We start from the raw sequence: 564,170 nt of genomic DNA, 5'->3' as shown, positions 1-564,170 counted from the left end.
GAATCCACAGGAACCGCCCCCCCCCCCACACACACACACAGGCAAACTGTGAGCCTCCATTCACGGCCAGGGGGACCCCCGTCAGGTCCCTGCAGACACTTGGGTCTGCCCTGCACTGTGTCTGCCCAGGTAACGGCGCTACTGCCCCAGACCTGCTGTGTCCAGAGTGGGCACTCACGTGGGAAAGGGCCCTGGGAGCAGCCGACCTCGGGAGGAGGCAAGGAGTCGGGGCCACAGCTGCACAGAGCTGCTCCTGCGAGTTCGGATGTGGCTCTGGGCACATGCCTGGTCTTGTGGGGACAGGCGGCCCCTCCTCCTGCTGACAGCCCGCCTCTCAGGGCTGCAGGTGGCCCATCAGGGAGATCAGCCCCCGGGCTGGGGAGATTGATGACATTCCTGGAGTCCCACCCCCGCCCTGCGTGCCAGCCCCCAGTGAACGCAAAGCGGCCTCGACTCAGGCCCCTCAGCCGGTGTCCGCCATGCCCCAGACTGGCCCCACAGATGAGCTGCAGCCGGCCTCGCGTTGGGCCAGGCCGGAGATAAAACTCCTACACAAACAAGGACACAAGACACACACCAGCTGCACGCCGAGCCCTGGCAGGCGGGCACTTTGTGGCACATTATCTCCTCTGCGCGCACAGCAGCCCTGGCAGGCGGGGTTTTTGCTCCCATTAAAGACACAAGGCAAGAGTGTTCTTCTGAGAGGCTGAGGGCGGGCAAGTTGGCGTGGTTACCAAGGCCCTGCCTGGACCACCGTCCACATGGACACAAGCCCTCCGCTATAACAGAACACAACATATAAACTCCTTGTCTTAAACAAAACGTTTCGAAAAGCAATGCTGGTGCAAGGACAGAGCAGGGCTGGACGCATGCAGGACCTCAATCCACTGCTCCTCACACCGGCCTTGCCAGGGAGGCGACACATTCAGACAGAAGCCCAGGGCCAGTGGGACGAGAGGACCGCAGCCGAGGGAGCTGATGGCTGAGGGAAGACCATGACGTGCGCAGAGCCCACGACAGGCCAGGGACTGGTGGCAACAGGTGCCTCAAGGTACAAGAGACATGGACTGTGCCTGTGTGAGCCTCCCTGACCCCCCAGGATTCAGGAGACTTGTTCAGAGACCCCGGGTCTCAGATGCCAGGCCCTCGTGTAACCCAGCTCTGCAGTTCAGAAGAGCCCCAGGGGCTGACTCAGGAAGCCACCTCCTTGCCCTCTCGGGTCTGTCTCGGGCTGTGGCCTGTGGCCGCCCCAACCCCTACGGCTCAGGGCAGAAGGCCGGGGGGGGGACCCCCTCCAGGTCTTGCTTCCTTCTCACCCAGCTTCCAAGCGTGGGCTTGGACAAGGACCCCCAACAGCCGCCGGCGACTTCTCCCCAAAAGCCTGAACCCCACAGTGGCCTCTGTCAGCCTCGATAGTTGACCGGAAGAAAAACAGGCGATCACACGGTTTTCGAGCCCTTCCCACGTCTCAGGAGCCAGTGAAGGCTGTGAATATCCCACTCTGGGCCCAGCTACCTTTCATGTGCAGCCAAGCAGCTCAAAAAGGAGAAAGCCTTCCCAAGCCACAAGCCCTTTGCCAGTGCAAATTTTGCAGTAAAAATAGGAAATTCCTAATCTGCTGTTTCATGTGTGACCGACGGTTCTGCGCCAGGCCCGCGGCCGAGAGTGCTCTGTGCCTTATTCTGTGGCCTCATCACCTTCCTGACGCAAGGGGACGCACACTGAGGCCTCCGTGCGGTGTAGCCACGGCCGCAGGCACCACTGCAGGGCCCAGAAGCTCCGACCTGCATCGGCACCGTGACCAGCTGCCAGCTATCCTGGCATCAGACGCCTGGGGCCTCCGCCCATAGTACGGCATCCCCAGAATGCTCTCCATACAAACAAACCTGGACTCAGGGCCCGACGTGGGGAGCTCAGCAGCTGGGCCCCCAAAAGTCCAGGAACTGTGAGTATACTTCACCGAAGAAATTTCATAAAAAGAGTTCCAACTGGTATTTTCTGAAGTTCTAAGGGTCTGCCTCTTATCTGATGGTGCCAGACGCAAGAATGAATGAGTGAACAGTGAACGGCACACAGGAACCAGTGGACAGCCCAGGGGCTGGGGCGGGGCCGGCAGGGGCTTGGGGGCCTCAGAGCTCTTTCTTTTTGTTTTAAAGGCCTGGTTTCCGGGCTCCTCCTGCCAGGGCTGCGTCTGCTCAGGGGGGCCGCCTGTGGAATGGAGCCCTGGGCGCAGCCTAACAAATGCTTCTTGTCTTAGAAATACGACAACCCTGTTCCAAGTCCTGCTTTGGATGGCTGCTCCCTCCCACTCACATTTCTGCTGAATTTTTACCATTTTTACATTTTTCCACCTGCCCTCATGTGGGGCTGTTTGATGGTGTTTTGTGGGGAGCTGAGGCCAGGCGGTGTGCAGAGCCCCTGCTCCCACTTCCTCACCTGTTGTCCCTCCCTCAGGGGAGCCTGTGCCAGGTGCTGGGGGTCCACAGGTGAAAATGGGGACATAGTCCTGTCCCTCGGGGAACTCACAGTCCAGTCAGAGAGAAAGGCACGGAGACAAATGATCCCGATTCAGGGTTCAGCCTCCTCTTTTAGCCTCAGTGCTCAACAGTAAGGTGGCTGGACGGGCAATGGCCACCAAGCACCTCCACACGGCAGGCGGGTACTCAGCGGGTGAGGGGTGGGAATGAGGGTCTTCCCGCAGGTGCACTGTGGGGACTCGGGTGTGTGGTGACGGGGCCTGGACTGCTCCACCTGTAGTGACACTCGTCTGGCTATATCATGTCCACTGGTGTTGCTCATTTTAGGGAGATAGGACTCTGTTTGCGTTGTTCCAGCTCAAATCTACACGTGGTAAGTGAATAAATGGATGTGTGGATGCTGCCGCCTGAGTCGCTGGGCCCGCCCTCCGTCCAGCTGGCCACGTGGCCCACAGCTGCCTGGCCCTCTGGCTGGAGGAGCCTGGAGCACACCCACTGAGCAAGCCCAGATGCACAGAATCTGCTGGGAGGCCCATGGGGACAGATGTTCTGCAAAGGGACCCCACCCGTGTCTGCACTAACACTAGCCAGGCTGCTGGCCTCCCCAAGGCCCCGAATGGCCCAGTTCTCACTGCATGACCTCTAGGAATAAGCACAGTGGACAGGCCCTTCTGTCCAGAGCCCAGTGCCTGCCGTCCAGCTGCTCCCCACAAGCTGTGCAATCCTAGGGGGCTCTCAACTGCTCTGACCCCCGCATGCAAATCCCAAGTTCCATTTCCACTTCAGGGGGAGCCCTGAGGCACAGAAGGCCGGGGCCTGGGAGGGAGTCGGCAACATGACATGGCCTTCTGAAGCACCGCATGGAACCTGGACTGCCCAGCATGCGACGGGGTGGGGCAAGCAGGCCTGACCCATTCTACAGATGGAGAAACTGAGGGCTTCATGGTGGGACATGAGAAAGGCGCCGGCAGTCTCAGAGGCGTGCAACTCCTGCAAAGTATTTAAAGCTGAGAAGAGGCATTCCCTGTGAAGACAACGGGATGTGTAGCTAACATGTGAAAGTTTGCTTGGAGTTCACTGAAGGTTGTCTGCTCGGGCCATGGGAAAACCACATGGAGGGCGCGGTGAGCCCCGATTCCAGGCCTTGGAGCTCTGGGTGGGCTCAGCCCAGAAAGGAAGTGGGTGCGCTGAGAAGATGGGGCCCAGGGTCAGCGTGGGGACCCTGCAGGGAGTCGACACACAGCCTCCCCACCAAGTGCTTGTCATTGTGTGGGGCCAGGAGAGTGAGGGGTGGGTTTCCGACTCCTGTCCCGACCCCCACACCATTCACCCCGACGTCTCCCCCTTCTCGAGAGCTGCAGTGGCTCCTGCTGCCTGCTGACGCAAGTCCCAATGTCTCCCCAGGGGAAGTGGCATTTAAACAGGGCCTTGGAAGAGAGGAGACGGCAAGGCACAGAGGACAGCGGGGCCGTGGGAACTGTGGGGCACAGTCTGGTGGAGCGAACAACAGCAGAAGGGCGATCTGAAGAGGGTGATGGAGACACCAGACGCCCAGGGACGATAGGCTCGGAAAGGGAACTTTGTATCTCTGGACGGGGAGCTCTGTGGAGCTGCTGGCAGGAGCCCCAGGGCAGCAGGCTGACCTGGCTGGTGGCTTCACTAGAAGAGGTTTTCCTCTTCCAGCTATAAATGAAAAGAGAGGGAGGAGAGTGGGTGGGAGCTGTGGGGTGGGGAGACACAGGGTGAAGGCCCCTCTGGGCGAGCTCGGGCAGGATTCAGGAGGAAGGAAGGAAGGCTACAGGCAGGCAGTAGCTTGTTGGACTTGGAGGGTAGCTGCCCAGCCAGGCGTGCGTCACACGAGTTGGGACATGTCAGTCACAACCAGCTTCCTCCACCGCCACCCCCACTTGCAACCAGGCCCCCTCTTGACACATCCTGGGAATTCTTGGCTTCACATCCGCTCCCCACTGTCTAGTCTCGCTGCTCTACTTCAGGCTGCAGGTGGCGGCTGGGGCCCCATGAGAGCAGTGCTCTGTGAGCTGGTACCGCTGAGACCAGCCCAGTGCTTGGGTTGTGGGGACACAGGGACACTTCTGTAGCTCAGAGGGCCTGGAACAAGGCTTGACTCCTAGGGCACAAGCCAGAGGAGGCTCACAGAGCTTAGGGTCAGAAAACCTGTGTGGCCTTGGCAAGTCCCCTCTCTCACCTGAGCGTCAGCTTCCTTGTCTAGCAATGGGCCAGAAGCTCGTTATGAGACTTCTCTTATTAGAGACAAGGTACACAGGTGCTTCCTTGGGGCTGAGTAGCTGGGCAGATGGGGATGTGTGGTGATGGATGGGCGGGTAAATGGACGGATGATGGATGGATGATGGATGATGGATGATGGATGATGGATGATGGATGATGGATGGATGGATGGATGGCAGATGGTGATGGATGCGTGTGTGGGTCACTTGTTGGTGCAGCAGAACTTCAGAGAACGTACAGACAGAGTTGGAGACTTCCGTTTAGTTCAGCAGTGTTTCTTGTGTGGCTACGATGTGTTCCCTCCTGTGCAAGGTGCCAGGGGAGGTCCTACGTGAGAAATGGAAGACCAGACTTTGCAGATGGGAACTTGGGATGAGCACATCCACTGCTAATAAAGATGACACTGGTCCTCAGCTGGTGCTGGAGGTAGCCCTGGCAAGGCTGGTCCTTATGTCCTCTGCTGTGGCAGAGGGGCACAGCCAGCAGTGCCCTTGGCCCTGGAGAGACAAGGCTGTGCTCAGGGAGGCCAGGTTGCAGAAAGGGGCCCACAGGGGGAGGGCGGGCAGCCACCAGAGCAGTATTCTCCAGCCTGGCCAAGAATGCCCTGTGCGTGGTCTGTGGGATCTGGCCCTATCACCAGCATGTGACCCTAGCTGACCCTTGCTCCTCTTTGTGTCCCCTCAATGCTGTGCTCTGTGTTGGCTCACAGGGGACTCTCCACAGCATTCACTGCTGTCAGAGACCCTCTCTTATTACCATGGGAGTGGTGGCTTAAGATCAGATCAGACCCTGGGCTGGAGCAGGGCTTCAGAAGCAGCTTGGCCCAGCATTGAGGGTGTGGGAGGGTCACAGAGGTCCCATGCTGTTCTGAGAAAGGACAGAGGACACCCATTCTGTGGGTCGCAATACCAACGCCAAGTGAAGGAATGGCCTGGGAACCAAATGGAAATGATGTATGTCTCTTGTAAACTAGATGCATTTGTGGAAACTCACAGAACTGTGCAACATGGAGAGAAAAACTTAATGTCAGCTACGCACTTTAGTGAGTAACAATGTAGCAGCATCGGTTCACCAATTGTAACCATTAACAAACCACATGTCAATAATAAGGGAAACCGGAAGTGTGTGGTGGGGCTGCGTGGGATCTCTGTACTTTCTGCTCAATTTTCTATAAACCTAAAACTGCTCTAAAAAATCAAGTCTATTAATTTTTTAAAAAGTCTCTTGGAAACCACAATGAGACAATTTTACACCCACTACAACGGCTCAAATGAAAACAGACAATAACAAACGTTGGCGAGGGTGTGAAGTGACTGGAACTCTCACACACTGTTGGTGGCAGTCTGCTCGCAATGACACTACCGTAGGGCGAGGCTTTCCCCACAGAAAGGCGTGCTGTGCTCACGGAAAGAATGAGCAAAACCCACCGAACGCCCAGGACTGAGGAAGAGGACGGGTGGCTAAACTGCTTCATCCCGCAGAGCCTGCATGACAGTGAGAAGGAGTGAGACGTGGATGAGACTCAGGGACATGGCACTGAGTGACGGAGACGACAGGAGGGGAGCACACAGCATGGGTGTGTTTGTATAAAGTAGGAACACAGTCAAAACCAAGTTACCATGATAAAAGTTAGGCCTGGCTGGAGTGGAGGCGAGAGGGAAAGAGGCCCAGCCAGAGAGGTGGGGCCGGCCCAGGTGGAGGGTCTCCAGCTCCCCAGGTGTCAGCCAGGCAGCCAGCCCTGAGAAGGCGCCTCTGCATGGGCCCCTCCCCCCATCCCTCCCCTTCGGGGCCACTGGCAATGGCCAGTGGTTTCTCTGGGGAATTTGCCTAACTGGGCGAGGACTTTTTGAACCAGACTTCAGAGTAGAATTTTTTCTTCAAAATAGAGAGGAATTGGCTGTCCAGGAGTTAAAGATAGAATCTTGTGGCAAGGCCAAGGTCTGAGCCCCTGTTCAGGCTGGCCAAGGAGAGGGGTGTGGAGGCCTGGCCACTGCTGCTCTGGGAGGCTGTGGCTGGTGCCGAGTCACGTGGCCAGCAACCCAGTGGGCTGGGCCAGCGTTGAATCAGGACTCAGCACTGAGAGCAGGGAGAGAGGGTAAGGAAGTCAGGGGGCTGGGGGTTCGGGAAATCTCAGTGAGAGCCAGGTTCCCTTCTACAGAGGGGCTCCAGAGGGCTTCCTGGAGGAGGGGACCACATGGAGGTTGCAGAATACACTGATGAGCAGGAAAGCTCGCAGCTTGGGGCCTGTAGCTCAGGAGTCTGGCAGACGGTCAGCTTGGGGCCAGCTCGGACAGGGCCCACCTGTCAGCTGGCAAGGTGCACTTTGCCTGCGGCAGTGGGAGTCACTGAAAGTCGTGGAGCAATGGTGCTAAGGGAGGGCTGTCAGGCCACAGGGAGGAAATTCCCAAGGCAAAGGTCCCTGCTGAAGTGGCGTCCGGCGTGGGCATGGAGAGTGGGGGACACTGGGGAACAGCTGACCAGAGTGGGGTTTCCCACGCCCCCCACTCCTAAGGGAGCATGTGGCGCTCCTGAAGGCAGCTCTGATCAGTCACGGGTGGCCCGTCCCTGGGTGGGGCTCCTGCGTGGCCCAGCGTGGGGAGCCCCCAGCAACCAGGCTCCAGATGCCAGAGAGGCGGCTCCAGGCTGTGCCTGCAGACCTGGGACAGGCTTCCAGCTGCCATCGCAAGCGAGGACAGGTCCTTCTCTGGGCAGCCCAGGTGTGTGCTCATCACTGTGGAATGTATGTTTGACGGCACTTCCTGCCAGAGGCCCGGATGGAGGGGAGACACCTGGGAAGCAACAAGGCCCACCCGCTCGGCACCCCACGGCTGTGCCCCCAGGCTGCAAGATGCCACCTCCAGGGCTGCACCTGGCAGACCCGGGCCTCCCTGCCTGAGCTGGCAGCCCCGCCAGGGCTGTGAGTCACCCCACCAGCCCACTTCTCCCTGCAAAGTACAGCGATGCTCTCCCAGTGCCAGGCAGGGACGTGGCCGTGCACCTGGAGGGGCCTGGAGCTCCCAGGAGGGGTTAGCTGGGTGACAACAGGAGGAGGCCGGCCCTCACTGTGACACCTGTTTGCCCCGGGCGCTGTCTTCTCTTCCCGCAACACCTTCCGCACCCTGAGATCCCCCCTACCCCCCCGCTAGGTGTCTGGGAGTCGCCAGATCTCCGCCTTCATTCTGGGCAGGAGGAGGCGGTTGGGGAAGCCCGTGGGGGCACTCAGCCTGCACCACAGAGCCAACAATTGCGAGTACATGCCCCCAGGAGCCCCACAGGCCGGAGACCAGTTACAACCACCTGGACCCCACGGAGCTAACATGGCAGAAGGTAGACAGGCCGACAAAACCCCTCCGTCCCATGTTATTTCAGTTCACCACCCGTGTGGTGGTGAGGAAACAGACTCAGAGATGGTCAGCCTGCTCAGGCCGCACACTGGAAGTGGAGGAGGGGCTCCATCCCAGACCCTGTCCCCAAATCCATGGCCTTTGGGTGACTTGCATGGACTGTGGGCAGGGCAGGTATCACGGTGCCACGTAGTGGTTCAGAGCACATGCACTCGAGGGAGGCTGAGAAAGAGCAATTAAAGCTCCAGCAACAGCCACTGGGGCTGGGGCATCCCCCATGCGGCCGGATCAGGCCCTGGCCTGCACTTAGCTGCGTGTCCCCATCAGTAGTTGACTCATGGCCACTCCGGTCAGCCAGGCCCTGCTGCCCATCACAGAACTTCTTCCAGGACGTCCCAGGCAGGAGTATGCAGGTCGACACCTAACAGCCAGCACTCTGGGGGGAAGCCTTGACTTCTCGCTTGGGTCCTACTGCAGAGCAGTAGCTGCGGCAGGAGGACAGGTGCTCTGCTCAGCCACCACCACCTGCTCCACCTAGTGCTTCCGTGGCACCTTGCTGGGGTAGATGGGACCTACCAACACTCAGCAGCTACTGAATCCACACAGAATGGCTCTTCCATCTCTGGGAGCTGGAGGAGGCGGCAGCTTCCACTCCACTGCCAAGTCTGCTGGGATAGCTCTCCTGCAGCTTAGAACCATGGAGGCTGCAAACATGCCCCACAGGCCACGGCCTCTCACTCTTCTCACCAGGTCCATAGGTTTTGCTGAATAAATGCCCCTGAACTTTCTGTCAGCCTTTTGATCAATATCTAGAAACTTTAAATGATTATCTGCTAATTTGACCAGTTGAATAGGTGTTTGTCTTGAGAAAGGTTTTTGCCAAACTCACACTGCCATCACCAAAGCCCAATTACCTTGTAAGAGATTTAAATAACAGGAAACCTATAGATTTTCTCCTGTGTCTACCATCTTTGATTCTGTTCACTTCTTTTATGTAGTTCCATATTTTTATCTGATATCACTTTCCTTCTGCCTGAAAGGCTTTCTTTAACATTTCTTATAGTACAGGTCTGTTGACAATACACTCTTTCGGCTTTTGTATGTCTGAATAGCCTTTATTTTGCCTTTTTCCTTTTTTTTTTTTTTTTTTTTTTTAAAGGAGGGAGCAACTCACAGTGGCCCATGCGGAGATGGAACCAGCAACCTTGTTGTTATTAGCACCACGCTCTAACCAACTGAGCTAACCATCCACCCCTTGCCTTTTCTTAAAGTTATTTCACTGGGTATAGAATTCTAGATTTACATGGTTTTTATGCACTGTGACGAATGAGAATCTGCTGTCATCCTTATATTTGTTTCTCTATACACAATGTATCTTTTCCATCTGGCTGCCTCTAAATATTTTTTCTTTATCACTAGTTTTGAGAAATTTATCACATGCTTTGGTATGGTTTTCTTTATGTTTCTTATGCTTATGACTCATTGAGCTTCTTGGATGTGTGGATTTACTTTTTCATCAAGTTTGGGTATTTTTCAGCCATTATTTCTTCAAATAAAATTTTCGGTCCTCTCCCACTCATCTCCTTCAATATATACAATGACACATATATTGGGTCACATGCATATTGTCCCAAAGCTCACTTGATGCTTTTATTCATTTTTTTTTCTCTGTGTATTTCATTTGGATAGTCTCAGTTGCTATGTCTTCAAGTTCACTAATCCTTTTTTCTATAATGTCTAATCTGCCATTTTTCTCTCCAGTAAATTTTGCCATCTCAAACACTGTAATTTTCATTTCTAAAAGTTTCCACTTAGGACTTTGTATATCTTCTATGTCTCTAACTTTTTGCGTATGTGGAATAAAGTGTTAATAGCTATTTTAATGTCCTTGTCAGCTAATTCTAACACCCATGTTAGTTCTGTGTCACTTTCAATGAATTTTTCTCCTTGTTATGAGTCATATTTTCCTTCTTCTTTGCATGACTGCTAATTTTTTGTGGATGCCAGACATTGTAAAATTTATCTTGTTAGTAATATTTTCCACTCTTAAGGCTAGACCTTCTGAATAAGCTCCCCAATGCCATAAAGCCTGAAGTGTTCCAGTTGGCAGGTAAAAAGAGGCTCCTTTCTTGACTCAGGTTATTGTTTTCCTGGCCTTGGGTAGCTTTCTCACATGAACCAATCTTCTGAATATTCAGGGAGGATCTTTGCAAACTTCTGGAATTTCAACCCATGCAATTCTATGTCCCAGGAACTCTAGCCACCTTAGTCTCCCCAAACTCTCTGCTCTATTCCTCAACTCAGTTCCCTCTCCCTGTGCTGTGGTCTGGAAAAAATCTCTCCAGGCAGTCAGCTGAATTTGGAAGGCTCACCCCATTGGCTTTCCTTCTCTCAGGGATCCTTATCCTTTAACCACCTAGTGCCCAGATTCTTGAAACCCATTGTTTTATATATTTTGTCTGTTTTTATGCTGGAGGACGAATCTGGTCCCTTTTTAATCACCTTGGCTAGAAGTCCTCACACATGAATTTAATTATGCCAGAGACATGTGCTCACTCGTTTCTCTAGAATTAAATAATCCCAGAGCAGAGGTCACTGTCCATTTTGCTTTTTCCCATCTTCCCAGCACCCAGTACCATACCTGGAACATAGTAGGGTACTCAATAAACAACTGTCCTACTGTGTGGAGATTGTGATAGGAAGTTGTTTACCTAACTTAATCCCTTCCTTCCCTCTTGGCCTCGATGTGTAACAGGCATCCCTTAGGGAAAGTGCAGACTCACAGAGGGGTCAGTGCCCTGTCCTCAGGAAAGCAAACCTGAAGACAACTCAGTGCCAGGGGACTTCTGGTAGAGATGGTGGGCTCACTCTCAGGCCAGTGAATACACAGAGAAGTCACCAAGGTCCCAGGTGTCACAGACCATTGGTCGGGGAATTTGAAGGAAGAGACTAGACCCCATCCAGGTTTAGCTGAGGGTGGCTTCCCAGAAGACTAAACCTGGAGGAGGAGGGCTTAGTCAAAGGGGCACAGGAGCAGAGAAATGCACACACCCAGGCCATAGGTGTCAGAGGGCTGGCTGTGCAAGAGCTCTTAGGCTGAGGCATGAAATTGCTACTTTTGTACATCAAAGTGGATGGAATGCTGGCAATTTCACATGCTTCAACCTCATATAATTCACGGCATATGAATAAATTTTGGGGGTTTTTTGGTTCAAAGAATAATGAAGTGCACAAATTTTAAACTGTATAGCTTGGTGACTTGTACATATCTGCAGTCATGTTAAGCACCACCCAGATCAAGATACGGGATTTTTCCAGCAGCAGGAGCCCTCCTTGTGCCCTCCCAGGCAGCAACTTACCCCACAGGAAACTGCTTCTGAAGCCTAGAACCATGGTTAGCTCTAGCCTGTCTTTGAAATTCATGTAAACGGAATCACTGGGTGTTCTCTTTGGTGTCTGGTTTCTTCCCTCAACACTGTGTTTGTTTAGGTCAATCCCTAGCCCTGGGAGTAGTACACAGTGGTTGAGCGGGTGGTTGCTTCATGTCTGCCTCTCACCAATGGTGACCTCCAAGGATAGGGATGGTTTTTGTCTTTTCTCTGCTGTACCCTCTGTGCCCACAGCCTGGAATGTAGTAGGTACTCACTCAATGTTTTCTGAATGGATGGATGAATGTGGAAGGAAGGAAGGGTGGATCGATAATGGGTGGACGGATGGATGAGTGGATAAGTGGTCGAACGACTGAAATGGGCAAAAGGAGACTCCAGAGCCAGACCACAGACACTGTCAGACGCCCTCTGAATAAAAAGGACGTTACTCTGATGGCACGAAGCTGCTGTGCTGTTAAGTCTAGGACCCGTGGTCAATAAGCTTTTTTGCAGCTTTTTTTTCTCCTAAAAAGATTTTTAGTAGCCATTCACCCCTTGTACATGTTGAAGTTGACATCTAAACCATTTCATCATAACTGTAAATAACTTACCTTTTAGCAATAGTATTTATAAACTATCAAACTTTTCATGTGGTGCAAAAAGATGAGAGCTGGTCAGAACTTGAATCGATACTTTGTGACAATATTGGTTTGTTGGTTTTACGTGCCTTATGAATTATTATTATTAATTAATTATTAATAATAATTACACAATTATTATTAAGTGCCTTATGAATTAGTGCACGCCATTTCTGGCAGAAATCATGAAGAGGAGCTTCTGGATGTTTCCTGACCTGGTACTGGCTCTTCAGCTGGGCTTATTTTACTTTATTTTTTAAAAGGAAAAAAATGATGGAGCTGTACACTTAGGATGCGTGCACTTTTTTTACATGTGTGCATATACCTTGACAAAATTTTACAAAAATTACAAAGCAGGAGTCCTCGCCTCAGATGGGCTGGGAACCACTTATGTCTAGGACCCTCCTGGAGCTGTGATCACCCCACCCCCACTGTGGTCACACCTCCGGTCACCACCCCAGGACCTATGATGGAGCCGGCATCTCCCTGGGGCTCCTGGAGGGTGTGCAGGATGAGCAACGGCGTGAAGGGCCTGAGGTGGGCCTGTGGATGGTGGAGGCAAAGGTCAGACCTGCTTCCCCCTCCTCTTTGCACCCTGGCTTCCAGCCTGAACCCCACCCCCCACTGAGGGGGCCGCACTTCTTTGGGGGTTTGCCTGCCCCACCCAGAGCATCTGTCTCCCTGTGCTAGCCCGTCCCTCCATGAAGCCAGAGCCCAGAATTCTTTGAAGCCCCAGTGCCCGACTTGCTCAGGGTCTGGACCCAAGATGGGGCAAGAGCCAGCTGTACGAATTTCTAGAACCCAGCAGGAGAGGGGGGAAAGGGGTGGACAGCCAGCTGGTGTTTTGAAAGGATGCAGGCCTGCAGCTCCTGTGGGAGGTGGGGGGCAGGCCCGGAGCCAAGCCGCCCCCTCACCCTGGAACCCCTTGGGCTTCAAGCCTCGCTCCCCCTCTCTCCCTCCCACTTCCAGACCACCCTGGTATTCACCCAACCTGTCTGCCCAACAGCTGCGGGGGGGGGGGGGGGACGGGGCTTTGTTGCGGCTGGCCCTAAGCCTGACCCCTCTCCTCCAAGAAGAACCAGCCCCCAGTGCCTCCGTCCTCCCTTATCTGTTGTAGCCAAAACGTTCTCCCAACAGGTCTTCAGAGAGAGCAGGCAGCAAAGGCCTGCTTTGAATATCAAGGTTTTCCAAAGATCAAAAAAGAAAAAAAAAGAAAGAAAGGTATTTTGGAAACACCTAACGTGCCAACTAATTAAGTGTCTGATTACTAACAAGCTTCCTCACAGAGGAAGGGCAGAACAGACAGGATTCTCAGCCACCTTCAGGGAGAGAGTTTCACACACCAAAAGCACAGGCAACAAATACAAACATAGACAAACAGGATGACATCAAACTTGAAAAATTCTGTACGGCAAAGGAAACAATCAGCAGAGTGAAAAGGCAGCCCACATAAAGAGAGAAAAAATTGGACTCAAATATCTAATAAATGGTTAATATCTAGATTATATAGCAAACTCTGACAGCCCAACAACAAAAACCAACAACCCGATTAAAAAGCACGCAAAGCACAGAACACAGTGCTCCAAAGATGACGTACAAATGGCCGATGAGCACGTGAAATGACGCTCGACATTGCAAGTCATTGGAGAAACTCAAATCACAACTGACATGAGATTAGAAAGGCTGTGATCAGAAACATGGAAATGCCACATGTTGCACGAATGTGGGGAAAACTGAACCCTCATGCCTGAGGTGGGAATGGAAACTGGTGCAGCCTCTGTGCAGAGTATGAATTGCCTCAAAAAATAAAACCAGCACTACCATGTGATCCAGTAATCTTACTTGTGGGTATTTATCTGAAAGACGGGAAATAAGGGTCTCAAAGAGATGTCTGCCCCCCATGTTCACAGCAGCAGTTTCACAGTGACCAGCAGGTGCAAGCAGCCCAGTGTCCATCCAAAGATGATGGACAGGCAAAACATGGTCCCTCCACACAGTGGACGTTACTCAGCCTTAAAAGGAAGGACACTGACAACCTGCTACAGTGTGGACGGACCCTGAGGACACTGTGCTGATGAAACCAGCCAGTCACAAAGGACACACTGTGTGATCCCACTGACATGAGGACCTAGGGTCACATTCACAGAGACAGAGAGTAGGAGGGTGGGGGAGGGGAGGGGAGTGAGTGTTTCATTGGTACAGAGTCTCTGCTTTGCAAGATGGAAAGTTCTGCAGCGATGTGCATACAGTTAACACCACTGTATTGCACCCTTAAAATGAAGACGCTGTATTTTATGTCATGTCTTTTTTGCCACAATTAAATCTAAAAAGAAAGAAAGAGAAGAGAGAGAGAGAAAGAAAGAAAGAGAGAAGGAAAGAAGAAAGAAAGAAGGAAGAAAGAAAGAAAGAAAAAAGAAAGAAAGAAGAAAAAGAAAGAAGAGAAGAAAAGAAAATTCTTGTTCTCCCTTATCCTGAAAACTGAATTGCCTGCAAAGGGCCCCACCTGTCACAAAAATAAGGTTATGCGCTCATGGTACTCATACCACAGCTAGAGTTGAAGGCTCCTTCCTCACATCTCGTCTCAGCCCTGCTGCCTGAACTCTCAAGGAAGCTGGCAAGTGCCATCCATCCATCCATTCACCATCCACCCGCCATCCATCCATCATCCATCCATCCTACTGGGATCACAGAAGATGGTGGCAACTAATTTTCGAAGCCAGGCAGGGTGAGGCAGTGGTGAGGGTGGGCCACAGTGCCTTGGGGACAACCATGGAGATGGGCCGCTCGTGGGGGGGGCGGGACAGGCTTCAAGCTGGGGAGTGGGGGACAGACGAGTCTAAGGAGGCGAGGAGCTGTGCAGTGGGGTCAGAGAAGGGCTGGGGGAAGCTGCTGAGTAAATAGCTGGGGGTCTGGAGCTGGACCCCGCTGTTTTAAATTGGAGGCCTGGCTAGGGTGAGGGAGGGGTTTTGATACACAGGTGAGCTGACCGGAAGCACGCCAGGGCAACATGTTGGGCACCAGGCAGGCAGCAGGCCCCTATCTGAGGCGCCTCACACACTGTGTGACCCCAGGAGCCGCCATGGCCTGCCTCTCCTGACCCCATCTAGCCTCTGTCCGCCTGGCTTGTTGAGGGGCCATGGCTGGTTTGCCCTCACCTCTGAGGCACCCAGACACTGAATCATTTGCCTGCATTAATCCAGGCTCAAAGGACACCCGGCACTCGGCAGGGTGCTCCTGGCCGGGTGCAGGAACGCTCAGCTGGAGGAGTGGCCACTGCGGACCCTGCTGGCCCCCCATCAGGCAATCGGGGGCCGACTGGGTTTCTGACCACGCAGGCCCGGCTTCCCCAGGGCCCAGAATGCACTCGGGACCTCTGAGGGCCGCCTCATGGTGCTTTCAGGGTTGTCCCAACCACTAAGTGCAAGAGAGGGACACCCCATCCCCAAGCTTCCCAGGCGGCCACTATCTAGGAGTAGCCACAGTGGTCCAGCTGACCCGTAACGTGCCAGACCCTACCGGCCACCCCCACCCTGGCCAGGCCCCCTCCACCAGGCTCTCTGGGGACCTGTCCCTGGGCTCCTCCAGCCCCGCCCCCGCCGGCCACGGGGCCTGTCCCTTCCCCGCAGCTGGTGTGTGAGCAACACACATGTTTTCATCATCAGCTGATTCCCACCTGGCATCAGATAAAACAGGAGAGGAGAGTGTCCTCCTTTCATCTCGTGGGCCTCGTTTAATACTTGACAGCTTCTGGTTTGGGAGTGTCATGGTGCTTGTCTGCAGAGGGGAGGCCTAACCCCAGGAGGTCAGGGGCTGTCGGGGAGCCACGGCCCCTGCCCCTCCCCTCTCCCGGAGCCCCCCACCCTCTGCCCCTAGGGCTCAGGCCCCTTCCTTGCATTTCTTAGGGCTTCTTTAGTTTCCCAGATTCAGAATTTGGCATGATGAAATCAATTTTCTTTTATGGACTGTTTTTGGAGTTTCTAAGAAGATTACCTTGCGTAGAAATGGAATTTGTGCTCTTTACTACTGCCTTTAGCTGCATAACCCTAGCCCCCGGCTGCCAAGGTGGGTGCTGTGAGCCCCCGCGGGAGCATGTGGCCCTGGCCACGGAGCTGGGAGGTGCGTGGCAGGAGGCGGTGGGGCTTCAGGGAGCCTGGGGGCATTGGGAAACCAGAGGCCTTGGCGTGGGGAGTGGGACAGGAGGCTGAGGTGTTCTGGGAGGGGCCGTACCCGCTCAGAGAGCAGCCCCCAGAAAGCAATGCTGACCACTGACCGCTGACCAGGATTGAAGAGGGAGGCACTGAGGCTGTTTCTACAGCCGTAGGACGCCACTTCCACCATCACTTAAATGGGTGAAATTCTGCTGCCAGGTGGGCGAGAACTCCTTAGAGATGCTTCGGACAAACCCCCTCGGCTGGTAAGATGTTGGCTCAGCCAGGTGAGAGCCCCCAGCACCTTTGCCCGCCCGCTGCCCACACAGGCCCAGTATGTCTCCTGTGGCCACATGCCACGCCGCGCCCAGGCACGGCTCACCACTCACGCCTGGGCTGCAGTAGGACGCAGACTCCAACTCATAGAGCTCAGTAAGAACACAGCCCAGTCCATCCCAGGCTAGGTCTTTGCAGACCACCATTTTCCCTTACTGCCCAAAAGTGCCACCAGCTCAGTTCTTGCACCCCCCAGAAGTTAGTGGGGATTTGGAGAAATGTTTCAAAGACCCAGGGGTTTAAAGCACTTTCCTGAAATCAGAGCTGCCCTTTTTCTGTCTGCCCATCCCCTAGACCGGTTGTCGGCCCCTTTTTTCTGGGTCAGCTGGGCACCAGCATGGAAGTATTTAAACAGTAGTCAGACACTCACCAGGTCTGAACATCTGTGTCTCCCAAAACTCACATGCAGAAGCCTCACCCCACCCCACCAGCTGAGGGTGTCAGGAGGTGGAGCCTCACAAGGGGTCCTGCCCTGATAAGAGGGAGCTAGCTGTCTCTGCTCTCAGCCACAGGAGGACACACATGAAGCCGCCATCCTTGAGTCTGGAAGGGGCCTCACCAGACCCGACATCCGTGGGACCTGACCTGGGACCTCAGCCTCCAGGGTGAGAACTAATGTCTGTTGCTTAAGCCGCTGGCTGTGCTGTTCTGTCATAGCAGCCCCAGCGACTGGGACAGAAACCGCTGAAGGCACCCCCTTCTTGTCACCCACTGCCTCCCTGGGTCCCAGTGGCCTCCAGCCACTTCCCTCTCACCTGCAGGTGAGCTCCAGGTGACAAGGAGCAGAATCTCAGCTCTGAAATTTCTGACACACCTGGAGCACATGTTTAGGATAACTGACCTCCCCGCTGGCCTAAGGGCGCTTGAGGGTTCCTTTACATATATGTGCTGACTGTGGGACAGAACTGGCTCTTCACTGAGGGCTCTGCCCAAGTCCCTCTAGGGCCAGGAAGGGCCAGGCCTGAGGGGCCAAAGGAAACGGCCGCCCGAACCCCCAGTGCTCCTCGGTATCCAAGAACTGGAGGCCCACACTTGGGGAGCAGCTGGGAGCCCCCACCGGCCTGCATCAGCTGTGCCTGTGAGCACTGCCAAAGCCAGCCACGGTGGGCGCCCACTTCCTCTACCCTCACTGTGCCTCTCTCCCTGTCCCCCACCTAGAGGCTCCCACCCTCCACCTGAAGCCCCAGAAGGAGGCAGGATAGAGGTTACCTGAAGCACTGAGGTTGGGGTCCTCTGAGAAGTGCAGAGGTCACTGGGGGGAAGGCCAGCCAAGGTCAAGGGGGAGGGCGCAGGCAGGCCTCAGAGTAGGATGCTGGTTGGAGCTCAAGGGGGGCCCTCTGCTGCGGCCACAGGGGTCCTGCATCAGCTCCCCTGGGGAAGCCCCCCACACTCAGGGGTGTACGGCGGCCCCGGACTGCCAGGCCCACACTCTCCTGCATCTCTTGGGTTTGCAAGCAACACCCCAAGGGCTCTCTGCTCCCTGCAGTTCGTTGGGCAGCGACTGTATGCCAGGAGCTATGCCAGGTGTGCCTGCATCCAGGGGCATCTGAAGGGAGTGGAGCCACATTCATCACCTCAAGTGGGGTCGCCCACACTGTGCCCCAGCACCCTGCAGGGGGTCAGCTGGGAGTCTGGGTGGAGCCAGTCCCTACTGGTTGTCCTGGGTGACTGGGAACAGGACCTCAGTTTCCCCATCTGTAAAAGGGGATGCTAGTCACGGCTGCATCACAGGCTCAAGGAGAGGATGGGGAAGCCGTGGTGAAGCTATGGGGCTGGTCCTGTATCTCAGGAGGCCCCATCCCCACGAAAACGCTGAGACCCCCACCCTCCGCCTGCCACCCTCACTGTGGCCCTGGGGAGAAAAGAGAAATGAGAAATGTTCCTGCTGACAAGAAAGAAGTTGATCAAACACTTTCCATGACGAAGGTGACCCAGAGCCATTTCAACACTTCATCACCATGTGGGCAAAGCCAGTGGACTCGTGTGGTCTGGACCAAACAGGCATAGCTGGGGGCGGGGGGGCTAGTTAGTCCAGACTGGGGGGATTGGCAGAAATTCTGGGCTCACAGACTTTCCAGTCCCCCAGAATGTGGGACCCTGCACGAAGGGGTCACATTTCCTGGGTGCTGGCTCTGTGTGCTGCACCCTTTCCATGGCATCTAACACAGTGGCAGGTCTAGCCCACTTCCCAGATGAGAAAACCAAGGCACAGAGTGGTCACCCTGCTTGCCTGTGAGCACACGGCCAGCCTGTGGTGGCAGCAGCCAGCTGTATCCAGGGGCCTGAGCCGGAGAAGGGGACACTGTGAGTACGATGGGGACACTGGATCATGGGGAAGGAAACCACTGGGGCAGGGGAGTAAAGACCCAGGAAGAGGAACGGAGACCCAAGATGGCGAGGTGGATAAACATTAGACCTGGGTGTTTCCCTGAACACATTCAAATTACAACTAAATTTTAGAACAACCAGCCTCGAGTTGACCATCTGAAGCCAAACAGAAGTCCTATATCTAAAAATATAAAGAAGAAGCCAGTCGAGACTGGTAGGAGGGGTGGAGACATGAAACGGGCCCACACCTGTGTGTGGCGGTTGAGAATCAGGAGGGATACTTTGGCCGTCAAGTTTCCCCCCAGAAGGAGCAAGAAACCCCAGCCCCACACGAGCCTCCCCAGCCCAGAATACTGGTGTCGGGAAGAGGACGTCCCCCCACAACACCTGGCTGTGAAAAACTGGAGACTCCAACCATCCAGGTGGGACAGAAGACTTCAGGAAACCCAGACGTCCTCTTAAATGGCCACGCACAGACTCGCTCACAGGTACTCACCTTGGGCTCCAGCGGAGGGACAGTCACTCGGCGGGTGTTGGAAACATATGGGGGGCTTCGAAGGAGAGCTGGAGGACAGCCACCATTTACCCGCCGTGGGGCGCCATCTTTAATGTGTTGAACCCGCCCCCTCATGGCCAAATCTGAATCTGATTGGTCTGTTGAGCTCTGCAGCTCCGCCCTACTGACTCACTAAGGCCCCGCCCCACCCGACTTGGACACTGGTGGAGGCACTTTCTCCAGGAGCAGCTAGCCCGCCCACATTACACTCTTTCTTGGAAAAGTATCAGAGTCTGACAAACCCCAGGTGGGCAACAACTGACCTCGGTGTGCTCTGAGAATTTTGCTGAGTAGCTCCAGGCTCAGCACTGGCACCAAATCAGAATTTACATTAACCTGGTGACCACAACGTTTCCCACACTAGTAACTAACTGCTTGAGACCTTGACTCACCCAACTTGCGTACCGCGAGCTTTATCAGTGACTGAACCTTATGGGAGCCAGCAGGTGGCAGCAGGTCTCGGGGTGTCCTGGCTTTCTGCGGAGCTGCCCCAGGCCCAGTACTGGGGGCGCATGTCCTTGGTTTGCAGTGTGGCCTCTCCCAGTGCCTCCAGGGTTAGCAGAGGCAGTGAAAACCCACAGACTGCTTTGTAGCTCCTACCAGGTAGTCCCTCCCTGGCTGGTCACAGGCAGTGGGTGACCTGGGCCTGCACCGGAGCCCCTCCCCAGAGGCCCCAGAACCGGCATACCTGGAGGTTGGCTTCAGACCATAGCAGAGCACTGCTCAATTAGCCCCACAAGCAGCACACACAAAGCATGGTCTCAACAGGCACCACAGCCCACTGGGGCAAACCCCACTCAGTGGGGTAAGCTCCCCCCTGCCCACAGCAGCCTGTAAGCTGTGTACCTGGCCAAACCCCACAGCCAATCAGCCTGAGGGTCAATCCCATCCACGGATGTGCCAATAGCAACCAAGGCTCAACTATAACAGGAGGGACCACACAACCCACACAAGGGACACTCCTGGGGCACCTGGAGCAGGTGACCAGGGAGACTGTGTGTGGGGACAGAGCCCCAAAAAGCAGTTTCCAGCCTCTCGGCCTCACATAGAAAGGTGCTGGCTCAGGTAGTAAATGGCCATCGACTGCGATCAAATGGCCATCAGCTGTGGCTAGTTGGCCATCAGCTGTAACCAGTGAGCCATTGGGCACTAATATAACTGCCGTGGCTAGGCTAGCAGAAAAAGTGGGGGCTAGCAAGAAGATGGTGGCTGAGCCTGCAAGCGGCACAGTGAGGGGTGAGAATTGTGTGGCTCCTGTTTCCTGTGTCTCCAACCCAGCTGCCAGGGAGAGTATAGAGATATGACTCCCCTACTTATGGCTCTGTGGGTGTTCCTGTTTGGCCTCACCGTGTCCTGTGTTCTTATGTGGGGAGTGGGACCAGAGACCCCGCCGGACGCCCTGCATGACACTGTGCCAGGGCCCCACAGGGCACCTACTATATAAGGCCACCTGGCCAAGACTGAGAGACCTAGCAGATCTACCTCATACATAGAAACAAACACAGAGAGGCAGTCAAAATGAGGAAACAAAGAAATATGTCCCACATGAAAGAACAGGAGAAAACTCCAGAAAAAGGGTGACTCGTATCCTTATAAAGAGGAGGGAATTTGGACATAGAACGGCACACAGGGAGAACCCACAAGCCAAGGCGCTCCCAGGGCTGGAGGGGCCGTGCTTCCCCCATGTCATGGTGGGGGCTTGGCCACATCCAGTTGGAGCTGCTCCATTCCTGGTCCCCCTACAACTCCTACACCTGGGGGTTCATCTGGGACAAACAGGAACTGGAGAGGAGGCTGGAGGGGCCATGTCAGTGGGGAGGGACAGTGGGTGACAGTGGGAGCACACTGGTTCCTCTCAGTTCCTCCTGCACCAACAACCTCCGAGCGGGGGGCTCGGCTCCCTTCCACCTCCTCAGTCTCACACCAGCTCCCTTTGGGCTGACCTAAGCCAGGGCCTCAAGGACAGGTGGCTACTGTCCCAGCCCCTGGCCCCCTGACACATGTCAAAGCCCCTGGGACTTATTTGTGGCCTGGGGTCCACCTAGAATCAGCAGGGAGCCCCTGGGCTGGGTATGTACCGCTGGTGTCAGGAGAAGTCGTGACAGCTGGAAGGCAATGCCTTCAGATGGGCCTCGGGCTTTGCCACAAAACATCTCCTGTGAAAAACAATAAAAATCTTCTGCCCAGAATGCCCCTGACATGTCTGCCTGGGTACAGGCGCCCGGAGCCCACCCTCGTTACCTTGCTGGCCCTGCTCCTGCTCCCGGGAGCCCCAGCAGTCAGGTGACAGATGGTACAGCCATTCACAGATGAGGAGACAGAGTCTCGCTCACAGGTTGAAATCAGCCACACTCTGAGGTGGGCAAGACTGGGCTGTCGGCCAGGTCTTTGGGTACCGAGGCTAGAGCATCACAACTGCCCCTATGACATAGTTTTCTAACAACCCAGAGCCCTGACTAGAGAGACACCCCCGAAACCAGCCTCCCCTAGGGCTCACACGTGAGACAGTCCGGTGTCCTTGGCCAGTGAAGCTCTGGTACCCTGTTCAGCCTTCTCACCCCCAGCCCTGGGCCTCAGTTTTTCCATCAGTAAAATGGAGCATGTGGGATGTTCTGATGGACCCATGACCCACCCCACTGACACGGACTCCTCAAATGCTCCTCGAGTCCTCAAACTGGGCCGGGCATAGACACAGCTGTGCACTTGACATGGGGTGGCAGGCAGCCAGCACAGGTCCCGCCATGAGAAGGCACCTGAGAAATGCCACCTGGATATAGAAGGAGGAGGGTGGTGTCTGAGCCCAGGGTAACTGATCACAGACTGTGGGCTGTCGGGTGTGGAGCCACGTTGGACTGTCTCGGGCCCAGGCTGGAGGCAAGACTATTAGGGGAGCCATCTTCCTGCAGACATCGCCCCCAGCAGGAGTGGCAGTGCCCACATCCGCCGGTCCCCAGAGGCCAGCAGGCAGGAGGTTTGGCCACTTACGTTGATTGTAAATTTGACACAGTTGGACTCTGTGCCGTTCTGCTCCTTGTTTTCTGTGTATCACAGGTGTTTGCTCTTCTGGGTTTCTTCCTTCTTTTCTGCTTCTTTGGTGTAAATCAAGTATTTATAGCAGTGGTTGTCAAGGTGAGACACGGGGTACATGGGGTCTGAGCCATCTCACGAGTGGCTGGCACTCGGCGTCACTAGCCTTTTGTCTCCATGTGCTCGTCAGTGGGCTCTGGAACACTCCTGAGACCACATGATCCAGAGATTTCCATATAAAGCAAAGATGGGGACCCAGCTGAGAGTACCTTAAAGCCCAGATGTCAAGAAAATTTGCAAAAATATAAAACGATGCTATTCTTCTCACTATATTTTTGATAATATAATTATTTTTTCTTTAAATGTTATTCATGTTAACATGTGATGGGTTTTTTGTTGTTAATAATAGTTTTATGGAGAGTTGGGCATTTAAGGTTTTATCCCTATCTCAGAGCTGAGCAAAGAGTGGTTCCTCTCCCTGACCTTGGCGTGACCTTTGGCGGGACCCGGGGCGCTCAGTCGACTGCCTCAATCCTTGACCTCTCTGCCCCCTTGGCCACTCTTGCTCTGGGCAGGAAAGGCCTTTGCTGGTGCCTCCCTCCCCACCCCTTCGTCTATGGAGGTCGAGGGGCAGTTCAGCCAAGGCAGCTGGAAGAGCAGGGTATTTTGCTGGAATCCTGTCCCAATTGGCCACAGGCAGCTCTGGTTTGTTTAGGGAATCCTTGGCTCCATCTGCCTGGAATCCTGCCCCTCTCCATAGCTCAAGTCCAGGCCTGAGGGGGCAGCCAGGAGTGAGAGGGCAGGCTCTCCGCCAGGCACGTGTCCTGGGAAGGGCGGTGGAGCTGACCTCCACGGCAGGGGCACTCTCCGTCAGCTCATTTCCCTCCTGCTAGTGCCTCCAGCACAGCGCCTACCATCACTGTCCCCCATAGAAGTCTGGGGTGTCTGAGTCCTGGGACCAAAAGCACATCCCCACCCAGGGTGGGCACAGCTCCCAAGGCTGCCCTCCTGTCCTGTTTCTTTCCAGTAGTGCATGCATGGTGGTCCTGCCCTGCTCGTCTGACCGCTCACTGTCAAAGGCCAAAGGCCAGAGCTGGAAGGACCCCTGCCCCCACAACCCTGCAAACCATCCCTGGGGCCTCCCACCCCAGCACCAGGGCATCCTCTCTGACGAGTCTGGCAATGCCAACCTTCCTAAGGTCCCGAGGAGCCAGGCCCCGAATGACCCAGCGGCTCAGCACGAACAGCTGCCCACTGCCGTCCAGGCCTGTGCCTAAGTCCTTCCCCACCTCGGGTCTGCTGTCCATCCTTCATGACAGCTCCAAAAGGAAAGGTGTGCCCTGTGTCTGGCCAGTGGAAATGGGTGGGGCCCCATTATCTCAGCAGCTATTTCTGAGCACAGGCTGCGTCCCCACACATCTCAAAAACTAGTATTTCCCAAGCTTCCGGAGGACACCGTCCAAACCTTCAGCATTTGTCCCCAAGTCTCTGCTTTAAAAGGGCTGCTGGCCACTGCTGTAACCCTGAGACGGAGAAACACAGAAAGTGCAGTTTCCAGGCTGGGCCTAAGAGGGGGTTCCAGCCAGGGGAGCGAACCTGAGGGGCCTTCAGGGATCCCCGCTTGGGGCCATGGGCCAGCCAGGGTCCTGCCACCAGCACCTCCCTGCCCAATCCTCCCAGGGCACTCACGTGACCCCTGTGGCCCCAGGGGTTACACACAAGGAGACTGCTGGTGTGCTCCTCCCCCAGGCTGGAGCCTCACCCTCCTGCCCAGCTGTGAAGGGGAACACGCACCCCGGTTTCTCTGTGGCACCTGAGCTCTGTGGTCCCCCTCCCAAGACGGTTGGTTCCCTAAGAGGGGTGCTCTCTGAGGAGGGGTGCTTCCTAGGAAGGGTGGTCCCTGGAGAGGGGTGCTCCTCACGTGTAGTCCCTGGGGCCACAAGGGTCAGAGATGGGCACAGCACCTGAGAGCCCTGGGAGGGTCGGGCAGGGAGGTGCAGTGGTGGCAGGACTCTGGCTGGCCTGGGCGGGGGTCCCCTGGAGGCCACCCTGAGGGAACCGGCCAGGGGAGGCTGTGCTGGGTCCCTTATGCCCCCAGTGCTTGGACACAGGCGTCAGGCATCCTCATGCCTCCCCGGGGTGGCGGGGGCTTCCGGTGAGTGCACATGCCACTGGCTGGAGCTTCGAGTGGCAGATCACCCTGACAAAGCACTTGGGGCCCTGGCTATGTGAGGGGTGGGCGTCTGTGTCCGGGGTGGGGGCAGAGCCAGCTGCTGGGGGACACGAGGCTCCGAGGCGCAGTGTCATTTGGACCACCTGCCCATGCAGGCTGTGTGGCCACATGCTGGCCACAAAGACGCAGAGGACAGAGTCCTGCAGCTCCACTGCCAGCCTGCCAGGCGGGACAAGGACAGCACTTGACGGTGCCCTGGGGAGGACGGTGCCCCAGGAAACTCAAGGAGCCCGGCGGTGAGGCCCCACGCGGCCTGGGAATGACGGCAAAGCGCTCTGCAAAGTGTCTGCAAAGTGTCTGCAAAGCGCTCCTGCCCCAGCCTGATACCGCCAGAGCCTGCAGTGGCCACCTGGTGCCCCAGCCACCGGCAGGCCCTGCCTCCCCCACGTTGGCCCACACGTCCCCCAGGCTGGAGCAGCCCGGTGCCCGAGGAGTAACTGGAGACCCTACCACAGCAGGGGTTCCTCGGCATTTTCTTACACACCCTCTGTCTGCGCGCAGATCCCCGCCCGCCTGGCCTGTTCTCTGTGCCTCTCACGTCTGCAGCTGTTAACCGCCCATCACCTCACTGGGTGTCACTGGCCACGTTTCAAAGCTGTAGCCGTCACGAGACTTCAGTCCGAATCCTCTGGCAGGCCCATCACTCACTGAAGTTCGAGATCTGTTTGTGTTAGGTACAATTTGCTCACAGTGAAGTTCACAAATCTCAAGGTACCAGTGTGTGAGTTCTGACGAACGCTCCGTGTCACCCGAACCCAGTGGGAACGGCGCCACCACTCTGGACTTCACCATGCAGTGTGGCAGCTACTGGCCACATGCGGCCACCCAAGTTTAAATTTAAGTCAATTAAAATTAAATAAAATGTACAAGTCCCTCAGTCACACTGGCCGCATTTCAAGAGCTCAGTGACCACATGTGGCCAGTGGCTGCCATGACGGACGGAGCAGACCCAGGGTCATCATCACAGAAGCTGCCTGACAAACGCTCCTCAGACGCGTCTGCTCTTTAAAACTCGGTGTCCCTCACCCATTTCATCCAAAGCCTTACGAAAAGGCTCTCGGTGGGTTCCCTGGGCACCTGCCCCAACGGGCAGGACGGCTGCACCCTGTCTGGGACACTTGACGAAACCTGGGGCCTGTTTGTCCGCAGGCAACGTGGGTGTCAGGCTCAGGCCTTAAAGACAGTCAACAGCGTGTGGCCCCTGATCGGCCATGTGCAGGACCCTCAGGTGTTCCCACACCACTATTTTTCACACAAGGCAAATGGCGGTTTGAGCATCAGTCTTCCCATAGGTCCTGACACAGTGGCCCCGGGACCTTTGCAGTATTCCAGCCCAATGTCAAGGGGCACAGATGGCAAAGAGACCGCTGAGCGCTAGAAGCCCGGGCTCCAGGACGGGAAGGAAGGGGCCGGCTTCCGTCCTGGGACAAGTGAGTCCCACTCTCACCCCTCACACACAGGCTGTGACCCCGCCGAGGCTCCTGGCTTCTCTGACCAGCAGCGTTCTCTCCCTTCGCCCTCAGGGTGGGCTCTGAACCCCTCAGCTTGGCCCCCAAAGTCCGGCACAATGGGGCCACGTGGAGGCAGCTCCCCTCCGCCTGGGCTCCATGCAGACACCTAGACGGGGCTCTTTCCATTCCCTCCTCACTGTAACCCAGCATGACTTCAGCTGGAACCCACGTCCATGGGCCTGCACCCAGGTTTGCAGGGCACACAGAGGCCATGTGCCACTGTACAAATGTTCCCAGTTATGGCTCAGGCTGCTGGCCGGGCGGCCTGCCCTCCCCTCTAACAAACCCCCACAGTGGCCTGGACGCCAGGCTGGGGTTCGGCATGTGGGCCTCCCAGGGGCTCCTGCACGCTTTCCCTCCTGGCCATGCCTGCTCGTTTCACTTCTGCGACTCGTGTGCTTATGGCCCACCTAGAAGCCCCACTCACAAAACCCCACGGTCTGCACACCCTTAGGCCTGGGGGTGTTTATGCCCCTCAGGAGGGGAAGCAGGGAGGAAAGTTGCAAGGTAGGCGTGGAGCCATTTGCATCGGGAGGGCCAAGGTCTGGCACCAGGATGTGCTTCAGCGGGGATGGGGGTGGTCAGGAAGGCAGGTCCCTGAGGCGTGGGAAGGGCTGGACCGAGGGAGGGCAAAGGCAGTGTCCTGAGGAGCTTGGACCTGACCTGCGGGAGCCCCTCTGGCCGGGTCTGAGGCTGTTGCAGCCCCACCTGGGTCCATACACTCAGCCCGTGAGCCCAGATCCCACTCAGGCTCTGAAACAAGGCTTCACCAGTTAATGCTGGGGTTTGGGTGAGCTGGCGGATAAACACAGTCACTACTAAACACGAAATTGTATGAACTTAAACGAGTCACAGCGTACGCAGAAGTAGTAAGCTCGCCAAGCTCATTGTTTCCTGGCCGCACAGCCTGGCTGTGCTGCCACCGAGCTGAAGGTCATTTCCGTGCTGTCCATCTGCAGAGTGCAACGGAACGTACGGTGTGCCCTGTCTACCCCTGCACCCTGTGGCCTCACACCGGCAGTGGGAAATCAGCCACGGGGGGTGCGTTGGCACCACAAGAGCTGGAAGACGCTGGCCATCAGGCCTCTCCCCCCAGAGCCGGCTGTCGGTCCCCCGGGTGTCGCCGAGACAGGCCTGCCTCGAGCACGCTCTGCAGACAGAGTCTCGTCCGCCCATTCGCAGTACGCTTTTCCCATGGAAATGCTGTTGTCAAAAGGTAAGCTGAGGCACATCAACACTCTCAAACATGGGCTGGTGTGGGCACAGAGGCGGCGGGAAGCAGGGCAGGGCTCGTTTGGTCGGCTGTGTCGGCGCTTGTCCTTCCGCCCCGTTTCCTCGGGTCCCGGGGTGACTGCCAGGCAATGGGCATCAGGGCCACCTCAGCTGTGGCCTCGCTGACTTAGACATGCTGTCCTGGAGGCTGGAGTACAGGAAGCCGCTCAGGGGCAGGGAAGTGGCGTTCCCTTCACATAGGCTTTGGCTGTTTCAGAACTTCCGACACTGCTCTGCTCTCAAAGGACACCCAGCTTGCCTGGGGCGGGAGCCCCCCGTGCCCTCGTCCTCTGCTCCCTGACCCACTCACTCTGATGGAGAAGGCCGTGCCCCGCCAATGCCCTTGCAAGGGACAGGAGCCGGCCAGCCCACAGGGCGGGAGCAGCGGCAGCCGCATGGAAGTTCCTCCAGGCTCCACTGGCCGTCCTTTTGCCCAGAGGGCCAGTCCCACACGGTGGGGGGCGGGGTGCTCAAAGGGACCAGCTGGGCCCGACAGCCTTGGCCCGTTCCCCACGCTCCCAGACACGGCTCTGGCCCTGCGTTTGAGTCCTGTGTGGCCTCTGAGGGAGGCCGGCGCCCGTGCCCTCAGACTGGGCAGCCTTGCTGGTCCCGTGGTCCCTCAGGAAGAAAGGATTGGGGCAAGGACAGCAGAGCTGAAAAGGGGTGCTGGCTCCAGTGAGCAGCTGCAGGGCCGGGCCAGCGGAGCCAGCTGGTGGTGGGGGCCCGCCGTCAGCGAGCTAGGACACAGAGGGTTATGGCCCAGGGTGCTGGGGGCTGGCCCACAGGGGTAAGTGCTGGGAAGCGGGGCTTGGGGCAGGCAGTGGGGGTACCATTGGCTTGAGAACCAAGGGCCAGGGGTCATGGGCATGGCCAGCAGGCTGCTGGTGCAGCATCAGGCTGTGCGGCTGGGAAACTAGGGGTTGGGGGCGGGGGGGGGGCCTGCCTGGGGCCAGGAGGGTGTTGTGTGCAGGGAGGAAGCTGCCAGCCAAGGCCATCAGGCCCTGCACAGCCACAAACAAGCTGCCTGATTAAGCGGGGCCTGAGCTCAAAGCCCCACTATCATCTCTAGCTGTGTGACTTCAGGCAAATGACTCCACCTCTCTGAGCCTTATCGAGACAAATAACATTTCCTCTGTGTCACTGAGTGTAAGGGGCAGCTCAGGCCAGCTGCCCGAGTCCCCTCCTCGCCTGCTCTCCGGGCCAGTGGTTCAGCTCAGCCTCCCGGATGCAGCCTGATGTTCTCGTCGTGGGAGCAATGGCCTGGCAGCCACTGTCATTCAAAATGACTATAAAAGCACTAAGAGAAATCACGCAGGGTCCCCCAGTCCCGCCCTGACTGTTCAATATTCAGACACATTTAACCGAGGAGGCGAGTGTGAGGGAGAAGGAAGGCCTGGCTGGGTGGGAGGGCGGTATCTGAGTGTTCCAGACACGCACCAGGTGGCAGAAGGTGGTGCCAGGAAGAACTGGCACTTCCACGCGGTGAAACACTGCCAGGTTGGACACCGGTGGCAGGCATAGGTTCACGAGGCAGCAAGGAGACTGGGAGGCCAGGCTGTTGGGGGCACGCCACCCACACGTCCCCTCGCCTTGGTTCTGCCACATCGGAGGCCCATTTCCCAGGGACCTGGGGTGCAGAGTGGGGCCACCCCAAGTGGCCCCGGCCCTTCCCCCAAACAGGCTGGTGAACCCACTGTGGGGAGTGCCAGCCCCTCACCAAGGCCACAGGCACCTGACCCTGTCTCTAGGGCTTTAGTCCACCAGACAGAGGCCCAGGGAGCCCAGAGCTCCGACCCCACGGATCTCAAGTTGTCAGGCCACATATTTTCCAAATCACAGCTGCTGCTGTGCAGGCCAGCACAGGTTGGACGGAGCAGCCAGACTGTGCTGGCCGAGGAGCCCCAGACGCCCGGGACCGTCCAGGCTGCGTTGTCCCCCAGGCGCAGTGCAGGGGACAGACACCTGGTACTTTCATGGCACAAATCACGGAGTGTCTGTGCCAGGCTGGGTGTGCGATGTGGGAGGAAAGACAGACAGGTGGACAGTACACCTGGGTGTGTGTCCCCAACCATCTGTAAACAGGACCATGTAACCAGCCTACGGCCCTCATGGTGCCCACAGCCCTGCCCTTGGCACACGGTCGACGGCAGCCAGGAAGCCCCTCTCCAGTGCCATGTGGGGAGCGCGAGTCCCTGGGAGAGCCCCCCCCACTTGAGAAACTGCTTGCTGGATGGGGAGAGTCTGGGGCTGTCCCTACAGAGACCCCCAGACAAGGCACCACACCTCAGAAGCCCCAATTCCCAATATGCCCCCCAGTATTTTTGATTGAAACAGATTTACAAATCTCTGTTCCCCCCTTCCCTCACTGTGTGGATGAGAGGCCAGCCTCCCAAGTGGACAATCCAATGTCCCCATCAGCAGGACCCTAGTGTGGAGGGGGAATTCAGGGCCTGAGAAAACTCGGTTCAGATCTTGCTGGCCACTGGCCAGAGGTGTCGCCTCAGACAAGCTCTCTGTGGGGACAGTCACACCTACTTGGGACTGTGGGAATTAAATATGATAAATCTCGTGCAATGCTCAGCCCAGGCCCTCAGGCAGTAAAAGTCCAGCTGCTGCTATTGTTGCTCTGACTGCGGCTACTGGCCTCGGGCCTGCCAGCCACCCTGTGACTTCAGGTCTCCCGGCCGCTCCACACAGGCTGGACAGAGGGGAGCAGCGCAGGGTCAGCGTCCCCAGCAACTCGACTGCTTGCTGCTCCGGGTGCTGCAGCTGCCGCAGCCTGTCTGGGCCGTGTGGGTCCTGGGTCTCCGCTGGCGGAACCAGCCGCCACCTTCCCGGAGGAAGTCTGGGGACAGGGAGGTGCTGAGGGACACAGGACTGAGTACAAGCCAAACAAGCTTCAGGCAGAAACCAGCTGGGCAGCCCCCACCAGGGCAGGCGGTGGGCAAAAGGGGATTTGCGCTCTGTGCCCTGTGCCCTGTGCCCGAGGCCCAGCCCCCGGAGGCCTACAGGCTCTTGCTGCCGAGTGACTTGATTTAAGGCTTGGCTCCTGGTCTGATGGCATGTCATTTATGTAACCTGCAGTTTTCTAGGCACATAGCAATTTCCACCTCCCTCCCTGTCAAACAGGAGACAAGCTTTCCCCTTAAGTCGCAGCCAAATGTCTGAATGGAAGTAACTTCACAAAGGGGCTTGACTGACAGACGAGGACAATAAAGTGGGTACGTCCGGGTTATCAAAGCAGACCAGGTGGGCTGGCGAGAGCGGGCACGTCCCCAGGAAGGCCTCTCATTCCTCGCTTATCTCAGGGGCCCCAAAGCAGGAATTAACAGGCACGGTGCTGGGTGGCCCAGGGCAGTTTTTAGATCCCCGTGAAAGCTCGATCCATTTGGAGAGATGGGGAAGGGGCTGGAGCTGTTTGCAGCAGCTGGAATTGCTTTCCTCTCTCTCATTCCCTTGCTCCCGCCCGCTCCCCAGGGACCCTGGCCACACCCCTGAGCTCACAGTTAGCAATGACTAAACTAGATGCCCCTTCGTGGGGATGGTGTGTGTGACCTCAGGGGTCAGACAGGCCTCCAGCTAAGTGGGTGTGAGACCTCAGCACAAAGAGCTGACCTTTCCTGAAGCTCAGCTCCTCACCTGCAGGGGGGTGGGGGATGAACCTCCTGGCAGGACTCCCGTATGAATCCAGGGAGGGAGGTCGGTCGCTGTAACACACACGGCAATCATGAGTGCATGCCTGGCACAGACACAGCACCAGGTGGAACAGCATGGTGTGCAACCTGGAGCACAGAGGCGTGGTCTCAGCTCAGAGGCCTCCTGGCCCCAGACCTGCCCTCCACCCTGTTCTGCCCCTCTCCAGGGGCTTCTGACTGGCTCCTCTGAGCACACTCCTGCATCAGGGGGAAATCGGCAGAGGTGGCTCTGTGGGTGACCGGGCTATAAATCTTGAACACTAAGGTGTGTCTCAGTTTCCCCTCTACAAAATGAGCAACTACATCTCTCAGCCATGGGAGGCTATGAGTCAGTGTTTATAACACACTTTTTGGACCAGATGAGAGCAGCTCAGGAGGGACTGCCCACTGGAGGTGACCGTGGTGGTGCATACACACACACCCCTGCACCTCACACTCTCAGACCTCAGCACGGCACACTGCCGGCCCAGAACAAGGCCAAAGGACTGGGTGGCGGAGAGCCTCCTCCCTCCCACCTCCCCCTCCCCCTGACACGGCTGTGGGCACTGGCCCTGCCTGAGTGTGGGCCCCGGATGGCCTGCACGTAGCTCTGCAGTGACCACTGCCCTCAGCAGCCAGCAGGTGGGCCGGACAGAAATAGGCTGGAAGTGGCAGTACCCAGAGGTGGGGCTGGGGTTAGGTTTCAGCACCCTAACTTAACCTCCTTGTGTTTGGGCTACTAAATCAACCTGATTTAGAACCGGGGAGCCTACCATCAGAGGGCCTCTCTCTGCACAAATCCACAGCATGGACACCCTCCTGTGCCACCAAGGCCGGCTCCATGCTGGAACCGTGCTGAAGAGCAGACAAGGGAAGCCGCCCCCACAGCAGCCCGAGGGCCGCTGGCCGCCCAGCCGGCCTGCACCCTGTGGACGTGACGGGACAGAGGCCAGACACCTGGAGCTCCTTGCGCCCCAGGATGGAGGGCATCGGGCAAGCCACCCCGCCTGCCCCAGCAGGCCGTCCCATCTCCGCTCCCGCACGGTGGCCCTGCTGTACTGGCGGGCCCTCCGCGGCACCAGCCCAGACACAGAGCAGACCTCAGAGGCGCCACGACTCTCGGGGCAAAGGCTGTGCTGGCCGGGTGGGTGGCCCCTGGAGGGGGCGTGTGCCAGGGCAGGTGTGCAAGAGGAACTTTGGGACCTGCTGCCACTACAGTGAAATCTCTCGTTAACAAGTTTTGTGTGGGTTACGTATTGAAATGACAAAGCTTAGGATTATTGGGTCAAAACACATAATAAAATCAAACGTCCCGTTTCTTTTTATGCCTGTTAATGCAGACACCGGCAAATTTAGAATTACACACGTGGCTCTCAGTCTATTGCCATCAGCGGCTCTGACCTAGAAACACCGCCGTGTTCCTGTTGGGACTTGGGACTGCAGAAGAAAGCCACTGGTGTGTGTAGATGTTGAGTGAATGAGAGAGTGGATGAGTCCCCTTGGGCAGAACCAAATTCTGGAAGCAGGTGACCTACGGGGCAGGTCACAAGTACCCAAGGGTGGCCCTTTTCTTATTTGGGATTTTTAATATAAACTGCAAACTGGGCAGATACTATGCTCAACCAGCCAGGCCCATTTCCAGGGAAGCCAGCCCCTCTCTTGGGCTGTAGACCAGGGGAAGCAGACTCGGTAGTGCCCGTGCTGAGGTCAGGGCCACGGGGTCACTTGCAGAAATAACCACGGAAACGCCAGGTCCAGCAAGAAGCCACCTGCCCGGATGCTGCCTGGAGCTCCCTCCTCCGGGCCCGGGGGCTGTGTCCAGCTTGTCTCGTGGCCGGAGGGAAGCGGGCTGCTCGCCTCCCACTGGGCAGTAACCCAGAGCCCCGGGCCATCCATCACTGTCGAGCTCCGAGACCGGCTCTGTTCTAAAGGCCAGCCTGGCTACGGCTGCTTCCGCTACCCACAAGGACAGGACAGAGAGGGTCTGCCCTGGGGCTGGCGCTGGCAGAGGTGCCCTGGGCCAGACTGAAGGTGCCTTGCCAAATGCACATTGACCCCCTTCTGGGGGTCATGCAGCCAGTCCGGGGGTTCTTCTCTCTGCAGCCCCAGCTAGACAGAAGCCCTGCAGTGACGGGAGCCCCGTGCCAGGCCCTGCCTCTGGGCAGAGCTTGCGAAGTGGCTTTGCGAGTGTTTCCAGCTGGCAGCCTATGTCCTGAGCACCCACTAAGGGCCAGAACTTATCAGGGGCCACAGTGTGGGCCGAGAGTCTCTCTGTGACCCTGCCCACTCTGGGCTGGCTGCGGGAGCAGGAAGCCTCTGCCCGGCGGCGGCGTGACTGCTGTCTCCTCACTGAGGTATGCCCTGCGCTCTCTCCTGGGGCCAGCAGTGTGGGCCAGGCCGCGCCTGCCTGGGGTCGGGGGACATTCAGTGTGATGCTGACGGCTCCAGTGTATGAAAGCGCCCCAGAGCGGCCAGCCCGCAGCCCACAGCCTCCCTTGCCAACAGTTCACCAGAGGCTGCCGGCAGCTGTGGCATGCCCACCCCCAGGATGGGCACAGCACTGTGCTCCACTGGGAGGAGGAGCAGGAAGGAGACGCTGGCACCACCTGTGCGCCATCTGTGAGCTCACCCCATCCATCACCTTGTGTGTCACAGGGAGGCCTCCTTAGCCCAGTGCCCAAGTGGGAGCTGAGCCCCAGAAAAGGCCGCTGCTTTGCCCCAAGTTCTCTGACTCACTCAGGGTGGGGTCTGATTTGCACCCAGGACTTTCTAACTCCAGGTCCAGTGCTCTTTCTACTCAGCCCCACCCCCACCCCAGCTGCCAGCGCACAGGCCCCTGGCCGCCATCACTGGCTGTTCCTGGGTTGACACTTGAGCCCTGACTTAGTGGTTCTTTATCCACTAAGTAATTCTGGTGGAGGCTGGGAAAAAGCTGAGACTCACCTTGGCCTGGGGCCAAGAGGTCATGAGATGAAAGGTCATGCAGGGTGGCTGCCCCAGCCTCATTTGTTCCAAGTCAGCTTCTGAATGAAATCAGACTTGGAAAGACTCTTGGGTGTCCTGGCTGGGCACTCAGCCACCACTCAGCCCTGAGGGGCAGGTCCTTATTGAGAAACAAACAGACGGACAGACCACCTGCATGCAGACACACAGCTGCATGACTTCCCAACCTCCAGCCTCTGCTGCTTCTGCAAAATGGAATCTCCCTTTCAGGGTTTCAGATGGGGGCAGCACACAGCAGGTGCCCAGTGTTGTGGTTCCCAGCCTGGGGCCCGCCTACAGCTCAGGATGAGGCCTGGTGCTCACAGCCCCTGGCAGTGCCTCCGCGACCCACCTGCCCCAGCCCCAGCTCAGCTGCACAGAACCCCCACAGCTGAGGCATGTGGGTGGGGGGCCCTTCATTTCCTTTGTGCTCCGATAAAACTCCTAGTCAGCACAAGACCCAGAGCGGGGGATGCCATTGGTCTGTCCCCACACTCCCTGGGAGGTCTCTCCTGGGGGGACCGCCACAGCCACTCAGCCACTCCCCAGAGGGGAGCCCCAGTGGCAAGAGACAGCAGAGCCCTTGGTATTGCTGCTCCCTATTTCCTCCCATGCTTTAAAACACTGGAGTGTCAGCTTCATGAGGGCAGGGCTGAGTCTTCTCACTGCTGCATCCTCTCACCTAGGGCCATGCCTGACACTGAGAAGGTAATGATAGCTATTGAACGGGAGGCTGGATGGATGGATGGATGGATGGGGGATGGATGGACAGGTGGATGGATGGATGACAGAAGGAGGATGGATGGATACTTGGATGTGTGGAGGGACACGTGAATGCAGGAGTGGATGGGAAGAAACCAGCACAGCCAGGATGGCTCCAGGTGCCCTGGCAGCCAGCCCGTCACCTAAGCAGCCAGAAGGCGTCTCAATCAGGGATTTCCTGCCTCAGTTTCCAGGGTGGGACAAGAGCCCAGAATCAGCTCAGTTTCCCGCAAAGCCCAGTTCCCAGACGCCCATAAGCCCCCTGAGTCCCCTGGGCTCTCACAGGGCCCAGGTCTCCTCACATCCTGACTCAGGAGGGCGTCCCCCGGCCTCCACAGCCTCAACCCCAGCTCTGCAAAGCCAGGGCACAGGGCCACCGTGCAGCCAGCATGAGCCACAGCAGCTGTTCTGGTTTTAGCCTTCCTGCTAAGTGCCAAAAAACATGCCCAAGGATTAAGAGATGTAAACTTCCCAAGTTTCTTCCTCTTCTCTTTTCAAAATGTGATGTGCTGGCTTTGACATCCAGCATTCTTTTCTGACTTACAGGTGTTTCCCCTACGAGCTCAGACTGTGTGTCTTGTCCCCCCGAAATAGGATGTGCCTCAGTGCCTCTTCTTGAGTCCCCCCTGAAGTCCGAGGGGAGAGGCCCCCGGCCGGGGCCCCTAGGGTCCCCAGGGTCCCTGCGCCATACCACCGTGCACAGACCCTTAAAGCAGGGAAGGAGGCCACATGTCACCCGGCAGCAGCCACTTGCTGGGGAGAGCTTGGGGGAGCGGGGTCGGGCAGTGCAGCCTCCCCGTCCCACTGGAGTCCCAGGAGTGAAGAAGCTGGGACCAGAGCTTCAGCGAGCAGAATTACACGTTCCCTGCACAACTGCATGCCGCCAGGCAGTGGGGCAGGCTGAGCTCGTAGGGGGCGCTGAAGAGAGACAGAACCCCGCCATGAGAGCCAGCAGGGCCACCGGGACCGGTGCCCAGAGTCACTCAGGGTCCCCTAACCAACAGTCTCAGGGTCCCCAGACAAGCCTCGCCCCGTCTGCACGCAGGTAAGCTTTCAAATTCACAAATGGCTCCCTTTATACTTGGAGTAAACCCTGCAGCCTCCTGACCTTGGACCGGCTGAGCTCCTCTCTCCTGCCACGGCCACACTCCGCGACACACCGGTCCTGGTTCCCAACACTCCTCATGCTTCAGGCCTCAGCTCAGACGCCCCCAGAAGGCTCCTGAGCATGTGGATGCGGCTAAGCAAAGGAGGAACTGAATTTTTAATTTTATATATTCATTTACCTTATTTATTTAATCTCATTTTGGTTAATTTTATATCTAAATATAAAATGTAAGCAGCCACAACATTCATGAACAGGTCTTGTGTGGTCACATAAAGATCTGCACACATCTTCATCACAGCTTCATTTGCAACAGCCACAAATGGGAACCAATGCAAATCCCCCCCACGGTCACGGCCCCCCCACTGTCACGCCCCCTCCACGGTCACTGCCCCCCCATGGTCACGGCCCCCCCACGGTCACGGCCTCCCCACGGAATACTGAGCAGCAATAAAAAGGGACGACCTGCTGATGGGCTGAGTTAAAGATTTCAGACAGAAAGATGACACAGTGCACGACCTCATTGACACGACCTGGTAAGAGATACCAGCTAATCGGACGGGATGAGTGCAGTGGGGGTGCCTACGGCTGGGGAGGCGGGCAGGGACGTTCATTGCCTTGAGTTTAGTGATGGTGTCACGGGCGTGCACCTATGTCAGAATTCATCAGAGTGGACACTCTAAGTACCTGTGGTTTGCCAAATGTCACGTATACAATAAAGCTGTTTTAATAGAAAGGTGCAATTGGGGTAATAGGACAGTGATATGAAAAAAGATTACGTTGGACTCACACCTTACACTTCACACCAGAAGTAAAGCTCCAGAGACATACTGTGAAGTAAAACAAAATGAGACGTAGGAAGGGCGGTCTGTGTCTGGAAGTGGTGATTCCACCAACGTGCCATGAGACACAAGCCGTCGAGCCGCACGCGCCTGTCCTTGAGCCCAGCGCTGCCGTCTGCATCCGGCAGCCGTACAAACCCAACCATCGGGGCACCGGGCTGAGGGCACAGGGAGTCCTGCGTGCTCTCTGCCACAATTACTTCAAAGTAAAAAGTGTTTTAAATAAATAAGTAAGCCAACAACCTATTTACCCTGCATGGAAACACAGATGGGTTCTTCAATCATTTCTATGGGGAAAAAATGCTTTGCAAAAAACTTAGAAAGGAAACAGATAAGTGACACGCTGGGGAAACATCTGCAAACTGTGTCATATGCAAAGGTAAGTAGGCCTGATACAGAAACAACTTCTACACAGAAAGAAAAAGGTAGACCCTACAAAAAAGTGGGCAGGAGGCCCTCCCTCCGGCCGTCAGACCCACGTTCCACGTGGTTCCTCTGCCCGGGGTCCCTGCTCCGCCTGCCCTGTGGGCCCAGAACACACCAATTCCCATCAAATGTCAATAGTTATGAGGATTGCCTCCTGTGCTCACCCCCAAGGAGCCTCAGACACTGCCAGCACCAGGCCAGGCGCGGACTGCATGTTAACAGGACTTCTGTGTGCCAGGACCCCGATGTTGGAGGCAAATGCTGTGCCCAGTCCCGTAACAGAAGCTGCTCTGGAAGTTTGTGGGGAAAATATGAGTGAACGAATGAATGAATGAGCAAATGAATGAGTAAGCGAATGAATGAATGAGTGAGCAAATGAATGAATAAGTGACCTGTGGGTCCTGGCCCATGAGGTCACGGAAACCCCTTCTCAAAGCTGGGGCGCCTCTTCCTGGTTCAGCAGGGCCCTGTCTCCAGAGACGGGGGTCTCAGTTTCTCTCTGAGTGGGTCTCTGCTTCTTTTCTTCCCTTGTCTGCCTGTCTCTGTCTCTCTCTCCCTGCCCACCTCTGTTTGTCTGTCTGTCTGTCTGTCTGTCTGTCTCTCTCTGTATTTCTCTCTCTCTCTCCCTCTTCCTCCTCTTGTCCCTGGGGAGAGAACTAGGGGACACTCCTGTGTCCTCAGTTCCCAGCTGAGGCCCCAGGGAGCTGGTGCTTTGTCCTCCCCTGGGGGAGGAACTCAGGGCTCAGGGCAGCAGGAGGCGCCCTCACAGGCTCTGTCAGCGGCGAATTAAAAGCTTGGGGTACTCAGGCTCAGGGAGAGGATGGGACCTGCCCCCCTGAGCCTCCTCACTGTGGGCGGGGCCACGCATAGCCCCTCCTTGTTAGGCTGCAGCAGCAGGCGGCTGCTTGGCCTGGCCAGGCCTCCCTGGAAATGACAAAGGCGATTTAGTCATTTCCCTGGGACCGGCACATCCCGCTGCCCCGTCCTAAATAAAGAAACAGCCCTTGCCCAGCGTTTTCGATTTTCCCAGATGCACACCCTGCCCTGCGTCGCCATGTGTTCTCTCTGGACAGAGCTCTGAGCCTTCCCACAGGTGACAGGCCGGGGTCTCGGGCAGGCCAGGCCAGCCGGGAGCCCTGGCAGGGTGCTGAGGTCACACTGCTGTGTCCTCGCCCAGCCCCACCCCTGTAATTCGGGAGTGACATCACCCCCTCCAGGCTGTTTGATGAAAATTCCCCGTTCACGGGAGGAGGGTGAAATTTGTGGTGATCCCAAAATAGCCCCAAAGAACTACCCGCCACCCCAGGAAACCACACCCGGCTGAGGACAGAGGTCGCCCAGCTCCCAGGCCTTTGATGCACAGGGACTTGAAGAAGATTCCAGAAGAGCAGTGGGGTCACAGCTCCTCCAGGGCCTGGTCCCCAGGACCACGGGGGAGACGTCCGCGCAGGGCTGAAGGAGCAAACGAAGGAAGCTGGGAGGGACAGGTCTGCCTGGGCCTCCAGAGCTGAGAGGATGGGCCTGGCCTCCTCAGCTGGCCTGTGGTCCTCTGTCAGGACAGCCCGAGGCCACAGTGTGGGGCGTGTGACACCATCGCCCCGCCCCCAGCCCCCACCCCTCAGTGAGGGAAAGACGGCTGTTGCCCATGTTAGAGCCGGGAGCCCAGAAGCAGACCTGAAGGACTTGCCAAGGTGACAGCTGCCAGCGGCAGGCAGGGACGGAGAAGGCAAGCCCAGCTCTGCGGCTCGTCGTGTGGGCCTGGCAAGGGGTTCACGTCTTCATGCCTCAGTGCTTGCATCTGTAAAGTGGGACTGGCCCTCAGGGTGCTTCAGGGCTGTGTGGGCATTTGGAGAAGTCGGCGGGGGAAGTCTGCCACACACATGCAGCACAAGGGCCACACTCCATTCCTACCCTGCAGGCCTGCAGCTGCGACCGTCCCCTTCCAAGACGGCTTCTGCTGTGGCCTGGAATGTCCTGGAGAGGGGCGAGGACCCTGGAGGGTAGGCCCAGAGCACTGTTCCTGGTCAGGCTGCGCTTGGGGACTCAGGTCTCAGGGGGAGTCAGGGTTGATGGGTCCCTGGTGGTTGGTCTTCAGGGGCTGTAGGTAACACCCTGGGCCCAGGCTATGGCCTGACCCCAGAGGGTGCCCAGGTCAGAACCAGCCTCACAGCCATTGTGGTCGCACCAGGCCGAGGCCCTCCTGGCGGCCAGGGAGGGGGTGGGGACGTCCCCTATCCTCTAGGCTGCACTGAGGCTGCGGCCAGCACCCTGGGCTGTGTCCCCTGTCCATTCATCTGGTGTCCAGCCAGAGCCGTGGAGAAAGGCCAGAGAGGTGGCTGGACCGGTGGAGCAAACACGCAGATGTGCAGAAAACACCGAAAACCCAGGAAGAGCCTATGTTAATTCCAGCAACTCTGTGCTGTGTGTCACATCTGATGACAACGCCTATTGAGCACTTACTGAATGCCAGACTGTTCTAAGGTCTGCAGGTAAGCAATGGAGCTCAGAGAGATGCAGCCATGTCCCCAAGCTCACAATAGGAGGAACAACAGGGACCCCTCAGGCCCGACTCAGGCCCCCAGCGTTTGAATCACACTGTATGTTGTGGTCCCGGCCGTCTTCACTTACAAAGGGCGAGGGCCTGGGCTCTGGGCCGGGAGCCAGCGGGAGGGGCAGGCCCACGTGGGGCCCCCCGCTCCCCAGCACCCCAGCAGGTGCTTCTGCACGGCCTGACCAGAGTTACTGCTTATCCTGCATCTCCAGCCCAGAGAAGACAGTGTGCCTGCCCCACCCTCCCCACCCGCAGTGTCCACCCCGGCTTTTCCTTCCCCCATTTCTTGTGCCCCCTCTCCCCCCATGGTAGATCTCTGATGTCCACGGGACCTTCCGCAGACGGGGGTGAGGGGTTCTGCTGAAGCTTGGGAAGGTGGAGCAGGGGGAGGGGCCGGGCTTGGATGCTTCATAGACCCCCCAGGTCTGAATTCCTAGCCACGGCACCACACGCACACCCAGTGTGGCCGGCGGGGCTCCTGGACCCTGGCAGGTGGGCGGGGCCACTGCAGCGTCCCCAGCCTGTACTGGCAGCTGGCAGGCAGCACACGGGCGGGAGAAGCTGCACCCTGGGCCTGGCCGTGGAGCGTGTCGGACAGAAGCCCTGGGGCCTGGACATGCATGGCATCAGTGCCAGCTGGGGCGCAGGGAGGAGACGAGGCTCCCCTCTGTCGGTCACAGCAAAACGAAACCTCCTAAAGATTCGGCCTTTTGTCCTCAGTACCTGCTACAGTGGCATTCAGAACGCAGGCTCCCCAGCGTCAGGCCTGGGAGGCCACACGTGTGGATGGACGTGCCCCCCCTGCCCAGAGGGGGCCTACATCAGTCTCTGCACCAATAAAGCTGGGTAACATCCACGTTAACTCAGATGCTGTGGATACCAAGTTTCATAAAAGTGCTTTTCACGTAGTGGGCCCTCAGCCACTCTGCCCTCGGAGGAGCTGTGCTGGGCTTCGGGGGGTGAGGACAGAGGCCACGTCAGCCCCTCTCCAAGCCTCAGTCTGCCTTCCTCTAAATGGGCTTCACATGAGGGAGTGCCAAGATTCCTGCCCTCAGACCCACCCCCAGACCGGCACAGTGGACAGACAGGCCAACGGACGGACAGGACTGGCTTTCCAGTGGGGCGGCGAGGGGTGGGGGGGTGGGGGGGAAGGGGGCAGTTCTGGATTCACAGTGAACCTTCCTTGTGGCTCCCGGAAGGGGCCTGTTCCCTGGGCTTCCTGCCCCCACACCCGCCCGCCAGCTCCCCGGCGTGCCTGTGGGTGACTCCTGGAGTACAGCCAGATGCTGTCACTAGTCCCAGGGGCCCCTCAGCATTCTTGTTCTCGGCTTTTGTTTCCGATGACGCGGGTCTATTGGGAAGGGGAGAGTGGGGGGGGAGGGGGAGCTGCCAGCGGGAGGGTGGGGGGCTGGCCTGTGGATGCTCCACTTGAGGCTGGGGGTCCCATGGAGGGTCACAGCAAGCAGGTCGGTCGATAACACTCGGCTTATGCCTGGGGCAGACTCGGGCCAAGCATGGGGGTACCAGGGGGACAGCATAGCACCAGTGCTTGGAGGCACGGGGCTGCCAGGGGTACCACGGCTGGGAGGGGTGTCCATGGGCCTCCAGCCTTCTGGAGGGGCCTGCAGGAGGCTTCCTCTCACCGGACAAGAGGAGGTGGGAGAGGGTGCTGCTGAAGGACGGGGTGGCCGGGGGGTCCTGCAGCACCCGCCCAGGGGTGGCCGGGGGGTCCTGCAGCACCCGCCCAGGGGTGGCCGGGGGGTCCTGCAGCACCCGCCCACTGTGGGCCCAGCCCGCCTGGCCTCCACTGGGCAGCCATCGTCAGGCCCTCTGGGTTGAGAACAGCAACAACTGTGCCCTGTTCATGTCAGCAGCTTGCCCGTCTACAGGCCCAGGCCAGCAGAGCCCACCCAGCTACTCCACCGTGATCAGTTTACATTTAAAATAAACGTTTCCTTAACTCGTATCTGATCTCCAGTGGTGACTCTTGGGTCCAGACTCCGAGTTAGGCCTCGCCGCTGTGCTCCCTGGGCAGTGGCCCAGCCCCAGCGGTCCCCGGCCAGCAGCACTGGAACCCTGGACCCCACTGAACCCCTCCTGGATCTCACTAGACACCACCTGCGTCCTATCCCTGCCTCCCACACCCCTGACCCAGGTGGCCTGACTTGCTTCCAAGGCTGAATTATACCCTGGGGGCCCCATCAGGTGACGAGTACAGACCAAACCCCACAATCACTGGAGGACAGCCCCTCCTCCAGGACAGGCCAGCACCCCCTTGGGACAAGTGGGACAGGCCCTAGCTGGAGCGAGGAGGCGGAGGCTTTGGTGGCCAGAGGCAGCTGCTGGGCTGGTCACCTCCTCATTTACTGGGGACCCTGAGGAGCTGGGCTCTCACTCTCGGGGGCTGGAATGTTAATTGTGCTGATGACCTCGCCCACAGGGCAGAAGAGTCCGGGAGGCGGCCATCCAGGCCTAGAAATCCCAGGTCAGTCATGGCGCCTCCCTCAGGCCTGGCTTTCTTCTCTCCCAGCCACGAGCGCCCGCCCGTGAGGGGCGGGTGGTCATGGCTCGCATTACCGAGCGCCTACGGTGCCAGGCTCTGTGCTGAGAGTGCTCACCACCCCCAGGGGGCTGCGCAGTCAGTCCATTTCACAGAGGAGAAAGCTGAGGTTTGGGGACCTGAAATGCAGAGCAAGGGGCGGTGGAGCCAGGCTTCACACAGGCTCGCAGTGTCCACGGCTGAGTGTGCAGTCACGTCATGCTACAAGAGGGGACATTGAGAACAGCGGCGATGTCGGGTGAAGACCCGTCCACGCAGCTCCCCTGTGTCGCCAGACGGGGAACATGTGCTCTGAGCCCAGGCCACCTCTTCCAAGCCCAGCAAACGGGTGCTGACTGTGTTCCACAGACGCTGTATTGTGCCGGAGCTCAGGCTCGTGAGGGAGGCAGAGGGGTGGGAGTGCGGCCCCCAGTGCAGGGGTAAATCTGCTGCAGAGCAGAGGAGGGGCAGCGTCTGCGGGGGGTGGGCACCTCAGGGACTGCTTGATCCAGGGGCTGCTGCCAAGCTGGGTTTTAAAGGCTGAACAGGAGTTTTCCATCAGGGAGAAGCATTCCAGGTGCAGAAGCTAGTGTGTGCAAAAGTGTGACATCCGTGGGAGTGTGCTGACAGCCAGGCGCATCGGGCGCTGCAGAGGTTGGTGGGGTCCCTTCTCAAGGGCCTTGTGCACCAGGAGGGGAAGCTGAGAGGGAGCCTCACGTGTGTGGCGGGGACAGGTCCTGCCCCTGCTCCCTCCACCATCCTGAGCCCCTCCAGCTATTTCCAAACTGCCCCTGGAAAACCTCTAGCTGGGAACCGGAGGCAGCACCGGGAGTCACCCACGCAGCAGCGGCAAGAGTCCCTCGGCCAGGACACCAGGCACTTCCTGACTGTGGGCTCCGACCTCCGGCGGGCACAGAGGGGGCGGCATTCCAACTCCTCCTCGACAGTTTGTCCATTTCCTGCCCTGGCTGCAAATTTCAACCATTTCCTTCGTGGGCCACCTCCGGCCTCTGCCGCTGCCTGGCCCCACACTGACCCTGGCAGGCACAGGACGGGTCTTGTCCTGCCAGCTCGAAGTTTGGAACCGGCTGTGCCCTCAAGCAAGCACCCTGCCAAGAGGCCGCTGGATGCTGGGAGGGGCATTGAGCCAGAGTGCTGAGGCGCCTGGGGTCCAAGTCTCACACTGCATCCCCCATGTGTGCTGGCCTCAGCGGCAAATGCATGGCGCCTACTCTGCGCCTGGATAGAACAGGCGCTGCAGACCAGCCGGAAGCGGGACGTGGCACCACCATGTGCTAGGGGTGGGCTTCTACCTCGTAACATTTTACACAGTGTCTCCACTCAGAGAGGGCGAGCTCGAGGGACAGGGTCCCCCAGGACAGAGGGCCCAGACCTGAGGCACCATTGCAGCGTCCAGCGGGCCCCCAGCAGGCCAGCCTGAGCAGATCCCAGGAGATCCTGGCAGGGGTCCTTCCAGAAACTTGGCAGAGCGCACAATTGTCTCTTTGTGGGGCACCGCCCCTGAGTTCAGAGGCTGCCCCACCCACGAGAGCGGGGTCCTGTGGGTGAGTCGAGGGCTTCCCAGCCTCCCTTGCAGCTAGGGGGGTGCAGCCCTGCGAACTGGGTGTGGGAGGGCTGGTTCTGGTGAAGCCCCTGACGTCTTCTGCGCTCTCTGGCCCTCGGCCTGCAGCAACCTGAGGGCATTTAGGATTTGTTCAGGCCCCATCCACACAGTCTGGGGGCTGCCTTTACTACGCAATTCTTAACAAATGTCTCTTCAGCATAAAGTAGCTAAAGGGGGCCTGCTGCTTGTAGCTAAGATCCAGGCTGATGCTGGACAGGAAGCCAGGCCCCTGGAGAAGCAGCCCCACAGCACTGGGACATCACTCAGTGGACGGTGGCAGCTGCATGTGGTGCCCACCTAACCCGGAGACTCCTCCTGCTCAGCTCCCAGCCCGGGCCCGGGCCTGCTGGCTAGGACCCTCCCCTGATGCCCAGATGTGCTTAATCTCTATTTGTCCCTAGAAGCCAGCCCCCAGCTGAGCCCCTGTGGGGAAGGGGTGGGAAACCCCTCAGAAAGCCAGACAGGGTCTGGGAGCTTCCTGGGAGGTTGGGGAGGGCAAGCCTTCCTCTCCCGATTCGGGCCCCCAACCTGGGCCAGAACTTCAACTCTGGATTGCAGTTTCCGAAGTGTGCTGTCCTGGAACCTGATGGATAGCTACAGTGGCACCCCCGTCTAGGCTGGCACAGGGGTCCCCAGTGTGTCCTGAGGTCACCCCACTGGAGTTGGTATGGCCAGCCCCAGGAGAGCCAAAGCCACATCTGTAAATGGGGCATGGGGGACAGTAACCCTTCATGGGGTATCTGTGGGACCTGACCTTGTCCAGTGCTGTGACCCTGTCCGAACATGCAGCACCCGGAACAACATAGGGAAGAAACACTGAGATCTGAAGAGGAGAAGTGAGCCCAGGCCGCCCATCGCAGAGTTCTCCTGGCCACAGCAGGGGTCTGCAGCATGGGGAAGGGCAGAGTTCCCCGTGGACCTGGCCTCAGGTGGCCCCACTCCGGGGAGCCAGAACACGGGGTGGGTGCCTCCGGCACAAGCTGTGACCCCAGACAAGCAAGAGGATTTTCCATGGGGGCCAGGGTCCCGGCAGCCTGCCATTAATACAGGGTTGTGTGCTCATCCGGGCAGCTCCAAGGGACAGGGTGGCCTCCAGCCATTCGACTTTCAGGATTTACCAGTGGGGTGTTCGTGCAATATTTATGCAATAAATCCTTCCATTTGGGGGCTTTAGTCACAGGAGGCTCCTCCCCAGCCCCCACCCCGAAAACAGAATCCTGGGAAAACCCCTTTTCACAGTTTCCCACAAGGCCAGGTGCAAGCAGCCGTGGCGTGCGTGCAGACAGCAGCTCCCAGATCAGCCTGTGGTGCCCGGCGAAAAGGAGCGAGCGCGAGGGGACGCTGATTAGGTAGCTGCATGGGGCTGGCAGTGGCTCTGCTTCCCCGGGACCTGAGCCGAGAAGACTCAGGACTGCCCCTCGGCCTCCCCATGGCCAGGACCCTGCTCCGGGGGGTGGGGGGGAACCAGCGTGCTGAGCGGCGTCCACACATGCAAAGAGATGCTTCAGGCAAACTTGTAAAAACCCACTTCTGAACTAAATATTCAAGCAGGTTCTTGGGCCAAATTTCAGCGCCAGCGTCAGAGCCAATTTTGTAGACCCCTCCCGACCCCAGCAGCCCACCTTCACCCCAAGCTGGCTGGAAGTGAGCCAAAGCCTGCAGTACTGGGCTGGGGGTGGGGAGAACCAGGGACAGCCAGGCACACGCGCAGCCAGACAGAGCTCCGTCCACGGCCCAGCTGAAAATGGGCCTGGGGCTCCTGGCCTCTCCCACGGGGGCGGCTGGGAGGGGTGGTCCTGAGTGACCACCTCAGCTCTGGCTGTCCATCTCCACCTTCCTGGTGGCCCTCCTGCCCCCCACTGGCTGCTGTGACCTGCAGCTGCTTTAACTTGACATAGGAAATGACACACATACGTATGGAGCACATGTGAGGTGGTAGGCTGGTCACACAGGGCCCGGCAGCCCTCACAGCCCTCCGAGAGTAGGAGACACTGTTCCCTGTGACAAATGAAGGCACAGGAGCCCGGAGAAGTTAAGGGATTTGCCAAGGTCCCCCAGCTAGAGAGGGAGACACAGGGCCCAGAACTGAGGCGCAGCCCCGTCCCCGGCCCACAGTCTCCGCACGAGCCCTCTGGGCCCTGCCTGCTCGGGCAGCTCCTGCAGAGCTGATGCGGCCATTGGCCCCAGGCCGGGAAGGAGCAGGTGTCCGCGGATCCATCCTACGGCCCAGCTGTGCAGGGACAGGCAGATGGCCAGCTGGGCCCCGCCCGCCCGCGTGTCCCAGGAGACAAGGCTGGTGGGCCAGTTCTTTCGAGAGCCCTGAGCCCACCGAGCAGCCCCTGCACCCAGGGCCCCCAACCATCACGTGCAAGGCAGGAATTAGCTGCCGAGGCCACGATGGTCTCGGGCAGCTGCCTCCCCAGGGCCGCCAGGGCTCTTGGCGGGTAGCAGACACGACTCGCCTCTAATGAAACAAGTCATCCGAGGCTGGGAATCCACAAGAGAGAACAACTGTTCTGTGCTGCTGGCTGCCAGTGCGTATTTCGAGCCCGTCTCTCAGCTGGCCTGCTCGGCTCTTGCAGAATTCTGAATTCTTGGCCATTTCTGATAGTAGAATGCCCTGGGCCCTTGACAGGAGAGTGATGGCAGCCGTGGGAGGCACGCACGTGGTCACACACACAGAAATCAGACCAGCAGACCACTGCTGCATGTGCACTTGGGCCGGAGGCTGGGATGGTGCATACAAATGAGTCAGAAATCCTCGCACAATCGTAACCACACATACAAACAAGGCAAAAGGTAAAATGCCTTATGTCCACAAGATGTTCTACTTAAATGGCCCCAAACGGGACACAGGCAAATGTCCATCAAGAGGTGAAAAAACACTGGATTCTACACGAGAAAGACCAACAATAGCATAGACTCCAAAGCCCATGTGGGTGAAGCGGCGTGCGGCTGGTTCTGTGGTAGGGAACGCTGATCCCTACCACAGCGAGTGGGGGCCTGTCACGGACCAGGAGGGACTCTGGGTGCTGGGAAAGCTCTCCAGCGTGACTGGGAGGTGGGGACCAGGTGTGCACACATGTGCAAGTCCCGGAGCTACACAGACCTATGGACTGTCCTTGACACGGGGACGCCTGAGTACTCCCTCCACCCTCCCACAGCCCGACCCCTTCGTCGGGCTTTAAATCGTGAAGGAGGGACACAGAGACAGGCCTTGGGGAGAGTGAGTTCTCTCCTGCCTGTGGCAGCACACAGGCAGCTAAACAGCTGTCTCCTCAGGCCAAGGGGGAATGGCTCCTGCTTGGGCCCCAGGGTCAGCGTGTCATGGTGGGTCTTAATGATGGACACACAGCAAGATGTGACCACAGGCCTTCCCAGCCTTGTGATGCTAGAGAAAAGAGATGCGACAGTGCCCCATCCTCGGGGGTACATTCCAAGACCCCAGCGGATGCCTGGAACCGCGGCCAGCACGTGTTTTCCTACACGTACACACCTGTGATAGGGTTTAATTTATAAACCAGGCACAGTGAGAGATTAACAATAACTACTAATAAAATAAGATAGTTATAACAATGCTCTGCATGGAGCGTTACGTGAATGTGGTCTCTCTCTCTGATAACCAATCAGATTATCGAGACAGCTACTAAGTGACTAACAGGCGGGGGGCATGTGCAGTGTGGATGCTGGATATAGGGGTGACTCACGTGCGGGCAGACAGAGTGGGACGGTGAGACTTCATCATGCTACACAGAACAGCATGTAATTTAAAACTTATGAATTGTTTATTTCTGGAATTTTCCATATTAAAAGTTTGGGTCACAGTTGACCATGGGTAACTGAAACTGAGGAAAGCGAAACCACAGATAAGGGGACACTACTGTATTAGGCCATCGAGCCAGGCGGTCTCTCCCAAGAACTCACTGGCTCTGAAAGAAATTAAGGAAGTCCGGGCATCACGACGACCGTGTCCTGTCTCCTATGACTACCCGCTGCTATCACCACCACTTCTCTTCCACCGGTACCACCACCCTGCTGCCAACATCATCTCCATCACCTCCACCCATGAGTCTCTTTCCTTTATTAATAAGATGTGGGTGAGTGTCCTAGTATCTGGGGCCCCCGGCAAGTGGCAGACTCTAAAGGCAGACATAGATCTCTAGACCCCACTCTCTGCTCTTGGTCCCGCCGCCCCACGGGGCCGCAGCCAAGGCCGCGTCCCCAGATGCTGAGATGTGTCCACTGAGAACCCCGCTGAAAATAATGACAAGATTCTGTTTTCAAAGCTCTCCCTAAACCACACGTGTCTGGACGCTCCTCACGCTTGCTAATGAACCCAAACGTGTTAACTTTATGGTAATTACGTGTGTTGTGCAAAGCTCCCTGGCTCCCCTGGGAGCCGGCACAGTGGCAGCCCCAGTTCCAGAACCCTGAACTAACACTTACGTAACCCTTGTTGAAGTCTGCCATGAGAACAGCCCTGCTGAGGAATGACTACCACCAATAAAACATTTTATGGGCTGGCGGCAGAGTCCATATTTGAAACAGTTCTGTTAATCTCTGGGAAGTGAACGCTTGCTGGGACCTGGGCAGCTCGCAAAGTAGACAGAGGCTTCGGCAAAGCCCTGGGGTACCATAAACTAAAGAAAGAAAGCTGTAGGTGAAACGCCCGAGAACGCGGGCAGTGCTCTACAAGGACTTCTGCTGTTCTAGACGCTGCCCGGCCCTGAACACAGATATGGCCACGAGCCTGGCTCATGGGGGCCAGGTGGAGAAGAGACGAAAGAACGTGCCGCACACGCTCACGGGCTGTCCAGCAAGTGGGCCGTCCAAGCACCCCACACACCTCGGCCCACAGGCGTGCCCTCCCCCCGCGGCACCCAGAGCTGCTGTGCAAAATGGCAGCAGTGGTCACATGTGGCTACCGACACTTAAGCAAATCAAAAGTAAATGAAGTTTTAAACATTCAGCCTCTCGGTCACACAGGCCACATTTCAAGTGGCCAATAGACACAGGTGGCCATGGTTGCCACATGGGACTCGCTCTGTCCAAGTGACTGAACACGTTCATCATCTAGAAAGGTCTACCAGAAAGCGTGGTGAAGAGGCGAGAAGCTATGGCATCCAGAACGGAGGGCCTGGGAGCTGTGTCGGCTGCCACACAGTGCCACAAACTGGGCGGCTTAAAGCAACGGGCAGGCAAGTGCTGTCCCAGGTCTGGAGCTGAGGCCCGAGGTCAGGTGTGGGCAGGGCTGGCCCCTTCTGGACACTGTGAGGGACAGTGTGCTCCAGGCCTCTGCCCGTTCTCCTGGGTCCGGCAATCCAGGCGTTCCCGGCTCACACCGCCCTCCTGTGTGTCTGTGTCCACACTTCCCTCTCTTGTGAGGACACCAGTCAGTGGGTCAGGACCCCTCCTCCAGGGTGACCTCACCTTAGCTCATGGCGTCTGCAAAGCCCCTGTTCCAGTCAGGCCACAGGCACAGGCTCCGAGCGACATGAATCTTGAGGGGACGCTCCGTAACCCAGCACGGCCCCCGCTGTGGCTGCCGCGTGCCTCTCCTCGCCACCTGTGCTGCTTTATGATCACTGTTGACTGTCTGTTTCCACTTCCAGGTCCTACGCTGCCAGGGCAGACACACGGCCTTGTCACCACTGCTCACCCAGAGCCCGGTCCATGGTATGTGCTCAGCAAACAACTGTTCGACGAATGAATGGACGGATGACACAGGGGCCACAGTGGGTCCCATTCCAGAGCTCTAGAGCCGTCACGTTGCCCACCCCAGACGGGAACGCTCCAGGGAACTGACATGGGACAGGATCGGCCTGGGTCCGAGGCCTGGCTCTGCTGGGTGACCGGCTCAGCCGGTGAGCCCCGAGCTCCATCTTCTCGTCTGTGCAATAGGTCGACCTGCAGGGCGGGTAAGTTGCTAGCCAGTGTCTAAAGGGGGATCCCTTGGGCCTCCGAGCAGGGTCTCAAAGGATGGGCTGTCTTTGCCCAACAGTCCAGAGTGGCCCGTGGAGCTGCAGTGCCGAGCCATCCCCAGAACCTGTTTCACGAAGCCACCTGTCTGACATGTGACGAGGGCAGCAGAGCACTGGAGCCTGGGGCCCTCCTGCTCCCGCCGGCCCCGCAGGAGTCGGTGGGAGCCCACAGAGGAGGCTTGCTCACACGGCCGCCTAAGCCAGACCATGTGCTCCTCCCTCAGGACAAGGAGGGCCCAGCGGGATCGTGGCACACTGTCCTGGCAGCTACCCAGGTGCTCCCGGGCCAGCTGTTCCCAAGGAGCATAAACTGTGTCTTACAAATTAAGATAGCAACTCCGATGAGTGAAAACATTAAAAATAGCTCTGCTGATTCAGTCCTTCTCAGAGTTCTGTGGGAAAGAGTCCGTCGGCCGGGGACTGGCCCCCCGGCCTCACCCCAGCTTGGGCTCCAGCGGCTCACGGAGAAAGTGTGAGTGGGATTCCAGGCGGTGGGCGCCCTGCAGCTGGTGAGTGGCCTCGAGGCCCAGCCTGCACAGCCCCTCAGTGACAAGGACGGCATCCGTTCTGTGGGGTTTGGACCCAGTCACAGCTTCTCTGGCCCCTCGTGCCTCACTTCCTGTCCTGAAACGTTCCCAGCCTCTGCTCTGCACAAGGACCAACCCTTTGGTCCCATTTTAAGGCTAAGAAGGGAAATTTTTATCACAAGTTCACGTGTATGCAGACACAAAGACACAAACCCGTTGAAATGCTTTGATCTGCAGTAGGGAAGAGCCAACTGGAAACGGCTTACAAACGTATTGTGTCACGTGACAGGAGGTCGACTGGTGCACTAGTGAGTGTGACATCACAGCACTTGCGAAGCCTCCTCTGGGCCTCGGGCCTCAGAACTGGCCCTCACGGCTGCAAGATGACGGCCGTGGCACCAGGCAGGGCATCCCTGTCCTCCAGCCTCTACTGGCTCACGGCCTCGTGCCTTTTTAAGAGCCAGGAAGATGGTCCCAGGAACCGTCCACGTGGCAGTGGAGCGCAGGACCTGGACTTCAGAATGAAGGCTCAGTCCTTCCAGGCCGCCCCAGGGTTTGCTGGGAAGACCCAGGGCAAGGTGGGTTCTGGCGACTGGGCTGTGCCCACAACCGCGTCGGGCTCCTGGGTGCCTCCCAGCCCAGCAAGCGCCAGCACCCGAGGCTGAGGCTTGGGGACGGTTGCTTCCACTCATCAGCCTCGTGATCTTTTGAAAACACAAGAATCGGCATCTGGTCAGAAGGTCCTGCCCTTTGCTGGCTCACAGGCTCCTCGTCGGCACAAGTGACCCCAGCCATGTGGAAGACCTGAACCTCAGGGGCTCCCAGAGGAGTTTGTCTGTCCCCCACACGAAGCCCAGCCCAGCGTCCCTGCTCGGGGGGGCGGCAGCCCACATGGTGACAGGGACCAGGCTCTATGTGGCCCCCGCCCAGCCGTCCTCGGCCTCTCAGAACCCTCTCCCATCCAGCTGCTGATGGGGAAGAGGGGTGGGGGGGCCACGTGGGCGGGACGGTGAGGGGCCAGGCCCGGACGCCAGGACGTGGCTCTTAAGCTGCCTGGGGACCCCGCCCTGTCTTGGGCAGGAGCTCGGGTCCTGGTGACACCCTACGACTCCATACACTCAGAACAGCCACTGAGTGGAGCTCTGTTCTCCAGTGGCCACGGCTTTCAGGGCCTGGACCCCGATGCCTCAGGTGGCGGCAGCAGCAGCAGCACATGGCTCTTTCAGGAGGGTGAGAGCAGCACTGCTGGGCCTCTGTGGGGTGCTGCTGCGTCCGCGGGCCTGTCTGCTCCGGCCTGCTGCTTCTGCTTCCCCCCCAGAGCGTGGTCTTGTCAGGGGCCCGCGCTGACCCTCCAAGTTCCTCTACAGTCACGAGTTGGCGGGATTGGGGGAAAGACCAAGACTCCCTGGTTGGTGGTGGTGTTGTCACACAAAACACAAAATTAATTCAGCCATTTCTCCTGACCTCGAAATGTCGACAGATAAATTATTCATGTCTTTGGAATCCATTCTCCCAAACATGTACAAAAATAAACGGCTTCCTTCGAAGATGGGGCTGTCTCACCTGAGGAACGAGACTGCTGGCAGATGACACCGGTCCCCCCGCAGGTCAAGACATCTGGCGGGGGCAGCCGTGTGGACAGCTTGCCGTCAGTGTGCAGACACAGAAAATGTCCTGTCCCGGGCAGAAAGGACACAGTTGGGAGGGGGGACAAGGCTCTGGGACCCGCATGTCTAACGTGCTCTGAGGCCTCAGCAATCCCCACCCCCAACTGCCCACCCCTCTGGTAAAAAGTTTGCTGAACCAGAGGGTGACCCACGGGCTCCTGGGGGCTCAGCACAAACATTCTGTGACTAAGCCCGATATACTGGTGGTTTCCTTCCATTCACCTGGGACTGGGGCCTGGGCATCTCTCCCAAGGCCAGTTGTCTGCTGCCCTCAGGAGTCCCGGGGCCATGCGGGGCCACACCCCAGGGTGGTGGAAGGACGAGGGTGTCCTAGAACTTTTCAGGGACAGAGGGAGGGAGGGGCGGGCATGGAACTCACTCCGCCTGTATCTTTTCTGGGCCACTCTCAGAGCGTGGGGGCATCTTGCGGTTTCAGGTCGTGTCCCCCAGTGGCTGACGTGCCATCTGCCAGCCACAGGTGTTCTTTGCTGAGGTGCAAAATGGCATGTGGACAGCTCCTGTGTATGCACATGGCTCTGAAAACCCAGCACAAAGACAGGACACACCCTCCTTTCTCGAGGGCCCGGCTGTCCACAGAGAGACAAACACACCTCAAGAATGACGCTGGCTGGTAAACTGAGCAAGAGATGGAGGTTTGGCAGAGGGTGGGGGTGGGCGGCTCTCTTTCTGCCTGGGCATCATCTCCTGACACCTGGCCACCTCCCTGAGGTGCCCCAGGCCTGACTTCCTCCATTTCTGGCTCAGGATGACAGTGGCACTGCCGCGCCCCTCACCCGGACGCTGGACATGCCGACGCTTAGCGAGTGTTCACACAGCCTCAGCAAGAGCCCCTCCACTGTCAGCTGGGGGTCAGTGAGGCGCCCCAGGTGGGCCCCCGAGAAGAGGTCCCTGCCAGCAGCCCCGGCACAGACACACAAACACCATGCAGGGGACGGGGCCAGTTGTGGGGGCCAGCCACGCTCAGGGAGCACTGCCAGCCACGCACAGGGAGCACCCCGTCCCAGCCACGCTCAGGGAGCACCTCCTCCCGCCAGCCACGCACAGGGAGCACTCCCTCCCAGCCACACTCAGGGAGCACCCCCTCCCGGCCAGCCACGCACAGGGAGCACCCCGTCCCAGCCACGCTCAGGGAGCACCCCCTCCCGGCCAGCTACGCACAGGGAGCACCCCGTCCCAGCCACGCTCAGGGAGCACTCCCAGCGACGCTCAGGGAGCACCCCGTCCCAGCCATGCTCAGGGAGCACCCCCTCCCGGCCAGCCACGCACAGGGAGCACCCCGTCCCAGCCACGCTCAGGGAGCACTCCCAGCGACGCTCAGGGAGCACCCCGTCCCAGCCATGCTCAGGGAGCACCCCCTCCCGGCCAGCCACGCACAGGGAGCACTCCCTCCCAGCCACACACAGGGAGCACCCCCTCCCGGCCAGCCACGCTCAGGGAGCACCCCCTCCCGGCCACGACAGCCGAGGCCGCTGGACCTCCTCCTGCAAAGCCAGGCTCATGCCAGTTTGGCCAGAAGGGGGTGAGTCAGGAATCAGGGACGCTGTGTGGGCCTTGCTGAGAGGGGTCCCCCAGAAGCTCCCGCTCCCCTGAAGCCCTTAACTGCTGTTTGTGGAACACTTTCGGATGCTCAGATGGGGGGGCTGAGGGTCAGGGGACAGTGGGAGGCCCGCTCCCAGCCGCTGGCCAGGTACAAAGTGGGGTCTGAGACCCAGAGGGGCCACCGGGATATGCACTCCATGCATCTAACATGCCCGCCCTAGACACGATGGGCGCAGGGCAGACACTGCAGCCAGGGTACCAGATGGGGAGAAAGCAACACCCCTGCAAACAGGAAGCAGCTTTGGGGTGTCAGCAACCAGATCACCAGAGAGGAGTGCTGAGAGTCATGGAGAGGGCTTCCGGCCCCGGGCAGAGTGCAGACAGGCCTGGGTGCCCTGGGGGCTGACACCACAGCAACACAGGCCCAGGGTGGGAAGAGGCAGGAGTGGGGGTGAGGGCCATCCAGGTCAGCCCTTCCTCGCACACCTGCCCGAGGTGACAAGGCTCCTGAGCCTCCCTGGCAAGTCCAGGGCATGCAGTCCCCTGAAGCAGCCTGTCCTCGGCCCAGGCTAAGCCAGTCTCTGCTCAGCCCCCAGCTGCCGGCCACGTCCAGGCTGCTGAGCGAAGCCGAGATCACCGTCTCCCGCTGGAAGGAGGTCAGGCAGGTCCAGCTGGAGGACAAGAGGAGCGGGCCCGGCAGGGACCCTGGGGGCGTGGCAAGCTGGATGTGCTGGGAGGTCTTGTCCACAGCTGGCCACTTTCCATGCTCAGGCCACACGAGGCAGCCATGGCTCCCACAGAAATGAAGCCCAGGCCAGTTTCCCTCAAAGGCCATTAGAACAGGTGAGGCCACCACAGCCAGCCAAGTCCCCGAGAGCCAGGCTAAGAGCCAGGCCACGTCTGAGAGCAGGGGAGCACCTGACACAGGCCAGTCCTGGCACCGGGGGCAGGAGGCCAGCTCCCGACCTGCTAATTGACTGCTTCCAGGGCGTGAACAGCAGCCCCCCCAGGGCCCAGGAGCTCTGGGGGCCTCCAGACAGGGCGTCTCCTCTGAAGAATGGCTTTGTCCAACTTGTTTTCAGTGTTTGGAAACCGAAGGCTGACCTCACCTAATCTCTCCATCTTCTCACCTCACTGGCGGCTCATTAGCACAGCTTGACAGCAGGAGGTCTGGTTGGGGGGCAGAGGGAAGGGCAGCCGTCCTCACCCCTCCCCACCACTCCCCACCGCCTGCTCGAGACTGCTTTGGTCAGCAGCCAGAGGCCCCCCCAGCTGAAAGAAGGCTGCCCACAGCTGGTCCATCTTCCTGGACAAGCTCCCCCTGCTTCGCCCACCTGCTCGTCTGGCGTCCAGGCACGCTGGGAGTCTTCCCTGATGCCACCAGACCAGGTTGGGTGCCCTCACCTGCCCCCACCCCAAGCCCCAGAGCAGCAGAAGACCCTCAGGATTTAAGCCCAGTCTGGCCCATATTCACATTCTGACTCCTTCACTTACAAGACTTGGGTCAAGTTCCTTACTGAACCTGCCCTCTCGTCCCCTCCTGGACAACAGGTTATTGGTGGCACTGATCCCATGGATGACTGTGAGAACTGAAACACGGAGCACCTGACATGACACAGCATCAGGGTCCGAGCAGTGCTGGCCATGGGGGCCGTCTCCTTCCTCAGCCTACAGTTACGTGTTCATCTGTGTGACTAATGCTGGACTTCCTCTGAGTATTCAGTGCCAGGAAGGCAAAGATGACGCCTAGCACAGTGACAGGTCCTGCTAGGTGCTCAAAATGTTTGTTGGGTGCACAGGTGGATGATGGGTGGATGATGGATGGTGGATGATGGATGGATGGATGGTGGGTGGATGGATGGATGGATGGTGGATGGATGGTGGATGGTGGGTGGATGGATGGATGGTAGATGGTGGATGGTGGATGGATGGTGGATGGATGGATGGATGGATGGATGGTGGATGGTGGATGGATGGATGGTAGATGGTGGATGGTGGATGGATGGATGGATGGATGGATGGATGGTGGATGGTGGATAGTGGATGGATGGATGGATGGTGGATGGATGGTGGATGGATGGTAGATGGTGGATGGTGGATGGATGGATGGATGGATGGATGGATGGTGGATGGTGGATAGTGGATGGATGGATGGATGGTGGATGGTGGATGGATGGTGGATGGTAGATGGATGGATGGTAGATGGTGGATGGTGGATGGATGGATGGATGGATGGATGGTGGATGGTGGATAGTGGATGGATGGATGGATGGATGGATGGTGGATGGATGGTGGATGGATGGTAGATGGTGGATGGTGGATGGATGGATGGATGGATGGATGGATGGTGGATGGTGGATAGTGGATGGATGGATGGATGATGGATGGATGGTGGATGGATGGTAGATGGTGGATGGTGGATGGATGGATGGATGGTGGATGGTGGATAGTGGATGGATGGATGGACGGGTGAATGGATGGATGGATGGTGGATGGATGGTGGATGGATGGTAGATGGTGGATGGTGGATGGATGGATGGATGGATGGATGGATGGTGGATGGTGGATAGTGGATGGATGGATGGATGGTGGATGGATGGTGGATGGATGGTAGATGGTGGATGGTGGATGGATGGATGGATGGATGGTGGATGGTGGATAGTGGATGGATGGATGGATGATGGATGGATGGTGGATGGTGGATAGTGGATGGATGGATGGATGGTGGATGGATGGTGGATGGATGGTAGATGGTGGATGGTGGATGGATGGATGGATGGATGGATGGTGGATGGTGGATAGTGGATGGATGGATGGATGATGGATGGATGGTGGATGGTGGATAGTGGATGGATGGATGGATGGTGGATGGTGGATGGATGGATGGTAGATGGTGGATGGTGGATGGATGGATGGATGGATGGATGGATGGTGGATGGTGGATAGTGGATGGATGGATGGATGGTGGATGGATGGTGGATGGATGGTAGATGGTGGATGGTGGATGGATGGATGGATGGATGGATGGATGGATGGTGGATGGTGGATAGTGGATGGATGGATGGATGATGGATGGATGGTGGATGGATGGTAGATGGTGGATGGTGGATGGATGGATGGATGGTGGATGGTGGATAGTGGATGGATGGATGGACGGGTGAATGGATGGATGGATGGTGGATGGATGGTGGATGGATGGTAGATGGTGGATGGTGGATGGATGGATGGATGGATGGATGGATGGTGGATGGTGGATAGTGGATGGATGGATGGATGGTGGATGGATGGTGGATGGATGGTAGATGGTGGATGGTGGATGGATGGATGGATGGATGGATGGATGGTGGATGGTGGATAGTGGATGGATGGATGGATGGTGGATGGATGGTGGATGGATGGTAGATGGTGGATGGTGGATGGATGGATGCATGGATGGTGGATGGTGGATAGTGGATGGATGGATGGATGGTGGATGGTGGATGGATGGTGGATGGTAGATGGATGGATGGTAGACGGTGGATGGTGGATGGATGGATGGATGGATGGATGGATGGATGGATGGATGGATGGTGGATGGTGGATAGTGGATGGATGGATGGATGGTGGATGGATGGTGGATGGATGGTAGATGGTGGATGGTGGATGGATGGATGGATGGATGGATGGTGGATGGTGGATAGTGGATGGATGGATGGATGATGGATGGATGGTGGATGGTGGATAGTGGATGGATGGATGGATGGTGGATGGATGGTGGATGGATGGTAGATGGTGGATGGTGGATGGATGGATGGATGGATGGATGGTGGATGGTGGATAGTGGATGGATGGATGGATGATGGATGGATGGTGGATGGTGGATAGTGGATGGATGGATGGATGGTGGATGGTGGATGGATGGTGGATGGTGGATGGATGGATGGTAGATGGTGGATGGTGGATGGATGGATGGATGGATGGATGGATGGTGGATGGTGGATAGTGGATGGATGGATGGATGGTGGATGGATGGTGGATGGATGGTAGATGGTGGATGGTGGATGGATGGATGGATGGATGGATGGATGGTGGATGGTGGATAGTGGATGGATGGATGGATGGTGGATGGTGGATGGATGGTGGATGGTAGATGGATGGATGGTAGATGGTGGATGGTGGATGGATGGATGGATGGATGGATGGTGGATGGTGGATAGTGGATGGATGGATGGATGGTGGATGGATGGTGGATGGATGGTAGATGGTGGATGGTGGATGGATGGATGGATGGATGAATGGATGGTGGATGGTGGATAGTGGATGGATGGATGGATGATGGATGGATGGTGGATGGATGGTAGATGGTGGATGGTGGATGGATGGATGGATGGTGGATGGTGGATAGTGGATGGATGGATGGACGGGTGAATGGATGGATGGATGGTGGATGGATGGTGGATGGATGGTAGATGGTGGATGGTGGATGGATGGATGGATGGATGGATGGATGGTGGATGGTGGATAGTGGATGGATGGATGGATGGTGGATGGATGGTGGATGGATGGTAGATGGTGGATGGTGGATGGATGGATGGATGGATGGTGGATGGTGGATAGTGGATGGATGGATGGATGATGGATGGATGGTGGATGGTGGATAGTGGATGGATGGATGGATGGTGGATGGATGGTGGATGGATGGTAGATGGTGGATGGTGGAGGATGGATGGATGGATGGATGGATGGTGGATGGTGGATAGTGGATGGATGGATGGATGATGGATGGATGGTGGATGGTGGATAGTGGATGGATGGATGGATGGTGGATGGTGGATGGATGGATGGTAGATGGTGGATGGTGGATGGATGGATGGATGGATGGATGGATGGTGGATGGTGGATAGTGGATGGATGGATGGATGGTGGATGGATGGTGGATGGATGGTAGATGGTGGATGGTGGATGGATGGATGGATGGATGGATGGATGGATGGATGGTGGATGGTGGATAGTGGATGGATGGATGGATGATGGATGGATGGATGATGGATGGTGGATGGTGGATAGTGGATGGATGGATGGACGGGTGAATGGATGGATGGATGGTGGATGGATGGTGGATGGATGGTAGATGGTGGATGGTGGATGGATGGATGGATGGATGGATGGATGGTGGATGGTGGATAGTGGATGGATGGATGGATGGTGGATGGATGGTGGATGGATGGTAGATGGTGGATGGTGGATGGATGGATGGATGGATGGATGGATGGTGGATGGTGGATAGTGGATGGATGGATGGATGGTGGATGGATGGTGGATGGTGGATGGTGGATGGATGGATGCATGGATGGTGGATGGTGGATAGTGGATGGATGGATGGATGGTGGATGGTGGATGGATGGTGGATGGTAGATGGATGGATGGTAGACGGTGGATGGTGGATGGATGGATGGATGGATGGATGGATGGATGGATGGATGGTGGATGGTGGATAGTGGATGGATGGATGGATGGTGGATGGATGGTGGATGGATGGTAGATGGTGGATGGTGGATGGATGGATGGATGGATGGATGGTGGATGGTGGATAGTGGATGGATGGATGGATGATGGATGGATGGTGGATGGTGGATAGTGGATGGATGGATGGATGGTGGATGGATGGTGGATGGATGGTAGATGGTGGATGGTGGATGGATGGATGGATGGATGGATGGTGGATGGTGGATAGTGGATGGATGGATGGATGATGGATGGATGGTGGATGGTGGATAGTGGATGGATGGATGGATGGTGGATGGTGGATGGATGGTGGATGGTAGATGGATGGATGGTAGATGGTGGATGGTGGATGGATGGATGGATGGATGGATGGATGGATGGTGGATGGTGGATAGTGGATGGATGGATGGATGGTGGATGGATGGTGGATGGATGGTAGATGGTGGATGGTGGATGGATGGATGGATGGATGGATGGATGGATGGATGGTGGATGGTGGATAGTGGATGGATGGATGGATGATGGATGGATGGTGGATGGATGGTAGATGGTGGATGGTGGATGGATGGATGGATGGTGGATGGTGGATAGTGGATGGATGGATGGACGGGTGAATGGATGGATGGATGGTGGATGGATGGTGGATGGATGGTAGATGGTGGATGGTGGATGGATGGATGGATGGATGGATGGATGGTGGATGGTGGATAGTGGATGGATGGATGGATGGTGGATGGATGGTGGATGGATGGTAGATGGTGGATGGTGGATGGATGGATGGATGGATGGATGGATGGTGGATGGTGGATAGTGGATGGATGGATGGATGGTGGATGGATGGTGGATGGATGGTAGATGGTGGATGGTGGATGGATGGATGCATGGATGGTGGATGGTGGATAGTGGATGGATGGATGGATGGTGGATGGTGGATGGATGGTGGATGGTAGATGGATGGATGGTAGACGGTGGATGGTGGATGGATGGATGGATGGATGGATGGATGGATGGATGGTGGATGGTGGATAGTGGATGGATGGATGGATGGTGGATGGATGGTGGATGGATGGTAGATGGTGGATGGTGGATGGATGGATGGATGGATGGATGGATGGTGGATGGTGGATAGTGGATGGATGGATGGATGATGGATGGATGATGGATGGATGGTAGATGGTGGATGGTGGATGGATGGATGGATGGATGGATGGATGGTGGATGGTGGATAGTGGATGGATGGATGGATGGTGGATGGATGGTGGATGGATGGTAGATGGTGGATGGTGGATGGATGGATGGATGGATGGATGGATGGTGGATGGTGGATAGTGGATGGATGGATGGATGATGGATGGATGGTGGATGGATGGTAGATGGTGGATAGTGGATGGATGGATGGATGGTGGATGGTGGATAGTGGATGGATGGATGGATGGTGGATGGATGGTGGATGGATGGTAGATGGTGGATGGTGGATGGATGGATGGATGGATGGATGGATGGTGGATGGTGGATGGATGGATGGTAGATGGTGGATGGTGGATGGTGGATGGATGGATGGATGGATGGATGGTGGATGGTGGATAGTGGATGGATGGATGGATGGTGGATGGATGGTAGATGGTGGATGGTGGATGGATGGATGGATGGATGGATGGTGGATGGTGGATAGTGGATGGATGGATGGATGATGGATGGATGGTGGATGGATGGTAGATGGTGGATGGTGGATGGATGGGTGGATGGTGGATGGTGGATAGTGGATGGATGGATGGACGGGTGAATGGATGGATGGATGGTGGATGGATGGTGGATGGTGGATAGTGGATGGTAGATGGATGGATGGATGGTGGATGGATAGATGGTGGATGGATGGATGGATGGAAGGTGGACGGATGGATGGATGGATGGATGGATGGATGGATGGTGGATGGTGGATAGTGGATGGATGGATGGATGATGGATGGATGGATGGATGGATGGTGGATGGTGGATAGTGGATGGATGGATGGACGGGTGAATGGATGGATGGATGGTGGATGGATGGTGGATGGATGGTAGATGGTGGATGGTGGATGGATGGATGGATGGATGGATGGATGGTGGATGGTGGATAGTGGATGGATGGATGGATGGTGGATGGATGGTGGATGGATGGTAGATGGTGGATGGTGGATGGATGGATGGATGGATGGATGGATGGTGGATGGTGGATAGTGGATGGATGGATGGATGGTGGATGGATGGTGGATGGATGGTAGATGGTGGATGGTGGATGGATGGATGCATGGATGGTGGATGGTGGATAGTGGATGGATGGATGGATGGTGGATGGTGGATGGATGGTGGATGGTAGATGGATGGATGGTAGACGGTGGATGGTGGATGGATGGATGGATGGATGGATGGATGGATGGATGGATGGTGGATGGTGGATAGTGGATGGATGGATGGATGGTGGATGGATGGTGGATGGATGGTAGATGGTGGATGGTGGATGGATGGAGGATGGATGGATGGTGGATGGTGGATAGTGGATGGATGGATGGATGATGGATGGATGGTGGATGGTGGATAGTGGATGGATGGATGGATGGTGGATGGATGGTGGATGGATGGTAGATGGTGGATGGTGGATGGATGGATGGATGGATGGATGGTGGATGGTGGATAGTGGATGGATGGATGGATGGTGGATGGTGGATAGTGGATGGATGGATGGATGGTGGATGGTGGATGGATGGTGGATGGTAGATGGATGGATGGTAGATGGTGGATGGTGGATGGATGGATGGATGGATGGATGGAGGATGGTGGATGGTGGATAGTGGATGGATGGATGGATGGTGGATGGATGGTGGATGGATGGTAGATGGTGGATGGTGGATGGATGGATGGATGGATGGATGGATGGATGGATGGTGGATGGTGGATAGTGGATGGATGGATGGATGATGGATGGATGGTGGATGGATGGTAGATGGTGGATGGTGGATGGATGGATGGATGGTGGATGGTGGATAGTGGATGGATGGATGGACGGGTGAATGGATGGATGGATGGTGGATGGATGGTGGATGGATGGTAGATGGGTGGATGGTGGATGGATGGATGGATGGATGGATGGATGGTGGATGGTGGATAGTGGATGGATGGATGGATGGTGGATGGATGGTGGATGGATGGTAGATGGTGGATGGTGGATGGATGGATGGATGGATGGATGGATGGTGGATGGTGGATAGTGGATGGATGGATGGATGGTGGATGGATGGTGGATGGATGGTAGATGGTGGATGGTGGATGGATGGATGCATGGATGGTGGATGGTGGATAGTGGATGGATGGATGGATGGTGGATGGTGGATGGATGGTGGATGGTAGATGGATGGATGGTAGACGGTGGATGGTGGATGGATGGATGGATGGATGGATGGATGGATGGATGGTGGATGGTGGATAGTGGATGGATGGATGGATGGTGGATGGATGGTGGATGGATGGTAGATGGTGGATGGTGGATGGATGGATGGATGGATGGATGGATGGTGGATGGTGGATAGTGGATGGATGGATGGATGATGGATGGATGATGGATGGATGGTAGATGGTGGATGGTGGATGGATGGATGGATGGATGGATGGATGGTGGATGGTGGATAGTGGATGGATGGATGGATGGTGGATGGATGGTGGATGGATGGTAGATGGTGGATGGTGGATGGATGGATGGATGGATGGATGGATGGATGGTGGATGGTGGATAGTGGATGGATGGATGGATGATGGATGGATGGTGGATGGATGGTAGATGGTGGATAGTGGATGGATGGATGGATGGTGGATGGTGGATAGTGGATGGATGGATGGATGGTGGATGGATGGTGGATGGATGGTAGATGGTGGATGGTGGATGGATGGATGGATGGATGGATGGATGGTGGATGGTGGATGGATGGATGGTAGATGGTGGATGGTGGATGGTGGATGGATGGATGGATGGATGGATGGTGGATGGTGGATAGTGGATGGATGGATGGATGGTGGATGGATGGTGGATGGATGGTAGATGGTGGATGGTGGATGGATGGATGGATGGATGGATGGTGGATGGTGGATAGTGGATGGATGGATGGATGATGGATGGATGGTGGATGGATGGTAGATGGTGGATGGTGGATGGGTGGATGGTGGATGGTGGATAGTGGATGGATGGATGGACGGGTGAATGGATGGATGGATGGTGGATGGATGGTGGATGGTGGATAGTGGATGGTAGATGGATGGATGGATGGTGGATGGATAGATGGTGGATGGATGGATGGATGGAAGGTGGACGGATGGATGGTGGATGGATGGATGGATGGTAGATGGATGGATGATGGATGGATGATGGATAGATGGTAGACAGTAAATGAATTAATGGATGAGAGACTCACGGGACCAGAGGAGAGCTCCACTCTGATATCCAACTGAGGTTCCGGCAAGGGGCTCCCAGCCTGTGCCGGACAGGAGGAAGCACCTTCCCACTGACCAGTGGATTCAGGCTGACCTGGGGGCATAGCCTTGCGTAGTAGGGTTCTAGCTTTGGATTCCTCAGGGCTGCCAGAGACAGCAGCTGTGTTTCCTGGGACAACTAGAGTGCTTCCACTTCCCACTCCCAGTGCTCAGGAGAGGAAGAGGCACAAATGTTACTTGACCTGCTGCTGGGAGACTCAGACTCCAGGGGCGGGGAGAGGCCCTAGGAGGTGTTTGCTCAGGGTGGAGGGCTGAAAAGTGGGCACTGACATCAGAGCAAGACTTCCTCCCACAAGCCACAGCCCTGGTGGGCTTGGCCCCTCCCTGCAGGTCCTCCCTGTGTCCCCTTGGCCTAATCCCCCTCCCCAGACTGCCACAGGGGCGGGTTCCCACTGCAGTGGCGCTACACTATTTTGTGAAAAATCCATTTATTGTCTTCACTGCTTGGGAAGTTATAATCTCGAGGCTGCAGCTTCCTAAGGCGTTGCCATGGAGATGAATTTTCTGTCATAAATAAAAGTATTCTGGGGTCAGGAGATCTCAAGCATAACTAGGACAGATTTTGAGGGGGAAAATGCCAGAATTTTTGAAACACATGAGACGATGATCTGGGCTGCTTTCCTCTGGAGGCTGTTTTCAGGCTGCCATGAATTTGGCACAGAAGCCCAGCCAACGCGGGAAGTGGGTGTGTCCCTCCTGTCCCCCGTCCCCCCGTCAGAGACTAGAATCCAGAGATCTGGTGTTTGAATCCAGGTTACGTTGTTGAGGTGGGGTCTGGGGGAACCAAAGATGGGGTGGTTCCCAGGGGTCCCCACGGCCACAGGAGCAGCCTGTATCTCCTGGCATGTCACTTTCCCCCTTAGGCCCCAGCTGGTTCACCCCAGACATCCTGACACATTCCTCAGGCTGCCCCTCAGGGGCTGAGGGCTCATGGACTCAGGTGTTTCCTGTGGAGCCTGGGAGACGTGTGACTTCCCAGGTGCCAGCCCGTCAGCGCACTTCCACCAGCCCCATGGAAGTGGCGTTAAGGATTTCCTTTGTTCAGGGTCAGCAGGTCAGTGTTTGAAGAGGTGGGGAGGCAGGAGGAAGGTATGCAGAGCTCAGGGGCCTCAGAAGCCACCCAGGCAGATAGCTCAGGCCCAGCCAAGGGCTGTTTGCCAACACCCCCCCCCCCCCACACACACACACACCACACCAGTATTAGGTAAACAGTCCTCTAGTCCTCTGCCTTCCCCACCCCCCATGCCACATGCCCCGGCGCCATCCCTTGTACAGAGGCCCATGGTCCTAGGGCTGCTGTCCCCTGAGGCTTCTGGGAGGGAGCAGCTCTGGGTGCTCAGGAAGGTGGTTCTAAAACATGGAAGGAGGAGGAAGGCCTGCTCTGGTGGGTGATGCCTTTGGAGTCTGGGTCCTGGGCTGAGGTCCCTGTACCCACTGCCCCATGAGGGAGGGTCCACCTCTCATTCGAATGTTCAGCTAAAAAGGCCTTAAAATGCCCAATGGGAGGTCCTCAAGAAAGCCCTCCTTAACCTGCAAATACTCTGTAAAGCCAGGACATGAGCTCAGGCCCACAGGCTGAGGCTGTGCCCTGTTCCCTCCATTCACCCAGACATGCTTGCAGCCCGGGGCTTTTTGCCTCTTGATGAATTGTGACACTATTTATTCAAAGCTCCAAGAGGACCAAACCAACACAGAAAGTGGGCTGTGACACCGAGAGGCCAGTGTGCCAGGACCACACCATCACTGCTGGGACCACATCATCACTGTCCATCGACTAGGGCTATTCCCCATCCCTGAGACCAAGCAGGGACCATCCCAGTGGCAATGACCCCTCAGGGCTATGCTCACATGGCATTTCACCAACGCTGGCCACCAACCTGGGCATTTCCTTTTACTGCAGGAGGGTTCTGTCTCCACATGCTTGTGCAGCCTACACCGCCACCCTGAGAAGGGCACTGGGGTGCACACACACTGCCAGGGATGCCCACTGCCGGGCGGGACGGCAGGACATGACAAGGGCCTTTAAATGTGTGCTTCCACTTCTAGAAAAACTGCATGCCCAGGATCAAAGCCAGATCCTGCAGGGCGCCGGGGATGAGGGGTCACCTGCATGGCCAGCAGATGGGGGACTCGTGGGGAGCCGGCAGGAATCGTAATTTTGAAGAATATTTAACAGTCTGGGAAGGTACCTGTCTCATGAGCAGGAAAGAATCACAGATAGAAGGACATGCGAGGACCACTCGTGGGAAACTAGGAAACACTCCAGACCAATGAAAACAGGGTGCAGCCAAAGCAACGCTCAGAGGGCAATTTATGACTGCAGACTCCTGGATTATAAAAAAGAAAGATTTCAAATCAATAACTTAACCTTCCATCTTAAGAAAGTGGAACAAGAAAAGCAAACTCAGCCCAAAACACACAGAGGAAGGAACTCATACAGATTAGAGGGAGATAAATAAAATAGAGTAGGAAAATAACAGAGAATATTAACTAAGCCAAAAGCTGTTTGAAAAGATCAACAACACAGATGGACCTTTAGCTACACTGATCAAGAAAAAAAAAACAAAGAAAAGAAAATTACTAAAAGCAGGAGTGAACAAAAGGAACATTAGTACTAACCTTACAGAAATAAAGAGAATTAGAAGGGAATACTCCTAACAATGGCATGCCAAGAAATTAGATAACCTAGATGAAATGGACAAATTTCCAGAAACACACAAACTACTGAAACTGACTCAAAAAAGAAATGACTCCCAGTAAAATGAAGATCTATAACAAGCAAAGAGATTGAATTCATAATCAATAAATTTCCTACAAGGAAAAGGCCAGGACCTGATGGCTTCATTGTTGAATTCTACCAAACATTTAAAATAAATAAATAACATCAATGATTCCCGAACTCTTCCAAAAAGTAGGGGAAGGAACTCGCTCTCATAGAATCATCATTTTTATGTGCTGATACCAAAACCAAAGGCATCACAAGAAAAGAAAACCACAGACCACTATCCTTCATGTATAGACGTAAAAATCTTTGGGCCGGCCCGGTGGCACAGGCAGTTGGAGCTCCGTGCTCCTAACTCCGGAGGCTGCCGGTTCGATTCCCACATGGGCCAGTGGGCTCTCAACCACAAGGCTGCCAGTTTGATTCCTCAAGTCCTGCAAGGGATGGTGGGCTCCGCCCCCGGCAGCTGAGATTGAACACAGCACCTTGAGCTGAGCTGCCGCTGAGCTCCCGGATGGCTCAGTTGGTTGGAGCACGTCCTCAACCACAAGGTTGCCGGTTCGACTCCCGCAAGAGATGGTGGGCTGTGCCCCCTGCAACTAGCAATGGCAACTGGACCTGGAGCTGAGCTGCACCCTCCACAACTAAGACTGAAAGGACAACAACTTGGGGCTGAACAGCACCCTCCACAGCTAGTATTGAAAGGACAACAACTTGACTTAGAAAAAAAAGTCCTGGAGGTGTACACTGTTCCCCAGGAAAGTCCTGTTCCCCTTCCCCAATAAAATCTTTAAAAAAAAAAATCTTCAACGGAATATTAGCAAACTAAATCATGGAACACCTAAAGATAATGATTATATCCAAAACTAATGATTATATCCAAAACCAGGTGGAATGTATCTCAAGAATGCAAGGTTGGTTCAACAGACAAAAATCCATCTATGTAATATATACTACGCTAATAAGGAAAAATCATCATCATCTCAGTTGATGCAGGAAAGCATCTGACAAAAATCCAACCCCCTTCATGATAAAAAAACACTGGACAAACTAGAAGGAGAAGAGAACTCCCTCACCCCAGTAAAAGGCACTGATGTAGAATCCACAGATCGCACCACATTTAAAGGTAAAAGACGTAAAGCTTCCCCCTGCAGGTCAGGAGCAAGATGACGGCTGCCCTCCCCACTCCTAGCTCCCTGTGTAGGTGGCTCTGACTAGGGCAAAGTAACAAGAAAAAGAAAACGCGTCTGGACTGCAAAGGAAGACGGAATGCCTCCTATCTGAGCATGACGTGGTCTCGCATATACAAAACCCCCAGGAATCTACGCACATATATTAGGGCGAAGAGACCAGTCGACGAGGTTGCAAGATACCAGATCATGACATGAGAACCGACTGTACGTCATATGCACCAGCAATGAACAACCCAAAAACTGAGTCAAGAAAACAACTCCACTTACAACAGTATCAGAAAGAATACACTACTTAGGAACAAATTTAACAGAAAAGTTGTATGATGTGTACTCTGAAAATTACAAAAACATCACTGAACGAAACTGAAGACCTGAAATAAATGGAACAACATCCTGTGTTCAGTGTTGGAAGGTGTAAGATGAAGGTGGCAACCCCCCAAACTGGCCCACAGATTCAACACAACCCCCATCAAAATCCCAGCTGCCTTTTGTGCAGAAATTGACAAGCTGATGCTAAAATTGAAATGGAAAGACAATGAACCCCAAACAACCAAAGCCACGCTGACAGCGACAAACGAAGTTGGAGGGCTCTGTTCCCTGAAGTCAAACTTACTACAAGTTGCAGTACTGGGGACAGGGTGGCCGGGCACAAGGACGACAGGCCAATGGACGGCCCTGACAGCCCAGAAATAGACGCAGTCTGGTCAGCTGGTGACGGGCATGGGTGCCCAGACCTTCAATGGGAGAAAAATATTCTCTCAACAAATGAACAACTGCACGTTCACATGCAAAACGACGGCACAGCCCTGTGTCACACCACACACAGAAATTAACTCAAAGTGGATCAAAGACCCAAATATAAGAGCCAAAACTATAAAACTTAGAGAAAAACATGGTCATACGTGTTCATCACTGTACCACCTAAAATCACCTTGTGCACAAAATTTGGGGCAACTCCGACCACTATGCGCTAACCCCACAGTTTAGTCACCTCACAGGTCAGGGGACTGAGGTCCAGAGAGGGGTGACTTCATGTAAGGTCCCCAACTTCCCTCTTCAGCACCAGGGTGACGGAGGACATGCCCTGCTACGCACTCTCTGAGACAAGAATGAATAAACGAACGAACAAATGAACGGACACATGAGCTTCCAGAGCCAGAGCCGCAGCCCTCCAGATCGCCTGGGATGTGGGTCCAGCTTTCAGTCGTCTGATGGGTGCTGCTTGGAGGACCCTGGCTCCTGGTTCCAGGGCAGGGGACAGCAGGGAGTTGGCACTGCCAGGCGGTGACAGGACAGGACAAAGGGCCCTGGACCAACAGAAAACAGAGAGTAACTCTGGGGTTAGGCAGAGTTCACGGGCGTCTGTGCTGCTGAGCCAGGAGACATGAGGTCCTGACAAGGTACAAGAATCTCAGAGCACAGGTCCTGGCAAGTCTGCCGAAGCCTGTTTGTCTCTGGAAAGGCAGCTGCAGGGAAAATCCTGGGAGTCCAGGGATCTTGGCCCCGCTAGTGGAAATGGGAGGTTTGTTCTCCAGGGGACACCTGCCTCTTCTCCCTGAGGGCCTGCAGAACTGAGCTGGGACCAGGAAGGACCCTGGGGCGGCTAGCTAGAGGCCAAGGTCCCAGGCTGTCCTCAGGCAGCCCCAACAGAGGCCTGCCCTCAAGCACCTACAGCAGCTATCCCACTTTCCCACAGAATGGCCCCGAGCTGCCACAGGACGATGCCCAGCAGGCCCCCGCACAGCCCGAGAAACCAGCCGTGCATGTGGGGGGGTGTAGCACAAAGCTGGAAGGGGTCTGAGCCCAGCCTTCGCCCAAGCCCTGCGATGGGCCCAACACTGCACAGAGCACAGCCAGCCCAGATCCTGGAAGTGGTGATGAGGGCAGGACCAGGCAGCCTTGTCCCTGACAGGATGACGTGAGGTCTGAGAAGGTGGCCTTCAGGGCCCAGAGGGCCCCAGGGAAGGGTGACTGGGACTCACAGCCCCTGCTCCGTGGCCAAGGGCTGGGCATGGACGGGTGTTGCCCCAGCAGAGCTCTCCTGTCCAAGCCTGAAGCCTGCCGTGTCCCCCCACCCCTCCCCGGGAATGCCCACCTGCCTGCACACTGGCCCGACGTGGCGCGGCTGGGTGAAGCCGGGTGGCAGCGAGGCGCGTGGGGCGGTAGGGGCAGGGACAGCCCCAGGCTGCAGGATGAGTGTCTGCTGTGGGGGCCAGTGCGCCCAGGAGTGTCGCCCACCAGCCGGCAGGTGGAGCAGATGGCAAACACCCCACATTTCTTACACATTTTGGGGGGTTCGAGGGCCTGCTTGTAAAGTCACCGTGTTATTCTGCAGAAACCGCACACTTCACACTCCAGGGAGTGGGGCCACCGTGACAGGCCAGCCCCTGCGTGCTGTGGCACCTGCGAGGCCAAGCAGGACCCTGGCCCCCGACCCAGGGTGGACCTGGGGGCTCCCGTCAGTGCCCTCACAACCTGAGAGCGAGGCCCCAGCGCCACGAGGACCCGAGAACCTGGGCTCTGAGCTTGCTGCCAGGCCTTCCCTCAGGACCCTCGGCGATCCAGAGACACAGAGCCCACAGTCCTGCCTCCAAGGGTCTAAGCTGGTGAAGGGAAAACAGGGACCCAGGGAGACACTCAGCTGGAGGCGGCATGCAGGGCAAGGTGACCCAGATGTCCCGGGAGCTCAGTCCTCGTGGAGGGAGGCCACGTGGCCAACCCCTCCCCCTTCATCTCAGCTCCTTTCTTAGGGCCACGCAGCACAGCACGGACTCACTTGGGGTGGGTGGACGGCTGGGTTTGAGGGGGACAGTCGGGTCTGGCTTCAGCCCACGGCTCACAGTCCCTTTGTCTAAGCAGCAGCTCCATCCTCACTCCTCCGTGAAGGGATGTGTGGTGGGGGAACCCCAAGACCTTCCAGAGGGTCTGCGGCGGGCTAAGCCCCCTCATTACATACACCATGGTGACCAGCACAGCCACCAAGTGATGGTTTCCGAGCGGAGAAGCGGTCTGTCCGCCAAGGTCACGTGGTTACACTGCTGGGGGGGCCCAGGGCGGGCGAGGGCCCACAGGGCCACATGCTGATGGCCCCAGCTGTGGCTGCCCAGACTCACCTGTCTTCCTCCCAGCACAGCTGTCTGCTGCCCCTCCCCCAGGGAACTGTGTCCCCCCCAACACTGCTCTTCTATGCAGGGTCCCTCCAAGAGGAATAAGGACGTGCAAGGACACAGCTGTGTCTAGAACGGGGTGGGGGGACCCAAGGCCAAGCGTGGAGGGTCACACTGACATGTCCTTGGGTCCATACACTGCTTCCTGTGCCAGACTGGAAAGCAAAAGCTAAGGGGCCTGTCACCCAGAGGTCGTCTGAGCCCACCCTGGGCCAGCCAGCTGGAGGAGGAGACCAGGGGAGCCTGGCTAGCCACTGGGAGACAGCTGCCGTCCAGCTAGGTCCACCCACTTCACAGACCAGAGCCTAAGGCCTGGACCAAGGGGGATGCCCCATGCTACAGGAGTCCCCACCCGCCTGGAACCTACACCTCACAACTCCTGATGGAAGCCCCAGTTGCAAGGCGAGGACGGCTGTGACCAAGGGACCAGGCTGTGACAGATGCACAGATGGGGGACCGCCACCCCAGAGCTTATTCTTCTGCAGTGTTGGGACCAGAAGCACAAAAACGGGGACATGACAGCTGGGGCTCCAGGTCCCGACGCCTCCGTGCCCAAGGGGCAGCCCCACCCTGCAGAGGCACACACTGAGGCCGGACAGAGGCCTCTGGCTCGGGGCCCAGGGCTCGCAGACACACGAGGGCAGCCCAGGGTGGCGGGCGGGCAGAGCCTGCAGCTTCCCCAAACGGGTGTCCTCACTGCGGGCAGGAAGTCAGACTGGCACCGTGTGGCCCAGCTCTGTCCAGTAGCACAGGCCCTCACCTGGCGTAGGTAAGAGTGAGGGAGGAAGGCCACCAGCAGTCCTGAGTCCCTCTGCCACCGCCTGCCTCTCCTCGGGTCCCCACACACCTGCGCATGGGCTTCCTTCAGCTCCGCTCTGACACGTACATCGCTCACCGGATGGTTTTATGGCATCTCACAGGAACACAAACACATATATTACACGTTTGTGTCGGGCAGAGTGGCCCAAACAACATAGCCCAAGGCGCCCAGCACGAGTCCACCTGCCAAACAGGGCACTCCATTCCAGGGGGCAGGCGAGAACCAGGGGACACGGCCACCTGTGCCCACCCTCACAACTCCAAGGCGGCGTGCTGAGGGACGAGAACTCGGGGCTGAGGGTGCGGTGCTAAAGGCACCCCTGTAAAAGACCCATAAACATCAACACCAGATGCCCGCCCGCCGGCGCCCCACAGCAGCACGCGTCCTTACGGCCACACGAGCCTCATGGCTTGGTTGGGACAGCAGGCCATGGGCAACACGGGTGTCCGAGTTTACTGGCTTACGTTCAGGCAGTGAGGCCAGGGGCCAGACCACTTCTGGACTGAAATCCTTCGTCCACTTGGCTGCTCAGACGGGAACCCGGCCTCCACCTGTGTGAGGCCACATGCACTGGCAAGATGGCTTTCGCGGTCTGTCTCCGGCAGGTTTGAGTCCCAAGGGCGGGCTGCACTCTGCAAGTCCTGGTTGTCATGGGGCGGCCCAGGGGCCCCACCGGCCCAGAGAGCAGTCATTCCCCAGTTGTCTCGCAGGAGCCCCAGCCACGGGGCCGTGAGCCGTGACACGAGACGGGATCAACATTCAGCGAGGCAACTAGAAAAATGTGACCATAAAATGTGTTGTCGTGTTATGGGTTTTGTGGGTTTTTTTTTTCCCTTTTGGTTCCAAAAAAAAACAAAAACAAAAACATAACAGGCTCTCAGGTATATAAACTGGTAATATTAGATAAAAATACAAACTTCACCTTTACAAGACAAAACTCACACACACAACACATTTCTGGTAACTACACGTGAAGCCTAACACCGTACCAAAAATAAAGATTTTAGGTTCCGTCCAAACCCTGCAGCAGGAATAGCCTCGCTGTCCTGGCGGGAAGGTGGCCTCCAACAGCTGCATGTAGCAAACGCACGTAGCAAATGGAGGAGCCCTGGGGGCCGGGACAGGGGACCAGGGATGGCACCTGATTGGATCACGCACAGTTCTCTTGAAATGGCTTAAACTAAAAAGTAAAATAAAATGGGGCAAGGAGAAACATGGAAAGCCAGAAACATTTAGGAAATGATGCATAGGTAGGTATACCATGTTTATTTTAATACATCTCATTTGTTTGCATCCCGCTAGGAGAAACACCGTCCCACTGTCCTGACGGTTACAGCAGCCTGGTGTTATCGGTGTAAATGTCATCCAAGAGATAATTAAAAAAAAAAAAAAAGCTAGGCAAAGAGTAAAAAGGAAAGCTTAATAATCACTTTATGGTGTAAAAAAAAACCCACTTAAGGCTCTCAGAAGGTTTCTGTATAGACTTAAACACTACAGCAAGGAGACGTGCTTTCTATAGTCCCGTGGTGGCATCCGTGGCACTCCTGGCCCTAGGCCCGCAGAGCACGCCGCACTGCACCGGCTTCCAGGGAAACCAGGCTCCGTGTCCTCGGCAGCAGCACCTGTGGCCACCTGGACAGAATCCCGTTGTGCTGGCGCGTGGGCCACGGCCCCCTGGGTGCCCCTCCGAACGTCCCCGCAGCTGTTCAGGTACGTTGTGAGTCAGTGTCACCGCCGAGTTTGCATGGTCTTGTTTGCTCTCTTTTTGACAAGGAAGCTCCTTATTGTTTTCACCAAGTGCTACAATACTTGCTTTGATGTCACATTAAACAAACGTACACTGTCTCTTTGTTCTCCAGAGTGCGCAGGGAGACAGTTTTTCACGGAGGAGAACAAAGACCGTACGCGGGTGATAAGCACCGTACAAGTAGGTTCAGGAATGTCACACGCCATGTACATCCGTGTCCCGGGAAAGGGCAGCTAGCTTAGCCTCACCTCACATCTGCGGGGAGGAGGGAGAGACAGAACACTGAGGCGCGGCCGCGAGCGCACACACGTGGATGGAAGCGGAGCGGGCATCCAGCCGACCAAGGGTGCACACGCGCACACACATACACGCACACGCCACGGAAAGTCTTAGGATTTGACATGTTCGTGAAATTCTTCAAACCAAATATGGCTTGTTACCCTTTCTGGAACATCCGGATGGGAGCAGGGACAAGGCTCTCAGCGTCTCACAAAAGAACACGGCTCAAGAGCAGGTCCCAGTCTCCCATTGCACAGATAAGGGACACCAAGACCAGAAAGGTCTTTGTCTTTCTCCTCACCTTCCTCTTCCTTCCACCTAGGGTCTGATGTGCTTTCTGGAGCTCTGGCAGCACCTTGGACCATGAGGCAACTGTGGACACTCCAGCCAGACAGAAGGGGTCCTCTGACCGGGCAGGTCCACACTGAACTGTGAGCCAAGAGCAGTTCGTGCCCATCACAACGCGTCACCTGTCCACTGCTCCTCCTAACCCTTGTACCACCCACACGCCCGGAGTCTGAATGCCAGCAGGGCCTGGGGGAGCAGGGATGCCCGCCTGTCCCTTTGGGATCTCTGTCGTCGGCTGGACCATGGAGCCCAGAGCCCAGTGGTCTGTAGGCGGGACGCACAGACAGCACCCAGACCCCCCGGCTGTACTCCTGGGCCAGCAGAGGCCAAGGCCGCGCAGCCGTTTGGGGCTGCTCCAGGCTCCCATCCCGTGGCCTCCCCTCCTCAGGAGCATCACGAATGCACCTGACCCGCAGGCGTGCAGAGCGCCTCTCCTGGCAGCTTCCTGCTGTGACACTGCCACCCGCAGCCCAGAATCTCAGACACCTCTTAAGGCTCCTCTCGCCACTTTGCTTTGGATGCCAGGGGCTCTCACGTGCCCAGAGGCAGACAGGCCAACACCAGAATCAGGAAGGCTGGAGACTACCTCTTCATGCGACTGTGGTTGCCCAAATCTCATTGTGCGGGAAGCGGCGTGCCACACTGACAGGCTATACTTCCCAGGCTCCCTTGCAGCTGAGGGATGGCCATTGAGATCAAGGCCAAAGTCACTGGGTGGGATTTCTATAACGGCTCGTTTTACCCTTCTCCCCACTTTACTTGCTTTAAGCCTGGAGTGTGGATGTGATTTCTGGTACTTTAGCAGCCATTATGGGCCATGAGGCACCTCTGAGGATGGGTCGCACCAGTCCCGGGTAGACGAGGGTCCCCGATGATACCTCGAGACTGCCATACCTGCTCTGGTCTCACTGTCTTTCCATGAGTTGCGAATTGTTCTACCTTATCTCAACCCTTGTTGCTGCTGCGTTACCAGCAGCCAAACACAATTCCAGCATCGTGGCCAACCACCCCCTACATGTTTATAAAGCATTTCCAGACAGGACCCGCTCACCTCCAACAACCCTTACCTGCAATCTCTGTAAGCCTGTTTTTCCGTCTGTCAAGTGGGGTGGGTAACCTGCCCGAGCTGACCCCAGCTAGTACACGTCAGAGCTGCCCCACTGCTGCTCAGGAAACCCCAACCCCTCCACTCACATGATGCTTTGCCCCCCAATCAACGAAGACCAAAGCCAGAGCAGAGGCTCAGGGCTTCCGTGCGGGAGGAGGGGAGGGGTCGAGGACGGGAGCAGGAGGCCCACAGCCCAGCCAGACCCCAGAAGCTGCAATCAGGCCAATCACAGGGTGTCCTCGGGTGATTTGTCCTGATCAGCAGTGCACCTCCCACCGCGGTCATGGCACGTCAGCTTACAGACAGCTCCTACCTGGTTGGCTCGTTAGGTGGGTTTTTAACCTCTTTCTTTTCCGCTTTTTTACTGACTCCTACGCCTTCCTGTTAACAGAAGGGCAGGGCGGGTGAGCAGGCCTAAAGGAGACTCAGGTGGAAACTGAAACAATAAACACCTGAGCTGTTGTCTTTCTGGAAAAAAAACTCCATTAGCGCTCGCACAGACACACTTCCTGGTCCCTTGAGCCAGGCCTGACACGGGCTGCTTCTGGGCAAAGTCTGCTGGCGGGGGAGGCTAAGACCCCCCACCGGTAACATGGTGGCTCGGGTCCAGTCCCTGCCTTCCCACCGGGTGGAACCCTCCTCAAACACGTCTGGCCTAATTACCACGAAGAGCCGCCGGCCAGGGTGGGAGACTTGCACGCACAGCCACCCCTCACTCAGGCTTGGACCTGTCCTGCCAGAGCCACACAGCTGGTCCCTCCTCCCCACCGGTGCCGGGGCGGCAGAATCGGCCGCCGGCCCTTCCCCAGGGCACACTGGCCCGGTCAGCAGGCCACCGACTGGCCTCCCTGCAGCCCCAGATGCCAGGGCCCCCGAGCCCCACTTCTGGCAGCAGCCACGGGAGCTGGCCACTCACCGGTCTCCTCCTCTCGGAACTCCGGGTTCGGGCTGGCGGTCGTGCACGTGCACTCCAGGTGCTCCTCCAGCCTAACCTGCACTTCTTTTAACTTTGGCTTCTTCCTGACGTACTCCACCTTGGCCACCTGCCGAGACAGCAGGCCCAGCTGTGAGCACTCAGGAGGGCGGGTGGCCTGGCCTGGCCTCGGGCCTCCTCCCTCCGCCCGGTGGGAAGGCAGGAGCCAGGTGAGACTCAGGTGAGACTCGGTGCAGCACAGCATTTGTGTTTGGTCTCATTTTAACTTAATGTAAACCCGCATGCGTGCCTGGAGGCGTACAGGGTATACCTGGAACTGGGGAGGGAGGCATTTGTTTCCCTGTTTTAGGGACTTCTGGGGCAACAGGAAGTTTTTGCACGGCATTAAGTTACTAAAGGGGAAACGCCATGGCTGAGGTATAGGGCACTGCTGCCTCTGGCTGGTGGCCGGGCATCGCCCTGCCTCCTGCCCCAAGCCCACAGAGGAAGCAGTGTGGTCCCCAGGGTCCACAAGGAGACTGTGCGCGTCCAGATGTGAGAGGCTCCAGCCCAGGACCCTACAGGATCCAGGTCACCACAGCGCCGGCCCCACAAGGACCCCTCCCCGCCCCCAGGGCCAGTGGGCCAGGCCCATGGCACCAACAGCCTCAGTCCAAGGCAGGCACGAGGACTTCTCGTGCCCCAAGGCCACGGGTCTGTGTGTACTTGGAGAAAGCTGGCCTTCTCAGAAATGTGGGCAGAGGCCCCGGGGCCCTCCCCGGAGGAGGGGGGGACCCAAACGGAGCGGCTGCCTCCTCTTCAGTTTGGGAGAAGCCAACAACTGCCCTGAATTCAAGGGCCTCACCAGCTGGAAATTCTCGGCACAGGACCACATGTGGGTCCTCCGCCCCGACCCCCGGGCACTTCAGGAGGACTGGCCCAGAGTCCAGCTGGAAAGGCCCCAGGCACAGCTGGGTGGGGAGGGGGCCAGAAGTCAAATCCCCAGGGGCCCCAGGGAACTGGCTTGTCTGCTGGGAACGCAGCTCCACCCCCCACACAGGCACACACACGCCCGTCATGGGACCTCAAGCACATGCACGCGCACGCACGCACACACACACACACAGTGCACGCACACACCTGGCTCCACACACTTAATACACAGCAACAGTGAGCACTGCCGAGGCAGCCATGCCCCCTCCATCCCTCCCAGTTTGTGGAGGAGGAAAACACTCAAGAAGCAACACTCCCTGCCTCCCTGCAGCCCCAGTGGGGTCCCCATTCCCACAGGCCCACAGCCTGTGCTCTGGTCCCCAGTCTTCCTGCTGACCCCACACCCCCATGCAGTCCGGCAGACACTGCATCTGGGCCAACACTTGGGGCCGGGGCCCAGCCCTCAGGCATACCTAGCCCAGCCCTCTCCGTTCGCCTGGGAAACAGGTGGGAACGGAGCAGAGCCCACAGGTTACATCCTGAGCACGTCACCTGGAGGGCCCATCAGAGCTGGCAGGGGGCGAAGGCGACCCAGGCCCAGAGCAGAAGCCCCCAGGCTGTGAGAGTCCGGATGGGGAGGAGCAGGGAGGGACCCTCCTCCAGGCTCCTCTGCAGAGGCCTGCAGGCCACGAGCTGGAGGACCCTGGGCAGTGGGGTCGGCCCTGTACCCTGGCAATGGGGCACCCATCCCACAGGTAAGCAGGCCAAGGCTTGTCCAGACCTGGCCGTGACTGACCCACAGAGTGACGTGTGAAGTGGTATACAGTGCATGGCCTCAGGTGTGAATGCCAGGTATGGGGGGCGTGGAGGGGGGTCAGGAGCTAGGCCAGGTTTGGGACCAGGCCAGGGAGGTTCCCTAAGTCAAGGTTGGAGAAAAGGTGGCCTCCAGCAGGAGCAGCCAGAGGATGGCCTGCTCCCGAGAGGCCTGGGGTGTGGCCACCCCTCCACCTGCCCCTCCCCAGGGCCCTGGAGCCAGAGAGGAGCCCATGGACTGCAGGGCAGAGCCTCTGGCTTCCCGTCTGCTAAATGGGACCAAGGGTCACGGGTCATGGTAAGAAACAAGGTGATGTGTACAAAAGCACCTGGAACCTGGTGGGGCTGGGCCGCTTCCGGAGCAAGTGCCCCTGGTGTTGGCACGTTCACACAGCACCCTAGCTTATCACAATCAGCTCCCAGCACCCCCAAGTCTGAAGCGGCCAGCCTGCTGGCCCGAGGGTGGAGTGGGGTCAAGTGATCCCCATGAGGGTACTGGGTGGGCTGGGCCTCAGCAGGCCTCCCGAGGGCCGAGCCCCACCTGGGGCCCTGCCACCCTCCTCAGTTAGGAGGTACAGGTCTGCCTGGGTGGCAACCGGGGGCCCCATGCAGGTGGGTCAGAGGTCTGAGTGCCATGGACCTCCCACAGCCACCTTCCTAGCACCCCGGCCTGCTGGGGACACAGGAGGCCCTGCCCTGTTTGGTCAGCAAGCATCACACCAAGTTTCCTCTGTGCGGCCGAGACCCCCCCGACTCCTGGGCGGAGGTGGGTAGAGGGGGGCAGGCTTGTTCATCCAGAACAGCATGGCCACCATGGACAAGGTGGACACCCCAGAAACACCACCCCACCCCGACCCCTTGGCGAAGCACGCAGTACCGGCTGCCTCAGTCTGGGAACCCACTTTCTCATCAGACGGGCCGTTTTTATCTAAGAAAACAAAGAGCGGTTTACGATGGCACCTGTTTCGGGCATTCAAGGGCTCTGCAAGGATTGCGACGTCCCGCCACCTGTCTGGCCAGGAAATGGCTACATTTTCCCCAAGACCATGCTGTGAATATTAAATTCTCAGAAGCGTCCTCCACACTAGCCAGGTCCACAGAACGACACGTTGACGCCCTTGGGCCCCCCGTTCCCACACTGGAGCCAAGCGGGATCCCCATGACCCTCCCTCCTCGCCCCATATGCGCCTCGGTGTCTGGGCTGCACCTTAGAAAGCAGAGTCCAGCTCCTCAGGACAGAGGGTGCCTGCCCTCAACCCACCTGTGCACCGCAGGCCAGGCCACCCAAACATACCCCCCCGAGAAGGGACGCCCAGCACAGAAGGCAAGTTTCTGCCACTCACCAGCATCCCAGGCTGGGCCGCCATAACCACAACACAGGACGCCACCCAGGAGGGCTGGGGACAGCCACACCTGCCGAGGACGCCCCAGGTGCTGGGGCCAGGGTCAGGCAGAGCGTCATCACCAAGAGAAACAGCAGCATTAACAGCCCCTGTGCCAGTCGCTGTAACGCTCCCAGCTGCCCTGCGAGGGCACAGTACATCAGCTTGACAGATAAGGAAACTGAGGCAGCAGACAAGCCTTCTTTGTTCGCTGGAGGCCTGGACCTGGGAACAGCAGAGGCCCTGAGCTCGTCCGAGGAACTGTCTCGTCAGCGTGAAGGCCCCAGCCTGCTGGCACTCCAGACACAGCATCCCCGTGTTCCCCTCCCCGGGCCCATGTCCACCTAGACCTGAGCCAACCCCAGGGCCATTTGGACAGACCTCACCTGGTTTAATGGCCCGAGTGGAGGGAGCCCTTCTCCTCCCACCTGGCCAGAGGCCAACGCAGCCTGGGGAACAAGGACCCCAGGCCCCAGGACCTGAAGTCCGATGGTCAATGCCCCTCGGGCCATGTCCAGCTCCCCAAGGCCAAGGTATTGGGCTCACTGACCACTACGGCTCTCCCCAGGCAGCCCTGCACCGCGGGGCAGGGCTCAGAGGCCCTACCTGAGACCTAAGCCCCAGGCCACCGCGTTCTCCCCCAGGCCCATAAATTGGACCCCACACAGCAACAGCTGGACCCTGCCCCAGTGTGCCCCTCCCAGCTCCATTTCCAGGGAGTAGAGCCCGTCCTGGGCACCCAGGTGGACACGCCCAGCCTGCCTTCCAGAAGTCTAGCCAAACAGGGCCACGTCCATTGCCCGCACACAGCCGCAGAGCTGGGTCCTGGCTCCTGGCTGACCAAGGTCATTTACTGATGAACTTGGGTTGGTGCACACAGGCTGCCCTGAAACAAAACGGGAGCCCACCTGCAGTGTCCTGAGGTCCCCACACAGGAGACAGCCGCTCAGAGCTGCTCCTACACCCTGACCCCACTGGGGCCACGCACCCCAGCGCATCCACACCCAGCCTTCAGCTAGCACAACTGGACAGTCACCCGGCTGGGCCTCAGGGTGACCATGCCCAGCCTGACTGTTACCTGCTTGGCTAAGAGCCCTGGGACTGTGGATCAAAAGGCCATAAACCCCGGAAAACCTGGGAAGTGCCATTGCAGGACGGGCGGGGGAGCCGCAGCACCTCCCACGGCCCGCTCTGGGGTTCCGAGGGCCGCACTGCCTCCACCCCAAACAGAGCGGGAACGGCCCACAATGGGCCTCCTGTTCCCACTGACCTTTTGTCCCCTCTCTGCCAGAACCCCCGCTGTCTGGGGCCGGATATTTTCCTGCCAACCCTCTGACGGGTGGGCAGGGAGGAGAAGGAAGGGGCCCGGGTCTGGGCAGGGTGGGGTGCGGGCGTGGAACCAGGCGCCTGGGCTCTCAGAACGCATGACTGAACGCCTCCCTGTCTCGGCTGACCCACCACCCCTTATCTGGGCAGATGGAGGCTGGGGGAGGCCCTGGTACAGAGCACCCTCCTAGACAGCTCGGCGCCTCAGACACCACCGTGCTGCTAGGACCCTACTGGAGCCTCTGGACCCCCACCTACATACTCAGGTGGGCCAGCAGACAGAGGCAGACAGTCCCTGGTCCTCACACCCATGGGGAGCAAGACTGGGGGTCAAGGGGATGCCCTGGAAGCCGGAGAGCCCTTCATTGCAGCACCCCTGTACCTCCAAGCCCCGTCTCAGACACCCTAGTGCCTGAATCTGGGTCTATCTCATCTAAAGCACCCCCTGCCTATGCCCAAGAAAAAGACCCCAGGTACCCGGATTCTTGGGGCTCATAACATCCCCCAACATACCACAAGTGAGGACACTGAGACCCCAGGGGCAGAGGCTGGCCGGGGTCACAGAGTGGAGACCCGGTGGGCAGGGCCGGTGCGGGGTGCACAGGGCTCGTTCCTCGAGCCTCAGTTTCCTCCTTTAACAAAGGGGTGGCAATGGGGGCCCTCGGGTGCAAAGCTGGCTTCAGCACCAGGAGGGGGCCCTACTGCTGCAAGTCTGGAGGCCTGACTCAGGCTCCCACCTGGGACACCTTGGCGTCCAGGGGAGTGTCAGCCGGCAGACCACGGGCAGCGAGCCACGCAAGACCTGCAGACACCACGTCCATGTGAAGTCCCAGTTATGGGTCTAAAGGGCCTTTGCGCACGACACGCGGCCGGGCCTGCTACATGGTCTGTCACTAAGAAAGTTTTCTGCCCTGAGCTTTCATGGGGACCAGGGAGCAACATCGAGGGGCCTGGACTGGCAGCAGCATGGAGGGTTTGAAATCATTTCTAGTCACGAATAAGTTCTAATGCACCCCCAGATCCGACATCCCCACTCGAGGACAACGGGCCTGCCCTGTGCAGAAGATGCCCTGCTGCCCAGGTCCACTCGCAGGGTCCTAACCCACCCAGAGCCGGTCTCCAGGCATCCGCCTGACGTCAGAGGAGCCAGGAGACACCCTCCAACCACCCTCCAACCCTGTCCTTTTGAAAAGGGCCACACAGGGACTGACGCCCAGACGTACAGCACGCCCTCTGCTCTCTTGGGGGGCTCACAGCCCAGACACACAGGGCCGTGCCTCAGACCACATCACAGGTGGCGCAGGTAAGCCCAGGCCAGGAGGCGCAGGCCAGCAGGTCACAAGCCAGACCCCAATTTGGCTGCCCAGAGCGACCTGAGGAAGAACGTCCCCCAGGACTCAGGAGAGGAGGACCCAGAGTGGGAGGGTGACCTTCCTGCATCCCCCCCAGGACTGCCCTTGGAGGTCACCATGGCCCGCCCCTGCCTGAGGGATGGCTGTGTGCAGGCTCCCAAGTGACTGCAGGTGGATGGCGAAGACAGTCAGCCGAAACCACCGGGTCATTTCTAAAATGAGGGGAGGGGCGGCCTCAGATCCCGGCACCTCAGAAAAACCCATCCAGACAAGCACTCCCAGTGGAACAGGGTACGCGCCCCGACTGACAGATAAGGTACGGCAACGCGGCCAGGGCTCCACACCAGCACTCCCTTCCTTGTCGCCCATGTCCTGGGGAGAGGCGTGGGGTAAGGCAGGCTCCGAGGGGCCCCCGGGCCCTGCCATGCACCACAGCCCCCGCCATCGTGCCTGCGAGTGCTCTGCAGGGCTCCCACCTAAGTGGCTGCACCTCGTGGGACCCTTTAGCAAGGAAAGTCAGCTCTAGACCACTGTGTCCTGTTTCTTTCTTCACGGTCCCTTCCAAATTGTCATTTCCTGGGCAGCTCTGTGTGGTGGGGGGGACACCAGGCTGCGTCCCAGCTTTCCCTACACCGGCCCACACCCGCATGTCCCTTCTCCCGGCCCTCGGGCTGCCAGCCATCACGCGGGCCAGCGTGGCTCCCTTGGGGGTGGCAGGGCTCACCTTCACACTCCGGTGGTGCACGCGAGAGGGCTGGCACTTGACGCTGCTCGTGTTACAGCAGCCAGTGCAGCGTTTGACCTCCACACACGGAGGCCAGATCAGAAAGTTGGCAGACGTGGGGTCCACCTGGCTCCGAGGTATCTCGTAAATGACCGTCCTGGTCTTGCAGACGGCGGGGACAGCTTCCTCTGCAGAGGAAGATCCGCAGTGAGTCCAGAGGTCACGTGTCCCCATGCACGGCGCCCACCCACCCCCTCTGTACCCTCCCAGGCCTGCAGCAGCTGAGGGGCCACCCAGCTGCTGCCTCCTCCAATGTGACGTGTGTCACGCAGTCCCAGGGCCCTCCTCCCCCAGAGTGCAGCTGAGCTGACCCAAGGATGGGCAGGAGCATGAGGGCCTGGTGGGGTGACCCCAGGGGAAGGGCACAGCTCGCAAAGGGGACGGTGTGACACTAGGACCGAGACAGCAGGGAGGCCCACTGTGCCCATGGGGGGTGAGGAATGTGTAGCTGGGGACAGGATGGAAACTGAGGCTGACAGGCGGTGGGGCTGCTGGAGCCCAGTGTCGTCCCCCCCGCCCCACGATCAACACTCGGGGAGCTGCTGGGCTGAGGTGACAGGGAGGGGCAGGGAAGCCAAGGCTGCAAGGTCCCGAGAGAGCTGACTGGAGAGAACAGGACACAGCCTGGCATATTGGCTCACGGCCCAGGCTGCTCTGGTCCATCCCGGGGGCCTCGAGGGCAGCTTGACTGTGTCTGTGACGTGAGATGGAGCAGCCACAGGAGGTCTGGGGGGAGGGTGTCAAAGGCCTGCACAGTAGGCAGGGGACAAGGTACACGGGACACAACACGCCCAGACTCCACAGCCCCCGGCCAGACACCTGCTCACGGAGGGTCACCCGAGGCCATCCACCAGCCACGAGGCCCCTCCAGGGGGGACTGGCTCCCTTTTCTGCTCTGTACTCCTCACCACAGGTTGACCAGTCCAGCCAGGGCCCTGATCTCCTTATGGACACCAGGCTGTGACTGACAGACGAGAAACCCACCCCAGGACCGGGCACACACACGACACGCTGCCTTCCTGGGCCACGACGAGGCCCAGCTGGGTACTGTGCGGTGGTCGCCTGGCATCATCCAGACATGGGGACTGGCCACCAGTGGCGCCGCTGCCTAGTCACGTGCCCAGAGAGGCTCAAGGACCACCCACCGAAGCCGCTGCCCCCAGCAATACGGTGAGGGCCCCCAAACCCCAGAGCAGGAGCTGGAGGATGCGACAGCCAGCCACTCACACACCGGGGCTCCCACGAGCGCAGGAGCCAGCTCAGAGCAGGGCCGTGCCCCTTGCAGACAGGAGGATGGCCCGAAATGTAGTCGGGGGCCCACGTGTCCAGGAGGGGCGTCAGCTCTCACTGTCCCGTCCTCGCTGGGCCCCCGAGAACAAGCCACCAGACAAGGAAGTCTGGGTGCCAGCAGTCTGGCCACCCCAGTGGGGGAGGGAGCTGCCTCCCAGCACACAGCCTGGCGCCCGCCAGGTGAGAGGAGCCCGAGGAACCTGGCCAGGTGGGCTACGGTCACAGCAGTAAGTGTCATTTGGGGAGGGCCCGCCTGCCTTAACTGGGAACCATTCACCCACCCCCGTGCTCAAAGGTGGAAACTATAAACCCGTCTTCTTGGAGGAAACTGACGTTTGCATGGGAGTCATCTGCCCAAGGTCACACAGTGAATGGAACAGCTGGGGTTCACACGTAGCAGCCTCAGTAAGCAGGCGGGACCCCCAAGTGGCACAGGGTTGAACAGGCCACACTCCCAGCTGCATCCCTGGGGCCAGAAAGAGCAGCAGGCCATGACTTCCGCTCAGAGCCCCACCCACTAGCAGACATGGGGTGCTTTGCGTCAGGGGACAAGAACCAAGCATCCCCCAAACCCATGCCCAGGTGGGGCCCTAGGAGCCAAGCATGAGTGGGGTGGGGCCCCGGAAGGGGGTGTCCATGAGCACCCCGCCAGGCTCCATGGCAGCTTGCAGCCAGGAACACCCAGCACTCCACATGGCAGGACCAATGAAACGAGGCCTCCTCGAGAGCAGGCCCCAACAAGACCGGCACTTAAGGAATTTATGACGGCCTCCTCTCCAGGGGCTGTCAGCCGGGCCAGGCCACAGCACGAGAGACACACTGCAAGACCGAGGGGCCCCGAGCAGGCTGGGCCTCTGTTTTACAGGAGGGAGGGCGGGCTCCCGAGTGCCCCCCAGCCCCTCAATGGTCCTAGGACTCACCGATGCTTCTTTTCCTCCGAATGGGCACAGGTGGCTTCTGAGGTGTGCGCTTGGTGGCACGGCCGCTATGGGCTCTCAGGCTGCTTTCCAGAGCATCCTCAGCCCCTACAGGGAGAAAGAGGAAAATGACCAGCTGGCCCCTGGGGGCCCGTCCACAGCTCTTCCTGCAGCTCAGCCCACCCCCATCCTCAAGACGGAGGGGGTCCTCTGGGAGCTCCTCCACCCCGACATGGGGAGTTTCCAGGTGTGCAGCTGCCAAAAATATCCTACCACCCTCTCCAGAGGATCCACAGAAATGCGTCGCCCACACCACACCTCCAGGGGACCTGTGGGGGAGGGGCTGCAGGTGTTCTCCCAGGTGAGGAAGCCCAAGGCCAGCCCTGGCCCCCGCCCCATGTTCATAAGACCCAGGCGGACAGACCCACTGCTCCCAGCTGGGCACTGCGGACAGCGGGTGACCTGAAGTACCACCAGAAGCTGTGGCGACGCACGTTGCCAGTGTGTGTGCACCTTCCCCCCACACCCCCGAACCTGCCCTTGATGGTACAGCCAGCTTTTGAGAGTTCGGAAGGAAGGCCGGCCCGGCTGGCTGACAGCCAAACCCCACTTGTTCCCAGTCAGCTCACTCTGAGGGTGAGGCCACGAGAAACGCTGGAGGGGGGAGCAGGAGTGGCTGCAGAGCCTGGTCATGAGTCCTGATGACGGACAGGGCAGACAGCCCGCACAGGAGTGCCTGACGCCTGGGAGCCACGGCCATGACCGCAGAGACAAGCTGCCAGGAGGGGCTCTCAGCCACAGAGCAGTGGGCCCAGAGCTAAGGTCAGACTGGACCCTAGTCCCCCAGGACCCTGACAGGCTAGAGGAGGCCCAGTCTCTCAGACCAATGGAAAAGGGGGGTGGGGAGGGACAGAGTTCTGCTCCTGACATTGGGCCAAACCTGGCCCACTGACACTGCCTCCACCTGGGTCAAGTGGGTCCCCAGACTCGCCGCCTTTGTCCCCAGGTCCAGCTGGGAAGGTCTGTTCCCATTTCTCCCCTCCACCCCTGCCTCCCCAATAGAGCACTGGGAAAGCAGGTCCTGAGAAGGCCGTTCCAGTGGCCAGCAGCTCCAGCAGCTGTGCCAAGGTCACTTCTGCCGGCTTCCCCAGACCCTGGTGGTGACCTGGCCACCCGCCCAGCCCCGACGCTTCCTCCCCCGGTACCCAGCCCAGCGAGGCCTCTGTGATAGCCCACGAACCAGCAACTGGATGAAGATTGAGGGAACGCCATGCACAAGGTGCAGATGGCAAAAGACGCACTCTCCGAGAACCCAGAGCAGAACCCAACTTTTCACTGAAAATGACTCAATGTTCACTGCCACTGTTTTTTCTGAGACCCAAAATAAGATCAGAACAGAACTACTCATACAGTAAGAATTTCCCATCAACCAACTGTTACAAGAAGCATTTTTTTCCTGAAAAAGTGACATTTATGAGTCACGTCCTGGTGGCGGCCATCTTGTATTGGCTTCTAAGAAAACTCAACAACACCGCGAGCGCTCTGCAGCACCTCCAACACACCAGGCACTGCCACCTGTGCACGTCTGAGGACACTGAGGCCCAAGCGATGGGCCGACGTGCAGGGACGAAGGGCTCTGTCCAGGGCCAGGTGGGCCCTCCCAGCCCAGGCCTAATAAACAACGAAGGAAACGCCCCAGTTCATCAACCGGTTTTGAAGACAAGAGACAGAGACAAAACAGCTGCTAGTCACACAAGCCCACCCCCGGAGGCCCCCTATCATGATGAGGGTCAGCAAATGCAGCCCGGACCCGCCAGGGGCACGCCTTCTGATTCACGCTGGCGGAGAAGTAGCCCAGCAGCGACCCACGAGAAGGTCCCTGCGAATCACACCCTCCAACCGCTCTGAGGACAGTTAGTCAAGCGGTTTCCCTCTGGTCTTTGATGCACAGATGTCCACATGACAACTTGGCGGGAGTGCTGCTCCAGCCATCCGTCCTGGTGAAGCGTTAATGGCCCAAGATGGGATATTTATGTATCGGTTACTCAATGACCCGGGCGTTCAGCCAGACTGCTCGGAGAACAAAGCTCCCGCTGCCACTCCGCTGAGGGGTTTGTTCTCATCACACTGGACAAACAGGCCCCAAACTCCATGCTACTGGTCATTAAAGGACCACATGCTGGTCTCTCCACCCAAAAGCAGCAGGTGGAAAACCATCTAGGGCTTTACTCCTTACACTCAGAACTCAGGACACTCCAGAGCAGGAATCCTAGCCCCTGGTCCTCCAGCCACACCCACCTGGAGCCCAAGCTGAGTTTCCCACCTGTGAAATGGGAATGCAGTCCGCCCACTGGGAGGAATCAGGACCCTAGCGCCCCATCACAAAGCCCCGCCCACAGAAGGCAGGAGTCGCTGTTTGAAAAAGCCTCTTCTCAAGCGGCCTGGGCGCTAGCCTTACACTCGGGTCAATCTGGCAGGGACACCCCTAGAGTTATAGAGGGAGATTTTCCAGCTGGGGACCCAGCCCCTTCCTCCCTGGTCCCAGAAGGACCTCTGCTGGACCTAGTGTGGAGTCCAGGGCTGGCGGGGGGTGGGGGTGGCGAGGCAGCTCAGTCCTCCATAGCTGCTTTCAACCCAGCAGCCCAGTTTCAACTCCACTTCTGGTGGGACAGGAGTTGGGCGGATAGACCCCCCTCCCCACCCCAGACAAGCTCTAGAAGCAACAGGTGCAACTCCTGTGCTCAGGCCAGAGACCATGGTCTCCTCTGGTTCTGGCTTCCACATCTCTGGAAGGGGGGCAGAACCAGGACAAAGGAGACTCACTTCGGCTTTTGTGTCACAAATGGCCCCTAGGGGCAAAGAGAGTGAGCAAGGACTATCCTTCAGGCCCTCTTGGTTCTCGCCCAAAGTTTCCCAGGCACCAGAGCCCAAAAAGTCTGACAGGCTGGGGTGGGCGTCCCCACAGGTGAGCCACTCTACCCACTCCCTGGGGCAGGAAGAAGATGGGGTCCTGGGGCTTTTTATAAAGGGGCAACTTGAAACCAGCTAAGAACTGGATGGTGCATCATGGTTTTTCGGTTTGGAAACACACCCCCTCCCCCAGAGGCTCTGGGCCTGAAGCCCCCAAGTCAGGTAGGCATCAACATAACCCCAGGGCTGCAATGCAAAAGGTGTTAACGGTGGGGTGGGAGAGGCGGGACTGCAGAGGCCAGAATAAGAATGGTCGCAGCAGAAGTCAATGGCCCATTTCCCAGTGGCACCCAAAAAGGTGTCCGGCATGGAAGCCCAGCCCTTCAGAGGCCTCACTTCCAAGAGCCAGAAAGAGAAAACCTGGACCCTGCTCTAGGCAGTTCCCTCCACTTTCCAAACCCAAAGGGACCAGCAGAATGAAGGAGAGTGCTTCCCTCAGCTCACCAAAACAAGCCCTTCCTTGGCTTACACATCAAGGGGCAGCATATCCAAGCCCCCACCCCCGCCAACTCTGATCTCCAGTGAAATGCTACCCTTTTCTCGATAAAGGATCAGCCAAAGGATTTTCCTGGGTCAAGAAAACTACAGAACCGCCGCCTGCCCCGCTGGAAGGTGGTTTTGGCATGAAATGCAAACGGTCCAGGCCTCGCCAGCATCATAATTAGGACAAATTTCCAAACGCCCGGCCTTGTGATTTTCCCCTAGTTCCCCTACCCCCACCCCTTTTCAGAGCAGTTTACAGGAGAGGGATCTCATCCCACCTGGCCTTCCATCCACTACCTTCCCTGCTGCCTTTGACAAGTTCATTTGAGGCCTTTTAGTCAGTAGAGCGTTTCTCGGCCTCAGTGTTTCCCTACTTCACACACTGGCATTCCAACGCTAGGAATACGTGGCCAGGAAGGGGCTCCCTCTGGTCCACGCCCAGCAGAGCCGCCCCACCACCACCTGCTTCCACCCCAAGACGGCCTCTGCCAACCCAGTTCCAGTCCAACTCTGCAACCGGCCCTCAGCGCTTCAACACAACGCTTCACACATAAACTGTTTTTCTAAAGTGGATGGGCTCCAAGGCCTGAGAGGGGAGCCCCAAAGAGTCCCCAAACAGCAGATGTATCCGAGTCGCAAAGAGAAGACACAGGTGTCCTGCAAACAGAAAGGCCCAGCTCTGCCTCGGGGGGTGCAAAGGGGCCTGACCCAGGGCGCCGCCCCCTCTGCGACCCAGCCCAACCCCGCAAGGGACAGGGTTGTTCTGCGCTCAGGGCCTGGGCCCGCTGCCGCTCCTCCTGGCCTGAGGGCAGGCCTGGGGCAGGCACACCTGGCCCGGCGCTGGCGCCCTCTATGCCGCTGAACTTTCTGTGACACACGCGGCGTGTTCCTTAAATGCAAAAACAACCTCTGGGCGAGCGAGCAGCTCTCGGCCCGCCGCCGGGAGAGAAAGTGGTGATGTGGAAGAGAAACTCCTGACTCATCCGCCTGGCTTTATGGCCCAGGATTGGATTCTGACCTTTCGGTGCGCTCCTGCGCGGCCCGGCCCAAACGCGGGAGGCGCCGCGGGGCGCACACACTGCCCGCCCCGCCCGCGCCCTCCCCGCGCGAGAGGGAAGGGGCGCGATTACCTACGGAGTCTATCTCCAGGAGTCGCTGGAGGTCCCGGATGCTGTGGATCTGACTGTGCGCCAGCCTCTCAATTACCTCGCGGGGGATCTCGGCTTCCTGCAAGCAGAGCCACACGGTCAGCGAGCCTCGGCCCCGGCCCCGCCGGCTCGCGTCCCCACGCCCAGGGCTCTTGGTCCCTGGCCCACCCGGGCACCTCGCACGCAAGGCCGCCCGACCCCCGGCCGGGCCCTGGAGCCAATGGCCGGCGGTGGGGCTCGGTGAGACCCCAAATTCTTCGTCCCCATCCACCTCTGCCTTTTGGAAAAAAAAGCCCGCGCGCCACCTTTAAATTTTCAAACAAAAGCCCCCCATTCCAGCCACTCCGCCTGGGGTGTCAGTTACAGGCGGTCTGGGGTAGTGAGGGGCCCGGGGACTTTCTGATTTAATAGTGAAATCAACATCTAGGAAGATCAAGTTGAAATGCGTCACGGATCAGCGACGAAAGTCACAGCAGCCCTAAACACTTTAATCCAGCGAGGGGCTTAAATTTCACACCGGAATCCCGGGCAAACCTGTAGGGGAGAGGGTCTCTCCGTCTCACAAACGCGGCGCGCAGGCACCCTCACACCCACTCACACTCGCCCCACCCCGCTCCGGCCCAGCAGCGGCCCTAGCGCCGACTGGGGGCGCCCCAAATCCAGCCGGCAGTTGGGAGAGGCTGCAGGGAATGGGAGAGTTAAATATCTACCTCTCGCACCTCCCGAATCCCTGCCCAGACCACCCTCACCACTCGGCCTCCTCCCCCACCCCGCTCCTCCTGATTTTAAAGGGAGTCAGGGGTCCCTGCGGGGGGTCTCAGGCACTAAGTTCCCACGACGGGGGCTGTAGAAAGTCATTCATCACAGCAGAGCTCCCGGGAATTCGGGATTCGAGATGAGGGGTGGGGGGCGCCGGTGGTGGGAGGGCGCGGGCGCCTGGCCCGGTCCCCGCTCGCCTCGCTCAGCCACCTGTAAGCAGGCCCCGGGCGGGTTTGGGACCCGGGGACCCGGGGCTGCGGCTCCACGCTGCCCCCCCGGCCTGCCGGGGGGGCCTCTACCTGTTTATGCGCCGCTTTTCCCCCTCCCCGAACTCCGCCGGCTCACACACACCCCCTTCCGCGCTTCCTGCACCCCTATACTGCACTGCCCGCCGCGCCCCGGGTGCCCACCCGGGAGAAAAGCCCGAGCCCCCGAAGTTTCTCCCCACTCGTCCACCCCGCCGTCACTCAGTCCTTCCTCGGCAGAGACACGCAACACGCTGGAAACTCACCAGACACACTTGGGCACAGCAGAAAATACAACCCCAGTTGGGAAAATTTTTAAATCGACCACCCTAACAGAAATGAAAACGCGCTCTGCAGACCCCGAGCCCGGGGCGCCCCAGCCCGCGGGCGGCCGCAGGGGGCGTGCGCCGGGGCGCGGGGGTGGCACCCACCTCGGCCAGGGCATGGGCGAGGCATCCGCAGCCGAGGAGCAGCAGGCAAGCCCAGGTCCTCATCGCGTCCCGAGGCGCTGGCGGCTCGGCGAGGAGGCGAGGCCGCGGGGCGGGCGCTGCAGCCGGGCTCCTGCGGCGGCGAAATTCAGTACCATCCCTCAGGGAGCGCGGCCCGGAGGAGGGTGGTGCGGAGCGGGAAGCCGACGGAACGCGCCCGGCGCGAGCAGCGAGGAGGAGGAGCGGGGAGTGCGCGCCTGCCGCGCCGGGAGCCTCCGGGGCCGCAGGGTGGGGGGTGGGGACGGAAGGGACGGAGGGCGGGGCTGGGCCTCTTCCTTGGTGCGTTCCCGGTGCTGGCGGCCGCCGCTCTCGCTCCCCGGCGCCGGCTTTAGGAGCGACCTGGCCGCTAATTCCGCGTGTTTGCGGCGTCAGCCCCGAGGAGCCCGGAGCGAGGCTGGAGCCGCCGCACCCAGCACCTGTCTGGACGCCCGGCCAGGCCCCGGCCTCCAGCTCACGCTCTCCCTGCGCGCCCACCGCCGGCCTTCTTTCGCCACCGCCGCCGCCAGGCCGGGCACGGCGCGGCCCAGCACGGCGCGGCCCGGCGGCCTGCGTGCGCCCCTCCGCGGCGCGCCCTCGGCTCCGGCGCCGCGCTCCGCCCTCCTCCGGCCCGAGCCGGGCAGCACCCGGGGCCGCGCTGCGCGGGCCTGAAGGCGGGCGCAGGACCGAGCTGGCGCCGCTGCCCCTGCCGCCGCCGGGAGAGGAGCAGGCGCTGGCAGGCCCAGCTCGCCAGAGTTGTACGGGTTTCTCCGGGCGCGCGTGTGGAGCCGGCCGGCGACGGGGAGGGGGTTATAGGGCCGTCGCCGAGCCCCTCCCCTGCCCCTCCCTCTCACCGCCCCCGGATTCCCGGCCCGGGACCCGCACCTCGGAAGCGCGCGGGGGCCGCACCGGCCGGGTAGGGCCGGGCCGCCGCCGCAGTGAGCACACACACGCGCTCACGCAGGCAGTGAGATCCATGCAAGCCCCGCGCCCGGCTCCAAGCACAGCCACCAGGGCTCTGCGCGCCCCTCCCTCGAGCTGCCCACCCTCCAATTCCAGCTGCAATCCTGCGGCACCGGACGGGGAGTGGAGGAGGCCGCCGCGGAAGCGCCGCCGTCGCCGGCTCGCCTCGCCTCTCTCGGGCCCCAGCGGCAGCAGAGGGCAGCGCCCAGAGCTGGACGCCAAAAAGGGCAAAAGCAGGCCGGCCCCCGCCCCCCGCCCTCGGGCCTCTTTCCACGGTTGGGATCCAGGGCCCCTGCCTCCCCCTCGCCATAAAAGGAGGGGGAGCGAGTCTCTGGTGAGAGGTGGGCCGGCTTTAGGGGCGCGTCTGGGGCACTCACCTGGTGGCTGCCACGCGCTCCCGCCCACAATCCGATGCCTGGGGCGTCTGAATGAGGAACCTCCACCCACATTCCGATGGGAGAGCGCCCAGGTCGGAGGAGGGGGGCTGCAGCGTGCCTCGTCCCCACCCTGCGACCCCGCGTCCCCCAAGTCCCCACTCGCTTGTGGAAGGCAGGGTTGCGGCCTGAGCCGGGAACTCAAGGGGTTGGGAGGGAAGGAAAAAAAAGGAGCCTCTGGTGAGGAACCCCGGAGTGTAAGCCTCCCGCGCCGCCGGGATCCGCTGGGCGCACAGAGCGCCACCTCCGGCCAAGGCGCCGCACAGAGCGCTATGCGGGGGCACGACGCGCGGGGAGCCCCAGGCCTGAGCGCGGCTGGAGGGCTCCCCGCCACGAAAGGGCGGGTACACCCGCGCTGGGTGGATTCCGCCCTCCTAGACCAGGTGGGGTCGGGCCCTCGAGGGGGTGGACCTGTCCCCGTACCACAGCTAGAGGAATGACGGGCCGAGACCCCAAAGCTAGACGGCCGAGGCCCTGGGAGGCTATGAGACGCCCCGGTGGGTGGGTGGCCGGCAGAGGAGAATGCCGTCTGCCCTGCCCCTCCGCCCCCATTGCCCCGGCTGGACAAAGGCAGTAAAGGCGCTGCCTGGCGGGCGGGCTTTCATCCTTAGCTGGCCTGTCCCTGGCATTTCAAAAGTGAGTTCGGAGAGGCCTCGGAGCGCTCGCCTTCCCTCAAATACCTGGGGGTGGGGGGTTTCTCCTGCAGTTCCCAGACCACCTGGGTTTATGCTCACCCTTCCACAGGCCTCCACACACCTGCCGCCTCCCAATGCCGTTGCGAACTCCCCGTGGGCGAGTGTGCGGGAGTGGTGGTCAGGATGGAGGACGGAGGCAGAACCGGGCAAACCTGGAAACGTTTAGAAGCACGTGAAAGTCCGTCCTTGTCCGTCCAGGTGGAACCTTCTATCGGAGAGGGAGCACTGGAAGTTTCTGGAAGGCAGCCGGACGCTCACTGCCAGGACTCTGGCTGGACCCGGTTCGAGCTGTCCCCTGCTCATCCGAGACCTGACGGCATCATCCCGTTGAGCCTCGGATTCCCCTCGGGCAGAGGCGACCCAAGGACGCTCTTTTGGGGTTAAGGACTGGGATTGATAGCGGGTGTGGGAATGAAGGAGGAAAGGTCGTTTGTCTTTTGGAGGAAGCGGGGCCCTCTCGGGTCCAATATCTGCATAGAGAGGATCGCCAGCTCCGGGGGGTCTCTGGCACCTCTGAGCGGCCTGGATGGGTGCTTCCCTCTGCACCCATTCCCAGACTGGCTCTTCGGGGATGCCTAGTTCGAACTTGAACCGGGGGAGATCTGGGGATGCGGAAGGGGGCGCCTTCCGCTGGAGTCTCAGGCCAGAGAGAGGGCGGGAAGCAGGGGCGAGCCTGGGCACACCCCCCACCCCGGACTCAAGAACCGTGCCGGTAGCGCGCAGGCCGCCCTCTAATCGCCAGCCGCTATTAAAAATAAAACGCGGCGCGTCGTCATAGCGACCACGACAACAGCGGCCCGCGAGGGTGGCAAAAACTTGTGCAGCCGCGCGACAGCCGCCGTAGGGAAACTCGGCGCACCTCTCGCGTTAGAGCACCAAGGCCCTCCCTGGGCTGAGACAGGGACCCCCTCCTCCAGCCCACCCCACCCTCCCCCATCCTCGGAAGAAACTGGCCGAGAAATGAAAATGGAGCCGGTAGGACCGACTTGACCGAGAGGTCACCAGCTTGGATGGGAACCACTCCTGTGTGGACCCCTCCATACCCTGGTTCCTCCTCAACACCAGGTCCGTTCGGACTCCAGCCGCCCTCATTTCGGTCTCTGGAGAAGGGGCTGCGTGACAAGGTCCAAGAGGGGACTTCCGTGTGGGGCCAGGCGCCTGGGGGCAGCACACTGCCCAGCCCGCTGGGCTTGGGGGGCGGTGACCCCTGCTGATCAGGCGTGGTCACGTGCTGCTCTCTGCCTGGGAATCGGGTTTCACTTCCAGCCGCTATTAGGTTCACACGGTTCACTGCAAACATTTGATAATGAGGCTAAATATACTTGAGTCAGAGGCGGCGGGAGCTCTGCGTTCAGGGCCCTGCAGACGGACCCAGGCGGGCCAGACTGCTCCAGGCTTCGTGCAAAAGGAGACCTCAGGGGCTCTCACGCCTCCGGGGGCCCCTGGCGGAAGAAGGGGGCCCAGGGAACCTCCTTGCCAGGGAGGGGTTGGTGGGTGGGGGAGGTGCACCTGGCGGCTGGGGGTCCGGTAGACCCCAGCGCCGGTGCTTCCGGGCTATCTCCAGCATCCCAGGCCTGCCCTACGTGCCCGCAGGCCTATACTTAAGGTGACTCTGGTGCTCCAAATAGGCGCAGCTGAGGTGAAGTTCCCTTTGTGCTCCTGGGGGGTGGGGGGGGACTGAAAGGGCCTTGTCCTTCCCTCAGAGCGAGGTAGGGGGCTGGAGGGGACAGCATGCCTGTTGTAAGGGCCCTTGTGTAGTGTGCAGCCAGCACCCACCCTGAAACCCAGCTCACCCCATTCCCTCTGCAGGGGCCCTGGCTACCAGCTGGACCTCCATCATTGCTCTTAACTGTTACTTCGCACTGGGAGTCACACGAACATCCACCGATCACCTCGGTCCCTGTGATTTTCTGTCACACAGACACCCAGCAGTGGAGACCTGTCCCACCCCCCACTTTACAGACAGACCAGTCCCAGACCTGATGGAGGCACCGCCCAGGGCCTGGCCCCAAAGGCTGGGGGCTATGATGCTCAGAAGCAAGTGGACTCACCTGGGTGGCATTGGTCTTACAGCTCAGATGCCACAAGGGTGTGAAGGACGGTGTGGTCACCAGCAATAAAGGCAGCGGGACTGGAGCCCACGCCCACCTGCCCCCAGCCCCAAGGTGCAGGGGTACAGGAAGGGCACACCCGGGCCTCCCTCTGCCCCTTGGCCTTGACCTTGTTGCCATGGTTTGTCCCTAGGCTGCCCCAAGTCTCAGTCCTCTCATCTGGAAAGTGGGCCAATAACCCTGCCATGCAAGGAGGCTCTGCCCCACCCAGGAGAAGCAGCAGTGCACGTGTGCATGCACACACACACCTGTAGTGCTGGGGTCCTCAGGCAGGGACCGCTGGGTATCCACACCAGGCCTCTGCTGGTGCCAGAGCAGATTTCAGAACAATTTGTAGTGATGAAACGCCATGCCCCTTTATCTCTGGGCAAGGCTTTCTGGGTTTGGGGCAGTTAATACAGGAGCAGCCTCAGCCGAGTGGGCACCGCTCCTTGAAGATCAAAAGTGCCCAGGCAGGCGTTAATTAAGTGATTATCTCAGGGCGCCCCAGGCCGAGGCTGGGATCAGGCCTTTCTAGTTCAGACTCCCCAGAAAGGAAGAAGCCTGCCAGCAGGCAGAGAAGTCATGCTCAGTGCTGTTTTTAACTCCCTATTCAATTTTTTAATTTTCTTTTTTAAATACACAAACAGAAATGAAGTCTAAAATAGGATGTGAGCCTACATCAGTTTGTGAATATTTTGTGAATGAAGATCTTGGGACACTTGGTGGCTTCAAGAAATGAAGGCTGAGCCTAGGCTGCCTGGCACAGGAGCCACTGGTTACAGGTGGCCATTGGGCATGGGACATATGGCTGGTCCGCAGTGGGCCATGCTGTAGAGTAGACGACACAGCCTTAGAGGACTTAGTGTGAAAGGAAAGAGTGTAAAAGTTCTCATTAGTAATTTTTATATTAATCACACTGAAAGGATAACATTTTTGATATGTTGAGTTAAATAAACTGTGATTACAATTAATTTCACCTGTTTGTTTTTCCTTTGTTTAACATGACTTCTAGAAAATAGAAAATGCTGTATGTGGCTCAAATGATGTTTCTACTGGACGCTAGTGTAGACACCCAGAATTCATGTCTACATGGGGAGCTCGCCAGGTGAGTGCATGGGTGGCTGCGGAGCTGAGCTGCCCAGAGGGGTCCGGGAGGTGGGAAGGCTGAAGTCCTGCCTGTGGTGGTGGGGGGGGGCAGGTCCCAGCCCCTCCCACCCAGCGTCTGCTGGCCGGTGCCTTGTGGCCTTGTAGGCTATTTAGCACCTGGAGCCTCAGCTCCCTCCCAGCTGACAGCCAGCTCAGAGGGTTCTTTAAGAAATATTTACTCGTTCATTGAACAAATATTTATGTGCCAGGCACTGTGTGAAGCACTGGGGACCGACACTCAAACGGTGCCCCAGTCTCACTGGGGAAAAGATAAACAAGGGACAAATGAGTGTATAAGATTTTAGGTACGGAATTTGGGGGTGGTCAGGAAGGCCTATTTGAGGAGGAGCCAATGTTCAGAAGATTCGATGATGTAGAATTCTAGGCAGAGAATGCAGCCTGGGGAAAGGCCCTGAGGCTGGAACCGGCTTGGCTTGTTCAGGGAAGAGGGGAGGGGGAGGGCAGGGGGAAGCAGCAGGGACAGGGAAGGGGAGCCCGTCACTTAGGCCTTGAGACCAAAGTAAGGAATTCAGGTTTTACCCTCGGGGGATGGAAGCCGTCTGGGGAAAGACCAGCCCTGGGGGCCACGGCCCCACCCTGGAGCCCCACAGCTGGGACCTGACTGAAGAAATGACCCAAAGACAGAACAGCCATGTCCTCCAAGGGTTCTGAGCACCCCTGGAGATAGCAAACGTGGAAACAGACTAAACCCACGTGTGAACAGACACATGCCTTTAACCCTTCTCCTACTGCTGGGAACTGGGTGCATTCAGGTGATGGCTGCGGAGACCATGTCCCATGTATGGAACCGGCGCTGCTCCTGTACATCTACACGCCACACCCAGCATCCCCAGGCCCTGTCGGGGCTCCCTTGCCCCACAAGCATTAGCACTGCCCGCAGGGGGTCAGGGCGAAGGGCTGTGGTCCAACTTCTCTCACCCACCCTCGGTGGTCTGTGATGTGCTGATATTATTTGTCTAAGAAACTCAAGGGCTTCTATTTAAAAGAGACATCCGGGTATCAGAAGCTGTGGCTCTGGGCTGGGGGGGCTGGCACGTCCCCTCCTCTCTCTGGACCTCGAGATCCCTCCCAGCCAACAATGCTGCCCAGATGACCCCCCTCTTGCGACAAGGCCACGGTGAAGGCCCATCCTCCCTGGGGAGGGCACGCTGGCTCCAGACTCAGCCTCCTGCTGGCTGTGTCCTTGGGCAGCTCACATAACAGCACCAAGCCTCAGTTTCCCCATCTGGGAAAACAGGGATGATGACAGTTCTGTCCCAGGGCTGTTGTGGAAACAAATGCAGGACTGATGTAAGAGCACCGACCACATGGGGCCTCAGCTGCTGCTCCCCCCGCCCAGCAGCCCTGCCAGCAGCCTGGCCCGTCCCGCCGCCCTGGGAGCCAGGAGGGTGCAGGCGTGACACCCAGGCTTCTGAGGGAAGGGCTGTCTTGTGGCTGGTGGGCTGGCATCTGGGGGAGACCAGGCTGGTCTGGGCTGGTGGGTGTGACTCAGTGAGCCTTCTGGGGCACGTGCCCTCCCTCCCGGCTGAGGGCAGGCTAATCTCCACACCTCTGGCTCCCAAGGCCAGGGGAGGTCTGCAGAAATGACTTTCTTGTGAGAGAGACTTCCCCACACCAGTCTGGGCTGCGTGGCACCACCCTCAGGATGGAGTGCAGCTTCAGGAGGCCAGGAGGCATGGGGAAGGGGCTGGGGTGCCTGCAAGAATCTTTCCACTGAGGCCAAGACATGGGTAGAAAGAAGGAAGGGAGGGGAGACGATGAGGAGAAAGGAAAGCGTGAGACAAGAAGGAAGGAGGAACAGACAGGCAGGGGACGGACAGAAGGAGGGAGACGTGGGGGAGTAAAGGGCTGATGGAGATGAGTCAGAGAGAGACAGAAACACCCCACCCACCCCCAGTCTTGTCCAGGTTTTGTGGCTGCGACTTCTCTCCTCCTGCAGCCAGAGCAGGATGGAGATGAGGCTCCTCTGGCCTCAGTTACTTTCACGACTGTGTCCCTTCCATTTCAACGGCCATGTATACTGTGCAAATGGCCCTGTGCTAAGTGTGTGAGGACGTGACGACACCACCTTGTTGACTGTCCCTGACCTCAGACAAGACCTGTCACTGCCACATCCACGGAGCTCAGAAGGAGGGTTGAGGCAGGGAGAGGTGCTGCGACCTTGTCTGGGCAGCACTGGGTCAGGAGCCCCACAGCAGGAACCCCAGCCCCTGTCATGAAGACAAGAAGCCACAGCCCACCTCCACCTGCCAGTTCTGTCGACATCGGCACTCTTGGTTGTTGTGACAAGAACCCGACTCCAAGTGGCTCAAGGAAGCGGGAAAGGCGTCCGTCCACGTACTCGCCAGGCTCTGGAGTGACCAGCTGCAGGTGTGGCTGGGCCAAGGTGTTCAGCCCTCAGCCTTCAGCTCGACTTTCTCCACAGGGTAGGCAGCAGCCAGCGCCCCCGCCTGACAGCCTCCCGGCCCCAGACTCTTCAAAGCCTGCATGTCACAGGCTCTGCTGGGCCACTGGCTGTGGCCAAGGTGGGACACGGCGTTCTGGTCAGTCAGGCTGGATCCTGGGCCCAGGACTTACTGGGTTGGGAGAAGCTATTGTTCTCGACAGGAGAAAGTACGCTCAGATACTCTTACCCCTATCCTGCAGTGACCCAGGGACCTGTCTGGGAGTGCGGTGACTTGCCCGCAGCCTCTCGGTGGCCAGGTGCTTCCCTCTGGTGGGACAGCATAAGGGGACTGCCATATGGGCCCTCCACTTCCTGAGCACCTACTGTGCGCCCACCCGCCCATAGAGGCAGGGTGGCAGATACATGGTAGGCAGGGACCGATCCAGGCCCGGGCCCAGAGGGGCATTCCTGGGTTTGATGACAGCTCCACCAGCTGCTGGCTGTGCAGCCTTTGGCAAGTCAACGCACCTCCCTGAGCCTCAAAGACTACAGGGGACTAGTGACAGCAGAAGTGCTGTCGGCTGCTCAAGGGGAAGCCAGAGAGATGCGGAGCACTGACCCAGGGCAGCCCACGTTTTACTCTCAGTCACGGAGGCCACGGGCGGGCCGTGGCATTGTGCACACACGGGGCCTGGCACATAGCAGACGCTTCATGAACACCGCGGTAACCCCTGCAGCCGCAGCTGCAGGACATACCTGTCAGGTTGACAGTCCCGAGGGGCCATCCTGAACCCCGTGCCACCAGCTCCCATGTATCCTCAGGGCCTTCAAGGTCAGCCAAGGTTATCGTGCGCCCCCCCATCCCAGAAATGCAAAATAAACCCACCCAGCACCTAAAACCGCAGCTTTGGTCTGCACTGTGGATATTTCCAGATCTGCTGGCTGTGGAACTCTGGGTGTGTTTGTCACGCACAGTCTCTCTCTCCTGCTTTGACAGTGCCCTAAGACGCATTCATTTGACAACATTTATGGTGCACCTACTATGTAATGAGTGTGGGCCCCTTCTAGTCTCTGGAGATGCAGCCGTGAACCCTCCACGCAGAGCTGGCCTCGGCGGACATGGAATGGAACAGACACACACAGGCGCTTGCCCCCTGTGGAGCCGGCATCTCAGCTGGATGAGCCAGAACCACTGACACGTGCAGCTTCAGGACAAGTCTGATCAAGGGCCTGCTGGGCCTCCGTGGTCCCCTCCACTGCAGCATCTCCCTCATGGTGACAAGGCGGCTGCCAGGGGAGCTTAGGTGTCCTCGTTCACACTGGCAAGAAAGAGCGACAACGGTCTCACCAGCTTTCCCTTCAGACTGAGGAAGCTCTTTCTCAGAAGGCTCCTTGGCCAGAAGCATCCAGTGTACCACGCCCCGCGGTCCAGTTCACCAGAGGTCTGGATGCTGCAGCACTGGTCATGTCCCCTCATGGACCCCCGACTTCCTGATTTTCTGTGACCTCTGGCTGCCCAGTCTTGTCTCCTCTGCTGGCTCCTCCCCTCCCTCTGTGAGCCCAGGGCCCACTCCTGTGCTCTTTTCCCTCCCTGGGGGAGCTGTTCCAGACTCACAGGGACAATTCTGCAGTGGGATCTCTAGACCCAAGTTTTGTCCTGAACCCCAGATCCACAAGTCCAACCATCCACTCAGCACCTCAACTTTGTGTCCAGTGGACACGTCAACCTTAATACGACCAAGACGCATGCAGGCTGCTGCATGCTGGCCCTGGGACCTCAGCCCCGGGACATACAGGCCAGCGGTCCCAGCACCAACCCTGACGTCCCCAACACTACCTCCCATCCGTCGGAAATCTTGTTGACTCAACCCTCAAGTGTCCCCACAAAACTGACCCGATCCCATCCCAGTGCCACCAGCCAGGTCCCAGCCCCGCCCCACACGCAGGATGACTGTCCTCACCAGGAGAGTGACCATCAGCTCAGGTCCTTCTCTGCTCCAAAATCTCCCTAGTGACTCCATGAAAAATTCAGCAGAAGATACTGGAAGGGCGTTACCCTCACAAGACTAAGTGGGCGAGTCAGGCTCTGGGTGACCCTTGGGCCTCGGAGATGGGGAGAGGGTCATGCCAGCGCCCTCCCTCACCGGTCTTGGGCGCTCCATGAATTAGAAAGCATTTCCCTGGCAGATAACAGGTTATAAATAATTCTGTGCTCCCACCAGGCTCCTCTGGCAAAACGAACATGGGCAGAAAGCAGACGCAGATGCTGGAGCCCAGGGACGCATCCATTAGCAAGCCTCGGTTCTGGCCCTGGCCCAGGCCTGCCCGGCCCCGCCTCCCACAGGGCCCTGGGAGTCAGGACCGCCTGCTTTCAAAGCCGTGTACAGATGCAGCTGTGCCTGACGAGCAGCCACCACCTCTGCCGCCTCCCACCTGCCTTCAGGGAGCAGCACGCCTGTTGCAGCCAGCCTGAGGCCCCACGTGTCATGTCCAACAAAGATGCCAGAACTGCCACACGCAGCAGAACCCTGGATGAGGGCAACCAGGTCCAATTCCAGGCTTCTCTTTCTAGCGTGTTCCGTGGATAAGTCAAGTAAGCACCCTGTTTCCAGCAGTGCTAACATTCGCTGTGGGTCTCGGCTGCTGAGCAGTTACAGCCCAGCCAACAATGGGACATTGATCACCTGTCTCTGAGGCTCAGGCTTAGCTAGTGGTCCTGTGGGGGCCTCTGAGGCCTGAGGGAAATGGCTGCCCCGTGGCTGTGTGCTGGGGGCCTCTGTGCCACACTCACAGCTGCTTGCGTGTCCTTACAAGGTGGTGCGTGGCTTCCCCCAGAGCCAGTGTCCTCCACGGCCTGTCCTCAGAAGTCCCCTCCATCACCTCCACAGTAGCCTACTCGTGACCCAGACCGGCTCTGCTCCCTGTGGAGGGGACAAACGGAAGCGGGGGGGGGGGGGGGGGAGGCTACGTCCTTGACTTAAGTGTCTTTGCCCTTGAGGGTTAAGGGAGCTCAGGCACTGAGGCACTCGGGTGGGCACACAGAGAGGCTTGGCACACATGTCCCCTCCGCCTCTCAGGGTAAGGCCCAGCCTATAAACCACCCAGCCTCCAAGGACTGGCCTGAGTCCTCTAGACAGCAGGAAGCGGTGACCAGGGGCCTGGGCAGGGACTTGCTTAGGGAAGGGGACACGTCCCTTCTGGTGGTGGATGTGGGAAGGGGCCTGTTTATCGCTTTCCTGAAGGTTCCCCCCAACACCCAGCCACCCAGCTGCCAGGATCCCCACCCACCCGTGGCCAGCTCTGGGTCTGAGGGGGCTCCTTACACCCAGGCCTGCCGCCTGCCAGCCGAGGGCGGAGCACAAATCCACCTTCCGAAGGCTGTGCACACTGGTTCCGGCCTCAAACCGAGTGGCCCACAGGTGTCCTGTTCCCACTGAGCCTCGGCTGAGTAGTGGGTGACAGTTGAACCCCCAGGGTGCTGGAGGCATAAACGGTAAGTCCTGGAAGTGCCCAGAACGGAGCCTGGAGCCTGGTGAGCACACAGAGATCAGCGCCTGTCCAATTCCACTCAGCAAAGCCTGGTAGAACCCCACTCAGAGGTCCCGGCCCAGAGGACACCACCACCATGCCTCCTGAGGGCCTTGAGGCAGCCAGCAAGAGCGGACAATCCAGAGAGGGCCTTCCGTAGCACTCCTGCACGCAGCCGTGTGTGCTGTGCAGCGATGGGTCAGGACCCAGAGGGCCTGCTTGACCCTGCCTCGAGTTCCCAGGCTGGCCATGTCCGACGGGAATGAGCACTCCTTGGTCCAGGTGCCAAGGAGGAATCTGAGAAGGCTTCAAGGAGGAGGCGGCATTTGAGCAGAGCCTTGAAGGATGCAGCTAGCAGTGGGGCTCCCCAGGCCAGGAATTTTCCTTCCAGCCTGGCCCCACCCTCCCCTCCCTCTCAGGGGAGCTGATCCCAGGGACCTTCCAGAGAAGGGCAGCTCAGCCTGCTCCCCCGCCCTGCGGGCCAGAGCTGTGTCATCCGTCTGGAATGCACTTTCAATTCCTGTGTGTCCCCTCCCCCTCCTCCCTTCTCCCCCAAGTCCTTCTCTTCCCTCTTCTCCCCCTCTCCTCCCCCACCTCTGTCCTCATCCTGCCGCTCCCCCACTCCCCTGCCCCACCCCCTCCTTCATGCCCCTCCCCCCAATGCCTACCCATCACTTCCTGACCCAGCTGTGCCACCTCAGCCACCGGCTCCCAGAGAACGGCCTGGGGTCTGCAGGACTCCCTGTCACTCAGTGGGCTGGGGTGGCGAGGGATGAGGCACCTTCTATCCAAAGGAGGTCTTCCTCAAGGACGCCCCTGTAGGCTCAGCCCGAGGGGAAAGGCAAGCTCTCAGCTCCCACTCTTAGCAGGGGCCCCGGGTGGACAGAGAATCCCATCTCCTCTGCATCCAAGTGCTTTCTCTTCATAGGGTTCCAGCTTAGGAAGTGACTGCGCGAGGGCCTCGTGCTTTCCTGGTGGTCTCCTGGGGGGAGGGGGCTGGGAGCAGCACCGTGTGGGCTCCAGGGTGCTTCCGCCTGCTCACCTTGTGCCCTCGCCAAGCCTCTAGCTGGTCCCCCTTCCCTTGACTGTGGCCCCAACGGGGGCTGGACAGGGCGTGGCCCACACGTGTTGAGAGGGGACAGAGTCCACGGGAGGCGGCGCCCTCACCCTGTGCAGCCCTGCCCTCCCCAAGCCTGCGTCTCCGGGCCACCCTTGTCCCCACATCCCTCACCAGCCTCAGCTCACCCGCTGCCCCCGAAGTCCACCTGGAGGGGGTCAGAGCCCCACAGGAGCAGCGTCTGTGCCCGTGGGACAGCTGGGGGCTGCATTTCCCTGGAAGTCAGCCCGGGGGCCCCTCAGAGCACGGCCCTGCACCCCTCCCACAGGCCTCACACATGTGAGGGCCCATCTGAGGGCCGGCCCTCGGCCTCCATCTGTGTTGCTCCAGGAAGGCCCCTCCCAGCAGGAGAGGGCACCCGTTCGGCTGCAGCCTTGGCGAGGGGCCCACAGGATTCCCTCTCCTGCAGTTCTTCTAGTCCTTCCTGCCTCAGGCCCATGCCCGACTGCCTGGCCAAGACACCCAGGCATCCACCTGCCTGTCAGAGCCGGGATTCTGGAACTCGCTGCCACACCAGACGGGCTCGGGAGCACAGGCCCCTCAGCCCCTTTGCCACTGAGACCCCAACCCCAAGGGTACTATGTGTGGGGACTGCATGAACACCCAGTGAGTATGTTCAGCGCAACATGCGGAAACCCAGGGCCACGGTGGGCCAGCTGGCTCTCCTGGATTCTGAGCCCAGAGGTGGTAGTAGACAGGTGAGTGGCCTCAGGGACAGGTCTCTCCTGGGCAGCAGTGTGCGTGGGGGCTGTGGGGGCCCAGCTGAGGGCTGGCCAGCTGTGCCCAGGCCTCCTAACCCAGCCTGGGGACGGCAGGGGTGGTTGCGGCCACCTGAGAGGTCGAACCACCATCCAAACTCACGCAGCCAGGACGTGGCCCAGCCAGCGCCAATGCGGGCCCACTGTCCACTGCACTACGCTGCCTCCCACGCCCTCCGCCTGCCGTCAGCTCTGCATGGTGACGTCCTCTGAGGAGGAACACGGCCAGCCCTCCTCCACTACCTCCTGGGGTAGTGGCCCAGCCCATAAACAGGAGGTTTTATGACCAGTGAAAGGCCAGGGTGGCAGGGGCAGGCCCCGGTCCCAACCCAGCTTCTGGGCAGAGAAGACCAACCTGAGCGGGAATAGGAGGGGGCCCCGCAGAGGACCCCACACCCTGGCCCAGGCCTGACTCCTGTGAGGCCTCCTTGGCCTGAGAGCCTGACCTGAGCAGTCATTTCCCTTCTCTGGGCTCCAGTGAGTTGTCTGGAACATGGGCCCAGGGCTACGCGTCTGAGGTCACCCACCTGGGTCAGGCACACTCTACCTCTACACTCAGGGGCTGTCCAACACTGTGTCCCACGGGGTGAGCCCCTCTGAGTTGTCACTGAGTCCCAGCGCCAGCCGGGCCGGGAGCAGGACAGTAGGGGTGGGGAGGGGCCCACCCGGAGCCCCCTCAGCCAGGCCAGGCACTGAGGGTTTGCTGGGCGAGTGAGCAGCAAACAAAGCCACCAAGCCTCCAGCCTCCCCCTTGGTGGCCCGAGCCTCCCTCCTGTCGCCCCAGTCTCCCCCCTGGTGGCTCCCTGTGAGGCAGGGTCTGACAGGCCAGCACAGAAGCAGACATCGAGCCCCCCGAGTGCCTGGGGCCCCAACGTAAGTGACCAGAACCCCTCTTGCTCCTCTGCTGAAACGAGGGGTCCTGGACACAGGGTCCCCGCCCTTGGACTCTGCGTGCCTCTCCGGTCACAGGGATAGTGTGAGGTCTGGAGCAGAAGCCATCCTGTCCAGCTCCAAGCCATCCTCGGCCAGGACCAGAGTGGAGATTCCTTCCCTGCCCCAACACCCCAAGGACCCTTTGGAGCTCCAGCAGTTATCACCCTATTTCTTGAGCACCAAACGCCTGACGGACAGCAAGACTTCCATACCCACAGATGGGGCCGCATTCCATTCTGGAAGCTTCCTGGCTTCCCACAATTCCATCCTCTGAGTCCTGGAGCAGAAGCTTGAGGCCGGGCTGCTCCACAGGGGCGCATGGACCCCCGCCCATGCGGCCATCCTGGACTCGGGCCTGAGGTACCTCCACTGGTCCTTCGCATGCCACCGCATCTCTCAGTGGCCACTGTGTGCCTGTCTCAGGCAGGGTGGGGTGCAGGGGAGGAGCAGGGGACCAGCAGAGGAAAACAAGCATGGGCTCAGGGAGGGTGAGGGTCAGGGAGGCTCAGGAGGGAGGCACGTGTGAGGTGGGCGGGCAGGTGAGTGGGGCTCGGAAGGGCTGGGCCAGTCTGGGGCTGGACCCTAAGGAGCGAAGAGGGAAGGGGAGCTTGTGGGAGGTTGGTGACTGAGGACAGGGGCCTGCACGGCGGGGCTGGCTGAGGAGGTGACCAGAAGGAAGCCTGAGGCCGCCAGTCCTGGAGTGGAAGGTGTGGGGGTGGCAGGCACAGTGAGTTGGGACAGCTGGTCTGGCCGAGATGCCCACAGATGGGAGAGGGAGTGACCTTGGGCAAAGCCGTTCTCCGGCCCAGAGGGGGTGGCTGGGTCTGGCCACGGCCCACTGACCCCATTTCCTAGTTGGCCCTCAGGCCTGCTGTCCCCAGGCCAGAGCATCCAAAGGCCAGTGCCCATGGGGTGGCCACAGCTTCAGACAGGGGACACCCTGGGTCCGCCTTCCTCATATCCTCCAGGCTGGTAACTGTTGACATTGTCCCGGCCGCCCTCACCGCTCCCGATGGCCACTTGTGGAGCAGCTCTGGCGTGACGGGACGCCAGGTGACGTGGAGAATTTATACCACGATATCGACATAGTTCGGTCCTGGTTCATTCAATCTATGGAGAAAGTGACCTGCATGTTTCCAGGAGTCTGGATGTTCAATGCTTGTCAAATGTGCCGCCGGGGTGTGTTTGGGAGGGAGCAGTGATGGCCTCACCAAAACCAACAGAACCAAAGCTTTCTTCTGGCTCAGGTGGCTTGGAGGAGTTATGTGAGCCTGGGGGGCCCTGGCGGGGTTCTAGCCTCCACACTGGTGTCCCCGCTGTGCCCTGGCAACGGCCCGCCTCCCACTGTGTTTCCCTGGCCCAGCTAAGTTGCCTGGGGCTCCTGGACTCAACAGTTCAACTCATTCTGATCCAAGCTGTCCTTACGAGGCTTTTTCTGGCTTTAGAGTCAATCATACATTCATTCTACAAATGTTTGGGTCTCTACTGTGTGCGTGGGGCTGGGGGAACAGCTGTGCGCAGGCCGCCCGGGTCCCTGTGTTGGGGGAGACATGTCCTGGCATGCCCTGGAGGGCTGGCCTGCAGCCACAGCAGGACCCATGAGCTTCGGTGGGTTCTCCGTCCCAAGGACCTTGAGAGACAGACGCTCGGTGTGCTGTGCACTGCTGATCCCTGAGCAAAGCCCAATGGGCCAGGACCATGTTCCTGGAAAATGAGGGCACTCGCGCTTTTAAACCATGTCTGCGAATTCTTTGCTATTTTTCCCACCCAGAGGAGGGGGGTGTGTCCCCCTCCTGAGTACAGGCAGGACTACATAGAGGCCAGTGGCAGTGAAGCCACATGACTCCTGAGACTGGGTCCTGAAAGCTGGCGGCTTGGCCCTGGTTGGCGGGAAGACACTCCGGGAGCCCTGGCACCGCCTGGGAAGTCTGCTGTGTGGGAGCCGCCCTGCGGGCACAGGGCCAGGACAAGGGACAAAGAAGCTTCAGCTGTTGAGCCCCTGAGTCACTCAAGTCCTCCCAGCCGAGGCCCAGACACCGCGGAGGGGAGACCAGCCAGCTTGCTGGGCCCACCCCGTCCTCACCTGCAGGGTCTGTAACTGGTGGTTTATGCTCTAGGTTTTGTGGTAACATTACAAGCGATTGCAAACCACACCAAGGGCAAGTGGCCTGGACCAAGGACATGTGTGTCACCTCCACAAAATGGGGGCCCCTAAGCAGCACGGGGGTGCCCTTGTGTGGGTCCCCTCAGAGGCCAGCCCCAGAGAGATGGTTGACCCAATGTGACGTTAGAGGGAGGGGGACACACCACCAGCTGGCATTTCAAGAGGAGGCACTGCAGGGGCCTGGAAGGGCAGGGACAGGGACAGGAATGTTTGGGCAGGGGTAGTTAGGGGGCCGTCCTGCAGCACCTCCAGCCAAAGGCAGTGAACACACAGGTCCCGTGCTTCGCGGGTCCGGGAGGTGGAGGGCGGCTGACACGGCCAGTGCACCTGGACGCTAGCTGCAGGCCTGCGCCAGACCCCACGAGACCCCAGCTGCACCGGCACTTCCCGTCCCCCAAGGTATTATTATTGCCATTCCTTAGACGAGACAGTCGGGGCCCAGGGCAGAGGAGGAGTTTGCGGTGCCACTGAGCTCGTGAGAAACGGACCCCGACGTGGGCTTGTTACCCTTCGCATCTGCACCCTGGCCAGCACCCCAGGGCCGGCCCCGACACGGCCACGGCGCAGGGGGTCAGGGGTTGTCCACTGCATTCCTGAAATACACCAGCCTGATTTCTGCACCTGCAGAAGGAAAGGAATGTCTGACCAAGGAGGTGGGAGACGAGGTCTCCAGTGGAGTGACACGGGGCTCTGTCCTGGAGGCAGAACCAACATGCTAGAGCAGACCCTGCTGGGAGCAGTGGAGACAAACCCAGGCACCTGCACGTAGCTGCACGAAAGGCCTACACATGGACTTAAAAGTCCACTGTCCACGTTTTGTTCAACAATTCCCATGAAAAGGTTCTGAGGGCCCTGGTGGCCCCCCAGCACACCCTGGGTCTAGGGTCTCCAGGTCCAGATTGAGAGAGTAGGATAAAGCCTTCTGCCCTCAGAGCTGCTCTGCCCACTGCAGGTGGGGCTGGGCAGAGAACTGAATCACCAACTTCCTGCTCACATCCCAGGAGACAGGAGAGGTCCAAGAAAGGAGCGAGGTCTGCATGGTCGGGGGCATCAGGAAAGGCTCCCTGGAGGGGGTGGGGCGAGGCCAGGGCAGACCTGGGGGCCCGCTGGGAGCTGGAGCTCAGGGACCAGAGCCCCTGTGTCCTGCAGCATCATGGGAAGGCTTTGGATGGCAGGGCCCAGGCCCCCAGCCAGCCCACACCGACAGGCTACCACAGAGGGTGTCCCAGACACGGTGTCACCCCTCCCCAGGCCCATGCGGGGGCCTGTCTGCCCAGCCTGGCAGCTGGGGGCTGGGAGGGAAATGCCCGACCTCAGAGTGAGTCACCGCTGATTCAGCCACCTTGGCAGGGCGCGCTGAGGCCAGCCCTGTCCACTGTAGGCCCAGCTGGCCCAGCAGGGCATGTGGGCACCGTCTGTGGCCAGGACCACCGAGCTCCCATCGTCAGGTCACTGCACAACTTGGAGAGCTGTCACCCCCACTTTACAATGGGGGGCTGGGGCTCAGAGAGATGCACAGCTGGAACTTGGTGTGGCCTCAGGAAATCACTGAGCCTGCAAGGGCCACAGAGCGAGGGTCCAGTGGCCACCTGCTGGCTCCTGGACTCAGAGCAGCACTCACCTCCTAACCCTCTGGCCACAGCTCCAGCCCTCAGGCCGCGGTGTCCCTGAGCGCACCAGGCTACCTCCCACAGCCAGGCAGGGCGTGAAAGGGCATAGTAACGGTCAAAGGATGAATGGATGAACGACCTGGCATGCAGGCTGCTGTCCCCAGCAGGGTGGCCTCTAACTCTTTGGGGCTGGGCCACCAGTGCCCCCAGGCCACCCGCCTGGCCTGCCCCCTTAGACACCAGCCTGTCTGCTTTCCTTCCCTTTTAAGGAAAACAGACCGGTGCCCTTTGCCCAGTTCCCTCCACGGAACACCTTACAAAGCTCTAGTGAACGTGTGATCGGACCCTGACCCTGATCAAGTCAGGAGCGTGTCACCCCCCAAGGCCAGGGCCCGGGGTGGCCTCCCGGCAGCCAGTGCCTCCACACAAGCCGCGCCTCTCTGGGACTTGTCCTTTAAAGGCTGTTCTGTGCACAGAATCACACAGCGTGCAACCTTGTGGGGTGGCTTCTCGCCCAGCACACGCCCCTGCAGGTCACCAGGCCGCCGTGCATGGTCCCTTTTCCCTGCCGAGAAGCGTCCTGGGTGTGGGGGGCCACGCTTGTTGCTTCTCCCACTGAAGGATGTCTGGGTCGTCTCCAGCTTGGGGCTCCCTGGGTGAAGCGGCCAGAACCCTCGCGTACAGGTTTCGTGTGAGCGTGTCTTGGGACAAGTGTGTGGTTGTGGTGGCTGCGTGTTTAATTCAGTTTTCTTTTTTAAAGAAACCCTCTTTTCCCGCCTCTGCTGTTCTGCACTCCCGCCAGCCCGTGGGAGTGTCCCATTACGTCACGGCTTCGCCAGCACTGGGTGTCGTCACCGTTTTCCATTTGTCTCAGCCACTCTGACAGGTGTGCTGGCATCTCCCGGGGGTGACTCGCGTCTGCCCCACGGCTCCGGCTGAGGGTTTGCCCGTGTTGGCGCACACTGCTTTGCCACCTCTGCGACCTCTCAGCACCGGGCCTGCCAGGTCCTCATGTGGTCGTTTGCTGTGCTGAGTTTTGAGAATTCTTTGTCTATTGTAGATGTGAGTCTTTGTGGGACACATGGTTTGACAATATTTCCCCCAGTTTTCATCTTCTTCTTTGTCCTTTGCTAGGCAAACATTTTAATTATCAGGAATTCCAAATTACCCAGTTGTCCTTTTATGGATTCTACTTTGAGAGTCAAGTCTAAGAACAACTTAACCACGGGCTGTTCTGAGTTCAGTTTTGTAAGAGGTCTGAACCTTTGGTCAGGTTCCCTTTGTTTTGATCTGTGGAAGATGGAGCCTGAATTTCCCCAAACTTCCCTCCAACCCCCAGTTCATTCACATCATTATTCAAATATTTATTGGGGCCCACAGGTGAGTGAGCAGCCCACCAGCCCTCCTGGGGCTCAGCGAAGGAGGCTGCCCCGGCCACACCCCCACACTTCCCAGAAGCTCTCGGGATGGGGGTGTCCACGTCAGGCCCCCCAGAGCCACCGAGAGGAATGGGGCTTCCAGGCGTGCGTCCCACACAGTGCCCCTGGCACCACCCTGGGGGCCATAATGGGGCGGCAACAATCACCCAGCTTGTAGTCTCGGGCACACACAAGAAAGACGCTTTCACCAGCCCCACAAGACCGGGTCTGTGCCTGCCTGGTGCCCAGCTGGGGAGGGTGCCACTCCGGCCCACGGCCTCCCCCAGCGGGCAGCAGGCAGCCACAGTCCCGCCAGCCCCAGCCGGGCAGGCAGTAGGGGACCAGAGCCCTTCCTCCAAGGACGGTGCCCTGCCTGCACCCAGGAGCACCCAGGGCCCCCAGGAGAGGAAGCCCCGAGTTCTAAGCAGCACAGGGAGGTGGTCGAAACTGGCATCGAGATGGGCAGAGCTGGCTTCAGATGCCAGTGGGGCTTCTGTACAAGTTTCCTGTGGCCACTGTAACAAAATGCCACAAACTCTGGCTCAAAGTCTGGAGGGAAGCGTCTGAAATGTGCCTGCAGGGCTGCTTCTTCTGTGGCCAGTTTGGTCCCATACCCACTCTAGGATCTAGCCACTGGGGACAGCGGGAAGGGGTGGGCACAGGCCTGCCAGGGCTCCGGCCAGCCGCTGAGGGTGAGGGGACCTGGATAGTGGACAGCAGCCAGCAGCAGCCATTGCCTTCAGCCTCTAGCTTCTCATCTGTGAAAGGGGACCTCATAGCTGAACTCACGCCCCGTCAGCTGGGACGGTTACTGTCCACCGTGTCATGGCATCGGACGCACTGGGACGGCAGAGGCAGCTCAGGCACCCTGGCAGGAGGCAGTTTGATCCAGCAGCAAGACCACCAGCCTCGGGGGCTGTCCCAATTCTCTGACGTCCTCCCTTCAGAGGACACGGCTCAGATCCCTTCCCAAATGTGGGCTGGACTTGGTGACTTGCTTCTAATGAAAAGAACGCGGCAAGAGACTGTGCAGATTCTGGACGAGGTCATCAGGTCACTCAGCCTCTCCCACTGGGGGGAAGCCAGACACCTGGGGTGATGAAGCCCCAGGAGACGCCCGGGGGCCAGGAACTGAGGCCTCCTGCCAACAGCCACGGGCACCAGCAGGAAGTGGAGCCTCCGGCCCCAGTCGAGCCTTCAGATGACGCAGCCTCACCAGGGACCCGAGCCAGCACCCGCCAGCTGAGCTGCCTGGATCCTGACTCCTAGAAACTGTGAGATCACAAGTGTGTTGATTTAAGCCACCGAGACTGGGTGGTCAGTTTGCAGCAAGACAAAGGAGAGACTCTTGGCTCCAGTCCCAGTGCTGCATCCCTGAAGCCCGTCACTTGACACTTGCCCCATGCTCCCTCCCGGGGAACTGTTGGCCCTCAGCCTTTGTCTCCATCACTCCCTCAGCTCAACATACACCAGGTGCCCGCTGGGCGGCTCCCAGGTCCCCTTGGGGTCCCTCCCGTGTCTGCTGTGCTCACCATCTCAGACACAGACATGGCCACGCAGCCTGACCTGCAGCCTGAGCGGCCCTTCCAGGCCCAGGAGGTGCTGTGCTGAGGTCCACACAAAGCAGAGCCACATTGTCACCTGGGTGGCCACCAGCCACGTGTCACTGAGCACCTGACATGTGCACATTGAGACGAGCCCGTGATTTGCATATGACAAAGTCACATGACATGAAAGGTATGATTTCTACGACTCAGTACCAGAAAAGCGTAACATCTCTCATTAACTATGTCTGTATTGATAACTTGTTGAAACGGGAATATTTTGGACTGGGTTAAACAAACCTATTAGTAAATGAGTTTCTGCACAGACCGCCAGTGCAGGGGCTGGGGAGGGGGGAAGTTAGAGTTTAATGGGGACAGAGTTTCAGTCTGGGACGATGGTGGCGATGGCAGTGTGACTGCCTAATGCCCCTGAAATGGACACTTAAAAATGGTGGAAATGGTAAGTTTTATGTCATTAATATTTTACCACAATAAAAACAAAAGAGAAAAAGCTTCCATGAACGCTTTCAGATCACAATGCCCAGTCGGGAGGCACTTCATTGCCCATTTAATGGCACATGCAGCACTGAGATCATCACGATAAATGGGGGAGTACACATCACAGAAGCATCCACAGGCCGCAGGGGTCCCCTGCCCAGGCAGCAGCCCAGGCAGGTGCCAGCTCGCGTCAAGGGCACGATTTCAGGTCACCGGAAGCCACCATGTGGCCCACGCCTGCCGGTCATTGAAGGTACTTGGACAGGATTCAACTGACAGACGACTTGGGTGTATGGGGCGCAGGCCGCCTGCTTAAGGGAGACATGTGTGCCGGAGGGTGACACACAGGGGACTCTGGTGCCAGCGCATGTCTGACAGAATCCCTCCTCTATGCCCTCCCTCACCAGGCCTCCCAGAAGCCAGTCACCTGACCCCGAGAGAACAGCACTCACGGGGTCTCAGGGAGCTCCAGCCTCACATGGCACCCGCTTCCTGTCCTGGGTGTCTCGGCCCAGTGAGGGTGAGGGGGGAATCTGTCTGGCAAACTGGCCAGTGTCCCCGACCACCCGACAGGGACTGTAAGCCATGCAGGGTCACCTGAAGCTGGAGTCAGGGCCTGACGAGGGACTTGCCCCTCTCTGAGACCACGATCGGCTTGTCATCCAGAGGCTCTCCCAAGCCTAGCACCTTCCACAGGGCCGTGTGAGGGAGGGCCTGTGGGACACCCCCTTGGACAGCCCCGCCCCACGTTAGACTCCAGACCTGGGAACCTGCCATCCCAGAGCCCTGGGTCTGGGCCGCTGCCTGGCCAGCCTCCAGAGAGGAGGTTACAGAGTGTGTGGCCCTCATCCTTCCCTCGGCTCCAGCAGGACCCAGCCAGCCCACGGACAGGGCCACCTGGACTCCCCTAGTCTGGCCCCTCAGCTGCGGGTGGGCAAACGCTGTTATCCCCCAGAAGACTTGGGCAGAGGGAGCAGTGCCCTGAAAGGAGCCCAAAGGGACGGAGGGAAGCAGGGAAGAGGGGGGTGGGGAGAGGTGAGCAGGGCCTCCTGGGCCTCCCTTTGCCCCTTTGTGTTGAAATGCACATGTGACTATTTAATTCCAAATGTGAGAACGGAGGGAGGGGCAGTCCCCACGCTGCTGGGATACCAGCCCCCACTCCACGGCCTCAGGGACACAGAGGAGCAGCCGGCACACAGGGGGCGGGCGGGCGGCGGGGCCGGCGGCTCAGACGGTCAGGGAGATGAAGCTGTTGTAACGTTGGATGTTCCTCTTCAGGATCTCGGAGCAGGGGCCCAGCACGCGTTCGAAGCGGGGCCGGTCCAGCTTGACACACTTGAGGGGCCCCCGGGCCACCACAGTGGCCGCCCGGGGCCGGTTCAGCAGCAGCGCGATCTCCCCTGGGGGTGAGACAGAGTGGCCGGTCAGGGGCCTGGCCTGGGGGCAGGGCGGCCAGATTTAGGGAAAGCAGCCAAACCCCAGGACACTCACTCAGCCCTGATTCCAATGAAGGAGCAGACGTTTGGTATAAGTGTGACGCGTGGGGGACATTCACACGAATGCCACTCCTTGTCAAAATGACATTCGAATTTAGCATCCTGTCTGTGACCCGGGTGCAGCAGGGAGGTCCTGCCCGCCTTGGGGCAGCCGCAGGCCAGGACCCAGGGCTCAGTGGAGGCCTCGTGCCAGGCTCGGCCGCCCCTTCCTCAGGCCCCTGCAGGGAGCCCAGAAAACTGGCCGGGCCGCGTGCGGGAGGGGCCCCCACTCACCGAAGTAGTCGGAGGGCCCAAGGCGCCCGACCTCCACGTACTCCTCGTTGGGGGACCGGCGCTGGAGGACGGAGGCTGTGCCCTGCAGATGCCAAGGGGACACGTGAGGTCAACCACGAGGGGCTCCCCGTGAGGGGCGCTGCCCGAATGCCCCTCCTGCCGGCTCCCTTCCACGTGCCCCCCTAAAACTAAATCCCCATTTTTCTCCTTGTGGATGGAGGGCGTGGGGTCACAGAGCCCACCATCGTCCCCGCTCCGTTGTCCTCGGTGGAAGCTCGCGTGCCGGTGGGTGGCAGCAGGGAGAATCTAGCTGCTCCCAGCCGACCTTGGCGAGCTCTCAAGGACTGGGCGTGAGTCCAGCACTGGAGAGGGGAGAGCGGGTCTCAGGGTCACACCCCCCAAGCGATGTGGCCCCTCCCAACCCCAACAGGGGGCACCTGCAGACCTTGCCCGGATCAATGATTAACTGCAGGCTGTGGGGACGAGGCAGAGCCCGGAATGCGTGACACACAGAAGTCCCCACTCTCGGTGGCGGGATGGCAGGCGGACAGCCTGGGGCATGCGTGTCCGGAGGCGAGGACATTGGTTTCCAGGGGGCTCCAACCGCAGGCCCCCTTGCTTGCCGTGTAACTGGGGCAAGTCCCCTGCTTGGGGGCCTGAGACTGTGCATCGCCGTAGCAGGGCCCTTTCTGTCACCTCAGCTGGCGTGAAGATTAAGAGCGAGGCCTTATAAACGGCCACACCTCCCTGGTGTCCACCATGGGCACTCAGCAGCTGAGGCCCCACGCGTCTGGTCGCAAGTGCCTCTCAGATGGGTCACAGCTCTGCATCCCGCCTTTTCCGGCTGCCGAGTCCACTTCACAGCTGAGGACATGGAGGCCTGGGGGTGGGGGGCGCTGCTGTGAAACCGGCTCCACCTGCCCCCCAGGCACCCAGGGCCTCAGCCACTCGGCCTCCGGCTGCCCTTTTGGCACCAGCGAGCATGATCTGCTTCAGGGTGGGCTCAGCTCACCGAGTCGGGTTAATGTGTAATGCCCACCGCGCCACGGTCTGGGAGACGCAGGTCAGGAGACCCCATTGGTGCCCTCTTTGGGTTCCTCCAGCTGGCCCGCTCTGGCCATCCAGGGTGTTTGTGGAGTCGCTGATGGCTGGAGCAGGACTTATAAACAGTAAGGGCTCCTCCAAGCTGAGTGTCACCATTGGGCAGACAGGGAGTGCTCCCTCAGGCTGGAGGGCACATGTCCCTCCCTGAGTCCCAGAGAGGAGCAGGGTCCTGGTCACAGTGGAGGACTCACAGTCACCCAGCCACACTTTCCCCAGGAGAGACCAGGCCCTCCGGAAACGAGAGCCGCAGGGACAGGCGTGATGCCCCTACCACCGACCTCCTGTCTTCCCCCTTTTTATTGATGACGGATATAATTTACATGCCTTTCTTCCCATTTCAGACAAGTTTCCACTTGACAGTGGGATGCTGTCCTCTGGCAGAAGCCCCGAGCTCCCTGCTTCACACATTCACTCGACAGAGAGCGTCTGGCTGAAATGTGTGGCCAGACACTTGAGCCCCAAACAACGGGAAACCCGACTAGAGGTGGCTAAAGGCTACGGAGGCAGGCAGCCCCGTCGTATGACGTGTGGGACAGAGCCAGGCCCACCACTCATCAAGTCTCATTCTCTCAGCCGCACTGCTGTGGGGCTCCTTGTCCCAGGGCCTTAGGCTGTCCCCCTGACGCTCCATCCCTGACAAGACCACTCTGCCTGCTGGTCATCAGCACAACGCCGAGCCTGATGGCAGAACCAAGTCCCCATGACACAGGCAGCAGGCATGACCACCACGTTCCCTGAATTTCCAGGATGGCGAAACCACCCCCAGTCGTGGAAATGAGCCTCCTGTCCACGCTGTGTGTCCCAGACGGCCGTGGAGACAGCACAGACATCCTCAGGGGACTGACTGTGAGCTGGAATTCTGGCGGCTGGAAAAACACATTGCTGAAACTCCACACCATATCCCTCCAATTTCTCACTTACTGATTCTAACCCAACTCTAAAAATAAAGCAGGTCATTACCCACAGAAGTGGCCTGCGAGGTCATAAGAAGAAGGTTGCTACTGGCAGGATTAGAAACAACCCATTTTCCTGTCGACTTCAGGTTTTTAAATTTTTTTCTACAAAATCAAAAACCAAAATCGACTGTCTCGTTTTCTCAAATGGGGAAGTGTGACTTTGATGAGAAGCAAGCAATCCAGGGCACAAGGGGAGGGCTCACAGGGGTGGGGTCTCTGGGACCTTTGTTCCCTGGCACGGCTCTAGCCTGGCACTGAGCCAAGGGAGGCCTTGGGCAGAGGGGTCCCTGACTGGGTCACTCAGGGGACAGAGCTGGGCGAGACGGTGTCCACAGATGAGTGCCGCCGGCCTCACCAGGGCTTTTCACACATCTGCGTAGGTCAGGTTTCCCTTACTCGCCAGTGCTAGGCGTTGCCCAGGGCTGGCATGACAGTGGAGAGCCAGGCGGGCACCAGCTGCCGGCCTGGAGTCAACAGCCTGGTGGGCAACGGACACAGTCAGTTCCAACAGGAGCTGAGGGCAGTGGCTGGTCCCCCACGCCTGGCACAGCCCTGGCAGGTGCAGTGGCCTCGGACGACCCCCGCAGGGCACGAGAGTCGGCATCCCTGAGCGGCCTGCCACTCATCACAGCCCAGGCTGGAAACGGCCCCCACACACCCACAGGGCGGGCCAGGACATCACAGGGCAGAAAGGCTGGACCCTGAGCCAAGAGCGGCCCTGGGCTGACAGGCCACACAAACGAGCATGCACTCTGATCCCATTAAATGAAGGTCTAGAAGAGGAAGAACTTACTAAGTAAGTACATTTTAAAAGCAACTTAATATCACAGCCGTAAGTGAAAACTGGTATAACTTTCCATAAATTAAAAGGCAACTGAAAAGATGAACGCAAGGAAGCAGGTGCTGGAAAGGTGCTGAGGACGCACCCGCTCCGACCAGAGGCGTCCTCGTGACAGGACGGAACACCTGACAGCGACACAGAAGAGGGGGCGCCTGTCCACAGTCTGGACGGCACCTCCCCACGGTCTCCTGAGCTGAGCCAGAGTCCTGCACTCCCGCCCGAGCTTCCGTGTCCTGAGCTGCAAAATGGGTGCGATACCCATCCATCTGACAGTGCTGGGTGAGGTCACGGACCCTGGCTTCAGAAACAGTCACGCGCACATCAGATGTGACAGACTGTCATGAGGACACAGATACGTGAGTCAACTTGCAGAGTGATGGGACACGAAGTGGTGCTTCCCAGGGCTGCAGTGCTCACGGGAAAGTCCCACCCTAGACACCCCTCAGACCTGCAAAGCTACGTCTGTACCCACTTTGCCTTTACGTCTTACGTGAACGCATCGTTTGCCAGTGTCTTTCCGTACTGAAGCAGAAGCAGACTCTACACGCATGCACACACATGCACACTACACGCATATGCATATAGGATTAAGCAGCCTTTGCTCACAAACACCTCCCAGGTAACTGTGACTTCTTCTGAATAAACGAGCTGCGTGTGTACATTTTGAGACTCAATCGCTGTGACGAAAGCACCTCCTCCACGTGGCAGCCCCTCCCCCAGCTCACTCTGTCCCAGACGTGGCACTTCTCCAACCGGCTCCGTGGTGGCTCCACGTTTGGGGCCCAGTGGAGCTGCCTCTCGTTTGTTTGCTTTGGGGGCTGCACCGTCCCCACCACCGCTGCTGTGCACATTGGTCACGTGCTCTGGGCCACAAACTGTCCTCAGAACAACTGCAAAAACACACTTGGTTGGTGAGCAGCCTGAGGCCGTTTTCGTGCCAGCGTTTAATGGACCATCCATGAGGTCGGGCCTTGGCGAGGATTCAAACTGCGGCTTCCGTGGGAAAACAACACAAGTGGCATGGCTCTGGCGCCAGGGCCCGGAGGATGGGAACAGGTGGCACCGGGATGCCAGGCGGCAGAGGCCCTGCTGCATGGGGGTGCCCTTGCGAACCCAGCGACTGTGCAGGCTCTCTCTGGGACCAGACAGGGCTCACCGTGGGGACGTACCAGGGACTGCTGTGGGCGGGGACAGGCTCCCCTCTGGGTGAGATGGGGGAGCAGGGCCTGGGGGCTCCATGGGGGTCAGGCGTGTGTCTCCCCCAGAAGACTGTTCTGGAAGCTGGGAAGCCAACACCAATCCTGGTCGTGCTTCTGATTTGTCCCTCAGACCCAAAGGAGGATGATGGCTGCAGGTGTAGCTACGCCAGCTGCCCCCGCCCTGAGGCCCCCAGGACAAGGCTGCCCCTGCAGAGCTGGGCATGTCAGTCCCACTGACCAGGCCCGAGGCCATGCAGGGCATCCGCCTTCTCGGGCATCCCCTCCTTCTGCTCGGGGCAAGTCCCCTGCTTAGACAGGTCAAAGACACTGCTCTGACTGCAGTAACTGAGCGGGAGGTGAAAGACACCCACAGCGGGCAAACTGATTGATTTTTAATCTCGCCTGGATTGCTGTTTAAAATTGATCTGGCCGTCAAGGGCAGTTCTGAAGTGTCTGCAGCACACGGCAGGTGGACAGGGTTCCTGGGTCTGGCATCACCATGCTGCCTGGGCATCGTGGGCACTGCCAGGTGGGACCTCAGCTCTGGTTCTGTTGAGCGGCTGTGGACACGGACCCTGGCTTCTCCCAGCCTCAGTTTCCCCACTGTCAAATAAAACACCATTGTCCTGACCTCCCAGGTTCTGGCCAGATTCAGGTGACATGACGGGCGTGGCACTGCTGGGACACTGTGCGTGGCGTGACGACCAAGGGGCTGGTGTTCTCTGGATTCTGGGGCACTTCTCGGTGCATTTTCTCATTAGTAAACTGGGAGGATAACGGTCACCGCCTCAGGGGCTCAGGGTCAAATGGGCTCAATATGGAAACAGTGACACAGGGTGATGCTCAGACCTGTTCATGGTTGTCGTCACCCACGTTATTAGCAGATCAAAAAGGGGGCTTGCGTGGATAAACACAACACAGATGGTATTCCAGTGGGATATTACTCAGCCCTGAAAAGGAAGATCTGACACCTGCTTCAGTGTGGATGGCCCTGAGGACGCTGTGCTGATGAAACCAGGACACACACTGTGATCCCCCCTTACACAAAGTCAGATTCATAGAAACAGGAAGTAGACGGTGGTGCCAGGAGATGGGGGAGGGGAGGAGAGTGAGTGTTTCATGGGGACAGACTCTCAGTTTGGGAAATGGAAAGAGTTATGGGGTCGGATAGCGGTGACGGATGCACAACTCCTGTGGACGTGCTTCAAGCCACTGAACCGTCCACTTAAAACAGTTAAAAACATTGTTATGTACGTTTGACCACAATTAAAAACATAGAAATTGTTTTTAAAAGGGCCTGGCTATTGAAACCCCAGCTGGCCCTCTGCCCATCCTTGCAGTCTCACAGGGCAGACTGCCCTTAGGGTCATGTTTGGGGCTCCCCTCTGTGCAGGGCAAGGCCCCGCGACACCCCCACGCCCCTCCTGCCTCTGTCCTGAAGTGCTCATGGCGCAGTGACCTCATTGCAAGCCCCCTACCAGGAGCCTTTCCCCGAGCTCCCCCAGAAGTCAACCCCAGGGAGGGGTACCACAGCTGTGCGCCGATACCACCCGGGGGCACATCTGTCAGTCCCACCGAGGCCAATGACGCCTGGGGTGGGCCTTGGTCCTGGCTGGTGGTGGGGTGGGGGTGCTGACACCCCTGTAAATTGGTTCGTCCAGAACGGTGCATCTGTTAGGATTTCCTGGCCAAACATCCGTCCTTGTGACAATGGCCTTGGCACGCCCTGTGGTGCCAGGAATTGTGGGGCGACAGCAGGGCCTCGGGTCCAGCAGGGTCCCGTATCTGTGTGTCTGCGCCACCTGCACCACCAGAAGCAGGACTCGGACACGGTGAAAATGGGAACACAGGCCTCCTTCGGCTCTGTGGGCTGGGGGCTGTGTCTTTCATACTTTGGGGGAATGTGTTACACTTTTATGCTTCTTTCATTAATAAAAAAAAGTCAGAAAGAAGCCATCAGAGGGATCCAGAGTGTCGGGGACGGAGCGAGTGGCTCTACCCTTTTCTGGAGAGACTCCCATGTCACTGGTCTTATCCCAGCAAATGACATTTTACTTGCATAATTAAAAAAAAATTTTAAGGCTCTCATCTCAAAACATAGAAGCCCTGAACTCCGGGCTGGCTGTGAGCACCAGCCCCGGGTCCTGCCACCTCGGGGACTCATCCATGGAAGGTTCTGGGGGAACAGAAGCCAAGGAATCCGAGTCCCACGAATGTGCTTCATCGGAAAGGCAACATGAGACACCATGTGTGGGGGTCAGTGACCCTGCAATGAGGTCACTGCAGAGCCCAGCAGTGCCCAACTCAGCTGCACTCAGAGCTGTCCTTATCCTCATCTGCCCACATCACGCCCACAGAAAGGGTGGCCAGGTGTGCACAAGCCTGGGGGCCTATAGCAGAAGTCTCAGAGGGGCAGGCTGCCTCCCAGTCCCCAGATGACAAGGCCGTCCTTTGACGAGAAGAAAGCTAAGAGCCCGGAGCCCCTCAATCTCCTGTGACCCTCAGTGGACATGAGAACCGCCTTGGACACAGCCTGGGAAGTTAGGAGCAAGCGGCCTCTCCAGAGGAGCGGGGGACACCCAGGCAGTAAGCAGACAGCAGGCGCGACTGAGCTCAGACCCTCTGAGACTCAGCGGTCTCGTTCCCTGGAATTTACCCGAAGGACCTGAAAACACATGTTCACACAAAACCCGCTCACGGATGTTTACAGCAGCTTTCTTCGTAATTGCCCAAACTTGGAAACTACGGCGGTGTCTTCAGTGGGTGATGGATAAGCAAACTGGTCCATTCAGACGAAGAAATATTATTCAGTGATTAAAAGAAATGAGCTGTCAGCCAGGAAAAGACCCGGGGGAGCCTTACATGCATGTCGCTAAGTGAAAGGCGCCCCTCTGAGAAGGCTGCATGCTGTGTGATCCCAGCTCTGTGGCATCCTGGGAAGGGCAGAACTGTGGGGACAGTACAAGATCAGGAGCTGCCAGAACCTGCAGGAGGGCGGGGTGAGCACGGGGAGCACTGCAGGAGAGCGCTTAGGGCAGTGTCCCCACCGTGTGACATAATGTGGACACGTCACACACATCTGTTCACCCCCACAGAACGTGCAACCTCATGAGTGACCCTAATGTCACCTGGCAGCTCTGGGCAATAATTGTCACTGCAGCTTCGTCAGTTGTGACCATGTTCCATCTGGTGGGGATGGTGACGGGGGCTGTGCATGTGGAGTGGGGGGACACAGGGCACCTCTGCACCTTCCCCTCAATTTTACTGTGAACCCGGAACGGCCCTAAAAAATAAAGTCTTAAAAAAAAGAACTCCTGGGGGACCCTGCTATGTCCCCTGGCCAGGGCCCCCGAGCCATGGCCATCCTAACAGCTCAGGGGGCCCTGGCCAGGAGACGGCTGACGCAGGGTGGCTCCTGGCCCGGCCAGGCAGTCTGGAAAAGTGCTTCTCCCAGCTTGGCCCAGACGGAACGTTGGTGCTGTTTTGCTGGATCGAGACTGTCACCCTTCGGCGCTGACCCACGGCCAGCGAACTGTGCTCCACGCGCTCCTGCATTGGAAGGCCTGGCACCAACCACGCAAACCCCACAGTAACTACCGGGCACAGTCCAGCACCAGGCTTGAGCCTTGCACAAGTTGAGCGGCTCAGGCACCTCCTGGCAGGGCCATGTGGCCCGAGGACAGGAGCAAACCCTCAGGCCTCCAGGAGGCTCCGTAGGGGGCAGTGCGTGCAGCCCATTTAGCTCACTGGAGAAGCTGGTGCCAGCTGGGCGAGATGCACCTGCCGTATGGGTCACAACGCAAACTAACGTCATTGTTGTCCCAAGGCCCAGGGTGCTGGGGTGCAGCCGGCTCCCCTCCCGCCCAGGTCTGCACGGCTCCCACCACACCTGGGTGCCCTGCCCTCCCACCTCCACCTGGAAAACTTCCATCCGTCTGTCAATGCTCAGCCCCACCTGCCCACCCACATTTTCCCCATCGGTCAGGACAGTCCCTGCTCCCTCCCGGGTCCACATCAGGGGCCCTGCCTTTCTGCTTTGGCCTGGCCCCTTCCCCACGTGGGACCCAGGTGGGTCTCTGGAAAGTGGATCAGACGATTTCCGTCCTCTGCAAATAAACAGCAAACCGTCCATGGCGGCCATCGCTCCCCACCCGACAGTAGTGCACAGTGGGGCCGCGGCAGGTGCTGAGTCCCAAATGACTCTGAGCAAAGGGGGGACACGGGCCTGGGGGCCGGGTGTTCTCCTGCCTAAAAGTTGCTGAGACGATGGTGACAATGGTGCATTGTGAACCCCCCACTTCTGACGGCTGAAGGGGAAGCAGCAGACCTGTGATGAGAGGGACAGTTCCCGGGCCAAAGGCGGGTCTGAAATGTGTTGTTGTGGACACTCACATCCTTGTTGAGAGGAGATAAACCCAATCTAGCGTTTCCATGGTGATGGCTCCCAGCTGGAACTTTACTCTCCAGATTCTGTGGGAACCAGCTCGCAGGGCCCAGCTGTCACCAGGCCGCGTGGAGGTTCTGGTGGGCACAGAAATGGGGCCACACAGGCCACATGGAGGAGCGCAGCAGAGGGGCTGAGACACAGACCTGCGTCCCCCTACCCCGCTGCCCATCCCTCTTCCCAAGGTTTCCTGGACAGTGTGGTCCTGACGTCCATTCTGATGGGCTCTGAACAGACGGGCACACTGCACTCCTCACAGGACCTGCTGCGTCCTCGACACATTCTGTCCCCAAACGCCCTCTCCCTTTGTGCAGGGGTCCCCGCGGGCAGGGGCTGCCCCCGCCAGGCTGTTCCACACTGGGGCTTTGGGTGGGGAGGAGAACCAGCTCCCAGAACCACATCTCCCAGCAGAGTTGCACAGGGCACGAGCGGGCTCCCCGCTGACGTCCACCCAAGGGAAAGCAGAGGGGACAGAGGGAGATCCCCTGCAGAAGGTGGGGTGCAGTGAGAAAGGGGCGAAGGGGGAGCTCCACAATCTCACTCCCCGAAATGAGGCCTCAAGCAGAAGTATGTCTGCCCGGCCACGGCAAAGATCACAACACTGTGTGCTTGAGAGATCGCCTCGGGGGAGAAGCGACGTGATGAGCACGGCCAAAACACGCAGGGACACTCGGCCCGTCCCCACAGGAGGAGAGGACGGCCTGGTCCCTAAGGCCCAACATGTCTTTTCCACTCGTGGCCTCGAGGAAAAGAGAAAAGGCAGGCCCGAGCCTGTGTCGTCACGGAGGCGCCAGCACATGCAGCCCTGAGCCCAGTGCCCAGACCCAGAGAGCTGACTGTGCCCTGGGCGGTACACCGCTATCCCGCAGGCAGGGTCCCGCACACCCACCTGCATGGCAACCTGACTATTCCGGAAGCATCAGGAGGCAGGTGTATCAGTCAGGATTCTCCAGAGAAGCAAAAGCAGTGGATGGGTGTGTGGAGGGGGGTTAGGGAACGGCACCCACAACAGGGGCTGCAAGTCCAAAACCTGCGGGGGAGCCGGTGGGGCAGAGTGGACAGGACTCAGTCCCAAGGCCGTCTGCAGGCAGAACCCCTCTTCCCAGGGGGGAGCCTCAGTCGTCCTTCTGTTGAGGAAAGACTTTCACTGCTTGTGCAAGGCCCACCCACACCGTGGGGAGGGAAATTCACTCAAAGTCCAAAACATCTGGGAAACCCCTGCACAGACACACCCGGGCTGGCGTTTGATAACACACCTGGTGCCGTGGGCTGGTCATGTTGACCCATAAACTTAACTCTCACAGCAGGTAACCTGGGGCCAGCTGAATTCACAAGCATCCTAAGTGCTCGGGGTGAATCGGGTATTAAAACATACAGGTGCACAGTTAGCTTTTTAAAAGAAACCTTGAACCAGAGTGGCCCTCGTGCCACAACACTTTCTGCAGCCTCTGCAGGGCGTAAGGCGTCACCACTCCTCCGCGTGTACTGACATATGGGGCATCAGGTTGGCACTGAGGTTAGAAGTTTGGAACCCACGTTGGCCCCTGGACGGGGCGTGCCAGCCTTAAAACATACATGGTGACACTAACTCCTCCTGCTTGTCATTCAGACACACCGGGCGGCAGTGGCCCCATGTGATGGGTATCCTTACGGGTCATGTCTCCAGCCCCGACCACAGCCTCATAGCCGCCGGCATCAGGCAGCACCAAAGGAACAGGGCTGGCCTTGCAAGTCTGTTTCACAGGTGGCCAGTGGGCCGTGCCTGGCCACACGGGAAGCTGTGGCTCGAGGCTGCATCGCGGTTCTGAGAGTACCCCCTTGACTCACCAAATTTGGTTGGTCACAGAGGAAAAGGGAAACAATCCAAGTTGCCGAGGAGACCGCGTCAGGCACACTGGACACGCTGTGGAGTTAACGACACCCACCCAGAGCCTGGACGTGAACCCACCACCCCACACACTATGCCTCGGTCACGGGCTGGGGGTGGACACGCCTGCCACAGAGCCGAGCCTGTCCAGAAGCCAGTGCTGCTCACGTCACCGAGTCGCTCACCAGGCTGCTCTCAGCAATCAGCTTGCGAGGATGGCGGCAGCAGGGGCTCCCGGAGAACAAGCGGCCACGGCCCGGCCCAGGCCCCCTCTTCATGGAGCCAGTGCACCCTCAAGGGTCAGTGGCTCGAAACCCAAAAAAGCGGCCTTCAGGACCATGTGGTCCGGGCGCCTCAACGTGCAGGGAACTACTCCCTACACATACAAACCTGTAGTCACTATGCTGTCACCTACACTGATACAATACTGTATGTCAACTGTCACTGAACAGGAAGAACAAAGAATAAAAAGAAACCACACATGGCCGTGGTGCCAGGTACCCGCTGTCGACGACCACGAAGCTCGCTTTAACGGCCTGACCGGAGGAGCAGTAGCGACGCCAGGTCCCCAAGCCAGCAGGACACGCAATATGGTGTCAGCCAGAGGGAAGGCGTGTGAAACTCAGGAAGCATCACTCACCCTGTTCGTGCTGCTCTAGAATGGCAGGTGTGAAGTACACACACGCACACGTGTGCACACATGCATGTGCAAACACGACACATGCATGTGCAAGTACACACACGTGAGTGCCCAGCACACGCAAAGCCGCTGCGATGCAGGAGCGAGACGCGGGGCTGAATCCCGGCCCCGGCACTTGGTGGCCGTGTCCTTGGGCAAAGGAACAGCCCTCTTGGCCGCTCTCCCTGGAGGTGGAGGAACGCTCACAGGGCCTCCCTCACAGGCGAGTGGTCAGATTACATGGACGTCGGGCTTCAGACAACACCTGCCACATCCTAAGCTCAGAAACTCCGGGTCCCGCCATCGCGGCTGCTTACGTAAGTGACCTTGGCGATGTCCTTCTCCTTTGCGGTGCTTTCTGTGAGGACCCTGCTGACCTGTGCCCCTCACACACATTCTTACGATTCTTCTGCCGTGGCCTTGGACCCAGCGGGAGGAGACCGTGGGCTGCACAACCATCCGCACTGGCCAGCCGCCTGTTCCCTCGGCTTCAAGACCATCAGTGCCGAGGCTGCAGCTCAAAGCCGGCCCCACGAGGCACAGGGGCGGGTGGGGATCCCGGCGAGCGGGTAGCACTGTCACCCTGGGGGCCGTGTCATTCCAAGTGGCCAGACACCACATGGCTCAAGAGAGGTGAGAGATCCAGATTTGCATGTGGAGTACCCTGATTTTCAAATATTGGCAATTTATTCAAATACTTAACAAAACCGCTGTGCAGGCCAATACAAGCTTGCCTCTGGGCCAGGCTGTGGGAGTAGGTGCCAGGAGGACGGAGAGCCTGGGCAGCAGAGGGTCTGCCCCCTCCCAGCGGCGCACCGGGGCTGCCATCCACCTGTGCCAGGGGTGGGGGGGCCACCGCGCGCTGTGTCAGTGGTGAGAGCCGGTGAGCAATCCCAGGACAGCTGTGGCTCGGTCCCAGGCCTTGGGGTTGGCTGCTTCAGCTGGAGGCTCTCACTTGGGGTCTGTCTGTGGCCGCAGGTGGCTGGTGGCTGGGGCTGGATGTTCAACACGGAGCTGGAAGCTCGGTGCCGCTGGAGATGGGCCACGTCCTGGGAGCATCTCAGAGCACGGTCGCTGGGCTCCAAGGAGGACGGGGTCCGAGAGGCGGTGACCCAGCCTGGACGCCCCTCGTCGTGGCTGCCGCGTCCTCTTGCCCAGGGGAGAACCGAAGCCCAGATTCTGGGAGGGGACTGCAGCCACCTTCCATCCAGCTCATTTGGGGGCAGGATGGCTGAGGGAACCTCCCACCGTCTCAGCACAAATTATTTTCAACTGGAAAATGCCAGGCTTACAGACACCCAGAGAGGGTGTCTTGTCCAAAGTGACTTTCCTGGTGGCAGACAAGGGACAAGTCAGAGATGGTTATGCGGCACCTGGAGGGCAGGACACCGAGGTCAGCAGAGTAACGTGGAGCCTGTGGCCAAGGGTCCCCCGGTCAGCCCACAGGGTCAGTGCCGCCACCACCATCTGCACAGGAGACGTCACCCACCTCTCGTCCCACAGCGCCTTAGCAGCATGGAAGCACACAGGTCACTGTCTCCCAAAAGTCCTCTCGAAAGCACAAAGACTGCAGCCTCTTTCCTGACCTGCAGCAGGAGGCAGACGTCTCCCTCAGGCCACCGTCCCCTCAAAGCTCAGTGGGCCAAAGCCCGGATATGCCCTTAGGCAACTGTCACCTTTAAGTCACCAGCAGGTAGGAGAACGGGTCTGGGCGGGTCTCGGGAGGCTGGTTCTGAGGTTGCAGCCACATTTGGGTCTGAAAATGCTGGGTGGGCACCTGGTCTACACTGACCAGAATCGCAACTGGCTGCGGCTTTATCCCATCTTCTTTTTCCTTCGTAAGAAACGCTGCTGCTGAACGAGTCTCCCACTCTGACGACAGTGCCTGAGGGGCCCTTCCTTGGGAAAGGGGGAAAGCCCTTCACAAAGGGGAACGCAGCCTCTGGGAAGCCTGGTGGGAACGCGTCCGTCACTGCTCACACGTGTGCCCACCCTCTCATTCGTTTACGTGCACTCGCCCTGTGCTTGTCTGTCCCAGGCTCAGCGCTGGGAGGCACAGGAGGTGACCAAATGCAGGCCCTGCAGCTCCGGTTGCGGTCAGGACACTGCCCAGGGCCCCAGATGCCCCCGCAGCCATCCATCCCCTCCTGCTGTCCTGCTCCCCGTGTAAAGGTGAGGTCTGACCACACCCCCCAGGCAGGGCGTCTGCAGGAGCCCAGACTGAAGTCACAAATGACATCTACATTTCGCATCTGCGGATTTTATCTGTGTCGCTCGTGTTTTATGGAGAGAGCACAGCGATGCATTCTCTCTAGCCAGGCAGCGGCAAGGACAGGCACCTGGCTGCAAGAACAGTACAAGTGGCCACCGGTCTGCCGCGCTGGAGGTCCCCCGGCTCCAATAGCAAAGCCCATCGTGCCGGACACGCGATTCTTCCGCCCTTGAGCACCAGAGAAGCAGGAAATATGCCAAACGAGCCATGTGCTCTGGGCATGGCATAGTCAGGAGGCCACACAGCCAGAGGCCACTCGCTCACTCCTGGACCCCTGCTCGGGGCTTTCTCTCTGGGGACCTGGGCGGGGCACAGCCCTGGGTTGAGGGACACACTGGCCACAACAGCTGTTCACCCGGATCACTGACAGGCTGGGAGTGGCCGCCACCAATTGCGGCCTCAGAGCCAGCTGTCACCATCCCTCAAGGATGGGAAAAGGGACTCACATGTGGCCACTTGAGAAACCTGGCGCCATATTTTAAAATTAAACTTTTATTCTGAGATCATTGCAGGTTCACGTGCAATTGTAAGTGATAACACGACAAGTTCCCACACGCCCTAAATTTGTGCACCTCCCCTGACACTGACTCTGTGAAACTCCAGCTGCAGGTCACGCCCAGGCTGTGCGTGGGCGCCACCACCGACCAGAGCCATACTGGCCTGTTCTCAGGAGGACACACTAGGCGATGTGCACGGCCCGGCTGAGGCTGGTGTGGGGGACACGGGCCACCAGATTCCTCAGGAGCCCGTAAGGCGGCCGGGGGAGCAGGAGGACGCTTCATCCCCAGGCAGCACCCTTCAGGGTGAGTGAGCAGGACTGACCTCTGTGATGATGAAGAAGTCGTCCCCAGGCTGCCCCTGAACGACTATCTTCTCTCCATCTTCAAACTGGACAGTCTCCAGGGCGTCGGCCACCGTCAGGCGCTCCCACTTCTCCAAGGACTCTGGAAGGGGACAGGAGGACCGTACAGAGTGAGCACACGGCCAGCGCACGTCCCCCCAGATGGTCATCTCAGGAAACGCCAACCCTGCCTGCCTGTGGCAGCGACGATGACAGAAGAGAGGAGAGCGGAAAGCAGGGCTCCGTGCTGGGAGGGCCGGACGCTCAGGGCCCGACTCACTACTTTCTGGCAAAAGAAACTCTCCTGGCTTACGGTTATCAGACACTACTGATGTAGGTCAGTTGCTAAAAATATAAAGCAAAGCCTTGGTTCTAGATCCTGGTTAGGAGCTGGGGGTTCTCTGCTTTAAAACTCCTGCCAATGCTACACGTGGCAAAGGCCAAGCTTGCAAGTCGTCTCAGGGCGGGGCGGGTGCGCAGAGGGGTGGGTGCTGCCATGGAGGGCAGGAGAAGCTGCTCCAAGCACACTTGCTTCACCAGCTTTCTAGAAAAGTCTGCTGTGGACAGACATGGCTCCGTGATTCAGAACGCGGGGCGACCCCTCCCGCAGAGGCTCGCGCTTCCACAAGCAGCTGTGACCTGACACACGCAGGTAACTTGTGTGAAGTTACAGTTTGTGTCTGAGGCAGTTGGTGCAGACTGGCAGCCTTTGTTCACGGTGTCCTTACTGGCGATAAGAGGCACATAGTTTTACAAGTCATTGCAGCTCGGAAGTTTGTCTCCACATACCTGATCAGCAGGTTTCTTGTTATATTAGAACCCTGTGATGTTCAGAGGTCTGAAAGCCACGATACGTAGCAGCTCAGCCAACAGCACACGTGCGTGGGGAGAAGTGTCAGGAGAAACTGAAGGTCGCGGTTGTGTGTTGGCCCTGAGACAACTCCTGAGGCACAGACACGCTCGGGGCATTTTCAGTGCACTCAGAATCCCTGTGCTGGAAAATTCTGGATGCCCGCGGGCTGCCCTTTATGGGAAAAAGCTTTGAAGGGTCTCACGCATGCTGTGGCAGGCACGCACAACAGATGTGGGCAGGTGTCCCCAAGACAGCTCACAGATGGCAGCTCCAGGTGGGACACAGCCAGGCAGGTGACCCTCAGAGCTAGGTGTGGGAGCACAGGTGGGCAAGGGTTACCAGCTCCATGGGAACTGGAGCAAGCACAGTCCCGTGGCTCACAGCTGCCCTGGCACGCACCCACAGCAGCAGCCCAGCCCAGCACGTTGGTGAGAAGATGGAATCTCAGAGGCATGGTGTGGTCCTGTGTCCACGTTCCCCGGGGGCCGGGGGCTGAGGGCAGGTGGCCACGAGAAAGCCTGCTGCCTATCCATGCCAGTGCCGGCCACTTTTGGAGGATTTTGTGAAGCTAATGGTGACTGAACAGCAAAGGGACTGGAGTCTCGTCCTTCCTCCCGACGACTATGGAAAACACAGAAGCACTGGTGGCAATCGTGTTACTCAAAGTCTGCAGATGGGAGCCGACCAGAGGTTGTAAGTGCCCAGCGGGAGGGGGTGGGTGAGTGAGTAGACATGTGGGAAGGTGTCTGGCGGCACTGGAGCTGGGGCACCCCGCCCACTACAGCTCAAAGGGAATGGAGTGCTGGCTGCAACGGCCCCGGGTTTGGGATTTTTCATGCAGCTAAAATATCCCTCCCCTCGGCCCCTAAAAAATCTTGGGGACAAATCCGAGAGGTGCCAACTATTTGTTTTGCCAAATATGTGAAGAGAGAACCACCAGAAAGAAGCCAGACGCAAAATGCCACAGTGTGTGATTCCATTTTTGTGCCACGTCCAGAACAGGCAACTCCACGGAGGCAGGCAGTAGACTGGGTGCTGGGGGCGGGGGGTGGCTGCTAACAGGGATGTGGTCTCCATGCGGGCTGATGAGAAACTTATGGAACCAGACAGTGGTGATGGGGGCACAGCAATGACTCGACTACATGCCCCTGAATTTTAAAGGTAAATGTTCTGTGTGCTTTCACTACAGTAAGAAAATCGTGGTCTCCTCTCATCATTTCAGAGAAGGGTTTCAGCGAGGACGTGGGCTCCCAGGAAGGGTCTGAGGCTCCGACACACGGCTACACACACACCTAAGGTGAGGCGCCCGCTTCTGGAAGGGGCCACACGAGGGTGAGCGCCCCAGGGACCGAGCGCCCGGTGTGGCCACGCAGGGTCCGGGTGGTCCCAGGCAGTCCTCAGGCTCCGGCCCCTTGCGAGGTTGCTTTGGACAGACGGGGTGATTCCGTTCTTTCATTTACTTTGTCTTAATACCCACTCTATTGTCTTTGGTAAACTTGCTCATACTCATTACAAAGAACTCAAGAAATACAGCAAAGTGTAAAGAGTTTGGAAAGCACTAAATAGCCCAGAAGTAGCGTGGCCGACGTCCTGTGCAGGCCCTCCGGTCACAGGTCCTCACAGACAGCGACGGGAAGATAAGCAGAAATACCTTATGCGGGGGGGGGGCCCAGGCAAGTTGTTTTCAATAGAAAACCTCGCGTTTCATTTTGTTTGACTTTAATAGAAGAAAAAATAAATGAAGTGAAATTGAATTTTTGGTGAATGTTTTTTCACCACAAGATAGTCTTAAGAAAGACTCCTCTAAAAAAGATTGCGAAAAAGACGTTGACTTGGTCACTGGGCTTTATGGACATTGAACTGTATGGAATGCCGCTTTGGGGTCAAAGGGAGTAAAGAATGGGCCATGTCATCTGGCTTAAGTGACACTCCGAATTTTGGGTAAAGCTGACCCTGTGGACACATTGCACAGTTGGCTCCGCCTCCCTCCTGCCGTGTCCGCGTCACCACAGCTCTGCTAGTCCGTGTGGCACGGATGGAGCAGCTCCCTGTCACCAGGTCCCCGACGTGTGTCCAGCCTCTGACTCCCTGTTGAGCGCTGCTCCTCTGAACTGGAAACCAGGAAGGCCGGCTGTGGCCGGTGCTGCGTGGGGCCCGGGCCGTCCTCCCTGAGCGCCCACGGCCACTGCTCTCCAGGCTCAGGCTGCCCAACGACCCTTCTCCCTGGAGACCTGAAGTCTAGTTTCTCTGTGAAGCTCGACCAGGGCACTCGCTCTGCCTCAGCAGCCCTGTGGGAGCAGGAGGTGCCCATTCTCAGGCCCGGCCCTCGTCGGGGAGGATGTCCACCGCAACTGCGTCCTCCCTGGGTCTGTGACTGTCCTCCACGGGAGGCCTAGCCACCCGCTGCCATCTCTCCTCTGGCTGCTTCCATGTCCCTTCCCCCTGCCTCCCGCGGGCACTTCGCACTGTTCCTCCATGTCACTAATTCCATTTTCTGTCTAGTCCTATTATTTGTTTTTTTTTTAACTTGGAAAAAATTGATGTGAAAGGTCTTACACCTTGGCGACGTGACAGCTTCACAAACACTTCACAAACACTACATCGGGTCGCCAAAATTCTGCACACACAGACCAGCAACACGTGCGGTCTTCCATCCCTGAGACCGGATGCGTGGAGCTGTGATGCACTCACTTTGGTGGCCTTACAAAACTTGTCACAAGCATGCAAGGAATGTGTCCCTTCCGGAAGCGGCAGGCTGCGTCGCTCCCCCTTTGTCACGACTGTGAACACTGCTGAAACGAACATCCCTGTGTGTGTCCCTTCACAGCCTTATAAGAAACTCTCTCTAAAGATCAGAGCGTGGAACGCTAGCTGTGCCTGCTCTGTCGCTGCGATTCCTAACTGGTCGCCAAGGTTCAAGTCTGACCTGTCGCTTTGGCTCTTCCGTGTCCCTTCTAATTTCACATCATCAGTTTATCTTCTGCCCTCTGTTCTCCTGTTGTATTCACTTTGTGTTCTTTTTTTTTAATGTCTCTTGCTTTTTAAAAATATGATAAATTTTGAAGATTATGCCTTATTTAACATATGGTTACCTCGTTTTTTTTAATTACTTTTTTCAGTTACAGTTGACGCTCAGTGTTATTTCATGTTAGTTTCAGGGGCGCAGCGCAGTGGTTCAACATTGATGTAATTTATGTGCTGATGCCCTGATCAGCCCAGCACCACCAGGCACCACGCACAGTTGTTACAAGACCACGACCACGATAGTTGTTACAACATTTCTGACTGCATTCCCTGTGCTGTACTTTTCTGTTCTTAATAAATTCTACACTGGGATTTGTTTTCTGTTTCCGTGGACATGCCTCCTTCCTGGCAGGGTTCTTTTCTGCAGGTATTTCTTGCACCCGTGGCCGTAACATTTCTTTCCAGCTTGTCCAAGCCTAACACGGGCTTTGGGGGCAGACCTCCTCCCTTCTGGTTTTCAGTTTGAAGGGTAGCAGAGAGCCCTGCCCACGTCTCCGTGGGGAATGGGGACAGGCAGAGCCCAGCCGCTACAGTGCTGACAAACTGCACTGTCCGTGCAGGCTCACTGCTCGCAGGCAAGGGCATGCCACCCCGGGAGCAGCCTGGCCCCGCCCCCTGGCCCCCACCCCTGGGATTTCTGTCTGTTCCTTTTTCTGCCTCACTCCCTTAGCTTCCACTTGCTCACCATCTTACCCAGAAGTCTAGCCTAGGGCGCTCAAGGCTGCGAATGTTCCTGCAGGAATGTCTGCTGGATGGTCACTTCCAGTGGCTCCGGGAGCTGGACACTCAGCTGTCACTCACTTTCCCACGTGAGTCCCTTCCAGGGTCTAGAGCTGCCCTGTCCAAAATAGGAGCTCCTGCCACATGTACCTATTTATTTAAATCAATTAAAATGAGTTAAAGCTCAGTCCCTGGGCCCAACCTGCCTTGTGCTGAATGCTGGATGCAGACATGGAGCTATCGCTGCCTGGCATGACAGGCGGGCCCAGCACACGCTCATCACCACGTTACCGCAACTATAAGCTGTTTAAACACTTGGACAGAACTTTGCTGACACTCCTGAAAATCCATGGAAACATAGCCCATGTGTTTATCAGACCCCAGAATGAGAAAGGGTGGAGACGAAACCATTCTTGGGAAGAAACTGAAACCAGCCAGGGAAAGAAGCTCAACACAGCTGGCCACTTTCACTGTAACAAAAACTGACTTTCAGCTCAAAACTGACAGACGTAGATGAAGAGCTGGAGATAATGACATTGACGGTGGCAGGAGGGATGTATGGAGGGCAGACACTGAGCCGTGAAGTGACTGAGGCCGAGGGAAGGGGCACAGATGGCTCGGTCCTGACATAGCAGTTGCGTGTGCGCACGCATGCATGTACACGTGTGCACACACATGTACTGTGTCTATGAGCACACATGTGTGGGTGAATCATGCATGTGGCCCACACTTGCATCCCACCAAGAACACAGAACGTGTCGGCCACGTGTGTGGAGGTGGCTGAGCCAACGGCAGGTGCTCAGACAGAATGAACACGCCATGCGGGGCAGGGAGCCACCTACCCAGGATGGAGACCTTGCTGAGGAACTCCTCGTACATCTTGCGTTTCCTCAGTGTGCTGCCCTGTTCGGGAGAAAGGGGGACAGAGGACAGACTAGGTGGGTCTTCACCTGAAGCCTCCCGACAGTTCCAACTGCCCCAAGGGACTCTGAACTCTCCAAAGGAGACCTTTTGAGCACTCCACATCCTTGGAGCCCCTTGGATGACCAAGGGTTGAGGAGCTGCCACCATTTTGGAAGCCCAGCACCCGTCCCCCAGGCACAGGGGGGCAGAACACAGGTACCCTGCGAGGACACAGGTACCCCTAGGTGCCCCTCTGGCTCCTGCAGGATTGACCACGTTCCCTCCAGTGGCCTTAAGGGGACTAGGCCCCCTCATTCCTTCTTGGGACATGGAGGTCACGGCTAGAACTCCAGCAGCCATCCTGGGCCCTTGTGAATGGAAGGTGCAACAAGATGACAGAAGCTGGTTCTTTGGTCCCGTGGAGCAGAGAACGTACCCCCTACACGGACCTTCCAGAGTTTTGCAATGTGAGAAATTAAGCATGTGGTTTAAGCCACTGTTGTTTTGAGTATTTGCTACACTCAGTGTGGTAGCCAGCCTCTGTGACGGCCCCACGATCCCACCGCCTCGCAGTCACGTTCTGTGTGGAACAGGGCTGACCAGCTAGCCAAGAGGAGTGACAGTTGTGACTTTCAAAGCTGTACTGCAAAGGACATTGTGGCTGTGGCCTCGCTCCCTCTGGGACGGCTCCTCCCAGCATCGTCCAGGCCCTTCTCACAAAGACTGAGCATTGCATCCATTTGCACAGGTCTCAGTCCCCACAGCCAGGCTCTTGTGCAACTGAGCAATTGTGGAGGACGAGTTGGGAAGACAGAAGGGAGCGTGGGCAGCAGGGCTCCTGATGCACAGACGGGCCCAACGCCTGAGGGTGTTCCTGCACCTTCCTCTCAGGGACGCTACTTGAAGCATCGCCAGACGGACCGCAGAGTCACAAGCAGACTGTTTCTGGCACTTACCTGGCACCCCACACGGCCCTGCACTCACCCTCAGGTCCGTTTCCTTGGTCAGTTCTCACAGCACCGGCCGGCCAAGGAGGAGAAAATAGAGAAGGGAGTGCCTTCGAGGAACACGTCCAAGTTACGCCCCTCCAAGTACGGAAGCAGGCACCCACCTGTCCCTGTCTGTCTCCCGGACCCCTCCTCCAGGCACCTGCCTCTCAGCGCCACTCACTATCAAGCACACACTTGGTGCTGTGACTCTAAATCCCGAAAGCAGATTCAACAGATTAGAAAGTCTGCTGGCGTCTCCCTAAAAAGGGCCTGTTTAAGGCAACTTTCTCACATGGGAAAATAGGGGACAGTGGTAGCCGCCTCTGGGGCGGGGAGGGACAGACAAGCAGCTGGGTGCGTCCCAGCCCTCTTTGCTGGGATGGGTGACACACAGCTTGTGGGGCCAGGAGGCCCCTTGGTCTGGCCCCCCCTGCTGGAGGGGTGGGAGAAGGCAGAGGAAGGAAGAGAAAACTGCGAAAGGGCTCAAGGAGAAAGAGCCAGACAAGAAGCACGTGGCACTAACTGCCTGTCCCCAGAAAACTATGACAAAAATGCAATAGCAATGAAGTGGGGGAAGGAATGTTAGTCCCCAGGACAAAGGGTTTTTCCACGGTTGTCTGTTCTGGGCTCCGGGATGGCGCAGCTGACGCACGTGTCTGGTACCACAGCCTCCCCACTTGCCCTCCGAGTCTCCTTCAATATCGAGAGACACAGGCTGAGCCAATCCTTGCAGGAGGGAAGACCGGGCCCAGAGGGGATGGCTCAAGTCCTACACCCACAGTGGGCATGAGCCTTAGGGTACCCCCCATCACATATTCCAGGGCCTCAGCACAGAGTACATGCAGGCTGCCTGCCTGAGAGAGAAGGGCTCTCACCAACCTGCACAAGTGTGGGTTCCGGTGTGCCACCTACATCTTTGAGCCTCAGTGAAATGGAGACTATGAACATCACAGCCTTATTGGGCCACTGTAAGGACAGAGAATCTCAACAAGCATTCTGTATGTTACTGATTGAGGTGAAGAGGTGGTGGTGGTGGTGATGATGGTGATGGTGGTGGTGGTGATGGTGGTGATTGTGGTGGTGGTGATGGTGGTGATGGTGGTGGTGATGGTGGTGGTGGTGGTGGTGATGGTGGTGGTGGTGGTGATGGTGGTGGTGGTGGTGATGGTGGTGGTGATGGTGGTGGTGGTGGTGATGGTGGTGGTGGTGGTGGTGATGGTGATGGTGGTGATGGTGGTGGTGGTGGTGGTGGTGGTGGTGGTGGTGTGGTGTGGTGGGTGGTGGTGGTGGTGGTGGTGGTGGTGGTGGTGGTGGTGGTGGTGGTGGTGATGGTGGTGGTGGTGATGGTGGTGATGGTGATGGTGGTGATGGTGGTGATGGTGGTGTGTGTGTGTGGTGTGTGTGGTGTGTGGTGGTGGTGGTGGTGGTGATGGTGTGGTGTGGTGGTGGTGGTGCTGTGGTGGTGGTGGTGTGGTGTGGTGTGTGGTGGTGTGGTGGGTGGTGTGGTGGTGTGTGGTGGTGGTGTGGTGTGGTGGTGGTGGTGGTGTGGTGGTGATGGTGGTGGTGGTGGTGATGGTGGTGATGGTGATGGTGGTGGTGATGGGGTGATGTGGTGGGGTGGTGGTGGTGGTGGGGGTGTGGTGTGGTGGTGTGGTGGTGGTATGGTGTGTGTGGTGGTGGTGTGGTGGTGATGGTGTGTGTGGTGGTGGTGGTGCTGTGGTGGTGGTGGTGATGGTGGGGTGGTGGTGGTGTGGGTGGTGATGGTGGTGGTGGTGGTGGTGGTGATGGTGTGGTGGTGGTGATGGTGGTGGTGGTGGTGGTGGTGGTGATGGTGGTGGTGGTGGTGGTGGTGATGGTGGTGGTGGTGGTGGTGATGGTGGTGATGGTGATAGTAGTGGTGTACTCCTTACCAAGTACAATGGAGGACTGAGGGTGGGTCAGCACACACTAATTCCAACCACAGACTGGTCGTAACACCCACACTCCTAACCAGACTCACCCTCTCTAGGCCTTGTTTTCTCCATCAGGAGGTGATCAGTCTGGCACCATGTTCTCTGAGTCTTTGATCTGGGCTCCTCCCTCCTCCTGACTTCCTACCACTGTGCTGCCCATGCCATGTCCACCTCAGTCTGGAAGGTTCCTTGTCTGTTTCCTATTGAGAGGCAGAGGGTATCAGCCTCAGAACAACTTGCCCGTTGTCATGTGGGGTTAGAGACATCTGCAAACAGGCACTCACTATGGGCCCTGCCCCCTGTGAAGAGGTGAACAGGGCCTCCCGGTGCTGCTAGAAATGGCACTTCCTGGGTCAGCTCCTTTGCCTGCTCCTCTAGGTCTCCACTTACAAGGAGTGTGGAGGCTCAGAGAAGCTGCTCCTGTCCACTAGGCTGCTGAGTGGTGGGGTCAGGGTTAAAGCAGGACGTTCCCAATCCAGAATCGATGCCCACACCGTCTGGGAACGTGCTCAGCATCTTCTCTCCTCCAGAGGGGCAGCCAGGTACACCCATGACCACCCTCCATCTTCACTCAGATCAGAAGAGGGGAGGCACAGGGCGCCCCTGACATGTGCCCCAAAGCAGAATTAACAGCAGCCGCTGGGGTAAAAGGGATGGGGCGGTTCCCAGATGGGGAGCCCACAGGCGGGTGGGGTCTGGGCACCGTGGCTTAGGACCCAGCTCCCAAAGGCCTCAGGCCATTCCAGGTAGGTGGGGATCTGGACACCCCGCCTGGCCTCTACCACGAGTCCACTCATTCATTCCAAACACCTGGGTCCCACATAAGATTCAGGTGAACAGAGGGTCCTGAAGCTTCAAAGAAAGGAGGGGATATTGGCGGGTGCCCTGAGCGAAGCTCTGCTGGGGCCTGGAGGGGGTGGGGCCAGTCCTGTGACTGGCAGGTGGGTGGGCCGTGCCGACTCCATCCTTCCCGTTATGCCACAGGGAGAAGTGCTGGGAAGGGAAGGGACATTCTGGGGGACCTTCCAGATCAGGCAGGTGGGGACTCCCACAGTCCCACGCAGAGTCCGAGCTACCATCTCAGGGGTGGCGCTGTCCCTGGAGACGCCAGTGGCCTCCCCTCCCCAGTCCCCATGTCCCCACGGCACGTTCCAGTTTCATGCTAAGTGGACGTGTGGCAATTCACTCATCCGTGACATCCAGCTGCCCAAGTCACAGCTTCATGCACAAGTGGGAATGTCCTGCGAGACGTGCCCTGCCAACCGGGGGCCACCAGGCCCTGTAGCCTCCAAGCACAGTTGGCTATTCTTAGGGCACAGGGACCCAGATTTAGCACCAAGGAAGTGCCAGCTGCCGCGGTGGTTTGGGAACTTCCATAAATATAAGGTTCCAGCCACAAAAATCCCACAGCCAAGAAGGGCTCAGTGTGGATGGGGAGAAACAACGGCTTATGCAACATGGGCCAGGTGTGTCCAGAGGAGATAGGAAGTGTGGGTGCGCCCAGGAAGGGGCCTCAGGGGGCCCCGCCCACATGCAAAGACGGACAGTACAGGGGTTGCAGGTTCAAGACAAAGAAAGGAGAGAACATCATTACCACAGGCACCCCCTGGGGGGCAGGGACATTCCTGGTGTCCATGGTGGGCACTCAGTGACACTTGCCAAGTGCGTGGACTAGGAACTCCTCTCACGTGGAACCAGATGACACAACTGTTCCAAAACTGTGCTGACCTCCCCCTGCATCATGACAGACCGGTCACTCCCGTGGGCCCAGGGCGGCCCCGCAGACCCCCGCCCCTCATTCCCACTGGGAAGCTCCCGGGATGGGCCACGAGGGGCAGGACTCCGCCCCCAGGCTCACAGACCGGATGGAGCTCACAGGGCTGGTCCCACATGGTTCCCCGAGTTTCGGGCGGCCTCCCCACCCCCTGAAGCACAGCTGGCCTCCGGGGAGACAACCAAGCCCCATAGGGTACACGGCAGCAAGCTGACACATCCAAGCCCTAGGAGGACCAGTGGGGAGAGGCCACAGGTCCCTGGCAACATGTTCATCTTCGTCATCTCCCTCCTGGTGGGTGGGGACTCCTGGGATCCCAGACCCCTCAGGAGCCCTCCTGGGATCCCAGACCCCTCAGGAGCCCGCACTGAGCAAACACTGTCAGCAGAGCTCGCCCTGGGGGCTGCCCTCAGCAACACGCCCAGCTGCCCAGTCTGGACCACCTGGCCAGCTCAGCAGAGAGGCTGGCCCACGGTGACCAGGGTGAACGCAGGTGGCCAAAGGGCGTGACTTCCCAGAGGACGGGACGCTTGGCACCCAGCAGCCCATGCCCAGTGGTGGAGAGAAGGGACTGGAGGCCTGTGGCCCCGTCAGCGTGGCTGCCAGATCCTTGAGTCTGCGGTCTGTCCTCCCCCAGAGGCCCAGAGGAAGTGGGTCCAAGTCAGCTCAGGCACCCTCTGCTCAGACTCCCGAGGTCTCCTGGCCCACAGGGTGCAGCCCTCCTGGCACAGGACCCTGCCCCTACCCATGCCGGCCTCCCGGCGGATCCACAAGTACTCCAAGCTTGTACCCAGGACCTCTGCTGCTCCCGCTGCCCAAACACGCTTCTGGACAGCTTCTGGCTGCTGGTTCCCTGCTGCAAAGCCTGTGCTCAAATGCTACCTTGTCATGGGGGAGGGGATCCTGTGCCTGCTCGGTAACACACAGCCCTTCCCCAGCTCTCTCCACCTTTACTCCTCCTCTGCTTCATTTCTCCCCCAGGAATTGTCACAACCAGATTCATGTGAATGGCATTCATGCTCAAAGTAACCTCATGGTCCAGGATGGCAGCTGGAGCTCCAGACATCATGACACACTCCCCACAGCTAGGCGAGGGGAGGAAGGAAAAGCAGCTTCCCCAGCTGCCGACTGCCCTTCAGGAAGCCTCCCAGAATTCCTCCAGCACTTCCCACCATGGCAAAGGCCCTGCCCACTAGGCAGGTGGTATCAGTCCCGGTCTGGTGAAGCCCCATGTCAGGGCACACTCACCATGAGAATACGGCGGTAGCTGTCACGGTCGATGCCCCAGAGCTTGAGGTCAGTCTTGGCTTTCACGGTGGCCGCCCGGGGGGTGCCATAGATGAGTGCGAGCTCCCCGAAGCTGCCACCCTCGCTGATGCTGGTCACCCACTCTCCGTTCACATACACCTTCAGGGAATAGAATGAGAAATGTCATGGGGGACGCGTGGGGTGACACCACAAGGGGTCTGCGGGATGGGGACAACACTGCCACCGCCTAGGGCCCCGGCTCCCCTGCTCAGGCCCAGCTGGGCGGAAGTCCATCTTTCAGTCCAGAGGCGGAAGGACCTGTTATCAGGCCAATGGGGGTGGACATGCCGCCCGGCCTGGTCTGCAGAAAAGCGGGGTCCACCACCGGCCAGGCAGGTCTTCCACCCTGCTCTTTACGGACTTCAGGTTGGCCTCCTGGGACCTCAGTTTCCCTGACTGCACCCACGAGTCAGACTGGAGGACGCCATGGGGCACGTCTGCACCTCGGCCTCTGTCCCCATCAGCTGTTTGTCCCTTCCCTGCCACTGGGCGCTCCCCCAGCAACCCCCCACCCCCAGCACGCCTGCTCCACGCCCAAGGCGCCGGGCCGCATGTGTCCCCTCAGGGCCTGTCCCCCCACGGACAGCACTCAAGTTCCCTGGGCCCGCAGTCAATGGACGGACGGCCTGGACAAGGTCCCTTTCAGCCGCGTGGACGACGGCCTGCAGTGCAGCCGCTGTGCATGGACCACGCAGGTCCCTGTCCTGCAAGAATGGTGGAGCCTGTTAGTTACGAAGATTCAGTTACAACAGATCCACACAGCTGGCTTTGTTCCCACCGGGTGTCAATGAGCTTGAAGAATAGCTCCCATTGGCAAAACTGTGCATGTGGGAGAGAATGGATTGCGATGACTCATGGGAGTCATTCTTGTTGGAATCAATGACTCATTATCTTGGTGATAACTGAGGCACAGAGCTGCCTGTCTGAGGAAAACATCACACAGGTGACGACTCCATAATCTGCACCAGAAGGTGGGAAAACTGGTCGACCAGGAAGCTCCGAGGGAAATGGAGGCGACTGTGTGCAGAGGCAGAGCTGCCTGGGGCGACCACCCTTAAGACCTCGGCCAGCTGGGGAGCCTGCCACACTCCAGCACCCCGCTGAGTGCAGAGCCCCCAAGCCCTGCTCCCGGCCTCACCGGTCATCCCCACCTGGCCCGATCGTGGAGGGGAGCCCGACAGCTGGGTACACGGGAGAAGAAACGCCAGCATCCACACAACAAGGCCCTGAAGAAGTGAGAAGACACTGTCCTGTCTGCCCCTGAGACAAGGGCTGCATCCTCGCTTTGCCGTGGACAGAAGGACACTGCAGAGCCAGCCATCGGGATTTTAGGGGTGAAGGGACGACAGACAACATCCAGAACGTCTGCCTTATTTTCTCAAAGGGGGCTCAGAGCCCTTGGGGACGGGGCAGTGATGACTCGTCATCAGCCACAGTAAGCAGGCCCCACTGGCTGGCACAGCGGCTCCCGTCTCAGCGGGCCCTCCCACTCTAATGTTTGTGTCAAATCCTGACTGTGGAGCTGTAACTCGCAAACGTTAACGTGACTCCTGAGTGTGCAGCTCGGTGAGTTTTTCTGCCCCTCAGGTGAAGGCTTCCAGGTCCTGGGACTCCTGGTGTCCCTGCCAGGGGAAGGTCCCGAGGTACCGCATGCATCGAACGGAAGCACACAGCACCCCCCCACACTGCTCAGAGCGTCTGTGGGCTGCTGTGTCCAGGCATTCCATCCCCAGGTCGGGCCCATGCCCGATGGGCGGCTCTGGTCTTGGCTGTGGCACAGAACGCTGCCGTGAACACTCTGTGTGGGGCTCGTCCGCCCGCGTCTCTCACAGGGAAATGCCTAAGGGCGGCATTTGCTGCTTCACTGGGGACACACAGGGTTTCCAAACAGTTTTCTAAGGGTTGCACCAAACAGCCCTCCCGCCAGCACCCCCGGAGGCCTCGCGATGACGGGCTCAAGGGACCATGAATCTGAGGTTGGGGGAGCTTTGCTTGACACAGGGTGTCTGGGGAGGACTGGCTGGCCTCTCCCCCTTGCATTGTAGGGGACCAAGGAAGCCACTGCCTCGAATGGCTGCCAGGAGGGGCCAGGACCACCCGTCAGCCGCTAACGGCCACAGGGACCCAGGGGACAGAGGTGTCTCAGAGCCAACCTGTGGTGGCTGCACCCCCAACTTTCCTAGGGTACATCTCCAAAAAGGGGGCAGGGCAGCTGGTGCTGCAGAGTGGGATGGAGGGGCCCTGGGCACAGAGAGCATAGACCTGAGGGCTGCTGGGACCCCTTCTTCCCCAGAAGTCCAAGGCTTCCAAAGCTCCCTCCAAGGCGTCAGAGGAAACCATTGTGCGAGCCAAGGACGGGCCCCACAGAGCACAAAGGGCTATCCTTCTGGGGACACTGGCCTCTGTCACCAGGGCTGGCGCAGTGCTGGGCCCCACCCCAGCTGGCACGCAAAGGGGCTACTTCTTGCTTTGTTTCATTTTTTTTGTTTTTTCTTCTTCTTTTGAAAGAAAAATGGTGGAAGGCCCTGCTCGGCTACATTTATGATCCCAGCAGTGACTGGTTTCTCTCACCCAGACATTCTGCGTTCATTCATTCGTTCATCCATTCACGCAGCACCCCCAGTGTGTGCTGAGTGCCCCAGCGTCCTGACTGCTCGGGCTCAGCAGTGGGGCAGGCGGGTTACAATTCACGGGGATGTACTGCCAGCGGGAGACAGGCCGCAGGCAAACCATCACACCATACGTGCTCATCACAGACATGCTACGAGCCTCAAGGAGAACGGGCAGAGGGCTCAGAGGGCCACAAAACAGACAGGCACGCAAAGGTCTGGGAAAAGAATTTGAGGCAGAAGGGCAGGACGTGCAAAGGCCCTGAGACAGGACCGAATTTGGAGGATCCTGGATGCAGCGAGACCAAGACAGAGAGAGATGCCGGTGGGGCAGAGGTTGCGGAGAGTGGACGGGCTCGCATATTCCCCCAGAAGCCATAGGAAGCCATGGTAGGTCCACTGGGGCGACATCACTGGTTTACATCTGTGATGCCCGCTCGGGGGCAGTGTGTGGAGAGCAGCCTGGGGTAGCTGGCCTCCAGCTGCCGTCTGGGCGAGCGGCACCTGCAAACCCCAGGGATAGGGCCCAGTGACCAGAGTTTTAACAGGTGATTCTGTCCTAGGCTCAACTGGACAAGGCCCGACTGGACTTAGGATGGAGGTGGAGACAGTGAGGGACTGAAGGCACAGGAACCTGCTAATAAAATCCCACAAATTGGATCACAGGCAGCACTGGGTTTCTGTCAACATGGGACTTCACATGCAGAACTGAGTTGAGCATGTGGCCCACCTGTCCGTGCCACCTGGCCGTGCCCACCTGGCCGTGCCCACCTGGCCATGCCACCTGGCCACGCCCACCTGGCTGTGCCCACCTGGCCATGCCCACCAGACAAGCAGCTGGGGCCACCAGGAGCTGGGGAAGCCGCCAGGAGAGGCTGGGGTGCCCAGGGTGAGTGCCTGACCTGCTGCCTCACTCTGCCGCCTGCCCCAACCCTGGGGCATTTCAGTTCAACACTGGGCTCCACAGAAAAGGAAAAGGGGTGGAAATAACTAGATGAGCGGATGCAAACACCAGACCCCTGTTATCCACTGGAGGCAGACGTGGTCGTGTGGCCTCAGTCCTTCCCCAGCTCCTGCCTTCAGTTCCAATGCAACCCAGGCTGACCAGTCACAGCCTTGGTGAGGAAGCCACTCAAGGGTGCCACCCGGCTGCTGCTTTTGCTTTCACAGATGCTGAGAAAAAGCTAACGGCCCACCTCCTCCCGCCTTCCAAGGCTCCCGCCACAGAGAGTGAGAGGGTCTGTGCAGGTGATTGGGCACCTGGGCCTGGGAAGGTGGGCTTCCTCCTGTGCCCTGGGGGGCGCCCTCGGACAGCTCTGACCACACCCACCTGCTCCCTCTCTCCTGCTCCTCCTTCTATGTGAACCCCTCAAGGGCCTTTAGCCCAAAACCCAGGGGGTTGATTTGTTTGGTTTCTGCCTGAGGTGCCATCCCTAGCAGACATTCCTCCCAAAGCTCCTGTCGGGTACCCAGGCCACGTGGGTGCTGTCTCCCTTCTTGAGTAGCAGACGGCCAGCCAGACTCCCAAGCAGAACCCCAAATCCATCAAGCTCAGGGTCCTCCTCCTGGCCCACCCCCGGGGAATCCCATTGCAAACTGAGGCCATACAAGGCAGGATTTCATCGGGACCCTGATCTCAGTCTATGGGAAAGGCAGGGCCAGAAAGCGCCAAGATGCTGTACAAATCTTGACAGCCAATTCTGGGTCACGGCCACACGGTGCTCAATTAACTGAGCGACTGATGAACAGAGAATGTCCTGGAAGCAGGGAGATGTCTGCACCCCATGTTCATGGCCACCGGAGATGCCCGATGACCATCAAGAGGTGATGGCCAACCACAGTGGGGACCGTCACCCAGGGGACACTGCTTAGCCTTACAAGGAAGGACACTGACACCTGCCACAGCGTGGACGGACCCTGAGGACACTGCGCTGATGAAACCAGCCAGTCACAAAGGACACACTGTGTGATCCCACTGACATGAGGACCTAGGGGTCACATTCACAGAGACAGAGAGTAGGAGGGTCGGGGAGGGGTTGGGGGTGGGGAGAGTGTCCGTTTGGGAAGATGGAAAAGTTCTGGAGATGATGGTGGTGACAGCTGCACAACTATGTGAACCTACCTAATGCCACTGAACTGGACACTTAAAAATGGTTAACATAGTAAGTTTTGTCATGTGTATTTTGCCAATGGGGAAAAAACAGAACACCCGGCAAACGCTGAATAACAGCTGACTGACCCCTGGAGCCACATGGCCTGTCCCAGCTCACTCCCACCTCTGGAGGCTTTAAGGCTCTCCTCCCAGACATCTCCGTGGGGGCGGGAGCCTGGGGTGGGGTGGACCCCCCCCACACACAAAGGAAGGTCCTAAAATAACAAAGGCCTGAAAGGAGGAGGCAGGGACCGGGCCTCAAAGGAACTACTTCCTGAGCCAGTGGAGCAGGCAGCCGAGTGTCCTTGTAAGTAGAAATGCTATGTTCCATGAATAAAACAAATTGGAAGATATTTTTATACTTAGAAAAATGGATTATAGCTCTTGGCAACACATATACCGTGGCAGGCACTTTCGCTGTCTCGCTGGAGAACCATAATTTAAACTGAACCTGGTGCTTTTGGCATTTGGTCACCTGGCTGTCCCTCTAGGGAGCCACTGGTCAGAGGGCAGCATCCATCCTGCAGAAGGGAGGGGGTTCTCGGGACGCCCACCTCAAACCCCACCCTGCAAAAGGCCAGGGTGAGGTCCTCGGAGGGGAACCTGCCTGGGGGGCTTCAGGCACTGGGGGCAGGAGTGCAGAGGGCAGGGTCTCCCCTCTGCTCCCAGGCCTCAGGAGACTGGGTGACTCCAGCTGCATTGCCACCCTCAGACCTCACAGTGCTGGAGTGCTGGCTGCCGGTGGTGCGGCCAGGACATTCCCCTGCCCCCTGGAAGGCAGTTTACAGAAATGAGCAAACAAAATGCAGCGCGGGTCAGAGAAGCTGCTGCAATTTCACAGCCGGGAGGAGTAATAACAGTAATTATTGTAAAATACATCCCCATAACTCACCCCAGGAGCCAACGTGCCACTTTCTCATTCCAGATTCCTGACTGAGCATCTTTTGATTCCTTTAAATGTGGCCTCACCCGCACTGCCCGCCCGCCCTGCACGTCTGCCTGTACTCGGCTGCCCCCCACGTCACAGGACTGTTCCCCCACTCGGCTCCCTCACAACCACCAGCCCTGCCTGGAAAAGCTGACGAGGTCGATAAAGGTGTGCGGCCTCAACGGACATCGCGGAATGGCCCCACAAGTCACTGTCTCGTCCCATCGGGGGCCTGACTGTCCCAAATTCGAGACTGCAGCCAGGAAGTGGGGGTCTGCCCCCGGTGCGCAGACAGCCTGGCTCTGATGGGCTGGGATCCAGCGAGCGCCTTACAGGCGTTTTTGCAGCTGAACTGCGGAGGCTGGCGCTGGGGGCCCTGGACCTGCCAAGACAACGTATTTGGGGAACTCCCGGTTATGAGAAGGTGGCCTTTTTCCCTTCACAAAACTGCCTCCATGTGCCCCTCCCACCCGGTCTGGAGAGAAGCCGGTTACAACACTTGGGGCATCACAAGACAGTGTGTATTGAGGGATGGGGGGCGTTTGCTGCCTGACAGGCTTGAACCTGCCCCTCACTTCAGGCAACGCCGAGCAGCGGGGGCCCAGAACCACAACACCCGCACCTCAGCTCCAGGCCGACTCGTGGGACTCTTCCCTCGTTCCCTCGGGCACCAGTGGTCCGCTGGGGGCCAACAGCGATGGGGCGGATGCCCCACCTCTCACGCCCCTCAGGGGCCGCACGCTGAGGGGGCAGCCACCATCATCTGCAGCCGTGAGAATTGGGGCTTCCCGCCACGCATTGGAAAGGGTGTCCCCTCGGTGCATGTGCAGATGACAAGATAGGTGCGGGGTCTGCTGAGGAGGCGTGGAGAGCAGACGGGAAGTGGGGACAGTGAATGAGGGGGGCAAGGGGCCGACTGACTGTACCCACAGAGCCCTGCACCCCGGCCCCACGCTTGGCACTGTGAGCTCACGTCTCCCCATCTGAGCTCCGCACTGACTTCCTATGAGGGAACAGAAACATTGAGGCTCAGCTAAGAGCCGCGTGCTGGTACCAGCCGTAGGTGAGCAGGCCTGAGCTCTCAGGCCCTAAGGCTCTTAGGTGTTGGGCCCTTCTGCTGTCTTCTCACACGGGCTGGGGGGACATCTCATGAGACCCCAGTGTGGGGCCCTCAGGCTCCTTGCAAGAAAAGGCAAAGAATTTTGGGCAAAGCATTTGCCTCCCCCATCTGCTCACTTAGGGTTTAGAGTGTGGGCTTCTGAACTCCCCGGGGTTGTTTCCACTCTCACGTCTGCCCCAAACTCTGAGATACAAGATGGCACTTTGAACATGCCTGTGGAATTTAACTGGAAGATTCCTGTGATTTCAATAAACACTGGGAAGGGAAGCACGTTCCAGGGGGAGGAGAAGCAGCAGCTAAGATCCTATGTGGGGCTCCTGTAGTGTGGAGAAGGGTCTGGCCCCGCGTGGTCAGCAAGGCAGCAGGAGAGGGGTGTGGGGGAGCCTGGCCTTGGCAGGGTGTTGAAGGAGACGTAGGGGTTTGAGGGCACAGCAGGAATAAGTGTGGGGGAGGGTAAATGCCTAGAGGCAAGATACTCATTTGTGAACTCCCCGCTTATTGGCCATGTCCCCCTTCCTCACCCCAGGGCAGGGGCTCGGCCCCCCTTCCGGGTATTCTGAGGGCTGTGCAAGGGCCCAGCCCATAGCAAATACTCAACAAACATGTGAGCAAGAACTAAAGGAAGGGGACGGGATCAGAGCGAGAGTTTGGAGACTTGTGATGGGCAGAGAGCAAGGTGGAGAGAAGCTGAACAGTGAGAGCTGGGCCAGGTGCCAGGACTGGGTCTGAACCAGGAACGAGCCCCCTAGACACCTCCATGGGCTGACTCTGCCCCTCGGCATCTCTGAAACCAGTGGCCAGAGCCAAGGACGAGGCCCAGCTGGGACGAGGCGGCATCCGTGTCTGTCTTCTCTGTTTCCTGGGCTGGTGTTTTTTTAACCCAAAGTGAAGCCAGCAGGAGCTGACTGTGTGGGCTGGCAGCTTGAGCCCAGGTCAGAACGGCACCCGCCCTCTAGGGTTCCCTCCTCCACACACTTCCTCTGGGGCCTTTGGCTCCAGCCTCATTTTCCTTCTTTGGTGGGAGACAGAAGGTTAGCCCGGCCCCAGACACAAAGGTCTGCCTTGGACGCCTGGTTCAGGGACGAGCTCAGGACGGACAGAATTCCTGACTGTCCATCTGAGCGACGGTGGGCCCTCGAACGCTGCGTGTGACCTCGCTTTGAGATCCAGCAGTGAGTCATTTCCTGTGCCACCTGCTCCGGAAGCTGGGAGCCGCCTGCCCAGTTCCCAGAACCCAGCGATGGGAGATGCAGACAGGCTGCTGGCGAGATGAATGAGGCTGTGCCCCCCAGAATAGCTCAACTGAACCGGAGGCCAAACCCTGAAATAACTTGGCTGGGGCAGCCCAGCTGGGGCGGCCTCGTCAGACAGCAGTGGGAGCCAGGGAGGCCCCACCTCGAGGGGCCCGGTCTGTGCTGGAGGAGGGCGTGGAGGCCACCATGTGCCCCGTTCCTCATGGTGGTTTCTCAGGCCCAGGGGTGAACGGGGGGCAGCATGGGATGCGGCGCAGTGTGGGGACTTGCAGATATGATCTGACTGCGTGCCAGCAGCGTGGACACCAAAATGCTGGGGCAGGCTCAGTCCCTGCCCTCGGGGGCTTCCAGTTAGCATGGGGACTGGCCTTAAACAAACAGTCACATGAAAGTGCAGGCCAGAAACAGAGCTGAGTCCTGGAAGGAGGCATTCACAGAGAAACCACGAGCTCAAATGCACATGCCGACACCCCAAGCCGGGGAAACAAGTATAAGGGGACTGGGAGGAGAAGCAGCAGCTGCCCTGAGCCAAGGGCTGGGGTTCCCAGCAGCGGCCGCAGCGCCAGGAGCCCAGAGCCCAGAGACGGCCGTGGCACCCAGGCCCTTCCTTGCAATCACACTGCAGGGCTGTGCCTGATTCCAAGAGAAGCCCACTGCAGGGCTCACGCCAGAACCTGGCACACTGTGGGTGTGGACAGTGGCCTGCGAGCCGAGGGGATGCTCACAGCCAGGCCGGTGGGGGGGGGCGGCGACCCAGGCGGCAGGAGATGGAAGGAGGTGCAGTTCCACAGAACTGTGGGTCCCTAACCCTTGAGACAGGTTTGAATGAGTAAACAGAGCAAGGCAGAGTGGAAACAGAAGAAAGCGACAGCCTATGAGGCCGTCGGTGCTGGCGGGGCACCCAAGAATGCTGGACACAAGGCCACCATCGCTCCAGTCAAGCCAGTACCTTGGGGTCTGTAAGCACTGAACCCCACCTGCTTTAAAAAGTGTTACCAGCCAATGTGGCTGAGGAAGCGGGGCGGCCTGCTCAAAGGGACGGTCCCAGCCGCCTGCGACCCCCGCCAGCAAGCACCTACTTCAGACTGTGCTTCCATGTTTTCATGTTATCTTTTAAATGAAAAGTAGCACCTTTCAGGGGTTAAAAGATTAGAAATGCACCACTCAAAAAGCTCAAGCTTTTCGAGGCTTGAGCTTCAAAACTGGACGCAGACCGACCCACCGAGATGCTATTTTCCAAAACCAGTTGAGAGATACTTACATCGACTTCTCCTTGGTCCACTACATAGAAGTTGTCTCCTTCATCCCCTGTAACAAAAGAAAGGGCACAACACGTGTGATGTGAGGATACAGTTGCAGCACTTTTGTTTTTCTTGGAAACAATCTTTGCAACTTTGCTGTATAAACCACTGTCAAGCAATACTGGGTCTCGTCTCCTTTTTAACATTCTTTAAATAGAAACTGTTTATGTTTCAGGTGCACACGAGGGTGGACGCACACACGGTGAGAGGATGAGGCAGGCCCGCTAAGCGACAACCTTCCTCACGTGGTTGCCCACGTTTTGTGGGACGACTGCCCCTCACCGCCCTCTCACAGCACATTTCCAGTGTTCAACCCAGGTCATCAACTGGTATTTACTTGTTAAGCGGACTGTTCTTAAGTTTCATTGGTGACTTTTCCCAAAGACAGACAACGAGAGTCTCCTATTAATAATCTTTTAAGTAAATAGCCCAGCTGTTCCCCACACTTTTGGCTCAGAGAAGGACATGAGGAACGTACCTTGCTGTATAACCGTCTCCCCAGCGATGTGAGTGACGGGGAACATGGCATCGAATATGTCACTGGAAAAGAAGACACAGCGAGTGGGGGCGCTGCAGTGGCCCCGAGCGACGGGCCCCCTCCCTCACCCCCCGTGGGACTCAGCCCTGTTTAAAGCAAGTCATGCTCACCAGGGACGAGCACATCCCCAGACGTTAGGAGGAGGAAATAAAAGCCCCTCCTAAGCCTGCTGCCCAGACGAGGGCGCCCAGCCCTGGGCACACGGCATTGCCGGCCGCTGTTCTGTCGGGACAGGAATCGCACACACGCTGCTTTGGACTTCACTTAGATGATAACGTGATGAGAGCCTGTGGGCACGTCTCGTACCAGCACCTGTAATTCTGTTGGATTTGTTGTCACTCTTCATGGCATCTCCTGCCCCCCCTTACCCTCCCCCCCAGGGAAACACTTTCTGTCAAAGGTGCCTTGAGAGCCTAGAAGCAGAAATGATATTCGAGGTTGCAGCCTCTGCGTCAGAAACCAGAGTGTGACCTGCTGACTCCACGAACCACACAGCTTGGTGAGACTGGCATACTGGGCGGCCCAGTTATGTCATTTCCTAAATTTAGTTGTGAAATGGACCCTCCATACAGGATGTGAAGGGGAGTGAGGAGGAGATGCGCCCCTGAGCTGGCACACGGGAAAGGTGTGTGCACGTCTAGGACCCTTCTTCACAGCGGGACTGCAGCCAGGACACAGTGTCAGGGGTCAGAGTCTCGATCCCAAAATGCAATGACACCTTGGAGACTGCGCCCACTCAAGGGGACACAGTTCCCCAAAAGAGAAGCATGCAACTGGCAGCAGGTAGGAACTGTGCCCCAAATTCAGGGTGGCCTGCTCCTATCCCGCCTGGCTAGTTAAAAGGGGGGTTCTCTATCGCTTCTCGACCTTTTGGCTAAGATCAAGTGTAAAAGAGGGGTTCTTTGAAGCCTCTGGTCACACTGAGCCTCTAGGAAGCAAACCAAACTCAGAATCAAACAGCCCTGTGCCCCTGTTTCCAGGGCCCAAAAAACATAAATAAGTCATTCTTAAAATAGTAGCTGTCTTCTCTCTATTTAAGAAACATTTCTCTCTCAAGGAGCACAGCACCCCAGGGGGGCGGTGGTGGTAGGGCCTTCGGGGAGGTTTCTGGGAGTCCCTCCCAGGCCCCCTTCTGACCCAGGTGGTGAGGGGCCTGAACCAGCTGCCCTGCCGCCCAGCCCTGGCAGCTGTCCCCTGGCCGGGGCTGTGTTTCTCGGCCACAGCACCCCAGGGGAAGCATCTGCAGACACGCCTGGCCACTGTTTCCTAAACTGCATTTCTTCGAAACCACAACATCAGGGCTCTTAAAATGCGCAGGTCTTTAAGAAATGATTTGGCAATTCCTCCCTCATATTTTAAAAAACATTAACTCTAAATATATAGGAATACATAGCCACGGGACGCGGAGTACAACGCAAGGAAGATAGTCGATGGCATTGTAACGGCTGTATAAGATGTCAGAGGGGTGGGCTTGGGGGGTGAGTTATCACTTTATAAAGGGTATAAATGTCTAACTAGCACATTGCTTTGAACACCTGAAACTAAAAAAATAAAAAATAAAAAATAAAAAAACCAAATTCTTAGGCTTAGGGGAGTTACTTGGAAAAATATTCTTTTTATTTACAAGAATGTTTTTGTCTGTTCTGGTGAGAATTGAGAACAATTTACCACCTCTAGACCCAAGCGGTTTCTGCCTCATTTGCCTTTTGTGAATAAAGGAACCAATTCAGGAAAAAAATAAAAACCAAATAAGAAATAAAAAACGTTAACTCATAATGGTAAAATAATTCCCAAAATGCCATAAGCAATGAAGCAGACCCCTCGCTTCTGCAGTCACAAACTGGCCACGACGAACGCCAGCGCTCCCTAAGAAGCGGGTGGCGTGTGACTGTCCCACATCACGTGGGGCTCACGTTGCACCTGGGCCTGGGAGATTTCAGTCCCCAAACCGGGGGTTTAGCGTTGGCATTGGTCCAGGCAGCCTTGTTGGTGCGCCCAGGCGTGTGTGTCCGGCCTGAGCCCTGGCCCAGCGCCTCTCAGATGACCCTCACCGGGTCTCCCCACTGACCACACAGGTACCCCCCAGGTGTGCTTGCACAGCCCCTGGGAACAGGCAAAGGGAAAGAACCCCCATTCCGACAGCGAGGCTGAAGCCCCATTCACCAGGAAGTCCGGCGAGCCCCTTAGCCCTCGGGTCACGGCCACCCAAGGCCTGAGCCAGACCATGTCCAGGAGGGCCACACGTGTCCCAGTCAGCTGGCCCGTCCCTCAGTGAGCAGCCCCTCCTTCTCCATCCTCTCAAACAAAAAAAACCCCTCCTCCCTCTTAGCACTTAAGGGCATGCCTCTGCCCGTGAAAAGAAAAACGGTTTTCTAGTCTCCTCTGGAAATGACCTCTGAGAGGCTCTGCTGCAGTGGCTGCACAGCTCAGTCCCACGTGTGGGCCTCACCCCCACAGACACTGCTCAGCACTTATGCATGAGGTGCTGTGCTGGATTCTGGGGACACAGCAAGCACCCCCAGTGCTCAGGGCCTGTAAGGAACAGAAACGTGGAGACGCCGCAGCCACGAGTCCCGGGGTGCTGAGGGCGGGCACTGCTCCTCCAAGCCTCACCCCTGAGGGCAGAGCTGCAGTCAGCTCCATTTCCAGATAGGACACCAGAGACGCTGGGGACGGTGCCCAAGGCCAGCAGCCAGGCAGAGGTGAGCATCACGCCTGCGGTCAGAGCTCTGGGGGGCGCACAGCAGGGCATGCGGCCCTGTCATGGGGCCTGAGCGAGGACCAGGTAAGTGTAGGTGTGTCTGGACGAGGTCCTGCTCTCGGGACGCACTCTCAGTGAGCGGTCAGGGACGGCCTGGAGGCCAAACCTGGCAACGCCCCTCACCCAAGACGTCAGCTCGGATTCTCTTCATCACCAGGATGCAGACATTTCTGGGACTCAAGGGGCAGCTCAGCTAGTCTGCAGGCCCTGTGCCCTCTTCAGTAAAGTGCTGTCCCACCCTCCGCCCTTCGCCCATCTCCTCAGGGGGCTTCCATCTTTTCCTCGCTGAGTTTAGGAGGTCCTCATGGGTTTTAGACGTGGGCTGCATGTTGGTTTAGTTACTGTGAATGCCGTCCCGCAGTCAGCCAGCTGTCGGTAACTTTTCCACGATGCCCTGAATGACACGTGGCTCACTGAACGGGATCTTTTTCCCTTATGGTTTGTGCTGTGTGGGAACTTCCACGCAGAAGTCAGGAGACACTGCCCCACAACACTGCCTTCGGCTGCTGTGACAAACACCACAAAAGGTGTGACTGAGCCACAGGCACTTCCTTCCCAGTCTGGAGGAGCCTGGGGCGGGGCTCTCTGCTTGGCCGGCAGAGGCCACCTTCTCGCAGTGTCCGCACGTGGTGGAGAGAGAGGAGAGTGAGCTCTGTCTCATCATCTGCTTATCAGGACACTGATCCCGTCGTGGGGGCCCCACCCTCACGACCTCACTCAACTCCAACCTCACCCCAAAAGCCCCACGTCCCAGGACCATCACACTGGGAGTTAGAGCCTCCACACATGAATTTTGTGGGGACACACGTCAGTTAACGGCAGTTACCTTCTGCTAAATACATCATGTTCACGCTCCTGTTTGGTCTTCAGCCCGTGAGGGAGGGGCCTGCACGCAGCAGGCAGTCGTGTGCAACGGGCTGAGCTGTGTGGCCCCCAAGTGCACGTGAGGCGCACAGTGACATGCGCACTCTGTCCTGCTTTCAGGCTCCTGGAGTGGCTGTGAAAGGCCAGGCGGTTTGCTGAAGTGTGACAAAAGTCACCCGCAAAGCCATGGGGACCTGGGGAGGTCTTCGGTCACATCTCATTCTCTCAGTGCTTATTGATCTCTTCAGGTTTTCTGTTTCTTCATGTGCCACTGTTAGTACCATTTTTAAAGTCAGCAACAGTTAAAAATTGAGTTATAAAAATCCAAATTTGGGGCTTTTCTTTGGAAAAAATGGAAGCTCTAGCAACATGGGGCTGCATTCCCCCCAACGAGGCTTCGACGCCCTGCCCGCCTGGCGGGAGCACTTCTCTGCACGCTGCTCATGTCACCCGCTGGATCCCAGCCTGTGCTGCAGCCCCTGCCCAAGGGGCTCACTGTCCAGGGTCAACAGAAGCAAATGTGGGACTTCATCATACAGGTGGGGTCACCCCTGTGACAAACACCCAGGGGCCCAGGCTACTTCTGAACCTTCCTGGAGGGACCCAGGTGGCTAAGTCTCCACGGAGTTAAGTGGGCACAGTAAGCCAAGGGCCTGGTGACATGAATCTAGAGAGTGACGCCTGTGAGCACGTAGCAACACTGAGCCCTCACCATCAGGGGCCATCAGGGGCCACCAGGGGCCACCACAGTTGTTTGCAAGCCCCACGCACATGGCAGCTCAGAGCCCCTTCTCCCAGGCTCGTTAAGATGCTCAAACATCTCTTGGGGTTCCCTGAGAGTGACACCAAAAGGACCATTCCAAGCCCCTGGTCTGTCTCAGTACAGTTACGGCTTTTTCTTGTTTCTTAGTGGTTTATGTTTCTAATGTATTTCAGAACTTCAGCCAGAGGTGGCCTGACAGAGAAACAGACCCCAACGCCCACCCTGCAAAGAAACCTGCAGAAGAAACAGGTTCGGCCAGTTCCCAGAGCGAGGCCACCGTGAGTGGGGCAGAGGACAGGGAGAGCTGCACCCGACCCCTGCCCAGGGGGTTGCACGGCTGGGGACGCACCACTCGCCCACACAGAGCCTCCCACTCTCACCAACCCCAACAATCGCAGGCCTGCATTTTGGAAACTGCTCCCCCACCAGTGGGCATGGGGTTCTTGTCATTTTAAGCAGAAGGGCCCATGACACTGACCACAGGACAGCCTCCAGTGATGAAGACAGCAACTGCTCAGCACTTGTAGCATTTCCCTATCTTTATTTCTTTAAACGTCTATTTTGAAAAATGTCAAACTTTCAGAAGCATGGGAGGGTGTCCGAGCCAGGCTGCCGGCTTCAACTCCCGGCTGGGTGACACGGCAGCGTGTGAGAAGCACACACGCACCAGCGCAGGTCTGCAGAGTGGACGTGTGTGTTGACAAGGGACAGAGGAATTATGAGTGTTTTCAAAAAGACCCCACTGAATGCAGAAACTGGTGAACTTTTCTGAGTTAAAGTGACGAAGAACGCCGGTCACCCACTGTTCCTCAGAGACGACCCTGACAGGTCGCGCCCGGGAGGGAGCGCTTCCCTGGTGGCTGCTTTGCTCCTGCAGGTCAGTGCTGCTCAGAGGAGGCGGCAGCCCGACAGACCTGGACCCGGGGACGATGCCTCGTTCGGGTGGGCACCGCGATATCCTGTTTTGTGCTGCCTGTCGCAGCCCAAATGACAGAGGGGCTCTGACCGCCACCAGCCCGGCGCCCAGACACAGTGTCCCCAGTTTGTGTTTGGGCTTTTCCACTGTTTGGGTGGAAACTTGCTGTGTTTCTCTACTGGCTGTGAGTTTCCAAATAATTCTCTCTAAACAGAGATAACTCAGGAGGAGCCGTTTTCTGTGCTGGAAGCGAGGCTGCCTACTCCTTTCTGGAGCATCAAGCACAATGTTTATAGACCCTGGGCAGCCTGTGCCTGGGGACCTGGTGCCATCTCGTCTGCAGCGGCTTCTCAACCCGGAATGCCGGCACCGGGGACAGAGGCACCCAGACGCCCGGGTTCCGGGGGGGGGGGTACATGTGCAGCACCGGGAGGTCCCGCTGCACCTGTGCATCTGGGGAATGGGTGGGGGCGGGGCTGCCACCTGGGGCCACTGTCACACTCTGGCTGGCGGCCCCGAGTCCTGGACGCCCAGGCCAGGCCGAGCTACAGAGTGAGAATCCTCCCTGAGGGGAGGCTGGCACTGGCAGGTGGAAGTGAAAGCGAACTTTTCCCTCAAAACTGAGCCTGCCCTTTGAACTGGGAGGGTTGCTTTTATTCCCCTGGCACGTTCATCATAGAACAAGCTCAACCACATATGAGATGCGGCCACAGCCGTGAGATGCCTGCTGGTTGGGGCCCGGTTAATTCAAGTACAAGCTGGGGCACAAGGTGGCACAGACGGTGCTGACAGACACCTGAGGCACCGGATGATGCTTGTCACAGGTCTGTGAATAAAGAGCCGTCACAGGGCAACATCTCAGACTTGCAAGGAGACGTAAACCAATGCCAGTTACGGCTGGAGAGCCCACCCCCTCAGGCAGCGCTGACAGATCTGGCAGGCAGGGCATAAGCACACAGTTGGCATCTAAGGACCACTTCATCCTGTAGCAGGACACACATTCTTCTCAAGCTCACATGAAACATTTACCAGGACAGACCATATCCTGGGCCATAAAACACACCTGAACAAATTTAAAAGACTAGAAATCATGCAATGTCTGCTCTCAGAGCACGATTAACTAGAAATCAATAACAGAAAGTTAGCTTGAAAATCCCCAAAGATTTGCAGATTAAGCAACACACTTCTAAATGACACAAGTCAAAGAAGGCTCAAGAGACACTGAAAACATTTTGATCTACATGAAAATGAAAATACAACCTACCAAATTTGTGGGCTGCACCAAAAACAATGCTTAGATGGAAATTTATAGCACTGAATGCATATATTAGTAAAGGAAAAAGATCTAAAATCAGTAACCTAAGCTTCCACCTTTGGAAACTAGAAAAACAAGCGCACATCAAATCCAAAGTAAGCAGAAGGAAAGATATAATAAAAATTACAAACAGAAGACAATGGAATTTAAAATAGGAAATTAATACAGAAAATCAATGAAACCAAAGCTGACTATTTAAAAACACGCTAACCAGGGAAAACAAAGAGGACACAAATAACTAATGTCAGAAATGAAAGGGGGACATCACTACAAATCCTGTGACACTGAAAGGATAATAAAGAAACACCATGAACAGCTGTATGCCCACAGATTTAATAACTGAGATAAAAGGGACAAGTTTTTTGAAAGACACGATCTACTAAAACTTACACAAGGTGAAAGAGATAATTTAATCTATTAAATAAATGGAATCAATAATTAATAACTTTCCCAAATAGAAAGCAGCAGGCCCAGATGGGTTCACATGAATTCTACCAAATGTTTAAAGAAGAAATTATACCAATGCTCCACAATCTTTTCCAGAAAACAGAAGTGGAGGGAACACATTCTAACTCATTCTAACTGAACCAAGACATTACAAGAAAGGAAAATTACAGACCACTATCTCACAAACATAGATGTAAAAATCCTGAACAAAATATTAGCAAATCAAACCCAACAATGTATTAAAAAAATTAAACACCACAACCACGATTTATTGCAGGTATGCAAAGGTAATTCAGCATTCAAAAATCAACGTAATCCATCCCATAACACTCTAAAGAAGAAAAACCACATGATCATATCAGATGTAGAAAACACATTTGAAAACACCTAACACCCATCCATGATACAAAGAAAATTCTTCTCAGGAAAACAGGAATAGAGGACACCTTCCTCAACTTGATAAAGAAAATCTCCAAAAAACTACAGTTAACATACTACTTAGTGGTGAAAAAATACATGATTTCCCCCTAAGGCTGGGAACAAATAAAACATATTCCCCTCACCACTCTTCTTTCAATCTGTTCTGGAAGTCCTTGCTAATGCAGTAAGAAAAAAAAAGAAAAAGAAAAAAATGTATACAGATTGGAAAAGAAAAAATAAAATAGTCTTTGTTTGCAGATGACATTGTGCAAAAAGTCCCAAGGAGTTGGACAAAACAAGACCTACTATGTGTAACAGTCACATCTCCAGGTGAAGATACACAGGGACACATGACAGCCAGCGGCTTTCCAGTGCCCACACCAAACGAGTGGAGTTTGAAGTTAAAAACACAACAGCTCTTATGTTAAACACGTAGGTATAAATCTAACAAAATGTGCACAAGATCTATGTGAAGCAAACAACAAAACTCTGATGAACAAGATCAAAGAACTAAATAAATGGAGAGGTGCCCCATGTTCATGGACAGGAAGACTTGTATTGTCAACATGTTCGTGCTTTCCCACTTAAGCACAGATTGAGTGTGATCTGTGAAAACCCCAGCAAGTATCGTGTGGCTCTTGACACACTGATTCTAAAACCTCTATGGGGGCAAGAGAGCCGAACGACCAACACAATTCTGAAGGAGGAGGACGACGTGGGAGGACGACGTGGGAGGACGGGCGCCATGACTTCAGGACTCGCTAGAGCTACAGGAGTCAGGACAGCAAGTCAGGCGCTGGCGGCAGAGGAGACAGCAGATCAAAGGGACGGAGGAGCCCAGAGCCCAGAGACAGACCCACAAACTACAGGCGCCTGCTCTTTGACAAAGGAGCACGGGCGACACCATGGAGCGGAGATGGTCTCTTCAGGTGCTGGACGACTGGACATCCACGTGCTAAAGGATGAGTCCAGACAGACCTTACTCCCTTCACAGACATTAACTCAGAATGGATCCTAGACCCAAGTGTAAAATGCAATAAAAGTTCTAGAAGATAAGGCGGGAGAAAATCCAGATGACCCAAGGTTTGATCATGACTTCTCAGATACAACACCAACAGAAAAGTACGTGAAAGAAAACACTGATATGCTGGACTTCATTAAAATCAAAGAGTTCTCTGTGAAACACACTGTCAAGATAATAAGACAAGGCACACACTGGGAGAAAACATTTGTGAACACATATATGATATAGAACTTATATCCAAAATATACACGAACTCTTAAAACTCAGCCATAAGAAAATAAGATAAACCATCGAACTTATAACTGGGCAAAAAATCTGAACAGACCCCTCAGGAAGGAAGACACACAGATGGCAGTAAGCACGTGAGAAGGTGCCCCACGGCACTTCACCAGGGAGATGCAAACTGAAACAACGACACCTCCTCACGCCTGCCAGCCTGGCCACACCCCAGCACAGTGACGTCACCAAGTGCTGGCAGGACATTCAAATGGCGCAGCCACTTTGGGTGATAGTCCGGTGGTTTCTTACAAATCTAAACACACTCTTATCATACGACCCAGCAGTCATGCTCAATTATAATTTACCCAAAGGAGCTGAAAACATTATGTCCACACAAAACCCACACACGGACGTTTGCAGCAGCCTCATTCACAATCGCTCAAACTCGGAAGCAGCTCAGATACTTCCCCTCAGTGGGCGGCAGAACCAGGATGGAACCCTGGCTATCAGGCTGCAAAGCCCACATCGACCCAACATTCCACATGGTTCCGACTTCGGGCAAGCAGGATGGTCATCTCGCTACCTGCGGCAGCCCCAGGGTGGAGCACCAACACCCTCCAAGTGGGCACAGAGGCTCCAGGAGCCAAGAGCCAACAGCACAACAGGGTGGACACCAAACAGCCAGGCTCCTCTGGCTGTCACTCATTCACTCAACAAACACACAAGGACCTAAGCTGAGCCAGCTGTGCCGCCCCACCGTGGTCAGAGTGAGGGTGAGAAAACCATCTCCTTCCTAGCCACCTGGCAAAGACTGTGTGAAAGGGACCACTGCCACCCTGTGGACAGCCATCTGCAGTGACGTGGCTTCCTGGGTCCAGCCAGGCAACCAGCAGACCCCAGCAGACCCCAGCAGCAGCGAACGGCTTTTACAGACAGTGAACCAGACACAGAGGAGAGGAACCAGGGGCACCCGGTTAGGCCTCCGCGTCCCACGCTGAGAGTGAGTGCCGGGCTGGGAACCTCATCACGACCCCCGCACTGACGGGCTGGGGCGGCTCCTAGCAGCCCAGGGGAAAGGCCTGCAAGTGGGACGGGCCCCCACTGCCTGGGCTCAGCAGAAGCAGGCTGCGGGGTCACCTCCAAGGGCCTCTCCCGACACCCGAATTCTGGATCTTTCTTCAAGGACTTCATTCTTGGAGGAAGAAAAGACACAGCTGCCTGGAAGGCGCTTTGGCAGCCAGGACTGGGTGGCCAGTCCTGAGGCTGGGCTGAGGCCCAGAGGAGGCCCGCCTGCCGCAGACCTGCCTGAGGCTCAGCGGAGACGGCGGCAAGCACGTCCATTCCCTAGTCCTCGATTCCTTGGGCACAGAATGGGGTGTCCTCGCCTGAGCAGCACAGAGGTCGCAGAGTGCCACGTCCTTCTCCATCTCCCCACTGAACATGCCTGTCCTCACCATCTCCGAGAAGTCCTCCAAAATTCCTCTCCTTGTTACCACCAGTCAGGGCTCCGTGGTCCCCACACTTGTTTGTAGTGTTGGGGCCCCTCCACGGGCCTCCCACCCAAGCCTGGACCCCTTAGGGAAGGGCTGGAGCAGAGCTAACCCCAGAGGGATGTGCTACCTGGGAAGCCCTGGCCACCCGTCACAGCATCTGTTTCATCACAAGTGTTCAATCTGACAGCACGAGACCCCCCTCCCAGAGGCCCCTCTGTGCTGGCCACGGCCGTGTCAGGAGCAGGGACAGGCGGTCCTGGAGGTGCTCCAGCCATGGCTGCCTTCCTCTCTCTCATCTTCTAGGTGGAATGTTTTCTCAGTAAAAGGCTCATTTTAAACCCATGGGCCCCAGAGCGATCACAAGACGGGTGCGTCCTCACCAGCCAGTAGACTGCTCCAGTGCGTGGGCGGGCAGCGCTGGAGACACTCCACCCAGGGCTCTGGGGACCCCTGTGCCCTCTTTCGACAGCTGCTAAAGGGATCAATGGCTCCCAGCTGCTTCAAAGGGCCAGACACAGGCCCTGGCAGTGTGGGTAGAGGTGCGGGGGGCAGGGCGTGACAGCCCGGCCAGGTGAGGGCACTCCCCACTCCCAACAAGTAAGCCATGCAGTGCCAGCCCCAGGTGGTCTTCCTGTGCAAAGGTGGGGACAAACTGTGGGGGCGGAGGCTCCAGCAGCTGAGGGAGGGGGCCCCACGAGCCACGGGGTCCTGGCAGGGTATGCCCAGTTAGCTAGCATTTGTGGGCGGGAGCCTGGTGGGTGGTCTCCACTGTTGCCACTGCGGGGCCATGGCTCCTGCACAGGAGGAAACATGGGAACTCAGATGCATCTGGTTTTGTCATTACTGGTTTGCTCTGGACCTTAATCCTGAATGAAAGCCACAGCTTTCACAAGGCTGTCCTGGGGCACTGGGCTCCTCCCTCCTTCACTGTCATGGCCTTAAGTTAAAGCACCAAGGGACACGCCACTGGACACTGGGCGTGAGCACGCCACCAAACGGCCCACGGCTCTCAGGGCTGGAGGTGCCCTTGGGACAGTGCACACAGACGGGTGTCCGGCAGGGGAACAGACACCCGGTCCAGGCCGCTCTGGGACTGCGGCTTCCTCCTCTTCACAGAGTGGCGGCCGCTGCCCGGAGGATTTAAGGAGCTCGCCCTCTCCTCCCCCAGCTCGCCGGCTCTGGACGCCCCCAAACCCAGCAGGCTGCCCAAATCCTCCTGTGCTTCCGAGAACCGCTCAGTCATCGTTGCTGGGACACAAACGGAAAAAGCGGGTAGAGCAGTGTGTGCAGCGTGGAAGAGGCTCTCAGAAGGGAGGGGACGTGGAAACCTACTGCGTGTCTGCTTAGCTGAACAGACGGATCCGATGGCGACATGGTCACCCCCAGGCGGAGGCCTGGACTGTGTGCGGCCGCAGCTTGAGGAAAACAAGTCCTGCACACACGCCTGGAGCAGTCTGCACCACGTCAGTTGCCACAGAACACAGAAACAAAATTGAGATTTAAAAAGTAACATTCACAATCAAAAGTAAAAAGAACAAGTGAACTAAGCGTGTCTGCAACTGACAGCATAACCTCCCAAAACACAGTAATACCTCAGGACAAAGTGAGCTGGAGGAATCTCAAATGCTTTTCAGTGATCACATTGTTGGTGGCGGGTGGCAGTAATGGTGTGGCTGTTGTAAGGTAGGGTGTTGGGTGGGGAGGCACAGAACTCTCTGCTGTCTTTCACAGATGGCATTTTCAGCATGTAAGAAGGGTACAAAATTAATCAGGTTATGAGAGAGAGAGAGAGACCCAGCCCAGCAGCCCTGAAAAAAATTTGAACTGGAAGAATCAATGAAGTAGTTTATCTGAAAAAACAATTCCTAGTTCTGTCCGCAGGAAAAGCCTAGAAACAGAGACAAACCCAGCAGCACTGAGCACCCAGGTGCTCAGACTGTGGCCTCCAAATAGTTTCCCACCAAAAGGAACCAGGAGAAAAGGCTGATTTCAGGTCTGGGGCAGAAAATAAACAGGACGAGCCTGCAACATCCTGAAAATACCAGAAAGCAAAGAAAATGACAGAGACTACTAGGCTTACCTCAGGATGCAGGTGCCATCCTGAGGAGACAACCCTGGTCCAAGGCATCAATCAGGTGGTAACTGCGGAGAACTGGAGCGACGGGGTCTGAGGTCAGGGCGCCTGGAGGCGGAAGGGCAACCAGGGAAAACCACGACCAGAGGAGCCCACTGCCGAGGGAGGCGGGCGTGGGGCGTCTGCCTGGGCCTGGGGTCCTGTCACAGCCCACGCTCCCTGCTTCATACTCCATGGCACTTTCTGGTTGGAGGGAGACTGCATGGCGGGCTGGGCCCTGGCACTGTGGCCACTTCTCTTAAATGGGCTCTATGCAGAGGTCCAGCCCCACTGGCCGCAGGGCGAGGGGAGCCTAGGCAGGTGGCCCTCGGGCTGAGACAGGGTGCTCCCACCAGCACAGAAGCCGAGCCCTTGCAGGCAGCAGACACATCCTGAGCCTGGGACTCGATCCTGAGTACAGCCTCATAGGAACACACTTCTTCCTCAGTGACAGCAGCAGGGGGAGAGAAGGGACGAGGACAGAGATGGGCCCTCTGTTTTCTGGAGCTCAGCACACTGAGGCATGAGGCTCATGGGCTCTGCTGCCAGGAAGACGGTCCAAGTCACGGCTCTATCACTTATCAGCGGGCCAATCACTGAGCCTCAGCTTCCCCATCTGTGAAATGGAGGCACTGACAGAGCAAGGTCACAGGGGGCTGTAGGAGCATCAGGACAGTGCCTGTCAGGTAGCACATGTGCCTCCACAGGGGTGGGGCCTGCTGCCAGCCCCGGCGAGGAGGGCTGACCCTGGGTGCCCTGCCTCATCTCACAGCAGTCCCTCATCTCTGCCAACTCCCTCCTTCTCCAACAGCTGGAGCACAGTGACACCAGGTGGCGGGCACCTCCCAGCTAGTGGCTACACCGATGGACAGCACCGATTTGGAACATTCCGTCAGCACCGAGTTACTGGACAGGGCAGCTCTGGGGGCCGAGGGGGCAGGGGCTGCGGTGTCTCCCTTTGTCTCTGTCTCTTTGTGTCTCGGTCTCTCTCCGTCTGGCCAGAGTGAGCACCACCCTGCCTGATTCCCTCGTCTGCAGCAGCTCCAACAGCCGGGACCAGCACGGAAGAAAGTGGGCAGGCATCGGGGCAGGCACGCACAAGGCCCCATGTCCCCTTCCTGAGCCCCGAGCCAGTCATGGGCTCCACACAAAAGGGGGCAGATGGTAGGTCCTCCCTCCAAGAGGACGTGGTGGGGGGCAGCGGGTCAGAATGCAGGAGGAGTCCGAACAGCTGTGGTGAAGCGTGTGGACCCTGGAACCAGGACAGCCTGCGGTCAGCCCAGCTCTGCGGCCCACAAGCTGCACTGCCTCAGCCGAGCTGCCCACCCCCCTGGTCTGCTCCCTCTCCAAGCAGAGGCCGACATGCCACCTCCTGAAGAGGCTTGGGGGCGCTGACGCACCAGACGTCCACATGCTTCACGTGATGCTGGAACCAGGCCCGGGAACAGCACCTGCAGTGCTAGGGGCTCCGTGAATAGCAAAGGGCCACAGAGGTGCCTCCCACAGCGACGACTAAATGAGGCTGCGGCCATCATCACTGGAATGTGACTCGAGCCGAATGACATGGGTGGCCCTGCTGGAGGCCGCCGGCTCACGGCCGTCCCACCAGCCCCACTTTGGGGCCCCACTGCTGCCCCAGGACCGTCCAGCAGCCCCAGGTGCACAGGCCAAGGCAGTGCTTCCCCCAAGAGGGCAGCCCGGTCCCCTCACCCCGCTGCTGTCGGCCTTGGCCAGTGGGTCTGACCAGTGCGGGAGGGGCTACGTGTCCTGCTCAGCCGCAGGCCCAAAAGGGACAGGACAAGGCCCTGGGACAAGCTGGACTTGGCCTGGGGCTCAGACGCCGAATCTGAGCTAGTGAGTTGCCGGTATCACTGTGTCATTTCCAGGATGACCTTAAACAGGAGGCTTACACTTCTGAGCCAACAGACCCCTCAGTATCCAGCGGGGCCTCCCTCCCCAGCAAAGTGCAAATCCAAGCATTTACTTCAAATTCACCAGGTTCAAGAACCCCCGTCAACTCCCATCCACCGGCCAGGTCAGCAGGGCCACTGGTTTTGTGGGAGGCCTGGACACTCTTGCTTAACAACACACACCATGTGACCCAAGGACATTTGGGTCCCCCCAGAGAACACCCGTGTGGTCTAGTGCCTGAGGGAGAAGGGACATGCCCAAACCCTCCCAGCCAGTCTGTGGCAGACGGGCGCAGCCCTGGTGTCTTGACTCAGCCCCCACCTCGGAGCCCGCTCACCCCTGATCCCCAGTGTCCCAAACCCCCCAGCATTGGGCTCAGCTGGGCACGGCCATCACCTAGGATGCCCCTGTCTGCTACTGCAGCCTCTGGAGTCCTCAGAACAGGACTGAAATCTCAGCTTTCTCTTCGTAGCCATGTGCCTTGAGCAAGTCACCTCACCACTCCGGGACTCAGTTTCCTTATTTGTAGCACGGGATGGTTAACACTGGCCTCCTGTTGTCACTGTGAGATTAAATGGTAAATATATGAAGTTCCTTGCAAAGTGCCTGGCACATGTCAATGTTATAACGCACACACACACACTGCCTTTTTATGACAGTACGAGGTTAAGCGTGAGAAAGAACATGTCCTGACTCCATGTGGGAAAAACACGTAAGTACATAAAAATCCAATCCAATGAGGAAATGGAATGGTAGCATATTTTGCTCCAGCTGGAAGGTAAGTTTATAACCAGCTACAATAAGAATCGGTTTAAATACGTAATAATAATAAGCATTTGTAGCAGAAGTATAGTAAAAGTTATCGAAAAGAGCAAAAGAATGGGGGTTGGGAAAAATAAGCACCAAAAGGAGTAAAAGTTTACTGTCCAATATGTATAAATACTTTATATAATGAATGCAGTCAAATAAGTGAGGTTTAGCCCAAAGTTGATTTAACACTGGGAAATTAATGAGGACAAATCCATCACATCAACAGATTATAGGAGAAAATCGTATGGTTGTATCAATTGAAGCCGAAAAAGCATCTGATGAAATTCAACATCATTCTCAATTAAAAACTAATAACAAACTAAAACTAAAAGGAACCCCAATTACTTGTTAAAGGGTATCTAAAAAAAATTAATGCAAACATACTTAATGGGGGAAAATCAAATGCTTTCTCTGGAATTGGGGATGAGACAAGGCAATCTTCCATGACCACCTGTTTTCAACACTGCACTAGAGGTCACAGCCAAAGCAATTAAACAAGAAAAAGAAATAACAGCATAAAGACCAAAGTAAGAACACTGATGTCATCTTCAGATGACATGATTACGTACAGATAGAACAAAAAGAATCTACATACAAATTATGAGTACTAAATAAAGTTTTTGCTGACTACAAAATCATTTTATTAAAACCCACTGCATTTTTATATCCTATGACAGGCTTTTAGAAATAGAAAATTTTAAAAAATACCATTTACAGTAACACCAAAAATTTGAATTACTTAAGAATAAATCAAAAGACTTTTTTTGACCTTTATGGAAAATACTACAAAACTTTATCAAAAAAACCTTTTTAAGGGTCCTGAATAAAAGGAGAGACATACCATGCTCATGGGTTATGAGACTCAGTATTGGAAAGATGTCAATTCTCCACCAAATAAATGTAGAAATTCAACACAATTCAAGTTAATCTCCTAAAAAATTACTTTGGGGAACTGAACAAGCTGAATATAAACTTTATGAGGAAGATGAAAAGGGCCTCTTTCGCAATGAAAACGAAGGGAGCAGTTACAAGTACTTCAGCATTGGTAAATCTCACCCATGTGTCAGAGAAAGATGCAAGATGCAGAAAGGTATGCATATCATTCCGTTTATATAAATAAAGTTCAAAACCACGCAGCAGCAAAGAAAACCAAACTGTCCTGTTTAGAGATGCACACACGCCAAGCTGTAAAGGAAAGCAAGGCAACGGCGATGGCACAGGTCAGAACAGAGGGTGCTGTGATCACCAGAGGCACACGGGGGGCGCCTGGGGGTGGGCAAAGCTCGGTTATCGATGGGATTATGGCTACATGTATTTATTCTTTCAGCTTTGCGTGTGTGCACATACATGAATGTTTTGTGTGCTCTTCTATCCAGACGACGTAGCTTTTGGGATTGAGCATGAGAATGCGGGTCCGAGAGCACGGAGAGCACACGGGGTGAGTGGGCGTGGCTGGTTCTTGGCCAGCCTGGCATCCATGTGTGAGACCCTTTCTGCAGACCCCTTAGAAGAAAGCTCTACCTAGTCAGCCCCAGCGCCGGAATCGCCTAGTTCATCTCAGGACACGCGAGGCCTCGGATGACGCCCAACACGCATCGCGACCCCGCACCTGGGAGGCACTGCTGACGGATGCAGATGGCTAATGGCAAGCACGATCCAACTCCCTTTAATGCACAAAACGCCAGAAAGTACCTTCCAAGTGTCTACATGGTAACGACACTGCCACTGTGGATACAGTACGCTATTACTTTTAACCCCTCACCTTTAACCCCACAACAGACCGCACTGAGGTCGTCACGTGGTCCCCATGTGGCGACAGGACACTGGGATCAGAACGATATCTGCCCATCATCGCACGGCTGCGAAGAGCAGAACAGGCCAGCCAACTCCCAACTCTGTGGGCGCAGTGGGGGGACCTGGGAGCCTGGCTGGAGTGGAACGGAGACCCTGAAACCTCCACCTTGTCCTGTTTTCATAACAGGACAATTTCAGTGCTTCTGGGTGTCATGCGGGGTCTCAGCTCCCGCTCCCCACACAAGAACGCAGGACATGATGAGGCCGAAAAGGAACAACGGAGCCATAGATAGGGGAGTCATACCACTATATTCTCACTGGTGGCTGGTCGAGACACAGGGAGCAAACATCCGCCAGTGCCCCATCAAGGGGTCTTCCTGTATTCCAGTCTCGCTGGCGGCCGGGTGAGACACAGGAAGTGGAGTCCACATGATCCACAATCCGCCGTCCACTTCTCTGCCAACCAACAAACAACCCCTGAGCGTAGCACCGGCAGGTATATTAGTGGCCAGTGGCTAACTGGTTACAGCTGACGGCCATCTACTACCTGAGCCAGCACCTTTCCACATGAGGCCAAGAGCCTGGAAACTGCTCTCTGGGGCTCTGTCCCCACAGTGGGTGATGGAGCATAAACTCCAAAACTGGAGAAGCCGAAATTCATGAACTTTTCCGGTTCTGCAGCTCCACGTGCCGAGTGCTGCGACGACGAGGCAGAAACGACACAAGGCAACCGTTTCCTCCTCCTCCTGGGTTCTAGCTAATGACGGCTATAAAATGGTAGAAAGGCGTGCAGAAGTGCTTTTCCGTACAGCTGCCTGCGGAACCGCCGTTACTTCCACACAATTAAGCCTTGTTTCCATGAAAGCATCACTTGGAAATGGCCCTGTTCATCCCAGGCCAGACCCCTGCCCTCACAAGGAGCCACGTGACCTGCATGCTGAGGAAACTTCTCTGAGAGGCTCAGCTGCCGACCGTGGGGCCGTGACAGCGCAGGTAATTGAGAACAAGCCGCGTTAAACAAACTGAATTAAAACCGAGATGTAAACGCCTGAATTGGCCACCAGCCCCATCATAACAGGAAGAAGGTTCACAGCCAAAAGGCCCATTAGCTGAGCTCACCACCACGCAGGAGTGGTGACGCAGAACGGGGGTGGCCTGGCACAGGCGACGCTGAGCCCCCAGGCGGCCAGGCTCCCCTGAGACGAGGAGGCCAAAGGGCACAGAGGTGAGGGGCCATCAGGACCAGGGCAAACCGCAGCAGGGAGCTGAAGGGCCACCCACCACACACCTGTCACCTGTCTGCGGTGTCCAGCAGCCACTCAGACATATTTGGCCAGAAGCCACTCCCCTACCTCCCCCTCCAGGCCACCATCACCTTGAGCCTGGAGTTGGCTTTACGGCTGTGTCACCCAAGCTGGCAGTGTCACGCCAGGGTGCCCACTGCCCCGCCCAGTCCGGCCTCTCTGGGGCCCCTGCTGCCTCGGGCCCCCCCCCCGTCCCCCACCTGCAGCCTCCAGACCACAGGCCCCCACTGTGCGTCCATCAGGTCCATAGTCCATGACGGCGGGTCCGTGACCTGCGTCCTCGGTCTAACATCGCCACGTGCTGTGTCCTTAACCGTGCACCCCCGTCCTCCGTCTACGTTAGCATCGGACATGTTCCATTAGCGTTTGCACAGCGGTGGCGAGCGACTTCTGGCCCACTGCAAACACTGATGCTTGAACTGCCACGTTGCTCCTGTAAGTCTGGCCAATGAGATGTGAGTCCACAGTGTGATGGTCAATTTTGTGTGTCCACTGACTTGGCCTGGGGGTGTCCAGATGGCTGCTCACACATGATTTCTGGGGTGTCTGTGAAGCTGTTCCTGGAAGAGGTGAGCGTCTGAACTGCTGGACTGCAGAGCACAGTGCGCCCTCCCACCCGCCGCTTGGCTGGCACCACCCCGTCCCCTGAGGGCCGATCAGAACACACGGCAGAGGAAGGGACTTGCGCCCTGGTGCTGGACAACCATCTCCTGCCTCGGATTTTCAGGCCCGACCAACCCACACCTGGGGCTCTGGGCCTCCCGCCCACACAGCTTATCATGGGCTTCTCGGCCTCCGTGACCCGGGAGCCAGACCTCACATACACCTGCCTCCTGCCGGCCCCGCAGGGCGAGGACAGCATATGACTGGCTGTCACCAGCTGCGGACTAGATGTCGTGGAGTGCACAAACCTCAGCTGGAATGCTTGTCTGTTCCTTTGCTTCTTACACGGGCACTCCTACTCCATTTTCCTAGAAGCCGCCCTAATGTAAACGCGTTTATGCTGAAAAGTGTTTTGTTGATCACCATACCCCGCTTCTCGGTAAAAGATAGATTGAACTTTTAGAAGTGTTTCCTATGAACATATATTAAAATTTTTCTTCAAGATTAAGTTTTTTAAAGTTATTGGCACACAGCTGTCTAAAAGTAAATACATTAAGTTTTGATAAATTATTAAACTGAAAAGGTAAAACCGCTCAGAAATCCATCATTGAGAGTTCTATGTGTGTACTGACCTCAGTGCCTTACTGAAAAGCAGTGTCGGGTTGTTCCCACGTTTGGGGACAGAGGCTTCTGCACATGAAGCCACACCTCCAGGCCAGGGGAGGTGGGTTTTGAGAAGGAGGACAGGAAAGGCCCACCAGACTGTGGACCCCTTGGCCTCCAGCCGGTCAGTACTGACCGTGCAAAGTCGGAAGCTGAGACCTGGCACCTGACCCTGTCCAAGTGGCTCCTGGGGGCTCGCTGCCCTGACCGGATGTGCTGCCACCCTCTCCCCCCGAGAGGAGCCCTCTCCCTCGAGCCTGGTCCTCCCCACCTGGTCACTTCCCACCACTCAGGCTCTTGCTGGCCCTAAGACTGACACTTGCTGGTCCCTCTGCCAGAAATGTGCTTCCCTGCTCTTCACCATTTCCAGGTCTCAGGTGGAAACACCCTCTCCCCCAGGAGGCCCTGGACACTGCTTTGTCCAGCAGAGACCCTCTCCCAGCTGCATTCCTGGTGCATTTCCTGCACAAGCTCCCCCCATACTGCACAGCCTCTTGCCGTGGAATGGCAGGACTCCTGTTGGATTATTCAGCAGGTAGTGAGTGAGCTCCTGCCTTCAAGGGCAGAAGGAACATCCTGAAGCTGACAGAGGTCACTTCATTTGCCAACATCACGTTGCCAGCAGACAGCAAGGCCAGCCCAAGCCCAAGGTCACGCAGCCCCAGCTGGTGCCACTCCCACCCGCTCACCCAGCATCCCAGCTCCCGGTCACAGGCCTCATCAGCCTCCTCCTAACAGCAAACAGTCTCCAGCTTCACCACCTGTCTGGGCCAGGAAGCTCAGAGGTCAGGGGCTAACTGACCAGTCAGGCCTGCCTTCCGCTCCTTCCACTTCGGTGCTGAAACTCTCCCAGGCTTGGAATTAGGGAGATTCTCAAGCAGGAGCCAAGTCCTCTCCAGTCTGCACACAGCACCCAGCCCAGGATGACACGTACGGCCAAGCCTGGGGCCCTGCAGGCTGGAAGCCTGTTCCCCTCCTCTGTGCACTGGGGGTAATGATGACCCAGCTCGTAGAGACGTTGGGGGCTGTACAAGAGAGCGCATGAGACCGCCCGCTGGGAGAAAGGTCTGCTCCGGGGAGAGCGCTTGGTTCTTACTGCAGCAGGGACCGGCTCACACGCCTTTGAGCTGCCAGGACCTGATTCTGACAGCATGGAAGCTCGCTGAAGCCCCCTGCACTGCCCCAACGGGAGGCACTTCCCCTCGGAAAACGAGCAGCGGCCTCATGCTGCTGCCCACCCTCTGGGGCCTGGCACAAACGCACACCAGTGTTGAGTGACCGTGTGGAGCGAGGGATGGACAAAGGAAGGATGGACGGACTCGTGCTCATGTCTGCCCAACAGCCCAGATTTAGCCTCCATCAAATCAGAGGACTCAGTATCTACAGTCAAGAAGCAAGAAAAGCGTTTTCTGACCATAAAACGTGAATAACAAGTTATAGGATGCGGGGAGGGGAAGCAGAGCCCAGTGGTGCCAAAGGGTTAAAGAGGCTTGAAAGCTCAGGTTTAGCAGCTGACAAATGTGGTGTTGCCCCCCCCCCGCCCCCCCGCCCCCCCCCCCCGCTGCTCCAGCTGTCCCCCGAGCCCAAGTGCATTTTTGTTTCTCAACTCAGCAACTGTTGCTTTTTCTGAAGGACAAGCGTGAACCAGCTGTCACCTCAGGAGATGTGGCCCAGGGACAGAGGGGTGGGTCTTCAGCAGTGACGGGCGGGAACCATGAGAAAACCACAGACTGTGGAGGTTGGGAGCATCCCTGCTTTTCACGTCTGGACCGCCTCACCCTGAGCGAGCACCACGCAGGGGCCCAGAGGGCTGCCCTCCCGGCCGGCAGGACCCATTCTCAAACCAGCCCACAGACAGCAGCTGGCCCATCTCAACCCTGCGCGTCAACTGTGGTGAGGACGAGGACGAGGCTGAGCCCGGGATTGATTAGATGAGCGTTTTACACCGAAATGTTTACGGATAAAATTACCTGGTGTCTGCCTTTGCCCAAACAGCCGGGGCTGGGGGCTGGGGGCAGAGAGAGGAAGCAGCGTGAACAGGGATGGGCGCTGCTGATGCCGGGCGGCGGGAAACGCTTAGAGTTCTCCACAATAGAAGAGTTTTCAAAATAGTACCTGGCTGGCTTTCCACCTTGGGCCACCGGCAGGATGGCTCCCACAAAGAAGGGAGGTGGGAAGCAGCAGGGCCGTTCTGCCCTCAATGAGGTAGTGACCAAAGAACACACCAACACTCAAAGCGCATCCACGGAGTGGGCTTCCAGAAACGTACCCCGCGGGCACTCAGAGACGTGGGACTTTGAAGGCGATGGGAACCTCAGATGTGCGTGTGGACGCCAGACTCAACACAGCCTTCGGGGCCAGAGGAGTAAGGACTGTACCATAGCTCAGCCGGTGCTGCTGTCCAGGAAGCGTGACGGGGACGAAGACTCACCAAATAAGCTCTACGCGTCGGTTACCTACGTACCTGCCACCACTTTCAAAAACCTACAAACAGTTAATGTGGATGAGAACTAACTGCTGATTGATGAATTATAAAACTGACACACACAAAATAGTAACTGGCTGTCATTTTTATTTAACAAATAATCACCAAAATGCTTTTCATGACACCAGGAGAAAAAAGTCCTCTGGTAGTAAGAAAGACACCCCATACAGACACACATCCAAGACATCTGTCGAAGGCCTCCCCCATCAGCAGCTCCGACCTGAACCCCCCACGTCTGTGCTCCCTCCTACCATCCCAGGGGCTGCCCCATGACAGAAACCTGAGTGCACCTTCCTGATGCCCCCACATCCTCAGGGTCCCCCACGTCCTCCAAAGCTCCAGCATCCCCACCTGAACCCCAGACCAGCGGCAGCTCTCACACAGAGAAGGGCCACCGCCCCCCCACCCCGAGTCTCCAGGCCTGGTTCTCCTTCAGAAACAATCCTGCCACATCAGCCCTCACTTTCCTGAAAGTGTTCAATGCACAGAAACAGACCCCCAAACGCTCAGGAGCTTCATTTTTTAAAGGACGCAGCACACCAGCGGGCAAAGAGATTGTTCCATTTAGTGAGGAGTGCTGGCACAACTGGCTGTTTGGAAAAAAAGTTAAGCTAGATTTACATGTCCTTAAACCAAAATAAAATTCCTGATGAATCAAAGATTTAATCATTAAAAGAAAGGAAAAAGGAAACAAACTGGGAAGCTTCTAGAAAAGATAATGGGTGTATTTACTTACTGTCTTAGAAGACCTTCCTGAGAAGAGCCACAAAGCACTGAAACATCTGCCAACACAAAAATTAAAACCTGTCCACTGACAGCTGACTGGATAAACAAAATGTGGTCCATCCTTTGAATGGGACGTTACTCAGCCGTAAAAGGGACACTGACACCTGCCACAGCGTGGACGGACCCTGAGGACACTGTGCTGATGAAACCAGCCAGTCACAAAGGACACACTGTGTGATCCCACTGACATGAGGACCTAGGGGTCACATTCACAGAGACAGGGAGTAGGAGGGTGGGGGAGGGGCTGACGGAGGGGGTTGGGGAGTTAGGGTTTAATGGGGACAGAGTCTCAGTTTGGGAAGATGGAAAGTTCTGGAGACGACGGTGGGGCCGCTGCACAACAACGTGGATGTACTTACTGCCAATGAACTGGATACTCGAAATGATTAAAATGGTAAATTTTATGTTATATGTGTGTTCTACTACATTGAAAAAAATTATAGGGAAAACCCCCCAAGTTTAAACTTCCCTATGACAAAAGAATTTCATTAACAAAGTCAAAAGACCAATAACGAACTAGGAATATGTATGTGCTGTTCATTTAATCATCAACGCCTAATTTTAAATTTACAAATGACTCCTGCAAATCAATAAACGATGGCACATCAACTAAAGAAAACCATGCATGAGGATAAACGGGGCATTTGCAGAGACACAGGGAAGACCGCGTAATCAGCGGACAGCAGCTCGAGCTCCTTCCCTGGGAGAAGCCACTACACACGGTCAGCAGGACAGGCCATGCGGTTTGCAGGGCCCGGCACAAACGTCACGTGGGCCCCTGGTTCAAATACTAGCGGTTTGGGGAAGCAAAACGGAAATTGAGAGCAGGGTCCTTCTAAGCCTGGAGCCCGTGGCTGCCCTGACCTGGGAACCCGACCTGGGAGGGAGGAGCTGGGCCAGTGAGTGCTGGGCCACCTTCCAACACACCTTTCAAAGGTGATTCCAGTCCCTCTGATCCAAGTGCACAGACGGCTGTGAAAGGAGTAAGTCCGGGCTCTGGGCACAGACAGGAGACCATGCCCAGGAAGAACGCACCAGAAACCGTCCACCCCGGGGAGACACCATGGGTTCTTCTGGCTTCTTTGGCTTCCCAATGAGCTTGGGGCCCCAGCCCAAAGCCCAGGCACCAGTGGGCGTCCATGCACACTCCCACCTGCGTCCTTTGTCCGTACTGGACCCTCAGCTCCAATGCTGCCCCCTCTGCTGCCTGTCCTGGAAGTTCTGGCTCAGAGGGCTGGTTCCGGACCTGACGGAGAGGGGTTCCCTTCCTCCTCTGGGATCCCACAGCACCTCACAGACACCCAGGGAACCACCCAGGTCCCAGGACAGGCAGTTCACTTGTTAAGTATTGGTCCCCACTGGGAAGGGCTCTCGAACAGGAGAGGCGGGGAGGGCTGTGTCGCAGGGTCCTGAACGCTACACAGACACGCACAGCACAGTGCTCCCAGGAGTACATTCTGTGGGACCAGGGGCACTGACTCTAGCCCTCTCCTGAAACGTGGGGTGACCTCATCACATAAGGTTACTGGGAGAGTCAGGGGAGACCCAAGCTCTCCGCTGAGTGGCCCTGCTGCAGAACGGGGGCTCCTAGGACTACCTCAAGAGACATCACCGGCTTCCTCATGCTGGGAGCCGTGAGGCGACTATGTGACCTTGGGCCAGTCACCTGCCTTCTCTGAGCCTCAGTTTCCCGTGTCCCTGAAGAGATGCTGTACGGGCCATGGAGACAGGGAGATGTCTGGGTGACCGTAACCCTCCTCCCAGGCCACCTCGCTTTCCCCCGGCCTCCAGCTGTCACCGGGAAGGCCTCATACCCCATCTGGCAGGCAACTCAGCTAGTTTTAGTGACCAGGGCTCAAGAATGGAGCCAAGTCAGGACTCAAGGTGCCAATCGGGTTTGAAAGACAAGGCAACCCTCCTTCCTGAGGCCACGTCTTCACTGTGGGGGGGAGGTACAACAGATCAGCTCCTTCTAAAAAAATGGGCCCACTTCCTACCTGGAAGCAACAGGGCAGCTGGGCCGTCCACACCTTCTCTGGGCCTCAGTGTCCAGTCCACATAACAGGTGCTGGAGGCAGGGAGCCTTCAGGCATCTCAAGTCACCTGTCGGCAGGGGCTTGTCAGGTGACATGAAGCGATTAGGTGGAAGCAAAAGGGAATGGTGGGGTGTGCGGCATCCTGACACTGCACAGCACTGAATCTTTCAAATTTTCAAACACTGTGACCACAGGTAAGAGCCACAGCGGGGTGCGCACTCCTCATACACGGTCGGGGGCCCGGTGGGTCTCGTGTGCCTCGGTCACACAAGTCCTGGCTGCCCCAAACAAAGGCCCTTTGGAGAACCAAACTTGCAACAAGTCTTCCTTCTAGAACCACAGGACTTTCTATTCACTGGAAAATTCTGGGCACGTGGGAAATTATTATTCTCTTTAAAAGGTGCAGCCTTTTGCCGGGCTATGCAAGCACAGTGGGTAGGCAGGTTAGCCCAGTGTGGCCTCATCCTAGCTGGGTGGCCTCAGGCAGCCTCTCTGTGCCCCCACGTCCCATCTGTCCAATGGCACCATCCTAATGGATGACGTGTGAGGCTGGCGGCTGGCTCAGAAAACAGCACATGAGACACACGTGACACAACCGCAGCCTCCCACCTAATACAGTGTCTAAGTCCTGCTGGGTTCACAGGGCCCATGATTTGCTGACCGCGAGCTCTCTGCCCAGGGAGCCTGACTTTGTGCAAAATGAAAATGAAATTCGCTGCATGTTGAAGCCATTAAGTATCTCCTCGGATGAGGCTCTGTGCTTTCCAAAATGCTAATTTTGTTTTTTAGTGCTGCCTGAAAGGGAAGCAGCAGGGCCCAGGGCAGAGGCCAGGCTGGAGGAAGCACAGAGCAGCCCACAGGCTGCCTGTGAGACGTGTTTTTCCCATCACCTGGGGACCCGAGCCAATTTGTGGAGAAACAGACTGCAAAGACACGCGGGTGGGAGGAAGAGGGAGTGACAGATAACAGGAGACAGCTGCGGGCCAGCGGCTGCTCCAGCCACAGGCCTGTTTTAATTAGAGCTGCAGAGAGCAGGAACCCTGCAGGGAAGGCAGCCCCAGGGTGAAATGCCCGCCCGCCCGCCCGTCTGGTGTCTCCAGTAATGAGGCCCCAGCCGAGGGCCCAGTGCACAGTGCCGCTGCCTGGACGGCCTACACCACATGGTGCCTGCTAACGACCGACCGCGCTTCTCAGTTCCCGGCGGGGGGTGGGGGGGGAGGCTACAATGCCCCCTCCCAGGCACCCTGGTCGGGGCGGCCGGGAAGGGCTCCCAGCTCCCTGACCCAGGCCTGGGACGCACCATCGGGGCCAGACCAGGATTCATGGCTTTTCCCAGGGCGCCAGAGTACCCTGTGGGCCACTTCGGAGGCCGTTCTGGCCCTGACTGGAGAGGAACTACCCTCAATGCCCCCTTGAAGGACACAGGATGTGCCTTTGCTCACAGTAGCTGACCAAGCAAGGAGACTGCACCTGACACCTCTCGGTCACTCACCTGGAGCAACTCCACTCTACAGAGGGGCTGGGAAGGGGCCAGCCCAGGTATAAGGACACCCCACTCCAGCCCCAGCTGGGACATGTGCTGCCTGGTCTACAACAAGGGACAAGGGGCCTCCCCTCACTGAGCCTAGAAACCCTCTTCTGTACATTGAGGCAGGGGGACAAGCTGGCCTCTCAGTGTCCTTTCTGCCATGTCTTGAGCCCAGAGCAGCCTGTTTACCTCCCTCAGGCCCAGGAGGAAGCAATTAATGACATTGTAGAGTGGTCTCAGGCCCACACCAGTCCCTTTCTCAGACTAAGTACTGAGGCTGGGCAGTTGGGTCCATGTGGAGGGCTGGACCCGCATCAGAGGGGCAAAGCAGCAGCAAAGGAGAAGCCCACTGACTTAATCCCACTCCACACAGTCAAAGGGCCACCAGAGAGATGATAATCGTGACTATAATGGTGAGATGAGAAGGAGGAAAAGACGGTGATGGTGATGGTGGTAGGGGTGGGGGTGGGGGTGATGGTGGTGATGATGATGGTGACGGTGGTGATGGTGATAGTGATGGTGGTGATGACATACCCATGGACATTTCTGCATTCTATTCTTACAGCAACCCTCAAAATAGACTTTATTATTCTCATTCGATACTTGAGGAAACTGAGACCCAGAGAATGTCATAACACAACTTGTAAATTACATCATACAACTGGCTCCTTCCAAAAGACATTTTAACACACCTTAAGTTCTGTGGCACGAGTGTGATGTATGTGTATGAGTGTGCATGTGTATTGAGTGTATGCATGTGTGTGTTTCAGGCTGCTTTAGCCTGATGCTCTGTGTTCAGAGTTGTCCTGGTCCTATTTCTCACTGCCAAGACCCAGCTAGCCAGAGCCAGCTCCCTGCAGTCCCAGCTTGCCCCAGGACACCAGGGACCCTAGACAACCCATGACAATGCCGGGATTACCTACTCTCCCATCTTCCTTCCTCTCATAGGTGCAAATGGCCTGTCATCACGGGGTGAGCGGGTGAGCCTGGAGCCCAGAGACTTGTGTTGGAACCCTGGTTCTGTTATGACAAGTGGTATGATCTGGAGCAAGGGACAACCCTTTTTATTTACAGAGGGGGAAACTGAGGCTCCACACCATCTACACAGGCCTGGAGAAAGGCTTCGACAAATGCCACCTAGAAATGCAGCTGTCCTAGAAGGGAAAGCATAGCTGTTCGGAGGGTCAGTGGCTCTCACAGCTATGTTGCATTATCTTCTGTTAACAAAAAGGTTTTAAGCATGATCTTCACCTTCTTTCCACGCTTCAGTATCTCCACACAAACTAAAAATACCCTGAAGCAAAGACACTGTCATAAATTGACAAGGGCAAAACCACCCCAACCTGTGACAACAGGGCTATTTGTCTGAGACCTGAATTTAGCAAGAGGGGTCATGAAGCAGAAATCCACTAGCCCCATAAGTGGATTTATTTTCAAAGGAATACCCTGGTGGGGAAGCGGAGGCAGCAGCAGGCAGCCTCTATGTCAAGGTGTGCCAGACGCCCTGCAAACTTGGAAAGAATTGTGCTACACTCGCCAAACCGCAGCCGAGCCGAGACAAAGCTGCTAAGCCCAGCTTCCAGCAAATTGGAAAAAGCGAAGTATTTGGAGGCCACACGGGAAACATCATGTGAAAGGTTGAGAGACAATTCTCCCCTGTCCACTCCCTCTGGAACCTGTTTCCTGAAGCATCAGCTTGTTTCTTTATGAGCCGTGGCCAGAAAAAGGAGCTGGTCAGGGATTCGAGGTAGAAAGTGAGTTTTCCCTATGTGCAAAACAAAAGACCTGAAGCACAGACACACACACCCTGTGCAGAAGCTTGCTTTCCAAGCCAGCCTTGCAAAGAGGAATTTTTAACCCAACCATCTGCTTCCTCCACTTCTTGTTCACCTGGCTCTCGGGTCCAGAAAAGGCAGAGGGAGCCTTGTGCCTCTGGAAAGTTGGGGCCGAGGGCACAGGACCCGAGCACAGACTTCCTGGACGCACTCAGCGGGGTGCCTGCAGATTGATTTCGTTCAGCTCGCACTTGGCCAGGCTGGCTCTGAACCAAGCGCTTTACTGAGCCCGCTAGTGCTTGGGGCTGGGAAGGAGTTTGCCTTAAACACGACTGCCACCGAGGGGCCCCTGGGAGAGGACACCTGGGCTCCACAGAGAAGGGAGGCTCAAAGTTCAATGGGGCCAAAATAGAAGCCGAGACTGGCGGTTCCTCCAAAAGTTATACATGAAATGACGGCCCTACGTGTATGCCCAAGAGACTCAAATTACAATGACCAAGAGATGAAAATAACAGACTCCCTCCTCTGCTTCTATGTACCTGTACGTCACTTGGACCGCGCATAGGACTGTTATCAAAATGTGCTCAGTTAATCAAATAAAGAATTATAATTTGGCAAAACTGAAAGGAGAATTTTTAAAATGTTACGTGCCCCTTGATCCATGCAGAGAATTTATCTTAAAGAAAGAAATGGACACTCAAAGAGGGGCAGACAGGGTTGCTCATATTATCAAAATGCTGTTTATCATTAAAAAAAAAACCAAACCCCACAAAAACCAGTGCCTCTATAGAAGTGGGAATGATAAACCATAAAATATCATTGCTGACAGAGAAATGACCACGTCCTCGTAAGCGAGACAAAACTGTACAATGTGATTCCATTTTGTGACAATACAGAGTTAGGACATGTGCATGAAATAAGCTCTTAAAGATTTTGCCCAAAAACCTTCCCAATGGTTATCTCTAGGAGTCACACAATAGGGCACATTTCTGTTTTTTGTCTTACCCAAAATTTCCAATTTCCCAATTATTTTTGTGATCATAAGCCCCAAGCATGGTCTCTGCACCCCTTCACAGCTCACAGGCCCCTCTTCCAGGAAGAACCTTCACCCCATATCTACCCTGAGGCCCTTCTAACCCATGCGACTGTCACGGCTGGGCTCAGTCACCCTTCCCCAGGACACTCAGAGCTCCTGGGGGCAGCAGGTTAGCTGGGAGTGTTGGAACAAGCATTCCAGCCCCATCTCCCCACACAGCAGACCCCTGCATACAGAAGGTGCTGGAACATAGGCCCCCTGTGCTCTGGATGGAGGAGGCCGTGGCATGGGGCCTCCGTCCCACCCCACCCCCTCCTGGCTCCTACCTTCTCTCGTTGTCGTCCAGATGAGCAAACAGCACGTTCCTGGAGATGGCTTTGGCCAGCGCGGTCATGGTCTTGTAGTCCTTGGGAATGACCTGCGGGGAAGCCAATGAAAGCCAGACTTGTGGGCGGGTGGCTGAGGAGGGGCTGGGACAGGAGCTGGCCTGTGCAGGCGCCACTAGTGACCCCACCCCACTGCACACACATTTCCTTAGTGGCCCTAACGGCCTTGCTCTGTCCCCAGGTCCCATCCAGTCACTTCTGTTGCCATGTCCCTCCCCCTCCGTGCCCTCTGGTCTGTGACCTCCCTTCCTCTGATGACCTGGACACGTTTGAGGAATGCTGGTTGGTTATTTTGCAGACTGTCCCTCCATTCGTGTTTGTGTGCGGATCGTGTCATGATTGGGCTGGGGTCCTGGGTTTGGGGAGGGCGTGGCAGGGCAGAGCGCCCCTCCACTGAGGGAGGAAGGATGTGCTGTCAAACTGGGGGAGAAGGCCCGGCGGGCGGCCTGAGTGGCTCCGGTCTCGGTGTTGGGAAGGCCAGAACCGACCCCACACGGCTGGACCCCGGCTCCTCCCCCCGCAGCCCCCGCCCGGGTCCCGACCCTGCGCTGGGCCTCTGGCACGGGGACAGCGACCAGTGACGCACCAGGGCTGCCCCAGCCGGCCCCGCCCACCTTCCTGACGTAGGACACGGCATCCTCCTCCGTGTACACCTCCGCGCTCACGCCCCCACGGCGCCGGCGGGCTTTCACCACCGGGTTGGGCAGCGTCGGGGACGCGTCCTCATCGTGCGAGTCAGACTGGGCAGCTGACTTCTGTGCCAAGAGCTGCCTGTGCTCCTCCTGTGGGTGACAGGTGACAGGAGTGACGTGAGTGGCCGCCTCGGCGAAGCCCCACACGCCGACCACGCAGGCGAGGCCCCAGGGATCCCGCCCGACCGGACCGGCAGGGGGACCCCAAGCTCATCCTGGGCCAAGCTCTTCCCCGTGGCCCTGGCAACCCTCGTCCCTCTAGCGCCCTCCAGGGTCCGCGGTGGCCAACCGCACCCACCCCTCCAGCCTCCACGCTCTCCTGCTCCCCTGGACTCCAAGGGCAAGTCCAAGCCCACTGCCCCCATGGACACTGCCTGGCTCCCACGGTTTTCGTTTCACTCTCGCTCTGAGCAGCACTTCCGGGTGCAGACTGCAGAGGTCCCCACAGGTCCCCAGCCTGCCGGCCCCAGGGGCAGGAGGAGTGGACTCTGCTCAGCCCTGTCCCCACGCGCTCACGCGGACGCACCGGACACACCAGGCGGATGCATAAGGGAAACACACACTTCTGTCTTATTCCCTCTCTCTTCATTACTGCTTTTTAAAAGCTGTGCCCACATGCAGAGAGCACAAGATCCAGAGTACAGAGACACACAGTGAGAAGTAGGCCCCCACTGACCTCCAGGCCCCACGTCCCCGGTCCCCAGAGCAAACCTGCTGGGCTACTCCAAGGTGGAGTGGGGTCACTTGGCCAAAAGACCCTCATCTGTCTCCCCACATGCATAGGACGTGGCCTCCGTCCCCTCATCCACCAAGGGCCACTCCCCCAAACACCGCTGGGCACCCCTCAGCCAGTGCAACAAACTGAACTCGATCCATGCTCACCCAGGAGTCACCCAGCAGAAGGATGAAGTGAGGGAACAGAGACAGACACACATGGGGCTGAAGCAAACCTCAGTCTGGGTAATTCATTTTGTGTCTCTCTAAAACATCACTTCTAAAAGAACGTAAACCACCAATACGCATTATCACCCTAAAACAAATATTTATTCCTTAACATCCTCAAACATCCAGTTGAAACTCCCCTCATTGTCTCCATTTTTAAGTGTTTTTTTTTTTTTTTAATTCTAATCAGGATCTAAATAAGACCACTGACTAATTCTTAGATGTAAACGGACAAAGATTACTTTACACTGAGGAAAATGTTTGGTATGAAAGTGCAGACCAGGATAAACACAAATGGAAAAAATCACCCTGGAGGAAACAAAATGAATTCAGCAAGGAAAAGACAACTTCAAAGAAATTATGTATATACTGTTCTCAGAGAGATGTGAAAGACAGTTCATCCATTAAACAGTAATAGGCTATTAAGAAAATGTAGTTTTTTTTTACAAAAAAGCCTGCTAAATACACACATATAGTTTGCATTGAATTAACGTAAACATAATTTATATTATACGTGTATATAAAGTATAATTTATATGTGTATATAAAATATAAATTATGTTTTAAATGTAACATGACATGTTACATATAAGTAACATATAACACAGGAACATAAATCGTGCAAATATCCCAGAAAGGAAAAAGAGAAAGACAAAGACAGAAAACTTGTAAGAAAAATAAAGAAATACTGAAATAATCTGGAAGGTTCAATATCTAATTAACAGGAGTTCCAGAAGATAAAACAAAAGAGAAAAAAATCATCAAGAATAAAAAGAAATTTCCCCCGATTGAAGAGCAATATTCTCCTGGTTGATGGGACCCACAGAATGTTCGGTCTTATGAATGAGGGAATTTTACACTGAATTCCAGGGATACAAATATCCCCAAAACTTCTGCAGGGATGCCAGGGACTGACCATTAGAGTCCTCAGCAGGAGCCCTGGACGCGGGAGGACTGCGCACAAAGCCCTCCCCAGCCTGACGGACGCTTACTGTCCAGCTCCAGCCAAACTGTCATTCATGTTTGTGGCCGTGATAAAGGCATTTTCAAATACACCTATTGATTTTCAGTTCTTAGAATGAACCTATAGACAAACCGTAAGAGACAAAATTGTGGTTTTTGAAAAAACTATGTTATGAATACAGACAGGCCGTGGGACTCTGGAGAGGAAAGCTAACAGGGCAGACATGCAAAGACCTTCACCTTGAAAAGCGTTGTGTCAAAGCGGACACGCGCCGTTTCTATCTTCTGGCTGATGTGACTGGTGCTGCTGCGAAGCTGGGGGTACAGGTACATGACCCACACCTGTTTTCAACTCTCCGGCTCCGTACGCAGGACTGGAGCTGCGGCTTGACCACTGGAGGGGCTGCTGGACGGGGGCCCCAGCAGCAACACTGAGGGTTCCACCCCTCGGCATGCCCACCATTTTGTTTTCTGGCTTCTTTGTCTTTGATATGGTCGACGTGAGTTGGGTTGTGGACACACAGACTTTGACAGGACAGTGAGACTGAACTTGGGAGTGGCTCACAGGGAACTGGAGTCAGAGGTCTGGGACAGAGACACGAAATCCCTCCTGGACGCTCAGCTGCAAACAGTCTCACAAAGCTGCCCCCCGAGGCGAGGGCGGCCAGAGCCAAGGGAGAGCGTGGAGAGAAGAATGCAGGGTGTCCAGCACCCACGGCCCATCGCCCACGCCCGTCCCTGGTGAACTCCCACACACACTTCAGGGCCCATTTCAAGGTCACCTCCAGGAAGAAGTCCCCCATCCCCTCCCACTTCCTACTTCCTCCCTCCATCTGCAGAGCGATTTGTTCACATCACATTACTTTACAATGACATGTGAACAACCCACTCGGCTGTGCCCCTTCCCCATCGCAAGATGCGGTGCTACAAACACTGGCTGAAAAGAATGAATGAATGAATGAATGAATGAATGAACAGAGTCAAAACAGGGGTTTGATCCCTGTGTCCCCACATTGTATAAACTGTCATGACCACAAACCACACTCAGCCACTCACAGCTACTGGGGGCAGAACTCAGTGCTGCAGGGCCCACAGGGTCAGCAAGAAGCGGGGCTGACCCCTTGCACCTCAGCCGACTACAGAGAAAGCCCAGGGCTCAGCTCGGGTCCGTCGTGCCCTCCTCAGAGCCAGGCTCTGGGCACCAGCCCCAGCCAGGAACCACAGCCCCGCCCGTAGCATCTCTGAGAGGAGGGCAGGCCTGGGGGAGGCATCCCCGTCTGCAAGGCCATGGAAGGCACAGGACATGTACAGGGTACACAGCCATTCAGCAGCAGGGCGAGGACAGAAACAGAGCTTTAGCCATTTATGCAGCACTTTCTGTATAGCAGGCCTCACACAGAAAATGCAACAGAGAAAGAAGCATAGTCCATCATGAAGGGGATTTAGATCTAACAGGAAAGAGACATGTGAAAGGTCATGGCCAGATAATGGGGGGAGCACCACCGAAGGACCAGGACGAGGGGCTGTGCAAGCCCAGGGGGCTCTCAGACAATCCCTGGGAAGAAATCAAGGAGGGCCTTCTGGAGGAGGTGTCCTCTGAGCTGACCCAGATGAGAAGAGCTGAACCCAGGGAACACTCACGTGAGCAGCTGTGAGTTCACCCCTCGCCCCCTCCCCAGTACCCTGCTCAGAAACGCACCCTTTTCCCTGACCCCCACCCCAACCGTGGCAGAGCATGATTTGTACCATCTCCTTCACACAGCCGTGCTTGTCTATTTCACTCATCTCTTCAGAGACTCAGCCTTGGAGTCTGCTGTCTGCGACTATTTTCGTTTCATGAACTTCTGCTTTTATCTTTATTTCCCCTTGTTTTTGTTCTTCCTGTTTTATTCCTCTATTTGTGAGTTTTCAGGTGTCACACTGCAGTGGACTGACAGGGTCCCTGGAAGATTTGTGTCCATTGGGAACCTCAGGGTGTGGTCTTACTGGAAGTAGGACCTTTGTAGAGAGAGTCAAGTTAAGGGGACGTTGCCTGGATTTGGGGGTGGGGGGCTAATGCAATGACTGGTGTCCTTACAACTGGGAAATGTGGCCACACCCACATGACGAGGCCCCATCATAGCCCCAGAGGGGACCCCTGACAAGGTCCTGACATTGGTTTCCGGCCTTCAGAATTGCACGGCAATACATTTCTGTTGTTTTGGGCCACCCAATGTGTGATAACTTGCTGTGACACCCTAGGAAACTAAGACACACAGCTCATTAATTTCTAATCTTGTTTTCTCGCGAAGCTATAAATTTCCCTCTAACTACCAATTTGCTGCATCCCAGAGGTTTTGACATGTAATGCTTTTATTGTCACTCAATTCTAAATATTTTGTAATTTTTCACTATGACAGTCTTTAACTGACAAATAGTGCGAACGCTCACTATTGGCTTCCAAATGTACAGGGGAGAAGGGGCTGGCTCACACGTTCTTTTTTCTGTTTTGTTTATTTTTTTAATTAATGATTTGTAACTACTGGACTGTAGTCAAAGAATATGGTTATTGAGTGAGAAAAAGATTTCAACTCTTCCTGGGGTCCCTTAAACAACATGTCCCACTGTGTACACACTTGATTCTAAAATTCTAAAACTCTGATTTCCACTCACTTTTCCGGGATCTCACATGTTGCCTAATCATGCTCTGAAGGGACCAGAAAAGAACACTGAGTGCAGTAATGACAGGAGAGGGACATGGCATCCCCTCCCCACAGGGTCACAGACTGGGGCCCCTAACAGTTACAGCCCCACTGTCTCATGCAGTTGGGTACGTGGGTGCCACATGTGCCCCAGGTAGTGTGGCTGGCACACCCACCTCCCGGCGTGCTCATCACTATGCCCCAGCACCTGGGACAGCGCCTGGCATGTAGTAGGTGTTCAATAAATATTTGTTGAAGGAATGAATGAATGAATGAATGAAACCTTTCGGAGAACTAGCATTACAGTGGACACTTCTGAGCCCTGTACTCTATTTCCTAAAATATACCTTAAGGGATCAATGAGAGGTGTCAAAAGACACCTGCATCAGAATATTCTCTGCAGTGTTTAAAAAAGAATTTTTCCAACTATCAAGAATAAGAAATTGCTTAAGTCAAATTAGAAACACCTACGTAATTGAACACTTGGCACTGTTAAATCACGTTTTTAATAACATTTACTGATCACATACATGATCGTGTAAAATTTGGTTAAAAACCAAAAAGCAAGATTCAAAACTATATATAGTTAAGACAATGAAATGACAAGCCACAGACTGGAGAGGATGTTTGCAAGATACATATCCAATAAAGGACTTGTGTGCAAAATGTACTAAAACTCTTAAAACCCAGCAATAAGAAGACAAACCACCAAACTTTCAACTGGACAAAAGATCTGAAAAGACCCCTCCGGAAGGAAGACACACAGATGACAGTAAGCACGTGAGAAGGTGCCCCACCGCACGTCACCAGGGAGATGCAAACTGAAAGGACACCTCCTCACACTTGCCAGCCCGGCCACACCCCAGCACAGTGACGTCACCAAGTGCTGGCAGGACGTGGGAGGGGGGCAGCAGGGACTCTCAGTCACTGCTGGTGGGGACGCAAATGGCGCAGCCACTTTGGGTAACAGTCTGGTGGTCTCTTCCAAAACTAAACACATTCTTATCATACGACCCAGCAGTCATGCTCAATCATAATTTACCCAAAGGAGCTGAAAACACTGAAACAATTTCCACACAAAACCCGCACACGGATGTTTACAGCAGCTTTCTTCGTAACTGCCAAAACTTGGAAACTACTGAGGTGTCTTCAGTGGGTGATGGGTAAGCAAACTGGTCCATTCAGACAATGGAATATTATTCAGTGATAAAGAGAAATGAGCTGTCAGCCATGAAAAGACACGAAAGAACTTTAAACACATATCAGTAAGTGAAAGAAGCCAGTATGAAAGGCTTCATACTGTATGATTCCAACTCTGTGGCGTTCTGGAAAAGGCAAAATTACACAGCCAGTAAGATCAGTGGCTGCCAGGGGTTCCGGGGGAGAGAGGCGAGGGACGAACAGATGGAGCACAGGGGATTTCTAGGGCAGGAGAACTATTTATATGACACTGCAATGACAAGTATGTGACACTGTGTGTTTGTCCAAACCCACAGAACTACATGACACAAAGACTGACCCCTGATGTAAACCACAGCCTTTAGTTAATAGAAATGTGCCATCAGTTGTTACAACTACAGCAAACTGATGCAAAATGTTAATAACAGGAAAACTGTGTGGGAGGAGAGGAACTGTCTGTACTTTATGCTCAATTTTTCTGTGAACCTAAAACTGCTCTAAAAACAAAAGACTATTAATTTTAAAAACACTTAAAATAGAATAAAAAATGAAATAAGAGTAAATTAATAAAACATGTGAAGGATCTGTAAATTGAAAACAATAGTTTTTCTCTCATTGACAAAAGAAATGAAAGACCTAAATAAATGGAGAGATATTGTGAGTTTGTGGACTGGAAGACCCAACATTGTTAAGATATCTTTTTTCCCCAGATTGATTTATCTATTCAGTGTAACCCCGAGAGGATCAAAATGCCGAGAGGATTTTTTGTCGTGTCACCAGGATCATTCTACAGTATACCTGGAAAAGCAAAGGAATAGAAATAGACAGAACAATTTTTAAAAAGAGGCAAGTTGGAAGACACAGCCTGATTGACACTTACTGAAGGACACAGTTACCCAGCCTGCATGGTATCACCAGGAGACGCCCACGGGCATACCAGCAAGCCCAGAAACAGACCCACATACGTACGGCCAGTTAGGTGACGACAAAGGTCACCCACACTCACTGGTGAATTTTTAAGCACAATCCAATACAATATGCTGATAGGTTGGACTTTGAAAGTAAAAACTTTTGCTTTGTGAAAAACACTGTTAAGAGAATGAAAAGACAACTACAGACTGGAAGATGTTTACAAATCACATACCTGACAAAGAACTTTTATCCATGTACATGAGGGTACAGGTTGAATATATACAGAATTTCCTCATTCAGCAGTAAGAAAACAACATATTGAAAATGGACAGGAGACATGAACAGACCCTTCAGCAAAGAAGATACACCCGTGGCAAATAAGTGTAGGACAAGATGTCCCAGCCCGCCAGTTGTCAGGAAATGCAACCCAGAACCACCTGCACCGCTTATGACAGGTACGTTCTGAGAAATGCGTTGCTGTGCGGACATCCCCGAGGCACGCACGCACTCTTCGGCCAGGTGGTGCAGCCAGCCCACTGCTCCTAGGCCACCAGCCTGCACAGCACGTCACGGCACTGAGGACGGTAGGCAATTGTAAGAGCACGCCCAGTATTTGGGTATCTGCACACGTGTAAACACAGAAAAGCTAGAGTCTAACAGATGTTTTAAAGATCCGCCTGTACAGGGCACTGTCCATGCGTGGAGTCTGCAGAACCAGAAGGTGCTGTGAGTGAGTGAGAGGACGTGAGGCCAAGGAGGTGGCTGGACGCTCCTGTGGGCCTGACACGCTGAGCAGCGTCACCACACACTCGGCAGTCTGCACTGTCCTGGGAGGTCGCGATGGCTGCCACACCACCAGGCCATAGGAATTTTTCAACTCCATGATAATCTTATAATGGGACCATTGTCACGTACGTGGTCTGTCATTGGCCAAAAATGTCACCATGTAGTGCATGACTGTATATACCTATTAGAATGGCTAAAATTTTTGAAAGCTGAGAATATCAAGTGCTGACAACATAGAGGGCAAGACCTGTTGCTAGTTGGATGCAAGATGGTACAGACACTCTGGAAAATAGCCTGGCAAGTTCTTGGAAAGTGAAACATGCTTGCCATATGACCCGGTAACCCCGCTAATGGGTATTCACTCAAGTGAAATAAAAATCTACATTCACACAAAATCTATCAGATGAATGTTTATAGCAGCTTTGTTTGTAATTCCCCCAAACTGGAAACGATCCAAATGTCTCTGAGTGGGGTGAAGAATGAACAAACTGGTCCGCTACGTGATGAGTGCTGCTCAGCAAAAACCCAAAGCTGACACACACCACAGCACCATGCCTCCAGGGCGTCACACAGAGCCACATACTGGAGGACTCCACATATAGCACATTTTGGAAAATGTAGAACTACAGTGGGGAAGACACATCAGGGTTGCCGGGGGTTAAAGGTGGGGAAAGTTCTCACCAGCAGGGAGGGGCAGAGGGCACTGGGGCAAGGGACGAGGGGGATGATGAAACTCTTCTGTACTGTGGTGACAGCTGCACAGCTGGATACCTCTGTCACCAGACACGAGTTATACACCAAAGAGAGTCAATTCTACTCTATTTAAATTCAAAGATAAATTTTTAAAGGTGTGCCAACACGGAGCACCCCAATGGGTTGTTTCCAGTGTCAGCAAAAGGAACAAAGCGAAATTCGGGGCAGCTTTCACAGTGTGCAGTAGGTCAGAGAGAAGCCTGTCCACATCACAGGTACATACAATTCTGAAGAATCTCAAAGAACAAGCACAGAGATAGCTCTGGGGTGGAGGGCGGCAGGGTCACCAACAGGTGTCATTTTCACTCTGTGTCTTTTAATAGTCTGAGCTGCTTGCCATTTGCACATGTCACTTTTTCAGTTACAGACAAACCAACCCTGATGTTTTATTTGTCCCTCTATGTATATGGGGCACGACACCGCCTACCATCACTTCCCCCTTGGTGTTCCCAGAGGCCACCTTGGACCGGAGGCCCAGCCATTCTGTAAGAGGTGGTGGCATGGATGGCACGCTTCCATTGAGTTTGCCCTCCAACACCCTCGGGAGTTCAGTGAACCAATCCACCCGAATTATGCCTCTGTCTGCCTCCAAATGGTATGTGCCGTGCTGGTCACCAGGAAACACATGCTGAACACCGAGGTGGAATCGCCAGGCTCATGAGCCTAGATTAGACCCAGGGCCTTCAGGAATGGTTATCGGAGTGCAACAGAATTTATTTCCAGAAAAGGCTCTCGGAAGGGCCAGCCTGGTTCTCCTTCCTGGCTAAGACCCCTTAATCCCAAAGTGAAACAATGGAATTTGTTAGTTTTCTTAAAGGTGGCAGAGCTTGGCTGGATCATCAGACTGTTTGACCAGTGGACAGGGGACCCCAGCACTGAACCAACATTCGGGGGAAGGCACCATGCCAGCAAAGGGCAGAAAATCCCGCTGGTCAAATATATGGTGATGGAAGGGAGAACTGACTCCGGGTGGTGAACACACAATGGGATTTATAGATGATGTGATACAGAATTGTACACCTGAAATCTATGTAATTTTACTAACAATTGTCACCCCAATAAAAAAAAAAAAACCCCGCTAGACGATGAGGTACCAAGCAACGTGCATCCACAGAGCAGCACAGAAACCACCGTCCTAGAAGCCACGGACAGTGAGGATTGGGGAAATGGTGGGAGCCACCCAGCTGAGACAGCCGGGGACGCACTTGCTGCTTTGGGAGGGAGCTGGGGGTATGGTTCAAGGGCCTTAACGCACACACACTCTGATCCCTCTGTCCAGCCCGACACACCTGCATGGATCCTCCTTTATCTTTCAAATAATTTCCTTGCCATAAAGGTGTTTTGTGAGGGAGGGGGAGGGGACTGAAAGCCATCAAAGCAATGGAGACAAAGTGAAAATTATGACACGTGCTGTTATAGAATATTTTATGGCCACAGATGCCATAAAAATGCCACTAAAAGGATGCACAGCAATATGAATGCACTTAATGCCATGAAATGGACACTTAAAAATGGTCAAAATGATAAATTTTATGTTATGCATCTTTTCCCAGAATGAAAAATGTTAAGAAAAATCAAACAAAAAATGCATATACACTAAAATTATCTGCATGCATATATATGTGTGTGTATATCGCAAAGCAACAAAAGTCCTCAGAGAAACACAGGGTTGGAACACGGGGAAGGGCAATGGTGTATTTTCAGGAGTGATCTTCTCCTGTGGGGATTTAAATTCACGGCGAGAGGGTGTCGGCTCTCACGCCACGACCTCCTGCAGCAGCCCCCACGCTGTGCAGTGCTGGCCTGAGGACCAGGGGTCCTGCCCCACCCCCGTCTCCACCTCAGAACAGCTTCTGCAATGGCCCCAGATGGAGAACTCATTGAGGGCTGAGCACCCAAGAGCTGGGCCGCCCCTCAGGTCTGCACCGCCAGCTGCAGCCTCCGAGGCCTCCAAAGGCGCTTCCCGCCTGTGGCATAGGCTTCTGCCCACTGCCCGCCCACTGGGCCGAGACCCTGCTCCACCCTCCCAAAAGTAAAGCGCACATCCGTCCCGTATTACAAAGGCGCCCCAGCAGCTCCCTGGTCAGGCAAGCATAGCGGGTACAAGCCACCCACGGGACTTTATACTCGGCTACCCCAGATCATGTGAGAACCTACTGCAAACTGAGGACTTTCTTCCCATAAAATGTACCCACCCATAGAAGCATGCAGGCCATCTCAGAGAATTCACAAAATCACCCGAGAGCTATCACAGAAAAAAGAAACAGAAGTAAGCTGTCATCTCACCCTGCAACACCACCACCGTCAGACTCTGTGTGCACAGATGCGTGATGGCTGCATTACCTTTGACAAAAGTGGAACTGCACCGCTGGGGGTATTTCCACTAGCGATGGGACGGCCACTGTCAGTGTAGGCGTAAGCACTACCCCCACCCTCGCCTGCGGAGGCAGCTGTTTGGGTAGAACTACGTCCTGACCCCCAGCATCGCACCATGAGACTGTCTTTGGAGACGGGGTCTCTACAGAAGTACTCGATTCAAAATGTCATCAGGTTGGCTGTGTGCTTATGGAAAGGAAGAAGGCTGTGTGATGAAGGCAGAGATGGGTGGTGCGTCCACAAGCCCAGGAACGCCCAGGATTGCCGGCACCCACCAGCAGCGAGGGGAGCCGCTCGCCTGGGGCAGACCCTCCGTCTGAGCCCCCAGGAGGAGCCAGCCCTGCGACACCGTGATCTCGGACGTCAGCCTCCAGACCTGAGACGATGAAGTCCTGCTGCCCAAGCCGCCCGGTTGGTGGTCCTTTATTACAGCAGTCCCAGCAAACAACTAGTGCCGTAGCGACCACAATTTAGAAAATAAGGACTCGTATAATTCCCTTTTTGTTAAATAAAAGGAACATGCTCAGTTTAGAACCAAGATTGGAACCTAGGCCTTCCTCCTCACCCGACTGTGCACAGATCACCCACCTCTCCTGGACCTCAGTTCTGACCTGTCAAAGGCAGGTGATAAACCACCTCCCAGCAACTTCCCAAACCTCTGTCCTCACTCCAGCCTGTCCCCCAAGCTCCAAACTCACAGCCTCCTTGGTGACTCAAAGCTACGTGTCCAAAGCAGAACTCTTACATTTTTTCCATCCAACCCTACCTCTTCCCACTGTCCCCTTCTTGGTAAGTGGCTCCCTCGTTGATCTGAGGGCTCAGCCCAAACCCCAGAAGTCATGCTCCAGCCTCTCTGCTCACTCCCACGTCCAGTCCACTGGTGAGACCCAGAACCTCACCAAAGCAAATGGCCCCCGCTGCCCGTGTGGCTCTGGCTCCATCACCCCTAGATGACAGCAGCAACCCCCTCCCCACCAATGTAACAACGAAAATGTCTCCAGCCACTACAAATGTCCCAGCAGGGGCAGAGGTGAGGCCCTCACTCTGGGCTCACTCGGCCACCCCCACCTCCGGCCAGCTGGCCAACAAGTCACTGAGACCAGGCCCCCGACTGGGGATCACTGGTGAACAAGCCAAACTAAGTGGCTCCGGTTCTAATCGAGTTATGGCTTGAGAAGGACAAGAATGTCACCTGTCTCACTCCTCATCCAGAGGCTGAAACTAGTGACTGCCTAGCCCGCCCCCCCCGCAGGTGCTCGGGGGTTGGGACCCCCACACAAGAGCTGCTCCCCTAAAGTGACCTCAAAAGGAACCAGAGGAAAGTGGATTAAGGCCACATGACCATTTTTATCTATCAGCTGAAACAGCTTTTTAAATTAAAACAGCCACAACTGGCATGGGAGGGTGACGTGAAGCCGCTGTTTGGGAAAGCTGGTGGCTCACCAGCCAGGTCACTTTGACCCGTGACTGCATTTGGAATTTCAGTAACTCGGATTCTGAAAAGCCACACTAAACCAACAGAACTACATACAGAGAAACTGAAAAATCTCAACTGTCCCATCATGAGGGACAGGGTGAGAGAACTTGGACACATGGTCTCAACAGCACATACGTGATCACGTAAAGGCGGAGGTGTCTGTGCAGCACACACAAGAAACACAAGACGTAAACTGCATCTGTCACACGCTCATGATTGTTTCGGGAAAACACCATGCGTGAGGGGAAACTGAGACCACAGAAGAGTTGTACTTCTTTCTACGTCTGAACTTTCCAAATGTTCTTTAAAATGCACACGTGACTTTACAATGTCTTTGAACGGCTTGCTTTCGAGGGAAGAAATACGTTCCTGCCATTGGTTAGGGCTCCGTGACTGCAGGGGGCCCATCAAAAGTAGAACACGGTGGACAGGCTGGGCAGGTGGGCCAGCTCAGAGGGGCTTAAAACCAGCCTGAGCCTGAACTGGCTTCCACTCAGTCCCCATGAGAGACTGGGACAGGGACAGCTAAGTTGGGACAAAAGGGCTGAGAGAGGGAACCTTAGTGGCCCCGAGACAGTTCAGGGCAGCGAGTAAAGTGAGGAAGTGAGGAGCTCCTTGGACAGGTGGGTGACGAGGGGCTGTGTCCCAGACCTGCTTCCCAAGGTGAACTCACCAGGGGGCTGAGAGGTGTCACCCACGGGGGAGGGGAAGGCCTGTGCTTCCCCCATATGACACACCTCAGGGGCATTTTCTTCCCACGTCGTCCCAGGGACACAGGTGAGCATGGAGTCCAAACTCGAATGCCCCACAGCACGTCTGCTTCAGAGCTATTTTCTTTCACCCAAAATGCCAATGGCGTCTACAACTGGCTCCGCTGCCCACCTCTGTCCCTTGAGGTGAACACCATCAGTGAGTCCCACAAGCTAAATCTGAGGAGCCTTCCCAGAGACCTCTGAAGACCGACAAGCTCCGGGAAGAAGGGGATTTCATGGCGGTGGGGGGGGAGGGGGGCGACGGCACCTGGCTAGGTCAGCCGGGTCCTGCGCAGGCTCTGGGATGAGCCACAGGACACACGACAACCTCCTGAGAGCCGCAGGCCAGGAAGAGGTTTAACTGGGAGCCGAGGCCGGGCCCCTGCGGGGAGAATCAGGGCGGGGCCACTGACCTTCTCCAGCTTTTCAAAGTGTTCCCGCAGGAACCTCATGGGGCGCTCGGGCTTGGCGATGCAGAGGCGCACGATACAATCCTTGAGCACCTGCTGGACGCCGTGCTTCTGCACGTACAGCTCACATCCCTTCAGGCTCTCGTCGTCCTCCAGCTGGTGGGAGGCCGGCGCGGCCATGGTGGCCGGCGTCCCGCTTCCTGCGGAAGGACACGGGGTGCAGGCCTCAGCCGGGGCTGCCGCCTGCGGGGCCGCTGTCCGAACGTGCATCCGCCGAGAGCGTGAGGCTCCCGGCTGTGCTCAGAACCAGGGACCGCTGTGACATGACCACGGGGCCCAGCTTTCTGTTGCACTCGTCCTGCTGAGTGTCGGCAGGGACGGCAGCAGCCTCACCTCCACGGAGCTGTGCGCCGCTGGGAAAATCCCTGGGCTCCGAGAAACCCGACGGCAGGCGCCGGGGCGCCTCCGCGTCCAGCACCCACTATGTGCGCGCCCCTGCGTCCATCCCAACCCTCTAAGGACAACTGTGTGAAAGATAAATAGGTCCCAGACTCGCTGGTCCTGAGATCTCCAGAGACCAGGGAGATGGAGGGGTCCTGTCACAGGGGGCGGAGAGGGTTGCAGCTTCTTAAGAAAAGAAGGGAAAAAGGAAACCAAGTGAAACCCAGCTGAGGGCCTTCTGGAAGGAAGGAACCCGGAGAACAATGGCAGGGCTGCGCCTTCTCAGCCCCGCGCTTTGGACTAAGCCACAATGATGGGCCGGAACCGGCCGCCCCGCGCCCCGCACCCAGCCACCCGGACCCAGGCCTGCACCCCCTCCGCGGGTCTCCCACCCCTGCTGGGACCTCCCCACCCCCTCCCAGGCCCGCCCACACCCCCGCTGCAGGCCGGCGCCCCGGGCCTCAGCGTACGAACCACGACGCGCCGCGGGCCCAGGTCCATCCACCCGGGCAGGGGCTCCCCAAGGCCCACATTTCCTAGGGCCTCCGGGCAGGACGGGGGTTGCGGCGAAGACCCCCACCTCAGCCCGCGTACCTAGATGCTCAGCGTCTGAGGCCAGAGGCGGCTGCGCAGGGACGCGGGGACGTGCGGACGCGGGGACGTTGAGCGGTGCCCGCACTGCAGCTGCGCCGCCCTCCGCCCGCCCCTGCTCGCGCGCTGGTTTCCTCCAGCACCAGCCTCCCCTCCGCCCACACTCCCACCTCCCATCCCCACCGAGTCTGCCTCCCACACCCCGGCTGCCCCCAACTCCCCAAGGACCGACCTCGCCCCTCTCCCCTCTCCCGCAGGTTTCCCCTCACCCCTAGCCTCTCCGGTTTCCTCCTCCCACTCTCCCCGCCCCCCTTTCGGGCCTCCTCCCTGACCCCCCATCCCCTCGCTCCCCTCTTGGCCCTGAGGGGCTGCACTACAAGCCTAGACAGGCCTAGTGTAGGGCAGACAGACCCACAGACCGTGCGCAGCCAGGCCAGGACCACCACCCCTGCGCCTGCCCCCCACTCCCTTTGCCTCCTCATCGCCCTCCACTGGAGACCCTGTGATGGCCACCCTGGCTGATTGCAGCCCATGGGGACTGGAAGTGATAGCCAGGGCCTCCCGCGGCTCACACCTGGGGTGTCACATCTACAGGTGTACACAGCACCCATCCTCCGGAGTCTGTCTCCAACTCAGGGCCGGAAGTCGTGGCCAGGTGGGCCCAGGCCACTCCAGGGAGAGGCGAACTGATTTCCTTTTCCTGGTGAAGGGAACCAGCTTCACCCAGATGCCCCAGCGGGAAAGCACGGGGTCATTCTAAATCCTTTCCACTACCCACAGGTGTCCAGGGAATCAGGCCTACAGAGCCGCTTGGTGACTTCCTAATCCACGAGCCCAGAAAAGGACATTGTTCTTCTTATATTACTGTTGCCCAACGGCATGTTTTCTCCCCATCCTGCCAGGGTGGTGGCAGAACTTCTTGTCAGTCAGTTGGGGGTCCCCACGTTTTCCCGAGTGGTCTAAATACCAAGAGGAGGGCAGACAGCCTAGGCTTTGAGCAGGAAGACATCTGTTCCTGTCCTTGCTCATCTATCCCCTTCTCATCTGTCCATACTCACTGGTTCCCTGCTTACCTGTCCACTCACCTGTCCCCTTTTCACCTGTCCCTGGTCACCTGTCTACAGAGGTACACCACAGGTTGGCTGGCCTTGCCCAACATGCTTTTTCCTGTCAGCAGGAACAGGAAGGAACAGGCCACACTCAGGTGTGCAAACCAGGTGGAGCTCCTTTCTTGTTTCCCCAGCCCTGTACTCAACATGCCTCCGGAACCCCTCCCCCCTCAGGCATACTCACACCTGTGCTGGTCACACCTACTGGAAGAGAGACATTTTGGGAATTACAGTCCAGTCTCGTCTGAATCAAAACTTCACCCCACCACCACTTTAAATCTCTGGCTGTCTCTCAGCTCAGGCCTGCCCAGAAATGCGGCAGACCAGCTCTATATTCTCCCACCCCTCCTCTCCTCTCCTCCCCTCCCCCCATTACTTCTGGCCCCTCCAGGTTGGCTTGGGGAACCAACAGAAAACAGAAAAGGGCCCAGTTTCACCTGACAGACTTTGGGGGATCGACACTCCACGGCTGGCTTTTGCTCTCAGCACTTTCTGGGGGGCTCTGGAGGTCTCCTGCCGGGACCTCCCCCACACACTGTTCCTGGGATGGGGTGACCCTCTGAGGACAGTCTTCAGATCCCAAGACACCCCCCCATACACACACCCTCATTGTGGCAGATGCTTCACCCTGGCAGAGCCCCCTGGCAAAGTGTCCTTGCAAGTCAAGGAGCTCCCAGGTTCAGGGGGCTGGCGGTCGCCTGCGTGCTCTAGCCCACCAGAAACCTGGTCCCTTGGCCTCTCTCAGGTGTGCCTCCTGGCAGCAGCCAGCAGAAATCAGGGAGCTCACGTGCGCGTGGAAGCAGGTACTCTGAGCCCAGCTCAGGTGAGGCCCGGCCTGATCCCGACGCACAGACGGGGAGACAGCCAGTGTGTGTGATGCTAAACAACCATGTCTGTGGTAACTCGTCAGGCAGCAATTGAAAATAAATCACGTGAATCAAGAAGAGGCCCAGCTTTATGTCTGGGTTGGTGCTATAGAATGAATGTGTGTGTGTCCCCAGAGTCCCATGTGAAATCCTGGCCCCCAGTGTAACGGTGTTGGGGGGTATGGCTTTGAAGTGACTAGGTCATGGGGTGGGGCCCTCATGAGTGCAATTAGTGTCCTTATAAAAGAGCCCCCAGGGAGCTCTTTGTCCCTTCTGCCACGTGGTGACACAGTGAGGAGGTGCCAGCTATGAACTGGGTAGGGGTGGGGGGCTCACCAGACACCAGATGTGCTGGTGCCTTGATCTTGGACTTCCAGCCTCCAGACTGTGAGACATAAATGTCTGTCGTTTGTAAGTCGCCTGTCTGTGCAATTCTGTCACAGCTGCCTGAGCTGACTGACACAGGAGGCGGCATGCAGTATCAAGCAACGCCACACGTGAACGTACATTGTAAGGATAAAAGAAACAAATACTACGAACCTGGCATACGAATGAATAAACATTAAGGGATCAGAACAGAGTCCAAAAATAAACCCAAATATTTGTAGGAATTTTGTTTGTGACAAAGGTGGCAGTGTGTAGCAGAGGGGAAAATACTGATTCAATAGTTTGGAGAGAACTAAAAAGCCAACCAGGAAAACAATTAAGTTGGACCCCTATTCACTCTTTTTATACAGATTAAGTTTCAGGTGAATCAAAGATTTAAACATAAAAATCGAAATTATAAAACTAACAGAAGAAAAGTTGGGAAAATATTTTATAATCTTAGGGCAGAGGCCACCTTTCTAAGCATAATACAAAATACAGGAGCCATAAATGTAAAAATTGATATACTCAACTACATAAAAACGAAACTTGTGTGTTAAAAAATACATTCAAAAGACAGACAAAAGAAATATACACTACAAACGGCTAACTTCCTTCAAATAAGAACAATGCAAACTAAAACTAAGAACAACGCAAATTAAAACTACAGAGATACTATATTTTGCCTATCAGGTTAGCAAAAATCTCAGTCTGCTAATATTGTTTTGGCAGGGGTGTGGGAAATCAGGGTGCTCATGCCTTGTTGGTGGGGGTGTGAAATGACACGGCCTTATGGAGAGCAGACATTGAAACACACACACCGTTTATTCTAGCAGTTCCACTTTGCTGAATTTACTGGTAATTTGATAAAACTTATCAGCACTGCAGTGACTATCCTTACTCATGCATTTTTCTGCACGGGGCAAATATATCTGTATACTTTTCCAAGTGCACAAAAATGCATGAAATGAAACTAAATATCCACCAACAAGGTCTGATGGAATATATTAGGACACATCCAGATAGAGGAATAAAATACAGCTGTCAAAAAGGACAGAGCAGCTGTGTGAACTAACATTAAATGATCTCCAAGGTATCTTTAAGTGAAAGAAAAACACGCTATGAAACTGCACAGTGTGTGACCATTTAAGGGGTGAAAGGACCTATCAGTATATGCTCATTCAGGCACACCTCCTGGAAGGGTCCTGAAGACACTAGTGACAGAGGCTGCCTCTGGGAGGGGACTGAAGTCTGAGGCAGAGGGAGAGAGGGGGCTTGCTAGTTACTGTGTCCTTGGGCACCTGTGAATCTTGTACTATACTCACGTATTACCTATTCTAAAATTAGTTCCTTTTCTTTACGTTTTTAAAATCTTCCAAGAAAACATGGAGAATCCACAATACTCATTATTTTAACTCTCCCCAAACTACACTCAAGCCACAATAAACGGGCTTTGTTTTGAAAGGCCCAAATCCCTACACACTGGGAGACCTGGAGAAGACAACCCTGACAGAGTGTGGAAACCTGAAAGGACAGTCGTGGACTTACTGGAACCAAGAGGCTGAAATATAAGACAGCCAAGGGGAGGGGAACGTCCAATTCCTACCACAACCCTCCAGATAACTCCGAAGTGACAGCAAATGGGGGGGTGGATTCATGCCTCAGGGTGATGCATTCTCAACAGAGAGTAAGGTGGTCTCTAGCCTGGGGGACACAGTCTAGTGGAGGGAGGGGGAGCCACTCTGGAAATGGATGGTCACCAGATGTCACAGCGAGCCACGGACCCCCACTTGAGGCCATCTCCATCCCTCCCGAGCCACATGCAATCTTCTCTGGAGAGCCCAACCAGTTCACCCACAGCCAAGCTCAGAGTAACGTTCTTCCCGAGCTCAGCGCTTCTCACCGGCTCCTTGGTTTCCACTGGCAGGCCTGTGACAACAGTGGAGTGATGCCGCATGCCTCCTCAGGCGAGGTAAAAAGGTGACACTGCCTTGCCCGTCTTTGTCTGATCTCGGGGCCCTTGCCTTTAGAACCCGTCCATCTTGCTGTGAGGAGGCCCAAACTGGCCACGTGGAGAGGAGCTGCGGCCCCCAGCGACAGCCAGCACTGATGGCTGGACACGTGAGGGCCGGCAGCAGACATGTCCAACCCCAGCCTTCAGCGAGGCCCACCCACCACCTCAGTCCACGTCGGGACCCTTGGAATCGATTTAGTAAGTGCCATTGTCACAGTCACTGAGTACTCCTGGGGTGAAGGTTATTGTTTGATCGCTGGGACCTACCCCAAGACCAGGGTGCCTCACCAGACCGTCCCCTGCCGAGCTGGCGCCTCCCAGTGTGGTTTCTGTGGAAGCACCACTGTCTGTCTGTGAGCCAGGCCCCAACCCAAGTCCTCACCTCCCTCCCACTCAGCCCGAATCCTTGCCAAGTTCTACCAGCTTTTCTACAACGTAACTCAGCACCCACAACCCATAGGCACTTTAGCCCCAGCCAGCGCCACCTCTCGTCCCTGTGGAGGATGGCAGCCTCCCGGCCCGCCTCCCTCCTGCTGAGACCTCTTCAGGGGCCCCTTTCCACAGAGCCTCACAGAAGGTGAGTCCAGGCACAGCCCCAAGCCGCCGAGGGCCCAGCGATGGCCACAGCGCCGCTCGCTCCCTCCGCCCGCCCTGCTCCCCACAACCTCGATCCTCAGAGCCCACTTCAGGTGTCTTCTCCAGAAGCCTGCCCTGCGCTCAGGGCTCACTCACGTCACAACTGCATCTCTTTGCGTTGTCACTTGACTAGCTGTCTCCCCACCAGACCATCAATTCCAGGAGAAGGAACTCTTATCTGCTTTGACTCACCGCTGTGTTCCTGTGCCGCGAAGAATGTCCAGACATGTCACATGTCCCATAAATATTTGTTGGACGAAACAATAAATGAGTCAGCGGAGTGTTATTTGCTAAGATCAGTTTATTGCACTTGTTTAAACAACACACTTTATACTACATGTGACCGGGCCACAGAACCACGGACCTGGACTAGAACTGGGGGTCCCTCCCTCCTTATCTCACCGGCTCTTTGAAATTTAGTCAGCAGAGGAAGTCCCTGTCTGCCGCTGCTGTACCCCTGGACAGCTCCATCACCTTCTGGCTCAAACGCAGACTTCAGAGCTCTACAGTTAAGATACAGAGCGACTGTCACCTCAGTCACGGTAAGCACCCAGTACCATGAACAATCAAACCTCCAAACTCGATTTAGACAGTTAAAACATTTCCCTCCTCCCCCAGAGGTCCGTTTGCTCCCCCCCCCCCCCCCCCCCCCCCCCCCGCCTCCATCCACCGTCCCCAAACTTGACCTTTCCCGCATCAGAACAACCTCTGGCTACTAGAATTCCCAGAAATGTATGTCCTCTCAGTTCTGGAAGCCTGACGTCCGAGACGAAGGTGTAGGCAGGGATGGCGCCACTGAGGGGTGAGGAGGCGTTCCAGGCCTCCCGCCCGTTCCCGTGGTGTTCTCCTGGCTGCTGTGTCTATCTCCAAATTCCCCTTTTGTAGGGACAGCAGTCCTAGTGGATTAGGGCCCATCCTAACGACCTCACTTTACCTCCATTTTCTCTGTAAAGGTCCTGTCTCTAAGAAGGTCACCTGCGAGGTCCTGGGGGTTAAGGTCCCAACACAGGAACTTTGAAGGCCTCAATGCAGCGCAGGCCCCGCCCGCGCAGGCCCCGCCCCGCCCGCGCAGGCCCCGCCCCGCCCGCGCAGGCCCCGCCCGCGCTGTCAGTTCCCACCCGAGGGACCTCGCCTCCCCCCTCGCCCTTCACCTGGTTAACTCTTACTTAGCCTTCGTACTTCATCTCTCCAATCACTTCCTCTGGGAAGCTCTCCCACTCTAGATCAAATTTCCTGGCCATCCATTCCCTCAGGCCCATCATAATTCTGCATTAATGCGAGCATTCACTTAATACCTACCTCCTGTCACTAGACGGTAAGAACCGAGACTGCAGGGGCCGCGAGAGGTTTCCACGTCATCGTATCTCAGGTGCCTCCGTGCGGCCCAACACAGGCCCGTCGGAGGCACGAATGAAACCGGCTCACCGCAGGCCACCTGAGGGTACTTAAAACACCACTTTTCCAAACAAACGTCAGCAACTACCAAAACGGGGGGTCGAGTCCAAAACAAAGTTCAGTTCTTAAATTTAAGGGCATTTTGCTTACTTCAAGCTCATTAACGGCGCTGTCACGGCCAGGAGCTGCTTGGGCGGCAGGTGCGGGCTTCCCGGCTGCAGCGGGCGGTCAGATCCGCGCGCCGACAAACTTACCGGTGCGGCTTCTCGCAGGCTGTTCACCGCCGCGCCAGCGCCTGGACTGTTCCCTCGGGGGCACGAACGCTGCGTGTCCTGAGACCACGGGGTGCCCAGGCCCCGGGGGCATAAGCCGCTGCCCGCCGGAATGCTTTCTGGAACGGACCTCCCGAAACTCGGGAATGTGCAGCCGCGCGGAGCAGGGGGCGCGCCGACTCCGTCTTCCGTGTTCTTTCCGCAGGCCAGGCCGGCATGGAGCCCGGCAGGTGGCTCACGTTCTCCGGCCGCGGTTCTGCCATCTGAGCGATGGGAGCGACCGCTTGCGGTGAGCGGCCGGCGCCCCGCACGGCGCCAGCGCCCCAGGTCCCGCGGCTGCCGCGGTCCCTCGCCCCCACCCTCCGTCCCGGCCGTGTCGCGTCCGCTCCTCGAGCCGCCAATCAACTTGCGTTCGGAGCCAACCGGAAGACTGGCCGTAATCCGCGTCGCTGCCGTCGTAAAAGTGCAGATCTCCCCGGCGACGGGCAACGCGGGGAAGATGGCGGCACTGGTGGCGACGGAGGCCGCGGCGCCCCCGGGCCCCGCCGAGGCGGTCGAGACGGCGGAGGCGGCGGAGCTGAGCCGCGCCCTGAGCCGCCTGCTGCCCGGGCTGGAGACCGACAGCAAGCTGGGTCGGCGGCGCGCGCTGGAGGCGCTGCAGCGTGCGCTGGAGGCGGTGCTGCCCGAGGCGCCGGCCGCCGACCCCGCCGGCGCGGCCGCCGCCTTCCAGGGCCCCTGGGCGCGCCTGCTGCTGCCGCGCCTGTTGCGCTGCCTGGCCGACCCGGCCGAGGGCTGCCGCGCGCTGGCCGCGCACCTGCTGGGCCTGGGCCTGCGGCGCGCCGCGCGGCCCCGCGACGCCCTGCCGCGCCTGCTGCCCGCGCTCTCGGCGCGCCTGGCCAGCCCCGAGCCCGCGCGCCGCCCGCCGCCCGAGGCCTGCGAGGAGCTGCGCCTGGCGCTCGTGCAGCTGCTCCGCCTGGCCGTGGACCTCTGCGGCGCCGCGCTCGCGCCCCACCTGGACGACGCGGTGCGCGTGCTACGCTGCACGCTGCTCGACCCCTTCGCCGCTGTGCGCCGGGAGAGCTGCGAGTGCGCCGCGAGCCTGGCGCGCGCCACGCCAGGTGCGCTTCCCGCGGTGGGGGCGGGGGCCCAGCTCGCGGGAGGGGGAGGCGCGCTCCGCCCCCACGCCTGCCGGGGGTCGCCCCAGCGCGGCGCCGAGCCGGGGTCCCCTCCGGGACCCGTTTCCATCCCGTGGTTCTCAAAAAGCAAATTTCTGGAGACCACCGCTGAAATTTTAGTGGGTCTGGGATGGGCTGCGTTCTGATAGCTGCCCCTCGCCGGGGTGACTAACCCAGGTGGTTAAAGGAACACACTTTGAGAAACACCGCTGGTCCGTCATTTCCCTACGGAGTCCACCCATCTTCTCTGTGGCTTGGACCGCTGTCCTAAATGGAGGGAGGCCGCTTCTACTCTCGCTTCCCTTTAATCCAAATTCCATTATTTTAAAAACACTGATCTGATGAGGACAGTCTCTTTATCTAAGTAGCCATTTCTGCAGGATCTTGCCCCAGTCACCTATCTTCCTGTCTCAGGCTGGGGTGTAAAATGGTAGAGAAAGCACCTACTTAGACCTGTTGAGAAGGCTTCCAGGAGGAGGGAACATTTAAGTGGAAGACCTGCGGAGGGGGGGTCAGGAGGAAGCAAACATTGAGGAATAAGCTTGTCAGGTCCCAGGAGCAAAAAGGAGGCCCAGGTGACTGGGGGGGGGGGGGTGAGGCGTGTGGTGGGGGGGTTGAATATCGTATTAAGTGCAGTGGGAGCCAGTGGAGAAGGAGCCTGTAAGGCTCAGGTTCTGGTATTTAGGAGATCACTCTGGTGCTTGTGGAGAAGGGATTATAGTCGTGGCAGTGGAGGAAATGAGGAAGCCAGTGGGGGCCAAAATCCATATTTAGACGAAGTTGGCTTGGACTTGGGTGAGGCAGTCTGCTAATGGAGATGTGGAAAACCGACCGGGTGTTTGGAAGGTAGAGCTGATAGGATTTCCTGTTGAATTCCGAAGGGGGTGAGGGAGGAAGAGGTTTGGATGGACAGGAGACAGAGAAAGCGGGGCCTAAGGTAATATCGAGGTTTCCATTTTGCGTCATGTTAACTTTGGATTCAGACAATGCAGAATTCTAGTGGAGCTGGGGGAGAGGCGTGGGCTGGAGATAGGCTTGGAATCGCAAGCTGTTAGTGCACTTCTCATTGGCTCTCAACTGCCTCCCCCTGGTCCGGGCACCAGCTACAGGAGCTGCTTCTCATTGCTTTCCAGCCTTTGTGTGTTCCCTCCCTGGAAGTTCCGGGAAGGCAAGAGAGTCTCTCTGTGCCCCCAGCACCGAACACAGTGCCTGCCAGGAGGAGGTGCTCCCTGATTATTGAGAGAAGGAGTATTCCTTCTGCTTGAAGCACCTCCCATGTCAGCACGCTCCCTCTGCCCCGCCACCCTGGTGCGGCCCTCTCTGGATCCCCGCCACACTGGGCAGCATTGGATCAAGAGCTTACCCAGAGCATTACTGAAATAGTGACCTCACAGATGGGCCTCAAGCAGATGGAACCAAGGCCACAAGTCCAAAACCAGAAGGTCAGCCTGGCTGTCCTGAAGACCCTCTGGTTCTGACTTCCTGGGAGGACCTTACAAATAGGAAGTGCTGTGGCTTTGCCTAAAGCAAGCGACGCTTGTCCAGTTTCCTGCAGTAGTGCTGGGCGTCTGGCTTCGGGCACAGCTGGATGTAGGTACTTGGACAGTGTCCTCCTGGCTCAGTTTCTTTCTTTTGGTCAGTGTCCCTCTCAGGCACCCACTGTAGCTGTCAGCAGCTTCAGGCTCTACTGTCTTCAGCTGAGGTGCACTCAAGCCTCCAGCCTTTTCTCTGATTCCCCAAGCCTGAGTCGCAGAGGTGCTGTTTGGGTTGCACTCCTGTTCCTGCACCTGGCCTGGTGCTGGGTGTGCCAAGCTGCGCTTCGCGGGCCTGAAGCTCGTGCCATAGGGGCATGGGTGGGGGACGAGGGAAGGCCCACAGCGCAGTGGCCTACCCTCCTGGGCGTCCACGAGGCTGGGCTGGGCAGAGGCGCGGAGGGAGCAGCCCTGGTAACTGCTGGCTTTCCCCGTCCCCCAGATCACTTCCACATGCAGTCGGAGTCTCTGATTGGCCCCCTGATGCAGACCATCTCCCACCAGCACTGGAAGGTCCGGGTGGCCGTCATCGAGGCCACAGGCACGGTGATCCAGTTCGGCAGCGGGAAGTCAGTGGATGACGTGCTTCCTCACTTTGCTCAGCGGCTCTTTGACGATGTCCCCCAGGTAAGGGGAGGTCCTCTGGGCAGTCCCTTTTCCTGACTGGAAGCAAGCATGCTGGTGTGGTACACATGACTCACTTCCTTCTCCTTCTTTAAGGTGTTAACGTTACACCACATGCCCTGTCATCCATTCCTGCTTCACTTCTTTGAGAAACTGGGAAGAGCTCAGTTGTCTGAATACATTTGCCATTCTTAATTCCAAGGCCTTAATTCCAAAGAGGAGGAAAAACGTCAGTGCTGTGTGCTCCCGGTTTGTAGAAGCATCCTTAACGAGTGCCTCCATCAAGGTGGACTCAGTGGAGGGGCCACAGTGGTTGGCAAACCAGACCTGGGAGGAGAAGGACAGTGGCAGGGTAACTCGTTCCATTGGGCTTTGGGTCCTGCTGAGAGATAGACAGGCAGGCAGGCAGGCAGACGGAGATCAGAATACTGGCTTTTTTGTTGGCAGAAGCCAGGTCCAAGGGCGTCTTGAATCTGAGGCCACAGCTGCTAAAGTGTCCCAAGGAGCAGAAGGCCGGCTGCAGCTGGCAGGCTCTCTCCCAGAGGGAGGGAACCTGGAGGGGAGCACATCCTGGTGGTCACGTGCGGTAGGAGGGGGAGCAAAAGCCTTCCAGAGTTAAAGTGCCCCTGCCGTGGCCACCCCAGGCCATTCCACATCGTGCCATGTAATGCACGCCCTGCGTGGTAGCGTGGCCCCTGATGGCAGAAATGCCAGCCCTGGGCACAGAGCCCTGTGCCAGGGTGTCTTTTCCAAACACCGTCTCACTTAGTCCTCACAGATGTTTTCACGGCTGCTACTTCCATTTCCTGAGGTCTGAGATCTGTGATGCGTTCAGGGTCACCCAGCTAGAGCCAGCCTCCAGGCTCGGACTTGGTGACACCGGACTGCTCTGTGGCACTGCCCTGCCTCCCAACCACAGGCACACTGGGTTTCTCCCCAGTGACTTTTTTTCGTTTTTTAAAAAGTTTTGTTAATCTGTAATTGCCATACTACACAATTTATCTATTTAAAGTATTGGAAATTTTTGATATATGACACTTAATTTTTAAAAATTTTGGTAAAATATACATAACATAAAATTTGCTGTTTTTAATTAAAAATATCAAAAAAATTAGAAAGGAAAAAAATGCCGTTTTTACCATTTTTCAGTACATCATTCTGTGGCATTAAGTACATTTACAGGGGTGCGCAGTCATCCCCACTGACCAAAACTTTTCATCATCCCAAAGAGAAACCATCAAGCAGTAACTCCCTCTCCCCCGCCCCAGCCTCTGATAACCTGTAATCTGCCTCTGAGTTTGTGTATTCTGCATATTTCATATAAGTCGAATCAGTATATGATCTGCTGTGAGTGGCCTTTCTCACTGAGCACGGCGTCCTCAGGGCTCATCCGGGTCGTGGCGTGTGTCAGTGCCTCATGCCTCACTCCCTTTTCAGCCTGGGTCACACCTGTTATGTGGGTATTCCCGGAGTTCCCGTCGTGGGCACTTGGGTTGTTGGCACCTCTTGGCTGTGTGGATATGCTTTCAGGCTGTGGATGGACAGAGGCCAGTCTGAACTCTGCTTCACTTCTTTGGCTCTACACCGAGCAGTGAGACGGCTGGGTCCTGCGGCCGTGGCATTCAGCGTGCTGAGACCACCACATACTTCTGCACAGCCGCTGCATTTCTCATGCCCTCGGCAATGCACTGCGGTCTCACAACACTGCTGTTCTCAGATTTTTGTTGTTTGTTTACAGCCGTCCTAGTGGGTGTGAAGGGCAGCTCGTGGCTTTGATTTGCATTTCCCTGGCGTTATGATATGGAACATCTGGTCCTGTGCTTACCGCCAGGTTGTGTGTTTTACCCGCCGTGACATTCAGCTTCATGACTCAAAATACAGTTCTGCTCTGTTGGCATGAGTGCGCAGGCAGACTGAGAGAGTCCCATGTGTGTCCCAATTACACAGAAAGGTTAAAGGTCCTGACCACCTATGTGGAAGGGATCCTAACCTTTTCGGCCCTGCTTCCTGTCCTACTTCCAGCCTGAGGGAAGCAGGGGGACTGGTGGGGAGGGGTGGGCTTGGCTTCAGTTCAGGATGAGCTGTGCCTCTCGGCAGGAGGCAGACTTCCCAGAGGGAAATAGTGTGAAGGTGGCCGGATGAGGGTGTCACTCCAGGCTTTACGGGGCCAGGACAGAAGCCCTGACTCAGTGGCATGTCCGTGACATCATGTACCAGGTCCAGGCATGGCACAGCACATGCCCCTTGTTGGCTTCCTCCTCCCGCTTCTCCCTGAGTTGCAGTGAGGCTGCCGGTGGGGGCTGATTTGGAGACGGGGACCCTCAGTCTGTCTCGTAGGGCCAGCTGGTGGGGATTGACACTGTGCACCACTGGCTCCCTCCTGGTAGCCTGTCCTGGAGCTGGCGCAGGGTCAGCACGTGACAACATGGTGGGGGGCAGGACAGAATCTGGCCCTGCCAAGAGTGACAGAGGGGCAGGGTGCTGGGTCAGCACCAGCCCTGCCCAGCATAGACGCTCTGTCCATTAACTAGAGACCTGGCAGCAGAGCGCAAGTCCAGTGAGTGCGGGTCACAAGGGACACCAGAGAAAAGCCAGACCATGGCCCTGCTGGGTGGTTTCTCAGCTTCCTTATGTCACAGATGAAGTGGTTTTCCTCAAAATAGTGTAATGATTGTGTATCAACAACTGTCTATAAACAGTTGAGCTATATAGAGCTAACTCAAGAGCTCTGTATCGATAGTTGTCTAAATAGTACAAGTGTATGGATAGCTCTGTAAATAGCATAACTGTATCCATAGCTCTCTAAGTAGTATAATTGTATCGATAGCTCTCTAAATAGTATAACTGTATCCATAGCTCTCTAAGTAGTATAAATGTAGCCATAGCTCTCTAAGGAACTGGATGAAAATCTTGCAGCAGCGTTGTCTGACCCCAGAGCATTGTCTGACCCCAGCAGACAAGGACTTGCACTCCCACAAAAGAGTGACGATGTCACCAGATGACTGCTTTCTCTTTGGTGCCATCAAGGGCAACATTCTGTATGGTGTTGTTTTGTTGTTTTTGTTTGTTTTTTGGTTTTTTTGGTGACAGACTTCTCCAAAACTTCAGTCCAAAACTCATTTTGTTTTTTAATATTCTAAAACACATGCTCCCATTATTAAAATGATTTTCATTTCTCTTTATTTCTTCCCAGCGAGGTTTGATTTGCGCCATACAATCTCCAGGGCTGATTGAGGTAGCATTTCAAATCGAGCTTTTCAAGTTGCCTGCAAGTTTTCACACTGACTTGGGGTCACGTTAACGAATGGATGACCACAAAGTCCCTTAGAGTGAATTCAAGGTGAAGTCATCCTGCTGCCTGTTCTACTTCTACTTCAGCTGTGGGACCCTGGTCCTGAGCTCACTTTGATGTTTGTTAGGACTTCACAGGTGCTGGGCTGCTGGCAGCCCATTTTTTTTAACATTGTAGCTCATAAAGTCGTTAATATAGGCAGTTGCAACAGTAACAGGGAGTCTGGGGTCCCTCCCCTGCTCCCAGGGCACTGGCGCGTAGGTGAGTGGGGAACGAGAGCCTGGGGCTGCTGAACTGCTAACTGCCAGTCACACTCTGTGCAGGTGCTTTCTGTCCTCTTGAGAAGCTGGGGGCATGCATCCTCTAATTCCCTCTCTTTTCCAGATGGGAGAATGAGCTCAGGGAGGCCAGGCCTCAGACCCCACATCCCAGGGCTGGGTGGCCTCTGTTGTTTTCTATGCTGTGCTGGAGCTGGGGCTGAGCAGCCCCCCCCCGAACCCACGTGGGTGCCTGAGCTGCTTGTCGCTAGGGCTGTGGTGAGGGGCCACCTTGCCCGAAATGCCTCCCATTGGGAGACTGTCAGTGACTAACACACTGCCAATGGCCTCTTGCCTCGGTGGGACAGCTCTGTGGTGCCATCACGCTCCAGAGCTCCTGCCACCTCTCTGCGTGGCTTCTGTCCTGCCCCTCCTGCTGCCCTGCATGGATCATGTAGGATGCCCGGATCCTTATGCAGGCTCTGCCCTCAGGGAACCAGACCTCGAGCACCTGATGTGTTTGAAGCTCGTTTCTTCCCTGTGCATGCACGTCACCTTTCAGATGGCTGGCAGCAGAACTCAGGGTGCCCTGCTGGCTTCCACGGGAGTCCCTGGGGCTCTAGGACTAGAGGCGTTGGTGGTGCAGCCTGCAAGCTGGCATTTCCCAGCTGTCAGCCAGCCGGTTGCTTAAACACCCATGGTGAGACAGCACCCAGCCTGGCCAGGAGGTTCCCACATGGAAGATGTGGCAAACATACCATGGACAGGGCTTAGCTGCATGGGGTTCTGGTCAAGCCAGCAGGGGGTCAGGCCAGAGCCAGAGGACATGGACCTGCCAGTGGCCTGAGACAAGGACGGATGGATGGCACTGGGTGGGCCCAGCACTGTCCTCCACGACGCCCACATGCATGTGGCAGGCCAGCACTGCCCCACACTTAGCACGGCACCCACTCTGTGTGCAGGTCCGACAGGCAGTGACGTGCGTGGTGGGGGGCTGGCTGCTGGATCTGCGGGACCGGTACTCCTTCTTCCCCAAGCTGATCCCGCTGCTGCTCAGCAGCCTTGATGACGAGATTCCAGAGACCGCGTGAGTGCTGGGGGGTGGGGGGGCTAAGGCAGGTGGTGCTGTCCCCGTCGCAGGTTGGGGGTGGGCAGCTGAGCCTCTGCTCCCAGCCTCTGCTGCCAACGTGGGTTCCCTATCTGGTTGTCGGGGCCGTCCCCACCTGATCTTCCCAGGTTGTCAGGACAACAGTGGCCGTTCCTGGGCTCCAGGGTCTCTTGTAGGAGCCACCACACTATGCCCTTCATGTGCTGCGAAATCATGTGTCATGAATGGTCTCTGGCTTTTCAAATGAGAGTCTCCTTTTTTACACTGTGGGCACAGGCATGGAGTCGGTCACCAGGCCATGGCCCCCTGACCTGTGACTCTGCTGCAGGCACACGGCTGCCAGCCTCTGGGAGAAGATTGGCCTCCAGTGGCAACAGGAAAATGAGGAGGACCTCAAGGACAAACTGGACTTCGCCTCTCCGCCTCCCGCCCACCACCCCTCGCCAGGTGAGCTTTGCTTTCCCAAGGGCAGTGAGGTGGCTGGGTGGCAGGAGGATGCCATCCAAGGGGAGAGCAGTGCCACACCCGGCTGCGGTGCTCTGAGCCCCTCGCTGTCCCCCCACCGTCTCCCCTCACTGCCCTCCTCACTGCGGGTGGCATTGCTCATGGTGCCCTCTCCTGTCCTGGGCCAGCTCTGGTGAAGAGGCATGTGGCTTCCTTGGGGGTCCAGGTCCATGGGGACCCCCCAGGTGGCCCTGGTGTACAACACACATGGAGCCACTTCTGCCAGCAGAGATTTTGGAAATGAGCAGCGCTTTGTCATTTCACAAAAATAGGTTTTGTGAGCATCTGAAGAAGCAAAACGGCACGGGTAAGACGCAGGCCTTGTACTGGGCTGATTCTGGTGCTCAGAAGCTCCCGACCTTCCAGATGCGCCGCCGGCAGCCTTAGTCCTGTGCTCTGTCCCTAAGCGCTGAGTCAGGGCCGAGCCCTCAGCCCGCACACCTTCATGTTTCCGTTCTGGAAACTGTGCTCTGAGATACGAGGTGCGGGGGTCACACTAGCAGTTCTAGACCAGCCTGTGTTCGTGGCAGAGTCTCCACACCACCCTGTGGCTCCTGTGCATTCACATGGTCCATGGAAAACCTGCCAGATGGCCATGTCCTGTGCGTTTCTGTCCTCGCCGGTGTTAACGCAGGTGGCGGGTCATCCCTACTTACAGGCCACGCTGCAGGGCGGGATGAAAGGCATGGGCGATGGGGCCTGCAGAGATGCAGGCCTAGGAGGGAGGTTGGCAAGGGGCGACCAGCCTGGTGACAGGCAGCTGTGCCCAGCACTTGTGCTTCAGTCAGGTCAGATATGCTGGGAATGGACTCACAATCAGTTAGTGGCATAAGCTCTGGATTTCACTAGGTTGGAGCATTTTGCTTTAATGTCACTTTTTCTCCTTTAAAATTTGAATTTTAAGTCCAAGTTTTCAGATGTGTTTTGAACACATTTCATATGTCAGTTTATGTCATATGAAACCTGTCCTCAGACCCTGTCCACCAACTTGTCCATTTTCCTGGCCACACACTCTCCCGGTGCCCCGACCTCAGCAGCTGCCCAGCTTGGGTCCGGTGACGTCCCCTCCCCCAGAGCACACTCCAGCCCCTGAGGGCAGGCTGTGAGGTACTTGACACGAGTAACTCAGCGTTCCGAGGCAGGGCCCTGTGAGCTTCAGCGAGCACACAGGCAGATGCGACCTGGAGCGTGCCACCAGCCCCAGACGGCCTTCATGCCCATGCCCCTCGCCAGCCCCGTGGTTGCCACTTCACACGGTCTCCCGGGAGCTCTGCATTTTCCAGATTCACGGTCACCTTTCTTGTCTGCCTCTCATCACGCCATGTGTGGCCGTGGCTCTTCTGCCACTGGGTCACATTCTATCCGGACGTCCCGAGTTTGTGTGACTATCAGTACTCAAAGGACGTTTGGGTCATTTCCAGTTTGGGTGACTTCAGACGAGGCTGATGGAAGCACATGCATTCAGGTTTCGTGTGAATGTCACCTTCTCAGACCCACACGGGGACCGGGATGGCTGGGCCAGCTGGTGGCTGGGTCGTGTGTCTGCGTGGACTGCTGGCTCTTCCCAGGCGGCTGCACTTGGCTTTCGCACATGGTAGAGGAGTGTTCCGGCTGCCCCTCGGCCCATGACGTGGGGATATTCGTAGCCCCCTCAGTGTAGCAGGATCCATTGTGTAATGGGGTCACTAGTGGTTTAGCCTGTGAGCCCCGAGCACAGGTGCTGCGAGCATCTTTTCGGAGCTTGTCACAGGCCCCTGCACATCCTCTAGTTCAGTGTCTGTTCACCTCTTCTGTCTGTAGTTTAAGTTGGTTGTTTGTTCTGTGACGGAGGTTCCAGACTTCTTTGTGCAAAAGACACAGTCCTTTGTCAGGTCTGTGTTGTACGGCTCTTCTCTCCAGCTGGGCTGAAGTACTGGCGGCCCTGGCGGGCACCGTGCCCGCTCCTGCATGCCTGCTCACCTTCCTACCTGCCTCATTTCTTCCTGGGACTTACTTCTAGCCGACATTGTGCTGTCTGAGCAAAACGTTTACTCTCATCATCTCGCTCGAGAGGCAGACTTGTGTATGCTGGTATCCTGGCACCTGGAGCAGGTGTGCCAGGAGCAGAGCCGGCTCAGCAAGGGTCAGATGTGTGGGTGTGTGTCCTCTTACCTGAGAAGTGGGAGACCCGAGTGTGGCCGAATCACAGATGTGAGCGTATGAGCAGCCAGGATGAAAAGGGAACGGTTCACCTGCTGACAGCCTGTGCTCAGCAGCCTGCCCTGTGCAGCACTTGCACCTGGACCGGGTCTCATTCCCGGCCATCCCTCCCTTCCTAGGAAAGGAAGGTGTGCGCAGCGTAGAAATGTAACCTGCTTACCACACGTTTGGTCATAAACTTCGCAAACACAGTGTAAGTTTCCTGTGAGAACACTGGGATAAATGTCCACTTTTAAAACCAAGCTGTATGTTAGGAAGAACGGAAGGGCATCTTTTGTCATTCTCAAGCCTGTTGTTGGCCTGGACAAAGTGCTCTTCTCGTGTGGAAACACCAGTTCCTGCTCGACGTGTATCTGCCCACCACCCCACCAACTGCCAGCGGCAGGGTCAAGTGGTGACAGCAGGTTCCGGAGTCCCTTCTGCTTTGAAATTATCCTTCTGCTAAAATTGTTTTCCTTGGTAATGCTTGAGTGAAAAGCAAGCACGTCTTTGCAATGGTGAATGGTTTGTCAGACCTTTTAACACCAGAGAATAGAGTTGGCTTTTGTTAAAACCCATTTTAGAAATCAGGAGGGTTCCCTTTGAACAGATGCCATTGTCCTGTGAATTGCTCTCTCCATAATAACCTCTGTGTGTTCATGTTCTGCCTGAGAGCTCAAACCGGGCTTGTGTTTCAGCCAAGTGTTGGCAAGTATCAGGAAAGACACCTGAATAGAAGAAGTTGTCAGAACTGTTACATTGTGCAGAGGAAGCAGGAGAGGCCAAGTGAGCGAGGGTCCCTGGGTGGACAGTGACCGTGCGGAGCCCGCTCTGAGCGTGAGGAGGAAGCGTGACCCTGTTAGCGGGCAGGAGGGAAGGGCAGGGCCTCCACCGTCGGGCAGCTGCCGCGGCGCCCGGTCTGCTTGTAACAGACGCCGTTCTCCCACTCCGAGCAACAGGACTGAAGCCCCAGGGGCTAGGCCCTGGTGCCCAGGCAGCAGTGAGGACCACTCCTCGCTGACCAGGGCTCAGGGCTGCCACGAGCGGCCCCTGCGGCTTTCCCTGACGCCGTGTCGGCTGGCCCTCGACCACACAGAGCAGTGACCGTTTCTTCAGAAAGGTCAGCGCCTCGTCGCTGCTCGGACCTCTGCCTCTGTATCCAGCGTGTTTGTGATGGTTTAGAAATCACAGTGCCGGGCAGACCTGCTCTGGGACTCCGATAAATACATTGAGAAATGGATGGTCTGTTTTTCTGCCTGCAGTTAAGTTGCACTTAGCCTAACTGCAAAAACAAACAGTTCACGCTCCACATGCTTCTGACGCCTGTCAGGGTTGTCCGCTGACCTCCCTGATGTAAGAGGCAGGGCGACGTGTATTTACAAATACAGAAGCCCAAGTGGCGGCCACCAAGTCCTCCAGCTCGTCGGAGGCCTCCCACCCTGCACCTGCGGTTTGTGCCTGGGGAGGGGGCGCTCCTGACGGCAGTGGGGGCTGTGCGGGCGCTGGGCGCAGGGGCCGGCTTCCTGGGTGCCCACGCAGACCTGCAGTAAAGCCCCAACTCGGCTGCTCGGAAAGGGACTTTCGGACGAGAAGGGAATTGTGTAGTAGCTGTAAAAATGAGGTACAAAAATAGGTCAACTGCCTCTCTGCACACAGCAGAAGCACACACCCCTACACCAGGCTACACGGTGGGAGCAGAGGTCAGCACTTGGTGTGCTCGTAAGTGTGCCCGGCTCGACACTCCTGTGTCTCTAATCGGTGCTGGGCCCTGTGAGTCACGTTCTCGTCGCCTCTTACAGCTAAGCAAGCACAAGACCTGAGAGGCTGTGTGGCCACCAAGAGGCGAGCAGGTGCTCGGCGGGCCCTCCTGCGCTCAGAGGCGTGCTCTTAGTGGTCCAAGGCGGTTGTCCTCTGTGCGTGGTACGTGCTCGGGCGTGGTGCGCACGTGTCCTGCGTGCTCGGGCGTGGTGCGCACGTGTGGTACGTGCTCGGGCGTGGTGCGCACGTGTGGTACGTGCTCGAGCGTGGTGCGCACATGCGTGGTACGTGCTCGGGCGTGGTGCGCACGTGTGGTACGTGCTCGAGCGTGGTGCGCACATGCGTGGTACGTGCTCGGGCGTGGTGCGCACGTGTGGTACGTGCTCGAGCGTGGTGCGCACATGCGTGGTACGTGCTCGGGCGTGGTGCGCACATGCGTGGTACGTGCTCGGGCGTGGTGCGCACGTGTGGTACGTGCTCGGGCGTGGTGCGCACATGCGTGGTACGTGCTTGGGCGTGGTGCGCACGTGCGTGGTGCATACTCAGTGGGATGGGAACTCTCATGCTGGTTTGGCCCCTTCAGAAAGCGTGTGAAGCGTGTGGCAGTTTCCTAAACGTTACTGGGCAGCTGCTCTGTGACCCAGCCGTCACGCTGCTGGGAACCTGCCAGGAGGTGACGACAGCCTCATCCAACCCTGCACGTGGGTGTTCTCCACAGCATCAGTGCTCTGCAGAGATCCGGGGCCGTCCGCCAGCAGGTGACCGGACACACTTGCTGTCTCCCTGCCTCGGGACGCCGCTGGGCAGTCAGGTGTGAGTGTGGAGCAGCCCATGGAGCGGGCTGAGTGACCTCCCAGAGTAAGAGGAGCCTGACAAAAAAGTATACACTGTCCAGTTCCACTACAGAAGATTCTAGAACAAGCTGTTGAGCTGTCGTGACAGGAAGCAGATCCGTGGTTGCCCGGGCGGGGTGGGGGGGTGGGGCGGGCCGGGGCGTCACGAGACGCACGGGGAACTGGGTGACGGATGCATCGCCTGCTGACCGCAGTGACGGCTCGCAGGTGTGTCCAGACGTCAGCACTTGTCGAGGGAGGCACGTGGACGTGGGCCCTGTCGCACGCCCCCCGCACCTCGGCACGGCGGTGAGACGCTTCCAAGTACCTCGTGACGCTTTGTCTTCATTTCTGCCCTGAGAGTTGGTTTGAATTTTTAAGACCTCAAAATAAAACTGGTGGGTTAACCTTGACTAGGAGCGAGCGTACACCAGATTGCTTTCTGTAGGATCGTGGGGGTTTTGTGAATTTCACGTTTGCTTTTGATCTTTTTAACGCAGAGACCCGCCCGGGGTTGGGCTGCCGGGAGCTCGTCTTCAGAAACCTGTCCAAGATCCTTCCCGCCGTCTGTCACGACATCACCGACTGGGTGGTGGCGACCAGGGTGAAGTCCGCGCAGCTGCTGGCGGAGCTGCTGCGCCACGCAGAGGACCACGTCACACAGCACCTGGAGCTCCTGCTCAGAACGCTGCTCCGCGCGTGTGCCGACGACGAGGGGGCCGTGGTCCGCAGTGTGAGTGGCCTTTCCAGCCACGGTTATCGGGCTGTAACTTACGGGGGTGAAACCCACTGCTTTTAGGTTTACAGCTCTGCGAATTTTGACAAACCTAAGCAGTCGTGGAACCACCACCACAGCTGAGCTCTCGAGTTTCTGTTGCCCCCTGGGCCCTCACCCCACGCCCAGCCCCCACCAGCACTGATGTGCTCTGTCCCTGTAACCTGCCTTCTTGAGGGCATGTGCAAATGGAACCGTACAGCGTGTTTGGGGACTGGCATTTTCACTCACCATGACGCCCTGAGGCCCACCCGTGGATACACCCACAGCCCCTCCTTGATAGGACCCCCTGCCCCACTTGTGGGGCGCAGCACATTGGAGCTGCAGGCAGGGGTGTAGGTTGCTGGGAGCAGACAGACTAGCGTGGGGCGGGAAACCCGCCAGGACCCAGCCCTCCTGCCAGCCGCCCCACCTGCCTTGAAAGCCAGATGGCGGGAACCTTCCCAGGGATGTCCCAAGGGTCACCAGGGTCTCTTTGCACCAGTGTCTGAGCAATGGATGCCAAGAGAGGTTCCTGCAGGTCTGCCTGGTGGTCATGGTGGCATGGCGGCCGGACCCCAGGCCGCGGCAGCCCCAGCTGTCTGTGGTTCCTCCCACAGTGTACCAAGTCCGCAGAGCTGATTGGGGCGTTCGTCAGCCCAGACGTCTTCCTGAGGTTGATGTGGCCCCTGCTGAAGAAGTCACCCTCTGCCCCCGGCCTCCTGGTCCTTGCTTCTGTCATCCGGGGCTGCCCGAGGGAAGCCCTCCAGCCACACCTGAAGACCATTGCCACGGAGCTGGCCCAGGTGCACATCGGTCAAGGGGCTGAGAAGGTAAGCGAGGGAATGAGCAGGTAGGATGCAGACAATACTGCACATGGTGTGGTGGGCACGTCCCTGGCCAGTCAGAGTGGAAACAGCACTAGCGATCGTTGCTAGTAAACCCGGCCTGGGGCCTGTTTGTTGGGGCCCGTTGCTTCTTGTCTCACTCCACTCTGTCCAGCACGGCGGCCACTAAAAGTAACATTAAACAACTTAAAGGCACTTCTCCAGTAGTCACACTGGCCACGTTCCCCGTGCCTGATAGCCACGTGTGGCCGATACTTCCGTGGTGGCCAGTGCAGGACGGGGCACGTCCCTCGAGGACAGCCTTGCTGGACAGCACTGCTGTGGGTGGTCTTGGGCCGAGAGAGGGGGCACGGTGGCAGCCTCCTGCCTCTACCCTGAGAAGAACTTGCCTGGCGCCCACCCCACTTCCGGGTCCACACAGCACTCTGCCGTGAGCTGGGCCCCATCAGTTGCTTTTCTGATAATGCACATAAAACAAGCCATCTGGCGGTTTGGTGAGCCGTGGTTGGGATCTGAGCATGTCTGGCCTAAATTTGTTTTGTTTTAAATTGAGCAATAAATCCGTCATGTCTGCAGCTGAGACAATGAAGTTACTTAGGCTTAACCATTTGAAATAATTTATAATTCTTTGCAATTGAGAAAAAATAATGACTTTGTTTTTGCTTGCCTGGGAGAGGCTTAAGCCCTATAAACCCCTCCCTGGACACGGCCCTCGGATCTCTCTGTAGAGAAACTGGAGTCGCCTCAGCCGGGGTCAGCATGCAGTGCCGCCCCCGACGCCGGGGGAAGCTGGCACGCTCCAACTCTGTACGTGACCGTGGCTGCTGTGGCCACAAAGCCAGGCTGGAAGGGACCGGAGGGGCTCGCTCTTTTTCCTCACTGTCTAGTCCGTGGTCACGGCCCTTTCTCTGACTTCTGAGTGAGGAGGGCACCGCTCACAAGCATGTTGTGAGCCGTGTTAAACCTGCCAGGCAGTTTCTAGAGCAGAGAGGGGAGCGAGGACGAAGCTCGGAAAGCGGATGTTGGTGGGCTGCCTTGTGTGCCCTGGGTGTTGTTAACTGCACTCCAGCTTGTCCCCAAACCGTCTGCAACATGATGGTCACATTCATGTGCGTTCTGCATATTCACTCCTGAGGGGTTCTAAGGAGGATTTTGATCCCTCCTTGTAGATTTGCAATCCAGAAGCATTTTTTACCTAGAAAGGTATAACTTGTGAGTTTGTATTGGTGTTCAAATACATACTTTACACACCTTGTAGCCAAGAAAATGTAATTTCATATTTAGTGTAGGTTACAGAAAACTTGAATCCCTTCACCCATTGGGTTCAGATTGTGTTTGGCTCCTAATCTCCCAGTTTTTTCAAGGAAAGTTTCGATGATCTTTTGAAGAAAGACGCACCTTTCTAACAAAGCCCAGTAGTGACTTTTTGGATGTGTTCCATCCCTGGGGCCGGGCCAGGGAACCAGCCAGGACAGAACCCAGAACACGTACTCTGCCCTTTCATGACACACTGGGACGTGCAGTACCTAGGGTGTGAGCAGAGGCGTCCCTGTTCCCAGCTGTGCCCCCTTCTGTGGCAGGGAGGGCACCTCACGCTCATGTGCGTGTGCGCATGTGTGTGCATGTGTGTACATGTGTGTGTGTGTGCATGTGTGTGCACACATGTATGTGTGTCTGCATGTGTGCACACTCAGGAAGGGGCATATGTCTCCCATAATCATTTCCAGTAGCTGTAAGAAAAGGCCACGAATCTGTTTTGAGAACAAATTGAAACTGAGCAGTGGAGGGAACGTGATTCTCTTGGACGTGCATGTTTGGTAACGGTAACTGTAGTCAGGCGACTGTAGCTCAGGACAGCTCCCTTTTCCTTCTAGGCTAAAGAGCACCGGGAGGGCAGGATGCCGTTGCTGTTGGTGACATGAGTCCCCCCTTCCCAGTGCAGCTCAGGCAGTTCAGCTGACCTGATTTCAGGAGCAAAACCACTAGGGTCGTTTTCATTCTGTGCGTGTGCAGGTCGATGCTGAGGCCCTCTGGTTAAATGCTGAGAAGCCTGTACATGCAAAGGCCTGCTTTCCTCTGAGAGGAAAACCCTGCCGTGTGCACAGCAGCGCGATGCTTGTCGGGACACGTGGCTCTTCATGGACTCCAGTGTCCGGGGGCATCACAGCACAGCCCAGCAAAAGCCAGCAGTGTCTAAAAGCTGAATTCCTTTTTATTTTAATTGAAAAAATGCTTGCTCCTTAAATGTATATTCTAGGTCATTTTAGAAGTTAGCGAAAATCGTATTTTCTGAAAACCATCAATCCAGGCCTAAAAGACACTGGGCTTTGGGAAGAGTCAGGATTCGAATAAAAACACCAATCTGTGGCTTCTCACAGGAGTTAGGGCATCCAGTGGTCCCGGCTACGTCGCTGGGGTGAGCGCGTGTCCAGCTCCTGCAGGCAGAGGTGTTGCTCCATGCACACGGGTCTCCAGTGTGTGAGGACGGGCGGGTCTGGAGGTGCATGTACCAAACTATTCTGTGATCCAGTGTGAGTTTGCTGTTTAAATTTATGTCACTTGCGACTGAGTCATGGAGTTACAGAACTCACTCGGAATCTAGAACCAATCCGTTATCTAGCCAAATAATTGCCAAACTTATTTAAACTCACACCCCCATTAGTAAACATTTAAGCCTATACTTCCAATATACACAGACTTGTTTATTCACGAGTCACATTTGTGAATTACATTCATGACCAGTGTTCCATCCTTTATGAAACATGGCGTTCTGAAGTGAACACTAACAGAAGCGTCATTTCTGCCTCTCCTGCTCACCCACTCCAGGCTCTATTTTACAGTTGACGAGGCTGAAGCTAGCATGTGAGCGGCTGGACACACCCAACCAAGATGGCACCTTGCCCCCTCTATCAGGAAGCATTTTTTGAACCATAGAATTTTATTTATTTTTGTTAAAACTTAGTATTGTGGATACATTAAAAAATGCACAGAAGTAGAGAGAAAGCAGAATGAACCTCCACGTACCTATCATCCTGCCTCAGCGGTGACCGACTCTTGTGTTTTCTCATCTTGTCCTCCTTCCTTCACCTTTTTCCTGAACTTTGGGCGGTGGGCGGGGAGAGCTGGGGTATTGTGAAACAAATCTCAGACACCCAGTCATTTCACTTGTAAAGTCTACATTAAAAGTTAATATTGCTGATACATAAGGACGTTTTTAAACAACTGAAATACTGTCGAGCAGTTAACAAAATGAATATGAATTCTTTAGTTTCCAGTCTGTGTTCAGTTCCCTGTTGTCTAAAAGAGCCCCAGTGGTGCTGTGTTTATTTGCCGTGGGCTCTGTGGCTCTGCCTCTCGAGGGGCAGGCCATGGCTTCCTGTCAGCCCCCAGGCAGGGTGGGAGGTGGTCAGCGGCCCGAGCGCAGCTAACAGTGCCCCCACTCTATCCCCAGCGCGTGTACGGGGAGAACTTGCTGCTCTGCGTGCGGGCTCTAGTGGCCGTGTGCCGTGAAGCCTGCAGAGGGTGCAGCCTGCAGCTCATGGAAGTGCTGGTGACCATCCTGGCATTCGCGGATGCCACGGGCCTTGGTGACGAGGTAAGCCTGGTGGGGCAATCGGCCGCTTTGCTGTCCACGTGACGGTGCTCATTGCTGTAAACCTCTGCCCTGGACCCGCAGCCTCAGGCTGCCCGACTGCAGCTGACATTTGGGATGAGTCTCTCATGAGCTGGCCTCGGGGTACACGGAAATCTAGGTCCCTTCCAACCGCCGTGTGGTGTGTCAGAGTGAGGATGACTCATCTTGGAGTCCCCTGGGACGAGGCGTCCTCACTTACACCTGTGTGGAGCATGTGGCTATCGCAACGTGCCTGCGGAGGTCTGCAGACGGGAGAACAGCACAGTGGTCCTGTTTCATCACAGGCCAGCTGCACTGCCCCATGGGCTCTGCTTGTAGGCTTACAGCCCTCTGATGTCCGTTCCCCGCGAGCCCAGGTGTCCTGCTGCTTCTCCCAGAGCTGGGACTCAGTTTCCTTCCACGTCTCTCCAGGGCCCTCAGGGAGGTCTCTGGGTGCTGAGCTGTGGGACGGGGGCCACGATGCCCACCCTGAGGAGGCTTTTGCCCTCCTTCCCCTTTCTTGGGGCCTCTTTAAACTCTGCTGCATTTATTTCTCCCTTTAAACACCTCCTTCCCAGAGGGTTGTGTCTTAGCGGTAGCTTGTGGCTACTGGCAGCAGCCATTGGCTTACAGCGCCTTAGGCCAGGCTGACCCCCAGGCAGCTGCACGGCCAGGACCTACCCTGAGGAGAAGCACGGGCAGGGGGGCCATGGCCTTAGCACTTCGTGTTCCTTCGCCCTCCGTTCCCCAGAGCCGCAGTGTTCCTGTCACCCGCACCCGCAGGTCTGCTGGGGTGAGTGCTGAGCTGAGGAAGGACAGAGGAGGTCTCTGCAAACATCACTGAAGTCTGTTCAGTTTAGTATCCTGAAGCCAGCTGCTCCCCTTCTCCTTCACGGACTGAGCCCACCTGGCAGCCCAGCTCCCGCTCTGTAGGAGCGTGAGGACGACGGGCAGGGGAAGGCCTCAGACCCAGGGGCTCGAGGTGCTCGTAGAGGGAGGCACTTCGTCTGTTTCACTGCTTGTGCAGGCGGCGTTGACATGACATGAATGGAAATGGGAGCTGAACCCGGTGTCTGCAGTCCGGGCTCCCGGCACGGACTTCGCGGGTTTCCATTGTGTCATCCTCAGCGCCGGCACTGGAGAAATGCCTGTGGTTGACCTGCTATTCCAGCTGGTCGCGTTCCTGAGTGGCTCTCAGGGTCTCAGGTGATGACGACGGGTCCCCAGTGGGGGCCTGAGCTGTAGAACAGGCTTGTCCCAGCCTGTGACTCACACCTTCCAGGTTCAGGAGACCATGGCCGTGCTGGCCATGGAGGAGAATGGTGGCGACAGCCAGGACCTCTACCAAGAGCACGTGGGCCCTCTCCTGGAGTGGCTGGCCGGCTCCCACCACGACTGGACCGTCTACTCCACAGAGCTGCTGCAGTTTGACGTGCTCATCACCCACGCAGGTGAGCCCCCGGAATGGCTCGTGCACGGCTGGGTGCAGGGCTTTGCCAGCCCCAGCTGGGAGTTTTCGGTGTGAACCAGAGTGCTGGCAGGCTGAGCTGTACTGAACTGAGCTTGCTTTTCCTCATGACTCCTAGTCACTGTCACCTCTGAAGGACACATGTTAAGGGACAAACCTTCATGTCTAAAGTGCAGAGGTTATGCTGGAGACTATGGTGCAGCTCTCCCAGTCTGCCCGGCTCACCTCTTTAGGGCGAACCTTGAAGCCGTGGCTTTTCGTGGCCCCTTTTGTGACCTGTGTCCTGCAGACGTGTCAGTGTGTGCAGAGCTCAGCACATCTGGAGTGGGAGGCGGCAGGAATGCTGTGCCCCGTCGGTTCTCCTGAGCCTCCAGACTCAGGCATTTTCCTGAGACGAGCACCGTCTCTTGTGATGCTCTCTCAGGTGTGGAGTGACACCTCAGAATCCTAGTTAGGTTTTCATTAGCGAAACGATGGCAGTTCGTTACAGATATGCTATACTTCCGGTGGGCATGACGTGTCGAGCAGGTCAGTTTCTCTTCATCTAAATTGATGACAATCCTGTTTCCCTGGAAGGAAGTAACAAGCGTCCCGCCACCTCTGGGTGCAGAGACGCTGTGACTGCTCTGGATCTGGAAGGGTCCCTGCTGTAACTGAGACTTCTGTGCATTGTCCCTAGAGAACAGTGGTTTGTCTCGGGACCCAGGGGCTGTGACCCATGGAAAAAAACCCGAATTGTTCTGTCAGTTTGCAAAACCATGTTTTTAAATATGAAAAGAAAACATAGCTAATCTCCAGCAGTACTAACCGTCCGTGGCAGATGCTGTTCGGCTGCATTACAACCTCAGCCCCTCATGTCCTCATAGCTACTCTGTGTGGGAGGAGTTGCCACTCCCATTTCACAGAGGAGGAGACTGAGGCAGACAGCCCAGGGTCACACAGCTGGCAGGCTGGGGTGTGACCCGGGCCCACGGGCCTCTTGGTGGGGGCCCAGTGTATCAGTTTCTCGTTTTTCACTAAATGTTGCCCAATTTCACAAATCAAATTGCTCCAGTGTTCACGTCACAGATGGGGACACTGGGCGAGTGCACCCTGGGAGACGAGCCTTGCGTCCTTAGCAGGACAGCCAGGGTTCAGGAGTGTGCTGCCCATGCCGTGGTCTCCAAAAATCTGTTTCCATGCAGCTTTCAGAAGACTCTCTTCCATGGTGCTGTAGCTGATGGGCACCTCAGAAGGTGCCCATTGCACCCATGTCTCATGTGCTCAGGAAAATGCTGACAGTGTAACGTGCAGCGAAAGAGCAGGTTTTAAAACTACAATTCAGTAATCCTAACCATGTTTCCTGTGAGTATGTCTGTGTGTATGCAAGGTTTGTGCATGTATGTGTGCACGTGTGTGCACGCGTGACTGCGTGTGTGTGCGTGTATTTGTAAAATCGCAAAGGAAGTATAGCAGCGTTCCCAGCAGTGCTCTGAGTGGCTTTTGCTTTCCGCTTTATTATTTTCCTGTATTTCCCAAATTTTCCATAGTCAGCATGCATGGCTGTAACAAGCAAAACAAAAGGATTTAAATACTTAGTTAAAATCCTTCAATCTCTTATTTATACAAGTTCCGTAAGAAGATAACATTTTTCATTTAATTCTACATTTAAACATACAGAAACAGAACTTTCTAAGTCTTGAAAAGGTGGGAGGACTGCACAAGAGAGAAGCAGTTGAACTGTCCACATGTGAAGCCAGAGGTCAAGGAGAGGAGCCTGGGGGGACATATCCAGCAAACCGGGAGCAGGGCCCCCAGACAGGTGTGCGAGCCTGAGCCCTGACGCTGGGCAGAGCGGCCGGGCTGTGTGAAGAGTTAGTACAGCTGGTGATGAGGGTGGGCAGGTGCAGCGTTCACGGTGAAATGTGGACTTGAAATTGGGATGCCGATTTTCATCTATCAGATTCGGCCCCCATCTGAAGCATCCTCGGTGTTGTCGAATGGGAGCCTCGCGTGCTGGCGGAGCTGTAAGTGTGGCTCTTGTGGAAGCTGCCTGAGTTCGTGCTGCTAGAGTTCAGCGTGTTCAGACTTTGCCTCCAGCAGTCGGCTGTGTGAGAACCGTCCCGAGGAAATACGCTGATTGTGGAGCAAGCCAGGAGCCCAGAAATACTCCACGGGCGCAACTGAGTAGCAGAAGTGGCCCAAATACCGTACAGGAAGCTGCTATATGATGATGCTCTGAAGAAAACATGCCCTTCGGCCCCGCAGTGTCAGCCTCTGGAGCAGCATGGGGACACGCTTGCGGTGACGTGAGGCACAGCCAAAGTGCAGGCAGCTGAGCACACGCGTCGTGAGTGGACGATGTGCAGGGCGGCACGAGCAGATCTCCAGGAATAAGTCTCGTCTGCGCCTCTTCTTGACGCACTTCCCACGTGCTGCTGGCCTCATGGTGCAAGGGGTTATTTCCAGGGGCCTCTGTGCTGGGCGCCTGCTCAGTGTGCCGCTGGGAACGCGCTGAGCCCCAGGTGGGCTGAAGTCCTGGCGAAGGGCTGGGTGTCGCATACACTCCCGGACACTCGATGTACCTCCTCTACCACAGGCATTGACCTGCGCCCCACGCCTTCCAGGGCTTTTTCTCCGTATTGTTAACAGGGAACATTTAGCAAGACTGAGTGTTACAAACGATGCGTTTCATGCCCGGTTTGTGGAGGAGCTGGCCACCGGCAGCAGCTGAAGCATCCGGCACAGGCGGGATGCCAGGCACCCACTGAACTAGCCTTTCGTCCCTGCTTCCTTGGAGTGAAGCTGTTGGGAGGTTGGGGCCTAGTCCTGAGCACTCACCCACCTCTGCTGGGCAAGCGGCCAGAGCTTCATCTTCTGTGAGAGGCTAAAGAAAGGACACTGCCTGAGGGCCTGAGCGCTTACTGCTGTGGAGGCCTCACCGTCCTGGGGGCATGTCTCTGGTTTGCTTCCTTTCTTCCTCCCCAGACCCACGCACAGCTCCAGACTGATGAGCTGACATGCTCTGGCCGCGCTTTCTCCTGTCGCAGGTTCCACACGGCACCTCTTTAACAAGATCTAAGTTGCTTGGCCTGCTCTGTGAGTTATTGCAGAGGCAGCAGACTGTGTGGTTTCACAGTGACCTTTCTTGGTCCAGAAAGCGAACTCCTATCTGCTGGCATGGGGCCTGGGGGGGGGGGGGTCATTGTGAATCACAGCTCCTGTCTACACCCCCGGCACGATTCAGTGAGTTTCCAAATGCTGCATACCATCATTTGTGTTTGAAATCTTTTAACGGCATGGGGAGAATTGCGTCCATTCCTTCGTCAAGTAACAAGTTTGAAAAAGGATCGTGGCTGCCAAGTTTAAGGGCCAATATTAGACAACATATTCTGAAAAACTGATTTTGGTTGGTTTAACACATTGCTTGACTGTGAATTTTTTAAGAATTTGGAAAAAGATAAGGAAATAGAAAGTTTACATATTGAATAATCAGAGTGATTTGGGGGGTTAAGTGCGCTCATGGCGTCCAGGGCTCACAAGCCCCTGCAGAGGCGCTAAGACAGGAGCGGGACCCAGCAGGAACCAGGCTGCTTCTGTGTTCCAGGCCCCGCCCTCGGAACGGCGCTGCCGCACCTCATCCCCATCCTCAGCAGCTGCCTGCAGCCAGCCAGAGACCCGCAGATGCGCCTGAAGCTCTTCTCGGCCCTGTCGCGCGTGCTGCTGAGAGCGAAGGAGACCCTGGACTCCCAAGGGTAGGTGGGCCCGCCCAGGCCCCCCCCAGCACTGTGCTCGGGGCGGGGCATCCCCACTGTCCCCACGCGGAGGTCTCAGGTGAGAACTAGGGTGGTCCCTGCTGCCTGCAGCTTCGTGTCCTCCCTGGTAAACAGCGGGGTCACAGGAGTGAGCACATTGCACAAAGACACTAAATCAAAGTCCCTTTAGTGTGGTCATTAAAATTCCACTGAAGGAAAACGTTTTAGGGAACATTAACTATTAATGGCTTATATATTAGCTGTTCTGAGTTTTAAAAGCCTTTTGGTACCTTTCAAACCTAAGAGAATTGATTGAATTACCACTGATCGTTAAAGCCGTGGAAAGCGCTTTTAGGTAGCGTTCCGACACTAAGGGCCTTGGGCTTGATGCTTTTAAAGTCAAGGAAAAGGGAGCAAGAGGCCCGAGGTAAATGCAGAGGGTCCAGAGCCCTGGGGACACAGCGCCCGCAGCAGCCGCCAGCCTGAGTGACTGGTCTTTCTGTGGGATGCTGTGAGCTGTCTGGGGACCTGTCACCCCGAGGGAACAGATCTATCCGGAGTCCTGCTTTGTTGTTGGCCTGCAGTGACTGTTTCCTATGGAAATAATTGGGTCGTTCAGACTTCTCTTCTCTGAATGTTGCGCTGATCACTCTGCTGTTGCGCCTCTAGCCAGACACCGCATTGCAGGAAATCCCTTCTGGGCTGCAGAAGCTTCCGGGCTTCGAAGGGACATGAACAGATGCTGAGTCAGTCCTAGCGATCGGCCCATCAGTAGGCAGATCCTCCCGTCGTGTGAACGCCATCCAGCTGGCCTGCCCCCAGAGTCTGGCTCAGCTGTGTCCCTGTGGACAGGAACCCCGTCAACACAGCGTCCGAGTTGGGACCAAGTTCCCAAAAGAACCTGCGCTTGTAGACTTCTCCTGGAAAGCACTCAGGATCAGGAAAAGAAAGGTGTTCGATTTACAGTTACTTAGGTGGAAGTATTAGCTGTTTTTACAGACAGGGAAAATCAACCAAAATATTAATAGTATCTGCCTGGTTCTGAGTTTTAGGGTTATCAAACAGTAGGATATGAAATACGTCAGTGATTGCTGAGACAGGAACAATGGAAAGGGGATCCATCCACTGGGTAGGCATTTTCAGGCATCCACGTGGTTTGTGGGTCCTGCTCCACGGGTGGGCAGGAGGGCCTGGCTTCGGCCGTCGAGTTTCCCCCTTGGACACAGGCGCTGTGAAGGCTCCCACGCCTCGTTTATATACCAGCAGCTCTGAAGAGGCAGCGAGGATGATGGGGGGGTCCTTTCTGGAGGAAAGGGGGGTTCCTTTCTAGGTTGGGAGGGTTCTCTTTATGAATGGGGTGTTCCTTCAGCAGAGCGCCTCAGAATGAGAGCTCTGAGCAGTGGCCCCTGCGGTCCCGACCCTGCTGTGAGGACCCCCTAAGAGGCCGGCCCCCTGACTTTCTGCAGGGACGCTCGCCTGCCCTGCCCCTGTCCTCCACATGTCTCAGGTCAGAGCAAGGCCCCTGCGGGCTGTTCTCTGCAGCCTGAGGGCGAGCTCCGCCTGCTTCCTTGCCTTAGCAGCCGAGCTGTGCGCGGGCTGCCTCTTCCGGCGCCGCATGCTCCGCAGTTCCTTTTTTGAAAGTCGAGTGCTTTTACTCTCAGGCTTGCTGATGCCTCAGAGGGCAGTTCATTCTTGCGTTGGATGCAGGACACAGCCCCCGCCTGCATCGGAAGGCCGGCTTGGACCACAGGATACAGGGCTCTTTCCAGAGGGGCCTCTTGTAAATCACTTTGCAGGAAACAACAGCTCTTTGCTTGAAAATGAAAGCACCTCCAGAACCTAATTGAGGATGTGCAAATCATCCTGAACCGAATGCACTTTCCAGGTGGGTTTTGGGGCGCCCCCTGCTGGACGCTGCACCCGCACACCTGCAGGGCGCCCCGGAACCTGTGAGACGCAGCTGCTGTCTGCACCCCGAGCCTCCTTTGGGATCATTTGCGGTAATGCTGGAAATGAACCAGTGGATTACTCATTCCACAAAATACGTTTTCATCTGTGAGCAGATGCCTGTGGGTGCAGTGGGATTTGGCAGGAACGCAGAGGCTCGTCTCTGGGCAGCATTTAGTGGGTACCCAGTATGGGACCCTGCAGTACCAAGCCACCAGCAAGTGGAGACGTGACAGCCGAGGTTCTGGTTTGGTTTAGATTTTTGTCTTGATGGCACATCAACGTGGTTGGTGACCACTGAGCTGAGAGTTAGCGGGGGCAGACCTGTGGTGTTGCCGAAGTGGACAGGAATGTGTCGGCAGGCCTGTTAGGCCTGTCTCTCTAAGTCACACATGTGGGGGTGACTGCTGGCCTGGGTGCTGCTCCCGTGACAAGTGCTTGGTGACGTGTGCTCAGAGCTCGAGGAATGACAGGGAAAGCCCCTCAGCAAAGTGGGAAAGAGGCCATAAATACACTCTTGGGCCTCTGGGGTTCTCTGGAGCTCAGGACTGACCCATGGCTGGTCCCGGAGAGGCCCGCAGGAGCGGCCACCTCCCCCAGGGAAGCAGGGGGCTGTCTTGTTGGGGTCCACTTCCAGTCTCATTTCTGCTTGTTTTTCTATTTGGTCTTTTCCCCAGTCTGCCCTCCTCACCTGCTTTCTCATGCTTCCTTTCCAGGCAGTTTCACAGCTACCTTGACACCGTGATAAAGGACATCTTAGTCCCCAATCTGCAGTGGCACGCGGGGAGGACAGCTGCAGCCATCCGCACGGCGGCCGTGTCTTGCCTCTGGGCACTCCTCAGCAGTGAGGTCCTGTCGGCCACACAGGTGAGGGGGCCCGGTGTCCTGGGCCCATGCAGGGTGGGATGGGCTGCGCCCGGCTGCCAGCCCCTCTCAAAGCCCAAAGCCACTTTCTAGAACAAATAGAGGAAAGGGAGCCTGGGGACCCAAAGGTGAAAGCCTGGCCAGATGAGTTAGTGGGAAGCCGAGTCTGATGGAGAGTTTCCTTTGATCATCTTGGGGGATTTCTGAGGTTTACAGATTGAATGTTACTCTTTACAAGAGAAAGAATTTAATCCCAGGAACCTAACTAACTTGACTGGTGTGAGCTCCCTGCATTATTTTTATTCCTCTCTCCAACTAACAAATTAAGGGAACAATAGATACGAGAGTTTTAAAACGTTGTGTTCCTGTGCTTATACCTTCACACTGTGAAAATATCTCACCAGGTGCCCACCTCCTGTGTGAGCCACACCTCCTGCTACCCCGAATGGTGATTTAAGTTAAATGTCCCCCAGATTTTCTGGACACAGGACACAGGCATTCTAGTAAGTAAAGTAGCAGCTGTGTAGGGTTTGTGCCTCAGTCACATTTCGTGAGTAATGGACTTCTTAAAATCCAACTGACTACATTAGACAAAAATTGTTCAAATTATAGACTGTAAAATCGAGCTTCAAGTCCACTTCTTACGTACAGTTTTCAAAACAGCCTTCCAGGCTCCATGGTGTTTGTACCCAAAGCAAGTCTGTCGTCACTGACCGAGCATATGCGCAGGGCTGCCTTACGTCCCGTTTGTGCTGATTGCAGATACAAGACGTGCAGCAGACACTGATGGCCCCAGTTCTGACCGCCCTGGAGGAAGACTCTCAGACCACTCGACTGACCTCATGCCGAATCATTAGCGTATTTTTAAAAACCTCTGGTGGTGCGACTGATCCAGATAAATTCATCAAGATTTATCCCGGTAGGACATTTTCCTTTTCCAAAGCATATGTGTATATTTGTTTGAAAGTGTTTTTTTAATTCGAAAAATAGAAAATGCTACTTTGACTTCTGGTTAAGTTGGTACTCTGAGTCCAAACATGACACCGACAGATAAAACATCACTGAATAGTCGACAGAACACGAGGAGCAAGACCGATCGTGTGGACCAGAATTGGGGGGTGTGGGGACCCCAGAAGCAGGGCAGGAGCTTAGGTTCCCAGCAGCCAGGGGTACAACTGGAGTGCGACGGGCCGCCCTCAGCGTGAGCCCAGGCCTGGGCCAGGCTGTGCACCACCCTGGGGACCCCCGGTGTCACTGCCTCTGGAGCCCAAGCACCAGACGTGCTGTGCAGAAGCCGGCCCTCACCCCCGCCGTGGGGAACGGCGAGTGCAGGCGGGCTGCGAACATAGGTTCCTGTGCACGGCAAACCGGCCTGGAGGAGGGTAGCATCTACCCAGCGCTAGAGTGATACTCAGTCATTTTAAAACACAGTTTTAAGAGCTGCTGGACGTGGCCAGTAGTTACTGAAATTTAAAACTCGGTGCCCTGGATGAGCTGAAGCCAACATGGCTGAGGCGCAAGCCATGAACGGAGGTGTCGCCTCCCACCGCACTCGTGGGCCCAGCGGGCGCTGCTGAGGCTCTGGAAGACTCATGGGGGCCAGAGATTTCTTGGAGCTGTGAGAAAAGCAGACATTTGATACAAGTCTTACCATTAACATAAGAGTTTGTACCCATTGGGGAAGATGATTATTCTGTTTTCAGCAGCAGAATGGTCTGGTTCTGGAGGCTCAGCAGAAACAGAACTGACACAGCTGGTGGCATGTCATGTCACCGGGCCTCAGCTCTGTCCCCAGAGCCCACGGAGAGCAGGGTCAGCAGATGTCCCTCCTGTGCTGTCTGCTCTCAGGGAGGATAGGGCGGTCCGGCGTGAGGCCCGTGGGTGACGGGCTTTGAGTGGACCATCATGGGGCCACCTTGAGGGTGAGGGAAGGTGTGGAGGAGCTCGGGGACGGTCACTCCGGCACTCTGTCCACAGCGTCCACCCTTCGGCCAGAGTGGGGGACCGGATGTGGGCTCCTGGGACTTGGGGAGCACTGCACTGGCCCTTCTGCCTCACTGCCGTCCTGCCCCTCCTTCCAGAACTCTTAAAACGCCTGGATGACGTTTCCAATGATGTGAGGCTAGCGGCTGCCTCTGCCTTGGTCACCTGGTTGCAGTGTATCACAAAGGACGCCGGGAAGTCTCAGTCCCAGAGTGACATTCAGTACCTGTACAGGGAGCTGCTCGTGTACCTGGATGACGCTGAGAGCACCGTCCAGGATGCGGTCTTGGGTGAGTGTCGCGCTCTGACTGACGTGTGTGTGTGTGTGAATGTCATCCCCATCCCCACAGCCAGCTGCATGGGACTCGCAGGCGGGGTGGTGGGGACCCTTTGGGCCCAGACCCGGGACATCCCGAGGGCGTGACCTTTGTGGGTTACAGCCGTGATGCTTGCCGTAACAGAACTAAAGTAGCAGGCTTAACATTGATTCCTGCATTTAAAACGGGAAGCCCCTTCCGTAGTAACATAAAGAAGATGTGTCTTTCAAAGATACATTTTCCAAAACAAAATAATGAGCAAGAAGAGTGTCACTGTTGTAGACGTTTGCAGATCTCTAATGTCTAGCCTGACAGAAGGCAGCGAGATTGTCATAGGTGTTGTTTTGGTTGAAGTGCATGGAAGAATCGGGCCTCACAGATGGTTGTGGAGAGAAGCATTTCCTGGTCGTTTCGGAGCAGGGGGTATTCTCCGATACTGGACCGGCCACTAACTCAGAGGGTCGACTCTGAGCCACTGTGTCACTTGCATGTGTGCTTTGGTAACACCCTGCTCTGGCCACTCGGAAAGTGTCGCCATTGAATTGTGCAGCTCTTCTGAGTGTTGACGTGTCACATTTGTTAGCATCAAGCTTAGAAAAGGGAAGAAAAGCTTTGGGAAGCTGGAAGGCTTAAGATGGCAGAAACGAGCTTTCTGAGGTTTTAATTTCTGCTTGAAAGCTTAAGTGTTATCACTGACCACAAATACTGTCACTTCACTCATTTTCGAGAATATGTTCGGCCGAGTTCCCAAGTCTGGATACCCTAGTTGGTCAGTCCTTTGTCACTTGGTCGTTCTTTCGAATAGATGTGGTGTTTCTGGCTCGGCAGCAGCTCTGCCTCACCATGCCATGCCCCCTCCTCATGACTGTGTCCCCTGCTCACCATGCCGAGCTCCCCTTCCTCACAGTGTTTATAGGTCGGGCTCAGTGGACACCGAAAAGTATGGTGTATCTACAGAAAGCCCTGGAGACACCACTGAGAGTGTGATGCAAAGTATAATGAAAATGCCAATAAGCAGATTTTAATGAGAGTGGAATTCTAAAAATAGTCAAATAACCCAGAAATCAAGAAAGAAGGAAGAGGAGACAGAAACAGGGACAAACAGGAAACAGATAGTAAGCCAAGTCCAACACGGCAGCAATCCCAGTGGGGGTCACTTTTTAGTTTTCAATCCCAGCTGACATTCCATGTTATATCAGTTCCAGGTGTACAGCATAGTGGTTAAACATTTACATAACTTACATAGTGACCCCCCCATAACTCTGGTAACCACCGGGCACCATGTTTCGTTAGCACAATATCACTGACTATATTCTCTAAGCTGTACTTACATCCCCATGACTATTTTGTAATTGCCAGTTGTACCTTCTAATCCCTTCCCCTTTTTCACCCAGCCCCCTAACCCCCCATCCAGCTGGCAACCATCAGTTTGTTTCCTGTTATCTATGAGTCTGGTTCTGTTTTGTTTGTTCGTTTATTTTGTTCTTTATATTCCACAGATAAATGAGATCATACGGTATTTGTTTTGCTCTGACCTATTTCACGGAGCATAATACTCTCTAGCTCCATCCATGTTGTCACAAATGGCAAGATTTCATTCTTTTTATGGCCGAGCAGTACTCCATTGTGTAAATGTGCCACCTCTTCTTTATCCAGTTGTCTATTGATGGACACCCAGGTTGCTTCCATGTCTTCACTATTGTGAAGAATGCTGCAGTGAACATGGGGGTGCAGACATCTTTTTGAATTAGTGTTTTGGATTTTCTCGGATAAATACCCAGGAGTGGAATTGCTGGGTCATCAGGTGGTTCTATTTTTAATTTTTTGAGGAGCCTCCATACTGTTTTCCATAGTGGCTGCACCAATCCCACCAAGTGCACAAGGGTTCCCTTTTCTCCACATCCTCACCAATAGTTGTTGATTTATTGATGACGGCCATTGTGCCAGCTGTGAGGTGACACCTTATTGTGGCTTTTATTTGCATTTCTCTGATGATGACGTTGAGCATCTTTTCATACGTCTATTGGCATCTGTGTGTCCTCTTTGGAGAAGTGTCTGTTCAAGTCCTCTGCCCATCTTTTAAAAATCAAATTTATTGGGGTGACATAGGTTAATATTCTCCCCATTTTTTAATCAGATTCTTTGGTTCTTTTTGGTGTTACGTTGCATGTGAGTTCCTTATATATTTTGGACATTAATCCCTTATTGGATGTATCATTTGTGAGTATCTTCTCCCATTCAGCAGGTTGTATTTTTGTTTTGTTGATGGTTTCCCTTTGCTGAGCAAAAACTTTTTAGTTTGAGGTAGTCCAATTTGTTTTTTGTTTGTTGCCCAAGGAGACATACCCAAATGGATATTGCGAAGAGTGATGTCGTTTACTGCCTCTTTTTTTTCTAGTTTTATGGTTTCGGGCCTTACATTTAAGTCTTTAATCCATTTTGAGTTTATTCTTATATGTGGTGTAAGAAAGGGGTCTGATTTTTCTTGCATGTGTCTGTCTGGTTTTCCCAGCACCATTTATTGAATAGACTGTCTTTACCCCATTGTATATTCCTGCCTCCTTTGTCATAGGTTAAGTGACCATATACTAGGTGTGGGTTAATTTCTGGGCTCTCCAGTCTGTTCCATTGATCCATGTGTCTGCTTTTATGCCACGACCATGCTGTTCTGGTGACTATAGCCTTGTGTTGGTTTAATATTTATTTCTGGTGTGTTAAGGGTGTTGCTGTTTTACAGAGGTCCTCATAGCAGGCAGTGTCCTGTTCCCTGACCTGCTGGTGACAGAGACGGAGGCTGTCATGCACAAGCATCGCTCACCCGCCTACTGTGAGCGCCTCCTGCAGCACATACAGACCAGGCCGCCTGCGCAGTGACTGGAGACTACAAGGCTACAGCTGGCGTGGGGGGCGTGGACGCCAGACATCCTCCTTACTCCCCTGGGATTTGTGGCCTTTGAACCTCCTAGCAGGGCAGTTTCTTGTCAGCAGCTTAGGACACTCACCAGAAGACTGACAGTGAGAAGAATGTAGTTCCCAAGAAAAGTGCCCGGTTTTCTCCTGGGACCATTTTTCAAACTCAGCAGTTAATGAAGTAACATTCACTGAGTGGCTCTATATTTTTATGTTTTTTTATGCAGTTCCTTGAGAGGTCCGCCAATGAGCTACAGCTAATTTGAAATGAAAACTGTCAGCTGTGCACACTGGCGGCCACATCAGCTCTCGCGTGCTCTCTTCTTAAGGCCACTGCTAGGTTCATGGATTGGTGGGTCTGTCTGGCTTAAGTGTCCACCAAGAAAGTTCCCGACCATTTTTTTTAAAGCCAAAGGGATTAAAAAGAAATGCCATTCTTTCTTTAGATTCTGACTACTGAAACTTAATGTCTCAGTGAACAGACTAAAAGGAATTTGAAATCTTAAGAACTATCATCAGTGAAATTTTTCCCATTTAAAATGTACTGGAACTTAAAATGTTATGTGGATATATTCGGTCACAGTATTTTTTTTTAGGTCAGTAATGCTAACAGTGTTGAAATAGAATATTTAATAAGATACAATTTTCGTTGCTCTTTTGTAAGTAGCAGTAAAGTAAAATTGTATTTTATTCTCTAGCACTTTCTACACCCAAGTGCCTAAAAGATTTCATTTTAAGTGGTGATTATTTCCAGAAGCCAAATATATATACACGCTAACAGAAGGGGGGAATGCTGTGTGTATTTTCCAACAATCAAATATTAACATTTATGCTTTGGTGTTCGAAATTTAATTAAAAGTATTTATTATAATTATTTTGTATGCCTGTCTTTATGTGAGTTGATAATTGCCATTTTTAGAAACTGCTCGTTTTCCCCTAGATTTCACCTCATGGTGAACCCAGCCTCAGAATCCTGGCCTCTGCACTTCGGGCCGCCCCCAGCTGGCAGTAGTGCCCTCTCTGGGCAGCAGGTGGCACGAGCCCCCACAGCCGACCACACCTGCCTGGGGCTTAGCTGGGGTGGGCCGGGGCCAGCTGCCGGGCCAGGGGTGAGGTGTGGGCCCAGGCCCCCCGGGGGCGTGTCCGCTTGGGGGCCTCTGACGCCCGGGCTGCCCTCCGAACCCCCCCCCCGCCCCCACCCCCCCGTGGTGATGGAGGGGTGCGGGGCCTGAGGGAGCCCTCAGCTACGGCCCTGCGCAGGCTCCCGCCCCGAGCTGCCCTTTGGCCTCTGTACCCTCTGCCTGTTCCTTCCGAAGATTCGCGGGAAACCGGTTAGAAACGCGTTCTCAGGCCGCAGCCCCGCGCTGCCACATCGGACCGGGACGGGCCCTGTGGTCGGCCGCCAGGGACGGTGACGCCCCTACAGTGTGGGGACGCCTGCCCTGAGCCCCATCTTCTATCTCGGGTCAGCCGTCAGGGTCCCCAGAACCTACAATAAATGGCAGAGCTTGGCTGAGAGCACGACGCTACCTCGACAGCCGTCAGCCGATCGCCATAGAAACACATGTACTTCCGCTTCTGTGCGTCTCTGCGCGCAGCGTTCGGAGGGGCCTGGCGGTGACCCGAGCCCCAGGCACAGTGTCCGCAGGCCTGTGAGTCCGATAAAGGCGCCTCCTCCGGTGCGGGGCTCGGTGACCCGGCCCCTGCGCAGGGCGGCAGGCCCTGGCCACTTCGTGTTCCGAAAGTCTGGTAAGTTGTTTCAGTTCAATTAGCAAATACTTAACGGGCCCTCACCTCCAGGTGGCGAGTCCAGGGACCTAAAATGCAGTCCCTGCAGCCGCCTGCCTCGTTGAGGAGTGATTTACACGCGTGCCACTCACCGCGCCGTGAGTACAGAGCGGTTACTGACGGTGGCCACTCTGTCCGGAGTGAGGTGCTATTTCGTTGTGGTTTTAATTCGCATTTCCCTGATGATTGGTGACGTTGAGCACCTTTTCATGTGTCTGTTGGCTGTCTGTGTGTCCTCCTTGAAGAAATGTCTATTCGGGTCCTCTGCCCATTTTTTTAATTCATTGTTCTTTTACTGTTAAGTTGTATGAGTTCTTTATATAGTTTGGATAGTAACCCCTTATTGGATGTATCATTTGTGAGTATCTTCTCCCATTCATTCAGTAGGTTGTATTTTGGTTTTGTTGATGGTTTCCCTTTGCTGTGCAAAAACTTTTTAGTTTGAGGTAGTTTCTTTTTTCTTTTGTTGCCCTTGTCCACGGAGACATATCCAAAACGATACTGCTAAGAGTAATATCAACAGTTTACTGCTTATGTTAAGTCTTTAATTCATTTTGAGTTATTTTTGTATGTGGTATACGGAAGTGGTCCAATTTCATTTTTTTCCATGTATCTGCCCATTTTCCCCAGCATCACTTATTAAAGAGATTGTCTTTACCCCATTGCATATTCTTGCCTCCTTTGTCATAGATTAACTGACCATATAAGTGAGGATTTGTCTCTGTATTCAATTGATCCATGTGTCTGCTGTTATGCCAGTATCATACTGTTTTGATTATTGTAGCTTTGTAGTATAGTTTGAAGTCAGGGAGTGTGATACCTCCAGCTTTGTTCTTTCTCAAGATTGCTGTGGCTATTTGGGTTCTTTGGAGGTTCCATATAAATTTCAGGATTAGTTCTAGTTCTGAGAAAAATGTCTTTGGTGTTTTGCTAGAAATTGCATTGAATCTGTATATTACTTTAGGGAGTATTTAACATTTTAACGATGTGAACCCTTCCAACCCATGAGCAAGGTTCATCTTTCCATTTGTTTTTATCTTCTTCAGTTTCTTTCTTCAGTGTCTTATAGTTTTCCAAGTACAAGTCTTTCACCTCCTTGGTTAAAATTACTCCTAGGTGTTTTAAGCTTTTTGAGGCAACTGTAAATGGGACTGTTCTCTTAATTTCTCCTTCTGATTATTTGTTATTGGTGCATAGAAGCACAACAGATTTCTGATTCTGTATCCTGAAACTTGATTGAATTTATTAGTTCTAATAGTTTTTTGGTGGAGTCTTTAGGATTTTCTATATATAGCATCATGTCATCTGCAAATAGTGACAGTTGTACTTCTTCCTTTCCAATATGGATACCTTTTCTTTTTCTTGCCTGATTGCTGTGGCTAGGACTTCAGTACTACGTTGAATAAAGTGGTGAGTGCCATCCTTCTCCTGTTCCTGATCTAGAGGAAAAGCTTCAGCTTTTTACCACTGAGTATGATGTTAGCTGTGGGTTTGTCATATACAGACATTATTAGGTTGAGATATGTTCCTTTTATACCCATTTTGTTGAGAGTACGTGTTTTATCTTCAACCAACCAACCCACCCCAGAGAGATCTCATATTTTCACTTAGGTCACAGAAAGGAGATTTTAAATGGAAGTAAAACTTGCCTTTGAACCACATTGTAGGTAGGGGCAAATAGATGAACTATCTTTATGAAAATAACTTTTTGAGTTTAAAATGCAAGAAGCAGAACTTTAGATTATGCAAAGATTTCTTAGACACAGCACCAAAAGCACAATCCATACAAGAACAAATTGCCTGTGTGACGTTACATATAAGAGAAGCAATTACTGTATGTTACTGAGGGTGGTGGGCTGTGGACAGCATTTCTTTTCTGTTTTCCAGACTTTGAGTCCTTTATAATTTTAAAAGCATTTTAGGAGGCTATAGGCAGTGCTGTTGTAGGCACCAACTGGTGTCTCAGAAGGGAGGCTGCAGCCTGCGTAAAGCCCACAGCCTCTTTCCGTTGACCTACACACGTCCTTGGTCTTGTACCCAGGGGTGAGGCCTGGAACCTGTCCCAAGGGCGAAAGCACTTGCTCATTTGTTCCTAGGTGTCTACCCAAGGTTTTCTTAGTGTTGGAAAGTGTAATTTGAAGAGACAAGGAAGTACCATTGTTGGCTGACAACAAATGGTAACTGTAGACGAAGAATCTATTTACAAGTCAAGTCTAGGTGTTCGCTCCCTGGCCTAATGGTTGGATGTTTTACCCTGTACTTTATTTCTTTATATTTCCATTCTTCCAAATATGGAAGTTTTAGCTAAGATTCAGAGGGAGGAGAGGTGCTGACAATGGCAACTGTCAAGTGGGGAGAGAACAATGGCCTTTTAAACTCACGTAGGGGAACTGTGTTTGGTGCAGACACTGGCATTATTTTAATGTCCTGATGACAGGCATATAAGCTGAGAGCGTCAGCGTCAGGATCCATTACTGTGGGCTCTACGCCCAGGCAGGAGGAACTGGGTTTTCCTGTAAGTGCACACATCAGCCTTGCAGCTTGTCCGGCTGCGGCTGACCGAGACTGTGGCAGGAGAACAAGCTGCTGGAAATGACCCTCCTGGGAAGACACCACTTGCCCTGGAGAAGGGGCCTTGGTCTTGGGAGTAAGGCGCCAGCTCAGCACCTAACGGCTCTCATCGATGTGCTGCAGCCGGCACCTCTTCGCCTAATTAATGAAGAAAAGGTCAGAAACGACTGTGAACACTTCACGTACAACTCGAAACCACTGATGACATTAAACGGCACAACCAAGATTAGGACTCGCTGATTCGGAGTACGTGCTCGGGGGGTAAAACCTATGGCCTGGGATTCGGCGAGCCCACAGCTGCTTCTCTCCGCAGTCCCCGCGCCCCAGGCCCCCGTGCTGTGACGTCTGCTCCCGGCCGCCGCGGCACTTCCCGGGGCGCTCCCCGGTGTCGGCCGTCCTCCTTGCGCCCGGACCGGTCCTCCCTTGGCGGGGCCGGCCAGGGTCCCTGACCCCGCTGTTCCCTTCTTGCCAGTACGTCGCCATGTTTGGCCTCTGTGTGCGCGCTGCACTGATGCCGTCCTGCGGCCACAGCTCACTGCCTGTCAGGGCCGACCCTGACTGCCGCCCTCGGGGGCCTCGCTCGCGTCTGCCGCCCCCGTCCGGTGACCGCGCTCTTGCGCGGCCTTCACGTCTGCCATCACCTGGCCGCCACGCACGGTCAGCGCGGCCAGGAGGCTGTGGCGCGCCCGTTTCCAGGGGCGAGGCTGCGCCCCGACGACCGGCACATCCCCACAGGAGTCGCGCCTCGCGGACGCGCAGGGCCCGGCCGTCTCTTCCCAGCCGCCCTTGCGGCTCGGGCGCTGCAACGTGACCCGGGCTCCGCCAATCGGGGGCGCCGGCGCGGCCTCGGCGGGCATGCGCAGAATGGCCGCGGCACTGCGCTCGGGGGGCGCTGGGGGTTCGCGTCGTGCGCTCGTGTCTGAGAGGAGCGCTTGCGCCGCTTCCCCGGTCCAGTCCCCAGAGGTTCGGGCGGGAGCTGTGCGGACAGGACGTGCTTCCTGTGCCAGCGACTCCCTGAGAACCAGCCCTGCGCCCAGGCACCACCTGCTCTGCGCCCGGCTGCCTGGGGGCGGAACCGAGGCTGCGGCAGGACCTGAGGGGCGGCGGGGACCGGGCAGCGCGCCTCCCTCCGTCACCGCGCCCTCCTCTCCTCCCCGGGCCTGGTGCCGAGTGGCTCAAGTCAGCCAACTCGTATTGTCGCGCTTCTTCCAGAAGTGCCGATTGCAGGGCTCGGACTGGGGACGAGATGTGCGCGGCGGCCAGGATGCTGGAAAGGAAGGACGCAGGAGCCAACCTGCAGGAGCGCCTCATGGCCAAAGCTTGAACAATAGGAGCAGCAAAATAAGGAGCAATGCCAGTGGCTATAACGTAGAATAACAACACCCACGAGTCCATAGTGATGCAGAGAAAGGATAAGTAAGTGGGGGGGAGGACAGCTGTCGCAGAAATACTCCAACTAACGTGTAGTACAATGAGGGAATTAGAAAATCAACATCTGGCAAACAACACCGTGATAATGATCACAAGCAACTGTTGGATGCCACTGAAGGATGCCGATTCGAAGGCGAAAGCGTTGAGGCGGATTATTGTGTCACTTCAAGCGCCTCCCCTAAGATATTAATTACAAAAGGACAAGGAGTAAATTTATTACGGTGAAACAACCAACACCTCAAGCCAAGTGATCAAGACACAACATGTAGCACCACACGTACCTCTCCTACAATGCACCGAGGGCAGCCTCACCTCCTAAACGGTGTTCTTGCCAAAATGCATAACCTCAGTGTAATCCTGGGAAACACCAGACAAACCCAAACAAGGACGTTCTACAGCGTCGCTGAGCAGTGCTCTTTACAGCAGCTTTGATATTTGTACCATAATTATGTAAGATGTTAACAGGAGAAACGGCGGGATGGGGACTCTGTACCATTTTTGCAAAACACAGGTGGGCGAGAATGAACTCCTGTGTCTCCTAGGCTGGTGAGCAAGGGGCATTCAGCATTGGGCTGACCCTTGTGTCTCAGAAAGGGGCAAGCTGGTGAGAGGCTAGGGTGGGTGCCCTTGCATGGAATCGCAGCTGTCTCTTCCCGGCATGGCAGGTACAGATGCCCTGAGCGGAACGAGCTTGGCGCAGTGGAGGACAGCAAGGATGCCAGGCCAGGCAGCATCCGGACGAGCAGGAGGTGAGTTTGGACAGGGCAAGGATCAGGCCATTGAGGCCACCTCAGGTGAGGCTAGAGCAGGCATTCTGACCCACCTCTTCACATCTTCCCCCACCTCCATTGTTACAGTTTCTTTCTTTGGGGTTTCCTCGAGGAGTGTGCAGCATGAAGTCACTTCTGTATCTTGTCCCGCCAGCTTGGGACGGCATCTCTGTCCCCTGCCCACCACAGAAGGTAGGGATCCCATCCTTTGCTCCACCTCTCCCCTTTCTACCCACCTCCCCACTCCCATCAGCTCGACTTTTGCTTGTACATCATCAAAGTCGCTATTTATACGTAGAACAGATTGAAAATACTTACTTTTTCATGTTTTGCGTGTAGATTGATTCCAAAGGCTAGACCCACTGGCAGTATTTTCTGTTTATGGGGCTGTCTGTGTTTTATTTCTTGAACAGCCTGTTGGGCTAGCATTTTTCTTTTTTTGTGCTCAGTGTCCTTCAAGAAAATGATTATATTCCATAAACTGCTCGAAATAATGCCACAGTTTGGTTTACTTTATAATCAGATCACAGCTTCTAGCTATAGTTTTCGATTTCCTTTTCTTGTTTTGTTCTTATTTGTTCTCCTATGGTGCCTTCACCGTATCCTCACATTGACCCAGCCTCTCATGCCATATCATGCCCAGCATGCCCTGCTTTGTCCCCAGAGGTCTGTCTCAGAGCTCTCTGGCCTCTGCTGTCTAGGCCTGCTGCCCCGGTCCCTGCGGCCATCCCTGCGTGGCCCTCCTGCCTGGTCTGCTGCTCCACATACATGCTGCCGCGGTTCTTGGTGTCCTTCCTGCCTTGCTCAAGTGCCTGGCCGCCGCCACCTCGTAAATGGATGTGTTTGCATGTCTGAAAAGGCCTTGAGTTTGCCCTCATAACGGGACGTAGATGTCGAGAGCCCACATTCTCCCTCCAATTTCAAAGGTACAATTCTGTTGTTGTCTTGCTATTGACAGTTTGATGTTCGTTCCTTTGTAGGAGTCACAAGTTTTATCTCCAGACACTTTTAAGTCTTCTCTTTATTCCTAATATCCCCAAATTTCACAAGAATCAGCCTAGATGGGGATCCTTTTTTCATGCACCCTGCTCTGAGTTTGAGGGGCCTCTCACCTTCTTTCATGTTTTTGTTGTTGGTGGTGGTTTTTAAGAACTTACTCTTTTCTCTGTCTTCTTTCTGGAACTTCCGTGACGTTGAGCATCCTGGGCTGGCCGGCTCGTTCCTCATCTGTCTTCCCTTCTTCTCCTCCTTTGTCTTTGTTGCTTACTTTTTCTATATCCTGGGATAGTTATTTGACTTTACGCGCTAACCTTTCTATTGACCTTCTTATTTCTACCATTTACTTTTAAAAGTCTTTTTCTTTAAATGAACTTTCTTGAGATTTAACTTACAGTGAAGTGGTCCCATTTTAAGTGTGTATTTTGATGAGTCTTGACAAATATATACAGTTGTGTAATTGCCACCATAGTCAGGATATAGAGCATTTCCATCCCCCCAAAAAGTTTTCTGGGGCCCCTTCCCACACCCGGGCCCCGGCCCCCACTGCTCTGCCTTCTGTCATGCAGGTCACAGCCATCGTGCCTTGACAGTCATGCTCAGCAGCTGTTTTGGAGATGCACCCGCATCCTTGCCTGCATTGTGGTCTGTCCGTTTTTGTAGCTGAGGCGTGTTCCATCGTGTGGACATGCCACGTTTCATCTGCTGGTCAGGCAAGGGGTGTTCGGGATTTTCCAGTTCAGTTTTGCATAAAGCTGCTGTAAACACCGGGGACACATGTTTCCATTTCGCTTGGGCACGTACCCGAGAGTGGGATGGTGCGTCGCATGCTACGTACACGTTTGTTTAACTGTATCACAGACGGCTGGTGTGCTTCCCAGGGCAGCTGTACCATCTGCCTTTCCCACCAAGATACTGGGGAGCTCCTCGGTGTGCCCTGAGCCTGGCCCAGCACGTGGTGCGGCCGGAACTTACTGGATTATTTCAGGGACCTCTGTTTCCTTGATAGGCCCCTCTCCTACAGGAAAAGTTGACGGTAGCTTCCTGTCCCAGGGGTCTGGATTCGTTTGGTCAGACCTGGAAAGGGAGGGGCTGTTGGAGACCTTCCAAGATGCCAGGTTGAGGAGGGCATTTCTCTAGAAACTCAGCCCAGCCAGACAGCGCTCCCAGGCCCTGTGCTCCATTTTTTTGGAGGAGAGATGTCTGGCTTTGGACAAGGGAGTCAAGCCCACTGCCAGCTGCTCTGGGGCCTGGGTGTGGGAGGGAGCAGTTGTTCCAGCCCCAGCTTTAGCTAATCCCCTGTGTGCCAGCCCCACCCCCACACCTGCCTCTGCCAGCCCCCCCCCAGTGTCTATTCTGGGGTGCTTCTTCCTGCACCCACACCTCCTACTGCTTTCCTCCTTCCCTGGATTTGTGGAAATCTCGTCTCCTGCTGCCTGTCCTCCCACTTCCCACCTCTTTCTTTTTTGTCCTCCTCCACTAAGCATTTCCGTGCGGCCTTAGGTGTTGTAGAAAGGAAGAAAGTGCTCAGTTCTCCCTGCTGCACCGAGGCCCTGCTTCTGCCCTGTTCTGTCCATGGGCGCGGGAGAGGAGCTGTGTGTTGTTCTGCAGAGAACACAGATACAAAATAGCTTACGTAGTATCCACTTTTATAAAAATACATATGCGTACATAGAAATGTGACTGAGTAGACATAAAAATGTTTACAAAAGTTAGCTCTTGGTAATGGGATTACAGGGATCTATGAGTTTTAAAGTTTTTAATACGGTCATGTTTTCTAAAAACTGGTTGAGTGTGGCCGTTTGCACAGCAGCTGAAGCCTCACTGTGGCATCCCACTGATCGGGGTTTTCAAATTTTCATCTGCCACTTACTAGCAGAGTGGGCAACTCCTGTCAGCCTCAATGTCGGCTTTGTGAGAGCCGCTGTGAGGGCAGGGAGCCGGGCCCACACAGGAGGGCTCCAGAGACGCGGCCACTATTATTCTGCTAGCTTGAATATCAAAGACAAACAGTAAACAACATGGGCCATCCAGCTTTGTGCCAGTAGCTTCCTGGGCACCTTCCAGGGTGAATTAACTGCCGAGGGACTGCCTGATAACTGGACCAGTGAGCTGTGTGGGTTCTGGGCCGTGTCTGCCAGAGACGATGCTCTTAGCTTGTGCAGAGCTAGGACAGTTTACTGTCACATCGCTTGGCTACCTGGACCAGTTGCGTGCTGAGGCCATTCCAGGATGACCCCGCAGTTCTGTATGCCACCGACATGCAGCCACTTTACTTATGGGAGTGCATGGCACCACCAAGGTACTTGAAACACATGAGTAAGAAAACGTCACACAATCAAGTTCACAGCCAGGGGTTGTACCCGACCCCGCAGCAGCCTATTCAGCCAGGCCCAAGTCTCGCAGACTTGGGTTAAAATGCAAGTTTCCTCTGTTTATCACATTGCTTGTCCTATGACAGATTTCTGAATGTGGCATGCAAGGCTGATGAAGAGCTACTAAAAGCTTAAATACGCCACCTTGTATAATTCTTGGCAGATTCTCTGCCAGGAGAGAATAGCTATGAGCAAAGCAGCTGTGCCAGCACCTGCAGCATTTCCTCAGGGACTGGGCTGAGGATTGAGCCTCACACTTGTTGGGACAAAAGCTGACATGTAGCTTTTTGAAAAATATTTCCCAACGCACTGGTTCAGAGCAGTGGGTGTCCAGGCACTGCTAGCACTCACTCTGGAGCGCCTGGTGCTGGCCGAGGCCTTGTGCTGAGACCAGCAGTGGAAGGATCTCATCCACAGGAAGAGCCCAGGGAGGCTGCCTCCAGATGCCCACAAAACTGGTCAAATACACACTCCTAGCTGGGCTTGGGTTTGGGATTGTGGGAAAGTAGCCAGAGAGGGTTCGTGCCAGCCCTCCATCGTGGTCCTCCTATCACTCCCTAGTTACGCTCTCAGAAACCATACCAGGACCTGACCACTGCCGCCCACTGCCCGCAGAAACCCTCATTCCCTTTAAGGATACCCCACTCACCCAGAAGGAGGAACCAGGGCGTGGACAAGCCAGACTGATTCCTGAGCAGGAACGGGGTACTGGCGCTTCTGAGGAGCCGCCCTGGGCGACTTTCCTTCTGACTATCTACCCGCCCTGCCAACACCCTGTGACCTAGAGGCACCGCCTGGGCTCAGGTGTCTGAGCCTGTCCCTGCCGCCTCCTCTCAGGAGTCAGCTCTGTTTACAGCTGAGGGAGAGAGGCTGCTGGCCGGTGGACGTGAGCCCACCCAGAAAACAGCACTCCTCAGTTCCCCTGGGTGTGAAACGGCAACACTCAGCCATGAGAAGGCAGGGACCTCAGGCAGACACTTGGACGTTCAGCGTGTCACCCAGCATCCAGCCAGGACCACAGAGCCAGTGTCCACCTTCCCTGAAATAGAGCAATAGAGGGAGAGAAGAAAACACCTGTGAGGTGTCTCAGTGCGCAGGCACCTGTTAATATCTGCGGCCAAGCTCGGACAGAAGACAGTGCAGGCTCCGTGTGCTACTGCATGTAGGGGTGACTCGGGGGCCGTTTCTGCGATTACCTCAGAGACACAGCAGCCTGGCTGCTTGCTTCCATTACTGTCACTGTGTCACTCCCGGAACCGGCCCCTCCACCTTCCCGGCCTGTGTCGTGGCTCCTGTGAACTCTTTCAGAGGGGCGCCACTCCTCCTCCACCTGATGTAGAAACACGCCAGCTGGCAGCACTCGGGACAGGTGTGCGGGCTTTGCCGTCCAGCCACGCTGCCGGCCATTCAGACTCCTGGCCCCAAGACCACTCTTCTGCCAGCAAGGGCCAAATAAACGCTTCCTTTTAAAAATATTTCAGCCGTGCAAGTTAAAAATGTTTTGTTTAACAATCGAATGTAAGGTTTTAACAGCAGTTTAAAGGCCATCAAAGCTAATGCTCTAAAAAGAAGTCAAAATTAATATATCCAAACTTTTTTTTTTTAATTGGGGAGTATTGGGGAACAGTGTGTTTTTCCAGGACCCATCAGCTCTATGTTAAGTCATTGTTTTCAATCTAATTGTGGAGGGCACTGCTCACTGGCCCATGTGGGAATCGAACTGGCAACCTTGGTGTTATGAGCCCTGCACTCTAACCACTGAGCCAACCGGCCGCCCCAAACTATTCTTGATAGAAAAGTAAGGAATAGATAATAAAACCAAAGAACTGCATCTAAGAGAAATATCCACACAAAGACCTGGATGGGAACGTTTATAGAGGCTTTTGTTCATAATAGTCCAGATTGGAAACAACCCACATGTCCGACCAGTGCAGGGTGTGCAAACTCTGGCCCACAGGACTGTCCAGCCAGCTGCCTGTTTGTGTAAATGAAATTTTGAGACACAACCATGAGCACTCACTTAGGTCGTGTCTGTGGCAGTGCCAGCTTGAAAGCCTAAAATATTCATCCTCTGGCCCATTTATAGAGAAATGTTGTTCAATCCCTGAACCAGTGAACAGATGAACAATTTGTGGAGATAGACGAAGGATCCTACTCAGCCGTGAAAAGGAACAAGCAGGGGCAGCAACACAGGTGCCTCTCAAAGCCATCTGCTGAGTGCAGGGGTCAGTGCAGAAAGCCTGCCCTGTGTAAGCCCCTGCATGAGACCTTCTGGAAAAGGGAAAAACATTAGAAACAGGAAACACACTGGTGAGTGGGGCGGGGAGAGGGCAATGACTCCAAAGGGGCTGAAGGATTTGGGGGGCTGACGGGATTTGGGGGGCTGAGGAATTTTGGGGCTGACGTCAGTGTTCTATATTTTGATTGTGGTGGCAGTTACACAACTGTATATATTTGTCAAAACACACTGAACCACCCACTTTAAAAGGGTGAATATTATTGTATGTAAATTATACTTCAATTTTAGAAAGCCAGAGAACAAAGCAATTTTTGCAGCACAGGGTACAGTCCCCAACATGGGACAAGGGAATTTACGTGGCTGTGTTTCTCCTCGTCACAGGCCTGTCCCTGATTCAGCAGGAGGGTCCCATGGGCGGCCTCTGAGGATGCTTCTGCAGGACTGAGGGAGCAAAAGGGGGGCGGTCTGTCCTGCAGCCAGGCAGGGAGGGTGGGAGGAATCACCTGCCGTCCAGAAGCTGCACAGGAGGTCGGTTTCCAGAGCCTGGGACCTCAGCACAGGGAGCCCTGGTGTGGGGACAGAGTCCCAGAGGACAGTTTCCAGGCTCTCGGCCTCACGTAGAAAGGTGGCCATCAGCTGTAACCGGCTAGCCAATTAGCCACTGATATAACTGCTGCGGCTGTGCTGGTTGGAGAGTCGGTCAGTTGGCAGGCAGAGAGCGGACAGCAGGTTGCCGGTCGTGTGACTCCAGCCGCCAGTGAGACTATAGTGGTATGACGCCCCTACCTGTGGCTCCGTGGGTGTTCCTTTTTGGCCTCACCATATCCTGCGTTCTTGTGTGGGGAGTGGGAATGGAGATCCCGCAGACTGCCCCGCACGACAAATGGCGCAGCGAGTAGGGTCTCCCGCACGACACCTGGTCTTCAGGTAGGTGACAACCGTGTCACATGGCCTGGTGTGTGGGAGCATAAGGGGGCCCGCAGAGCAGTGGGGTTTCGGAGGTGGGCGACCCCTCCCCACACGATCCCAAGCCCCCTGTTGTCCCCAGACCCCAGTGCTCTGTGTTCCCAGAGCTGGCCCATGCCCTCCCTTAGTTCCATCGCATAGCTGAAGGCCGGGCTGCATGCCGTCATCACTTGTGTGACAACATACGACACTTACTGAGTGCTCCCGGGGTGCCGGGCCATGCAGACACGGCTGCGGTTCTCACCAGGGCCCTGTGAGGCCGGCATCACTCACCCTGGTCACAGGGAGGCAGGTGGGGCCCCGCCGGGTCAGTGTCCCACAGCTCCAGGGGCTGACTCAGAGCGGGGGGGGGGGGGGGGCTTTCCCGCCCACCTCTTCGCATTAACCCCCTGGGGAAGAGGACGCAGTGTATGATCTGTCATCCTCCACACCACTGGACTTCATACCAGGCCCACGGGTGGAAGCATGTAAAGGTCTGTCTCTGTAGAGAGCCTGAGTGTTTCCCTTTCTGCCTTGACTGAAATCTGCTGTGTTTTCTTCAGTAAGTCTTTGGAATTTGTGCAGCTGTAAATGAATAGTTCATTTATATGACACATAAATAAATCGAGCCCAATTTATGTGTGTGATACATGTAGGTATCTGTAGGATATAAACGTGTTGTTTGCACACGTAATGTACATTTAGTCATGTTTTAATAAGAAATGGTTTGAATATATTTTAACATCATAATATAGTCACATTAAATCAAACGTTTATTATAAAGATAATTGGTATTTCCCTGAAGCTGGACACGTGCTGTTTCCATAGCTGAGCAACCCTTCTGAGTGGTGCCCTCAGGCCGTTGCTGCAGGTGTTCACCGCGGTGTGGCCGCAGTAGGACCAGGACGGGGTCTGAAGCACATCACTTCAGAACAGTTCCGAGTACCAGTCTGTCCTTGCTGTGGAGGATGACACACTGGCGGCGGGGAAGGTAGGCCCATCGGTACCCGGGGCCCATCCTCGCCTAAAGTGGAGGGAAGCACGCTGGGCTCCTGTGCTCTGCGTACTGGGCATCTCAGCTGGGCGTCCCTCCTCCTGGACGCTTGCTCGAGTGCAGGATGTGCTGGGCTCAAAGCCACCACCCGCCTCCTGTTGAGAGCAGACACTGAGGGCTGAGAAGGGAGAGGGAGCTTTAGCTCTGGGTGTCACCTGTCTGTCTATCACGTGTCTATTGTGTGTCCATCCATCTGTTGTGTGTCCGTCTGTCATGTCCGTCCGTCGTCTCTCCGTCTGTCATCTATCGTCTATTGTGTGTCTGTCTGTCGTGTTGTCTATTGTGTGTCCATGTGTCTATCGTGTGTCTGTCTATCCTCTGTTTTCTTCCTTCCTCTCCCCAGTCCCTGGTCAAGTACAGAAGGTGGACTTAGTTGTCTCCTCTCTGGTACGCTAGCACTGTTGACCCCTCCTCACTTCATTCCTTCTCCTCCATCATTTCCCACTCCAGTACCGTCCCCTGCCACACAGGCAACTGCACTGTTTAGTTGTAAGTGTCCTTATAAAACATGAGCACTGCTTGGGTGTGTTTTCATTTACCTAAGTGGTATTGTGCTGTAGATAGGGCGACCATATGCATCAGCCTGTGTTCTCCAGAGAAACAGAAGCAGCAGGAGATATATATGTATGTATAGCTACCTGTAGGATATTTCTACTTATATCTGTATGTATAGGTGGTATATATATGACCCCATATATATGAGCTATATGCATATATACCTAGTACAAATTGGTTCATATGGTTATGGAGGTTGAAAAGTCTGGGATCTGCGCACAGCCAGCCAGCTGGAGACCCAGGAAGCCGACGGTGTGAGCTCCAGTCCGGCTCTGAGTCCAATGGCAGGAGAAGACCAATGTCCCAGGTCAAAGGCAGTCAGGCAGAGAGAATTCTTTCCTCCTTGGCCCTTTGATCCATCCGGCCTTCAATGAACTGGATGAGGCCCACCCACACTGGGGAGGGCCATGGCTTGACTCAGTCTCCTGGATCAGATGTTTACCTCATCTGGAAACACCTCAGACACCCCAAAACAATGTTTGAACAAAAACCTGGGCACCCTGTGGCCCAGGCCAGTTGACAGGTAGAATTAACTGGTACAGCATACACCCTGGTTTGCCTGGGACAAGCCAGCTGCTGCCCCAGGTAGTTATGAACAGGCACCTGCCGGCCAGTGTCCTCACTCAGGCACACAGCCAGTCCCTGTTTACCCACCACAGCTCTGCGTGGGGTCAGGACAGGCTCCTGGGGAAGGGCCTGCTCATGTCCCCTTCCCACGGGCGTCACAGTGGGTTTGTGAGGTCTCAGGGCGCACGTATCCCTGTGCCCTCCACAGGCCTGCCAACACTCAGTGTTCGGTCCTCTCCACTTGTCACCGGCCCGACGGGGTGCAGTGGTATGGAGTTGCTGTCACTTGTATTTCTCTCATTACACTTGATCTTCAGCATCTCTTCATACTCTTGTTGTGCATCTGGATTTCTCCTTCCATGGTCTGCCTGTTCACATCCTTTGCTCACTTTTCTATTGCATTCCTGTCTTTTTCTTGCTGATTTGCAGAAACTGCTCATATCCTTTAAGCAGTAGCTCTTTGTCTGTTTTAAACTGTGCAAACCCCTCCTGCTCTATCAGCTGGCTGCTGGCTTGTTCATGGTGTCTTTCATTCTGATGTAATCGGAGCCGTAGGTGTTTTGCCATAAGGTTTGTGCTTTAGAGGTTTTGTTTAAAAAGTCCTCCCGCCCTCCTGCTGGGAAAGCGGCTCCTTCCATATCTTCTTCACACATCACAGTGTTCCTTTCCATGTAAGTGTTCATTCACCTGGGATAGTTTTATTTCTTTAAAAATAAAACTTCAACAAGAAAACATGACAAAATATGAGTTGTCGGTTTGAGATAGTGGAATCAATGCATATTACGGTGCCTTTTCTGTAATGTAACATTTCTGAACTTTTAAGATTTCTAAAAATATTAAGGTTATTGTGCAAAATACAGATAACATCAAATAAGAAAACCTGTGCTTCCCTGCTTGCATAGCACTAGTAAGACTCTTCTGTGCTGCATGTACGTGTGTGTACACACGCCTATACACACGTGGAGTTAGCACACGTTCTTCATTAACAGCTCATTGTTTCCCGAGTGCATTTCACGCCAGTGCCTGGGCCACTGCAAGGCGCTTTCTTTTTCGAGGAGAACTGGCTCTGCTCTGGAGCCGTCTCTGCCTCCCATATTTAACTCTGTACAACATCAGGTTTCTGGGCGTTCCCTATTGGGATCGGTTCATACTGACCAGCTGTCACCTGAAGAATTCTTTTTCTCCCTGGCCTCCGCTCAAGAAGCTGGACTGGGCACTGTTCAGGTGTCTGTCACTGTGCTGAGGGGCCCAGAGCAGCCCAGGTACCAGATGGACTGACTGGCACAGACCACTTCCAGCCAGGTCAGTCTGGGTCATATTGTAACCACCAGTCAGATCCAGGTGAAGCCAACACAAACCAGATGGAAGCCAGTGAGGGCAGACGCGGGTTCCATGAGGAAAGAACTCTAAGCACGGACCTTCTGATTTTGTCCACTCCCTTTCATTATCTGGCATTTCCTGGGGTCCCACTGAGCCCACCAGAATCTTGTCTCTTCCCCCAGCCTTAGTCACGTGGGTTTGCACCTTCCTTGTTGGTTGCTGCTGGTGAACTATTTTTGAAGCTGTCTTTGGTCATTTCATAATTATTGGGAGGAAGAAGACTGATTCTGAGATCTGTGGTCAGTGCGGAATCCTTACCCAGAAGGCTTCACTACCACGTGCACCGCTCTTCACTGGAAATATCATTCCAGCCACCTATGAAATCTGACATTTCCTACTAGTAGCCACCTTACAAAAAGATTAAATTAACTTGATTGATAATATATTCTATTTAACCAATATATCCAAAACATTATAAATTAACATGCAAGTAGTAGTTTAAATATTGAGATATTTTACCTGCTTTCTCTTCCACACTTAGTGTTATAAATTCCGTGTGTGTGTCACACTCATGCAGCACATCTGTTTGGGACGGCTGCATTTCCAGTACTTACTGGTTACATGTGGCTAGCAGCTACTGTCATGACAAGGTCTAGAATTAATCGGGATCTTTATTCTCCTCCATCCAATCCCCCACCCCCTGCAACGCTGAGAAAGACCCCCACCTTCTCCCCACCCTTCTTCCCACTCCTGCTGTTAAACACCTACCTACCCCCTTCTGAAATGGCATCTGTAAAATTTATACCAAGGGGGAGACTTTATAAGCTAACGAAAGACACAACCCTGTGCTGTGAGTTTATAAACTAAGAGATGCAGGAAGGATGGTTATAAAGCCCACAGGGACAGCTGAAATCGCATGAGCCCATCACCATTGCTGTGAACACATGTCATTAAAGTGACTGCAGCTGGTGTTTGCGGTGGCAGACGCCTTTCTCAGGAGGCTCCGAAGGAAGGGAGGTTTAAGAACCGACTCTTTTCTGGCCTTACCAGCCTCCTAACCCCCTGGAGCCTCAGTTTCCTCCTTTGTAAAGTAAGGATAATGAATAATAATAGCTTCCTATCTGCCTCGCAAGGACAGTTATGAAATTCAAAACAACGTGTAGGTGTACGTCTGCCACAACCGCGGAGCAGGAGGCGGGTGCAGAGCTCTGGGTTTGGGGCAGTGGGGGACAGGCAGAAGCTGCCCGCAGGAGGAACCCACAGCCTGGCTCTGCAAACGCCAGGCTTGTGTGCTCCCAGGGTGGGAGGGGCCCACAGCGGAGAAGCGCAGACCTGTAAGCTCCGGCACCGCCCTACTCCTGGAGGTGGGCGGGCGCCAATAGAGCTCCAAAAACCGCACAGGTGTGAATGGGTGGGGGCTGGGCAGGGCGACAGCTGCCCAGAGCAGGGCGGCCAAGGTGGGCATCTGGGAACTGGGGGCTCTTCTGAGAGCTACAAGGCCAAAGAGAGTGGCAGCAGGTGCAAGGGCGGCAATGGCCACCGGACTGGACGCCAGGTGGTCAGCCCGCTGCCTTCCAGAGATGAGGGTGTCCTTCCCCAGACGAGGGTCCTCCTGGAGATGGGGAGGTCCTCGGGGAGATGCCGCCCCCACTCCTGTAAGACACCGCCCCCTCGGGCACCGCCTCAGCCCCGCTTGTTTCCCCGCCCTGCAATTCAGCCTCAGCTCGTGATTGGCCGTGTCCCTAGGGAGGCCTCCTCCGCATTGGCCGAGGAGCTTCCGGTAGCGCGGTCGGGATTGGTGGACATACGCATTGCTCCCGCCCCCGCCCCGGGCGCGGCGCGCGATTGGCTGGCGCCGGAACCGATCTCCTCCTTGGGCCGGACCTGGGTGGTGTGGATGAGGCCTCGGGCGGCGGCGGTGGCAACGGCTCGAGGCAGGTGAGCTCCTGGGCGGAGGTCGGTGCCGGGGTCGGGGTCCGGGGTCCCGGTCGGGTGCGGGCGGGTGGGGTGGGATGGGGTGGGGTGGGGCCGGGGCCTGGCGCCCCTCACAGCGGGCGGGGCGCTGCGCGGACGCGCCGAGTCTTAGGCCCCGCCTCGGCCGCCAACGGCCGCCGCCCCCGCCCCAGCCGCGCGGTGCTGGTGGTGGGCGCGCTGCTCCGCCCGAGCGTCCCTGCCTCCCCTCTGCTCCCCTCCCGGTGCCCGGCTCAGTCGCGGCGGCCCACGCCCCACACCGCCTGGCGCCCCCTCCTCGCCAGGGCCGGCGCGGCCCCAGGACGTGGGCTTGGCGTCGGGAGCTCGGCCTCCTGGGAGCCCGCGGGGCCTGCGCGTCCCTGCCTGCAGCCTTCGACCTGGGCTCGGCCTTCCCGCAGGTGTGCGCGCTCAGGCTGGGTGCCGGGCGGGACGACTCGAGCCGCCGGGCAGGTGCGGAGCCCCGGCCCCCCACGGCCCCTGCCGCTCGCCGTCCCCGCCGAGTGCCCGACCGCGCCGCGCTCCTTCTGAACCCCGCGTCTTCCGTGCTCGGGAACGCGCTGAGTTCTGGCCTGTTTTCATCCATTCGGTTGGACACGTCATAGTTCCTTTAAGTCTGGAAACTCAGGATGGTTAGTTAGTTCTGGGGAATGTTCTCAGATTATTTTCTTTGATAATTTCCAACTCTTTATTTTCTCTTTTCTTAGTTTTTTTCTCTTCAGTGTGTTTTGGAAGTACTGTCATTTGGGCACTGGACCTCTTGGGCCCGTTTTCTACTTTTGTGTCTCTCCCATTTTCCAGCTTTGTCTTTTTGGTCCACTTTCTGAGAGAGTTTCTCAGTCTTCTAATAATGTACTTAGCATTTTATTTGGCCATCCTATTTAAAATTTCCCGGAGTTTTTTTTAGCGGTGGTTCCCCCCCCCCTCTAAAATTTAGCTACATGTTCTTATTTCATAAATGGAGTAGCATCTCATTCCGCTTCCATGGGCTCGTTTTGTTTGTTTGTGGGTTTTGTTGTTTCTTGTTTTTGGTTGCTGGTCGGTCGGCCCTGAAATGTCAGGGGATCTTGCTTGACACATATACCTGAGGCCCTGTGCAGTCCTTTGGAAGGTCTGTGCACCTGCTCTGGCCTTGCCACAGTTGGCTGATAGCCGCAGGTTGGGATTCCTTGAGGAACCCTCAGTGTCATTATCTTTAGATCCTTTCATTGGGTTTTTTAGATTCCCAGAGAAGGGCTTTCCGATCTCCCGCCTCGTTCTAGAAGCTGGGTAGAAGAGTGGTTGTGCCCTCAACGGTTAGTAAGGAAGCAGTCACTTACCCCCCCACACACACCCCCACCCCGTTCCAGGAAGGCATCCTGGAAACCCTTTATTCCCTGATCCTCTGGCCTAGAGAACCCTAGGTTTTCCCACAGTCTTTTTGGGGGCTGGGCAGGGGGATGTGCATGGTGGCTAACTACTTCTGTCTATTGTAGTGAAATACACAATGTGAAACTGACCGATTTAACCTGTGCAGTTAAGTGGCATTAAAAACGTTCGCAGTGCTGGGCAGTGGGCACCACTGTCTGGTTGCAGAACCTTGTCATCACCCTAAATGGAAACCCCACCCCCTTAGCACTCACTCCCCATTAGCCATTGCTCCTGGCTGCTGGCCACCACCAATCTGCCTGAGAATTGGCTTCTGCGTTTTTTACAGAAATGGATTCATACAATATGTGGCCTTTGGGATCTGACTTCTCAGTCAGCATCGTGTGTTCATGCATGTACCATGTGTCTGCACTTCATTTCTTTTTATGCTGAGTAGTGTTCCATTGCATGAATATACCACAGCTTGCTTATCCTTTCATCTTTAGTGGACATTTGAGTTGTTCCCACTTTTGCCTGTTACGAAGACCACTGCCAACATTTGTGTGCATGTTTTTGTTGGAACGCCTGTTTCCAGGTCTTCGGGTGTAAGCTATGAGTGGAGTTCTGAGTCACATGGTGACGATTTAACCTGTAGTGGAAGCACCACACTCTTTCCCACTGCGGCTGCACCACTTTACATCCCACCAGCAGTGTGCAGGGTTCCAGTTTCCCCTCAGCCTCTTCACTTGACATTATTTGTTTTAATTATGGCCATCCTGGTGGGTGTGAAGTGGTACGTCACTGTGGCTTTGATTTGCATTTCCCTAGCAACTAATGACTTTGGGAGTCTTTTTCCATGCTTTACGTGTTCATTTTCTTTGGAGAAATGTCCATTCAAGTCATCTGCCCATGTTTAAATGGGTAGTTTGTCTTTTTGTTGAGTTGTAAGAGTTCTTTATATATTCTGGTTACTGAACCCTTATCAGATATATGACTCACACCTACTTTCTTCCGTTCTTAAGGTTGTCTCTTCACTTTCTTGATGGTGTCCTTTGACGTACTAGTTTAAATTTTGATGAAGTCCAGTTTATCTATTTTTTTCTTTTGTTGCTTGTGTTTTTGGTGTCATGTCTAAGAAACCATTGCTAAATCCAGGGTCATGAAGATTTACCCCTGTTTTTTATCTAAGAGTTTTTTTTAATAGTTTTAGCTCTTACGTTTAGGTCTTCGCTCCATTTTGAGTTAATTTTGTATGTGGTGTGAGGTAAGCATCCCACTTCATTCTTTTGCACATGGACGTCCAGTTGTCCCAGCACCACTGATGAAGAGACTATTTTTGCCCTGTTGGATTGGCCACTTGTAGACAATCGGTTGGCTATAAACATGTAGGTTTGTTTCTGGATCTCATTTTGTTCTTTTGGTCTGTATGTCTGTCCTTATGCCAGTAATGCACGGTTTTGTGCTCAGTTTTGAAATGAGGGAGTATGAGTCTTCCATCTTTGTTGCTCTTTCTCAAGATTATTACAGCTATTTGGGATCCATTCAGTTCCATATGAATCTAAGGATTAGCTTCACCATAGCTGCAAAAAAGGCCGTGGGGATTTTGATAGAGATTGCACTGACACCAAGTGGCATTAAGGGGAGTACTGGCAGGCTAACAGTTAAATCTTCCACCCTGTGAACGGGGGTGTCTTCCCATTGATTTGTGCCAGCTCTGATTTCTTCCAGCAGCATGTTGTGGTTTTCAGTACCAGGCTCGCACTTCCTTGGTTAAATTTATTATTCTTTTTGTTATTCTTTCTGATGCTATTATAAGAAGAATTGTTTTCTTAATGTCATTTTCAGATTGTTCATTGTTAGGGTATAGAAATACAACTGATTTTTGTGTGGTGACCTCGTATCTTGTTTATTAGATGTAATGTGTTTATGAGATATAATAGTTGTTTTATGTAATTCTTTAGAATTTTCTATATATGAGGTCTGTGAATAGAGACAGCTTTACTTCTCCCTTTCCGATTTGTATGCCTTTTATTTCTTGTTCTTGCCTGACTGCTCTGGCTAGGACTTCAGTACAGTGTTGCCAGCAGTGGTGAAAGCGGGCGTCCTAGTTGTGTTTCTGATCTTAGGGGAAAACTCTCGGTCTTTCCCATGGAGGATGATTTAGCTGTGAGTTCTAGTAAGTGCCTTTTGGCCTTTTGTCAGGTTGAGAAAGTTCCCTTCTAATCCTAGTTTGTTGAATGTTTCTTATCATGAAAGAGTGTTGGATTTTGACGAGTGCTTTTCTTGTACCAAGTGAGATGATCACGTGCTTTTGCCTAACTGCTTCTTAAACAGACTTCTAGCATTGTTTCTCCTGTGTTTTGGTTCCATCCTGCACCTTCACTTGCAAATGTACATTAGTGCCACTATCTTGAGTCTTTGGGGTTCCATGATGAAAATTGGATTATTTCTTCGTGTCCCTCATTATGATTCAGCTTTTTCTGACCTAAGGCAGTTTTCATTCATCCATTTGTTGTACTGCTTCCAAGTTTCTGGCTATTGTCTTTTCTCCCTTTAGTTTTGTTTTTTTGTATGTGTGTATATATATATATGTGTATATATATATATGTATATATATATACACACACACATGCACACACATACAGACACACACACACACACATATCTTTTAAAAGAAGTCCTTTACAAGAGGGTTGTGTGGAAGACAGTGGAAGCTACTATCCTTGTTCAGTGCACATTTTTCACTGGAAATTCCTTTGTAATCTATTTTCAAAGAATGCCAGTATTTGATGGAGTGTCAGCTCATAATCCTAGTCCTGAATTTGTGATTATCAAATGGTATCCAGATTCTGAAGATAGAGCCAGTTTGAATTTTCTTACAATAAATGCCAGGCAACATTTTTGGTAGAAGTGGTGACACAGGATGAAACCATCCTTCAGTGCTACAGCTCCTGCCCTAACCTCAATATTTTAAGTGAGGCAGGAGCCCAGGGAAACGCAGTGCATTTCATACGCCCACTGCTGATTCAGGCGAAGTGGTCCTGAACACGTCACAGTGGTGGTGGCCACGCACAAGAGGGGTGGGGCTGGGCTTGCTGCAGCAAGTGTCAGTGGGGAGGTGGTGCCCGCTGACGCCCGCCCGCCCGCCCGCTTGATTGAAAACTCCTTTTTCCTCTTGTGTCCTAAATTTGGAACTCGTTGCTATTTTGGACTGCTTACCAGACTCGATTTTCAGATAAAGGAGACTAGATCTGCTGGATCTGTGTTTGAGACTGTTTACTGCCTTTGGGCCACAATAAACTTAGGACTGACAGGAAAAGTACAGGCGATGATGCTGGGCTGACAGCAAGCTGTTTGTCGCAGTCACATGCGGTAACTGACAGCTTTGTTAAGTAACCTGTGTAATTCACTACTTGGTTTTACAGTTTGAATTATATTTGTAGTTAAGGATGCTTGGTAGCTGGGCACTTTCTTTTTCATTTAGTCGCATAGGGACACTCAGTGGATGGTCACTGGCTGTGAATTTTAGTGTAGGAGATAAGAACTACGTGAAGATGCTTTTTGACAATGGTGCCGATTAATCCTGCAGGTCCCAGATTGATCAAGTGTAGGTCAGTGATTCCCAGTGGGGGACGGAGAGGGCTGTCCCAGGGGCACGTGTGGCTGGAAAACAGAACAGTGCTTTGCCTGCCTGCTGTGGTCTTAGTCATCCTGTTTCCTTTGTTTGCTCTTTAATTAGTATTGGAAGATGTGAGCTATAGTGAGACTGAACGATTTCTTTGCTGACGACTTACGCTACAGGCCTTTGCAGTCCTGGAAAGGACTCTTGTCCAGCCTGGTTCTTCCCATTTGGGGAGACAGTGCGTTACAGTGGATGGAGAAAGGATTCACTGTTGGCATATGTAGTGCCAACACCATCCTGTAATTGTTGCTCCTAATTGTCACGCCAGTTACCGTTGGAAATGAGACGGAGCTGACACACTGCTCTGTTCCTCAAACGAGGAAACAGAAGCGCTGTGGATCCATCAGCAGAAAGAATCAGGAGGCGCAGGTGTCAGTGACCCTTGCTTCTGTTCATGGGTTCGCCCAACAGTTGTGGCTTGATTTTTCCAGGGCGTGGTCAGGCAAAGAGCAGAGAGGGAAGAGAACTCGAGTGTTTTTAGCTTAACGACCAAGCAAGCAATGGGTGTGGCACTGAGTTCTTCCCACTTTTGGAGGCACCTGGAAAGTGTTCATTTGTGGTACAAGTGAGGTTTAGTTCCTGCCCTCAAAGAGTTCAGGGTCTAGTTGGGGAGAAAGGCTCGTGCGTAAGTCAGGATTACAGTGTTAAGGAGGAGTGCCAGGGAGCACCAACGTTGGCACGTGACCTGTGCACATGGGGCTTGTGGAGACCCAGGAGAACTTGCCAGAGGTGATGTCTCAGCGCAATCCTAAGGATGAGGAGAAGCTGGCCAGGAACGTTTGGGGTGGGGAGAGATCAGTGGGGTGGGCTGTGGGGATCAGGAAGCAAGAGGAAGTGTGGGCACAGTGTGTGAGTGGGGGGGGCAGAAGGCTAGTGAGCCCCGCTTCTCAGGGCAGCCGTGCTGTGGCTTGGTGGGACAAGTGGCACTTGGATGGAGGTCCTTCTCATTCAGTCGTGGGTCTTACTGGAGGGGCTGGGGAGCCACAGTGGGATCTAAGGAGGTGAGATGGTCGGGTCTCTTGGATGGAGCAGGCTGCCCATTTTCTGGCTCGAGGGGCCACGACGGGACGGGAGGGAGGGTTACGAGTCGGGTGCTTGCAGGCAGCCAGCGAGAGTGGTGCAGCGGGGGGGGGGGGGGGAGGAAGGCAGAGGGGGCCTCGCCCTGGGGGGACGGGTGGCAGGCTGGTGGGCACGAGGCATGTGGACTGAGTGATTTGTGGGCGACCCCAGTGGAAGTGCTGAGTGGGGGTAAAGCAGGTGCCTACCTCGGGCCGTGCAGACGTGACCCATGGGTTGGGTCAGGTGGAGAGGGCTGGAAAGGCGCGGCCGAGCGGTAGCGCCCGGACTCTGTCCCGGCGTTCAGGTGTCCAGGTGTCCTTGGGTCCGGGGAGGCCTTCCCAGCAGGACTGCGAGTCAGCTCAGCAGCGGACAGGGCCTCCTGGCAGGGGTGACGTGTGTCCTGTGAAACAACAGAGCAGCCTCCCAGGAGGAGAGGACGGCTGGCGCCCCCCTTCAGTGTAAGGGTGGGGGTTCTGTCAGGCGTGGCCCCAGGAGTCCTTTGCTGGGGGGCACTCACTGCCTGACCCTGCAGTGTGGAGGCTCTCCTGATGGGGCTGCACTGGCGGGGGGGACATTCGAGACTCCAGGCCGACGGAAATGCAGTCAGGCTGCCGTGGGTGCTGTGCCCTGAGAAGGGAGGCCCGTGACAGTGACACGAGCAAAGTAGGTGGGTCGGGCTTCACTGACACCCTGAATGACATCCCTACTGGAGGAACAGGAATGGGGGTCCCTAGTCACAAGGTCTGGAGCACTTGACCTTGGAGAGGTCAGCTTGTGAAGTTATTGTTCTCCCTGGAACTCGGAGCTATTTTCGTCTGTAAACAAGTGCCCAGTCCCTCCCTCCTGTTCCAGCATTTCCAGAAGCGGGGAAGAAACCTCCCGCCTTGGCTAGGAACTGGCTTTCCTACAAGTTGCTGCTGATAACAACCAACTTTTTTTTTGGTTTTATTCTAAGATTTTATTTTTTCTTAATTTTGTTATATTTACAACAGTGTTTTCGCCCTGTGCCAGGCAGCGCTGAGCAGGGTAGGTGTGTTCACTGAGGAGCTGCCACAGCACCTCTGCCACTGGGAGGGTCAGGTCCCCCTCAGCTCCCAGGAACAGTACCGGAGGGAGGGAGAGAGAGAAAGACGGAGGGAGGCTTTGGCTCTGTTGTCACACACACACCCCCCCCCCACAGCTGAGGGAGGGGACAAGGCTGGACCACACACGTCTCAGGCTGCCCCTCCCTGGTTACCCAGTGAAGACCACATTGTTTTTTTTGTTGAAAATATTACTTATTGGGTTAATTGTTTTACTTATACAACCAATACCTGCTCTTTAAAAAGAATTTCAAGCACAAGGGGGTGAGTGAAAAGGAGCAGCCCCAGCCTCTGTAATTTATAGTAAATTCAGTGCAGTGTTTTCTGGGTGTTTCAACAGCTGCTTCAGGCGCACTTACAACGTCGTGACATCCTGTAAGGCGCTTTCAAATATTCGTAGGTTATAGTCATTTTTTTCCGGTTCACTGTTTTAAATAATCAGTTCGTTTTTAAGGGTTATCAGTGTAAATCATAGTTTTCCATAAACATTGCTTTGCTGCTTTAAATTGAAAATGGAGATGCGGTGATATAGAAGTACACAGAACATGATCTTTGGAAAATAATTTCTAACCCAATTTATGATTTTTTAATCTATAGGCAAAAATAACTAACGTTTTTATTAGGCTCTGCATTGTTTGGTTTTAACAGAATTAAGATTATGAGCAGAGCAATTATGTTAAGATTTAGTACTAATGTTTAAAGGGGCACCTTGGAATTTGAGTTTTAAAAGTTATTCTTTACAATGGACCTAATAATGAAACGCCTGAATGCAGCACAGCTGCCCTTTGAAAACAGAGAGAGAGATACTGCTTCCCCCCCCCCCAAAGCTGCCAGCCGGGGCCTGGGGGCACTGGGGGCCTGTGGGGTCCAGATGGCAGAGCCTGGAGCTGTGCCCAGAGCTGGGAGGACGTCCTGTCTGCCAGTCTCCTGGATTGCTGTGGTAAACAGTAAACATTCCAGTTGTATGTGGTGGTAGAACTAAATCCTCTGTTTGACCAAAGCATTCAAGAGCCACACTGAGCTTTGTACTTGCTCTTCACGTGTGATGTAGTTGTTCTAGCATGCTCTGGGAGAGGTGAAGGGCATTGAAGGAGAAACCTAGTGTAATGTAAGAAGACTCTTAACTCGCATTTTAAAGCCCGGCTATGAACCTGTGTTTGAAAAGACACTTGATGCCGTAGGTTTGTGACCAAGGTTTGCAGCCTGAACAGAGCCCTCTCCTTTCTTTAGCTTGTGCTTGCCTGTTCTCCACTAGTAAAAACGGGTATAAAAGACCCACTTTGTACTTTATAACTATAATGCTTTCTTTTCCATTAGAAGATGTCACCCTTGGCCCACCATGTCCTAAGGTGTGTGCTTTTCCCGTTAGGACTGGCAGCTCAAACTCGAAAGCTGTCCATCGTAGAAAAGCACTCTGTTACCTGGGCAGGGGGAGGGTCCCTGGTCCTTCCGTGCACTGATGGGCCGGGCTGGGCTGGGCTGGGCTGACCAGACCAGAGGGAGAGTCCTGGGTGGGGCTCTGGGCCTTCTGTGAGCCCAGCTCCTCTGTGCAGAGTGGGTAGTGTTTGGTCTCGTCAGCCTCCTGCTGCCCAGGGCACTCAGAGGGGAACCCGCTTTAGGGGAAGGGAGGGAGTGGCCTGGAAGGGAGTAGAAAAGTGAGCTGGGGAAGCCTGGAGAGGGCCCCTCTTTGTAGCGTGTCAGTTTGCAAAATGTTGACTTCAGATTCTTTCCAAGATTTTCTGATGCTGTTGAAACTTTGACTCCATTTTTTCACTACCGTTCTGGCACTGTTGAGGCTGTGAATGCAGTCAGGTCTGTCTTGAGTCCCAGGCTGAGGCGGGGGAGGCAGGCCGCCTGCAGGCCGCATGCAGATTACGGTGGGCTGTCATTAGCAGTGCTGCGAGTGCAGAATGGAAGCAGCGTTTTGGAGACCCTTGGCGTTTATGGGGCGCTCTCAGGGGGACCAGCCGCGGGCTTGCTGTTTGCTGTCAGGCCGTGCTGACTCGCTCCTGAGAGAGCCGCCTCCCGACCTGCAGCTCCCAGTTGGAGCCAGTCCCGCTGCTGGCGGACGTAGGACTTCGGCTCCTATTTAGGTCAGGGGTGAGTGACAGCGCAGGAGAAGAAACTGGTTTATTTTGTTTAATTTAAAGCATTGGTTATATCACTTTATTCCCCCAAATTAAAGCTTAGTTTCAAAGGGAGTTTGTGTCATGTGTCAGGCCCTGCCTCACATGCATTATTTCACTCATTTTTGAACTTCATTTTATTCTATCATATAATTTCATTCAATGCTCACATTTTACAGAGGGAACTAAAGATTAATTTTACAGTGTTCAGCATCCATGTTATGATCTGTTCACGGGGAAAGATGAGGAAGGAGAGAAGGAGCTGGCAGGGTTGCCGGAGGAGGACCGCGTGTGCAGAGAAGGAGTAAAATCAGTTGTGATGACTTTATTCCGAGCTGCGTGCGCCCACTTGCCTTTTGGAGGCTCTGCTTGGCAGGGGCCAGCGCCTCTCACCCTTTCTGGGCCGAGACACGGGTCTGCGGTGTGCTGAGATGCGTCTCGCGGGCGAGTACAGGAGCGGAGACGGGCTGCGGGCAGGGAGCGCGGTGCGTGCCGGCACACAGGCCCAGCGCCTCTGTGGCCGAGGTGCTCTCCTCCCTCTGCACTGTCCCCAGCGTCCAGGGCCTTTCTGCACTGCCGCCCGTTTGGTGGTGGGACCTTTGGGTTTTTAGTACGGGTGTTTTATTCCATTTGTGGCTCCTCTTATAAAACGTTTTACCAAAAATCCACTGCCTGTGTCTCCCTGTTGTCACCTGCAGGTCACTGTGCTGTGACCCTATCTCTTGTGCCTGTGATGGGAAGTTAGACTGACGGTCAGCAGTGGTACTTGGTTCTTTGACAGAGTTTTATTTCAGGCGCAAGTTAAATTTCTTTTTCCATCACGCATGAGGCCCACGTTGAACCTGCCTGAGGTGGCATGGCACAGCTTTACCGTGCGTGTCATTGACTGGAAGGGTGGCTGCAGCGGCTCCTGCACTTCTGAGAGCTTTTGAAAACAGCCTTTGTTGTGCACTCGAAGTTAGCCAGTGTATCTCTTAGGTGGACAAATGTGAGAATGCACATTTGCAACTTTTAAAGTAAAAGGCTGTAAGTTCACGGCTGTGGGGCTGTCCCTTGCCGGTTTGCGGACGGCTCCTTCGGTGCCAAGTCCCTGGCTCCCCTCCTCTGTCTGATCTGTCACCTCCTTCCCACCTGCCCGTGTCAGGACTGGGCCTCTGGGGAGTCGGAGTTGGAGCCCCGCACTGGAGGCTCTGCCCTGGTCGCTGGCTGCTCTGCGCCCCGTGTCACAGGGTCTCCAAATGACAGCTGAAGCATTGAGCCTCGGGCGTCTGCCATCACTTGTTTACAACCTGAGTGCTGACGCCTGTCCAGGGGACACCCAGCTCACTGAGTCCCTATCAAATGCCACGGTGGGGGGTTGGTGGGCTTAGTGGGCAGCGATTGTGACAACTTGAGCCTGGGTCACTAACGCTCCCTCATGCAGGCTTAGTGGCCTGGAAGGGTGACTGGGAATGAGGTCAGTCAGGGAGTAACTGAAAGGGAATGAAAAACACTAGTCAGTTCCCCCTTGTAGATGAGGAGGACGATGACGAGTCCAGCTTATCGTGGCTGCGCACTCTGTCACCACTGCACGTCAGTGCGGTCAGAAGCCATCACCACACTGGCCCTGGGCTGTGGCCAAGGTTCCCCTGTGATGCTGGGAGGAGACCTGGCAGGACTGGGCTGGGAGCTCCGCTGTGGCTGCAGGGAGAGGGGCTGTGAGGACCCTGACCAAGAGTGAAGTGTCGGCTGGGGCGGACTCGGGGCACACGGGGACCGAGGCAGCACACAGGTGGTAGCAGCCCACGTGTCACGTGATCAGGTGCTTTCACTCGCACAAAGGTCTGCTGTGTCCTGACGGTGCCAGGTCAGGATGGGTTGTGCCCGTGGCACGTGTGTTCTGCGTGGGCTGGTGGGCTCGGTCCCTGAGAGGAACTCAGGAGTGTCGGGATGGTTTTAAAATGCAGGAGTTTTGTGATATTGGTTGAAATTAGTAGGCACAGTAAAATGTTTATATATAAGCAATGATTTCATTTCTATGGGTACTTGATTTTTTAAAGAATATTTGAACTTTAAAAAAATGGTGTGAATTAAAGTACTTTTAGCTTATAGAAATCAGTCATTTATTGCATTTTTTTAAATTCAGTTTAAAATAAAAAACAGTTCACTCATTTCTCCCACCACTCACCCAACCTCCCATCTATGGCAACCTCCAATCTATCTGTTCTCTGTACTTACGAGCTTGCTTTTTTATTTTGTTTTTTGTTTACTCATTAACATTTTTTAAAAATTTATTTTCTGTTAATAAAAGCGAGGTCATATGGTACTTGTCCTTTATGTCTGACTTATTTCACTCAGCAAAGTACCCTCCAGGTCCATCCATATTGTCACAAATGGTAAGATTTCAGTCTTTTTTATGGCTGAGTAATGTCCCATTGTGTATATGTACCATCTTGTCTTGGTCCACTCATCCATCCAATGCTGCAGGGAACACGGGCTGCAGGTATCTTTTCGTTAGTGTTCTCATTTTCTCCGGATAAATACCCAGGAGTGGACTTGCTGGGTCATGAGGTAGTTCTAGTTTTATACTGATTTCCATAGTGGCTGCACCATTCACATTCCCACCTGCAGTGCACAAGGGCTCACTTGTCCCCACGTCCTTGTCCTCGCCAGAACTTGTCTCTTGTCTTTTTAATGATGGCCATTCTGACAGCTGTGAGGTGACATTGAGGTTTTCACGTGCATTTCCTTGAAGCTTAGTGTCGTTGAGCATCTTTCCATGTACCTTTGGCCATCTGTACGTCGTCTTTAAACAAATGTCTGGTTGTATCTCCTGCTCAATTTCCAGTTGGAATGTTTGTGGGTTTTTTTGTTTGTTTGTTTTTTGTTTTGCTGTTGAGTTGCATGAGTTTTCATATATATTGGATAGTAACCCCTTACCAGATAAATGATTCGTAAATATTTTCTCCCATTTGGTTGGTTGCCTTTTCATTTTGTTGACAGGTTCCTTTGCTGTGCAGGTGCTTTTTGATGTCGTTGCACTTGTTTATTTTTGCTTTTGTCGCCTTTGCTTTTGAATCCAAAAGATCGTTGTCAAGACTGATGTCAAGGAGCTACCACTATATTTTCTTCTAGGAGTTTTATGGTTCCAGGCCTTACATTCAAGTCTTGAACCCATTTTGAGTTTGCTTTTGTGTGTTGTGTAAGATGTGTCCAGTTTTATTATTTTACATGTGTCTGTCCAGTTTTCCTTACTGAAGAGACCATCTTTTCCCCATTGTATGTTCTCGGCTCCTTTGTCGTAAATTAATTGAGCATATATGGGTGGATTTATTTCTGGACTGTCTATTCCATTAATCTGTGTGTCTGTATTTATGCCAGTACCATGCCGTTTTAATTACTATAGCTTTTTGATATAGTTTGAAATCCGGGAGTGTTATGCCTCCCACTTTGTTCTTTCTCAAGATTGCTTTGGCTATTCAGGTTCTTTTGTGGTTTCATACATATTTTAGGGTGGTTCTATTTCTGTTCAAATCAGTAATTTTTACATATATACACATATATGTCCAGGAAGGTCTTTAGTTTTAGTTTTATCTTCCTTAGATTACTCAACACAGATTATGAGTCACATTGCTGCTATGAGCATGCTATTTTTTTTTTTAAATTGGGGGCGGGGGGGGGGAGAGAGAGAGAGAGAGAATTTTTAGCCAAAGGAAAATTTGAGTCATTCCAAAGAAATGTAGATGACAGCCTGAAAAACAGTATGCTCAACACTTTTTAATTTATAAATAATCTGTGTTTTCTTTTGGGGAAAAATAAGTGTGAACAGCTTTTTTGTTGTTTGCCCTATAGTTTCGGATTCTGGGTGCTTGTGAGAACGGCTGTCTGGGAAAGGATGTGGGGCTTCTTGACGGTGGGATCAGAGCTAGTTCTATTGTAGTTAACGGCAGTGGAAACCTGTTTCAGAAGAGTGGGGATATTGGACACCTTTGGGAATTTAAAAAATATGATTGGAGAGGGTTTTGAGTTGCTTTCAGCATTTTTTTGAAAGTGCCCCAGTTTTCATAATTCTGAGTCAGGCAGCAGGATTTCCCCTTGTTACTTTTATAGCCAAATCGTTTTAGGGAACTAAATATACCAGAAGTGTTCCTGGGCTTATAGCTATGAGAAAACTTCTCCCCTTTGTTTAAAAAAGTAAAACAAGACACTGCTACTGGTGACTTTGCCGGTTCAGTAGTGACACTGCATTGGTCTGAGGACGGAACGGGCGGGCTGCAGCAGGCAGGACCACTCTGCATCTCTAACCTCTGACCCCTGCCTTGCTTTTCCCACTTCTGCAGTGTGATCGTGAACATGGACTTTTCTCGGCTCCACATGTATACGCCTCCTCAGTGCGTGCCCGAGAACACTGGCTACACGTATGCACTCAGGTGAGCGTGTGTGCGTGTGTTGTCACTGTGTCCCCGTCACCTCTGGAATGCCACAGAATTAAGGGGAGCCATGGTACTTACAACCAGATGTTACGTTTTGAAAGAGAAAATATCTGTCAACTTTACATCATGCAATGGCTTTACGTAGCTATCAAACTGGTTTGGCAGCTGTGAGGTTGTTTGGATGTGGCCATTTCTTGCTGACTCCTGATGACGCAGTGCATGGGTTACTGCTTCAGACCACCCTGTGGCCTGTGGCCTCGGAGCCCATGTCTGTGCCATGCTCGGGGCTATGTGGTTCCTGTTGCAGGGTGGGCATTGCAGAGGTAAAGAAGCATCCGGGAAACGTGGCCTTTGAGAGGAGGCCTCACAGACAGTGTGACGAAGCCGAGGCTTCAGAAGCAGGACCTCGTCAGTGCTCACTTCTCAGGGCATGTGCTGATGTGCTACCGAAGCTTGAAGTTGGAGGCCCAAAAGCTGCCGACTTGCCCATTACATTTCTAGTTATCAAACAGGAGGGATGATCGCAATGAAACTTAAGTATGACCAAATTATGGCTTAGTGCCGAAGGAAAGTCCATTACTGGATTGGTTAGGATTTGATTGGCAGTTCTAAAACTTTTGCATCCGGGCAAAATGTTTAAGGCACACAGGAAAATGCTTGTGTAATTTTTTGCAGTGGTTTCTCTTCTAAAGGGTGAAAATGCAATAGAAACTTTAAGCAAATTGGAAGGTATTTTAAGGAAAATACTTTTTAACAGCATTAGTCAAATCTTGCACTTAATGATTTTTTCATTCACCGTTCTATAATAGATCACGTCACACTTGCCATAGTAACACACACTGTTTTTGTTAAAAGTCCTATAGTATTTTAGCACAGAATACTCAAGCCAACTCAAGTCAAACTGTTCCCTATTCTGCATTGTGGAGCATAAAAAGAATTATTTTGGGTCACTTATTTTTAGCTTTTATAACCTTTTTTAAGTGTCTCTGCTTTGGGACAGCAGCACTGTAAATGTCAGTGACTCGCAGCTGTGTGGGGAGGTGAGGGAGGACGAGAGGTGAGGTGGGAAGGTCGGGCAGGTGTGCTTGACTGAGGGCAGTGGGGACCAGTGAAGGGATTTCAGCAACAAGTGACATGAGCAGGTCTGTGCTCAGAAGGGTGCCGCAGTGTGGGAGTGGGTGCAGGGGTGGGGGGTCTGTTCAAGAGGTCGTCCTGGCTCCATTGTCCTTCAGGCCGCCCCCCCCCACTTCCCACTCTGACCCTCTGATCTGGTTGCCCCTCATTTCTGATGACGCTGCACTGGGCGACGGCTGTCTGTCCAGTTCCGCTCCGGCCCTCACTCTTAGCAAGGGCTCCCCCCCGCCCCCCGCCGCCCCGTGATGGTCATTCCATGTGTAGCAGGAATGTTTCCTACTGTACAAGATGCCGCACAGTGGGAATGTCTCGCGTGGTCTCCTTGCTCTCACCTGGCTCAGCACTTGGCAGTGCTTGGCTCCCCTGTGCCCTCCCACTGGATTGTTTTGAAGCAAATCTCCAAAAGATGACATTTTAAAAACTATCCAAAATACCAGTATCGCAACAAAAAGCCTCTAGTAATTTAAAATAAGTCCTAATAACTCCCTATATGTCAGACACTAAGTCAGATCTTCATCTTTTTTAACAACCATTTAAAAACGGTCAACCTAAACAGATCATCCCATTCTGTTTGGCTGATTTGTCTCGTAATCTGTGTCTCCTGCAAACTGGTGGTTAGATGTGGCATTTGACCAGTCCCGGGGGTTGTTTGTTGGCATGACTACGTGGTAGGTGGCACTTCCTCTTACGTTCTCTTAGGAGATGCTTGCCTCTAGGTGCTGAGGTTGGTCAGTGTTGTCAGCTGGAGCCACTCATCAGGAAGTCCCATCAGCTTCTCACGATGGGCGCAGCCGCCACGGGTAGTGCTGCCTTGGCCAGGAACACGTCCCCAGAGCGCCCGTCGTGTTGCATGCTCGCGCTCGGTGCGAGTGAGGCTGGACAACGAGGTGTCTGCCTCTCAGCCTCTGGGGGGGGGGTGTCGATTTTCAGCCGCAAAGAAAGGGGGGGTGGATGGCTGTGGCTCAGCACAAGGCGAGAGTGCTTCAAGGAGGGAGGAGTCGTCAGCCAGTCAGAGGCTGCGGGGGCCGCCAGCATGGCCAGTGCACTTGCCCCGGGGGTCACTTGGCAAAAGGGGCAGTGATTGGAGCAGGAGTTGGAATGAAGTGGTTGAGGAGTGAGGGTAGACACAGCCCCCCTTTAGCAAGTGTGGCTGCTAAGGGAAGGAGAAAGGGCGTGGCTTTATTTATTCTTTGTTTTCACCAGGGGAAGAGATGAGAGTGTGTCTGGATGCTGATGGTAAGGAGCCAGTAGGCAGAGGCTGAAGACGAGCGAGAAAAGATAACTGACAGTAAGATCTAGAAAGTGGGAGGGAGACTCAGTGCGGGGCCCGCAGCTGGGCCGCGTGACCGTGGGTCCTTCCACAGAGCTACCTGAGGGGCACGTGCAGATGTGGAACAGGAAGCAGGCCCAGAATTCTAGATGAGAGAGCCGGAGGAAGTGATTGAGGGCCACGGGCACCGGGAACAGGTGACCACCACCCAGATGGCCAGGCAGGAGCGAGGACCTGTTGGGTGTGGGAACGGAGGGTGTGTCAACCTCGTGGTATGACGTCTCTAGGAGCCGACAGCAGTCAGAAGCTGCACAGAGAGAGGGATTGGGTTTATCTGGGCGGGGTGGTGCCAGGCCACTGACACGGATGGGACCGCAGCTGGGGGCTGGGGCCACGCTGGAATTGGAGTCCTAGGGGCTGAAGGGCGTTGTGGACGGTCCGAGTGATGGCTGACGTGCAGTCTGAGTGTAGGACCTCACAGTGCAGTGTGGGTTAGGCATTCAGAGAAGCATCACTGATGTGGTCTGCCGCGGCGCCCTCCCCCGCCCCCCCTGTCGCCAAGGTCGCCGAGCTGCAGGGTCTGTACTGTGTGCTCTGCTGGCACCGTGCCCACTGCCACAGCCTGGTGTCCACGTGAGAATTTTCCAACCTTGAATCAGAAGTGTATCTAAAGTCAGATTTCAGAGAGCCTGCATGGCACTCCCAGGGTATGACAATGTCACACTCCCAGGGATGAGACCCAGGCTGTGTCTTTGGGGTCTTCGTCTAGAGTATCTTTCTTCATATCCTCATTCTGTCCCTTAATTCCCTCTCATCCTGGATCGGACACCTCCCCCTGCAGTTTGGTGCCACCTCCCAAGCTCCATAGTAAAGCAGCGACGTCCTTTAATGCCACACTTGCCACGCTCTTGCTGCATGGACAGGCACCTGGGACACCTGTCTCCCACAGGCGTTTGGGCCTTTCTGCCTGGGCTCGGGGCACATCTGTCTGTAGGACCCTGTCACATGCGATGCTTGGGACCCTAGGGCACCACGTGCCTGGACGGCTACTCTGATGGGAGACCTGTGCAGTCACCTGATGCATCAGGTAATCGGCTGAGGGCAGTCCCTGGCGGCGGAGCCTGGAGTTGCTCCCCCTCATCCCTGCTGGGAACGTTGGGAACCGCCCCGGGCTGGTTGGGGTCTGGAGCACCCACTGCCAAGCTCAGAGTGAAACGCCCCAGTCCGCCTCCTTCCAGCGGCACCGGGAGCACTGTCACTGGCGTGGAGAGGACCTCCCAGGCCTTCCCTGTGCCCCCCTCACCTGTGTGTCTCAGAGCTGTGCTTTTGCTTCTAGTTTGGTTCACCTAGTAGGATGCCACGCGGGTATCTGCTCCCTTCACTGACCCGCGCAACCTGGAGGCCTGTCTGTGGAAGTGGGTACAGCTTTTGTCTGTGTCTTATTCTGGGTGTGTCCTGCTTGTCTCACTGCGCGTAGATGGACATTCTCCAGTTGCCAACTGTTACAGGACGTTGCAGCCCACGTTCTCCTGTGGGCTCCTCCTGTGCCCGCCCTAACCAGACCACAGCCTTCCCATGGGGAAGGCGCGCCAGGTTCTGAGTGGAAAGCCAGGACCCTGTCTAGACTGTGGGAGTCTGTAGTGTCCCCACGTTGTGACCTCCAGGGCGTGGTGGGGTGGGGGCAGAGTCAGAAGAACCTTCAATGGTGTATGTGACGTGTCACGCGTGTGATGACACGAAGACGTTTGTATTGATTTACTCTGCGTCACATCTGATAAGAACCATGAACTTGATGGTGAAATATTTTTGTAATGTAAGATATGATGCAGAAATGTCCTTCAGCCCATTTGCTTCACTCAGATTTCCAGATCCTTTGCCAGGTCTGCTCTCCTGGTGGGGCGGTTTTCCCACTGCCTGGTGGGCGTGTCCCGGCTGTCCCTCCCTGTGATGTTTGAAACTGCCTGTCACTCGCTGCAGGGCATTGGGAGTCCCTGCCCATGCCCCCGTGCCCTGGGTTCTGAGGCTGTGTCCTTGCCTGCAGTTTTCCCTGCTGGCTCAGGAAACCCTCAGCTGCGTCCTGTCCCGCCCTCTCCTCATCTTGCTCCTCCCTGCTGGGTGGTGGGTCACCTCTCCTGCGATGTGGACACCTCCCTGCTAGGTGACCATGTAGTGTGTGATGTGAGGGAAAGGGCTGCTGTCAGTATGCTTGGGCCCCTCAACCGGCTGGCCGCGTTGGGATGCATGACCCCACATCCTGGATGCATGCAGTAGGTGATCAGTGAACATTTCTTGATTTGGAAACACTCGCTAAGGACACAAAAGGACACAACGTTAAGACAAGTGCATGGATGGGTGTTGGAGTGACTTCTTTGCCACCAGCTCGTCCTGCGTTATGGTGAAGTTGATGCCGAGTGGGGACGGTTGTGTGCCGTGCTCGTTCCTCTTCTGCTCACTCTGGTTCATTCAGTGATGACTGGTGTGTGGGGTTAACCCACTAGTGGTTCTGCCTCTGTCACTGCTTTGCCGGGCGGTATCTATAAATACTCACGTGATTGCCTGTAGGGGCATTCTCATGAATTTAGCCTCTTAAAGCAAGTTAGGGGCAGCTCTGTCTCAGCCCTAGGCCTGGCGGGGAGGCGGCTTTCACTCTCTGGTCAGCCTCCGCTTTCACACACTTGGTGCCGGCTTATTTTGCTCTGTAGAAAGGTCGCCACACAATGGCTGTTTCTAGAATTCTCTTTATTTGCTCAGTTTGTTTCAGAAGTGGAGCTGGAAGCACTATTTACCTTGACGTGTTCTTTTCCTTCTAGTTCAAGTTACTCTTCCGATGCTCTGGATTTCGAGACTCAGCACAAACTGGGTCCAGTGTTTGATTCTCCAAGAATGTCCCGCCGTGGTGTGCACCGGCTCAGCACAGCCACGGGGGGCGGCCAGGCTGGGGACGCTCAGTTCTGCACCAGCAGCACTACCACCCTGAAGGAGAGAGTGACCAGGTAAGCGTCCTCGGCTGTGTCTCGCATTGTAGTGCCGCTGGGACCACACGTGCGCTTGTGGGCCTGCGGCCACGCTCTTGAGCTAAAGGCCATGTGTGGCACGTGCAGATCACCACGTGGCAGATCCCCACTGTGGCGTCTGGCTTTGCGGTGAGCAGGACACGCGGTTCTGGAAAGCCTGGGCCATGGTGTCGTCTTCTGCCAGTTGCCTTTCCCTTTGAGAAGCCTGGGAGGGGTGGAATAGGGCACCTGTCACGGGCACACAAGCCACTCTAGGCAGTGCCGGCCGCACGGTCCACCTCTGTAGCCGGAACCGGACTCAGCTGTGCCTTCAGGTGGCTTGGGGGCCATTGTAGCCAGTCCCTGCATCGCTGCAGCCTGAAGTCTGTCTGTAAAGTTCGGTGAGCAGACAGACACGCCCATGAAACTCACATCACACGCACTCACCATTATCACGGTCACTCGGTTTCTGAACTCTCCATGTGCCCAAGAATGAGCAAAAGTGGGCAAGATCTCTGTGCCATCAGAGGTGAAGACTAGAAGTGACAGCTTCACTTCAGGTTGCTCACAAGTGATGAGTTTCCAACCCGAATGGCTCCTCGTCTAAGGAACGGGGTGATGGCTGCCAAGGGAGGCGTGGAGGCTGCAGGGGCGAGTCTGGGCGCTGGCACGGCCTGTCCTGGCGTCCCTACGAGGCGCAGTCACCGCGGAGCTTGTGCAGACTGAGGTGCCCGGGAGTCCACCTTGAGAGTGCGGCAACTGGTTCACCAAGGCGCCCCAGGCGCTGCATTTGCTCGAGGCTGTGGGCCATGTAAGGGCCACCCAGCCGTGCTCAGGCTGCTTTCTGTCAGCAGAGGGCGCCTGACCAGGTGTCCTGACAGCAGGTTGTTACTGCCACCAGCCTTTCACCCGCTGCTGGGTGCCGCCTGGCCCACCACCTGATGGGCCCCTGAAGTTTGTCAGCAGGAGTGCAGAGCTGCCTGAGGTCACAGCCTCCCTGCTGTGCTGAATGCACCTCAGTCTCACCTGGGGCTTAGAGAGAGCAAGGACTGGGGCTGTGTGTGTGTGTGTGTGTGTGTGCGCGTGCAGTTACTTGCTTTAAAGGGAAGGGTAAAATGAGAAATGGTGTGCCTTTTTATTTTTAGGCCATTTTATACATAGGTGATTTTAAGTTTTAACCATTTGGGTCTTAGGGCCCCAAATAATCTGAAATCGATATTGTTTGCACAGCCTCAGAAGGAATCCTTGGATCCCAGCTTAAAACTTCCTTTGTAGATGAGCAGATGCTTCATTACGGCACAAAAGATACAGGAAAATGCTGTCTTAAAGCTCAAAGATTTTGTGTTGGTAAAATGTAGTGTTTACTAGGACAACCATAAACGTGTTCCCTGTTCCTTTCTTTTCAGAATAGCGAAACAGCACAGCAGCGCGGGCAGGCCGGCTCTGAGGAAGGGCGCGGCTTCTCTGCGGCCTCCCGTGCTGGACGAGTCTCTCATCCGCGAGCAGACCCGGGTGGACCACTTCTGGGGTGAGTTATCTACAGCTGGTTGTCTCTCAGGCTGTTCTGGGAGAAGGGAGGCCATGGCCAGGGTGTCCCTTTGCCCCTTCCGGGGCAGGGGAGGGGAGGCCCCCGCAAGGTCGACGCTCCTCTCAGCTCAGCTGCTCTGTGGGGCTTGTGCAGTCATTTGCTGTGACCTGGCAGGGGGCCGTCACTGGTGTTACCTTGGTAGGATGTCTGAGTGAAGGCACCGTAAAAGTCAGTGTGATTTAAAGTCCCTGCCAGTGCCAAGCACGGGGGGGTACACAGACTGACAGCAGGAAGCGGGGTGCCTGTGCACGGACTCGACTGAGAGCCGTGGGAGGGCGGTGCCAGCCCTGCTGGGGTGATACTTCCGGAGCCTCAGTTTTGGCGGAACATGGAGCTGCAGCCATGTCCACCTGAGGTTCTGGCCGCCCTTTTGAGAAGACCAGAAGACCTGGATTCGTACCAGAAGTTTCTTGTGCTGATTTTGGGAACCTTCAGGATTCGTGCTGGGTGTTTACTCAGCCAGTGGGAACAGTGCCAGGCAGAGGAAGGCGCATGTGCTCTGGACGCGGGTCTGAGAGGGGGCGGTTCTCCCTGTGGTCGCCTACCATGTAGGGTGGACCGTGTGCTGTGTGCAGGTCCTTGCACTGTGTGGGGAGCGTCTGCATGGATCGTGGATTGGGAGAAATTCCCACTGGTTTCAATGCCGTGAAGGAGTTTAGTAAACATTGTAACCTTTACTTTGTTGTGTGGGTTTTGTTCTGCTGTGGTGATTTGAAGTCAATAGCAGAAATGTGTGTGTGTGTGTTTTAGGTCTTGACGACGATGGAGATCTGAAAGGTAATTATTTAGTTCTTTCTCTTCCCCACACTTTTTGAGATGAAAGCTTTAGTTAGATGTCTGCAGATCGTGATAAACAGGCTCCATCTGCTTTTTGGAAACTTCAGGTGGAAGCAGAGCTGTCATTCAGGGAAATGGTGACATGGCAGCAGAAGCCGCCAAGAGCAATGGTTACACCTGTAGCAGCTGCAGCCTGCTGTCCGAGCGCAAGGACGCGCTCACCGCCGTGCCCGCCTCCCGTGGGACCGTGTCGAGGATTTACTCGAGGGACAGGAATCAGAAACGTAAGTCTCTCCCTTTAAAGTTGAGGGAAAGATTTCGTGTCCCTTTTCTTTATAACCGGTTTTATGGTCTCCAGAGTCTCGACGTAGACTTGAATTCAGAGTTATCCTTTAAAAGTTTAAGAAGTGCACCCAAAATTAGCTTTCTTCTGTCTCATCCTCTTTCAACTTGCACTTTATGTGGTTGGTGTTTTTGTCCCTGGGAGTGTCTGAAATTCTATAGATTTGAACTTTGGGTAAGCAAAAGAAAGTGCCTAACTTCAGTGACACCCGTGGAAGGGACCGTGCCGTCCCTTTTGGATGCACAGACGTTCACATGTGCTGAAGGGACGGCTTGTGAGGGTGCTATCACCTCCACGCAGAGGTGTTCACGCAGCGAGAGTGAGGGAGACAGTCCTCGGTCTCGGTCCAGGTTGGGATGGCTCAGTGGGAGTGTGCGGGTCTGGCTGGGGGCACTGGCTCTGCCTGCGATGGCAGCAGTCGCGTCACAGAACACCCGCGTGCACAGGTGCACGTTGCAGTGCTGTGGTCCTGGGAGGGCCACCGCGGCCTTTCCTTCTCCCGCTCCTGGCGCTCACAGGGCCCCAGGGAAAGCCTCGCTGCAGACCCCGGGCGCTCAGCCACGCCCACGGCCCTGTGGTCCCCGCTCCCGCAGGCCTGAGAGGCTAGGGAGCCCCGGACCGCCAGTGAGCGCTGCCTCGCTTCTGAGCTGTGGCTCCTCGCCCGTCGATCTCGGGGCTGGTCTGCTTGGCAGGGCTGGAGATCATGCCTGGGCGGGTGCCCGGGATCGGGCCGGTCACTGTGTCGTTCCTGATGGTGTCTAGCGTGTGGGAGCGCCCATTTAGTATTTTCAGATGACCGTTCTGACACAGTGAGGGTGGTACCAAGACTGAGAACTCTCTTCCATTCTCGCTGCTGGTCACGGAAGTTTCTGGTTCTGTCTGCTGTGGGGTCGACCACACCGTCAGCATCCACGTATACCCCAGGAGAGCGGCCGGGGACAGGCTTTCCTCCTAACGCCCGGCATCGCTGCCGGCCTGGCGCCCCACGTGGACACATGCTCGGCTCCACATGTGCCCCCGTGCCTCCTGGCCCTCCAGCAGCCCTGCCACTGCGGCTGCCCCCATTGTGCAGACCGGCAGACTGGGGCTTAGCTAGCTTAGGGACTCGCCGGTGAGCGCTGGGCCTTGGACCTGGGCCTGGGCGTCTGCTGCGCGGTGTGTTCCCCTAGATGCCTCTGCTTCCCGTGCTCCTTGTTGAGGGCAGCCCACAGAGATGCCACGGGTGCCGATACTGCCCTTTGAAGCGGGCGAACGTCCTGTTGTTCTGAGTCAGCTTGTTCTGCAGACTGTGAGCAGTCGGCTCACAGATGGGCGAATGGGCGAATGTTTGCTGCTTTCCCACAGCCTCCTCGTAGAGGTCACAGCTGTTTACAGCCAGCCAGTAGTCACTCTGTTGGGATAGTACGGTGGGCGTGGGGGCGCCAGGTGCTGGGCGTGCTTTTGGGAGTTGTCTCTGGAAACCCATCGCACGCCCCTGGCTTAAATTGGCCTTGATGTTTCTTTCTTTTTTTTATTGGGGAAGGGGAACAGGACTTTATTGGGGAACAGTGTGTACTTCCAGGACTTTTTTCCAAGTCAAGTTGTTGTCCTTTCAGTCTTAGTTGTGGAGGGCGCAACTCAGCTCCAGGTCTAGTTGCCGTTGCTAGTTGCAGGGGGCACAGCCCACCATCCCCTGCGGGAGTTGAACCGGCAACCTTGCGGTTGAGAGGACGCATTCCAACCAACTGAGCCATCCGGGAGCTCAGCGGCAGCTCAGCTCCAGGTGCCGTGTTCAATCTTAGTTGCAGAGGGCGTAGCCCACCATCCCTCGTGGGACTCGAGGAATCCAACTGGCAACCTTGTGGTTGAGAGCCCACTGGCCCATGTGGGAATCGAACTGGCAGCCTTCAGAGTTAGCACGGAGCTCTAACCGCCTGAGCCACCGGGCCGGCCCTGGCCTTGAATGTTTTTTTAGGAGAAAACAAGTTCATGTTATTTGCTTTGGCCTTCTGTTCTCACCTCCTTTGCTCTTGTGGACTCTAACAGTGATTTGTAGAGCCAACTGATGCATTCCTCTTAGAAAATCTATTCCTAATTGTTTAAGTAGAGTGTTTATGAGAGGACATTAGAGAATCACAGAGATGTACAAGGAAGAAAGTTTAAATCCCCACAACCTACCCCCAGACGTAAGCATACGTACACCCTGCGTCCGGCCTGTCCCTGTGACGCAGTGAGATCACATTGTGTGAACTGCTGTGTGTGGCCGTACTTATAACACACACAACTCTTCTCAGGCATAAATGACCCCCCCCTTCTTTGTTTCTGTTTGTTTTTACTTGCGCTCTCCAGTAACGTCTCTAACTGGCACAGGTAGAGTGAGTCCCCACCTGCACCTGGTCCCCTTTCAGAGGGTGTGGCGCCGATGGGCAGAGTTCACTGTGACCTCATGGAGCATGAAACCAACCACGTTAAAGTGTATCATCCATGGCATCTGGTACCTTCACAGTGCTGTGTGACCACTGAATTGTGCACCTAGAGACGTGTGCACTTTGCATCCGTCATTACTGAAATGCTGTCATGGCACGTTCACGCTTTGGCAGCTGTTTTCATCTTGTGTGTCATTCTTCTTGATGCCTGTCTGCTGCTGTATTTATGGTTGTATCAGAATGTATTCGATCGGTGTCTAGATGACGTTCAAGTTTTTCTGCTTTGCACTTCAGACACAGCGTTTCTTCGGCTGTGTGTCTTTGTCTGTGTCTGCCTGTGTACTTGGCAAACCTTTCTCTCGGGTAGACAGACTGGAAGTGGGATAGATATGTTCAAGGTGACGTGTCCCGCCGGGACTGGGTACTTTCTGAGTCCTGAACCATTTCAAGTTCAAGTTGACAAAATGTGATTTTCTAGGTCACATCAAAAAGGCTTTAAAAGGCTTCAAAGTCCCTTCCTTGGGACATCAGACGGGCCCAGCAAAGCAGGGTGGGGTCGAGGCGTGCGCAGTGACCTCTCCCGTGACGGCCAGGCTCTCCTTCAGAAGCAGGTGCCTCGCCCGGACCATCCCTAGTACAGCCTGTGTGTTACCGTGGGCACGCGAAGTGCCAGCCAGTCACTGGAAGCAGACTGCTCTGCGCTCTCTCTCCTGCCTGAGGTGACACTTCCATCCCCGTAAAAGTTCTAGACCAACTTAGGAAAGATGGGCCATTCCTTTGAAAAGTGTCGATTTGCTTCTCGAAGCAGCCTCCGTTGTTAGAGAAACGGGGTTTCAGTGTCTGCTGCTTTGTGGGAAGTGGGGTGAGTGGGCTTTGGGGTTGGTGTGGCCACGTAGCCAGAGCAGGAGGCTTTCACCTCCAGCCAAGGGCCGAGTGACCACCTCCAGCCAAGGCCGTGCTGGCTGTGGTGGGGCATGGGTGGGATGGTGTCTGAGCTGAGCGGCTAAGATCTCCACTGGGGAGCAACTCAACTGAGGCCACTTTCCTGAAGAAATGATAGTTAACAGCTAAGATACGTATATTCAAAACTTACAGCTGGCAGCTTCCATTAGTAACGAGCACTGCTGGAAAAAGATTATGTACCACGTTTTCCCGAAAATAAGACCTAGCTGGACCAATCAGCTCTAATGTGTCTTTTGGAGCAAAAATTAATATATGACCCAGTAATGTATAAGACCGGGTCATATATTATTGTAAAATAAGACCTGGTATTATATTATAATATATTATATTATATTGTTATGTTATGTTATATATATATTATATCATAATACTTATATTATGTTATATAAGACCCGGTCTTATAGTAAAATAAGACCGGGTCTTATATTAACTTTTGCTTCAAAAGATGTATTAGAGCTGATTGTCTGGCTAGGTCTTATTTTTGGGGAAACACGGTACAATTTCAGTTTAAACATTCTTTCAATTGACTAACCACTGATCCCAACCACTTCCCTCAGTGGCACTTTGTGGGTCCCCGTTCTGTGTACTCTTTCCCATTCTTCACATTTTCGTACTGTTAAAGTTTTATCAATTTGATGGATGGAAAGTGGAATTTGGGTGTTTTTTATTATCAGTAGACTGACCATGCAGCACCTCTTTTTACCAACCTCTGTTTCAAGTTTACAGCATAGTGTGGAATAGTCACGACACAAAGTCGACACTGATGCTGTGAATGTTTTTGGTGCAGGGGCCAGTTCATAGATACCCCCCTCCTTACTCAAGCTGCTGACAGCAGAGCTCTGATTTTATTTCTTCAAAATTACTCCAACTCAAGATGTCACCATCCCGGCCTCATGCCACAGACTCTGGACTCCCTGCCGGGCTGGGAGAGGAGGTGCCAGGGCTGCCTTGGGTGCTCCTGGTGAGCCAGGTGGGCCGTCCTTGTCTGCATGTGGTCCTGGTTGACTTGGCGTGTGGCAGCAAGCCTGTGTCCTCCCCCACTCAGTGGAGGAACGTCAGGAACCGAAATGTCTAGCAACGTGACTTGTAGAGCATCACCGCACACGTTTTAGGTTAATGGAAAGAGTGTTGGGGATCACGTTGCATATTCTGAAGTTCAGGGCCTGACAGGTAGCAAGGGGCACGAGGTCCCGTAACTGAACTGCTACTTGCACAGGCCATGCGTTTGTGGCTGTTGTCCCCTGTTCCAGATGCTGTGGCACACGTCCTTGTAGGGGTGGGGGTCTCACCTGATAGGAGAGTGGGTGGGCCGGAGCGCAGGTAAGGGCGGTTGTTTGCAGTCCCTGCATGTGGCAGCATATGTATAAAGAGCATCAGGGTGCAGTGATGACACCCGGGTATTTTCTGGAAGATTGCTAGTGAGCAAGCCTTGGTGTTGACAGCTCTCCTGTCAAGTTTGCTTTGCAGCTCCGCCTGTCAGGATGTGACGTGTGGCACTCTGGGCAGAGTGCTATTTGTCATTACGTCTCTTCCGAAGGTGGTGTCTCTGGTGTCCATTTAGAAAGTTGATTCTGTTTTGCCTGAAATGAATAATTGGGCCTTCTGACTCACCAGGGGAGTAAATGTGGGCTTTGTGGGAAGAAGTAACTGTGTTCCCGGTTTTTCGATAGGCGGCGCGTCGTTCTACCTGGATAGGATTCTGTGGCTGGTCACGTGCACGTCGTCATCTTTCTCATCATTCTTAGTTCAACTTTTTCGAGTGGCTTTAACGAAGCTCAATTATGAATCAGAAAATTACAAATTGAAAAGTTACAAATCAGAAAGCTATAAGTCAAAAAGCCGTGAATCGCAAGGTATTTAAATCATTTTTTCTCCTTTTCCCACCAAATAACACTTTCAAGGTGGAGAAAACGCTCTTTTCCTACGTGGTGCTTCCTCACCTCTCCTGTCGCATTCTTCATGCAGACTTTCTCTGGATCTTTCTAGAAGGGAGTTTCTGGAGGTTTTACTGCGCTCTGTGTGCAGTTCAGTCTCCTGAAAGTTGATCGGCATTTAAGCATTTTTAGGTCACTTTTTAGTAAAAAGTTAGTATCCTCAACTCTGATTCTTACTACCTTTTTAAAGCAGAAACAGTTTATCTGAATGGCATGTCAAATGCTGTTTTGTACAACTGTATGCAGTCTGTCTCTGCGTTGTATGCTGTGCGCATTGCCTCGCCGGGGGACTAGAGCGTCTCTTCCTAAGCAAAGCCTGTCACCTGTGCCCACCTGCACGAGCGAGCCGCCAGCGGCCCTGCGACAGCGGCCGAGCTGCCCTCCTCGGGGTCTGTGGCGCGTAGGCGGGGCTCCGACGGACGTCTGTCTCTAAGTCCCTTTTGCGTGTGTTGCAGCCCATCCCGATCACTGTGGCAGGAGGAGTGTAAAAGCGTTTCTCAGAGAGGACGGTCACCTCAGTGTGAATGGGGAGGCGCTGTGTAAGTATGGCTTCCCTTTCGGCCTCGGCATTGGCTTCCCGCAGGCTGGAATAGCAGGCCACTGACAGTGCAGACGGATAATCCACACGAGTCCAGCAGCCCCACCCATCAGACGGGCAGTAGAGCCTGGAGGGAACCTTAGCACAGAAGCTAAGGACCACCAGCTTGTATTTGCCTTGATTCTTGTTTTGTAATTGAGTTTCTGATTTTTCAAACTGCCGTGTTGTGTACAGTTCAAAGGAACAGGTCTGCATATTAATTGCCAACTGCTTGTCACCACGCCCGCAGGCGATGACGATCAGGGGAAGGAGCGCCTGGAGACGCCCGCAGCCGTCCACCCGCCTTCGTCCGGGCTGCAGTGGGCAGCAGGGACCGCCGGGCACGCCTGTTCTCACACAGGTTGTCTCACACTTCTGCTTGTTTTCATCATGTTCTTCACAAATGCTTGTTCCTTGTTTGCATTTGGAATTCAAGTGCTTGGTAAAAACTGACAGCTTTCGTGTCAGCTGTGGTTAAAATATGGAGACCGCCTTCCTCGAAAAGCTGCTTTGTCACTGCGGTAGTGTAAATTGAACATAGGATAAAGAACTTACCTGAGGCGAAGCGCAAGGCTGAGGAGAGGCTGCTTCCGCTCCCGTGTGGGAGCCTCATTTGGCATGAAGCTGCCTGTCCGTCTGTCCTAACCTCCGCAACAAGACTTACACGAGAAGCAGGTGTTTTCCCATTGATACCTGTACATTTCCTAGCAAGGGGCACCTTTTCTAGGCAGCCTTTTTTTTAAAGCTGAGCTTCAAAGATAATTGTATCCTAACTGTTAATTAATGAACATAAAACAGTAGATTGTTTAGAAAATCCTCTTAGAACATAACTTCGTTGCACAAGAGCCACGTTGGAGTTACCTAATAGTTTCAGAAGTCAGCACCTATTGGTTACGTGCTAATAGAAGTATATTACTTTCAGCAGTTAACTCTTAAAACAATGAAACAATTAATTTCATAAGCAGCTTTCTGTTTTGTATAATAATGTGTGCTGTTTGATAAAAAGTGTATTGTGTTTAATTTTTTTTTGTCCCGTGGTTCTACTACTTTTTCCAAATTACTTTTTTACTGGAAAATATTGGCCTGTAGGTAGATTTTCATTTTGGCCCCTGAGTAATCCTTGTTTCACCCAGAGCATGTTAACTGCTGCTGTCTGGGGTTTTATTTGCTTTAAGGGATCCCATTACCTGCTGGCACCAGGCGAGCCTCAGCCTGCAGAGGGCACGCCCGCCACCACGCCCTGGTCCCCATGGTCTGCATTTTACATTTTAAGTGTCTGCAGGCAGAAGGGAGTGGAAACTATTCAGACATAAGAGCAGGGTTTTCACAAGTTAATTTCAGTATCTTGCTTGGACTTAATATAATTTTGTTGTTTTCTTGAGAGGAGACTGACCCTTCCGTGCTGATACGAATTTTGGTAAAATGGTGTTGGTAGAAGTTTCTTGTATTGTAGCTTGGAGAGTTGATTTCCTGGACTTGTGTCTGAGTGTGCCCCTCTGCACACATCTTGTCTGTCACAGGTCACTTCCTGATGCAGACGCTACGCAGGATCGGGGCTGCAGGATGGTTTGTGGCGGAGTCGCTGTTGTCGGTTCTTTGCTTGGCCATGGCGGCTCCAGGTGCTCACTTTGGCTTTTTGTGTTCACATCTTCCCGGAGGCTCTGGCCGTTGACACCTGCGAGAAATGAATAACCTAACCAAACAGAGACTTGGCCTTGGGTTTGCATGCTTTAATCCTGGATGTAACCCATTTCCGTCTTCATTCCTGAGAAAGGCTAACACTGCTTTGGGCTGCATGAACAGAAGTTCTCTGTTTCTCTGGGGCCTGGGCTTCCGTGTACGTCCTGCTGCTCCATTTGACCGTGACCCAAGAGGAGAGCATGGGTCTGCCATTTCCCGCGTCTTGTCTGGTATATTTGTCAGCATTACGTGTTGCTTTGTGGCTTGTGTGTCTGTGTTGGAGTGTGTGGGAATTCCTGCCGTGCTGGCTAGCGCCATCATAACACGCTCCATCCCTAACTCCATCTCAGTTTATTTTCAGAATGTCTATTAGTAAATTTCCTGGCGCTTTGAGCTCGGCCTTCACAAAAGCAGTTTCTTTGGGTCTGGTTTCCCCAAGAACAGTTCCTGAGAACATCTGCTTCTTTCCTAGGGAAGGCGGCCTCTGGGACGTTCTGGCGGCTCGGGAAAGGATGGTACCAGTTTGTGACTTTGATTTCTTGGCTGAACGTGTTTCTTCTTACAAGGTGAGGAAACACATCATGCCGGCTTGCTGTTTTCAAGAACTCATTTTGTGCTGAGGGCAGAGTATCATGTGATGTAGTGTTTTATAATGATTTAGCTTATATTTGCATACTTTTTGTAGTTTGGTATATTAATGTCTTGCATTTATATGTCATTTTATACTTTACAAAATGCTTTCATATTATTTAATTTTTCAAACCACTCCTGCGAGAAAGGAAAGGCAGGCTCCATTTCTAAGGAAAATAGCAGTGTCAGAGGGTTGGTGACCGGCCTGAGGTCCCACATGTAGGAGGGTGTGTCGGGCCCAGAGCCAGGCCCTTCGGCTCCCGCGTGGTCCAGTCCTCACGCGCCAGGTGACCTCACTGGGCGGTGACCAAGGTGCTTGGGTGCCCTTCCTGTAGCTCCCAGCATGGCGCCCAGCGTATCACTAGTTAGTGACGTGTTTGATTGTAAATGCGGGCCCGGGAGACACCATTTCACAGGCGAGCTCTCCCATGGGTGTATACGCAACTTGCAGGTGAGATTGTAACTGCTTTTCTAAATACTGTGGACTTTCCAATTTAAAGTGGGCGTATTTTGTATGATGTTAACCAGAGAGGTGTAATGGAATGGTGTACTTCTCCCAACTTCATCGATTCTCTTTTTATTCCTAGGTGCCTTCGAAATATTTGCAAGTTTTTCATCTTGCTCATTCCACTATTACTTTTACTAGGTAAGTAAAATTTGCCTGTGTTGCTTTATGATGAATATATGCACGTACATGTGTTGATTGGTGCAGAGTTGAGCGTCTGAAAGGCAATGCCTGTCACGTGTGTTCATACAGAGGTTCTTCTCTCTTTCAAGGTGCGGGCCTTTCATTAGGGGGCTGGAGTGACCTCCTTTCTTTCCTGCCTGTGGTCAACTGGACACGCGTGGACACCGCGCAGAGGGTCGATGACCCCCCAGACACACTCACCTCGGGGCCTCTGCAGGTAACCAGCGCGGGCTCTCACCGGCCGTGTGGTTCGTGCTGCCATCACCAGGGCCTTCCCTGCAGGTCTGCTTGAGAGAATGTTTTTAAAAACCAAATAGTCTCCTTGAATGCTCTGCAGTAGTTCAGATAGTGCATTAAGTAGTCGCATTATTCAGTTAGTTTTAAGTGACACAGTTACAGTATTCATTACTTTGGAAGATGCAGAAAGTCTAAGGAAGAAAAGGCAGAGCGCCGTGTGTGCCACATGAGCCGCCCCCCCCGCATGTTCTCCCCATGTCCCTGTGTGCGGCTCGGCGGACACCTGCTATCAGTGATGCTGGTTTGTGTCCTCACTGACTCTGACCTGAAAGTTACTTGCGTTGCTGTTGGAACTTCCTCCTGTTTCAGGATGGTGACGAAGCTCTTCACTGGCGTGGGATGAGTGAGGTGCAAAGGCAGGTGGCGTCTCTGTCTGGACAGTGTCGGAGCCACGACGAGAAGCTTAGAGAACTGGCGGCTTTGCTTCAGAAACTGCAGGCACGGGTGGACCAGATGGACAGCGATGGGGTGTCGTCCTGGGCTGCAGACATGGCAGGGCTGCACTTAAAGGACAGGAATGCTAATGGACTGTTGGGCTCTCAGGTAATGCTGACAAGTGGCAGAGTGTCTTCCTTCTGGGGACACAGCAGGAGAGGCCCCACGCTGGGTAGCCCCGCATTGTCAGCAGCGGCACACTGCAGGCAGTGAGGTTTCCTGGCGCTCGCCGAGGGCCAGGGGCTGCAGTGTCCTGGACACCACACAGCCAGAGCAGCTGTCACGTCTGGGGCTGGGTGCCCTTGGGGTGGGGGTGACACCCACAGTGAGGTGGGGTGCTGCCGGTGGGGTGGGGCCAGTGCACTGACGTGGGGGTGGGTCAGCTCATAAGCCACAAATGTGACGGGCGGGCTGTGCGTCTCCTGCCCCTCCCCCTGTGAGAAGCTCCCACCTATGAACCAGACTGTGCAGTTCAAGATCGGTGCCCCCCGTGGAGCCGTGAACCTGTGTGCGAATGTCTCATTTGTTCGGTATTCTCAGGCAAGGCTTGTCCGCCCACGTTCCTCAAAATTGATGTTTATTTTTGTGAGTTGCACACTGATTCCCTTGGTATTCTGCACTGAGGTCGTTAGGTCTGCACCGGCCCTCGCCTCGCCTGGCGTCTGCCCTCCCAGCAGACCCCTCTGCCCCCCGCTGGCCGCCGCAGGCCAGGGCTGACCGTCTGGTGTCTGCTCCCCGTGGCCCCAACGCAGCCTGTCCCTCTGAGCTGAGGAGCCCCCACTGGGCCAGGCTGCTTGGGTCATCACGTGTCGCTCACCTGGGCTTGTCCCCATCCGGTTGTGCACTTTGCTCCCATGTGCCACCCTCGTGTCCTCCACCCAGGACAGTGTCAGCGGTTACATGGTGGCCGCTGTCGCTTGTCTAATTCGCTGTCCTCTCCTACCCGGTAGGGGCTAAGACGAGTATTTGAAGGATGAGTGGAGTCTTCTTGATCCTGTTTGGCCCGAGGCAGGTCCTTTACTGTCCTGTGCTGATGGCACGCAGAGGTCTTGAGGTTGCAGGGATGTCCGCACCTTCTGTGCCTCTGCTCAAAGGACACTTGGCGTGCATTCATTGTCAGTGGTTTCCCAACCATAAAGTGCGGCTCCCCCCGTAAGGCCCACTCACACAGCTGTGCTTGTCCCACGCCTGCTGGCGTGTGGCAGCCTCATAGCTGGACGGGATGAAAGGCTAAGTCTGAACTGTGCTGCTGCTTTGTACATACAGGAGGGTGGGCACTGGGCTTCCTCCAAGGGGGATGCCCGTTCAGAGATCCCAAACAGATGGCAGGTCACTGAACTCTGCCTGGAGGCGTCACACCAGGACGCACGCTGATCTTACGGGCGGTCCCTAGCGGAGGCAGCAGCCTGAGATTCTCTCTTGCCCAGCATGGACACTGTGGGCAGGAAGACCTAGGAAAAGGTGGCGGCATGCTGGCGCCTCTGGGTTATTTGCATAAAGAAAACATGTGACGGCTCAGCAAAACAGGCTCCACTTACCTGGTGTTCCTGAGCCCATTTTAAATCAGGTTCTGAGTTAGGCTAGCTTAGTACAGGTTTTCCCATTCTCACGTTGCCCTCAGGCAGGTGTGACCGGGTTGGCAGACCTGGCAGAATCCCTGGCTTTGCAAATGCTGAGCCGCACGCCACATGCAAGACACTGATTGCCGGGTAATCCAGTGTCTTGCCCTGAGCTCCGGGCTTAGTTTTCCTCATGTGGCCGCATTTTCCAGCAGAGTGGCCACTGGGGCTATGTAATGAGCGTACTGACTCACTGAATGCACTGGCCGCCTAGAATATTAGTTGAGTGAGCAATGATTGACTTGCTTTCCACAAGGACTGTTTTCTGGAAATCGCGGACTTGTTAGCTAATGTTCCTGTCAGCTGGAGAAGCTGTTCCTGCATTGTAGCATGGGCTTCAGACCTTGAACGCTAGCGGGGAAGCTGAGGGCGGTGTTTGTGGGTGAGCCCTTCCAGGGTTCCAGGCCAGGTTGTCACCAGCTGTCTCTAGTGTGTGTGGATGTTCTGTGTAGAAACCACTTGGCCTCATTTGCCAGCTTTTGTTTGTTGCTTAACTTTCTCTGCCATTTGTTCACTCTTCGTCATTCAAGGCTAACTACATGATCTTCCCCCAGCAGCATGAACTGCGCATCTCAAACCTGGAAGACGCACTTGGACAGCTGACGGAAAAGTATGAGGTACTCTTCTTGACCTTTCATGGTGGCCCCAACAAACTGATTTCCTTAGGACACGAAGTCCACTGTGGTTACCGTGTACATGTTCCTTAGCCTTTAAAGCTTCATTAGGGGTTCTGCTGTCCTTCATAAAACAGGAAAAAAGATTTCAGACTGTTCCCTTTTTCCCTTGGTGGTTCTGTTTTATAGTTTTAATGTTTTGTAAGTGTGTCCCACTCACTGGTTCCCAGGTGTCTTTTTGAGGGCGAGGCCTGAGCCTGGGCTGCGAAAGCCAGCTCTCGTGGATGTCACACAGCTTCCACCTGAGTGACATCTCTAGAGAAGGAAGGACCCGAATCTTTTGACAGTAAAAATTAACTTTCTGATAGGAAAGTCTCCTCTCAGGTGTTGGTAAAGGCAGGGTTGGGAGACCAGATGTCGGCGCTGGTCTGAGCCATAGAGGTCGTGGGGCGCTCACACAGCAGGGCGCCAGCAAGGAAGTCTCTGTCGGCTGACCATGGCCTCAGACAGCTGCTGTGTCACAGTCAGAATCAGGTGAGCTCAGTTCATCACCTGATGAGAGCCTCACGGCACTGAGGGGAGGGAGGCCAGAGGAGGAAGCAGGTGTGTGCAGGAAGAGCAGGCCTCCGTCCAGGTGTGTCCAGGTGTGTGGACAGCCCACCTGGTGGGGTGCTGTCCATGCCTGTGCCCGCGGTCTTCATGTGGACAGCGATCATTTCCTTCTCTGTAAGGAAACACTTTGTCATTTAAGTAACTGTCCAGAGGGAGTGGTCATGGTCCCTTGGTGGCCTGGGTGCTGGTTACAGGAGCTGCTTTTTTTGGAAATCCACCAAGCTGTTCCCATGTGATCTGTGCCCTTCCCTCAACGTGTGTTGTGTGTCTTGTAAAAGTCTGCTTTGAAAAACAAAACAGCCCTCACCGGCCGGCCAGCAGGTGGGTCTGGACTTTGGATTAGGGAAAAGCCCAGGCAAACGCACATAGTTTTATGTACCAGTCAGTGTGTGCAGTTAACGAAGTGTGTGCTCAGGAAGCGTCAGCGCTGTGTGACGGACTCTGTCTCCTCCCAGGCCGTCCAGAGGGAGCTGCAGCAGACCACGCTCAGGACGGCCAGGTAGGAGGGCGGCAGGCTGCGGTTTTGCCTCTGGCTGTGGAGCCAGCACCTGCAGTCAGGGGCTCTGGAGGGCACGCTCCCAGCTGTGTGTCTGCTGGGAGCCACTGAGGACCCCAGGGGTCTGAGGGGCTTGTGCCTGTCACTGCTCTCCACACGGCACCCCCAGGCCAGGGACACCCCTTGCTTTCACCTGGAGTGCTTGGGGGGCCACCCGCCCACAGGGCGCAGATAAGCCTGGCTCATGGGATGGTTGCGGGGACTCAGTACCGGGAGCCCTGCTGGTCCGTGGGCATCGAGGCTCAGCCCTTGCCAAGTGGGCAGGACCCCGGCCTTTGAGTGGGCGGTTGCCCCCGTGGCTGTAGCCTTCTCCCACCCCCAGGCCGGGCTCTGGACCTCTTCTGAGCTGTGTCCCTCGGCTCTTCTGGTATGCGGCCAGCCTCTCTCCCGCCCCATCCAGTCCCTGACACATGGACTCCTGTCCTGATATCCTGAAGGCCCCCTGTCTTCCCACCTCATTTCTCACACGAGCCCCCGCATTTGCTGAACTTGATGCCCTCTCCCGCTTTGGTGCTCAGTAATTCCTAGAGCTCGCACCTCACAGGCCCATCTCCACTCCTGTGTGTTTAGACCACTGCCTTCGGGGGTCCATGTGCCTTCTGCAAGGATGGGCACGAGTGTCACACGTCGCACTTCCCTCTGAGCTTGTCTCCCTGGAGATGAATTCACAGTGCTGACACGAGACCCAAGTCAGGTGCTCTCCACCGGTGCTTGTGTGACATGACCAGTGGTGTGTCCACACAGCACCTGCCCGGGAGCAAGTGTGACAGCGCTGTGTGTGTTACACACTGCTGTGCACAAGCGGGGTCATTGACATTATGAGCATGTGTCTGTCATTCAGTTACCCGTCCACGGGCCTGGGAAGTGCATGTTCAGCTTCATAATGGTGACTGTCAAATACTGAGTCTTCATCCTAATGTAAGGAGGTTGCTTTAAAATAGAAGCTCGTCTGGAGAGGCCTTGCCCCGCCTCCATCAGTCCGCGTGTGCGGGCTGCGCACAGAGTCTGACGTGGGACGGTCTTGGGTTCCGACTGGAAGTGGCAGTGAGGCCCCCGTTACTGGGGTGACATCACCATGCTGGCGTGTCTGGGGGCCTGTCCTGTGTGTTTACTGACTGTCTGTTCCCAGCGGAGCCGAGGAGGGGCAGCACCTCCTGTCTGTGGTGAAGCAGCTGGAGCTGGAGCTGGGCCACCTGCGGTTGCAACTGTCACGGCATCTGGAAGGCGGCTGTGACAAGATGGACGCCGTCATGCGCGACAGAGTGAGTGTCCGCAATGACTGCGTTTTGTTTTACACAGAAAGGGAAAGAACACTTGAGTTGTCGTCTCATGTTTAGTAAGTTGTTTAACTTCTTCCTTTAGAAAACTTTTATTCCATTTGAAGATTTTAAAGATTTAAAGTAAAATAAACGTTTGCCCCTCGTCGGATCCCCACAGCCCAGGAACCTAACACCTGCCGCAGCGTGCGCCTTCCCGCAGTGCAGTCTGTGCTGACGTTGATGGGGGTGCCCCCTGCATCTGGGCCGTGTGTCAGGACACATCAGACGGGCTTCAGCCCCGTCTGCCCTCATGCCTGAGAGGGAGTCTAGACAGTTACAGCTGCATGAAAATGAAAGCGCACATCTGAATGGCAGGAGCCGCCAGCAGTCAGAGCCAGGCAGCAGGCTGTTCACACAACCTGTGGTGCGGGTGACAAAGTGACTTGTGTGCACCCGGCTCCTCACAACAGGAAGGCAGAGTACCTGTGTGGCTCCGTCCCACTCACAAGTGGCCGGCCAGCCGCTCCAAGCCTCGAGCCGGCCAGAAGGACAAGCCCCTGCAGTGTGACGCGGGGCTGGGCGTGCCTGCAGCCTATTGGGGCGGGAAGCTGGGGACACGTACTCCTTGGCTCTCGCAGCCACCTTCTTGGGCTCCTCCAGAAATGAGAGCTGTGTGCAGAGGGACACGGAGCGGGGAGTGCTGGGAAATTGGCAGGAGGGGTCGCAGGGGTGGTGACTGTGTGTGTGCACGCCATGTGCGTGACATAATGTGTGGGGACAGTTTGAGCAGATGTAAGGTCACCCACCCGAAGCTGTGTGCCTGGAAGACAAGGGGTGCGTTCATCTCTGCCCTTCACCCGCGGGCGATGGCGAAGCGGGCGTCTGCTCCCTGAGCTCGCTGCTTCTGTGCCGGGCTCTTTTAGGTCCTGTTCTCTGTAGTGTATTCCAGCATGTCTGCAGGTTTCTTACATGTAATATGAAGGGAAAAAACCGTGTTGCATTTATTTACATTGTGGATTTTGAGAAGCTGTGTGACTTCCACCATATCCGAGGTGACGGGAGTAAGGAATCGAAATGATTCGTGCTGTGTTTACTGCTGCTTTTACCAGGTGGATGCCCAGGTCAGAGAAACTGTCCAACTCCTGCTTTCCGACGACCCGCAAGCCGGTTCCTTTGAGAGGCTGCTTGAGAAGTTTTCTTCTCGCTTTGTTGGCAAGGACGACTTGCAGGTTTTACTACGCGATCTAGAGCTGCAGATACTGAAGAACATAAGCCACCATGTGTCTGTGACGAAACAGATGCCAGCTTGTGAGGCAGTGGTGTCTGCTGTGAGCGAGGCAGGGGTTTCTGGAATCACAGAGGCGGTAGGTACCCAGGGAGGGATGTTTACAGTCTGTGCCCTGAGGACTCTGGGACTAGTCATGAACTAGCCGGTTCCGGTGTGTGGTTCTGAGCAGGGCCTCAGGATGGGGCTGGGACCCTGCTCACTACACAGTGCGGGGCTCGGAGAAGCCATTGCTCCCCAGGCGTGGCCACTTCCTGGGAGTCCCTTGTATTTTATTAACCTGCATTGGGTGGCCACAGCCTTCCGGAATTGCACGCAGATCTCGCAGTAACACAGGGCCACATCACAGTGCCTAGCTAACCCTGGCTTTGTCCTCGTTTTCTGGCTCACAGACTGTCGAGTCCTCCTGAGCCCCGGGGAAAGGGCTCTGGTACCCGCTGCCCCACCCGATGGCCCAGCCGAGGTCACTGGGCCATCGGTCTGCACTTGCTGACACATTCCCCAGGCTGCTTACCCCGAATGTCGTTAATGAGTGTGTTCTGACTGTCTCTCTCTCCTGGGCCCGCGTGTCCGTGCAGCAAGCACACGTCATCATCAACAACGCCCTGAAGCTGTATTCCCAGGACAAGACTGGCATGGTGGACTTCGCTCTGGAGTCTGGTGGTGAGTGAAGGGACCTGACTGCAAGTGCAGGGTCGCCTGTCAGCGGGCACAGCTAGGGACCTGCTGCAAACGACATCATGTCGGATCAGGGAAGTTGTCGCCACCACGTGTGTGACAGAAAACCTCGGTTTTCTGAATTTTTAGAATTGAGGAATTCCAGACAAGGCCTGGTGGGCCAACATGATTTCCAGGAAAGAAGGATGTGAAAGGGCTGGAGCGTCCGGCAGGGTGGCCGTGGTTTAAACACCACAGCAGAGCTGTGGCCGCTGACGGCCAGCCTGGACTCGGGTCACCTTTTATGGGGCCTTAACTTGGGGGATGCAAACTGCCATCACATGTGACACTGGCAAATCCTGCTAATGTTAGACGTGTCGGGAAGGCCATGGACGGTGGTTCTCAGGTATGTTTTGTTCAGCACGACTTTCAGAATAGTAAGTGGTTTTAGTTGCAGGTTTTGAATTCAGGGATTTCTAAGGAAATCCTTTTCAATTCAGAGATCAAATGGTATTTTGACTGTTCAGTTGGAACCAGTGATTGTCACCTTTTTCTTAGAAGTTTAATTCTTACAGATTTGTGTCTCATCAATTCAGAATTCTGATAGTTCTAATGAGGCTGAACTGAAGGTTTTATTACAAAACAAAGCGCTTACCGAATTTTGTGAGCTAAAAAAGTGAGTCAGCATATTCCAGGAGACTTAGAATGACAGCAGGATATTTTAAAGAGAGAGTTCAGTGGTTCAGAACTTCAGGTGTATGGTGAGCCAGATCAGAACCTCGTTTTTGTTTAAAATGCGACTCCGCACTCGCCCAGCCCCTTCTCGGGTGTCAGATGAGCCCTGCAGGCGCCCGCCCGGGGGTGCCCCAAGGCCTGTGATGGCAGCCAGACTCAGGGACCTGGGCCTGGCAGAACACAGGTGTCTCGGGAGGCTTTATTCTTCATTTTGTTGTGGCTTCCACACCGAGGCTGTCTTGGCGCTGACCCCATCTGCCCTGTTTTCTTGAGGAATAGACTGCACTGTTTCCAGTGCTTTTTATTGTCACTGAAAAGGAATTCACATAATACGAACTTTACCCTTTGCAGTGTGTATAGTCCAGTGGTTTGCAGTGTATTCGCTGTGTTGTGCAAGCACCATCTCACTCCAGAACGTTCGTTTCCCCATCAGACGCGGGTGCCTGTTACCAGGCGTCTCATCCCCCATCAGGTGGCCCCCAGGGCCTGGCGGGTTGGACAGGAGGGGTCTTTCAGTGTGGCAGGCACCCGTGGTGTCCCCGAGTAGGAACAGGCTGATGTTACAGTAGCAGTTTCTTGTACAAGCTGACAACTTGAGAATTGTTGGAACATGTCTGTAAGTCCCGAAGGTGGGCAAGGATGACGCCAGCGGTGCGCTCAGACCTGAAATGAGCTGAAACTCCCATTTTCAGGTGGTAGCGTCCTGAGCACTCGCTGTTCGGAGACATACGAGACCAAGACGGCGCTCGTCAGCCTGTTTGGGATCCCGCTGTGGTACCACTCCCAGTCGCCCCGCGTGGTGATCCAGGTAAGTGGCTGGGCAGGCCCCACAGTGCCTGGTGCACTGCATAACTGCCACGTTGCCAAGGAGGCTGACCCCACGTGTGTGTCTTCAGCGTTTTCGTAGTAGTAAGCTCCGCGGTGCGTCTAGAAGACTGCAGATCGTGAGTGTGCAGCTGTTGGAGGAAAGGTCACATGGTTTTTGAGTATGAAACATGCTCACGATCACTGTCTGCCACTTAGAAGCCCCATGTCCAATTGTGGTGGCGTGTGAGTGCGTGCCAGTGACCTTAGATTCGGGGCCTGTGGCGCTGGCCTAGCAGTGACCTGTCCTCGTTGCCAGTGACGTGTGTGATGTGCACGGCAGCGCGGCTGCCCTTCAGTCCCCAGCACTTGTCAGGCTCGCCAGGGAGCAGAACACGCACTCGTCCTTGTGGGCCGACGCGGACTGTTCCAGAAAGTCAACATGGGCTCTGTGTGGCACACGGCCTCGCTGGATGGGACACAGGACACCTTCAGGATGCGGCCTCAGGCTGCAGCAGTCCCCCTCTTTGCCGTAAGATAGTCCAGAAGTCTGGATATTCTTGGCGTCCCCCAAAAGTCAGCGTGGCCCACAGAATTGTCACCGATGTGCGTACTGGGTCTGGTGGTCAGGATGTCACCTGTGCTTCATGTGTTAAGATGTCTGTGCATAAGAGAGTGGGGGGCAAGTTCTCCATCGGGAGGACCCCAGGACCCTGGCTGGGAGGAGAGAGGAAGGAACTGTAGCTGCAGTGGCCGCGGGGCACTAAGAAGCAGCAAAAGTTTTTAAGGAATCTGGAGTAGAGACGTAGGTGAGCGCCTGCCCCAAGGTCATGACCACGGCAGGGCACCTGCCCCAGGGCCCAGACCCACGCCTTTCCATACTGGCCACAGCCGTAGCTCACTGAGTGGTGCCACATGGGTGGAAGCTGCCGGAAGGCACCCTGCAAAACATCAGCACTCCCGCTGTTCACAGAGCTCAATGTTTGGGTGGCAAGGGGGTACTTAAGGGGCCCAGACCCTCTTTCACAGGGCAGGCGAAAGGGGGAGTTTGGAGTCAACAGGTGGGAGGTCGATACCCAGCCTGTCCTTCTGTCCTTGCCCAGTCCCCCCCCCCCCCCCCCCCCCCGCTGTACTGCACGGCACACGGCAGCTGGCGTGCTGTGCTCTGCGCCTGCTCTGTCTGCCACCCACGGGGTTTCAGGTCACACAGCGCGGTGCCTGGCATGCAGGTACCTGTGGGTGCCCCACCTCCTTACCCAGGTGCAGTGGTGGGTGCGGCTCCTCTACTGTGACTGTCCTGTGCTAGTGTCATTTTGTGCCTGTGCGTCCTGGGATGGCACTGGCCGATGGTCAGAGGGTGAGCGGAAGCAGCCTTCTGTGTGCTGCCAGGGTTTAGGCTCCGGCCGGGTGCAGTTTGTAAGTGTGTCAGCCATGTATGAGACGCGGTCCCTCACGTCAGAACAGGTTTTGTCACACTCGTGGGTGATCGCAGTCTGTTGGGTGAGAAATGGTAGCATCCGTCATTCAGATCTGTGTTTCTCTTGTTAGTGTGTAAGGTCGGATATCTTCTCTTAGGTTTGAGGACCATTTAACTTTTTTGGAAATGTGTTTGTGTGTCTTGCCCATTTTTCTTCAAGGTTCTGGCTATCCTAACTTTTATAATATAAAGCCCTTTTATGAGTTGGACACAGTCACTCTTTGGGGTGTAAGATGCAAACCCCTTTCCTCAGTTTGGCTTATGATTTTTTACCGTGTAAAAATTTTTTAACTTTTATTTCAACGTTATCGGTCGTCTTTTGTACTGCTTCTGTTTTTAACTGCGTGGTATTTTGCCTTTCCTCTAGCCTGACATCTATCCAGGGAACTGCTGGGCGTTCAGAGGCTCCCAGGGGTACCTTGTGGTGAGGCTGTCGATGAAAATCCACCCGACCAGCTTCACCCTGGAACACATACCCAAGAGCCTGTCGCCCACGGGCAACATCACCAGCGCCCCCAAAGACTTCTCTGTCTACGTGAGTGTGCTGGGTCCGGGGGGTGCCAGCCTAGCCCAGCCGCCGTGCCTGCAGTGCTCTGAGGGGGCGAGGAGGGGAACGCGTGGTGCTGTGTGACCTGGCGTGGGATTTGTGTGGTCGACGCACGCCTGCCAGACCTGGACAATTCCGCCTCATCTCTCTCGTCTGTTGGGCTGTAAAGGTCGTCTGACAGCTGTGTGATGTGGCACCTCCAGACAGATAAGGGAGCTGGAGGAAAAACACCCAGGGTCCCAGCACCTAGCGAAGTCACCACTCATTCATGGTGGCGGTTTTGGTCTCTTCCTTTTCCCTTTAGAAACATAGTTCAGACAATGCTCTTCATAAAATTCCAGCATAAAATGCCATTGTGGGGCTAACCCCTCATTTCCCTCACCAGTTCTCCTGTTACTGAATAATGCAATTTTCCACGTTTCAGAATGTGCAGCATAGTCACATCTTCAGTCATGTCAGACTGGACACTCAGAAGTGGCATTTACTGGTGACGAGGGCGTGACGAGGCAGGACAGGGCGTGAGCATTTTCAGGCCCTCGCATCACGTGTTATTAGCGTTCCCACCACTGTTCTCTAGCTCTTAGTTCCTTTCAAATTGGGTCCTTTTAGAAAAAATCTCTAACTTCATAGGTAAAAAAATTTTAATCTGTATTTCACATGTGTTTTTCCTTTTTTGTAGATTCTAGTTTTGTTTTTATTCATTTATCTTTTGGGATCTTAGTCTCCTTATGAATGTTAGAGCTTTTTAACCACGGGTGATTCTGTTATAGATACACTTCCCGCTCTCAATCCTAATTTTGTATTTAGTCACATCTGCACGTTACCTGTAGTTTTTTCCATGGCGTTTCTATACCCAGGAAGTCATTTCCCATTGTGAACAGACATTCACATAGTCACCAAGACTTCCTTCTGGGCGTAGGCAGACCTCAGAGATACCGTAGTTCGGGTCCAGGCCACCACAGTACAGCAAATGCCACAATAAAGTGGCCCCAGGAACTGTCTGATTTCCCAGTGCATGAAAAGTTATGCTTACACTACACTTAGTCTGTTCAGTGTGCGAGAGCATTATGTCTAGAAGAAAACAATGCGTGCACCTTAATGAAAAAATACGTACTGCTACAAAACGCCGACCATCCTCTGAGCCTTCAGCGAGTTTTAATCCTTCCGCTGGTGGCGGGTCGGCCTTGATGCTGATGGCTGTGAGGCCGGGGTGGCCATGGCCATTTCTTAATGTAAGACAATGAAATTGCCACATCGGTTGACTCTTCCATTCACGAACGATTTCTCTGTAGCGTGCGAGGCTGTGTGACAGCCTGCGACCCAAAGCAGAGCTGCTGTCAGCATTGGAATCGGCCCTCCCAGACGCTGCTGCTGCTCTCCAACTAAATTTATGCGACATTCGAAGTCCTTTGTTGTCACTTTAGCAACCTTCACAGCATTCTCACCAGGGGTAGAGTCCATCTCAAGAAACCACTGTCTTTGCTCATCCGTGAGAAGAGCTCCTCTTCCGTCCCAGTTTCATCACACGTGTCCCTGTGACATCTAGCATGGTGCCTCCTCTTCAGAAGGTTCTCAGTGTCCTTTGCCCAGACCCATGCGCGGGATCACTGTCTACGGCAGCTGTAGCCTTACGGAATGTGTTTCTTAAATAGTGAGACTCGAAATGACGCCTTGGTCCATGGGCTGCAGAAAGGATGTTGTGTTAGCAAACATGACCACCTCAATAATGGGCCTAAGAGACTCAGTAAAGCATGTTGTAAACAGGTGTGCTGTCATCCAGGTTTTTGTTCCATCCACAGAGCACAGGCAGAGTCGATTTAGCATCGTTCTCAGGGCCCTGGGATTTTCTCACTGGTAACAGCACTGGCTTCAGCCTAAGGTCCCAGCTGCATGGGCCCCTTGCAGGAGAGGCAGCCTGTCCTCTGAAGCCAGGCACTGACTCTCCTCTCCAGCCAGCAACGTCCCCGATGGCTCCTTTCTCCAATATAGGGTTGTTTTGTCTGCATTACTAACCTGTTGTTGGGTTCTGGATAACTTGCTGCTTCACCTCGCACGCTGAGGTTATAGAGATGGCTTCTCTCCTTAAACTTCATGAACCAACGTCTGCCGGCCACAAACTCCTTCTGCAGCTTCCTCCCCTCTCAGCCCTCATAGAATTGAAGAGAGTTCGCGCCTTGCTCTGGATGAGGCTTTGGCTAAAGGAATGTGGTGGTTGGTTTGAGCTTCCATCCAGACCGCTAAAGCCTTCTCCATGTCAGCAGAAAGGCTGTCTCACTCTCTTCTCATCTGTGTGTTCACTGGAGTAGCATTTAATTTCCTTCAAGATTTTTTTTTTTTTTTTTTTGCATGTACAGCTTGACTGACTGTTTGGCACCAGAGGCCTGGCTTTCGTCCTCTCTTGGCTTTCCGTGTTCCCCCTCCGCCCCTCAGCTTAGTCATTTCTAGGTTTTGATTTAAAGTGACAGACATGAGACTCTCCCGTTCACTTGAGAACCTAGAGGCCACTGCAGGTTGTTAACTGGCCTCATTTGAACATGGTTGTGTCTCAGGGATCAGGGAGGGGCAGAGATGGGGAACAGCCGGTCGGTGGGGATGCCAGAACCCCATGACATGTATGCATGCAGATGGCCTTCCTCTGTGGCCGCTGTTTGTGGTGCCCCAAAACTGTTACAATATAGTAAGATCAGAGATCACTGGTCATAGGCACCATGACAAATGTCACAATAATGAAAAAGTTGGAAATATCGTGAGCATGCCCAGTGACACAGAGACTCGATGGGAGCAAATGTAGCTGGAGAAGTGGCAGCAAAGGACACGCAAGATGCCGGGTTCCCACAGACCTCGACCTCAGCACAGGGGAGCGAGGTCACCTCCTCCCTCGGTGGTTGTACGTGAGCGACACACAGCTCCTAACCTTCATAGTCTTCCCATGCGAGCTCAGCAGTGGCAAGCTCTCTCACGCTGCCAGGCAGCCCCCCAGCTCCCCCCGGACCTCCTCTTCTCCCCCAAAGCATCACCCCACTGCTCAGCACCGCCCTCCCGGTCTGTAGGCCTCTCACTTCTTGGCACTTGCGAGCTTGCCCGCATCTCAGCTCGGGAGGGACAGTGCCTGCCCCCCGGTGGCTGGGACTCGTGTGGAGCCTGGAGTGAAGTGCGCAGCCCCAGCAGCCCCCAGGGAAGGCCTCTGCGTGCTGCAGAGGTGTCACGTCTCCTGTCAGGTCCAAGGGAGGTGGTCCTTGTCCCTCAGTGCCATCGCCCCCGCTGCTCAGTGACCATGTGGTTTTGCTTTCAGGGCCTGGAGAGTGAGTATGAGGAGGAAGGGCAGCTGCTGGGACAGTTCACGTATGATCAGGAAGGGGAGTCCCTCCAGATGTTCCACATGCTGGTGAGCCCCTGCGCGGTCACGCTGACCTCCGGCCCCGAGTCCCCTGCCTGCCTGGTGCCAGCAGGACCGGCTGACATTAACACACCTGCCCAAAGTGTCTGAGGGTCATCCTGTTAGAAAAGTGAACCTGAGCTCCTAGCTCTTGCCCTGGATGAGCCTTTGTAGTATGTATTTTGCTCCCCGTGAGTATGTCATATATTAAAACTGAAGGCTTGTCTGTGGCTTGTCATGAGCTTTGTGCCCTGTAACAGGTGACTCAGTGCATGTGGAAAAATTTAAATTCCAACTTGGCTATTTACTCGCAAGTATCATAGTTGGGGAAGTGATTGGGCTTGGAGGGTGTTCGTATATTTAAGTGTGGATTTTTTTCTCCCCTTCGATTTCAGAAGAGACCTGAACGAGCGTTTCAAATAGTGGAACTTCGCATCTTTTCTAACTGGGGCCATCCTGAATACACGTGTCTCTATCGGTTCAGAGTGCACGGAGAGCCCATCAAGTAAAGATGGGCCACACCGTTCTTGTACATTTTGTATATACTGGGACAGCCCGAAACACTGGATCCTTCCCGAGGGGCTGAGGGAGTGTCGGCATCACATTGTCTGTAAATAATTGTCACCCGGTGCCAGCAGCAGGACTGGGGCAGGAAGCGGGGAGCGCTGACCCTGGCAGGGAGTACTGCATGTACGGAGGTCCCTGAGCAGAGGCGGTCTCGGAAATGCGCCTGAATGTATGGTTCAAAGACACCTACTTTGTTTGGGGGGTTTGTGTTTAAACATAAAGCTCTTTGTATTTTCTTGACGTCAGGGACAAAGCAAATGAAGTTACAAGGTTTGAAGTGTTCTTCACGCTTTCAGTGGCCTCTTTAAAGGACTTTTGGGGGCAGATGTGTTTTTTCTTTTCAGTTCAGCACACATTTCTTTCAGGGAGAAACTGTGTCACCAAATTTTAGAGTACTGAACTCTTTCCTGTAGGGTGGGGCTTTTCCTTTATTTAGCACCGGCAGTTATTGGAAGTCACCAGGTGGGGAAAAGACTAAAATGTGTTTTTCTGCTAATTTGTTCTACTTCTTAGAAAGATTTTCAAAGTCCGGACTCGGTGTGCTCATTTCCATTCAGGAACATGGGCAAGTTTCATTTTGTTGTAGGTTGAAGTGGGTCTGATTGGAAAGGGGACGGTCTGGATTGAAAGCAGCATTATCGAGTTCTCAGGTCTCCACTAGGCTTGTCCCATTGGGATCACCTTGGAGTTTTCAGCTCTCACTACAAATAGAAACCAAGAAATCCAATCTTTTGGGTGTTTTCAGGTTTTCCTTTGGATTTTGCTGAAAAGCAAGCACTAACAATGCTCCAAGTCTCTCAGACACTATGTTGTCATCCCATTGATGGCATCAGGAGACGGCATCAAGGCCACATCCCCAAAACAGGACGTCCTGCTGGCTCTGGTTGGCACTCGCCTTCAGGGCCACTGTTGGCCATTGGCACTCAATTCCTGTGACACTCATTTCGGTTATAATTAATATTTAATATTGAGACTTTTACCGAACAGCCTTTATAAATGAGATATCCACAAGGCACTGAAAGTGTTATGGATGTTTTACCTTAAAATTATTTAAGTTTTATTGGGTTAAGACAGCTTCTTGGTGTACCATGAATGTTGTATTTTCAGAAAAAGAAAAAATGATGGCGCTGACTGGTTTTCTGAAGAGTTTTATGTATATTGCACAACAGTCCTCAAATACACCAAAACTACATACATGTTTTTCACTTTATAATTGGAACTAATGCCTATGCAGTTAAGTTGGATAAAATGTACACAGATGTTTCATATATTACAGGATAAATGTATAAATCAAAATTTCCTATAGAAAACAATTTGGGAGTTGGGGTGGAAATATTTTGAATATTAATTTATTTTTTAAAATGCAAGATAGGACTTTGTGCAATGTATTTTTGTAAATGCTTTTCAAAATATTTGTCTTTGGTAGTGCTTCTTTTGCTGCCACCAAATTGATAAGATGCTATTGAAATGTTTAAATAAAGAGTTTTAATTTTTAAAATGCATGTGATATTTCAGATGAGTAATAAACAGTATATTTCTTTTCTCCGTTTGCTTTGTTTCTGCCCATGGGCCTGTGGGGCAGGGACGACTGGATTTGCTCTTTCTGCCATGTTGTGTGTCACGGACCTAACGGTACCCGTACACAGAGGTCACCCAGCTTTACCCAGATCCCTTGCCTTTCCCAGGGCACCTCCTCTGTAGGGAAGTCTGCTTGGACCACAGACCGGACGAGGAGAAAATTAGGAACCTCAAAGGAACTCCTCAAAGGGTCTCCTCAAAGGAACATTTCCACCATGGGACCTTGTTACTAACAATAGGTGTTGGCACCAGCTCATTTTCCAGCCTTAGCCAGGATCTGTTAACACAGGTTTATGGAATGTCTGCTGTGTGTAGGGCAGAGCTGACAGTCCTTGGTGAGCCCCCTTCTCCAGGAGCCAAGTGGGGGAAGCAGCAGTCAGGAAGGACGGAGCGGCGACGTGGCTGCAGCAGGGCCCTGTCGGGAGGGGCCAGTGGAACAGTGGCGCTGAGTCAGGCCTGGACTGGACGGGCTGCAGACCTGGGGGGCCCCCCGGGTCGTGGGGGGAGAGCAGGGGCTGCCAGGGCACCCTCCGTGCTCCCCGCCCATCTGTTGGTTTTCAGGGACACGCAGCGTTACCAGTTTGCCCTCTGGCCCCAGGTGTGCCTGCGAGGCACAAATGCAGATGCTTTCCGTCCGTTTTTACAGAGGACGGCAGGCACAGTCAACCTGCTTTCTGCAAAGACCAGAAACTTCTCGGAGGTCTAGCAGCAAGGCACTCGCAGCCGACGAATCGGGTCTCCGAGAGCGCACAGGTGCCCCGCGGGTTTACCTGTCGCCGCACATGGACGTGTGTTCCCACTTTCGCCCACACAAGCGATGCTGTCTGAGTCTCCGAAGGGGCCTTCACGCCTGCTTGGGCGCTGAGCTCTCCCGGAAGGAAGCGGAGCCAGTCCCCCAGGGGCGTTGGCCTGAGTCCCCAATCCCGGCCGGTGAGGCCCTGGTTCTGTAATCACCCGGCGGCCCGCGCGCTGACACCACGTGTGCCCTTTAGACCGCGAGAGGTCACAGAAATGGTTAAAACACCGAATTTAAAAGCCGTTAAACATGTCAAAGACGGCTGAGATGGCAGCAGTTACGCTGGGGGCGACCCTCCCGGACGCCCTCGGGCAGGAGGGCTCCGGGCGCGGCCCAGCGCTCCGCCCTCATGTGCCGCCGCCATTGTGGCGTCAGCGCGCTGGCCGCGGTCACGTGGCCTCCCGGCGCCAGGGTTCGCTCGAGGTCACGTGGTCGCCGGCAGGCCGAACCTCCCGCAGTCACGTGGTCTCCCTCCGCAGCCCAACCCCGCGGTCACGTGGCCGCCCGCCGACGCACCGCCCCAACTGCGCGCGACTCCTCGCGGGCCACCGTAGAGGACGTCGGGCTGCCGCCGGGACGGAAGCCGCGAGGCGCTGCCGACCGACCGCGCCTGCGACAGCGTCAGCCCTGCGCGGAGCGCCGGCCCGATGGCGGCGGCGGCAGCGGCGATGGCCGAGCAGGAGAGCGCCCGGAACGGCGCCCGCAACCGCGGCGGCGTCCAGCGCGTGGAGGGCAAGCTGCGCGCCAGCGTGGAGAAGGGCGACTATTACGAGGCGCACCAGATGTACCGGACCCTCTTCTTCAGGTAGCCCTGCGCCCGGCCGACGCCTTCCAGGGCTTTCCGCCCGGCCGCCGAGCGCGGCGCCCCGCCCCCGGCCGCTTCCCATTGGCCGCGCCGCGCCGCCCCGCGTCCCTGTTGGCCGGCGCCGCTGCCAGTCGCCGAGGCGGTCGGAGCGGCGGCCGGGAGGCGGTGGGGCGGAGGGCTGCGGACTTCGGCCGACCCCGGCCCCAGCCCCGGCCTGTCTTTTCCTGGCCCGCCCTGGACTCCGCGGCCCGGCCTCCTCTCCACGTCCGGCGTCTCCTTCCCTCCACCCTCACTTCCCGACCGCGGAGCGGCCCACTGCTGACCCCCGTGGCCGGACCCCCGATGGCCGTGTCCCGTTGGCCGGGCCGGCCGCCTAGACCCCGTCGGGCCTGAGACCCCCACGCGGAGTCTCACGGTCTCCTCCCACGCAGAGTCGGGGGAACTCGGCGTGAGGGTGGCAGCCTGTGCCTTCTGTGGCCCTTGCTCGCGCGCACAGCGTTGTGACTAACGCAGCTATTTTACGCCCCGGGTGTCTGTCGGCGCTGCGCTGGCCACGTGCGGCTGCCGCGCTGCTGGAGCGCGGTGAGTGCAGACGGGGAGCCGGTCCCCGCCCGCGGCGCGCGTGGATTGAACTCCGGGCCTTGTTGGAGCGTGCCCTAGAGAGGCCGCGAGTCCTGGCCGCCTGGGGTACAGCACTGACGCGCTCGTGCGGCTAGTGCTGTAATTCTTAACTGGTTTTTATATGTGTAAGACTTGCCTGTAATGACACACAGTCTGTGACCCTGTAGCGTGCAGGGCAGAAAACCCTGAGAACTTGGGTTTGTTTAACGGTAACCAGAGGATTCAGTGTGTTTTGTGGCGGACTTTTCTTTCTAAACTGCGGAGGAACAGCCCGTGTTTGGGTGTGATGCCCAGGACAGTCTGCTCTGGCCTTTACACCGTTTAGGCCTCGATTTAAATTTTTCCTTAATGGCAAGTCGAATCACTGTCCTGGGAACTCGGCGCTACTTGCTGGTTTGGTTTGAGTTTACCAATTTGTGTTTGAAATAAACGTGGTGCCTTGAGGTGCCTGGTCCGCATCGCGGCCCCGAGGACCAGGTAGCGCTGACCTGATGGACCTCCAAGGAACGAGCCCGCGATGTAAGGCGGCCTTGAGCCCTGACGTGCGCCTTGCGCCCGGCCGCTCGGCCAGCCAGAAGCCTGTGTGGTGGCAGATGTTGCAGTGGCCGGGCCTTGGCCTGCTGCTTGCTGTTCTGGGGATTTGTGCATAAATATTTGCCCCAGTGATTAATCAGCAGGACTGGATCTTCCCAAAGCAAACACGGTGTCCTGGTGTTGAGCCAGTTGTGCAGTCCTTCATGTACGAGCCACGTGACTGTTGATTAGCTTTAGAGTGGCGAGTCTGCGCCCAGCGTGCATTTGATAGGGATTTGAGGGGTGGTGATGAACACGCAGGCTCTGGACCTGCCCACCCTTGACCTGGATTCACATTCCACCTCCGCTCCATGGCCTGGGACCTACGACCCAGGACACCTTGTTGAACCTCTCTGAGCCTTTTCGTCCGCCTGGGTCATTCGGGTTGCTCCTGCAAAGACCTGCCACTGGCCTCCTTGGGGAACGCAGTGGACCGAGTCAACAGTGGCTGTCGTGGTGTCCAGGAGGCCTCACTGAAATAGCCGGGAGTTGTCCCTCTCTTCCAGGGGGCAGTCCACGTTCAGAATCCTCCACGCTGTGTAGCTCCTGGAGAAGTCATATTCACCAAATTACACTAATTTTTTAATGTCTTTCTACAAGTAAATGTATACGTATACTTAGGTTTAAGTACTTACATAAAAGTATAGTTTGATGAGTTTTAACATGTCTATACACCCATGAAACTAGCACCAATCAAGATACTGAAAAGACGCATCCCCTCCAGAAGTATTCTCATCTGCCTTTATAACCACTGGCACCCGTGCACCTCTAGAACTGATAAAGGTGGACTCACGTGGCATACCCTCTTTTTACCTGATATTTTGAATTCACTTGGCATAGTTCTTTCAAGACTCATCCATGTGCGAACCCATCTATTTTCATTGCTGGCCGGTAGTCTGTCCTATGGCTGGACCACAGCATGTTTCCCCTTCACTTCCACAGCGGCTGGAGGAGGACGAGGCAGAAGAAATTGGGCACAGACTGGAGACGTGTGGGCTGCGCGTCCCACAGGGTGGGCGGTCGCTGCCTCCACGGGAGGCTGAGCAGCAGTGTGGCTCTGTCCCTTCGGTGGTGCTGGAGGCAGTGGGCCGTCACCTTGTCTCTTCGACCTTTCTTTCTCCGCCAGGACAAGGATGGAATCCATTTCCTGGCCTGTTGGGTTATTAGTAATCTGTTCAGTCACACACACACACCCCGCTTTTGTGACTGCTTTGCCGGGTGGCCCAGGGCCACCCTCTTCTCCTTGACTGGCCAGCCCTGACTTCACTGAAATGCGGTCTTCCTGCCATCAGGGCCTTTCTGAGATCTGTGTTCACGGTGCATTGTGGCCCCTACCTTGTTAGCCTCTAAAGTCGAAGGAAGATATTTTGAAAAAAAGACTTAAGACACATATTCTCTGCAAGCCTGCGGGTCTGGTGACCTTTTCCTAAAAGAGCATGCCGTGTTCTGGGGTGACCGAGCCCAGCGTCACCGAGCCTTTGTGAGGTGTTGGTTATCACTGAGACTTTTGACGTACCTCTGTCTTCATTTGATGCACACAATTTTTAAAAATCAAATTTATTGAGGCGACACAGGTTAATTATGACGTGTAAATTCCAGGTGTATATTACAATCTGACATCTGTGCGCTCTATAGCGAGCTTACCACCCCAAGTCTAGCCCCCTTCCGTCACCTTACATTTGACCCCCTTTACGCACGCACTTCACCCCCGACCCACTTCTGCTGTGGTAACCACATTCTGTTCTCTGTATCTGTGAGTGTGGTTTTGTTTTATTTGTTCATTTTATTTGTATATTCCACAGATAAATGAGATCATACGGTATTTGTTTTGCTCTGACCTATTTCACGGAGCATAATACTCTCTAGCTCCATCCATGTTGTCACAAATGGCAAGATTTCATTCTTTTTATGGCCGAGCAGTACTCCATTGTGTAAATGTGCCACCTCTTCTTTATCCAGTTGTCTATTGATGGACACCCAGGTTGCTTCCATGTCTTCACTATTGTGAGGGATGCTGCAGTGAACATGGGGGTGCAGACATCTTTTTGAATTAGTGTTTTGGATTTTCTCGGATAAATACCCAGGAGTGGAATTGCTGGGTCATATGGTTCTATTTTCAATTTTTTGAGGAACCTCTGTACTGTTTTCCATTGAGGCTGCACCAATTTGCAATCCCACCAGCAGTGCACGAGGGCTCCCTTTTTCCCACGTCCTTGCCAACGCTTCTTTTGTCTTTTTGATGATGGCCATTCTGACAGGTATGAGGTGACATCTCACTGTGGTTTTATTTGCATTTCACAGTGATGCTGAGCATATATTCATGTGCTCGTCCAGCTCTGTGTCTTCTTTGGGGGAATGCCTATGCAGAACTTCTGCACATTTTTTAATTGGGTTTTTTTGTTGTTGAATTGTATGTGTTCTTTATACTTTTTCCATATCTACCCTTTTCAGAAGTATCACTTGCAAATATCTTCTCCCATTTGGTTGGTTGCCTTTTTGTTTTGTTGACAGGTTCCTTTGCTCTGCAAAAGCATTTTAGTTTGATGGAGTCCCACTTGTCTGTTTTTGTTACCTTTGCTGTTGGAGTCAAATTTACGACAACACCACTGAGCCCAATGTCAAGGAGCTTCGCGCCTGTGTTTTCTTGTGTCCTTTTTTCCATGTTGAGTTAATGTTTTTGTGTGGTGTCAGTCTAGTTTCATTCTTTTGAAGGTGGCTGTCCAGTTTCATATTTACTAAATAGACTGTCCTTTTTCCATTGTATGTTCTTGACTCCTTTGTTGAGAATTAGTTACCTACCTATAAGTGATTTCTTTCTAGGCTCTCTATTCTGTTCCATGGATTCATGTGTGTTTTTCTGCCAATACCATGCTGTTTTGATTATTGTAGTTTTGTAGTATAGTTCAAAGTCAGGAGTGTGATACCTCAGGCTTGGTTCTTTTTTTTTCTCAAGATTGCTTTGGCTATTCAGCATCTTTTGTGGTTCCATACAAATTTTAGGATGATTTGTTCTAGTTCTGTGAAAAATGTCATTGGTATTTTAATAGAGATTGTATTGAATCTATAGATTGCTTTGGGTAGTATGGATATTTTAACGATATTAATTCTTCAAATCCACGAACACTGGATATCCTTCCATTTCTTTGTGTCGTCTTCACTTTCTTTCAACAAGTCTTGTAGTTTTCAGTGTACAGGTTTTTCCACCTCCTTAGTGCAATTTATTCCTAGGAATTTTACTCTTTTTTTGTTGTTGCTGTTGTAAATGGGATGGTTTTCTTCATTGCTCTTTCTGATAGTTCGTTTTAGTGCATAGAAACAAGTGACTTTTGTACATTGATTTTGTACCCTGCAACTTTATTGTATTCATTTATTATTTCCAGTAATTTCTTGGTAGAGTCTTTAGGGTTTTCTATATACAGTACTACCTCATCTGCAAATAGTGAAACTTTTAACTTCTTATGATTTGGATGCCTTTTATTTCCTTTTCTTGCCTGACTGCTCTGGCTAGGACTTCAGTACAGTGTTGAATAACAGAGGTGATGGGGGCATACCTGTCTTGTTCCTGATCTTAGAGGAAAGGCTTTTGGCTTTCCACCATTGAGCATGATGTTAGCTGAGGGTGTGTCATATACATACAGCCTTTGCTATGCTGAGGTACGTTTCCCCAAACCCACTTGCTTGAGAGTTTTTATCATAAATGGATATTGGATTTTGTGAAATGCTTTTTCTCTATCCATTGAGATGATCATATGATTTTCATCCTTCATACGTTAATGTGGTGAATCACATTGATTGATTTGCATGTGGTGAACCATCTTTGCATCCCTGGGATAAGTCCCACTTGACTGTGTTGTCTGATCCTTTTAATGTTATATTCGATTTGTTAGTATTAGGTTGAGGATTTTTGCATCAGTGTTATGTTCATTAGAGATCTAGGCCTGAAATTTGGTGTGTGTGTTGTCTTTGCTTGGGTTTAGTGTCAGGGTTATGCTGGCCTCATAAAATGAATTAGGAAGCATTCCCTTTTCAGTTTTTTGAAAGAGTTTGCGAAGGATCAGTATTAAATCTTTGGTGGGTGCACTATTGAAGCCATCTGGTCCTGGACTTTTGTTTGTTGGGAGGTTTTTGATTACTTTTTCAATCTTCTTACTGGTGATTGGTGTATTTAGGTTTTCTATTTTTTTGTGATTCAGTCTAGAAATGTTTTATGATTCTAAGAATTTGTCCATTTCTTCTGCGTTGTCCAGTTTGGTGTCATATAGCCTTTCATAGTAGTCTTTCATGATCCTTTGTATTTCTTGGTATTCATTATAACTTCTTTCATTTCTGATTTTGTTTGAGTCCTCTCTTTTTTCCTTAGTGAGTCTAGCTAAAGATTTGTCGATTTTGTTTATCTTTGCAAAGAACCAGCTCTTCATTTCATTAATCCTTTCTATTGTCTTTTTAGTCTTTATTTCATTTACTTCCACTCTGATTTTTATTATTTCCTTCCTTCTACTAACTTAGGGCTTTATTTGTTCTTTCTCTAGTTCCCTAAGATGTAATGTTAGATTATATATTTGAGATTTTCTTATTCTTGAGGTAGGCTTGTATTGCTATAAACTTCCCTCTTGATACCTTTTTGGTGTGTTTTATTTTCATTTGTCTCTGTATCTTTTGTTTTTTTCTTTTATTGACTCAATAGTTGTTCTGTAGCATGTTTAATCTCCACATATTTGTGATATTTCCAGCTTTCTTATTGTAGTTGATTTCTAATTTCATATTGTTGTGGTTGGAAAAGATGCTTGGTATTATTTCAGTCTTCTTAAATTTATTGAGACTTGTCTGTCTCCCAACACAGGGTCTGTCTTTGACAATGTTCCATGTGTATGTGAGAAGAATGTGTATTTTGTCACTTTTGGATGGAAAGTTCTGTAAATATCTGTTAAGTCCATTTGGTGTAATGTGTCATTTAGGGCCGATGTTTTCTTACTGACTTTCTGTCTGGATGATCTGTCCATTGGTGTAGGTGGGATCTTAAAGTCTCCTGCTTCTGTCTCTAAGTATGTTAATACTTGAATTAGGTATTTTAGTGCTCTTATGTCGGGTGCATATATATTGTATGTTGTTTCTTCTTGATGGATTGTCCCTTTCTCATAAAGTGTCCATCTGTCTTTCGTTACCTCTTTTGTCTTGAAATCTGTTCCATCTGATACAAGTACGGCTGCACACACTTTCTTCTGGATGCCATTTGCTTGGAGTATCATCTTCTACCCCTTCATTCTGAGCCTGTATTTGTCTTCAGCTGAGATGAGTCTCCTGAAGGCAGCATATAGGTGGGTCTTGTGTTTTAATCAACCCAGCACTCTGTGCCTTTTGATTGGTGAGTTCAGTCCACTTACTTTTAGGGTGATTATTGATACATGAGGACGTATTGCAGCCATTTTATCTTTTGTTTTCTGATTGCTCTGTATCTCTCTTGTCCCTCATGTTTCTGTCTGCTATTTTAGGTTGGTAGTTTTCTGTGATGTTTTTCTCTGTTTCCTCTTTCTTTAAATGTTTCATGTCTCAGCTCTGGATATTTGTTTTGTGGTTACTATGAGGTTTGTATAACATGTTTCATAGATAAAAGAGTTCTTTTTCTTCTGATAGCATCTTATCTTCTTTTGGTTATACAAGTTCTGTTCATTTTCTCCTCCCTTTTTATGTTTTTTTTTTTTGTCACAAATTATTCCTTTTAGGTAGTGCATTTTTTAAAAAGTTAAAGCAGCCATAGTTATTTTTATTGCTTTTTCCTCTTTAACCTTTATGCTGTAATTGTTTAACAAACTATTCTAACTCAAACTTGTAATTTTCTCCTGCTGCCTGTCTGTCACCTTACTTAAAGTTTTGTGTAATTGTGTCTTTTTGTTTCAGGTGACGAACTCTTTTAAACATTTCTTATAATGGAGGTCTTGTGGTGATAAATTTCCCCAGCTTTTGTTTGTCTGGGAAAGCCTTTATTTCTCCTTCATATCTGAAGGATAGCTGCTGGATAGTTTCTGCTGGCTGGTGGTTTCTGCCATTCAGTGTTTTGAATATGTCATTCCACTCCGCACTGGCCTGTAAGGTTGCTGTGGAGAAGTCTGATGACGGCCTCGTGGGGCTCCTGTGTAGATGGCTCTTTTTTCCATGGCAGCCTTCAGAACTCTTTGTCATTAACTTTTGACAGTTTTAAAATAATGCGTGTTTGCGTCGAGATAATTAGTTGTTCTCTTAGCTTCTTGTTCCCGAATTTCTAGCTTCTCCCCTAGGTTTGGGAAATTCTCATTGATTATTTCTTTGACTAGGCCCTCTGTTCCTTTTTCTGTCTCTTCTCCTTCTGGGATACCCAGTATCCTATGTCTCCCTTTCTGATGAAGTCAGATAGTTCTTATAGAATTCTTTCTTTCTTTTTTAAAAAAATTAGTTCCCCTCTTCCACTGGAATCATCTCTGGATTCTGTCTTTGAGCTCGCTGACCTGCCTTTCTGTGATCTGCTCTATTGCCCATACTGTCTAATGCATTCACCTCATTTATTGAGTTCTTCAGCTGCAGAATTTCTGTTTGGTTCTTTTTATAGTTTCAGTCTCTCTGGGAGAATACTCCTTGTGTTCTCTAATGTTATTCCTGAGCTCACCGAGTACCTTTCTGAGGTTTCTTGTATCTCACTGAGTTTCTTCATGACTGCTGTTTTGAATTTTCTATCATTTAGGGCTCTGTCCTCCATGACTCTGAGTTGTCTTCTGAAGAGTTGTCATTTCTCTCTGTGCTACCGTGTTGCCTGGGTTGATGATGCTGCAGGCTGGGCTGTATGTGCTGGCGCATTTGAAGTGGTGAACATTTCTAACTTAGGTGCTGTTTGAATGTAATAGGAGCAGGTCAGCCGGTTGGTAGGTAGACGTCATGCTTTTGTCTTCCAGTAGGTGGCGCTCTAGCACAAGTTTGTGTTTCACCTGCGAACTTGGGGGGTGGGGGTGGGGCATTGCTGTGGTAGTGGGAGTCAGCGCCAGGGTGACTAAGGTGGTGGGTGTCCCCACTGTGTTTGGGCTGCCTGGACCTCGGGGCACCACCACTGTGGTGGGGGGGTATGGCCGGGGGGAGAGCCGGCTTTGCGAGCCTGCTGCGCTGCTGCCTGTTGTGTGGCTTTGGCGTCACTCTGCTGTGACTGCAAGGCCAGGGAGCGAGCTGGGTCCTCGGGTGACGGCCAGGCTGCTGCCTCTTACCCGTCACCGGCATGGTGTGGGGCCGCCCCAGCGCGCATGGTCCTGGTTTGCCGGTGCCCTGTGCACCGTCCTGGTATGCCCACCTTCCAGGGTGCCGCTGGGTCTCAGACGTGCCACTGTGCTGAGCAGGGCAACCCTTGTTGGCTTACAGATGACCCAGTAGCTGTAGGTTCCAGGACATAGACGAAGGGTCTTCCTCCACCTCATGTCCTTTTGAGAATAAGAGCAGAGCAAACAAGTAACTGCGCAGACGCAGTGCCGTGTGTGGGGGGGTGCCGCTGCCATTGGGGGTCGTGGGCTGGCAGGCGGCAGCAGCTCTGGAAGGTGCTGGAGGCTTCTCGCGCTGCAGTTCTCAGCCCCGGGGCCTTGGCGCACACCTCATCCCTGCCCCATCACCCAGAAACGAAATCCCATCTGCTCCCAAAATTCTGCAGTGCAAAAAGAAGCAGGTGGTTTTTTTCTTAGCTGCCTGTCACTGCTTTGTATTTTTCCAGCTTTTCTTGATCTGTGTGTGCTCAGGGGGCTGCCCGCCTGCCCTCCCCGGGCGCCGAGCTCTGAGCGGCTCCATTACCCCAGGGCTGGTTTATGTCCCTGGGGACTTCTCTTCCCTTCGTCTGCTTTTCCAAGAGGTTGCCGTTGCTCACTCAGCTGGAAGCGTCTAGTGTGGTGTCGGGCATGAGCCGAGACAGCTGCTTTGATTATCACTTAAGATAAGTGCCTGCAGGCCTGGGTGCGTCCCTGCAGACGGCAGCACAGGGCCTGTGACCTGCGTGCTTGTCAAGAACACCGGTGGCGCCAGGTTGTGTGCAGGCCTCTTGCACAGGATGACTCTTAGGGTGGCGTGGTTGGTGCGGGGGCACACGTGTGAACATGAGCAGCCGCGGGCTGATGCTTGTCTTTGTTAGGGAGCAGGTTCTTCTCCCCGTCCCACCCCATATGCAGCCATATAGGCCCTCCTGTTGGGGGGCTGTGTCCAGGCCAGCTGGATCCCCTGCTGCTGGCTGGAATGGGGCTGTGTTTGGGGGCGTGGCTGCAGAGCCTTTTTTGAGGAAAAGACCTGGGTGTGGTGAGTGGAACAGCCAGCCTTTGGCATTCCTGCCTGACCAGTCCGTCCGGCCCCAGCAGGAGGCGTTCTGGCCCGAGGCACGTGTGCCATTCACGGTAGTGACCCTTTCTCACGGTCACTGAGGTCACTGTGTGCCCGTGAGTTAAGTGCCCTGGGCAGTGCCCGAGCCTGCAGTAGCCCTGAGCAAGTCTTTGGGGAGCTGTCCCCGCCTACTGGCGCTGTGTCTCAGGCCCAGCTCTGTTCCCCTAGATGGACACTGCCCTCCCTGTCCCGTGCTCTTACCTGCCAGGCTCTGGCTTCTCTGTGCCCGTCCCGCTGTGGCTCAGGAAGCCACCTGTCCCTGCTCCTGTGCTTTGTAAGAAAAGCATTCCGAGCGGGAGAGTGGTGCAGTTCAGAGGGGTGATGGTGCTCCCCAGGCCTCTGCCTCCCATGGGAAGTGAGGAGCGGGGGGACGTAGGAATCAGTGCAGTCACAGTGGATATTGTGCCCCAGTGAGACTCCCTCCTGGAGCTCCTGCTGTCCCTTGTCCCCAGCGTGCAGTTCTGACCTTTGGTCGCCCTGCCTCCATGGCAGGGCCTGCACTTAAAGGTGGGAGTCGTCCCCAGCCTCCACCAGCCCCTTCTGCTGCTCCAGGGAGCCACTGCTTTTGGCCCCTGGCCTGTTAGGATGCTGCTGCAGTGGGCACGGGTCTGCTGGTCCCAAGGCCCGAGTCGCTGACAGCAGGGACTCTGTGCAGGCCAGGGGAGCTGGGTCAGGGGACGTCCCAGCGTGGCACCATTGTTGGCGGAGGTGTGTATGTGTGTCACTATGTGTGCTGTAGAGGTTTTTACAGTGTCTGCTGCGTTCAGCCTCCCACGCTGTAGCTGCCGGGCTCCGTGGAGTTCCCGAGAGGGTCCGTTAGACCAGGGAGCTCAGTGTCGTGTCATTTCGTGGGGAGCTGGGCCTGACCCCTGCCCCCTCTTGCAGGTACATGTCACAGAGCAAGCACGTGGAGGCTCGGGAGCTCATGTGCTCAGGAGCTTTGCTGTTCTTCAGCCATGGCCAGGTGAGCAGCGGGTTTGTCCCTGGGGTCTCCTGCTTGGGGTCTGGGGCTTGCAACCGGAGTGTCCAGGGAGAGACCTGGTGGGCAAGCTCGGGCTGGCCTGCGCGCTGGCCACTCCAGCTGGGAGGGTGTCCTCGAGTCCCAGGGCCTCCGGCACTGTCTGTGGCTGGGGGCTCTGCAGGCCCGGGCCGGAAGTGTCACTTGGGCTGCACTGCTGGTGACCTTGGTGCTCAGAATACTGTCCCTATGTTGGTCTGTGGTGAACGTCTACCTGGAGCCAGAGCGGCCCGGCTGGTTTGCTGTGTGTCCTGAGTGCAGAGCTCTGTCGGTAACTGTGTCATCTTGTCTGTTTCCACATCTGCAGCAAAACAGTGCTGCGGACCTGTCCATGCTGGTGCTGGAGTCACTGGAGAAGGCGGACGTGGGTGTGGCCGATGAGCTGCTGGGTGAGGCTTTGTCCCACGCTCGGGACAGTTTCAGGGCTGGTCTCTCACTGAGCGACTGGCCCCCCCGCACTCCCCCCACGGGAGTCACCGTGCTGTTGTCACACACCTGCTTGCTGCCCGCCCCTTTGGTGAGCGTGCATTTGGGGAAGCCCTTCTTGTGAGCCCCCTGCTGCCAAGTCTGAGGAGGGTCCCACTATGGTTAGTGCTGTGGCTGCCTGCTCTGCAGCCGAGGCCAGCGGGGTGGCCCTGGACAGCACTGGCCTCACGGGGACACAGGGACGTCAGCAGTTGCTTCTCAGTTTTCTTTTGAAGTGGAATAACTCTTCTTATTTAAGTGTTTTCAGATACACCGTGAAGAACTGAAGTGGTAGCGTGTCCCTTTGAGTCTGTTTGTATTGTTTTTAGAAAACCTGGCTAAACTGTTTGGCTTGATGGACCCAAACTCTCCAGAGCGAGTGGCTTTTGTGTCCAGAGCTCTGAAGTGGTCCAGTGGAGGCTCGGGGAAGCTGGGCCACCCCCGGCTGCACCAGCTGCTGGCCCTGACCCTGTGGAAAGGTAGGCCTGCCACGCTGCGCTCCCAGGCCCGGGATGAGGATGGGCTTTGCTCTGTCGGCCTGAGTGTAAATGTCAGCTTCGTCATCGGTCCCCTCTTGATTAAGTCACCTTGCACCCAGAAGAAGCACGTGTGGCAATGGGGGCAGGACGGGGAGGGGAGGGGAGGCGGGTGGCACGCTCATCCCGGCCCCTCCCTTCTCTGTCCGTGTAGGTCGGGGGCCCCCATCAGCCATTTCTTGGGGCTCAGCTGACACACGTGTTGAGGTGGGAACACCAGGCAGCCCAGTCAGGCTGTGTAAGCGGCCCCGGGAGCTGTCTCACTGGACTTGGGACCTGAGGGGGCGAGATGCGGCGGGGGTCGCGGGCCCGCGTCTTCACAGGCTCTTGTCCCCTCGCAGAGCAGAACTATTGTGAGTCCCGGTACCACTTCCTGCACTCCGCGGATGGAGAGGGCTGCGCCAACATGCTGGTGGAGTACTCCACCGCCAGGGGCTTCCGCAGCGAGGTGGACATGTTCGTGGCCCAGGCCGTCCTGCAGTAGGTGCCCTGCGTCGCCCTGTCGGTCCTGGCTCGGGCTCCCCGGGTCCCGGGGCCCCCAGTCTGCTGGCTGAGACACGTGGGAGGATAGACCAAGAAGGTCGCTCAGGTTGCACACACGGGCTGCACGGCCTGCCCTTGTGGCCCCTGCAGCCAAGGCCGAGGCCCCTGGGAGGTTCCAGCTGAGCAGCGTCACGTCAGCGTCCCTCTGTTGCCATCGGTGTTTTGTCTTGTTTTCCCTCATTATCTGCCACTTCTGTGTGGGGGTTTGTAGTGCCGGGCATCTATTTTTTTTTTGTAGGAGTCATGGATTTACTAGGTTTCTAGCAGTGTCTTGGAGCTGTGCTTGTCTTTCCACATGTTTTCTGCATCTAAACATTTCACTGACGTGGGCACTGCCACCAGTGTTTCATTCCCACTGGGCCCTGGGTCTGTTCCCTGAGGCCTCTTGGTCCTGTGTTCTCTTTCCAACAGTTTATCTTGAAAACACCGAGACATACAGCAGGGGCTGTGCAGTGAGCCCAGGCTTCAGCCTGTGTCCCTCCCACAGGGGACACCCCCATCTCAGCCGAGAGAAGTTTATTTCCTCCCACAGACATGCTTTCATGTGGTGGCCGGGTGCTGGGACAGGTGCCAGGCGGTGGGTCGCAGACACCTGTTGTCGCCCAGCACCTCAGCTTTGAGCTCCAACATTAAAAAGGAACTCTGCCCCTGGCTGTGGCATGTGGCACAGACATTGGCCCTGGGCTGGCTTGGCCGGCCTCTTTCTCATGGGTGTCTCTCTGTGCCTTAAAATGTCACGGCCACGGCCCACTCCTCGGCCAGGTCCAGCTGCGAGCAGGACAGCGTCGCGGGGCCTCACACCGCTGGCCCCTGGGCTGGCTGTTCGCACAGGACATACCTGACGTGTGCGGCAGGTGTGCGGAGAACCCCACCATTTCACGCCTGGTGACCTTGGACATGTCAATTGTCCTCCCCTGTCAGGGGTGACACTGCAGGCCTGCCCTGCTCACTGGGCCCTCAGGGAATCCGTGTACCCCCGCCTGCAGTGCCGGGCGGGCACGCGGCCTACCAGCATGGCAGACGACTGGCTTTCTGTACCCGCTTACTAGGGTCTTCTTATCTGCAGGTTTCTCTGTTTGAAAAACAAAAGCAGTGCGTCAGTGGTCTTCACAACATACACACAGAAGCACCCGTCCATCGAGAACGGCCCTCCCTTCGTTCAGCCACTGCTCAACTTTATCTGGTTTCTACTGTTGGCCGTAGATGGGTGAGTTTTTGTGTGCGGGTGTGTATACGGGGGTATGAGTAGGTGTGATGGGGGAGTGTGGGGTGCGGGGTTCCTGTCTGGCCTGCTTGGGGGCCGCTGAGAACCGAGGGCCCCGCGGTGCTGTTCCAGGGGCAAGCTGACAGTGTTCACTGTGCTGTGTGAGCAGTACCAGCCGTCCCTGCGGCGGGACCCCATGTACAACGAGGTGAGTCTGGTGGAACCGAGGGAAATGCTCGATGGAAGGTGGTGGCGGGTGGCAGAGCAGGCCGGTGCCCAGGGCGCCCGCCTCTGCGCGGCTCATGCCCGTTCTCTTCCAGTACCTGGACAGAATAGGACAGCTGTTCTTCGGCGTGCCGCCCAAGCAGACTTCTTCCTACGGAGGCTTGCTCGGTAAGGCCGGGAGAGGGTGGCGCTGCCAGGTTGGGTCACACGGGGTGGGGCGGGGCATCCTGGATGTGCCGGCCCCCACCTCTGTCCGCCCCGAGTTCCTCCCCCCAGCAATCCCCAGCAGGCCTGTCAGTGCCCAGTGAATCACCATCCTGGGCCCCCTCTCGCTGGCCACAGAAGGAGGCCAGGGCTTGCTTTCTTTTGCGTTTTTTACTGTGGTCAAACACACACAGCGTAAAATTTGCCATTTGTACCATTTTAAGTGTCCAGTTCAGGGGCATTAAGCAGATTCGTGTTGTGCAGCCGTCACTTTGTTGTGAAGCCGTCCATCTTCACTTTTCCATCTTCCCAAACAGACACTCTCTCCTCCCCCAGCCCCTCCCCGACCCTCCTACTCTCTGTCTCTGTGAATGTGACCCCTAGGTCCTCATGTCAGTGGGATCACACAGTGTGTCCTTTGTGACTGGCTGGTTTCACTGGTTTCATCAGCGCAGTGTCCTCAGGGTCCGTCCACGCTGTAGCAGGTGTCAGTGTCCTCCCTTGTAAGGCCGAGTAATGTCTACTGTGTGACTGGACCGCATTTGTCTGTCATTCACCCGTCAGTGGACACCGGGCTGCTCCCGCCTCCTGGCGCCTGTGCACAGCGCTGCTGTGGACGTGGGGTGCAGGTATCTTTGAGACCCCGCTTCCGGTTCTTTTGGGCGCAGACCCAGGAGTGGAATCGCTGGGTCACATGGTGGTTCTGTGTTTAATTATTTGAGGACCCTCCACGCTGTCCCCCACGGCAGCTGCACCGTTTCACGTCCCACCAGTGTGCACAGGGCTCCATTTCTCCACGTCCTCATCGGCACTTGTTTCTGGCGCTGGGGTTGCAGCCACCCCAGTGGGTGTGCGGTGGCCTCTGGTCGTCATCCCCGTTTCCCTCGTGCTCGGGGTGATGCGCCCTTGTCACGGGCTCCTTGGCCATTCGTGAATCTATACATCTGTTCAAATCATTTGCCTATTTTTGACTTGGGTTTGTTTCAGGAGTTCTCTACGTATCCTGGATATAATCCGTCATCAGATACACCGTTTGCAAATATTTTCTCCCATTCTGTATGGTACCCTTTTTTGTCTAAGAATTTATTTTTTTAAAGTAGTTTTAGGTTCAGAGAAACTTGAGAGGAAGATGCAGCGATCTCCCGTATGCTGCTTGCCCCACGCATACAGCCTCCCGTTAGCACCCCCAAGTGGTGCACTTGTTACCATGGAGCCCACACAGACATGTCATGAGCTAGAGCCCACAGGTGACGTTAGGGTCACTCTGGGTGTCGCGTTCTGTGGATCTGGACTGATGTGCAGTGACACCTGTCAACCGCGACAATGTCACAGAGCAGTTTCTTGCCCTAAATACCCTCTGCTCCCCGTGTACACCTTCTCCACCCCCAGTGTCTGTATTGCTGGGGTCTTTTGACACACAAATTTTAAAAGTTTTCATGAATTCCAGTTTGTCTATTTTTTTGATTCCTGTTCCTTTCATGTCATATCCAAGAATTCACTGCCAAATCCAGTGTCATGAAATTTTTGCCCTTTATTGTTTTCTAACAGTTTTATAGTTTTAAGTCTTACATTCAAAGCTTTAAAACATTTTGGGTTATTTTTTTGTATAGGTATATCATTTGACCGGATGTGTGCGAGTTAATTTCTGGGCTCCATTCTCTTCTATATATGTCTATTCTCTATGTGTCTCTTTATGCCAATACACACCATTTTGATTACTGCAGCTTTATAATAAGGTTTGAAATCAGGAAGTATGAGTCCTTTAGCTTCGTTCTTCTTTTTCAAGATTGTTTTGGCTATTTGGGATCCTTTGAGATTCCATATGAATTTTAGGATGAGGTTTTTTTTGCAAAAAACGTTGGGAATTTGAGAGGGATTGCATTGACTCTGTAGGTCACTTTAGGCAGTATTGACATTTTAACAGTTTGTAAGTCTCCCAATCCGTGAACACAGGATGTTTGCATTTTCTTATGTTGTCTTTAATGTCTTCCAGCGATGTTTTGTAGTTTTCATTGTATAGTTTTCACCTCCTTAGTTAACTCAAATACCGTGTTTTTGATGCTATTGTAACCGGAATTGTTTTTGTAAATCCCTTTTCAGGTTTGTTCATTGTGTATAGAAATGCAGCTGATTTTTGCTTGTTGATATTGTATCTTTCACCTTTGCCGACTTCATTTATTAGTCCTAACAGTTTTTAAATGGGATCTTTAGGATTTTCTATATATGAGGTCTGTGAATAGAGACAGCTTTACTTCTCCCTTCCGATTCGGATGCCTTTTATTTCTTGTTCTTGCCTGACTGCTCTGGCTAGGACTTCAGTACAGTGTTGGATAATAGCGGTGATGGGAGTTGGTGGCCTTGTTCCTGATCTTAGAGGGAAAGCTTCAGCTTTTCACCACTGAGTGTGATGTTAGCTGAGGGCTTGTCATATGTGGCTCTTATCATGTGGTCGTTTCCTTCTATTCCTAGTTTGTTGAGTGGCTTTATGAAAGTCTTGGATTTTGTTACGTGCTCTTTGTGCATCAGTCGAGATGATCATGGTGCCCCTCCCCCCATTCTGTTAATGTAGTGTGTTACATTGATCAATTTTCATATGTGGAAACATCCTTGCATTCCAGGAATAAATCCTACTTGATTATGATGTGTAATCCTTTTACTATGCAGCTGAATTATGTTCGCTAGTATTTTGTTGAGGATTTTGTATTGATATTCATGAGGGATGTTGGTCTGTAGTTTCCTTTTTCTTGTAGTGTCTTGTCCGACTTTGGTATCAGGGTTATGCTGGCCTCGTAGGTGAGGTAGGGTTTCCCTCCTTTCAGTTTCACGCAGAAGTCTGAGAAGGATCTGTGTTAGTTCTTTAAGTGTTTAGTTCTCGGCCTTTCTTTGTTGGGAGATTTTTGATTGCTGATTCAGCGTCTGTATTCACTGCATCTGTTCAGACTGTGGTGTTTGTGATTTAGTCCTGGTGGGTGTTGGAGGCCAGGTCCTCTCCCCACTTCCTTCCCCACCTCGTGGGCTGTCTGTAGAGTTCTGACAGGAAAGGGTGCCCTCCACTGGGCAGGGACCAGGCCAACCCTCCACTGAAAGGTGGTTTTTATAATCCTGACTGGTAGGTTTTGTTATGAATAATAGGTAAGTCATAGTTCACAGGCCGTGCCCTGGCCCCCTCCTCGCAGGGCCAGGCAGGGTGCAGGTCTCCTCAGCTTCCTTCTGGAGATAATTTTGCAGAGCCACAGCACCATGCTGTGCACTGACTACCCTCGTGCTTTCTGGTGCTGCTGCTGGGCTGCTCTAGGTGACACAGCCGTACGTCCCGGTGGGGCTGGTCCCACAGAGCTTGGAACAGGGAGCTGCTGCAGTAAGTGCCGCCTGCACCAGAGTCCCGATGGCGCCCAGTGGAAAGGCTTTCCTGTCTGAGACCGAAAGGCTGCGCGCCTTAAACGCAGTCTGGGTGTTGGTTTGTCCACGTAGCTGTCCACGTCCCACCAGCCGCCCTGCGCTTGTCCCCAGCTCACCCGGCCTCGGCGGGGTCTCTGGCATCACTCCGGGTCTCGTGACTTTTCCCTCAGAAACTGAGCGCTGCTCTCGCTCTCCCCAGGTGTGTGTGGGCAGGAAAGGGTTTCTACCTGCACACCGTCCCCACGTGTTCCTGATCTCTGTGGCTTAAAGGGCTTTTAAACTTGGATTTTGTGTTGCCATTATGGTTGCTCTTTGGATAAAAACTAGGAGAGTCGAAAGGAAAGGTGTCAGTGGTGACAGCACCCGGAGGATGGCCCTGGAAACTGGCGCGTGTGAGTTCCTGTGACGTTGAGTTCACACGCGTGTGCTCCGTAGCCCCACTCTGGTCTTTGGTGACATCGGCCTAGTGATAGCTCTTCTGACTTCTCCGGTGGCTGTGCCGTGTCCCCTCTGAGGGGCACCTTGGGCCTTTCCCCACCGTCAGGACCCGCCGTGAACTCCCTGGCTGTGCCTTTGTGTCCTCCTGGGGTTCCTTTGGGGAGACCGCCGCTGTGGGGCTCCTGGGACTGGAGCGTGTCCGTGGGGCGTGGCCCCGCGGCAGGTGGGGGCTGGGGCGGGGAGCGGCCGGCTGAGTGGCCCCTGACGCGCCCGCGTGTGCTTCCAGGGAACCTTCTCAGCAGCCTCATGGGCTCCTCGGAGCAGGAGGGCGAGGACAGTCAGGACGACAGCAGCCCCATCGAGCTTGACTGACGCCGCCCGCCTGCACCTGCATGAGGACGCCCTGGGGCGCGGCGGGCGGGCGGCCGCGGGTCCTGAGGCTGCCGCGCTCGGCTGGCGTGTTTGTGCGCCCCGCCGCGTGGCCCTGCCGTGCGCCTCAGCTCGACCCACAATAAAGCACAGGCTCGTGCCACCACCCTTTCCCAGTCCTCTGTCTCTGGTTTGCTTTGGGGGGGGCCGTGGGCTTGCAGGCCCGTCCCAGACCGAGTGGGGAGCGGCTGCCCTCAGGCCGAAGCCACGGAGAGGTCCTGCGGTGGCCCCGCCCCCCAGTGTCCTGGACAGTGCCTGGGCGCCACCCCGTGCCAAATCCCGGGAGCCACGCCTGTTGCCGCGCGCACGGCATGTGCAGTGGCGTCTTGCAAAGGGAGCTGTAGGGCTGCCCACCTTCGTGATGCAATATTTATTTCACTGGGTGAGACCCTCTGACCTGACGGTGTAGGTTTTCACCAAATAACCAGTCCAGGAACGAGCTCCTCTGCCCCATCTCACTGATGCTACGTCAGAAGTTCCCAGGATACTTACAAAAGGGGACACACTTTATTTTTTCACAATTAAAATAAGTTGTAGATTCATACAGTGATCATGCATGGGAAGGAGTGAAGTATGCAATTCTGTTTACTGTAAAAATGGAGTTTAAAGGAAGGTTTGTGTTAATTGTTAAGTTTAAATAAATCCTTTATACTGGGCTTGGCACAGTGGTCCTTTCTGCGTGAGCTCCTGGGCCAGGGCTGTCGGAAGGGCCTTGTGAGCCCCAGCCAGGGGACCGGGCGCCGTGACCGAGGTATTGGAGGGCGGCGCTGGGAGTGGCCCCTCCACGCGGACCGCGTGCTCAGCACAGTGACCAGCCTGTGGGGTGAGTGTCCCATCTGGTTTGGAAAATCTTCCCTGCCAATCGTAACGCTGTTCTCCTTTCTAAAATGTCAGTTTCCTGGGTAGCACACACTGTGCGTGCACTTGACACAGGCAGGCATACGTGACGCACACGCCAAGCAGGTGCCGGCACCTGTAGGGTCAGGAAGGGTCTGGAAGATAGGGGTGGGTGCGTGGGGGGCCGGCCAGCACAGTGCTGGGGTTTTGCTGACCCAGGGTGAGTGTCCCAGCCTCGGGCTTGAGTCTCCTCATCTAGAAGACGGGTCAGTGGTAGGGACACTGGCGTCCAGCACAGCTGGAGCAGTAACCCAGACTCTGAGGGAGAGGCCAACCGGCAGCGCCCGTGGGTGGGTGTGGCCCTGCGGCTATCCGCACCCCCAGCCCAGCTGTCTTGGGGACCCTGCCCTGGCAACTTTAGCTCAGCTCAGGAGGGACACAGCTGACAAGGGTGCCAGGGCCCCTCAATCCAGGGTACAACCGGTCTGAGCTGGTGGCACCATTCTCAGGTGAAGAGGAAGGTGGGTGCTTGGGGGAAGGGCGGCCCATCCCCCACCTGCCCCTGGTGTGTCCCCCACTTCCTGGCTTGTGTGTGGGGCCAGTGGGCAGGCCCTCTTGGGGCCCAGAGCCCCCCCCCAGCCTCCAACAGCAAAGCCGCACCAGAGCCCCACTTTATTCCCAATGTCACACAGCTGTGCCGGTGGCAGGCCAGCCCTGGTTGTCTCTCGGGGACCCTCCTGGTCCTCTCAGCGGCTGGTCCAGAGCTCCCCTGGGGGCCATGTCTTGTCCAGGCAGCCCGGATGACCCAGCAGGTAACCCCCACACACACGGTCACAGACGTCCCCTCCTCCCCCAGAGCAGCACCAGGACACTTGGGAGGAGTCGTGGGGCTGAAAGGGCTGCTAGGCCAGCAGCACGCGGGGTCCGGTGCGGGTGAGCTGGGCACAGGCCTCTATGCTCCACGGGACCAAAGACGGCAAGGTCAGGTCAGGTTGGGGGGTCACCGGTCAGCACCGAGCCGCGAGTGGGCAGAGGCACACGCTGACCCTCCAGTCGCCCCACCCCAGCCAGGTGCCCCAGGCCCGTGGCGCACTCCACACAGCAACTTGAGGCACAGGGCCGTGTCCTCCACGCCAGCCCCCAGGACCCCATGAGCACACACAGCCTTTGCTCAATAAATACTTGTTGAAGGGATGCGAGGGGTGTGAGGGGCCGTGGGGGGGGCAGGATGGGAGGCACGCAGGCCGTCGCTGTCCCCACGGCCCAGCCCCACTCGGGTGAGTGGGTGGCAGGGTGCGGGAGTGAGGGGCGTCAGGCTGCCCTGAGCCGGAGACGAGGCCGTCAGCGGGAGAGAGGGGTCCAGTGGACGGGGTGTGAAGTGGGGCCGAGGTGTCCTGGGGGCGGCAGGACCGGCTCAGAGGCCAGGCCGGGCTGGCCCACAGTGAGGTGCCACAGAAAAGGTCCCAGTGGCTAAGCTCAGGCTCCATCTGGCTGTGTCCAGGGCTCCCATCAGGCCAGGGGCCAGGAGCCGCTCCCGCCGTCCACATGCCTCCACGGTCCAGCCGCCGCCGCCTCGCACCTCCAGGACTGTCCCCAGGTTAGGGTTTATGCTTGAAGTGGGCTTCCACTGGAAGAGGGACAGGCGTCCACCCTTGGCACGGCCACACGGGCGCTGGCTGTCCCCCGACCAGCCCCGCCGGCCCTTACCTGCGTACTCCTGGGGCAGCATGGGCCTGTCCACCACCTTCCGGAAAGCGTCCAGCCACGCCCGCTGCTCCGACTCCGTCTCACAGGCCAGCAGGAACCTGCGCTCCGGCGTGACGATGGTGATGCCGTGTGGCCAATGGTGGCCCTGGGTGGACGGCGGGAGCCTGTCCAGCACCGTGTAGCCGCTCTCCCTGCTGCCGATGAAGACCTCCCCTCGGGCAAAGGCGTCCTGCGGGCAGGTCAGGCTGAGCTGAGGGCCCGTCCTCGAGTCGCCCACCTGGGCCTGGGGCCCTGTGGGTCTGGAGGCTGTTCCTTCCGGGCAGCTGGCTGTCCAGACCCAGCTGTGCTCAGAGGGCACAGGCCCAGGACCCCGGGAACCCCATCCACCCTGCATGAGCCCCATCTTACCGGGGCAGCAGCCCCCCCTTACCAGCGGGTCTTTGAAGTACATGAGCCGCCTGTCGTCCATGGTGAACCAGCGCTTCCGGAAGCCTTCCGTTTGCTGTGGGTCAGTGTGCCAGGGACCAGCCGGTTGGCCTGATGCAGGGCCCTGCCCCCAGGTGACCACAGCTGACCAGCAGGAGGGCAGGGCCACCCATTTGTCCAGCCACTCATCCCTTCACTTCCATGCCTTCTGGGGCTGGTGATGCACCAGCGGCCACACGGCCTGGTCCCCCACCTCCAGGCCTCCCTCCACTGCCCTCTGCGCCAGCTCCTTGCTGGACTGTCCCATGTCTCCCCATGGGCTCCAGGCGGGGTCTGCAGTGTGGGGCTACCTGGGTCCTGGGGCAGGGAGCTGCCGGCTGTGGCTGAGCAAGGTCACAGGTACATGACCAGAGGGCGGGGCCTGGCCCAGACCCCCACGGTCCTTATAAAACACCTGGGAGCCACAGCCGTCCATGCCAAGATGACCCGCTAGAGACACTCAGGCAAGCTAAGGCTTTGCCTGGGAGTTTTACCCGCACTTCCAGCCTCCACGGCCACCCTGGCCCCGCCTGGCCCTAGGTGACCGAGGCCAGGGCAGCGGTCAGACGCACCTTGGGCCCCGTTTTCTCCATGTAGCCTTCCTTCAGATAGTTCCTTGTCAGCTTCGGCACCAGCTGGGGTGGAAAATGGGCTCAGCTCCAGGCCTGACCCCCAGCCCCGCTCCCCCTCCCCCTGCAGCTAAGCTAAAATGCCCCAGGATGAAGGATGGCTGTCGTCACTTCAGGGGGCCTCAGACATCAGTGTCAGGGGTCCCTGAGGGTCCCTGTGGGCCCTGGGCCAGCCCCCAGCCCACCCCAGGGGCACCGTTGGCAGCAGTAGCCACTCACGTCTGTGTCGCTGGCTCCCGGGAAGGCCACTTGCAGGTAGTGGAAGCGGGCGGCGCGGAGCGCGTTGAACCAGTGCACCATCTCCTGGGGGGGCGGGGAAGAGAGGGGAGGGCGTGGGCAGGGGCGGGGCACGGCCCCCACTCCTCCAAACCACCCCCGCCCTGGAGCTCAGACTGCCCGGCAGGGTCAACGGTGGGCTGTACCGCCCACTCTGGCCGCCCCCACCTTGCGCCCATGCTGGGGTGAGGGCTCTCGGGGTGTCAGGTACGAGGGCGGGCACGGGCCCCCTGAGGTGACCTGGGCGGAGACCACGTAGTTAGGGCAGGGCGGGGGGACAGCAGGTGGGGGTGATGCACAAGCTGTCCCCTCCCCCCAGCCCCTGTCGATGCTTGGAGCAGTAGGCGGGCTCGGTCGGGGCTGTTTTTCTGCCCTCACATTTTCTTGCCCAGAAGAAGGCTCATCCATTTAAAACGCAGCCCGGCTCCCCCTCCCGTGCCCCTCGGAGGAAAAGAGGGTAGAACAGCTCTGGGGGCCCAACCCGGTGATGCTGCCCCAGCCCATCCCGGGGTCTCCACTTCCACAGCCTCCCTTCACCCTCGGCCCCTGCAAAGGCCCATTCCCACGCATGGCTCCTGTGCTCCTTCTGGCTGCTGTGTCCTGCTCCTCCTGGGACCCCTGCCCACCCTGGCCCCACACCGCCCACAGAGGCTGCCGGTACCTACCCTCCCAGGCCCTTCCATGCTGGGCTCCCTCAACCCTGGATGAACCCAACAATCTGCTTCCTCTGCTAATACCTGGCCAGAGCCAGCAAGGGGTCACCTGCAGGCCAGCCAAGCCTCCTACTCCTCCCTGATCACCAGGCCCCAGATCACCCTCCTGTCACCCCCACACCCACCTCGGCCCTGCCCGGAGCCCCGCCCACCAGGCTCACACCCACCTCCAACACTGCCTTCTCCTTTGGCCTCTCCACTGGCCCTGGCCACACCCTTCAAGGAACCCGCCTACTACAGACCGGATCCAACAGGAACCGGGCACTGCCACTCCAGGCCCTGCCCAATCCAGGGCAGGCCAGCGTTGCTGCAGTGTCACCGAACTCGAGTTAAGATGAACTCATAGGGGCCCAGGCTGAGACACGTCATAACCAAACTTTCAAAAGCCAATCTTGAAAGCAGTGAGAAAAGTCCCTGTTCACATAGGAGGGTCCTCAAATAGCTCATAAGCAGACTTCTCATCAGTAACTTTGGAGGCCAGCAGACTAAGGCCCATATACTGAAAGTGCTCAAAGAAAAAACTGTCAACCAAGAATCTTACATCCCACAAAACTGTCCTTCAAAAGTGAGGAAGATCCTGAAACTAATATAAAAAAAAATAAAATGACACATATTTTTCTATATTTAAAAAAAAGGGAGGAAGAAATCAAGACATTCCAGATAAACAAAAGTCTGACCGCTAAATCTGCCCTTCAAGAAATGCTCAAGGGAGTCCTGTAGGTGACCTGAGAGAAGCCTGACAGCTCCTTGAAGCCATATGGAGAAGTCAAGGTCTCGGAAAGGGTAATGCATGGCCAGTTCTAAAAGTGAGTATAATTGTGATAATGGTTTGTAAAGGTACGTTTTGTTGTCGACATTATTTAAGAGACCTAATACATAAAGAAAAGAACAATTATTAATGTAAAAGCTGGTATTACATCCATGTACCTCATGACAGACCATCAAAATACATGATGCTAACGCTGAGAGAATCACAGGGAGAAACTGTTCCACCACAATACTTGGAGTCTTCAATATCCACTCTCAATAATGGATAGAACAGTCAGACAGAAGATTAAGGAAACAGGACGTGACACAATAAAGCAGCTAGATCTAACAGACATGCAGAGCATCACCGCAAAGCAGTATACACGTTCTTCTCAAGTGCAGATGGGACATTGCCCAGGATACACCAGATGTGAGGCCACAGAGGAAGTCTCAATAGATTTAAAAAGACACGTTGGACACAGTGTCTTCTCCAGCCCTGACAGGATGAAGTTAGAAATCAATAACATAAAGAAAACTTGGAAACTCACAAAATTGTGGAAATTAACCAACAGATCAAAGAATAAATCAGAAGGGAATTTAGAAAATACTTAGAGATGCATGAAAATGAAATCACAGGAAACCAAAACTATGGGACGCAACAATAGTGGCACTGCTGGGGAAACTGGCAGCTGTAACTGCTGACACTGGAAAATCTTAAATCAACAGCGTAACTTGACAACTTAAAGAACTAAAACAAGAACAAATTAAACCCAAAGCTAGCAGAAAAAAGGAAATAATAAAGATTAGAGCAGAGATAAATGAAATAGAGAATAGAAAAATAGATAAAATAAATGAAGCCTAAAGTTGGTTCTTTGTAAAGATCAACAAAACTGACAAAGCTTTAGCTAGATGGACAAAGAAAGAAGATTCAGATTACTAAAATCGGAAGTGAAAGTGGGACATTACTACCAGTTCCACAGAAATAAAAAGGATTATAAGAGTGTACTGTGAACAACTGTACCCCCCAAAAATGGATTACCTGTGTGAAATACAAATACCTAGAAACACAAAACCTACCGAGACTAAATCACAAAGGAATAGACAATCTGAATAGACCTACAACTGATAAGGAGATTGAATCAGTAAGCAAAAGTCTCCCAACAAAGAAAAGCCCTGGGCCTGTCGGCTTCACTGGTGAATTCTATGAAACACTTAAAGAACTAACACCGATCCTTCTCAGACTTCTGCGTAAAACTGAGAGGAGGGAAACCCTACCTCACCTACGAGGCCAGCATAACCCTGATACCAAAGTCGGACAAGACACTACAAGAAAAAGAAAACTACAGACCAGCATCCTTCATGAATATTGATGCAAAATCCTCAACAAAATACTAGCGAACAGAAATCAGCTGCATGTTTAGGGTCCTACAACAGGACAAGTGAGATTCACTCCTGGAATACAAGGAGGGGCCAACATAGTAATATCAACGTAACACACCACATTAACAGGACAGAGGAAAGAAACACTTGATCATCTCAATTGACGCATAAAAAGCATTTGATAAAACTGATACGAAATCTGAACAGAACCAGAAAAACCGCAATAATCCCAAAAAGGAAGAACAACACTGGATGACTTACACGTCCTCATTTCCCTGCAAAGCCCAGTGATCAGAAGTGTGGTGCCGGCACAAAGACACACACCCGGACCAGTGGCGGAACAGAGAGCCCAGAAGGAAGCCCCCGCACATACGGTCAAGCGACATTTGACATGAACGCCAAGACCACTTGATGGGGAAAGGACAGGCTTTTGAGCAACAGTGCTGAGGACACTGGGCGTCCACGTGCAAAAGAGTGACGTCAGACGCTTACCTCACATCACACACACAAATTCACTCCGGACGGATCAAGGACCTAGATGGAAGACCTGAAACAATAAAACTCTTGGAAGAAAACAGGACAAAGCTTCACAACATTCAACCTGGCAATGATTTCCTGATTATGACACCAAAGGCACAGGTAACAAACGAAGAAACAGACAAATTAGATTTCATGAAAATTTAAAAATTTTGTTCATCAAAAGACAGTTTGCAGAGTAAAAGGCACCATACAAAATGGGAGAAAATATTTACAAATCCTATATCCAATAAGGGATTCATATCCAGAATATATAGAGAATCCTATAACTTAACAACAAAAAGCAAACTACTCCATTCTATATGCATGACGGACTTGAACAGACATTTCTCCAAGGAAGATTCACGAATGGCCAAGGAGCCTGTGACAAGGGCGCATCACCCCGAGCACAGGGGAAACGGGGATGACGACCAGAGGCCACCGCACACCCACTGGGGTGGCTGCAACCCCAGCGCCAGAAACAAGTGCCGATGACGACGTGGAGAAATGGAGCCCTGTGCACACTGGTGGGACGTGAAACGGTGCAGCTGCCGTGGGGGACAGCGTGGAGGGTCCTCAAATAATTAAACACAGAACCACCATGTGACCCAGCGATTCCACTCCTGGGTCTGCGCCCAAAAGAACCGGAAGCGGGGTCTCAAAGATACCTGCACCCCACGTCCACAGCAGCGCTGTGCACAGGCGCCAGGAGGCGGGAGCAGCCCGGTGTCCACTGACGGGTGAATGACAGACAAATGCGGTCCAGTCACACAGTAGACATTACTCGGCCTTACAAGGGAGGACACTGACACCTGCTACAGCGTGGACGGACCCTGAGGACACTGCGCTGATGAAACCAGTGAAACCAGCCAGTCACAAAGGACACACTGTGTGATCCCACTGACATGAGGACCTAGGGGTCACATTCACAGAGACAGAGAGTAGGAGGGTCGGGGAGGGGCTGGGGGAGGAGAGAGTGTCTGTTTGGGAAGATGGAAAAGTGAAGATGGACGGCTTCACAACAAAGTGACGGCTGCACAACACGAATCTGCTTAATGCCCCTGAACTGGACACTTAAAATGGTACAAATGGCAAATTTTACGCTGTGTGTGTTTGACCACAGTAAGGAAAACGAAGACCTGAAGGGTGGCTGCCTTGGGAAGAGGGCGTGGGGCAGGGGGAGCCCTCCTCTGTGTCTCAGGCCTCGTACAATTATTCGCTTTTCCAACACTGTGCACCACATTTGTGATGAAAGTAGTGTGGAAACCAAAGCGACAAAAGGAGGGCCCCGTGGGCACCAGGACAGATGGCGGTTCTGCGTGGGGTCCCGCCCAGCCTGGCCCGCCGACGTGCTGGGTGGGAAGGCAGGCAGGTCGGCCGCAGGCGGGACCCTGTGGATCGCACGCCAACCAGCTGCCATCCGCTCTCCCACATTGACCTGAGGTCCCCCGTAAAGGGCCCTGGGGGAGTGGGCTGGTGGCCCCTGGGCTCTTCCAAGACAGCGTGGCAGCCCGGCCCTTGCACCCACCTTCCCGTCCTCGTGGTAAGTGAAGATGTTTCGTGTGCTGTTGTCCCTCAGGTATGTGATCTGCAGGCCGTGCGGGTGGCCTATCTTGGCAGGCTGAAAGGTCGCATTCAGATGCTCGATTTTCATGATGGCCTTGGGCTCCTTGGCCTGGGAAGCAGGCAGGGCCTCAGTGCCAGGTGGCTGCACACCTGCTGTGCTGTGTGGCTTTGGGAAGTTTCTTACCCTCTCTGGGCCTGGACTCCCTGGTCTAAGCTTGCAATAACAGCATCCCCTCCCAGGTGACACAGATCAGTGCTCAACATCCAGGCAGAGCCCGTCTTGGCCCTGCTGTCTGGTCCACCCCACACGCCCCGCACTGCCCTGCACCTGACTTCCTTTCTCTCCTTGCCAGGGGGCTGCCAGGGGCAACGGGGTGTGACCATGAGCTCCCGCGGCTGTTTGTATCACGGCCGATATTCTGACCTGGAACTGGTCTTGGGGGGCTCTGCCAGCTGCACGGCCTTCAGCACCCTCCCACCCCCATGGTCACCCCATGTGCTGACCGCAGCCAGTCCCCTCCCTTCCTCTCAGGCCTGGGGGTGCCTGCCAGGGAAGGGCTCGTCACCCCTGTCCCCCAGCATGCCCTTCCCTGGCCTGGCCCCAGAGTGGGTGGAGGTGTCCCCGGGGAGCCATGTCCCCAGGCACTGGGGAAGCGTGGCTCCCAGGAATTGCATGAGGGCAGCTGAGGACCAGGCAGTGCTGTCCAGGGGCCAAAGTCTAGCCACTACAGGCCCTCAAACAGAAGAGCAGGACTGTCCCAGGACGGGCGCCCCCACCTCCCAGCCCCCAGACCGGCTCACGTCATTTCTGTTGAAATACTTCAGGGCCCCCTCTCGTTCAGTCAGCACAAACTTCCGGCTTAAAAACTGCCCATTGTCCCGGCCACGCTTCCAGAGAAAGCCCTCTCGGTATCCTGAGGAGAGAGGGGACACGGGGTCAGGTGGGAGAAGATGCAGAGTCAGAGGGGACAGGGATCAGATAGTCCACGGAACAGGGTAGGGGCCACGATTTGATGTGAGCCCAGGACCGTGTTAGCTGAGCGGGGACACACAAGTGCCCGAGGCCTGCAGGGACGCTGTCCGCCAACCCCGACACACATCCTCTCTTCTAACCCCCAGGAGGACCTCTGAGGCACAGCCTGTTACTGTCCCCACTATGCAGAGAGGAAACCGGTTCAGCCACAGGTGGGTGGCTCCCCGGCCCAGCGGGAGCCCAGGCAGAAGGGGATGGGAGACCTAGAGCCCTGGCCAGCCTGTACTGCCCACAGGGCCCAGTAGATGGCAGCAGGGCCTGAGGACACGCCAGGCGGACTGGGTGGGACAGCCAAGGGGGCAGCGACAAGCTCCTGACCCCACTCTGTTGCACTGGTTCTGTTACACGGCCCCAGGCCACATGGACGGATGAAGGGAACCGTGCCTGAGCCTGTCTGGCTCCCAACAACCAGCTGCCAGGACACCTACCCACAGGCACTGGGACAGCAGCTGAGGAATTCTCGGGGGCGTGGCTAGGATCCCTGACGTGCGTGGTCCCAGCAGATGGACAGCTGTCCGGACCTTGGCCTGAAGGCATTGTCCTCTCTCAGCCCCAGCGTGGACGCCTGCCCAGCGTGCCCCAAGTTCTCCAGGCCATGGCCCCTGGCCTCACTCAGGGAGGCCCAGGCCCAAGCGTCTGGACCTGCAGACTCCGGGCCCCACAACTCCTGCCGACGGTACCCCACAACGGGGGCCTCTCTAGGCTACACACAGTGCGGCAGTGCCCAGCGGGGCTTCCTGGCACACATCTAGAGCCTGGCTTGTGAGAAGTCTCCCAAAGAACTGGCCCACTCTGGGGTAGAGGCCAGATGGCTCACTCAGCATTTACTGAGCATCTATTGTGTGCTCATGCCTACTCTGTGCTGGGCCCTACTGTGTGCCAGAACCTACTGTGTGCTGTTCACAGTGTGCGAGGAGCCAGCCCACGGCCACGCCCACACAGCAAACCCTTGTGCTGCACCTGATACAGGCTCAGCAAGAGATTCTGAGCATGAGAGACCACTGCACACACACTGGAATGGCCAGACCAAACCCCCAAAACTGACCGTCCCAAGTGTGGGCAAACACGCAGCCCCGGAACCTCCTGTGCTGCAGGGGACAGCAGGATGCTGCGGCCACCCTGGAAAACAGCGGCAGTTTCTTAGAAAGTGAAACATGATACCACCCAGAGAGAAATGGAAGCCTGGGAGCAACATTGACAGTGGCTGTGCTCGGCCCGCTGTCCCTCGGCCGGGTAACTAGCCCGTTGGAACGGTGAGCACCACTCTGCACTGAGGAACGAGCTGCGTCGTGGGTACAGGCACCGTGAGGAGTGACCACGTCCAGGCTGCCCACGGTGGGTCCCATCTAACGGCGGCAGGAAAAGTTCTATGCTGGACACGGAACACGCCGGGCTGCCCAGGCTGGCGGCCAACGCACACTGCAGTTTGAGGGGACGGCCCTACCCTGTGCCTCGTCCTTGTCACAGCTCACAGGACTGCATCCTGCATCAGGCATGTGAGTCATGTAAATTGTCCCGTGTGCATGTAAGTTACACATTCGTTTTACAGCTGGAGCAGGGAGCACACGGCCTTGCTCAGAGGGGGCAATAAGGGTGGGCCAGTCTGTGTGTCCTGTGCCCAGGTCCCGGGGTGACCCTCCCAGGCAGGGTCCCCACAGCGTGAGCTTCTGCCTGGTGTGTGCCAGTGGAGGCAGTGTGACCACATGCGGCTAAAAGCATACACGTGAATACATGCTCGGAAGTGCAGGTGGTGATAAATGGCACGTGAGCATGTGTGAACACACGTGTGAACACACAAGGGCTGTGCCTGGGCAGCAGTGGGCAGAGGAGGTAGTGTCCGTGTCCCAGGGCTGTCTGGGCACCGCTGACCCGTCCCCATACTGGTCAGCACCTCTGAGGAGGAGGGGTGGGGAGGGTGTCCCCCAAGGAGCGTGTCTCACCCTGAACCGAAGCTTGAGCCCCCCGGGGCCTCCTCAGGGCCTGGCCCCCAGGGGCTGCAGCACGTCCATGGCGTGTGCTCAGGCACCTGACACCATCATTCCCATCACGGGTGTCTGTGACAGGGGCACTTCCTCACCTATCTTCTCTCATTTCTTTGTTCATCCGTTCGTTCATTTATTCATTCAACACGAGCACCCGCCCAGCAGCTGCCAGGAGGCTCTGCTGGACACGGGGCTGTAGTGGGGGGCCAGGTGGCAGGTCTCTGGCTGTGGGTCCCCGTTATTGGGCCGCTGACCTGTGCCCCATTTTGTGCACAAATAATCCAGGACCCAGAGACATCGCCTGACCTGTGCAAGGTCACACAGCAACCAGCAGGGCACTGGGGACCCAGGGGGCTGAGCTGGGACTCCTGGGTCACCATTACCCCCTTGTTTGTGACCCCCACAGCACCCAGTGTGAGCACACACGGGAAGAGACGCCCACACTCCCCAATCAACAGGGCACCAGTTTGCAGGAAGTCTTCCCGCCCACCCCAGACCCATGAGTGCCCCACCTGGGTACCCCGCACCTGGCAGAGCTGGGCTAGGGGGCCAGCCCCTCCCTGTCCACATGCCCCAAACCCTGAAACCCACACACCGGCTCCAACACAAGAACAGCAGAGCCCGACCCCACACGGTCTGAGTCCAGCAGGAAGCCTGCTTGGATGGGGGGGGCAGGGAGGCAGAGATGGCCCCTTCCACTGCCCAGCTGAAGCTCAGAACGACCGTCATTTGACTGGACCCCACCAGCCACCCCAGCAGTGCCGCGTGCCCTCTGTACGCCCCACAACAACACCACTTAACGCTTCTGGGGGTGTGGGGGGTGCATAAGGAGATGGGGTAAGATCCTAGGGGACGAGTGGGATCCAGAGCCTCGGCAGGAAATGCTGTGTCTGTCGGTGACTGGGGCTGGCCTGTGCGCCTGGCCCTCTGGACAACTGGGGGCATTGTCCACTACTGAAAGGCCGCCATTGAGTCTCTGGCTGGAGGCGGGTGGGTGTGGGGAGGGAGCCAGGAGCAGCTGTTACCCAGGGTCAGCCCCAGCTGGCAGCGACCGTGGGGGTCCTGGCCCAGGCATCTCCCACCCACCCGTGACCTTGGTTGAGGCAGCAGGCAGACAACAGGCAGTGGGGTGTGCCAGGCTGGCACCTGCCTGTCGGGGTCCACCTGGAACCCAGTGCCCTTGCCAGAACCCTCGCTCCCTGACACCAGGTTCTGTAAGGCCTGCCGGTGCTCAGACGGGGGTACTCGGTGACCGACAGGGAGATCGTGGCAGACCCCGCGCCCCCTGGGCACAGATGCAGCCTTGGGTGACACGCCTACCCAAACTGCCATCCTGTTCACAGAGGCAGCACTACCGTCCCTGTTCCCCAGGACGCGGCTGACGGAGCCCTGCACCCCGGTGTCTCTACCTTTTTATTTTTTTTTAAAGATTTTATTGGGGAAGGGGAACAGGACTTAATTGGGGAACAGTGTGTACTTCCAGGACTTTTCCAAGTCAAGTTGTTGTCCTTTCAATCTTAGTTCAGCTTCAAGCCATCTGGGAGCTCAGCGGCAGCTCAGCTCAAGGTGCCGTGTTCAATCTTAGTTGCAGAGGGCGCAGCCCACCATCCCTTGTGGGACTCGAGGAGTTGAACCGGCAACCTTGTGGTTGAGAGCCCACTGGCCCATGTGGGAATCGAACCGGCAGCCTTCGGCGTTAGGAGCATGAGCTCTAACCGCCTGAGCCACCGGGCCGGCCCCCCGGTGTCTCTATCTTGACACTCTTGAGGGCTGCTGGGCAGGTGCTCTGTGCAGAGTCCCTCGAATTGTTTGAATGACGTTTCTCATGACTGGGGTAGGTTACACATTTTCAGTGAGTGTCGTCACGCCCGTGGTGGTGACAGGGACCCAGCACCCGGGAAGGGGGTCTGCTGGTCTCTCCAGTGGGAAGTTAGTACCTTGTCCTTCTGTCCTCAGCAGTGTCCTGGGGAAAGCCCCTGAGGCCACAAGTCCTGTCTCCTGACTTCTGCCCTGGGGTCGGGGTGCCCACTGTGGGTCCTGTTAGGATGGGGTCACTGGGTCCCACGGACGCACTTCTCCTTTCTGTGTGTCTTCCATGAGTGTAGGCTGGATTTCCACAGTAAGAAAGCGGCCCCTCCCCCCTCCTTACTTACTGGTTCAGTTCTTCTTTCTGTCTTTGTGACCCCTGGAAATCGACTTCATCCTGTGGCTGGAATCCTGGGATGCCACCTGAACTGCCCCTTCAGAGGCCTGGCTGCAGGACACCCTCCTGTGAAGCCCCGGGCTCAGCTGAGGCCCCAGCAGGAGCCGTGTTGGGCGGGACAAGCTCCTCGGGCAGGCGCACCCTGCACCCTGAACCCTGCACCCTGCACCCTGCAGCAGTCTGGCGTCTGGCCCCCCTGTCGGCCCGGCACTGTGGTGACCCACTGTCTCCACTTCCAACAGCCCTGGGAACCACCAGAGCTATGGGCAGGCTCCTCACACCCCAGCAGTCTGAGACGGCTCAGGTCGGGGCCCAGGCCCTCCCCAAACCCTGTATCGCCCTCCCTCCTGGGGACTTCCGCATTCTGCGGGTGAGAAAGTACTCTGTGGCAAATCCAGGGGCAGGGCAGGAAGTGCCCACGGGAAGCCCCACTCCTCCAGGGACACCCACAGGGCAGGGGCTGGCAGCCCCCCCCAGGAAGCACATGGGTGCTGTGTGTCCCCCTGGACACTGGTGCTAGTGGCGGAGCGGGAGGGGGTTTGCAGGTACTGGGCAGCCAGCCAGGTGGTCCGAGGCTGGCGGGGGAGGAGGGCTCTGTGTGTGCCTGGTGCTGCCCTCCATCCTGGGAGGAGACAGGCGGGCATGACTGACACGGAGGGGCCTCTGCCATGAGCAGGTGACACTTGGAGGCTGCACAGGCAGGGACCTCACACGGGACCTCTGGGACCCCTGCAGCCCAGACGAGCCAGCGCACTGGGCACCTCCCCACGTAACGCTGGGGGTGGCTTGGGGAAGGTCTCGGTGGAGCAGAGGACCAGGATTCCATTCCTATAAATCTCAGGCTTGGCTGGGAGGGGCGTTGCAAGGAGGCACGGCCTGAGGAGGAGGTGGCATTAACATCCTGCGTGCGCTGGCTTTAAAGGAATGGAGAGGACACAGTGCTTTGTTCAGGGCTCCTGTAACCAGCCCCTCACGGCTCCACCATCAACAGCAGCCGCCGCCCCTCTGTGGGGACCCTGGAGGAGGCCCGGAGGCCAGCCGGGAGGGGACTGTGAGCCTGGGGACTGCTGGGAGGGCTGCGGGGGACCAGGCCTCGGACAGAAGGAGGCACGAATGGCAAGGGCAGGGAGCCCGGGCTCCAATGTGATGCTGACGGCTCACTTGGGGCGCCAGGCTGCCGACCGTTTCCCCGAAAATAAGACCCAGCCGGACCATCAGCTCTAATACGTCTTTTGGAGCAAAAATTAATATAAGACCCAGTCTTATAGTAAAATAAGACCGGGCCTATAATATAATATAATACAATATAATATAATATAATATAATATAATATAATATAATATAATATAATATAATATAATATAATACGAATATAATATAATATGAATATAAATATAAATATAAATATAATATAATACCAGGTCTATGATATAATATAATACTGGGTCTTACATTAATTTTTGCTCCAAAAGATGCATTAGAGCTGATTGTCCAGCTAGGTCTTATTTTTGGGGACACACAGCAGCTTCTCACCGTTGTCACCACCTCCCCAGCGGTGGCAGGAGGCAGAGGGAGAGACCTGGCTCCGGCTGACCCAAGCCTGGAGCTGACACCAAACACACCAGAAAAGCACTCGCTTTTCCCCCAAAGGCCTCCGACAGACAAGACCTGGGGGCGTGCCACCCTGCGTGACACCCCACTCGGAACTCAGACCCCGTCTCTCGTGAGGAGTGCTCCTGACTCCCAAGGTAGCATGTGTCACACCTCCCTGGTCATCGCAACAGGGTCACATGCCCAGCCCTGACCAGCCAGAACCCGAGATGGGACTTGTCCTCACACTCCTGTGAAAGTCACACATACCCTTTGCTCAGAGAACCTGCCTGAGGGGTTAAAAGACCTGGACCTGCTGGAGGGAAACTGCCCTGGGAGGGAGGGTGATGACCCAGAGGGGCCGAGCCGAGTCCTGGCAGTGCTAACGGAACCCCTAGATCCAGCTGTGCCTGAAGCCAGCACACCATGTCAGCCAATGCATGTCCTGTTCTCCTTGTACCCGAGCTGGACTTCTGTCGCTTACAACCAGAGCGTCCTGATGTGAAAACACAGAAATTCAGTGGCATGGTTGTGTCAGCCCATCCTGCCCCCGCCTCTGAAATGAGGCTGCATGCCATGTTATCAGGTGCTGAGACATTTATGCCCAGGAGACAAAGGAGCCCAGGCTAAGCCTTCCCGGGGTCCAGGCCGGGGCGGATCGTGGGGGGGGTCCCGGGAGCTGAACAGACACAGACGCCCACGTTCCACATCGAGACCCTCACAGGAGAAAGTGGCTGCCCGGAGTGGACAGGAACCGAATCAATACCATACGCCGGCCATCTGCCGGGAGGGGGCTCTGGAGAGGCAGACCATCTGGCCGCGTGCAGAGCCCCTCCCAGCCTTGCAACCACGGACATGGGAGCGTTACCCCGCAAGCGGCCGTGTGGACGGCACAGAGGGCTTGCCCGGGGGACAGACAGAGCGTGTATCCATTCCCACCCTGTGCTTCCCTGCTCTGAACAGGAATCCATTCCTGGCAGCAGAAGCCGTGGTGCTGCCAGCCTCCAGACAGCCAGGCCCGTCCCTGGCTTTGGGTCACCTGCACAGTGTCCCCTCTGCCCCACAGCTGGGCCAGAGGCCTGTCCACCGCCCTCCCCGCCAGGAACCACTCCCCCTGCAGGCCACCCCAGAGCAGAGGCCTGCATGCTTCCTGCACCAGCCAGGAGGGCCCAGCCGCAGCCCTGTGGGTCCCCACCCCCGACCCGCTCTGCCAGGGGACTAAGCACCAGGCCACCCAGCTCAACGTCAGCAGGCCAAGAGCTGGACACGTGTTCAGGCCAGTTCGCCAGTCGCTACCCAGGTTTATAATAATTCTGCAGAGTTGGGAGCGGGAAACAGACAGAGAGACACAGACAGACAGACAGACAGACAGACACACACACACACACACACACACACACACACACACGAGGGGAAGGCAGAGGGGGGCCTGCCTTACCTGCAGAGTAGGGCTCCTGCCTCTCGGGGTTGGTGAACTCCTGCCGCTCGTACTTGGCCCGGATCCACTGCTCCCGCAGGAGGCTGGGGAAGGAGAGAGCAGAGAGGAGAGCCTGGCCCCGGGGTCCAGCAGACGCCACGGGGACGCTCCCTGAGCCTGACTGCGGCGACAACACGTGGCTCCTGAGAGAAGCACTGCTCACAGTGGCCTTGGACACGTCCCACGGCCTCGCCGAAGGCAGGGTGAGGACTGCCAGCTGTGATTTTTAAATGTGTTTGCTAATGAGACAGTTCCTCCCCTTTCTGAAAAACTGTGAATTCACATACCATCAAATCCACCCATTTAAAGTGCTCAGGTCAATGGCTCATACTATATTCACAAGCTGTGCAGTCCTCCCCCAACCAGTATCTAGTTCCAGAACATTCCATCACTGTGAAGAGAAACCTGTACCCACGGGCACTCGCTCCCTGGCCCCCAAGCACGAGTCCATTTCTTGTCTCTGTATTTGTGGGTTCTGGGCATTTCATGTGGACAAATTGTGCAGTGTGGCAGCTGCTGTGACCGGCTTGCCTCCCTGAGCATGAGTTCAGGCTGACTCTCCCCCTGCCTGTGAGGCAGGACTCAGCTCGGTGCCGGAAGGTGAGGCCGGGCCCAGCTCCCAGCCACAGCAGGCACCGCTCCATCCCCTGGGTCAGCTGGTCCTAAGGCGCAGCTCAGGTCTCAGGGAGGGAAGCAGAGCTAGAGCAGCAGGAAGCCCGCCCTGCAGGGCGGCCTGACCCACAGAGGGCAGCCCACACCTCCGACCGCTCTGGCCCCTTCTGGAGAGCCACTGGCTCCTTCACCCACCCGCACGTCCGTGTGCCCTCCTGCCATGCCACCGGCTACCCCACAGCCTGGAGTCCCCAAGCAGGACCGTGTACACCCAAACCCCACGTCCCAGCTCCCTCAGTTCTCCCAGTGCCCACAGGACCCTCTGTGACCCCAGGCTTGACCTGGTGTCAGCTCCCCCACCTCAGCTGGTGGCTGCCTCCCTCGCTCCCACTCAGCCCTCTCACCCCACCCCTGCTTTCAGGCGTTGCCCTGTCAGCTGACGTGCCAAGGCCGGCGTGGCGTCCACAGGGCTCCACGGCCCCTGTTTCCATTTCTCACTTGTACAGGTTTAAATGCGACCGCACAGATCTGTACTTCACCTTGGAAGACACCATCCGCCCAGGGTGTGGGCCCAGTGGGAGGGTGGGCTCGGCCTCAGCACGTTCCCCAGGCCCAGCTGTTTCCGTTCCCAGCCCATCACACCGAACAGAACAGAAGGAAGCCTCTGGCTTCACTGGCCCACGCTCAGCCATAGAGCTGGGCTTGGACCCGGGGTGCCGGGGTCCGGTCCACCCCCTCAGCAGCCCCCACAGCAGCTCTGGGCTGTCCTCAGTGTCTTCACCCACGGGGTATCTCAGAACAAGAGTGCACGCCCCCCCCAGTTCTGGAGCCCCGCAGGTGTCTAAGCCCCCCCATTTCTGGGGCTGCAGGCTGCCCGGTGTGTGGCCGCACCGCCAATCCCGCCCTCTTCACGGGGCCTCCCCATGAAGCCCCGCCCTGTACACCTTGCTCACGACGTCCAGCCCCCAGGACGGGGAGACAATGAGCTGTCATTTGAGCTGCTCGTCTGTGGCGTCCGTCTCAGTGACCCTCTCCTGCCTCTCATGAGGCCGCGGGCATGGAAGTCAGGCTGGCCTCTCCCACCATGACCTCACGCGAGACCCTTTACTCCGTATCATCTGCAAAGACCCGCTTTCCGAACAAGGTCCCTTCACAGCCAGGGTGAGGACGTGATCTATCTTTTGGGAGATGCTGCTCAACCCCTTTGAAGGAACCAGCTCCTCTCCTGCACCCAGTTTCCTGTCTGTAACACAAGGGCCTCCCCAGGCCCAGAAGCTTCCAGAAGCAGCCACAGGAGGAAGGCCTGGGAAGGGGCATGGTGGGGGCAGCGAGGGGTAGTCCCCATCCCACTTGGAAGGGCTGTCCCAATGCACGGGGTCAGCCTATCGCCAGCTGCCTGGGCTGGCCCTGCCATGGCACGGGGCCCTGACTGCCTGAAGCCACCTGGTTCAGCCTCCTGCACACCTGTGACGCGGGGGGAGTGCCCACACTCCCACCGATGGCGTCTGGGGGGCCAGGATGACACCCACGTGAGAGCTCCAGCATCTGTCCTGTGTTCTGGAGAACCAGGCCCCCACCAGCATCCCGTCAGGGCCCTTGGGGTCAAAATGGGTCCCCTCAACCCAGAGACGACCAGGAGGTGGGACGGGTGCCAGGAGGGAAGGGGTGCCAGGTGTGTGGGCTGCCCTGCTCCCGCACTGCCCCCATTGGCACCTGCAGCTCCAGGATGGCACCAGACATCTTTGTACCCCCAAGGCTGGTGCAGCCCGGGGGCCAGAGGGCACCTGCTGAAATGACCCGTGACAAACGTGGCCAGCAAGAGGTGTGAGGTGTGGTGTGCCTGGGTCCTGCCTCGTGCCTGCGGTTCTGCCCTTGGGCTCTGGCCTCTGACTGTCATTACTGGATGCCTTTCTCTAACCCCAGCTCCACTGCGCCGGCCTCTGGGTTGAGGCTTTGCCCCTTGGGGACGAGACCCCCTCGTGCCTCGGTTTCCCTGTCACACAGGAGCAGTGCACCAGGTGGTGCCTTCCCTTTCTTTGGGTACAGAGGGCACAGCACACTCCCGCTCTGCTCTTGTCCCGTCCAGCCCCGTCATTTCGTCTGTGGTATCCCTGAGGCGGCTACAGGCTGGATTGTGTCCCCCAGAAAACTCCTGTTGGAGTCCTAACCCCCAGGACCTCAGACTGGCCCTTGTTTGGGAACAGGGTGGTTGCAGATTCATAAATTAAGACGAGGTCATCCTGGAAAGGGTGGCCCTGACCTGGGGCCACATAAGAAGGGGAAATCTGGGCACAGATACACAGAGAGATGACCACATGGGGACACCGGGAGAAGACGCATCTACAAGCCAGGGAGAGGCCTCAGGAGGCCCCGCCCTGTACACCTTGCTCGTGGATGTCCAGCCTCCAGGACGGGGAGACAATGAGCTCTCATTTGAGCTGCTCCTCTGTTGTGCTTTGTCACCAAGGCCCCCGGAAGCGAACACAGCACTCTCTTCAGCAGGGACACTACCCGCTGGGACCCGGTGAGCGAGGGGCACCTACCAGCCCACAGCTGCTGGGAAGTGGGGTGCTCGCTGCACTTCTGTACCAGGCCCCCTGCCACCCCAATCACACAGGAAGCAGGCGGGGGGCTGGTTTCCATGAGTAAGACTGAGAGGAGTGGTATGACTATCTGTCCCCCACATCAGGATCGAAACTCAAGGGCATGGGGGGGGAGGGGACAGACAGGAAGACAGCCTGAGTCACAGCCGGCCACTTAAAACGACCCTCAGCCTTGCGTGCTTCTCCCTGGATTCCAGCTCACAGGGGCTCCGAGCCTCAGACGGGAGGGAGGGAGGGACCACTGTGTCCAGAGAATTCACTCTGGCCCAGACTCGCTTCACTCTGGCCCTACACACGCTTCACATCACCTCGTTCTGTCCCCATGACACCCTGGTACCAGGCGGCAACCTCCCGGCCTTACAGCTGGGGAAACTGAGGCCTCTGCCTCCTGGAGGCTGCTGCAGGCCAGTCGTGCAAGGAGACCTGTTCAAAGTGTGCAACGTCAGGAGGCTGCACCCTGCAGTCTACAAAGGAATTCAAACCACACCTCCTACCATTGCACACCTCTCTACGGTATGCATAGGCTTCACATGCATCCGCCTGCCCTTCCACAGCCCTCTACAGTTTACACAGACATTCGCATGCCACCTCCACCATTGCAGGGACTCCACAGTGAGCTTGGTGCACCCCTACCCCCCACCCCCGTCCCGGACTCATGGCTGCCGTGGTACATCTGCCTGCTGATACCCCCCTGTGAGGGGCTCTCTGAGACCCCACCTATCGTGGCACCCATGCCCTTTAGGGCCGGGCCTGGCAGACCTGAGTGCCTACTGTGTGTGGGAACAGTGTCAGGCTCAGTTCCTGAACCTTCTCCATTGGAGGCTTCCTGGGGGTTAGAGTACGCTCCCCCGGGACACCCAGTCACCCAGGGAGGCCCTGATCACACTCCCCGGCAAGGGGCATGGCACAGGGACCAGGGGCCTGCCGAGAGTCCTGGCGAGGACATGGGCCTGTGGGCCAATCTATCCCTGTCATAGGCTCACACAGACAAGAGATACAGGGCACACAGGCTAATGCCCCAACCACAGAGCAGCCTGGGGCTGGGTGGTAACATCACGTCTCAGAAGTAGCTACCCTGTCTCAGTGATTCATACCGGGACCCCGCAGGGCTGGGGACCCCGGATTCCTGAGGACCCAGCGGCTAGTGGTGGGGCACATCCACCCAGTGCATAATGGGCTGGCTTGTGGGAACTGTCATCCATGACAAATAAACACGCAAGGAAAGAAATGGGATCAGCCATGTCTGGCCGCCCCTCAGCCCTCTCCCTGCAGCTACCTGGAATGGGAGCCTGCAGCCCTGGAGCTCACTGAACACAGCAATGGAACACGGGGGCTTTAGTTTACAGAGTGAGTCAGGAGCAAGCAGGGAACAGGGTGCTGCCGGGCAGGCCGTCGCTGGCCCCAGAGGTGGGGGCTGGGTCCCCACCCCCTTTCCAAGAAATGGAACCTTCTGGGAGGATCAGCGACTTGCCCGCCAGGGGAGTGGGAATTCATGGTGTACGGATGACGTCCCAGGCCCTGGGCCTGGCCCTCCACTGGGCTCTGTCACTCGGGGACCAACCCCTTTGGGCTCCAGGGAACCCTCGTCAGGAGCTGCTCATCTCCAAGTTCCATGAGGCAGCAGAGGCCTGGCCGAGGGTTCTAAGTGACCCTGGGGGCCAATCCTGCTCTGGGAACACAGGCTGGGGCATCCTGGGGGCTGATTTGGGGATTAGAAGTGCTGGGGGAGGAGGCGACAGGAGGAAGGCCAGGCCTGAGCAGCAGCTCCTGTGACGGGGGCAGGTCTCCCAGGAGCCCCCCACAGAAGGATCAGGACAGCTGATTGCCCCAGCCCCCTAGCACCCCGAGAATGGGGGCCCTCTGCCCCTCGCACGCACCCGCAGGTGTGCCCACCCTGTGCTGGACGCGGGGAAGAAAGCACATGAGGGTCACCCTCCACTCAAGGAACCCTAGCCCACAGGACCCAAGGAAAGCACTCAGGGTCCCCAGCTCTGGGTGACCAGAGGGAGGGTCTCAGCAGAAACACAAAAGGGAGCCAGACCATAGGGGGCGGGAGTGTCACTGGAGGTGGGCCTGGGGACAGGTGGGGCAAACGTGGGCATGGGCATGGGGACGGCCATCACCTGGATGGGACAGGGGACAGTTAGAGTCAGCCAGGCTGAGCACAGTTGCGCGAGGCCCCATGTGTGGGCAGTAGGGGATACTGAGGTTCAGAGGTTAGTGAGTGACGTAAGGCCTCCAGGGGCCACACGAGAGCGAGTCCCAGACCTTTCCCCACGTCCCCAGCTACCCCAGCTGCCATGTCCAGAATCAAACCAAGCACGAGTGGGGCTGCGCACAGTGTGGCAGCCAGCCGGCTTCCCCGCCCTTCCCCTGCCTGGTCCTCTGGGAGTCAAGCGGGGGCTGGAGGCCAGGACCCAGCACTGTTTACCAGTGACCCTGACAAAGCCCGTTTGTTACTTACTGACAGTCGGAAAACGTGGGCCGGTAGTGGAAGGACGGCACTTGGGACTCATACGCGGCTCTCGCAGCGTCGTTCCCATGCAAGGCCATGAACTGCAAGAGAGAGGAAGGGGTCAGAGCACCTGGGGGCCGCAGCGGGCAGACCCCTGGGCCCCGCGGGCGTGGGCACTGCCTGACGGGAACTCCCATACCCCACACACCCTCATCCCTGTCCCAGGGAAACCGTTTGGAGAGAGGGGCCACAGACCTAGCTTCCCCAGTAGGCGCAGAGAGGAGCACCTCCTTGGGACAGCAGGGTCTGAGCCCCATGGCCACCCTGAGACAGGCAGCCCGGCTGCAGAGCTGCTCCCTCTGCCACAAATGCCCCATGCATGTCTGCCTCACACAAGGCCGGGCTTATTCACTCAAGGGACCCATATTTAGGGAACAGCTAACGTGTGCCAGATACAGGGGGCGCCCTGGAGACAAGCTGAGAGAAGGCCACCTGGCCCAGATGAGGCTGAGGACCCTGGAAGGCAGAAAGTGATTACAAACTTCAACCGAAGCAGAAGGAAAGCAGCGGGGGTTGGAGGGCGACCAGACAGGGACTAGGGGACGGCTCTCGAGGAGGCACTGGCAGGGGAAATGGCACGTGCACAGGCCCTAAGGCGGGGACCTGCCGGGCATGTGGGAGCCATCTGCAGCCATGGCGGGTGGGGGGCCCTGCGGCGCCTCGAGGACAAGGGGACGAGAAACCCCTCCCTCTAAAGTCATTGCACTTTGAGGACCATCAGACTGTGAACTTGGGCGGCCCAAGAAGATGAACTGGAAAAAATCACAGATGAGACATTTCAGCAAAAGAGTGCTACCAAATTAGAATTCTAAAACTTGTTCTTTTCTGTATAAAACTCAATCTGCTAGAAGATATAACCAAAGGAAAGACCCACTTACGACAGCTACTAGGCAAAATACCGAAGAATTAGCCTAATGAGAAACATTCAAAGTCTCTACAGAGAAAAAACGTGCTGCTGAGGAGGCAACAGAAACACGAACAAAGATGCCCTCCCTTCGTTCTCAGACGGGGAGACGGGAAGCAGACTCTCCCCCTTGATAATCTGTATAGTTTTTTTGCAATACACACACACACACACACACACACACACACACACACACCCAGGAACAGAATTTTCTAAAGCCAGCAACGATTCTAAAGATCATCTTAAGAAGCAAAAATATCCTAGAAAGTTCTAAAAATGAGGATGTTCCTACCAGATGCTAACACCTCCAGTCATGCCACCATAGACAAAGCAGGTGCCAAGCAGAAAGCTTGGGACACAGCGAAAGGTGCAGCAAGGGGGCCACCAGGACCCAATGTCCACTGCTGAGCAGCTCTACCAGCACAGTAATGCACAGTAGTGGTGACATTGCAGGCCAGTGGGGACTGTCCAGTAGGCAGTTATCCATAAGGTTAGGAAACTGGGAAAGCATCAGAGAAAAAGTAGGGTTGGGTACACCTTCCAGTAAAGGGAACTCCAACTGAACATTTACTTTCCAAAGTTAAATAATAAAAGTGGCAGATAAAAATTATGGGACAATTTAAAAAATAATTTTAGGAAAATATAGGAGGAAATCTTTGCGACTTTGGATTAGGAAATGGTTTCTTAGATATGACACCAAAAGCATAAGAAGGCGGACGACCTGGACGCACGCTTACAACTTCTTCAAAATTATAAACTTTTGTGCTTCAAGGGATACCATCAAGAAAGTGAAAAGATGTGATGAACCTCAAAAACATGATGCTACAAAAGGCTACAAAGAAGCCAGACACAAAAGGTCACAGCGTGTGATTCCACTCATGTGAAGTGTCTACAACAGGCACATCCACGAGACAGGAAGTGGGTGAGTGGTCACCAGGGGCTGGGGCGGGCGTGGGGTCTCCTCTGCAGCTGGAAACGTTTTGGACCCAGGCAGAGGGGTGGTAGCCCAACACTGTGAATGTGCCAAATGCCACTGAACTGTTCACTGCAAAACGGGGAATTTATGTTATGCCAATTTCATCTCCATAAAAAAAAATTACTAGCTAGCTCCTTAAGAATATAAACTCTACTATTTACATTTTAAAAATATTATTGAAGACAGAAAATTAAAAGACAATGCACAGAATGAGAAAAAGTATTTACAAATACTGTATCTGATATGGGACTTTTGTCCAGAATATATAAGGAACTCTTAGCAACAAAATTAAGAGACAAACCAGTAATTTTTAAAATGGGTACCGGGTCTGAATGCACATTCTGCAAAGAAGACACACGAATGATTCAAAGCTCATCAGGGATGCCCACCACCATCGGCCACCAGGGAACTGCAAGAGATCAACCTCAGGGCCACGAGATCAACCTCAGGGCCACCGGCTGGCTGAGACCACACACGGTAGGGCAGACAGGGAGACTGGGTTCCTACATATCACTGGTGGGAGGTGCAGCGGCTTTGGAAAAACAGTCGGGCAGTTCCTCGACTGTTAAACATACTCATTACAAGACCAGCAATTCCGCTGCAGCCCAAGAGGCGTGAAAACGTGCCACACAGCAAGGCAATGTCCGGAGCTGCATTCTGCGTAACAGCGGGAACAATGAGAACCTGCAGAGTGGACGAACACACAGTGATCCATCCGCACCATGGAAACTATGCTGCCACGAGGGGAACGAGGCGCTGACATACCTGTGGCCTCAGTGACACGACAGAGCCACAGGAGGCCACGCTGGTGTGGCTCCATTGGGTGACATGCCCAGACAGGCAGGCCCAGAGACGAGACGCAGGCCTCCTGCTGTCAGCGGGCTGGGCGCTGGGCACTGGGGAGTGGTTGCCGTCGGGTGCCAGCCGGGCTAGTTTATATGACAATTTTCTGAAATTGGACAGTGGGGCTGGGTGCACAGCCCTGTGAATTGTATGCCTAAAAGGGTGAGTCGCAGGGCGTGTGAATTATGCCTCAATAAAGCTGCTTTGAGTAAAAATAACCCTGGGGTGGAGGAGGCAACCTACGCTTGCTGTACACCCTGAAACCACAAGAGAAAGGTTGGTAGATTTGACTACATCAAAGTAAAAAGTTCCCATGGCAAAAGCACATGAGCAAAGGCAAAAGGCAACTGAGAAAACCGTCTTCAGCCTGTACCTTAAAGGGTTAAAGGCCCGAGAAAATGAGTCACTAGTAATAAAGTGGGAGGAAACACCAAGGACCCTCGTGTCACCCAACACAACTTCATTCAAGATAAAAAAATGCCAGCGAAGACCAGCCCCCCACTCCTGGCAAAGGAAGAGCCGCGGGCGGGGCCATGAGCAGTGGGCGGGGCCGTGGGCGGAGTTGTGTGCGTGGGCGGGGCCGTGGGCCTGCAGGGAGCGCTCAGGCTGGAAGCAGCGCCAGGGGAGTTCCAGGCACGCAGCCTCCGGCCACGCACCTCCATGTCCAGGAGCTTCCACTGACTTCCACGTGTCCCAGGTGACGCAGAGGCTGGTCACTGGCCGAGGGTCACAGTGGGAGGGGACCAGACCCACTGTGTCCACCCAGAGAGGCCTGGTTAGTGAGTGGACATTCTCCACACAGGCCGGCTGCAGCCACCGGGGGGATGGGGTGCTCTTCACGCAGGAGCACAGTGGGCACTTGTCCAAACTGGGCGTGTCGGAAAGATGCACGGCCGCCACCCAGGGCAGGGAGGAGGGGAGACAGCGGGCGCCTTGACGGAGGAGAGTGCAGGCCCGTGGCCCAGCCACACCACAGACTGTGTCGGCCTTCGTGAGCACGCGGGCGGCTGGACGCTGGCCACCACACAGGACAGTGACCACAGGATGCTCAGTGACAGAAGCCACCGCGGGCGGCCTCGCAGGCTTGGTGCCATTCATGTGCAATGTCCAGAAAAGGCAACTCTACAGACAGAAAGCAGAGGTGTGCCCGCTTAGGCCTGGGGCGAGGTGACAGCTACAGGGTTTCTTTCCAGGTGACAGAAGTGTTCCAGAACTGACTATGGTGACAGCTGCACATCCCTGTGAACACACTAAAAACCACAGGCTTGTGCACTTGCATGGGTGACGTGATGACATGTGAGTCCCATCTCAGTAAGCAGTGTTTTAAGGGATGTCATAGGACATCAAGTTTAGGGGAAGGGCAGGAAAAGAAAAGAAGAGATGGTAAAAGACGAGCCCCTCGAGTCGGTCCCGCCCAGGGCCCGCTCCGGCTGCAGCCATCACAGAGGAGTCCTGGGCGGTGAGCACGCTCATGCCCCAGGCTAGCCTGGCTCAGCTGGACTCACGGACTCCCCAGCTGACCAGCAGCCCAGCACAAAGGGTCGCACGGAGCCCCACTTCCAGACTCCCTAGCGAGGAGCCAGGGCGAGACCCAGCCTTGGAGCGGGAGTTCAGGCGCTGTGTTTTAAGGGCAGAGCACAGGTGCAGACAGCACAGAGGACTCAAGTCCCTGCCCCTGTCCCCGTGCAGCCACCATCGGCACCGGGCAGTTTCTGCACACCCCCCGTGAGCGTCTGCAGGTAGAAAGCAGAGGTGTCCAGTAGCACACAGGTCTGGGTCCCTCTTCCCTCCTTCCCACCATGGCATCACACTACAAGTGTCATTCCCCCCTGGGCCCCAGAACCCACTGCAGGGAGGCACCCAGGGGGGCCTCCGGTGTCCTGTCCGACCTGCTGACTTCAGGGTGTCTCGGTGAGTGTCCCGTGTGCATAGGTTCTGACCCCAGGACTCTGCACCTCTCCCAAGTTCCTGGGGAGGCCGATGTCACCAGCATCACACTGAGAGCAGTGAACTAGCTACTCTCAGGTTGGGGGTGCACACGGGGCCACCAACCCTGGACTCCCCACCCCCACAGTGGCCCCCGACCAAGCTGCCACCTTCTGTCACTGGCTGGCCACTAGGCCTCCTGAGGCCCTCAAGCAGCCAGTAGGTGTTGGTCCTTGGTTCCCTGCCTGTGTCCCCACGGCCTCCGCGGGGGGGTCAGGGGTCAGGCCCCACCCTCCTGCACCCCACCTGGGTGGTCTCCACACCACACCCCTTTTGCTACCGCAGCCCCAGTCACCACCCTTTTCATCGCCGTGTGTGTTACCTGCCTGACCCTCAGGACAGGCCCCCAGGGTCCCCTCCAGCCCCGCCCAGCCGTACCTCCACTTGGGGCTCCTCCCAGGTATCCAGGCGGACGGACTTGACCTTGCTGACCTGGGGGATGTTGCGATGGATCCCGGAGCAGCTCAGGCAGATGAATACGCCGAGGGTGTAAGAGGCCCAGTCAGGGTCTGGAAAGCAAAGGGCACAGTGTCAGGGGGACCCGGCCCACGGCTGGAAGCCCCAGCCCCACAGGACGGGAGGCTGGCGTGGGGATCCGAGTTCACCGAGTCTGGGACGCTTGGCAGAGACCTCTGCACACCCCCCCAAGAGGAGCAGCCCCACCGGTCATCCCAGCTGCCTGGGGACAGAGCGCTCCCGGACGGCGAGTGGCCACTGTAGCCAGGGGAGACGCTGGGCGACGGCAAGTCGAATGGTCGGCGTGCCAGACGACAGCCCGCGATGAGCACCGATGCTGCCGTGTGACGAGGACACTGGCTTGACCACGCACGCCGACACACTCACGGGTAACACACCTGGGTGTCTCGTTTACTTGAAAAACTTCAACAGAAACACATGTGTAGGTGAAGTACACGTGGCAGAGTGAACGGTCGGGATCTAAATGGGGGGTGAGAGGGGCAATGGTTCGGAGTGCCCGCCAACCAAACGAGGGAGGGATGGCCAGGGGCGCTGGGACGCCTTCCTCCTCTCTGCACATCCCTCGTGGAAGCTGGGCGAGGGCTGGGCTGCCAACAGGAGTCCCACAAAACCTTCTTGTGGCCCTGGCTGAGGCCACCGCTTGAGTGGGGCTCCCTGGGAGCCCCAGGAGGCCAGGCTATGCCACCCTGTGGTCACTATGGCCTGATGGGCTGGGAGTCCACAGACCTGGGGATTGTGGGGGTCAACCACATGGACACCCCTGGCCCAGGCCTGGGGGGACACTTTCCTCCAAATAAGACAGGTCTGGGAGGTGGCTGTGCTCAATTGTGGCCCACCACAGGCCACCCCTGTCCTCCTGAGGACGTGTCCCTGCACCTCCCTTCAGGGGCCTCCAAAGCATCCACCCTGGTGCCAAGTGGTCTGAGCTCCTCCTCAGATACCAAATGCCTGAGCCACAGGCCCACACAGCCCTATGCTGCGTGAGCATGCAGAGCGCAGTGTGAGCATGTGTGGTGTATGTGTGAGTGTGCAGTGTGCAGTGTGAGTGTGCCGTGTGCACGGTGAGTGTGCAATGTGCACGGTGAGTGTGCCGTGTGCACGCTGAGTGTGCAGTATGCACTGTGAGTGTGCCGTGTGCACGTGTGAGTGTGCCATGTGCATGGTGCGTGTGCGGTGTGCACTGTGAGTGTGCGGTGTGCACTGAGTGTGCCGTGTGCATGTGTGTGTACCGTGTGCACTGTGAGCATGCAGGATGTAGCAGTGAGCGTGCAGGCTAAGAGGGCGCAGGCACCTCTAGTTCCTGGGCTGAAGACCCACCAGCCCCAGCCTGCCCCAGCCTCACAGCCTCTGGGCGCCCACCATGTCTTGGGCTCCAGCCACTTCCCTGCAAGTGGGGAGGCCAAGGGGCACAGGCAGGTGAGCTCAGCAGTGGCCAGAGAGCTTGGTCCTGGCAGTACAGGCAACCCGCGCTCCCCCCAGCCCAGCTTACAGCATCCCTGTCGGGGTCCCCAAGGGTGTGACAGTCTAGGGGCGAGTGGAGGAAGTGGAGGCCAGGAGGCAGGTCACTGGCCCAAGACACACGGCTTCTAAGTGGCACTCGGAATAGAGAAGTTTCAGGAAAAAAACAGCCGCGTCATCCTGCAGACCTGCGCCCGGCCCCGCGGCTCACTCTCCCAAGGGGCTGTGGGCAGGCGGAGCCCGGCCTCCTAGGCTGGCGGATGGGCGGGGAGCACTCACATCAGTGTCTCTGGGGTGGGGCTGGCTGGTGCGCGGAGGGCTCGGGTGGGTCTGAGGCAGTGGGAGGGGAAGTGCCCCCCCCCACAGGGACACAGAGGTGGGCGCGCTCTGAGGCCACCAGGAGCACCCCATACAACCCCTCTGCTTCCGTCCCAGCACCTGCCAACTGGGCATTTTCATTTATTTGCCCATTTACTGTGCATGGTCTGCCTGGGCCCCTACAATGTAAGGGAGTCAGGGGTCAGGTGTGCTGTTGTTCCCCCCAAGCAGCCCCGGCCCGGCCAGACAGATGCCCACACGTAGGGACCCAGATGTCTGCTCTGCCCTACAAGTCGTGTCCCTTGGCTCCCTTCCACAACTCCAGGGTGACCTTCTGAGGACGTCAAGGGACAGGCCACCACCCCTGTGGTGGCAAGGACTGGGCATTGGCCAGAAGCCAGGGTTCTATGGAGAGGGTGGGGCCAGAGCTTGTGGGAGACCCTGGAAGGTGGTTAGCAGGAGTCTCGGGTGGGGAGAAGGCCATGTCCCCCAGCTCTGAGCCTCAGGGGACAGGGGCAGAAGGAAACACTGACAGTCAGAGAGCTGCAAATCACCTTCCGCCAAAGAGCTCTCGAAGCCCTAGACAGGAGCCCACCCGTGACCAGGCTTCCACATGGGGACCAAGAGAAGGTTTCATAGTCCGCATGACCCGATTTCTGCTAAAGGTTTTTTTATCAGCATCTGCTCTCCTTTTTGGTGTCACTCGAATTGTATGACTGCTGCAGAGGACACTCCACGTGCCCAGTCCCCTGCCCTGTGCTAAGTGGGCACAGCCTGCCCCACAGTGGTTCCTGCAGCCGCTCTAGGGCACCTGAGGATGCCCAGGCATGCAGCCATCCTCCTTGGCTCTCAGGAGCCAGCTCCCTCTTTGCGAAAATGCTGCCCCAACAGGAAATGAGGAAATCTTCTGGACCGAAAGCCTGCAGGTCTGAGAAAAAGGGAACAAACAGGGAAGATGGGCCCACAAGCCACAGACACAGCGACCAGCCAGGGGACGGCTCAGGCCGCATAGCTCACCAGGTGACACACGTGGCACCGCCTACCACCCAGCCCTCTTGCAGTGGTGCTGCCTGGGGAGGAGGGACCCTTCCTAGTGGCATGGGGCAGAGGGGAGCTGGTGACCCCGGTGGCAGGTTTTCCACTAGAAAATTACACCAGGGCAGGGCAATGGTTGTCCTCCCAAAGCCAGAAATGGGGCTGCCACTCCCTCACACCACTCGCGCTCAGAGCAGTAGAAGCGCCCTGGCTCCCACCCTCCCTCAGCCTCCTGCCCATGCCCTGGCTGACCAGTGGCCAATTCCACAGTACACAGCAGAGCTGAGTGGTTGTGACAGAGAACACATGCCCACAATGCCGAAAATATTTGTGTCTGGGCCTTTAAGAAAGGGTTTGCTTTAGAGGGACAAGAGGGTGTGACACAGAGTGAGCCCAGGAAGGCATGTGATCAGGACTGCTAATATCGTCTCTCTGACCACAGGTACCGAGGTTCCACAAGAGGCTACTACACACCTGCCTGACATGTGGCAACTGTGCGAGGACCCACAGGGGTGCAATTCGGGGTTGTGTGACTGGCACCTGCCGCTGCCTGCGGTGTGTGTGAGGGGATGTTCTCATGTGTGTGCAGGCCGCCTATTACGTAAGAATAAAGACAGGCCAGTTATGTCAAGTGTGTTGAGGGCCGGAGCAGCACAGAGTTGTCACGTGATGAGCAGGAAACCTGTGCCCTCTGTCAAAGCTTTGGGAACGGCGCACATGTGAAGGGCTGATACTGCCAGGTGTCCCTGAGGACGCAGAGAAAGTGGAACTCGCACAGCTGGTGGGGTGCAGACCGCTCGGCCACTCGGGAAGACAGTTTGGCAGTCACTTACATATTAAACCTGTATCTCTGCTACAACCCCACAATTTTCCTCCTAGGTATTTACCCAGGAGAAATGAAAATGTCTCCACAAAGAATCTGCATATCCCACAGTTTGTAAAAAGCACAGGACAACGACCACAACGGCTCAGGCTATAGGCCAGGAATGCAAGTCAGTCAGTGTGACTCATCACATTCACAGATTGAAAAAGAAAACCCGTATGATCGTCTCAATAGATGCAGGAAAGCGTTTGAGAAAGCATAACATCCCAATAAAACTTTTCAGAAAACTAGAACTAGGTGGCAATGCCCAAACTTGACGGCATCTGAAGTGTCTGTAGCTGACATCCTTCATGGGGCAGCAAGACTCACTTTCCCCAAGATCAGGAACGAGATGCAAACGTTTGCTATAGTCACTTCTATTCAATGCTGAGCTGGGGGTTCTAGTCAGTGCAACGAGGCAGCAAAAAGAAATAAAAAGCACCTGGACTGGAAAGGAAGAAATAAAATTGCTTTTATTCACGCACAACATGATTAGGTAGGAAATCCAACAGGCTCTACTAAACATTACCAGAACAAACAGGGTCACAGGATACAAGACACACAGACAGAAACTGGCTGTGTTTCTATACACCTGCTGCAACAGGCAATTTAAAAGCCACGTGTACACCAGGAGAGGCCTGCACCAAGTGTCAGGGTTTGTGACACCACTGAACTGGACCCTTAAAAGTGGGCAACAGGGTAAACGCTGTGCTACATATATTTTACCACAATTAAACATTTTAAAGTACCATTTAAAATAGCACAAAAATATGGAAACTTAGAGCTAACTATGATGAGATAATGCAAAGCAGTACAATGAAAACTACAAAATATCACTGAGAAAAATTAAGGACGACTAAATACGTGGTGAAAACTAGCATTTTCATGGATTGGAAGACTCACTATTGTTAGGAGGTAAATTCTCTCCATAATTAATCTATATATTCAATGTCATCCCAGTAAGAATTCCAGCAGGATTCAACAAACAGAAGTTAATATGCTGGCTCTAAAACCCGTACATCAGTGCGGCACCTACAACAGCCAAGCCACTTTGAAAAAGGACAAGGATGAAGGAATAACACTACGTGGCTTCAGAATCTATCGCAAAGCTGGTTGTCAAGATGGGGGTGCTCTTGGTGTAGACACAGACGGGGGTCAACGGAGCGAGACTGAGTCCAGAAATAGACCCACAAGTCTGGGGACAACTGGCTGTTGACAAAAGGATAAAGGCAGTTCCGTGGAGACAGAGTAACCTTCCACCACACACGTCACCTGCAAACACTACACTGGGTCCGTACCGCTCACCATTTACAGATAGTAACTCAGTACGCATAGCAGTACTCAACGTAAAATCTAAACCACAAAACTTCCAAAAGAAAACAGGGGAAAGACCTTTGTGACCTTGGGTGAGGCAAAGACCTTTTAGCTACAACACCAAAAGCAGAACTTAGGGTAAAAGAAAGAAAAAAAAAGATAAATTGACTTCATCAGAATTTTAAAAAAAGATCTCTCTTTGAAAGCCACTTGTTGAGGGAGTGAAAAGGCAAGTCACACGGGAGAAAATCCTGCAAACCCAATATTGATGAGAGCCTGTGTCCAAAGTATGTAAAGAACTGCTCAGACTCTAGGGGGCAACAACCCAACTACAGAAACAGGCAAAGGACTTGAACGGAACTTAACCAAGATGCCCCACTTCACCTGTCAACCGTCATGGGGTGCTGACTGCACAGACCGAGGGCGCTTTCGGGGTGACGGGAACAGGAAGCAGTTACTTCTCCCACCGCATGCCAGAAAAGGGTGTGCTTTATTTTCCAGAAATCACACCTCAGAAAAGGGGAATTGTTAAAAGAAGCTGGTGTGACTATGGCCCCAGCCCTATTCCAAAGACGGGAGAAAGAGGAAAACCGGGTCTTCGGTTCTGGGGCTTTTGGGCTCAGCAGGGATATGTCCCTCTCATGGGATGCATCCCCCCTCTCGCAGACCTGGCGACCATGCTCTCCCAGAAGGCGGGGAGAGCCACGTGGGCCACTCCAGAAGCCTGGCCTTGGGTAAGGAAGCAGCAGGAGACGCCTGGCACCCTCCAGGCCCTCGCCTCCCCTGGGCTATGCCAACTGACCACATTACCTCACTTGATCCTCACAATTTCCTTGGAGGTACAATCATGTCCACGATTAGTCCACTTCTGTGGAGTAAGGCAGATAAGCCCAGAGAGGGTCGGACACTTGCCTGAGGTCACACAGTGGCAGAACTGGAATCAGCCCGCTGGGATCTGTCTCCCACAGCCCAGCCCCAGCCCTGATCCACAGTCTTGGAAGGGCTCATGGAAGCCCCAGCCCAGGGCCCAGGCAGATGAGGAAGCTCGTCTGTCATTCCTCGAGGTGACAACCTGTCCATCCTCCCTCTGCCCCCCTCCTAGGACAAGGCAGGAAGACCGCTGGAAAGAGCCTGTCCTCTGCCCTGCACTTGCTCCTTGTGACACCCACAAGGAAGGAACGGACTCCTGCCTGAGGAGCCCGCACCGCAATCACACAGAAGAGCTTTACATTACACCAAGATAAAGGCCTCCAGGAGAGGGGAGGTGCCAGGGCTGCTGGGAGGCCTGCCGGGAGGAGGAAGCAGAGAGCTAGGCAGCAAAGCACAGGCAGGAAGTGACTGATGCACGATAGGGGCCGTCCAGACCAAGCCAGCAGTGGGCAGAGTGTGGCTGACCAAAGCCAGAGGGAGGCGCTGACCTGAGTGGGAGAGTGTGGGCCCTCCTGCTTCTGCCCGACCTCGGCTAAAGGTCCCAAGGCGTTCTGTCCCGGTGCCACCTTGACCACCTGGCCAAGGAGGTCCAGGGCGGGCTCCTATGTGTGCATGTGCAGTGGGGAGACTAGGAGCTGGACAAAACAAAGGTTGGAAGGAGGTCCCCAAGAGAGACAGGTGGGCTGACGATTTAGCTCTCCAAGTGGCCAAGCTGGACCTGCGGGCTTCCTTCTTGAGGCACGGCTAGGCCTGCCCACCTGTGCATGAGCCCCCTCCCCACCAGGTCTGCCCAGCTGTGCACAAGCCCCCCCATCAGAACCAGGAGAAAGGGCAGAGGAGTGGGGGTACACATGTATACAAACCCCATATTCTGAACACAGAGCCCCTCCTTGGAGGAGGGCAGAAGGCTGGCAGAGTCCACATCTGAGCACCCAGAGCTCAGGAATGCCCCGCTCAGTGAGCTGAGGTCGGTGTCCAGAGCCTCAATTCTCCCCAGGACAGACCATGAGGCCCGTGTGTATATTGACGGGCCCAAGGGGTGGCCGAGGACATGGCTGGTGTGTGTGGAGCAGGCAGACACCCTCCAGGAGCAGGAGGACGTGGGAGAGGCCAGGCCTGAGCCTCCGTGCGCACTGCTGCCCCAGCCCCACGAGGACGGGCCTGCCCATGTGTCCCCAGACCTCTCCTAGCCCTGGGTCGTGGTGACATCACCTGCCGCTCAGGGCAGACTCTGCCCCAGGCCACCAGCTTCCTCCCGGCTCCCCTCCCACTCCCCAGGCTGTCACAGTCCTCTATGTGCCCCACTCTGCCATGCCTTCTCCCAGGGCACTCCAAGGTGACTCAGCCCCCTTACTATTTCCGGGAGGTGGGCTGAGGCACCTGGGCTGACGAGGCGTGGTGGGGGGCACTGAGCCAGGTGGAACAGGTGTATCCTCTCGGCCAAGGCCCAGCACAGGGAGGAGGGTGTGTGGTGGAACCTGTCTCTGGAGCTAGGGGTTGGCCAGCCCTGTGGCCGGGCTCCAAAGACCTTTGCCCCTCCCATGGCAAGGCCCAGCAGTGAAGAGGGCTGAAATTCCGGTGGTGAGAGCCGGTAGGTCCCAGGCTGTGCCAGAGGCAGAAGGACAGGCCCTGGTACAGCATGTCAGTGGCTCAGGTCCAGAGGCCACGCCCTCCCCACTCACAGCACCCGCCCCCCTGCGCACACGTACTCCTGTTCTCACTGTGGCTGCCTCCATGCGCTGTGCAGTTTGGTGTTTATTTCCTTATCCAGTTTCCCGCTGCAATCTAAGCTCCAGGAGGGCGGCACTCGTGAGCCCATCACCAAAGGGGTGCCCAGCACCCAGTAGGCCCCCAGTATGAGTGAGGCTGGCACCTTCTCTCTCCCCACTCACTGCCCTCTCAGCGAGGGACCCGGTCTCCCATCCCACCCATAGCACAGAACCCTGGCAGTGTCCTGCCTCTCGTCCCCTCCCGCCTGGCCCAGGGGTCACCTTCCAGCACATTCCCTGCTCTCTCTTGCACCTTCAGTTCAGTTTCTTGCTCTCCTACTCCCCTCAGCGCCCACACACGGCCAGATTCCAAAGTCCATCTGTTGACCCCACGTTCCCTTCCAGCCGCCTCCCCAGGTACCTCCACACCACCAACACTCATGGCAGACACTGGCCTCCCTCCACAATGCAAAAGCAGGCCCTTCCTGCTGGAGGTCTTCCTGTTGGAGGTCCTCCCACCCACCCCACTCTTCCAGGTTCCCGAGCCCTCTCCCTTGTATCTCATCTGTTCTCCTGGCTGTAAAAACCTGCATTTTAGGGCTACATCCACGTGGTGGTCGCACAACATCAGGAATGTTATGCCTCTTAATTGTTCATTTTTAATAGCCAATTTTATGTAACATGCATTTCACATATATTAAAAGGAAAAAAACAACCATTTATGCACATTTCATATCGTCTACTGGGTTCCCACCTCAGGCCCTCACAGGCTCTAGCTCCTACAGACACACAGCACAGCCATCCTGCCAGCAGCCACCCCTGCAAAGTGGCAGCATGTCTGCAGGTCAGGGTCGGGAGGCCAGGCGTGCGCCCAGCCGGACTCTGACTCACTACTATCCATCCTGGCCTCCACACTGTCCTTGACAGCCGGGACTGAGAGCCCATCCCAGAGAGGATTCTGGGAAGATGGCAGAGCAGGAATCACCAGGAAACTCTCCGCTACTGGACAACCTGCTCAGGCAGAATCTGCCTGACACCAGTCACCATTTGGAACTCTGCAGTCTGCTGAAGGCTCGCAGCTTCCAGGGGAAGGCTTAGGCAGTAAATTGGGGTACATTGTGGTAATTTCAGCTCTTAGCACAGGAGCAGCTCCCCACCCACCCCTGCCCCGGCAGGCAGCTGTGTACACAACGTGTGGGACCTAGGGTGGGCAAGGACCCTGTCCTCTAAATAACAGGTCTGTGCCTGATACCCGCTTGCTGCTTCTGGTCACAGAGGTGCAGAGACGGCAGCCATTGGTGTGGCACCTCCCCACATTGTCACAGCCCCGCCCCCTCCAGCTGAAGTGGCTTCCAAGGGATTTAAAGGGTTGGTTCCTTTCCCCCCATTTCATGTTTCATTTTTCCCCTTTTGGAAGCCTGATATTAAAGACCAGGACCTTCAAAAACAACCGCATATACAGGGAAAATTAGAACCTGACCATGAAAAAGGCTCCGAAAAGACCCAAGAAGTCATGACAGGTACACCTCAGGCTGATCCTCAGCACAGAACAGCCTACAACTACAGCAAAACAAACAATAACAACAAAAAAGGGGGAGGGGGAGAATCTGATTTCCAGAGTTACCACACCACCAGATTCAAATGTCCAGTGTTCAACAAAAAATCACAAGGCATGCAAAGAAACAGGAAACTATGGCCCAGTCAAAGGAAAAATAATTAACAGAACCTGTCCCTGAGAGCTAATGGCAGATATCTACACAAAGTCTTTAAAACAACTGTCTTAAAGACACTCAAAGAACCAGAGGCACATGTGGAGACAGTTAAGAAAACAATATAGGAACAAAACAGAACTATCAATAAAGAGGCAGAAAACCTAGGAAAAAAACAAACAGAAATTCTGGAGCTAAAGGTACAATAACTGAAATGGAAAACTCACTAGAGGGATTCAAAGGCAGATTTGAGCACAGAAGAAGGAATCAGTGAACTTGAAGACAGGAAAGTGGAAGTTATTGCAGCTGAGGAACAGACAGAAACAAGATTGAAGAAAAGTGAACAGAGCCTAAGGGACCCGTGGGACACCATCAAGAGGACCAACAGATGCATTGTGGGAGTCCCAGGAGAAGCGAGAGAACATTTCAAGAACTAATGGCAGAGGACTTCTCAGGTTTGATGAAAGATATGAATAAAACATCCAAGAAGCTCAATGAATTCGAGTTAAGATGAACTCAAAGGGGCCCAGGCTGAGACACATCATAACCAAACTTTCAAAAACCAATCTTGAAAACAGCGAGAGAAGTCCCTGTTCACATAGGAGGGTCCTCAAATAGCTCATAAGCAGACTTCTCATCAGTAACTTTGGAGGCCAGCAGACTAAGGCCCATATACTGAAAGTGCTCAAAGAAAAAACTGTCAACCAAGAATCTTACATCCCACAAAACTGTCCTTCAAAAGTGAGGAAGATCCTGAAACTAATATAAAAAAAATAAAATGACATATATTTTTCTATATTTAAAAAAAAAGGGAGGAAGAAATCAAGACATTCCAGATAAACAAAAGTCTGACCGCTAAATCTGCCCTTCAAGAAATGCTCAAGGGAGTCCTGTAGGTGACCTGAGAGAAGCCTGACAGTTCCTTGAAGCCATATGGAGAAGTCAAGGTCTCGGAAAGGGTAATGCATGGCCAGTTCTAAAAGTGAGTATAATTGTGATAATGGTTTGTAAAGGTACGTTTTGTTGTCGACATTATTTAAGAGACCTAATACATAAAGAAAAGAACAATTATTAATGTAAATAAAAGCTAGTGTTACTATAACTTTGATTTGTAACTATAAATCTTGTTTTCTACCGAATTTAAGAGACCAATGCATTTAAAAATTATTAACTTATGTTTGGGGAACACAAGATATAAAGATGTAATTTTCTGATATCAAAAAGGGGTGGGGACAGAGCTGTAAAGGAGCAGAGTTTTTATATGTTATTGAAGTTAAACTGCTCTGAATTCAAATTAGAGTGTTACAACTTTAGGATGTTAAATGTAATCCCCATGGTAACCACAAAGAAAATAGCTATAGAATAAACACAAAAGGAAATTAAGAACAAATTTAAACATTTTACTACAAAACCAACTAAACACAAAAGAAGACAGAAATATAGTAAATGAGACACAAAAAGGCTGCGGGGCATAAGTTGTACAACGACAGAAGGAAGTTCTTCCTTATCAGTAATTACTTTCAATGTTTATGAATTAACCTCTCCAGTCAAAAGACAGGTTGGCAGAATGGATAAAAACACATGCTCCACTGCATCCTGTCTGTAAGAGACTCAAAGTTGAGATCCAAAGACATAAATAGGATGAAAGTGAAAGGATGGAAAAGGATATTCAGGCAAAAAGTAGGCAAAAGAGAGCAGGAGTGGTTATACTAATATCAGACATAATAGGCTTTAAGTCAAAACAGATCACAAGAGAAAAACAAGGATATTATGTATTAATAAAAGCCTCAATACATCAAAAGATATAACAATTACAAACATTTACATACTTAATGACAGACCATAAAGATATGAACCAAAAACTTACATAATTAAAGGGAGAAAAAGACACTTCTACAATAACAGTTGGGGACTTCGGTAGCCCACTCACAACAATGAATAGAAGCACCAGACAGAAGATGAGTAAGGAAACAGAGGATGCGACACGATGAACCCACGCGGTCTCACACCACATCCAGCACCCTCCACACCAATAGCGGCACGTAGACCAGATGTGAGGCCACAGAGGGCGTCTCCATAGATTTAAAAAGATAGACATCATACACAGTATCTTCTATAACCACAGTGGATGAAGTCAACAGTCAATAACACAAAGGAAACTGGAAAATTCACAATTACAAAAACTTCACATACTTGGATCAAAGAAGAAACCACAAGGGAAATTTAGAAAAATAATTTAGAAATGAATGAAAACGAAAACACAGCATACCAAAATTTATGGAATGCAAAAATAGGGGGAAGTTTTATATTTAAAAAAATGCTTATATTAAAAAAAGAAAGACCTCAAATCATCAAACTAACTTACAATTTAAGGAACTAGAAAAAGAAGAACAAACTAAACCCAAAGCTAGCAAAAGGAAGGAAATAATAAAGATTAGAGTACTGATAAATGAAATAGAAAAATAGAGAAAAAGCAGTGAAATCTAAAGTTAGTTCTTTGAAAAGACCAACAAATTGACAAACTTTTAGCTAGATAGACTAAGAAATAAAAAAGAGAGAAGGCTCAAATTACTAAAATCAGAAATAAAAGTGGGGACATTACTACTAATTCCACAGAAATAAAAGAGGGTTGTAAGAGAGTATTATAGACAACTGTGTGCCAATAAATTGGATATCAGAGATTAAATGAACAAATTCCTAGAAACACAAAACCTACCAAGATTAATTCTGGAGAAATAGACAATCTGAATGGATCTATAACTAGTAAATGGATTAAATAAAAAATCTCTCAACAAAAAAAGCCCCAGGGCCTCATGGCTTCACTGGGGAATTCTACCAAACATTCAAAGAAAAACTGATACCAATCTTTCTCAACTCTTTCAAAAATTTGAAGAAGAGGGAACACTTCCTAACTCATCTATGAGGCCAGCATAACCCCAATACTAAAGCAAGACAGAGACACTACAAGAAAAGAAAACTACAGACTAATATCCCTTATAAGAATTGATGCAAAGATCCTCAATAAAATACTAGCAAACAATTCAACAGCATATTAATGGATTATACATTACGACCCAGTAAGATTTATTCCTGGAATGAAAGGACAACTCAACATGAAAATTGATCCATATAATGCACTACATTAACAGAATGAAGGGGAAACAACCCAGGATCATCTCGACTGGTAAAGGAAAAGCATTTGACAAAGTTCAACACTCTTTCATAACAACACTCAAACTAGGAATAGAAGGAAACTACCTCATAAGTCAAATATGAAAAACCACGGCCAACATCACCCTCAATGGTGAAGGACTGAAAGCTTGTCCTCTAAGAGCAGGGACAAGACAAGGACATTCACTTTTGCCGCTTTAATTCAATACAGTCCTGGAAGTCTCAGCATTTAGGGGAAAAGCAAAGAGAAGAGAGGGAGAGGGAGAGGGAGAAGGAGATGGGGAGAAGAAATAAAAGACATCCAAATTGGAAAGGAAGAAGTAAAAATTATATCTGTTTCCAGATCCCATGATCTTGGTATGTAGAAAATCCTGAAGACTACATACACACACACACTCACACACACACACACTCACACACACACACACAAGTTATAACTAATAAATAAATTCGCAAAGTAGCAGGATACAAAGACAACATGTAAAATTCAATTGCATTTCTATACACTAACAATGAATAATCTGAAAAAGAATGCCTCCCCCAAATTAGGTTTACAATAGCATCAAAAACAATACAAAACCTAGGAATTAACTTAACCGAGGAGATTAAAGACTTGTACAATGAAAACTATAAAACATCACTGAAAGAATTTAAAGACTATATAAATAAATGGAAACACATCCTACGTTTCTGGATTAGTAGACCTGATATTGCTGAAATGTCAGTATTACCCAAAGCGACCTACAGATTCAATGGAATCCCTATCAATCAAAATCCCAATAGCATTTTCTGCAGAAATAGGAAAACCTATTTTAAAATTCATATAGAATCTCAAGGGAACCTGACTAGCCAAAACAATCTTGAAAAATAGGAACAAAACTGGAGGATTCACACTTCTTGATTGCAAAACCTATTACAAAGGTGTAGTAATTAAAACAGTGTAATACAGGCATAAAAACAAACATACAGAACAATGGAATAGAATAGAGCCCCGACCAGAAATAAACGCTCATAATCAAGTGCTTTTCTACAAGGGAGCCAAGACCACTCACTGGAGAAAGAACAATCTTTTCAACAAATATTGCTGGGACAACTGGATATGCACAGGCAGAGAAGGAAACTGAACCTTTACATAACAGCACATACAAAATTAACTCAAAACTAAAGACCTAAAAAAATAAAACTCCTAGAAGAAAACGTGGGACAAAAGCGTCACAACACTGGATTTGTCAATAATTTCTTCAACGTGACACCAAAGGCACAGGCAATAGAGAAAAAATACACAGATTAGACTTCATGAAAAAACTTTAAATTTTGTGCAAAAGACACTGTCCACAGAGTAAAAAAGACAACCCACAAAATGGAAGAAAATATTTTCAAGTCATACATCTGATAACAAATTAATATCTAGAATACATAGAGAACTCCTAAAACTCAATCACAATAAAACAAACATGATTGAAAAAAGAACAAAGGACCTGAATAGACATTTTCCTAAAGAAATACAAACAGACAATAAACACATGAAAAGACACTCAACATCATTAATCATTTGGGAAATGTAAATCAAAACTACCATGAGATGCCATCTCACACCCATTAGGATGGCTACTAGAAAAGAAAAAGTGTTGGCAGGATATACAGAAACTGGAACCCTATGCACTGTTGATGGAAATGTAAAATGGTGCAGCTGCTGTGAAAAACAGTATGGGGGGTCTTCAAAGAATTAAAAATTGAATAACCATATGACCCAAAAATTGCACATCTGGCCAAATACTCAAAAGAATTGAAAGTAGGGCTGTGAAAAGATATTTGCACATAGCAGCCTTATTCACAAGAGCTAAACCATGGAAGCTACTCAAGTGTCCATCAATTGATGAGTGGATAAGTAAAATGTGATCCTCCCATACAGTGGAATATTATTATTCAGACTTAAAAAGGAAAGTAATGGAAACCAAAAGAAAACTGGGGTAGTTATATGTATATCAGACAAAACAGACTTTAAGACAAAGACTGTGGTAAGAGACAAGAAGGTCATTACATAATGATGAAGAAGTCAATCAAACAAGAGGATATAACATTTGTAAATATTTATGCACTCAATAGGAGCACGTAAATACACAATTCAAATATTAACATACGTAAAGAGAGAAATAGACAGCAACACAATAACAGTAAGGGACTTTAATACCTCACTACATCAATAGGTACATCATCCAGACAGAAAATTAATAAGAAAACATTGTCCTTAAAGGGTATGTGAGACTGGATGAGATTAACAGACATACACAGAACATTCCATCGAAAAGCAACAAAATACACATTTTTCTCTAGTGCACATAGAACATTCTCCAGGATAGACCATATGTTAGGCCACAAAGCAATTCTTAATTTAAGAAAACTGAAACCATATCAAGCATCACTTCTGACCACAATGGTATGAAACTAGAAATCAATGATAAGATTAAATATGTGGAAATTTCACACATATTTGTATATTAAACCACATGCTACTGAACCATCAATGGGTCAGAGGAAAAAAATTTTTTAAATACCTTGAGACAAATGAAAATAGAAGTACAATATACCAAAGCTTAAGGAATGCAGCAAAGCCATTCTAAGAGAGAAGTTCATGATGATAAATGCCCTTGTGAAGAAACAAGACATCAAATAAACCACCTGACTCTGCACCTCAAGGAACTAGAAACGAACAAATAAAGCCCTAAGTCAGTAAACGGAAGGAAACAGCAAAGATCTGAGCGAAATAAATGAAATAGAGACTAGCAATAGAAAAAATCAATGAAACTAAGAGCTGGCTTTATTAAAAAGATAAACAAAATTGATAAACCTTTAACTAGACTCACCAAGAAAAAAAGAGAGAAGACTCAAATAAAATCAGAAATGAAAGCAATGTTACAACTGAGACCACAGAAATACAAAGAATCAGAAGAGGCCACTATGAGCAGTCATAGCCAAATCATAGGCCAAATCGTGCAACCGAAAAGAAGTGGATACGTTCCTAGAAACATACAACCTATTAAGGCAGAATCATGAAGAAACAGAAAACCTGAACAGCCTGATTGCTAGTAAGGAGATTGAATCAGTAATCAAAACCTCCCAACACAAAAAAGTCCAGGACCAGATGTCTTCACTGGTGAATTCTACCATTTAAAGAATTAATACCAATCCTTCTCAAACTTCCAAAAAGCAGAAGAGGAGTGAACACTTCTAAATTCAAGTTATGAGGACAGCATAACCCTGACACTAAACCCAAGCAAAGACAACACACACACACCAAATTTCAGGCCTAGATCTCTAATGAACATAACACTGATGCAAAAATCCTCTACCTAATACTAACAAATCGAATATAACATTAAAAGGATCAGACAACACAGTCAAGTGGGACTTATCCCAGGGATGCAAAGATGGTTCACCACATGCAAATCAATCAATGTGATTCACCACATTAACGTACGAAGGATGAAAATCATATGATCATCTCAATGGATAGAGAAAAAGCATTTCACAAAATCCAATATCCATTTATGATAAAAACTCTCAAGCAAGTGGGTTTGGGGAAACGTACCTCAGCATAGCAAAGGCTGTATGTATATGACACACCCTCAGCTAACATCATGCTCAATGGTGGAAAGCCAAAAGCCTTTCCTCTAAGATCAGGAACAAGACAGGTATGCCCCCATCACCTCTGTTATTCAACACTGTACTGAAGTCCTAGCCAGAGCAGTCAGGCAAGAAAAGGAAATAAAAGGCATCCAAATCATAAGAAGTTAAAAGTTTCACTATTTGCAGATGAGGTAGTACTGTATATAGAAAACCCTAAAGACGCCACCAAAAAACTGTTAGAACTAATAAATAAATACAGTACATTTGCAGGATGCAAAAATCAATATACAAAAATCAGTTGTGTTTTTATACACTAATAACAAACAGAGCAATTAAGAAAACAACCCGATTTATAACTGCAACAAAAATAATAAAATATCTAGGAATAAACTTAACCTAAGAAGTGAAAGACCTGTACTCAGAAAAGTGTAAGACACTGAAGAAAGAAATCAAAGATACAAACAAATGGAAACATATACTGTGCTCATAGATAGGAAACATTAAAATTGTTAAAATGTCCTTACTCCCAAAGCAATCTATACATTCAATACAATCCCTGTTAAAATACCAATGGCATTTTTCACAGAACTAGAACAAATAATTCTAAAATTTATATGGAACCACAAAAGACCTTGAATTGCCACAGTAATCTTCAGAAAGAAGAACAAAGCTGGAGACATCACACTCCCTGATTTCAAATTGTATTACAAATCTGCAGTAGCCAAAACAGCATGGTAGTGGCATAAAAACAGGCACATGTATCAATGGAACAGAAAAAACAGCCCAGAAATAAATCCACCCAAATCTGGTCAATTAATTTATGACAAAGGAGCCAAGAACATACAATGGGGAAAGGATGGTATCATCAGTAAACGGTGTTAGGAAAACTGGACAGACACATGCAAAAGAATAAAACTGAACCCGTCTTACACGACACACAAAAGCAAACTCAAAATGGGTTCAAGACTTGAATGTAAGGCCTGGAATCATAAAACTCCTAGAAGAAAACATAGTGGTAGCTCCTTGACATTGGTCTTGACAATGATCTTTTGGATTTGACACCAAAAGTAAAGGCGACAAAAGCAGAAATAAACAAGTGGAATGACATCAAAAAGCACCTGCACAGCAAAGGAACCCGTCAACAAAATGAAAAGGCAACCAACCAAATGGGAGAAAACATTTACAAATCATTTATCTGGTAAGGGGTTAATATCCAAAATATATAAAAACTCATACAACTCAACAACAAAACAAAAAACAATCATTAAAAAAATGGGCATAAGTTCTGAATAGACATTTTCCAAAACACATCCAAATGGCCAACAGGTACATAGAAAGATGCCCACCATCACTAAGCATCAGGGAAATGCAAATCAAAACCACAGTGAGATATCACCTCACAGCTGTCAGAATGGCATCATCAAAAAGACAAGAAATAACACGTGTTGGCGAGAAGAGAAAAGACGTGGGGAAAAGAGAGCCCTCGTGCACAGTCGGTGGGATTGCAAATTGGTGCAGCCACTATGGAAATCAGTAGAAAACTAGAACTGCCTTATGACCCATCAAGTCCACTCCTAGATATTTATCCGGAGAAAATGAGAACACTAACGAAAAGATACCTGCAGCCCGTGTTCACTGCTGCATTCTTCACAGCAGCCAAGACATGGAAGCCTGAGTGTCCATGGAGGAATAAGAGGATAAGGAAAATGTGGTATACACCTACGCATTGGAATATTATTCATCCATAAAAAGAAGGAAATCTGCCATTTACAACAACATGGGTGAACCTTGAGGACATTACGCTCAGCAGGTCAGAGAAAGACAAATACCACACATGGAATCTAAGAAAAACAAACAAAAACCTCGAACTCATAGATACAGAGAACAGATGGGTGGTTGCCAGAGGGGGGTGGGCAAACGGGTGAAGGGGTCAAAAGGTACGAATTCCAGCAATAAGATGAATGAGTCCTGGGGATGCGATGTCCCCCGTGGTGACCGTGGTAACAATGCCGTATCAAACATTTGGAAGTTGCTAAGAGAGTAGATATTAGAAGTTCCCATCACAAGAAGAAACTTTGTAACCGTGAGGTTAGGATGTTCACTAGGCTTGTTGTGGTGACCATTTCACAGTCTACACAAGTATTGAACCACTGCGCTGCCCACCTCGGACGAACACAATGTTATATGTCAATTATAGCTCTTTTAAAAAAAAAAAAAAAGGAAGGAAACTCTGACACCTGCTCCGACATGCATGGACCCTGAGGACACTGCTGAGTGAATGGGCCGGGCACTGAAGGACACACTGTGTGGCTGCTGGCATATGCGGTCCCTGGAGGAGAGTCATAGACAGAGAGAGGGGTGGGGGAGGGGCTGGCAGGGGGGAGCTGATTAACAGGTGTGCCCTTCCAGGTTTACAGGACCAGGAGGCCTGGAGATGGCGGTGGTGAGGGCTGCACAGCAGTGTGGACACACGAGTGCCCTGGCCTGCACACATACAATGGTTAAAAAGGGACTGTTCACGCTGTACAGTGAGTCCTTATTTAGCATCGAGAGGTTCCTGGAAACTGACTTGAAGTGAAGCGACGTATAAGGAAAACCAACTGTACCTGCGGCTCAGGGACATGAACCGAGTTGGGTTTCCTACGGCACACTTCTGATCACAAAACATCACCAAGCTTCTAAATAAAGAACCCAAACACTTCTAATATTAAACGTTGAAATAAATGTGAGCTCTACATACATTTAAGAAAGATGAATAGAAATAAGTAAGGTCATTATTTTCCAACCCACTTATTCAAGTTCAGGGTCAGGGCAGCCGGAGCCTCTCCCGGCAGCTGAGGGCGCAGGCCGGTCCCACCCTGTATAGGACGCCCTTCCACCGCAGGGTCACACACACACACACACACACACACTCATGCACTCTGACGGGCAGTCTGACACGCCCCTCACACGCTCATCTCTGGGGTGGGGGGGAACCTGAGTCCCCACAAGGACCCCACAGATGTGGGGAGAACGTGCCAACTCCACACAGATGGACCTGCCGTGGATCAATTTTTTTCTTCAGCAACGTGATAACGAAATGACATTATTCAAGGATGTACTGTATGTTTTACCACTATGGGAAAACATTTTAAACCCCAAAATGAGGTGGGCTGCTGCCCAGGCGGGGGACTTGGGAGAGTACTGTCCATCCAGCCCAGTTCTCAGCAGCCCCTGCCTGCCACCCTCTCAGCAGACCCTCTCCCACACTCAGCCAAATGGCTGAAATTCCTCCCCTGCCCTGGTTTATAGCAACATCTGAAGTCACCTCTGCCTTGAAGCCTTCTGGGTTGAATGTGGCGCTCCTGCTCTGAGTGCAGACCCTCCGGGCCTGGTAGGCACAGACTCCAGCCTCAGCCCTGCAAGGACAGGCACCCAGGGCCAGTCACGCCCAGACATCCCCGGGTTCCGGCTCCTGCAGCAGCAAGGTCTCCACACAGCGCCCCAAACCATCCATCTCACCGGAAATGAAGCTCTCCTTACCGAGCCAGGGCTCTCAAATAGGAAGGCCCAGGTACGCCAGGCCATTCAGAAGCCCAGGTAAAGTGCATCCAAGTACCACAAAACTACCATCCACAGCCCAATCCGATTAAAGACCTGAGGCCCCCATGTCCTTCTGGGTCATTGGAACTGAGGCTGAAGGCGAGGGTCCGTCCCTCACCCCCCGAGTAGGCGACTCGGAGCAACTGTACAAAGGTGCTGCCTCCTCCCTCCTCTCCCTGCCCCCCCACCCCCGGCCTGTAATGAGAAACGAGGCTGAGCCAGGGCCGTGCTTACAGGCACGGATGAGCCTACTGTCGGGGCAGATAGTGGGGAGGGCCTGGGGGCCGGTGCTGGGCGGCTGCAGGGACCCCCAGACTGCCTCCCTCCCAGCAGCCCTCGCAGGCCAGCTGGCCAGGACTACTCAAGTATGCTCCCAAACACCCCAGGCCTAGTGGACAGGGGCGGCCAGACCTGCCCTGTGTCCGCTGTCCAGATCCAACGCTGTGGGACCCTCACCCTAGTGATGCCCTGCTCCTGGCTGGGCTGTGTGATGGGATTCTGACAACAGCGTCACACACCGTCCCGCCTCGTGCCCCCTCAGTGGGGTCCCTGGTTGTCCATCTGGGCACAGCAGGTACAGGAGGCCCCAGCGGCACCCTGTAGCATCACCAAACAAGGACAGACCAGCAGGGCTCAGCAGAGAAGCACAGACCATGTGTGGGGACAGAGTCCCAGAGAGCAGTTTCCAGGCTCTTGGCCTCACTGGGAAAGGTGCTGGCTCAGGTAGTAGATGGCCGTCAGCTGTAACCGGTTAGCCACTGGCCACTAATATAACTGCCGTGGCTGAACTAGCAAGCACGGATTGCAGTTAGCAAGAGGTTGGTTGGTTGGCAGGCAGAGAAGTAGACGGCAGATTGCGGATCGTGTGGCTCCTACTTCCTATGTCTCACCCGGCCGCCAGCAACACTGGGGTGCAGGAAGACCCCTTGTAGGGGTACTGGCGGATGTTTGCTCCCTGTGTCTCCAACCCAGCCGCCAGCGAGAACATACTGGTATGACTCCCCTGTCTATGGCTCCATGGTGTTCCTTTTTGGCCTCACCATGTCCTGCGTTCTGGTGCGGGGAGCGTTCTCGTGGGTCCTGCATGACACCGTGGGCAGGCATTCTATGGGGCCTAGAGCTAGGCTGGGCAGAGTCCTCCGACAGGACACCCCTGGAGCAGGGGAGAGGCCATGAGGGGCCTAGCAGAGTGGGCAGGGGGCTGCAGCCGGGCATCAGGGGCCCTGGTCTGCTCAGTTCTCGAGGCCTCAGTTTCCCCAGCTGTAAAATGGGGGCGACTACCCACACCTTGCCTGTTCCACAGGCTGCCTGCCAGATGGGACAAGATGCGGGTGACATGGACCAACTCTGAAAACCAGAGGCTTGGCCCCAGTGCCAGGGAGAGCTGGGCTTGTGAGAGCCTGCTGCTGACCACAGCCCCTAGGCGAGTGGGTGGGCTGGGCACGGCACCTGCAGGACCCACCACGCTGAGGAAGAACCCTCCCTCCTGCCAGGCTGGGGGTGCCAGAGGTAGCTGGTGGGAGGCTCTAGGTCCAAAGAAGGCACTTCTGGACAGTGTGGCCAGGAAGGACAGGGACAGGGCCAGCCCTCCCTCCTTCCCTACCCCCCTCCTCAGGCCAAGCCTGAGAGAGGAACGTGCTGTCTGCCCTTTCTTCCCGATCTCTCCCTGGCATGGCCCGCTTTCCCGAACAAGTAGAAATACAGGTGGGGGAGAGGGCGGTGAGGTGAGTCTGGGGTGAGCCGGCTCCGCTGGCAGGAGCAGTGCCCGGTGTCAGTGGAGGCCAGGCAAAGGCACCTCAGCCCACACGCTTCTAGAAAAGCCTGCGGGACACTGCAGCTCATCAGAGGATTCCCAGCACCTGCGGCTGTCAGAGACCCCTCCCAGACCAGTGGGTGGCCCACAAGGGAAAGCTGGGGTCTGGACCCTGTTTGGGGAACGTCCAGGGGCTGCCAGGCATCTGGGACAAATGCAGCATCTTCCCACCTTCCCTCTCTGGGGACCTCAGCCACTCCACGCGTGTGTTAGGTTTGTTCTCAGGGGTTCAGGCTAGGAGGCCCCAGTGGAGTGTCCAGTGTCCTCCTTGGGGACAGCCCGAGTGGGCCCCCTGACAGTGGGGACATGAACAGGTGAGCCCCTAGAGGCTGTGAGGATCAGCCAGGGGCTGCGGCCCAGAAGCAGATCCTGTGGGTCTCTGTTCCTGCCAATCGCAGGAAAGTAGCTGGGGAAGGGAGTGGAAGCTCCCAGGACCCTGGCACCTTGGAAATCACCCAGAACCGGCACCACCCAGGGGCAAAGTCCAGGCGACACCTGCTGGGAAGATGGGGTGCAGGTGGGCCACGTGCGTGTTCCCAGCCGCAGCTGCCCCTGCCCGGCCTGAACTGGCCACCTGCCCCAGAGTAGCAAGGCACCCCGCTAAGAGGAGGGGCGCCCTTTACCCACCCGGTCCACGTGGAGGCAGCCGGGGCTTCCTCCTGCTCTGGCGCGGTGCAAGAGGGTGGCTCTAGAAGGGAGTCCATGACATCACCTCCAGGTGGCGAGGAGCCAGGTGGACCCCCACAACCACTCACAGAAGCCCGCGGGCGAGCTCGCCCAATGTCTCCCTGCAGCCGGTCACCGGCCCCGATTTCCTCTTTCTTTAGGAAGCCGGAGGTCTCTCAAGGCGGCCGCGGTCCGCGGGGTGACAGCGAGACACGCAGCCCGGAGGGATGGGGGGAGGGGAAGAGGGGACACAGCCATTGTCCGGGGGGCCGCGGGCTGGCGACGCCCGGGTCCCCGCAGGTGCACTCCGGGGCCCGCGCCCCACCCGAGCGGGACCAAGCCACGCAGGCGCCGCAGCACTCCTCCCTGTCCCCGGGGCTGGCATCCAGGCCGGCACCCACCCTGGGCGGACTCCCCGGGGCCCGCACCCCCCGCAGCCCCGCACTCACCGGGGGCGCCGCAGTCGGCGCACTGCGCGTTTCCCGGCCGCTGCAGCAGCTCCAGGAGGGCCCTCCGCTGCTCCCTGGCCATGGCTCGCGATGCCCGGGCCGGGGCCGGGCGGGGGCTGGGAGCGTCCACCCCGCCGCGCTAGGGCCCCACGCAGGCCGCCCGCCGCCGCCCCTGCGCCATCCTGGGCCGCCTCAGCCCGCGCGCCGGTTCCGCATTCCTGCCGCCCGGCCCGGAGCTGCCGCCGCTCGTGTCGCCGCCGCGGCTGCCGAGCGTGTGCCGGCGCAGGGCCCCGGGCGCAGCGCGCGCTTTGGCCGGAACGGCCCGCGGGCGGCCCCCAGCGGCGCGGGCGCTAGGCCTCCTGGGGCGCCCACTCGCCGCCCCTAGCCCGAGCGCCCCAGGGACCCGTCCGGGGAGGTCGTCCCGCTGCCCATCCCCAGCGAGCCCAACATGCACTTGCGCAGCACAATGCCACGAGCCACACGGGCGGGAGCGGGCGAGCCAAAGAACTGCCGGCCTGGGTGTGATCGCCCTGCCGTCCTTCGGGCAGGGGACCGCACCGGTGCGCCTTCCAGGCAGCGGGCAGCACGGCTGCCAAGCCCGGAGGGCACACCGCTGATGCTGAAGGAAGGGCTGAGCACCCAGTGCTGGGGACCCGTGCTCACACCATCCCTGCCCTGCGAGGACATGGCCAGCGGGTGACAAGGGCCCCCCCCATTCCATGCTCCCATGCTCAGCAGGGACAGGGCCGGCCTGGGCCACAGTGCCCTGGAGAAAGCTTCCTGTGTAAGGGGCCAGGGACCCACGCAGAAGGGTGACATGGAGAGAGATGCAGGTGACAGGAAACAAAAAGGGTGTTCCCTGGGCGGTGGAAGACTCAGTGGTCAGAGCCGGAGCTCTGAACAACAGGGTTGCTGGTTCAATTCCCACATAGGCCAGGGAGCCACGCCCTCCACAACTAGGTTGAAGACAACTTGGAGCTGATGGGCCCTGGAAAAACACTGTCCCCCAATATTCCCCAATAAAAAATTTAAAAAACAAAACAAAAAGGATGTTCCCTTTCCTTCATGCCCCTACAGTTCTTCAAATTATTTCCATTTTCTTCTTAAATTACTAATGCAATGATGCATCGTGTTAAGAACAAACTGAGACAGTACTAGACTGAAAAATCAGTCTCACCCCCCCCCCCCTGTAGACCATTGTGAACCACCCACTGGTAATAAGCCCTCAGCTCCCTTCCGGAACGGTCCCTGGCCTGTCACAACACGAGGCAGCTCTTGTTCCTTCTGGTCTTACCTCCTGGACTGCCCAGGCAGAATCCCCCAAATGAGGAAAAAGCTGCACAAGGAGCCCAGAGCTCCCACCCCAGCCCGGGACCCCAGCTGATCAGGCCCAGAGCCGCCGCAGTCCCAGCACCCCCTTGAGGAGAACACAGAAGAAACCAACTCTCAACAGTTTCCGTATCCCGACAAGCGGACATTCTACTACCCGGATCTCTAAGATCACCAAAGCAAGAACTGGTGTGACCACCAAGAACCCTTTCTGGTCCGTGCAGCCCCTCCACCACGTCCTCTGCCCCATGACAATGACCTTCACTTCTCTTCAGAGACACCAGGGTTAGGGGGCCATGGCTGGGGAGATGGCAGGACGCTCCGGGCCTGAATTCAGGCCTCATCATCAAGTCCCTGGATGGAGAGCAGGCTCTGGGGATGTGGGGGTCACAGGACACAAATGCTGGCGAGCGCTGGACAGGGTCCCTCTGGCCCAGCCAGGGAGAGTGGACTACACTCTAAAGCTAAAGGCAGGCTTGGCTGCAGCCTCGGCTCTGGGCAGGGAGGAGAAACAGGCTGACGGAGGAGGAATTGGGTTGGGGCTGGGAGGGGGGCAGAGATGCCCTGAGAGCAGAGGTCTGGCCCTGGGCACTGGCCGGCAGAAAGTGAGGTTTGCTCCAGGGCAGAGGACCCACACCGGGGGCCTGGCAGCGGTGCCTGGAAGAGGCGACCTCAGAATGGACGGGCCTGGACGCCGTGTCCCCCCACCCCCAGTGCTGCTGGGGTGTTTCCACAGTGTGCTTTTCTGTTTGCTGGCTTGTGACACGGGTTGAACTGCCTCCGCCAAAAAGACATGCTGGAGTCCTACCCACATGTGTGAACGTGGCCTGATCAGAGACAGGGTCTTTGCCGATGAGCAAGAGACAGTGAGGTCACTGGGGTGGGCCTCCCTGGACACTGACACACAGGGAGGAGGCCGCCTCACCTACATGCCCAGGAAGGCCCAGGATTGCCAGCCACCTCCAAAGTGAGAGGAGGGGCCAGCAGCAGACCCTCCCCCACGGCCTCGGAGGAACCAGCTCCCGCCACCGTGCTCTCCCCGGTCCTGGCCCAGTCCTGGGAGGGTGGCCCCTGTCCTGAGGGGCTTGGGGAGTAAGGAGAATGATGAGTCAGGTCTGCACTTGCCTGGGGAGTGGTGGGGGGTGGACTGGGAAGGGTGGGCCTGAGGGCGGGGTCCTGGAGGAGTGGGCATGGAGGAGAGACACACGCTGGGGAGGAGAAACACCCAGGACCAGGGCTTCGTGGCCCATGGGAGGCCCTGGGGATGGTGGTCTCCAAAGCCCACAGAAGGTCCAGGGAGGGGTCCACTGGGAGCCCGTGAGCACAGACACAGAGGGCTGGAGACAGAGCCCAGGTCAGTCGGACAATCAGGGGGCTGCACAAGGCAGGGGAGAGGGGTCGACGTGACCTGGGCGCCAACGGCGGGCACAGAGGGTCCACAGGACGGCTGAGAGGCTGTCACAAGCCAGGAAGGGAAGGGGTGAGTGAGGGCCGGAAGGAGGACTGGAGGAAGGAGAGGGGAAGCTGCAGGGAGGATGTGGGGTGCCTGGGGGAGGGCGTGAAGGGGACAAGCTCTGACAGAAGGAAGTGGCGTAAGGGCTTGGGTGCCCCCATCCCTGCAGAGGTGGCCCCTGGAGCCTGGTGGGGCACCGGCCATCGACCACTTGCCACTGTCAGCTCTTCTTCCCCAGGACCTACTGTCTCCAGGTTCCTAAGGAAAGCCTGTGAAGCAGGTGGGGAGGCACTCCTGTCTGGGGTGGGTGGGGGATGCACTGAGCCCAGAGGGGTGGCCAGCAGGCCAGTCCCTCCCAGCCAGGCCCCACACAGCTGGGCACACGCCAGTGCTCATGAACTCACAGCTTCATGGTTGACTCGGCTCCAGCGGCCGAGAGAGGGGGGGGGACAGAGCAGTGCCTTCCTCCCTAGGGCCCTTCACCTGACAGCATTCATTGAGCAGCTTAGGAGGGAGGAGACAGGGATCCTAGGGGCGCCCAGCAGAGAGCACCCACAGGTAGAGGCTGAATTAGGCCCCACCCAGCCCGGCATCGGTGGGAGGAAGAGCGTGGGCTGCCTTCCAGAACCAGACCCCACCCTGAGCCCTTCCCAGATGCATCGCAGCTCTTGGGCAATCCCCAAGGACCCGGCGGCCTTGGGCAAGATGGGAGCAGAGCGGAAGCAGGGCCAGCGGCCCGCAGGCACCCTCCAGGCCTCTCCCTCCTCCAGCCCGGGCCAGGCCAGGGGTGGGGGCTGTGGCCACATCCTCTCCCTCTGCCCTCCCGCCTCCCTGGGCCTGCTCCATGCCAGACCTGGGACAGACCCCGGGGGGGTCTCCCCAGGAGTGGGGAGCTGGGGATTTGGTGGGTGTCAGCACCCTGGAGGCAGCCCTCCACGGGGCACCCGAGTGTCAGCTACAACAGAGTGGGAGGCTGAGGGAACGAGCCAGCCGCCCAGAAGGGTGAAGACAGTAGCAAGCCAGGGCTGAAGTGAGCGGCCCTGAGGACAGCTTCCTGGATGGGCTGGGATGGTTCCTGTTTCCCAGCCAGCCCTCACCCCACACCATCCAGCAGCCACTGCTGTCAGCCCCAGCCCCACCCCAACAAGGAGGATTATCTTGGTTTTCAGCAAGAGAAACAGAAAAAGCACAAGGAAAGACGACCCATGGCACAGCTGCGTCACTTAGGAGCTTTGCACATGAGGCAGATGGGGCCACAGGGAGCCACTCCTCCCTGGACCCAAAGCAGAGGCATCAGTGACTCGCAGCCCCCAAGACAGACCGAGGAGCGGAAGGATCACTGGGACCAGAGAGGGCTGCACCCCTTCGTCTGGGAGTGGCGCTAGCCCCAGACACCCCCTCATAAGGTGCGGGTCTCCAGGATGTCCCCAAAGATGACACTGGGATGGGGTTGGGCCTCTCCACGGGGGCAGGGGTGCTAAGGTTTGTTTAGTAGGTTTGGGGACATTTCAAGATATTTTTTGCTTGGTTTTCCAAAGAGAAATGGTGTGTGGACCAGGGAGGAGAGTAGGTGTGGAAGGCCGTGCAGGACCCCAGGGCCATGTGCTCCGGCTCGAGCTGCATCCAGGTCCCCGGGGATGGAAGGGCAGGCGGCTGGCTCAGCGCCTGGGCAGGGCAGGTACCCCAGGCAGCCACCCTCCTGGGGGCAGGGTGGGGACCAGGGGGGAACAGTTGTGCAGACTCCATCTTCAGAAGGTCCGATACATGGTTTGGGGAGAAGGACGAGGCCCGAGCTAGGATGCTGGGGATTGCTCTCTTTCCCTGGCCATGCCCCCTTTCAGCAGCGACCACGGAGCTGTGGGTTTTAAGTTCACAGACAAATTGGTGCAACTCAAAAAAAAAATTCACTTATAAAGGACTCTTACAAATCAATAATAAAAGGTCAGGTGACCCAGTTAAACAATGGGGAAGGTATCCTAATGACAAATGGCCTCAAGCAGCAGGTGACAAGCAGGTCAGCACGAGGCCATGCAGATTGAGAGACACCAGGAGCCACCCCCTCACAGACACTGGACTCACACACAGAAAGTAAGTGGGACTCAGTGGGGCCTCAGAAGCGCACACAAGCGGGGGGTGGACACCCGTCCGGCAGCCCCTCCAGTGGTCAAGGCACAGCTCCAGTCCTGCGTACGGAGCTGGAGAGTTGGAAACAGGTGTGGGTCACACACTTGTACCCCCAGCTTCGCAGCAGCACGTCACATCAGCGAGTGATGGTCAAACACTGCGAGGCCCATCCGTCCACACCACGGATGGACAGGACTCGGCCATACAGCCTGCTCCACGAGGCGCCCATCCCAGAACACACGGCTTGTGGGTCTGCCTCTGGGCGTCCTGTTTAGTCTTCAGACCTGAGAAGTGCTTTCCATTGTCTGCTCGAGAGCCGAGCAGCTACTTGCTTCCCCACGCCTGTGCTCGGGCCTGCCATGACGTCACAGGCCCTCCGGCAGGAAGGGGATCTGATCCCACCCGGCAGCAGCCCCCCTATGCTGTGCAGATGGGAGACACAGGCTGGGAAGCACTGACCAGGTCACACGTCTCCTGAGGTCGTGTCCAGGGTCAGACCGGCCTGAGGCCAGAGACCAACACAAAGGGCCCCTCACACCGCAGATGGAGGGGCCCCTCAGGCGTACAGCGGGGGGCTGCACCCACGGCCACACGCCCACCCAGCAGACGGGGCTCAGACAGGTGCCATAGGACACGCAGGAGACAGAGTCTGCATTTCCCAGAGGGGGGTCCCTTTGGGCACCCCAGCCCATCCGTCCACCTGTCACCTAGTCCCTCCTACCTGAGCTTCAACAGACGGACATCCTTCTCACCTCCCACCGACGTGACACGTGGGATCCATGTTCTCACCTTGAACCTGGTGGGGCTTTTGATGGCTCCAACCACTGGAGGGTGGCTGCAAGGTGCCACAGGACTTCTGGGTCTGGGTCATGACAGCAAGCAGTCTCTGTCTCTGTCTCTCACCCACTGTCTGAGAGTCTCTGTCTCAGAGTCTCTGTCTCTGTCCCCACTCGCTGTCTCTGTCTCCGTCTCTGTGTGGCCACCCCACTGCAGAGCCCCGGTGGAGAGAGCCCCAGGCCCATGCCGGCTGTCAGCCCCCGCTGCTGGTGTCCTCCCAGCATGGCTCCCCAGCCTCAGCCATCTCCTGGTGAGAACCGGCCTGAGCGGTTCTCACAGCCCGAGAATGGTCACCACAAAACAGCCTTGTTTAAGCTTAGTTTGGGGTGGCTTGCAACCCAGTGAGGCTGACTGGCCCTGCCCCAGCACCCCCAGACCTCCCAGCCCCTCTCGTCTCCAGCACCAGCTCCGAGGGACCCCAGTTCTATTTTAATCCCTTGTAGCCTCTGCCCCGCACTCAGTCTGCAGCTGTGGTCAGTGACCACCAGGCCACAGCGCCACCTGCTCCGTGCTACCTTGCCGTGAACAGGGGTGTTGATGAGCCTCAGCTGGGGCTCCCTCACTCACCGAGCCCCCACACCCCCAGCTGGTCGCTAGTCAGGAACACCTGGGGTCTTAGGCACACTCAGCTCGGGTCCCACTTTCAGCTCCCTCCCCTCCAGAGACCCTCCTCCGGCACCGCAGTGCCCCCACCATCCAGCAGGGGCCGCCACGCCACCACATTCTGTCCCTGAGGTGCCACTGACCCCTTCAGTCAAGGGACAGAAAGCGGGTTCCCAGAGTGGTTGGCCCGCCCCTCCCCCATTGCTAGGTTGTTGTGATTCCGTGTTGTAATTCCCTAGACCACAGAACAACCCCACCCCCCAGTGGTCCCCAGCCCAGCATCCTCAGAAGGGTCTCTCTGCACCTGGGACAAGGGCTGCTCGTCCCACCCTGGGAGAGCCTGAGGTCAGGTGGGACTCAGGAACACGGGCTCTCCTGCCCCCTCCCTGCAGCCCCTCTCTCCCCGGCGTCCGTCCATCAGGAGGGGAGGGGAGCAAATGCAGGCACGACAGGGCACACGAACCCTTGGGCCAGTGAACTGTCTGGGTGGGTAGCTGCAGGAGGGGAGCAGGGCCCCAGAGAAGCAGCCACCTGGCACACCCTCTCTGCCACTGGACGGCTCCCCAAGGCCAACCCCCAGCCTGTGCCAGGGACTGGAAGCCCCTGGGAACAATCCTGGAGGGGCTGTTGCAGGCTGACCGGCTGCTGTGGGACGTGGCCGGGTCAGTGAGGTCAGACCATACACCAGCGGGCTCCAGTCCCTCTGCTGGGAGCAGACAAGCCCACTCCAACCTGTCCAGACGTCCATCTCAGGGCTGCTGCCCTGCGGACGGGCCACCACTGCGCCCAGAGCCCTGCCTGACAGCTGGCCTGGCGGGCAGCGCTCCTGACCCAGGACCCCTGCTGTTACCTCAGAGCCACTGCTGCCCCTCCACCCTGCGGGGAGTCCAGAAGGGAGGGCGGGGTGGGGGGACTAGGCCTGACTGGCATGATGCAGGCCTGGGGGGAGCACATGGAGGCGGGAAGGGTGGGGTCCGGGCCTCTGGTGTCGCCTGCCTCCTGCGCTCCTGCAGAGCAAGGTGGCACAGGGGCCGTGAGAGGGGCCCTCTGGGGATCACCAGGGAAGCGCTCTGGGCCTGGACAGGTGTGTTGGCCTCTCACGCCTCCTTGCCTGTTCCACTAGGTGGCAACCACGTGCCCCCCAGCCTGTCGCCACAGGGCACCGTGGAAAATGGAAAACAGTGGGAGGCTCAGGCTGTGATGCTCTGTCCCTCTCCCACCTGAGCTCACTTCCGCCTGGTGGCTCCAGGCAGGGTCTGCTGCTGTGGGCTGTGGGCCAGGCCTCCCCAGGTGCTGACCTGTCCAGTCCCAGCCCAGTGGCGCTTGCTGCTCTGGGTGAGAAGCTCTCAGGACTTGGTGGCTGGCAGACGTGGGCAAGAGCCATTGCACATCTGCTCCTAAGCACTCCGGCCACACAAGTCCAGCGTCAGGAGGGACGTCGAGCATTCGTGGTCAAGCTCACACGTGGTCCCACTCCAGAGCAACCTAAAGCAGCCCAATATCTGCGGGGGCAGATGGTGCCACGACTCCACCTTCCCAAGCACCCCCAAACCCTACATGATGGCGCCACCCCGCCGAGCGTACTACCTAATGAGTAAGCTGGTAGGGAGCGTGAGGCCTCCTGCACGAGCCCAGACTGACTGGCACCTGGATAGGCGGGTGGACCCTTCTCCTGGGGAGGTGCCCCTAGCTTTGCCACACGCAGCGGCACGCAGCTGTGGAGTTGGGTTCCCCTCCTCCAGAGACTGGAGACTCATGGTGTTGCTTATAGTGTAACGACCAAGTCACATGCCCGCTGGCCAAACAGGAAGCTCTTGGACGGCTCCTGCAATAATCAAATCCCTGCTTTGTCATCCACACATATCTAATGTCACTGAAAGACTGACTCCAGGCAGCAGGTGGGTGGAATGACAGACACCACAGACAGCTCTTTCCCAGCAAGACCAGTATTAGAGGAGGTCACTGAGGGCTGGCTCCACGACCGGGCGCATGCGGTCAGCATCCTTTGGGAACAAGAGCTGACTGCACAGCCCCGCTCTCCAGGAGCCCGGGGCCAGCCCTGCACTCTGCAGAAACCAGCAAGGGCCACACTGCATTCCAACACGTAAGCAGCGTGGTTTTACCAGGGAAAATAAACTGGGTCGTATGCAAGGACAACAAAATTGTAACCACACGCACGTACTTTATAGATGATGTAAAATTACATGGGAACACAATAAGCTTCTTTAAACTAATGATTTTATTGTTTCTATAAAAACAAGACACGCTTGTTACAAAATAGGTGAGGTGAGCCCCATGTCAGCCACGCTGCCCGGGCAACAGGTGCCAGGGACAGACTGCAGACGCGTCTCCTGTCGACAGCAATGCAGACCTGGCCGGGCAGGCAGACACTCCACAACGGGGCCGTTCAAGCGCAGTGGCTGGTTCTGACCTGAGCCTGGTTACTGGAAGCGCAGACCCACCCTCTGTCATTTGCCAAAGGTTTCAGGGGAACATGGATTTACACTCAGCCCTGAGGGGGCACTGTCCACGCACGTCCAGGTTGCTGCGAGAATCAGGACAAACCCCACAGCTGCCCCAGAGGCACAGACGCGCGATGAGCGGCTCAGAAACGCTTCCTGGTCGTGGCCAGCGGCCTTCAGTCTGGGGCCGTGTGCCGGGCACGGGAACGAATGGCTTTGTCCGCGCAGCCTGAGTCTGCCTGGGTGGCAAGGGCATCACGGTGCCCTTACAGGAGACCAGAGTCAGAGAAATGAACACAGGGCACAGCCCAGGGAGGAGGGAGGAGGACACAGGGAAGGAATGAGGGCGCCTCTGGAAGCTGAAAACGGCAGGAAACTTCTCCCAGAGCCTCTGGTGCATTTCAGCCTCCACACTCGACTAAGTAATGAACTTGCGTGAAGCCACCGAATTTACAGTGACTGGTTAGAGCTGCGACAGGAAGCTCGTACAGAACGCTTCAGGAGGGAGATCTGGCTTGCTTCTGAAGGCTGGAACATCGCTGGCAGTGGCAGATGCAGCCCTGCACCCCAGCTCCCCAAAGAGACTTGTGTGGAGGAGGCCAGGGGCGGGAGCGTGCCAGGCCACAGAGGACCCAGGTCTGAGCAGGGCTGCTTGCCCTCCAACCTCCCTGCCTTGGGAGAGCACTTGGAAAATGTCCTGGAAACTGTCTTTCGGCACCTTTTAATAACGCTGTTGGCGTATCCCAATGAGTGTACATGAGAAAGAAAACATGTTCTTTACAGAACAAGTGATGGACCACCAAAAGCATCTGGTGCCTGCTTTGGCAGCGGCTGGCAGGACGTCTAGCTCCTGGGCGTCAGAAGCAGCTCGGGAAGCCGCTGCTTCTTTGTGAGGAGGTCAGTACCCACCCCCCCACCCCCAGCCACCCTGCTATTCTGACTTCTCTTCCTGTCCTCCCCGATCATTTACGCCTGCATTGCCCTACCTGAAATTCACTGAATGTATGCGAAAATGAGAACTTACTCCATTGTGTATAGAAAGTTCAACTACAAAGGATTTGATACAAAATGTGTTAACTTTTCAATCATTTCAGAATTCCAAAAAGTTGTAAAAGGACAGAGCTCGTGTGCCACTTCTCCAAATAACATCTCACATGATCACAGAACAAGCATCCAAGAGCCCAGGACCAGCCCGCAGAGCTGGGGTCCCGCCCAGTGCCCAGGGCTCCTTCCTTCCCGCAGCCTCCCTTCTGGGACAGCCCCTCCCTCTGTGTCTCTCAGGCCGCGACCATCTGGGCAGCGCCAGTCCTCATCTGTAGGTCCCTCAGCAGACTGAGGTTATGCATTCTTGGCAAGAAAACCACAGAAGTGAGGCAGTGCCCTCCTTGGGGCTCCAGGTGGGGACACGAGCTGTGGGGAGGCCTCCCTCCTGTGTGACCAGCTGGTTCCGGTGACCTCACTGCACGTCTCCTGTCCCCTTGTAATCACTGGGCGCGGGTCCTCAGGGCCAGGCAGGACCCCATCCACCTCACACGCCGCCCACTAACCCCACGTTCCTGGCCCCAACTGTTTGCCAACAGCAGCTCTTCCCCTCAGGAGCTTGATCATTCAGCAATTCGCATCAGAGCAGCCTCCTTGGGTAGTAATTTATTCCGAGGGCGATAACCTTTTACCTTCTTCTGTCTCTTCCGTCCCGGCTCAGTGTCCCAGGCTGGGCCACTGGGACCGTGCCCCGACGTGGTTGCCTGGTTCTCAACAAGCCCGAGTTCTTCAGCAATTCCTTGCTTCAGACACGAGATGGTCCAGGCGCCCCTTCGACTATCCCAGCCTTGGACCTGGAGTCTGACGTTTCAAGGAGCCCTGTCCTTTTGCTGGAGACGGCGTGGGAACGCAAGATCTGGGCGCTGGGTGTGCACCTTGCCACTGGGTCTCGCTGCTTCCAGGCCCCCGTGCTGAGCTGGAAACAGCTGTATGGAGACGCACATGCATGCACGTCTATTCCTGTGTCAGCAAACCAGGCCGACGCACCCAGCTCTTACCCACAGCATAGCACTGGCTTTGTCAGTCTGAGCAGACAGCTCCAGACTGTCGTCCACGTGAAAAACAAACTTACTAACTAGGGCACAAAATCTTGTCTTTTTGTCTCTAGCTTTGGACAAAATCCTGCTTCCAAAGTCACTCAACTGCTGTCTCCCTTGCCCCGCCCAGTGTGGTCCAAGTTCGCATTTGTAACACGGTGCTGGTGTTCCATTTTGGGTCCCCACTCCCTGGCTGATTTTTCGAGCACGTCGGACAGGAATGTGGAACTAAACTACATGTCAGTGATTCTTCTCACCAGTTTCTGGTTTGTCCTTGAGTTTGTATTTTGTACAAACACACAGATTATTTCTAGAGTTCCTTCTCTTTCTTTTTAACATACTACAGATACGCTTTTGGACTCTGCTCTTTTCATTTAGCAGCATGTTCGTGGTTCGAGGTCACTCCATGTCAGCTGAGAGATGCCCCCATGTCCCCCATTCCTTTCTGCACTGCACATGCCCTGCTGTGTGGACGAATCAGTTTACTCAAGCACTCGGATGGATGGGCACTTGGGTCTCTTCATGGTTTCTAACCACAAACAATGCTGCAATAAATAACTGTGTGTACGTAATTTTGTGCTGTTGGAAAGTACAAAACAGTTGATGGCTTAGTTTGGTTTGGTGATAAAAACTAAGGTTTTTCATAAACTAGACAATATGCAAAACATGTGCAGCATACCATCAAAGGCCTCTGAGAGAGACCAAACAATGAAGTGAGCTGCAGACAGGAGCAGTTGGTGCCACACCATCCACGTGGCGATTGGTGCCGAGAGGGCACCGTGGGAATAGTCAGCGTGGGAGGGACTTGATTCAAGGAGGGTCTCACCGAGAGACGTCCATCACTGCAGGACTGAAAACGGCGTTAACGCAGAGAACTGGACACGGGGGAGGGACGCCATACCACCCATGGCCAAGGAGTGGAGGCCAGTGATTTCCTGGAGTCCGGGCCGGCCTGGGTCAAAGTCGGCTGTCCCCACCTGTGAGAGCCTGGAGACGCAACCACAGGCAGCGCTGCTGTCCGAGAGGGACACGCCCCAGATTCTCCCATCACCATCTTCCACTGGCCACACTGGGACAAAAGCCAGCTGACCAGAAGGCAGGGAAGGCAGGCTGTGCCAGGGAGGGGCGACAGGTCCGAGGGCAGGAGGCCCAGTCCTACACACACTGTGTTCTGTTCGTGGTTCTAAACCCTGGTCACAAAACCTCCCAGAAATCCTGGCTCAGGATTCAGACACCTCTTTGCTTTAAATGCCCCACAGGCAATTCTGGTACCAGCTGGGCTGCTGTGGTACCGCAACTCTAACACGTGCCAAGTGGACCCAGGAGCAAGTGCTGGTAGTGCCTAAGTGTGGATGTTCTTGGGGAAAAAACTGCAAAGCACTGTGCAAGTCCAACTACAAGTGAACTGGCATTCTGTTCTTCAGAGTTACAGCAAATGAGTTGTTGAAATTAAACATCTAGTTTTATAAATAGTCTGATACAAATCAGAAAACGACCCTGGGATTATAAAGATACGTGGTGTTCAGGCATTACCAGAAAAAGACTGAGAAGTCAAACACGTCAAAAGTCAGACCATTTCTGACTTCCTAGTTTGTCTTCTATTTTGTTTAAAAAAAAAAGGAAGAAAACCCTTTTGCTAGGGAATAGTTTTCTGACATCTGTCTATATTGTTATATAAACAGGCTGAAATTCATAAACATTTAGCAGGCGCTACTGAAAATCTGTGCAGAAGACGATAATCTAAAGCCGCCACTTCCCAGGAGACCCGAGCTGTCCACTCGCTCACGCGCCCGTCCCCAGCACCCTCCCCTCCTGTCCGTCATGCGCCTCCGGGGGCTGCACCACACACAAGGATTTAAAGATAAAACTTAACAGCCTGGGGGGGACATGAGACTCTAAAACGAAGGATAATTTTTCACACTAATGTGGAAATTTCCGAGCCTGAGCCCCACCCCCCAAGGAGGTGTGTCTCTTCTGATTTCACAGACACTTCCAGGGAACTCTGGGCGCCCCTCTGTCAGTCACTGCAGCTCGTAAGGAAACCGTCAGGGTGACAAGGTCAGCGCCACCGCTCTGTCCCAGACGATCCCTGACACAGCCCAGCAGTCTTCTTCCCATCAAAATTTAGTTTTTGTCTCTGATTTTCCATCTATCAAATCTCCAAATCCCAGTTTTTCCAGTGGTTCTTGTGCCATCAGCTGCCTAAAAGAAAAATGAACAGTTGTCAAGGTGGACGGGGGAGAGAATGGGGAGACTGTCCACCCAGGGCCACACCAGACTGTTCCCGCGCTACCAGTCCCCTCGAGTGATACCGAGCAGGGCGTCAGACCGGGGCCCCTCTGCCAGCCTCCCCTGCGTCCACTCAGGTCCGAGCACAAAGTCCAAGAGGCCCACACGGCAACGTGCCGAGCTCCCAGAGCCTCCCCTCCTGCCCCCATCGCGCACACTCCTGGGGCAGAGCTTGGGTAGTGGTTCTGTTTGATGGGTGGGGGTGGATGACACCAGCTTTCTGAGGCCTTCCCGCTCACCTCCCGGACGTGCTGGGTGGGAGGAGAAGACAGGAACCGCCAGCCCCGTGCCAGGCACGTGGGCGCTCTGCCACACACTGGCCACCGTCAGGACATCCCAGCTCCCACCACTGAGCACGTGTGCCCGACGGAGGCAGCATGCGAGGACGCTCAGACCCAGGCCCCCCACACCCTGACCCCTGCACACTGGAAACCTAGGAATGCAGTGAGACACCAACCAGCACACTTCTGAGGCGCTGTGGGCCCTGGGCCAGCCAGCCACGCTTCCGCAGACACACAGAACAGCTCCGGGAAACGGCCTGTGGTCCCGAGTTCCCACAGGCCATCCCCTTCTGGAAAACTAAACAGCCAGGATGTCTGGGCGGTGCTTTCAAAGACTTCACCGGTGGAGGTAACGGGGGAGATGACAGAAACGAGACCTGCTGGCCATGACTGATGCTGGGGACCTGAGCCTTGGTTGTGCTCAGCAGAACAATGACCCCCGATGACAGCCTCACCCCTGGAGCCTGTCACCTCACCAGGCAGAGGGGAGGCAAGGCTGCAGATGGAAACAAGCTGGTTCTGAGAAGATGCAGGCGCACCCTTAAAACCTCTGCTAGCTTCGGTCAGACAGGACCGTCAGGAGGTCGGCTCTGAAAATGGGGGCCGAGGTCAGGAGCCGGGGATGTGGGGCCTCGGAAAAGGCTGGAAAAGGCCCGAAACGGGGAGTGTGCTGCAGCCTCCAGAAGGCCCAGCCCTCCAGAGCCCGTGGCCTTAGCACGGGTGTCGGACTCCACCCTGCAGAACGTGGGGGGACACACGTGGGCTGTTGCTGCCGCCTGTGTGAGGGGAGCTCCTTCGCAGGCCCAGGGAGGAGACGGATGGGGCTGTAGCAGGACCAGCCCTCCCGCTGAGCAGCACAAAGAAGGAACAACGAGGAAAAAACTACAAGCCAAGTAAGACGTGCTTCAAGATACCCTCTTTCTACAAATCTGCAAATCTGTAAAGTCCAGCTCCCTGGCAAAGTCACCAAAAACGGTGAATATGACATTTAGCAAGCTCTTCACCCACCGGGACGGCTTCAATGCCCGCCTTTAGCATAAGGAACAGACCCAGAAAATGATCCATTTCCTGTTTCCTAAGGCCTGAGCCATTCAGATCACCCTGGAATCTTCACGGAAAGCAAAATTCCTCCCAACTGTTCATTACACTGCCATGGTTCTAGAAGCATGGAATCCATGGTCCCGGGTGACTGTTCACACACCCAATATTCTTTAGGGCCACAGCAGTAACAGCGTTTACTGGCCTCAGCCTGAATCCCGCTGACGGATTCCCCAGGAGCAGCCCCCTTCGCGTCCCCCGCCCCCGCCCCGCCTCGTCCCCCATGCACTCGCTGTTGTCCTTGCGATACTATATTCTCAATTTGAGCAGTTTTTCTGTTAGACAACGCGATTCACATCTGAAACAGCTTTCACATCAGGCTAAAACGGCCCAAGTCCTCATGGGGCAACTCTGAAATCTCTATCGTGGTCTAGTTTTTAAAAAAGCTGCATATGGAAGTCAGTAGGAATAAGATATGCCTGCTATTTCAGCACACGAGAAAACAGAAAGGAAAATGTTTAAAAGGGGAAGCAAATGTGCAAAATCTTGACAGTGAGCCTGGGTGATGGTTACAGAGGTCCAGCCGACCCTCTACCTTTGCGTGTCTGTGGATTTCTATTAAAAAACAAACCAAAAGTCTACGGCCAACGTTTAAGTGACCAGGTGAGAAACACCACTCCGCCCCGTCCATTCATGCGAACGTCGCCTGAGCACGCGGTGAAGCCACCTGAGGTCACGGAACCCGCAGCGGCCAGCTGTGTCCCTGCCCCGTGCTCAGCAGGCCTTGGGGAGGCCAGTCTCCAGAAGCTGTGCTGACAAGGTACCAGCACATGAGACCCGGGCCGCTGCTCCCAGGCCAACGGAGAGAAAACACGGCCCTCTTGCAGGTCTTTTGACAGGACAGCCAGGAGCCTCTGGGGGCCCAGAGCAGCCAAACCCTCCGCCGCTACCCCAGCACGACGGCTGGCCCACGGATGATGAGCCTGAGCTGAGCTTCAGGGGCACGTGACCAGCTCACACACTCACACACTGGCAGCAACAATGTCAAACTCTGTCTCCAAAGCGTGGCAGCACCAAGCAGAAATTCATTTAGTTCCAGTTTTTAAAGATGTATTAATTTACAAGACAGTAATTTAAACATGTGGATCCCAGCAATGTGCTATTTAAAGACGCCAAGAAGCAGGTTCAGGGTGGCCCTTGGTCAAATGCAATCCCTGGTGAGCCCGGACAACCCTGAAGGTGGGAAAAGGCCTCACAGGAGGGCCACGCTGCCACGGCCCATGCCCCTGCAAGTCCCAAAGGTCCACACACGCCCCGAACACACCTGTGGGCCTGCACAGAACAACAGATTCTGCCTTGAGGGAAATGTCTCTGTGGGGTTTGTTATGGGAGAATGGAAATGGGGCTCAAAGTGGATTGCTTTGTGTCGGCTTGTCTTCACACAAGCTGTCTGAACAATGGCCAACGAGGGGCTCAAAAGGCAGAAACAGCAGTGCCCACCGGCCCGTGTAATTATACGTCCCACGCTTTTCCCCACTGTGGATTAGAACAGCTCGTACTTTAACTCTCGATGGACCACAGGCACCTGTTTTGTTTTGTTTAAAAGTGAGCTCTGGTGAATTCTCATTAAGACAGAAGAACCATTTATCTTTCATCGTTTCTTACACATCCCGTTGTCTTTCCTGTCACATTGCACAGATCTCTGAGTCGGGGTGGAACCAAACGAGAGCACACATTCTCACGGTCTGAGAAGGTGAAAGGCACTGACTGCGGGCCCACAACCTTCACATGTCAGCTCAGTCAGGTTTCTCTGATGCACGATCCTGGAGCCTTCCTGACAGGTCAGGAGCAGTCCTTTCCATCTGGGAAAGGAAGTGCTCTGAGGAAGGCCATCGCTCCAGGAGAGGCTCCCACGACAGCTCCACTCTCAGCACCATTCACCTGATAAGCCTGGGTCCACAGGCAGCAGCGCTGCAGGCGGAACCACGCGGACCCGGGCCTGCCTGAGGCCGCAGCCATGGCCGCTGGGGAAGGAGGGGAGACGTGGGGCGCTGGGGGTCACCGTGGGGTTGTCAGCGCGTACTTGCCTCTCCATCCTGCATTCTAAATATTCTTTTGATTCGTTTCTGCACAAAGCATTTTCAGAATTATTTTCACGGAGACACTTCATGAATTTCTCCTTAAAGCTTTTACATTCACCTAGAACGAAAAAGAAAACAGCATTTTCTTTTGAAAGTGAAAACGTGGCGCGCTCACACCGCGGCTTCGGCGGCAGCACGACCTTCCCTTCCGAAGCCTGTTTCCTTCCGGGCGGCCGGGCGGCGGTGGGGGAGCGCGCGGCCGGGGCCCGGGGCCCGGGGCGGGCCGCCCGGCGGACCCCCGCGCTGCACGACCGGGCCGAGGCACAACCACCTGGGGCTCACGGGCCCGGCAGAAACACACTGGTCCCCAATAGTCCCCAATAGTCCCCAATAATAATAAAAAAACTCCTCGCCTTTCCAAATTTCAACTACTTAAAAAAACCAACTTGTCGCGTTCAGAAACACGCCGAGAGCCACCCGGAAAACAAGCCCACGTTGTGGTGAACGCAGCGACCTGCGAACACCTGCGAACACGCGGCGGGGACGCAGGCGCCCCACCCGCGGAGGTGAGGGCGGCCCCCGCGGGCCGCCGGCTCCGCCCCCGCAGAGTCCGCGCCGCCCGAGCCGCACACACAGGAGCCACGTCCTGCGGGCACCTCCCGCGGCGCCGCAGCCCGGCCCGCCCCGCCCTCCGGCCGAGCCGCGCGCGGCCTCCACGGGCGCCCACGGCCCGCGCCCCGCACCGCTCACCGAAGTGGTCCAGCGGGAAGCTGCCCTTGTCCGGGGGCCTCGGCTGGAAGCTCTTGGAACCGAAGTTCATCGCCGTGGACATGACGACGGTGCGAAGCCCCCAGCACGACGCGCGCCGTACGTAGGCCGGCCGGGCGAGCGCCGAGCACGTCGAACGCCGAGGGTTTCCGGGGCCTAAGGCCCCGCCCCCTGCCCGGATCCCGCCCCTCGCAGCGCAGGCCCCGCCCAGCCGCGTGGGGTTCCCCCTTGCTCTGAGGGTGCCTCTCCAGACTCAGCCCCTCTGATCCTCACAGCAACCAGTGGCGGAGACCTACTGGTCATCCGGTTATAAAGAGGAAACGGAAACTCAGAGAGGTTCAGCAACTCGCCCAAGGGCACACAGCTTCAGTCCACAACAAGCCCCAAAGCAGGCAGACTGGCATGTCCTGGCAGGTCACTCAGACATCTGTGTATCGCTCTGCGTCCAGGGTGTCCGCAGGGCTTTTCCCCATGGGTGCTCACCTGGTGAGAAATACAATAAAGACGAGTGTCTATGAGATTCCTGGGGCGGCTCAGAACAACAGAAATGTAATCTCTCACAGTCTGGAGTCCAGAAGTCCTAGACAGAGGAGCTGGCAGGTGTGGTTCTGTCTGCTCTGCGCCCATCCCCTCTTTTCTGGGGCTTTGCAGGCAGTCCTTGGTGCTCCTTCCATCGCAGACACATCACCCCACCTCCGCCTTTATCCTCACCTGGCTTCTCCCTGTGGGTGTGACTGTGTCCAGTCAGTGACCTCACCTTAGCTAATTATACCTGCAATGAGCCTAGTTCCAAAAGGGTCACATTTCTACCTGTAACCGAGTCAAAGTGCATCGTAAACAGTTTAGCCCCAGGCAGTCATTTTTTGTTATGGCAACAATAACAATAGTGAAAGGGCTCAGCAGGATGCCAGCTCTCCCCAGCAGAGATGCTTCCCAGCCCTGCTCCCTGGGCACCCCTACTCCGTGCCTCCAATTTTTATCTGGATGAGTGAGGGGTGGCCGGTCAGGGCCCTCCCAGCACCACCTGCTGCCTGCAAGTCTGCCCTGAGCTCCATCCACGCTCCATCTCAGCCATGTAAGTCACTGAGCACCAGTGCCTACCAGGCCATGCAGATAAGCAGAGCGTCCTCGGCCACAGAGCTGGCCCCTCTGGACAAGCTTTCTCACCCCAGGTCCCTGCTGTGATCACTGCTCCTTCTAAGGTCAGGAGGCGGAGCCAACTCCAAACACTGGGGCTTCCAGAGAAGTGCCTGCCAACAAGTCCCCACAGCCCGGACCCAGAGCCTGCTCCTCTCTTCAAGGCCTGACTCGGACGCCCCCTCCACTCCAGGAGGCTCCCCCTACTCACTGGGTCCCCTGCCCCTCTGCAGTGACCACCACTGGATGTGGTACCCAGTGTTGGCGACCGTCCAGCAGGGGGTCTGTCCGCAGGGCCAGCCCAGTGCTGCTGGAAATCCCTTTGCTGCCTGGGCCTTGGGCTCTGGGCCCACTAACTACAGAAGGGCAACTGCACCTTGTTCTTGTTACAAAATGACCGTTTGCCAAACTTGGGTTATTCATTAATGTGTTTGCAGGGCTGTGAGCAATAGCTCTTATTACTCAGTAAACTGACTTTTCCGACTAGGCAGTAAAAGGGACAGCCCCTCCCCCAAGGTTGCCCACAGCTCTGGCTTAGCAGCCAGAGGGATCACTGACCTGGAGGTGACAGTTTTGACTTATTTGTACCTGACAAATGATTACTGGTTTCTCAGATGTTTAGCTGGGAGAGAGGGGAAGGATTTTTAGCTGCAGGAAAAGTGGGGGAGGAACTAACATTTTTGGAACCCCTCTTGTGCGCTAGGCTATCTCACATGGATCCCCAGGGCTGAGAACAGTGCCTGGCACCCAGGAGGTGTTCAGTCCATATTCCTTGAGAAATGAACCCAGTTAGGTGGCTACGGTTATCCTGTCCCACCGGAGGTCAAGTCTTTGCCTGAGGTTGCACGGCCAGTGTGTGTGTTTTCTACCGGATTCAGTGGGGTAGCAACCGCTGGCTTTGCACATGAACTCACAGTGTGGGCAGGCCTTGGGGGACATGGCCCACCCGGAATCAGCTGGAGACCCCCCTTTGCTCACGAGGCTGGAGCAAATGCAGGAGGAGGGGGCACCCAGAGCCAGGGCCCGGGGGGTGGGGCTCCTCCTGATGGCCTCCGTACGTGGCCACGCCCTGGGGTCAGTGGGAACCAGGAGTGCACTGGAACCTAAGGAGCAGGGATCCAGTTTCTAGGAATTTGTTTCACAGCATCCTTCACAGCTGTGCACAAAACTTTGCAGATATGTTTAGCAGCATGTTGGTGACAGCCCGAGCCAGGCAACGGTCACAGAGGAGCAGGTCCCTGCCTGACGGACAGGCTCACTGTTCTGAGCGTTCATTCACATCTAAAGCACAGAGCTGTGCCCTGTCCACGTGCTGCGTGCTGCGTGGGAATCAAGCTGTAAGGCACAGTGGGGAGGGGCCCTGTCAGACGACGTCTGGGCCTTCTCACAGGTGTGTGTCCATTATCTATCCAGTGGACGAATACTCAACTAACGCCTCCATACACAACAGGGGGCCTGGTGGGCCCCACAAAAGATGGGCCCACCTGGTCTTTGCAGATGTAACTAAGGTAAAGAAGTCCTCACGAGGTTGTCCTGGATGAGGGTGGGCCTACATCCTATGACAAGCGTCCTTACCAGAGACAGAAAAGGAGAGACACACAGATGCAGGGAGAGCAGGCTGCGTGACAATGGAGGTGGACATGGAGAAAAGTTGGGGCCACCAGGAAGGGTCCTCCCAGAGTCTCGGGGGGCTGCACAGGTGCTAGGTGGGGGCAGGCAGCACGAAGATCTGGACCTGGGGCCCAGCATGGCCTCCCTACCTGAAAGAGGACCTGTGGAGGACTGAGCCCCCCAGCCTGGGACCCCGAGTTCCCTGCCTCCCGCGCCCCCACCACACCGCCGCCCCCTTCCAGGCATATCCTTCCGGCTCGGGCCCCGGCCTGGCCAGCTGCCCCCTTTCCCGGGCCCTGCTCACACTGAAGGCTTTGCACAGGCTGTTCCCTGCGTAGAATCTGGACTCAGCTGAGACTGTGTCCTGGCCTTGACTCGCTGTCCCACTGTGTCCACTGGGCTGCAGGGGTCTCTCAGGATCTCTGCAACACCAATTTCCATAGCCCTACCTCCTGGCTATGGAGCCCAGCACACACAGGTGCACAGTAACTGCTCACTGAGTTAAGTAAATGAAGCTGTGTGGGTGGGCAGGACCCCAGCCTTCCCACCGGTACCAGCCTAGGTACCAGGCTCAGCCTGAGCGACTCGCAGACTCAATGGTTAGAGAGCTGTCATCTCCCTGCAGCCCCACAGCTGTGCAACAGGACAGGCCACCTTTGAGGTAGCGAGAGCCCCAATGCAGGAGGTGTGTAAGTCGAGGCTGGGAGGAGGTAAGGGCCTTTGGGCTGCCTTGCTTCTGGGGTTTGTGTAGGGGCAGGCCCCGTGGTGACAGGCCAGTGGCAATGGGGTTCTAGGGGCCTCATGTTGGGGCAGGTGGTGTGAGCAGGCCCAGCCACTTCTGGTGCCAACAGCCCTCCCACCCCACGAAGCTCATTTCCAACACAGTGCCTCTGCCCCTCCCAGCCAGGCCACCAGGGTTTAGGAGACTGGAGCATGGCACAGACAGACAGCGCTCATAAACCCAGCCACCTGTCACCCAGTGGAGCTGCCCCAGCCCAGCTCTGCCTGCAGGGTGGACCTCCACCTGCCCCACCCTGGGGCTGGTGCCTCCTGCCCCAGGTAACAGTACTTACAAAGCCACCAAAGAACAGACTGTCACTCAGGGCGAGCTCACGTCATACCCTTGGTGGGGGGACACAGTTTGTGACCTCTGAAGGTGTCTGCTGTGCAGACCCTCATGGGCCAGCCCCAGGGTCTCCATACCTGGTAACCCTGCACTGGCTCCTGTCGGAGAGGAGCTGGGTGGACACAGGTGGTGGTGGGTTTGGGAGAGGCCCACAAACCTCGGGGACCCGTGGGGCCCACGGAGGGAGACTCAGAGCACGGGGAGGGCGGGCTCCTCTCTTCAGAGCTGGGCTGTGTCCCAAAGCCCTGGGAGTTCTGGTTCTGAAGGGGAGGCTGAGGCAGAGCTGACACCCTCCAGAGGGGTGTGTCCTCTCCAGACGTGTGAGGGACAATGGGGTGTCCCCCAGACAGTGCCAGCTCCCTGCAGAGACTCGAGCCCACATCCCACATACACCTGTCACTTTAAGTCTCCTGGCTGTCCCCTGCAAACTGCTCGTTCCACATTCTCGGGGTGGTAGGGTGGGTGGGGTGCCGGCACGCCCTCCCAGAACCCTATAAGGCTCAGGGCGGGGAGCTGGGGCCCCACGCCCGCCATCCTCATGGCCCTGCTGCTGCTGGGGCTGCTGGGGCTGCTGGGGCTGCTGGCGCTGCTCCGGGCCTGCACCCGCGGCCCCCGCCCGGCCCCGCGCTGGCCGCCTGGGCCGCGCCCGCTGCCGCTCATCGGGAACCTGCATCTGCTGCGGGTGTCCCAGCAGGACCAGTCACTGATGGAGGTGAGTCGGGGCAGCCTGCTGCAGCTTGGCTCCTGAGCTGGGCCCAGAGCCCGGCTCCTACAATCCTCGACGGCTGTGGCGCCTTACCCCCATTTGGAGGAAAGTCGAGCCCCTATTTTCCGAGACCCCTGTGGGGTAGGAGGTTCACATTTCAGCCTGGCGCTGGCCTGGCAGGGGACACAGGAGGCCCAAGTGCCCTCCCTGCCTTGGGGAAGAGAAAGACACCCCACCTCACAGGCAAGCAGATGGGCTGTCCAAGGAGCAGGGAGCCAGGAGGGCTTCCTGGAGGAGGCAGCATTTGAAGACAGCCTGCAGAACAGCCCAGTTTGGGGCAGCGGAGGGGAGAGACAGGTGCTCCTGGGAGCAGCACCCTGCTGCTGCAGAAGGAGCCTGCACACGGAGACCCAGGTCTGAGCCAGGTACGAGGCTGGCTGTCCCTCAGTGGGCGTGGACAGCAACTCACTTCCTCCTCCAGACCTCAGCTTCCTCATTTGTAAAGTGGGGAGATGACAGCCCTCCTCACCTCAGGCAGGGATGCTGTGGGAACAGAAGGGCACAGGCACACGCGGAGGGCCCGGAAGCCAGCCCTTGCTGGTATTACCATTCTGTGCCCTCACTCTGGGCAGAGCAGGTTGGAGGGAGACCAACTAGCCAGGCGGGCCCGGTGAGGGGGTGGGGCCTGGGCAGCCGAGTCCATCAGGTCTGCTCCTGTGCAGACCTGGGCTTTCGGCAAGGCCGCCCCAGCAGACAACCCTCTGGTCCTGCCACCTTGTCTTGGGGCTCAAAAAAGCCCCCTCGAATGTTTCCCCTGAAAAGAAAACCCACGGCAGTACCCCCAGCACCAAACGTGGCAGCCTGCCTCCCTGGAGAGGTGGAAGGGCTCTGTGGGGCCCCCAGACCTGGCTCCAGCCAACCACACCTCCTGCTTTGTGGCTCCTGGGCCTTGGCTCCCAGGGCCCCCACCACCCGGCCCGGTTCCACAGGCCCTGCCTGGGCCCCCACCCTGCACAGGTGTGGCCAGAGCTGCTCCTGGGGCCCTACAGGGGGACCGCCTGAGTGATCCCTGCCCATCCCGCCAGCTCTCAGAACGGTTTGGGCCGGTGTTCACCGTCCACTTGGGGTGGCAGAAGACGGTGGTGCTGAGCGGCTACGAGGCAGTGAAGGAGGCGCTGGTGGGCACCGGGCAGCAGCTGGCAGGCCGGCCCCCAATCGCCATCTTCCAGCTCATCCAGGGAGGCGGGGGTAGGTGTGTGTGGGGCACAGAGGGGTTCCACCAGGTGGCGGGGGGGAGTCACCAACTCTGCTCCTGGGGGCTTGCTGGGCAGGGAGCCGTGGGGGTTGAGGAGAGGGCCCCCCACTCCTGGCAGCAGCGTGGCTCCTGGGAGGCTGTGCACATGGCAGGTGGGGGATGTGCACAGGGGGCCACGTCACACCAAAAGGGGGACAGGGCGTGCCAAGGCCAGCTCCCTGGGCTGGGGATGAGAGGAAGGCCGCAGCCAGACCCCCCGCCCTGCGCCCCGCCTGCGGCTCCTGGGGCTGCTCAGTGTCGTGTCTGCCCCCTCACAGGTATCTTCTTCTCTTCCGGGGCGCGATGGAAGGCCGCCCGCCAGTTTACTGTGCGCACCCTCCACGGTCTGGGCGTGGGGAGGGGTCCTGTGGCTGACAAGGTCCTGCAGGAACTGAGGTGCCTCATGGGGCAGTTGGACCACTACGGAGGTGAGTGGGGGTCGGGGACACCCCCTTCCCTGCTTCCCTCCCCCGCTGAGGCCTGTCTCCCCCCCAGGCCGGCCCTTCCCCCTGGCCCTGCTCGGCTGGGCTCCCTCCAACATCACCTTCGCGCTCCTCTTTGGCCAGCGGTTCGACTACCGGGACCCTGTGTTCGTGTCCCTGCTGCGTCTCATCGGTGAGGTCATGGTCCTCTTGGGGGCCCCTGGCCTACAGGTGAGAGGTCACTGCTCCCAGGCCTTGGCCCTGGCCTGCGACGGAGGGCAGGAGTCCCAGCTGCTACTCACCATTGAGGGATGAGCCCCCTGCAAAGGTGGCACTAGATTCATGCAGGTCCTGTTTCGGACACATTGGCTGGCCCTGCGAGCCCAGGCCAGGCCCCCGTGCAGTCTGGGAAAGGAGGGGCGTCTAGGGCAGGGGTCCTCATCTCCCCCTCCCACTCCTTCCTGCCAGCAAGACGTAGCAGGGTCTGGGCTTGATGCCCGCAGGTGCCCAGCCCTCACCACCAGGGGGTCGCCCGCCCCCCAAGGCCCTTCGCAGTGTCGGATCACAGCCCCTTCTGATTCGCAGAAGCCTGAGGTGTGAGCACGCTGTTTCGCTCCGTTTCCCACCATTTCGAAACTCCATGTTTGCCCAAACCTTATCATTTTTTTCTTTCAAGATTTCCTGCAATTACTTTTTACGTCACTTACTTTTCAGTTACAGTTGACGTTCAATATGATTTCGCATTAGTCGCAGGTGTGCAGCGCAGTAGTTAGCCGGCCATATAACTGAGGACGACGCCCCGAGTCTAGTCCCCGCCCCTGCACCCCCACCGTTGTTTCGCTGCTGTGCTGTTACCTCACCACCCCGACTACAGCTGCTGCACTAACTGGCGGAGCTCAGAGGCTGCTCCAGCACACGAGGTCCGGGAAGTGCAACTGAGTCCTGAGCCTGGTCCGGGAGGCTCTGCCGTGGCCTGGGCAGGAGGTGCCACGTCCTTTGCAGGCCGGCTGACCCAGTGCAGTCAGGGAGCCCTCAGGAGGGAGGAGGGCAGCAGAACGTTCCGGGCCTTCCATCCCTGTGCAGGCTCCTCACTGCTGAGCTGCCACTAGTTTGCTCCCAGGGACCGTTAAGTTCCTGGGGACACAAGTAGTGCCAGGTGTAGCCAGGGCAGCACCCCTCAGGCAGCCCGGCAGACTGTGCCGTGAGCCCCATCTCACAGCAGGACGAGCTGAGGGCTGAGGTCTGCAAATGCTCCCTTTTTAATGGCTTGTAGCAGACTCCGTTGTTTCCACAGTGACAAGCCTGTCCCCTTCTGCCAGCTGAGGCAGATGCAGAGCAAGGGGCGTCATTACAGTCGCCTGCTGCGACTTGCACTAAACCCCCGCTGTTACCTGTCAAGCCGGCCCCACCAGGTGGAGCTGTGGGGCCCCGCGCCGCGCGCTCTTGAGGCCGCGGGAGGCCCCAGCACCCTCCGGGCACGTCTGGGGGGCAGGCGACGCGCCCCTCCGCCCACCCCGCCGTCTCGCGTCTCACCCCTACACCAGCTGTTCAACATCTACCCCCGGCTCGGGGCCCTCCTGCAGCTGCATCGGCCTGTCCTGCGGAAGATCGAGGAGCTGCGAGCCGTCCTGATGACCCTCCTGGAGGCGCGCCGGCCGCTCGCGCCCGGGGGAGGCCCCGTGCACTGCTACGTGGACGCCCTGCTCCAGCAGGGCCAGGTGTGGCGAGACCCACCCCCACTCCACCCTGGAGGCAGCCCGGGGACCCCACTCCAGGAGTCCATGCTGCTCCTGCACCAGGCTCTTGTGCCTCCTGACTGGGGGCCTCTCTGAGCCCGATCTCCTCACCTGTGAAGTGGGGTTCGCAGCGCCAGCCTCTGGGGCAGCCGGGGGATGCGCCAGCCGCGTGCCAGCTGGTTCTCCCGCCACCTCTGTCCTTCCCGCCAAGTCTGTCTTCTACCCTGAGCCCTGGGCTGGAGGGGTCGTGAGCCCAGCCTCCACCTGAGCCCCGCCCTCCCACCTCAGCAGGGCGGAGACCCGGATGGCCTGTTTGCCCAGACCAACGTGGTGGCCTGTGTCCTGGACATGGTCATGGCTGGCACGGAGACCACCTCGGCCACACTGCAGTGGGCCGCCCTCCTGATGGGCAAGCACCCGAGCGTGCAGGGTGTGTGCAGGGTGTGTGCAGGCCATCCCAGCGGGCGGGTGGGCGGCCCCCCAGGCCCGGGGGATGGAGGCTCCCAGGGACCTGCCCACTCCCTTCCCCCGCAGACCGGGTGCAGGAGGAGCTGGACCGTGTGCTGGGGCCTGGGCGGCCACCCCGGCCGGAGGACCAGCGGTCCCTGCCCTACACCACCGCCGTACTGCACGAGGTGCAGAGGTTCATCACTCTCCTGCCCCACATGCCCCGCTGCACGGTGTCCGACACCCGGCTGCACGGCTACCTGCTCCCCAAGGTGAGGCAGCCAGGCCCCCTCACTCACCCGTTCCTCTGTGTGTTGGGGGAACCCTGGGGTGCCTGATGCCAGGGCTCCTGTGGGAGGCAGGAGAAGGGGTTCAGGAGCAGCAGAGCTGGGGCCTTGCTGTGTGGCCCGGGGGATCCCCGGGGGATCCCCTGGCCTGCTGTGAAATGGGCTGACGCCCGGTGGGTGAGTTCCGGGCCGATCCTGGAGCAGACGCCCGCCACACGGGGGCTGAGGCCTGCCCATCTCCCCCCTCCTCGGGGGGCCATCTCCCAGTGCTCCAGTCTGGGGCCTGCCCAGGTGGGCAAGGCACCTGGGCCCGGCCCCACCTGCTGCCCGCCCCGCAGGGCACACCCGTGGTCCCCCTGCTGAGCTCTGTGCTCTTGGACAAGACGCAGTGGGAGACCCCCCACCAGTTCAACCCCGGCCATTTCCTGGATGCCAGCGGGTGTTTTGTGAAGAGGGCGGCCTTCCTGCCTTTCTCTGCAGGTACCACAGCCCTTGGGGGCGGGGCACAGGGACTTCCCCCTCTCCGTGTAGCTCGTCGCCAGGGACCTCAGAAGCTTGGGCTTACGGCTCAGAGCCAACCCGTCCCAGTCACTCCAGGCTGTGCTCTCCCTCCGCGGCAGCACCCCCATTCCACTCCAGGAGCTGGGCTGTGGAAAGAGCAGGCCTGGCAGCCCCACCCTGTGCCTCGGTTTCCCTCGAAGGCCGCCGTGTCTGCGTGGGGGAGAGCCTAGCCAGGACGGAGCTGTTCCTGCTGTTTGCTGGCCTTCTCCAGAGGTTCCGTCTGCTGCCCCCGCCGGGCCTCAGCCCCGCTGGCCTGGACACCACTCCCAGGCCAGCCTTCACCATGCGGCCACCGGCACAGGTGCTGTGTGCAGTGCCCAGGCACCAGGGGCACTGACCAGGGGCCTGGCCTGTGCTGCGTCACTCCCCCGCCTCCCTGCTCCAAGCCTGGCAGAGCTCTGTGACATCGGAGGCAGACAGCAGCCTGAGGACAGACAGACGGGCAACAGACAGACGGCCCCTCATCGGGGCGCTCACAGGGCTCTCCTGTCCCAGCAGCCTCAGTTCCACTGTGGGCCTGAGCAGCCCCATCCAGGGGGGTTGGAAAGGAGCCCTCACACGCGCCCCTGGGGGCACACCGTCTTCCAGACCCCTTCCCTCCAGTCTCCCCCCAGGGCAGGCAGGGCCCCTAGTGCAGAGCTGGGTCCCCTACCCCCTTGACCTTTTCCCTACCGCCCCGGGCCCCTTGAGTATCAGCGCTGCCTCTGACTGCACCCAGGCCAGACCCCTCCAGGTGCCCCACAGCCACTGGTGCAGCACCCCCATCTCCACGTCTGACCCATGAACCCGTCACCCCCACCCCTGGACCCAACTGTATGACCTCTCACCCCCCTGCACCCACAAAAGAAACACGTCAATGGGTGTCAGGACTTCCACAGGGGATACAGCTAGGACCCCCCCCCCAAAAGCTATGCAGTATCAATGTACCATCCTCAAGTATGGAAAACACAATTTAATAAAAATAGTGAGCAGCTATCAAGCTTCGTTTCACTCATCACCATGGAGACAGCATGTGGGACATCCCACGTGGCCAACAGACGGTGCTCGCCCACCGAGCCGAACCCCAGAAGTGTATGCAGCCTGGGCCCGGCCAGGTGAGGCTCAGTGGCAAAGGTTCCCCTGTGGGTCACGAGGGACAGACGGCTGGACGCAGGACTGGGATGGGAGTAGAGGGGCTCTCTGAACACCCGTGCTTAGCACCCCTGCCTCTCGTCTCGAAGGGAGGACCTCGGGGGCTGGAGGGTGGCTCTTGCCCCAGATCCACTGTTGGCTCCAGTGCTGGCCCCCAACCACACTGCAGGTGCCTCTTAAGTCCACGGAAACCCAAACCAAACCCCAAACTGTAGGCAAACTCTCCAGGACACACACAGACTAGGGCCCCAGCTCCCAGGCTGGCTGGCATTCCCTGGGGAGACCCCTTCTGCCATCAAGAAGCCAGCAGAGCCACTGCCAGCCACCCTATAGGGGCAAATGTGGGGCGGGAGAGCAGGTCCTGGCAGGGTCCTGGTTCAATGGTCGTCTAAGTTCTAAAGCCTCTCTGGCTCTATGCATGGCATGTATGCATGTGTGTTAGCACGTGTGTGCGTGGGATCAGGACTACAGCTGTACACGCAGGCGGGGGACGGGCCCCCCCAGGCTGCAGCACAGCACTACAGCTTTCCACAGTGGGGGGTGCTGATGGGTCTCCCGTGCTGGCTGGGAGCTGGGGTGGCTCCAGGTTCCAGGAGAGAAGAGGGGATGGCGGCGAGTTCTCAGTGAGGGACCTTCCCAGGCTCTGTGGATGTGTGTGTGTCCCTCCAGGGCTGGGGTCACCCCCTCCTCAGGGCCCCACCCTCACCATTCAGAAGCACCCCTCAACACGGTGTTTCACAGTCACAGGCTGAAGCACAGATGCCTGCAGGGCACCAGCCATGGCTGGGACACTGCGCTGAGGCAGGATGTCCAGGGTCCACGGCCGGGCAGGAGGCCCAGCCAGGCGAGGAACGGCCACAGGACGGCCCGGAGCTGACTCTGGGACGGAGGCTCCACGCACAGGCCTAGCCCTCGTTCACTAAGGACCCGACTGTCCAGCTCACGCAGTGTCGGGGTCCTGGCACTGACTGCACCCCAGCCCCACGGTTCACAAATCCGCAATGTGAGCGAGACTTGGTGGGGACAGCTCACCTCTGCTTCACCCAGTGCCACTGGGGCAACTAAAGACTCGTCGTTGCTCAAGCACCCACGTCGCACACGGACTCGTCACTCAGCCAGGGCTTCCTCGCAGCGTGGCAGCTGTGTCTCAAGGGCAAGTGTCCTGAGCGCAAGTGGCAGCTGCCTGCTCTGCCCTGGCCTTGGAAGTCACTCGGCGTACTCCCGCCTCCACCCTGCTGACAGCTGACCGTGTTCAAGGGCAGGGCGTCCACACCCAGTGGCTACCACATCCACGACCCAGTTCCCACGCCTGAAGGGCCTGCTGTGTGGAGCTGCGGGCCACTGCCTGCGACGCAGCCTCTGGAGCTTGGACCCTGCGATTCCAGGGGGTTCAATGCACGCGCGCTTCTGGAAGCAGAGCGACAGGTCCCATCTCTATGCAGAGAGCAGGTGTACTTCCCGCTGGGACAGCTGTGGGAGGGCAGCCGTCGTGGTCACTGCCGCCACCTGGCAGTGGCAGGCCTGCAGAGTGAGGGGTCAGTGCCAGCAGATCGCCTGGATGGTGCCCCGTGGAGGCCAGGACTACAGACAGCCTCGCAGCTCAGTATGTTCCCTGTGGGCAAAGCCCTTCACAGGCCGGCAGACAGTGAGGACGAACCCGGAGGCATGGCCAGATGGGCTACTTTTATTGAAACAGCAGGTTTCCCCAGTAACTAGGCAGGAGGCCGTGGCATGGGCTGAGGAGGGAGGCCAGACACAGACAAGCCACAGCCGGGGAGCCTCGGCGAGGGCAGCCTGGTGACCAGGAAACGTGTGGCCTGCACAGGAGGGACCCCCAAACTAATGTGCGGGGCCTACAGCCGGGGTGCTTCCCATAGCCCAACACGGACGGACCACAGCTGGCAGGAAGGGCAGCTCCCTGGCAGAGAAGCAGATGTTCCCTCCACCGGGAGGAGCGGTCAGCTGCAGGGTCACCCTCGCTGGCCGGCTGGCCGCCCTAGGACAGCAGCTGCAGTACCTGCCGGACACGCTGGGTCTTGCCCAGTAGAAGGGGGTCCGGGCCACTGGCGCCCGCCTCGTCCAGCTTCTGCATCAGGGCTTCTGCCTTCTGCACAGTCAGCTCACGGGCCTGGCCCTTCAGCCCCTCCAGGTAGGCCAGGAGGGTGGGGAACTGCTCCTCAGGGACCTGGGTTGGAGGACACAAGAGCGGCTCAGCCGTCAGGTGGGAGCACACAGCAGTGGGGTCCGGGGCTGCTGGCCCCGCAGCTGGTGTCTCAGGGTTCACTGCTATGCCTGCGAGGGGACTGCCCAGCCCACAGTGTCCTCACACCAGGGCCCGAGGAGCCTGCTGGCCAGGCAACAGTGGGCATCACGTTGACCTCTGTGCCTGCCACCTACAAAGGGCCCGAGCACCACACCTGCTCCCCTCTGTCCCATCGCTCCAGAACGACAGCACTGGGGGCAGGCAGGAGAGGGAGGGCCACCTGCTCCAGCTCCTCTTTCAGACCTGGGCTATTTCAGGCTCCAGCTTCCCTTAAAAAGACTGGAAGCCGTCCCTTTTCAGACCCTTCTGAAAAGCCACTAAATGAACAGTAAACAGATAAGTGTTCAGAGATTAAATGTGCGAGGACAAGGAGAATGGAGAAAAAGATAAGTGACAACCTGCCCTGCTGCACAGACCCTTCCCCTCCCCCCACATGTGCAGACCCCGCCCCCAAGGTGTCCCCCCCAAGGTAACTCCCCCCGGGTGACCCCTCCAAGGTGACCCCCACGTGCTCACTTTGTCACCATCATACATGTGTGTCAGGAGCCAGGTCTGCCTCGTCTTCTGAAATCTCCACTTCTCATGCTTTTGGGCCCAGCTGGGAAAACAAGGACACGACATTCAGGTGCCAGACAGAAGGGTCTGTCTGTACGACTGGCCTGGGTGGCCTCTTCTTGGCTGGAGTGGGGGGTGTCCGCAGGGTTTCTGGGGAACACCCTCCCCGACCCCAGGGTGGCAGACACAGAGCAGAGGGGGCGAGGGGCCCGGGCTGGGAGGACCCCACTCCGCACGCCCGCTGTGGGCCCTCAGCCAAGCCAGGCCCTTATCTACACTGGATGGAAGGACCAGATGGCCCGGGCCACCTCCTTTCAGGTCCACAATTCCATGATTTACGATTCTAATGTGAGCATCCTGAATTTTGTGAATTCCGTCCTTCTTCCACAAGTGTCTGCTGGCGTGGGGAAAGCAGACTGGGAACGACGCATGGGGGTTGAGGGAGAAGAACCAGCAGGAGCGAGGGATTCTGCCCGAGAGCCACACTGGCTGGGCAGCTCAGGTGCCAGGCACAGTGACAGAGGTCGCGGCTGCGCCGGCCCTGAACCCATCAAAGCGGTCCGGCCTGCTGCACCAGGTTGGCGGGTGCCAGCCCAGGCTGGAGCCCACAGGGGGCGGGGGCGCGGAGGCTAAGGAAATAGGTAACGCCAGGGATCAGTGTGAGGAGGAAACAGGGCAGGGAGGGTGCTGCTCTGGCCAGGACAGCAGCCCCGGGCTGAGGTGAGACCTGAACGCTGGGACAGAGGTGGAGAGGGTCTGCGTGTCTGGGACGCGGGGGCATGGTGGCCATGGGGACACGGGCAGAGGCTCTTTTAGCAGCAGGCTCACTGCCCCCCCTCAGGGAGATGTGGGGGGGGCCCTGGCTGGTTCTGTCTGGCCTGCGGCTCGGCCAGCTCCCCAGCTGGTGGGGTTCGGGTGGAAGCACACACCATGTCATGTGACAGAAGAGCTGCCCAAGCCCAGAGCATGTCACATGGCAGTCACAGAGCAGGACCCAGGCCAGGATGGGCCACCACTGTCCTCCCAGGGACCAGACACCACAGTCCTGGCCTAAATTCACTTCTGGGCTTTAGCATATATGAGGTGTGATCAAAACACACAGCGAATGTTTAAGTAAAAAAAAATTGCGGTAAAAGACACACTGCCATTAACCCCCCTCAAAATACTCCCCCTCGCTTCAAACACATCCCATCGTTCCTGCCACTTTCTGAAGCAGTTCTGGAAGTCCTCTTTCGTGAGTGTCTTTAGTTGCGCTGTCGTGGCTGCCTTGATATCCTGAATTGATTCAAACGTTTACCTTTCATGGTCATTTTGACTTTGGGGAAAAGCCAGAAGTTTCACGGTGCCAGGTCCGGTGAATAAGGTGGATGAGGATGCACCGTAATGTTTTTATCTGACGGAAATTGCCGCACCAGAAGCGATGTGTGACACGGAGCGTTGTCATGATGGAGGATGATTTACGGCACACTTTAAAACACACCTTCTGTCCACTGTAGCTCACACCTGACTGCACCGAACAAGCTGAAACTTGCCACACACTGTGACTAGGGTTCCCCGCGCCGCTTCCCGTGTTGAAGGCCCTGCCTTTCCGTTGGACGGCACTCGGCAGCAGCCTCCCCGTATGTTCTGATCACCCCCTATCAGCATGGGCGACCCCCCCCGCCCCTCCCTGACACCGCCGTCCTCACTGCCCTCCCAGCCTCCCATGTGCCGTGGCTCCTGCCTGTCGTCACCTCCTGAGAGCAGGACCTGTCGCAGCGTCACCGAGGTCCCTCCTGCGTCCCCTCTCCTGGCAGTGGGAGGAAATGACACTTCCGTGCAGCTCTGTCTTCACTACACAACACTGCCTGATGGCGGGCAGGCCCACTCCAGGGCCTGGGCTGGGACAGGTGTGAGCTGGGGGCCTCGGGCTGCGGCGGCTGGTGCAGTGCCGCGCCTCTGCAGGCAGGACCTGTGGACCCCCCTCGGCAGCACCCTTCACTGGGCCTCAGAGCTGATCTGACCCAGAAACAGGCTGCTCCCCCATGCTTGCACCGCCCCAGCGGACCGAGCCTGGCCTGGGGCTGCTCAGGACCTGCCAGCTCTCTGCCAGGGTCCTCGGCCCAATGGGAAAGCCCACTCTCCATGCACAGGGACCTTCAAGCCCACCTGGGCTCCATCCGGCCCAACTGGCAACCTGTGGCTTCTGTAGGGCAAGGAAGGGCCCCACGCAAACCTCTGCGAGGAAAGGGAGTCACTTAATTAAAGACATATTTCCTGTAAGGAAATCGGTTTTAATGAAAAATACCGACCCTCTGCCTCATAGATCCTAAGGCACACGCCCTCAGAGGGGGCAGCACAGCCTGCAGGCGCCGAGCAGGGCCGCACCAGGCTGGAGTGCGTGCACACATGCCCGCGGCCAGGGTGCACAACACTGGGGTCCAGCCAGACTCAGCCGTGGGCGGCCCTGCCCCACTGGACACGGGCTCACCTGGGCAGCTGTGCTGGGGATGGGGCTGCATTTGGGGCGCACGGTGGCAGGGACAGGGCACACTGTCAAGGCGGAAGGCACCAGGGTCCCAGTGTGCTCTGCAGGCAGGGCCCCCCCCACCCGTCTCTCGCCCACGCCAGTGTGGCATGAATCCTTGTGTCTGCACGCTGCACATCGGTCACCTGTGCATATGAAATGCCCAGGACAGGCAAGCCACAGAGACAGGAAACAGGTCATAGAGTGACACAGGCATCCATGGTGGGCCGTCCCGGGAGGGCTGGCCACCCTGCCCTCCTGTGTGGTGAGAACACTTTGGAAGAGGCAGGAGGAAAACCAGGACAGGCTCTGCTGGGATGCCTCTGCCCAACCAGTTTGTCTGCCAACAGAAACCAGTGGTTTCCAGAGGCCTCATTTTTCTGGGGGTTTCTGAAAATTACTGTACCAAGCTGTGTTAGCAAATGCAGGCCAGCCTCTGCCGGGTTCTGGGTGGTCCCCTGGGCACACCCGTGGGGGCCCTGCAGGTCTGGTGACAGGCTTCCTCTCCCCTCAGCCAAGTCCTGCCCAGCAGTGGGGCCCTCTCCATGCCCTCCCTTCCATTCTGCAGTCCACACTGGCGGCCATGCCAACTCCGGCAGATCTCAAGCCACCTGACAGCACGAGAGGCGACGCTGGGAAACAATACACAACCAGGAGGCTGGCAGCCCCGGGAGGGTAAGATGCCAGCCCGGTCACCTGAGCCCACAGCCGCACCCCTCCCAGGGCAGCAAAGTCATGCGCTCTCTCAGGGCACAGCCTGGCCAGCCCCCCGCGGTGCCTCTTACCCACACAGGTAGTCCAGGGCCAGCTGGGCGCCTGAGCACTTGGCTGGCAGGCTCTGGGCCGTGGTAATGCCCGCTTCCCGCAGACGCTTCCTTTCCTCTTTCTTCCGCTCCTTCTTCAGCTTTCTCTCTAGGACCCTCTTCTCCTCCGGGGACAGCTCTGGGGACAGCTCAGGGTCCCTGCACGCTGCTCCTCCCTGAAAGTCAAGGGGAGCCTGCCAGTTAGAGTTGCAGGAAGACGCTGTGCGTCTCTCCCACTGCGCTGGCTTCCCAGCCCCTCCCCCAGGACCCCGAAAGTGAGGTCGCTGGAAAGACTCCTGCGGTACTGTTGCCCCATCGCACCCCAGCACGTGGGAAGCCCCCGTGCTCCTGACACTTGCAGAGCCCTGGCTGTCTCCCCCACCCCCTGCAGGGTGCAAGAAGCCTGGCTGAGAGCGTACTGGCTCGTGGGGGCTGGTCTTCCTTCAGTGTGAACTTCCTGAGCCCCTTGCACTGAGGACAGTGGGAGGTGCCCATCCTTCTCTGGGCAGGACGCATCATGACCTCCTGATGCCACTTCTGCCAAGAAAGCACAGCCACTCCCCCCACCAACTGACAAACCAAACAAGCTCCACACTGGGGTGGGGGATGCTGCAGGGTGAGTCCACACACACACACTTCATGTTTTTCCCGTGGGCCCAGAACACCAGTGTTTCCTCTGGTTCAGGTCTGCAGGGGCCTGGCCCCCAGCGCTTCCAGGGTGCGCCCGACGCCCCCAGCTGCGTACTCCTGGGTCCCCCTCAAGCTCCACCACGCCCCTCCTCCCACACACCCCAGCAGGTCCTGCATAAAGTGCCAACGCCTTGACAACCTTTGTGTTCCCACTCAACACCTGCTCCTTCTGGAATCTTCCAAAACAAAACAACAGCTTTCCCAGCTCCTCCCTCCTCCTTGAAAACCAGCTGGAATGCTCCAGCTTCAGGGCTGTCCTGGGTGGCAGCCTCGAAGTGAAACACGGAGCTCTGACCCAGAGGGTTCACAGGCCACCGGCCCAGGAGGTTTGCGTGCAACTGCCAGGCGTGCGGACAGCCCATTGGTCCAGGAGAGCCTGGAAGACTGGGGCCCAGGGCAGGGCAGCAGGGGCTCTCAATCAACTCAGTTGCTGAGGGCTGTGCTTTTGCAGTGGGGTTTGCTGAGGTGCAGGACAGAGGAGGGTGATGGTGAGCATGGCATACACGTCCACAGCCAGCCAGCTGGGCGGCCACTGTGGAGACAAGCAGGAAGGCAACCCTGCCTTCCTGCAGCCACAGGCCTGGGCTCTGCCAACTGACCCCCCAGGGAGGCCAGCAGTGTGGGCAGCACCTGGCCCCACAACAGGGGCACCTGCTACCTCTCTTCAGCATCCCATGGCTCCAGCTGTCACCAGGGCACAGCAATACCCTGCCAACCCATGGCTGAACCCTGCTACCCGCTCTCTGTGACCATTCGGGGTGCTGGCTGCTGCCACCGAGGCTGGAGGAGCCAGGTCATGGAGTGAGGGGAGGCTGCCCTGTGCCCTGAGGACGCCCAGGGAGTCTGCAGGCCCAGCGATAGCCCACGAGGTGGGCACAGGAAGGAGGCCAGAGGGAAGGATGGCACGGTCTGGGTGGAGCGGGGCGGGAAGAGGGACAGGAGCGCCTCCAGCCCCAGGACACACTGGGGACCCGTCCCGTGGAGGCCTCCAGGCCAGGCCCACTCTCCAGGGCAGACCTGAGGCAGCGGCAGGATGGGTCAGCTGCTCTAGAGACGACTACTTCCCCAAACACACTGTAAAGCACTTGAAGCTGCAGCCTGTTTGCAGAAAGCTCTGCATTGCTGCCGCTGTGCCTGGCATTTTGGGTCGGATGACATAAAGAGTCAAACTGAGAGAGGTAAAGCAAAATTTCAGCAAGTCTCTTCTACACTTAACACCCCTAGGATTCCACTTCTAAGGCACAAAGGCACGTCTGTGCGCGGCCGCATGTGTGCCCAACAGATAGACTGAAGCTACCCTTGAGGACGGCATCAGCTGTGGCCAAGGGACCTTGAGTTTCGTCTACGCTGTCTGCATTTCAGTGTGAACACATCTATGTAATGTACTCAGTAATGTGGCCACATGTAGTTAGAAATGTGTTGAAATATTAAGTCCTCACCAGCTTCTAGGGCGATGAAAACACTGACCACATTCGACAGGTGTGTTGAAAATAAACAAGGGATCCAACATCCCCGCAGACTGGAAGGGGTGGGAGAGATGGCGAGACTTCTCGTAGAGAAGCGGGCCCGTTGGAGAAAATAGAGCTGCACAAAACAATCTTTTTCTTCACCCTGATAATTGCCGGTGAGAGACACAAGAGATCCCATCAATCTGACACAATCCAGGCAGGAAAACCTCCTACAAGACCCGACGGGTCAATTGAAAGGGACCGGCCGGGCACAGGTCAGCTCCAGGAAAGATGCCTCTGGATCATTGTCCTTGAGAAGGGCACCTAGCACAAGGGTAGCCCCACAGGCTCTCCTGGGGGGGCCTGGACCCCGTCACCAACCCTGGGTTTTCCGACAGACCAGACTCCAAGGAAGACAGTGCTGCCATCACTACCCAACCAAAGAAACCAGCGAAAGTGGGAAGCCACAACCGCTTATTCTCTGGAAGGTGGTATCAGGGAGACCAGAGGGGTTTTGCAATTCAAGCCAACAGGAAGGCGGGAAAAACCCAGTGGGATTTCCTCCCTCTGGTGAATATTCAACTCCGTAAAGCAAGCCTCATGTTAACTGTTGGCCCTGGCCATGGACTGCGGGCTTTTCCTTCAGTGAGAGCCGACTGTGAGGGCAGGTAAGAGCGGGAATGGCTGGAAGGGCTGTCCTAGTGACGCTGTGATGCTGGCCACCAAGGGCGCCTCCCCCACCTTCTCACCTATGGGCCAGGCCTCAGGGCTCGCCCTACGCCTGCCCAGGCCCCAAGCAGCAGGACAGCACATCCTGGACTGCTCACTCTTCTGTCTCCTCATGCTCCTGGGGTCATTTCCTGCACAGGGTCTCACAGCTCCGACTCTGCTTCCTGGGGGAATCCAGTCTCAGGCAGCCACGCTCAGCAGCTTCCGCTGCTTTCAGCCCTGCTGCTCAGACCCGCCTGAGTGGGGCTGTGGGGCTCTGGGAGGACAGCAGTGCCTGCCCACCCTCTCTACCCCCAGAAATGGCCTCGTCAGTCAGGGTCCTTGTCCAAGCCTGCCTTGGGCTCACGCCAGGCGGGGGAGTGACCTTTGATGCTCCCCAGGCTGGCTGATCTGTAGGGAGAAGCTGAGGGCAGCACACAGGCGTGGAAGCTGTCGCTGCAGGGGCGAGAGCCGCTGACACGGCCCGCAGGGTCACACTGGGGCGGGGTCACCTCTGGAGCGTGGTCACCTCTGGGGCGGGGTCACACTAGCACACGGTCACCTCTGGGGTTCAGGGATGAACGCCAGCCTCGATTTCAGGACCAGAGTTTGGAGCCATCAGAAGACATTGTGAGGCTGGCAACACTGGTGTTGGGTTGGGCAGCCTCGCAATGAGTGGACGTCAGGGCACCTCGCTGCCACCCACCTGGGGGTTTCCAGGTGACAAACCGTCCTCTCGGGAGCTTCGTCTGAGAAGGGAGACAGACCCGCAGGGTGGGGAGGGCCCAGTATACACTCACAGGACAGGGCCTCCCACCCCACACTCTTCCTCCTGGCTTCTGGGGACCCCCAATTCGTGCTTCCCTCTACACTGGGCGGCCTGACTGCCCCTTCCTCCTCTTCGGGCACACGCGGCACATAGGTAGGCTCAGGTCAGCATCCCCACCTCCAGCAACCGCTGGGCAGAGGGCGCAGTGTGGCTGCAGGGCGGGGAGAGGAGGCACACCTGGCTGTGCACCACTGTGCGGCCACACCAGGTCTGTGCTCTGTGACCTTGGTCCCCATCACCTGTGGGAAGCCAGGGCTTGCTCAGGCTGAGCAGGGATGGGATCGAGGGCCATCCACACCCCACTGCACCCCAGGGGCCACCCTCTGCTCTCTTCTTTTGGGGATGGCGCCATGTGTAGCCCGGGTAAGGTGTCCCAGAAGGGCCCTGGCTTCCCTATAGGAGGACATCACCACGGCCTGGGGACTCCGGACTGTCCGCTTTGGACTTTTTGCCCAATGAGACATCACACGCATCCACTCAGCGCGGGTGTCAGCTCACCCACTAGCTCTGTGTGACACACACACAAGCCGTGCGTCCAGGGCGACACAGGTCAGCACAGCACTGTCCATGCTCCACCCTGTGCTGGGTGCCCAGGCTGAAATGTCCAACTGCCCTGCATCTTAGGACTGGAGGGAGGCTCGGGGCACCGCCGGCCCTGGGCTGCTGGGCAGATAGCCGCCCCGGCCCCAGGAGTCCAGCGATTGCCTCTGGCCCAAGCTGGCCTCCATGACTGTCAACAGTGGTGCTCTATGTCCCCGGGAAAGGCTTACTGTTTTGCCCAGAGCTGCGGGGAGTGGAGATAAAGCGCTCTCCTTTCCACGGAGACCTGGCGTGAGGCCGCCTGCCTGGCCCTGGACACCCATCCGCCCGCTGAGCACAAAGGAGGGAGCTGCAGTCCCAGGCGATGAACGGTGGGTACAGGAGTCCACACGGGACTTGGCGAAGCACGTGTGCAAGGACGAGGGTGGTGTGAGCTCCAGGACCTGGGTTGAGCTGGCTCTGCCACAGGCTGTAGAGGAGAGCTGGGACAAAGCACCAAGTGTCCAGGATTTCCCACGTGGAAACGGGCTACTGGACTCAGTGTTGACACCAGAGCTTTTTGAGCCATGGCAACGTTTTTGCTCGGTGAGGTTGGTGTGGAAACGCACAGTTCAACCGACATGAGGCAGCTCTGAGCCCCAGCACGGGGCGCTCGGTAGCCTCCTACCTCCGCCTGTCTATGTACTGGAGCGCGTGACGCCGCCTTACGCTGGTTGGGCACATTTTCCTTTTTTCTTCTTCTTTTTTTAATGAATTACTCATCTCTTTCTTTTTTTTTTAAAGGAGGGTGCAGCTCACAGTGGCCCATGCAGGGATCGAACCGGCAACCTTGGTGTTATCAGCACCACACTCTAACCAACTGAGCTAACCGGCTGCCCCACATTTTATTTTCTAAGACGTGGTATAAAGGAACAGTAACTCCAGCAGATGTAAGACCCAGGACTCAGCCATAGCTCAAACAAAGACGCACACTCTTGACCATGGGCTAGCCACAGGTCCCCCAGCCCAGACTCTTTGACACTCCAGTCTGAACCCCCCACGCACGCTCACGCGCACACACACGTGTGCACACCCTCACTGCACAGCTGAGAGCCCACTCCACCAGGACCTGTAATCTGGCCCTTGGCAGGTGGCCTGCACGTCAGGAAGCCAGAGCCAAGGACAGTGGAAGAACACAGGAAACCGTAATGAAACTCTGCATCTTTCTTTTACCGAGTCTCTGACATGGGTGTGTCTGACACTTAGCGAACGCCTCAGTTTGGACTGGCCACACTTCCAGTGCTCGCTGCGTGCCAGGCTGGGTTGTCACCATGGCCGCACCCCCAGAGCCTGGCCCAGAGCAGGGCGAGGAGCGGGCCCAGGCAGTCGCCCCAGGCTCCCAATGGCCCTGGGCGTGCCCACCTTGTAAGGCCCAGTTCCCCTCCTCCTGCCAGCACGAGACCTGACCCCAGTGCATCACTGCGGCCTGCCAGCCACCTCCAGGAGTGAGCACATGCAGGCTGGTACCTGTGAGCCCTACTCTGCGGGGGACCCAGAGCTGTGTGGCATGGGGGCAGAGGTCACGGCTCCTAGAAGCTCTTCAGAGAAGTCAAGCCATCTGCACAATCCCGATGCTGGCAGAGGGGTCGGGGGAGTAGGGCAGACGGAGTTGTATTCACAACAGCACTCGGAGGAAGGGCAGGCCCAGGGCGGGGGAGCAGGCCTTCCTCACCCATGATGCCAGACCTTTCTATTCCCTAGAAGCCTTTTCATCACGGCGGCAGAACTAAAACTTTACCAGAAACAGTTTTAAGGAACATCAAAGTAAGCATCGGGAGACAGTGTGGGGTCCTGCTTTCCTCCTTCAGGAGGTGGAGGCTGTGTGGGTGCTGGCAAACGGCCTGGGCTTGGAGCCAGAGGCACAGGCAGCGCTGTCAGGCTCTCAGCTACAGCCCAGGGGAGTGGGGCTGAGGGGTCAGTGACCGGTCCCCAGAGATCCTGGGCCTGTTACTTGGTGATTGCTGTTGGATGCACGGGGGCTGGCATCGGGCCCAGCAGGCTGTCCACCTGGCTTTCAGCCGGGCAGCACCTCTGCAACCCAGGCCAACAAGCCTACAGAATTGGTGGATTAGAAAAGAGTGCATCCAAAAGAACTGACACTAAGGTATGGGCCTGAAACAGGTAGGTGCTGTGAGGCCTGCCGTCTGTCTGCATATACGAGGAAAGTGACTGGGGCATCTGGTGCCCAGACGCCTCCTCCTCCACGTGGGAGGACAGGGGGGTGGGGGAGGCACAGTCACTGGGCTCAGCTCTGTTTACAGAGATAGACAGTCCCAAAGGGCTTGGCAACTGGACAGAGCCCCACCCCCAGGCGCCCCTCGGTGCAACCTTTCACCACAGGTCTTATCTGCTGGAAAGCCGGGGAGAGCGCTGCTGTCTGCTGTCTTCCGGTCTTGGTGCCCTGAAGCCAGAGTCCATGGTCCAGAGCAGAGAAGCAGGGCCTGCACTTAAGAGCAGGCTGGTCCCAGACGCGTGCGCCTCCCCAGTCATAGAGCCCCTGTCCTTCGATCCTGAACCAGGAGTTCCTCGGGCAGAAAGCCCACATCCCCAGAGCGCACCGTCAGAGATTCTGAAGACTAAGCCTGGATCAGACCTATTACCCCAGTTATTAAAATTCAGAAGGGCAACTCATGTCAGCAAATTATTTTTCCTTTTCCTAAAAACAATGAAGAACAAAAGAGGAAGTGTTTCCCAATTTTTTAATGAACCTCTTATTTTGAAATAACGACGCATGTGCAACTGTGAGCACAACAGACCCCTGCGCTGCACCAGTTTCCGCTGGGAACCTGCAGAGCCAAGGTCACAACCAGGACCAGGCGGCCTTTTGAAAGACAAGAAGTACACAGTCAACACTCGGACTTGCTACAGTTAGTGACATAAGATACATATGCAGGTACAAATTGTTACATCCTTTCAAGGCTCATTTCCCCAGACACCCTCTCACTTCAGGCAAAACCTGCGGCTAACCAACACGAGGGGTACTGTTGCCTTCCTGCTGCTACAAATGGAACAACTGGTAAACTTACTTTCCTCCTCTTCATTTGTTTGTGATATCCTGATTAAAATGAAAATAGTTTCAGAAAATGTGCACATCAACAATTCAGGAAGTTACTGCTTTGATGAGCTATAGAAGCTGCTGTGGAAACACCACACGCTGGTCCGTGGGCCCTGCGTGTGGTGGGCACGACGCCCTCCGGAGGTCCTGGGCTGGCATGGGCGCTGACACTGAGGCAGACACGGGCTCTGGCCTCGAGGAGCTCACGGCCTGATGTAAGTGAGCTCCTGGAGGACAGGGAGAGCGGCTGCCGCGTCCAGAGCAGAGCAGCTGTCGGGGCGGGAGGCCCCTCCTCGCAGAGCAGAGCTCCTCCACCGGCTCCTGTGCGATGCCGGGGGCTTATGGGCCCTTCTCAGGTTTTTAAATGCATGGAACAGAACACACAGGACATATGGGCGCAAACTGAAAGACATCACCATGAAAACAAAATCAGCGTGCTTTGTCAATGCCTCAGTGGCGGGCCTGACAGCCAGTGACTGGGCGGAGTGCTGTGACACTGCGATGTCCCCCTCCCTGCGAAAAGCACCTGTGCCCCCTACATGTCCTGCCAACACCTCTGCCAACATTCACAGTGGAAGGAAAAGCTAAAATCCAGTTCGAGGAGGCGAAAACACACTTATTTTTTCTTATTCAGATTCAAACTCCCTGAATTTGTGAGACGGGGTTAACAACAGAACCCTACCAGAGCCTGGCCCCCAAGCCCTGAGCTCTAACACCACACACGATGCCCTGGAAAGGCCCGGCTCTCCCCGTCAGGACTCCCTTCCCCACCACATATTTCTCCCATCCAAGTCCACCTGTCCTCAGTCTCGTTCAGCCTGGCCCTTGAAGAGGATGATGAAAACTGTTGGACCCTTTTCCCGGAAGCACACACAGGCACACACGTCAAAGGGTTCAGATTCCAGAATCTGACGGAGCCGACCTCCTCGGTTTAGAGACGAGGGCTGAGGTCTTGTCCATGGTCACAGCGTAAGTGGAAGGTGGGCTGGGATGGTGGCACTTGCAGGACAGGTCAGTACTCTGGGAGGGTCTTCCACACTGACCGTGGCCTTGGCTGACAAGGGGCCCTTCCTCCTGATAGATCCTGGCTGGACAGGGAGTTCAGAACCACAAACCTGACTCTGAGTCTCAGCTCAGTGGGGATGGGAGACACTGGCCCTTATCAGAGACCGCTTCAAGGCATGGCCACGTCCAGGGCACCACAACAAAGCTTTGCGCTCAGCAGGACGCGTGCAACAAACACCCCACGAACTAGAAACCCTGGGCCATTAGAGATGGGCGACCACAGCAGCCAATTGGCAGCGGGAGCTGAATTTCAGAAGGAACACTAGAAGGCTTAACTTTATTCTTAACCCAAGGATTAAAATCAGTTTGTTAGATGCCAATATGCACTGGAAAAGCCAGAAGGCACAATGCACATCTGGGTACCAAGGCCGTACGAAACCTTTCACTGTCCCAGGGCATCCACCCGGGACGCGTGTCAGGACCCTACAGCTCTCCCAGGGCTGTGTGTGACCACCTTCTTACTTCCCTGGAGACAGCCTGGTCCCGAGCCAGCAAGGACAGGCTCTCTGCAGATTGGGGCGCCTCGGCCTCTCGCTCACCCCCACGCCTGCAAGGTAAGGGTGAGCGGGCCTCTGAACAAAGGGCCTGACTGCCCCTAGGCCTGCACACAGTGGAGCCTCCAGCCACGAGGAACGCCCTGGGCAGGAGGCAGACCTAGTATGACGGGACAGGAGTGCTCTTCACAAAGATCAGACTGGGTTTCTGGAAGCAGAAAGTCCGACGATACACGTTGCTATTTTCTTTAGTGCACATTTTACCATTTCACATCTTTCTGTCCATCCAGTCACAGCACGTCCAGCTCTGTCCTTGGGGCTCTCTCCAGTGGAGGCAGACAGATGGACGGAATGAGGCAGCAAAGGCAGGCTGGGGCTTTGGGGGAGGGACAGGGCAGAGCACCCGATGGGCTGACCTCAGTGGTCGCTGGGGAAAGCTGGCCCCCAGGGAAGGAGCACAGCTTTTGGGCCTTTTGACTCGGCCCACAGGGACCCGAGGCTGATGGACAGAGCTAAAGGGCCAACATCAACACAAATGCCACCTACATTGCCTCCCTTTATCTTGTAAGCCAGAGACAACCAATCAGCAGCCAGCCCCTTCTCTGCTGGGAGGAATTCTAACAAGCAGGTACACGGGGTGGGCACTAACCCAGAAGGATGAGTCAGTGTCACTAACGGGTGGAGGTCCCCAGAACAGTTTTGGTCCAAGGTGGAATCCGGTCAATCCCAGCGGCTCCTCTGCCAGAGCACCCCCCAGATGGAGGTCCAGGGTAAAACGTGAGCCTGGTCCCTGAGACACACGTGAAGAGCTCCAGGTGGGGACGGCGGGGCAACACAGGAGCACGCCGAGCCAAGCTGTGACTGAGGCTCTGCCTGAGCCTGTGGGAAAAGGGGCGACGTTGGCAGTGGAGTTTGTGGGGGAGAGGTGAGAAGCAACCCACAGGACGTCGGTGGCTCAGATGTGACCTGTGTGCCCGCAGGCTGCGAGTGTTCTTCAGGGCTGCTGAGGTCTTAGAGATCACAGAACACAGTGGTAGGCAGGGAAAATACAGCGCATTTCATCAGGAACACTTCCAGTCCTCGAAGAACGATGCTGACAGGAGGGCCGCGTGACCCATTTCCAGAGACCCTGTTCCAAGGAGCCAAGGGGCCAGTGATTCTTCTCACGGGGGTGGGGGTGGGGTTGTGCAAAAGCGGCTTTCCTTTGGGATTTCAGCAGGACCTGCTCCTTCACAGCCAGTCTGTAAGGCCTTGGAGGGCATGCTGACTCCTGGGGCAGGCTGCTCGGGTCCGCCGTCGCTGCCTCCTTGGGGCCTTCCACAGCCCAGGCACAGGACACATCCCTAGGACACTGCAACACCTCACAGCTGCAGAGACCACGGCACTGCCACCAGAAGGGGGATGGCGAACTGCTTGGCGGAGCAGGGAGCCGAGCGGAGTCTCCTGCCTCCAAGGTCGGCTTCCCCGACCTCCAAGGGCAGCCCTGCCCATCACGCCGGCCACCAGCCCCACTGCCTCCCAGAACCTCAGCTAAGCCTTTGGCCTCATTTTGCCCACATCTCGGGGACAGCAAACAGGCCCCTGGTGAGGTCCCCTTTGCATGAGCTGTTTATCCTTGTGTATGGCCGGTGGGCCCCCCTTTGACTTTGGGCATAAGGATGCTGCCTGATGACTTACAGTGCTCCCGTTTCTTCCACTACTAGTGGGCCCAGGCAGGCCTGGAGCCCTGCTGTGTTTTGCATGGTCGACAGCCTAATGTGGGGCGTAAGCGACGGCCTTTCTGGAAGGTGAGGTTCACATCCACAGCCGTGCTTCCGTGTCAGCAGAAGGCCGCTCTGCTCTGCAGGTCCCAGCCATGCCCATCTCCTTCCTAACTATTAGACTTCAAATCTGCCTTTATTTCATCTGTGGAAACATGTGGCTGACTAGGACGCGATGGCTGCAGTGGGTTTTAATCTGGAAATGCCGTGCTGGTAGGCTGACGGCCGACTGGATACTAAGTACAAGAGCTGTAAACAAGTCTAGGAATCACATTCAACACACATAAAACGTACTCAAAACTTCCAAAAATTAGCTGAGTCGTTGCTAACTTGGCAGTGCTGACCTTGTCATGTGAAGGACATTTGAAACACATCCCCAAGGCACCAAGACACCTATCTCCCCAGCTCAGTAGAGGCCGGCCTGGGATTCCAGGAGCAGGCGCAGAAGGCGAGCTTTCCTACAGCTTCTGACCAACACCACTTCCCTTAAGGAAAAAATAATTGTGCTCAAGATTTTCAAATGTTTTCATCCCATTTCAATCTAGCAGTCTCTGGACTGCAACACCTCCTCAGTAGCGTTCGTGCTCCTTGTTGTTAGAAGAGAAACTGCCATTTCTTTGGGTGCAAAGCAAATAACATTGCAACTAAAATCTCATCTCAGGACCCCTTCCTATCCCACCTTCACCCCATTAAGGAGCCGTCCTGTTGCCCTTCGGCTGTTCAGGACCTGCAAAAGCTTTAAGCTATGGGGGAAAAAAATCAAAGCAAAACATGTTATTGGCTTCAAGATAAACAGCAAATCAAAACAAATGTTTATCACTGTATCAACTTCATTAATTATTGAATGGAATTTTCAAAATCATTTCATCACATTTGGAAACTATTTATGGGTTAGGTTTTTCTCACTTTGCAAGAATTCCTGAGCATAAACAATGCATTTTTAAAAACAATCACATTGCTAAATAATGCGTTACTCACAGCCCAATAATTTCAGAAGCAAAATAGTAAATACTGGTGAGGGTTTTTGCTTCAAAACAGTGATGTTTAATGTGCAATATGGGGGTGGGCCTTGCAAAGGTATGGCGGCTTTGGGCTATCCAAAGGCCCTGAACATTGGTCACAAACAGACCACAAGGTTGGCCTGGGGGGATGGGGTAGGTTAAAGACTATGGTGTTTCCCCAAAAATAAGACCTAGCCAGACAATCAGCTCTAATGTGTCTTTTGGAACAAAACTTAGTATAAGACCCGGTATTGTATTGTATTACATTAATTATATAAGACCAGCTCTTATAGTAAAATAAGATGGAGTCTTATATTAATTTTTGCTCCAAAAAAGACACATTAGAGCTGATCGTTCAGTTAGGTTCTATTTTTGGGGAAACATGGTAGTTGAGACCACTCCCGGGTTTTATAGATTAGAAAATGGGGCCAGAGAGCCAAGGGAGCTTGTCTGGGGTCACACGGCCTGGAGCTGAGACTAGAATCCAGGGCTCTGGACCCCAGGGCGCACACAGCTCCGGCCTGGAGCAGCAGCCCGAGGGTCTGCGGGCACCCAAGGTCGGGGGATCACCCCAGATCCCCTCGGCAGGGCTCCTCCTCCCCATGCAGGGCTCCGAGGCTTGGAGCTCGGCTCAGAGTCCCCTCTTTCGCCTGTAAACGGGAATCAGGAAACAGGGATAATGCGGGGCGCCGGGCCGGGGCCCCAAGACGACGGTGGAGCCCAACCCAGTGGGGGAGGGGCGCCACGCCCTCACGGTGACGCCCTCGGGCCCAAGTCTGGGGTCTCCAGGGTGGAGGCCGACGCAGGGCGCCCACACGCGCCGGGACTCCCGCAGCCCCTCCGGGAACAGCCCTGCCCCCCACGCGCACGTGCAGGACGGATACCTGCCCGCCCCATGGGCCCCGCTCCGGGGCTCGGCGCACCGACCTCCGCGTCCCCGGCTGTCGAATCTGCCCAGGCCCGTACCCCTCAGCCCCCACGAACTGCGCATGTCAGCTTAGCCCAGCGCGGCTGGAACCAGATCCAGCCGGCTGGACGGTGACGCAAGCGCGCCCGCGCTCCGCGTGTGGAAAGCGGGAGGTGGGCGTGGCTCCGGCTGGGCGTGGCTCCGGCGGTGGGCGGGGCCCGACAGCTACACAGGGGCGCAGATCCCTAGACCCACCCAGGGTCTACACTGGAAGCCCCCCGTGCCATGTAGTCCGGGGTGAGGAGACGCGGCAGCGGGCGATGGGCACGGACTAACACCCACCCTGCCGGGTTCCCTATTTAACAAGGTTGTTCAGAAGACGGATCCGAGGCTCAGGGCAACTTCTCAGTCCGCAGCTCGGCCTCGAAGTTGCAGACACAGAGCCCACGTCCAGGGGTCCGCCGGTCATCAGGCCCTGCTTCCGATTTTCCTCGCCGAGAGCCATGGCGCCAGGCTCCCTGGCAGCGCCCACACGGGAGGCAGGAAAACTAGCTGGTGCAGTGCCCCCAGCTGCTCCCCATTTCTCTGCGCAAACCACGGACGCAAATCTGACGATGAGGCTGGGGCCCCGCGCGCCATCTCCATTCCCACCTCTTCACCACCTGCAGCAAAGGACCCTAGGTTCCCTGACCCTGGCCTCCTGTGTCCCCCCAGGGCCTCTGCCTGCAGCGCTCGCTTGTCCTCACTTCAGACCTAAGTCATCCTTAGCTTCAGGGACCCCTCTTCGTCACCTACTGAGCACCCTCCCAATACCATGGCGCCCCGCACTCCCCAGAGCAGCGCCCCCCCCCCCCCCGTTCTCATTAATGTCCAGTCCCCCCATATGCGAGTTCCACAAGGACGGGGGGGGGGGGGGGGGGGGAGGGGTGAAGGGGGTGTGGGGGTGTCTGCTCACCACTGCACTGACGTCCAGCAAGAAGCAGCTGCTCAGTAAAGGCCCAGGGAATCAGTGAATGAGTCACACAGCTCTGTCCTGGACAATGGCGCCTTAAACCTCTTTGAGAGATTGTGTTCCCTCTAAGGCAAGACTGCAGATCAATTTTATGATCCAAAGGAAAAAACCACACTCCTGCAGCACCCCCAAGGGCCCACAGTAGGCTCTGGAGGTGGGGCTGGTCCCAGGGGCCTGAACAGGCCCGTCTCACCCGCGTCTCTGGGGAAGGCCAGGTGCTCCAGACACCCTGTACTAGGGCTGTGAGGTGTGCTCTAGAAGCCCTTTCTTCCCTTGCCCACTGTGCACGGCCAGTGGGTGTGGATGTCCTGCTTGGGGTGTGGGTGTCCCACCTTCCCAGCCTGATAAGGATCTCTGAGGTCCCAGAGCCAAGGCTGCGTCCCTTTGTGCTTTTGCTCTTGGTCATTTCCCCGCCACCCACAGGCCTGGACCAGAGCGGGAGGGATGCAGGGGAGGCAGAGCAGGGTGGGCGCCCGCCCCCTACAGTGGCCTCTGTGCTAGGCAAGCTCACCTGTGCCTCCTTGTTTAATCTCTGTGATGCTGGCATCAGTGTCCCACTTTACAGATATGGAAATGTTAAAAAAAGAAAAAAAAAGTTTCCAAGTTGCCAATTTCATGGAATGAACTCAGTTCTGGGTCTTTGGAGTCCCAGAGGATTTGTGTGCTGACTTTCTAGTGCCTTTCTTTCCATGGTCAGTCCTCTGAACCAAGGGCCCTCTCGTCAGCCGCTTTCATCCACTGTCGTCTTCTGGTGACTCAATGGGCTGCTTTTGGAGACAGGAGAGGGGGAGACAGATGGCCTGGCAGCAGGGTGAACAGGCACAGAGATGCTGGCTGAGGACATGACACGCAGAGACAGAGCGGGCTGTCACTCATGTTCCCTTCCACATGGAGAAACTGAGGCTCAGAGAGGGTGTGAAGTATGCCAGGTCTGCCTACTCCTGAGCCCGGGTTCCCTCCTAGGCCCGTCTCAGCCCTGAGCCCAGCCTGCAGGACACCCTCTGTTCCCCAGGCTATCTGCCAAGGCACCCCGTGGTTCAGCACCAGGGCTCCAAGAGGAATGGTACCCGGTACAACCCCAAGCACCTTTGAGACCAAGGTCCAGCTGGTGGAGTGGGAGGGTGTGACCCAGGGGCCCACCTGCCATGTGAACCTGGAGGCAGCAGCTGGGTCAGCCCCGAGGGAACTGAGAGACCCCAGCACCCCACCCCCACAGGCAAGTCAGCTCAGCAGCAGCCCCTGGTCAGAAAGACGGACCTGTATGCACCCCACAAACACCTGTTCTGCACCCTCTTCACGCCAGCCGCCCTAAGTGCTAGCGTGCTGTGGGGAACAGAACCAACATGCTGCTGCCACACACTGCGTGTTCTGTCCCCACAGTCACATGCTGAGCCCTAGCCCCCATGTGACGGTGTCGGGGTGGGGCCCTCATGAGTGGGATTAGTGCCCGGGTAAGGCGAGGCCCCTTCTGCCATGGCAGGACACAGCGAGGAGTGGCCCTCACCATACATGGCATCTGCTGGCGCGTTGATGCTGGACTTCCAGCCTCCAGAACTGAGAGGAGGAAATGTCTGTTGCTTATAAGCCTCCCAGTCTGTGGTGCGCTGCTATAGCAGCCCGAATAGACTAAGATACCTGCCCACGGCAAGATGACATTAGAAGGCTACGATACTGAGAAAAACTAGGTAGGAGAGACAGAGAGTAGGTTTATTCAGGTTTTGTAACTTAAAATGGTTGTGGGAGCATGGAGGTCAAGGAAAATGGCACCAGGAAGGTGACAGCTGAGTAGAGACCTGGCAGTGAGGGAGTGCACACAGCTCTCGGACATGTGGGAGACACGTGGTCCAGGCAGCGGGGACGCAAGACCCAAGTCCTGCGGAGGGGCCCAGAGGCCCACGTGAGGCAGAGGGGAAGCCGGGGCGGCTGGGGACACGGGGGTGGGGTATAAGCAACCCTGCCAGGCTGGAGTTCTGGAAGCACGAAATTGCCACCAAAACTTCCAAGAGGCAATAAGAATTTGTTTTCAAATCCAGGGCATCAGGCACCCCACAATCATGTGGATCACCAAGGAAAGAACAACTACGTCCTAAGTAGACATTCTGAACCAGAATGGTTGATCAGCATGCCCAATTTCCTGGGCACGCCACCTCCTGGAGAACCTGACGCTGGGGCAACCCCCAGGAGACTGGGGTTCGGAGCGCTGTCTGGATACAGACAGCTGCTCACAGCCAGCTCAGTGCCTGCACACACCACTCCCCTCCCACTCAGCCCTGCCCCCAGGGACACCCCTGCTTGGAGGCAAAGTGCTTGCAGGTGGGACCTGGGAGCAGGGGTGAAGACCCAGCCCGAGCCCCAGGTGAGCAATGTCCGCTGTTGGCCACAAGCAAGAGGGAGGAAAGCAAAATCCTGCTGAAGGCCTTTGTACAGCCGCTTGCCAGCCCCTCCAGAGCAGCCGGGCTCTGGTGTCTCTGCCAAGTGGGCCTCGCTGACCCTGAAGTCGTGGGGCCTTGGCAAGGGTTGGCCCCAATGTCTGCGATTCCAAAAGCTCATGTCCGAATCCAGTGGCTTCACTGGAATTCTACTGAACTCTTAAGGAAGAATCCACACCAACTCTATACAATCTCTTGAAGAAAATGGAAGTAGAGGGATCGCATCCCAATTCATTTTGAGGCCAGTATTACATGCTGATATCAAAACCAAAAACAGTACAGAGAAAGAAAAATACAGTCCACAATCCCTCATGAATATAAATGCAAAAATCCTACTCAGCAACATAGAAATAGGATGATACACCAGGACCACGTGGAGTTTACTCCAAGATGCAAGACTGGTTCAATATTCCAGAATCAATCCATATAATCCACCGTGTAATCCCCCAAGCTAAAGAAGAAATATCACCTAATCACATCAATTGTAGAAAAGGCTTTTGACAAAATTCAACATCCATCCATGATATAAATTCTCAAGAAACTAGAAGAGGGGAGCTTCCTCAACTTGACAGGTGACATATACAAGAACCCCTGCCCCCCAAGGTCAGCAACCAGGCAGCAGACCCACTCCCACCACGGCCGGCCAGCAGGTCAGCATCATGCTGCCTGTCCTGGCCATGCAATAAGGCAAGAAAAGGGAAAAGCTGTGCACCCCCATGCCTGCTGACAGGCCCATAGCCGCGGGGTTCCACCGACGCCGGCACCAGGCCTGCGAGACCCCACGCTCCTGTCCGTGCACACACGCAGGCAACCTGCACCAAGCCCCAGTGTGTTGTTACTCGCATCCCCAGCACCCCCATAAACGATGTGCTGCCCCTCTCTTCCTGAGTCCTGGCTGGAGTCACGAGTGGCTATGGGGACAGCCGGGGCAGGCTGAAGGCAGGCTCTGCAGGACTTGGAGTGAGAGCTGAGTGAGGCTGGCAGGACAGCCTGCGAGTGCAGAGCACTTGGAATCTAGAGGGGCCCCGGGTCCGAGTGGAGAGCTGCCCCCTCCCCACAGAGCACGCTCGCAGGGACAGAATGCTGCTGCAGCCCCCTGACGGCCTCGAGGACAGGCTGCCAGCCTCTCTTTAGCACTATCCCAGGTCATGGCCTGCTGGGAGGTGGCACTTACAGACCAGAAGTCAAGGAGATGGTGATGGAGGGCGGGGGCAGGCCGAGCGTAAGGCGCCTGTGAGCCGACAGCCTCCTGCCCCCGCCCTCCAGCTGCCACCGGTTGTCACCGACCATGAAGCCATGCAGGGCTGCTGGGCGTGTGGAGTGCTGGCAACCTCAGGCCGGAGGGGGCTGCGAGAGGTCTTCAGGGCCTGGGGCTCTGGGCATCGCTGCAGCCGTGGCTTGGGGTCTGCTGCGGTCTTTCTGATGGCCCTCGTTTGGGCAGGTCCATAGCCCAGTACACTCCCACCCACATGCCCATGTTCACTCTCAGTGTCTGTGCTGCCCCTGCGCCCCCTGGTGCCCCCGGGAGAATCAGAGCAGCTGCTCACCTGCCTGTCTCCCCCTGGCCAGGTCAGAGCAGGTGCTTAAGACACATCCGGCTCACGCCCCCCAGAAGACACAGCAGGGCGGAGGAGGGGTGACACTCAGCAGACTCCCGCAGCTGCCTAGCCACACTGTGCATCTGTGAGGGGCTGTGTGCCAGGCTCTGCACACCAAAGGCAGCTCCCACGGGTGCCATCATTAGGCCAGAATGCTCGACACACAGTCGGACACTGTCCTGGGTGCTTCCCAGGTACTCACAGGAAGACCTGCTTCCACGGGGCATGGAAGAGGTGCCGACAGAAGCCACACAGGATGGAATTTGGGAAGAAGTAGGGATCGTGCAGAGGGTGGGCAGTGAGGCAGCCGACCGGTCAGGATTACGCAGGAACCACGGCCCTGAACTGACCACCGAGACGTGGCCACATGCTTCCCAGGTACCCGACTGGCCTCTAGGGCAGGCCTCGTCTCATAGCAAGCCCTCCAAATTCTTATTCAAGTTCACTATGCCTTACTGGGACCCTGTACAACACAAAGTAATAATGCAGCCACACAGAGGTCAATCAACTTCTGACACTGCTTGTCCCGGTGCACATGTCACGCAGGTCAGATTCACCCTGGACACGTAGCATGACTGAAAGGTGCACCTACAGAAGAACACAGCCAGCCGTTTCAGCCAGGGCAGCTGCAACCCCCATGTCACCCTGCAGACTCCAGAGAAAGGCCAGCTGCAGACAGACTGTGGTGAGCTGGCCACTCTCAAGTTCCAGACCAGCAGTGCAGTGTCCCCGTGGTATGGAATGTAGCCGATCTTATCAAGTGCCGTCCAGAACAAACAGGAAGCGTTGCCAAGCCTCAAGACCGAGCACAGTGACTGAGACGTCTCTATAACCCATGCAGTGGCATCTGTGTCTCCTGAGCAGAGCGTAGGGCTGGAGTCTCCCTACTACTGCAGAGGGGGGCACACAATCAGAGCACCTCCTCAGTCACCAGCAAGGCAGCGGATGCCAGCTCCATGTGCTCTTCGAAAACTGACACTGGACTATGGTGCCATTGGAAACTTCAGAGTCAGGTGAAGCTTCACGCGCCTCCTACAGCCCAGTCCACGTGTGCCCAGGGTGGTGCCACAGTCCCACAGCCACCTGGGTGCAGCACAGGAGCTGGCCTGAGTACACAGTAACAAGGTACACAGCTGCAGCCCCCTGGGGGATATTACGTCTTGGCCATGAGATGATCTCAGCTCATCTGAAAGATCTCCAGACACACACAGACCTGCCACTGGCCGTGAACCTGCCTGCCTGCTCGAAGAGGAAGTCCTTCTCTGCAGATAAGGCAGTTGGGACAACCTGAGGGCTCAGTGCCTTAGATGGGGCCAAAGGCAGGGCCCTGCCTGTTACAAGCTCGGCCGTAGAACACCCTGTGGGCAGAGCTCAGCCAGCCTGGCATTGAGACTGACCAGGAACTCTGGGGTCTGCAGCCATTTGTACAAAGGAGAAACAGTACTTACCCAGGCATTGTGAGGAGAACCCAAAGTCCCCAACCCTGATTTAGAAAGTCAAAGACCACCTGGTTCAAGTTCCACTCTGTGATTTGCTCTGTGACCTGGGGCAAGTTGCTCAGTTTCCGAGGCTCAATAAAATTGAAAATGAAGAGAACACTGTATTTCATCGGTGCTGACACATGTCTCTCATTCTAACACCTCTAAGTTCAGGTGCAACTTACAATCGACAGTGTCAGAACTTCATCGGCAGCTTGTTCCCTTGTAAGCAGTCCGTAAAATAATGGTGTGTGTTGCATGGATGGCATCCTACATTTGATGAAATACGGGAGAGTACAGCTTGAAAGGTTGTTCTGAGGGCCTAGAACAGCAGTCTAGCTGTGCGGTACCAGTGCTAGCTGGCTGTGACTGGCCTTGGGGCCAAAGCGGCCCACTGCCGGATGTCCACTGCTACAAAGCCTGGCATGAGGCTGAAGAGCAAGTTAAGGTCACAGGGCCACTGGAGTGGAGGAGGCCAAGGGACCTAGAGAGGACCCGGCAGGAGAGTGAGACTATCCTGCCCTTCCGCCACAGCCCAGCCCCGAGCCCCGTCCCTCTCCGTCCGCGGTCAGGAAGCCGTCCTCTCAAGGTGTGTGTGTGGGGGGGCCCCAAACAGGGAGCCCCCGCCAGCCTCGGCTGCTATTATTATTCCTGTTCCATCCAACCCTGGCCACAGAGTAAACGTGCATTAAATTCTGCCAGAACGAATGGTCTTAGATCCTGAATGTGCTGTCTGCCACGGGTTAAACATGCCCAACACTTAGTTGTAACAGCAGCTACAAAGTTAATTAGGCGCAAACAATGCACTGTCTCTTTAAATGGTTTCTGGCGATCAGCGCAGTTTACAAAGAATTCCTGAAACCAGGGAGTAAAGGGTGAATTTGGAAACAACAAGCACACTTTGGGGAAGAGGAGCAGGTGCTCCAGGAAGGACCTGATTACAACCTCCCGAGGGCGGAGGGGTCTGTCCCCAGCAGATTAGAGCGCGCTCTGACTCAGCACAAATGGCACCAGCGCTTTAAAGGGAGCCCAACTGGGCACCAGAAGAGCCGCAGACCTGTGTCCTGCACACGGCTGACCCCAGGTCACACAAGGTCGCCGGCCACCCTGGCCAGCAGCCCGCGAGCCAGGGGCGGGGCGGCCGGGGGCGGGGCCATGCCAAGGGGCGGGGCCGGCGGTGGCTGCTCCCGGGCGGGCGGGCGGTCCAGGGGCGGGGCCGGCGACAGTCACGTGTGTACACAGGCCCCGCGCGGCGTGCGCGCCGTGAGCCCCGCCGCGTCCTCCGAGCCCGGAGCTGCCCACCCCGCGGCGACTGCGCCGCCTGTGGCCCAGCGAGCCGGTGAGTGGGCGCCCAACGGGGAGTCGGGGTGGGCCGGGCACACTCCAGGTCTCGGCCCGCGCGGGGAGCGAGCCCACGGCTGCGGCGGCCCCGTCCGGCCGGGTGCTCCGCTCGGACTCTCGGGTCCCTCGGCCCCGCCCTGGCGCTGTCCCCTCGGGGTGGGGGCACTGTCCCCCGTGCGGAGTGCTTCCCTTTGGGGTGGGGGCCGCTGCCCCCCTGCGCGGCACTGTCCCCTTGTGGGATCGGGGGGCTGTCCCCTGTGCAGGGCACTGTCCCCTTGGGGGGTGAGGGGCGCTGTGGCCGCGCTGAGCCTGGCGGCCAGCCAGGGCCAGGCCGCCGCCCTGCGGTCATTAACCTGTGGAGGGGCAGCTGAGATCCGCTGCCTGTGTAGGAGGCCAGCAGCAGCGCTGGTTCTGTAAGTGTCCTATGGGACTGACTGCGTCCTCCTGGGTCACCGTGGTTATAGTTTTTGTGCCCTTTCGTGATCACAACATTTTTAGTGAGTTCTGCAACTCCGTGTGAATGGAGGTATCAAGTCTGTTAACTCTTGGCCTCTTAAAAATATAACCCCCTGGGCAAGGAAGGCTCCTTGAGACCTGAGAGGAAGACAGTGCTCCCGCTGCTGAACGCCCATTACTTGCAACAAGACACCCAACACCGAGTCACTGTCAGAAGCTGCACTCAGCTCTGGCTCTTCGTCTGGGTGTTGATCTAACCACTCTTTGCAGCGCTCCGATGTGCAGAACCCCAGAGTGGTTTTGTATTTGAAGTCCAGACAGCATTCATTCCTCAGGTCTCCCCCTTACCACTGAAGATGGACTCCCTTGAGAGCTCCATTCCCCTTCAGATAACCAGCTCCTTATCTTAACTGAGCAGCAGACGCCTCCTTTCCCCTATCTGAACATCTAGCACAGCCCAGCACTCAGGAAAGCAGCGAGAAACTTCCTTTGCAGCCTCCGCAAATCCAAGACTATGCCTGAACGGCTCTGACCCTGTTGCCAGCCTGCTCCTGCATCATGGTGACCAGAGCCTCTCTCGCCCTCACTGGGTCCCAGCTCTGCACCGCTGAGTGAAGAGGCACTAGCAGTTACAGCCAGGGCATGGTCCTCGCTCCATGGCCGCTGCTTAAGGAACTGCTGTAGGGTCCAGCTCTCCGAGCCAGAACCTCTGGTATCTCCTAAGTGGTGAAGGCCTCCAAAGATAACTGGCTTTTAAAAATCCTGGTTATACTTTGTGGGTGCATACTGTGCCACATCACAGCTAGGAAGCTGGGCTGAGTGGGAAAGCCCTATGGTCAGGGCCACACACAGCGGAAGGGTGTTTGGCTAGGGTGCCCGCATCGTCCTGCCTCTCTAGTGGGTATGGAAATACCCTGAGGACAGAGGAACACAGCTTTGGGACAGAATGGAAATGTCAATACTGAGTTGATGTCCCTGTAACTCTAAAGCCCCTGGTAGGTTGATGACAGAAAGGTAAGTGCATCCATTCGCCTAACATGGGTACACATGGGGTTTTCCGTTACAATGTTCAAACTGTATCTATTATATAATGAAAAAATAATACATTTGCAAAGATCCCAGCAGGGGAAATGGGCTAGGAAGGAGGACATGCTGCTTTTGTGTGTGGGGGGGGGGGGGGGGGGGGGGGGGGGAGTCTCCATCTCGCAGCCCCTAAAATGTCATTTGGGATCCTGACCCAAAACTGCTACCTGGCTTTAAGGACCCATACCAGGGCTGTCTTTGGGGGTGGAGGGGAGTTACGTCCGAGAGGGCTGCTGCGTGAGTGCACACGACAGAACCACTCTCCTTCTTGCTTAAACAGTGCTTCCCAGTGCTTCCCTTGCTGGCTGCTGGCTCCTAAGCTCTCGAAGGCTAGAGCCACTTTGCATGACCGGGCAGCATCAGGCTGCCTCTGTCCCTGGGGTCTCCCGGGCCGAGGACCCCCAAACACCACCTAGGCATTGGAGAGGAGAGAGGACAAAGTCAATCTTCCCTGTCATTCAAGTTGCCAAAATGCGCTGCTGCTGAGGAGCTGAGTTTAGTCCCCGGGAGCCTCCACGTGCAAACAGAACACCTTCGAGCGGCACAGGGCTAGGTGTCCTGTGCGTCCCCAGCAGGCCCACCTTGGGTCCCTTTCCTCCCACACATGCCAGTAGTGTGCCCAGAAGCTTCCGGGTTTTGATTAGAGCCCAGCAAACTGAGGAAGCAACTGTTACAAGTAAAAATAACTAGCTGGCTTCTCCCCGCCACCTCCCGGAAAGAACCGGGGTGGTGATAGGATCTGTGGTAAGAGCACACCAGGGTAGGTGGGGAGCCCAGATGGGGTGCCAGGCCTGCCCAGAGTCTGAAATGGAGACCTGAGCTATTTGCAGCCCAGCCCTTGCATTTCTGAGGGAGCCTCTTTTTGTTTGTTTTTTTCCGGGTCTGCTGTACCTGGATTGAGCAGTAGCTTCAAACTGAGTTACTCAGGGAACAAAAATGTCCAAGTAATGAGTGTCCCATGAACAACAGGACATGTGTCCCGTCTTCTCCGGGGAGAGGCGCCCCGCTGCCCATGGGCCAGGCCCAGCTGCCGGGTCTCAGTACCCCACAGCCCTTCCTGAGCCAGCAAACATGCCGCTCCCTTCCATGGAGAGAGGCAGCTCTTTGTTTACGCATCTGAGCCAGGTTGCTGGGCTCACTGTCACTACTCTGCAATTTAGAACCGTAAAAAGCAAACGGCTACACAAATCCAAACAGCCCATCTCTAGAATGAACCGTTTCTTATCACCCCCCAGGAAGGCACGGCTTTTGTGACAGGAATCTGTGTAGTAAGCTCTCTGCACTGAAAGACCTATGAAAACAGCAGCCTGTCCAGAGTGTCTGGTTCCTACCAGCTGGATGTTAATTGTAGCTAAAGCCTCTGCCCATTATTACAAAGGAAATAAACACTCAGGAGTCCTTTTCAAAGCACTTTGATTGTTCCAGAACATTCATCTCAGGGTGAGTCTCAGCAAGCACAGCAGGTCAATAGGACCCCTGTCCGCCTCACCTCCTGTGCCCACATCCAGGTCTCGGATGTGTCAGAGGGACACCGCTGTCTGTCGGGGCCCCAGGAGGCTCTCACACCCTTTGCCCTCCCTTCTACTCACCTCAGTGCATTTCTTCCCAGACAGAGCCAGCCCAGTAGCAGGCCACAAACCCAGAAAAGGCCCCTGCAAGCTCTCAGGAGGTGGGAAAGAGAGGGACACTGCTCACCTGGCTGCCTGTCCAGGCTGTGGAGACAGTAGTCAGGGAGGGGCCCCAGGTGCCAAGGCCGAAAGGAAACTCGGGGCTGAGTCAGTCCTGGCTGAGCAGTTGGGGAAGCAAGGAAGGGGACCAGCGTGTGCAAAAACAGCAGTGAGACGGGCCCCTCCGTGTAGCAGTGGCAGGCCCGCTCTGCCAGGCCCTGAATACGGGGACAGAGCTTCCTGATGACAGAGGCCAGGACGCAGCAAAAGGTGAGGTGAGAGCCGCTCATTCAGCTCCCTAGGGAAGCATGGCTCCTTGCTGGTTTCTCATTTCTGCTGGCTCTGTGTGTACATTCTCACACTTGTGTGCGCACACACGCACACCAGGATTCCGGGTGGCGGGGCCCCTGCGCCCGCGTCACCTCAGCCGTTACTCCTGTTCTGGCTGCTGCTCTGACCACCCCTGGCCTCCTGTCCATGGAGGTCACAATTTCCTTTAGATCTGGGTTGTAGCGAAGTTCATTTGGGTTGCCTATAGACATGCACTTGTGCCAGGCTGGTTTATGCCATTTGGGGGCTCTTTCTAGAAAGGCATAGGAAGAAAGACGCCAAGGCTGGCCTCAGTGCTGCTAACAGCCAGCCTGCAGGTGTGTGGCCCTTGCCAGCAACGAATGAAGAGAAGAGGCTGCAGAGCGTCCATGGTGGAGAGGAGTCCCAAATGTCGTGAATTAGGAAGCGGAAAGGACTGAGACCCGAGCTCGTTCCCTCTCCCACTCCCCATTCCGGTGACAGCTGTGAATTTGGGTGAGAGCTGCACTTATGCTCCAGCTGAGTGCAACATCAGGAAGATCCCTGTAGTGTCGTGACCCGCGCCGACCCAACCGCAGACTGGAAGCGAAGCCTCTGTGGTCTGACAGTGGGGTCCTCAGCGTGTGCCTTCTCCAGGGGGCGTCCTCTCCCCATGGGATCTTACACTTGGCTGTGCCAGGGCTTGTGTCCTCACCCCTCCTTGCCCTGGTTTCCTCTTCTTCCTCTGTGTCCATTCACAGGACACTTAGATCAAGTTCACAGCACAGCCTCCTCTGCGTGGAAGGTCTGGGAAGGACCCTCATCATCCCAACACCAGGGATTGGCCACGCCACCCTCTGTGCTCTGCATGCTGCACTTACTGAATCCTCCCAATAGTCTCATGAAGATTGTCCTAACCTGGGGAAACTGAGGCAGTAAGTTACCTGCCTCACCAAAGCCGTGAGTCTGGGGGCCTGTCTGTCCCAGACAGAGTCTGGCTCCACAGCCCGAACTTTTATTTTTTTTTTAAATGTTTTTTCCTTTTTAAGTTTTATTAAATTTACTGGGGTGACATTAGTTAACAAAATTACATAGGTTTCAAGTGGACATTTCTATAACACATCATCTATATCTCACATTGTGTGCTCACCACCCAGAGACAGTTCTCCTTCCATCACCTCATGTTTGACCCCCTTTACCCTCATCTACCACCACCCTCCCCCCTGAGTCTCTGGTAACCACTAAACTGTTGTCTGTGTCTATGAGTTTTGCTTGTTTGTGTGTTTCTATTGTTCCTTTGTTGCTTTCAGTTTTATATCCCACATATCAGTGAGGTCACATGGTTCTCGACTTTTTCTGTTTGACTTATTTCACTTAGCATAATAATCTCAAGATCCATCCATGTTGTGGCAAATGGCAGCATTTCATCTTTTCTTATGACCGAGTAGTATTCCATTGTGTATATATACCACGTCTTCTTTATCCAATCATTCATCAAAGGACACTTTGGTTGTTTCCATGTCCTGGCCACTGTAAATAATGCTTCACTGAACATAGGGGTGCCTATGTCTTTATGGATAAATGTTTTCTGATTTTTTGGGTAGATACCCAGGAGAGGGATTGCTGGGTCATATGGTAAGTGTATTCGTAATTTTTTGAGGAACCTCCACACTGCCTTCCATAGCGGCTGCACCAGTCTGCGTTCCCACCAACAGTGTATGAGGGTTCCTTTTTCTCCACAGCCTCTCCAACACTTGTTAGTATTTGTCTTGTTGATGATAGCCATTCTGACTGGGGTGAGGTGATATCTCATTGTGGTCTTTATTTGCATTTCTCTGATGATTAGTGATGTTGAGCATTTTTTCATGTATCTGTTGGCCGTCTGCATGTCTTCTTGGGAGACGTGTTTGTTCAGGTTCTCTGCCCATTTTTTAATTGGGTTATTTGCTTTTTGTTGTTGAGTTGTATGAGTTGTTTATATACTTTGAATATTAGCCCCTATCGGAGGTGGTGTTTGCAAATACCTTCTCCCATTCATTTGTTTGCCTCTTTGTTTTGTCGATGGTTTCTTTTGCTGTGCAGAAACTTTTTAGTTTGATATAGTCCCATTAATTGACTTTTTTTCTTTTAGTTCGCTGGCCTTTGAGGTCAAATTCATAATATCCTCTCTAAGGCTGAGGTCCTTAAGTGTAGTACCTATGCTTTCTCCTAGTATCTTATTGTTTCAAGAGTCTGAACTCTTAACCTCTTGGAAACGCCAGGATACGGAGGAGGCCCTCCGGGCGTGGCACTGTTGTGACCAGTTCACTGGCACTGACTGGGTTGTCAGTGGTCCACAGGACATGGTCTTCATAGGAGCAGCCTGTTCTCATGGAGTTCCTTTCAAAGTGCCCTCCTGTGGGGCAGGATGAGTGTGGCCAGGGCTCCAGGCAGTACCAGAATCGGAGCTGCTTTCTTGAAGTAAGAAGCTACTCAGGACGGGTCGTTTTCACCCATCCTGTTGCGGTGGGGCCCTGTGACATCACACCTAGGCCCCACTCTCTCCAGGCACAGAGCACCTGTCACTGTCCCCCTGCGTCACCCAGGCCTGCTGGCAGCTGCCAATTGGCACCCCAACCCCTGTGAAGACAGGGCTGCAGCGTGTACACCGGTGCCACCTGCTGCTGGGGTGGGCAGAGGCGTGGCCTGTGTTGCCAGCTGTCTGGTCAGCTCATCCTTCCTGTGGCCTGGCTCCCCTCAGCAGGCCTCCACTCTAACCCAGGGCCACAGGGCCCTTTCTGCCCAGCACGCTGGCTCACTGTTCACCACTGGTGCTGCAGCGTGGGACGGCGCAGTGGGCCCGGCACCTGTCCAGGCCTGTGCTGCTTCTGGGTCTCCGGCTGTCTGATGGGAGACTCCTCATGAGATGGCACACTCCAGGGGCCTACAGGCACCCACAAGGAAGAAACCAGAGATGAAAAGGACCTGCTCAGGGCCCAGCACAGAGCAGGAACCACCTGACCCGGGCACGTCTCCACGGTCTCCCAGCCAGTGTGACAGCAGCCCAGGGGGGCACTGCTGCCAGTGCTGGGCTCACTCTGCGTTCACCACCGGGGCCCAGGGGTCTGCAGTCAGACCCCTTGGGCATTCCTCCCTCCGGCTTCGCCCACTTGCACATGCCAAGTCTGGAGCAGACAGCTCTGCAGCGCTGGCGGGGTGCAGAGAAGCCAGCCTAAGAGCCCCAGACCTGCGGCCGAGGGAGCATGGCCGAGGGAGCACGGCTGACCAGGCGCCGAGTGCCTTCCTGGGCTTGGGAGCATCTTCCTAAGGAGGGGAACCTGCAGGGTCACTTCTCCTTTATGCAGAAGAGCATTTGTGATGAATGTCACCCAGCGGACGACACACAGGCCCAGGTGAGGAGCCAGGAAAGCAGGCTCTGGCGGACACTCGGACGGACAGACCAGCACATGTGCGCCCACTGGCCTCTCAGCCCTCCGCAGGCGCTCACCAGGTCTGCCCTGCCCTATTGGAGGGGCTGCTGGATTCCCACGGCCTTCTGACACACTGGCCTGAGGTCACCACCCCCCGACCCCCCCCGCCACCACAGAGGCCCGGATGGCAGTGCACGGCAGCAAATGACACAAATGGGACTCTAGCTTTTCTGACACGAAACTCTGGCCTCGCTTTCCTCTAAAGGGTAAGGCTGCTGGGGTCCGTGAGGGGCCCCCTCCGGCCTGTGGAGGAAATGACCGCAGCTCTGTTCCCTTTCAGGGTTCTCACAACCCCGTCACCCATAGGCAGGAAGGCCTGTGTGCTTCCCCATCCCCTCACAAAGAAGAAACTCCTCCAAACCAGGAGGCCAGGCCAGCCTCAGGCATCGGGGGTGTTACCTGACTTGGGGTCCTCTCAGGTTTTCCTGTATGAAAACACACGTGACCTCTAGCCTCTCCAAGCTTGCCCTCTCTGTGATGCGCATGCAGCCAGCTTGGAGGAGGGCAGAAGAGACCCACAGCGAGGAGCAGTGGCTGAAGCATGGGGGCTGAAGCACGGGGAAACTCGCCTGACCGACTGACCGACCGAACGACCGCCCACCAACCGGTCGGGGAGCCTGCTGCGCACAGACGTGGCCGGGGCCCAGCACCCTCCTGACGTGAGCTGCTCTCTCTGCTTCCACCGGGCTGGCCTCCTGCCTGCTCTCCTCCCTCCCGTCCACTGCTGGCCCACAGGCCTGGAACCACCTGCCCAAAGCTGTAAAGGCCTCTCCATCCCATTTGCACTAGACTGGTCAAGCCTGTTCCACCCCAGCCACGCCTGGAGCGGGAAAGGGAGCGGGCGCTGCCAAGGCCAACCCAGTCCTTACAGGATGGAGGTTTTCTTCTGAGTGGGATTAGGAAATAAAACAAACAAAATCCCTCAGAACGAGAGATCATTCACGAATCATCTTATAGGAGAAACAATCAAAGAATAACTGGAACCGTCTTGGACAACCCCAGGCATGTGGGAGGCCCTGACCTGAGGGGCAGCCTCCCTCTCCTTCCCCTGCCAGATGCCCAGCTCCTGACACAGCAGGCCAGCCTCATCGTGCAGGATGCCTGCAGCCGCTCCCCGGCCCAGGGCCACATCCCGCCCAAGCAGATGGTCGGGCTCAGCAGTGCGGCGGCTGGCACAGGCCAGGTGTGCCCCCACCCCAAGGACCAAGGCTGACATGCAGTCCCAGCTTGCTGGAGAGCACACTGCAGAGGAAGCAACCACGGGCCTTCCACGGACAGGACCCCAAGGAGATGGAGGTGGGGGGCAGGGAGGACAGCGAGTCTGGGCTTGTTTGCTCTGGGGAGACCCCAAGTCAGCACACAGGCACTTCCTGTGTTCCTGGGTCCCAGTGGAGTGAAGTCAGGAAGGGGCTCCAGCTTGGAGACAGAGCCAGCACCCAGCTGAGGGGAGACAGCAGCCTGGCAGGACTGGGAGGGAGTCCATGGGGATGAGCAAGGGCGAGGGGGAAGTCATACTGAGAGCGGGAGGACACGGTGGACTCCGGGGCGCAGTCCTGGAGAGGCAGGACAGGCTGGCCACTGCTGGTGCCTGGTCCGACGCAGGGGCGTGGACGGGCTGTTGCTGGGAGCGCTGGGAGGGCATTGCAAGTGGGTGCCAGCTCCGAAAGAACTGGGGAGCGGCAGTGATGAGAAGGGGGAAGGTGGCCAAACCAGCCAGCGAGTCTGAAGGCGGCTTGGCAGAGGCCCAGCGTGGAAGGCAGGGGCACAGAGAGTGAGCAGCCCAGACGCTGGTCGGGTGGGAGGAAGAGGGGCAGGCCCAGGAGGCGGGGCGGCTTGGGGAGCAGCGCAGTGTGCTGGGGGTGGGGGGCGGCTCTGAGCCGAGGTGTGCGGACAGTCCCAGGTGGGGTGTGATGACAGATGTTCCCAAGACCAGGCTGAACAAGAGCCCACTGGGGTCCTCACTGACCCCGACCCCCTTCAGCTGAGGGCCACCGCAGGTGACGGTGAGAATGTGGCTGCTTTGTAGATGATGGCTGGCAGAGCAGGGAGTGCTCCAAGCACCGGCCCTTAGAGGCACTCACCAGGAAGAGCCCTAGGTGGGTCGGGCTGCCTTCCCTCCGCTGTCCTGTCTCTGGGGACAGAGAAGCAGAGAGGGCCCTTCCTGGAATCCACCTCTGCGCCCCAAGTTCCTCTTTCTCAGGAAGGAAATGGACAGAGCCTGCGGTGCAAGGCCGGTGCCAGAGGGCGGGAGTCACACCATTGTTGTCGGGCCCTCCCTCTTCCCAGATGGCCAACACGGGAAGTCTCTGCTCCCCGTCCCTGGACTCACAAAACAGAGCTCACAGAGGGAAGTGAGGTGACTGAGGAAACAGGAGGGCAGGCAGCCCAGCTTCTGCCTCCGCCTGGGCCGGCCCACAGGACCCTCTGCAGCCCGGGGAGCTGCCTGGAGGCCCACTGGGATCAGAGGTGTCTCCTTCCTGCACTCCCACCCTCCGACCTCACATGGGTAAGGGTGAAGGTTGCCCACAGCAGAATGCCAGACCCCTGCATGTAATAGAGAGCTCTGACACCTGGAGACATGGGGTACCCCTGCGAAGAATACCAGAACAGAAAGTAATGCATGTCATTTTTAGACTGAAAGTGAATGAAAACCGGTATCTTTTAGCTTATAATCAGTGTTTGAAATCATCCTCATAACTGATCTGTAAGAAAACTGCACCCAGACGCCACATCTAGCTCACAGGATAAGGTTTACGAATTCTGTTTTTCGAGCTGCCAGTAACACTCAGGCGCATCTCTGACCAAAAGCCCAGCATGGACAGTCGCCGCCTCCCATCCCGCAAGTGCAACGCCGGGGCCACGAGGCATGTGAGCGCAAGAAGGAAATTCTCAGCTTTGATTCCACGTGACGATTTCCCGAACACTGAGCCAGTCTGAGCCCAGTGCCAGCCCCTCACTGGCCGTCCTTCCTGCTGCCCCTCACGGCCGGCCATTGGCAATCCAGCTGCCCAGGGGCCCCACGGAGACGGACAGATGAGCGGGCAACTCCATCTGCTGGTGGAATGCGGTTCCTGGGCGTCCTGGGCACTCGGCTCCGTTCATCCGCGTTCCGGCCTGGACTTCAGTTCTGAGCTGCCCTGGGTCTCCACGCTTTTGTGCCCCTGCCCGAGTGAAAGCACTGGGCTCCTCTCTGCGGCACAGGCCCCGTGAGGCCCAACTGTCATCCTTCGTTCCCGCCGACAGATGTCTGCTGGTTTATCTCCTCGAGGGAAAAGGAGGCTGTCATTGAATGTGCCCTCACGTGGGCCTGGGCCCTGGGCCGAGCTCAGCCTGAGCACCGTGCTGCCCTTCCAGGCACAGCCCCCCAGTCCTTGAAACCGGCTGTAAACAGAGATAGGGAGGGGCCGCCACGCCTGCCAAGGGAGGCAGGAGCTGTATGAGTAATTTACTAGGGAAAAACAAGGGGTGTGTTTCCACACTGGGCCCCGGCTCACTCACACACATGCACTCACGCGTGCCAGAAAGCTCACGTCCACGGCTGTCTGACAGCACACGGGCCCTCTCTGCTGCAGTCGTTACTGACGGGGTCTGCGGTCCAGGCACAGGACATGTGGGGCGCAGAATAAAGGTGAGGGGTGGTGGCTTGGTGCAGCTGGCGCTGTGCTGGAAGCTAGCCTGCTGAGAAGTTGGGGAGGCCCTGGGCAGAGGCAGACCATGGGCAGGGGTGCCACTTGCCCCGTCTGAGCTGGTGAGCCAAAAGGGAGGGTAATGGTAGGGGGACTGAGTGGGACAGGTCTGTAGGATGGTGAGGGTGTCTTCCTGCGCCATGGTCTCAGGCAGCAGGCGGAGCTCGTGCCTTCTGCTGGCAAATGCCCCCAACGCCACGTCACCTGTCCCAGTGGTAGCGGAGGGCCCTTCCTTTTCAGGGGCTGCAGCCTCTACCTTCTGTCCCCAGAGGGGGAGGGAGGTTGGTAGCGAGAATCGATGGGAACTTCCCAAGCAGTGGGGGTTTGGCCATGGGCTGGTCACAGCATGGACAGGCCACTCTGGGGTGACAGATGTCCCCAGTGACCACAAGAATACAGTGTTTCCTGGGGACTCAAGGCCAGTGACATCTGGTGAACAAGCCCCACAACCATGTGCTCCCACGGCTCAGTGGGCAGGAGCCCGAGATGGAGGAGGGCCAAGCACAGGAAAGGAAACATCAGCTGCTGCTCCGAGGCGTCCAGGAGGACACAGCAAACTGGACCCCCCTCCCCTGCAGCTCAGTGAAAACCAAAACTCCCCGCAGGAACCATGCCAGGCGGGGCTCGCTCTGGGAGCGCCGCCCGCCTGGCACACCTCCTCTGGAATCCAGCCCCGCAGGCTGAGGAGCGCTGGCCAGATCTAAGGAACAGTGTCCTTGCTGTTGAGGAGACACTTCTGAAGTGACGTCACCGGCACGTGTAGCAGCCCGGCACCGTCATTACCCCCGACACCCATCAGCTCAGGCGCTGGGTGGCACTCATTGCACTCGGTGTCCCTCCCGTCTGCCCCTGCACAGAATTCACCCCCCTGGTGGTCGGATGAGGGGGACACTGGCAGGTGCACTCCTGTTGGGGGAGCTGCCCCCATTGCCTTCATCACCCCCCAGGCCCGTGGTGGCAGGCCGTCCCTCCTCACTCATGCCTGTGGCCCCGGCACACACATGGTGGCAGGACATGGCGGGCAGTGCGAAAGGTTTGTGGGCGTCCATGACCCACTGACTGTCCATAGGCCAGAACCCTTCCTCCGTGTCACCACATTTGGTCCCTGCACCGCAGATCCCTGGGGCGGGGCCAGTGCCCACATGGGCAGGGCCGGCTCTCACTGTGGCCTGAGCTTGCGAAACACGTCCGCTTTCTGAGAGGATCTCTTCGTCTGTGGGCAGGAGATGTGCTTGGGCCAGACTGCATTTTGAATGTAAGGTTTTCCTCCAAAGAGAGTGACAGCTCTGTTCTTTCTTTGTATCATGGCCCCAACTGCCAATTCTCACTCTGATTCTTAATGCCGAGCTGTGCACCCAGGCCTCCCACCTGCTGGAACGGACAGGCCACCCTGTCCCAGTCTGTCTGTGTGCAGCCTGCGAGGCAGGAAGGCGCCAGGGCCGACACCCACTCCCGTCCACCCTTCTCTGTGTGGCACTTTGGCGGGCTCACAGGTACTGTCCACCCCAGGAAGTCCCCAGTTCACCGAGGGTTTTCAGCAGTTTCCACCTGAGCGTCCCGGGCAGTGCCAGGGGACACACACACACACACACACACACACACACACACAGAGCCAGGCTCCCTCTGAGGTCTCCAACCCCATGTACCAGGCATCTTCCCAGAAGCAGTGGGGTACACAGCCGCCCTGGCTTAGCACCTCCTGCTCTCTCGGCTCAGCTCAAGGCGCACCGCCGGTCACGTAATCCAGTGCTGTGTGCGCCTGGTCACATATCTGCTCACACGTGTGCCCCTGGTGCCACCCAGGCGCCCTGAGACAGGGTGGGTTTCTGAGCACCAGACACAGGTGGGAGGCTGAGGCAGAGGGGCTATACAATTCCCACGTACACGGCACATGGCACACCGAGAAGGGCCGGACTGATGCCGGAAGGCAGGGCTGTGTCCTCGTTGGCAGAAAGGCTGCGGAGGGACCCATGAGGCAGAGTGCCGGGCAGTGAGGGGGCAGTCAGGCCTCAGGCCCGCCCCTGCCTTCACTGCAGGCCTTTCCTGACCTCAGCTGATCTACCACCTGTCACCACAAGGCCTGTGACAGCACGTGCGCCGTGGCCCCTGGTGTCCTGCAGGGGCCCTGTGTGGGCTGATGCGCCAGCGGCCCTGTGGCTCTGTGTCTTTTTAGTCCCACTTTTCAGGAACAAGGCTGAGAGGGAGGGCAGGTGGGTGGATGTGCTGCAAGCCACAGCCTGTGCGCCGAGCTGGCAGGACGGGGCCCCGGGCAGCAGGGTCCCTGCAGAGTGTCCTTGAAGCCCCCGAACTGTGCCAGCCACTGCTGAGGAGGGCGAGCAGGTGGGGCAAGCAGCCCGGCCAGGACACAGCTTCCCCAGAGTGGCCTCAGGTGTCTCTCGGAAGTGTGTTAGGGACACATGCCGTGGTCACTAGGATTATGGCAGCACCGGGACCTTCCTGGTGCGACAGCCCAGCTCGGGACTGAGATGGGCATCTCACGATGGCAACGTCACTTTCACAGGAAACACTCGGGACAGAATTTCCTTTTAGGCTCCGACTGTTCCCGTGCGCGTTTCAGGCTTTTCCTGTGCCCTCTGCCTTTCTGAGGGTCACAGGCCTGGGGCTCGGGCTTGAGCAAACAACTCACCTGCCGCTGCTTTCCCACAGCCCAGCCAGCCGGCGCCATGTGGCCCTGCGGCCTGCCCAACGGCACAGGGAGGGGCGAGGACCCAGCGCTCTGCCAGCCCTTCCACCTGGTCCTGTCTGTGTGCTCCCTGCTCTACCTGGCGGTCGGCGTCCCGGTCGGCCTGGCCTACAATGCGCTGCTGGTGCTGGCCAACCTGCAGGACCACAGCAGCATGACCATGCCCGACGTCTACTTCGTGAACATGGCCGTGGCGGGCCTGGTGCTCAGCGCCCTGGCGCCCGCGTACCTGCTGGGCCCCAGCGCCTCGGGCTGGGCGCTGTGGGGCTTCGGCAGCGAGCTGCACGTCACGCTGCTGGTGCTGTTCAACGTGTGCTCCCTGGTGACCATGTACTCCACGGCCCTGCTCAGCCTGGACTACTACATCGAGCGGGCCCTGCCGCGCACCTACATGGCCAGCGTCTACAACACCAGGCACGTGTGCGGCTTCGTGTGGGGCGGCGCCCTGCTCACCAGCTTCTCCTCCCTGCTCTTCTACGTTTGCAGCCACGTGGCCGCCAGGGTCGTGGAGTGCACCCAGCTGCGCCACACGCAGGCTGCTGACGCCATCGTGGTGGTCGTCGGGTACTTGGTGCCCAGCCTGGCCGTGCTCCATGCCCTCGTGCTCATCTCCCGGGTCCAGAAGGAGGACACGCCCCTGGACCGTGACTCAGGGCGGCTGGACCCCTCGGTGCACAGGCTCCTAGTGGCCACCGTGTGCACGCAGTTTGGGCTCTGGACGCCCCACTACCTGACGCTCCTGGGGCACACGGTCCTGGCCCTGCGGGGGAGGCCCGTGGACGGGCAGCAGCTGGGGGTGCTGCTGTTCGCCAAGGACGTGTCCAGGTTCCTGGCCTTCTCCAGCAGCTCCGTGACGCCACTGCTCTACCGCTGCATTGACAGGAGCTTCCCCGGCAAACTGCGGCGCCTCATAAAGAAAGTGCGCTGTGGCCGCCGGAGCTGCTCCACAGACCAGGCGGGGCTACAGCAGGTGCTGGCCTAGGCACCAGTCGGGGCCGGCAGTGCCCACCGCGGGGCCAGCCGGTGGAGGCGGCCCTAACACGCCCTGGAGGCCCCGTGCGCAGCCACAGAACCCAAGCCTGTCGCTCCCTCCCTCCTGGGGCTCACGTCCTGGAGAGGTGGTGACTGACGTCTCAACTGGATGCACAGCACTTTGTCACCGCACGCCCTCAGTCTCGGCCCCAGAAGGAGACACACTGAGGCAAGAATGAAGAACAGCATAGGCGTGTTCCCTAGATGTTTTTCTGTGTTTGTCCCAAAAGTCCACTCTTTGGGCCAGGCCACAGGTGCCGGTGTGCAGATGAGCTGCAGTTCCGGGGCTCACGGGCCCGGAGGCGTGTGCGTCTCTCCCACATGCACCCCTGCAGGTCTGCGCCCTCAGCCTGCTTACTGCAGCCTCCTGGAGGGGCCTTTCCAAATGGAGTGATGGAAATCAAGCCAGTATTTATGCTGTTTGTATTGTTCAATTACTTCATTCTCCCCTCGTTTATTTGTTTATAAAACGTGTTTGAAAGAAACGGCAGAGTATTAAAATGAAGGAGACAGTGTGAAGAACACACACGCCCGCAGGGTGGTGGCCTGGGCTACTGAAGGGCCCCTCGCCGTGCGCGGCTGGGCCTGCCAGGACACACCTGTGTCACACGCAGGGTGGCCAAGTATTCCACAAGGGAAGGAAGAGTCGCTGCGCTGGTTTCAGGCAGGAACACTTAGTGGCACTGAGGCTCCGCCCTGACCCGCCAGGTGTCCCTTAAACCTGTGCCGCCTCAGGTGACAGCACCGACTTCCCACTATGGGTCTGTCCTACTCCAGCTCCCCACAGTGTGCACAAAACTGAAGAAAGCGCTGCTAGGATTTCTAACCTGATCCAACAGCTGCAAGTTGCCTGCCCACAGGAGACCCCTGAAGACTGAGCGCCGTCTGCCACCTGGTCTGGGCTGGCACCACAGACGTGACCAGCTCCCAAGCACGGAAGTGATGCCCACCTTCATGTGTCGGGTCCTGCTTAGTTGACGTGGAGGGTGACCCAAGGCTGCCTGCTGACCAGAGGTCACTGCACATGCGGGCAGCTCAGCACAGGTTCCCCACGCCACTCCCCCTCCGGCATACCCTGTACCCCAAGTCCTTATGATTACAATACAGGCCACAGCCCTCTGATCCCAATTTTGAAACACCAAAAGCCCCAAACTCAGACATTTTTTGTCTGCAGCAAAATGGTCGCAAATCCTGACCCAAGGTGGGATCAGAGCACCTTTCTGAGGAAGATCGGTGTGATGACGGGGCCGCCCCAGCCCCACCCACGCCAGCACGGGTCCACCTGGGCGCCAGGAGCAAGCCTCCACCCTCCCTTCCCCCCGAGGACACCTGCGCTGCTGACCCCACGAACCCCGAGACCCCCTTTGCATCCAACACCTGCTCGTGACATCCTTGTGCTGAGCTCATCCTGGATGAGTCTGCAATGACCTGCCCTTCTCTTACTCCCCCAGAACGTCTGGTTCCCAGGATTTTCGCCACGTCACCAAAAAATGGACAGAATCTGAGTTACTCAGAGGGGAATGAGGAGCTCTTTGGAAGAAGCTAAGGCAGAGTGTGAGCTCAGTCGTTATTTTTTATTAACCAATCACTGTGTTTCTTCGAATGAGTTTGGAAGATGCCAGATACAAGTTTTTCCACTTTAGGTTCCAAGGTCACTAATTCTACTACTAGCCCTTCTTGACTATTATAATTTTTAAATTAATGATCTTATTTGTTAATCCACAAAAACTCAGCTACCTTGCTAAGCTTCATTAAGATTCCAAAAGGTGAGTTTTACACTGAGTTTACTTCCTGCAGGTTATAAAATTTACTTTGGGAAACTGGGTCTGTTGCTAATTGTGGCAGATATGTCAAGAAACCAAACATTGACTCTTTACAAAAAGTACTTGACAAAGTATAAACCAGGAATCAATTACTAAGAAGTCAAATTACACGTCAAGTTCTCGAGTGTCAAACTACTCAGGAGACCTGGGCTTTCTCATCTCGTGGTGTCTGCCCCAACGGCTGCACCATCTGCCTGAAGTTCTATATACATGAGAAGAAACCGCTGGCTGAAGGAAAACCCCACACATTTGAAGGCTATTAAATTATTTGACACTTATTATCTAATTTCTGAATTCTTAAAACGTGTATTTCCAGGGGTATGTGATGTATATCAGAAAACACCAAGTGCCATCTAATCGGTATTTCCCCTCATAATATAAATCTCAGCCTCTTTACTTCCTTCTCTGTAGCCCCTCTTTCTACAGTTCTGTCAGTCAAACCAGTAGCATCCAGTTGCACATGTGCCCTGGCCAGCCGTTCTGAGATGGAGACATAGAGGGCGTCTCCAGCACCTGTTGTGTACGTCGGCCGGAGGCTAGCAAAAGGACAGGTCCTCAGCTCACCAAATGTAATTTAGAAATTACTGACCACACTCTAGTGAGAGCAGACCTGAGGGCATCCTGGTGGTTCTAGCAACTCTACTGTGGCTTCAGGCAAACGCGGGAGCCGCCTGGCAGTCCTCCCGCCATCCCACTGGTCCTGCCATCCCGCCAGTGGTCCTGCCATCCCGCCAGTCCTCCTGCCATCCCGCCAGTCCTCCCACCCTTTGGTCCTCCTGCCATCCCGCCGGTTCTCCTGCCTGTCTGCAGGGGGCTGTCTCCCCATGGATAGATAGCATCGCTTTGCACACAGTACTTTGAGAAATGGATGAATAAGTGAAGGAATAAGTCAATTGGAACATATCCACTTTCCATGAATAAAGCACATGCAGTTGACAGCACTTCATGATCCTGCCTGATTCCGCTGGCCTCGTAGGCACACAGGCGTCTCTGCTGCAGAGCACGGCCCGAGAGTGTGGCGCTCTCTACCTTTCTCACAGTGCAGTGTGCGCTTCGTGAGCAAAGCGGGAGTGAGAGATCTAAATTCCAGCTACCACGGGACTGAAGACTGTTAATTCGGAGAACCTTCAAGGTTTTCCACTTTCTGTCAGGGAGCCCCCCAGCGCAAACCCAGTGGAGACTAGGAGATGAGCCCTGCGCCCCAGCCATCAGCACGGCTGGCCGTGCCTCCTTTGTTTCTCTCCTGTTCCCTGACCCACTAGGCATCTCAGCTACGACGTCGTCTTGCTGGCAGCCCGCTCCTCACCAGGTCAGGGACCCCTGCTCGAACTCGCCCGAGGATACCGGCCTCAGCCCGGGGCCCTAACCCCTGCCATCCATCACCTGCAGCAGGAATCCGCCCTTTCTCCTCCCGCCCGCGGTGCTGCGTTTGCCTTCTGACGCCAGGGGCCAGGCCAGTCCACCCTCCCCACTGCCCAGAGCAGCACTGGCTGCCTGCCCTCAGCACTCACAACCTCCCCCACTGCACGGCTGCCTTCAGGACCCTGTCTCTGCCCCATGAAGGAGGTCCGACTGGTGACTCCACTAATGAGGGGAGGGCAGGAAGCAAACTCGGGCCAGGGGGACCCCAGAGCCAGCTTCTAACCCATCGCCCTCATTCACTCCTCTGCGCTCTTTTCATCTCGCGGTGACGAAGGCATTTACAGACCACAGCCTCCGTCCTCTCAGCCACCTCTAGACTCTGGTTTCTGAGGTCGCTCGGAGGCTGGTGCGCAGATGGGAACATAGTCCCAACACGTTCCCAAGTGAGCCTGCTCCTCCGACAAGAAGCAAAGCCATCGGCTTCAGAAGGGAAAATGTCCTAAGACTGAGGCTGCTTTGACGATGTCGTGGAGGTGGCTGGGCTGCCTGTCTTGGCTGCTCACGGCGTGGCTGTCTACCTGTGCATCCCTCAGGAACGGGCCACGCCGGCCTGCGTCTGCACTTGTTGTCACTTTTGTGGCTGTCCAGTACTCCGTAGGTGGCCCAGATCACAGCCACCCCCATTCTGCCAATGGGCCCATGGGCTGGTGTGGACGGGCTCTCCCAGGCGCACACCTGCAGCCCTCACGTATCCCCAGGTGTTACGGTGTGCCCAGAGCCGAGTGCGAGAGTGCCAGCTGCCTCGCCTTCGCCCACACTGGACACTGTTCATCTGCCCTCCTTTTGCCAACCTGGTGGGAATGCCGAGGTAGTTCCCCAGTGGTCACGAGGTCGAGGCCCCTCTCACGTATCTGTTGGCCACTCACTCACACTTCTGCTCTCAATGGCTGCCTTTCAGGTGCTCTGCCCATTTTTTTTTAAACGAGCTGAGGCATTCCACCCTGGCCACCGGCTCCTGACCCGTGTCCTCCCTCGACTCCCGTCAATAGAAGGAGAAGCCATATAACAGGGAAGTCAGCAAGATGTCGGCAACGTTCTCAGAAGACAGCAGCTCAGGAAACAAGCTGTGCTTCCCTGATGGGGAGGCCACCGCACTGCAAGGATGGCAGCTCTGACCCCCAGGGATGCGGCCGCTGTGTCAGCGACGTCACAAGTGTTCCAAGACCCCCACGCTGGGGCAGCTCAGGTGCATGTGCTCCTCACCAAGGTCAAGGTCAAAGCTGCTGGAAGAGGTTTCACTTATGTTGGCCCCAGGGCGGCAGACATCCACAAGTGCACGGGGACTCCGGGAGCAGGGCAAGGTGGGGACCGAGGACCAGAAACAGGTCACATGTCCTGATTTTCACAAGAAGCAGGTGCCAACCTAAGAGTGTGACGAGCCCGAGCTGAATGCCTCAGGTCCGCCAGGTCCCGAGGGCAGCGGGACACTGCGGCCCGTGCTGCCACCACCCGCACCCAGATCCACATCTGCTACCTGCTGTGTGACCTGGACCAAGTTCTCAGTCTCTCTCTGCCCCTTTTCTCCTCTGTGACAATCTAGTGGATAACTCCGGGGAGGCATGAGGCAGAGCATCAAGCACCCAAAAGTGCTCTGTAAATGAACTCCACTGAATAGCAGGGCTACCACTGCTCAGCTGGGTCACCCTGTCTGTTCCTACAAGGTCATCGTGAGAAATCAAGCAGCGCATGGGGCACTGAGTCCCCAAGGGGCGTCTGGCAGCCAGCACAGGAAGAGACGTGGTCACAGAGCAGGCCTGCCAAACATGCAGATGGATGAATCACAGCCTCCAGAACAAACCAGGCATCCCCAAAGCGAACCTATCAACGGCTCTGGGGTAAGAGATGAGAACATGCCAAGTCCCTCCGAGGGCACGCCCGAGGTGTAGGCACATCAACCAGCCCAGCCAACGCCGAGCTGTGCAGAGGCTGGAGGTGGCCCAGGAAGGAAGGAAGGAAGGAAGGGAACAGGGGCAAGGAATGTCAACAGGTTCCTGGCACTGCACCCTACGCGTCTCATAACCCTAAACACAACACCCCTAACCTCACTGACAGGTGGGCGATGTCACCTGTCCTCACAGACAGAACAGGAGCTTTAAGTTTGGGGGCTGCCCTTGAGCCCACTCTAGCCTCAGCCAGCCCCAGATGCGGCCCCCGGCCCAGGCACCCGGCTGGGGAACGGGATGCAGTGACCCTTCCACACCTCTCACTGAGCTCAGGGCCACAGTTGCTCCCCAGCACACCGGTGGGTTTGCAAGGATGAGAGGAGAGGAGCACAGCAAACAGCAGCAGCAGTGAGTGTCAGGGAAGGAGAGAAGGCGGGGCCGTCTGGGAGTGTCCGGAAAACGAGTCCCCTGGCTCCTTTTCTGTAGGATCCCTGGCCTAACCATGTGCAGTCATCACTTCCAGGAGGAGCGTGTTCACCGCCTTTCCCAAACGCACTTAATGCAGAACCTTCCCGGGGCACCTAGGGCCGCCGGGGTTCTCTGCAGTTCAGTCTGAGGAATGCCGAAGTCCAAGGCAGAAAGGGGTGCGGGGCCCTCGACCGACTTGCCGCAGCCTGGCGCTGGCCTCTGGCGTCGCTGGGAGTCCTTCTCCCTGTGCATCCTGTCTGCACACTAGGCCGGGGCCTCCTGCCCACCTTCCCCATCTCACACACATGGGTTTCCCCAAAACATACCATTTGAACTAATGGCGCTGCAACTTATGGGGGGGCAGGGGGCTGACATGGCACAACCACAGGGAGGGCACTGAGTCACTTATAAAGTCAAACGTATGGTCGCTGTTAGTTCGGCTGTCCCACTTCTAGGTGCTCCCCCAGCAGAGATGAAAAGATGTCCCCATGGACAATACGGCAGCTCCAGTCATAAGAGCCCCAAACTGGATTTGAGCCAACTGTCCACCAACAGGTGACCAGGTAAGCCTGTGTGGGCTGCTGACACGCGTGACCCGTGGACCAACCTCAAAGCCCAGACACACGTGCACACCCCAGACCCCCACTGTACGCAGTTCTAGTCAGTGAGACCATCACACGGCAGAAGCACACGGGAGGCTGCGGGGGTGGGGTGGGGCACGGAGCTTCCTGGAAGACGGACGTGCCGCGGCGTGGTCAGGGGGTCGGCTGCACAAGTGTGTGCATCTGCCAGCCTCCCTCACGCTGCACACTGAAGCTCTGGGGACTCACTTCCCTGTGTAAGTGACATGCCAGCAACACAAGTGCTTCATGAAGAGGGGGGCCGCATATTTTAAAACCACCCACCCAGAAGCTCTTCTGGGCTCGTCACCGTTAACATGATGTTAACTGAGAAATAAGAAACTAATGTTCGGAATGCTGTAGAACTGAGAGCTGCGCATTTTTCAGTTACAAGCAGGATAATGATAAGCCTCCCAAGGTGAACACGGTTCCAGGGGAGAGCAGCGTGTCTGTGGAGCTCCCCCCAGTGGCTGCCGCTGGACCTTCACCCTTGAGGACAGGAACGCCGGCTCAGGAGCGGAGGGCGGGCGGAGGCCTGGCAGGGAGCAGGGAGCCCTCGGTGCCACGCAGGAGGCTGCTCACAGGCGTCGCAGCTCCCACATGGTGAGCACATGATATAACTCAGTGACTTCTGTGGAAGCTTTCACCCCCAACCAGCTGCTGAAGCAAAACAGTGCACTGTCACGCGTTGCTGAACAGCAGGAGGAACGGAATGTCCTATAGGAACTGTGTCCACGCGGCTCAGAACCCCCAGCAAATGCCGCGTGTACACCCCCTCACAGCAGCAGTAGAGGCGCTCAGTGCACACCGGTGCTTTTCTGCATGCATGCACACACGCACACCCACACCACACGTGTGCACATGCATGCGCATTCGCTGGCCCTGAGAGGCCCGCACAGACGCGGCTCCACGGGGGTAAGGAGCAGGGTGGGTGTGGACACTGGACTTCTGCTTGGTGACGGACGGTGCACAATGTTTACACGGCAACTCCACGCTGGAATTTCTCATCTCCAAGCCAAACACGTGGTGCATGTACCACATGTCATGGGGCACAGACATGCAAAGAAGAAATAGGTAATGTAGACTTTAAAGAATGATGGGGGTTTGGGAACAACTTTTTATCAAAAGAAGCAACGCAGAATGGCAGTGGCCTTGGGGCCCATTCATGAGGGGCCCGCAGGGAGACGCGGGTCTAGCCTCTGCTGCGCTGGGACTGCCTGTCAGCCTGTTGTTATTAAGACTGGTGGGAGGATCAGAAGCAGGGGTAGGAGACATGCGAACAACCCTAAAAGGAGGCGCCCGCAGCTGCCTCCGGCCGTGTCCCGGACTCCCAGGCTGCCCGAGGCCAGGAAGAGGCTGAGACACAGGATGCAGCCGGCAGGGCAGTGGGATCTCGGGCAGGTGGCCCTGTTCAGGGGCTCACTGGATTCCCCGTGAGGCCAAGCCCCGCAGGGTGGCCGGTGAGCACCACCCAGAGGCCTCTGAGCCCCTGACCTGCCAAGAAACCCCCAGGCAGTGGCCGGGCTGGTGCTGAGATCCACATAAATCCATAGGCAGCTTCCCCTTCCTTCCTCTGCTGATTGAGAAGCAGCAGGGCCAGGAGGGCAGAATAAACAGCTCAGTGACAAGCAGCGATGGGACGGGGGCGGGGGCTGCCGGGCAGGAGGGAGCCTTGGGAGGTGGGGAGAGCTGCAGTGTTGTGGTGATGGCGGCACAACTCTGAACACACTACAAACCACTTAACTGTACTTTTAAAACAGGTGAACGATGTGTACATATACCTCAGATAAGGCTGTTTTTAAACATGTAAAGGTGTCTTATGAGTGACAGTCAAGACAAAGGGTCTTCTTCTGTTGGTGTCACAGGAAGTGACACAGAGCATAACCCCCAGCACCGCCCAGCAACTGCTCAGCTCCTTCCTGACCCTGCAGATGGGCTTCTGTGGACCCTTCATGTCAGTGGGATCATTTGTGGTCCTTTGTGCCCAGCTCCTCTCACCACGTGTTTGTGAGGTTCGTCCAGGTTGTGGTGAGTGTCCCAGTCCCGCCCCCTCATGGCCGATCACACTCCACTGTGTGAATGGACGTAGCCATCCATCCATCAATGGCATGTGGGCGGCTCCCACTTTTTGGCTGCTGTGAACATGGATGTACAGTTTTGTGTGGAAGAGGGCCACCTAGGGACGCCACTCGGCACAGCACGGCAGATGTCGTGGGCCGAGCCGAGCAGGTGCTGTTGCCACCGAGAACGAGCCTGACCGTCCAGCGCTAGCACACAGGGAACACCAGACAACGTGTCCCGGGAAAGGGGGACGCGCAGGACGAGTCCTGCCCCTTCAAACAAGTTGACAACAGCCTGCTCAGTGCAGAGCTGGGACCGTGTAAAGAGAAAATGAGATGAGGAGTGACGAGGGTGCATCCCCGAGTTGGACACCCACCCCCGACTGACCGAGGTGGGTCCAGGCTCCGGGAGGGGAGGGCGTGAAGGCACGGCCCCCATTTGTCCCTGTCAGTTTCCACAGACACAGCTCGTCGCACGTGAGCTGTGCCTCTGCGTTGGCATCGCGGGAGCCTGGCCACAGGGGGCTCTGCAGGCCAGGAACGAGGCATGTAGCACACATCCAGGGAGTTGGCACCATCCACGCGGGGCATTGGCAGGACCCCCATCTCGCCGCCCGTCCCCAGGAGGGCCCCACCCCGGTCCCACACGGCCCACCTGCTCCATCATTGCACGGGGTCCTTACAACTGTGTGCAGCAACAGAAGGGAGCAGCCCGCAGTCACCAGCTTGCAAGTGCAGGGCAAGGCGTGGAGCTGCAGTTCCGACTTGGAACCCAGTGACCTGGCCGGGCTAGTGCATGCCACCCCGGCTCCAGGAGCCCTGAGTGCCCTGTCCGAGGCTGGTTCTCCAGCCGGACCAGGAGGCTGCGGGAGGCACTCACTGTTGAGGTAGCTCAGAGCCTCTCCTCCCACTCTGGCCCCAGCTCATTCCATCGGCGTCTGACCCAAGGCTGGGTCCTTCCAAGGGTGCACAGGACAGGGTGGAGCTAATGGCTGTGAGGTCCAATAACAAGGCACCTCCTCTCCCGGGAAGCAGGGAGGAGAACCCAGGACGGTGAGACTGCCAGGAGCCTGCTTCCCTTCTCCGGGGGAGACCAGGCAGCCCCCTCAGCAGCCCTCAACCTCCGCGAGCCTCCCCACTCCCAAGCGAGCAGCTCCGCGAGCCCAGGCTCAGTCCAAGAGCCTCTCTGGCAGCTCCACGGGTTTTCCACGGAGCTCATGTGGGCTGTGGGTGCTGTCAGCGACTCCCGACTGACGGCACTGCTTAGAAAGCTCCCCCCTTCTCTTAAGTCTCCACAGGGCTTATGTCTCATGGAAGGGACGTGGCCACCCAGTGGGGGCAGCGTTTAAAGATGAACGTGCACTTTAAGTTTCAGAGCAGGGCTGGGGGGTGGGGAGAGCTGTTTCTGAGTTCTTGCCTCCTCTTGGCAGAGTCTCTTTCCTTCAGGAACGTGGGAGCCCCGGCCGCTTCCAGATGCCCCCGCTACTCGGGGCCTTGCTGACCTCGTCCTCGGTTAGCCCCCCACAGCTCTTACCTGCCCTGTGCCCGGCCAGGCGCCACCGGCGAGAGGCTGCAGGGGGGCAGCAGGGAGGTCTGCTCTCACGTGGTCCTTGGGGCAGCCGCGCCCTAACTCCGTGTGACCCCAGCGAGTCCAGGCACAGGCCTGCAGGGCGAGGAGGCAGAAGGTCAGGACTCTGGCCACCTGACGTCCACCCCAGTAGGGGCAGACGGCAGACCCCCTGGGCCAAGGGCACCAGGGCCCTGGAGCTGAGGCTCTGGGGGGGCCTCTGGGGGCCTTTCTTTAGCTACACAGGTTGTAAGCACGTCCCTTGTTCTCTGGGTGGGGCTTTGGGTCCTATTTTCAGAGCAGACGTTGCCTGCTTTCTGGGAGGGACTGTTCGCAACGGGCCAGCGTGTGGGCTCCACAGGAAAACCACTGACGGTCTGGCCCATGGGGAAGCACAGACACACACACTGCCTTCCTGTCTGTCTGCAGCACTCAGCTACCTCCCTCCCCAGGTCCGCCTGAATTTTCTGGGTCACATGGCCACGCCATACTTGGCTTAACATGCAGCGTGTGGTCTGAATAACTTAAGGCTGAATTCCTATTTTCCTTACAGAGCTGTAACTGTTTTCCATGAGCACAGAACAACTGAAGGAGAAGGTAAGGCTGGAAGCAGGGCCCTCTCCCTCCAGAGCGGGACCCCTAGCTGGGCCGTGTACGAACCCCGACCCCAGGCAGAGAGCTGGAGTCTTCGCACAGGTGAGCGTGGAGCGGGAAGCAGCACCCACCCACCCCCGCTTGCCTACCTAAGTGCCTGTCTTCGGGTTTGCGTTTGCGCTGTTTAGAGGTAGTCAGGGACAGCAGCAGCAGTTTCTCTCTGAAAACCAGTCTGTTTATACTATCAGCTGGTTCCAAACAAAAGTAAAGAAATGTATGTTTTGAGCATTTGGACTGGGGATGATGGAGCAGACTGCTGAGGTCCCCTCATTAAGGGAAGAGTAACAGTGATCCTAATTTGGTCTCCTGAACACAGAGCTAGAAAAGGTCTGTCAACTGTCAGAAATGCATGCAGGCATCGCCTGGAGATGCCAGATAAGTCACCGCTCTGGGGTTTCCTCCTGCGGCAAAACTACGGACAAGTCTCGGTCTGGCAGAATACAATGCGCGTGTCACAGCAAGCACGCCCGGAACACACGTTTTCATGGGGCATGGGACCCAGGATGCAGGGTCATTCCTGACGGCTGTGGGGAGGGGCTGTGCTTCTGTGCTGGGGGGTGGGCAAGGAGCCTGGAAAGGAAGGTTCCAGTACTCAGACCATGCAAGTCCCACCAGCCTCCTGCACAAGTGGCTCAGTGTCCAGCTGACGTTCAGGATGAGGTGAATTCCGGGAAGGAAGGTCCTGACCCCTGAATCCTCTCCCAAGCAGAGGGAGGCAACAGACCCGCGCCAGGTCACCTGGTCTGATAAAATCTGCATCGAGCCGCTGTGCAGAGACGCAGATGGTGCTGAGTACGCTACTGAGTGCGAGCCAGGGCTTAGTCCTTTGCCTCAGATCACAGTGGGGCTGGGGCGGGGTGGGGGGGGGGGTTCTGCCTGCTGGGGATCATGACAGTCTCGGTGGGGATGATGATTGCCTGACGAGCTCCCAGGCAAGCAGATACGCCTACAAAGCCTGTGGGGATGGCGGGTGAGGCAGGGTGCTCTGCCCCGGCAGGAGCCACATAACCCACTGTGTGAGGAAGGGGTGCTCCCGGGCCCACGGCGCTATGTCTGCTGGCGGCGTGTGTGTGTGCGCGCGTGTGCCCACAGGTATGTCCAGGAGAGAGAGAGAAGGACCACACTTTGGAAGGCCCAAGAGAGGCTAAATGGAAACCTTTTTCATCCTCCAGTGAGGTTATTTTCCCCAACAGCCATAAAAGACGGTCAGGACAGTTCCTGGAGTTTGAGTCAGGACCTCAGACAGGGGGAGGAGGCAAGGGCCCGACATCCGTCCACAGGAGCAGAAGGTCATGCTGCCACCCGCGCTGGCCCAGACCCCGGGTGGTGGGCAGAGGCGGGGACCCAGGCGGGCTCCCATAGGCCCCCTTGACCTCAGCTCCAGGTTGCACGCCACACCCAGTGTCTGTGCAAGCTAGCGCCCAGCCACGTATGGGGACACGGGCTGACATGGTGACTCACTGGACCACTGTCTCTGCCCGAAGTCTGCAGGGAGCAAGGGCACTGGAATGGAAACATTTTCGCAGCCAAGACCAGAAGGCACTAAGAAAGCCAAGTCCCGCCAGAAGGTAGAGGGAAGGAGGGAGGAGCTGGCCAGAGGGGAAGGAGCTGGCCTCCTCCGGAGGGCGCCCTGACAGGAAGCTGCACTCCCCACCGACCACCTTCTCATGAGGTCACCACTCTCACGCTGTCAGTGTTAGGGCTCGTGGCAGGCAGGCACCCACAGCCAGAGCGGGCACCGAGAACGACCGCTCCGGAAAGACCCGATTCTGGGACCACAGGGCATCAGGTGACAATGTGCTCTCAGGGGGCCTCACCCCATCCAGCAGCTGAGGACAATGCAGAGTCACTTGGCAGCCTCCTGACCTCACAGGTTTGCCCTCTTTTTACACAGAAAACCAAGTTGTGAGGCTTCCTGGGCTCAAGCACGGGATTGGAAGGGACCCACGATGGCAAAGTCAGAAACCAAAGTCCACAGTAGGGGGACTGTCAGTAAGTTATTGTCACAGCACTACGGTAATTACTCACCCATTAGATGACAATAAAACTGCAGAAGCATGGAAACCATTTAATAACCAAAGTGCTAAGTGGAATTAGCAGAACTCCCACTGGATGTAAAACCCAACCATGTATACACAGGTCTACATGTGTGGAACTGACAGTGATTAGCGAAAGGGAGGGCAGCTGCCATGAGAAGGGCCCAGCAGAGCAAGGCCTGGATCCGGGGGGCTGGAGGGACCCCGGGCAGGCATGGGGAGCACTCCCCATGTGTCAGCCTGCTCCCCGTCCTTCCCCTGGCGTCCTCCGGGAAATACTGGTCCCCCTCATTAGGACAGGCTGCTGTCACGTCCCCACCTGCTAACTCTGGGGAAGCAATCCTGGGTAAGGTGGGGCCCATGCTTCCTAGAGCCATTCTGAAAGACTATTTAAGGAGCTGTAGCCATGAGCTGCTATAAAGAACAGAAATTCTCAAGGCTCTGGCCTCGGGGAGCTCCCAGGGGAGCCTTCTGTGTGGCTCAGGGAAGGACCCCGGAAGCTCCGGTTCTCGGCTTGAAACGCAGCAGACAAGCCCCGGGATCTGACCTGGAGGGTCAGCCCATCTTCCCAGGAAATTACAAGCCTCAGGTAAGAAGCTCTGCTTTTGCTGGAGCGTACAGCACAGTTAAAGGGCAGGTCTGGCAGGGATGCAAAGCAGTACGGCCATGGGGGAAATACTCACGTCAATATTCACGTAAAGTTCAACACACACTTAGCGCAGAACCTGCAACCTCACTCTGAGGTATTCACTCAAAAAAATAATTTACATAAAACCCTGTGTGCAAATATTTAAAGCAACTTTATGCATGACAGCCCAACCCTGGAAATAACCCAGATGTCACTCCAACGGTGAGTGGATAAGCAAGCTGCGATGCCTCCACGCAGCCCGACGCTACTGAGCAACACAGCGGCGACACTGACCCACGCACCTCACGCTGTGTCGCTCAGTGCACCAGACTCACGTGGGCTCTGTGCCCCCGACATTCCGCAGGAGTCAAGCACAGGAACAGAAAACGGTCAGAGGGGCCAGGGATTGGGGTGGGCTGTGACCAAGGAGCAGCCCAAGGGGTGTGGGTGAGGGAACCTTTCTGTGCCGCGCGTGGTGTTTCCGAGGCCGACGCACTGCAGCCCGTGCCCAACATTAACTTTCACTGCACGTAAATGGAGCACAGGCTCTCGGGCCAAGCGCCCGGTTTACGTCAGACACTGTTGTGTGACGGCGCAAATGACTCGCCACGGCGACGAGCTGCCTCAGTCGTGAGGTGGGATTCTGCCTATACCTGCGCTGTGTGTGTGGGAAGCTGTAAGGTCTGAGCACATCACTACATAGAAAGTGTCCCACTGGTGTCTGGCACCTGGGAAGCACTCAGTACGTGTGACAGGGCACCAACCAGGCCTGACTCCTAAGAGCCCACTGCAGTCTCTTCTCTGTGCACGCCCTCTCCCGACCCTCTCTCTTGGGGGCTGCAGGGGAGACTGTCAAGACCAAAGAGAAGCCCAGCATATGAGGGAGCCGGGAATGGGTGGGTGGGTGGGAGGTTGGGTGGAAAAGCCGGAATTGTGGACAATTTCACAAGAAAATATGTTGTTATATTATCTTTCCAAGTAAAAACCAAAAGTGGCGGTGAGGAGAGAGGTGGCCCGGCACGGCAGGGAAGGGGGCTGAGCAAGCCCCGCCCTGGGCATCCCCTTTGACTTCTGGCAGGACTTGGCCTGTTCCGACTGTGAGGCAGGGCGTGGGTGAGTGAGGCCGCAGCAGGACGGGCTCCTTAAGGTGTGCGCGCCCGGGGCACACCGCTGGGAGCAGGGCTCGGAGCCCCTGGGACCTGGAGGCGGGTGACAACGAGTGAGCTCACTGAGTCTCCATCAGACTGCCCTCACCCAGACCAGGGATTCAGGGACACTCAGGGGTCACCTGAGTGAGGGCACCAGGATACCTCACTCCTGGGCCCGAATCTGAGGCAAAGGAAGTACAAGATGGGGATCCTGTCTGGGTGTGTACAGCCCTGGAGGCCGTGAGCCCTGGGCCCTTGTTCACAGAGCCCTGAGGCAAAAGGACCACAGCCCGAAACACACGGACTGGGGCAGGGCAGCATGGAGAGGCGAGCGCAGCGCAGCGCACACCCTGCTGGCCTGGGCGAGGGGGTCCTACGCGGACGTCCTGTCCTTGGATGTCCCCAAGCTGGGAGGTGGTGATTCCGGTGCCTGCTGAGCAGTGTGGGCAGCTGACGCCTGAGAGTTTAGGTAGCCTGTGGGCGGCAAGTCGGTGTCAGCGCAGGGCACCCCCCCGTCTGGGGACCCGTGAGACCTGTCACCAGGGGGAGAAAGAGGACATCGCAAAGCTGGAGCTCCTCATCCCCAGGAAGGCCCCTTGCCTTTGGAGAAAAGCACAGAAAGCAGCAAGAAGTAGTCAACAAGCTTTTCCATCGGGCCAGAGTCCAGGATCTGTTCTCAGGCCAGGCTGGGACACACGCGTCCTCCTGCCACAAGCAGGGGTGGCCCCGACAACAAACCCCAGGAAGTGCGTGCAGCACTGGCTGGCTGCAGAGACCGGACACCGGGACTGACCTGTGGGCAACATTTGCAAGAGAGTCTGTCCAATTTGCCTGAATTAAATAAAAATTTCCAATTACTTCCTCTCGGCCCAGCCACTCCTCTTAATTCCGATGTCACTGCATGTCCGGGACATCACTCACCCCCTTAAGCACTGGGACATGGAAAACATCACAACTCACTGTATCTCAGAGCAGGACATACCTGGAGACACACCCTGGAGAACGTGTGGGTACAAATCGTGTCTTCAGGCCCGTGGGACAGAGCACGGGGGTAGTATGGGGCCGAGAATGCTGTTCATACACCAACATCAGCATTTATACAGTGCCTCCGTTCACCACGTAGCTGCGAAAGTGCACCTGTGAACCGGCACGTGTGGGTGACACCGACAACCTAAAAACAAGAGCCCAGTTCAAGAGGCAAAGCATGCAATGCAGGAGCACAGATTCCGGTAGAAGCCCAAAGAATGTCCCAATTACAGGAAGAAAGTGATGATTTTTATGAGAAAAAGGAAAGGAATAGTTACATGAAAGGAAGAAAGAATTCGCACTGGAAGGAGCTGACGGGCTGAGCTGCTCCTGGCTGCTTACTGATGCCACCCTCAGACAGAAGGGCCGTCACCTTCACTGCTGTGATCAGATGTCCTCAGCTGTGCTCGTTACACACAGCTGTTTAGGAAACAATCGTATCTGGCCCACCCCAAAGGTTCAAGGAACAAGATGAGCAAGGCAGCTCCTCTGGATGGCTGCCTGGCTCTAGTCATGTCACTTCCCATGAAACGGTAAGAAAAGGCCACGGCAAAGCTGTGTGTGCAGAGACCCACGTGCCAGATAGTCTGGGCGATGTGTAGCCTGCTCCTCTAGTGTTACACGCTGGGAGGAGAAGCCATCCACTTTGGCTCTACTTCCGAATTACATGTTTGCAATCTGTGGTCACACTGTGTGACTGCCAGCCTGGCCCAAAGCAAGGACGTGCTTGCTTACACACACACACACACACACACACACACACACACACACACACACACGGCTGCCCCACAGAGTAAATGAAAGCTGGCTGTGGAGCCAGGCCCACCTTGGAGCGCTCCGTTAGAATTAAGTTTCCAATTTTATCGCCTTCAGTGTTCTTTGAATAAATAGTGACGTTATCTCCCAGCCTCATCTGCTATCTAGTTAAATTTAAGGGGGAGAGGACATTTATATGGAAACAAAATTACTCCCGTGACAAAAGATGAGCTAGGAAGGCTCTGAGCCTGTGAGCAGTGTTATTTAAAGCCCCAACCTTGGTCTTGACAGCTCAGCTGCAATAAAACTGGCAGACAAAAGGGTAGGAAGCGTCACAACCTGCAGGGTCCCTCACGTCGGCCAGAACCAGTCAGAACTTCTCTGGGTTCAAAAGCCAACAACTCATGCCAACTTCACTCTGCCCAGCCTCCAAGCAATGTGGGTTCTGGCCATTTCCTGCACGAGAGCAGACGCCCCAGCTGAAATAAGCAGGGTGCATTGCATGGGCTCCAAGTCCGGGTCCTAGAACTGCAGCCCCCACAAATCCCTCCCTGAACCCTTGGGGGGGCAGGGGAGGACCCCTGCTGCTCACGTTCGGGCTGAGAGCTATCAGAGCCGTGTGGGTGGGGTGAGGGGAGTGCAGGCAGTGTCCAGAAAGGTGAGGCAGGGAACCGCAGCCAGAGCCGGTAACCGCCATGGGGTGTGCTTCTGTCACAGGCCGGCGCTGCCGGGATGAGCTCCCGCAACATGTCCTGGGTACGCTACCCGAGCCGCGTCTCCGCAGCAGTAGAAGACGTCATCGCCTCACAGGGCATCATCTCCAGGTGTGCGCAAGTCTATGTGGCTCTGCTCGTCCCAGTGAGCTTGCTAACCGGACTGTTCAACTTGACCACCTTCATTCGGGGCCGTGCCAGGCTGGGGCGCCTGGATGCGTTCCTCGCAGACCTCACTGTCACCAACGTGCTGGTGACGCTGCTCTCACTCACCGCTGCCAACCGGCCGGACTACCTGGCCACAAGCCACCTGGGCTGTGCCGCCCTCTCCTTTCTGTCCAACGTCTGCTATTTCAATGCCCAGTATGTGCAGCTGGCCATGCTCTTTGTGTTCCTGCGGCAGGGCCCCTCGTCCTGTCTGCGCATGGACACCAAGGGGGCCACTGGGCCTGTGTGGGGCCTGGCCGCCCTTGGGGGCTGTGCCCTCTGCAGCTCCCTGGGAGTGGTGTCCCTGCTGGGCACGTCCGGGGAGCTGCACAGACCCACTCTGTGCCAGCTGGACCCTCTGACCGCCTGGCCGGAGTATGAAATTGTCAAGGTTGGCCTGGGCTGCGGGCTTGCGCTCATCCTGGAGCTGGCATTCCTCACTCTGCTGGCCGTCCAGTGGCCCCGGAGGGACGCAGGCTCTGCTCACCCAGCAGTGGTGGCCATCGCCCTGACCACATTCGCCTGCCGACTCCCCTACAACATCGCCCTCTTGCAACGGGCCCGGCTGAAGCTGCAGGAGGACATCGGCTCGCCCAAGGACGAGCTCCTCTTGAGCCTTGCGGAGCTGGCCCTGTTTGGGGAGAGCTGCGTGAACTCCTTGGTGACCCTCTTCCTCCACAAACCCTGCAGGCTGGCACTGCTGACCCTTGCAGGGCGTCTCTTCGGAAGGTGCAGGAGAGGAGGGAGGCCAGCAGCGGCTTCTCCTTCCAGTGAGGATGGAGTGAGGTCCGAGCCCCGCCCACCGGAAATGGGCCTGACCGGCAGGTGAGGGACGTTCCTGGCAGCTGGGGAACACTGTGTATTTGCTGGAACTCAGTGTGCCGGTGGGGGGGACAGGACCGGAAGACACGTATTAAATACTAGCTTTCTGGCACTCGACTCGATTTACGCATGAGGCCTTGGCCCAAACCAACACACTAAAGGACGCCCCACAAGTGAAGGGGGCGGAGGACGTGGGAGAAGCCACCACTCCCAGGCAGAGTGGGTGGGGATGCGTGGCACGGTGGAGGGGGTCCGGCTTGGCCTGCCTGCTGGCTGGCGTCTTTCTCTGGCTCTACCCCAACCAAACAACCAAGAAGGAACTGAGAGAAAAAGGCACAATTCGAGACACTTTATGATCTGGTCCTAAGTGGTCGTAGTTGCTTAATCTTCAGCTACCACGTAAATCTTGCCAAGTACGAACAAGGTTTGTGTCTGTAAGTTTATCATCCTCACTGAGGTCCGAGAACCACGCACACAGCCTTATAAGCACTACCAGGATGGGCGTGAGCCCCCGACAGCCCTCCTTGCTTCTGTCACCTGGCAGGCCACGTGCCCATCGCCAGGGGCTCTGGGAAGGGCAGTGAAAAGCTGCTCCCAAAGCACCATCTGTTCTATTTGATGTGTTGTCAGAAAGGCCAGGAACACATGAAAATAACGGCACGAAGTGCGGTAATTGATCGTACTCTAAAAGGTCATCATCATTCTACCTGGATTTAAGATTTTCAGGGTTGAATAGAGAAGAGACAGGCAAAGGAAAGGGCTCTCTGGGCTTTGTGGAACCTACGCCTACAGAGCTTCATTTTTTTTTTTTTTATTACGACCACTTTTCAAGAGCATGTTTAGGTTTGCCATAAAATTAAGAGGAATTCAGAGGTTTCCCCTCCCCCGCCCTCGCGCAGCCTCCTCACAACCAACCTCCCCACCAGACGGTGCACTGGGTATGTTGGAAGAGCCTGCACTGTCACATCACTGTCACCCAGAGTCCGCAGCTTACATTACCATCACTCTTGGTGTACGGGATGAATAATGACACGCGCCTACCACAGCATCCTAGACTAACGACCCCAACATCTCTGTGCCCCATCTTCTCCCCCAGCCCCACCCCACAACCTGATCTCACTGTCCCCATAGTTTCGTCTTTTCCAGAACGTCGTACAGTTGGGATGACACAGTGTGTAGCTTTTTCAGATTAGCTTCTTCCACTTCGTAACATGCATTCAAGTTTCCTCCATGTCTTTCCATGGCTGATGGCTCATTTCTTTTTAGCACTGAGTAATAGTCCATTGTCTGGACTGTCTACTTTAATGAGTATTTTAATGTTAATCTGAAAACTAAAGAACAAAAAATGCCTTTGTGAGTTTATCTTTTCCATGTTTACATATTTATATTCCTTTTTGGAAGAATGAGGATTTGGATCTTATACATATAAGTAGCTTCTCTAATATACCATTAAAATATTAAATGCTTTCAAAAAAACTCCCCTTCTACTTCTTCTTCACTTCTCACGTATTGATAAAATATGTCTCACGTGCGACACATGCATGGGCTGGTGTGCTCACGCATGCCCACGCGGGGACAGAGGAAGCACAGGTGACACAGTGGGTCACGTGGAGAGTGACATTGTCCTCCACCAGCACCGTCCACACGGACAAGCAGCGTCAGGCTGAGTGTGAAGCTGCTGCTTCGTGTGGTGCAGGCATTCTCAGTAGCCGCTGGACGTTGTGAACGTTCCCTGCTCACCGTTTGAACTTCACTGTCCTTTCTGAAGGTACTTGTAATGACTCCGGCAAGCACCTCAGCACTTGTAGGTCAGCGCGATTCTTCCGAGGGTTGTTGTGAAGCTTTGTGGTCAGGTCTCCAGCAGCCTGAATACTTAGATGCCCTGTTCGGGTCCCTACTTGTTCCCATAAATGTTCAATGGCGTCCTGTGGTCTGGCTGGTGCAGGTGAAACGCTGGCCAGCCGGCCCTCCGGAGCTCTGGGGGTCGCTGCGCTCCTGCTGGTCGGTCGGGAGCATCTTCATGCCCTGTGAGCACAGATTCAGCCAAAGGCTCCAGGGATTGCCACCCAGGCCTCGGGAGGGCTTTGTCACCGCAGCTCCCTCCTCTCCAGTGCTGTGCCCTGCCAGTGCGACTGCCTCGGCCCCCAGAAAGAAAGCCCATCACTGCCCCTCCACCTGGCAGACCCTCCTGTGCTGTTGGGACGGGCCCGATGGCACCGGGTCCCCACACTGACCCCTCTCACGTGAAAGTCCTGCACCGACTATGGCTCCAGTGTATGAAAACAGCTGTCTCATGTTTCAGCTGGTTTTTAATGGTTTACGGCAGGAGTACAAGTTCCTTTGAATTACTCATGCGTGGCCAGAACTGGAAGGACCTAAATTAATGTATAAAAACACAAGGACAGATGCCAACAGCTTGCTAGTTTCAAAAGTAAACAAGGTGATTGAAAGTTCACATGCACAAGGGGCTCCTTGGGGAAATGGCTGGTCCTAGGACTGGGCAGCAAATGTACAAGGTGAGCCTGGAGAATTCGACCCCACTGAGTTTCTAAGTATTTCAGCTAAAAAGGAATACTTTAGAAACCACCACAAGAATGGAAATCAGTGGTCTTCACACATTTTCTTTTCGGCAGTAGGGTCCTTTCTTTAAGCAAAAGCCCAATATTGGAGGCATGAAAGAGGCCCTGCTGCTGCGAGCGGGCGGGGAGCCCAAGTGTTCCCACACCAGGGTGCCCAGACCCCAACAACCGGACCCACGGGACCCATGACTGACCCAGTTACCCCTCACCCTGTGACAGACTGGACACTGAGAACAGCCACTTTTCAAAGACAGAGCCACGAGAAAGCTCTGGAGCCAAAAGAACCAGGACAACTCGGAGGAGGTGGCTTTCTAGCCATGGGAGCACGCTCGAACCCCGAAGAGAACGTCTACAAGAAAACTCAACTTTAAAAAGACAAATGAGAACTGATGGGAGGCGGGGGGAGAAGCCACTTCCCGTGGCTCCTGAGCCTCCCTGAGGACGGAGCTCGGGGATCACTTCAGGTGCAGCTGGGACAAGGACCCTGGTATTCAGCCTGGCATTCAGCCTGGCATCCCAGAACGCTCTACCCATAAGCACCCCCCGGGAACTGGATGGACCCTCCCCCGGCAGAACCCGGTGTGCACCATCGGTCTGCGCTCCCGCGAAGAGTAACTCGTGCTCATTGGACTGAAATTCCTAAAATTGGGGTCCGGTTGCCTATACTAACCAGTCACGTGCGGACTGACAAGTTATTTAACCACCCAGGGCCCTAATGGGATGGTGGCCCTAAGAAGTTGTAAGCACAAAACCAGCAAACAAGCCACAGGACCATCCGCCCCAAAGTGAATTCCACAGAAAATGCGAAGCTGCAGTGGTGGCGTGCTCGCCGGGGACAGCCGTGGAAGTGCAAGAGGTGAGCGACTATTTTTATGTGGCATGTTTGGCTATTTCAAGGTTTGGGTTTTATTTTATTTATTTATTTAGCTGCGGAGGAAGTAGTACTTTCTCATGACTCATCTCTTTCAAAATGGTGGCTCAGGCATTTTTGGTACTGAAATCATCTTGAGTTTGCAGCTGCCGAAAATATGTCTAAAATCAAATCATTTTCATTTATGTTATCATGTCACTCAAATGTTTAGGAAACTAACACCTGAGAATCATGGCTGGATTCTAAAGCTGGGGCGAACCCTGAATGGTAGTGTTTTCCCACAAAAAGTATAACTCGGAATTCTCTGTTGAAAACTATGTGTGTGTTTCTCACAACACGTGTCTGGTGACTCATTATCATTCTGAACGCCACCAAGCTCATGAGCAAGAGGCCCATCACGAAAGCAACAAGGTTCGTGGCGCTCTGGGGCCTGGGCCTCACGGAACCGGGGTTCCCCGTGTGCCTGACCAGCCCGTCCCTCCAGCGGCCGTGGCTTCGAGCCTGTCAGCGGCCTCTGTCCTCTGGGAAGGTCCACGGCAGCAACTCACTTTCTTCATATTCGGTGATGCAAAAGACCACTCACGGTTCAACCCCACAGCCTCAAAAACTCAAAACGGGAAAAAGACACCAAGAGGAAAGTATGAGAGCAGTTCAAAGGTAAGGCTTGTGAAACCGCACACCTTGGCGTGGGAGGCCGGCGCACACCTCTGCAGCCCTGCCCCACACCATCTGGGGACATGGGCCCTCCCAACACAGCTCTGCCCGTCCTTCTCCAGGCCGGTGGTAAAACGCCAACCACCAGCAGGTGGGGCGCTCGGAGGCCCCCCACCTAAACACAGGCCGGAGCACACGGCCGGCACTCGGAGGAGGGGGCGCTGTGGTGGGGGGGGCCTCCTGGGTCTGTCACCTGCAGGACAGGTGCACTAGGTGGGCTCAGGAGCAAGGGGCAGGGGAGAGCGGAGACACGGCTGAGGTTCAGAGCAGGACGGCTGATTCCTAGTTTATTTGCCCAAAGACCTGCTGCTTCCTGGGTTTAAATTTCTTTCTGTGAATGTCCTTACAAAATGCCTAGGTTACCTTTCCTGTATAGACTCACGTGCTACTCTCTAAGCGCAGGAAATACAGTGCTTAGTTCTAAAGCCAGCCAGTTGTTAAAACAAGCAAGAATGTTTAAGTTTCAACACATGATGATAGGTTATCTGAAGGATAAACAAGACCTACTTACAATCCTTCCAACTTGAAAAAAATGGTATCGGTGAGTGAAGAAAAGCAGTTAAACTGGAAACTTCCGTAGAAACGTTTACTGGGACTGAGCTCATTGCCAGTGTGAGAGAAAAACGGCCAGCAAAAAAATGGTTAACGCTGGCCTTGTAAGGAGGCTGTGGCCGGTACAGAGCAGAATGGGCTGGGCGGCCCTGGGAAGCCTATAAAGCCTGCTGGCTGCTGCACCACGGGCTCTGGCCGTTTGTGACAATGACAGGCAGGTCTTGGCTTCCACGATGGAGCTGGCGCTGGAGCGGCTGAGGACAGCAGCTTCTGCTCAGAGGCCACACGAAGTCGGGCCGCTGGTGGCGGCACAGGTGGGTCTGTCCTGGGCTCCGCCTTGGGTGGGTACCCAGATGGAGGGCTGGATGCAGGTGTGGGGAGACTGGGCACCCCCTGGGGAGAGGGGCGCGAGGCTTCCCAGAAGCCAGGCAGAGCCACGCCCCACGTGGGACAAACCAGGCTTTGCTCTAAGGATCTCAGTGTGCCTGGGGAAAGGGAGGCTCTGCACCTGGGCTCCTTTCCTAGCGCACGCCAAAAACCACTGTTATCCAGTATTCTGTCATCTTTTGTTCAAGCAAGGGCCTGAGATGACCCCACTCTGCTTTACAGCACAGCCCTGCAGTCACTCTGCCTACCCAGGAAGTCACAGGTGGATTCACATTCCTTTACAAACACGCAGGCCTCCTACCTCTGTCAGAAATGTGCCATTTCTCATGATCTGGACGAGCAGTGGAAATCTGAAACCAAACAATATGAAACTGCTCAACACTCACCTTTCTACTTACACATTCTGGGTCCATTTTCTGAGGACGCTGTCAGCAGTAGATTTAATACTGAGCGAGACCATTGACAGCGTTTGTCAAGGAGCGGAGTCTCCAATGAGCAGGAAGGCAGGGAAGGGCTCGGTTGAGGTTTCCCACGCGGTCTGTCTTAGCAACTCCAGGGAGCGACAGGGGCCTGTGGCAGGTTCCACTCCCCTTTTAGCTTTTCTCTAAAACGCAGTCCAAAACCTTGCAGAATTTCCACATTTAAAGAGCACAACAGAGTCTGAGCAGTTTTTGCTAAGCAATGAAGCACAGAGGCATTAAACAGGGTGCTACTGGAATCCAGCTTGTCCACGCCAGCAAAGCCGTGGGTACACCACACTTCAAATACCTGACACCATGGCTGTGATTAATCTCTGTCATTTCTCCTTTTTTGCTGAAGCAGTACTTTCAAGCAATAGCTCAACAAATGTCTAGTCGGGCCTCAGTAACACTTTAAAAATGATTCCTGATGATCTCACAGGGTAAAACAAAGACGCAGAAGTAAAACAATTCAAATCCATTTTAAAGTGACCAGTCAGTTCACTGTGGGTTTCTCGACCTTGGCCTGCTGCCATCGGGCTGGATCCCTCCCTGGGGTTACCGCAGGATGTCCTGGTACCAGGAGCACCCCCTCCCCAGCTGAGATGACCCAAATACCACAGGCACCGACCAAAGGCCCTGGCAGAGCCACAGAGAATGAGCAGGCAGCTGCGTGACACAGCCCAGGTCCGGGAGCCCACATTGCAGGTGAGTAGCAGGCGCTGGCCCTGGCGGAAGCAAGTTGGAAGGTTTCTTGGTGACAAACAGCATTACAAAAATACTTTAGGGTTTACAGTAAGTTGTCACAAGTCACAACAGGGAATAAAACTTCAGTATTATTTCCTGAAGCAATTCCCATTTTTTATTCCTTCAATTCCATAGTATGAATAAAAGTTTCATTTTTGGCATCCAAACTTAGTGCTAGTATTAGCAGAAGAGCTAGATTTCTTTTATCATTTTTATTGTAAGAGAAAAGATTCTGCTCCAATCTCCACAGAGCTCTGAATCCACCATCTTTCAGAAAAGCTGGGTTTTTTCCTTCCTGTATTTCTCTTTCCAACAGCTGCTAGAATAAATTTTATTTTCTCTCCTGACAGACAGTAGTTTTCCTGGGATCTCCAAACCCGCCCCCACATTACTTCAGAAGGCTGCTATTCGACTATTAGAAAAAAACAAGGCGTCCGTCAGTGTGAGGATGACTCACTGGCCGGTCCCCATTTAGACGCGGCGGCTCTGGGGGCCGGCGGGAGGAGACGGGCGCTTCCTCCGCTTCATTCTTGTGCCCCAGCCCAGTGACCACTGTCGCCAAGACGATACGCCTCCGGCGGCCTTGGCGGACAGCCCTGCAAACCCACACTGCGGACTAACCCTCTCCCTCTGCCCTCCCAGGTGCCCCGCCGGCAGAAGCGGCTGGCAGCACGGACACCGGGGACCTCACCCTGGGCTCAGCTTCATGCAAAGCAAACCCAGACTGGCAGGAGCTGCTGGCGCCAGCTGCTTCCACAGGTGCCCAGACCCCCTCAAAGGGCAGCAGCACCATTCCTTCTGAGGATAGGCGTGTTATCTGTCCAGAAGGGGTTGCTGTGAGCCTCGCGGCAAGCCCTGATGCTGCCCGCCGTGGAGACCTGGCCGTGACGCCTTGGCGCCTGTCATCGGCATGGAGCCGAGTGCCGGCGCCTGCAATGGCACCCCCGCAGCCCTCCAGCTGTGCCAGGCGCTGAGCGGCGCCACCCCAGCGAACCAGACAGCTGGGCTCTCGGAGCAGCAGCAGTACGCAGTCGGGCTCTTCCTGTCCTGCCTCTACACCATCTTCCTCTTCCCCATCGGCTTTGTGGGCAATGTGCTCATCCTGGTCGTGAACATCAGCTTCCGGGACAGGATGACGGTGCCTGACCTGTACTTCGTGAACCTGGCGGCCGCCGACCTCACGCTGGTGGCCGACTCGCTGATCGAGGTGTTCAACCTGCACGAGCGCTACTACGACATGGCTGCGCTCTGCACCTTCATGTCGCTCTTCCTGCAGGTCAACATGTACAGCAGCGTCTTCTTCCTCACGTGGATGAGCTTCGACCGCTACCTGGCCCTGGCCAGGGCCCTGCGCTGCGGCCCGCTGCGCACCAAGCGCCACGCCAGGCTCAGCTGCGGCCTCATCTGGATGGCCTCGCTGTCGGTCACCCTGGTGCCCTTCACCGCCGTCCACCTGCAGCACGGCGGGGACGTGTGCTTCTGCTTCGCGGACGTCAAGGAGATCCAGTGGCTGGAGGTCACCCTGGGCTTCGTGCTCCCGTTCGCCATCATCGGCCTCTGCTACTCGCTCACCGTGCGGGTGCTGGTCCAGGCTCACCGGCACCACCGCCTGCGCCCGCGGAGGCAGAAAGCCCTGCGGATGATCGTGGCGGTGGTGCTCGTCTTCTTCATCTGCTGGCTGCCCGAGAACGTCCTCATCAGCGTACACCTCCTGCAGCGCACGCCGCCGGGGGCCGCACCCTGCCAGCAGTCCTTCCGGCACGCCTACCCCCTCACTGGCCACATCGTCAACCTGGCGGCCTTCTCCAACAGCTGCCTGAACCCCCTCATCTACAGCTTTCTTGGGGAGACCTTCAGGGACAAACTGCGACTGTACCTTGAGCAGAAGACAAACATGTCGACTCTGAATCGCTTCTGCCACACTGCCCTGAAGGCAGTCATTCCCGACAGCACCGAGCAGTCGGACGTGAAGTTGAGCGGTGCGGTGTAGATGCCTGCGCTGCACCAGCAGAGACTCACAGTACTGGCCCTGGGCGCTGGGGACACAGGCCCAGCCGCAGCACTGCTGGGGCCTCTCCCGGGCGCTGCGGTCACGCTCAGAGCTGTCAGGCACCCCCACCAGCCACCTGGATCCCCACTGCTCCTACACAGAGCTGTGGCCACCCGCCCACGCTCACGACCACGGGTCACAGACGGACCGGGAGGGCTGGGGACCAGCTTGCCACCCCTGCCCTCTCTGCACAGACTATCTCACAGCAGAAGACGGTTCTGATGTTGGCCAACAAAAGCAAAAAGCAAGGGCCAGTCTGGATGGAGTGTCGTAGTTTCTAGGGAGATCTACCATCCTGGGGAGAAACGGAGTCTGGAGACAGGATACGCTCACGTGAGGTGAACGGGACGTTGTGGCTCACTCCCGGGGCTGTGGTCACAACCGGCCCAGCACGCCGCAAGCGCACCGTGAGTTACAGGGCAAGGACGCGCTGCTCTGCACACCAGGCACCCGTCACCTCTAAGGACAGCACCTCGCCACCACTGGTGAGTCACACGTGGACGTTCGGGCTGCCTGAGTCGTGAAGGCTCTTCTCCAGGGACAGGCCAACTGCCTGCTCCGAGACGCCGGCTGAGATGCTGTGTTTGTCTCCAACCGTCTCTGTCCCCCGTTAGTGAGGTGTGAGGCCGAGAGGACAGCGCAGTGCAGTAGCGCGCAGTCCAGTTGGCCTCCATGAAATAACAGTGGGAACAGTGACGACTAAAATGCAAAGAAGGAACAGCTAATGATTGCTGGCAATGTTCAGCCTTGGTCAAATACAGCCATGCCAGTTCTTCCAGATGCTCTAAGCAGTTCCCTAGTGGGGACAGGCCTCTCGGAGTGGGGCCAAGCCAGCAGAATCGCACCTTCCTCACAAAGGAGAAATGTCCCCTAGCCCAGCAAGCCTCGCTCACAAAGAGAACTCTTAGGAGGCCAACATGTAAATCCAGTCACCTGGACGCAACCTGGCACCTCTGGGGTGCCTGACCTCTGTGGCACAGTCCTCTGGCACCAAGAGAACTCCTGCTGCAAACGGATCACATGTCCTCGCTTTTCTAGAAGGCTCTGGTTGTCAGCATGAGCCATGGTGTCTGCAGTGGCTCAAAGCACTGACACAGCTGCAGGCTGGGGGCCCTCACCCCCTTGCCCCACCTGCACAGCTCGGGGCCACCTCCCCAGAAGTGCAGCTGGAACAGGCTCTGCCCTGAGCGAGGCCTCAAGGGCCCTCCCATGGGCAGGGCCCCACCCGGGAATGGGCCACTTTCCGTTTTAACAGTTCTTTCTGTCTGCAAATCTCCAGGAGAGGATTCGTCCCCCGCAAGCATCTGCATTCCCCAAACTGCGTAAGTGCCGTCTCCAGAGGCTCACATCCCTCAGTCTCACTTGCGACACACATATCCCAAGTCCAAGAGCAGGAGCAGTGTGCTGACAGACCTCTACCAGGATGGTCTGCACCCCCAGGTCCATGGCTGTGGGGAGCCACGGGGGGAGGGGGAAGAACACCTCCCTCCCCGAGGCGAGCGTGAGGTGTGGCGGAGCCCAAGCCAGTCCCCAGGATGACAGCCTTCCCTCGGCCGCGCAGACCCTCCATCAGCCGCCAGTCTTCACACGGCACCAAGGCCCCGCGTACAGCCCTGGTTTCCTGAACGACGGGGGAGGGCCTCAGGCGCCTCCCCTCGTCCTCTCCCTGCCCCCCGATGGCATTCTGCCCGGCAGCACAGGGCCCTGTCAGAGCAGGTGGCCGTGCCCAAGCACTGCGGCCTGAGGACCCCGATGGAGACATCTTACACCATGAGTGCTGGCTCCTAAGTCCCCTGTGGAGGTCAGTGCTGAGCACTCTGTCACAGAACGTGGGTACAGACTGGAGCTCCAGCCTCAAGCACCTAACTACACGCAAGGGGTTCAGCACTCTGATCCCAGCTGGAAAGGTGGTGATGGAGACGCTCTGAGAAGATGCAGAGATCAGAGGCCATAATGATTGAGTCCCACGGCGGCGCTGGGACACAGACAATGCATTAGAGAAGAAGGCCCGTGTCGAGGCTCCCATAACCCAGCCCAGAGCCCTCACTGCCCTAAGAGTCTACAGCTGCTGGGGACCTTAAGTGGCAGTGACCTGGCCAGGAAAGTGCCGTCTCCAGCTGCAAAGCCCAGGTCCTTTCCTCCATGGCCCTCGGCAACCCCTGGCTCTGACAGGCGAAAGCAAACCAGGTAGAGACTACATACCGGAGTGAGCACCGAATGGGATTCCGTCCTTTCCCTCGTGCTTAATAACTCACTCTTGATTATGGGGAGGACACGGCCCTCCCCCTTCCCAGACCACGTGTCCCCGCTCGGAGAGGAGTGGAAGCGTTCGGATCCTAAAAGCTGGCCTGTGCACAGACCTTCCTCTGAGCGGCGGGCAGGGACACACCTCACACAGACCTTCCCGTCGGCTGTTTTGTGTGCGGTGGGCGAGGCGCCTCTGAACTGTTTCACATGGATTGTGCCGCCGGGGCCCTCACCGTGCAGCTGCGAGGTGTGCATGTGGAAGACGGCTGCTGGGAGACCCCGTGGGAGCGGGGGAACTGCAGGCGTCCATTTAAATCCAAGTAAGAAAAGCATCAAGAAAATGACAAGGTCCCATACGAAAGACTGGCCAAATCTAGGACAAGTTGAGCAGTAAGATAATTGGGAAGAGGAAATAATTATAAACTGTTGTAAAACAAGAATCCCTGAGTCCATTCCAGTACAAATAGGTGTAAATAAACAATGAAATAAACATAACACGATAGATAACATACAGGAATGAACGAACAAATGAGTGAGAGGGTGCTGGCCATGGCAGAAGGCGGGGGAGCTGGTGTGGGGTTGCCCTTCTGCAACTGTCCCAGAGAAGCCGGGCCAGGCCGCGACCCTGAGTGCAGGCCACCCGGGATGACGAGGAGCAGACACTGCAGAGCCTGGCGTTCCTCCGCCTGCTTTCATGCAGGGGAAACAGTAACCACACAGCCCAGAGAGGGGACCGCTCTGGACCGAGCCCCATGAGGAGGGCACCACGTGCCCACATCTTCATCTGGGATCACAACCTGAATGTGCTCGGGTAAACATGGCAAAATCCTGAATGGGGACAGGGAGCTGGGCTTCAACCAAATGTCAATGTCATAAGAGACAAAGAAGGGCAGGAGTGTCCCCGATCAAGGGACGGGTCAGAGATGTACCACTGAACAGACTGGGCTGTGAGATCTGACACAGGGTGGCCTGCCAGGGAAAACACTCCAGGCGAGTACTTGGGCCATGTCACCGCTCTGCTCCTGAGACTGGGAAAGGCCCTGAGGTTGTGGGAAACATGCTCTGGTCTCGGCACACGCGTCGCAGTGATGGGGGTGCACACAGAAGGATGGCACGTGGCTCGGCCACGAGGACTGGCGCACTGACACACGCCACACACTCGCAGAAGAGCCAGCACGGGAGGGCCAGTGTGCGGATGCACGTCGACGAGACGCCCCCACAGACAGAGCCACACCACAGGAAGCGGCCCATGCGTGGCTCCCAGGGGCCAGGAGAGAGAACGGGGAGTGACCGCTGACAGGGCCGGGGGTGTGGGGTGAAGACACTCCAACATTAGATACTGGGCATGTACTAAGAAGCACTGACGTACACACTTAAAAAGGAGGAGTGTGTGGTAAGTTATATCTCAATAAAGCTGTTGTTTCAAAAGAAATCACTCAGGCACATTTCTTCCTAGCTGGTCTCCCTTACCTGGATGCAAAGCAGTGCCTCTGAAGTAGGTGCCACTGTGTGACAGGCTGACTTGCTCCTTCCCACCACGGTGGCCCTCCCCTCTGCCAGCAGGTCACCAGCAGCCACGCCCCCTGAAAATGGAGAGGTCTGAGCCTGCTGGAGGCCCAGAAGCCACCTTCCAACAGTTACTGGAAGCCTTCTAACCAAAGTTTTCTCTTTTTACTTACTGCCCAGAAATTCAAGCTTTCTTTTCTTTTCCACAGTAGGAACTAATGATCTGGGGTGTCTTGTGATATGCTTTTCACTTGAAAATAGAGGAAAAGAACTTCCATGAAAATTATAGCTGAATTCACTAATTCGTGCCCTGGAGGCTCATAAAGCCACAAAGGCCAGCTCCAGCCATTGGGACTTTTGTCAGGCCTGAGGAGACCTGCACGGCCGTCTACTGGGTGCTGGGTGAGCCCACCTCGCCGCTCGCCAGCTGTCGGCAGCAGGGGGACGCAGGCAGAAGGCAGCAGTGCAGGACAGAGGTGGGTGCACCGCCACCCTGCTGGCTCTGTCCTGTTCCAGGACACGCTCACTGGGCGGTGTGCGCACCACCCAGAAAACAGGCTTTATTGTTTGAGCCATTCTTGTGTCACTTTGTCTCTATTTAGTTTACGTTTGGGATGAAGTGCTTCCTGAAAAACATGAGAGACTGGAAGGTGATGAAACATGTTGGTCTGCTGCAAGCAGCAGACGCACAGACGTCCCCAGCCCTCCGCTCAGGTGGTGACACGTTGGGACCGCTGAGGTCGCCGCTGCATCTTCCCTTCTGTGGTCACCGGCTGAGACCAGGGAAGGAAAGCTTTCGCTTCTTGAACTGACTGATCAACTGAGAAATACCTGCCGAGTGAGTGCCTTCCTTCCGGAGGCCAGCACTGGGGCTGTTTGCAGATTTAATTAGCTCCTTGCCTTCCCAGTTTGGGCGGGTGAGGAGTCAGCTAGCCAGCTCAGCAGAAGCAGAGGAAGAAAGGGGGGAGGCAGGCGGTGTCATCTGTCATCTGTCAACCGCGCACCATGTCCCAGCTTCTGTGCACCCACAACCTCCAGTTCAAAGCCGTTAGGGTGCCTTAACCTACCTGGCTGGCCCACAGACACCTCCCACAGCCCCTGGAAGGGCAGCTGCAGCCCAGACAGTCAGCCCGCAGGGGGGAGGTTCCCAGAGGGCTGGGGCACCCTGTCCATCAGAGCCTGGTGGGCCCTTCGACACCGAGACAGACACATCACCAGCTTCCAGGGACATAAGGCCTGGGAAAAGCTTGAGAGGCTTGGGATGTCCCCTGACGGATGGTCCCCGAGCCGACACACAGACCACTTGGCGGGCGCGAGCCTGTGCACACGCCTGCAGCCTTAGCTGTCACACCCAGAAAAACAGCAGCTGCTCTGAGTTGATCTGATTTCTGCCATTGTCCAGTGGGTGGGGGAGCTCGCCTGGGAACAAAGATTTTAAAAGCCAACAGAACACAAAAGTGCACCAAACTTGAGTGTAATTCTAAGCCTTTATAGAGGGATGATCTCAGTCTAAAACTTATCACAAGAAATCAGCCTCAGCCGTAGGGAGTCCTGGCAAGAGTCCGAAAAGGCAACATGCCCGTTCCCCCCAGGCATCACTGCTTCTCAACAGGAAGACCCACTGACGAGGAGGAATGACCTTTCACACCAAGTACCTCCCGGCCTGGGCCTGGAAGGCTACTGCCGTGTGGGCTACTTCCTGCCCCTGGGGGGCTGTCCCGTGTCCCTCCGCTGTCCCCACAGCACCGACGACAAGGGTCTGCGTGAAGCTCCTTACATGGACCCCGGCAGCTCGTCCTCAAACCTCAAGTGTCTCTGAGCCATCACCTGGAACACAGGTGAGGCTGGGTCCCCAAGACTCAGGCTCTTCCGAGGAAGTCACAATAAACTGCTTCCCCACACAGGAAGACGTCACACCCCAGACACGTCACCCCCCAGACAGGCCCTGCTCAGGGGCCCTGCTCAGAACAGTCCGTCGTTAGCAAACAATACAGCCTTTTCTTTGCTAACTCAAGAATGCAAACGCCCAGCAAGACACAATGGCCGGTGGCCGGTGGAGGCCAGTGGAGTAAAACACACAAGGTTCTTTCTGGCCCTCAAAGTCACAGTCCAGAACTCCCTCTCCCAGGGCAGCTCGGCGTTCGCTGAGCTGGAAGACCTGGTTTCAGGGCAATCGCCAAATCCGTTAGGAAGCCACTCAGGTCCCCGAATCCCGAGCTGCCCATCCCTGACAACAGCAGAAACGGCCAGATCAAGTGACACCATAAAGCTCAACACTGTAAAAGCATAGAAAATCAGAAAGGATGGGGGAACTCCCAGACCGATTTCTGGAAGGAGCTCGAAACGGGAGGTAAGTGATTGAGTGCCAGAGCCACGGAGGTCCTGGGGCATTTGTCCATGCCGCCTCCCCACCGTGAGCTGAAGCACACAGAACTGCACCTGGGGCTGCCACCTGATGTCCAGGTGGCCTGAGCCCCCATCACCTTCACCCCAACCCTCCAAGTACACGTGTGCATGTGCACACACACAGATGCACACCCACACTTATAGCAGACTAGAGAACAGACGCCCGTGGTACTCAGGAACAAAGGGCTGCCTGTGACGGGGACAAAAAGAAAACAGTTTATGGGGCGTTGTGGGGGCCCATGAGCCTTGGACAAGGTGTGAGCTGGTCCTCATTAGCTGCACCCCAGAAACCTGGCAGGAGCCAATAGAGACTTCCTGGAGATGCCACAGCCATCCCAGGCCTCGGAAACGCCCCTAAATAACTTTCAAAGGCAGTGACCAGGAAGCAGTGAAAGTCAGCCTGGTAAGCAGCGAAAGCAGCAGCTACGTGAATAAAACCGCAGACACAGCAGACGCAGAAGCAAACTCACAGACTTCATGCTGGAATATAAAATGCAGACCTTAAAACAACGAGCTGTGGGCCAGCCCGGTGGCTCAGACGGTTAGAGCTCCGTGCTTCTAACTCCGAGGCTGCCAATTCGATTCCCACATGAGCCAGTGGGCTCCCAACCACAAGGTTGCCAGTTCAATTCCTTGAGTCCCGCAAGGGATGGTGGGCTGTGCCCCCTGCAACTAGCAACGGCAACTGGACCTGGAGCTGAGCTGCGCCCTCCACATCTAAGACTGAAAGGACAACAACTTGACTTGGAATAAAGTCCTGGAAGTACACACTGTTCCCCAATAAAGTCCTGTTCCCCTTCCCCAATAAAGTCTTTTAAAAAAAAAAAAACAACCAGCTGTGCTCATCACATGTGAGGAAACAAAAGTCAAAGTTGAAAATATCTGCATGGAACATAAAACTATAAAAAGAAACGTAGGAAATACACCAAGGCCTCAGAAAGCACAAACTTCACAACATACAACTCATAGGAAACAAATACTTTGAATAGCATTGTAACTATTAAGGAAATCGAATTCATAATTTAAAAAGTCCTGAAATCTCCAGCCCCAGAGGTTTCACTGGCAAATTCTACCAAACAGTTAAAGAAGAATTACCACTAAATGCCCTGATTTGAAACCAGACAAAGGCAGCAGAAAAAAGAGAAAACTACAGGCCACCACCCCTCATGAATCTAGACGCAAAAATCTTCAACAAAATACTGACAAATAGAATGCGGCTCATATACAATCATTCCACACCGTGACCATGTGGGGTTCATCCCAGGGAGGCGAGGCCGGTTCTATATTCAGGTATGAGTCAGTATCATGCACGATGGTGGCTGAAGAAGAAAAATCACGATCAGAACAATGGATCGGGGGAAAAGCATCTGACAAAACTCGACCTCTATTCATGACAAAAACTCACAGAAAACTAGGAACAGAGAGGAGTTTCCTCGACTTAAGGAAGGACAGCTACAGAAGGAGAGAGAAATAAAAAGGGGCAAGTGAAAGTCTGACTCTGAACTGTAATTGTTGATAGAAAACCAGGACGAGCCACTGGAGAGTCGTGAGTGGGACATCTGTGGGACAGGAAGTGACTTCCATCCCAAGGGCCGACTGAGTGAGTGCCCGTGGGTGGCACTGAGAACAAACTTGAGGGAGGAGGAAGCAGAGCCGCCAGGTGACTCGAGTTAGGGCTGGACCAGGATGGGAGCCAGGTGCTGAGAAGCAGGCCGATTCCAGATGTGGTTTCCCCCTCGTGGGCTGGGTCCCAGGGGATGTGAGAGAAAGGGGAGCCAAGGATAAATACCAGGAGAAACGGACACACTGTGTGATCCCACTTCTGTGAGGTGCCTAGGAGTCACATCACAGGGGCAGGAAGCAGACAGTGGTGCCAGAGGCCAGGGGAGGGGAGGGAGTGTTTCCTGGGGACAGAGTCAATCTGGGAAGATGAAAGTTCTGGAGACGGATGGTGGTGACGGCTGTACCACAGTGTGACTGGACTTAAGGCCCCTGAGGTGCACACTTTAAAATGACTCCAGTGGTTAATTTCATGTTGTGTGTATTTGACACAATAAAGAAAAAAGAATCAACCAGGCTTTTGCCTGCGCCACCGCAGCAGTGATGCTGCCATCATCCCCGTGGGAGCAAGGCCTTGGGTTCTGGACAGAGGGGTTTGGAGTCCACTGTCAGACATTCCAGCTCCAGCGGACGGACGGTGTGAGGGCTCTGGGTCTGGAGGGCAGGGGGGAGCCTGTGCTGCGGCTAAGGTGTCGCAGCGGGTGGCAGTGGCTCTGAGCGCCGCGCCGACACAGGACACCGCCGGGACAGGGAGTGCGCAGACTGCCTCTCAGCGCACAGACGCCAGCGACAGGAGCCCGGGCACGACGCTGCCTGCACACACGGGGTGAGTTTCCTCAGGGAGCCTGACAAGTCCCAGTGCTCTCAGGACACAGGCGTACCGCAAACTCTCGCCGCTGCTGGGCTGTCAGCTGCTACGAACACTTCTGAGGAAACGCTGGGCCCCGAGAGCCCCCATCTGACACCCACGCCCTTGCTGTGTGGTAGATCTAGTGACACGCTTCCAACCCAGAGTGCAGCGAAGTGTGGGGAAATACTCCCGAGACGGGTCCAAAGCCGCTGTTGTGCCCCCCCCACCACCACGCTGGTGGAGCCAGGGCCATACTGTGAAGCCCTGAGGAGAGGCCTCAGTGCAACAGCCACTGAGGAACTGACTGAATGCCGCCAGTAACCGCCAAGGGAGGATGGAAGCAGGCGGCTCCCCACACCGCCTCCAGGTGGGGTAAGCAGCCCCTGTCCTGAAGCCACCTGTGCCACCCCGACCCCGAGCACTCGAGCTCAATCCAGGAAGAAGCATTTCCTAAGTCCCTCAGAACGGCACCTGTGGGACGTTGTCATGGTTGGGAGCTGGGCTCCCCGCTCCCCCCTTGTGGCCACCCAGGTTCTGCTGTGATCCCACAGTCCCACGGGGACCCTCCCGTGGACGGTCACTCAGGGATGGAGCCCCTCCTCGTCCAGCTGCCCCATCAAGCGTAGCTTAGTTCATCACCCACACACACCCGGAAATCTTCTGACTTCCTGCTTCCCTTACATTCCAGAAGCATACAATTTTGCCTTAAAAAGTCTTCAGTACAGTTTAATCTGCCAGGAACGAATAGAAGCAAACTGAGAAAGAAAATAAGACATAACTTTCTACAAGTGACTTCTCCTGAGGAAAGGACCCGCCCACAAGAGATGCATTCCCTTCTCTTCGCGATGGAGCTGGACGCGCCCCAAGTCGAGGGGCGAAGTCCACGCCGGGCTCCCTCGCTGCCAGTGGCCCCAGTGAATGACCACTCAGGTCATTCAGTCCCCAAGGGCACAGTCGCAGGGCTCCTGGCTTAATCACCACCACCTGTGACTCCAGCAGTGCCCCACTTGCCATGAGCACGCCATGCCTGTTTGCAAAGCACGGTGCCCCGTACTTGTTTTTCCTGAATCTAGTCTGTTCCGTAAGCTTGTAAACCTCAGACAGCTCTCAGATGGCTTAGGTGACAAAGTGACAGCGTGGGGGCTGCGGCTGAGGAGGGTGTGAAGGTGGTGAGGACAGGACGTGTCTGAGCCCCTTTCTCACACAGTACAAACGACGAGAAACTCAGTTTAGACGCGCAGGAACTCTTCAGCCTCCAGCCTCCACCCTCGGCACAGATTCACGCTCCCTCTTCAGACATGCTGGCGGCAACCATGTCACAAGGGAGAACAGGACGAGAGCGCTGGCGGCTCCAGTGTCCGGCCGGCACCAGCGGACACCCGGGGACACAGAGCTGCTTAGCAAAACCTGATTCTCGCCCTGGCCAGGGCTGGACCTAGACGGCAAGCACACTGGTGCTGGCAGCGCCCTGGCCGGCAGGGCACACAGCCAGGCTCTGGGCCAGGAGCCACGCTCACCACGATGGGGCAGAACCAGACTCATGCCTGGGGACGCCACCAAAGGCCAGGCCGCTCCGGCAGGGTGGGAACACACGCAGACACGCGAACACACACACGTGCACACATATACACATGCATGCTCACACACGTGCACACACATTCACACACGTGCTCACACTCACATGCTCGCACACACTTCCCACGTATCTTCCACATCTTGACTGACCTGGGTCCCCCGAGCCTGCTCTCTGGAAGTGCTCGGCCCACTCAGTCTGGCGAGGCAGACAGACACCCCCATACAGAAAGGGGTGACAATACTACACGCAGTTGGCAGGGGCACTAAAGTGGCTGCCGAAAGGAAACATTCCGAAAGCCCCGTGTCTGGTCCCCAGGAATGGCACGGTGCCCTCACTCAGACCATCTACCACCACGGAGGGGCCACGGCACCAACTCTGCTCACAACGGACAGGATGCCAGTCATTTGGGAAAACAACATTTCGGCCTGTGAGGCAAAAGTAAGCGTGCACACTGGGCCAGGATACGAGTGCCATCCTCTGGGCTGAAGGTTTCTTTCAGGAGAAAGTATGAGAGCAAAAGCCGCTATTTCTGAAAAACCAGGGCCTGAGCCCTGCACGTGGAACGACAGAAGTCGCGACGTCTATTTAAGGGAAAAGCCCAGCTGCCCAGCCTTGGGGTGACATTTCAGCACCCAGGACACGGTCACCGTGGGATCCCTTGACTGAGCAGGCTGCCACACACAAACCACCCCTCGGGCTCCACTCCCTGCGCTGAACTGCATCGCAGACATTGCAGATGAAGCTACGAGAAGCTCGGCTCCTGGGATGACGTCCAGGACTTCGAGGCTTCAGGGCACACTGTCACTTATTAATCAAAAACTAACCACAGCGACACTCGCCGAGCGCCCGTCTGTCGTGAGTACAGTCTCCTGTGCCCTTCCTGGCACCGAGACGGGTCTGTGAGCACCTCCATTCCACAGATGTGACCCTGGAGCACAGAGGTGTCACCTGCCCCAGGTCACAGAGCTCGTGGGTGGGGGAGCGCAGGAGGCTTCTGTGGGGCTGACTCCACAGCCAGACACTGGTTTTTATAATATCTACTGTGTTTCCCTGAAAACAAGACCAAGTCATATTAAATTTTGCTCCAAAAGACACATTAGGGCTTATATTCAGGGGATGTCACCCTGAAAAATCATGCTAGGGCTTATCTTATGGTTAGGTCTTATTTTCAGGGAAACACAGTATGTAAACAGAAGAACAGTTCATAAAATTGCTAACTTTCAACAAACGTAGAAATTCACTCAAATCAGTTTCTGTGCGACCCACACAAACGTTAATTGCATCTTCCCAAGAGGACGTATGTTTACATATATTACTGGTTCTCAAACCACACAAGTACCACAGCTGTCACTCACTAGGCAGTTACTCAGGCCCCACGTGAACCACTTTAACACATCATGTGGCATGCTATGGCCACCCTATGTGACAAACTTGTGTTATCTGCACGGATAGCCTCAGAGAGAAGCGTGTGCCCGAGGTCACGACCCACCAGCTGCTGTCTGAGCCCAACCTGCCTGACCCACGCTGGCAACCTGAAGCCTGCCCCCAGCCCTTCTGACACACAAGCCCTCCTCTCTGACCTGGAAAGTGGGCCAATTGAGCTCCGTGACAAAGACATGTCCCCCGTGCTTGCTCTCCCCTCCCTCTCCCCCTGTCCTCTCAGGAACAGAGCCCAGAAGTTTTGATCGGGCTCTTGGCTGCCTGGCGGAGATGACAGTCCCAAGCCTCACCTGCAGCCACATGGGTGGACAGTAAGGGGAGGACGGCAGGCAGGGGTGAGGGCACATCGACACCTTCCGGGTCCTCTCCTTCAGGATGAAGCTGTCTGTCCCCTGCCCCAGAACGAACACATGCACAGGGGAGGGCGCCCTCTGACCACACAGCCAGGGACAGAAGCTGGGGTGGGGGCACACGAACTGAAAGGAGCCCAGGTCCCCAAACAAACCATGAAATCAACTGCCCCGGCCATGCCACGCACTCTGGACTGTGAAATAAATTTCTACCCCAAGGCACTGGATTTTGGGACCTCCGTGTCATATCTGTAAACCTCAGTCTTAGGTCACACTTTTTGGTTCCTTCCCAAAACATTTGCCGAGCCCATCTTGCACATGGAGCCCTGCGCTGGGCACCTGCCACATTCCACAGTCACCCACTGCAGTCCTTGCCAGGTGGGGCGCAGTCACAGTGGTCTCCAGGATGGGGCCCAGGGGCTCAACGCGCCTGGCTGTAGGTGGCAACTGTGCTGAGTCCTGAAGAACGCGCAGGACTGGGGGCCGACAGAGGCTTGGCGGGGAGGCAGCGTTATTCAGACCAAACCTGAGGGCTGGGGGTGGGCCAGGACCTCAGCCCCACGCTTACTCTCAGCCTGTGAGGATGTTATCTGCGAGCCAACGGGAGCCAATGAGCATGTGGAAGCCGACGGCATGGGCCGTGTACGTGGTGCCTGCGTGCCGTCCCACCAGCCCTGCCGTCACAGTGGCACTGAGACGTGCACTGGCCTCACTGCAGCACAGCGTCACGAGGGGACGGGCAGCGTGGACGGGCAAAGGCCATCCTGTGCCACTGAAACTGACCACAAGACTGGCCAGTTAAACTAGACACTGTTTACACTGCGAACAGCGGGAGACGTGAGCTCTGTGCCTGGGAAAACCGGCTTCAAAGCGGTAACTGTTTTCCCAGCTGTGAAGCCTCCGTCCTGGGAAATCTTCTCATGCCGTCACAAAATAACCTGGAGACGACTGAACAAATATTCGGCTTGCACTGTCCGTTACGGCGTTTCAGACCCCAGACTAGAGAACTTTCTTACATACGTTGTCTGTGAGTCAGTGACTAATACTCCTGATAAATGTTAGTGAACATGATAATGAAATAAGTCTCCTTAAACAGATGCGGTGTCCACTCCCTTCATGAGAACAATAAATCCGGAGGCTCCCTCGAGCAGCCAGGACCTGGGCAGAAGAAAGGGCAGGACAGGAAGCACCCTGCCGCCCGGTTCTGTGTACTCACAGGCACCGGTTCCTGGACGGAACCACTCAGCCGTGCAGATGAGAGGACAGGGCAGCACCAGGCAAAACCACTGGATGGGCACGCCCACACACATCGGCGCTTGGCACCTCGGGGGCAAAACTTCCCATCAGCTCCAAAATGGCCAGTCTACACCATGACCAGCAATTTCAAGACAGACGACATGAGCTCCCCTTTAAAGCCAAGAAGGAAATAAAACAGCCACTGAAACAGAGATCCACTCAGGAGACCAGGGTTCCTGGCCGGTGCTGCCACCAGCCATGTGACTTTCCTCGAGACAGAAGGGGACAGTCCCAGCCCCGGCATCCTGGGGCCATTGCTAGACAAGGGAGTGACAACCCCGAGCCTCTAGGAAAGCCACAGGACGGGCGGCCTAAACTTAGTTCAAGCTCAAAAATGGCAAAAGGACTAAAAACACGGTGAAAATTTAATCATTCGTTGCCTCACAAATTATTTGTGATAAAGTGACATGTGAAGGTCGGAAAGCCAAACACGCTTTTAAAAACACTTAGGAAACAATTACACATATGCGCACACCAAGCATTTCTCTTGCTCAATCTTCCACGTTTTCTGTATTTTTCTGTATTTCTGTATTTTTCACAATGATGTTAAAAATGAGAGCCTTTAAATTGAGTCTTTACAGAAACATAAAGAGTTCGACTGTGTCAGGAAGATACGTCCTTATAGGGCTGGAAAAGTACAGAAAAACGAAAAGAGCTGGATGTTGGAAGGGCAGGGGGGGCGGGGGGGAGCCTTTCTTAACCTTATCATCTGATGCTGTTTCACTCCTCAGCAGGCAGAGCCTTTCCAAGAATGCAGACGTGCATCTCACTGAAGTAAGGTGTTTCACTTCTCACCAGGGGCCCCTCCCTCCCCGCAGGCGGCCCCTCCCTCCTCACAGGTGGCTCCTCATTCCTCTGGTGGTTCTTAGACACTGGTCAGCACCGCCACCCTCAGGCCCAAGGACCAGACACCCATGAGCCCCTGCATGCAGTGCGTCCATAGGGCACTCTGACCAGACTGCTCACGCGCACAGACACATGGGGACATTCCTAGGACCTCTCTGAACAAAGACAGGCAAGTGGCTTCTTCCCACAGACCCCAAGGTATGTCTAGGCCTCAACGGACAATCCAGACCAGTCAGAATGAAGACCCTAGAAGTGGGTCTGGCAAAACACACTTTTGAGTGCCTCCCATGTCATGAGCCTGTGCGAGGGCAAGAGGGACGCCATCTGTCCTTGAGGACACCATGGGGAGAGGGAACGGAGGTGGGCAGGAGGGGGGTGGAGGCCACCGCAGGTTCAGGCTGCTCTGCTGACAGGGAGAAGCCCCACCTCCCACGTAGGGAAATGCGTGGGGAGTGTCGCAGGGGTGAGGTGAGGTGAGGAGGATGGGAGCATGAGGACAACAGCAGGGTCCCTCTCATCACGGCAGAGGTGACGGCTGGTCTGGCTGAGTGGAATGGTGGAGAGGCACCTACTTGGGGTGGGGGATGCACGACGGCGCTGCTCGTGTGCACCTGAGTCCACGGTCGAAACCCCTGGAGGCAGTGCCCCCTCATCCTGCTCCTTCAGCGTCGGGCAGCTCAACGAAGTGGGGGTACTGAAGCCGCAGCACATGCTGCACCTCCACAACCCATGGGGAGGCACAGCCGGGCAGTAACCGCGACCCAGAAGGAGCCAGGCACAGTGACAATGCCACACGCTGCTGGTGCCAATGTCGGCTCTGACAGATGGCTCCCGTGACCAGGTCCTGAACACGGAGCAAGGCGGGGACAACAAAAGCAAGCATGACAGCAGGCGCTGTGTCCAGGCCTGGGACACGGTGTGCATCCCTGTGTGTGTCGGCACAGGCCAGCGCTCCGTCGTCCCGAGCACGGCCGGGCCATGAAAACAACGATGACGATGACCACGATGACGACGGCTGTCCCCCAAGAGCCTGCCACACAGACGCAGGGGCGGAGCCACTGCCCCTCGCCACGCCCAGGAGCCACGCCCTCCTCCCCGCTTCTCGGCGGGACTGCTCTAGGCCGCTGTCATCTCATCACCCCACATTGCTGACAGCTGGGGACAGGACAGCTGGGGACAGGACAGCTGGGGACAGGCGCAGGACACGCAGAGCTCAGAACTACTGAGACAGCTCTTGACCTTTTCTGATGAAACTCTCCCCAAAATACACAAACGTGACATTTAGTTGACAAGTTCTTCCCTGAATCCTATCAGTGGCCTGGAGGAAAGGTCTCTGCACCGGTGACAGGCCCATGGGGCCCAGCAGAGCCTACTGTCACCTAGTTATGCTCCTCGGGGCTGCCCCTGGAAAGGAAGCAGCTGCTTCCATCGTCCGGCCTCTGACAGGGACACCGCATCGTCTTATTTTCACGGTGTGTCCTCTAGAAGTCTCACGAAAAAAAGATACAAAGATTTTATTTTTCATCTTTTCCCCAGCTTAGTTTTCCACTAAAGAAAGAACACTGAAAAAACACTGTACTAATTTCAAAACTCGTAGACACCTGACAACTTCTGGAAACTATTCTCATCATCAAATGTTGCTTTTCCAGTAAACACATTTCCCAGCCCAGCTTACGTAACCAGTCCTATCCTTCACCATTTGCCATGATTTGTAGAAACACCATGAGGCAGCTAAGTTGTTCCCTGCACTTGGGCTCCCCATGCTGAAAGGCAGGTCCCTTGCCCCCACCAGCCTCTGACCAGAAGTCAGTGCCTCCAGCACTCAGGGCACTGGCACAGTCACCGTGGGACCCAAAGGGACGCCTCTCTGCTGGGCTGCAGGGAGCGGTGAGCAGGCGCCTCCCTCCCACTCCTTCCCAGTTAGTCAGCCTCACCTCTCTGGTAGCTTTTTACTCTTCATTTTGATGTTCTACTGTTTCACACTGTGTATCTAGGCATGAATGTACTTTTGTTTCTTCTGTTTGGGACTGGATGTGCTCTTTCCATACACACAGTCATCAATTTCACAAATTTCCCAGCAATTATTTCCTTCAAAGGCTGCCTTTCTTCCATCTTCTCCATTCTCTCCTTACTCCTATTAAATGTAAGTTGGATCTTTCATCTCTTAGCTTCTCTCACATTTTTTCATCTCTATACCTCACTGTGCATATTACGGGGTATTTCCTCACCTCTATCATCCAGCTTCTAACGCTCTCTTCAGCTGTGTCTCACCTACTATTTAACTTGTCCACCCAGTTTTTGATTTCCATGGTCACACTTTTAGTATTTCAATTTGATTCCTTTTCAACTCTCCCTGTTCGTTTCTCATATTGGAGAGTAAAGGAAAGAATGCTAACTCTTCCATTATCTCTCCTAGTTTCTTACACATATTTAAGGACTTCAGGTTTTCCGACTTGTGGTCTGCACAGTGCCATCTATTTTACCAGCTGAGTCTCGTGATGGTTTTCCTCCCATCATTGTGCTTTCCTACTGTGGACCGTTCTGCACGAGAGTCGTTCTCCTTGGGAGTCCCTGTGGGGTGGTTTTGCATTTGTCTCTGTTGAAGAGCTGATGAATTCCATGGGTCCAAACAAGTTTGTGGGTTTCTTTCTTGACTGGGGCTCCCACTATGGGTTAGTGAAAATTTGGGTCCGATTCTGTGTGAGTGACTCTTGCACCCGCGCCAGCTTCCTACTGTGTCTCTGCACAGTGGGTAGCATTTTCTAATCCACGCTTGAAGGCCAAGTGACATTTTGCTTTGGGCAGGAGCTCAGCTGCTCCCTGCTGGGAAGGGATGGAGGGGAGGGTCCTGCAGCCTCGGGTGGTGGACCGGCAGTTTAGGGTAAAGGCCATAAACAAAAATAACTTGACTGGAAAAGTATTTGAAACGTAAAGGAAAGACAATGAGCTCTTAGTATAAAGAATGTGTTTTCAAATCAATACAGAGAAGCTAAACTTTGCAACAGAACTGGTGAAAAACATACAGGCATTCGCAAAACAAATAGCCAATATGTATGTGGAAAATGACCATGCATGGTAGTGATCAAAGAGACTGAAATTAAATCCACCGCAAGCTATCTTTTTCTCTCTGTGTCATACTTGAAAACAAGAACAAACACTACAGTGCCCAGGGCTGCCGTGGGTAGTCTCCTAGACGGAAGAGGAACTACATAGATTGTAAAAATACTGAGAAGGATACACTCCAAAATATTAACACCAGAGTGATCTCAGGGTGGTAGAATTAGTCATTCTGGTTTCTTCTGTTTTTCTGATCTCTCTCTCTCTCTCTCTCTCTCTCTCTCTCTAACATTGGTCATGTATAACTCAGAAAAAAATAATAAACATTGCTTTTTATAAACTGCATTTTGCTGAGTTATTTTCTGCTGACCGCAAGGCAGCAAAGCTCACAGACAGCTTCCCTGGCTGACCACAGCAGCAGTTAAAGCCTTAGATGTCGGCATGAGGACAGCTGGGGTGGGGAGAAGGGGGGCTGTGCTCTTTGGCCCCAGTGAGGACTGCTGGGTCTCCATGGCAGTGGGAAAGCTGCTTGGCTTCCAACTCTTCCAGAGTTCTTCAGATTTAACGAATGAGCTGAGAAAACTCGCGCAGAGATGGGGAGCACATGCCTGCGGCCGGCCTACCAAGAGACTGTGTGCCCATGGCCCCGCCTCCACCCTTACCTGTGAAGGACACCCAGGGCAGTGGCTGGGACAGCCACCCCAAAAAGCGCCTGGAGACAGACACACACAGGCAGCACACAAGGGCCGTGGCAGGACGGCCCCACCATGAAGCCAGGAAACCACCCCCCCATCGGCAGTTTGTCGAGTTGCTGAAACCAGTGCATGTAGTATCAGCAAAGCCTGGGAGAGCAGAGCTCCAACCGGCCCCTCCTGGTTGCTGGGACAGTTTTGGCTGTCCTCTTCCAAATGGGGGCACTGCGACGACTGCAATACAAGGGTGATACACCAAATGCTACTGAGGACGCAGGGAGGCTGGGTCTCTTGTGCGACCGTGGAAGGTAAAATGGGATGGCCACTCTGGAAAACACTTTGGCAGTTTCTCAACAAACTAAACATGCACGTACCAAACTACCGAACAAGACTCCTGGGCCTTTTCCCCAAAGAAAGGAAAGTATAGCTTCGCAGCAGCTTTACTTGTAAAAGCAAAGCTCTGGAAACGTCCTTCATTCAATGGGTGAATGACCATAAAGGGTGGCACGAGGGGAATGTGTGCTGACAATATTTTGTATCTTGACTGTGGTGCTTACCCACACCTGTGATGAGACTGCACAGAAACACACACAAGAATGCAGGTAAAACTAGTGAAATTTGAGTGCGGCCTGGGGCCCAGGGCCCATTTCCTGGTTTTGATACCACAGTCCACTATCAATGGGGGCACCAGGCAAAGGGCACACGGGACCCCCCTGTAATGTGTTTGCAACTCACTATGTAGCTACAGTTGTTTGAAAAATAAATATTCTTTAAGAAAACATCAAAGTGAGTACCCCAATGGTACAGTTCTGACCAGGCGCTCCACGCGAACGCTGAGACGTGGTGACAGTATACTGAAACGCTCTGAGCCCACCTCAGCTGTGGCCGCTTCCGCCAGCACTGGGCAGTGTGAAGGAGACCACGTGGCCCACGGAGCCTGAGGTGTTTCCTAGCTGGCCCCTGACAGAGGAAATTTACCAGCCCCTGATTTGATTTAGGCCAACTCTCTGATGAGGGCAGAGAGGGATGGCAACCAAAAACACGACTGGCCAAAACATAAAGAACAACAATTTCCATAAAGCCTCAAAGAGCTGACAAAAGAGTAAGGAATCTCCAGACCCAAAATGAGGGGTACACAGAAGCTGGAACCCACATAAATGGAAGGCTGTGGGGCCATCCTGTCCTGAGGCAATTTGGCACCGGGAAGTGTGAGCGGCTCCGGCACCTGCCAGCTCACTGGTATCCTTTGGTTCCTCTGAATTCTGCATCATGTACTACATTACCTCACCAAAGTATACTTTTCAAGCACTGTACAAAAAAATAGGAGAATAAATCAATTAGTAGAATAGAATGCAAACCCAAGAAAATTTAGAGAAAGATTAAAAATTTTTAAAAAGGGTAGAATATTCACTAAATGATATGAGACAACTGTAGCTTTTTCCTAGAAAAAAAATAAACTCAGATTCCTACGTCACAGAAGACACAACCGTAAATTTCAATTAGTTTAAAAAACAAAATATAAAAATCAAAACTACAAAATTTAGAGAAAAATACATGAAAACGTTTATAATTACTTGTGGAAGAGGGAAGGGCTTCTTAAGGAAAAAAGCAGCCCCACACACGAGGAAAGCACCCAGGGACACTGACGTCGTTTGGTGTGTCTATCAGTCTCCAATCACTATGCTGTGCCACACCTGAAACTAATGGTTTATGTCAATTATACCTCAATTTTAAAAAATCTAAATTGAATTTTAAAACTCACCTATAAAAAATAGCTCCTATGAAAAATAGTAACTTTGAAAGATAACAAATCAGAAGTATGTGTAATATATACCCAAAAAAATCTTTGTTTAAAAAAAGGCAATCAATTCAACAGGAAAATAGGCAAAAGATATGATAAGGAAACTCACGGGTGAAAGACAAATGACAATAAATAATTGAAAAGTGTCTCAGTTTCACTAGTGAGCTGGAAATGATAAATTAAAACAAATTCTGCTCCTCACTCATCAGATTAGCAGACCTAGAAGGCGGCTGCCCCGCTGGGTGTAAAGTGAGGAAGTGAACACTGGGGCAGTCACCTGGGGCCCGAGTTACTCTGTATCAGATTCTCCGGGCAGACCCTCCCACTGCCATTCCCTTTCTGGGTGTGCAACAAGAGAAACAGGGACACATGAGACAAAGACACCCGATACTCTGTTTCCAGGGGTAAATGCTGGAACCTAAGGGGAATCACTGGTCTCTGGCCTCCCATTTCTCCTATGTACAATGTACTCAGTCTGTGAATCCCTACAGTCTATCAATTTATAATCTCAAGGATTGGCAACCTAGCACTCAGCAGTCAGAGCAGAAAATGAAAACAACAGGAGAGGGGAAATTCTAAGAAAAACATTTCACCTCCCAGGGAGCTGTTTGGGGATTACCAACCCCACCCCCACTAGGTTAAGAACAAAAAAATCCACAGCCAGACCAGTAATATTTCTTGAGGCAAAATACCATTGGTATGAAGTATTTTGGCCCTGAGCAAATTCTCAAGGCCGCCAAGTTCACAGCCTCATTGGATGGTTTTATGAAGGGCTGCAGGCTTCATGCCCATGTAATTCCTACTGGATCTTCAAGGTTACACAGGAAGGAGAAAAGATGGTCCATACGGAGTAGCTTTGCTTCCTCTCCACATAAACAACCTCCGTGCCCCTGAGGACGCTGGTGCAAAGCGCTGGTCTCCTTCAGCCCAGCTGTCCCACGGGTCCCGGTTCAGCAAAGCCCATGAAAACACTCGGGACGCTTCAGACTACAGCGGGAACTTGGGACCCAACTGGCTACGAGAGCACACTATATTCCAAAAGAAAAACAGGGTTACCCTCCTTCCAAAAGTACTTGTCACTGTGCACTCCAGACTGTCCTTCCTAGTGTAGGACTGTCTGGTCAACACGGCTGAGGTCTTTCTCCCATCATCGTCGGCATGTACAGTGTGTGAGCAGGTGCCAAAAAGGAGAAGCTATATTCCTTACATGGGGTTGGCAATGTTGACGAGCACCAGCTGAGCCAGCCCAGTTACCAGAGGGGACTTGGGCAGGTGACACTTCAGGTCCCTCGCTCGGAAAGGTAACCAGAGACAGGACACGCAAGTGCCAGTCTCAGGTGACCGTGCAGGTGACCCAACCTCTGGAGGGCTCCTCTGTGAAGCTCAGTGCCCACACCTAGGCCCATCGGCCTCTCAGGAGGCCGTGCACAGTAACGTGCAGTGGAAATATAAGGGATTCTTATGCCGAGACAGTTCTGCTGACCCCGCAGCCAAACGAGCCCCCTCCCTCCCAGGCCCCCACGTCCCGCCTCCAGGCAGCGAGGTGGCATTTACCCCGCAGAGGCAGGCTCAGCCTAGGTGCCCTCCACAGCGGGAGGACACTGACTGGCTCTGGGGTGACAGCCGTGTTGACACTGTCTCTCCTCATGTGGCTCAGGGTCTAGGACAGCACAGAAATTCCAAGTAGGTCCTCAGTGAGAGCGGGGGGGGGGGGGAAGACAGGCCTGCAGACACACCCCCTCCCGCCCCCAACATCCATGCACACGTGAGTGAGCAGCCCCTCTGGGCTCGTGTCACCCCAAATGTCACCCCCGCATGCCCGTCAAGTCGGAGGCTCGTCCTGGCAGGAGCCTGGAGACACAGCCAGGCCAGCTCTGTCCAGCTCCCGAGCGCAGGATCACGGGAGGTTCCGAGAAGCTGTGACAAGGGGAGGCACAGGTGGGGGCATCACCCTCATGAGAGGGAAGAGCAGGACCCTCCCCCCAACCCCCGTGAATGGCCTCCCTGCAGGACAGGCAGGGTGCTAAGACGCGGTGACCACGACGCGGAGGAAGTCACCAGGGCTCCTGCTGTCTCGGGACAAACTGACCACCCTCTTCTCCTTCAGTTCAAGTTCACGGCCAGCGCACTGGGCGCTGGGCAGTGACAGTGAGCGGCGCAGCTCAGATGGCTGCAGCCATTCCAGACAAAGGCCCCGGAACCGCGCACGGTGGGAGCTGGGACAGAGATGAGCAGACAGCCCTGCCCGCTGAGTGTGGGGCAGGACTCTAACATGGCCCCCCGGGGGGGGCCATGCAGTGTCATCACTTGTGGATAGTTCAGCCATCCTGGCACAGGTTCAGGGCGCTTGTGCTGTGGGAAGTGACCCACAGGCCTCCCCAGACGGACATTTCCGGGAGGACAACACAGTGGCCCAAATGGGGACAGAGGCTTCTTCATTATGCACTGGATTCCAGAGGTCCCTCCAGGACGGGGAGAGGGGAGTCGTGGGCGAGATAGCACAGTACTTTTCCATACGCTCCCGGTGACAGGAATGTGCCCCCCCGGGCTTCGTCGGCCCACCCTGCTTAAACTTAGGTGCAGCGGTCAACATTCTGTCCTTTCAAAAATGCCTGGCACCTCTTCTCCATAATTTCCCGTGAGAACCAGAGGGAGTGAAGAAATATTTTTCTTAGCAGAGACCAGGATGTTTTCCAGGAAGAGTCGTCTCCATGCCTTGGGAGACCAGCCCCCCAGCAAGACCACCAGGGGTCTTCGGGACACAAGCCCCCAGCTTGGACCCCAACTCTGCGACAACAGCTGGAAATCCTCCAAACGCAAGGGAGTCCAGACTTGCCGGTTCGCTCTGTGCGGCAGGGCTGCGCCCCCTGCTGGCCAGTCGGGGCTCCTACACGGGGCCCTGGCCCGCGGGCCCCTTCGACACCCGTCCTGCTCCTCTCACCCTCAACACCCCTCTGGCGGGGAAGACAAACACAAGTGCACTTGATGCCACCAGGATCCCCAAGTTAGAAACCAAACAAACAAGCAGGCATCAAAAGACACTGGAGAGAAACATACCAAAATGCTTGCTTCTTTTCTCTTTTGTTTTCCAAGTTTCTTTTTATCAACGTGTGTCAATAACGAAAACAATCACACACTTTAAAAAACATCACTACCAATCTTGGGCAGAAATTTTAACTTGTGCTACAATCACCATAAACCCACACTGTTTGGTGGGTCATGCCAGTGGTCAGCAAGCAGAGCTCACTGAAAAAAGGAAGCTGGGAGTTGTACGACAAAATAAAAACCACCAAGGTGATCACATGAAGTTCATTTTAAAGAAACTGGAATCTAGCAAGCAGGAAAGCGTCAACAGAAATGGCCCAAGAAAATCATGTGTAATTGAGGTTCTGCACGAATGGGGGTGGGCTGGGCCACCGAATGGGAGCTCAATTAACTCGAAGAAACTGGTCTCCATCTGGGATCTGGAAACCAAAAGAACAGCCACAACCGGGGCTCAGGTGGTAAGAATGGGAGAAGAACAGGAATCGGCTGGGGAAGCGGGTTTGCTGACAGCCTCCTGTGTTCACAAGACTCGGGAGGCTGCTAAAAGCAGCCAGGATTCCTGATCTGGAGGCCAGGGAAACCAGGAGCAAAGGTGCCTGTGAGGCCCCAGACCTTGTGAGTTCTTGGCCAAAGAGAACACAGGGAAAGGGGTACCTGCGGCAAGTCAGGATCCTGGGTGCCCACTGGCTGCGCCACACCCTGGTGGTGGCAGCTGAGCGATGGCCCCAGGCACAGCTGAGCCCCTGCCCTGCCGGGGCCAGATGGACGGGTTAGTTCACACCAGCTCCCACAGCAGAGCTGCCGACCTGGATGGAGTCCCGGCGTGCTCACCTACCCTGAGGGACGGCAAGACTTCCAAGGTGCTTGCATGGGGGTCCCAGGGAGCCCAGTCCCAGGGCTTGGATACCACGCACATGCGTGCAGAAAACTGTCCTGAGAAATGGCTCAGAATGGGCCTGCTCCCCTCGCCTCCCTCCCTCGGCACAACGGCCCTTCCGTATTCTATGAGGGAAAGGCTACCTGTCACCTTGCACCTGACTTTTTAGGGTACACTGACCAAGGCAAAACAGTCTCTGGGGCACTAAACAAAGGCACAGTTTGAAACACTGATGTAAAAGTGAGCGAATGTGACGGTTAGCAACGCACCTTGGCCAAGTCGGTTGGCTTCCAATTCTTCCTTCTGAAAAGAACTGAAGGACCCAAGCAAGCTGGTATTTAATGGTAGCACTCTAAAAATAAATGTTGGGGGGTTGCGGGTGAGAGATGAGGGTAAGGGGGATCAAATATATGGTGATGGAAGGAGAACTGTCTCTGAGTGATGAACACACAATAGGATTTATAGATGATGTAATACAGAATTGTACACCTGAAATCTATGTAACTTTACTAATAATTGTCACCCCAATAAATTTTTTAAAATTTTAAAAATTTTAAAAATAATAAAAAATAAATCAAAATAAATGTTGATAACATGCCCAAACTCACATAACAGTCTTAGAGTTCAAGGAATTAAGCAACATTGCTACAAGAGGACTTCCACTCTCGTTCACCTGTTTATGTGACTAAGACGACTCAGCACTCACAGCCTCAGTCGAGAAACAGGAACAAAACAACACCAAACCCCGTGTCAATCGACCAGTGGGTAACATTCCTCCACCAGCCAGAGAACTACGTGATGTGTGCCCAATAAACTTGACTTCTTGATGAATAACTTGTCAAAACGTACTATCTTATGCTGCTTTGATCAACTGCATACTAGGAATTACAAAGACAGCTCAACAGAGAGAAAAATTTTAACACTCAGAAGTCAGTGGTTACATAAAACAAAGTTAAATGTGTATCATATTTTTGTGGCGGATTTATGTCACGCTAGATAGGAACGTTTTTAGATGTGGATTCCTACATGCGGATTCCCAGGCCACGCCCCATGTATCACTATCACTATGTGAAGGCCCCCTGCCTTGGGCGTGCTATGCCCGCCCCCCCCGTTCCTCAGAGAACAGCTCACAGGCCCAGCTCCAAGCCTCGCCACCCTGGGCCTCCACTGAGCCATCAAAACCCCCTTGAAAACATGGAGATACCCAAAACAGCAGCCTGTAGATTTGGTGGCTGAAGACAGTCATGGAGTCCCAACCTCAAATTTACTGCAATTCCCGTTTGCCCTGGAATTGCTTTCAGAAGGCACTGAGCATATCCACGTGTAACTTGTTCCATCCTCTGTGTCACCTCGGCCAATGCCAGCATTACGACCCCCTAAGTCTCCCTCCAGCTGAGGAAACGCGGTAAGGCCAACGCGTCCGCATGCACCTACCTTGGGGCACGCCTCCTTGGTGCCTTGTGTGGCTTCAGGTGCCCGCAGTGTCTCTTCTGCTGACGCCTTCTTCAATTTTTTGTTCTTTTCCCCTGTCACCTTGGTAACTTTTCTCTTCTGTTTTGCCATCCTGCAACAGAGAAAATAAATTGCTAAACACACAGTAAATAAAAGGTCTCAGGCCATATAATATTTTTGTATTCTCTCATTATAAAAGAAATACATAGGTATTTCAGAAAATATGGAAAATACATAAAAGTTAAAAGAAAGTCAAATCCCCTAGTTTCATCACCTATAGATAACCAATTTAATCTTTTGGTAAATTTCTTATTTCTGAGTGTTTTCACATATATATTCTGTATTTCTAACTAAACATGAACACAAAGCTTTTTAAGATTCAGAGAAATATCTTTTTTAATGACAGTTATCAAAATTTTCCAAAAGTGAAAGTTGGTCTATTCCCCAATTATTGAATATTTCGGGTTATTTTTATTTTCTATTATTATGGACTAACTCACACTTCCCCATCACTAGGGAGGCTGCGAGTGACCCCATGTACCACGTCACGAGGGTATTTGGTCGGCCACAGGTGGAAGGGCCCATGAGGAGTCTGGCATGGCCACCTTGACAGTGGAAGAAGCACTGACGGGGGCCACATAAAAGGGCTGACACACGATGCCAGAAGCTAGACACGAACTGGTTAGGTCTACTTTCTCAAGCACAGTAGTATCTAGAACTCCATGTATAAAAACAGAAAAAGCACATGAATTCGAATACCAATTTCCTCTGTGGGACTACGTGATGGAGGGACCAAGAGAAATGGTTGAGGTCCAGAACCTGAAAGCATGTCAGAAGAGTTGGGGTGGAGAGCCCTCTTCCTCTGCGGGGACACTGGCGGCTGCTGGGATCTCTGAGGGGGGACTGAGAGGGTGGACAGCTGAGTGGTAACCTCAGAGGGAGGATGTCTGAGGGGGGACGTCTGAAGAAGGATGTCTGAGGGGGAACTTTTGAGGGGGGACCTCTGAGGGAGGACCTCTGACGGGGACCAGGCTGATTCCTGGAGGGAGCAGCAAGAACTGAACCAACTCCAGCTGCTGAAGTGACGGCTGCTGGAAGAAGCCCTTCCCACTCCCATCCCACCTGCTTCCAGCCCCTCTGGGTGGAGCCTATAAAGGCACTGAAAACAGAAAGCATCCTGCGCAGGCCCAGAAGCTATCAGGGGAGCATCACGATGCTGAGTGTAAAAGGGACCTTCGGAGCTGAGACAGTTTAATAACCAGCTCGTGCAAACAGGGACAGACCACTTTTCATGATACATTGTTTTTAGTAGAAACAACCCAATCATACAGGTACATCAATAAAGGATTAAATAAATAGGATAAACCAATAAAATGGAATCCCATTCAATAATTATAATAAATGAGATCATGTTAGAGATATAGGATGAAAACCACAGAATACTATTATCCAGTTTGGTTTTCAAGAAAGTAATACTGAAAATAACAATGGAGAAAGCTATATATGTGTGTGTGTGTGTATATATATATATATATATATATATATATTCACATATATATGAAAATGTCTGAAGGATATAAAGAAAACTTTACCTAGGAGGTGGGATTGCAAGACACTATTTCTTTTACAGCTCAGTTTTACTTGTTTTTTTCAAGGTTTTATACTTGAAAGAAAAAAGGTTATTTTTTAATACCAGTCCTTGTAAACTCTATTTATAAGGCCTACTAATATCAGCTTTTATTCTGACACATTACAAAAATGTATTTCCTTTACCCTAAGCTCACTGCAGTGGCTTTGCCCTCCATGTCGCAGATTTTGTACACACACGTACACACACACACACACACACACACACACTCGTATATTCATGGCTATATGTGTGAATGAACGAATCATAGGAACTTACTGCTATACAGTATATGTGCATATATTTATTCACTTTCAGACATGCTGCTCACGGCTGGGTACGTGAGAACGCGGACACAAACCCAGTACCCTCGTCCCTTGACACCAGAACTTATTTTGGACTCTCCTAACAGACACTCAGAAATACAAACCCTTTAGTCATCAAATGCTGACTGAGCCAGCCCTGCACCAGCCCCACGGGGGTGCTGAACACAAGGCGAACTGGTCTCGCGGGGCACCCCTTCTAGAGGGAAAGACAGACCTATTTATTTAAGTAAATACTTTTACACAGAGATACATGCTGCTAAGAAAATAAAACAATGAAGTGAGCAGGGTGACTGGAGAGGCTGGGCGCATGCGGACAGTGCCAGAAGGCCTCTTTGAAAGGCCAGAGCAGGACCAGCATGTGAAGAGCGGGGGGAGTGCCGCAGCGCAGAAGGGACAGCAGGTGCAGAGGCTCTGGGCCACGGAGTGTCCTGAGGGGCGAGGGTGGCAGTGAAGGAGGAAGGCCCACTGAGGGTGCGCGAAGGCCAGGAGTCCCTCTCACTGTGAACACACTCCCCAAGACTTAACCACCACCCCATCCCAGGGACAAAGGAGAAAATTACATCACGATATCAGATGGTGGAATTAAGCATGCATACACCTATCACCCACAGTCCCACGACAGACACACTTCCGTGGATGTCATCACTTGTTGGTCCCTCTGTCACCACCTGCAGAGTGCTGACCATGTGTCAGGAGCTGCTCTAAGCTGGACCAGGCAGTCAAGGATACCTCACGTTCTTAGGAGGTAATATATACTAAGTCAGGAGATGATAACTGCTATGCATAAAAGGAAAGGATTGTGGAAAATGGTGACTTTAAAAAGAGAGTGCAAAGTGAAAAGTGTCTAGAAGCCCTAACACCTAGAGACTATGGTTCTAAATACCAGTCTCTATTTGTTAAAAAAAAAAAAGAGCCAGAGCTCCTGAAGATTCCAGGTCTGGAGCCAGGAAAGTGTAAAGTGAACCTGGGATATCAAGCTACTCCGACAACCAAGGAAGCAGTCAATCGTGGGGCCACTTCCAAAAGGACACAGAGCCAGCACGAAGGGCTCCCTCTGTCCCACTTGGGATGGGACTGATTACAGCACACTGAAAGAACATCACTATCGTGGAGTCAGAAAATTCCCAGCTCCACACCTTTTAATTAAGCCTCATCTATAAAAGCACCCAAAGCCAGAGGCTACAAATTTAAATGAGCAGTGTACTAAGAAATCTTGAAGAATGAGAGACTGTTGGTACAGGGGCTTTGAGAAGACAAAGGGCTCTGCCAGCCAATTACCTTGTGGGAGAAATAAGAAAAGTTTAGCAAATATTTACATACCAGTTACCATAAAAGTTAAATTTATATTCATTCTGCAAGTGAGTATTAAAAAGTTTAATCACTAAGTCTATTTGCTAAAAAACGGGGTGGGGGAAACTTTTCCATATAACAAAAAGGTTTCTTTTAATAGTAGTTCCAAGGGATCGTGACTCATAGCTCTGAGACAACATTTGTATAAAGAACGACATTTCCTCACATGTGTGGTCAATTGATTATTGACAAGAGAGCCAAGACCATTCGAAGGGAAAGAACAGTCTTTTCAACAAATTGTGCCAGGACACCTGGGCGTCCACATGCAAAAGAAGGAAGTTGGAGCCCATCTCACATCATGTACAAAAAATTAACTCAAAAGAATAGAAAACCTAAGTTTAAGAGCTAAACTATAAAAGTCTTAGAAGAAAACATAGGAGTAAGTCTTCATGACCTTGTGTGTTAGGCAACCGTGTCTTAGATATGACACCCAAAACATAAGCAGCAAAAGAAAAAAAACAGGTACATTTGACTCGTCAAAATTAAAAATGTTGGTGCCAGCCCAGTGGCTCAGGCGGTTGGAATGCCGTGCTCCTAATGCCAAAGGGTGCCGGTTCGATTCCCTCATGGGCCAGTGAGCTGCGCCCTCTAAGCCCAGCTCTCCCTGGGGCTGGGCTGCCAGGAGCAGGAGGTTGCTCTTCTGCTACCTGACTTGAACCTCTCCCTCCTGCCCATGGCCAAACTCTAATCCCTGCAACTATAGTAATTCCAAGTCTCCCTCCCACCAAGCCCACTTCCCATCTTTCCAGCTGTTTCCAGCTCACCACCTCTTGGCACCATGGGGTCAAATAATCCTTTAACCTCACAAAGACCTGCCATCCACTGACACGTTTCACACCCCTCACGAGTTCCACTTCCACGACTTAATGTCCAGGGTCCATTGTTATAATCTCGCCCTTACATACACTCTCAGCTCCCTTCATGGTACCTGCCTGGCAAAACCCCCACTCTACTACCTGCTCCTGCCGGCTGGGAACCCCCAGGACCAGGCTGATTGGCCCCACTGGCTTCAAGGGGATCCCTAGTGCTCCCAGTAATTCCACCACTTTTCCCAACTCCAGCCACGCCCCGACAGCCCGTCAGTCCTCTCAGCTCTCCTCATCTCTCAGGCCCCAACCTCGCCTCCCCTTCTCCATGCTCAGCTGAGCACCTGAATCCTGATCACTGAACTTCCAGAAGCTCCCATGTCTACCCTGATGCGCGTCTCTCCTATTACGCTGGAAACTGTCCACACTCCTATCAAGGCCAATCCCTTTACTGGAGCACTGGGTCCCACCCCCATCTACTCAAGGGCATCGCTCTAAGCAGATCCCCCCCTGCACCATTCACTCTTCCCTTCCACTGAACCAACCACAGTACCCGTATCTTAAAAACTGTGATTCCATCCGCTCTTCACCGCCTTTCTGCTGCTTTCTGCAGTAAAACGCTCAAAGGCTGTCCCCTGGCCCTGTCTGTAACTCCTCTCCTGCCGTTCTCCCTTGTCCCCTCTCCCACTGAGCTTCCACCCCAACCACTCTACCGAAAGCCCTCTTATCAGGACCACCGGGGACACCCAGGGGCGACCAACAAAGATCATCTCCTGACCAAACTGCAGCCAGGCTCCTCTGAGCCCTCTCTCCACCAGGCCTGAGCCTTGGCCTGTGAAGGCTTGAACAAAACACTAACAGAATTTCTAACAGCTCAAGGCCGCATCTTTAGGATGATCCTAATCCCCGGAAAAAGTTCCTGCCCGACAAAACTCAAAGCTGCCAAAAGCACCCAGCCAACACCTAAAGACAGGGTCCCCGTGCGCCAGCTCATTCACTGGCCTGGCGCTGCCCCTCCAGCCCACGCACGACGCGGCATCCCGACTGACTTCCGAAATACCTAAGTCAGAGTCGGTCCCACGCTGCTGGAAAGCTTCCCAAGGTCTCGCCTTTCACTTGGAGAAAGCCAGCAGTCCTCACCTGCCCTCCCCGTCGCTCTTCCCTCTCTTCCCCGGCGCTCACCGCTCCAGCCACACGCGCTCCTGGCTGCTCCCCCGCCCCGCGCTTCCTCCACCCGGGAGCTCTGCCAGCTCCCGACGCGGTCGCTCTCCAAGTCCTGTCCGTGGTGACTTTGCCCGCCGGTGCGCACCCCGTCTCTTTGATTCATTCAATCCCCCCTCGGAATGCGCGTTCCCTAGATCTGTCCACGGCTGCCGCCCGGGGCCTGGGCGTGCGGACGCGCAGGAGGAACCCCCTGGACACTGTTGCGGGAAGGGCGGTGGGAGTCACGCGAAGCGCTGTGACGGAAAGCCCGAGGCGGCCGGCAGCTCAGTCCCGGCGACCCGCAGGGCCGCCCCGAGAGGAAGGACGCCGAGGCCTGCCGCGTGTATCTCCCGCCGCCGCCGCAGAGCCGCCCGCCCGAGGCCTCCCGCCAGGCCCGCGCACCACCACCGGGACCACCCTGCAACACCGAGACTCCACCGCCCGCACCTACCTGCGCGTGGCCGCCGATGCCGGCTTCCGGCAAGCACGCCGCCCAGGGAATAGGATCCCACCCTCCGGAGGCACCGCCCATCGCCCGAGGCCCGCCTCCGTCTCCCCGTCGCCCAATGGAAAGCGGCGGCCGCGGGGGGCGGGGCCAGGCTCGGGCGCGAGCCGGTGGCGTCAGCTCTGGGCGCCGCTAGTCCCTGAGAGCCGCCGGTTGCCAGGCAACCCCGCCCATGTGCTGCTGGTCACGTTCCCGCACCCCACCCAAGTTTCGGCTGTTTGGGGTCTGAGCGACCCCTGGTGCGGGTACATTGGGCTTGAACGAATGGAGGACGCCTGTTGGTTTCTCCGGCGGTTGGTCCCAAACATAAATTTATATAAATTATAAATGCTGTAATTTAAACTCCGATGTTTTAATGTCACCAACATTACACGTGTGCGAAGGTTTTCAAAAGCAGTAGAACCGTTACCTACAAGAACGTTGCAAATTCAGATTTGTGGTCACCTCAGGTTGGAGGAGAAGGGTGGAGGTGGGCTCTACCCTGTGTGTCTGAAGCAAAACCGGTAAAATTACCATCTGGGTGGTAGATACATGAGTTATATCCTCGTTCCCTTCTTAGGAATATTTAATAGTCTAGACACTTTGAGACGGGGAGGAAGGGAAGATAGCTTGCGTAGCTAACTTCTAAGGTGGGAACAGTGAAGCGGGGTGGCAGCTGGACGGGAACGTGCCCTCCAGGGATCCAGGGAGGGGTGATGGTCAGACGGGAGCTAGTACAGCAAGCTAGTCTTTCCTAGTTCCACTCTGTATGGATAACTAACTTGTTCCTGTGTGCTATTCCACACAGTTTACAATAAGCATCCTGCCTCTCTCTTGTGAACATACACGAGTCTCTGCAAGGCACACTCAGAATTTCTGGGCCCGGGTATAAGCATGGCCACCTTTAGTGACTACTATTAACTATGATAGTGACTAGGAAAAACTATTCAAACTGCTCCTACTGGCTCATGACTCCACAGAGGGAAAAAGTTTTCATCCATACATAAACTTAAATAATATATAAAATAAGAATACATAAGTATATTTTTAATATATTGTTTACTTTTGCTTTTATTTTTAGTCTGGTAATGTAGGGGTAGATGATTCAGTTCAGACTCCCATTTAGAACATTAAAAAAAGCTGCTCGAAATATAATTATGTAAAATTGTTTTATGACATCAGAGTACTAATTGGACAGTAAAATATTATCGGACCGATAAACGGGGAAAATAGGGGAGACCCAGAGAATTAAGCCTTACATTTAGGACCATTTTTCACTCAGGGGTCAGTGGATTCTGGAGGAAGCAGCTGCCAGGCTGAGAACCTCAACAGAGATTTTGACAGCTTTGTGGGTGAGGGCTGTGAAAGCTGAGGGTTCCTGGAAATGTCCCATTTGGAGTGGAAACCCTACAAGACTACCCTGCAGGAATAACTATGTCTCTTGCTTGTCACTCTGGCCTTACTGCCTGTTATGGTCTTCTCATTCACTGTGCTTCTGACAGTAAGGTGTATCCTCCAGCCTCTGCTGTTCCAGAATCTAACCTCCCCACTTGACACTGGGAAGCTCAGTCCTATGGCAGTGTCTCCTGCTGCACCAGGCCTAGAGAGGACAGCCACCACTGGGCTTCTCAATAATGCTGAGGTCCCCTCACCAGTACATGAGAAGGTATCACTTCAGTGACAGGCAGGTCCTTTGGGCCCTCCCAGCAAGCACAGTCATGTGCGTCCTCTGGTGTCATAATAAATGTGTTCCAACATGCTCACCTTCCCATGCCCCCTGACCTCTTCCTGTGACCCTATCAAGGCAGTTCTGGCATCTCCACTTATTTTCTGACGGTCACCATCACGTCCAAGCCCCAAAAACTCATCTCAAGTCCTAGAGAGAAGATAGAGAAAAGTGAAAATAGCTCTCAGTGCCAAAAGGGCCAAGAAACAATGGCGTCAGTAGGACTGAGCACTCCTAGCACCCAGACAGATCGTGGTTTCTAAATACCATCCCCACGAAAATAAACCAGGGCTCTTGGGAGAAGTGGCTGATTCTAGGGCTGGGGCAGGAACAGTACAAGACAAGCCTGGAATGTCTCCGTAGGCCAGTTAGAAAGGAAATGCTAACAACAACAGAAAAGAAAGTGACATATCAAAAGGACACAGGAATGGTGCTGGGACAACTGGATGTCAACGTGCAAAAGAATGACGTTGGAGCCGTACTTCACAGCCCTGCCGACGGAGTATGCAGCCCAGGTTGGAGTTTTGTTCGTCTGAGAAACAGGAACTCGGTGTGGTTTTAATGTGCATCTCTCCTAACACAGTGGGTGAGCCCTTTACATGCAAGGGTCATCCCTCCACACGCTTACGTCTCGGTGCATGTCCTTCACCTGTCTTTCCATCCAGTTTCTGATCTTTGTTCCCTCAGCGTTTAGTTCTTTACATGTTAGAGACCGCAGCCTTTAGCTGTGAGGTGTGTTGCAGGTACTTTCTCCTACTTTGTCGTCTGTCCCTTGAGCTTGCTTACGATGTTCTTTGCTGGTCTTCATCACTGAACCCCTTCCTTCACTGCACCCGGCTTTAAATCATAGTGAGGAAGCCTCGCCCCAGACCAGTTATACAGAAACTCACCCATGTTTTCTTCTAGTGCTTATCTGGCTTCATTTTTCACCTTCAGATTTCTGAAATGAGTCCTTTTTGGTGTGTGATGTACCGTATCGGTCTGATTTTATCTTTTTCTAAATGGCTATCCAGTTGAGCCCACACCAACTTTTAAAAATCCATCTTGACCCCCGTGATTTGGGATACGTCCTTTATCACGTACTAAGTTTCCACAAGCACTTGGGGCTGTTTCTGAATTTCTACTCTGTTCTCCCTGTCCATCCATCCACCCACATCCAGCAAACACTATTTTAATCACGGTTTTCTGGAATGCTGTCATGTCAGGCAGGGCTCGTCCCCTCACAGCTTTCTTCAGTATCTCCTTCTTTCCTATTCTTTCATGTTTAGTTTTCCACATGACTTTGAGTATCAACTTGTCTAGTTCCAGAAAAAAGTTTGCTGGTATTTTTATTGGGATTCTTTTAGATTTAAAATTAATTTAGGCAAAAAAGAAAAAACATCTTCATGATGTTGAGTCTTCACTTCCAAGAACAAAGACTGTCTTTCCATTGATACTTGTCTACTTTTGGATTTTTCACAAGTGTTTAAAAAAGTTTTACCTGATGCAGGTCTTGCATATATCTTGTTAAGTTTATTCCTAAGTATTTTATCTTTATTGCCATTGCAAATGGGAATTTTCCATTACACCTTCTGATTCTCATTTATGGGAATGAAGGCCATTGATTCCTGTGTCAGTTTTATATCTTACTTTACGAAATACTTTCACCGTTTGAGGAGCTATATACATTTCATGATCTTAATGAAATAGTACTCACTTCCTACTTTTATTGAACACTATGGGACTGACATCTGAGACAGCGCACAATTGACCCTTGACCAATGAGGGCGACAGGGGTGCCGATTCCCATGCAAAAACCTACATGTAACTTCTGTCTCTCCAAAAACTGGACTCCTAAGAGCTTCCGGTGACTGGAATCCTTACCAATACCATAAACAGTTGATTGACACATACTTTGTTTGGCTGTATGTATTATAAACTGTATTGTCACAATAAAGTAAGCTAGAGAAAAGACGTTATTGAGAAAACCATAAAGAAGAGAAAGTACATCTACAGGATTTACTGCAAAAGTCTGCGTGTGTGGCCCGGCAGTTTGAACCCATCTGTTCAACAGTCAGCAGCGGTCTTCTCATTTTTCTTTTCCTCGATGTCAGTGTTCCTTAGAACTCAGGCTCGGGTGCCGGCCCGTTTCCCCTGTTTGTCTGTCTGTCTGTTTCTCTCCCTCTCCTCTCCTGTGATTTCTTTCATCTGTTACCATGGCTTCTGATTCAACTATGTGCTGATGACTCCAAGTTCTATTTCTAGTCTAGACCTTTGCCACTTACCTCTCGGCTTGCACACCCAACTGCCTGCTTGGCTTCCCTACATACCACGTTTCCCCGAAAATAAGACCAGATCTTATATTAATTTTTGCTCCAAAAGACACATTAGGGCTAATGTTCAGGGGATGTCATCCTGAAAAATCATGCTAGGGCTTATTTTCTGGTTAGGTCTTATTTTCCAGGAAACACGGTAGTCTAATCAGTACCTCAAACATAGCATGTTCTAAGTTAAACTCCTGCTGTTCATTCCAAACATGTTCCTTTCCTCCTCATGCTGTCCTCCCCCCTCCCTGTACTAACAAGAGGCACCCAGAAAAGCCAGGTGTCATCCTTAGTCCTCTCTGCCCTCATCCTGCACATCTTGTTACCAGCATGTCACGTCCCGCGCAATGGGAGTTGTGGGGAGCAAGGAAGGCAGCACAGGGTTAAGAAAAGACAGCAGTCAATGATAGATTATAAACAGGGCCAAGAGACCCCCAGTCTCAAGGACTGGACATGCCGATTGGGGCCTATGCATCAGCTTTTATTAGTTAGATGGGGAAGTAAAGGAGATAAAGCTTGTCAATCTCAAGATCTGTGAATTCTATGCACCATAAATAGGGAACGGATTCAAGCCAATCACCCTTGCCTGCAGGCAGCTGGGCCTGTAAGTCTCAACGTCCCCAAGGGACAAAACTTATATGCATATGACTAGATGGACAGCACATCATTGAATCTCTTCCCTGCAGGTTGTGGGAAGGAATGCAGCCGCAGAGGCAGAGGCTTTCCTTAGCTGGGGGGAAGTGGGGGGCTGGGCCCACCTCTATGAACCCCGTGGGCTCTCCTGTTGGTCCCCACTCGACTGCACCTGGCTTGCGTTGTCCCCCTCCCCCCGCCCCGTGGGGAATCTTACTCGTCATTGGCTGACCAGCCATCTTTCTGGGACCAACCAAACAGGGAGACATAAGGAGCAAACACAAGGTGAAGCAAAGCCCCTGAAAGGATCCGTCACGCAGACTCTCCTTCCTTTGGGGGCAGGTACAGGGGACAGATGGGCAGGCTGCTGCGTGGTCACACCAGCAGAGGGTGCAATGAACGCACCACTTTCCATCACCACCATCTCATCGAGGCTTCCGTGGTCTCTGACCTGGTCACTTCAATGGCCTGTAAATGACCTCACCCTACTTTGCCCTTCTGGTCCGCTCTCCACCTCACACAGCAGGCCGAAAGGTCATTTGAACACATGGGTCATGTCACTGTAATACTCACTTCAAGGGTACAATGGTTGTAACCTTGACATTCCCCCAAGGTTTCCACAACCACCCTAGGCCTTGCAGGTTCTCTTCATGTTTACCAAATGAAGGCCCGATACCTGTTTTCATAACTAAACCATCTAATGATGCAGCTACAGAAATAACTTAGGTTCAAAACAGGAGACCACAGCTATTTTTTTTTTTTTTTGCTATATTTCAATTTTCACAAAATCATTCTTTGGGTTTCACAAGAAGCAATTTTATATGTAATGGCACCAACCTGGTGTTCTTTACCAGGGTGGAGTTTATACTTTTAGAAGCAAGGACATATTGAAGTAAACTGTACTTCTCTTTGGACAACCATAAAAATCTAATCAGTGTGGGATGCTGACAGTGGGGGACGGTGTGCCTGTGTGGGGATGGGGTGTATGGGATGTTTTTTCTGCTCAGTTTTGCTGTGAACCTAAAGCCGTTCTAAAAAATAAAGTTTATCAATTAAAAAATCAAATCACAAACGACGAGCCCATAGTTTAAATAAGTAAACATCAGGAAATGTGTTAATTCTGCCACATTACTCTTTTAACAAGAATCTGAACGACTGTGGAGGGAGCCCAAATTTTGCAAAACACCCTTAAACATCTCCCTAGGATGTGGCCTACAATTGAATAAGGCTACTTTTCTAATCTAAAGCAAAAACTAAAGTGACTTGTCTTCCTGCTAACTTCATCTTAGCTTCTGATGTTTTTGTTTCCTTATGCCAGACTCCAGTATATGATTCAGTATCTGATTTTGCCAGAATGCCCGGCTTATCACAGCATTCAGCTCGGTACATCACAGACCACCAAGGCTGGTGGGGATCCTGACACCTGAACAAGTTTGAGAACCTCTGCATTACACAAAACGGGCACAGTTCAATGAGCAGGGTGTGGGGCGGGGAGGTGGGCCTGGCCTCGAGTATCAGCTCAGCGCTGGGCCGCTGGAGACAGGCAACCCTGGAGGCGGGCCCAGGGTGGGATGGTGACACAGCCAATAACCATCTTGCAAATGATTTCACAGCTCACAGCACGCGGATGCTAGTACCAGGCAGCCTCCAGGGGCGCACGTGGCCTTTAGCCTAGGAGTCCAGAGCTTCCCACCTGATTGCTATGGAAACAGTCACCTTTCCAATAGCTGTTCCTCCAGGGAATGTTTATGTAAAACCAGAAAAGAGAAACACTGGCACATTGATAAGCATCTAACTGCACTTTACCCCCTTAGGATTGAGCCAAAGAAAAGCTAGAATAAAGAACTCTCCAGAACACAAAATTAAGCAGCTGCTCTGACTGCTGGCACGGTTTTTTAAAAGACCATTCTGAAAGGTAATTTTTATAGCATTTATTGCAAGAAAATCTTCTCTTTTAATGCATTCTGAGGAGAAGACCTCATCACGGTCTTCAGGAGTGTGTGTAAATTCTACAAATGTGGGCTTTAGCGGAGCCCCCAGATGACCTAATGCAGGACGGAGAAGTCAAAGGATGATGTACTCAAACAACAGAAATTAAAACAACTCTTCAAGTAACACGTAACTAACATTACAGTTAACATTACCAAACCTCTCCTCTTTGCTCTTTGTACAAGGCCTGTCCACCTTGGATAGCAAACAGATTATACATTCCACATCCTTCCAGCAGAACACAGCAAAGCAAAGCAGAGCAAATAGAAAAGTCAGTTTCCCCATACACACCACCCTGCACACGTGTGTAATACTGAACGAGTGCCACAGATCCTGATTCTCAAGCTTAAAATTTGGAAAACTTTTAAACTGACAGAGTGTGTCAGCCACTGACCTATTTCAGGGCCTATCTTTCAAGTTTCAAGTTTGGTCTTAGGCTTATTACAAAGAATGAATTTGGAAGGTTAATTGGAAAGACACTTAAAAAGTCCCCAGTCCCCTTAGCATTGATGGGCTGGCTGCATCCGCTCTGTACCTGGTTCTCCCCAGGAAGGAACATTCTCTCACCCTTCCTGATTCACAGGAAGGCCTTCTGGTGACATCTTGTGAACACATCTGATACTGCAGGCTGCACACCAGCACAGCCCTTCTGGGCTGTAGACTAGACACTGGACACTGGGAACGACACCCAGGCCCAGCTCAGAAAAAGCAGACAAGCAGCCTCGGCATGGAGAGACAAGCAGCCTTCTTGTGGCGCTTGTCAGCTGCTCGCTGTGGTCGGGGGTAAGACTGAGGACTTCAGGCTCCTGATTGCCGAGTCTTCCCAACCAGCGAGGGAAAACGTTCAGCTCATACATGGGCTCTCACTGCCCATCCCCCATTAACTATGGAGCCAGAATTCCCTCCCAAAAGGCAAGGGACACCTGCAGGAGCTGACTGCCCAGTTGCCCATCCAGGGAGAGGTGCTTCACAGGCTGGGCAGTGACCCTGAGTGTGTACCGAGTGCCCGTTCCCTCAGTGAAGCTTGGGGATTCAGTCTGAGACTTTCACCATCTGCTTCCTGGAGATGCTCAACAGCCAGGGCCACAGCAAATGACAGAGTACCTCCTCTGGCATCTGTCAAGTACAGCACCATTCACGCCCAGACACCCCCGTGGCTGCTACTTGGACAGAAAAACACTACAGCCAAAAGGTCATACCGTCTGCTCAAGTTCACTCATCAAATGGCCGAGGCGTGACTTATCCCCAAATTTTGCAACTCCAAAGCTCCTTGTACCACCTAGTGCTTGCTGAACATTCTACCGAAGCATCCCAACAGCTAAGCAAAGTGAACCCCTTCCTACCCTGCACACACGAGGACAAAGCACAAGACTTAACAGCTAAGTCTTCTCTCTAAACTGCACGTAAACTTTTGACACTAGAAAGAGTTCTCCAAACTTCCTACTAATATTAATGTTGGCACTTTCTATGAAAATGTACAGTGCACTCGTGGCTTCCCCGTCCCTTGGTACACGCCACATACCAACTTGTGCTCCCTGGGGAGCCCTCAGTGGCCCCTACGCCAGCTGGCTCCCTTAGCTCAAATTCTTGAATGGGCAATTCTCAGGAGAAGATGGTCGGTCAACTTCCTTTCCAAAGATGTCCCAATTCAAAGTGGGGTGTCACCATGTTTTCACCGGATGAGGAAAACAAATTAAACCAATGAAATGCAGTTGAGGGTGTGGGGAGATAGATGGAGAGGAAGTCGGTTTGACTTCTTGGATGGCAATTCGGCACCTTCTATCCAAATTTCAAACACGTATCTCCTTCAGCACGCAGTCCTAATAGTGGGAAACCACTCAGGACATCCCAGCAGGTGGCAGGAAAACGGCGACACATGCAGTACCCCGGAGGAAGCAGAGCTGTTTAAGAAGAGAGCTACTTACGCTGGGGTGGGAGACAGGCAGCCCTGGGCCTTGATATCCATAAATGACAGAAGCTTCGGAATGCAATCTACACTGAGCGGTGACTTAGTCCTGTGCAGTGACAAGGAGCAAGGGGACTTGTACTTTCCTAACCTTCACCTCCGTTTGAGCTATTTGGATGCGTCCGAGCGCAGCACACGCAGAAGCACGCGGAGCGTGGAGCCTCCCAGAAGCTCTCACACGACACTTGACCTCCCAGTCCCGCCGAAGACGGGGCTCAGGCCTGCCAGTGCTTCCCGATGAAATGTGGGTGTTTTCCGTCCTTCACTTTTGCTGATCAAGAACAGTGCTGTCTAATAACATGATGCAGTCACCTACCTATTTTTAAATTCCTAGTGGCCAGTTAAAAACAAAATGAAAACTGGTAAAATTAACTTTGTTTTATTTAATCGATCATATCCAAAATATTATCTATATGTAAATGATATTTTTAACAAAGAGATATTTTACTTTCCTAATTATTGCTATGTCTTCAAAGCCCAGTGTTTTAGACTCTGAACTTGCATATTTTTCAACTTGGACATTAATTTTCTTGAGGAAGACCTGATCTGTATGTAGATTTCATAAAATTTACAGTCCGAAAAACACATTCGCATACCCAAGTTCCTAACACATTTAAAAGTTCCCTAATACCTGGATCAAGTTAAGTTTTAAACGTCAATAAATTAAATGGAACTAGAAGTTCAGTCTTGCCATCGCACTTGCTGCACTCCACATGCTCCCGTACACACGTGGCCAGTGACGGCCACAGTGGACAGCACAGATCAGGAAAGTGGCTTGTCCACGTGTGCTCCCCTGGCCCCAGCTCACCTGGGAACGTGTTGGAATTGCAGACTTTCAGGACCACCCCAGACCCACGGAATCAGAAGTCTGGGGTGGGCCCCGCACTGTTCTAACAGGACCTCCAGGCGATCCTGATGCATGCAAAAGCTCGAGAACCATGGGTCAAGAACAAATTCCATAAATAAAGACAACGTAGAAACAGTTTTGACCACGTATTATGTAGAATGCACCCTGACTACAAGCCCCTCTCCCATTTATTTGGAGGCTATGAAACCAGAAGAGAGTAACTGCTTGGGTCTTTGTTAATCCAGGCTCAGTGGGGTATCTGGAACATACAGCTGGGTGGCCAGTAGGTTAAGGTCAGGACCCACCTTGGATGGCATTTTCTTTCCCCCAAGACGCCAGGAAATGAGAGCTCTCTCGCCACATATTGAGGCCACCAGTGTAAGAATCAGCCCAGTCATAGGACTGTCCTCGCAGGGGAGTGGGGGCGGTGGGCTGGACCCTTAACAAGGGGGGGGCACCAGTCCCACCCACTTCCTGAGCTCCGATGGCCACATTGCCACATAAGCCACATTTGAAGACAGTGCGAGCGGCTGTCTGTTGTTTAAATGGTGAAGCTTCTGGAAGACTGGGTCCTGGACCGACTGAGCCCAGGGCAAAGCCGCCCTCTGATGCAGCACACTCAGACCCTTTGCTCACCAAGCCACTTTGTTTTATTTGGGGTGGGGAAGGGAGGATATTATAGCAGCTTAACCCACCTTACAATATTAATACCCTTCTGATTATTTTGCCAAAAGAATTTACACATTTTATTGGGAAAGTTTTAAAAAGTTTCAGACCTTTACCATAAGATTTATGAAAGTACTAGAGCACAAAAGTTACCCACAAAGTTAATATAATATACAAAAATAAGCTAATGTGCCAGCTTGAACAGAGTCATGTCATCTCTTTACTTTCGACCTGAAAGAGAACAAAAGAATACCTTATTTTGTCAATTTGCCATGATTAACCAGAAGTGGTTGGTCACAGAAGAGACACAGGCCAAATACAGTAAGTACTTCATTCAAAAACCAGCCATGAAATGTCACTGCTAGATTCCACCTGAGCTGGAATGAACTGCATTTGTCCTTGGAAAGCTAAAGTTTAAAAGTCCTGAGTGTTCCTATGACTGAGCTGTACATGGACCTGTAATTTCCATGGTCAGCTGTCACTGCACCACGATGGCCTTTCCACATCACTGGGACAAATGACTGCCACCCCCACACGAAAGCAACTGCATAATACCTGAATCGCTGAGCCAACCAGCTGGAAGACAGGGTGTTGAAAGCCCCCGACGGCTTGGATTCAGAGGCTCTCCTGGCCGAACACCTATGCAGAAAAGTTGGGTCAATACTCAGCCAATGCCTTCAGAGCTTATCAAGAAAGCCACAGGCAGTTAGGGCCCAGGTTAGGGGCACAGACAACAGAAACAAATGTAACTAAAAAGTAACTCATGCTTCCTGCTGATTCTACAGCAAGCTTGGGTAAATGTTCCCACTGACTTGAGGAGGGTAAGTCTGGTTAACAAGCTGGTGAACAGATTGAATGGTGTCCCCACAGAACAATAGGTTCAAGTTCTCACCCCAGAACCTGAGAGTGGGACCTTGTTTGGAAGCAGGGTCGTTGCAGATGTGCTCAGCTAAGACGAACTCACAGTGGGGTAGGGCGGGGCCCTAATTCAGTTGACTGGGTCCTTATAAAAAGGGGACATTGGACAGACAGGCACAGGGAGAAGGCCCTGTGATGAAGGCAGAGATGGGTGGTGCGTCCACAAGCCCAGGAACGCCCAGGATTGCCGGCACCCACCAGCAGCGAGGGGAGCCGCTCGCCTGGGGCAGACCCTCCGTCTGAGCCCCCAGGAGGAGCCAGCCCTGCGACACCGTGATCTTGAATGTCAGCCTCCAGACCTGAGACGATGAAGTCCTGCTGCCCAAGCCGCCCGGTCGGCAGTACTTGGTTATGGCAGTCACTGGCACCAATACAACTAGAATCCAGCTTTAATTTAGATTCTATTCATTCAAACTCCTACAGCAAACATTTAACATCAGCAACTTAACAGAACAATGCTCAGAGCTGTTCTGCCCCAGTGTGGGCTGGGAGCTGGTTCTACTCACGTTACTGGATGTGTTAACCTTTTCACTGCATTAATGATTTCAAGTTTGTTCTCCAAAATGTGTCAAAAATCCCCAGAAAATAATTACAGTATTCATTTTTTTAAGTAAACACAGTTAAGGTGTTACATTTTATTAAAATAGATGATTAAAGTATAAAAGTTTCCTACTGTTATTCATTCTTGAAAAACACAAAAATATAGAAAAATGTATATCTGCTTTCCTAAATTTCCCTTCTGGAACACCGAGTTCGTGGGGTAAAGTCAAACGCTGCAGTCAGTGGCATGGAAATACCATTTGACTATAGGCCAACGTCGCAGCGAAAATGTTAAGCTGGCATGTCTGGCTGAGTCTCTTCTCACCCGGCGACGCTCATGGGGCGGCTCCCGCGTCTGCAGCTGTGGTCCAGGGGGTGTCTATGCTGAATACAGAAATTGCCACGACACTGGTCACAAGTCACCTGCAGCATCTCTTTCTTCTTACATCCCTCCTTTGAGCACCGGTACATAAAAATCTGAGAAAACAGAAGTTACTTCAATATTTCAATTGTTTCAATAAGCAATTACTTAACAAGTCCCCCAATAAGACCACTGACATTTAAACTAGAAACAGTCCTTAGCTACACGGAATGAAGAGGTCAAGTTTTCATTCAAATTTACTGTCAGGTAAGGCAATGAATACTAATTAAGGGCACAGGAAAGTTTTAACAAGGGATAAATAAAAAAGCAGCACATTAACTTGGGGTGTTCTCAGGAAAAAAACAAAACCCAGGGGAGTGGGGCTGGGGACATGGGTGGGAAGGAGGCCCAGCATGTGGCATCATGCAATCCCACAGAGGAAGCAGGCTCCAGGGGCTTTGGGGACAGGGACGAGGGGGCTGGAGCATCCATCTGGGGCCCCTACACCCGTTAGTTATCAGGTTCTTTTTTTGGGGGGTGGTATAAATTCCCCGGCACTTCTAGGTCTGTGCACTAAGAATGTCAGTGGAGATGGAGGGGCCCCGCAGGCTGGGGACAGGAGCTATGAGCTGCCTGTGCAGAGAGCAAAGGAACACAGGGTGCCAACCAGCTGAGTACTGGGCGTCTGCTGCAGGCAGCAGGAGCGAAGGGCTCCAGAGCACAAAGGAGGGCACACCCACGCACTGGGTGACGGGGGACTTAGGGGGAAGGCTGGGTTGAGCCAACAATAGGAGGACTGAGTCAGTCTGGGAGAAAGACACGCCAGGTGGAGCTGTGGCCCTGTAACAGGCAGGGATGTTTGAAAAGAATTTCCAGAGGGCTTGGAGGGCAAAGCGCATGTGGACGGCAATGGCAGACTGGGAGAACCAGGGCTGGGAAGGGGATGGAGTCAGCGACTCAGAGGGATCTGTGTTGGCAGGTAGGTAAGGCATAGATTATCCTCATGTCTGAGGTGGAGCACAGAAAGCAAAGTTAACGGACCTTCCCGTTACATATTATAATTGCTATGTATGTAATATAATGTAGTAAGATACCGTGTTTCCCCGAAAATAAGACCTAATCAGCTCTGATGCGTCTTTTGGAGCAAAAATTAACATAAAACCTGGTTTTACATTATCGAAGACCGGGTCTCATATTATAGTAAAATAAGGCCGGGTCTTATGTTAATTTTTGCTCCAAAAGACACATCAGAGCTGATTGTCCGACTAGGTCTTATTTTCGGGGGAAACATGGTACTTGATGACTATCCAACAAGGATCCATGATTAGAAACTGAGATTCAAGCTTGACAAACGCCAGCTTCCTGAAGACAAGATCTTCCAAAGCCATGTTCCCATTCTGGAGAGCAATAGGGCAGGAAAATGGGTGCAATGCATCTAAAAAGCAGCCAGCCGTAGAAAAACAACCTGAACAAACCAGCAGGGCCCTCGGGGAGGGCAAGCTGCAGAGCAAGCTGCAGAGCTGGTGCAGACCAGACCTGGGAGGTGGCCCTGGGGATGGCCCCACAGGCTGGAAATCTGCAGTTCAAGGGGAGAGAACAAACGGTTCAACTTAAGTCTCCTTGGACCTCTGGTTTAGGGTGGACATCTATCTCCTGAATAATGAAAATGACAGAAAAGAGATTTTCTGGAAAGGGATAAACCCCCAGGGCCAAAGAGTACAAAGAAAACATGTCTTTTATATTTGAGGGAAAAAGCACATGGACGAGTAGTCACAGACTTGGCAGGTATGAGCAAGCCAGATGTAAGCTGACAGGGAAGATCAACAGAAGACGCTACCTATGAAACAAAATCCCCAAAAGCTCAGAAACTGGCCATACTAGAATCTTCGGGTATGTGGGACCACAACTGGAGCAATGGCTATGACCCGCAGACCCTACCAACGCCAGCAGGAGATTTGTGCTCTGCAGAGGCTGAGAGAGGCTCCTGGCCTGGGGAAGTGGCAGTGGGCAGGGGACCACGAGAAAGACGGGAGGGTGAGTCGATGGGCAGTAAGGAGTTCACATTCCACGTGGACATCTGATGGCTTTCTCCCCTTGGCTCCCAGCATTCTGGAAGCCAGAGTGCACTCCCCAGGCAGGGAACAGAACACCTTCTCTGGGGAATCTGATTAGTCCAAAAGAAAGACCTGGTGGGTGACACAGACCTCCGGGGTTTCCTGAGGAAGTGGCCAGGGCAGGTGACCCACAGCAAAGGCCAGAGTCCACACTGTGCCCAGGCAGGCGAGGGGGACCTTTATTGTGCCACAGGACAAACAACCTGGACAGAGATTACACAGGGAAAAGAAAACTTAAGAGGAAACAGAGGAGGCCTGTGCAGAGGTCCAGCTCCCTAGTAAGAGGTGTCGAGAGAAATCGGAGAATCCAAGATGACGGTCCAGGTGGAGGAAGCAATGGAGTTTCCAGCTTGGAAGGGTCCACTGCATGCCCAGCATGACAGACATGGACCTACACCAGGAACACTCCACGTGAAGTTTCCAACCTCTGGGTAAAGAGGAGACCCTCAAAGCTGCCAGGAGGAAAAGTGGTCCCACCAAGGACCAGAAGAATGGCGTGTGAATTCTCTGAAACAGCAGCAAAAGCAAGAAAACGAACCAGTCCCTGCAGAGACTGGAGGGAAGAGTTCAGAGCAAGGACACTCTCCCGGGCAGCCCATCCGGCAGAAGCAGAGAACAAAGGCCCTGGAGATACATGGCAATTCATCTTCCATTCTCCCTCTGAGGAAGAAAGTGGAGGATATGCCTCCACCAAAACAAGAGAGTAAACCAAGAAAGAAAACAAAGGACACAGGAAACCAGGGATCCACTGTAAGGGAGGCGCAGGGAGCAGGGATCCATGGAGAGAAATGGAAAGGAAGCCTCTCTGCGGCATCCTCAAGGTGACAGGCCTGGAACACCCACCCAAATGTACACTCCACATCTGCTGGGAGGGCGGGTGATGGGAAGAGAATGTGTGAGTGTCAGAATGGGGACAGGAGAGCAATGCTCACTCAGCTCACACTGGTAAATAGGTAACGCCCAAAGGGAAAGGGACAGCAAGACAAACTAGAACTACAACACTCGCACTTGGAGAAAAAGCAGACACCCCACCCAAACCACACTGGCTGAGAGTGAAAGCAGCTCTGCGGGGAACAGGAGCCTGTGGTTTTCCCTAACAGGCTCTATGCCAAAGGCACAGATGTAGAACTTTGATAAAAATACTAATGCTACCGAACAAGAACACTGAATGCTAGAGTTTCCTATCCTTTTACATTTCCCTCGGAGGTGCTTAGGAAAAAAGTGTGCCTTAACAGAATGATTCTAGAAAGCCACATAAACTCTCCATCTTGGGAGGAAAAATGTGAAATTCCTGTAAAGAAAGCAAATCCTCATGTAGACTCAACTATTTACAAAATATGTTTATAAAACCGTAAAAACCAATGCCATTCTCAACATGGGAAAACGCTACTATAATGAGTATCCTTAGAGCTTTATTTAGTACACAAATTATTAGCACTGATTAGATAACTGACCCGTTCCCCCCTACAGGAAAAGCAGCATTCAGAGGTACACAGAATTTGACCTTACCTTTTCTTTCTTCTCAGGACGATATTTACAGTCTCTATCCATATGCTCGCCTACCACAACATCTGGTATCTCCCCCTTTTTTACTGGGACTGGCTTGTTACAAAGTGGGCATACTGGGACCTGAACATCCTAAAAACAATGAATACAAGATGATATTCCAGAGTAGAGCATCAAAAGTCACAAAAGAAAAAGTTACAATGTATAGCACATTTAAAAGCAGACAGAGTACAAACACTGATACCCGACCACTCGGGAGAAGGCCGACCACTCGGGAGAAGGCCGTGTCAGTTTTGTGGACTAACAGTAAGACACCCTAGGACTTGAGGAGAAAGTTTCCTTAAGTGGAATCTAGAGGAACTTAAACCTAATGGACTATTAACCACCTATAAAAATGACCCTAAGTCAGTGAAAGGCAGCCAAAGAAGGAAGCTGGTAAAATCTGATGGTCTCAGGACAGAGGGCTGTGTGTCCAGCACCAGTTGAGAGGTGAAGCTGCCCAAACACCTCTAGAGTGGAGAGAACAGAAGAAAACACTACCCATAGACCCTCCAGCTCCCTGCAATTGCAAACAGCCTTTCTGGTCCTTCTGTGGCTTCCACACGCAAGGAGATTCACTCATCAGTGGACAAGGGAGCACACAGCTAGGCTAAGCGCTCAGGGACTTTATGGTCACCCAAACCCAGGCCCGGGGGCCCTGGCAGCACAACAGAGCACCCAGAGGCTGAACACCTAGCACGGTGAAGACAAGCTCTGACCTAGGGCAGGAGCTGCGGAACTTAGCTCCGCGAGAAAATGGAGGGGACCACTGATATCCAGACGGGTGACAGGTAATCACAGAATCACAGGAGCCTACTGTCTGGGGGCTGTGCTGGAAAGTCACCCTGAAGTGCTCCTGCAGGTGGCAGCTCTGTCACACTAAGAAATAAAGTGCTACTAAATGACCGTTAGACCGTTAGGCAGACTCTCCCTACCGAGGTCAAGTCAACAAATAAATGCATAGCTTGGTCTAGGCAACAGCGCCTGGTAAGTATGAGCAATGTGTGTGAGTCACCCTCCCACCCCCGAGCTGGAAAACGCCAGACCCTAGCCAACACTGACCAAAGTCTGAAATGCTGAGTCATTCACATTTCTAACGGCCATGATGATGCAGCAGCAGGGTGCTGATTCAGAGTGTTCACTAAAATAATCTGGGAGCCCCCCTGAACCAAAGCAAACACAGGCGGGGAGCCATCTGCAAAGTCCACAATGAAAGTCTTAAACCTTTGGACTTCTGCGAGTCAGTGTTCTGAAAGTCAGCTTCCGGTTCCTACCATGTATTAATTACTTGCATCACTGAAATATGACATCAAGGCTGAAAAGTGACCAAGATGAGTAACCATTTTAATACCTTCCAGATTAGATTTGACATCAGGTATTAAACTATTTCTTGCATCCCATGGAGACACAGCCAGGTCTTCCCTTGAATCAGAGGAAGAAGTATTTTAACCTGTAAAGTAAGCTGTGAAGGTTTGAGTACAACAAGAGTCCCTGAAAATAAAATCAGTTTTCGGTATGAAGAGCTGTGCTGTCCAGGATTTCCTGTGATGCTGAAAGCTCCATGCCTGCACTGCCCAACACAGCGGTGTGGCCAGTGTGACTGAGAAACTGATGTGACATTTTCTTCCATTTTAATTAAATTATTAGCTACATGTGGCTAGTATATATTTTGGGCAGCAGAGCTAGAGAGTGAAGATTAGAATCTTTTGATTCTAAAGTATGATAAAGTATGATTAATTACCTTCTTGAATGCAAAGGGACATTTATGTGCCGCATAAGTAAAATGATCTTTACAGAAATCTTGTTTACATACATCACATGTTAATGGAAGAAAATCTAAAAAACAAACAAACAAAAAAACAGTCAAGTGTTTTAAAGACAAGAACAAAAGAATTATAGATCACATTGAATAGGTATTTACCTACGCTAAGCTCTTTATGCCCATCAGGTACACCCCTGAGGCATCACAGATGAGGAAAACATTGGGGGTCATGAATTTCAGTGTCAGCCCCATGGAACAATCTGTAAAGCTACCTTTTCAAAGAGATCCCATCTCATTGGTATCACACACAGTGAAGCAGCACACTTTATCCACTTGGCCCTGGCAATTAATATAATGGCCAGTTCTTCCCCACAAGAGCCAACAAAGGACCCATTTTCCATTAGTATTCTCTTAAAAGTGCTTACCTAGCTGCTTGCAAGATTTTTCTGAACAATGTTTCCCCAAATCAGGGAACTCCATTATGAGGCTGTGACCAAAAAAAGACGGCAGAGTGCAAGCACCTACAAGAAATAGAGTAGTTAGGAGGAAAGCAAGGACAGCTCTAATTTCAGACCAGGATTTATAACTTACAGCTAAAGAAAGGAAACAAACATGCGCTGTAGGGAGCGTCAGTGCCCAGGTCACCCTAGGCCCCTGGGGGGGACCAAAGCTTCACACATTCTTGTCTTTCCACAAAGAGGAAAATGGGAGTTTTAACACAAGGACCAGCTCATTCGGAATCAGCCCCATTGAGAGGGATTGTCTTCCAACGCTTTTAATTCCTAGTTTACGAAGCTCACCCCGAGTTCAGGTTTTCATTAAACCAAACTGACTCATGTTGACAAGGCTTCCTGTATTCACGTTACTCGGCTGCCTGTGCAAGTAGCAGCCTCTGTGAAGTTTACAGTCACAATTCCATCCTGAATGTACTTGTTGACCTAAACACACAGTTAGCAGGCGCTGTGCCACATTTGTTGCCTACCCTACCCTGAGATTCCCCGCGGCCCTCGCTGCTCTCTAACTCCCTTACGTATTGAGTGTTACTGACAACCACCCTGGAGTTGATCAGGGAGAAGGTAAGCTGTTCACTCCCCGTGGAAAGCAGGTAAACAACGGATGAAGCTGCTGCACCTGAGAGAAAACTGAGGTCCACAGCACATGGCCCAAGGTCCCCCCAAGATCTGGTACCCACCAACCTCTCAAAACAATCTTCTCCCCGGGAATTCCAGTCCCGAGGGCCTCTCCGGACCGTCCCGTGGGCTCTCCCCACTCCTGCGAGCGTCCCCTGTGCTGTCCCCTAAGCCCGGAACACTCCGACCCAGTACTCGGCTCCCCGTCTCGGTTTAGCGTCACTTCCTCCAAAGGGCCTTTGCGCCCGCCCTCGGCGCGCCCCACCTGAGCCGCGGAGCCCCTACTCTTCAAGGAGCCCGTCGTTCCTTGGCGGCGCCCGCTCAGGCGGCTTCCCCCTGCGGACCCGTCCTTTACCTCGGCGTCCGCGGAGCGCTGGGGCCACGACGGGTTTGCCCGTCGCCGTATCACAAGCGCGCAACACCGAGCGCGCGTTCCGAAATCTCTGGTCGAAGGCACTGACCGCAATCCAACCTCAGTCCTTGAGACCACAGCAGCGCTGTGACAGCCCCCGACCGTGGTCGTCGGGCTGGGACATGAACGCGCTATCCGTCCTCACAGGCCGGGGCGCGTGTCTGACGCCTGCACCGGCCCCTGCGCGCCCCCGCCGGCCCCAACCCTGGACCCTGGGCAGCCTCCCCGGCCCTGCCGCGCACCTGGCTCCCGCCGGAGGCCCGGGCAGCCGCGCAGGCGAGCGGAAGGTGGCGGAGACCGGAAGCTGGGTCTCCCTTTCCGTGGTCAACCGCGGGGCACAAAGCCGAAAGGACGAGGAAAACTGGACCCGAGAAGCAGCCGATGCCGACCCGAGCCCGCGGGAGAGCGCAGCATCGCGCGGCTCTGAGCTCCCTGCCATTTATTCGCTCCGACCCCGTCAAGAGAGCCGCGGCTGCCTGGGCGTTCCCTGCACTCCAGATGACGTCACCGCCCGACAGGCCAATCCCGTCCTGCCGCGGCCCCGCGGCCCTGGCGCGGCCCCAAACGTCATCGACAAGCCGGCCAATCCCGCCTCGGCAGGACCCCGTAGGCCCGCCCACTCCTCGCCCCTCCGCCTCCCTTCTCCAACAATCCCGCAGCTTCTCGGAGCCGCCGAGTCACGGTGAGGCGGCTGCGCAGGCGCACTCGGCCTAGCGCGAGGCGCGGGAAAGCTGAGTCAAGGCGGGAGAGGCTGGGCTCGCCCGCCGCCCTGTGGAGGGCAGCGGTGCGGAGGGGCCCACGGGAGCCCCACGCAGGTGGATGGACCGCGCTGGACGGTGCCCGCGGGCTCCGGGCGGCCGAGCGGGCTCGGTGCAGAGGCAGCTGTCAGGGCCTGGCCCGGGTCCGGCGTCCGTTTCTTATTCACGCCTGGGAGGGTGAGCGAGGCCCGGGAGCTGTCGGATATGGGCGTCCAGGGGAGCGAAGAGCGCCCGGCCGACTCAGCTGGCCCGGCGGCCCCGAGGCGGACGGCCACCGTGCGGGGCCCCCTCCCTGCCGCGACCCGAGGGGAGCGTGGGCCGCCCTGGCGTGTAAGAGGAAGGCCTTATATTTAGAAGGGACGTGTAATTTCACGTTTACTGAAAAATTGCAAGAATAGAACCGAAAGTTTCGGTGTGCGCATCTCCCAGATTCCCCAGTTGTGAGCGGTTCACCTTATTTGCCCCGTCTCCCCTGCCCCCCGTACACATATGTACAGGAAGTAAGTCCTCGCTCAGGGTGTCGAAGGTTCTGGACTTCTCGCCCGAGAGCGTAGCAAGGAAACCGGTTTCACCGTAGGCCGATCGGTGCAGACCGTTCAGTTCCTAGGGAATCGCGTCCGCGTTCGACCAAACGACACTATTGGGGGACCAGCTGCGCCGCATCGCTTGTCTGCGTTGGAGCACGTTGTGTCCCAGCGAACGGGGCTCCGCTGGGGGAGCGGCCCTGGGCAATCCCGGGTTAGCTTCCGGACAGCCGCTGCAGCCACGCCTTCGTCAAGTTCAAGCCTTCAGCTTGTCCCACGTGTTTCTGTTTAGGGACACTTTATTTAATACGTATTGTTGATTCGTTAACGTTGCAACGGCCGACAGCGCTGTCACTCAAACCTGAACTCAGTTTATCTGCCCAAGTGTTTTCTCCATAATGTAAAGCACATCCTTCTTGGGCCTAGGACACGGGACAGCACTTGAACGCCAGCTTGGGGCCATTTTAAACAGCCGAATCACCAACAAAAAGCACAGAGATGAGAAAAATGACACTAATAGGTGGCGAAAAGGACACTTAATCACAGTATCAGCTGAAACAAGAAGGCAGGTGTCATCTTGTTCGACCTCAGCTGGAAATGTTTGTTAGGCAACCCAAGGGTTTCACCAGTCAGCACGTGTCTGAAAGACTGCGAAAGCACCACAACTATTGATTTTGGAGTTACAAATAAATTTTAGCAAGTAAGCAAATTCACAAAGGTGAAATCCACAAATAGTGACCATTGACTGTGTGTGTGTCTATACATGTATATGCCCTTTTTTCTTAGTCGTCTTCTGAACCATGTGAGAGCGTGCTCTAGACATGATATGATGCCCCAGCACCCCAATACTCCTGTGTGTATTTCCCCAAAGCAGACATTGCCACATAACCACTGTCCAGCCAGTCCCACGAGGAAATCACTAAGCAATATTACGGCCCAGTCCACATGCCCCTTTTGTGTTTTGCCAACTGTGCCCACAGTGTCTCTTTTTCCTTTCTACTCCAGGGTCCCATCCACATCACATGTTCAGTCTCCTCCAAGCTAGGACAGGTCCGCGGTCTTCCTGTCCCTGACAGTTTATCAGTTTTTATTAAAGATCACAGACTTCATACATATAAGACGGCAGGGCTCTTTGGAAAAGACAGTAATGCTTTGAAAAACAGAAACCAGTAGGGAAAGAGAAAGACCAAATATGAGATGGATTGACTCCGTGAAAGAAGCCGCAGGCGTAAGTCTAGGGGAGCTGATGGCCTGTTGAGGACAGGACGTCATAGACATCATTCATAGGGTCTCCAGGAGTCGGAATGGACTCAAGGGCACATAGCACACAGGGTGACTCAGGGTCCATACATGTTTCCTCAGGACCAGACCTCAGTTCGTTTTCCTGGTAGAACACCACAGAAATGGTGCTGAGTTCACTGGGGGCACAAGATTGCCACCTGTCCTACCAGAGGTGACACTAATCTTGATGATTCTCGTGACTCCACAGAGGAAGCGAGGCAGAACTCGGAGCCTTAGTTAGCACACCTCAAGTAGTCTACTTGAAAGGAAGAGGCCACAGTTCATGTGCAGTAACACACTGATTCTCTGTCCAGGGACCACAGTGTTCCTCACCAGTAGGTCACGTTTCTGATCCTTATTCTACGTAGGAGGAAACTGAGGTACAGAAGTATTAAGAAACATGGCCAAGAGAAGAACAAGGATCCAAACCCAGTCTCCCAGTCTCCCAAGCCCACATCCTTTTTTTGTTTGTTTGTTTTCTTTTTTAAGGAGGGCACAGCTCACAGTGTCTATGCGGGGATGGAACCGGCAACCTTGGTGTTATGAGCACCACACTCTAACCAACTGAGCTAACCGGCTACCCAACGAGCCCACATTCTTAGCTCTTACTCTGCTGCTGGCTGGGGACGAGGGTGGAGAGGCAGGCATGGGTCATGCAGGACCCCAAGGTCATGAAAATATTTTAAACTTGAATAAGGAGCAAAAAAGTATTGTTAAAAAGTTTGAAGCATGACCACGAGGGGTGGGCAGGGAACAATTTGTGTAATATATATACTTTACACAGCTGTACACAAAATAGTTGTAACTTTCTGTTTTCTGAAATTCAACTCAGCGTTCCTGCGGAGCGCCCAGACTGGCGCAGGCAGACAACTGGTTCTTGCCATTGTCATATGTCCAGTCTGCTCTGGTGGTTTTGTTCTTTGTTTCTTTAAGTCCAGTTTATCTCACAACCTCGGTCACATCTAGCTTACATAGCAGGCATTTCAAGGCTTCTTCCTACAACTCCTGCCCTTTTTCAGTGGCATCTGGGTGAGGGGAAGCTTATATAACCACAAGCTTATATAACGCTCCTCCTTTTGTTCAGGGCATTTTTTTATCTTGTTTTTTTCCCCCTATTATTTGTAGCCCAAAGCATTCTTACTGATAAGTACAAAAATTGAATGTAGGACATATCAGCTATAAGACAAGAGAGAAAAGTTGGCAAATAAGCAATTGGATACATGAGTCTGAAGCTCAGCGGTCTGGCCATAAGAAATACAGTTGGAAATCATTGACGTAAAGATGGCAATTGGATCCACAAGTATTGATGAGATTTTTCTAGGGGAAAGACTTAATGTGGAGGAGAGGAGGGCCCAGGCCTGCACCTTAGGAAAACCCAATGTTCAAAGATTGGAGAGAGATGAACTGGCCTAGTCAACTGAGAATGAGCAGTCAAAGAACCTGGGGGGAAATAAGGAGAGGGAGGCATCACTGAAGCCCAGAGAAGAGAGATTTCAGAGGGGGCTGGTTAGCTGCCCCCTGCTGCTGTGACAGCCAGAGAAGACTGGAAGTGTCTGCTGGATTTAGTGACAGGTCACTGTTGCCTTTATGGTGGTCCCAGAGGTGGAGGCAGAAGTCATTGAAATGAGGTGAAGAGTATGAGGTGAAGATATGGAGTTGGGGTGAAAGAAGTCGAGATACAGGCAGGAGAAGCTTTTACACCTGAAGAAAGGTGACAAAATATGTTTTTCTTGTCCCACCTGCTTGTCCTGCTGGCTAGACGGGTGACCTCCCACTGCCCTCTTCCCATAGGATGCTCTCTACCGCTTGGACACATAGTCAATATTCCCTTTATAATTCAGATCCTCAACACATACTTATAGGTGCCTGCTGGGGCATAGCACTCTTCTTTGGCCTCAAGAAAATGTAATAAAAGATTAAACTGGGTCCCTGTCTCTTCTCAGGAGCTTATGGTCTTGACCTTGCAGGAAAAAGAGACCCACATCCTGAAACGACTGGATATGAAGTGTAAACATTGTGTTTATGAGACTGCAGGGCAGGCTGTGATCATCACTGGAATTCAGAGAATAAAACACGTCCAGAGCAAGCCTGGAAAAGTTGGGCTGGAGTATCTAGGAAAGTTTCACAGTGGGGGAGGGCTCCAGCAGGACCTAAAAGACAGGGCAATGGACTGGGGAAGGAGAGGGCTGCTGAGCCGAAGTCGTGTGTCAGCCAGAACTCTTGATTGCAAGGGACAAGAACTCACCTCAAACTAGATTTTCCCCAAAAGGGAGTTTATTGGCTCCTAGAAATGAGAGGTACCTGAATCTAGGAACTCAAATGCAGTCCTCCATGCCTTCCCCTCTGAATGCTGCCTCCTCTGTGGGGTGGGCACATAGCTGCCATCAACCCGGGCTGCAGTGGCCAACAGAGGAGTGAGCGTCTGCGTCGTGATCTCACACACGGATTCTGACGTGCTCTTGGGGGTCGTGTGTAGGGTGCCTGCCCATGATCCTGACTTAGTTACTTCTGAGAGTGAAATGGGGTTCTGTTAACAACTGTTGGGACAACAGGCATAAGCTGGGACTGCTAGGAAAATTGGGCTGAAGGTCACCATAATCACATGTCCACTCTCTGTAGCCCCTGGTTGACAGCCCCACCAGAATCACATGAAATGGGGGAGAGTGTAATAGTGCCATTGACAGATGAAGGAGGGACAAGAATGCTGGGGTCATCAAGTTAACAGGTGTCCACTGTCCATAGTGAGTTGACAATTCAGGGAAAGGGAGAGAAAAAGACTAAAGAATAAAGCACAAAGTTTGAGGTCAAGCTAAGCAGATAAAGACACGACTTGGAGTGAGAGGCAGGGCGGTCTGGACTTCATTCGACTGGTGAGGAAGACAGACACGGCCCAGGAGTGATGGCGAGACTGTCTGTGGAGACAAGTGTGGGAGAGTTGATACATCGGGAAGGTTCAGAGAGGAGCTGGTGTGGTGGACGTGGGGAGAAAGGGGCGTGTTCAGGGTGCAGGAGGACTTCCTGGCTGCATGGGCATGAAGCACAGAGAAGGAGGAGGGTACGTACGCCAAGTTTCAACTTGAGACGCGGGCGGGCGGGCACAGGGAGCTTACCAAGAGTACCATCTGGAGATGAGATAAGTCTGTTTAGGGTCAAGTTGAGTTTTGGAGAAGTTGTAGGACTAGAAAAAACACAAAATTTGCATTGGAATGCTATTTAAAGCCAAGTCAGCGGGTGAAGTCTCCAAAAAGAGAGTCAGAAATGGTCAGAGATGAGCCTGAGGCGCCCCTGCAGAAAGGTGAATGGAGGGAGAGGAAGCAGAAAGGGCCTACGAGGAGACTGAGGACCGTTGTTGGAGCAGTGTCAGGGAGAGGCAGAAGAGGGACTGGAAGCACAGTCCCCCACACACCGGGAGGGGGAGGGCGGAAACAGTTGTCGTGGAGGCAAAGGCCCGACTCCACACAAAGCAGCCGCAGAGGTCAGATGTGGGCGACGGGAGGAGAGTTTGTTTGTTCGGTGCTCGGTTGTGCTACCTGCTCTCTCTCGGTGATGGTGATGTCATCTTTGGTTTAGACCATCAGCCCCCTGAGGACCAGGACTGCCATTAACCCTTTGTAGGTGATGCTTGCACACCTCGTCAGGCTAATTAGGCTCCTTCGGGATGGCCAGACCAGAGGGAGCGAGGTGCCTCAGTGACATCAGGGCTTTAGCACAGGACTCGCAGGGCTGTGACCCAGGGCAGCCTTACTGGAAGGAGTGTGTCTCTCAATTCTGAGTGGCCACATAGGTATATGTGTGCTTCTTAGGGCCTCATAATGAGTATAACGATGACTATGAACTCTAGTTAGGCCAATTTTCCTGCTGGAAGCTGTGCTAGCAGCGCTGGTTCCCTGAGGAACAAGGCCTGCCGGTGGGGTGGCGGAGCCCTGCTGCCCTGGACTGTGGCTGGGAGAGCCTGGCCCTCTAACTGATGTCTTCTTAGGTCTCTACGCGGGCATTAGTGAGTGTCACAGAGGGAGACATGATGCTTGGAGTAGAAATTGCCAACAGAAATCAAACTCTGTTCTTCTAGACATGTGGAGCAGAGCATAAATGTTTTATAGGCACCGAGTCAGCTAGACAGAGATTTCAATTCTGGAAAGTGATTGTAAGATAAATGACGGGAAATGCAGCATCCGATCTGCCCCAGACACATAGCTAAGCGAGCCCAAGCCCAAGCCCTGTGGAATGCAGACCAGCAGGCGCTTCACCAGCACCGCCTCGGGGGGAGCAGAGATGACGTCATATCTGCTTTTCCCAGCTCTTCATTTGTGATGTGATGTTAGCAGAGCACAGAATCTGGGTCATGTGACTCTTGCTTACTCCATCCTTTGACAATAAACCAGTAGGAGGGCTTCTGTTTCAATATCCTCTCAAATATTGTCAGAGATGATGACCTTGAGAACCTTCGTTCAGTGCTGCTCTTTGGTAGTTGCCCAGATACATTTTTGGATAAGTGGAAATGCAAATACAAAATTAGAACAAAATTGAGACAGCATGAAGCATGTGGTAAAACAGTGCCCCTTGGGGGGCCTTCTAAGCCTCCTGTCAGAGTCAGACTCATGGACTGAGCAGCCAGGGCTGTGCGTTGATTTCCTTGAACCTTAGGTGTCACACCCTTTCCATGTGGCCCATTCACGGACGTGGCTGACATCCAGACACTCCTCTTCCCTCCAGGAGGAGACTGGCCAGTGGGCGGTCAGAGTTGGAAGCCAAATGCATTTTCTTTCCAGTCTCTTCAGGCCTTTATGCAGAAGAGGGCCTGGCTGAAAGCTTGGAGCAGTTAGTGGCGAGCGGGAGGCGACAGAGCGCTGCAAGAGGGAGTGGGTGAGGCCGCTGACGGTCCGGTGCGGCCGCACGAGGGGGTTGGCGGCCCGGACGCCATACACCTGACCCCCGACAGCTGCACGCCATGGCTTTGCCCGCAGCCCTGACCGCGGGTGCGGAGAGCTGCGAGTGGGAGATTCTGTCCCGTAGACCCACACGGTGACCACACGCGCTTTGGTTGGCTGCACCGCCAGCCTCAGGCCGGACCTCCTTCCTGGCCTCCGCTCGCGTATGCGGAGTTGAAGCACCTGTCTTTCCTCGGGGAACACTTAGTGCTCGCGTGAGCCTCGTGCCTCCCTCCCTGTGGGTCCCCGGGGCTTCCCATACGCTTACCCAGGGACACCTTAAAGCTCCCGCGATCGAAACCCATTCCTGTTAGTCGACGCAGCAGGGGGGACCGAGCAGCACGGAACACCGCACATCAGAGCTTTTCCCAGGAGAACACCGGCCGGCCAGAGCACGGAGCTGGTGAAAAGGCGAAGCTAGGGAAACGCGTACTTGTGCCGGCAGCGCTAGCGGTGCAGAGTGGAGTCACCTCACCGCTGTGTCTCCCTGACCTGCCAGTCGGGAGGCGGTGATGAGGCAGGACCACCCCTGTGTGCAGGGGTCGTGCTCGCGGCCCGCTCCTTCCCACTGTGCCTGCTGCTCTCCTTCAGGGTCAAATACAAAACACATCTGCGGTTCTTTCCCTTCTTCCCCACAATGACAATCGGCAGCTACCCCACTCCTGCGGGTGTCCTAAGTAAGGAGTGTACCAGGACACTGGGTTGCCATCGTGGGAAGCACCGGCTTTAGCTGGATTGCACTGGCGTCAACGAGTAGATGTTACGAAGATGAAAATGTGTGCTCTGTGTCAAACCACTCCTCTTTATACCCTAGTTTCGTCACAGTGGAAAGGCCAGGCTTTCTCTGACTAAGCAAACAGAGTATGTGTGTTTACATGTGTGCGCTCAAAGAGCGAGTCAGAGACAGCTGATCTGTGCCAGGGCCCAGGGTGGGGGTGGGGCTGCGCTGCCACCCGCCTGGGAGCGTCAATGTCAGGGGCTGTCCTGACAGGCCGTCTGCTCTGCGGTTATACAGGAAGCAGGTGTGACCGTTTGCCGGTCACTTACAAGGCATGCGATTCACACCGGCAGCACATGCTTACTTGGGGTTTTGTTGCTTTATTGTGGCATAAAATGCAGCATCTTCACCATTTTAAGGGTGCAATACAGTGGTGTTAACTGTATGCACATCGCTGCACAGCAGGGCTCCAGAACTTTCCATCTTGCAAAGCAGACTCTGTCCCCATAAAACCCTAACTTCCCTATGAGGCTCGGGACAAGCAGAATAAACCACTGAAAGCAGCCACCTTTTAAATTCTCAGTGGGCATGAGAATGGAGAGGAATTTTGTGCCCGAGAACAGAAAACCAGGCCTTGTAGGGTGGTGATTCGATGAGAAGAGAAGCAGGGCTGCCTGTTGCCACCCTGCTGCGTGTCCTGAGGTGCTCGTCCTGGGGGGAAGGCTGGGAGAGGTCTGGGGCACGATGCCCAGCAGGGGTAAACACTGCCCCACCTGGCCCAGCGCTGCCTCCCGAAGCTGTGCTGGCCAGAAGCACGGCTTCCCCTCCTCCTTCCCTCTCCAGCTGACCACACAGCCCCAGTCTCCTGCCTGCTTGTAGGGCCCAGCCAGAATCCAGGGTCTAAACACCCTCGGCTGGTAAGCAGCGTGTTTACACAGGGCAAGGGTGAGTCTAACTTGATGGACAGCTTTATTCTGGCCCGAAGTTAGATTTAAAAACCTAGGGACCTTGTCTGTCTGCCCTAGGAAAATGACTTCTCTACAGTAAATACACTGTCTGCAATTTGTAAAAAAGCAGGAAAGACGCCAACAAATTCTCACTGAATTGCTCTTCCATATTTTCCTTTTCTGTTTCCCTGTGCTTTGTGAAAACTGAAATAGAGTGAAGTATAGCCATACAATGAAACAGAGCCATCCTTGGGCGTGTCTCCAGGCAGGCAGCTCACCACACACACCAGAACGGGGCACGGTGGATTCTGGTTGGAGACTTGCTGTGGGCTTAATGGGGAATTCCCAGATGCAGAACAGAAAGGGCCCCGGTTGTCATGGGAGTGGCAGGAGCTCTCATCCTTCTAGGCGTAGCAGTTCTGAACCCCTCAGGAGTCCCTGACTTGGCTCCGTGGCAACATTCTTCCTCTGTCTGCAATCCCTTACCCTCTTTTTCTGGCCAGCAAATACCCTTGTCCTAAAAACAGCCACACACTACAGGATAATCCAAGACCCATGGGACTCCTGTGGTCGAGTGATGTGGCATCCTTTGACCCTGATGGTTTAAAAATAATTGTTCAGCATTTAGTACCATGTCAGTCACTGATTTAGGCCTGGGCCTCCCGGAGGCCCTTCCAGAGCAAAAGGCACATAATGGGTATCAGCTCTAAGCACATGTCCTTGAGAGGTCATTCTGCAGGGCAGTGGCTTTGGGGTGACGTGCTGTGGGACAAGCCCAGCGTGTTCACGCCCACAGCCACACCTCCTTTGCAATGAAGTGGTGAGATGCGGGGTCCCATGTCAGTGTCTCGAACACTCTGCAGTCCCTTGAGTGGCGGTGCTGCTGAGGGGAGCTGTGTCACAGGAAAAGCAAAGCCACACCTAGCGTATGTGTTAACTACAGTTCATAGGAGTTTTGGGCCCTGCCCGCGATCAGTGGCTGGTCTCTCGGACGAATGGTACAGAACTGGGGGCTCAGCATTGGTCTCATGGCCAGCAGATGGGACGGTCAGCCCCAGCAAGGAACCCATGCTGTCGGGCCTGCTCGTGGCTGCCACCCCTGCTCCATGGCTGCTCCATCCTTGGGCCCGCAGCCAGCCCTGGAGTGGACAGTGACACCCACTCGTCGTTATATTAGGTGTCTCCTCTGTGGTGGATACTGTCTGGTGGGGACAACCAGGTGCGTGTGACACGTATCTTGTGCTCACCTCCAAAGGTGCGTCCGTCTACATGCCTCTTCCCAGACCTCCGTGTCTCTGATCTTCCCATCTCTCTCCTTCCAGGCCCCTGCCCCGGCAGCCCATGCTCCTGTGGATGGTCTGACCTCCTCGGGTCACTGTTATTCCCATGTGTAGTGGGTGCCAGGTGCTGTGGGGCTCTGTGCCCAGGGAGATGCCCCTCACCGTGCAGGACCACCTGGGACAGCCATCCACCTTTAGCCCATTGCTGAACCACGTGCAGCCTTTTTCTTCCTCCACCAGGTGGCCACAGAGCTCCCCTCGTGTGACCACAGGGGCAGGGTAGATGGTATGCGCTACCACTCGAGCCAGCTCGCACCTGTCCCAGGTGGACCCTTCCGTCTTCTGATGGACTGCTGCGGGGCGCTCCGACCTGTTGTTGAGTGGATCTGACGGAGTCTGGCCACAGGGGGTGTGCTGGCCGTAGCCACTTCTCATCCCACGGCCAGAGGTTCCGTCTCTGTCAGCGCCAGGAGCTGCCGTGGGGCTCTGCTGGGCGCGAGGAGGGGGCGGGGGAGGGCAACAGGGGCTTTGGTGCCAGCCCTAGGGTCTGCAGGGACCCTCCACCGGGCCGTGTCCTGAGTTCCATGCCGTGTCCTGTCCCACCACAGATGGCCCTGTTGCAGGGGGTCTGCCAGGCCTCCGGGCCGCTTGCAGTGCAGACTGGGCGTGCTGCGGTGCCCTTTCCGGCTCTGGCCCCACTCGAGCGGCCAGTTGGGTGTCACCCAGTGTACGGAAGGGGCGTTATTCCTAGGCGTGGACTGTGCCCCTCTAGAACCTGAAGTAGGCTGACGGTCAAGACGTTTGTCCCCAGCACTTTGCTCTGGAAGGGATTTACAGGGGACATGCCCCAGAGTAAGAGAGCTCCTAAACCCCCACTGAGGCGGCGAGTCTGAAGTGCTGGAGGGTTTCTCTGGAGAGCATGTGTCTTCCCTAGGCCTCCGACATGCTGTCGCGCTTCCTCGCCTGGCCCAGGGCACGATGTCGGTAATGTGGTGGGACAGCGTGACAGCTGTACAGTCTCCAGGGGGCACGTGGCCCTTCCACCTGTCTGACCAAGACGGGGAGTTACCACAGCCTCGTGCTGACCCTCCCTGCTGGTAGGGGTGCAGGCAATGCTGCAGCAGCCCAGTACCTGGAAGCATGGACTGAGACCCAGTGGCCACGCTACCTGAGGTCACGTCTATTTCAAGCTGTATTTGGGGCTTCTGCGGGTAGCTTTGCTGTAGTCCACCGTCAGATGTCGTGGTTGGTTTGGGTTTTGCACTTTTTTAAATGGAATACGATGGGGATCGCGGAGGACTTCGTCCCTTAAATCCTTAAGGGTGGCACAGGCGTCTGCAGTCTCCAGGGATGCGCTGCTCTGATCTGCTCTCTTGGCAAAGGGACTGCAGTGTCACGGGCTTCTGCTTGGCCTTTTATCCCAGGATGGCTCCCTGCATGTCAAGGAAACAATGGCAGGGTCCTTCCATTACCAGGTGTGTCCTCCAAGTACACACGTGGGGAAGTGATTACTGGTTGGAGCCAGACAACTCCTTGGGCATTGTGAGCCTTTCAATCCCCAAGAATTAATGTCAACCTGGACCCTGGGTCCAAGAGTCCCTGACATGTCTGGGTAATCCCCTTTCCTCCGTGGATGGTGACCTAAGGGTGACCTTTGGGGCAGGCATCCTGACAGTTTGCATTCACTGTGGTTGGTGCATCCTTCCCCAGAAGAACCCAGCCAGCCTCCCCTTCAGTCAGTGGTCACAGAGGTCACAGACCGGCTCAGGTCTGGAGACGGAGCAAAGGAGAGTGGCTTCCCCTGCCTGTGTCATTAGGTCGGTGGCTGCTGTTTACCTGTCTACTTGTCCCTCCCCAGTCCACACGCCAGGAGTGCTGTGCTGCTCTGACGGCCCACCTGCTTTCCGTAATGACGTGCCGCCACCTACTATTATTGGGGGATCCTAACATCGTTCTGTGACAGCAGCGCCTGTGGCCTGCTCCGGGGACAGGGGACAGAGACTGCCAGCCCCCAGCAAGGCTGGTGCCTCTCACCAGGCCAGTCCTTGGTGGTCTGGCGGACGGTGCTCTGGGCCCCCGGGAACACAGCTGGCGGGTGCTCTGCGTCCAGCCTTCCGTGCTGTCTGCACATCAGCATACCTGCTTCACTGAGACTCTCCATTCCTTCCTCCACCATTTGCCACAGCAATTATGACATTTATGTTTCAATTAGTGTGGGTCATCATGTCCTCCAAACTTCCAAGAACCCTCTAGAAGCACATTAGCACTGTCTCCCAGATGGTGAAATCCTGAGTCCTGGGAAAGAAAATATTGATAAATTAGACTTTATTAAAATTAAAAACTGCTGGTAAAGATATAAAGCAACAGGAACTCTCTTCATTGCTGGTGGAAGACAGCTTGGCGGTTCTTACAAAGCTAAACACACTCTTAACCATACAACCCAGCAATTCACTCCTAAGTATTTACCTGACTGAATTGAAAACATACAGCCACACAAACCCGCACATAGATGTTTGTAGAAGCTGTATTCATAGTCACCCAAACTTGGAAGCAACCCAGATACGCTTTAGTAGGTGACGGATAAACAAACTGTGGTCCATCGGGACGATGGCATATCTCACCATGAAGAGACGTGCAGGAGCCTTCAAAGCACGTCACTAAGTGAAAGAAGCCAACGGGAAGGGCTCCAAGTCTGTGACTCTCTGGGAAAGACAAAACTCTGGGGAACGGTAGAAGATCCGGTTGCCAAGGGTTTTGGGGGAGGGGTGACCAGGTGAAGCACTGGGGATTTTTGGGGCCATGACACCGTTCTGACGTTATACGTTTGTCAGAAACCATGGAGCTGTACAGCACAGAGAGAGAACTTTAAACTGTGGGTCTTAGTTAATAATACACAGCAATACTGGTTCATCGATTGTGACAAATGTATCACAATAATGCAAGATGGTAAATTAATAGGGGAAACTGCAGGAGGAGAGTGGGTGTACGTGGTCTGTCTGCTCAAGTTTTCTGGTAGTCTAAAACCGTTTTAGAAAATGAAATGTATTAATTTTTTAAAAACCAGTTTAACAGTGGTAAACGGGGATGGAGTTCTACCAGTGGAAGGAACTCATTAGCGGGTGCAATGTTTCGGGTACTGGGGCGGTGTGGGGGTTGTAAGCAGGACTCAGACAGGGTGGCTGGGTGGCTGTGGCTGGGTGGGTGCTGTCAGTGCCCTGGAGGAGGACAAGGAAAAGCTGAGGCTGGCCCATCACCAGCTTAAGGTGAAGTGCGCACAGCCCAGGGCTTCTCTGGCAGCAGTAAAGAGAGCGCACGTCTTACAGGAAGAACAGAGCGTCAGGCCCAGGGTTTAATGACAGCAAAGCTCGAGACAGCAGAGCTCGAGAAAGGATGAATTCCCAACCCCAGCAAGTCTCCGATGCCAAGATCAGGGCCCCAATGAGAAGGAGTGGGACCCTGCCTTGGGATGGAATAACTGGGTTGGTGCATTCAACCAGTGAACCCCTGGACCCCCGAATGCTCTGGTCTCACAGTGGTGGTCCACTCAGCCTCCAACAGCCAGTGGACCCCACCTCCCCTCCTGGCCTTCAGGCTGATAAGTAGGCTTGTCACAACATAACCCAGCCAAGGAAGAACTAGGCCTGGTGAAGGAAGAAAGAGGTCGTGTCCTGCAGTACCTGCAGGACCTAACCCAGGTGTGCCACCAGGAAATGCTGGGTCAAGGGGCAGAATGTCAGGTGGGGGGGGGCTTCTCAGTATGGAAACACTGTCCTAGTTATCTTCTAGAAATGTTCTTGTTTGCCTTTTACACTTAGGAGATTTTAAGTGATCCATTTTGTGTTAATTTTTATGAAAGGTGTAAAGTCTGTGTCCAGATTCATTTATTTTTGCATGTGGATGTCCAATTGTTCCAGCACCGATTGTTGAAAAAGCTCTTCTTCCTCCACTAAATCACCTTCGCTCCCTTGTCAAAGATCAGTTGCTTGTATCTGTGTGGTGGGCGCTCGGTTCTGTTCCAGTGGTCGATTTGTCTGTCCTTTTGCTGATAGCACACTCATGACTGCTGTCGCTCTGTGGAAAGCCTCGAGGTCGGAGATCATTAGAAGCTTTAACAGTGTGTCACTACAGAGGCCAGGGTTCCTCAGAGCTCAACCTCCACCCTCCAGTGAAGGGGCCTCATTCCAGCCTCGCTGCCAGCTGCCAGGTGACCCAGCTCAAAGGGCCCATTTTAGAGTCTCCTTCCTGGAATCATGCCTGGTGCCAACTGTCCTTCACTGGGAACAGATTGAGACGGAGAGTTGTGTTCAGGGCTTGTTGAGGGCACGTCCATGCACAGCATCTGTAAGGCGGGATGGAAGCGGGGGGCAGAGGGGGGCTGCTGAAGCGCATACTCGGAGCTCTGGGGCCGGCATGCCCCTTCACATTGTCCCCAGTTGAGGCCAAGGCGCTGGGCGGTTGTAACCCTCATCAACCAGTGATGCTGTGTGAGCTCCCTCAAGAAGGAGCGTAGCTTTGAGGGAGGGGGTTCCCTCGGAGAGGGACACAGCTGGGGGGATGAACCCCAATCCCGAAGCAATGTCAGCAGAAACGTCAGTTTTCCCAGGCGCCTTCTCCATTTGTAGATGAGGCCCAAGGTGCCAGAGCTTGCCCAGGCCACTGCACTGTTAGAAAGTCTGGAGGCCTGTCTCGTACTATACAGAGAGCTGACAGCGGGGACCTTACAACTGTATTTGAAACCATTCACTCACACTTGGGATAGGAATTGTGGTTTCTTGCTCAAAGAGAGAATAGGGTGGGGGATATAGAATAGTTACCTGAAGGGCTTTCTATATATAAGCTGGTCTTAGAACCTCTTATGCAAGAAAACCTCCTCCCGGGGTTCCAGTCAGACTCGGTCATGTTGTCAACAATCAGATTGTCAGGAAAAGATGAGAACTGCTTCATCAAGCAAGGACGAGGGCTAGGACGTGGACTGCCCATCTGTCTGTTAGAAGGAGCGGGATTAGAAATGAGTTGGAGACTTAACTCGTATTTTTAGAACTCTTGAAAGGGATAAGGATTCTAAAAACAGGAAAGTGGTAAATGCTGTGTAAGTCAGTAAAGGATCATAGTTAGCTTCATGCTCTTTGTAAAGACATTATTATAAATTATGTGGGAGGACTTAGCGTTAAAATTGCTTGAAAAGCGGAATTTGATCTGAGACAGGCAGCCTGGATTTATGAGAGGAAACATGCCCATAAGTTGGGTTGGAGATTTTAAAAGATACTATATTTATGACAGACAATGAGAATGCTTTGTGTGGCCTGCTCCTGTGAGGGATGTGATAATGCTCTACTTAAAGATTTATTCTGAAGGTAACAAGGGGGGAAACATGTAAAAGAAACCCTGCATCTTCGTCCAGATGTTCATCCAGCCCCACGGCGAGTGAAGTGGGGATGGTGCGATCATCACCCCCAGGCCGCGCACGGCGCTGCACGAGGAGCCTTGGCTGTGGACTGATGTGTGCGGGGCAGGTGGAATCATGTTTCCCCAGTACCTACTGACACAGGAAGCTAAGCAGTGAGGAGCGACTCCTGCATGTGGCTAAGATGATTCTCCTTACTCGTCCTTTTTTTTTTTTTTTTTTTTTTTAAGATTTTATTGGGGAAGGGGAACAGGACTTTATTGGGGAACAGTATGTACTTCCAGGACTTTTTTCCAAGTCAAGTTGTTGTCCTTTCAGTCTTAGTTGTGGAGGGCACAGCTCAGCTCCAGGTCCAGTTGCCATTGCTAGTTGCAGGGGGTGCAGCCCACCATCCCTTGCAGGAGTCGAACCAGCAACCTTGCGGTTGAGAGGATGCACTCCAACCAACTGAGCCATCTGGGAGCTCAGTGGCAGCTCAGCTCAAGGTGCCGTGTTCAATCTTTAGTTTCAGGGGGCGGAGCCCACCATCCTTTGCGGGACTCGAGGAATTCAACTGGCAACCTTGTGGTTGAGAGCCGACTGGCCCATGTGGGAATCGAACCAGCAGCTTTCGGAGTTAGGAGCATGGAGCTCTAACCGCCTGAGCCACTGGGCCGGCCCTTACTCTTCCTTTTAATTGGAAAGAGTGAGGACTTCTTTCCACAAAGGATAACCAGCTTTGCAAAGTCCTTGCTGGAGCCTTTAGCCCAAGGATCAGGTTCCTGGGAGAGACAAATGGCGAATGTCCCCAGGGCTGCCAGAGCCACTGATGGATGATGGGACCGTCATACAGGAGCATATGACGATCCCAGGGGACAGGAGTGAGGTGGAAGGAGGCAGGACTGTGGTCCTCGGGACAAAGGGGCACAGCCGTTAGGGGTCTGGATTTTCAGGAGGACTCCCTGAATCAGGACATCAGGGCAGTGCTGCCAAGAAGCAGGTGTGGTGAGGTCCTCTGACCTGCAAACCCAGTGCTCTGTGATTCCTGTCAGGGGAATGTGGGCCCATGAGCAGATCCAGATGTCCCAGTGGCCATGGTGAGGTGGCCCAGCTGTCAGGAGTGGAGAGCCACGGGAGACATGAATGTCACCCAAGGGAACTATAATCAGACAAGACAAGAATGCCCCCTTCACAATTCTCATCTAACATAGTACTGAGAGTCCTAGCTAATGCAACAAGACAGGGAAAGGAAATACAAGTATACAGTGTGAAAGGCAAGAAATAAAACTGTCTTTGTTTGCAGATGACATGATTGTAGACAATCCCAGAGAATCAACAAAAAACTTCTGCAACTAATAAGCAATTATAGTAACAATGTTGCCCGATTCAGTTAATTTACAAAAGCCAATTGCTTTCCTAATACCAGCCATGAGTGATTAAAACATGAAGTAAATACAACACCATTGACACAGTGAACCATGAAGCTGGGCCTGGAACTCTACCTAGAGCCTTTGCATTTGTTGTTCCCTCTGCCTAGAAGACTTTTCTCCCAGCTGTCCACATGGTTCACTCCTTCACATTCTTCAAAGCTTCTCTGAAAAAGCTATCTTCTTGGAGGATTATGGGAAGATACAGGAGTAGGAAGCGCCAAGAATCTGTTTCCCCACCTGCACAACAGCTGCAAAGGCAGGATGTGTCTGATGAAATCACTTTAGAACTCCAGTCTGTTGAAGGCTCGCAGCTTCCAGGGAAGGTGCAGGCAGTGCGTTGCAGTTAGTTTTGGTCAGTTTCAGCTCCTAAAACAGTCGCGGCTCACCATCACCCTGCCCCAGCTCCGTAGCCAACGCCTGTGCGTGGGTTTCTGGCGCAGCTTGCATGCATCTTGTGGGAGCCAGGGTGGACATTCACAAAATATTGCAGATCTGTCCTCTGATTGCTAATTGCTGCTTCTGATCACAGAGGTGTAAAGAGGAGGATAGCCATTGTTCTTGCATCTTCCCCATTGTTGCGAGCCCCTCCCCCTCCAGCTGAAGTAACTTCCAGGAACTTAAAGGGCTGGCACATTTACTACTTTTCTTGTCATTTTTCATCTTTTTCCCATTTTGGGAACCAGACCTTAAAGACTAGGACATTCAAAAGCAATTGCATATACAGTGAACATTTAGAAAGTGACTTGAGAACCCAAGGAAAGGCACCGGCTCATAAAAGACCTGAGAACACCTTACGTTTATACCCCAGGCTCATCCGCAGCACAGAGACAGGCTACAACAATTTTTTAAAAATAAACAAAAACAATAACAAAAAACAGCAAAGCCTGGTGAAGGGGAAGAATCTACTTGCCAGAGTTACCATATTATTAGATTCAAATGTCCAGTTTTCCAACAAAAATATCACAAAGCATACAAAGTAACAAGAAAGAATGGCCCATTCCAAGGGGAAAAAAATCAACAGAAACTGTTCCTAAAAATGATCTGATGAAAGATCTACACAAAGACTTTAAAACAACTGTCTTAAAACATGCTCAAAGAATTAAAGCAAGATGTTGAGAAAGTCAAGAAAATGATGTATGAACAAGACAGAAATATCAATAAAGAGATAGAAAACCTAAAAAAGAAACCAAACAGAAATTCTGGAGCTGAAAAGCATGGTAACTGAAATGAAAAATTCACTACAGGGATTCAAAGACAGATTTGAGGAGGCAAAAGAATCAGCAAACTAGAAATAGGACAGTGGAAATTATTGAGTCTGAGGAACAGAAAATAAAAAGATTGAAGTAAAGAAGATGGAGCCGAAGGGAGCTATGGGACACCACCAAACAGACCAACATATACATTATGGGAGTCCCAGAAGGGAAGAAGAGAAAGGGCAGAGAGAAAATTTGAAGAAATAAAAGCTTCCCAAATTGAATGACTATAAACATCCAACAAGCTCAATAAATTCCAAGTAACCTGAAATCAAAGAGACTCACATTGAGAAACATTATAATCAAAATTTTCAAAAGCCAAAGGCAAAGAATCTTGAAAATATCGAAAAAGAAGTGACTCGTCATAAAGAAGGGATCCTCAAGATTATAAACCTATTTCTCATCAGAAACTTTGGAGGCCAGAAGTCGGTGGTGGGCTGATATATTCAAAGGAGTACCGTGTTTCCCCGAAAATAAGACCTAACCGGAAAATAAGCCCTAGCATGATTTTTCAGGATGACATCCCCTGAACATAAGCCCTAATGCATCTTTTGGAGCAAAAATTAATACAAGACCCAGTCTCATTTTTGGGGAAACACGGTAAAAGAAAAATAAACTGTCAACCAAGAATCTTATATCCAGCAAAATTGTCCTTCAAAAGCAAGGGAGAAATTAAGACATTCTACGATAAACAAAAGCTGAGAGAGTTTATTATCACTAGACCAGCCATACAAGAAATGTTCAATGGATTGCTGCAAGGTGAAAGGAAAGGATACTACCAGACAGTAACTCAAAAACATATGAAGAAATAAAGATATCAATAAAGGTAAATATATGGGCAATTATAAAAGCACGTATTATTTTAAGTTTGTAACTCTACTTTTTGTTTTCTACGTGATTTAAGAGATTAATGCATGTAAAAGAATGGTTAGTTTAGGGGCGGCCTGTTGGCTCAGTTGGTTGGAGTGCGGTGCTCTTAACAAGGTCGCCGGTTTGATCTCCGCATGAGCCACTGTGAGCTGCGCCCTCCACAGCTAGATTGAAACAACTGCTTGACTTGGAGCTGATGGGTCCTGGAAAAACACACTTAAATAAAAGTTTTTTTTTTTTTTAAAGAATTGTTTATATTTTGGGGCATACAGTATATAAAGATTAATTTTGTGATGTGAACAACTGAAAGAGGTGAGGACAGACCTGTAGGGGGCAGAGGTTTTGTTATTGATGTTAAACTGGTGGAGATTCAAATGAGTGTTATAACGTTAGGATGTTAACTATAATCCCCATGGGATTACAAAGGAGATCGCTGTGGAATATACACAGAAGGAAGTGAGAAAGGACTGAAATGTTTCACTACAAAAAAATCAACTAAACACAAAAGAAGACTAATGCAGAATATATGGGACAAAAAAGCAATAAGACACAGAACACGTAGAATACAAATAGCAAAATGGCAGAAATCCCTCCTTATTAGTAATTACTTTAACTGTAAATGGATTAAACTCTCCAATCAAGAGACAGATTAGCAGAATGGGTACAAACACATGATCCAGTCATATGCTGTCTACAAGAGACTCACTTTAGATCCAAAGACGTAAGTAGATTGAAAGTGAAAGGATGGAAAAAGATACCCACGCAAATACCAGAGCGCAGAGGTGACTATACTAATACCAGACAAAAGAGACTTTAAATCAAAAAAGTTTACAATAGAAAAACAAATATATTATGTATTAATAAAAGGTTCAGCACAGCAAGAAGATGTAACAATTATAAACATTTATGCACCTAATAAAAGATGGCAAAATATATGAAGCAAAAACTGACAGAATTCAAGGGAGAAATTGACAGTTCTAAAAGTTGTAGACTTCAACACTTCATTCTAAATAATGGATAGAACAATCAGATAGAAGATAAGTAAGGAAATAGAGCATTTAACACAATAAATAAACCAACAAGGTGTAACAACACCTTATACAGAACACTCCACTCACCAACAATAGCACACACATTCTTCTCAAATGCACATGGGACATTTTATATGATAGACCATATGTCAGGCCACAAATTAAGTCTCAATAGATTTAAAAAGTTAGATATTATACACAGCATCTTCCCTGACCACAACAGGGTGAAGTTAGAAATCAACAACAGAATTAAACTGGAAAATTCACAAATTTGTGGAAATTAAACATACACTCTTAAAGAACCAATGGATCGAAGAAGAAACCATAAGGGAAATTAGAAAATACTTAGAGGGAAATTAAAACAAAAGCACAACATACCAAAACTTATGGGATGCAGCAAAAGCAGCACTGAGGAAGAAATTTATACTATATACACTTACATTTTTTTAAAAGGGGATCTCAAATTAACAACTTAAGAAACTAGAAAAAAGAAGAGCAAACTAAATCCAAAGGTAGCAAAAGGAAGGAAATAATAAAGATTAGAGCAGAGATAAATAAAATAGAGTAGAAAAATAATAATCAATGAAACCAAAAGTTGGTTCTTCAAAAAGATCAACAAAATGGACAAATCTTTAGTTATATGGATTAAAAAAAAAAAGAGAAAAAGCTTAAGTTAATAAAATCAGAAATGAAAGTTGGGGACATTCTATTGATTCTACAGAAATAAAAATGATTATAAGGAAGTACTATGAAAAATTGTACACCAACAAATTGGATAACCTAGGTATAATGGAAAAATTCCTAGAAACACAAAACTTACCAAGAATAAAACATGGAGAAGTAAAAAATTTAAATAGGACTATAACTAGTAAGGAGATTAAATCAGTATTTTCAAATCCCCAAAGAAGTAAAAGCCCTGGACCTGATGGCTTCACTCATGAATTCTATCAAACATTTAAAGAATAAGAATAATTAGCATCAATCCTTCTCAAACTTTTCCAAAGTAATTGAAGAGGAGAGAACACTTCCTAACTCATTGTATGAGGCAAACATAACCCTTGTACCAAAGCCAAAGACACTGAAAGAAAAGAAGACTACAAACCAATATCTCTTATGCCCATTGATGCAAAAATTCTCAACAAAATACTAGCAAACAGATTTCAGCAGCATATTAAAAGGATTATACATCACAACCAAATAGGATTTATTCCTGGAATGCAAGGATGTTTCCACATGTGAAAATTGATCAATGTAACACACTACATTAACAGAATGGGGGAGGGGGGCACCACGATCGTCTCGATTAATGCAGGAAAAGTATTTGACAAAGTTCAACACTCTTTCATAACAACACTCAAACTAGGAATAGAAGGAAACTACCTCATAAGTCAAATATGAAAAACCACGGCACACATCACCCTCAATGGTGAACGACTCAAAGCTTTTCCTCTAAGGATGTTCACTTTTGCCACTTTTATTCAATAAAGTCCTGGAAGTCTTAGCAATTAGGGAAAAAGCAAAAAGAAATAGGCATCCAAATTGGAAAGAAAGAAGTAAAATTATCTCTGTTTTCAGACGATATGATTTCATATGTAGAAAATCCTGAAGACTATTAACTAATCAATGAATTCAGCAAAGTAGCAGGATACAAAGTCAACACACAAAAAATCAGTTGCATTTCTATACTAACAATGAATAATCTGAAAAGGAAATTACAAAAACAATTCCATTTACAATAGCAGCAAAAAGGATAAAATACTTTAACCAAAGAGATGAAAGACTTGTACAATGAGTGCAAACTACAAAACATTGCTGAAAGAAAGGAAAGAAGACATAAGTAAATGGAAACACATCCTGTGTTCATGGATTGAAGGGCTGAAAATTGTTAAGATGTCAGTACTGTCTAAAGTGACCTACAGATTCAGTGAAATTCTTTTTAGGATCCCGATGACCTTTTTTGTAAAAATAGAAAAAAAATTATCCTAAAATTCATATGGAATCTCAAGGGACCCCAAATAGCCAAAACAATGTTGGAAAAGAACGAAGCTAAAGGACTCATACTTCCTGATTTCAAACCTTATTATAAAGCTACAGTAATCAAAATGGTGTGTATTGGCATAGAGAGACACATAGAGAATAGACATATAGAAGAGAATGGAGCCCAGAAATTAACTCGCACACATCCGGTCAAGTGATTGTTGATAAGAATGCCAAGAACATTTAATGGGGAAAGGACAGGCTTTTCAAGGCATGGTGTTGAGAACACTGGATTTCCACATGAAAAAAGTGAAGTTGGACCCTTATATACCTATACAAAAAAATAACTCAAAATGTTTTAAAGATTTGAATGTAAGACTTAAAACTATAACATTGTTAGAAGAAAACATAGGGAAAACATTTCATGACATTGGACTTGGCAATGAATTCTTGGATATGATACCAAAGGCACAAGTAACAAAAGAAAAACTGGACAAATTGGACTTCATGAAAATTTTAAAATGTTTGCATTAAAAGACAAGATGAACAGTAAAAAGGCAACCCACAGAATGGGAGAAAATATTTTCAAATCATATATCTGATGAGGGTTTAATATCCAGAATATATAGAGAACTCCGAAAACTCAACAATAGGAAAATAACCTGATTTAAAAATGGGCAAAGGACTCAATAGACATTTCTCCAGAGCAGATACACAAATGGTCCATAAGCACATGGAAAGATGCTCACCTCACACCACTAGGATTGCTACTATTTAGAAAAAGAAAATAACAAATGTTGGTGAGGATGTGGAGAAATTTGAACCCTTTGTGGAAATGTAAAATGGTACAACCACTGTGGGAAACAGTATGGCAGTTCCTCAAAAAATTAACAATTGAATTACCATGTCACCCAGCAATTCCACTTCTGGCTATATACTCAAAAGAATTGAAAGCAGGATCTCGAAGACATATTTGTGCACCCATTTTTATGGCATCCCTATTCAGAAGGGCAAAACATAGAAGCAACCCAACTGTCCACTGACAGATGAATGGATAAACATATGTGGTCCGTCCATGCAATGGAACTTTATTCAGCCTTAACAAAGGAGAGACATTCTGACACACTACAACATGGATGGACTTTGAGGGCATTGTGCCGAGTGAAATTAGCCAGTCGCGAAGGCTACATACTGTATGATTCCACTTATGTGAGTACTTACAAGTTCTGAGAGTAGTCAAAGTCATAGAGACTGAACGTAGAATGGTGGCCAGGGGCTGCGCGAGGGGGTGAAGAGTGCTGCTTGATGGGTGTACAGTTTTATTTCTACCGTCCAGAGACGGACGGTAGTGATGGTTGCACAACATCGTGAATGCACGCAACACCACTGAGCTGTACACTTAAAAATGGTTCAGATGGGGGATTTTGTGTTACGTGTATTTGACCACAATTGAAAAACCCTCCTCGGCGAGGCCACCCTTCCTTCCTTCCTTGACCTCCCTGTGTGGAGTCACCACCCTCACAGAATCCCTGTAGCCCTGGAGATTTTTTCTCCAGGGCTCCTTCACACCATTTAACACAGCATCTGTTTTACTTGCTCGTGTTGTCTACTGCATGTGCTTCCTTCTAGAATGTGGGACAAGGCTATCGTTTGCTTTGTCCAGGGCTAGACCCACAGCTCACCGAAAACCCTGGCACACAGACAAGTTCAGTCAGTGCTAGTTTATAACAGCTTTACTGAGATACGTCATATGCCATGCAATCCACCCTTTTAAAGTACACAATTCAGGGATTTTTAGTATATTCACAAGGCTGTGCAACCATCCCCACTGATTCCAGAACATTTTCATTACCTCAAAAAGAAAGCCGATCCCTTAGCGCTGCCTCCCCAGATCCGCAGCCCCAGCCCTAGGAGACCACGAGCTGCCTTCCACTCTCTGAGTTCATCTGAATGGAGTCACACAGGGGTCGGTCACCTTGTGACCCGTCTCCTTCACTAGGCGTACTGCCCTCAGAGTTCATCCAGGTAGCCTGTAAGTACCTCACTTCTTGCTTCGTTTTCCTCTCACCTTACCGTTTGGTTCCTCATGCCATCTTTTCTCCAGCTCAGCTCAGATTTCACCTTCTTTGTAAATCTTCCCAGACTTGGAGCACCACCCAGCGTGCGAGTTGTCCCGGGCAAGCCCACATCCCTGCTGATGCCAATGCTCCCCATAAACCTCAGGACTAAATTACTTACTCTCTGAGCCTGTCATTCCGTTTTCCTTTTATGAGGGTCGATCTCCTATTATAATTTGTTCCCTGAAGCCGGTGGGGAAGCAGATCTAAATCTCCTAACCAACACACCTGGAAGTAAAACCCACTTTACTCCTGCCACCAAGTGGTAAGAGGCAAGCATGACACCAATTCGCACTGGACAGACCAGACCCCAGCTGAGTGAAGCCACCAAGCCCAGCTGTGTCATTGCCATGTGTGAAGTGCAAGGACTTCACACCCCTTCAGAGCGTGGCGTGCGTGCCCGCCTTACTGAGGGTATTTCAAAGCCCAGAGTTGGGCTTTTGATGGGCTTGCTTAGAGGCTGTCTCAACCACTCATACACCAGGCTGGTCATCAGAATTACCTGTGGGTGTTTAAAAATACAGATGCCAGAGCCCACTCTCAGCCTACCGAGTCTGAACCTCGGGGGCTACTGTATTTTTAAAATCTCAGTGGGTTGAGAACTGCTGCGCTGCCCTGTGAACTTGCGGTGGGGCGTGTCGTTCCTGCTGTCCACTGCGGGGTTTGCTCCTGGCATGTACCTTGTGCACAAAAAGCACACAAGTACCAATTGAATGAATGAAGCAATCGGTGAATGGCTGAACACTGTAAAGATCTTTATAAAATAGTTCTTTTTATTGAGATGAAATTCACATACTAACATAGAACTCCCCATTTTACAGTGAACAGTTCAGTGGCATCTGGCACATTCACAGTGTTGGGCTACCACCCCTCTGCCTGGGTCCAAAACATTTCCAGTCCCCAGAGGAGACCCCACCCCCGCCCAGCCCCTGGTGACCACTCACCCACTTCCTGTCTCGTGGATGTGCCTGTTGTAGACACTTCACATGAGTGGAATCACACGCTGTGTGTCCTTTGTGACGGGCGCCTCTCACAGAGCACGGTTTCAGGGTTCCTCTACGTTGTGGCCGAATCCTGTCCGTGGTGTGGACGGACGGACCACGCAGTGTTTGTGCGTCTGTTGATGGACGTGGAAAACATGTCCATCATGTAATATTGATGCTTCTGTAGAGTCAGCTAACAGGATTCCCACACAGGACCATTCTCTGCCTTGTTTCTCATGAACCTGAGACGTGTATCTTGCTCACTCCAGGGTTCTTTGATCGACCCACCCGTGGCTTTCTTTGTGACATGAAGAAGTGTGGCTGGCTTTATGTGACACTTATGGAAAGACAGAAGTTAGCTTTAGATATGTAACTCCTGAGGGAGGCCACATGTCCTCTTTTCAGAAAGCTCTCTATTTGTTTGAAGCTTTTCCAGCTGCTTTGATTTTAGCCTCAGAAACCCTACTGTAGGGCCCCGTCCAGCCGACCCCACCCCACATCAGGAGTGCTGCCCGCTTTGGCCTGCGCATGGCAGGACGGTCAGCGTGCTCACCATGAGCCTGACTTCTGCTTAACAGGACGCCTTGGAGGTCGCCGGTGTGCTTGTGTGCATGGCTGGTTTCGTGTCACTGTGTGTGGTGTTCCGTGGTGCACACCTTACAGTTCACTTCCCCATCCTGCGCTCACAGAACTGGGCGCTGTTGGCATGTTGGCCGCTCCTGTCGGCGCGCTCGTCTCTCCTGGGCCCACGGCGGGCAGGAGTGGACTGCCACTGAGCCTGAGATTTGAGTCCACGCATTCAACTGTGTTTCCTGAGAAGGTCCTGCATGGGAGGCCCTATCCTGGGGGACAGAGCGGTGAGCAATACACATGTGCTGCTCCCCAAATATCTACCGTAGTTGTCGCTGAAATAGCCAGTGAAGACTGCAGGCAGCTGGGGCCATGGTCCCGCTGCGCAGGGGACGCTGATCCCACTTCTCAGGGTGGGGACGTTTGCCAGGTGACCCTGTATTGGCACTTTCGCTGGCCTGGGGAGTCAGCCCTGTCAATGGGGGATTTGCTGAGTGGAGGGGCTTTGTGGCCTTGACTCTGCCATCCCACCCTCAGCCCGAAGCAAAGCAGACTGACTGAAGTGGGCACCTGAGCGTGGGCAGCCAGTCTGTCGGGGGGCCCAGGAGAGAGGGCAGAGGCAATGAGAGTGTCAGTCCTGGCGTCCATGTGGGCCTGAGCCAGTCAGGAATCTGAAAAGATGCCCCCAAGCAGAAGTGGGGCGGTGACAAGCTGAAGCCTGCAGTTGTGAAGAAGAGACAGTGAACAGCCTCGGGAAGCTCAGCAGAGGCAGAGAGCCCCCAGAGGGAGTTCACAGGTCCCCAGGGACCTGTGAGACCTCGGAGAGTCGGGGCCAGGGGTCCACGCCTGCCCCTCCGTGGGTTCCTACAACTGGAAGCCCTTCTCTGGAGCTGCCGTGACCTCGTCCCTGTGCCTGGATGAAAACAAGGCCTTCACAGCCCTTAAACCTCAGAGAAAGTGAGGCCGGTGCCCCTGCTCTGTCTGGTTTGCTGCTCAAAGCCCGTCTTCTGCTTCTCTGACACTTCAACTGTCCGACTTCAATCTCTTGAGCGTCAACCTCCCAAAATTAAGTCACCCAAATTCCCAAATAAGCTGAAAAGCCATTTTTCTTGCAAACCTTTTATGAACATAATTTAATACAAGAATAAACTAATAAACTAAAGACCATATATTTTAGCAGTAGCACAATATAAGAGACAAATGAACAGTATTTTAGCCAGGGGAAAAGGAAAATAAAATAGAAATAGGATGTAAGTTATATTCTGTGCATAAATAACTTTAAAGAGAAATAATAAAGATGACTTCTATAACTTTTAATGTATTCGGGGAGAGATTATTTACTTGTAGTAAGATGAGAGGTGATAAGTATAGCTGAAGTTTTGCATGATCAGGATTGAGTTAGTTTCTTAAGAAGACACAGTAAGCAAGTGTCATTTTATAGGATTTTTAAGATTCTGGGGTCAGGTAAAATTTCTCTGCATTTGGGTGCCCCAGATTTCCACGGGGCAAATCTCCCTTCATCTGGAAAGTTGCAAGTGATTTTTAAAACTTACAAACCTCTTTTAAAGTCTCATCAAACAAAATACTATCTAAGAACAAAAAATGATGAACTACTGATACGTGTAAGAACTGGATGAATGTGCAGAGAACTACACTGAGTGAAAACAAGCCAGTCCCAAGGGTTCCAGTCACATGACAGTTACAGAGATGGAAGCCAGATGAGAGGTTGCCAGGGCTGAGGGGTTGGAGGGAGACGGTGGCGGCTGGTGTTCTACAGATGACAGAGGGGGCCCTGTGGTGACGGAGGTTCTGTGTGCTGACCGTGTTGGTGGGTACACGGACCAACACACGTGACAGAACCCACAGATTTAAAGACACAAACGTACACGTGGGCAGACGTCAAAGCAGGGAAATCTGAGGAAGATGGTGGGTTGTCAGTCAGTACGTCACCATCAGCGTCAGTGTATCCACCTCCTGCTTGTGATATTATTCCAGTGTAGTTTGGCAAGATATTCCTCTTGGGGAAACTGAGAAAGTGGTACCTGGGATCTCTCTGTGTAGTTTCTTAGAGTTGAACGTGTCTGCAATTATCTCACGATAAAAAGTTCAATTTAGAACACAGGGAGCAAATCTCCTGTGAGTCCAGCCTGTGGGCACCACATGCATCAGCTGTCCCAGGTGGGAGAACAGGCTGAGAGCGCGCCCTTCAGGTGCCCTTGCTGCCCCGTGACAGGGCTGCCATACGTGTGCGCACACTTGGGGTGCTGCCTCTTTGGCTGATGCAGACCCTGGGACACGTCTTCACGTTACCAGTTAACTCCGTCCCTTCCCTCTCACGTAGTTTTGGGGCCTCCTGTGGGGCATTTTGCCAACACTGCAGCTTCGTTACTGCGGATGTGTTGTTGCCATGGCTTTCGTGCATTTGCTTTGCTGTGTATATGCGTGTCACCTAGGGTGCTGTATAAGTCAGGGGGAGAGAGATGGGGGGCGGGGGGAGGCTGGGGCTGGCCGGTCACACATGCGTGCTGCTTGTGGAGTTCACGGGACTCTGTACCCACACCCGCACCCCATGTCCCCCGGGAGACGCAGGTCCAGGAGGGCGGCGAGGTGTGTGTTTCTTGGTCACTGCCGTCTTTCCAGCACTTGAGGAACTGGGGAATGCGGACACCGAGGAAGAAAAGGACAGCGGGCAGCGCTCGCTGCCCCGCTGCCCAGAGGAAGCTGCGCCCCCATTCTGAGTGCTTCCGGCCTTGAAAAGAGTTGTGTGTGGTGAGTGCGGAACTGCTGTGGCCGAGCGGCCTTCCCTCAGCAGTACCTGGCGACTGTTTGCCGTGACGGGGCTAAGAAGAAAAGCCGACAATTCCTCAGTGTTGTGGCGCATGACCACGCCACACGCTACTGAGCCAGCCCGTGGCACAAGTTTCTGACTTGATTTCCGACACTCGGTGCAAACCCCGCCGAGAGATTTCATCTTCTGCTGAACAAGCGCGGTGTCATGAAGCAAATTTGGCCGAGCAGCTTACGCTTCCCAACCACATTGAAAGGCTCGTCAGTGTAATAAAAGTTGTACTTTTATATTCCTGCCCAGCGTGGTTTTATGCAGTGAAATTGGGGGTGTTCGTGCAGAACTTGTGTTTTGCAAGGAGAGGAATGACCTGTGTCTTTGAACGCTCTCTGGGCTTTAAGTTATTTCTAATCATTCTCTCGGACATTGGTCTTAACTGATGACGGCGTGTGCCAAGGTTTTGGTGGCTTCTTAAAGCTTCAGGAGAAGCCGTGGGACCTCTCAGTGGGGTCACACTAGTTCAGCTCGACCTTTTCAACCCCAAAGACAAGTGCTTGGTGGTTGACTGGGGGAAGTCGGGCAAGTGGGCGGCAGGCACTGCTGCCTCCGTCAGAGGGTCCTTGTGGCGTTTCGTGCTACCTTGTGACTGTGTTACTCTGAATAAAAATGTGGGAAAGATGCCTTCAGTTCAGTTTAGGAAGTCACAGGGGATACGTCACCTTAATGTACAGAACTGTAGCAAGGCTCGTGTGTCTCTCCCTCCGGGCAAAAGAAGTAGGTTAGAGTGTTTGCCAAAGAAAGAAGTTTCTGGTGCTGAGATGGCTGGGCTGGCGTTTCGGCTCCGTGCCAGGCCTCACCTCCCGGAGCTGTCTGCGGAGGCACCCGCCCCCGCGACCCAGGGGGAAAGCTGGTGTGTGAGGGACTCAGCCACGTGCTCCCAAATAAAGGAAGGGAACGGTTCCTGGGGGGATGGAGGTTACATTCATGGGTAGCATGCATTTCATTTGAGGATTTTACCCAGAGTGTTTCCTTAGACTCCGACGCCTGCCACCACCCCTCACTGCCCGTGAGGGTACGAGCACCCCAGCCTGGTCTCTGTCTGTGTTCCACGTCACATCTTCCACCTTAAATGATTGAATAGGCTTATGAAATCTGTTTCTGTAGTTTCTTAAAGTATTGTACTTTAAGTAAGTGCAGAGAACTAGACGCGTATAACAGTGCTTTGCTGCCTATTAATTGTTCCGGGAGCTGTGACAGAGTCAAATATACCTGTGGTTCTGAGAGATGGACAAAATCATGCTGACCTCCAGAGGCTCTCGTACGTGGTACACGTGGCACTCACTGTCTCCCAGTGAGTACCCAGGCCCACCTCCTGCAACTGTCCTGCGAGTGAGCTTTGGAAGGGCTGGTTCTTCCCATAGAAGTCAGAAGCGTATTTCAAGGAGTCAGCTTTAGTCCCAGACAGAGTGGAAAGATTGCCTCCTGTGCCCCTTTCCTCCCGTTTGGCATCAAGAGCTCTGAACACCCAGCTGCTCCACTGACAGCGTGGACAAAACACATCCAAACGACAACTATTGGTTTTCCTCCTGAAAGCTGCCCCTTCCCACTCTAAGTGTCCGTGAATGGCAGCCCCACTCGTGCAGCTGCTCCAGCCAATGCCTGGGACACACTGACCCTTGCTTTTTCTCATGAACCCTCTAGTTCCACCCATCAACGTGTCCTACTGACACGGTCCCAAACCTGTGGGCTGCTCGTCTTCTCAGTTACCACGGTCACACCCTCATCCAAGCCTCCATGCTTTCTCCCAAGCTCCCCCACTGGACTTCCCACTTCTACTTTTATCCCAGGAAAGTCTTTTCATACAGCAGCCACCCATACCAGAAATAAGATTGTATCATTTGCCTGTTTAAAACTTCCTAATGGCTTTCTATCAGTCAAGGTCTAACCGACAAAATAGACCTGCTTCAAGTGTATGTAACCAGGGGAGTTCAAGGTGGGGAGTTGTTTACACAGAGGCTAGGCCATCTAGAGGTGGCCCAGATAACATCAACAGGAATCCACTGCCACCTCTAGGCCAAGGGACAAAAGAAAGAAGCTGGGTGGCACTGAGGATAATCCAGATTCCTTCCCATGGCCATTACAACCCTAGTACCTAGAGCAGTACCCAGCGACTCAGTAAAGGTGGGTCAGTAGGGTGGATGGATAGATGGATGGATGGATGGATGGTGGATGGATAGATGGATGGATGGTGGATGGTGGATGGTGGATGGATAGATGGATGGATGGTGGATGGATAGATGGATGGATGAATGGATGGTGGATGGATGGATGGATGGTAGATGGATGGATGATGGATGGATGGTGGATGGATGGATGGATGGATGGTGGATGGATAGATGGATGGATGGATGGATGGTGGATGGATAGATGGATGGATGGTGGATGGATAGATGGATGGATGAATGGATGGTGGATGGATGGATGGTGGGTGGACGGATGGATGGTGGATGGATGGATGGATGGAAGGTGGACGGATGGATGGTGGATGGATGGATGGATGGTAGATGGATGGATGATGGATGGATGATGGATGGATGGTGGATGGATGGATGGATGGATGGTGGATGGATGGATGGTGGGTGGACGGATGGATGGTGGATGGATGGATGGATGGTAGATGGATGGATGATGGATGGATGATGGATGGATGGTGGATGGATGGATGGATGGATGGTGGATGGATGGATGGTGGGTGGACGGATGGATGGTGGATGGATGGATGGATGGAAGGTGGACGGATGGATGGTGGATGGATGGATGGATGGTAGATGGATGGATGATGGATGGATGATGGATGGATGGTGGATGGATGGATGGATGGTGGATGGATGGATGGTGGGTGGATGGATGGATGGATGGTGGGTGGATGGTGGATGGTGGATGGATGGATGGTGGATGGATGGTGGATGGATGAGTGAATCGGCTTCCCATTTGGCATCTCCCTTCCAGTGTCCTGAATACATTCAGAAGGCTGATGATGGCACTTCAGTGGCATCCTGCTTTCCTTAGGCAGTGGTCCTTCCCACAAGGATGTCTGCCTGGAGACTGTGCAGTCTCTGTGTCAGATGTGCTCGGATTTGCCTTGCTGTGTGAGTTTAGTCTGCTTCTGTTTCCTCACTGGTGAAAGGGGTTGTAATAATGATGGCTGCTCATAGGGGTGGTATGAGGGCTCCCTGAGGTGCTGAGTCTCAGGGCCGTGCTGCAGGCCTGGGGGTCCCCAAGGTGACGACTGTCAGGGCCGTGCTGCAGGCCTAGGGGGTTCCCAAGGTGCCGAGTCTCAGGGCTGTGCTGCAGGCATAGAATAACTAAGCTGGACAGAGTCAGCTGGGCCTGGGAACCAGTGTTTGTGACGAGCACTGCTATGGCTTGGGCAATATTTTGTGGGAACCATGGAAGTTCGGGAACCATGTATTCCTTCATCCGGCTCACTCAGGACACCTGGCTTTGCAGAGCCAGCATGTCAAGTGTTTCAGTGCTGGGTGCCATGGGGTGGCACTGTTCGCTAGCCGTTGGCCTCAGCACCCGGGCTCTGCCTGGATGCAGGCTCTCTTCCGCCGACGGGCTCAAGTAACCTTGCACTGGTTGGCATAGGTTATTAAACTTAAAAAATCACAGTGTTATGAGATGACCATATGATTTAGAAATTTCTTCCAGGACTGGATTGGAAATAGAAGAGATCATCTTGCAATCTTGTCTAGTCGATTGGTCTCATTAATCTGTGTTAGAAACACACAGACCAGGAGCAAACCAATGGACCTCCGAACATGTTCCCAGTGGCTTCAGTTTTCCTGAGGAAAACAGTCCAGAGCACACGGGTGGTGGCACACCGCTGGAAGGCCTGGCCCTATAGGTGACACTCATGCCCTGGGAACCCCTGGCAAAGCGTGTGCATCGCGGAGTTTCCTAGCTAAGGAGTGAGGTTCAGCCGAGGTAAGTGCTCCTTATATTAAATGACTTTTCGGAAGGAATTATCTGATTGGGGAATTGTTCATTTAAATATGAACACTTGTCTGATAATAGCAATTCCTACCTGTCGGTAAACGTTCAGTAAGTGCCGGACTCCTGTGCTGGGTGCGCTGGACTTGTGCAGCCGTCCCAAGCCCGACACGCTGGTGTGGTGGGCGGTGAGGGAGCCACGTGACTTGCCCAGGGTGTCTAGTGCACAGAATCGGAGCCAGACGTCACCACCCTGTGGGGCCCCAGAGCCTGCCAGCCCAAAGTCATGTCACCGCAGGGGAATTGTCCTCCTGCGTCACATAGCGCCTCTCCCACCTCCACAGCTGGAGCTGGGCCCAGCGTTGTGTCTTGTTTCTGTTCCATGTGCTCTCAGGGATTTGGACTGGTTGGCATTTCCTGATCCACCTGTCCCACAGCTGCACCTCTCAGCTGGAGAACGAGAAAGGGGACAGTGGGTACGGGGGGTGCAAGAGCCTGTAAAACATATTACAGTTTGCAAACTGCTTTCACACCTGCGAGCCTAGAAACTGAACCCTCCCCCTGCCTACCTCCCTTAGGTCGGAGGAGTCTGCCAGGGCTCCCCTCTCACGTGCAAGCCTCTTGTTGGCAAAGGTCAGGTTTAAGGTCACCTGCATTGAGGCTTCACTTGCTACCTCTCATTTTTCAGTCAACACCGCATTTTCATTTCCTTCATACTTTGTACTATTTGATATTTTCTTTTCTATTTATGTGACTGTTTTTACGTTCTGTCTCTTCCCCCTAAACATAAATTCCATGTGATCAGAAACTATCCTCTTCCTCTCGCTATAGAAAGCTGTCGAATTAACTATAAGTTAGTCTCAAATCAATAAATGAAAAATATTGGTAAGACCTCACAACTTGCAAAGAAGAGAATATACACTGATAACTGTAAAGAAATGGCTAACATGTTAAGTTGTGCTTCAATTCCTTTCAAGATATCGTGAGACTACATAAGCGGCTTGAGTTTTCCTACAGTCTCAGGTCTGCGGCCAATTTGGTTGTACCGAGAAATCACACACTTTCTTACAAAAATCTCACTGACAAAGAAAGGCTACCAGTACCTTCAAATTGGGCAGCCGATCAGCACGGTTGTGTTGGGCCATGCTGCTGACAGCCATCTGGCCCGACTGCTCAGGCTTCCGAGGTTTCCCATGTTTTCTGCACCCACGGCAGCTCTGCTCTTCATCAGAGGAAGGAGGCAGGGCGGGTGTCCTTGAGTGTTAGAAATGCACTTTGCTTTAATGACTTCTGACCCAAACTCGAGCACTGACGAGGGCAGTAAACGAGTACAGAAATCCTCGCAATGTGGGAGGATTATGGTTACCCATAAATATTTATGGGGTGGCAGCGGCTTCTTAGGCGTAACACACAGGACATCTGCCACCCAGGCTGAAATACAGACTGGATATTTCAATCTGGAGACTCAGGTAACATGTTTATTTTTTACAAAGAAAAGTGGTATTTTTAAAGTGAAGCTTGGGTCAAGGGGCTTATTCTAAATTCTTCACCTACCAAAATAGACAGATCTTCTGCCTTGAAGATCTCAGAGGAAGCTCCCGCCCCCCGAATTCTAATACCTTGTTGTCTCCCACCAAGAGGCGATTCCTGTGCCTGTCCCCAGCAGTCCTAGGGGGAGGCCCTCTTCAGCCCCAGCTCTGGGAGAGGTGTGCGGTGCACAGAAGAGGTGCCTGCCCACACCGTCCCTGGGCCCTCCCACGCACCCCCACCCCCGCACCCCAAAGCCTGAGCGCTCAGTGCCTGTGTTTCGCTGGCAGTTTTCCCACTTTCCATGGAATTCCCTGTAAGAAGTTCAGTCTTCCCTCCTGTTGTTTTGGGTTGTTGTTTATACAGTGTTCCAGATACATATGGCACATGGAAGCAATTAAGGTAAAGATGCAAAGTGGGCCTGTCCCACAGAGCTCCCAATCTGCCAATCTCCCATTCCCAGGGGGGCCCAACGGGACCTCGTGCTGCTTGCGCACACGGAACGTGCACCAGGAGACCGCTCTCTGTGGAGTCGTTTTGTTGTGTTGGTTTTAAGACCGGTTTTTAATGTCAGCCGACAAAAACCAGAAGCCCTTCCATGCAAAGATGAAGAGCCGATTTGCAGCACTACTGGCAGGAACTTTGCAGCCACACAGGCCAGGAAGCCGTCTGGTGTGTCCTTACAGGTGCGAAAGACCTCTTTACCGGAGGTGTTGGGGAGCAAAGGTCGCGAGGCCCTACACAGTGGCTTCTCTGCCTTCCTGTGTGTCACTGCGCTTTAGTCCACTTGGAGGTGGCCACGCAGCATGGCATGGGGACTCCACACGCTCTTGGCCAGTGATCAGCCACCGTTGCCAGCACACTACGCTCGCCTTTCGCATCACGTCATGTGTGCAGAGGTGGCGTGTAAGTGTGCTCTGGCTGCTGGAAGCTAAGACGTTCTTCTCTCCTCCCCCAAAAACTACCACAGTGGCATTGTGGGAGGGTCCCTCGTTTCCTTATTCTTAGCCGTGATGAGAACAGAGTGGAGCAGCGGGTTTGTCGGTCAGTGGAAAAGGAGAGTCTGCACTGCGGCCTTCTGGGAGTAGATGGCCTTCCGTCGCCGAACGTGGACTCGATGGCCATGGCACAGGGCTCGTGGCACTCTGTGCAGAGGAAGCAGCCGGTCTGTGCCCCGAGGGGACGCACTTCACTTTCTCAAGCTGGGTGGAGGGTCTAGACCCCTGGGCCATGGGAATTCCAGCAGCCAGAGCAGGTGTGTGGGACCTGCCCCACTCAGACCTTCTGGGGACGCCGCGCAGCGGTTTGGGCTGCCTGAATGTTAAGAGATTCATGCGATATTCAGACTAGTTAAGTCATTTGCTCTGAACTTCCAAATAATGGAGATAAATGTGCTGTAAATGGCATCGGGCTGGCGAGAGGCCCTGGGAGAGGGTATGCCAACCCTGCGTGGGGACTCACTGTTTCTGCTGTCACGCCCCCAGCCTTCTCAGCTGGGAGTGGCTGCACAGATGACCCGAGGCAGCACGTGCGCATCTCCGCACCCCAGCTGGGCAGCCAGCGGGCTTTGCTAGAGCTGCGTGTGTGTGTGTGTGAGAGAGTGTGAGTGTGTGTGTGTGTGTGAGAGAGTGTGAGTGTGTGTGTGAGAGAGAGAGAGAGAGAGTGTGAGAGTGTGTGTGTGTGTGAGAGAGTGTGAGTGTGTGTGTGTGAGAGTGTGAGTGTGTGTGTGTGTGAGAGAGAGTGTGAGTGTGTGTGTGAGAGAGTGTGAGTGTGTGTGTGTGAGAGAGTGTGAGTGTGAGTGTGTGTGTGTGAGAGAGAGAGTGTGAGTGTGTGTGTGTGTGTGTGAGAGAGAGAGAGAGAGAGAGAGAGAGAGAGAGAGAGAGAGAACAAGAAAGCCATCCTTGGCTAAGCATGGCAGGAAACAATGCAGTGCCCTCGAACTCATTCTACGGAGAGAGGTAAGCGGCTTGTAGTTGGGGAGCAGGGTTTTTTCCTGGGCTGTGTGATGAGCTCGGCATTTATTTTTGGCAAGTTCAGGAAGTAATACATGTTATCATGAATTCCTGGTACTGTGAGCTCAGCTGGGCTGGGCAGGAGCCCCTGGATTCCAGGCCCACGTGGCCTGTGCTCCTTTACAAAGATGACTGGCAGCGTCGGTACGAGAACAACATGGATCAGAAGCACTTGAGGAGGTGGCTTTAAGGAGGTGGCTTTAAGGTCTCTGGACACTAAACAGGAACTTAATTTTAAATACTGCCCACAGACGTCAATGTTACTTAAATATTTGAAAGAGAATGCTGGGTTTTTGCAGTATTCGGTGATCCAGGGCTCTAAGGTTGTGCAGGAAAAAAAGTCCTAAACACTTGAACAAGGATATTTTCCACGTCTTCCTCCCGGGTGCAGCAGTGTTTCCCACATTCCAGGGTGACATCCCACCCCACGGCAGTGCCACATCCTCCGGTCACCAGCACTGTGGAACTGTCAGTTCTTGTGTTTCTCTAAGCTAGTTAACTCTTTAGCTTAAATAAACGTATCTAAAATGGAATTGTCTGTCACTACCACAAAATCATGCTTGCAGTCTTTTAGGAGTTCTCCTCGTTTTTAACACACATACTTGAATTTAAAGTCTGACATTAATCAGAATTTGCCCTCCTCCTGACGGAAGCAAGGACCTGGCTGCCACCACTGCAGCGGCTGCCACCGTGTCCCACACTGTTGTCACCCAGGATTGTGTCCGCCTTGTTTTTAACCCCCCAGATCAGTTCTGCTTATTGTTGTATGTTGTGCAGTCAGTGCTTATTGAGGTCTAAGCGTGTTCACCTTCCTTTGGGTTTTGCTGTGCGTCTTGCTTGGTTTTGCTGTGCGTTTTTCTTGGTGCCACTTCCTCCCCTGGGGCTCCCCCATGTCTCTTTCACCAAGGCCTTGCGTGGTAAGCGCTCCTCTGAGCGTGTCTGAATGGCTCCATTTCACCAGAACCTAACTCAACGAGGTACGAACAGTTCTGCATCAAAATTCACTTTCTCTCGCCATTTCAAAGGCATCCTTCCATCATATCTGCGATTCTGTTCTGAAGTTGAGAAGTCGGCTGTCACTGTCATTTGTCCGTAGGTAGCCAGGGTTCTTCTCGCTGACAGCTCGTGAGATTGTCTCTGTCTCTGGTGACCTGTGGTTGTCGCTGCAGTGTGTTTCCATGGGGACTTCTTGTGCAGCCTGCTTGGGACTGTTTTCTGAGTCCGAGGTGGTATACCTGGGTCAGTTCTGTGACGTTCTCGGGCATTCTCTGTGCTTCTGCCTCTGCCTCCTCCCCACGCCCCTTGTCCAGGATGCCTGGTACAGGTTGGCTGAGACACCTCGCTGGCCTCCGTGACTGCATACGTTTTCATATCATCCTCTTAGCCCCCTTCTCGCTCACTTGGCCCCCCTCTCACCTTTCCCTGTCTCCCTTTGGTTCCATACACAGTAACCACGTAACCATCTTTTTCTTCCTTGTTCTCTTTATTCCTTTACTGTTCCCAGATCACAGCACCCAAAACAATCCCTTACTCATCATAGAGGCACAGTAGACAGTTATTGACTTTGTTTTAAGAAATATCAGGAACAAACACCCAGAATGCCACTAAAAACGTTTTGCTGGAGAAGCTCATATTGACAAGCCGGATCACGTTTAGAGATGTCTCTTTGAGGCCAGTTGGCAGCCAGCCTGATCTCTTTCAGGTCTGTCCTAATTTATTTTCGGTCCCATGCATATGAGCCAGTGCTTATTTTGATAACTGCATTTACGCTTCCAAGCTCTGACAGACAGACGATGGCCCCAGGCTCCCTACTGGTCACAAGCTCCAACTCACCTCCTGCCCGAAGGAGCAGCCCCGCCTCCTGCAGGCTCCCGTCCACTCCCTGCAGGTGCTTATGCAGCAGTTGAGCCCCTCAGGGCCCTCGTATGTCCAGAGGAAAAACAGCAATGCAATGTGGGAAAGCCCTGTCTACATTCTATGGCGCTATAAAATTCTATGTAACTGGCAAGGACAGGTGTTTACGATCTGTGAAAACTGGAAGGGAGGCAGAGCAACTAGGTAGAACTGCCTTTTTCAGCTGCATCACTAGCCAGTGGGCCCTATGCCACGCCCTCGTCCAGGCCCCAGAGGGAGGCTTCTCTCCACCAGGTCCCTGAGAAAGTCTCCCACCTTCCACTGGTCTGGGATTTCTATGGAATCCGGAATCTGGACACCTCTCATTTCCAGATGTTCTTCTTAGCTAATAAACTAATTTCCAGTACCTTTCCAGGTACTGGAAACATCAGCTCAGAGCCTCCCAGCCCTTTCTCCTGAAAATTCCAGCGTGAACAGAAAGCCAAGCTGGGCAGTGGGGTGAAAACCAAGCCTAGGTTTTCAGACGGAAGTCACCGTACCATTTGGCATCATCTAATGAGGCAACGACGCTGTGTTGTTCCTGGGGTAACACAGGGTGGGACGTCAGACGAAGGGGAAGGAGGGGACCCTCGTCTGCTCTCTGGCTGCCACAATGAAGTCCAAACACCTGGGTGCCAGACATGCCTCGTGCACGAGACCCATTGCTGACCCGGCGGCCACTCTGTCCCCACGGTAGCGGCGCTGCTTGGTTGGGACAGGCAGCCACCAGCCCTGTTTCCTTCCTGCGGCTTGCTGCTTCGCCCCCCGCCTCCCAGACCCACTGCACCCTTTCCTGCCTGACACCTTACAGCCAGCTCCTCAGATTGGTACCTTCAGCACCAGGCCTTGGCACTGCTTAGATTAGTCATGCCTGGCTACCTGTGTTCAAATTCACTGGAGGAAGACGCAGCTGGTTGGTCCACTCAGATGATGCCCTGACACTCACACCACACCAGGTAGAAGAAGTAAAGCAAGAAGCCACGAGCCAACCATACCGCGCAAACCCAGGGCCACATTCGGGCAAAGCCAAGAACGCCGTGGTCGTGCCCACCGGTCGGAGTTCCCTAGGCCAGACGGTGCCGAGAGTGAAGGCTCGGTATTTCCTGAGCGCCTGTGTCCACCCTTCCCTTCTGGGGCTCTGTGCTTGACTGTCTCCCTCTCAGGTGAGCGGGCTGTGGAGGAGAGGCAGGCTAGCTCTGGGCACGTTACCGGATCTCTCCAGCTCCAGCCTCTCTGTTTGTAAAATCCATGTTTCCAGGGTATGGAGAGGAGTGAGCAAGGGCCCTGCCAGGCTTGGTGCTCCCACCCGCCCCCACGGCCCTCTGCTACTGCTGGGCTTTTCCTTCAGTGGAGCATTGGAAGGCCTTTACATATTTCAGTTGAAAATGAAGAAAGCTTAGAAGAAAAAATAGATGCGACTAATAGTGACACCACACTCTGCCAGAAAACGTCCTTGGGGAGACCGGATGCCCATTGTGACACCATATCCTGGCGTCTCAGGGAACGTCACGCGCACGGAGAGCTGCAGAGGGAGCCCCGTCTCCCTTCTCCTTAGTCCCTCAGGGGGAGTGGTGGCTGCTAGGGCAGGTGACTTGTCACCATCACCAACTCTGCACTTCACATCTGTGTTCCCGTAACTGAGATGGGAGTAGGAAATTGACTAACAAAAGCCACAAAACTAAAAGAGTGGGAAACAGTTTGGTGGGTCCTCAAAAAGTTAAACATGGGGGTGGGGGGTGGGAGCTGAGGGTGAGGGGGATCAAATATGTGGTGACGGAAGGAGAACTGACTCCGGGTGGTGAGCACACAATGGGATTTATAGATGATGTGATACAGAATTGTACACCTGAAATCTATGTAATTTTACTACCAATTGTCACCCCAATAAATTAAAAAAAAAGAAAGTTAAACATAAAATTGCCCAAAAGAATTGATAACAAGGACTCAAACAAATACCTGTGCAGACATGTTCACACAGCTCTCTTCACAGGGCTCAGAAAGTAGAGCTAATGTCCACCGTGGGTGAGTGGGTGACAGGACACGGCACACACAGTGGGGTGTGACTCGGCCACGACAGCGGTGACACGCTGCCCCCCGCTACCAGCCGGAGGAGCCTTGAGGACGGGGTGCCGAGTGAGAGGAGGCACACGCTGTATCCGTGTGTGAGCTGTGTCCAGAGCAGGCTCCCCCTTGGGGCCGAGAGTGGGTGAGTGGAGGCCTGGGGCTGGGGCGGGGTTTCTTGGGAACAATGAAAGTATCGGGAACCAGGTAGGGGCGGTGGAGGCCCAGCCGTTAGGAATGTACTGAAGATGTTCACTTTCAAATGGTGAGTGTCGTCGGATTATGTGCTTTTCACCTCAAAAGAGAAAAAGCCCTCATAGAACTCTACACTCCCTCAAACAAACTGAACTAAAAGAGTCAGATCTTAGGTGTTTCTGAACGAGGACCCCCACAGTACAGAGCTCACCTAAACCACTCCTGGGTGGGGCGGAGACGCCCCTCCTTCCCTCGAGACCCCACGTGTCAACTCCCCTCAGCTGTGAACGGCCCTAATTTACACGCGCTTCTGGAGATCACTCCTGCTGAACTGCTCTTTTTCCGATTTGGCTTGTTTCATATTTGAAGTAAGTTGGGATCAGCTCTAATATTTTTTCCTTAGAAAAGTAGTAAAAATTAATTAGTCTACAACTGCACTGATAGCAAAAGTTAATAGAAATTTTAATAAAAATACAACCTCTGTAAGCTTCCCTATTGTTCTAATAAATGAAATAGTAGTTTAGAATTGTAGATAAAAAAATTAATGAAACAGCTGAGGCTAGGGACCATGAGGCTCAAATAAAGGGACACAGTCTGTTCAGCTCCTCCAGCCAGTGAGGCAGAGAGACGCCCTTAGAGTGTGTTTCTCATCTCACGCCACGCATCGAGGGTGCTCCTGAGCGTCCAATTCATACTCCTTACTTGGTGGCTTATTTTTAATTATTCACATATTTCTACGTAATACAAACAAGTCTGGAGACAGCTAAGCAAGTCTCTTAAAATGTAGTTATATATTCACGGAGAAAATAGGTAGGGGAGGGTTTCGGAAGACGCACGCTTCAGGTGCGGGAGAAGCAGGACCCTCAACACCTGTGAGGTCCGTGTGTCCGGGAGGTATTCCCGGGAGCTGCATGGTGTTGGTCTGACTGGTCTTCCTTTCCAGCGCTGTGACAGAAAGCTAGAGGATGAAGGAAACCACTAGCTCTGGGGCCAACAAAAACAGACCTCATTTTGGGAGGCTGGAAGTCCCACCGTCTCTCCTCCCGGGGGCCTTCCTGGGTTCGCATCAGCCTATTCCTCAAAGTGAGTAAAGAAATTGCAGGGGTGACAGATGATGAAGTGAAAACAGCTTCTTCGTGAGACGTGCGACGTGAGGCCCGGCCTCTGTAGGAAACCACCGCTGTGCTTTAGGGGGCGCATGTCAGAGCCCAGCGCCAGTACCTGTGCCCTGTTCGGTGCAATCTCAGCTGGTCCGGCCTTGGGTGGAAAATCAGTGGGAATGCTTGGGTCATGTAGTTTTTTGAAAGGTGAGGGAAGTACGGGAACGAACGTGGACAAGAGAAAAACATCCAGCCAGCTTTCTTTGCTAAATGTGGGAACTAGAGTTGAAACGTTGCCAGAAATCAGTGTTCTGTGCACAGCAGAACATAGGGGACGTGGGAGAGGTGTGACGGGAGAGGCACCTTAGGGGCTAACGGCAATAAGATGGGAGCCTGCAGATGGAGCCCCAGGAGCATGTCCCCCCAGCACCCCACCCTCCTGGGGTCCTCCTGCTGAGGCGAGCACCAGCCCAGCCATCCCAGGAGCTGCGGCCGGAGGCGCTGCTGGGACCTGTGTTCCCTGGGCAGTGGCACTGGCTTCCGATGGGAGTCCTGAGCCCTTCTTGCATGGTTGTGATTGCCTTTCCAGAGTGAGGGGAAGACCTGGCCACAGAGAAAGAAAGGCTAATTTAGAGGTGAGTACGTCAGCATGAAAGGAATGGAAGAAACCCATAAAATGCCTCAGCAGGGTGCCCTGGGGACCCTGTGTCCCCTGTGTGGACTTCACAGGTCTGCTCAGACCTGCACTAGCTCCATGGGTGTCTGAGACCCTGTCCTGGAGGGGCTCCCTTCCGTAGAGAGATGCACTGCTCCTGGGGCAAGACTCGAAATCTGTGAACAGTTTCTATGGAAAAGTCCCACTGTGACCAGAAGTAGAGACGTGACAGCACGAATCGCATGTACCAGCAGCTTGTGCATCTCTCCCCTCCGCTGGTTTTTTCTTTATTGTAGTAAGACATACATAGCATAACATGTACCATCTCAGCCATTTGTGTGTGTGCAGTTCAGTGGCATTGAGCACATTTGCACTGATGTGCGGCCGTCACCACTGTCCATCTCCAGAACTTTCCATCTTCCCAAAGTGACACTGTCCCCATGAAACACTCACTTCCCACCCCCTCCCCCAGCCTCAGCCCCATCTACTTCCTGTCTCTGTGAATCTGGCTCCTCTGGGTCCTCATATAAATGGGATCACACAGTGTGTGTCCTTTGTGACTGGCTGGTTTCACCAAGCACTGTGTCCCCAAGGTCCACCCATCCCTCCACTGTTTCTAGACTCAAGAAATCTTGAGTCCCTGAGGAAGGCTAGTCATTGGCTCAAGCTGAGACTGCCTTTGCTTTCCTGGAAGAGTAACAGCCGGGTTCCCAGCCCTCCAGCAGCACCTACTCACTTGGTCCTCACAGCCATTCAACTACGAGTAGAGCCAAGTGGTGGTGGCGGGTGGAGGGGTCAGAGAGTTGGAGGGGTGCCCCAGTGCCTTTCACAGAAAGCTGGTTTTGTGCAGAATCCACCCTATAGTTGTCTGGTCCAGTGTTTTCCACAGTGGAGGACAGCATGCTGCTGATGGCACCAAACTAGCATTTGTCATGTTAGTAACTGTGTTGACCTCAGTGTGTGTGAGAGAGAAAAAGCAAGACATGCACTGACCTTGTGATCTCATGATTTAGTCTTAGGATGGGACTGAGCCCAAAAGTGAGTCTGTTTCAAGTAGGGTTAGAGAGAACTATAAACAGCGGTGTGTGCGTGTGAAATGGCAAGACTTGAGAAACAGGTTCGGGACACCCTGGGTCCGGACTGCCCTGTTCTCCAGGGGGTGAAAGAAAGACAAGCAGCCCTGACATGTGCGAGTGCCCTCCAGGAAGCCTTGGCGCTTCACAGAGCACCAGTGTCAGCGTCGCTTTCTGGAAAAAATGAGGGGAATTTGTAGTCTTGTCTAAGTACAGAAAGAAGACAGTGTCACTGTGCAAACCACAGAAGCCCCCACCTCCTCTGCTGGCTGATGTGACCAGCCACGGCCTTCCGCCGCCTCCTCCATACGCTTTCCGGAGAGCCCATCACAGAATGATCCCTGCTTCCTGACAGCACCCAACCCCGAGCCAGCGCAAACCCCCGCCCAAAGCCCAAAGCCCCCCGTCAGTCCCTTCCAACCCCATCTTCCTGAGGTTCCCACGAGTGCCAGCTGTGCAGTCCCCTCCAGCCACAATCTCTAACCCAACCTGTACGCCTGCATCCTGGTGCCATCGGCCAGAGAGCACTGGCCACAGCCTGGCAGTTTGTGATACGGAAAGTGGCTGCCTCTCTGGGGCCCTCGAGTGGGCCAGGCAAAGGGCCGTCGGGTCACCCACAGGGCTCTGACTAGGGTTTCCAGGCGGGAATTCCTGCCCGTTCTCAGCAACTTTTTTCACTTTCCCCTTCCTGACTCCCCAGAAAAGTTGGTCTGGAAATTGGGAAAATCGGCTCCTTGAACCCAGTAATACCCACAATGGGAAATAAACGTACTACTCACAATGTATCTCTTAGACATTTTTCCTATTTATCACTAGGGTTTCTAGGTGGGAATTCCCACCCTTTCTCCGGAATTTTTTTCACTTTTCCATTCCCGAATCCTGAGAAAATTTGGTCGGAAAATCCGCTCCTTGAATACAGGTGCTTGGTAGGACTCGACGTCACTTTGTGGAAACAATTCATCGTGGAGAACAGAAAACAGTTTATATCTCGGGATTCGGGAACGGGAAAGCAAAGAAAATTCCTGAGAACGGGTGGGAATTCCTGCCTGGAAACCCTAGCTCTGATCCCTGGGCACCGGTGCCACCTGTGCTCAAAGGGGAGCACCGCGGGCCTCCTTCCAGGCCGGTTCCTGACCTGTGCCCATCACTTCCTTTGTTTTCTCCCTCACGTCCCTGCGCTCAGCAAAGAATCTCCCCAAGCCCTGGGTCCCCACACCGCCGGCCGAGGCTTCTCTGGGCCACACAGGCCCTCTGTCCTGTTCCTTCCTGGTCTGTGGAGTTCTGAGGCTCTGCGTCAGCCGCCTCGGGAGCTCTGGGTGCTAGAAGGTCATTCTCAGTGAGCCTGGGGGGAGCAAAGCCCTGAAGAACTGCTGCTGATGGGCCTCAGAGCAGGGGCTGTCTGCCAAGTGGCTGGCGCCCTGGCCTGCAGTCCTGACCGCCCTCCCTGTCACCAGCCCTGGGCCCCCTGCGCTCCCGCGCACGCACTTCACTGCTGATGAAAGCCGAGGCCTCGGGTCCCTGCCACTGGCCAGAGAAGGAGTGTCACTGGTCCTCCACCCACACCCCCTGCAGGCCTCCCTGTCCCTGCTTCTGATGGGTCCCAAGACTCAGATTGGCCACCCGGCCCCTAATCAGACTAGTCAGGATCCAGGGAGCCAGGCTCTGCCACCTCCTGTCTCCAGAGTGGCCTGTTCTGAGCATGGGGCACTCTTAATGGTGTGCTGGCAGGTGGGGCATCACTGCAGAGCCAGGGAGAGGAGTGAGGTTCTGAAAGTGAGCCAGGGAGGGGATGGGGCTGGCAGGGCCCCTGTGTCCCCACTGCCTGACAGCCTGAGGCTGGGCCACCGTGCTTCTGGGACAGGGGTCTCCCCAGCTCACACTCCTTGTCCACTGTTGTTTGTGCCGCTGGGAATGAAAGCACTTTGCCTACTGAGGACAACAGCAAGCCACAAAGAGCAATCGCGCATGCTCCTGAAGGGGCCTGGAGACCCCCTGGTGGCTGGGGCAGGGTGGGGGGCGCATAGGAAGCCTCTGCTGTCTTAGCCGTCAGCCACAGTGGTTCCAGCTTGTGTTAATGACTCCAACTGGCGTGTGATTTCTCCTGGTAAACCTGCTGCCTGTCCCCATAGCGGTCCACCCGGCCACTCGAGCCCACTGTCACTGCGCTCTTCAACTTAAAGTGCCTTCAGACTGTCTCGAGTTTTCTTGTTTTCCTCCTGGTGGGTGGAGCATCCCTGACATCTGACCAGGAGAATAAAGGCAGCAGAAACGTAACTCCTTTAGCGATGCCTGTTGATGCATTTCCCCAGAACGCTGTAGCACCCACCGTGACCCAGTGGCCATAAATCACTGGGAGGAGTGAGCTGAGCCGGACGGCCTCAGTCATGGGGAGGGAGGCCAGGGACGGGGAGGCCACAGGCGCCTGCGGTTCTGGCGCCAAACTTCCCATCTGTCACCTCTCAGCCTGCCTCAGTTTCTCTGTGTAAAAGTGGCTGGCTGGGCTCTGCTGAGAATTAAGTCACAAACATTCATTAAGTGTTTGTAGGGGGAGCTCTGCTAAGTGGTATTAAATAAGTACAACCCTCAAGTGACGAGCCCATCATGTCATTGACGTGATGCATGAAAATGTTGTTATATGTCTTTTCACGATGACTTTATTTAACAAGAGCTGATCTTTGCAATTTGGTTTATTTTCCCTATCCCTTTTGATTTCCGACCCAGAGGTTATTAGCAGATAACTGCTCGTTTCTGCTGTAAATCAAGAAAATACTCATTAGAAACCCACTGCTGTGGCTGCTAGGACTTTGGCTTGTACAGAATGGGGTAATGGCAAGACTGGGTGTTAAAAATAGGATGAATTCAAAAATATTTTTTTGTTTGGGAAAAACAAAATGGCACTTTCTGAACTGAGCTGCCTCTGAAATGTATTACAATCCAGGTCATACTTGACAAAGCACCAGGACGAGAGACGGCCACTGAACATCCAACTGGGTCCTTCAGGCTGGGGAGAAAGGACCAAGGGTGGCCATGAAGAACTTTCCCAGCGACCACTCTGGGTGCCAAGCCAACCCCCGAGGTTAGCATCTAATCGGATGGGATTGAACCCACCATGCTGGGAGCCACCTTGCACCCCAGATGCAGGCCGACAACAGAGGGGCCAGAAGCCATTTAAAACCTATCTGTAACTCTAAAAAAAGTACTGATGATTAAAACATATGGCCTGGGTGGAGGATGAGTGGCCACAGTGCTTTCATCCCGGGCCCCTTCCCTTGCTTCTGGCTCCCAGGTGACATTTTCTCTCTTGTGTCTCAAGGAATATGTTGATTCCCAGAGAGAATGTTTTCAGGCCGTACTCCCACATTCCTCGTTTATACACTCCTTTCCAGTCTGGGAGAATTTCTTTTTGCAAAATTTTCCTTGTCTAATCCATAGACTCGGAAAGTGGATTAGTGGTTGCCAGGAGCTGAGGGGGAAGGGGTTGAGGGTGGGGAGTGACTGCCAATGGATGTAGGTTTCTTTGGGGTGATGGAAATGTTCTGGAATTAGATAGTGGTGACAGCTGCACCACTCTGTGAATACACCAAAAAACAGAGTTGCATACTTCGAAAGGGTGAGTTGGATGGTGTGTCAGTGATGTCTCAATAAAGCTTAAAAGTTCCCCTTGCCTCTTGTGCTGGCCTGGCCGCAGTTCCTGAGACACGGCCCTCAGCCCGCAGCTGCAGGCTCGCAGGAAGCAGCTCGGGCAGTCGTGTGCCCACACGCAGAGGCACCTTGTGCTCTGGCCTAAACACTTGGACAAGTTGCCAAATGCTGGAGACCAGCGCCCACCTTGGGGCAGTAAGAGAGTGAGCCTGAAGCAGGTAAAGGACTTCACCTTCCGATTTGTTGTAAAACTGCCTCCTAAAGTCCCTGTAGGAGCAAAACGAGAACGTGACTTGGGCTTCCGGTAAAGGAACAGAAGGGGACAAGAAGAACCCCATTATTTCTGGATTCTTTGGAACCACCCGACCCTTCAAAAGGAATAAGCTCCCCAGTTCATCAGGTCAGCAGCAGGAAGTGGCAGAGCTCCCAGGCAGACCTCTGGGCCAGCACGCCATGGGGGGCATGGACAGGAGAGCCCAGGGCGTGCGCGGGTGCCTGCCAGCACTGTCGGGGGCCTCGGGCAGTCGTAGTTCACGTCCTTTCCTGTTTGTCTCGCAATCTCTTTCTTTAAAATGTTCAATGACTTTTAAAAGCAAGAAGGTAATCCAGGCAGCGTTAGAAAATGAGCCCCTTTCACCTTGCTGGACGTGTAGTGTCTCCATGCTCCAGGGGACACATTCCCTCAGATGGCCCTGCGACGTGCCATGGTGGAACCACAGGTTCAGTGTTTGTAGAACAGAAAATAAAAGCAGGCAGCTTATAGGTGAACAGAGAGGGGAGCTCTTTTGGTTATAAGCGTACATGTGCATCTCAGCACGACCGGGCCCACCAGCTTCCTGCTGTCACCCAATTCCCACTTAGACAAAGGTGACCTCTGGTGGCCTGTGTGGACAACCCTTGGGCAATGGTCCACCTTCCTCCTGCCACACTGGTCAGAACAAGGCTGCCCTGGGAGGGAATCCCTCCAGAAGGATGAAGACAGACCATGGCTGCAGAGACAAAGCGGGGTCTCCCCTCCACTTGTGCTCAGGCCACCCTGAGCACAAGTGGAGGGGAGGAAGCTGCCAGTAATTTCCAGTGAGTTCCTTCATCTCCAACAGGAGCCAGTGGGAATGTCTGCAGCCTCTGCGCTGGCACCACGTTGCTCGGCCTCCGGATGGTGGGTGAGGGGGAGGAAAATTAGGTGAGCCTGGGAAGCCAGCCCTGGCTGCCTCAGGCCCCAGGGGTGGGCCCTGCTGCTGGGCTGTGGGTGGTGTGTGGCAAGGCCACGGCAGTGGGCCTGGTGCTGGGGTCTGCTCACTGCAGCCAGTCCCCCCAGATGAGTGGATGCTCTCCTACCAGAGTCGGCTGGGGGTTTCCTCTCTTGTTCAGGAAGGAAAATGGAATCAGGAGGAGAGCAGCCCTGGCTTAGTAACAGGTTATTGGTCTTTGTTTACCAGGCCAGAGGCGGACCTGCCTCTCCTGCAGCCCGCTTTCTCTCCGCTTGCCAGTTTCACGACCAGGGAAGGACAAAGGGGGACTGCCAGGCAGGATTAGCTTCCCGGGCGGCGGCGGTTCCGTGGCCACAGCTGCTGTGCTGGCCCCTGCCAAGGGCAGCCAGTGCCTGTTCCCGTGTTTACTTAGGGCGGAACTCGGCCGGCCCGTCCGGGATGGCTTCCTCTGTTTGTTTTCAAGGCCAATTCCGTTCCCGCCCCGTCGGGCCAGCGGGCCTGGCTGTGCGGGGCCGAGCTGCGGGGTCAGTGGCGGACGATGGAGAGGCGCTCGCGTGTCGATCTGATTTCAGGCCTTTGTTGCGGGAGCCGCGTGCCGATGGGTTAATGGGGCAGAAGAGATCGGTGAAGGGCGACAGAAGTGGTCTTTGAAAGAGGGTGTCAGTACAGGGCAGCTAGACAAAGGCCAAAACACACTCGGGCGGAGAGGGACAGATGGGGACGGGCGAGGAAAAACAATTAGGAGGCGAGTGCGGGGGCGGGGCCCGGCTCCATCATTTTCCAGTTAACCAGGCCGGGCGGCGCCGCCCCCACGCCCGGGGCTGGAGCGGTGCCGGGACCCGGGGCGCGTCTGCCGTGCCCCGCCCCCGCCGCCCCTCCCCAACGCGAGGCCGGCCCGCGCCCCTCCACCTGGCCGCTCCGCCCTGCGCCGCTGTCTCCTGCGCCGGGGGTGGAGGGATGGAGGGATGGGTGGACGAATGAATGAATTCTCCTACCCCCCTATAAAAAACTGGAGAGCTGAATCCCCATCGGCTGGGCCGGGCGACCCCCCAGTGTCCTGAAGGATAGCCTGGAAACTCTTCCCGGGGGCATCGCAGCCCCTCCGGCGGCCGCGGCCTCGGCTTCCACCAGCCAGGGCCGCTCACCGCTGGCCGGCGGCTCGTGGAAAGTCCAGCCGGCCCGAGGACCGGTTTGCGAGTCTGCGGGCGCAGCGCGCCGGCCGGCCGGGCCGGGATCCCCGCCAGGCGGCGCTGCTTCCCTCTGAGCGCGGCCATGCTCTGCAAACCGATGCTGTTTAATTAACGTGCAAATTGAGTAGATTAAATGACTCTAAATAATTAGCCACAGATCCTATAAACAGGATAACATATTTAATTAAGCAGCGATATAGATTTTGGAAACTGTTAATGTATTTTTAGAACGGCTGCTTAGATCTTTCACTTTCCCCCCTAACTTCAAACATGTAACTACAGCCCTTGGTACGTGGATAAATATCTGGAAACAAGATTATGCCTGCTAACTTCAACTAATAGAAATGTTGGTTTAACGGGAACTTGCGCAGCCCTGGCACTGACTCGGCTTGGAGGCCGGCTGGCCCGAGCTGGGGGGCCGGTTCTGTTTAGCTCTGTTGTGGGGGGGTGCGTGTGCTCCTGTGTGCTGGGGTCTTTGACAGAGGGGGTACGATGCTGCAGAATGAGGGGGAATGAAGAAGGTAAGTGAAAATACAACCCAATTTCATTATATCAATCACATTTAATTGGCAATTTGTACAAGCAGTGACCGGGCTGGCTTTAGGTAAAACTATTAGGCGACAGGCGGGTGTGCTACTAAAATTCTTGGTTAGTTAATTAGTGTCTGAACTGCGGAGGGAAAGGATCCTCAGATTTACTCTCTACAAAGAGAGAGCAGCCCAGACAATTCATTAGGCAGGCGGCTTGTAAATTAGAGCTAAGTTAACCTGATTTCCCTTAATTAAAACATCTTTTCTCGTTTACGATGTGGATATAAGTAGATCTCCAGGGTTTTGAATTTTCTGCAACAGCAGATGGTCAGCTAGAAGCAGATAATAGTTAACGCTTTCTCTCTACCAGATCCGAACAACGTGAGCCGCTGGCCCATCTGAGGATTAAAAGGAGAGATAACAAAGAGTGTTAACCCTTCCTAGTCTTCCGGCTCAGGGGCTCAGAGGGAGAGGCTGCCCCTGGCCTGGGGACCTGGGGGGCACTGTGGCCAAGCCTCCAGGAACTCTGGGCAGGAGAGGGGGCAAGGATGTCAGAGGAAGTGGCCACTGGACTATCTCCTGGGGAAGGGCAGTGTGGGCAGGGATGGGCACTGTTTGCTGTGCCCCTGGTGGGCAGAGTGCTGTGAGGTAGGTGGCCACCTCCTGACTTCCCTGCTCAGGGCCTGGCCACTGCCTGGCCATCCAGCTGCCTCCTACCTCAGCCCCAGTCTCCACGCCTCCAGGTCCTTTCTGCCTCAGCTCCTGGCCCTAGTGCTGAAGCCCGGTCCTGGTTCGGAGGGCCAGCCTGGACCCGGCAGACCAGTGGACTTTCTCTGTCACTTGGGCTTGCCGCAGCCTTTAGCTGTTCCCTGGCCTCCAGCACCCTTCACCCGGTGTAAGGAGGAACCCCCGCAGCTGTGTGCTGTGGTTCCTTGCTCTTCTGCCCCAGTAGACTACTTCCCTGATGGAAGAGTAGCGGAGGCCCAGGGCCCAGGCCTGGACAGCCAGCTAGTCCTAGAGAGCAGGTCCTGAGGGGCCTTGGGAGCCAGCCTCCCCGAAGAAGAAATCGGCTAGAGCGTGGGAGGCCACCTGAGGCACAGAATGTCCTCCATGCACCCTTCATGGGCACCAGCACCGGGGACGAAGCTAAGCCCAGGCCAGCATCAATGTCAGTCTTCTGAGGAGCTATTACCAAAGCCAGCTCTGCTGAACACAACAGAGGAAGGCCTCAGCAGGCACCGTTCCTCTCCAGGGCACATAGTGCCACTGGGCCAGAGCTGAGTAGCTGGGA

General features: G+C 55.0%; 13 protein-coding genes across 59 annotated transcripts; 7 read left to right on the top strand and 6 right to left on the bottom strand.

The window, feature by feature from the left end:
- Window positions 1–72,880: 72,880 nt before the first annotated feature.
- On the bottom strand, window positions 72,881–94,345 carry PDGFA (platelet derived growth factor subunit A). Of its 7 annotated transcripts, none has more exons than XM_033096659.1 (9): window positions 92,231–94,345; window positions 90,858–90,987; window positions 89,405–89,501; window positions 84,825–84,929; window positions 82,555–82,742; window positions 79,114–79,377; window positions 76,028–76,154; window positions 75,425–75,492; window positions 72,881–73,631 (listed from the first exon to the last, which is right to left on the bottom strand). In XM_033096659.1, the coding sequence occupies exons 2-8, from the start codon at window positions 90,918–90,920 to the stop codon at window positions 75,473–75,475; spliced, it is 864 nt and encodes a 287-aa protein (XP_032952550.1). In that variant the 5' UTR covers window positions 90,921–90,987; window positions 92,231–94,345; the 3' UTR covers window positions 72,881–73,631; window positions 75,425–75,472. The 7 variants fall into 7 exon arrangements, with proteins under 7 accessions (XP_032952550.1, XP_032952544.1, XP_032952545.1 ...); XM_033096653.1 differs by lacking the exon at window positions 92,231–94,345 and adding an exon at window positions 91,937–92,187; XM_033096654.1 differs by lacking the exons at window positions 75,425–75,492; window positions 92,231–94,345 and adding an exon at window positions 91,937–92,182.
- A 17,623-nt stretch (window positions 94,346–111,968) lies between these two features.
- On the bottom strand, window positions 111,969–200,784 carry PRKAR1B (protein kinase cAMP-dependent type I regulatory subunit beta). 3 transcript variants are annotated; one of them, XM_033095948.1, is made up of 11 exons: window positions 200,642–200,784; window positions 192,973–193,169; window positions 179,661–179,828; window positions 178,987–179,078; window positions 149,535–149,596; window positions 149,017–149,063; window positions 139,634–139,792; window positions 133,610–133,670; window positions 128,152–128,273; window positions 113,968–114,049; window positions 111,969–113,598 (listed from the first exon to the last, which is right to left on the bottom strand). In XM_033095948.1, exons 1-11 carry the CDS (start codon window positions 200,751–200,753, stop codon window positions 113,426–113,428), a joined length of 1,275 nt encoding a protein of 424 aa, XP_032951839.1. In that variant the 5' UTR covers window positions 200,754–200,784; the 3' UTR covers window positions 111,969–113,425. The 3 variants fall into 3 exon arrangements, with proteins under 3 accessions (XP_032951839.1, XP_032951841.1, XP_032951842.1); XM_033095950.1 differs by lacking the exon at window positions 200,642–200,784 and adding an exon at window positions 194,005–194,143; XM_033095951.1 differs by lacking the exon at window positions 200,642–200,784 and adding an exon at window positions 193,885–194,002.
- Window positions 200,742–233,192, top strand: DNAAF5 (dynein axonemal assembly factor 5). Its single transcript, XM_033095947.1, has 13 exons — window positions 200,742–201,777; window positions 203,809–203,993; window positions 208,502–208,626; window positions 208,976–209,094; window positions 214,421–214,653; window positions 215,295–215,507; window positions 218,974–219,117; window positions 220,418–220,586; window positions 224,190–224,337; window positions 227,001–227,151; window positions 227,911–228,067; window positions 229,230–229,421; window positions 232,186–233,192. Exons 1-13 carry the CDS (start codon window positions 200,772–200,774, stop codon window positions 232,320–232,322), a joined length of 2,979 nt encoding a protein of 992 aa, XP_032951838.1. The 5' UTR covers window positions 200,742–200,771; the 3' UTR covers window positions 232,323–233,192.
- Window positions 233,193–238,004: 4,812 nt separating this feature from the next.
- SUN1 (Sad1 and UNC84 domain containing 1) lies at window positions 238,005–297,253 on the top strand. Of its 14 annotated transcripts, XM_033095734.1 has the most exons (24): window positions 238,005–238,133; window positions 238,814–238,897; window positions 264,553–264,642; window positions 269,860–270,042; window positions 271,449–271,570; window positions 272,381–272,407; window positions 272,515–272,691; window positions 277,789–277,971; window positions 278,508–278,591; window positions 278,880–278,990; window positions 280,150–280,248; window positions 280,782–280,875; window positions 281,527–281,585; window positions 281,717–281,844; window positions 282,234–282,467; window positions 284,533–284,595; window positions 285,660–285,703; window positions 286,890–287,022; window positions 288,129–288,383; window positions 288,883–288,967; window positions 290,389–290,504; window positions 292,345–292,512; window positions 295,817–295,909; window positions 296,296–297,253. In XM_033095734.1, exons 1-24 carry the CDS (start codon window positions 238,117–238,119, stop codon window positions 296,407–296,409), a joined length of 2,763 nt encoding a protein of 920 aa, XP_032951625.1. In that variant the 5' UTR covers window positions 238,005–238,116; the 3' UTR covers window positions 296,410–297,253. The 14 variants fall into 14 exon arrangements, with proteins under 14 accessions (XP_032951625.1, XP_032951626.1, XP_032951634.1 ...); XM_033095733.1 differs by lacking the exon at window positions 238,005–238,133 and having other exon boundaries at window positions 238,848–238,897; window positions 284,536–284,595; XM_033095736.1 differs by lacking the exons at window positions 238,005–238,133; window positions 238,814–238,897 and adding an exon at window positions 250,833–250,907.
- A 2,129-nt stretch (window positions 297,254–299,382) lies between these two features.
- On the top strand, window positions 299,383–318,332 carry GET4 (guided entry of tail-anchored proteins factor 4). 2 transcript variants are annotated; one of them, XM_033095731.1, is made up of 9 exons: window positions 299,383–299,646; window positions 310,096–310,174; window positions 310,536–310,617; window positions 311,023–311,172; window positions 311,571–311,709; window positions 312,839–312,979; window positions 313,109–313,184; window positions 313,297–313,369; window positions 317,529–318,332. In XM_033095731.1, exons 1-9 carry the CDS (start codon window positions 299,489–299,491, stop codon window positions 317,612–317,614), a joined length of 984 nt encoding a protein of 327 aa, XP_032951622.1. In that variant the 5' UTR covers window positions 299,383–299,488; the 3' UTR covers window positions 317,615–318,332. The 2 variants fall into 2 exon arrangements, with proteins under 2 accessions (XP_032951622.1, XP_032951623.1); XM_033095732.1 differs by lacking the exon at window positions 299,383–299,646 and adding an exon at window positions 299,789–300,228.
- Window positions 318,333–319,783: 1,451 nt separating this feature from the next.
- ADAP1 (ArfGAP with dual PH domains 1) lies at window positions 319,784–368,627 on the bottom strand. Of its 6 annotated transcripts, none has more exons than XM_033095726.1 (11): window positions 368,352–368,627; window positions 345,610–345,740; window positions 340,472–340,563; window positions 334,754–334,836; window positions 327,309–327,421; window positions 326,470–326,616; window positions 321,529–321,612; window positions 321,253–321,315; window positions 320,646–320,717; window positions 320,216–320,444; window positions 319,784–320,159 (listed from the first exon to the last, which is right to left on the bottom strand). In XM_033095726.1, the coding sequence occupies exons 1-11, from the start codon at window positions 368,431–368,433 to the stop codon at window positions 320,107–320,109; spliced, it is 1,149 nt and encodes a 382-aa protein (XP_032951617.1). In that variant the 5' UTR covers window positions 368,434–368,627; the 3' UTR covers window positions 319,784–320,106. The 6 variants fall into 6 exon arrangements, with proteins under 6 accessions (XP_032951617.1, XP_032951620.1, XP_032951619.1 ...); XM_033095729.1 differs by having other exon boundaries at window positions 319,784–320,135; XM_033095728.1 differs by having other exon boundaries at window positions 320,646–320,765; window positions 326,470–326,562; window positions 368,352–368,602.
- A 12,501-nt stretch (window positions 368,628–381,128) lies between these two features.
- LOC117016807 (cytochrome c oxidase assembly protein COX19) lies at window positions 381,129–386,144 on the bottom strand. 2 transcript variants are annotated; one of them, XR_004421968.1, is made up of 4 exons: window positions 385,677–386,144; window positions 384,933–385,044; window positions 384,405–384,707; window positions 381,129–381,439 (listed from the first exon to the last, which is right to left on the bottom strand). XR_004421968.1 is itself a non-coding variant. In XM_033096517.1 (3 exons), the coding sequence occupies exons 1-3, from the start codon at window positions 385,756–385,758 to the stop codon at window positions 381,355–381,357; spliced, it is 279 nt and encodes a 92-aa protein (XP_032952408.1). In that variant the 5' UTR covers window positions 385,759–386,095; the 3' UTR covers window positions 381,129–381,354. The 2 variants fall into 2 exon arrangements, 1 of the variants encoding a protein (XP_032952408.1); XM_033096517.1 differs by lacking the exon at window positions 384,405–384,707 and having other exon boundaries at window positions 385,677–386,095.
- A 3,962-nt stretch (window positions 386,145–390,106) lies between these two features.
- On the top strand, window positions 390,107–395,497 carry LOC117016421 (cytochrome P450 2W1). 6 transcript variants are annotated; one of them, XM_033095645.1, is made up of 9 exons: window positions 390,107–390,280; window positions 391,360–391,522; window positions 391,847–391,996; window positions 392,064–392,221; window positions 393,535–393,708; window positions 394,018–394,156; window positions 394,261–394,445; window positions 394,799–394,940; window positions 395,162–395,497. In XM_033095645.1, exons 1-9 carry the CDS (start codon window positions 390,107–390,109, stop codon window positions 395,356–395,358), a joined length of 1,482 nt encoding a protein of 493 aa, XP_032951536.1. In that variant the 3' UTR covers window positions 395,359–395,497. The 6 variants fall into 6 exon arrangements, 5 of the variants coding, with proteins under 5 accessions (XP_032951536.1, XP_032951533.1, XP_032951532.1 ...); XM_033095642.1 differs by having other exon boundaries at window positions 395,081–395,497; XM_033095641.1 differs by having other exon boundaries at window positions 394,015–394,156; window positions 395,081–395,497.
- A 35-nt stretch (window positions 395,498–395,532) lies between these two features.
- Window positions 395,533–488,340, bottom strand: C24H7orf50 (chromosome 24 C7orf50 homolog). Of its 3 annotated transcripts, none has more exons than XM_033095638.1 (5): window positions 488,234–488,340; window positions 406,725–406,963; window positions 402,262–402,455; window positions 398,932–399,013; window positions 395,533–398,337 (listed from the first exon to the last, which is right to left on the bottom strand). In XM_033095638.1, exons 2-5 carry the CDS (start codon window positions 406,815–406,817, stop codon window positions 398,149–398,151), a joined length of 558 nt encoding a protein of 185 aa, XP_032951529.1. In that variant the 5' UTR covers window positions 406,818–406,963; window positions 488,234–488,340; the 3' UTR covers window positions 395,533–398,148. The 3 variants fall into 3 exon arrangements, with proteins under 3 accessions (XP_032951529.1, XP_032951528.1, XP_032951530.1); XM_033095637.1 differs by lacking the exon at window positions 488,234–488,340 and adding an exon at window positions 414,836–414,929; XM_033095639.1 differs by lacking the exons at window positions 406,725–406,963; window positions 488,234–488,340 and adding an exon at window positions 460,382–461,291.
- On the top strand, window positions 422,556–441,874 carry GPR146 (G protein-coupled receptor 146). Its single transcript, XM_033095636.1, has 2 exons — window positions 422,556–422,671; window positions 435,991–441,874. Exon 2 carries the CDS (start codon window positions 436,008–436,010, stop codon window positions 437,007–437,009), a length of 1,002 nt encoding a protein of 333 aa, XP_032951527.1. The 5' UTR covers window positions 422,556–422,671; window positions 435,991–436,007; the 3' UTR covers window positions 437,010–441,874.
- Window positions 444,051–461,979, top strand: LOC117016416 (uncharacterized). 9 transcript variants are annotated; one of them, XM_033095629.1, is made up of 4 exons: window positions 444,051–444,349; window positions 447,456–447,598; window positions 453,868–458,327; window positions 461,551–461,803. In XM_033095629.1, the coding sequence occupies exons 2-3, from the start codon at window positions 447,473–447,475 to the stop codon at window positions 454,897–454,899; spliced, it is 1,158 nt and encodes a 385-aa protein (XP_032951520.1). In that variant the 5' UTR covers window positions 444,051–444,349; window positions 447,456–447,472; the 3' UTR covers window positions 454,900–458,327; window positions 461,551–461,803. The 9 variants fall into 9 exon arrangements, 7 of the variants coding, with proteins under 7 accessions (XP_032951520.1, XP_032951523.1, XP_032951522.1 ...); XM_033095632.1 differs by lacking the exon at window positions 444,051–444,349 and adding an exon at window positions 444,981–445,727; XM_033095631.1 differs by lacking the exon at window positions 444,051–444,349 and adding an exon at window positions 447,258–447,354.
- On the top strand, window positions 461,965–465,245 carry GPER1 (G protein-coupled estrogen receptor 1). Its single transcript, XM_033095635.1, has one exon. The coding sequence runs from the start codon at window positions 462,111–462,113 to the stop codon at window positions 463,188–463,190; it is 1,080 nt and encodes a 359-aa protein (XP_032951526.1). The 5' UTR covers window positions 461,965–462,110; the 3' UTR covers window positions 463,191–465,245.
- A 14,773-nt stretch (window positions 488,341–503,113) lies between the features above and the next one.
- Window positions 503,114–513,449, bottom strand: ZFAND2A (zinc finger AN1-type containing 2A). 4 transcript variants are annotated; one of them, XM_033096824.1, is made up of 7 exons: window positions 513,202–513,449; window positions 511,843–511,938; window positions 511,397–511,491; window positions 509,620–509,748; window positions 505,961–506,112; window positions 504,733–504,816; window positions 503,114–504,408 (listed from the first exon to the last, which is right to left on the bottom strand). In XM_033096824.1, exons 2-7 carry the CDS (start codon window positions 511,895–511,897, stop codon window positions 504,390–504,392), a joined length of 534 nt encoding a protein of 177 aa, XP_032952715.1. In that variant the 5' UTR covers window positions 511,898–511,938; window positions 513,202–513,449; the 3' UTR covers window positions 503,114–504,389. The 4 variants fall into 4 exon arrangements, 3 of the variants coding, with proteins under 3 accessions (XP_032952715.1, XP_032952714.1, XP_032952713.1); XM_033096823.1 differs by lacking the exons at window positions 503,114–504,408; window positions 513,202–513,449 and adding an exon at window positions 512,614–513,172 and having other exon boundaries at window positions 504,433–504,816; XM_033096822.1 differs by lacking the exon at window positions 503,114–504,408 and having other exon boundaries at window positions 504,434–504,816.
- Between the last annotated feature and the right edge of the window lie 50,721 nt (window positions 513,450–564,170).

The sequence above is a fragment of the Rhinolophus ferrumequinum genome, chromosome 24, assembly GCF_004115265.2.
Source record: "Rhinolophus ferrumequinum isolate MPI-CBG mRhiFer1 chromosome 24, mRhiFer1_v1.p, whole genome shotgun sequence".
Classification (NCBI taxonomy): domain Eukaryota; kingdom Metazoa; phylum Chordata; class Mammalia; order Chiroptera; family Rhinolophidae; genus Rhinolophus; species Rhinolophus ferrumequinum.
Note: the sequence above shows the minus strand (reverse complement) of the source record. Positions and strands in the feature narration are given on the sequence as shown.

Coding starts and splice junctions, on each gene's coding strand:
- PDGFA (XM_033096653.1), bottom strand. CDS start 92,163: ATGGCGAGGGGGAGGCAGGGGCCCTGGATCCCAACCGTGGAAAGAGGC. Junction 90,988..91,936: donor ATTGCAGCTGGAATTGGAGG/GTGGGCAGCTCG, acceptor TCGCCGCCGCAG/GAGCCCGGCTGCAGCGCCCG. Junction 79,378..82,554: donor TGCACCACCGGAGTGTGAAG/GTGAGCCCTGCC, acceptor TGCTGTTCCCAG/GTCCAGGCCTCCAGCGAACA.
- PRKAR1B (XM_033095948.1), bottom strand. CDS start 200,753: ATGCCCCCGGGGCCTGGGCACCCCGTGGTCTCAGGACACGCAGCGTTC. Junction 179,079..179,660: donor CCGTGTCCTACGTCAGGAAG/GTGGGCGGGGCC, acceptor GCTTCCCCGCAG/GTCATTCCCAAGGACTACAA. Junction 149,064..149,534: donor GGAGACGGTTATACAGCAAG/GTACGTTCCTCA, acceptor CTTTTGTTACAG/GGGATGAAGGAGACAACTTC.
- DNAAF5 (XM_033095947.1), top strand. CDS start 200,772: ATGCTTTCTGGAACGGACCTCCCGAAACTCGGGAATGTGCAGCCGCGC. Junction 203,994..208,501: donor TCTTTGACGATGTCCCCCAG/GTAAGGGGAGGT, acceptor CTCTGTGTGCAG/GTCCGACAGGCAGTGACGTG. Junction 227,152..227,910: donor AGGTCCTGTCGGCCACACAG/GTGAGGGGGCCC, acceptor TGCTGATTGCAG/ATACAAGACGTGCAGCAGAC.
- SUN1 (XM_033095734.1), top strand. Junction 270,043..271,448: donor CTGAAGGAGAGAGTGACCAG/GTAAGCGTCCTC, acceptor CTTTCTTTTCAG/AATAGCGAAACAGCACAGCA. Junction 281,845..282,233: donor TCACCTCGGGGCCTCTGCAG/GTAACCAGCGCG, acceptor CTCCTGTTTCAG/GATGGTGACGAAGCTCTTCA.
- GET4 (XM_033095731.1), top strand. CDS start 299,489: ATGGCGGCGGCGGCAGCGGCGATGGCCGAGCAGGAGAGCGCCCGGAAC. Junction 299,647..310,095: donor TACCGGACCCTCTTCTTCAG/GTAGCCCTGCGC, acceptor CCCCTCTTGCAG/GTACATGTCACAGAGCAAGC. Junction 310,175..310,535: donor TGTTCTTCAGCCATGGCCAG/GTGAGCAGCGGG, acceptor CCACATCTGCAG/CAAAACAGTGCTGCGGACCT.
- ADAP1 (XM_033095724.1), bottom strand. CDS start 368,433: ATGGCCAGGGAGCAGCGGAGGGCCCTCCTGGAGCTGCTGCAGCGGCCG. Junction 340,564..345,609: donor GGGAGGAGCCCCAAGTGGAG/GTACGGCTGGGC, acceptor TCTCTCTTGCAG/TTCATGGCCTTGCATGGGAA. Junction 320,766..321,252: donor TGGAGAAAACGGGGCCCAAG/GTGCGTCTGACC, acceptor ACCTGGGGGCAG/GGCCCTGCATCAGGCCAACC.
- LOC117016807 (XM_033096517.1), bottom strand. CDS start 385,758: ATGTCCACGGCGATGAACTTCGGTTCCAAGAGCTTCCAGCCGAGGCCC. Junction 385,045..385,676: donor CTTCCCGCTGGACCACTTCG/GTGAGCGGTGCG, acceptor TTTTCGTTCTAG/GTGAATGTAAAAGCTTTAAG. Junction 381,440..384,932: donor TTAGAATGCAGGATGGAGAG/GCAAGTACGCGC, acceptor TTTTTCTTTTAG/GCAGCTGATGGCACAAGAAC.
- LOC117016421 (XM_033095640.1), top strand. CDS start 390,107: ATGGCCCTGCTGCTGCTGGGGCTGCTGGGGCTGCTGGGGCTGCTGGCG. Junction 391,997..392,063: donor GCAGTTGGACCACTACGGAG/GTGAGTGGGGGT, acceptor TCTCCCCCCCAG/GCCGGCCCTTCCCCCTGGCC. Junction 393,709..394,014: donor CCCTGCTCCAGCAGGGCCAG/GTGTGGCGAGAC, acceptor CTCCCACCTCAG/CAGGGCGGAGACCCGGATGG.
- C24H7orf50 (XM_033095637.1), bottom strand. CDS start 414,899: ATGCGCAGTTCGTGGGGGCTGAGGGGTACGGGCCTGGGCAGATTCGAC. Junction 406,964..414,835: donor CGACAGCCGGGGACGCGGAG/GTCGGTGCGCCG, acceptor TCTCCTCTACAG/CCTGTGGCAGAGCCAGCTCA. Junction 398,338..398,931: donor ACATGTATGATGGTGACAAA/GTGAGCACGTGG, acceptor CCTCCAACCCAG/GTCCCTGAGGAGCAGTTCCC.
- GPR146 (XM_033095636.1), top strand. CDS start 436,008: ATGTGGCCCTGCGGCCTGCCCAACGGCACAGGGAGGGGCGAGGACCCA.
- LOC117016416 (XM_033095627.1), top strand. CDS start 447,473: ATGAGCACAGAACAACTGAAGGAGAAGGTAAGGCTGGAAGCAGGGCCC. Junction 447,599..453,867: donor GAGCTGGAGTCTTCGCACAG/GTGAGCGTGGAG, acceptor CTTCTGTCACAG/GCCGGCGCTGCCGGGATGAG.
- GPER1 (XM_033095635.1), top strand. CDS start 462,111: ATGGAGCCGAGTGCCGGCGCCTGCAATGGCACCCCCGCAGCCCTCCAG.
- ZFAND2A (XM_033096822.1), bottom strand. CDS start 511,897: ATGGAGTTCCCTGATTTGGGGAAACATTGTTCAGAAAAATCTTGCAAG. Junction 509,749..511,396: donor GTCCCTTTGCATTCAAGAAG/GTAATTAATCAT, acceptor CATTGTTTTTAG/GATGTTCAGGTCCCAGTATG. Junction 504,817..505,960: donor CGCCCCATGAGCGTCGCCGG/GTGAGAAGAGAC, acceptor TTTTCTGCATAG/GTGTTCGGCCAGGAGAGCCT.